A 575930-nucleotide genomic window follows, 5' to 3' on the forward strand; every position below is an offset into this window, starting at 1 on the left:
AATACAGCCCGGAGGCTCCTGCTCTCCAGGTTCACCCACAGAAGCAGAAAGAGGGGGGAGGGGGCCGCAAATGTGCCTTTCTCTTCACCACAGGCAAGTGATGAGATGTTTAGAACTGGGTCACCTGGCTTATCTTCTGCCCTCACTGAGATTAATTCACAAACGTCACATTCAGAAGGCAGGCCAGATGCCATTTCAGTGCCTCTTTGGATCATTTTGCTTTTTCCTACAGGGCCCACCCAGCAGCCGGGACCCTCACAGTCACTCTTCTGAATTATAAATAAGTCACAGCTCATCACACCACCTGCCCTTTCTCCCCGAATTCGGAGCAGGGGTGCGCATGCCACGGCACAGGATCCCTGTCTGACCCGCCTGCTCCTAGGAGCTCTCTCGAGGTTTCCACAAGCCCCTAATCTTCTGTCCCTCGCCCCAGGATCTCTTAAACAAATGTTATATAATCAATTATTTCATTGGCCTATTTAATTGATTTATATGCACTTTTAAAAGCTTTACACTGCACAGGGAAACACATCTATCATAATCCTTGATTGAACTGGAAAAAGGAGAAGGGAGAGAGGGAATTAAAACTTATTGAGCGCTTATTATGTGCCAGGTAATACACAAGCTACTTTGCATACATTACTGAGTTTAATCCTCACCACTGCCTTGTGAAGTGAGTATTTTTTTTTCCCTACTCAGTAGATGAGGAGACTCAGACCTGCAGAGGTGAAAGGACCTGCCCATAGTTACAGAGCATCAGCTGGAATAAGCAGATTCAACTGCAGTTCTGAGTCCAAGCCAATATCTACTTCAGGATTTAAATATCAAATGTTTCTGTAAAAAGTTATGAATAAGAAATTTCACCCATTATCGTAGCATTGTTTCATTGAGGAAATAAGATCCAGTTGGCATTGCTTCCCTGAACCACATCTTTTACTACAACTGAAGGTGCCCAAGTGCACCATTTCATACCAGTGCCGGGAGGGGAGGTAGGAGGAAGGGACGGCTGAGGGGTAAGGTAGGGTGTTTACAAAGCCTGAGGACTTTCTCTCTAAACATTAACACATTATAGGAAAGTCTTCAACAATTTCTATTCAGTGCCATTGTGAAAGGGTAGAGAACCCCAAGAAGAGTTTATAGACAGTAAGTCACTGTGTGTAGGCACAGGGGAACAGCAAAGAACCAGCCGCTCACGGTCCCTCAGAGCCCGTATTCTAGAAGCTAAAGTGGTGCTCAAAACCTGAAACAGCCAGTTAGGCACTGCCCTGAGCTGGCGGAACAGACACAAGTGCTGGTGTCTGGGCAGGGTCCAGGGGAAGGGACAGCCAACCTGAAGCCTGAGTGATAAGAGGAGAAGCCCTTTACCTTCCTTTCATGAAACAGGTGAGCACCGTCAGTCCAATCATGTGGAGCCCCAAGACCAAAGTAAGGCTTGGTCTATTAGTCTGGGTTCTCCAGAGAAGCAGGACCAATAGGATGAGATGATACATAGACAGACAGACAGATAGACAGACAGGTAGGATATATAGAGACAGGGGTTAAAAGGAATTATAAGGAATTGCTTAGTGACATTATAGAGGCTGACAAGGCCCAAGAACCACAAATTTACAAGCTAGAGATCCAGGGGAAAGCCACAGTAAAGTTCCATTTCAAGTTCAAAGGCCCAAGAAGCAGAAGAGCCAATAGTGTAAATTCCAGTCTGAGTCTGAGCCAAAGGCAAGAGAAGGCCAATGTCCCAATTCAAAGGCAGTCAGGAAGAGAAGCATTCCTTCTTATTCACAGGGGGGTCAGCCTTTTTGTTCTATTCAGACCTTCAACTGATTGGATGAGGCCCACTCACATCAGGGAGGGCAATCTGCTTTACTCAGTCTATCAGCTCAAATGTTAATCTCATCCAAAACCCCTTCACATACCCAGAACACATCCAGAATATGGTCTGACTGAATATTTATGCACCCCATGGTCCATCAGGTTGACACATAAAATTAAACACCTGGGAACGTATTTACCCCTTTACTAAGTAGAATCAAACTGCTGAGTTTTTTGACTTCTACATCTATTTTGTAGTTTTTCTGTCTCTTATTACCAGACTGTCACTGCTGATACCCACTGCCCCGGCCCATAGAAGGACCTCTCCTGACTTCTAATTCACTCTGGGTTTGAAAACAAGAGTGCTGCTCTAGCTGGAATTTAAGAACTTGAATGAATACACAGACTTGGAGGTAAAATGCTTGAGACATAGAGCAAATATTTTGTGACATCTCTTTTATCTTCTCGAAGGGAACTTTTTTCACGTCTATTCTGATTCTTAAAGCTGTGATATAGATAAGGCAAGTTACCAGATAATATGAAGACTTTCTGTATGAGGATTGAAATAATAATAGAGGGCAAGTCATAGATAGCAATGTTTTGACAACATCAGGGGGCAATTTGGTATTCAGGAATCACAAAACGCAACAAATGTGAAAACAGGCAGCTAAACAGAACTGATCCTCCCAGCTTTTTTTGGTCTCTTTAAATTATCCTGGGAAGAATAATTTCTTCCAAAGCCAACAGAATGAATCTTCACTGTGACTTCTCAGGCAATAAGCTAGTCAGGTCCTAACCAAAGAGTTTCTGGAGACAATGGGTTTTTACTCTTTAAAATAATCAGAATATTCAGTACTTAACACAAACACAAGAAGTAGCAACCATTCAGCTTGGCACCATTTTATCAAGTGTGAGTGTCAAATTTTTTATAGCTTCAAATTAACAACAAGGAGCTGTAATTTTTGTGTTTGTTTGTTTAAAAGACCAGCGGAGATTTTTCTTTTTGCTTGTTTAAGCTTCATTTAATTCAAGCTCCAATCTGCCCCTCTTTGATTGCATTTCCAAATCCTAAATAAAAGTGATAACTCTTTCTGCCAATTGTAACAAACTGCTGGTGCCAGTTATTGCTTTTTGAAAAAAAAAAGGGAAAAGCAAAAAAAAGAAAAAAATCTCTTGATACTTAGCTGACAGCTATATCCAAAAGGGGGGAGAAAACCCTGGCCTTTCAAAGCCACCCGATATATTTGTAACAACCTCTTTACTGAGTTCATGTATCTTCTTTATTGTTCTTCATAAACAGGCTATTGGATCTCTCTAGCTTGCAATGTGAAAAATGAAAGAATTTCCTCCCATCCATGCCTCTCTCATCTCATAATTGTTTTGTTCTGAGAGGTAGGGGAGACCCGTATAAATGTCTCTGCTATTTTATTTGTCCTCTCCAAGCCCATTCATGCTTTTCTCCAGGGCTTTTGACTCCTGCTCTGTTTCTGCCTGAACCTCTATCTGCTTACTGTTCTCCGCATCAAACCCCACTAAAGTGTTTGAGATTTCATTTCAGAGGGTGATGTAAGAGAGATAAGAGTCAAAGGCATTTGAAAAGCCACTTTCCAGCGTGTCTGTGCTGGGTAGGTTGGAGGGGGAGGCACAGCTCACCTGACATCACAGAGAACATCCTGGCTCAGGTCTGCAGCATCCACTTCTCGTCTCTGTTCTTTCCGGAGGGCCCTGCGGCTGTGCCTTCTGCTCCTGTTGCTGCGGCTTCAGAGGCTTCTCCATCTCTCTGAGCTCCAGCCTCATCGCCGTCCCCGTGAAACTGAGGTCCGCCCACGACAAGAACAGCCCTTGTCAGGAACAAGCAGGTCTGAGAGCCTGTGGAGTGGCTTGTTGGGGAAAAGGCAAAATTTTTCAATGTGGTACATTGTCCTATAAATGTAGCAGATGCCCACTCCAGGAAGAGGTCCTGGAAAGGAGTCTGGAGTGGGTGGAAGCTGTTCACTAAACTTTGATTCTTCAATGATAGGCATCAGAGTCAGCATCTCAGACTTGAGTACTGGAGTAGGTCTATGTAAAGGAGAAAAAAAAAAAAAAAAAAACTATGAATACTCATTAGTCAGGCTTGGCTGTGATACCACTGTGTAACAAATAGTCCCCAAATCTCAGTGGCTTACAACAGACATTTCTTTCTGTTCACTCTTGGGTCCATAGGTTAGCTAGACTCGACTGGGCTTGGATTAGGTCTGCTCCATGTATGTCTCCATCATGGAACTGTGAAGTACACAGGTTATATGGATCTCATGGTGCAGGCAGAAGCAGCAGAGGGCAAACCCAAACATTCAAGCTTGGGCACACCCCCACTTCTGTACACTGGTTACATGGCTGCGCTGGAAGTGAGTGAGGCAAATATACAAATATACACCATCCTAAGGAGGAAGAGAAAGGGATACTGAGTGATGATTTGTTCAACAACAATCCTCTCAACACAAATACACACACATACACACAGGGTCAGAGAGAACTTCTTTCCAGGGAGGCAATAAATCCTGCAAAACAGAAGTTGCTTGCTCTTCCTACCTACCCCTGGCTATTAGGAGCAGCTCAACAAAGATATTTTCGGATGTGGGACTGAAAGTAACTTTAAATGCCACTTAGTCCTACATCTTCACCAAGGGAAGTTTTTAGTAACAGCTCCCATGATGGGAGGCCACATCCTTAAAAGAAACCCATTCCAAGCACACAAAATGAGCCTTCCACAGTATGGCAATGCCTCAGATGTTAGTGGCCAGCTCTTAGGGTATCACCTAAGCCTTTCCTTTTCCGAGTGAAAAGCCCTGGGTGTCTTTCCCTCAAAGCCCATGGTTTGGAGTCAGTCTCCTCTAGGCACGTGCTCTTTGTTAATGCACTTCTTATACTGGGAACCCAGCCCAAAACTCCAGAACCACAACATTTGTGTTAGCAGAGTGGGGTGATCCTTTTTCCCTTCCCAGAGAGGGACCACTCAGGTTGAGCTTAAAATCATCTCAAGTCAAGACACTCTTACAAATGTTGCTAAACCACTCATTGGTCAACTACGTATGGAGTGCTCATGACACAGGCTGCATTCTGCAAGGTGCTGGGGACAGAGTGGTCAACAAAGTTGACATACATGGTCCTGGCTCTCATGGAGGCTATTTGGACAGACAGAGAAGAAATAAGTAAAGAGACAAAAAAAATAGAAAATGGAATAGACAGTGGGAAGAAGGAAGAGGGAAAGCTGTGTGAGATAGAATGGCAGGGGAAGGCCCCTCCAAAAAGCGGAATCCTGAAGCCCGGGAAGAGGGTCAACAGGAAGAGGGCAAAAAGGACCCCCAAAAGCTGCCTGGGCAGGAGGCAGCCCTTGGGGATGAAGGATGGAGATGTGAAGGCAGCTGAAGCCAGGCTATGTGGCAGGGCCTGGTGAACAGGGGAGAGGCACACAGAACAGGCAGAGGGTCAGCAGGTCTGTTTGGCCGTGAAGGCAGCAGAGTTAATTCTGAGAGACTGATGCTTGAAGCAGCAAAGGGCATGATGTGACACGGATCTTGAACGAGGTCCCTGGCATTCCGAGTGTGTGCATCTGAGTGTGTATATCTGTGCATGTGGATCCGTGCAGTCCTTGGAGGAAAGGAGGCCCAGCTGGAGAGCTTGATGCCGTCCCAACGGAGTTTCTCTTTGTAAATACGTGTCCCATGATCCAGCCTATTGGCCAATAGCCAGCTTTTTCTCTCAGCTCCGTGCCTCCAACATGGGTCAGGCCAGGAGGAAATGTGACTCAGGTGAGCAGCAGAGACCCTCAGGCACATCACCTGAGACAGAAAAGTACAAAACTCTGACAGAAGAACTTTAAAGCAGAACCTTCAGCAGCCATGATTTTCAGGAACAAATGGTTCGCTTCTTCCTAAACAGCCAGCCCAATGTCGAGGAACAAATCCTGGGTGATGAGCAACAGGAGTACAAACCACACCCTCAGGAAACAGAAATGCAAAGCACTTTCCTAACCAGATGAGCTGGAGGCCACCTGCAGTTACCAGACACCCCTGAAGTCTTGTCCAACAGGGAGGTGGAGGGCTCTGTGCTGTGTTTTTACCAGACCTGCCAGTGTGTGCATGTGACCCCCGCTTGGTGGGCTGGTGCTCTGCCCGCTGGGGTAGCCCTGCTTCCACCTTCTCCACCAGCCAACACCATGGGCCACCGCACAGGTCTGGACCACGGGGACAGGATGGGAGGAGACCAGAGGACCAGTGAGGAAGTAGGGGGCCCTTTGAGCAGAGCCCAGGGTGCAAGGACACTTGAGAATCTGACCCATGGGGATAAAGGAGTCGCTGTCAGCACAGATGAGACAGGCAGAGGAAGTGCTATGGACAATCAGAGGCTGAAAGTTACAAGGGACCCTCCTGAGCCCACATGCAGGAGGGTTCTTATATACACAGGAGATACCTGCTGATCTGCTAGGAGCCCAGGAAGACCTGGCAAGGCTCACCTGACCAAAAAAAATATAGACAGATAGATAGATATAGGTATAGATATCAATAGACATATATATACAGATAGATAGAGATACTGATACAGGTGCATTTTCCCCAGCAAGCACCTATTTTTTCAGTGAGTGACCTTTCCCAAGGAGAAAGGTACTCTGGAAAAGTGGGTAATGACTGAGACCCACACCTGGGGGTGGGCACAGCTTTTGTGGAGAACCGAGGTTAAGTTCAGTTCAGTTAAGTCACTCAGTCGTGTCTGACTCTTTGCAACCCCATGGACTACAGCACACCAGGCTTCCCTGGTCCATCACTAACTCCCAGAGCTTGCTCAAACTCATGTCCATCGAAGCGGTGATGCCATCCAACCATCTCATCCTCTGTATCCCCTTCTCCTGCCTTCAGTCTTTCCCAGCATCAGTGTCTTTTTCCAATGAGTCAGTTCTTTGCATCAAGTGGCCAAAGTATTGGAGTTTCAGCTTCAGCATCAGTCCTTCCAATGAATATCCAGGGTTGATTTCCATTAGGATGGATTGGTTTGACCTCCCTGCAGTCCAAGGGACTCTCAAGAGTCTTCTCCAGCATCACAGAGGTAAAGAGAGGACCAAAGGATGCTCTGTCTTATCCGTGGCTTTTCTCTGCCTCCTCCCCCACCCAGCCTCAGGAAGATTCTGCTTTCATCCTATCATGTCCTTCTTCCTTACTTCAGCCTCCTGATCTTGCCTGAGTAATACAAAGACTTCAAGGGTCAAACCCAAGTGATCAAGAAGGAGGTATTTCAAACTTCTTATCCTCATTACACTTTTCAAAGAGAAAACAGGTTTTAAATCAATATGTATGGTACAATCCTATCTTTAAAAATATATTATTTATTACTAAAATGGGCAGAGCATTTCTATGTGCTTATATAGAGAGGGGGAGAAAAGTCTGATAGAAAACAGAGGATTTTTAGGGCAGTGAAACTCTGTATGGCACTTGAGAGTGGGCGTGTGTCATTACATTGATGTTTAGTCACTAAGTCACACTGATGCTTTGTGACCCCATGGACTGTAGCCTGCCAGGCTCCTCTGTCCATGGGATTTCCCAGGCAAGAATACTAGAGTGTCTCCTTCTCCAGAGGATCTTCCCCACCCCGGGATTGAACCCGAGTCTCCTGCACGGCAGGTGGATTCTTTATCACTGAGTCACCAGGAAAGCCCTGCATGTTATTATGCATGTTTCCAAATCCATAGAGTGTACACCAGAAGTGAACCCTAATGTAAACCGTGGGCTTTGAGTGATAATGATGCATCAGTATAGGTTCATCAACAGTAACACCTGTCCCCTCGGGGAGGCTGATCATGGGGGAGGCTGTGCATGCGGGGGCGGGGGGGGCACGGAATATGTGGAAGCTCTCCATACCTTCCTCTCCATTTAAGAGTAAACCGAATCACATTAGTTTTTTTCTTTAAAAATAAAATCTTTTATATAGAATCTAGAAAAATGTTACTGATGGACCTATTTGCAGGGCAGGAATAGAGAATGGAAATGTGGACTTGGGGGATAGGGAGAGGAGAGTAGGATGAATGGAGAGAATAGCATTGGTATACAGACACTACCATGTATAGCTAGTGGGGAGATGCTGTATAGTTCAGGGAGCCCAGCTCAGAGCTCTGTGATGACCTAGATGGGTGGGATGGGCGGGGGGGGGGGGGGCGGCCAGAGGCACACTCACGAGGAAGGGGATGTGTGTGTGTGTGTGTGTGTGAAAGTTGCTCAGTCATATCTGACTCTTTGTGACCCCATGGACTATACAATCCATGGAATTATCTAGGCCAGAATACTGGAGTGGGTAGCTGTTCCCTTCTCCAGGGGATCTTCCCAACCCAGGGATTGAACCCAGGTCTCCCACATTACAGGCAGACTCTTTACCAGCTGAGCCACTAGGGAAGCCCCGGATATATGTATACATATAGCTGATTCACTTTGCTGTACAACAGAAACTAACACGACACTGTAAAGCAATTATACGCCAATAAAAAAATAAACATTACCTTTTGTATTTAATATATATATATAAGTTTAGCAGATATTTATCAGACAGATCAGTCTTCTGAGTTCATTCACTCCCTTGGATATTTACAGGGACCTCCTATGAGAGGTACATTACCAAAATTGAGCATTAGAATTTAATTAATTTAATATAAGTGATTTTCTTTCTTCATTCTCCCTTTTTTGCTTGTCTCCATTTTCTCATTTTTGAAGTCAACATGTAGTGATAATGAAAGTGAAAGTGTTAGTCACTCCGTCGTGTCCGACTCTTTGCGACCCCATGGACTGTAGCCCGCCAGGCTCCTCTGTCCATGGGATTCTCCAGGCAAGAATACTGGAGTGGGTTGCCATTTCCTCCTCCAGGGGATCTTCCCAACCCAGGGATCGAACCCGGGTCTCCTAGCATTGCAGGCAGAGTCTTTACCATCTGAGCCACCAGGGAAGCCCCATAGTGATAATGAACCAAAGTAAAAGAGCTTCAGAGCGGTTCTCCTCCACCCTCTGTTCCTGCTTCCTTCTCTAGTTCTCATAGCCCAGGCTAGGCACCTGGTGGAGAGGCCTCAGACTTCTGCTATAGTGTTTGGACGGGAATTCCCTGCTCCGCTCTTGGTCCTAGAATCCCCTTGGAGCTCAGAGGAAGCCCCACTCAGCCTCCCCAGCCCCCTCCAGGGACACCGAGGGCTAGGATTTGGGTGGCTGTGAAGAGCCCTGTCATCTCACCACAGTAATATGGTTCTCAGTTCATGCAGCACTGGAGAGGCAACAAAGGAGATAAATGGAATTTCTGCTCAGTGAGTTGATGATAATAATAAATAAGGCCTTTTCTCCAAAGGCTTGAAATCTGTTGGCTCATTTCAATGCACAAAATTATTCATTTAAAAAATCCTCCCCACAGACTTGAAGTAGGTGGGGGATTAGTAATCATTAACCCCATTTTGCAGATGGAGAAATCAGGACCCAGCAGGAGCCGGAGCTCATAACCACTGGCAGAGCAGGCGTCCTGCCTCCCTGGCCAGCACCCTATGTGGAGAGGGGGCGATCGCAGCCTCGATCTGGCACTGGAACCCAGGCCCAGAAAGTGATCCTTGTATCCCCAAGATTCCAGGCTGCATTCTCCACCTTGTCCTCTAAAGGCACCCCTCCTCGGACCCAGAGCTCCCAGAGGACCCAAAAACCATCTCTTCCTATCTCTCTGTCCTCCCAAGACTGAACAGATGGAGGGCAGAGTCAACACATCCCTTCTGCTGCCCTGACGCTGACTGTGCTCAGGACCGGGCCCCCAAAGGCTTCGGATGCTTGGTGATGGATGCTGCACGGGTCGGCTGAACCGTGGCAGAATATCTTCTCTGGTCCCGGCTCTTACATTTGACAGAACACCGCCCAGGGAGGCCGAGGCCGTCATGTGGCTCCGAGCCGGGAGAGGACATCCTTCTCCAGCTCTGCCTTTGCCTGTCAAAGCTTCCAGCCTCAGGTAACCATGGTAATCACCAGTACTAACCACGGCAGAGACAGGAGCCTCAGCAGGCCGGCTCTGACCTGCTCCCACAGCAGACGGCGCGCCAGCTTCCGGCAGCACGTCGGGTCCCCGACTGCCCCTCTGCTGCTGGTGTCCAGGGACTGCGAAGGATGGTCTGTCTACTAAACCCAGGAGTCAGTGCTGGAGGGAGAGAATAGGCCCTAAACCTCTCCCACCGCCAGCAGAGCCTGAGTCAGCCAAAGGTCGAGGATGTGGCCCAAGGATGAAGCCATGATGGTGGTGGCCAAGGACCAGGGCTTTGTGCCCTGCACTTCCTGTCCTGTCCCAGCCCTGCCTCCAGAGATGGCAGCCACCAGCCGTCACCACGGGAGGCCAGTCTGACTTGAACCCGTGGGAGAGTTTCCTGGCTGGAAATTAGGGGCATGCACAAGTAATCTTTTGCTGCCCTTGACCTGAGGGCCAAGCCAAAATGGCAACGGTGGAGTCATTCTTGTGAAACGTGGGTGCTGCCCCTCTGACCCACCCCCACAGCGCTCATCAGCTCCAGGGGTGCCACGTTTGTGACAACGGGAGACCCTGTCCCCAGGTCTCTGACACTAGCTACTACTCATCCTACCAGCCCGGCCTCAGTTTTTTCCTAAACCTGCTCCTCATCCCTCCCTCCTATGAAGCACTAAACTATTTTTTCCCCCAAGGTGGCAGAGAGTTAAGAATCTGTCCAGAACACGGGGCGTATCCCTTGCAGCTCCAAGGGCCAGAGTAAGCTCCCCGCGGGGGACACAGGAGGCCTTTGCCAGGTCTCGGACACGGGGAGCAAAGGACAGCTGCTGGGAGCCGCCAGAATCCCCACTGCAGCCCCCGATCCCCACCCCACCCCGCCACCACCACCAGGGTTTGCAAAAGGCCTGAGGCCGCATCCTGGACTCAAGGGCTCTGCAAATTCGCGACAAACAACACTGAGGATGCTTGAGTCCAGCTGCTTCTGAGAAATCGTTACATGGGAAAGGTCCAAAGAGCTCGTTTCCCAAGAAACCCCAAGCCCCGGCGGCCGCCAGGTCCAGCTGCCGCTGGGAGCCCAGCCCGGTGGCAGAGAACGACGCGGCGCTCCCTCTAGCGGCGAGCATCCCGCACTGCGCCCGGGGCTCGCCAGCGAGCCTTCCCTCTGGCAGATGCTCCTGCCTGGACCGCGCGCCTTGCCCGAGGGGGAAGTGGTGACCTGCTCACTTCTGGGGAGCAGGGCCACCGCACCCGGGCGAGGGAAAAACCCGTGCCTCAGCGGAAGAGCCCCTCCGGCCTCAAGCCGTTCCCAGCCTTAAGTTCACAGCAGATCCCCTGCCCCAGGACGGGGGGGGGGGGCGGGGGGGGGGGGGGGGGGGGACGCCTCCAAGCTGCCTTGGGGGGTGCCAGGAAGGCTGTGTGGTCCGCCCCAAACTGAGCCCTCTGCAAGGTCTCTGGGCAACTCTGCCAAGTCGAGCTGTCTCATCTTTCCCGCACTGACTGCGTAGGCAGCCACTCAGGACCGCCACCACACAACCCTGCCCCTGTCCGCAGCAGCCCACTCCCAGCCCCTACCACAGTTGGGTCACATGTCCCACCCACCCCTTGGGCGCACACTCTCTTGTTCGCCTCTGTTTCCTGAGTACCACGCACAGTGACTGTTGAATTGGCATACCAATGAAGACCAGCGTTTGCTCTGCCCAAAGGCGCTCCTCCTCACAGAGAGGATCTCTCTTGCCAGAATCCCCAGGACACTCTATCGGTACCCGGGAAGTTGGGTTCAGTCTTGACTGCACTCACCATTTCCATATCTTCTTTCCACCCTGCTCTGCCCCCAAACAAAGCTCTTTAAGGATGAAGGGTCTGCCTACCTTATCTCTGGGTTGGGGGTCTCTAGAAGAATGCTGAGAAGAGTTAAGTGAAGAAGGGAAGGAGGAAGGGATGAAGAGAGAAGGAGAGAGAGATGGAGGACTTTTCATTCACGTCCAGCCAAAGCTAGCCTTTTATTCACACCCACTCTGAATGGCCTGTTCAGTCATGCCACCATCAGAGAGCCAGGGGTACTCTTACACTCGTTTAAATCAATGTTAATAGCTTTATTGAAATGTAATTCACATTACATACAATTCACCCATTTAAAGTGCAATTCAGTGATTTTTTTTTTCCTATATTCAAAGACTTGTACATCCATCACCACCACCGTTTTCCTGACCCCACGTAGAAACTCTACTGCCATTCACAGTCACTCATTCCCTCCTAATCCCCCAGCCCTCAGCAACAATCAAGTTACTCTTTTCGTCTCCATGGATTTGCCCATGCTGGACATTTCATGTAAAAGCAGTCATACAATCTGTGGTCTTTAGTGAGGGCTTCTTTCCCTTGGCATCGTGCTCTCAAGGTTCACTGATGTTGCAGCATGTGTCAGTACTTAATTTCTTTTTATAATAATATTCCATGGTATGGATATATACATTTTATCTATTTATCAGTTGATGGACATTTGGGCTCTTTCCACTTTGGGCTGTGATGAATAATTTTATTTTTATAGTGAAAAAAAAAACAGAACAAAACTGCTTGATGTTTTCCCTGCCTCCAAAGAAGACAGGAAGTAGTTTATTCTGAAAAATGGCAAAGATACAATCAAATCCAAGATGATTCACATATGACTGTTTAATTTTGAGCTTCTTCCATGTTTCAGGCAGGGTGCTAGGTACTTTCACAAAACATTATCTGTTTTTAACAGAACATTTTGAGCTAATTTTTGCATGACAATAGTCCCAATTTAGCCGTAAGGTTCTTCACAGCCAAGGCAAAGAGGAATATACATTATATTGCTGTCCTACTGGCATCACTGTTGGGTTGGAACCGGCTCTCAGATTCACTCTTCTCCTAGAATTAGAAGAGCAAAGCAGCTCTTTGGTTTTCCATCAAGCATAGAGACTTATTCCTACACCTCATGCTTGTTATCCACGTGCTCAGTTAACCATTGATATCACCCATGCCACTATTCAGTTTGCCCAGATCACTTTCATACCCATGATCTCTTTCAACCCAACGGGGCAGTGCCTGAGCAGTGTTACTACTAGCCCTGTTCTGCATGTCTTCAATGTTTCTTCAGCAAATGTTTGTTTTAAGTTGAGTACTATGGGTCCAGGTGAACAAGATAGGTACAGCATTGCTACCCAGAACTCGGCCCAGAGAGGAAACCAGACACTAAACAAGCAGACAACTAAGTAATCCCCGAAGTGAAAGTGCTGGGAATAAAACCAATAGGAGGCAGTGATGGAGAACATCCAAGTGGGCAAAGAATAAACTCACCTGAATAATCAGGAGCATCCTCCCTAAGATGGGGTTTTCAGCTGCAATTCTAAGAAGGAGACAAGCCATGTGGTCAGAGGGAGTCTGTTCCCTACAGAGAGAATGGCCTGAGCAAGAACTTTAGGGAGGAAGAGCCTGGTATGGTCCAGGAAGGGGTGGTGGAGGGGGAAGAGGAGCCACTGTGGCTAGAAGCAGAGATGGGGAAGGGGTACCAGACAGGACTGCAGAGGTGCCCAGGGGCAGATCAGGAAGGGCCTAACCAACCAAGAAGAGGAGTTTGGGTTTTATTTTCAGTGCAATTAAATTCAGTGAAAAGTTTTAGAAAGGAGAGTGGTGGGATCCAATTTAAGTTTTAAAAAGACTGCTGTGTGGAGGATGAACTGCAGAGCAAGAGAAGAGGCAGGAAACTCTACTGGGAGGTTCTCAGGGGGTCTGGGAGGAGATGCCCATCATGGACAAGGTGAAGAGAGTCACTTTGCAGAGAAGGCATGAGGAAGAGGGCTACATCACAGGTGGCTCCTGATTTGGATTTGTGTAACTAGGGAAAGGACAGTGCCATCTACTGAGGTGGAAGGGTGGAGAAGAAATGGGTTAGGAGAAATGTCAAAAGCTCTGTTAGAGACACAGTTGGTTTAAGATGCTTGTGTAACCCCTACCTGGAAAGGTCAAACCAGCAACTGGATAGGAGCCTGGAGCTCTGAGAAGAGGCCTTCCTAAGATGCAAATTAGAGACTGTCAGCATGGAGGTGGCATTTAAAGGCATGGGTATGGATGAGATCACCTGGGGAGATCTCTGAAGCTTTTGAAGCTTTTCTCTATATCTGTGCCTCCCAAGTGTCAAAACAAGTCAATTCTGTCAGTTTAAAGAGGGAAAAAAACTCACAGATGATACTAGCCATTTGGTCCCATGTAAATAAAACTTTGATTAAGCAACTTTTCTTATAGTCAACCACAGGTTTGATTCTATGTGTGCGGACACACAAACCTGAGTGTATCCCACTGATCAGGTGAGAGCAAAGGAAACTGAGGCAGCAGGCGAGACTCAGGACAGCAAGTGGGCTCACCCCTAAAACAGGGAAACATCCTCCTATCAGGCAGTCAGACTTCACATCGCTAGGTCACAGCTGCAGCAGAAATGTTGTTACAATACAGCCATCACTGACCGGCAACAAGACTGGGATGATGCTCTCAGGGCTAAAAACAAGAAACAGAAGCTCCATGTGTCCAAACTCAGGTACAAAGGGGAAGGAACATGTCCAGCCAGTTTTGACCATCCATATACACCCCCATCACCATCTTCACTATCATCACTCTGCTGATAGAAGAGACATCTTTTGTCCAGGATATGTCTGCAGGAAAAAAAAATCCCCAAGTCTTATTTTTCTGCAAAACAATAATCCCTTACTAAAAATATTTGCTCTGGGCCCATTAAGAAAAGATGGTATATTTCTGTAATTCTGAGAAACAATCACATTGTTTTCATGCTTTTTCAGGAAAAGCTGGGTGAAAACAAAAGGCTTCTCAAGAATCCCTTCCCAGAAGCCAAGGCAACTCTAACTTGCACTGTTTATGAATGAGGTGACTCAGTCTCTTCCGTCCACTACAGGCGCCATGGCAGCTGTGGGTGGCTGACAGTCTAAGTTAGGAAGGCAAGAATTAGCAATGGGTTTGTTCATTTTGTTCACTTTGTTCAGAAGCAGCTTTGTCCTGTCATTCCTGAATGATAAGGGTGATTCAGATATAAATGAACTAGTGTCGGGAGGAAAAGAAAAATGTCACCAATCAGGTGGTCATCAGTTCTTGATCGTGATAAGGAGCCGAGACCCAAGGTGGATGATGTCAGAGAAAGGAAAATCCAGCCCCAAGCCACCTGATGCAAAGAGCCAGAGAAAGGAAAATCCAGCCCCAGGCCACCCAATGCAAAGAGCCAACTTGTTGGAAAAGACCCTGATGCTGGGAAAGACTGAAGGCAGGAGGAGAAGAGGATGACAGAGGACAAGATGGTTGGACGGCATCACTGACTCAATGGACATGAGTTTGAGCAAACTCTGGGAGATAGTGGAGGACAGGACGCCTGGCGTGCTGCAGTCCCTGGGGTCGCAAAGAGTCGGACACGACTGAACAAAGTCTCAGAAAACCAAAGACAGGGGGATAGGCAAAGTTTACAGGAAAGCCAGTATGCATGCATCAAAGGCCAGATAACTCAGAACTCAACCTTGCAGGAGCTCGTGGGGATTCAGCACTGTGGAGAGGCGGTGGGGACAAGCACAGACAGGAGGAGACCTTGAGCTGGGAGGGTCCCAGAGGATTCAGAGAGGACAGAGAGTACAGCTTAGAATGGGCACGAGCGCAGCTCCAAGGCTGGCAGGGAGGATGTGTTTGGCACTGGGGAGACCAGTGTAGATAAGATGCAGAGACAAAGAGTGAGGACCCAGGAGGCAGAGCGATGGGTGAGCACTGGAAGGGGCCAGCAGGAGCAGAGGCTCTGTGTTCAGGCAGAATCTCACCTGACCTGAGTCACGTGTGGACATCTGTCCACCCCATGATTCCACCTGAAACCCTGAACAAGATCCACTGCACTCTGTCCTGACTCCACGTTCATTGCAAACACGTGGACCAATCAGCTTAAAATCATAACACCATTTATCAGAACGCATGCCTTGCCCTCCTATGCCAAGCTTCGAACCATATAGATATTTGGGGACTATTGAGAGAGCAGCTTTACAAATCGTCCAAAATAAAGCATAAGCCCCCCTTCTCCCCATGCCAGTTCCCCAGGCTAGCTGATTTTCATAAAGCCATGGCATTTACTGCCCACTCCTCATCTTTATTTTAAAAGATCATAAGGGGCGCAAAAATTGCAGGGTACAGACTGCCTCTGGCTCTATCTGTTTAGTGAAAGGTTAGTCCCTGAATTAACAAAAATGTGTTATTTTATTTAAGAGCCTATCTGAAGGGTGAACTTTTCCTGGTTTGAGAACATACAAAGAGAGACACAGAAATCAAGATGGTAAACCTTATCCGCTTGCTGAAATTTGATTCAGAGTACTTGCCAGCCCAATTTTTGGCAAATCAGTCTGTTTTAAGTAGGCTGGGATGGAAAGTGCCTGTGGATCAGTCATGCTGAGGCCTTGTGAAGAGAGGACAGGGCCTGGCCGGGTAGGGCTGGGCTGTAGGAACCTGACTCAAAGAATTACAGTGTCCAGAGGGCTCGGCAATCCATGGCGACATTGGTATTATGAAGCACCGAATTTTTGAAGTGACTCCCAGTGTAATTTCATGGATCTGATTATTTTCTTTTCCAGGCTAGACAATCAAGTTTGTTGTCCAGTGAAGAAGGAAGAAGGCTTCAAAGAAAGTCACAGAACAAAGAGGCAGGGTGTGACGTAAAGATGTCCCCAACTACCTGAAAACTCAAGTATTTAGAACGCCCTTCACAGCTGATGCAGAAACCCATACAAAGAGGACAAGTACAGAGATGAGGTCACTGGCTCCCTCTAGTGGTTGAAATCTCTGGGGGCAGAAGAAAAATTAGTAGGGTCTCCAGACAGGACTAAAGAGCCTCTTGATGAAAGTGAAAGAGGAGAGTGAAAAAAATTGGCTTAAAACTCAACATTCAGAAAACTAAGATCATGGCATCCGGTCCCACCACTTCATGGCAAATAGGTGGGGAAACAACAGAAACAGTGACAGACTTTTCTTTTCTTGGGCTCCAAAAGGACTGTAGCCATGAAATTAAAAGACGCTTGCTCCTTGGAAGAAAAGCTATGACCAACCTAGACAGCATATTAGAAAGCAGAGACATTACTTGGCTGACAAAGGTCCATCTAGTCAAAGCTATGGTTTTTCCAGTAGTCATGTACAGGTATGAGAGTTGGACCATAAAGAAAGCTGAGCACCAAAGAATTGATGCTTTTGAACTGTGGTGTTGGAGAAGACTCTTTAGAGTCCCTTGGACTGCAAGGAGATCCAACCAGTCCATCCTAAAAGAAATCAGTCCTGAATATTCATTGGAAGGACTGATGCTGAAGCTGAAATTCCAATACTTTGGCCACCTGATGCAAAGAACCAACTCATTGGAAAAGACCCTGATGCTGGGAAAGATTGAAGGTGGGAGAAGGTGACAACAGAGGATGATATGGTTGGATGGCATCACTGACGCAATGGACATGAGTTTGAGTAAGCTCCGGGAGTTGGTAATGGACAGGGAAGCCTGGCGTGCTACAGCCTATGGGGTTACAAAGAGTCGGACATGACTGAGCAATTAAAGTGAACTGAACCAGACAGGAGTGCAGGGGAACCCTAGCATGCCATAGCTTACTCCTGACTTCCCAAGCAGGTATCTCAGGAAATCAGAGTGTCTGAAGAAAAAAAAACCATCTCTTAGGCAAGTGGTGCACCACAGTACAGGGTGGGAAGTTAGAAGTGAGGAGTGAGGAATGGTCTAGCGGCCCAAGATGGCCCTCACTTCGCATCTCCTGCTATCCCAGGAATGTTGCATCAGGACCCGAGAGGCTCCCCCAGCCAAGCCCCAGGACCCACCATCACACACTGCCTGTGCCCAGAACACAGACCATGAGCCCCTGCCCCCAGCAGCAGAGGTTTCATTGGTGAGGCCAGAGGCTGCCCCAGGACAAGCGGGCAAGTGGGTCAGCCAGATGACCATGTGTGGACCAGGCCAGCCCATCAAAGCGGGAGACATGAGATGTCCTAAACCCAGGCATCCTCCCAGGAAAGTGAGCAGAAGGAAAGGGGGAAAAAGCCTTCTTTAAGGAAGTCATAGACCTGAAGAAGAATGTGATTTTAATTGATTTATTTACTGAGGTGGAGAGGCACTTTTTCAACCAGAAAAAAAATAACGCTACCTTCTTTGTCAAGGTTAAAGATGGTTTCTGGTGGTGTTGGTGTTGGTGGTAGGGGAGCTTTCTCAATGGACCAGTGGTAAAGAATCCACCTGCCAACGCAGGAGACATGGGTTCAATCCTTGGGTTGGGAAGATCCCCTGGAGGAGGAACTGGTAACCCACTCGAGTATTCTTGCCTGGGAAATTCCATGGACAGAGGAGCCTGGTGGGCTACAGTCCATAGGGTTGCAAAGAGTTGGACGTGACTGGGCAACTGAGCATACAGCATGGTGGTAGTGGTGATATTTGTATTTTTGTGACTGCTGTCTTCCCCGCCATCATGAAGAAAGCAAGATGACACTAGTTCTGAAAACATCTTTAAAGCTACATTTTCCTGCACATACTACCACTTGCCAGTTACATTTCAGCCCCTCCACAGGTCACAGGAGGCATTAGGAATCTGGGGACTGTGGTGCTTGACAAAGTCCCCATGGGGGTCCAGCTTTGTTGAAGGAGGAATCTACCCACAGCTACCGGCACAAGGTCAGAGCCCAGACCCCCGTGGAGTGGGCAGCAGGGGCCAGAAAGTGTGCCCAGCATACCAGTCAAGCATTCAACTCAAGGACAAATGAAGCCCCAGGGAGGACAACTTGAACAGACTCCAGTTTATGGTCTGGAGAGAAACAGCTGTTTCCTTGGGGAAACAGCAACTCAGAGGGGGTCACCCTAGACTGGACGTTCAGAGCAAGAATAACTTCAGCACCCACCCACCCACTGCGGTAGCACCCGCCCACCTGCCAGGCTGGACTCCGAGGGAAACAAAGGCTGCTAGTTCCCCAAGGATGCCAGCTCTCCTGCTCCCACTCCCCAGTCTCCCACAGACACACCGAGATGAGATAATGGATTCAAAAGCACGTCGTCAACTGCAAAGTGCTGTACAAAAGCTGGCATAATTATTAATATTAGCGGTGGGATTTTTTTTCTTTTCGAGAGAGATGCCAGAATCTGTGCATTCATAAATCATAAAACACTTCCTGCCTGAGCCTTCTTCCAACTTCTCTCTCTTTGCCTTGTCAAACTTCCCACTCCTACCAAATGAGTCCTTAGGATGGAGAGATCATTCGTGATAGTGGACCAGCAGTTCACAGCTGTCTCAGCACCGGGGCCCCGGGAAGGCTTTGTCAACCCACCTGCCTGTACTGAATGGAACTGGAAGAGAAGCCAACCATGGGCCAATGTGGAAAAGATGGATGAGCAGCATGACCATGGCAAGCACTGAAGGAGACTGCATCTCATCATTTACGTGAAAACCTCATCCCTGGAGGCTTCAGGGCCCCTTTCTTTCTACATCTCTCAAACCTGCCAGTGTCCATCCTGAGGCCACAGAGTTGCTGAGTGAAGGAGCGCTCGGCCGAAGAGCTAGTGATCACTCAACTGATGACACACTCGTCAAAATTCATAAATCAATGCCTGAAACCCAAAGCCCAGATCTTGCAGGGGAGATGCCTGACTAAGGGGCAGAGGGCCTGAGTTCTGGTTCTCAGCAGCCTCACGTCTCATGCGCAGCTCTGAAAAAGCCCCTTCCCATCTTCGGACTTAATTGTCTTCATCTGTTAAACTTAGGAACGTGGGTGAAAAATTTTTGGAGTGTGTAAACCCACATTCTATGACTCCATCTATGCCTCTGCTCTCCTGGGTAGCACAAACTAAACAAAACCAGACAAAATAATCATCAACAATTTAGCGAAAAGAGCAGCCCTATCCTTAATGAGATCCCAATGAGGTTAAGACTGGTTTTTATTAGATTCTGCAATTATTTAATGCTATTAGGATGTTGTTTGGAGAATGCTTAAAAATTGCGAGTAAAATGTAAGTAAGTGATTCATTTAAATCTGAATCTAAAGAGATGACTGAGCCACAAGAAGGACTGAGAGCGGGTCAAGCAGGGGAGCCAGGAGAGAAGCAGGAAAAATGGATCCAGAGCTGCAAGTGGAGACTTGCCACATGCAGCCTCAAGGATGAGAACAAAGTAACAGAGCCAGGCCCTTTGAACTCTGACTGCAGCCAACACCTGTGTGCCTCTAACTGGCATGGCATCTAAATTTTTAAAAACTCACAATACAGTTACTTCTGGAACCATATTCAGCCTAGCTTAACTGTGAATCTTTGACGATTTGATGTCCTCAAATTTAAATTATTGTGGCAGATGCAGGTTTTCATACACACATACATAGTCAAAGCTATGGTTTTTCCAGTAGTCATGTACAGGTATGAGAGTTGGACCATAAAGAAAGCTGAGCACCAAAGAATTGATGCTTTCAAATTGTGGTGTTGGAGAAGACTCTTGAGAGTCCCTTGGACTGCAAGGAGATCAAACCATTCCATCCTAAAGGAAATCAGTCCTGAATATTCATTGGAAGGACTGATGCTAAAGCTGAAGCTCCAATACTTTGGCCACCTGATGTGAAGAGCTGACTCATGGAAAAGACCCTGATGCTGGGAAAGACTGAGGGCAGGAGGAGAAGGGGGGCAACAGAGGATGAGATGGTTGGATGGCGTCATCGACTCAACAGACATGAGTTTTAGCAAACTCCAAGAGATAGTGAAGGACAGGGAAGTCTGGCGTCCGGCAGCCCATGGGGTCACAAAGGGTTGGACACGACTGAGCAACTGAACAACAACGCATACCTTTCTTCCCCTCTGGAAACCACTGGGGGTTTCAGCCTTAATGATGAGGAGAAATGACAAAAACACTGGAATTGACCCAGACTCTGCCATGAGAAGCCATAGCATAACATCTGGAACACAGCGGGTGCTCCATTCAACAAACCTTAGTGGTGGTGCAACGATGGTGATAAAGACAATGAGGATGGCCATGATCACAACAATGACGGGAAAAGCACCAAGAGACCCAGCCCAGACTAGAAGTCAGCGAGCCCTTCTCAGAGGTAGAGACATCTCGGTCAAGCAGAGAGGAAGAAAGGAACTCACTTTCAGGTGCATGCAGACCACTGCAGCTCCGGCTTGGCTGCCAGCAGAAATCGCCAAGGATGGAATTCCAACCTTATGACTCGGTGTCCCTCCCAGCAATTGTCTTTATCCAAGCTTTGGATTTTATGCCTCCTTGTCACATTTCTAGCCTTACCTCACCTTTCTGACCTGACTCTCTGCAGTGCTGAATGTATGCTCCATGGAAGCTGCTTTTAAAAATAAACCTTGATATGAGTTTGCTTGCTGGGCCTCTATCTCTTTCTCTAATACCAACCCATTTCATCACAAACAATCCTGTGAAATTAGCAGCATCAGTGTCCTCACTGAACACATCAAGTGATTGTGAACTGAATAACTGAGTGCTCTTTTAAAGAGGAAACTGGGAGGTAAGGAGTTCCTTGCCTGCATCATAGAGCCTAGAGTTGAGGTCTGAGCCCAATTCTATTTGTCTCCTAAGTCTGCACGTTACAACAGGGTCTCATTCTCAACACACTCTGTACTAAGGATTCGAGACTGTCTTGCCCACAAAGTTGTGAGTGCTTCAAGGCCAGAGACATTGTCTGCTTTGTTCACAGCTGTGTCCCTGAGCAGAATCCTTGGCTAGGTATTGAGGAGTAAATATTTATCGAAGGAATGAATAAATGAATTCTGTCTGCCTTAGGAGGTGATCAAGGAAATGAAGGTGAATGTGTTTCAGTGGTGCTTAAATCAGATACATAGGCAAGAAAAAGATGCTTGAGGACAGCTTTAGCAACTCAGTTGGTAGTGGTAGTCTAGTTGCTAAGTCATGTGAGACTCTTGTGACCCCATGGAGTACAGCACACCAGGCTCCTCTGTCAATGGGATTTCCTAGGGAAGAATACTGGAGTGGGTTGCCATTTCCTTTTCCAGGGGACCTTCCTGGCCCAGGGATCAAACCTGGGTCTCCTGCATTGCAGGCGGATTCTTTACCAGCTGAGCCACCAGGGCTTCCCTTAAAAACTCAATTAGTTGGGATCTAAACAGGAAAGCCGCAGGTCCTCCTAGTATTCACACACTGGAGATTTGATGACACATATTAGTAGTCCACATGAGAAAAGAGAACAGGAAGACAACAGGGGGTGGTAAGGGACCCTAGAGATGAATGCAGTGGAAACTACGGCCACTTTTCAGCTGGAGGGATAAAGAAAAACCACAGAGCTACTGAGCCGGGAGCTGGGGGTCCCCCAGTAGATGCTGAAGCCTATGCATGAAGAACTGGGGCTATGGAACTTGCAGCTTTCACCAAGGACATAATCAATCCAAGGCAGAGAGAAAAGGAGAGAAATATGCCTGCTTCTCCCTTCTTCTTGCCCTCAGTTTCCCTCCAGGGCTTCTCATTGACCAGAACTAGCCAGGAGCCTGCCGACAGGGGAGCCTGGAAGAGCAGCCATCATCACTATCCTGTGCACTGAACAGAAGGGAGGAAACAGGCTCAGGTGCAGCCCAGGGACCGATTCTAAAGTGAAGATTCTTAAACTACTATTAGGCAGTGGAGAGGTCAGTCTTTTTCAGACACTTCTTACAAAACAGCGTATTCAGAAGGATCGGGGTGAGGAACTTTATGAGCAAGTTTGAGAAGCGATCACCTACAGATTTGAGATTCCTGGCTGAGATGGTTGAATGATGCAGGGCTGGGGGAGGGGGGCGGGGTGCCGCCTGAGATGCTGTCTCTCATCCTGTCATTTACATAGGGGTGCCTCTCCCGGGGAGGCCCACTGCCCAGGGCACCTGTTTCTCCAGGAATCCAGCCCCAGCCCAGTCCACTCAGCCCCCATGTCCCAGAGGGGACTGGCCCCACAGTCACGAGACTGGCTGACTTGGGGAGTGAGTTCTTTGGTCCAAGTGAGGATCCATATCACTCAGAGCAGTCTAAGTGTCTGATTGTTCCACCAAGGAGTCCTCAAAACAAGGCAGAAAAGACAGATTGACCATCGGAGCCAGAAGGACCCTGTGACCTTGCCTGGTCCCACCCCATTCCCCATCCTGACCTCATATTCCAAATGAAGAAGCTGAGGACCAGAGGTTGAAAGAGGCCTGGCCATAGGCACGTGACACCATAACAACAGGCTCAGAATATCAGCTCAGGTTAAGGTTTCCAGAGGGAAGAGAAATGGTGTGTGTGTGTGTGTGTGGTTATAAACTGAAAGATGGGAAACTTTATTTCGTAGAGAATCAGCATTATGGTAAACTGAGTGATCTGGTTGAGAAAGACGATGCTTGGCATATTAATCTCAACTTCAAAATACAAAATAGTTAATAATTATAACATGCATTAAATAGAACTCAATAATTTATTATCAATGGTGTTGCAGATGCCAAAAGACCTTGCCAGTCCTCAGCTGGGGATGCTTCAAAGTAAGGCAGGAGACAGAGTTAAATGTGCAGTGGCCTCAGGACATGTCCTGGAAACCACTTTTAAAAATAAATACCTGGAGATGTTGGCTTCTGTCTTTGACAGAGTAGCTTGTATCAGGTTAACCATCCTGCTGAGAGCAACTATAAAAGCTAAATATATTGCAGAAAACAGCTGTTTGGAGTCATAGGAGAGTAACGAAAGCAGCCAGGACTTTAGGGGCCAAGATTCTGGAGAAAAGGGAAACGCAGTGAGTAAACCCTAAATGTCTCCCATGTTTTCCCTTCAGGGCATTTGCCAGTTCTCAAGGGGCATCGCTGAGACAGAGAAGAAATAGAAGTCTAGAACCACAGCAGCCTTGCTGGTCTGAGAAGACAAAAATTGGAATTCAATGCTACCTAGGAAGCCAGAACATAAAGCACTCTTTTCCTGGAGAGAGGGCCCATATAGAAATAAGTCAGGCATTCCGTATTTGAATTCCCCTCAAGGAATTTTCTCATTCTTAAGCTTTCCTTGAGATAGGCAAGAGGCCAAGAAACTAAGGAGTAAACAGCTTCTAAAAGGCTGGGAAACCCGTCAGAGTTTGAGCAATCGCAAACTGTTAAAAAGAAAAAATATTGACATTCAGGGCCTACCAAGGAGGAAAGGTTTTGGTAAATAACCTAGATTTTCATTGAGACAGCTCAAGGATTAAACACTAAGGGAAAAGACAAAGCAGAGAGGGACTAGCCCTCACAAAACCCAAAATCCAGCCTCAGTTTCTGACAGGATCAAGGTGAATTTCCCACTCTTTAACTACCTGCTACGGAAAAAAGAAAAATCCTCTCTAAAGGAAAGTAACATCATTCAGACCCTCAACATTTTTTCATTCACAATATCCAGTATTTAATCAAAAATTATCCAGCATTCCAGGACATAGAAAATAAACCCAACATTTAAAACAAGACAAAGACTTTAGAAAGATACATATAAGTGACCAAGATACTATAATTACCTAAGATTTTATCAAACTAGGATTAATATGTTCAAACAAATACATGAAAAGATAGAAAACTACAATCTATTTCAAAAGAAACAAATGAAATTCTAGAACTGAAAGATATAGTAACAAAAATTAAATATTCAATAAATAGATTATTAGTTAGTTAGTTCAGTAGCACAGTCATGTCCTTGAGTCTGTGACTCTTTGTGACCCCACGGACCATAGCACACCAGGCTTCCCTGTCCATCACCAACTGCCGAAGCTTGCTCAAACTCATGTCCATTAAGTCAGTGATGCAATCCAACCATCTCATCCTCTGTCATCCCCTTCACCTCCTGCCTTCAATCTTCCCAGCATCAGGGTCCCTTCCAGTGAGTCAGTTCTTCGCATCAGGTGGCCAAAGTATTGGAGCTTCAGCTTTAGCATCAGTCCTTCCAATGAATATTCAGGACTGATTTCCTTTAGGATTGACTCGTTTGATCTCCTTGCAGTCCAAGAGACTCTCAAGAGTCTTCTCCAACATCACAGTTCAAAAGCATCAATTTTCAGTGCTTAGCTTTCTTAATGGTCCAATTCTCACATCCACACTTGACTACTGGAAAAATCATAGCTCTAAATAGGTTCAATAGTGGGACCTCCCTGATGGCTCAGATGGTAAAGAATCTGCCTGTGATGTGGAAGAACCAGGTTCAATCCCTGGGTTGGGAAGATCCCTTGGAGAAGGGAATGGTTTCCCACTCCAGTATTCCTGCCTGGAGAATTTTGTGGACAGAGAAGCAGATTAGACACAGCAGAAAAGAGAATTAGTATATTAGGAAACAACCAAATTGGTGCAGGAAAGAAAAGATTACACACACACATAGATATACATGCTTACACAAAGAGAGATAGAGAAAGAGAGAAAAGAACATAAGAGAGACAGTGAAAATAACCACTGTGAAATCTGAATCCCACAGACAGGAAAGAGAAGTGGGGAAAACTGCATATTTGAAGAAATAAAGACCAAGAATGACATCAGTATACAGACTCAAGGAACTCTAACAAAATCTAACACATAAAAACAAAGAAAACTACACAAAAACACATCATAGTAAAGCTTCAAAAAGCAAAAGACAAAAAGCAAAATCCTAAAATAGCCAGAAGAGGAAAAGGCATACATTAGAACCAACAATAAGACCCACTCAACACAAACAATAGAAGCCAGAAAACTAGAATGACAAAGCTAAAATGCTGAGAGAAGTTGAGGGTGGGGGAAAATGTTAGTCTAGAATTGTTAGTCTATCCAGTAGAAATATCCTTTAAATTTAAGACAAACATGTTAAGCAAATAAAAATTTTTTAAATGGATCATCAACAGATACATACTCTAAAAGAAATAGTAAAGGAAGTTATTCAGACAAAATAATCCAAGTTGGAAGAACAGTAATGCAAAATGCAATAAAAAGCAGCAGAAATGGTAAGTTTAAAAGTAAATCAAAATGAATTATTGGCTATTTAGAACAGTAAAAATAACAGTGTCTTGTGGGATTTTAAAGACATAGAGAAGTAAAATATATGCTCAAAATAGTATAAAAGGAAAAAGAAAAGTGGGTAAATGGAATTAAAGTGTTGGAAAGTCCATTTATTGTCCAGGAATTTGTAAAATTATTAATTGAAGAGTAGATTGTGTTGAAGGCCTGGTCTAAATCTCAAGAAGAGTTTGGTAAACTATCCACTCATGTCCAAATCTGTTCCACAACCTATTTTGTTCAGCTGAGGAGCTAAGAATGGTTTTGCATTTTTAAAGAATAGTTGAGGAGAAGGAAAAGTAGGAAGAGGAGGAAAAGGGGGAGGACAAGGGGGAGGGGGAATAGGTTGGGGAGAGGAGGGGAGTCAGAGACTTGTACATGGCCCTCAACACCTAAAATATTTAGTATCTGTCCTTTTACAGAAAAAGTATGCCAGCTCCTACCCTAGGCTAACACTAAAGAAACAATAAAAGAATTTAAAACTAAAATACAATAAAGGGAGTAAACAGAGTAACAAAAAAATTTATTTAAATAAAGAAGAGAACAAAAATCAGGTAGACCTAATATAAAACAAATAACAAGATGACAGAATTAACACCAAAAAATCAGGAATTTGGTAAATGTAAGCAGATTCCATAATCCAATCCAAATTAAAAAGCCATCAGCCCAGAAAAACAATACAAAACAAGACCTAACTCTGCGTTCCTTATAACAGATAGACACAAAAAGGGTATAAAACATCAGTTCAGTAGTTCAGTTCAGTTGTTCAGTCGTGTCCAACTCTTTGCAACCTCATGGACTGCAGCACGCCAGGCCTCCCTGTCCATCACCAGCTCCCAGAGTTCACTCAAACTCATGTCCATTGAGTCGGTGATGCCATCCGACCAGCTCATCCTCTGTCAGCCCCTTCTCCTCCTGCCTTCAATCCTTCCCAGCATCAAGGTCTTTTAAAATGAGTCAGTTCTTCTCCTCAGGTGGCCAAAGTATTGAAAGTATAAAACATAAGAGTATAAAACAATATGCCCTGAAGACACCAACCAAAAAAATATTGGCTTAGCCATATTGATATCAAGCAATGCAAGACTTAAGGCAAGAAGTATTCATAGAGATAAAGTGAAACATTTCACAATGGCAAAAATTCAATTCACAACGGCAAAAATTCAATTCAGCAGGAATATCTAATAATCAGAAACCTGTATGCACCTAAAACCAAAACCTGAAACATGCAGAGAAAAAAACACAGAACTATAAGGAAAAACAAATCCAGTACAATAGTTGAAGATTTCAAATACATCTTTCAGCAACTGATAGAGCAATCAGACAATAAATCAGTTAAGATAAAGAAGCTTTGAATAACATGACAAACTTGACCTTGTCAGCATATACAGAACACTGAACCCAACAACAGTAGGATTACATTATTTTCAACTATGCATGGGACATTAAATAAAATGAACCATATTCTGAAACACACAGTAGATTTTAACAAATTGCAAAGGGTTGAAATTAAACAGATACTTCCTCTTACTAGAGTGGGAAAAGCCTGGAAATCAATAGGAAATACTTCTAAAATACTCAAATGTCTGGAAATTACTAAGTATCATTTCTAAGTAACCTGTGATTAGAAACACAATTCAGAACTTAGAAATCTGCGTGGGAATTAGAAAAGACTCTCAACCGAAGAATAATAAAAAACCAACATGTCAAAAACTTGTAGCACAGAGCTTAAACTAGGCTTAAGAGGAAAATGCATAGCCTTAAATGTATATTTCAGAAAAAAAGAATAACAGAAAATCAGTGATCCAAAGACTATCTCAAGGAATTGGTAAAGAACATCAAATTTAAGGCAAAGGAAGAAATAATAAAAATACAAGAAAAAATAGAAGAACTATAGAATAGAAAAATATCCATTAAGACAAACATTGGTTCTTTGAAAAGACTAATAAAATTTACAGATCCCTATGAAGATTGCTCAAGAAAAAAAAAAAAAAAGAAGGAACTACTAATATTAGTGATTAAAAAAAAAAGGTGCAATCATAGAATTCACACAAACATCAAAGGGGCAATGAGAAGATGTTATGACAATAAATTTGACAATTTAGATGAAATAGACAAATCCTTTTATTTAAAAAAATCACAATCTGAAAATATTGACACAAGAAGAATTAGAAAAGTTTTAATTATTTTATCTACTAAAGCTGAACACTGCATTCCCATGAACCAGCAATTCTACTCTAATAGAAGTGCCTATCTGGGTGCACGGAAAGATAAGGAATGTTCATAAAGATAGTATCTCTAACAGGTAAACACTAGAAGCTACCAAATGTCCATCAATAGTAGGAAAGCTGATCATGTCATTGCACAGTCATGCAATAGAATATTATATCAGTTCAGTCACTCAGTCACGTCCGACTCTTTTCGACCCCATGGACTACAGCACGCCAAGCTTCCCTGTCCACCGCCAACTCCTGAAGCTTGCTCAAACTCATGTCCATCAAGTTGATGATGCCATCTAACCATCTCATCCTCTCCTCCTGCCTTCAATCTTTCCCAGTATCAGGATCTTTTTCCAATGAGTCAGTTCTTCGCACCAGGTGGCCAAAGTACTGGAGTTTCTGCTTCAGCATCAGTCCTTCCAATGAATATTCAGGACTGATTTCCTTTAGAATGGACTGGTTGGATCTCCTTGCAGCCCAAGGGACTCTCAAGAGTCTTCTCCAATACCACAACTCAAAAGCATCAATTCTTCAGCACTCAGCTTTCTTTTAGTCCAACTCTCACATCCATACACGACTACTGGAAAAACCATAGCTTTGACTAGACAGACCTTTGTCAGCAAAGCAATGTCTCTGCTTTTTAATATGCTGTCTAGATTGGTCATAGCTTTTCTTCCAAGGAGCAAGTGTCTTTTAATTTTACGGATGCAGTCACCATCGGCAGTGATTTTGGAGTCCAAGAAAATAAGGTCTGTCACTATTTCCATTGTTTACCCATCTATGTGCATGAAGTGATGGGACCAGAAAAGCTGACCATGTTGTGGTACAGCCATGCAATAGAATATTATACACAACAATGTAAAAGCTGAACTCCTGCCATAGGCAACAACATGGATGAATTTCATAGACACTAATGTTGAGTGAAAAATTCAGATACAAAAAATATATATACTATGTTTTCCGATTCATACGGCATCAAAGACAGATGTTGATTACTTTGGAGGTAAGGACTGGGAGGTTGTACAGGAGACCCTGGGGTTGTGGGCAGTTCTCTATCCTCGTTAGAGTATGCTTGCTATGTAAAATTTATCAGAATTCTTGAGATCATGCACTTCACTTAATGTAAGATGACTTAATTTTTCCAACTTAAAAATAAATACTAAATAAATTTCTGATACAAGTTTGTTCCCAGGCACCTGTCTCTTTCTCAGAAATAGCAGATACCAACACAATCAGCTCAGTTGAGTTGCTCAGTTGTGTATGACTCTTTGCAGACACTTACAAGGGCTTCCCCAGGTGGCACTAGTGGTAGAGAACCTGCCTGACAATGCAGGAGACATAGGAGATGTGGGTTCAATCCCTGAGTAAAGAACCCGCCTGCCACTGCAGGAGACATAAGAGATGCAGATTCAATCCCTGGGCAGGGAAGATCCCCTGGAGGAAGGCATGGCAAAATCCACTACAGAATTCTGGAATTCTAGAGAATTCCACAGACAAAGAAGCCTGGCGGGCGACAGTGCATAGGTTCACAAAGAGTCAGACACGACTGAAGAGACTTAGCATGCATGCGTGCCTACTCCTACAAACAGAACTCGAGGGTATTTTAAGGGCTTTCAACCTAGGATCAAGCTTTTCTTATACCTTTTTTTTTTTTTTAATTTTTGTGGGCTTAATTTTTGGACATGCCATGCAGCATGAGGGATCTTTTGTCCCTAACCAGGGGTCAAACCCATGGTCTCAACACTGGACCACCAGGGATATCTTTTTTTTTTTCTTTGGAAGAATGATTCCCCTTCTGCTTGGGAATAAACCATTCTCTGTATTTGATGGATCTACAGCATAAGGAGGATGGAATGCGAGATGAGAAGGAATGGGCACTGACCCCACCGATGAGCCCTATCAGAGGGACCAGCCCACATAAGCAATGGCGTAACTAACAGAGGAGCCAGCAACAGCCTCTGAACGCTCCATCAGCTATTCTCCAGTGGGTATTTACGACAGAAATCATTTGCGCATCCGTTATTCAGTGCACTCCACCCTGGATGGGTTACTGAATGGTACCTTTCTTGCCAGAGAGTGGCCACTTTTGCAAAAGGATGGGATTCCCTAGACAAGCCCTTCCACCAATCAGGAAGTTCTGGAGAAGAAAGAAAACCTGACTGGAAACGAATTAGAAAGGTAAAAAGGTAAATCTGTTTTTGCCATGGTAACTAAGGTTTGCCCATACCTAGATTTATTTCGTTGACTGAAGTGGTTTTGTGGGTGTAAGTGATTTTTGAAGAGCAAATTAAAAAGACTTTTTATAAGTCCCAGTAGACAACATGTAGTATTAGCTAATGGCAGTTGCCATCTCTAAAATAATTACTTTTATAATAATCTGTTTATTAATGAAGTGATCTGCAAAATGGATAATGGTTTCTTAAGATTTAAAGCACAGGGGTTCTTTCTTCCACTTCATTTTGCTTTTATTTTTTTGCAAAAGTATACTATGAAGTGACTCAAAATTTGCTGACAGATTTTACATACAATAATTTCAGAAATGCATGTTCAAGTGGGTTGAATAAACCCATATTTCTTATATTGTGCCCTTAAATTATTCCCTCTGGTAAGAAAAATGTTCCAAGATTGATTGTGGTGAGGCTTGCACCTCTCTGTAAATTTACTAAAATCGCACACTTAACATGAGTAAATGTTTTGGTCTGTAAATTATAACTCAATAAAATTGTTTTGGAAAAAAGACAAAAAATAAAATTAATTGAACATTTAAAAAATTACTCTGTTTCCCCGATCTTGTCACAGAAATGCTGAGTGTTGAAAAGGGAAATGGTGATAACTACGCAAAAGCAAGATGCTAGCATGGGGAAACGACGATCCAAGAGTCCTAGTGGACCACAGACTGAGCGAAGAACACAAGTTAGCAACGCAATGTTCTTTTAAGGAATCAAGACCCTACTGAGAAACGTTCTAGAAGCAGCACCTCTCTTGCCTTAACACCAGAGTTCTGGCAGGAGAACAGACCCTGGGGACTCCCCACCCCAGCACCTTCTAACTTACCACCCCTGCTACTTCCTCTTATATTCATTAATTACCACTTTGTTCAGTCCTTGTGTTGACTAGTAAAGGTTAGCAGCCACAGACCTGTGGACTCTGACCTCCCCAAGGGCAGGACTTGTGTTGCATTCTCCTTGTACCCAGAATCAGTGAAAACCCCTGTAACTCGCAGAAAATAAGTGCATAGTGAGGGCAGTTACTGCCTTTAGCTGAGTACCTGGCATAGACAAGGTGTCTAAATGATAGCTTCCTTCCTTTCTAGACTCTCAGGTGCTCAGTCAATTCTGACCTTACAACATAGGCTTGGTGAAGGCTGCCATGGCACTGCTGTATGAAGCATCTAGAAACCACCTGCCAGGAGGGTGAACCAGGCCCTAGCAATTGAACAGGCACCGAACCCAACAGACCCAAGGCCCTTCCCCTCCGCTCCTACCACCCAGCCACCGCTCAGCATCACAGTCAGATCATAGCCTCCACTCCCAGGCAAGCCCCTCCTCTGCCCTGTGGCCTCTGCTGCTGGCCGCTACATCCTGGTGTCACCAGTGATCACCGCCCCCCTGCTGCAGCCCGCCAACAGGTGCTCCAGACTTCTCTCCAGCCAGGCTGTGCTCAACCCACATCCAGCTCTGCTCTGACCCAGAGCCCAGCCCGGCACAGCTAAGCATGATGAGAGCTGGGCTGCAGGAGCCGGACAATTCTGACATGCTGTGGTTCCAAATGGTCAAGGTAGAACACACTGGAAGGATGGCCAGAGAAAAGACATAACGTGTTCATTGTCATGCTCATGGCCCCAAGGCAGCGGTGAGTGGCAGAGCAAAGACTGAAACCCAGGGCCCTCGACTTTGGGCCTGGTCTACGCCGTGAGTTGGTCATGTGACCTTGAGCACAGCTCCGAGCCTCAGTGTTGCCATCTGTAAAATGGGGCACTGGCTTGTCTGTCGTTCAGCTTTACAGATGCTGGAAGCAATGTTCCAGCACAGAGCATCTGGGCAGGGGACTCCCCCACTGCCCACCTCATCAGGGCCTGAAGTCCAGTCTCTGGGGATGTGGGCGTCAACGGGATGCTGCCACTTTTATATCTGCCCTGGGACCCAAATGCCCCTGTCACCATGGTGCTCCTGTTGCCTCACTGAACTGCTAGGCTTTTAGCCTGCATTTCTGGGATCTTTTTATACACTCTGCCTGACGACTCTGTTACTTTGGGTTAAAAACAAACTTATACGGCTGTGTAACCTTTGGTCTACAAAGATTGTCAGATCTGAATTCAGAAAATAACACTGTTCCAGACTCCTGTTGCTGAGAAGGTGCAAGGTGACAAAATCCAGGAGGGGCAAAAGCTGTGAGCTGAGGATGCTAAGGATGATCGCAGGGGGAGGCCACTTAAATTTCATGGGTACCCAGAAATGTCTGACTTGTATGACATTTTAGAAAAAAACAAGCTGCAATAATGTCACCACTAAATTAACACCATTAAAGAAAAACGATTATTAGTGCTTAGAATCATGGGCTCTAAGAATAATAATAATAAACATGCGCAGTACAGCATCAGAGTGGTGAGAGTCTCAGTTCTTAGAGTCAGAGTCTAGTTTGATTCCAGCCTCACCATTTTTCCTGGTGGTTTACTGTGTTTTGTAATTGTTCCACGGCTCCAACTCTCCATTTGTTGAGTGGAAATAATGCCCAACTCTTCAAGACAGTGAGTGATCAAATTAAATGAGGCAATATATAAAGGGCTTGTAGTAGACAGAACAACAACCCTCCCAAAGATGTCATCATCTTAGTCCTCAAAGCCTGTGAATATGATACCTTACATGACAAAAGGAACTCTGCAGGTGTGATAAAACTAAGGACCCTGCGACGGGGACATGAATCTAGATGGTCAAACCCAGTGTAATCACAAGAGTCCTTCTGAGAGGGAAGTCATGGGATCAGGGGCGGAGGAGATGTGATAACAGAAGCAGAGAGAAAGAGAAGACAGACTTAAGATGTTACATCGCTAACCTGGAATGACAGAGGTAGGGACCAAAAGCCAAGGAATGCAGGCAGCCTCTTGAAACTGGAAAAGGATATTCTGCTAGAGCTTCCAGAAGGAATATAGGCCTACAGACCCCTTGATTTTACATTTCTGGGCCCCAGAACAGTAAGAAAATAACTTTGTATTGAGTTATGTCACTAATTTTATAGTAATTTCTGTTGTTGTTTAGTCATGAAGTCATGTACGACTCTTTGTGACCCCATGAACTGTAGCATTCCAGGCTTCCCTGCCCTTCATTATCTCTTGGAGTTTGTTCAAACTCATGTCCATTGAGTCAGTGATAACATCCAACCATCTCATCCTCTGTTGCCCCCTTCTCCTCTTGCCCTCAATCTTTCCCAGCATCAGGGTCTTTTCCAGTGAGTCAGTTCTTCATATCAGGTGGCCAAAGTACTGGAGCTTCAGCAACAGTCTTTCCAATGAATACGCAGGGTTGATTTCCTTTAGGATTGCCTGGTTTGATCTCCTTGCTGCCCAAGGGACTCTCAGGAATCTTCTCCAACACCACAGTTCAAAACCATCAATCCTTCGGTGCTCAGCCTTCTTTATGGTCCAACTCTCACATCAGTACATGACTACTGGAAAAACCATAGCTTTGATTATTGGACCTTTGTCAGCAAAGTGATGTCTCTGCTTTTTAATATGCTGTCTAGGTTTTCCATAGCTTTTCTTCTAAGTAATTGGTGACAACAGCCAAAACGCTAATATAGGACTTTGGAGCCCACTTTAACACTATGCCTGGCACCTGTTAAGTTATCACTAAATGGTGCCCAGTCATATAGCTACTGATACTTGTAGGGGCTGTCGTGTTTTCTTTGTGGCCAAATACCCATTCAGATGTCTTCACCTTTTACTTGAAGTCCCAATGAGGGATCTTCTCTCTCCACTTGGTCATGTCAATTAACAGGTGCTCTGATCTGTAAGAAGCCTATCGACTTGGGAAGCTCTGAAATGGCTGAAGAAAGTTCATTCTTATGTAAACCTGAAATCTTCCCATCTGGCCCTTTGAAATCTGCCTGGGTCCCTCTGCTCCTGAGATGCCTTCAGACAACTGCATACAGGTCTCAGCTAACCCCAAGGCTTCATAGCCAACCTCAGAGTTCATACAGGGCTTTGGGCAACTGAACAACATCTTTGATGTCCTGTTCCTGCATTTTTCTCTCAGAGCATAGCTACTGCCTCTTAGCCCTGGATTTGCATGGGGATGGGCGGGGTGGGGGGCACTGTTTGAACCCACCTGCTCAATCCTATTGTTTGTCTGTTTCATTTCACATCATTACATTTAGATTAATATTTGAGCCTTTTCTTTGGGCCTTGTTATGCCAATCAATGTACTCTCTACACATCATCTCAAGATTTCAGGATTAACGAAGTCATTTATGTCTGCCTTACTAATAAAAATATCAGATGGAACTATGACTGTGGCCTTTCACTAGAAATGTACTTTCATGCTGACAGTGATTAGCATCTTTGGGTATGTATTACCCAAATACTAGTCTGCAGTTGAAATTACTTTATCTTGCACATAAATTTGTCATGAGATTCCTTGACAAATACCCACCTGAGGTATGCTTTGCTTCTACACAGCTAACACAATTCCCTGACATAATAATCTAGCAAGCCTATCACAAAACTGGGACTACAGTTTCCTTGTTGTGGCTTGCTCTTAAAAGAAGCCACACAGGCTTCTAGAGAATTCTCCAGTTTTCATATACTCACAAATCAGCCTTCAATAATCAACTTCATGAGGGTGAATAGGATATCCCCATTTTTGTAGCCTGCAGAATCTTTTCCACTCTTTAATAACAAAAACCATATTTTCCCATCTCTCGTGTTCCATTTTCTTTCCCACTCTCTATGCTCCTTAAAGATTATCAGCAGAGACTCTACAGCTCCGGTGGTAAGTTCTCTCTACTCCCTGGGGTGTAATTTGTCCTGGCCAACAGACTTGAGCTCATTTACAGCAGGTTGGTGCTTGTTATAATCTCTTTATTCATCTTGAACTTCAATTTTCTCTTACCACAGTTTTCCTTTTCTTTTTAGTCAGTAGATTGTTCTCTGTGGCAGAGAAAAAGGAGGTAAAATCTGCTTTCTTGCTGTCATTCTAAAATGCAACAGCATCACATTACTTGGTCTACTCTAAACCCATGAGTGACTGGTTCCCCTTCGACTCCAGCAGTGATTCTCAAACTCTTCTAAGGTGCTTGTTAAAAATGCAGATTCTCCAGAGAATTCACCTCGCAGAGGCTCAGTTGATTGCGACATTAGTTAGGATAACACTAATCGCAAAAACAAACAAACCAAAAATAATAAAATGGTTCAAATATAATAGAATTTTATTTCCTGTTTCTTGAAGTCCCAAAATGGGTGTTCCAGATCAGTGAGTGGCCCTCTCCAAACAGTAAGTTAGAGACCCAGAGATTCCTGGGTTTTGTTTCACTGCCATCTTTAATTTGCAGCTTCCAAGAGCTCCGTGTTTGCCTGTATCAACACGGAGAGAGGGAAAAGAGCACAGAAAGTGCAAGGGCAGATTTTAATGGCTCAGGTCTGGAAATGGCATGTATTACTTCCATGCATATTTCATTAACACGAGTGCATCTAACTAAAAAGGAAACTAGGCAATATAGCCTAACTGCAAAGGAGGCTGGGAGATACAGTCCAACTGCAGGGGTGCTGGGAGATGTAGTCTAGCCCAGGAAAAAGATGAAAAGGTTATGGCGAAGAATCTGCTGATGTGGATGCTGTTATTATTATTGTCTATAAGTCATGTCTGATTCTTTCTACCCCATGAACAGCAGTATGCCAGGCTTCCCTGTCCTTCAGTATCTCTGGGAGTTTGCTCAAACTGGCATCCATTGAGTCCCCTGAGTCCATGGTGATCCATCCAACTATCTTATGCTCTGTCGTCCCGTTCACCTACATTTAAATTTCCCAGCATGGAGGTCTTTTCCAATGAGTCAGTTCTTCACATCAGGTGGCCAAAGTATAAGAGCTTCAGCTTCAGCATCAGTCTTTCCAATGAATATTCAGGGTTGATTTCCTTAAGGATTGGCTGGTTTGATCTCCTTGCAGTCCAAGGGACTCTCAAGAGTCTTCTCCAACACCACAATTTGAAGGCATCAATTCTTCGGCACACTCAACCTTCTTTTTGGTCCAGCTCTCACATCCATACATGACTACTTGAAAAACCACAGCTTTGACTATATAGACCTTTGTTAGCAAAGTGATGTCTCTCCTCTTTGAGACACTATCTAGATGTGTCATACCTTTTCTTCCAAGGAGCAGGCATCTTTTAATTTCATGGCCATAGTCACTCTTGACAGTGATTTTAGAGCCCAAGAAAATAAAACCTGCCGCTGCTTTTACTTTTTCCCCATCTATTTGCCATGAAGTGATGGGACCAGATGCCATGATCTTAGTGTTTTGAATGATGAGTTTTAAGCCAGCTTTTTCACTCTCCTCTTTCACCTTCATCAAGATGCTCTTTAGTTCCTCTTCAACTTCTACCATTAAGGTGGTATCATCTGCATATCTGAGGCTGTTGATATTTCTCCCAGCAATCTTGATTCCAGCTGGTGTTTCATCCAGCCCAGCATTTCGCGTGATGTACTCTGCATATAAATTAAATAAGAAAGGTGATAGTATACAGCCTTGTCATACTCTTTTCCCAATTTTGAACCAGTCCATTGTTCCATGTCCTGTTCTAACTGTTGCTTCTTGACCTGCATACAGGTTTCCCAGGAGACAGGTAAGGTGGTCGGGTATTCCCATCCCTGTAAGAATTTTCCAGTTTGTTGTGATCCACAGAGTCAAAGGCTTTAGCATAGTCAATGAAGCAAAAGTAGATGTTTTCCTGGAATTCGTTTGTTTTTTCTATGATCCAACAAAAAAGTTGGCAATTTGATCTCTGGTTTCTCTGCCTTTTCTACACCCACCTTGTACATCTGAAAGTTCTCAGTTCACATACTGCTGAAGCCTAGCTTGAAAGATTTTGAGCATAACCTTGCTGCTGCTGCTGCTACGTTGCTTCAGTCGTGTCCAACTCTGTGCGACCCCAGAGACGGCAGCCCACCAGGCTCCCCCATCCCTGGCAAGAATACTGGAGTGGGTTGCCATTTCCTTACTAGCATACAAAATCAGCACAACTGTATGGTAGTCTGAATATTTTTTGGTGTTTCCTTTCTTTGGGACTGGAATGAAAACTGACCTTTTCCAGTCATGAGGCCACTGCTGAGTTTTCCAAATTTGCTGGTGTATTGAGTGCAGCACTTTGACAGCATCATCTTTTAGTATTTGAAATAGCTCAGCTAGAATTTCATCACCTCCACTAGCTTTGTTCATAGTAACACTTCCTAAGGCCCACTTGACTTCACACTCCAGGATGTCTGCCTCTAAGTGAGTGACCACACCATCGTGGTTATCCAAGTCACTAAGACCTTTTTTGTGCATTTCTTCTGTGTATTCTTGCCACCTCTTCTTAATCTCCTCTGCTTGTTAAGTCCTCACCATTTCTGTCCTTTATCAGGTCTATCTTTGCATGAAGTGTTCCATGTAAATCCATGGCTGATTCATGTCAATGTATGGAAAAAACCACTACAATATTGTAAACTAATTAGCCTCCAACTAATAAAAAGAAATGAAAAAAAAAAAAAGAAATGTTCCCTTAATAGCTCTAATTTTCCTGAACAGATCTCTAGTCTAGCATTCTAATGCTAAGTTCTGGTTATTTCTAATAAAATTTTACATTAGCCAAAACTCTGGCTAATTTTGAAATTGACCTGAAACTACACTAAAATTATCAAGAGTTTAGAATTAAGATAGAAGATACCCACCTGTTGCTTTCTAGGAAAATTCACAGCAACCTAAATGAAATGTGACCAATTTGCAACCCTTTTCCTGAATTGGCAATAAGTAAACCTATAAAGAACTGAAAATTTTTAAAGAAATCATCTGGTAAATATTTTTCAAAGGTTTAGACGCAGTGAAAAATGTTAACATAAAAACCTGCAGTGTTACACTTGTCGAGGATTAGCATTTGTCTGCAAAGTCTAAAGGAGAAATCTTTTATCTCAATAATACTACATTCTTCCATTTGTAATAGCCTCTCATTTTTTAAACAGCTTCTATTCGAAACATCTTTAATGACCTGATACAAATGCGCCTTTCTTTATACAATCAGGTAACCTGGCACATTTGCCCTGCTTTCCCTTAGAGATCTTATCTGTAGAACCCATTCATCTTGTGTGCTTAATACCTCTAACCCAGCTCCTCCCTTTGGGTTCTGTCTGTTTTATTTCATTCCTAAATGTCTCCTCTTGCCCCATGTTTTAACCTGTAAATTGCTCGAGACATCTTGAAAGCAGGCAGGTCACAAGCCTTAAATAAATAAAAATAAATTAATGTGTTTCTGCCCAGTTGTATATGAACGGAATGTCTAATAAATCAGCCACAGATTAAATATCAAAGGGGAAAGCTTCACTTATGGGCAGTTCATGCATTCTTTTGTAATGTAAACTAGCAAATCCTTCTGTTTTATGATTTTGAATTTTCATATATCATATTTTCTTATATTAAGAGATGGACCAGATGGTGACTTTTATCACAGACTCAGGCAATTATTAAGACCCTTAGTAAATATCTAGTAAGTACTCTGAGTTCAGGCCCTACTGCTTTCTCTTCCTTGTCGCCTCTGACTCCGTGGGGACAGGGCCTCTGGGGCCAGTGTGTTGACAGTCGTGTTTCCCCGGAGCATGACCTCACAACTTCTTCCTCCCAGACCCACTGCACAGAAAGTGCATGCAGTTGCACAAATTCAAGTAGGGATAAGCATTGAAGATGAAATACAGGGATACATATTCCAAAGGACCCAAAATAGCTGAAATAACTAGAAACTTCACCTGCAAACTGAGATTTATCTCAGAATCTGAGAGTGCCTGAAGCTTGATTCCCAACACCTCTGTGTTTGGGGAGAATAGTGAACTTGTTTCCTTGGAGGAGGAGCTGCCTTTTGCTTGTGAACATGACAGGTAGCCTCAATTTGGGGACTTGAAATAAATGGGCTTCCCTGGTTGCTCAGATAGTAAGGAATCTGCCTGCAATGCAGGAGACCCAGGTTGGATCCCTGAGTCAGAATGATCCCCTGGAGAACAAAACGGCAACCCACTCCAGTGTTCTTGCCTAGAAAATCCCATGGACAGAAGAGTCTGGTGGGCTACAGTCCATGGGGTCGCAGAAAGTTGGACATGACTCAGCAACTAACACACACATGGAAATAAATCATAACTCCTGAGACAGAGCCCTGGACCTGGCCGTCGTCATGAAATAGCAGATGAAAAGGAGATTTGTGGCCAACGGCTCTGCATGGTGGCCCCTCTGCCTCCCACTGTGTTCCCCTCCACTGCCCACGTGGACTGCCACACTCTCGGGCAGCCTGAGTCCAGGCAAAAGGCAGAGAGCACAAGGTCCTCTGTTGGAGAGACAGGCCAGGCAGTCACCTGCCCTGGATGGTCTTGTTCCACTTCCGGTCCAATAAAGGGCTCTGAAATGACCACACTCATGAAATGGTTTTGGCCCCAAGTCCTACTGAAATCTCAGAAGGAGACGAAAGACACTGGCACCAGTGGATTCTGGAGTCAAACAGGGGACTGGCAGGACCGTAACCTCTTTATTCTTAAAAACAGCTTAAAAAATATGTACGCAAAGAAGTACGAGGATTCAATCTTCTCTCAAAAGTCTCTTGAATTTTCCCTTTCGTGAAATCCTGCTTCCGTGATCGAAAGACTACTCTAACACTCCAATAAAATGTTCCTTACAACTATCCTCCCAATCATTTGGGTCTTCTTTTTACACTGTCTCATAGAAAAGCATCAGGCCCTTCTTAAACACCAAAGAAGTAAAATGAAATTTTGGTCACTGTGAACAATTCAACGGCCAATAAATATGTATTGAGCAACTAGGAAACCCACTCCTTTGACCACTGTGTTTGAAGAATCGTTTTATCAGAGCAGGGAAAGAAGAATCTGCTCTCTTAAAATGCCCAAGCAGTGTTTCCTGTCGGTTTGGGAGTCAGAACCATCCAGGAAAATTGCTAGTGGCTCTGTCTAATTAGCACTCCTGCCACCTGCAAACAACTGGTACTAAAAAAAGGTGCTGAATTCCTGCCATTGAAAATGCCAAAAAAGATACCACCACTTTCACTCTGAATCTTAGAATCTAATAGTTCACTGATTTGGGCAAAGAAAGAAAATACATTTTCATTTTCATCCAAAGGAAATGACTGCTAACAACAAGCCGTGTCCCAGAAACTAGCACACCTGGATGAGTTCCCCAATCCAAGGACCTAGCATCCTCTGTCCTCCTGGCCCAAGGCTCCTCTGCTTCCCATGGAAACCTCCTCCCTCCTCAGGTCCAGCTTGAGACCTGTCTCCTCCAGGAAGCCCTCCTGACCAGCCCAGCTCTTACAGATCGTCCCCGAGACCCCACAACACTTGGAGTCTTTTCCCCACATCTGAGCACTAAGTTATGTTTCTTGATAACAACTGTTTTTACCTTAGCCTCTGTCAAGAACAAGAACCAAGTACAGTAGTCCCACCTTATCTGCAGGGAATACCTCCCAAGGTCTCCAGTGGATGCATGAAGCTGTGGATAGTACCAGACCCTACAGGCATTGTGTTTTTTCCTGTACTAACAGGCAGGTGGTGGATATGCTAGACAAAGAGCTGATTCACATCATGGGCTTCTCTGATAGCTCAGACGGTAGAGAATCTGCCTGCAATGCAAGAGACCTGGGTTTAATCCTTGGGTCAGAAAGATCCCCTGGAGAAGGGACTGGCTACCCACTCCAGTATTCTTGCCAAGAGAATTCCATGGACAGGAAGGATATAGTCTTCCTATAGTCTTCCTTTGGAGTTGCAAAGAGTTGGACATGACTGAACAATTAACACCTTCACTTTCAAAGGGCAGGTGGTGGATACACGGGACAAAGAGGTGATTTACATCCTGGGCAGGATAGCATGAGATTTCATCACACTACTCAGAATGGCACGCAATTGAAAACCATGAATTGTTTTATTTCTGGAATTTCCCATTTAATATTTTCAGACAGAGGTTGACCACAAGTAACTGAAACTGCAGATAAGGGTGGGGTGTGAGGGGGAAATTCTATATTACATTTGGATGCCTCCACCACTTTTCAGAAACAGGGTGAAGCTGAGCAAAGTGTGAGGCACCTTGCACCTTCCAAGCACTCCTGAGAGCACCCACCAAAAGGCTGGGCAGGAGGCCCTCCGCAGACTGCTGATTGCGGGACTAGGATGTGTCTTCACCACAGAGCAGGGTGGCCACAGCGAAAATACAGCAGCTGTGACTTCTTACTTCCTGCTCTAATCAACACCATGGGGCTGAAATGCAGGACACACAGTAGGTGCTAAATAGATTTTTATGGATTGATTAACCACTGGAGGGACAGTGACTTATGTAGGATTTATTCGTGCTTTTGATGCCAAATGAGGGTGATTTTAGCGGAACAGAATGTTAGAAAAACAAAACAACAAACACAAAACCCGCCCAGCAGCGAGGCTGGCTTCTGCTCTATTTATACCCACTGAGCTCCTGGAAACAGATGTCCTCTCAGACCTGAGGGTTTCTGATGAGGGGTCCACTCTTCCTAGTGACCTGTGCATTCAGTAATCAGAGACAAGACTTTCCTCTTCCACACCAGCCCTCTGTGAGGCCAAATCAGCCTCCACTGTGTCTTCTCCAAGGGAAAAGACCTGGGTTAATGACAAAGGAAACTACATTTGTGTGCTGAGTATGATGAAAAGGACAAAGGGTTTGGAAACAACCAAGCAGTCTCTGTTTCCAGCTCTTCCACTCACTGGCTGTGTGATTTCAGATCACCTACCCTCTCTGGGCTTCCCTGATAGCTCAGTTGATAAAAAAAAATCTGCCTTTAATGCAGGAGACCCCAGTTGATTCCTGGGTTGGGAAGATCTGCTGGAGAAGGGATAGGCTACCCTCTCCAGTATTCTTCAGCTTCCCTTGTGGCTCAGCTGGTAAAGAATGTGCCTGCAATGCGGGAGATCTGGGTTTGATCCCTGAGTTGGGAAAATCCCCTGAAGAAGAGAAAGGTTACCCACTCCAGTATTCGGCCTGGAGAATTCCATGGACTATATAGTCCATGGGGTGGCAAGGAGTTGGACACGACTGAGTGACTTTCACTTTCACTTTCACTCACCCTCTCTGGGACTCAGTGCTTGGGGCCAAGAACACTAACTCCACAGTTTGCTATAATCGGTGACCAGGTATTGTGGGTAGAATACGTGGTACTGTGCTTGGCATAGTGCAACCACCGAGCAAATGAACGCTTTCTTGTGGTTACGATTATAAACACAAACAAGGAGAGAAGTCCATCTCAGCCACAGTGGGCACTCCCAGACAGTCCTGCTGTGGCTTCTTCGGGTGATGGCAGTAGCTTTTCCAGCACAAAGTCCTCATCTGACAGACTGCACAAAGGATGGTCTATGCTCTGAGCCGGGCATGCATGTTCTGGTTTATTCCAGTCTACCTCTCTGGGGACCACAAGTCCACTCCTTCACAATCCAGCCACTTGGAGCATAGTCCTGACCTCAGAGCTCAGCTTGGGGCATGTCTGTCAGGACAGGCAGGGCTGGCTTTTGAAGCTCACTCCACAGAGCTCGATCGTGTGTTTCATGGAGAAATCTTTAACCAGAGCTGAAGAAGCTCTCGTGTCTAACACCCAACAAATCCCATTTACCACGAAGAGAGATCCATGCTAACCATGGAGCTTATCCCAAAACCCACAGAGTAGGGCCCTGAATAACCCAGAACAGATCCCAGCTGCCGGCAAGGTCCACGCAGAAAGACAGATCTCTTACACAACACAAACCAGATCCAGTCACCGAGACCCTGGGGAAACAGGGACAGATGACACGAACTGAAGTGGGAGTTCATGTCTAGACCAGACGGGCCCCTTCCTGAATGCACACCAAACAGTCCCTAGCTGGATGGAGCTCCACTGCAGGGGAAGATCTGGGCTTCAGACTCTGGAAATTCTTATTTGCATGCAGGCTCTGGGGATGAGAGAAGGGTGGGGTGAGGACAGGGGAGATGAGCCCACTGTGATTCTAATTCACACAGCTTTCCTCATTCTCCTGATAAGCTGGCACCCCTGGTGAGCTGTTATCAAGATCCAACCCTGAAGGCTTTAAAACACTCCAGCATGGGCACCCTGGGCATCACCTGGGTGGATGCAGATTCAGCAGAGCCTCTCTTCTCTGATAACGCCCTTGGGGAAACTGGGAGAATCCTTACACCTTCACCCAGAGATGTAGCTGAAGGATTCTTAGAGTGCTTATTTCCTGCTTTCATTTGAGAATCACTGAAAATGATTTGTCAGACGTTATGACTGCCTCAAATGGCCAGATCTTAACCTATCCTTTAGCCTGCAAACCTCAGCCACATTTCTATAATGTCTACACCTGTCCTGTGTAGCCTGGTGGATCCCACAGCTCACAGCGGGTGAACCCACATAGATCATTTCAGAGGACTGCTTCCTACCACATGAATGAACACTGACTCACCTGTGCCTTCCTTCTCCTCTTCCCTCTCAGTGCTTGAGGTGTTAATTAAGTCCTCCTTAAAAATCCCAAGTAATCCTTTCTCCTTTCTCCACTCTACATTACCCTTCAATCACTTTGCATGTACCATGTTAAGAACTTAGCATTCAGACCACACCTCGCATTCCCCTTCAGGTTGTTGGAGGAGCTTTCTTGCACCGGCTCCCACCTGCTCCCCTTCCAAGGCACCCCCCTGTCGCCCTCTCTTCAAAACATCCCCCTTTCCCTAGCTGATCCCCACCATCAAGGGTGGACTCCTTTACCTGTGTCCTCTCCCCTCCCCTAGGCTTCACACACCAAAACTTCATCCGATTTATTTTCTTCTTCTTTTCAGGAAACGCAGTTACTCCATTCAGGGAACACCAATGGGGCCATTTCCCCAGTGTTCTCACTCCCTCTCACTGACAGTCCTCCAGCTACCCTCAGTAGATTATTATTATTTATTATTTATCAGCCGCCACACTGTACTCTGCTTCCCACAAGATATTAAAGAAGACACAATCCCTGAACTGAGTTCACAGCCGAAGAGAGCAGAGGCCTGGATTCAGACATCACAGGAGTGAGCAGAGCGAGAGAGATTTACCAGTCACCCCTCCCCCGGCCCCGGCAGCGGGGGGGCGGGACCTGCAGAGCCCGCCCGGGGCTGGCTCCTCCTAGTTTCAGCCAAAGAACAAGTAGGCCCCCTACCTTCCACAACGCCCCCCCCCTCCCCAATTTCCACCCAGGCCTCAGGCCTCAGCGGCTTTGCCCTGGGGAGTTCGGGGCAGAGGCTGTAGCCCAACAAGACGTTACATTCAGGCTGGAGATGGGGGATGGTGGGGGGTGGGGGTGGGGGGAGATACATTTCCTCTGAAATCAAAACCAAATGAAGGGGTAAGGTAGGGGAGGGAAAGAGGTCAGGGAATAAAAACCAGATCTAGATCTACCAAGAAAGGGGAGACTGGTGCTGAAATTAAATGCTCTGACACAGTGGATAAGCCCGCAAAGGGGCTGCCACGGGCCTCTAGCCAAACCTCTCCTATGAAGGTGGAAGTTAGGGTCCGTGGAGACCGCACGTGGAGACAGAGAAGTGATGGGACTAAGAAAGTCGGTGTAGACAGAACAGGAGTCAGTGAAGACATGGAAGGCTGGGGTGGCCAGGGCAGGGGCTGTCAACAGAGAGGGGTCCTGGGGACTCAAGAGGGTCGGTGTAGACAGGAAAGTCCGTGGACACCGAGGGGAGTCGAGTCTGCACGGGCTAGAGAGGGTCGGTGGTCAGGATTTACGGGGCCGGCCGAGGTTCTTCAGGGACCTGGACAATTCCTGCTCCTTACCGTGGCTGGAGTGTCATAGGGAGGGCGGAAGCTGAAAGACGATTGGACTTTTCGTTCTCAAACTTTTCCGCCAGTTTCCTCAGGTGTTGAGCGCGGCCGGGGAGCTCGCCTCGGTCCCGTCCGCCAAGCCCCGGCCGGCGGGGCCGGGAGGCCCAGGGCGCAGGAGGCCGGGACCAAGCGCCGCGCATCTGCCGGGCGCGGCCGCCGAGCTGGGCAAGCCGGGAGCCACCGCAGGGGGCGGGCGGGGGCGGCGGACGGACGGATGGACACACCCGCGAGCACTCCGCCCCGGGCCCCGGCGCGCCGCTGCCCGGGATCCCTCGGGCCCGCGGAGCAGCGCCGGGTGCCCGGTCGGGGGCGCCCCGCCTCCCCCACCCTCCGCCCCCGCCCACTCCGGCGCCCGTGATTGGCTCCGCCCGCCCCTGGCTGCGCGCCGAAGCCCGCCTCCCTCGCAGCTAAAGCAGACGGTACCCGGAGCGGAGCGAGCCAGAAGGGAGCATGGTCCCCGCGCCGCGGCCGCGTCAGCCCCCGCCGCCGCCGCTGCCGCCGCCGCGGATCTAGCTGCAGCCCCGGCCCCGGCTCCGCAGGGCCCGCCCGCAGTCCCCGCGGCCGCCGTGCCTGAGCGCAGCCCCCGCCCGGAGCCCGAGCCCGGAGCCCGGAGCCAACCCCAGCCCCGCGGCCGCCGCGGCTGCGGGGAGAGCCGGGGGGGTGGGGGGGAGCGATGCTGCCGGAGCCGCCGCCGCCGCCTCGGTGAGAGCCGCGCCGCGCCGCGCGTAGCCGCACAGGCTGACAGGCAGAAGGACTGACTTCCCTCTCCCGGGCATCCTCCCTGGGCTGCCGGGAGGCGGCGGCGGAGGAGGAGGAGAAGGAAAAGGGGGGAGAAAGCGGAGAGCAGGAACGCGAGGAGGAGGTGGACCTGGATCCGTTTCTCCCGGCCAGGACCCGAGCGGCCCCAGCCACCGCTGCCCGCCGGCGCCGTCCCCTATCCATCAGCCCTTCTGCGCCCACTTGCGACCCCAGACTCTCTGCGCGTCGGGCCGGGGCCAAAGCCGCGCGGCCGGAGGTAAGATGCGGGCTAGGGCGCCAAGGATGCGGCGCCGGGGACCCAGGGTGCTGGAGGCTGCGTGGGGCCGGGCCGGGCTTGGGAGCAGGGCCGGAGAACCCGGAACGCTGGGCTCGGCTCCCGCGGCGGCGGCGGCGGCGGCTGGAGCCTCCCGCGTCTGGACTCGCAAGGCTGCAGGAGCCCTTGCGCCTGCGCTGCTCCAGGGGGAAAAAAAGGGGGGAAAAAAAACTTCCTGCCCCCGGGTGTGTATGCCCCCGGTCTGCCCGGGGCCAATGTTGCGGTGATAGTGGGTGCTGGAAGCGAGTGTGACCACCCCCCCACCCCACCCCCGCCGAAGCAGCCCCTCAGCTGGGCCCGGGAGCTTGCGTCCCTCTCCAAGCCACCTCCCTGGAGCGGCCCAGGGCCCGGGCCGGGCTGGGGGCCAGGAGGAGGCACCGGAGGGCAGGACTCTGGGGGCGGCCACGCGCCCGACCCTTTGGGGAGGTGCGCGCCTCTGTGCGGCGGGAAGCCAGGTTGGGGTTTCTGCCCCCTCCCGTCCTCAGACCCCGCATTTGGGGACCGGGTCTCTTCACTCAATCCCAAGTAACTTTCGAGGCAGAGGAACGTGAAAACCACGGGGAGGAAACCCGCACAGACCTTCTGTGACCCCCTCCGCTTCCCCTAGCACCTTGTGGGTGCCAACGTGTTTGGGGGGCGCGGAAACGAGAGCGTACCGGAATGGTGGGGCGGCGAGGATGTAGGGTTGGATGGGGAGGGGTTGTTTATGTGCGGGATAGTGTGGACGGGGAGATGTGTGGTGTGGGAGTGTGGGCTTGCGCCCTGACTGCCGCGGGAGGTGCCGGCTGGCAGAGGGCTCACGTCCGGGTCTCTGTGGCCTGGAGCGGGCCGAGAGCGCGAGGGTCATCTGAGATCGCGGCGCGGGTGCGGGCTCTAGGCAGTGCGGGCCCCGGGCCCCCAGGGAGGGGAGCTCTCGCCCGGGGTCGAGAGAGCAGAGTCGAGATCCCGGATAGGTCCGAGGCAGCTCCCAGGTCCGAGGCAGCTCCCGGGCAGGTCAGGTCTGCGTCGGCCGGGGAAGGCGGGGACGCGCCGCCTTGCCTGCTTGCCTGCCTGCAGCCAACGGTGATGGGGCCAAAGCGCGAGTCTCGGGTGCCTGGGTCCGCCAGGGGAGAAGCCAGTTGTGGTTCCTGGGCTCTGAAACGCAATGGCAGACACGGGTCAGTTGGCGGGTCCTGCCGCGGGTCCCTAGGGATGCTGATGGGTGAGGAACCGCCGCCTTTGCCATCCCTGCAGCTCTGCAAAAGCTCTCCTGGCTCCCTACGGTGCTTGCGCCGCGTCTAGCCCGGGGCGAATCGTGGACGCAGGTATTTATGTAGCATTAGGGGAGACCTCAGCGCTGGAGGGACCGGACCGTTGAGGACGCCCAGCTGCAGCTGCCCGCGAAACTTCCACTTCTTCGGCTCAGGGACAGTTAGGCTCCACTATTGCAGGCGCCAGCCTCTCACCAGCCGAGCTTCGCTGGGATTCGGACTCCTCTTGCGGTGATAAATCTGTCCTGGTTACAGCTGTATTTACCCTAATTTCAGTCGCTTTAAAGTCATCTGTCTAGTCACTACAGAGTTCCTTTTCTTGTTGTGTGGTCTTATCTCCAACTCAACCCTGGGAGGGCAGATTTAAGGAATTATTTCGGTTTAGGATGAATGACAGCAGATTTAATTAGCCCACCTCATTCCTGATGTTTTTTAAAAATTACAATGGAAAGTGCAAAGCTACTTTTCTGGAGTGGGCATGATGAACAACTTTATCGATTGTTCCTCCCGACTCTAGGCCAAAACATTGTTGGATAATTCACAGGTGAATACTTTAAAGGCTGGTTGGCATGCCTGTGTTTGAGTAGTCACATATTTCAGGCATTTATACAAGTATGAAGCTGTGTGCCACTGATGAATATAGTCTCCGTCCTGTACACTCTTCTGAGTGCACTTGATTTATCATCCTGCTATAAATCAGAGAATTACTAGCATATGTGCCCTTAAACTCTATATAAATTTAATGGCATTTAAATTGGTTTATGGGCTGATGCATTTAACCAATTTTAATAACTTTTCTGCACAAGCATCTTATAAACCATATTCATCCATGATTAAGAAAAACATTTTCTTCTGTTCAGTCTCTCCATTTGTAGCACAGTTAACGAAAATTTATAGGTCTCCAACTTTCATTTGCAAGCAACAATCCCAACGAAATACCTAGAGTTGTACTGAAATAAAATACCCTATGGTAGCCATGGTAACAAATAGATTAAGGGTTATTGGTTTTCATCTGTATGTGATGGGAGGGAGGAATCTAGGTTGTGTCTTTTTAATTATACTTCTAATGAGTGGTGGTCATACTTCAAGTATTCAGTGCAGGAGGTAAGCCAAACTGAGAATTCAGTTCTGTGAGAGGTTTATTGGAACAAAGACTAGTAGAGCCCTGGAGAATGACTTCTGCTAACTGCAGCTTCTCATATCCAGGAAGCAAGTAGGTAAAATCTTTTTTATTTTTCAAGTAGATAGATGAGAATTGAGTTAGTCACTTTAAGATGAGAAAATTTATTTTCCTTATGAGCTCTTACCAAAGGAACCTTTCAATCTGGCCCATGTTTTCTAGGAATAAACATGTTAGAAGTGTGGATGTTGGTGTGGATTGGGTGTCACAGTTGTTATCAACACCTGTCAGTCTAAGTGAGGCATATCATTAGTCTATTCAGATCTTGCTTATTTCAATATTCATGCATTTCCATGGTGATCCATTCCATTTTTGTTTACTTAGTCAACCTTATAAATCTTTGGCATCAATTTCAGTTGTACCATCTTTTTTTCTTTCATTTATCAATTGATTTGGCTGCAAATCATTCCCATTTTAAAATGTTTCTTTTTTTCCCCCCTTCTGCTAGTTCCCAAAAGTTTACACTATTGCTGATTGCATACAGATAAAATAACACCACTGATGCTAATGTATTTTTTTGCATCTTATTTGATATGTGTGTATGCATGGGTTTTTTCTTTTTTTCTTCTTTTTTCTTCCAGCAGGCTTACCTTAAAGCTTTCTCACATTATGGCCTGGAGATGTCAACCCAACCCAGCAGAATTGACTAAAGGTTTCCTTCCCTTCTTTCCTTCCCTCCTTCCTTCTTTCCTTTCTACCTTTCTTCCCCTCCTATCCTATCATGGTTCAGGGATTCTTTATGTCTTCAGTTATATCTGGCTCAAACAGACTTTTGGACTTTGTATATTAGAATAAGCCTGTCGTCCTAGGATCTTGTCTCATTCAGTAGTAGCCAAAGACAGAAGGTTCTTGAGCGTCAGATTATTTTTCCAAATACAGTATATGTTTACTCACAGCGTTGGGTATCTCTGGGATCACGTAACATTGTAAGTTCACTGCACAGGCAGCTTTGCTTAAATGCAAGTGATGATTTTGCTCACCCGCTTTCAACTTTGCTTTCTAAAGATGCAGTCCCAAGCTAATCACACCCTGTATATTTCAGAAATATCAAGGCAAGCATTAGCACGCCACTGGCTTATTAGGATCAGGAGAAATAATTGGAGCACTTAAGTTCAAAGTCAGATGGAGAAACGGAATTATAACCAATCTTGTGATTCTATAATCGGTCAACTAAGTGCTTACTTGGGGGTAGGGGCAGGAATAAACACCATGAATAAGAAATCCAGCCTTTGGTTGCAGTGGGAGAGGCTAAACCAAGGCAGAAACCATGTAGGTTTACTAGAGAATAAGAGATCTGTTTGCGGGGAATTCCCTGGTAATCCAATGGTTAGAACTTGGTGCTCTGACTGCCAAGGGCCCAGGGTTTGATCCTGGTCGGGGAATTATAATCCCACCAGCAGCGCAGCAAAAAAAAAAAAAGGGGGGGGGGGCGGGAAGAAGTCTCTTTGGGGACAGAAAAATCACATATAGAGCCAAATGTTTAGAAACTGGGAGAATGTAGTTTGTGCAGATGGTCTTTTGTTATTACTTAGGAAAGCAGGATTTATCTCCTAATATGCTAAAAAAAAAAAAAAAATAGCCTTAACAATTTGGTTAAGAAGAAAAAGTGTGTCAGAATTCTTTACCTGCCTTCTGAGATCAGGATCACTCTGAAAGCAAACTGATTCTTCCTACAATAGCTACCAGCTTACTTTCCTGAAGTCCTAGGTCAGAAAGGAAATCACTTGAAAATAGGGAAATTGAAACTGCAGAAAAAGATGAGGTATGTTGATCATTGGAAGGAGCAATACAATTAATTATTTGTGAAATGAACTTTACAGCTTGGGGCATCTCCACCTTTAGGGAGGGAAAGGGAAGATTTCTCTTTTCCCACCAGAGAGGATATTTGCATGAAATTCACATGGTTCAAACTCTGGACTCTGTAGCAGTTGATGATGATTCAGAAGCTAGAACAGGAATGGCAGAGCGTTGTATACAGGATCAGGTTTGGGCCAAGAGGTCAGCTCCCCAAACATTTAAAGGCTGCCATTGGCCCCACTGGCATCAATTTTTATAATTCTTCTCTAGAGTTTTGACATTAAAATCACTGACTCTTTTAACAATATATTAATATATGTGTGTGTATAGGCCTTCCTGGTAGCTCAGCAGTAAAGAACCTGCCTGCAGTGCAAGAGATGTAGGTTCAATCTGGGTCCCGAAGATCCCCTGGAGACAGGAATGGTAACATACTCCAGTATTCTTGCCTGGGAAATTCCATGGACAGAGGAGCCTGGTGGGCTATGGCTGCAGAAGTCAAACAGGACTTAGCAACTAAACAACAACAACAACAATGTTTGTGTGTATATATATAAATATATACACATACATATATACAAATATATACTGTATAAAATGTGTATATATACACACATATACAAATAAATATTCTACTACTTTACTTTTTAAAATAGTGATAAAAGGAAACACATAACATAAACTGTATCATCTTTACCATTTTTAAGTGTACAGTTCAGTAGTGTTAATATTAATATTGTTGTGCAATGGATATCCAGAACTTTTTCATCATGCAAAACTGACACTCTGTACCCATGAAGCGTCACCTGCCCACTCTCCCTCCCCTACTTTCTGTTCCTATACATTTGACTACTTGGATGGCTCATATAAGGAGAAGTCCTACAGCGCATGTCTGTGAACATGGGTGGGCACGCGTCTCTTCACGATCCAGCTTTCAATCCTTTGGCATACATACCCAGACAAGGGAGTGGTGGATTCTTCTACTTTTTCACAGATGTGTTACATTGATCCTCTGTTGAAGAGAAATGGTGAAAGTGTAGTCCACAGAAGACAGTCAGAGGAAGAATGCAGTAGATTTGTTCTTCCCTTTCTGTGTGTACATTTCCCCACAAGTCTCCGCAATCTCTTTTCTGTTTTGCTTTTAGGGCTTGTGTGAGTTGCAGCAATATGGCATAGTGGCTAAATGATTGAACTTAGTGTCAGAGTTGAAATCTAGTGCCTGGTGCCTACTAGCTGTGTGACCTTGGAAAGATCCTTAATCTCAGTAAACCTCCATTTTCTTTTATGAAACTGGAGGGAATCGTCGTGGCCGAGATAACTGCTAAAACCTGCCTCACAGTGTCAAACCTCAACAAGTACTCTAGAAAGGAGAGCTTCGGTGACAGAGGCAGTCATGATAGAGAAGGCAGCAGCAACCCCTGGAGCTCTCAGAAACCATAGACAGCTCTCCTGTTAAATTTGATCATAAACATTTTCATAATATGCCACAGTATATATATATTGTATTCTGTGAGTCTCACTACCAGAACTTATTCTGAAAAGAGATTTGCATCACAATCATTAAAAATATCCTTGAGTGGATTTGATATGTGAACTTTTAATTCCATTTTTAGTATCATAATTTTAGAGTTGATGTGGATTTTAGAGGTCAACTAATTTGCCTATTATTCAATCATCAAACCTGTATCAAGCCCCAATAATATAATAATAACAGCTTCCAGTTACAGCTGCCCACTGTATTTTAGTACTTTACATACATTACCTCTAATCCTCATATCAATGCTGCAAGATAGGGATTATCCACATTTTTACAAGTGAAGATGAGGCTCAGAAAGGTAATCAACTGGCCCAAGGCCATGAATCTAGCCACACTGTACATCCAGGTTTGAGCCTAGATCTATCAACTACCAATCGGTCTTGTCTTGTCTTTTCAAGATGTGTGTGTATATGTGTGTGTGTGTGTTTGAGACTCCAGACTGTGTCTCGATGCATTCGCACCACTGTGTGCATGCTAAGCTGCTTCTGTCATGTCCAGCTCTTTGTGACCCTATAGACTCTAGCCTGCCAGACTCCTCTGTCCATGGGATTCTCCAGGCAAGAATACTGCAGTGGATTGCCATTTTTTCTTCCAGGAGATCTTCCCTATCCAGGGATCAAACTCATATCTCTTATGTCTCTTGCATTGGCTGGTGAGTCCTTTATCATTAGCACCACCTGGGAAGCTCATTTGCACCACAGTACACTGCCTATTATGTACCAGGTACCACGTTGTCTGTGCCAATTAGCATTTTAAATGAAATAATTCTACTGGAGGGATTGTAGAATAAGAATATTGACCAGGTCCAACATTCACAGTACTTGGGGATTTGCCTACCTGCTTTCATTTACTCTTACTTCTGGAACACTGAGAAAAACTTTCAGATGCTTTTGAATGGCATCTGTTTCCAGGCTGATCCAGTGTAATAAAGAGCAAATTGAAGAGCAGAAACAATGTAGAAAGGACTAAGGAGACATTTAGGACCACCAAAGATTGATCTGGGCATGTTTGTTTTGAGCCCCAGTACCGAATACAGTGCCTGGCACAAAACTTGATAGAAAAACTATTTGCCTGGATCAGTTTATGCCCAGAGAAGGTGTCAGGTAATAGACATCAAAGGCTGCTTTTTGGATTACCTTTCACTCAGTCGCTGTGTAGCTGTATCTCCACAGTTTTACATTGTGTGGAATTTTAGATGCTATATTTGGGCATCTATCTATTAAATATGTTTGTTGATGAATTATAACTAATCTAAATGGAATCTTTAAGGATTTATGACTTGAGACTTTGAAGACTAATATTCTTGGCGCTTCTTCTTTCCAGTGCTAACTTGAATTTATTTGGCACTTGTGAGAATCAATGCAGAGTCCATCCTAGTCCGTCCTTCATGATACACTTACTTGTGAGGTGTTGTCCCCACTGAGATTTTTAATTTGTGGCATTTCATAAAAGTGTTTTTTTAAGGAAAAACAAAATGCCACACAATCATAGAGACCACTGTAAAAGGGCAATAACACTGTATTTTCCAATTTTTTCTGTCCTATTTTAATCCTTTATTTTAGTGGGGGCGGGGGTGAAGGGTTTTTCTTTGTTTGTTTGTTTTGGAGATGGCTAAGAGGATATGACTACAACCTGGGGCATACACCACAAAAATGTATTTTCTCCCTGTTTGAACTCTTCTAACCCTCACCCAGGCAAGGAATGACTTCTCCAGTTTGAGATTCACTGTTAGAAGGCTTAGCTACCATGCCTCTGATCAAACCTGTAAGGGATCAGGCAGGAAATGATGCTGGATGAGGAAGAGGCAGGAGGGGCTCTGGGGTGGCTGGGTACCAGCCTGGCCAGCTCCACCACCTCCCCCTGCCTCACTCCTGGGCTTGTTTCTACCCTCAAGGAAAAATCAGGCAGGAGGCTTTCTTTTTCTTCAGGCATCCCTGCAAAGCTCTTCGAAGCAGGGTCAGAAATGGGGACCATAAGGCAAGAGCAAATAGAAGGGCTCTCTTTTGTCTTGCGAAAAGCAAAAGCTAGTCGAAGGCTTAGACCAAACAGTTGCCAGATCATCCGTGTTTTCCTTTTGGATATTTATAAACATTTTGAGAAGTGGTGGGGAAAGGTGAAATGTGAATTTTAAAACAAAACAAAAACTTACCTTTCTCTTTTATCTCCTCTTTTCATATTTCCAGCTTTAAGCATATGCTTTTGGATCAAAACTGCAGTTGAACTTAGCTTCCTAAGGAATTTTAATGATACATTCATTTTTCTGGAGCTTCTAAATGAGCATAGACTCGGTCTATTTACTGAGCGGGTATGATGGAGAGGACCATGCCTTTCACACGGCATCTCATTTGTTGCTCACCTTGTGATATCGGTAGCATTATTCCCATTCTGCAGATTAGTTCTGGAGAGACAAAGCATTTGCCTAATGGGTGCAAACATGGGTGGCTGGATGGGTTATAGCGATGCACAAGCCTAGCCTCCAGGTGACTGCCAACCTCTGAAGAGGGGAGAGAGCCTGTGTTCCCTTTCATACAGAATATAAACTGATTATTAAAATAACAGAATATACACACACTTAGCCATATTACTCGTATTATTATACCACAGTTGATGTAATAAGGTGAGGTCCAGCTAATTTTATTTTAAGGCTTGAAATAAGCTTGGAAGTGAGACCCATTAGTATGATTTCAGATTCCTTCACACTTAACCTCACTGCCATCATCATTTGTAAAACTCAACAAGTGTTTGATTCTGAGTTTACCTTGAAGGCTTAGGTCTAACTGACTTCTTTTCTATGTGATCAAAGGCTTCTTAGGGTGCCCCTGACTTACATGAATAGGAGTCAATTATTTGAGGATTCAGTGGCTTGCTGTTTACAGTGCTCAGAACAATATCAAGCATATCATAACTGTAGTCCGTGTGAACATGTGGGTTGGTTTCTGCTCCAGATCATGTGAACAAGTGGCTCTTTCTGGATTCACTTGGGAATCATGACCTCCTTATGGCTTTGGACTTGGCACATGTTGGGTTCTCACTGTTTGGACGCCCTGAGACATGGCCCCGACCATGAGTTCCCAGTCTAACTCAGAAGCCTGTGGCATGTGGAGAACAGGTGGAGAAAGACCAATGAGGGGACAGTCCAACATTCCTTTCAGAACAGAGAAACTCTGAAAGACCACAGGGGAAGAACCTGATCATGAATGCTGCCGCAGGCGTTCACAACACAATTCCATGCAGCCACTTAGATTGGTTGCCTCTGCCACTGTCCAAGCTGTCCAATCCAGTAGAAAATGATGCTCCAGGCCTGGTCCTCTGATCGGTGCCAGGTCACAGATTGGTTACCAGTCTGAGACAAGATAAAATGGGAAGAAGCCTTTAGAAACTTCGGTCGCACTTGGTACTCCATTGACAGCGTAGCATTCTGCTTCTCTCCCTGAAGGTGTGGACCAGTCTGGGGCCACATCAGATTCCCTCATGTGTTGCCAAGAGAGCAGCGTGTGGTGAGAGCTGTGGGTAACCATTGCATGCTAAGACTGCCTTCCAGTTCTTAACAGATTGGCAATACAAATAAAACCCGAAAATCTGGGGTCTTTCACCGCAGATAGGGGTAGAGGGCTACATAAGAGCCTAGATGCAGTTGTCCTGCCAACCCGCAGGCAGTGATTTTTTTTCTAAAGCTCCCATCTAGAATCCCTCATCAGTGAGGCCAGCCTTGCCTCCTTTGGGACAACAGGCAGACTGGATTGCGGCCAGTGTGGCCATGCTCACCGTAGCAGGGACAGCTGCCTGGTCTGTTCCGTACTATCCAGGAAATGATTGCCATGTCAGAGGGGTGCTGTGACGAGGGGCTCCTCCTCTGTGTCTATGTGCGTCAGCTCCCTGATGCTGAGTGAGAGCTTGAAGGTCTTAACACAAGAACCTCATCCACACATTCATATGAGGCCCTTTTGTTGCAGTTCTGTACTATTCTGAGTTCTTGAGCCGTGCGTAGGTGATTTTGCCATTGAACTCACTTGTTTGGTTGATCTGAAGACGTATAAGATGACCATGCTCTGATTCTGGCTCTCCAAACCAAAAGGTCAGGGCCACAGCATCTGGGGAGTGTAAGTGATGCATTTTGGAAGCCGTGTTAGTGAGACCCGGAGGCTGCGTGCAGCCTGTGTGTCTGGCTGATCTTGCTAGCGAAGAGCCTGCTGTACGCAGAGTACTGTAATCTATTCGGTTCATGCTGCTCCAGCCAGCTTTAATCTTCAAAACTTGAATAATATTCAAACTGTGAAAGGAACTTTTTTCTTGCTGAAACCTGGGTGTGCCAAGTAGAAGCTCCGAAGCTTCTCAACTTACCGATCTATGGCAACACATTGCAGGAAAAGAAAAAAAAAAAAAAAGGGCACCGGGGTGGCTTCATGCACTGTGGGAAAAAATGCCTTTCTCCACAATTAAATGGTACTAGGATCTAAAATTTTCTCCTTTACCCCCCCAAGGAGAAAAAAATGATTTTTATGGAAACCGTGGTTCATGGAAGTCCCTTTTTCCCTCTCCACAAAGTCACCACCTCTCTTTTTCACCGGCCCCAGGTCTCTATGAGGGTCTGCTCTGGGACACCTGCAGTAGAAGTCAGGCCGGCAGAAGCCCACGGGGTTTTCAGGAAGGAAGGGACGTGGGTGGTGTGACATGCTGAAGACACCAGTGGCTGGGACGTGAGGGAAGGTCACCGGCAGCAGTGGAGAGACTAATAAGAAAGCAGCTGGCGCTACTGCCTTGCTGAGATAAAGCCACACGAACCGTCCTCTGGTGGCAAGAGTTTCAGCCCTGGGTTTGCAGGTGGGCTGTGGTGATAGCCCTGGCCTCTCCCCTGCTCTCTCCCTCACATCCCCAAGCAGAAAGGGCATTCCAGAGCCACCGCCCAGCTCAGGCTCCTACCTCAGAATTTAAAACTTCTCTCCCAGATTCTGCAGAAACCACAAAAAGCCCTCTTTGTTGGGGAAGGCTCCTGGGGAGGCTGCGGGGGAGGGGTGGGCACTCACTGGACTGTGAAATCGCAATTGGAGAGCTGTAGCTGTCAGCTCTTTTTATTCTAGGTGAGCCTCCCTGGACGTCTGATCTTCAGAAGCATTTTTTGATATCTGGAAGAGACACCTAGGCCAGGTATGGTCTCCTTGGTCCTAGGAAAAGGGTCCTGTGCTGTGCTACCTAGGGGCCACTGGGGACAAGGACAGGGGCGTGAGACTGACTTCTAGGGACTGAGCATGTGACGGTGGGGAGTTCTGCGTGTGTGCGTGTGTGTGTGTGCTAAGTCACTTCAGTCGTGTCCGAAGCTTTGAGACCCCATGGACTGTAGCCCACCAGGCTCCTCTGTCCATGGGATTCTCCAGGCAAGAATATTGGAGTGAGTTGCCATGCCCACCTCACTCAGTCCTGCACATAGTTACAAATAAAACTTATTTACTTTCAACTCAACAACACGTGAACAGCTTGATTTTTAAAATGGGCAAAGGACTTGAACAGATATTTCTCCGAAGAAGATATACCAATAGCCAACCAGCCCATGAAAAGATGCTTGATATCACTACTCATTAGGAAAATGCTAATCAAAATCATGATGCGATACCATCTCACACCCATTAAGATAACTATAATTCTTTAAAAAATAGAAAATAAAAATTATTGGTGAGGATGTGGAGAAATCAAAACCCTTATGCTTTCCTTGTATAATGATGTGACCACCAAGGAAAGCAGAATAGAGATTCCTCAAAAAATTAAACATACAGTTATCATACAATTCTGTAATTCTGCTTCTCGGTAAATACCCAAAAGAAGTGAAAGCAAGAACTCAGACATTTGTACACCCACACTCATAGCAGCATTATTCATAGTGGCCAAAAGGCAGAAGCAACCCGAGTATTCATCAGTGGATGAATGGATAAATAAAACGTGTTATACAACAGAGTATTAATCAGCCTTAAAAAGGAAGAAAAGTCTGACACTTGCTATGACATGGTTGAACCTTGAAGGCATTATGCCAAGTGAAATAAACCAGTCATAAAAATATAAATATTGTTTGAGGATGAGATGGTTAAATAGCATCACTGACTCAATGGACATAAACTTGAGCAAACTCCAAGTGACAGTGGAGGATGGGGAAAACCTGGTGTGCTACAGTCCATGGGGTCTCAAAGAGTTGGACACAGCTTACTGACTTAACAGCAAATTTATGATTCTACATATATGAGGCACTTAGTAGTCAGATTTATAAAAACAGGACAGAGAATGGTGGTTGCCAGAGGCTGGAGGAGAGGGGAATGAGGAGCTGTTGTTTGGTGGGCACAGTTTTAGTTTGGGAAGATGACAAAGCTCTGGAAATGGGTGGTGATAATATTTGGACAACAGTGTGACTGTATTTAATGCTGTCAAACTGTCCACCTTACTGGTTAAAATGGTAAATTTTATGTTATATGTTTTTACCACAATAAAAAGAAGACATTCTAAACTGGCTCGCCTAATAAATTCTTTAAGTCATTTGCTTAGAGGCAAAAAGTCACTCACTTTAACAGTTCAACAATTCAAGTACTTGCTGTATACCTTAGCCTTTGCTGGGCATTGTATATATTATTATATATGTATGTGTTTTATTTCAGGTGTAATAGTTGAGGCAGTACAATAAAATCCACAGACCCCACGTGTTCAGTTCACTGAGTTTTGATAACTGTATAAACCTCTGGAGCCACCATCCAAAGGAAAATATAAAAAATTTTCATCACCCCAGAAAGTTCCCATGTGCCTCTTCTAAGCAAACCCCCTTCTTTTCCTGACCATTTTCTGATGTCAGTCACCAGAGATGAGTTCCGACTGCTATGTGACTCCGTGTGAATGGAAGCATGTAGTGTATACCCTGGTACCCACTGGTTTCACTCAACCCACCCCGGGCACCATTTATCCATGTTGACCTGCACCCCAGTAGTTCTTTCTTTATTGCTCAATAGGGTTCCATGGTGCGTACCAGAGTTGGTGTGTCCACTCTCCTGTGGATGGACATTGAGTGTTGTAGTATCTGCGGACAGCTGGCGGCGAGTGAGGATGTTAGCTGGCCAACTGGGAGTATCCCCATGGTTGGGGTTGTCACACAAGCTCTCCATGCAGGGGGTTTTCTGCAGGACTGGCAGCTTCCCCAGAGTTGAACCATCTCCAGGTCGTGGCGTTTGGGTGATTTACACTGAAAGCGTGGCACAGATGCTCCTGTGGCTACTGGACACATTTCTCCCTTAAAGGCACATCATGTAGGAAGTTGAGTTTCAGAAGACTGTGTGGTGACTCTGCTGTGAAGACAGGAGGTTGGTGGATGGCCTTAAAAGTCAATGTCTTTGAGCCATGATTGTACCTTCCCAGTCCAAGCAGCCACCTGTAGAATTGACCAGATGCCAGGGGATAGGGCTGGGCTGATCGGTCCCCAGCTCGGCCCCTTCCTTTCTGGTTTGCATCCTCAGGGCTGGTTGACATGTTCTTTCTGCCACCGTGTGAAGGCCTTTAGTCTGAGAATTCTGTCCTTAGGGTGACCTTGCCCTCTCTGCTGTGACCCATTCTCAAGTGAGTGTGCAGTCTGACTCTGAGATCAGTGTCGTCCTCCACGTCCACATTTCTGAGCAGCATCTCGGCTCCTGAAGTAGTAGTGAGACCTTGTGCTCAAGAGCTGTGGCCTTCACTTCCATGTGGGTCTGAGCTCAGCGTCTTAGCAGGGCCACCTAGGAATGATGAAATCTTAGGCAGGTTACTTCATCTCTTGGAACAGAGCCACCTCATATAATAACACTAATAATAGCTTTGCTGCTCTACCTACCGCCTCTAACAGGCCTGTAAGTGGGGGGCGGGGTCATTCCTGCAAGGCAGGAATTCACACAAAGTTCATCTGTGTGAAAGCTGAGTTCATTTGTCTCCCCTACGTCCACATTCCTGGGCAGTGCCTCATTGCATGATGTAGATGAGGCAAGGATGGTGTGTAGGTGGCATCCGGGGCTGTTGCCTCCAGGAAAGAACTGTGGGGACACAGGGCTGATAAGGGTGAGCGTGGTCACTGGGAAGCACCACCCCACTCCCCCACTCCTCCACCCCCAAGCAGGCAGCTGGAGGACCTCCCAGGGCAGGTGTGCTGATGATAGTCACCCTCCCTCTGTTCAAGTTCCTCCCTCTGAACACCCAGGACCCCCATCCCCAATCTACCAGCTTACAAGCCCAACACAGCAAATGAATCCACTCTCCTCTGTGAGGAGTAAGCCTGGATGGCCAGCCTAGGTCTGCACTGTGATTTCTAAAGGATGCATTGCTCTGAATTCACCTCTAAGAGATGTTGCTGGCACGGCTGTGGGGTGCTTGGGCCCTGTGACGGTGTGGTCCGCTCCCTGGCCAGAACCCACAGGGCTCATGCTCCCAGGACAAGGGAATGGGGCCTGGAGCCTATTTCAGCAAGTCAAGGCCTGATGAGTCGTGCCCGCCTACCTGGGGACAGAGGGACTGTCACCTGGCTCCAAGGAGCCGCTCTGCCAGACTGAGGCTGCCCTTGGCTCCCTACTCCCCTCTTTCATCTCTGGAAGGTTTGCCCATCTCTGCCCAGTTCAGATCCTGCCCGTCCTTCACGGCTTCCTCTAGGAGGAGCCTGTGACCCAGGTTCTCCATGTAACCCCGTCTTAAGGGTCTCCAGCTGACTGTGTGCTCCTGGGGGATTGAGCACTTCCCCTTTTGTCTATATCCCTCTGTTGATTTTCCTCCAAGAGTGTAGGGCAGTGCTGGATACACGTCACAGTTTGATCGAGTGAGGCCCGGAGAAGAGGAGTGCCACCTAAGACGTGCCAGTGAGAGGCAGAGCTGGGACTGGAACCCCAAATCCTAGAGCATGGAAACAGCATCACGAGTGTGGGAGCGGGGTGAGAGCCTCAGGTCTGGGCGGGGATCCCCTCCTGCGAATCCCGTGCTGCTTCAAGCCATGCTGGGTGAGAGAGTGCAAACCCTGGGGAATTTTCTGTCTTGGTTTTTGTCGCAAGCAAGCAGAAATGACTTCCTAAAACGTGTGACTAGATAAGGGGTCCCTTCTCTGGATGTGAAATGACTGTGCATTCAAATCTGAGCCACAAAAGATGATCTTCGCTCCCGTTTTTCTGCATACCACCCACAGACCTTCCCGGGATGCTAATTCACGTGCTTATCCTGAGGCCTCAGGCCTTGGGGTCGCTGGTGAAAGCCAGTGTTTGTTTCCTGGTTGTTGCCAGGCACCCCCACCCCACCCTCTTTCTTCTCCCCCAATCTGGGTTTGTGTCTCCCCTCTGCCCAACGATGAACCCAGACAGCCTGGTTTGTCTCAGGGAATATCTGTCTTCACAGTACGTGTTTGAGTGCTGGGGTGGGGTTGGCAAAGAGATGGCGTGAAAAACATTCCTTGTGTTCAGATCAGGAGACAAGGGAAAATACAGAACACTTCTTTGGGCATTGAGAACAAAATTCTTTAAGCGACTTATTGTGAGTTTGTTTAGCGTGAAAATCCTTTTTTAAAAGGAAACTTTGTTAATGAAAAGAAACCAAGGACATATTATGTATATATATACTATGATGTCAAGTATGTTAAAAAAAAAAAAGAACATAGAACAAATGACTGAAAATGTGCCATAATGTTAACAGTAGTCATCTTTCTACTTTTAAAATTCTACTTAAAAATTTTCCCATTTAAAAATAGATTTTTTAAAAATCTGTCAGCATATTTATCATAAAATAAAAGCTTATTTAACAGGGGAAAGAAACTTAACTATACAAATAAGGTTAATTTTTGCCACCTGCCACTGTGAGCAATGTGTTTGTGTACATGCCCACACAAATACTGATGAAAACAGGAAAAGGACAGGCCGCAATGTGGAAGAGATTTTTAAACAACCGGTTTTTTTAAAGGGAGGAAGGACCAAAATAATTTCATATAATTCCACATGTAATAATCTTCACAGTGAATCTCAGACTCATCTTAAATGAACAATTCTCTCAAGGTTCTATTCCATTTTGGGGCTCCGGCAGGACCCAGGATTGGGGGGGGTCTCTCTTCCCAGAGATAGCCAAGCTAAAGCAGATGCTAAACCCAAAAAGCCTGTCTTGTTGCCTGCAAGCTGAGTGCCAGCCTTCTCAAATAACTGTGCCCCCAAGTGGTCACTTGTACCTGTAAATTACATCCAGCAAAAGGGTTGCAATTAACCAGATCCTGGACCACAGGGTTTATAATTTAATAACAGTGATGATGTCAGTAACACGGGGCAAAAAGGAGTGAAAAGAAAAGAAGAATCCCAGGAAGAGAGAGAGAGAGAGTGTGTGTGTGCGTGTAGAGTAAAAGACAGGGAGTGATTTTCTGAATGTTTACCTACCCCACATCCTTCCAGAAGGAGGTGTGGGGGAGAGTGAGTGTGTGTGTGAGCACATGTGTGTGTCCACTAGCAGGAGCCTGCCCAGAGGGGTGAGGGCGGCTGTGGGTGGAACCCTCCAACAATTCGGGAGACTGCTGGTTTCTCAGGATGCTCCTCTAGGCCTTTGACGGCCTGCTTCTTTGCAGCAGTGGTTCCCTGATCGTCTCCTTGGCAGTCTGCCAGAGGCTCTAAGTGTACTGAGAATTGTGTTTTAATAGAAGGCTTTACCTCTGATACAGATTTAAAATGAGGAAGAAACTTTCTGTTCCTCAGCCAGAGCGAAATGCATTTTGCTGCTTGTGAAATGCTGGTGATTACAAGCTCATCTTACATAATTTTATTATTTTCAATTGCTGCCTGTCAATCTCAGGTGATGGTTTCCTGGGAGCAGAAAGGAGGCAGATTCTGGGCGATGATAAAAAAAAAAAAAAAAAAAAGCCACCCCGTCATTAGCAGATCGTACAGAAGTTTAGAAAGGAAAATAATTATCTTTGTGATGATGCTGTTCAAGATAATCAGAACCTGCATTGCCAAGTTAGACATGCAGAAGTGAGTCGAGTACTGTTTAATGGCCTTTTAGAAAATGCATTTTCACTTTACCAAAGGGTTGATATTTGGAATTTTTTTAAAAAAATCTTTAAGTCTAATGAAGGAGTTCTCTTCAACAGTCACATTTTCAGAGACTATCGAGGTGGTCCACTGTCACGCCCACAAGAGGGCATTTTCTCATCAACTACAGTAAAAAAATGATTTGTTTTTGAAGAGAAGCTGCGAGGCCTTGGGGAAGGCGAGTGTTAATCAGAAACGGGATGGAGAGCTGCTTGCAATTGAGTTGTATGTATGTTTCCACTAAACACGTCCTGCCAGTGCTACCGGCCAGGAATCCTGCTCAGTGCATTTACTCTGATTTTAATGTCTTACTCCCAGAATGACTGGGTACCAGAGGAAACCTTTATAAGAGGTTTCTCCGGATACAAGATAACCACATGCTAGTATATAGCTAGTATGTAGCTAGAACTAATTCCAGAACTGGTATTTTACCCATCAATAACTCTAATACTAAATTTGATTTTCTAATATTTTAAAACTCTGACCAAAGTCCTCCTCCACCCTTTCCTGCTCCAAGGTCTTCCTTTATTTAACAAATAATTATTGAGCGCCTACTACGTGCATCAACAATGAACCAGGCTAAGATCTTGTCTTCATGAGACATACATTCTCCATAGTGGGACAGCATTAAAAAAAAAAGCAAATGAATACTGGAATATAATCTAGATAATTATAAATGACATGAGGGAAAATAATTGGGAATAGGAAAGCTATGTGAGATTGGGTAGTTAGGAATCCTTCTCTAAAGGGCAACAAATAATATTCTAGTTCTGCTCAATGGATGCCAGCACTGTTTAGATTACAAATGTAATAAAAATAAACTCCCTTCTTCAAAAAAGTTAGCTGCAATGTGTAGTATCTTATGGACCGTGAAATGTGATGAAAATAGGGGAAGTAACATGAAGTTGCCAGTTATGAGATTGTTAAACAAGGTTTTACAATTACCATCTATTCTTCACCCCATCTTTTCAAAAAATGGTGAATGTTTTACCACTGAAGAGTAGGAAGGATATAATCCCAGAAGATGGGAGAGTTGAATAAACTTAGTGTTTTAGAAAATTCACTCTTGAGTTTTCTCATTTTCCATGGACTGTGATGACTTCATCATAGACTAGTACTGCTCATGGTAATTGTCTACCCTGTCCCAGACTGGCCCAGGCTACAGAAGGTACAGTAATGGCAGCTATGTTGGCACTAGTGAACACGCGTAAGACTCAGGAATAGAAGATAGTGATGTGCTTCCCACCCAGGGATTCTAGAATACTTGATAGGGAATTCAGCTCAAGACCTATGATGTCCCAAGAGACCCATGTGATAATTTCTAAAGCCAGGAGTCAAAGATCTACTTTGAAGACATGTTTTAAAAGGTCAGAGCAGAATGGACTGGGTAAATCAAGGAGGGCTTCATGGGGGAGGTGAGCCTTCAACTTGGCCTTAGTGGGTAAATCGGTATGAGGAAGGGTGGCATGTTCTTTTGTTGTTGTTGTTCAGTTAATATGGAACATTTTTGGTAATAAAAGCAACACCCATTATGTAATATTTTCAGGTAAGATGAAGTAGGTTGTTGTGCAATGGCTGAGTCATGTACAACTTTTTGTGACCCCATGGACTACAGCACACCAGGCTTCACTGTCCTTCACTGTCTCCTGGAGTTTGCTCAAACTCATGTCCATTGGATGAAGTAGGTAATAATCTCTAAAACCCTATTGTCTAGAGATAGCTATTGTTAATATTTTATCATATTTTCTTTGAGTCTTCCTTTTGTTTTGAATTTTTACCATAGCTGGGGCCAAGTTGCCAATGAACTTTGCATCTTGCATTTTTAACTTTATAGAGCATCTTTCCATGTCATGAAGAGTGATTCCCTAACATCAGAATACCCTATGTGGTATTCTGTCATGTCTGCAAACTGGTTTACACAGCCATTCCACCCAGCAGGTGTACTTTTTTCCTATTATAGCCCTCTGTGTATCATCTTGGTTCATAGTTTTGGTGTCAGATAGATCTGACAAAGCCCGGAGTAACATTAGGCTCATTACGTTATTCCCCCCAGCCTCTGTCTCTCACTTGTCACATGGAGATAATAGTATCAACCTCATGGCGTGGTTGTGAGAGTTACATGAGAGAATGTTTTGGGTATAATTCTAGAAATAGAATTACCGAGGCTTACTCTTTTAAAATTATATAACGTTCTAATTAAAAGAATAATGTTCTTTATGGAAAATTTTAGCTCAAAGAAAAGCCATGCCTAATCTCATCACTAAAAGATAAAAACAATTAACATTTTAGAATCCATTATTTATCACTTTGAGTAGAATTGGGATTGTACTATATATATATATATATATATATATATATATATAAAACTTTCTAATTAATACACACACACACACATGCATGCTAAGTCACTTCAGTTGTGTCCAACTCTTTGTGACCCCACAGACTGTAGCCTACCAGGCTCCTCTGTCCATGGGATTTTCCAAGCAAGAATACTGGAGTGGGTTGCCATGCCCTCCTCCAGAGAATCTGGACCCAGAGATCGAACCCTCATCATTTATGTCTCCTGCACAGACAAGTGGGTTCTTTACCACTAGCGCCACCTGGGAAGCCTATATTTATATATACATTTATATTTATATTTATTTATTTCCTGCTTTTTCCCATCTTAACCTTGTATTGATTTTCCATCATCATTACATATTCAGAAACATCTTAAAAGGCCACATTTCATTATGTTCCATTATATTAATGTGCCATATTTTATTTAACTAACTTCCAATCGTTGGATATTTAGATAATGATTTACTATTATAAATAACATAAAAATCAGCTGTTGTTAAACATAAATATCTGCAGACATTTTGAATTATTTCCTTAAGATTACTTCCTAGAACAGGTCAGATCAGAGGTAGGAACATACAGAAGACATTGATCTGCAGGGCCACATGGCCCCTACAAAGCCTGTGCTATTTACTCTCCCATAAATAGCATGTGAACACCTATTTTACTCCACACTTACCTATTACAATTTTTAAAACTACCTCAGTCTCTTGGAGCTGTGAGTGATGGTATCTCGTGGTCTCAATTTGCACTCCCTTGATTACCCGTGGGCTGGAGCATTTGTTTCTGTGTTTATTGACATTCCTGTCCTTTGCCTGTTCTTCTATTTATATTCATCTTTTTCTTATTGATTTGTAAGAGCTCTTTATGCATAAGAGGATATTAACCTTTTGGTGTCATGTTAGAAATATTTTTCCCAGTTCGTCATTTGTCTTTTAAATTCATTTATGGTTTCTTGATTGTATAGAAGCCTTTAATGTGTTTGTTGTCCTATTTGTCAGCCTTTTTCACTTTGATGTTTCCTCTCATTTTTTAAGCTTGAAAAATCCTTTCCTCTCCCAGCTTTAGATATCTATCCATTCACATTTTTTTCTACCTGTGTCATTATTTTGTTTTATAGATTCAAATTTTATCCGGTTCTAAGTTATCTGCTTTTGTTGTAAGATATAAGGTAGGAATTTAACTTTTTTCTTAATAGTTATGTAATCCTTTCAGTTCTGTTTATTGAATGAGCTTTCTTTTCTCCCAGTTTGAAATGCTGTTTCTCATAAAGACTAAATTCTTATATTAGTGAGGACATGTTTCCAGGCTGTTTATTCTGTTCCATTCTCTCTCTGACCTACAACTATACCATGTTGTTATAATTACATCTGCTTTTGTATTATGTTTTAAAATCTGGTATACAGATCAACTACGTTATTATTATTTTCCAAAATAGTTTTAGCTACTATCTCCAACACATTTACTAGCCCAGGTAAACTTTAAGAATCATTTTTAACAGGCTAAAAAATCTCCTGTTGACTCTTTTTACATGATACCATATGAATTAGATGTTGTCTATAAGTTGATTTATAAAGAATTGACATCCTGACTGCAATATTGAGTCTGCTCATTCAAGAATGTGCTATTCCATTTACTTTCTCTCTTTCTGTTTATTTAAGTTTACTTTCATATCTCTCTGTAAACATTTGTGGTTTTCTTCATATGAGCTCTGCCCTGTTCTTTAAAACTTCATTTTTAGAGGCTACATACAGAGTGAGATCTTTCAATATTTTTCTAATGAGTTATTTATTGCTGAGAAAGCTGTTAATTTTTATGTATTTATTTTGTATCATGCCAGGTTATTGAACTTTTTTTGAGGCTTTCCAAACATGCTTATCATTTTACCAAAAGATTGTATCTACCACCAATAGTGTCTGGCAGAACTTATCATATTTCGGAATCTGTATTAATTTGGAGGAAAATGGCATCTCATTGTGTCCTATCTACCATTTCAGTGAAATTTCTTTCTGATGCTTAGTCCACAACAGAATTTGTTTGGGGTGTACCTTCTTGGCATGCAATGCTTGTAGGCCCCTCCTGAAGGATGGACAGCTTTAGTGACTCGGATGTGCTGAAGAGCTCAATGTTCAGCTGGGAGTTTTGGGTTCACAGCCCTGCCTTGTGGGGAGGGTGGGAGGGACTTGCCATAAAGAACAATGTAGGAGCCAGCCATGGACATATGTCTCAGACCAATTGGGTAGAGTCTGCTGTTATTGATGTTAGGTTTAATTTCACCCTGGTGTACGCTCACAGCCAGACAAACTGGAGTGAAAGAAACAATCAGACACTACTTGCCCCATTGTTGAGCCCTGAAGGACACTCAAGATCTCCATTCACAGCACACAGACAGCCCCTCCAAGTGAGCAAAAACAGAATAAGGCCAACCGGAAATATAACCATCACATCCAGGCACTTGGTTCTCAGCAGCCCTACTGAACTTAACATTGTCATCTTCTCCAAATTAAGGCATTCTGTCAGCTATGGGCAAGGAAAGGGTTTCTCCTCCCTGGCTTCTCCCGAGCATATGGCCGGGGGTGGGGGCGGAATCTCCCCACATCCCCACACAGACGGCTTGTGAATGTTCCGATGGTGTGCGTTTCCTCCGTTGGACAACTCTTCTTTTACTCTTTGATTTCTATGCCAGTTCCACAAGGTTGTTTTTCTCCCGCTTGAAAATCTCCCTCCGAAGGAATATGTTGCCATGAACAAGTCCTATATGTTGTAACTGTCTCCTGTGAAGCCAGACTGTAAAGCTTCCACAATAAACCCAGACCCATTGTTTGTGCTGCAGCGAATATCCAAGTGCTTTCTGCGTGCCGGGCATTGTACTTGGTGTTGGAACTCAACGGGGAGCAAAAACAGGCCTGAATCTTCCCCTCAAAGAGCTTCCAGTCCAGTGGGGGAGCCCAACATTCACCGGTAGTTCAGACAGAAGGCACACTGGGCTGTAACAGCAAGCAATTTGGGTTCAGGGAGCCAGTGATGACTGAGCTGAGATTTACAGGGATGGTTGACCTCAGGATTTAAAGGGCAGCTGAGCTAGGGGATGAGGGAAGAGGCATTGCAGGCAGAGGAGACAGATAGAATATAGCCAGAAGAGGTGAAAGTATGACACTTTCCAGGAAAAATAGGAAAGTCAGAGAGGCTGGAGCTGAGAAAGCAAGAGGAAGTATGGTCCAGGAGGAGCCCAAAGAATTAGTCAAGGAGAGAGCAGACTGGGTCTTGCTGGCCATATATGCAATGTCGGTCTTTATTGCAAGAGCGCTGCCTGTCTTTGGTGGTTCTTAAGCAAGAGAATGGCATTTTCTAAACAGTGGCCCTGCTGCCATGCAGGAACCTGCTGAAGAGCGCAGAGGAAGAATATGGGGTTCAGGTCCAGGATGGTTGCCAGAGTCCAAGTGAGAACTGACGGTGCAGGTGGACAGAAGTGAATGAGTCCGAGACACTTAGAAGGTGGAGGTGGGTGACCTCGGTGGTAAGTGGGGTATGGGAAAATAAAGGAAAGGGATGTCTTAAGGGTGACACCGAAATTTCTATTCCTCAGGTTGTATTGATGGCATTTGGAATACTGGGAAAGGGCAGGTGTACTGGAGAAGATTGAGGGGTTTTTTTTTTGGTTTTTCTTGTTTGTTTGTTTTTTGAAGTGTGAGGGCTGCTGAGACATGGCAATGGTGGCAGGTAGGCAGTTAAACATGTGGGTCTGGCTTTTGCTCAGAGGAGAGATCAGGTTCAGAGATGTCTGTTTGGAGGGATGATGCGAATTGGATTCAGGAAGAAAAATCTTAGACCTAAGGGACAAGCTTGTGGTCAGACCCAGTCCTCTTGGGCCCTCCTGCCACTCCCATGCTCTGGCTTTCAGAGATGGTGCTTTCCCGGGTATGGAGGAGATTTCCTGTGTATCCTCCACCATGTGTTGGCTGAGTCAACACTGGAGATAATAAAAGGAGATAAATACAGAGAATCCACACCTCTCCACAGTCTGTGAACTTCCTTGCCTTCCAGGCTGATCGCTCCCACCTTGCAGGGTGAGTCTCTGAGTAACAAGATGGAACCAGGGTCTCTCCCACCCCCTCCCTTTTTTGTCCTGAGCCTTCCTTTCCTCCCTGAAGTCCCTCCTGTCTGAATGATGAGCCTTAAAATACCTTGCCCGATCATGTTGTTGCATGAGCCAAGAAGAACATTAAGTTTGCTTCAATTTAAGATCACTTATGTAATCATACGTTCAATAAATATTTATGAAACACCTACTACTGGCATCCTCAGAGATACAGCGGGTTCAATTCCAGACCATCACAATAAAGAGAAATTGTAATAGAGTGAATCACACGAATTCTTTGGTTTTTCCAGCACAAATAAAAGTTTTATGCTACACTTTACTGTAGTCTATTAAGTGTACAATAGCATTTTGTCTAAAAAGGCAATGCACATACCTTCATGACAAAATACTTGATTGTTAAAAGACATCAAAACAATTTTAATAGTCACATCAAAAATCACTGATCACAGGTCACCAAAACAAATATAATAATAAGGCAAAAATGTTGAGATATTGCAAGAATTACCGAAACATGACACAGGGACTGAAAGTAAGCAAATAATGTTGAAGAAATGATTCTGAGAGACTTGGCTTGGCTCAGGGTTGCCACACAAACCTTCAATTTCTGAAACATAAAATAAGAAAAGCAAAACACAACAAAACCCCCAGCATCTGTGAAGCACAATAAAGAAAAGTACAGTAAACGAGGCATGCCTGTGTGTGCCAAGTGCTGCAACATAAATACAATGGTGAATAAAGCAGTCATACCCCTCCAAAGGAACTTTTAGGCTTGGGGAGGAGAGAAAGACAGAAGAGATGGGATTATCAAGTTGATGTAACAAATGCTCAAATAGAAGGATGTCTCACCTCTCATATGAGGCCAGGAGAGGGAGGAGTCTATTCCATGGAGCCAGAAAAGGACTGGGGTGAGTGTGACAGGTAGCCAAGGGCAGGAGCCGGGCAGTATTTGGGGCCAGAGGAGGTATTTGGGGAATATGAAATGGTTTACTCGATTCGAACATGCCATATATGTGTTAGGGGTGTGTGTGTGATTGGGGTCTTTGGGCCCAGGGAGTGGGCGTAGGTCCCGGGAGATGTAGTTTGATGACTAAACTGTCCAGGTAAGCAGCACCCAGGTAACAGAGACCCCGGGGAAGAAAGTGGCGGGGTCGGCTGGATTTCCTTTTGTTGTGTGTGGCAGAAGAGTTTTCTCAGCTTCATCCGTTCTTGCTGTCAGGAGATGAGATGAGACAAAAATATCCTTATTCTGCTCGCATTGGGAAATGAAAGCCTGCACTGGAATCTTAACAGGTACTGCTGGTTCTGCCTCCACTACTTCCCGGATGTGAAAATGGCAGCTCCCAGCATCCCCAGCATTGAGTGGTTTAAACGTTCTCAGGGTCTACTTGGGCTTTTTATTTTTTTTTTTGGCAGATTTGAGAAAGTGAAGTTCCTGTCTGAGTCACTTAGGCCCTGCATACAGGCCCAATCTAATAACAAATAATCTTCCAGAGGCACCAAAATTTAAGTCATGAATGTTTTCTGACTCACGTTTTCTCATTGGAATGACCTTTAGTTCCCTTTGGGCGTGTCTCACTTCCAGGCTCCTTAGGAAATGTCAGAGGGCCCTGACCTAAGGCAGCTTGGGCTGGACTTCCTCCAGCACCTCTGAACAGATCCCAGGGATCAGGATGTCGCAGGGTCACGGAGCAGGCCGGCTCACACACGGATCCGCTCAGAGCTTGTCAATAGCCGAGGAATTTCAGAGAAGGGATAGAAACAAATCCCTGCCATTGCTCTGACTTCAGGTCCCAAGCAGTATTTATGATTCCCGGACCAGGCTCTCATCTGCTGTTTATTGAGCACCCAGCCCAGCTGGTCGTGGACACCAGGGGGCAGAGGAAGGTGAGGACAGGAGTCAAGAGGCTTGCTGGAGATAAGGCAGATGGGGTCAGCATCACCGGCCCGTGGACTGCAGAGCCCAAAGCTTGACCAGCATATATAAATGTGGCTGTGTGGACTGGCTGCGTGGACTGAATCTGAATTGCCCTCCAAGGCTGGACAGAGGCTGTAGGACAGGAAGATCATTGTCTTGAGGGAAAGAGGGCCTGCAACCCCTATAGCTGGGGACAGCCCTGTGAGAGTCAGAAGGGGTGGAGATTATGGTGGAATAGAAGTTTATCAGAAGCTCTTTTGAGCATCTGGGATGGAAAGAAAGGATTTCACAGCATCCTGCATTTGGTAGAGAGAGAAGGGGGTGGGTAAACAGCCCTGGGCCACTGCATAAGCACTTGCCCAGGTGTCTTCTGCTCAGAGGTCACAGGCAGTGCTGCAGAAGTCTTCTCCCAGGTCTGACGGGTCCAAGCGGGTGCATGTATTGCTCCGAGGATTACTGATCGCCCCCTCAAGAAGCTCGAGGCTTCATCGCCCTCTCACAAATGGGAAAATGGGCAGGTGTTGGGCCTGTCGAGGGAGATGGCTGGTTCGGACTGGCCCAGGCATATTTCTCCCTCCACTTCTGACTGTATGACTGTTTCTGAGTCACCTTTAATGCTGTAAACCACTGCTTGTCACCTTGCCAAATTCCTGTGCTCGCTCTTAAACGTGATTCATGCACTGGATGTTTTTGACATTTGAAGATTACTTGGTTCTTTGGGCAATTTTCTTGTTTGCCTTCAAGAAAATGCCTGCAGGTCTCTATTTCATTTGGGGAAAGGTGAGACCCAGGATGCATGTAATGAAGTGTCTGAACTGCCAGGAGTCAGGCCTGGTGAACTTGCTCTAAGGCTTTCGTTCCTAAACAGATGAAGGCAACTCCTCAGTCCTGGGTGAAGGACCATTTGTGAGTAAAAATTATTCATCTGCAGAATCACTTTCACCCTGAGTTGGCCATAGAGGCCATCTCCGTGCAGAAGCCAACCATGGGACCAGCCTGTGGGTGGGGGAGGCACTTGGGTGGCACTCAGCCTACTGCTTCTCTCGTAACAGTGCCCTCATGCCGTGTGGTCTTTTCCTCGGTGGCCAGGACCAGTCACTCCAGACTCATGGACATGGTGGTTGCAATATTGTCTTTCCACTTCACTGAGCTAGAACTGCCATTACTGGGGAGAGGTTGCTAATCTGATTTCATGTAATTATCCACTTCCTTATTAAGATCCACCTTCCTCCCCAACAAAAGATACCACTCTCTTTCCAGTGCCAAAACTGAGTTTATACCACTGAGGGAGACAGAGTTAAGAACAGCCTGGTCCCCACCTTGAAAGAAACCATTGGCCTACCAGGGGAAAGCACAGGTTCATGGTCGTGTACTACTGCTTGTCCCTAGATGCTTGCTCATTTCCCCATAGTTCCTCATTTAAATTACCCATTGTCCTCCACCAAAAACCCTTGCTCTGAACCTGGCATCAAGGCCCTCAGTTTGTCCTAGTGAGCCTCCCACCCTTTATGTGGCTTCCCACTTTCCCACCCTTCCTCGTGGCTGCCAGGTAAGGACTGGATGCTCTGCTGTGGGGTAGGATGGCATCGGCCAAAGAGATAAGGAATGGGGACTGTAAATGGCCAGATGAGTTCACTTTGCAAGTGATCTGAGAAGAGGCTGCTGCTCTCATAGATGCCTGCAAACCCCACATCTGAGCCCCGCAGCCCTCCCAGCTGTGGTGTTCTTCAGATGGACTCCACTCCATTAAAGCACCGGAAAACAGGGCTCTTGAAAATGGGGTAAAGGATTAGGGATAATTTCACTTCAGAAGAAAGAGGCTGAGGAGGGACTTAATTGTCTTTGAAGGATGCTGCTGAGGAGCACGGAGATGAGTTTATTCTCCATCTTGCCAAGAGAGAGAAGACAAAGTGGGTCTCAAAGGAACGAGCAGAGTTGCCAGATAGCCCCCCAGCCTGGAGGATGCAGGGAGACACTGCGCTGGAGGGTGGGCAGCTCTGGAGGGGATGCTGTGGGAGAAGGCAATGTCCCAGCCCTCTCTTTGAAAGAAAATCTTAAAAAGCAAGAAATTAACAGAGAGTGAAACTGTAAGACCGTGGGAGGAGGAAAGATCTCCAAGGGCCGGGAAGCCTGGCTGCAGGAGGGCTGGAAAGATGAGGAGAACTTTTAAAAGCAGAAAACAAAGGGTGGGGAGCAGACTGCAGTATGAGTAGAGTGGAGAAGTGGGGATATGCTGACTGTCTCCTACGGGCTGCGTGGAAACCATCTCAGCATCTCTGGGGGAGCATCCCCTCTCAGTAGGAGAGGGGGAGATGGGGCTGGAGAGGTCAGTTGTGACCTTTGCCTGTGGGCAGTGGGGACACACTGGTGATGCCGCAACCACAGAGTGACCATTATAGGGCTCCTGGTCCTCATGTATGACCGCTTGAGGAAGGGTGGGCACGCAGAATAGTGCAGTCCAAAACGCCAGTCTAGAGGTCCCTCTTGCCTATCACAGACAGGTCTGCAGCAGAACGAGAACACAGACACTGTGGAGTGAGCCTTTCGTGGAGCTAAATGCACTCCATTTAAAATGTTGTCCTTTGTTCTAAGATTGTGTTCTCTTAATCAAGAGTCCAAGTAGAGGGATAAATTAGAAGTTTGGGATTGGCTTCCCTGGTGGCTCAGGCAGTAACTGGGCTTCCCTTGTGGCTCAGCTGGTAAAGAATCCACCTGCAATGCAGAAGACCTGGGCTTGATCCCTGGGTTGGGAAGATCCCCTGGAGAAGGGAAAGGCTACCCACTCCTGTATTCTGGCCTGGAGAATTCCATGGACTGTATAGTCTGTGGGGTCACAAATGTTCAGACATGACTGAGTGACTTTCACTCTCACTTTTCACTTTCCCTGGTGGTTCAGACAGTAAAGAGTCTGCCTGCAATGTAGGAGATCTGGGTTGAATCCCTGGGTTGGGAAGATCCCCTGGGGAAGGACATGGCAACCCAGTATTCCTACCTGGAGAATTCCATGGACAGAGGAGCCTGGTGGGCTACAGTCCATGAGGTGGCCAAGAGTTGGACATGACATAATGGCTAACACTTTCACTTTTCACTTTCTTGGGATTACATATACACATTCCTATGTATAAAACGGGGCTTTCCTGGTGACTCAGCAGTAAAGAATCTGCCTGCAATTCAGGAGACTCCAGTTTGATCCCTGGGTCAGGAAGATCCCTTGGAGGAAGAAACGGCAACACACTCAATATTTTTGCCTGAAAAATTCTGTGGACAGAGAAGCCTGGTGGGCTACAGTCTATGGGGTCACAAAGTGTTGTACTTTGAAGCAACTGGGCACACATGCATAGATAAAATAGATAACCAACAAGGACCTACTATATAGCACCCGGAATTACACTCAATATTTTGTAGTAAACTATAAGGGAAGAGAATATGAAAAAGAATATATATGTGTGTGTGTATTCCCTGGTGGCTCAGATGATAAAGAATCTGCCTGCAATGCAGGAGACCCAGGTTCGATCCCTGGTCGGAAGGATCCCCTGGAGAAGCAAATGACAACCTACTCCAGTATTCCTGCCTGGAGAATCCCATAAACAGAGGAGTCTCGTGGGCTACAGTCCATGGGGTCACAAAGAGCAGGACAGGACTGAGCGATTTTCACTTTCATATATTTATATATGTACGTATAATTGAATCACTTTGCTGTATACCTCAAACTAACACAACATTGTAAATCAGCTATTCATCAGTTAAAAAAAATAACTTTTAAATGGATTAAAGACTTAAATGTAAGACGCAAAACCATGAAACTGCTAACAGAAAACAAAGGCAGTGTGCTCTTTGACATCTTGCTTTGTGACTAGTTATTTGTGTGATCTTTTTATGAAAATTTTGAAAACAATATTTCAGAAGTGTCAGGAGTAACATCCTTAATTTCAAAAAAGTCCAAGCAGCAACAGATACCAATTCTGGCTAATTGAAGCAGAAAAGGAATTTATTAAAAGGATATGAGGCAGCTGAGTCTCCAGGAGGGTGGAGAACCCGGTTCAGAGGCCACATGACCAGGAATGACAACCACCCATGCCCAGGTCTGACCCAGCAAGGATCCCGGCTTCGGATCAGACCTCTAGTTGATGCCCCCGGTACTGCCAGCTCCGAATGATGAGCGTGGCTACTGCCCTAATTCTGCACCATCCCCACTTCTTTGCCTCACTGGCTTCTGGTTAAAAGTGGATGTTTTTAAGAGTCTGATTGGCAGACAAAGAGAGGTCAGTGTGCTCACCATTTTCAGCTTCGTTAGTAGGAGGTGAGTTTTGTCTCTTTAGGAAGGGGTTCAAGTAGAGCACCAGACAGAATGACGGGAGTGTCTTCTGTGTCTCTTCCCTCCTTGAGTGTGTGTACCTGTCTGCTCATGCATACGTTTGGTAAAACTGGTCTTTCTTTTGTGAGGTGAAGGTGATTCGTTTGTTTGCTATTTAAAGTACTGTTAATTGGCTTGATATGAAGTTGGCAACCTATTATTTGTCCCCAAATGTTTTGGAAGCTCAGTAGCCCATGAAACCCGAAAGACTGGGAACTACAGGTTTAGATGAAGCACTTGGGCGCCAGACAGCCTGGGTCCAAATCCCAGGGCTCATGTGAGTGGCATCAGATTTCTCAGGCCCCACTTTTTATATGTACAATAAAAGATCATAATCCTCACTTCGAAGGATTGTGGTGAGCAGCGAATAAGAAAACATGGATAGAGTGCATAGCTGGCCGCCAACATGGAATTGGTAAATACTATTGGGTTGAAAGTGACCACAACAGCTTTCTAGAGAAAGATCCAAAGTAACCCAGGACCCCTGAGAATCTGTGTACCCATTGGAGGTTCACCGTCACAATAACAGGTGCCTGGGGACATCCTTAACCCTCGTTTCTTTCTTCTCTGCTAACACCCGTAGGCTGGAAGGAAGCTGTTGTGTTCCAAACACAGAAGGAGCCCAGGTTCAGAAGCCCTAACCCCACAGAGTCCCACCACTGGCAACACAGCGAGAGCAACCCAAACACCCCCTGATTCGGGGATTTGGTGTTTGGGGACTGTGAGCATCCTCTCCCTTTGTCTCCTTCTCTCTCCTTCTCTAGCCCTTGCCAGGATGATGGACAGGACAGGTTGTGTTGTCCTCTTCAGGTACATGCCTCCATTTCCTCGTTTGGCAGAAAGGCAAAGGGCCAGCCAAGGTCACCTGGCCAGTGAGTTGGAGGCAGAGCCCAGAAGGAAGTCCAGGCTCTATTCCTGCAAATAAAAGGGATGCTGCATAGAGTTATAGTTCTGGGTTGGAGGGACTACAGTCCTCTGCTGCCTGTGAGGTTCATGGCCCAGTGTCCTTTGGGGTGTCCTAATCTCTCCATCAGTAATGCTGCAGAGAGCCATCCATTTACTGGAACTCTTCCTGAGAGGCTGCTGTTTCATCCACTGTGGCCTCTTAGGAGTCGCGAGTGACAGTCCATGGCCAGCCGTGCACACAGTGACCCTCCCTGCCAGGTTCACTCCCCCAGCCCTTCAAGGGCTCTATCTTTGTTCTTTTCCTCACACTGTATGGTCTCCTTGAGTCATATTCTAAACTGCCAAACACAATGTTTCCCAAATCCACATCTTCAGTACAGACCCCACAGCTGACCATAAGGTCTGTAAAATCATCTCACTGGGAATCGTCTGCCCTGGACCTCTCACACTGCCACCTTCTGAAACGGACCCCAGCCTCTCTCCCCAACTCCACTCTGAAATCTCTTCCCTCTGGATCTCCGTGGCCATCCACCCTATATGGGATGGAATGGACACGGGCTCCTGGGAGGACATGTCCCAAGGCTGGTGCTCCCCCATCATGTCCGGGGGCACATCCTGTCTCCCTCCTGTCCCTTCCAGCCAACTTGTGGCCTGCAGGGGGACAGTGCAGGAAGCAGATGGAATGCCATGGTTTGGAAATGTTAGCCTTCAGCATGATTTAGTGCCCTGGCATTTCTGAGCTAGTTTACAGTAATCAGGCATTTGTTAATGTTCACTTTCTCCTCCACAGACTGTTGCTGACACAGGAACTTTCTTTGTTGACTAGATTTCAGCCTGTGCTAAACAGTAACCAGTGTGGGGTGGCGGGTGAAGCTGGCCTCCAGCAGCTGCGGTCCCATCACGGACACCTTCACTGTTGTTCATTTACTTTGTTAGCAGCTTCACCCTCCGCGTCTCTGCGGTTTCAGCTGTGAGGCGGGATAACCGTACCTTCCCCTTAGGGATTATTGTGAGGATTCAAAGAGAAAGAATGTAATACACTGTGCTTGACTCATGATGTGAGTTTAATAAATATTTATCCCCTTTGGATTGTCCTTGGTACCGTGTGACGTCTGACTCGTTGTAACATTGGCTCCCAAAGGTGCCTGATGATACTTTTCAGTGTAAAGGAGTAGTTGTGTCATGAATAGGCTTTCTTCTCTCCTGCTAAGGTGTTTCCGTCTTTGCCTCCTGCTTTGTCATATTCCCCAGCAATATTTCTTAGAGTCTAAAGCTGTAGTCATACTAGTTCTACTGGGCTTCCCCAACAGCTCAAGTGGTAAAGAGAAGATACCACTACAATGCAGATGATGCAGGAGATGTGGGTTCAATCCCTAATTCAGGAAGATCTCCTGGAGGAGGAAGTGGCAACCCACTCCAGTATTCTGGCCTGGAAAACCCCATGGACAGAGGAGCCTGGTGGGCTACAGTCCATGGGGTCACAAAGAGTCAGACACCACTGAGCACATAGGCATCAGCACCAGCAGTTCTACTAGTGGTTAACTGTCCCACTGACTAAGTTAAAATGCATCGCGCCAGAAGAAACCAGGCTTCTAGATTCCCAGGCCAGTATTGTTCACCCCCCAAAGAAGAGAAGAAGTTGAATTTGTGACTTGAAGTTTTGAACCCTGCTGATACTGGCTGGACCTTCCAGCCAGCTCAGAACCATCTCACTCTTTTTCTTCTCCATTTCTCTCCCATTACTTTTTGCCACATCTAGGGTCAGTGAATGTAGAGGCCGGGTGAAGAAGCCCCATCCTCCTAGGTGCTCCCGTGGCCTGGTGGGACCTGGTTGGGGTGGGAACCGCCACAGCATGAACTGTAGGGTGGTCTGTTCACGCACACTTTCTGGGGGAACCTGGCTGGATCTTTGCCACCAGTGTGACCACGTGACCTTGTGGTAGTAGGCCCCCCTCCCCGACCCTCGCTCACTGTGCCAGCTCTGGGCATGAGTGTGAGGGGGCTGGCAGTGTCCCCGGGGGACCCCAGGGCCATCCTTCCTGCACACCCAGGGAATGGCCGACTAGAAGGACTACTCAGAGCAGGGCAGCTGATTTATCGCCTTTTAATCACTGGATTCGGACGGTTTATGTTATTTTCAGGGCATCTTCTCAATTTCATTCTAAAAATATGTCTTCCTTCTGTTCAGAATAGATTTTTAATTGCCCTTTCCCTTGAAAACGATGAGCAGAATTAGTCTTTGGGACACCCAGGGCTTTAATGAGGAGTCCGGTTTTCATTTGGCACCCGAGGCTGCACCTTCGGGCAGGGTCAAGGCAGCTCCCAGGAAGGACATAGGGCCGGTCTGTCATCCCAGGACTGGGCTCCCGTCCCGGCGGCTCTGGACCGGCTGGGTGACGGCATGACTGCCTTCTCCTCTCTCAGCCTCAGGGGCCTCCCCCTTAACACATCACAGAGGCGAGGTCAGCACTCCCCCGTGTGTTCACCCATGGAACACGGACGTAACAAGAAGTTCAGGCCACCGGTGGTGACCCACCAGGGATGAGGGCCTGTCTGGAAGCACGTGGTAGCCGTCGCCTCCATGGGGCCGTTCTCCCTGGTCCGCCACCAGGACAAGCTGGGCCCGTCACCTCGAGGAGGCCGCCAGCTCTGATCAGCTCTCCCCCTACCATCCACCCTGCCTGTTGACCCTCGTGGACTGCCCTCATCTGTCAAACAACCACTCCCTCCTCAGCTGTCAAGGCTGTCCCCAACATTTTGCTCTCCTCTCCATCCCCATTCTCCCTGCCTTCTTTGCTGCCCTGAAACTGACTGCATTGTCATTGCCTCTCACCCTTCGGGCTACAAGGGTCGGAGGCTCCCTGCAGGGTGGCAGAACCCCACGGGAACTGAGGGCCGCTGGCTCCAAGGACCAGGTGGCCCGGCTATGTGCTCCCCACCGGCGAGGGTGTCCACACATCTTCATCCCATCTCTGCCCCCAGTAACGGCTGCCCGCCCAGGCCCGGGCTTTTCCCTCCTGTCTTTCTTCTTTTCCTCCCTGCAATCAGGTGGTGCATCGTGCTGGCTTTCTGGTGAGAATTCCAAAGGAATGACATTCCAGGGGGCTTAGCTAATTGGCATTGCCCCCATTGGGCTGTCTCACAAAGCACCTGCTGGACTGAGTGTGGACTGCCTTTGGGCAAGGGCCCACCTCTAGTCCCAACTATGTCACCATCCTGCCAGGAATGGCCCTGCTGGGGTCACATCCCTCAGAGGAGCTCTGGGCAGGACAGCATTGTAACAGAGCACCCTGGGGCCCTGAGGGCATGTATACACCCATTTGTGGCTGTTGTTTAGTCACTGAGTCATGTCTGACTCTTTGCGACTCCTCGGGCTGTAGCCCGCCGGGCTCCACTGTCCGTGGGATTTCCCAGGCTTGAATACTGGAGTGTGTTGCCAGTCCTGCTGAAGCCCTCCCTACCCAAACTTCACATCCCAGCACAGACCCCAGGCCCTGCAGAGGCCCCTCTGGGTCCCTCCTTCTCTTCTCCAGTTGACAGAGACTCTGCAGAGGCAGGGCCAATCCTGATGCTTTTAGCGACACTCCCTCCCTTAGCTCACTGCTCACCACAGCCTTCTGGGAGCTGCCTTCCCTTTTACAGACAGAAACTGAGGCTCCGAAAGCTGCGGTGATGCAGCCCAGGTTCAATTCCACCCCGTGGCCCCCGTCCCACATTCTTCCCATCCTGAGCCCTCGGCTCTGAGGGCCGATGGTTGGAGCCCGCCTTGTGGCATCTCTGGGTGCCCATGTTGTGGTGATCTCTGCTTAGCCCACTGCCCACGGTGTGTCTGCGCCTCCCCGGGTTAAATGGTCGGGTCAGCACTGAGGAGGCAGGGCGCCGGCCAGGCTCACGTGGGGGATGTGCTGAACAGAGGTTGGGTTCCTGGCGGTCTCGGCCTCTCCTTGTCCCTGGCCTGATGTCTTCTCGCTGAGGGAGGAAGCTCAGGGTTTCCAGTGCAAAATCTCTTCTGCTTGTCCTAACGTCAGGAAGAGAGTTATACCTGAGTGTGTGTGTGTGTCTGTACATCTGTGTGTGAGTGTCTCTGTGAGTGTGTCTGTGTGTATGTCTCTGTGAGTGTGTCTCTGTGTTTCTCTGTATGAGTGTGCGTGTCTCTGTGTGTCTGAGTGCAGGAGTGTATATCTCTGTGTATGAGCGTGTGTGTCTGTGTTTGGCGTGCCAGTGTGTGTCTCTCTGTGTGTGAGTGTGTCTGTGTGTGTCTGTGTGTGTTGGTGTTTCTGTGAATGTGTCTGTGTGTGTTGGTGTTTCTGTGAGCGTGTCTGTGTTTCTCTGTATGAGAGTGTGTCTCTGTGTGTCTGAGTGCATGAGTGTATATCTCTGTGTATGAGCATGTGTGTCTGTGTGTATGTGTTTGGTGTATGAGCGTGTATCGCTCTGTATGAGTGTGTGTGTGTGTGTCTCTTTCTCTGTGTTGTTGTCTCTATGACTGCATGTCTCTGTGAGTGTGTCTCTGTGTGAGTGTGTCTCTGTGTTTCTGTAGGTTTCTCTGCATGACTGTGTGTATCTCTGTGACTGTCTCTGTGTGTCTGAGTGCAGGAGTGTATACCTGCACTGGGAGCTGTGTTTGAGCATGTGTGTCTGTGTGTCTGTGTGTCTCTGTGAGTGTGTCTGTGTGTTTCTCTGTATGAGCATATGTCTCTGTGCATGTGTGTCTCTGTGAGTGTGTCTCTGTGTTTCTGTGTGTTTCTCTGTATGAGTGTGTGTGTCTCTGTGACTGTCTCTGTGTATCTGAGTGCAGAAGTATATATCTGCACTGGGAGCTGTGTTTGAGCATGTATGTCTGTGTGTCTGTGTTTGGTGTGGGAGTGTGTATGTCTGTGTGTTTCTGTGTCCATCTGTGTATCTGGATGTGAGAGTGTGTGTGCACACACAAAGGCAGATGACGCTGCACTCCCTCTCAGAGCCTCCGATTTCCCGTTCAGCACCAAGTCTGAGGGATCCAGTCACTCGCCCACACCTCTATCGGTAAAATGCCAACAAGCCATTTATGTCCCTGTTTCTTAGAAAATGAAAAACTCGAGTCATTCAAGTGAAGCAGCCTATGAATGGGCCTGGCAGGGTCACCTCTTGGGACCCAGGGGCTGGCCTCTGACACCCAGAGGCTGTGCCAGAGCCCTGGCTGGTGCCCAGCGAGGCCACAGGAGCCCGGTGGTCCTGCAGGCTCACCTGGGAGTGAGTGTGAACCTTTGATGAGCATCACCCTTCCCAGTGCCTGGCTGGTGGTGCCGGTGCTAAAGACCGGGCAGGGACCTGGAGAGGACTCAAGAAGGCACCACCCTGAGCTGGAATAGTTCTGCCGATGGAAAGATGTGCGGGAAACCGGTGAGAACGTCCTTTGGAGGTGTGTTTGGGAGTCATGAGTGGCCTTTCTTGGGGTGTTACTGACACGTTGTTCTGGCATCATCCAGGGCAGGGGGTTTCAGGGTGTGTGCAGAGGGCTGGACTCCATCACCCCTCAGCCCAGGCCGCTGGCCCTGGCTAAGCTACTGGTCTGACTGGGGTCCTCAGGTGGTCCCCAGAGAAGCTGCTGACATCCTGGAAAGTGGTTTTTGCCCACCTGCTTCTTGTTTCTCTTCTCTCTAGGGGTGTAAAAACCTGTGAGTCTCCTAAAATGCCATTCGGGCTGGGGTGGGCGGGCCTCTTCCCAGGCCTGCTGCCCAGGTGGTGTTTGTCCGTGTGGTCACCTCACCGATGGGCTCCCCTGGCTACAGCTCCCCAAGCCTGGAGTCACTTCCCTTCACAGAAGGGGCTCCTTCTGCCCTCCTGGAGGCCCTCCAGGGGTCTGCTGGCCCTTGCATACAAACCCTCCTTGAGAATTTCTCAAGCAACTGCAGACTCAATGCTTTTGCCTCTCAAATTTCCCGACCACCTGAAGAACTCTGGACTCACATTTCCCTTGTAGGGAAATGGCCTCCAAGACTTCTGGAGTGTCTGATTCCCTCGTGGCCTGGTGGGTCTGTCAGAGTCTCTTATCCCCCTGGGCCATGGCTTGTGCTCAGGGCCACCATCTGAGCTCTTGTTCCAATCCGGACTTTCCCAGGCAGGTAGACCAAGCATAGCTCTGCCCACCCCTGCCCGTGGCCCAGGCTCCAGGGGGGATGTGTGTGTGTGTGTGTGTGTGTGAAACCATAGCAGTGTCCTTCTTCCTGGAGAATAATGCCGAGGTTTGTTACAGGTTTCCTCGAAAGCTCTACATGGCATCCCGTGTTCACACCCCCAAGGTACATTCTCCAGATCCTGTTTGGAGCCTCTAACCTCCTGGAAGTTTCCCAACCAGACCACTGCTCAGACTCTCCCCTCCCCACCACTGCACCTCACGTCTTTACTGACAGGCCCTTTCTCCTCACTCACCTGCCTCTCAGCCATCCACCTTCACCCCAAGGGCCTGACTTGCTGTCCCCTTCACACACAGCTCCCCACAGGACAGTTGTTGTCACTCTGGCTACTTTTTTTTTTTTAATTGGGGTATAATTGCTTTACAATGTTGTGTTAGTTTCTCCTATACAACAAAGTGAATCAGCTATCAGTATGCATATATCCCCTCTCTATTGAACCTCCCTCCCACCCCCATCCCATCCCTCTAGGTCATCACAGAGCCCCAGGCTGGGCTCCCTGTGTTATATAGCAGCTTACCACTAGCTAGCTATTTTATACATGCGTGCATGTGTGTTAAGTTGCTTCAGTCATGTTTGACTCTTTGTGACCCCACGGACTGTAGCCCACCAGGCTCCTCTCTGACCATAGGATTCTCCAGGCAAGAATACTGGAGTAGGTTGCCATGCCCTCCTCAGGGGGTCTTCCCAGCCCAGGGATTGAACCTGCATCTCTTATGTCTCTTTCATTGGCAGGCGGGTTCTTTAACCACTAGTGCCACCTGGGAAGCCCATTTTACACAAAGTAGTGCATAAAGTAGTGTACCCTCCCAATTCATCCCACCCTCTCCATCCCCCTCTGCGTCCACATGTCTGTTCCCTACATCTGCAATCTCTATTCCTGCCCTGCAGATAGGTTCCTCTGTACCATTTTTCTATATTCCACATATATGCGTTAATATACGATGATTTTCCTTGTGATAAAGCACCACCCCTACTCCTCCAACTAAGGATGGATAGAGCCAATACTCCTAGAGCAAGTGCTAGAACAGGGGTCTGCTGTCACTGCAGTGGCAAATGCATCTGTTTCAAATCATATGTATATGTTTTTACTCTGTAAATGACTACTTAGATAATTTTCCCTGAAATGGACCTCTGGGGACCTCTGAATGTGTGTGCCTGTGTGTACATGCATGCGTGCCTATGTGTGTATCATGTGAGAATGCATGGCTAGCAAAGATCGGGCGATCATGCTCATTTCTCATTCACCAAATGGCTTATCACTTGGATCAATTTGACTGCTGTATGCTTTTTATTAATTTTTTTTGACACCGAAAGCATTTTGTGTTGGGGTATAGCCGATTGACAATGTTGTGGTAGTTTCAGGCGAACAGCAAAGAGACTCAGCCATACATATACATGTAACCATTCTTCCCTAAATCTCCCTGAGTTGTTTTTTTATTTGTCATATATGATTTCATTTATAACCAAAGCGTGGCTATAAAAAGTGGCAAAGACAGAAAACATAAAGAATATTTATATTAAACCACCCCCAAGCTGATGAGAAGCCTAAGAATGATAGTTCTGCAAATTTGCCTCAGTCATTTTTTCCAGTTTCACAAGCTGTGATCATCTGATCCAAGTCCTTAAATTAGGTCTTCTGAATGTCTTTAGTATGTCAAATGAAGGGACAGAAAAGGATGGGGGTCCTTAGAATATACAGAGAAAATTTCACTAGCTTGTCTTGTTATTGACTGGAAAAAATATTACCGGCAATGTGTTATTTTGAAGAACTTACAAATCTCTCTCTGAATCCTGCTTTATCTTGTCATTTAGATAACATGTGAACATTGTAAAAATAATGCAGTTGATTTTTCTTAAGCTCAAAAGGCAAGAATTCTAAAGATCAGGTCACAAAACATGGTTTTTTATCTATTTTTGAAGCTAGTGCATATAATTAAGTTTCAATTATGTTTCAAATATGTGTTGGTCTCAGAACCAAAATGTTGTGTTTTATTTGTCAACAAATCAGTCTCTCCTTGCACAACTAATTTCAAATAACTGAAATGTTGGGTATAACTTGTTAAATGGGAAAACGTTAAAATGTGTCCTTAGATATAATGAACACTATTAAAAATTGTCATTTAATGCTCATTTAATATAATATTTGAATAATATACCATATAAAATATTTAACCAAAATTTTTTTTACCGTAAGCCATGCAAAAATGATAAAATGATTTTTTTTTATTGTAGAGGGCTTGTGAAATTATAGATTACCATGAATGGAGTTCATTAGTCAAAAATGGGATTACAAATGTCAATCTAAAGACACAAAACCCAGGAACTCACAGTAGCGAGCTGGTAGGAAGGAAGCAAGGCGAGCTGCGGTGCTGAAGATAAGGAGGGGCCAGCCTCGCCCGGAGCAGCCAGCCTGCAGCTTCAGCTTGGGCACTGGCAAAGACCCCTGTCACCCCCCCACCCGCCAGTGACCATGCCCACTGCAAATTCCAAAGCCTAGTCAGAGGTGAGGACACTTATCAATGTTACCTTGACCTCTTGTTTCCTGAAACTAAGTCGCAATGAAAAGTACATCCTTCAAAGATCGAAACCCCAGGAGGCAGTGGGACCCAACCCTGTTCCCACAGCCACCGAGGAAGTGCATATCTCCCCAAACAGCAGCCCCGGGAGGTGTACCCCGAGGCTAATCCCCAGCTAAGCTGCTTTGCCGGCCTGCTGTAGATTAGACTGGGTGGACAGGGTGCAGGTGACATCATTTCCAAGAACCGGCTGTCAGGTGACTTGGCAGGAGGATAGCAGGGAGGCAGGATTCCGTGCCCTGCACCATTTGTGAGAGCTGGAAGGACCACAGGACGCTGGCCCTGCAGACCAGTTCTCTTTCTGTAGAGGGGCCACATCGAGCTCCAGAGATGGGAGGAGGCTGACACACAGCTTCCTGGTGGCCCAGGAGGGTCTCGTGAGTGTATTTTTCCAGGGAATCTTCAAGAGTGATCTAGTTCAAGAGGATGTGCCATTTCAAAGATGCTGATCACAGGAGGACCGCACCGTCTCTGCGCCCTGGGAGATGGCCTCAGGGTCATGGGGAAAGGCTCTTGTGCAGGAGGACATCAGGGTTTCGGGAGGCGGCAACCACTGGGAAAAACGCAAAGTTTTGGGACAGATGATTACCTCAAGCAACGAAGAAACCATCTACTGTGGTCGGGGCTCCGTAGGTATTTTGTGACCCATCCTGCGGGAACATTTATTTGTATCTATTCCAGTTGGTTGACCTGCCACAGCCCATCTTCAAACGTATCAATCCCAGGTACTGTTATTTATAGAATCATTGACTCAAGAGCTCCCCGAGGGCTGCCCTGCCGAGTGACTTTCCAGTCGCTACTGGTGTCCTCCCAGGGGCAGGAGTGCTGTGATCCCTCTGGGCACAGCCTGGTGCCCTCAAGCTCTTTCCTTCCACTTCCAGTTCTTTCTGCCCCTTGGGATCACCCAGAGGGCACCTGGCTCACCGGCCACAGGACAGGCGCAGATGGTGACCACATCCTCCCCATGGCTGCAGATAAACACCAAGGCAGCAATAATGTCTCCATCTCTTGCTCTTCACGGGGACGTTTCACACCCTCTTAGCATCGTGCTCACGCATCTCTAAATGGGCTGCGGTTTGTCCACATCCATGAAAAGCACAGCCCGAGAACCAAATGCAGCGCTTGGAGCAATGACCAGGCAGCAAAGGGCAGGGCTGCCAGCTCTTTGTGCCAAGATCTCATTGAGCAGCTGGGCCCAGTTACAGCTGACAGCTCTTCTGGAAGCTTCTGTGTTCTAGTAGGGGCCATGCAGTTTGGGACAGGGGTGAGGCAAGCAGGAGGGGCAGTGGAATTTCACCTCTATCTATAAGGACCACATGTGTCATTCAAAAAGCACATCTCTTTCCAAGCTCTTTTTCTGTTCTACAGAAAAGTACTGTCACTCTTTTACAGAGTGATACAGACTTGAGATGTTCAGCAATTCACTTAATGATGCCCAGGCCTCTTGACCTCGCTTTTCACGAGCCAGATGACCACCAGAGGCACCTCCAAATGTCTCTACTCTCTTTCCTGAGGACCTCATTGGAGCTCAAGATCCCCCAAAACTTCCCAAGAAATGTGTGTGCTAAGTCACGTCAGTCATGTCTGACTCTTTGCGACCCTATGGACTGTAGCCTGCCAGACTCTTCTGTTCATGGAATTCTTCAGGCAAGAATACTGGAGTGGGTTGCCATGTCCTCCTCCTGACCCAGGGATTGAACCCACATCTTTTATGTCTCCTGCATTGGCAGACAGGTTCTTTACCACTTGCACCAGAAATTTCCCAAGAAAGCCCCAGCTAATTACACAACAGGATAATCATGCAAGAGCCTCTTCTAAGAAGAATGGTACATCCAGTTGATTCTAGGCTGAGTATTTTTACAGCGTTCTGTGTTTACATGAAAATGGAGATGCACTTCACAATGTGGCCATGATCACAGGAAATGAATGAATGTGTCAGAAATCACTCTTTACAGAATGACTTCTTTAACCTGAGTTGCCAGCCAAGTCTATTGCAGTGGGAAGTCATGCTCTGAATGAAGTGTCCTGAAGAAAAATTGACATTGGTGGAAATAACATTTTTAAACATTCTAGGTATTAACAGTAACTTTGGGTTCTGCGTTAGGCGCAGAGGGCGGCGGTTTCTGCATGTCCGCACACATGTTTGTGAGTTTGTAACCTTCAGCTGCAGCGTTCCACCATCACAGCAAAATTGCGACCCTTCAGTGCCTACAGGCTGTCACGTTACAATGTCTTTGAAGAGAGATGGCTCATGTGGTCACGCATTTTGGTGTCACACTCAATTGGCTAAACATAGTCATTTGGGGTTCTATTATTGACTAATTTAGGTAATTCACCTACTGGGAAGTATTTAAAGATAAAAATGTAAAATCCTGTTGGTTCATGAGCGAGGTCCTTGATGTCAGTTCTGTGACATATTTTTAAACACAGAAAGCTGTTCAGAAGGAATATTCTGGCATGTTGTAGTTAGGTAAAGCGGTGTTGGGAGCCCATCAGCTGACTGTCTGCCCATCTTCCTGGGCTCATGGAGGTTCCTACCTGGGCAGCTATTTTATACCTGGGCAGCTCTAGTTTAATAGAGAATGCCATTAACAAGCGTGCCAGACTGTATCCCCGTCTGGAGCTTTGATGAGCCATCAGCATGCTTGCAAGTTCGTCTCATGATTGGTGTTGAAATATGTCACACCATGATGGAGCATTGCAGGCTGTTGCTGCTAATGGATTAATGACGGAACACCTGCCTCACCCACCACGAGCCATGTAGAGGGAACAGGGCTTGGGGCTTTGGCTACAAGAGGCGATGCCTCCCTGGGCCACCTGTAGAACCCTGCATGGGCACAAGTGGAGGGGAGCAGTGACTCCTGGACAGGTCACTGTGTCTGTCCCCTGCATGTGAGGTTTGGGAGTCTGAGGCCCACGCTCCCCTAGAAATGTTTCTGAGATGCTTACGGTCTGATATGGGCTTAGGGTTTTACTAGTTTTAGCCGACTTGCATTCCTCATTCTCTGTAATCACTTTAACCTGTCTGACTTTATGAGGGTGTCTGTGTCTCGTCTCTTACCTGCCCATGCCAACAGTGAGCACACATCCGCTGTGTGCAGCCACAGTGGCCAGGGTGCATCTGGGTTATATTATCTTTGGGTCAAGAAGGGGAACCCATTCTGCCCCCAGGCCTCTCACGTGTATCATGTTGTGTCACCTGGGCTGACTTGGGGTTGATCCTCGGTGTAAGCGACTGAAACGTGTCAAACAGGAACGCGGGGCTGAGTTGTAAAGAAGGGCCTTTCTCTCGTGTCTAAATCCCAGGGGCGTAATCGTGGCTCAGCACACCTTGAGATTTCACAAGATGGAAGGAGGGATCTGACGACTTTAGCTCCCCCAATAGAACCATCTGGGCCTCCAAATACTTCTCTGATATGATATTCGCTGTCCAAATGCCATAGTCTTTCTCTTTAAGGCACCTTCCTAGACAACCCCTGGAAAGTTCTGGGCTTCCTATCTCAGCCCAGGCTAAAGTGAAGCTGGGCTCTGGGCTCCCTTCCTGACTCCTACTAACTCAGGGTTTAACCTCAGCTGAGCAAGTGCCTTCTCTCTGGGCCTCAGCTTCCCCACATGCCCAAGGCGGGGGCTTGGAATGAATGACCAGCTCTGAGTTCTGGTTATAAACATTTGCTTCTCACCAACATAAGCCTGTATTTGGACATGTGCACACATGAACACATGTGTGCATATGTGTTCACCTGGGTCCTGATCCCTCACCAATGAGCTCAAGGTCTGTCCTCTTCATGTGAGTCCCTTCTGTGAAGCAGTGGTTGCTGGTGGGCGTAAGGGCAGGGGGCTGGGCAGCCATGTGTCCAGGGAGGGGCTGCAGAATGCAGCTGCCCCGTGCTCTTTGCCATGTCAACCATGTCAACCACCGTTCAACCCCGAAAGATAAAGTGGGTTCTCACTGTGCCATATAAATATTTCTCTTTGGCTTTATAACTCACATAACTGCCCTACCAAAACTTTAGAGACTGGAGATGAGGGGAAGGGAAGTCACCTACATACCACTTCCCCAACAGCCACCACTATCATTTTGTAAATTTCCTTCTTAATTTTTCAGATGTGTATATTTTTTCATGCATGACACTGAACTGGGACTTTACATATATCAATGAGTTGAATCTTCGCAGCACTTCTGCTGGTTAGGGGTTAATGGACCCCACTTTATGGCAGAGAAAGTGACTGGAGCTTGAATGGGTTGCTGAAAGTATTTAGCTGCTGGGCTGGGATTTGAACCCCTCCCTGTGTGTGACCCCAGAACCTCCCCTCCTTCCCCAAGCACAATGGTCCTCATATGTCACCTGCATGAAAAGCACCAGCTTGCTGGGCCCAGCTCCAGAGTTCCTGATTCGGTAGGTCTGGACCTCAGAGTCTGCATTCGTGATAAACCCCCAGGTGATGCTGATGCTGCTGGCCTGGGAACCACACTTTGAGAACCACCCTGCTGGTCTATACTGCCTCCCTGTGCAGACCTGTTTCTGTGTCCCGATTGCCCTCCTCATTCTGAGAGCATTCCCCTATGTTGCCATTCGGCTTCACAAACATCACTTTCAGCTGCTACATGGTATAGTGCATGTTCTTTAAAAGAAATCTACAGATTATTTGGTGCTTTGGAATTCACAGACTATGTCTTCAGATGAGAGCCCAGGAAAACCACCCACAGTTACATCCCTTCCTGAGAAGGATTCTGTGGGCCCTCCAGCTGGTCCAGAAGTGACAGTACCTTGGATCATTGCGTCAGTCCTAATACTGTTTCCAGGAGTTACTTAAGTCTATTCCATTCTTTAAGGTACGATTCAGCTTTCACCTCCACCAGGAAGCCCACCCAGCCTGCACCAGCCCTTTGGTATCTCTTCTGTGCTGAGCACAGTAACATGGGTGTTACTGTGGTTGATTGTCTCATTTAGAACTGGGAATATATTTCGTCTCTTCTAGAAAGTGATCCTCAGAGCACAGACTGTCAGCCCTGCAAGGCCCAAGAACACTTGGGCCAGCCCCTTTGGTGTATAAATGATGAAACTAAGGCCAGAGATGAAGAGACGTGTCCCAAGCCACACAGAGCACTGTCCCTATAAACCCCATTTTGAATTAATTCATGACAACTATAGATTTATTTTTGACCTTCTAGCTGATTTACATTTACTGTTTAAAATGACTTCCCAGTTATCCCTACACTGACAGCATACAGACTTGAGACAGATGGGGTACAGCGGCTGGCCCCACCTCACCCCCACCCCACACTGCCCCCTGCATGCAGCCTGGGGACTGCCTCTGGGACCATTGCCTCCATCTCACCCAAGGGCCCTCTAGCACCTGTGTGGGTAGCCTCTGGAGAAAGTGCCGGATCCTGGATCCTGTTCCAGAATTTTTACAAGGGGTCCACTGGAGCCCAGGCACCCTCAGCTCCTCTGAGGGACTCGGGCTGAGTTTACAGGAGCCCAGCATTTGCAGCTGGGCCCTTCATCTGAAAGTATAACCTGTGTGCCGAGCTCAGGATGGAGTGAATAATGTGGAAGGGAGCCACAGCTGCTCTTTCTCTGTGGGAAGGAAATGTGCCTGGAGGCTTATGTTTTTATTATCTAACAAGTGTATTTTCTCTGAAGCAGGCTCAAAATGGGTCAAGAATAATTATTCCCTGCAGTCCCACCTCCACCTTCTCCTCTCGGGGGACTGTGTGACAGGTCCTTGGCTGGCTCTGCTCCCCTGGTCCCTCCACCTGGATGGCAGAAGGCTATTCTTCATTTCAAATTCGCTGTTATATTTTTCTTGTTACAGAAGCAATATGTATGCTCATTATTTAAAAATCAGAAAATATGAGCCAAAAAAGAAATGAATGGAAATACCTCATAATACCAGCCACCCCAAGATAAACACAGTATAAAACTGTGGGTATCAATTCCAGATCATCCTTCCTTTCTTCATTCTTTCATGTAAGATTTTTATGTACCTATAAACATGCTATTTGGGCTTCCCAGGGGGCTCAGTGGTAAAGAATCCACTTGCCAGTGCAGGAGACACAAGAGACATGGACTCAATCCCTGGGTCGGGAAGATCCCCTGGAGGAGGAAATGGCAACACAGTCCAGTATTCTTACCTGGACAATTCCTTGGACAGAGAAGTCCAACAGGCTACAGTTCATGGGGCTGCAAAGAGTTGGACATGACCGAGTGACAAAGCAAGCAAGAAAACATGCTATTTGGTGTTATAGAGCTTTTTTTTTTCACCATAAATAAAATCATGATTACATATACTGTAACATGCTTTCTTCACTTAGAGCATCTTGGACACCTTTGCATGTCAGTGCTTACAGATCCAATTCACCCTGGTTAAATGGGTGCTAGTCACTCAGTCGTGTCCGACTCTTTGCAACCCCATGGACTGTAGCCTGCCAGGCTCCTTTGTCCGTGGAATTCTCCAGGCAAGAATACTAGAGTGGGTTAGTATTCAATAATTAATAATGCTGAAGCACTGATTTACTCCGTCCTCTTTTGCTGGCTATTTAAATTATTTTCAAACTTTACCCTATGACCATATCTTTGTGTACTGCCCAGTTACTGCCAGTTAATTCACTAGGCATTTTAAAATTTTTTTTTCCATTGGGCATTTTTTAATGGTGAAGCTTATTTATTCATTCATTCCAACAGGTATTTACCATGTTCCTGCTGTGTGCCAGCATTGTGTCACAGGCAAGGGCTGAGATAGCACCCAAGATCCCTATCCTAGAACTTCTAGAAAGGGGACATGGTTCATAAAGAAAAAGTAAATTTACAAAGTCATTGCAGACTGGGAGACGGACTCTGAAATCAATATATGATTTGAGGGAGAGATAGAAGGAGAAGGTGGGTACGTGGGAGGTCACAGGAGACCTCGCTGATCAGGTGTGTTTGAGTTGAGACCTGCAAGGGAAGAAACCAGGCTGAGCAAGATGAATGGGGGTTGAGGCAGGAGGGGCTGCAGTGGCTGAGGAAGGGAAAGGAGGCTGGGCAGAGGAAGCAGAGGACCGCTGATCCAAGAAGAGACTGGAGCTGTTGGCGTGGTCAGAGTGCTTGGGAGCCAAAGTCTGCAGACACTATGTAGATTTCCTTCTGGGGCCAATGTGACAGGGCAGTGGCAGGGGGATGGAGAGGAAGGGAAGAAATTGAGATTTATTTTGGAGTTGGAACCTACAGGATATGCTGATGCATCCTGGAAGGAGGATCAGGGAGAGAAATCAAAGGAAACTTCCAGTCCATAGAGTTGCAAAGAGCTGGGCACAACTGAGCACACACACACAAGCTTCATCCACGAGGCGCCTGATGCCGCCTCCTCTCTGATTTCCAGGGTCAGTGCTCTAGGTTGTCTAGACGAAGCCAAGGGAAGATCTCCTGAACTGGCCAGCTCCCTTGCTGGGGTTTCAGAGGACCCTCTAGTCCACCAGGCTTTGCCCTCCTGTTGGTCTCTCTAGCCCCTCGCAGGAAGGATGTCAGTGCCAGGCCTGAGTCTCCACCAGCAGATGAGTTAGGAAACCTATGAAGCGCATACTGAAATCTCTTTACAGAGTTACCAGGGCACCTGAATTATGGAGGCAAGAGACCTATTAGGATGTTTCCCAGACCCTGTTTTTCTTGGACTATGTGAGGGCTGTCCCCAGGAGGGAGTGTGGGGTCAGCTTAGGGTGGGGGTGGCCACTGGCTCACACATTGCTATGCAGTGCTGTTCAGGTGTCCTGGCACCTGTGGGAGGTAGGACCAGGAAGAAATGCCACCCACTGCCTCCCTGGGAAGATGCTGGTAGGAGGCCCATCACGTCGGTGAACAGATTCCCAGCGAGACTTCACAGAGCAGTAACAATATCTTTCTAAAAGATGAAAAATGCAGTCTTTAAAGGGCAGTAAGTGTTCTCCCTCTTTGAGGGTGTGTTGTGTAGTGAGGTGTGTGAGTGTGTGGTCTTTTTAAAAAGCCAGGCCCGTGGGGCATGGTCCAAAGCCAGGAACTCTACGCTTTGACAAAGAGCAGAACCATGCTTTTCTTTTCTCTGTGGGAGAGAAAGGCCTTGCCCAAACTCCCCATTGGGTGAAGGCACCAGTCAAGAATGCAATCCTAATTAAAACTTAAGCCAGTCAATAAATTACCCTTGCAGAGTAGACTGACGTTCTCCTGATTTCATGCCTGGGCCTTTGAGAAGGGAAGGAAGAAAGAAAGAAACAGAAGAGATTAAGATTCCTTCCCCCAGGCTATTTCTGGTGAACCAGTTCCTGGGGTTTTATATACATTTTCAACAAAAGGACAGATATGTGGGACAGATGAAGTGGCTTTGCAGGGGTGCTGGGTCTGACATGCTGGAAGTGGTTGTCCTTAATGGGGTGAGACTGGCTGCACTGAGCCATTACAAGGATGGAATCCTCCTCTTCCTCCCGGCCGGTCAGCTGTGGGTCCAGCTGTGAGCAGGACAGAAGCATTCCGTCGCTGTGGTTTGGGCAGCCTGTGCTGGTCATGGAAGGACTGGGAATGGGGCGGGGGTGGGAGGGGGGAGATTGAGTGACCCATGAATTGGGCTGTCTTCCCACCCTCCTGAGGGTAGATCTGGGAAATGGGGAGAAGGGAGGGGCTGGAGCTGGCTGAGGTGTTGCCGTAAAGAAGACTTCACAGAGCTGATGGAAACATCATTCCATACTGCAATGCAGCCCAGTAAGGGGCTGGTATGAGGCACAGACTTGGCGTGATGGTGGGGTGAGGGGATTAATTCACTGGGGTACCCACTCTAATGGGGGCAGCCTTCAAATATGGATTGAGGTGTCTCAGCAGCTTTGGCAGAATGGTGAGATGCATCCCGGGGTGTGGAAACCACATGACCAAAGGCATAGACATGAAAATGCATGGTGCATGTCAGAGGCACAAGGAGGGGCGTTGGGATATGACACTGGGGAGGCAGACTGGGTTGGCTTCTGCGTGTTCCTGCAGGCTCTCCTGAGATCTGTCTTCTTCTATGCTGTGAGTGATGACATCATCAGAAAGATGGGTCAGTTGGGGAGGTCAAAGCCAGGCTGGACGGAAAAGAAGCTCCAGGCCACTGGGAGCCATACTGCCCCGGTGGACATGTCAGGATCACAGGACGATCCTGGTAGCCTTGGCACAGAATCAGCAGGCCCTGGGAATCAGTTTGGGTGACAAGGTCAAGGAGACGTCAAGCTCAATTCCCAAGTTTGGAAAATGAGCTGCTGCCGCACTTAAAACAATTTTCTACTCCACTAAGTTTCTTCATTTAAGCACCCAAACTTACATTAAGTCTTCTTGAAAGAAGACTTTCTAAACAGTGACCACTGAACACCACCCTCTGCCTTTTTCAGCAAAGAAGTAGAACTCCCCAAAGAGGGGACTGTTTCTATGAGTAGTTGTAACTGACCTCATTGTCACAGGCCCTCCATGCCTGTTGAGGTATTTGGGACCCTTTGCCCCAGCACCCAATGGCCCCAGGCTAGTGTCCTTAGCTAGTTCTGGTTCTTACCGGCAAAAGGGTGGGGGGAAATCCATTGTTTCCTCCCCATTTTTTCTTTCTGTCTTTGCTCCCAGATGTCATTTCTCAGTTGTAGAGCTTTTAAGACTCTCAGGCTCCTACTTCTAACCTGCCCCCAGCTTTTCAAGTCTACAGATCTTCGTGCAATAAAGTATATGGCCACTGTGGTGGCTGTTTCCCTTGTTCACTGGCTGGTTCCCTCCAGTTTCTTCCACCTCCATAGCTTGACTGGGGATGATGAGCCGAGTACATGGGGATGGTTTTGTAATCCTTTGATGTGACCTGCTGTGCCTGGCACTGTGCTGAACACATTGTCCATGCTCACTAAACACCGATGGATTTACAAGAGATAGGTAGGCTTCTATTTTTCCATCATCATCAGAGTTTACCTTTTGGTGTCTGTTAGGCCGGTGTTCGAAAGCCACACTGCAGAGCCAGTTTCTCCTCCCTTCCATGTCATGTTACTTGTGTGGCAATTGCCCACAGCCCTGTGGATGCCTGTGCTTCTGGAAGAGAATCACCCTGCGTTCTACATTCCCTCATTGTCTGTGAATCTCGGCACCCAGTGCCACCCAGAGAAAAGCAGATGAGTCACATGTGTGGATCTGCTGGGCCGCTCCAGTCGTTAGCGAGACAAAGCCACAGGTGTGCCCTCAGTGCTGGGAAGCAGGAACAGGAGTCTTGATGATTTTCCGGGTCTCAGGTCAAGTTAGTTATGTGCAGACTTGAAAATGTTTTGGAGATGTAGCCAGGCTTCTGCAGCCATGGAGCAAATGAGAATGATTTCTGCTATTTGCTGTGCAGGGGGCTGGGGGGTGGGCACCATTTAAGCCCATGCCTTGCTAGGTCAACGTTTTCATGCCCAGAGCTATAAATTAAAAACATACCTTAGACTTGAGTACCATCTCTCTGATGAAGAGCTGGGTCTGTTTATTCTCTTGTGGTTGCTAGGAGCGTTACAGACTAGAAGGAAGGGGTTGGAGGATGAATGATTTTTAAGCATATTTTCCAAGAGGAATAAAACTGCAAACACAAATTCCCACAATCCGGACAGTAACTGGTTTCCACCCAGTGTAGCAAAAGCTCATCGCAAGATCAAGACTCTGAAAAATCAATCCCCCGCGCTATGGTTTAGCTGGGTCACTGGCTTGATTGAAAGCCCTAGTTCAGGGGAATGTGAGGGCAAGGTGTAGTAAATAGGCCAAGTCTATGCGAACCAGCCTCTGAATCGGTTACTTGAAACAACAGACTTGAGTGGCATCAACAATCATCCTAATCTAGTTCAACCGGGAGCAGCAGTTTATCTCCGAATCTCATTTAATGCCACAAGATGAAGGTTGTTTTCTTGATACATCATGTTGCAATTGCAAAAATCCTGTTGCATTCTGGTATTCTTGCCCTCTTTCATTTCGACGTGGTCCTTAATGACTTAATCCCACTTCCGGATGGTGTGCAGGCTTTACTTCTACTAGAGAAAACTAGGATGAAAGGCCTGATGATTTACGTGGATGACAAGGCTTTGCTTTCACAGATCCAGAAAGGACCTGATAGAGGACAGGCTTTGCTAATTATTATCTTAAAGACAGCTGCTGAATAATTATTCTAAACCCAAAGTCAACACTTTTGGTATATGTTCTTCAGTGTTTCACTGGCTTAGAGCAAACATCCTGTCTCAGTTTATATACACTGCTGAGCAAAAATCTGCCCCAAAACTTAGCTTAAAAGATCAACGGTCATTAATTTGTCCAGGATACTGCAGTTCAGTAAGGCTCAGTTCATCTCTGCCTTTCGTGATGGCAGGTAGGACCAAGGCTGGAAGATGTGTTTCCAAGATGGTGCATGGAACTGGCTGCTGGATGGGAGCTCAACTGGGCTATTGACGAGAGCCTCAGTTGTGGTCTCCCCAGGTGGCTAGGGTGGGTTTTTCACAGCATGGCGGTTGGGTTCTGAGAGGAAGTATCTTAAAAGTAAAAGTGGCCAGAGGACAAGCCCCACAGTGCAAGTACCTCTCAAGCTTCTGCTTGTATCATGCTTGCTTGTACCTCATAGGCTAAAACCAGTCACATGGTATGGTAGGCAATATAATGACCATCCCTTCCCAAGATGTTCACATCCTAATCCCTAAAAATTGTGAATGTTATCTTGTATATGGCAACAGGGTTTTGTAGATGTGATTAAGGATCTTGAGATGGAGAGGCTGTTGTTCAGTTGCTAAGTCATGTCTGACTCTTTGCGACCCCATGGACTGCAGAACGCCAGGCTTCCCTGCCCTTCACTGTCTTCCAGAGTTTGCTCAACTCCATGTCCATTGAGTTGGTGATGCCATCCAACCATCTCATCTTCTGTTGCCCTCTTCTCCTCCTGCCTTCAATCTTTCCCAGCATCAGGGTCTTTTCCAATGGAGCTTCAGCATCAGTCCTACCAATGAATATTCAGGGTTGATTTCCTTTAGGATTGACTCGTTTGATCTTGCAGTCCAAGGGACTCTCAGTCTTCTCCAGCACCATAATTCAAAAGCATCAGTTCTTTGGCACTCAGCCTTTTTTCTTTCTTCTTTCTGGAGAGATTATCCTGGATTATATGGACATCCCAATCTAACCACAAGGGTCCTTTCAAGTGAAAGAGGGAGGCAGGAGAGTCAGCATCAGAAAAGAAGATATGAGGAAAGAAGCAGAATCTGAAGTAATGTAGAGGTCAGCTTTGAAGATAGAGGAAGTGGCCACAGGCAAAGGCTTGCAGGCAGCCTCTCAAAGCTGAAAAGGCAAGGAAATGGTTTCTTACCTAGACCCTCCAGAAGCCCTTGCTGAAACCGTCATTTTAGCCCAGTGAGATTCATATCAGACTTCTGACTTCCAGAACCATAAGATAATAAATTTGTGTGGCTTAAAATTTTTTAAGCCACTGAGTTTGTGGTAATTTGTCACAACAACAATAGGAAACTACTGCCAAGCCCAGAATCAGTGTGGGAGGGATGTACAAAGAGCGCATATGGGAGCCTTGGTTCACTGAGGGTTCAGCAAGGGAGCAGTCTACCCTTAAATCAAGATACATTTTACAAACCAGAATATCCTTGGGTTTGCATCATGTAGTTATCTTGCTCAAAGTTAAATATTTTTGTGGATGTGTATATGCTCAGTTGCTAAGTCATATCTGATTCTTTGCAACTGTGGCTTCTCTGTCCATGGGATTTTCCAGGCAAGAATACTGGAGTGGGTTACCATTTCCTTCTCCAGGGGATCTTCCCGACCCAGGAATCAAACCTGCGTCTCCTGCATTGACAGGTGGATTCTTTACCACTGTGGGTGCCTTATCAATTTTCCTGGTCAAGATGCACAGTCCATTATCCTCTATGTTCTATAGTTGTTTCAAGCTAAAATTGTTATTGCCATGCTAAATGGTACAGCATTTTTAGACCTTAACTTATTTTGGAATTAATGTAATATTCCTTTTCCTTTCCCTAATTTTTATTGTGAAAATTTTAAGCATAGAGAAAAGTTAAAAAAAAAAAAACCTAATACAACGAATTTCTGGATACCTACCACCTAGATTCAATCATTGTTAATATTCTGCGATATTTGCTTGATTTATATGTGTGTGCATATTTATCTATCTGTAGATATATTGAGATAGATAGATAGACAGATAATAGATAGGGAGAGAGGTGTGGGTTTTTTATGTGGAAGTTTCAAACATCCCAACCCTTCATTCCTAAATACTTTAGCATATGTGTCCTAACTGTAAGGACATTCTCTGATATTACCACATTGCTATTATCACAGATAAGAAAATTATTAATTCCCCACTATCATCTAATATTTGGTATACATTCAAATTTCCCCAGTGGCTAAAGCATATGTTTTTTTAATAGCTTTTTAAGAATCCATTCATACAGATCATTTACTTAATGTCTCTGTAGTCCCTTACTCTAAAACAACCGTACACCTTTTTTCTCTTTTCAGAACACTGACTTTTTTAAGAGACCAAGCTACTCAGGTTGGGAACATCCCACATCCAAGTTTTGCCCAGTTATTTCTTCCTGATGTTGTCTGACTTGTCTTCAATCCACTGTATTTCCTGTAAATTGGAAGTTGGGTTTCAAGGTTTGATTGGCTTTGTTGACACTTCTGTCAAGAAAACTTCATAGATGACGCTGTGTCCTTCACGTATCCTCGTACCCAGAGGTACATAATGTCAGGCATCCCCTATTGGTGAAGTTATGTTTAATTACTGGGTTAGAAGTGATGACCCTCAGGTCACATCATTGCTGAAGTAAGTTTTTCCTCTGTGCGTGCATGCATACTCAGTCTTGTCCAATTCTTTGTGACCCCATGGACTGTAGCCCACTACTCCTCTATCTATGGAGTAGCCAATCCATTTTCCAGGCAAGAATACTGGAGTGGGTTACCATTTCCTCCTCCAGGAGATCTTCCAGACCTCAGGATCGAATCCACATCTTCTGTGTTTCCTACATTGGCAGGTGGATTCTTTACCACTGAGCCCCCTGGGAAGCCTTTTTCTTCTGTAATTGCAAATAATCTTTGGGGTGATATTTTGGCACTGGGCAAATATGCTGTTTCCAATAACTTTTCACCTAGTGGCTTTTGCATACCTCGAGAACCCTTACCCAAGCCAATTATTTCAGGTATAGAATAGTGATTTTTCGAATTCTATCATTCTTTCTATGTTTATTAGCTGAAATCGACCCCTTCCCAGTTTTAGGCACAATATGTCCCAGACAGATCTCATATTTTCCTTGTTCCAGACCTAGAATCAGCCATTTTCCTGAGGCACCCTGGTTCTTTTTAGTGTGAAATTTAAAACTAACGTCTAGGCCCTAGGGATGCTCATTCTAAGGCCCTTTAGTGGATAGAGCCAGGAAATTTATTTATTTAACAAGTTAAGTGTTCACATTTGTATTTCCAATTCAAATACCGAAGTCTTTTTCTTCTTAGTTTTATTTGTTTGTATCTCCTCAAATGGAAATTTTCAATCCATTTTCAAAACATCAACATATTTACTTTTTTGTACTAACACATGTGTGAAATAGTTTTCAACTTACAAGACCCATATTGTTACTAACAATGAAACTGCTGAGTGAAGTTTCTCTTTACACTTCTTTTGACTTTAGAATATTCCCTATTATGAAAGCACAGAGTACTGTGTTCAAAAGTCATTCTTTGTATAATTGTATTATCAATTTGATAACCAGCTTCATTCATTGACATTCGTCTTCGATTATAGGGTTTAAATTAAATTGTTGTTGTTTAGTTGCTTAGTCGTATCTGACTCTTTTGCGACCCCATGGACTGTAGCCCACCAGGCTCCTCTGTCCATGGAATTTTCCAGGCAAGAATACTGGAGTGGGTTGCCATTTCTTTCTCCAGAGGATCTTCCCAACTCAGGGATCAAATTCATGTCTCCCACATTGGCAGGTGGATTCTTTACCATTGAGTCACCAGGGAAGTCCATAAGTTAAATTAATCCTTCTTTTAAATTAATTTTTGGGGAAATGCAAAGCATTTACATGGTTTAAAAGTCAAAGTGCGTGCTGCAGTCCATGGGGTCGCAAAGAGTCGGACATGACTGAGCAACTGAACTGGAACTGGACTTAATAATAAGGTTGTTGTTTAGTCACTAAGCTGTGTCCAACTCTTTTGCAACCCCATGGACTGTAACCCACTAGGCTGCTCTGTCCATGAGATTTCCCCGGCAAGAATACCGGAGTGGGCAGCCATTTCCTTCTCCAAGAGATCTTTCCAACCCAGGAATCAAACTTGCATCTCCTGCATTGGAAGGTGGATTCTTAACCACTGAACCACCAGGGAAGCCCATTTAGTAAGGTGACCTCAGAGAAAGCATGATTCCATATCTGTCTTCTCCATCACATCCCTCAACATAGGAAACCCTTTTGTTAGCTTTTGGTTTCTCTTTTTTGTATTCGCTCTCATTTCCCCATCTTTCTTAGACCGCAGTAACACAGTGTCTGTGTTCTTCCTCCTTGCTTTGTCCACTTTTCAGTACAGCCTGGAAGTCCCTCCACATCAGCCCATCCTCCTTCTCCCTGGGTGTGCTGCTCCTCCTCGTCTCAGTGGATTCTGCCAGTTTCTATCCATGGGTTGTTTCTGAGCTTTTCTTTTACCAGCAATGCCATAATCAGTCATCTCTGGCATATGCTTTCTCACACATGAGAAGTTATATACCTTCAAGTGGGATTAATGGGTCAAAAGATAAAAACATACGTAATTTTGCCAGGTATCTCTGAATTCTCGTCTTTGGCAGTTGTACCATTCTGTATTCTCCCAGTGATATATGAGAAGGCCTGGGTCTCCACAGCCTTAACCACAAAATGCTTGCCACACTTTTGGATATTTGCCAATATGAGTAAGAGATGGAATTCCAGTTTAGTTTTCATTTATATTTATCTTATTAGTGGGCTGCCATCTATGGGGTCACACAGAGTCGGACATGAGCAGCAGCATTATGAGTAAGGTTGAACATTTTTTCAGGTCTAAAGGCCAATTCCCTTTCTCTCTCTCTGAACTGTGTACACATTTTGTTTTTCTGTCAGGCATTTGGCCTTTTTCTTATCAATTTTAACAGCTTTTCCTAATATTATCAGAGATTAAGGTATCTCTGATAAGAGTTGCAGATATCTTCCTTTCTGAGTTTTATCATGTCTTTTGGCTCCACTTGTACTTTTGCCATCCGTCTGTCTTATTTTTATGTAGATAAATTTATTAATCTTATATTGCCTCTGGATTTTGAGTCATAAATTAGAAAGGTTTCTCCTCTACCAGGTTATCAAGGAATTCATCCATGTCGTCTTCTAGTTCTAGTGTAATTCCATTGTTTGTTTAGATCATTCAATCCATTTAGAGTTTATTCCAGTGAATGGTATGTGATAATGGATTCAAATTTAGGTTTTTCCAAAAGCCCATGCATCTTTCCTCCACAGGTTTGAGATGCTACCTTTATCACATACCAAATTTCCACATGTATTTGGGTCTACTTGCCTGTTTTCTGTTCTGTTCATGGATCTATCAGACCTGAGATTCATGTAGATCATCTTGACCCACCTTTGGGAGGAAAAACCATGTGTCTCTGCCATGTCCTTCCATTGTCCAGGGTCAGCCCAACCCCAGAGGATGAAAGCTCATGATTGATCACTAAACCTCAGCATGGAGTAGCTGTGGTCCATAAAATCAGACAGACTGTGATGGACATCACAGCAGATTCTCAGCAACCCAAATTGTACCAACAGCTTTGCTAAGGGCAACAGTACTTAGAGAGAGGGTCTAGGGAATGGTCAGTGCATCTCATCCTCAGGAGTCCTCTAAGAGCTCTTCCTGGGTCATGCTGGACACTTAGGTAATGTGTTCTAGTCTATATTGGGCTTCCCAGGTGACACAGTGGTAAAGAATCTGCCTGCCAATACAGGAGATGCAGGAGACATGGATTTGATCCCTGGGTTGGGAAGATCCCCTGGAGTAGGAAATGGCAACTCACTCCAGTATTCTTGCCTGGAAAATTCCATGCACAGAGGAGCCTGATGGGCTACAGCCCGTGGAATTGCAGAGTCAGACATGACTGAGCACGCATACATACACACACACCAGTCTATACTATGTTGGCTCCCTGGGGAACTGCTTTTGGTAAACAACCCTCTGTTGACTCATATGGTCCTGTATTGAGAGCTGTGTTAAGGAAAAAAACTGTGTGAAACTCAAGGGTATTGTTGAGCATTTACTATATCATTCTCTCCCTCTGGTTTTATCTTTTTTTTTTTTTTTGGTATTTATCCTGATTTCTTGACTTTTTTTTAATTTTACTTGTATATTTTTTCAATGCATTTTTGCAGGCTGTTTTGAAGTAGAGGGATATATTTTCAAAGGAGAAGGGAAGGAAGGAAACTGCAAGAAGGATGGTTTGGCTCTGCTAAAATATGTAAACAATGTACCGTCCTTGATTTCAGACTAGATTTACTGCGCTTTTCAAAGGAACTTCTCCTTGACAGGTTTACCTAATGCAGAAAAACACCTTTGCTTCCAGGTCAAGCAGCTTTCATCCTTTAAATCTTACCATTTTAGAACAGAGAGGAAAAAATGCAGACGGATTTTAAAGGCTGATACAGGTTCAGACAAGTGTTTTAGTGACTAAAGTCAGCTTGAGGCATTTGTGTTTGACTTGATTGAACACGCCTGCACCCTGACTCACCTTTGCCATCGGTGGCCTACCCCGGGGTAAAAGCTGCATTGCCAGGTGGACCAAACGCAGACCTTTCTGTTGGCCTTCATCACCATGCGGTCACAGTCTCCCTCACTTCCTGGTCCTCCTCATTTGGTCCAGCAGCCCTTTGAACCACAGCTAGGAAGTCTTGGCTGCCTCATTCCCTTTAAATTCCTTTACTCCAGTCTCCCCAGCTCTGGGCTCAGCTTGCACCTTACGTGACAAAATTGACCTTTCCAGCTTCATAAATTCATTCACCTTTCTCGCAAGTGTGCCCAGAATCCCAGCACTAGGACAGCCCTCGCTGAGTAGCCTGTAATTCAGCGCTGTGGGGAGGAGGCCAGGTGGGTAGGACATGTCCCTGCCCTTCAGGGTGCTGAGAGAGATGGCCTGGGCACCAGCACGCAGTTGCAGGCTCTGCAGGAGGCACAGTGAGGGGAGCCGTGTCTTGAGACGGTTCCGTGGGGAGGCCCAGGGCCATAGGTAAAATAAACCTCAGAGAAAAACGTGGTCCGAAAGGATCCATGCACCCCAATGTTCATTGCAGCACTGTTTACAATAGCCAAGACATGGAAGCAACTTAAGTGTCCATCGACAGAGGAATAAATAAAGAAGATGTGGTACATATATGCAGTGGAATATTACTCAGCCATATAAAAGAACAAAACAATGTCATTTGCAGCAACATGGATAGACCTAGATAGTGTCATACTGAGTGAAATAAGTCAGGCCAAGAAAGTCAAATGTTGTATGTATAGCTAATATGCAAAATCTAAAAAAATTATCCAAATGAAGTTATTTACAAAACAGACTCACAGACTTAGAGAACAAACTCATGGTTACCAGAAGGGAATGGGGAGGGATAGTTAGGGTGTTTGAGATTGACATGTACACAATACTATATTTAGAGTGGATAACCAACAAGGATTGACTGTATAGCACAGGGAACTCTGCTCAACATTACAAGCAACCTAAATGGGGAAAGAATTTGAAAAAGAATAGATACATGTGTATGGATAGCTGAATCACTTTGCTGTGCATCTGAAACTAACACAACATTGTTAATCAACTACCAGTTCAGTTCAGTTCAGTTCAGTCACTCAGTCGTGTCCGACTCTTTGCGACCTCATGAATCGCAACACACCAGGCTTCCCTCTCCATCACCAACTACCGGAGTTTACTCAAACTCATGTCCATTGAGTCGGTGATGCCATCCAGCCATCTCATCCTCTGTCATCCCCTTCTCCTCCTGCCCCCAGTCCTTCCCAGCATCAGGGTCTTTTCCAATGAGTCAACTCTTCGCATGAGGTGGCCAAAGTATTGGAGTTTCAGCTTCAGCATGAGTCCTTCCAATGAACACCCAGGACTGATCTCCTTTAGGATGGAGTGGTTGGATCTCCTTGCAGTCCAAGGGATTCTCAAGAGTCTTCTCCAACACCACAATTCAAAAGTCAACTATACTCCAATATAAAATAAGCAGTTAAAAAATAAATAAACCTCAGAATGAAATTCCTGCCACCTAATTGGTTTCTGAACACTGGGGACTGCTAGTTCAAAGCATGTGACTTCCTCCAGTATTCTGCTACACTCTTCATCTTTTTCCCAAAGTGATGACACTGCCCTCTGCTCCCCCAGATGTGTCTTCCTTTGGTGTCTTGTCTTCCTGTTCTTTTAAATGTTTGAAAAGAGAAAATAGCTTTTCTGGAATCATTACTTGGGAGGTGCCTGCATTTGTTGCATTCAGTCAAACATCCTTGCAAATATTTAAAAAATCGCACATCAGCCTGCCATGTCTTCTGAATGCTAACAGCTGCCTTGGCTCAGACCCCACTGACCCTTTGTGGCTGGCCATGCACCCCTCAGTCTCAGCACTTAGACCATTGTCATGTCATTATTCCTTATGCAAAAGTCCATCTTTCTTATCTGAAAATCTGAAATAGGAAAAGCTCTGGAGACAAGAAATCACTTGACAGCAAGTTCAGTTCAGTTTAGTCCCTCAGTCGTGTCCGACTCTTTGCCACCCCATAGACTGCAGAACGCCAGGCCTCCCTGTCCATCACCAACTCCCAGAGCTTACTCAAACTCCTGTTCATTGAGTCAGTGATGTCATCCAACCATCTCATCCTCTGTTGTCCCCTTCTCCTCCTGCCTTCAATCTTTCCCAGCATCAGGGTCTTTTCCAATGATTCAGTTCTTCACATCAGGTGGCCAAAGTATTGCAGTTTCAGCTTCAGCATCAGTCCTTCTAGTGAATATTCAGGACTGATTTCCTTTAGGATTTGACAGCAAAACCTGACCTAAACTGACATGAGGCCACTTGGAGTCCTTATTTATCACAGTAAATGTAAATAGCCCTACATTTTACTATAGAAATGCTAATATACCTGATTCTGGGGTACTGTTTCAGAACCTCCCGGAAGTATCATGAGGTATGACATTTATATTCTGAATTCCAAAGCAGATCTGGTCGCAGGGACTTGGGATAAGGGACTGTGACCTGCATAAAACCAGAGACTTGAAATGCCTGTAATTTTACTCCACGTGACTGACAAAGTAATTCATGGAGACAAGTGACCCACACCAGGAAGAGTAAAAGTATATGATATTCAAGACTTTGAAAAGATCCAAGTGCAATCAGTATACTAAGAGCTTCTTCATCCCTGGAATGTCCACAAGACATGCATAAGGTTTAGAAAAGTGTCCCCAAATCAGATGTAACTAGAAGTCACACAGTCCCCATAATTTGTCAATGCTGGTTCCCTGACACCAGTAAGTTTCTAGAAATCTAATGGTAATAAGATTTTAGATGCTTTCCATATGCCAGCACTGTTCTAATTGCCTGATATGGATTAGCTACTCAAATTCTTTTGACAACCCTTCAAAGCATAAACTCTCTCTCTCTCCCTTTACAGATGAGGAAACTGAGATCCAGAGAGATGAAATGTATCCACTGCAGTTCAGAAACCAGAAAACAGAAACTCTCTGGCTATTTAAGCGAAGGTTCCCAGAGGGGATTAGGAGTTTCCAGGATCATTAGAAGGCAGGATCTAGGCTCAGTCTCCAGGAATACTCACACTATAGACTGGACCACCAGGCCTGCTACTTCCACAGGTGGGAAGGTTGGAAATCAGGACCCCATTATGAGAACTGGCGACCTCGGAAACACCCACCTTCACTGCCACCCGGGGACCAGGAGGGGTCACTGAGGCTGTTGCTTCAGTGTTTTCTCTGCTCCGAGGGTAGTCTGCTTGCCAACACACCCACAAAGCCAGTGACTGGTCTCCTCACCCCTACCTGGCAGGAGAACAGCAGAATCTATGACCATATGGCCCCACCTCATTTCCTTGCCCTCTCAGATCATATTCAAGCACATCTGCTTGGTAGAACCGAAAACACATCTCAATCCCTGGAGGTGCAAGGGAGTAGGCCATTTTAGCATTCTTGCCTTTGAAATACAGGAGGAAGCTTGAATGGATGTCAGCTGAGCCCATCTATGGTTTCATGCATTAACTAACTTCTCAAAGATGACACAGGAGTGGTGTCACCAGGATTTGAAGCCAGACTGGTTCCAGAGTTTGTAAATTCTACCACCTCTCCATGAGCTCATACCTGGCTTGACTGGCCCCCCCATGACATGTCTTCTCCATGCTCTCTTCCTTCGGCAGGTCTACAACTTATCCAAGTGTCTATATGGTTCACATGGGGGCCTCCAGCCCTAGACTCTGAATTTGGGGGTGCTGAGATTGATGATCTCCATCTACCCTAGATTATCCCCATCTGTCCTATATTGGCTGGCTGAATCAGTTCCCTAGTGACCCAACAGTACCATGCAACAAACCACCCCAAACCTCAGTGACTGAAGACAATAAATACCTAGTGTTGCTCATCTAGTTTGTAGAATAACATTCCTCTGCTTTTAGCTGGGTTCATTCATGCCTCTGTGGTCAGCTGCAGGTCACTTAGGTAGCTCTGTTATCTTGGCTGTCCTCTCTCAGACTTAGGTTGGGCTGACCTATCTCTGGCTGGGTAGGCTGATCTCTCATCCTCCAGCGTGATCTTATAGTGGCTCTTGAGAAGTGAGAAAGGAAGTGGGAAAGCACATGTACTTTTCCAAACCAAACCCCATGGCCATGTTCAGGATCATGGCGGAAAGGGTACCATGAATACAAGATTCCAGGGCAAAGGGTGTGCATACAGGGAGGCCATTATGTCAACCTTAGACACAACATAACCTCTCAGATGAGCCCATTCACCTCGTGCCATATAAAACACTGTTTAGAGGCTTTCTAGGGGAGGGAGAGAGGGCAAAGGCTTCTGGAATCCCACAGCATCCAATCCAGTGCAGAGCTCAGCCCCTAGGGTCTATCTGGCAAGGTCCTGCATAAACTGAATCACCGGTTCTTTTGGCTGGTTCCGTTCTGTGCTCAGGCCAGACTGGCAGCTGACTCAGAGAGACAGCCCCTCGACTCAGGGCTTCCGCTTAACAGAGCCGCTGCTCAACAAAGACAGTCTCTTGACATCTCAAGCGGCGTGTCTGCTCGCTCGCCAATTAAAAGGCTCATGTCCTCAATGTGACAAATGCCAGGGAAAACAATTCTGCAATTCAGAACACAAGTGGGGAGAACACGAGAGAGGTGATCATGAACCAAGCGCCAGCCTTGTCCTCGGCATTCATCAGGCTTCTCAGTGAGACAGCACGATTCTCCCACGATTTCCTGGGTCACGCCAGCCCCTGTGCCCACACTGCAGGATCATGTGAAGGGTCAGAGTTGTTTTTCCATAGCTTAGATTTCGGCAGGCAGATCTTAAGTTTTCTTAATCCATATTTAATAGCCTGACAGTGCTGCCGGGTGGCTGAGCTGTGAGGATGAAGTGGAGATGAGGTCCCTGTGCAGCTAAGCCCTTCTCTGCCTATCAGGACAGGCTGCCCCAGGACCGGGTCTGAGGGTCAGAGAGCAGCTCTGATATCGGAAGACCGTAAGGAAAGCAGGTATTCCTCCCAGTTTTTCCTCTGGATCAGTTGTCACCCCAGTGAAAGCAGAATTGTATATTCCTTGGTTTGTATCCAGGTTCCTCAGTCCATGGGATTCTCCAGGCACCAATACTGAAGTGGGTTGCCATTCCCTTCTCTAGGGGATCTTCCCAACCCAGGGATTGAACCCAGGTCTCCTGCATTACAGGCAGATTCTTTACCATCTGAGCCACAAGGGAAGATTTAAGTTAAAAAAAAAATAAAGTAACAGCTTTATCAAGATATAATTCACCTCCCATGCAATTCACCCATTTAAGGTGTACAATTCAATGTTTTTTAAATATATTCACAGATACATGCATCCATGTATTTACCATGGTCAATATGTTCATCACCTCGAAAAGAAACCTATACACATTAGCAGTCACTCCTCATTCACCTCTCCCTCCAGCCCCCTGGGAACCATGAATCTACTTTCTGTCTCTATAGGTTTCCTTATTCCGGACATATCAAATGAATGGCATCATATAATATGTGGTCTTTTGTTACTGGATTCTTTCACCTAGCTTTAACCAAGTACATTTTTTCAAGTTTCACACAGTTGGCTGTGTGGGATTAGGCAAATGGCTTGACCTTTCTGAGCTTCAGTTTCTTCATCTTAATATGGGGAACATTCCAGTATTAACACACACAAAAGGCTTTGAGCTGTGCTTGAGATACAGGCTTTGGTCAATGGGAGTTTTTAACCATCTTTCTCATCCTGGCTGTCCCTAAACTCTGTCTGGGGGCGCCGCACCTCTCTGTTTTCTGCTGTCTGCACCACTCTCCCCACAGGGGCTGCGCCTGAGCCCCAAGGACTGGGTCACCCTGCGTATGCCTTTTAAGTCCTCACAAATGTGCAGAGCCTCCTGCACACCACCCCTCTTCCCAAGGCAGTCTGAAGGCCCCTCTTTGGGCTCCGATGTTCACAATAGCTCAGGGGACATCACCTGGAGGGCCTCCGCTTTGTATCCTCAATGTTTCTACTCTGCAACTGGGAGCGGGTGTCATCACAGCCCGGGTGGAAAGGAACCTCCCTCCCTTTGCTCCTACTTGTCGATGTGCCATGATACCTTAATGCTAATATTATAAACCATAAAGTGACACGGACACCTTTAGAAAGGTCACAGGGTAAAAGAAAAGGAAATCTATCCCTCCAGCCTGAACATGTACTGACTTCCTTGTGGAGTCTTTCCATCTGCAGGTGGGTAGAATTTTATGAGACCAGTGAACTCCACTGGAGGGACTCTGAGAAGACAGAGTTCCCACACCCCAAGGGATTCCCTGGCCATCCAGTGGTTAGGACTCTGTGCTTTCACTGCTGAGCATGTGGGTTCAAACCCTGGTTGGGGAACTAAGGTCCCACAGGCTGCATGGCCCCCCAAAAATTTCTTTTAAAGATTTCTCCACCTCAGAGCACTAGAGCAGCATTTCTGTGTCATCACCCCATTTATATTGGGACTGTGGTTTCTTTGTGTGTTTTTATATCTTTTCCATGTCTGGGTTTGTCTCCCCTGAGAGCCTGTAAACTTGTAAAGAACAAGAACTGTGTGGTCTCCCTTTATAGGAGTCTGTGTTTCATAAAAAAAAATAAGTAAAAGAAAAAAAATTTAAGGTTTCTTATCTATGCACACAACCTTCTCTTATTGACATAAGGATCCAGTGTCTCTAGAAATTGTCTTGTAAACACTTCCCCCCACCCCATGGCTTATCCTCATGTCCACCTAGCGGTATCTTCTGCCCCAGAACTGTCTGTGCTGTATAAGACGACAGGAAAATTCAGCCAGGGCCAGCGCAGGGTCAAGAGGTAGGATATCTCTGAAGCTTTAGGATTTTGTTTGCTTATACTGCATATCCGATACTGAGACTTTTCAGAAATACTATTGAAAATAAAAGTTTCCTTCCTGCCATGTGGGAACTCTGGGAAAGAACCTACCCTCTATTCTGGGCCTTTGCTTTATTTCAGACACTCGGAGGATGAAGAAGGAAGCTTCTGGTATAACCAAGGCATCGTCATGGCCTGAGACAAGGCTGTAATAAATATTATAATCAAGTTTCTCGCTTTTACTGCGTGCTTACTGAGTGCCAGGCCCTTTTCTAAATATCATGTTCTCTCCTCCCACCTTTACAAAACTCTGTAAAGAAGAGTTGCTCATTTACTAGGGAAACTGGGGCATCGACAAAAAACAGCCTCAAAGCCCCACACTAGTCACCATGGAACCAGGATTCCTACCGTAACAGCCACACCTGAAAACACAGAATAACGACCTCAAAGTTTAGTCCTTCTGGTTTCAGCCATCCTCCATGATGGGCAAAGCATGTGGCCCCATTTTCCCACCAGAGACTCATAAACATCCTTGTGAGGTCAGGGGCAGGGTGGGCTCGTGTGTGAGTGCGCCACCCCATGGACTATAGCCCACCAGGCTCCTCTGTCCATGGGATTTCCCACGCAATACTGGAGTTGGTTGCCATTTCCTTCTCCAGGGGATCTTCCCAACCCAAGGATGGAACCGTTGCTTTGGCAGACAGATTCTTTACCCTTGAGCCACCAGGGAAGCCCCAGGAGCAGGTCACAGGGCCCAGATCTCCAGGGGGTATAGGTCCAGGCCTTGGGTGCACCCACTCCTAATCTCGCGCATCAATTGCTTCTTTCTTAACAGACAAAAATAAAGGGAAGGAACCTATTAAATCTGCACAACACTCCCATGGAGTTCAAGTGTTAACGTCCCCAGAAAGGTTAAGAGATGCTCCAGATTAAATCAAGCTCGGAAGTAGTGTCCCTACCTCAGAGCATTGCAGGGCACATTTGTTGTTTTTCATACTTGGTCTAGCACAGGACATCTGTGGTGTGAATAGGGGAATATGTGGCTTTATTTTCCCAGTGAAAGCTGGCGCTCCCTTCAATTCATGAACGTAGGCGACAAACCACAGTAGTATGTGGCTCTGTCATCCGTAGGAATCATAGATATTTTCCTCCTTGTTGCACATGTCTCGAAGTATCATTTATATTCACCACTACTTGGAAGTTACAGTATTTTAAACACGACTCTTAAGACTTCCCTGGCGGTCTAGTGGTTAAGATGCCACGCTTTGCAGCGGTGGCGGGTGGTGTGTGTCCATCCCTGGTTCGGGAACTGAGATCCTACGTACTGTGCAGCACAGTCAAAAAAATCCAATTAAAAAAAAAATGACTCTAGACTTTATTATTTAATGCATTGATAGAGAAGGATATTTACTACATTAACATTTTGTTTTTAACATTTGATAACTATGTTTAAATGTAACACGTTTCTTGAATCATCCTATGCAATTTATTTTATGTATTTAAAAGCATTATTCTGAAAAGGTGTCTACAGGCTTTTCACCAGGCTTCCAGAAGTGTCCATGGCACCTGGCTACCCTCTACTCACAGTACCCAGAAAAGCATTTTGGAAGGATTGAAGATGGGAAATTCAGGGGGGGTGCCTTACACACACACACACACACACACACACACACACACACTATCCTTGATCCTCACTGACATAGGGGGGTTTTGCCCTGGAACCAGAGCCCCTGCCAGCTCCTGGCAGCCCGGTTCTCTGAGCATCTCCAGGAATGGAAACCACTCATGACTCGCAGCAAAACACCGCTTCGTTTAAGCCAGAGAAACACAATTTATTACCAGCATGTTTTCAGTTCCAAGCGATGCCTTGAAAAGGTCAGCTTATATGAATATTTAGAAAAAGCAGATCAAAAAATAAGAGAGACTTGGTATTTGGGTTTTTTTCTTCCTTTGATGAAGAAAATTCAGGCTTGCTCTTATCCTGGGCAATCTACTGTACTTGTTACTCTACCTGCATTTACTCTTTAAGGAGGAAGATGTCCTCGGACGGCATTTGGGGAAAAGATGTATGTCGTGGGAATTGTACAGCGTTTGAAACTGGGGCAGCAAGCCCTGAACATGGGACCTACTTGTTATTTACTGTCCGTGAAGACAGCAAATGAGGAGAACATGTCTGCTTTGAGGGGCCTGTTCAGTACCTAATTGTTTTGTATTTATTTCAGCTGATGGCCACTCTTTTCATTAGGGGCTTTTAACCGGTGAGTCATCTTTTGCAAATACAAATTTGATGGGGCCAGTTCTTTTAAAATCTCTTGGCTCCCCTTTGCCAGAGGAGAAAGTACAAAATCCTTAACCTCGCGGCCAGGCCTTTCATGCTCTGACTGCAGCTTTCTTGTTAACCTCATGCATGACTCTCCTCTCCCTTCCTCCCATCCCTTCCCCTCCCATCCTTTCCCATTTACACAGTGGCGATTTACTGGATTATATTGTACAGTGAGCTTTGTAAAAGAGTAAGCTAGTATTTGTATTCTTTATTTCATGTCGTAACTTTTAAAAATAACTTTATTTTTATGCTTAGTAGGATGGATTTTCTTTAAACCCTCAGGCTTTCAATCGGCCTCTAAAATGTAGTCTTGATGTTTTGTATAACCTTGATAAACATTCTTTACAAAATTCTGGGTTTATTTTTGAAAACATGCAGACTATACATTTTAAAGCAGTTATTTGTTCGGCTTTTTCTGCTCCCTTTTCTAATTGTATCAGACAACTGAATAATGATTTACTTAATTCATTTGCACAATCTCTGATGATGGTTAGGAGGCTCAGCTCCTAGTGTCCTTGATTTTTGCTGTCCCTTGATTCTTGCTTTTTTCTAGTCTTCCCTCTTTCCCAGATCTCATCCACAGTGATTATGCTCTTCAGATTCCATACGAGCACTATTTCTTGGTTCCCTACTGCCCACCAGACTCTACGCTGAGTGCCAAGTGGAGACTGTGGAAAAAACAGCCAGGCTGCCTCCCCCTTGACTTCTCATTCCATAGACTCTGACACTTAAAAAGAATGAAGGCTTTTATGCAGAGTGTGACAACTTGTAGAAACAGAAGGTGGGGGCACGTTTATTTATTTTCTCATGTCCATCCCCCCACGTACAATCAGTTTGTAGTCTCTGGAGAAAACTCCCTGTGAATTTAATAAGACCTCCCTTCGATGCCTCCAAAATAGACACGTCTCAGGTCTGGCTCCTTTTGGTAGTGTTTGCCTTTAGCCTCTTAAATAATCAGTAATAGCATTTTGTTTCACCTCTAAAATTAGACCACTTCTACAAAGTTTGGCCTTTTATGACTGATTTACAGCACTCTGTAAAAGGGTTAGCTAAATATATATTTTATAAATGTCATGTAATTCAGAGTTACAGTGCAGGTCTAAAACAAAGCTTATCAACTTAACCTGTTTTAACTTTAAAGTGTATGTAGCTTGGCTTGGTTTGGTTGATTGTGTGCTGATCTACTATTATTCTCATCATTGTCATCATCACCAGTTTAATTCATCTGTTTTCAGTGAAGGCTTTTGTTAAAGTCAAATAAATAAGTAGAAATCCAGTGAATGTAAGGTGTTTTTGGGTATGAATTGTATTCATCTTTCTGCTCAAGAACTTCCTGGGAGGGCAGATAAGTTTGCCATTGTGTGAAGCATCCAGGGAGGAATGGTATTCCATTTTCCTTAATTCTATCATGACATAGTCAAGCATGTTCTTTAGCTCATTATTAGCCACTGTCATATACTGAACTGTGTCTCCCCAAAATTGATATGTCAAAGCCCTAACCCCAAGACCTCTGAATGTGTCTGTATTTGAAGACAGAGCTTTTAAAGATGCCATTAAAATTAAGTGAGGTCATATGGGTGGACCCTAATCCAATCTGACCGGTGTCCTTAGAAAAAGTGGAACTTTAGACTCACAAAGACACACCAGGGATGTGTGTGCACACAGAGGAAAGACTGAGTTCACAGCTAGAAGGCTGCCATCTGCAAGCGAGGACGAGCAGCCTCAGGAGAAACCCAAGCTGCTGCACCTTGACCTTGGACTTCCAGCCTCCAGAACAGTGAGAAAACGAATTTCTCCTGTTTGAGCCTCCCTATCTGCGGTATTTTATCTTGGCGACCCCAGCTGACTGAGACAGCCACCAAGCCTCCCTCAAAGGATCCCACTTCAGAGCAGAGTCCGGCGAGATGACACAAGCCGGCATCCTCTCTGTCTTTGTCAGTGGGGAAGTCGAGGCAGAGGAGACTCCAGGCTCTTGATGCAGTGGGGCAGCGGCAGGGCTGAGGGGAGCCACCTCTGCTGGACCCCCAGCAGGGTCCTCACCCGGGGCCCAGTGCACCTAGAGCTGTGCCAGGGACCTGGGAGGATTCAGGGAGGAGGGCCTTCCAGAATCCTCAGAGCAGTGATCTGGGCTTCGCCCAGGAGTGTTCCTTCCCTTTCCGCTGGATCTTAACAAAACATCTGAGCACTAAATCTGAAACTCTTTCTCTAGTAGAGCCACGTGGTGCCTGCGTCTAGCACCCACGAGTGAGGAGCCGGAAACATTCTCCCACGCCAGCTCTGCGGGTTGCTGGCTACTTGTGCTTGGGTGTAAATGCTCACATTGTGTCTTCTGTTCCTGCCACATTTAACGCTTCAGCCTGGATGCAGCTTTATCTCTGCTTTGGGAATTTTCTACATCTTATTTATGAGTATTAAAATTCTGGAGTCTTCCCCCACTGGGAGGGCAGCACCAGAAGAAGCCTGCATGGAGTCCAGCAACCTCCAAGCTGGCCACTGGAGGCACCTCAGCTGGTCTGAAATGTGCTGACAGGGCCCAGCTGAGCCAGCGTTGGATGGAGGGAGGTGGGAGGCAGGAGGCACGGTCACTCTGGGTCATACAAGACACAGAAGAAGCAGGCCTGGGCGGGAGGGAGCTGGGTGGTGGCCATCAGCATCTCAGGTGTCGCGGGTGGTGCATCTGGGATCCAGGGTGTTCTGAGGCCCTTCCGCCTTTCCTAGGTGTCTGCAAGACCCTCCTGTGTGCTTCATGCTGCGCGTTCCTGACCCAGGGGTTGGAGCTGGGAGGGGTGGTGACAGAGATGGGAGAGAGTAAAGCAGCCCTGCTCTGTGATGGTGCAGGGTAGAGAGGAAGGAAGGGCCCTCGTGCAAATACAGTGAGCAGTATAGGATGATGTTGGAGGAAAGGCTGAACTCAAAGTGAGCTCTGAACGAGAAATGGCCAGGTCTCTGGGGGCTGGAGTAGGGAAGGTAACCTTTTATTCTGGACAGAGGCTGCAGTCTCCTGGAGGCCTTGGCAACGAGGCAAGAGGAACAACCAGGGCTGACCAGGTCTGTCCTTGGGTCTGTCATGTTAGGGGTTTTGGGCTTCTGGGTTCCTTCCCCACCTAAGGCCCCACTGTGTATTTGAGACTTCTCATGGAGTCTCCAAGGTGTCCCTAAAGTTGCAGGGTGGGCCAGGGAGGCACTCTGAAATTCCTTCTTCCTTCTTTAGGGCTGTCACAGGCTTGTGACAGGGTCAGGCAGATATGGGATGGCCAGGGAGAGTTCCCCTGGCTCAGAAGCAGCCAGGAGCAGGGGGCCCCACCAAACATCCGATCAAATACCCCTTCCTTACCTGTGGTGACCTGTTGGCTGGGAACCCAAAGAAAACTCAAGGATCCCCACTCCTGGGCAGAAGAGTAGGGGTCAGCACATCAATAACAGCCCCCAGTATTCTCATGCAGGCCTGCAGCGGCCAGGGCTGTCCTAGAGAGGGCTCATTTGAGCCACTCAGCAGACAGCAAGGCATCTATTAGAAACTCATTTATTCCTTGCCTATTTATGCTTCACTTAGCGAATTTGTTTGGAATGTCTGCTTTCTGTTAGACACTAGTGCTCCAGCCTAGAGCAGGGGATGGCAGCCTTTTTCTTTTTCTTTTAAAGTATGGAACACTTCACGTATTTGTATGTCATCCTTGTGCAGGGGCCATGCTAATCCACTCTGTATTGTTCCAGCTTTAGTATATGTGCTGCCAAAGTGAGCACAGGCTTTTTCTATAGATTAAATATTTGGGGGATTCCCAGGTGCCTCAGTGGTAAAGAATCCACCTGCCAATTAAGAAAACTCAGGAGATGTGGGTTTGATCCCTGGGTTAGGAAGATCCTCTGGAGAAGGAAATAGCAACCCACTCCAGTACTCTTGCCTGGGAAATCCCAGGGACAGAGAAGCCTGGCTGGCTACAGTCCATGGAGTTGCAAAGAGTCAGACACAACTTAGCAACTAAACAATAACAGCAAAAATGCTTTAGCTTTGAGGGCCATGTTGTCTCTGTTGTTGTACTTACCTCTTATGCAGCAGAAGCAACCACAGACAATACACAAGTGCATGGGTGTAGCTTTGTTCCAGTAAAACTTGATGGACAGGCACCAGCCTGGATTTGGCCCAGAGACCGCAGTTAGCTGCCCATCCTAGACTGGAAACACAGAGGTAAACAAAAGTAGATATGGGCTCTGTCTGTATGGAGCTTACACTCTAGGCAAGGAAGACAGGAGTTAATCCTATAATTACAAGCATAAATTATAATTATGAACCCAGGCACTTGAAAGGAGAGAGACCCTCTCTATAAATAGGAGTGTGATACAGCCTCAGGTCAAGGCAGGCTTCCCTCGGGAGTTGATACTTGACTTGGGCTCTGAATCAGCATTAACAGGGGACGAGAGAGGAAACAGTGCACAGAATGGCCCTGTGGCAGGAGTACGGAATATTCTGGAAACTGAAACATGGCCAGTGTGCAGGAGCATACAAGAGGACCAGGAGCAGGGGGATAAGGCAGGATGGAAAGTGGTCACCAGTCCAGGCACAGCCTGGAGCGGGGAGGCTTAAAGCAGGGGAGGAAGAGGATCAGATGTGCATTTTGAGAAAAGTCTCTCTGGCTGCATCGGAGAAAAGCAAGTGAGGACTGTTGCACGGGAGGGAGGCGGCTATGGAGGTAAAGAGAAGTGGATGGAGATAAAGACTTCAGAAGCAGTGTTGATGGGGTGGCGATGGAGGGAGAGGCTCCTAGGTGTCAGGTTTGTACAGTCGATGGTTAGGGCTGCTCTCTGTCTACCAGAGCCCTTGGGAAGTCCCTGATGGTTTGCCTTGTTTGGGTCAGAGGAAGAGGTGTGGCACTTTGAGTTGTCTTTGAGACATCAGATTAGAGGCGGTGGATAAGCAGTGAGATGGACAGATCTGGATTGTAGAGGAAAGTAGGGGCTGAGATCATGTGTTTTCAGGAGCCATCAGCAAATGGAAGGTAAGAAATGCCCTGAGCATGAATCATGTGGGGAAAGGAGTAGAGTTAAAAAAAAAAAAAAGGAAGAGAGCCTAGAGAAAACACTTAAGGGACTCTGATATTTAATAGCCAGAGAGAGAGAGAAGTGTTCCTGCAAAACAGAATGAAACAGCAACCAAGGGAATGGGGGGGAATGTATGAGATCGGTAAGGAAGTGTTTAAGCAAGGTTTGTGTTCAGCTTGTACACACAGACTGACCACTGATGCCCAGAGACTATTCTGACTGGTCAGTGCATCCACATGGCCAGTGCCCGTGCCATCCCAGTAGTTTATATCATGATTGTCATCCCTACTTTTAAGGAATGATAATCAGTATGGAAATCTTCTGGGATGGCAAACAGGATGAAAAGTAGAAACCTTCCATTGCATTCAACACAAGTAGTTTATATAGATGGAGGCTTCCCTGGTGGCTCTGGAAAAGAACCCGCCTGCCAGTGCAGGAGACAGAAGAGACACAGGTTCCATCCCTGGGTCACGGAAGATCCTCTGCAGGAGGGTATGGCAACCCACTCCGGTATTCTTGCCGGAGAAGCCCATGGACAGAGGAGCCTGGCAGGCCGTGACCCACAGGTTTGCAAAAAGTCAGACACAATTGAAGTGACTCAGCACGCAAGTACATATCGTTGGTGACCTTAACAGGAGAACTTGAGAGGCAGTGATGGGCTGAGGAGTGAGCTGAAAGAAGGAATGGGCGGTGAGTTACTAGACAGGAGACCCAGGAAACCCCTGAAGAATTTTCGCTGGGATGCAGAGAAGCTGAGCAGGACAGGTAGAGGAGAATCCAGAAGGGGATGGAGGTGGGAAGCTGAATTATTTTTTATAAGATGTTAAATGATGAGACGGACTTATTGGTTCAACACACCTTCTGTGTACTTAGTCACTAACCAAACTTGTATCTATCTTATTTGTTGATTCATTGTTTGATCCAACATTCTCATCTCATCCTTGGAGATATTTACTATGTCACAAGCACCAAATTCATTTTATTTCCTTCTTTGCTTTTCCACAGGCATTTGTTGAGCACTTACTATCTGTCAAGTACGGGACAAGGTCTACTGATAGAGAGATGAATAAGTTAGAGTCTGTTGTTCAAGGGACTTATAGTTTTGTGCAGCCTCTAAAGGGTTTTCAATGAAAGGAAACCAGATTTGGGTCTCAGGAAGATAATTTGGGGGACAGACAAGAGCAAGCAATAAGCGCTAACATTTATTAAGAACCTACTGTGTGTCAGTAGGCTTCTGAGTACTTTCTTGAATACTTTGTTTAATCTCCCAGCAGGCCTATGGGTAGGTGCTTGTGTTCCCATGATACAGCTGAGCAGACTGAGGCAGGTCAAAACGCTGATGAATGGGGAGGCAGCCCTTGACTGAGACTGAGCTTGTGCACAAGCCTGAGACAGCCTGTGGTTTTTCCCACCTCCCACTTTGGGTCTGGGCTCTCGGACCAGATTGGAGCGTCCAAAGGGTCTCAGTTCAAAATTCGTATGTTCCAGCTCTCCCTGCAGCTGCTCTCAAAGTTCCACGCCTGAAGCTTTGAGGAGTGTGGAATCGAAGTAGCCAGTTTAATTCTTCCTAAATAGGAGTTCTCATGGAGCTGTTAATTTTTTAGCGACTTTGTGGCTGAAATGCCCCCATGGAAAGAGAAACACTTGTTTCTGGGAAATCATATTCACTCTTTGCTGCCTGAGACCTCTAAATGGACCCCAGTGACCTCATGTAGCTTCCCTATTAGGACACCCCGCCTCACTAGCAAATGCACCTTTTCTCCTCTATTTTTGCTGGAGGTAAGGACGGGGAAAGTGGATTTGCATGACTTATAAAATTTAAAGTACGCCTCAGGACCCAAAGCCACATCATTAGCCAGCACAGATCTTGCTTTCCTAGGTTTTAATTACAGTGACTCCTCATCCCATTATCTGGGCTTCCCTGGTGGCTCAGACTGTAAAGCGTCTGCCTGCAATGCGGGAGACCCGGGTTCGATCGCTGGGTCAGAAAGATCCCCTGGAGAAGGAAATGGCAACCCACTCCGGTCCTCTTGCCTGGAAAATGCCATGGACGGAGAAGCCTGGTAGGCTACCATCCATGGGGTCACAAAGAGTCGGTCACGACTGAGCGACTTCACTTTCCTTTCCTTTTCCTCCTCCCATTAGGAGGGATGATGTAATGTAACAGCCCCTGGCCCAGGACTGACAGAGAGAAAGAGCTGGAGGCTGGGTTTGCCAGCCAGTGGGGAGGGAGTGCTCCCCAGACAGAGGTGGGACCAGAGCACTCCCACCTGGCACTTTTCAGCAGGGCTTTTCCCATCTGGAAAGAAGACTGGAGATGGATTTTCATGTCTACATACACTTTTCAATAAAAAATGTCTTCATTTTTTTAAAGCAATGACAGTGTTCTGGCAGGGCTGAAGAAAAGCAAACTAGTCTGGGATCCAGAAGGAATACCCGCCAGAAGAGTAGGCAGGGGTCAGTGTGGAGAAATAACCTGCTACCATGGGATTCTTGAGGTTGGCTCTGACCAGTGAGTTCACAGCCCCAAATTATCCCCAGCTGACAGATGCAAAGCCTAGGCCATCAGCTGCCACATGGCGTGTTCATGCAAGAAGCCATGTTCTCCTCCTGCACTGTTGGTGGGAATGTTAAGCTGGCTCAACCACTATGGAAAACAGTATGGAGGTTCCTTAAAAAGCTAAAAATAGAGCCACATATGATCCAACAATCCTACTCCTGGGCATGTATCTGGAAAAATCAAAAACTCTAATTCAAAAAGCTGCATGTACCCCAATGTTCAAAGCAGCGTTATTTACAACAGCCAAGACTTGGAAGCAACCTAAGTATCCATCAACAGATGAATGGATAAAGAAGATGTGGTGTGTGTGTGTATATATATATGTGTGTGTGTGTGTGTGAGTGTGGATCTATATGTATATATGTGTGTGTAGACATGTATATTCCATTACACACAATGGAATACTATACAGCCATAAAAAAGAATGAAATTTTGCCATTTGCAGCAACATGGATAGACCTAGAGATTTCATACTGAGTAAAGTAAGTCAGACAGAGAAAGGCAAATGTTTATTGTATCACTTATATGTGGAATCTGAAAAATACTGTTATTTACAAAACAGAAACATATTCATAGACATAGAAAACAAACTTATGATTACCAAAGGAGAGGAAGAAGAGGGATAAATTAAGAGCATAGGATGAACAGATATACACTTTTACATATCAAATAGACAAGAAACAAAGATTTAGTGTATAGCACAGGGAACTGTATTCAGCATCTTATAAAAACCTATAATGAAAAATCTGAAAATATATATATATTACTGAATCATTTTATTATACACCTGATACTAACACAATATTATAAATCAACTAACTTCAGTTTTTAAAAAGCCATATTCTCATTTTCAGGCTTCCTTCTACATGTCACTTCTTCCTTTAAGGATTCTGTGGTAGGACAGAAAATTCTCTAGGCTTCAGATTTCCCACCCAATGAAAGCGTTGTTGCAGTAAAGACCTGCTCATGTCTCTAAGTGGGTTTGGGTTGTAGAGTAAACCAAGGCTTTGCCAGTAGGACAACTGTACACATATGGTGCTCAGGAAACTAACTTTGCACCCAAATGTAACACAGTTCCCCACATTCCCAAATAAAAGGGCTCCAAAAAAAATTTTAGTCGACCCGAATACATGGATATTTTTGGAATACAGTATAAATGAAACAACAAACTGTTTACTTATAATATGTAATTAATTACTTTAGTTACACATCTTTAAAATCACAAAATAAGTAAACTGTTAATTTTTAAATACTACTTTCTCCCACTTTTATTAGATGAGTCATTCTCCAAACCTGTCAGGTGCAGTTTCCACTGCAAAGTGTCTTTTGTTCCCAGTGTATTTTTTTTATCCCTAGCCTAGAGCAGCTTTTCAAGTTCTCTGACAGTTTTCCAGAGCTCATGAGCCTCACTTCCGTCTACATATTCAGACAGCACTTTTAGAATCAATGGATCATGCCTTCCTTCAAAATTTTATCCAAGTTCCCATATCCCATATCCCAGTTCCCATAAGTTGAGGCAGTTTGCTTTTTCCTTTTTCATTTGCCTTATAGGTGACTATTCATGATCTCTTACAGCAATTAACCATTGTTGGGTTTCTGTTTAAAGTGACTTTTAAAAGTCTTGTTTACAACAACATCCAAACACTAAAATTATGAAGTCATAATCCCAAGAATAATTACCACATCTGTGTTAACTAAATCAGGTGGGAGAGTACATCTGAGAGATTTTTACTGATACAGAATCCATCAAACTGTATATTGGATATATTGAATTTAGAATATTTAATAATTTAATATATAATACCCTTTTATTTAAGTACAGTTGATTTACAATGTTGTGTTAATTTCTGCTGTACAACAACATGACTGTACATATATGCATATTATTTTTATACTCTTTTCCATTATGACTTACCCTTTTTTCTGAGGGATAATGGGAGATTCAAGGGAAAGACGATCATATATTTGGGTGTAAGCAAAAAGTTTTAACTTCTAAATTCTCCTCTAACATCCATCAGCTTATTATATTGCACACAAGAGTGTTTCTTTACTGGCTGTTCAGTAGTTAATGTCTGTCCATACAGGTGGACACGTGCAATGAATCCAGAGCACAGAAAGTGGTGCTGAGTTCACTGGGCCCTGCCAAGAACGCTGGCCACCATCTTTCCCCACTTCCTAGACACCGGTAACTGCAAGCCCCTTCTGACCACCTTTCTGCCGACCTGCCGCTGGGCTTTTGTGTGGTTTAATGAACATAGAGTCATTTGGAAATATGCACTGTGTTCCACAAAAGGAAACAGTAATATAATCAGAAATCATTATATTCCAGCACTTCAGCACTATTGCTACTATTAATGTCCATTATCAGTATATTACCTGAAATGTGTTTAACAGTCACAGGCACTAATCAAGTTGCCTGTCCTAGAGAATGTATATTCTCTCTGTCTGGATCACACTATGTATTGTGCTGTGACTGTTTTAAACTTTTTTTTTTTTTTTCACATAATTGGAACCTGCTACTTCATATTCTGAAAAGTAATGTAGTGGGTGAAACCCTGAGAGGTTCAAAGCCTAGGCTTCCATCAGGGAAATAATACAATTTCCATGCAGAATGATTATAATATTATTCAGTGATTACATGAAAGTGGGGGGGTCTGTTTTTGTTAGACTTTTGAAAGTGGCAAATTGAATTCCATCCAAGTAATCAGAGGTTATGAGTTTCCAGCACAGTATGTTTGCACATGTTGGAGGCTTATTTTCCCGGAGTCCTCCCTAGCCTGCTGCCCTCTGAGCCTTTGCTGGCCTCGAAGGACAGACCTGAAGTGCCTGGGAGTGAATTCGCTGACGAGAGCTCTCAGCCGATGAGAACTGGGAGTTGGCAGCAGAAGCTCCAGCTTCCTCATACTGCAGGTGGGGTAACTCTGAGACGTGTCCTTCTCCTTCCTCCCAGAGGTCCCTGCGGACACTGGCCCAGGTGCCCCCAGTGGCATGGTGCTTATCTCGGGCAACTTTTGTTGGCTTCCTTCACTTACCTGTTTCAGTTCCCCACTCACCGGCCTGAGCTTTCTGGCCTCACTCTCCAAGTAAACCACTTGCCTCAAAGCCTTGTCTGGGTTCTACTTCCCAAGAGAAGTACACCTAGGCCCCCTAACCCTCCCCCTTCCCATTTGGAGAGCACCCTCTCAATCTTCCCCGGCGACTCAGCAGTAAAGAATCTGCCTGCCAAAGCAGGAGACACAGGTTCGATCCCTGGGTTGGGAAGATCCCCTGGAGAAGGAAACGGCAACCCACTCCAGTATTCTTGCCTGAAAAATGCAACGGACAGAGGAGCCTGGCAGACTGCAGTCGACGGGGGTCACACCGAGTCAGACACGACTGTGTGACTGAGCACACAGATGCCTCGCTGGATCCCTCTGTCCTTTAAGATGGCAGCACCCAGACGTCTTCATGTTTCAAAGCATCATCCTCCTGAAAAATGAAAATTCTGAACTTTTTTTCTTTTAATCAGGAAAGTGATGGATATAATTTATTTCTCCTTCTTCTCTTAATTATTATTACCCCATTCAAGTGAGACAAGATGATTTCATCCAGGTTGTATTTTAAATGCCCATAATCGATGCCCTCATTCTGAGCATGAATCTATGTGCACTTAGATAATTTATGTATAATTTTAATAGATTTGTCAACGGCAGCCCTTCCTCGTCTAAACAGGCTGCTTGCAGACAGATCACTTAATTTGCTCCTCGATGCTATTTTTCATACATGGTTGCTGCGCAGCCGACAGATAGCAGATGATCCCATTACAAACACATTTGACAGGGCATGGGCTGTGGGGATGAGCAAACTCAAGGTCTCCTATGGTGGCGAGCAATGTGTGTCTCCCTCTCACTAGGAAGGGGAAGTCCCAGGGCCCAAGGCAAGGTGCTGGGGCTGCGGTCAGCCGCAGCCCTCAGGAGCTGACGAGCACTCCCGCTTACTTGCCCTAAGAGAGCTTGTTGGTGCCCAGCACATTCCCTACCCTGGGGATCACCTGTTGACAGTTCTTGCTTCCTGCCTCTCTATTTGTGGGGGTGCCCAGCCCATTCATGGGGCAGGCTAGAAGTCTTCAGGGATTGATGTCTCAAAAGCACTTGTCAATATTACTCAGCTATTAAAAAGAATGCATTTGAATCAGTTCTAATGAGGCAGATGAAACTGGAGCCTATTATACAGGGTGAAGTAAGTCAGAAAGAAAAACACCAATACAGTATATTAATGCATATATATGGAATTTAGAAATATGGTAGCAGTGACCCTATATATGAAAGAACAAAAGAGACACAGATATAAAGAACAGACTTTTGGACTCTGTGGGAGATGGTGAGGGTGGGATGATTTGAGAGAATAGCATTGAAATATGTCTGTTACCATATGTGGAATAAATCACCAGTCCAGGTTTGATGCATGAAACAGGGCACTCAAAGCCAGGGCACTGGGACAGCTCTGAGGGATGGGATGCGGAGGGAGGTGGGAGGAGGGTTCAGGATGGGGGACGCATGTGCACCTGTGGCTGATTCATGTTGGTGTATGGCAAAAACTACCGCAATATTGTAAAGTAACTAGCCTCCAATTAAAATTAATTAATTAATTTTTTTTTTAAAAAGCACTTGTCAGCCAATGAGAGGTGGGAGATGATGAATAAACACCACAGCTTCCTCCTTTGTCTCTTGGGAGGACAACTTTAAGATGGGTTCTCCCCAGCCTCTTGGAGCATCCCCAGCAGGAATGAGCCCCAACTGCCCAGCAGAACCCACTGGTTGATGCTTCCTCAACTGACTTTTCCCCATCTCCTACCTCACATCCCTACTTCCTCGTGGTGATTCCTTGGATCAACTCAAAAAAAAACCTACTTGCATCCAAATTGCTGTTTCAAGGGCCTCTTTGGCGGGGAACTCAAACTAAGATGCTTGTCCTTCTGATGTCTTCAGGTTGATCTTTTAGGTGTGCTTATCCTCCAGGACCTAGATTAGGGCTTGGCAGGGAGCTTCCTGTACCCCAGGAATTCTCCCTCCTCTGACCACCTTCAGCCCCACCAGCAGAGTTAACTTAGCCCTCACCGTCTGCAGCCCCGGGAACTCCCCTGTTTCTGCCCGTGGGTGAGTGATGGAGTAGACACCGAGTCTGCCAGCTCCTTGCTGACCTGAGCGTCTGTCTGAGAGGTGATGGTGCTCCAACCACACCCTCAGTCAGGAGTGAAGACCAGAGATGCCCAGTAGGGCAAAAGATGGGGTAGCCAGACAATGCTGAGAGTGTACCTTTTAGGGGAAAAAAAAGTACAGAAACCCTTCCTTCCAAAGACTGATGTGAGCCCTGATGGATTATTTGCACCATTTCTGTCTGCTGGGGTAATTGCAAAGGCGAGTGCATTGTGTTCCAAGGGAAAAGTGTTCCCTAGACGCGGTAATCCTTGCCATGCCAGCTTGTGACAGAGAGAACCACATCAATTTCTAAATTTTCTCAATGGAGTGAGATGTGTGTAATGTGGAATAAAATATAAACAAGTTTTAAGAAGCATCTATGTGTTTCTTTTTATCAACCTTTAGACGCGTTAAAGCCAACCACAATTTCCTATGAATTCTAGATAATATGTAGTATTTTTATTTGCTACTTCATTGCTAAATGTTTCATATAAAACTGAAGGGGGAAAAAAAAAAAATACACAGTCCCACATATAAAAGAAGCAGCAGATGGCTAAATGTGACCGTGGGAGAAAAGCAGTGAATGGAGTGGGTTCGGAACAGAGGCTCCCCTGTTGGGTACAGGCCGGAGATGGGGTGGAGGGAAACTCAGGTATGAGGTTACCTGTGCTCATTAGCCATTTGCTTCCACTGTGTTTTAAGTAGCCCATTAGTATTCAGAAGAATCTACAGGTATCTTTGTTACGTTTGTTTTTTTTAATCTTTTAAATGTACATATAAATGAATATGTATTATTTATAGATGTCTTTGGATTTAGAAACATCAAGCTTGAAAAATAATGCAGCAGGGACTGTTTGATTTACTGCTCGCTGGAAAGCGAGGACAGGGGCGGGGGAACTTTCTGCAGGAAGGAAGACTGGGTTGGGATAAGTTGTTTAACCATTCTAGGGGACTTTCCTGGCAGCTTCAGTTACAGTTAAACTGTGGAGAGATGACTGGGTGGGGAAAAAAGAGCAGCGGCCAGGGAGTTTACAAGCCAACATTGTTGTCCCAGCTCTCCTGCTAATCAGCTGTGTAACCTTTAGCCTGTCACACACCAGCTCTTACCTTTGGTTTCCTGCCCGTATCTGGACATCAAGCCATGCCAGGCTGTGGCCCAGTGATTTGGTGCGTTTGTAGCGATGGCTGTGGGCTCTGGCCGGACTCATCGATTGCTGGGTTCATTTGCACAAGTGCCATGAGTTTGGTAAGCTGTGGTTCCTTGTTTTTTCAGATGGAACATGAAGCTCTGGTGCGATCAAGCCTCTTGCCTGCACACTTTGGTAGAGACCAGGAAAACAGAATTAGCTTCTAATTCTATTTTCAGTTCCTAGGCTGTTTCTATATTGGCCAAGAAAAGCAGAGAACTTACAGAAATTCCTGATAATGACTGCTTTCTGCCTGGGTATGGAGAAACTTGCCTGTCTGTGGTTTATTTTTAAATGGATAACTCATCATATCTGGATAAAAAGTACTGTAATCTCTGAAGACTTTTCTTTCACATTTTTTTTTTTTCCCTCTCTGAGAATAGAGAAACAAGGCTCAGGTCTACTCAAAATCATTTTCTGCTGGGTGAGGAAGTGACGCCTCTCAGATCCACTTGGAGCTGGGAAGGGGTTTTCAGCCGCTGGCCCTATGACTTAGGATTCAGAGAAGAGGTGGAACAAGCAGCTGTTGAAGTCATGAAGGCATCTGTCCTCAGGCCTGGCGTCTAGTAGTTGCTGGGGAGGAGGATGAGGGGCTGGTAAGGGCTGAAAGTGTCCTCCTGGAAGAAATTCAGGGAGATGCAGTGAAGGAAGCGGGAAGTGGTAGCTGACCAGCTTTAGATACACCCAGGAAAACTACATACGTGGTCAGCCCATTGATCCTCTAGCTCCCGAGGAAGATCCCTCCCCACCCATTTGTCCTCTGTGTGCTCCCCTCCATGGAGAGGTGTTGGAGAAAAATGCACCACCTCCCCATGGGTGAGGTAGGGATTCCAGCAATACCTATTCTGTACTTCAGTTGGCAGGCATGGTAATAGCAATGTTAGAGCCACCTGTTAATCTGTGCCATGGGCTATGCCAAGTGCCTTTCTTACACCCAAATATTTAACTCTCAGAACAACCAAGGATGTTCAATAATGTCATCTCTTTTGGACAGGGAGGAGATTGGGTCAGAGGGTGGGAGTGGGGTGGAGAGTCTGCCATTTAGACCCAGGTCTCTCAGACTATAAATATCCCATGCTCTCGACCACCCCGCAGGCTGAGCCAACCCTGAACCAGGAGTGTCAGGGTCTAAGATGAAAATCCAAGGTGAGGCTCGGGTTGTGCTGTGTAGACCATGAGCGAGGCTGCGGGGTTTGGTCTCGGGAGAAGGGGCTTCAGAACCTCTCTGCAACTCCACCAGGAAACCAAAACCCACCGAACCTGAAAGCTCACCTTGTCTTACTCTGTGAAGCTGCTTTTCCCCATCCCTTCTCTCTAAGGCTGTCAGGAGGCCAAGACCCAAAGGGTCAGCAGATGCTGAGTGACCGTGACCCTGGCAGCCGTGTTGTTGGCCAGGACAGGCTCAGTCCAGACCCTGGCAATGAGCAGACACTGGACCCGAGAACTTCCTTGGTAGTTGTGTCTCCTATCCTCGTGGCTGTCTCCACCCAGCGACGTATACAGCTGTGGGCCTGATAGTGGGCTGATGTGGTGGCTACCTTGAACACAGGCAAAGGCTCCCTTGAAGCATTGAAGCAGACAGCCCCAGAGTCTGCCACCGTAAAAGGGACAAGCCTCAGAGATGAAACTGGAACAGAGAAGGTGGGAAGGAAGGGGGAAATCCCAGTCTCTCTGGGCTCTCCTGTGGGTCCAGACTTGAGGTGGGCTCTTGCTTGGGTGTGAATTCCTGTGTGGTCGATGCTAAGATGGGGGTCGCCCCACATAGCCAGGATGGACCTTCCTGGAGAACAGCTAGGGGGGACCAGCTTATCAGGTCGAATTCAACTTCCTCTTTCCCCTGCTCTCAACCCACTCCTGGCCTATGATTCTGTTTTACTCCCCAAGACTCAAGATAAATCTTATTCAAATGTTACAGCCTGGCCCCAGAGTGCAAGGGGAACCAAGGGAAAAGCCTTCTTCACATTTGAGTCAGAGTTCTCAGATGGGCAGCGTGGTCATGCAGGTGGAGCCTCCACAGATGACCCACCCACCTGGCTACCTGGACAGCGCTGGAGAGGAGAGGACCCCATCTCTCAGCTCCAGGAAGGAGGGGAGCACCCATTCGCACCGCGATCCAGCTCGGCAACACCAGCAGCTGGCCTTCCTGTCTCTGAATCAGGATGCCAGCCCCTGCCCTGCCTCCCGTGGGGTCTGCGTGGCCGTCTAATGAGGGAGAGAAGATGCGGAAAACACTCCACTGAGCCCATGGCACCAGGCAAATGTGAAGCGTCATCATGAAAAGCTTCAATTTATGGGTCTGAAGGAGAAACAACATCTGGGAAGGAATTATTGCAATTTAAAGGAAGGATGAAGGCCTGGTTTATAAGAGCGAAATCTGGAAGCCACGTCTGATTTTTTTTCTCAGACTGGTTTGTATTCCAATCATGAAGCTGTGGTGTGAACGTCCAGATGTTCGAAGTGAAATTGTAGAAAATGAGTCGAGTCTTGGAGGCGTTCTCCCTCCTTCAGCAGAGCCTTACTGAGCATCTACTACGTGCCAGGTGCCACACGTTCTGGCCGCAGCTTCCCGCCGCTGCGGGTGAGTCAGTGGAACAGGTTTGCTGGCGCCTCTGCCCTTGTCTCCAGCTTGCAGCCCTCCGGAAATGCACGGTCATCCTGGTCCTGGATCCAGGGACAGGAAAACCTCTATTAACTTGTGGGGGGCTCTGAGTGGTAGGGCTGACTTAGGGAGTCCTAGTTAATTGAAGCGGGTCGGCCATGCAAGGAGAAAGTAGTTTGTGTGGGAGCAGTTGATTTGCAACTTTCTTTTACTGAAATGCTACAGTCTGGGTTTCTGGCAGAGCCCTGTTGTGGCAAGACTTCGGACCCAGTCAGTGCCTGGGCACCCCGTTGTCCCCATCTCCCCGTCCTCCTTGCCCAAACCAGCCAAGCAGGACAGAAGAGGGGCTGTTGAGAAGCCTCCATTGGTGACACCGAGTTCTTATCTAACATTCCCAGTAATTCATCCCAGGAGGGTCTGTTCTCCAGAGGGTGCAGAAGACCTACTGGAGAGTTTTCAGGAGAAGGGGTGACTGAAGGCAGGCGGAGGAGGGCCAGGAAGGAGGAGCAGGTGTGGGTCTGGTCACAGTGGCGGAGGAGAGCTGATGCTGTCGAGGACAGGAGGCTGGACACGGCAGGACACTGGGGAGAGCCCAGACTGGCCTGGGTTCTCCAGGGCCCCTGCCATGGAGGGCCGCTGGCGGGGAGGAGTGTGACCTGTTCAGGGTTGAGCACAGTCCCTCTGGCAACAACGGAGCGTATCGCAGGGGGTTTGGTGCGGGGCGGGGGTTGCTGTTGCTATGATCCAGGTGTGAGAAGGGGAGGCCTCACCCCAGGGAGCCGTGATGGAGCCTGGAGAGAACTGTTCTGAGCAGTGACGGGGCACGTGGCGGTGCTGGGCCCTGAGATGAGGGTCTGGCAGTAGCAGGTATGGGGGACGGTGCAGTATCAGGTGGGCTGGTTGGGGGGCGGGATTGATTGCTGGAGTAGAAGCTGCCAAGAAAACCTCAGTGCAGTGGTTGTGAGCCAGCAAACTCCACCCTGCCCAACAGCATCCGCCTCCTTAGAATGGAATTTCTCTCAGAGGAAAGAATTTAAATTTCCTCTTTGGGATGGGGGAGGGTGACAATGAAAAAGGTTAATAGTAACAAGAATCCAGGTGAGCTACCTTCCCACTGACTGGGGTTGGGGGCAGGGGGACGCATCTGTGACCACTCTGCTCTGTGCAGGGTGAGGGGGGTCACTTGGGAACCTGAGCACCTCGGAGCATCTGGGGTTGGCCCACAAGCTGGCAATGCGGGTCGGGGGAGAGGTCAGTCCAGTCGTGGGGTTGGTTTGGGCTCACCAGGACCTGATTGGAATGTGACGTCCATGACACCTGTGCTTTTATTCAGCCCAGGGTGGTGACTTCAGAGAAAACACAAAACAACTCTAGGCTCCTCATTGATTGGGGTCCCAGGAACAAGTGAGCTGAAATTCAAAACAAAGATGTGGGTTGGGAGGACAAACCTAGAGCTCCAATTCTAGCTCCCTTCCACTTGCTACGTGACTTTGGAGGATTCTTATTTTCCATGAGCCTCAGTTTCCTCATCTATAAAATGGGACTACTAATAGTAACGTGTTCATAAGCTTGTTAAAATGTATACGATAAACTGTGAACAGCTAGACATTGAAACATCAAATGTTATGAAAATATTGTTATTATCCTCCAGTGAGGAGTCATGGCCTCTGAAGATCCTGTCTTTCTTTGAAGAACACGTGCCCACAGAATAACTCACCAGGCAATGCATCCCCGTCTTGGAGAATACGTAATGGGTCTCATCAGTGGCCAATTCTGGCTCCTTAATGGAAACAAAAAGCCTCCACATTGTGCTGCATCTTTGCATCTTAATTCTCTCCTTGAAAAAGCAGTGCCTTCCAGACCCCTCAGTCCATGAACTGTCGAGAACCTGATAGATAAACACTCAAAGAGTGTTTATTTGGGGATTGGCAACACGCCTGCAAGCTTTGGTGAACCATGGTTGATATTATTAATGGATGGCCTGTTTTTCTCTCTTCTCAAATGAAGGAGAATGTGAATGAGTGTTTCCCTTGCAGGATACATTCAGAGCAGCCATCCAAGCCTGTGCCGGGGTGCCCGAGGGTCCTTCTCCAGGACTGAGGGGAAGGTGGGTGTGGGAGCTGGTTTTCTTGCTCTGGTTTACAGCCTCCAGTTACTTTGCTCTTTTCCTTCCAAGGAAGAATCCTCGTTTCCCAGTTGGCTGAGGGGTGGTGAGCTGCCCAGTTGCTGGAGTCGTAATTGGGTAGCGTGGTCAAGACCCAGGCAGAGCTGCTCTCTGATCCTGCATCAGATGGGAGCCTCCCTAATTGGTTTCTCCTCTCTTAAGGCAGCTTCTCTCCAAAAAAAATTGGTATCTTTTATAGGGAAGTAAAAATGAAATCCTGGGGCCTTTGTTTATTATTCTCTTGGCTATCAATTTGGTTCATGTCAGGAACCATCTTTATTTATAGACTTAGAGTTAGAATGGGTCTCAAAAATATCTCTGAGTTTAATTTTGAGGATCTCCCAGCGTTTAGACAGTTATGTAACCCAAAGAGCCCATCCATGGGTCTTGGTTTTATATTGGCCTTTATGCTCTGTCAAACTCAATTAGCATCTCGTAAGAGCCTTGAGAAGGTAAAGGACTTAAGACCACTTTCACAGACATTGACTTATTACTTATTTTTTAAAACTTAAGTTTAAAAAAGTCCCTCATCCTTTGACTTTTTAAATTTTCTTTTCCATAGGCCTGGAAGCTGTTCTTTGAGGATGAGGTTAGTGAGAGAGAAAAGGTTGGTTTGACCAGAGAGGTCAGAAGTCAAGTCCAGAGGTTGAACCTTCATCTCCCTTGGGGATGAAAATTCATACCTACTTCCCTGGAATTCCTGGTTTCTTTCCTGAGATTCATTTTCCCAGGCCATGATCTTTGGAAACTGAAGATTTTGCAGTGTTATCTTGGGAATTAAATTATTACTAGAAATCAGTTTCTAGTCATTTATTTTAAAATCATTTTAAGTACCATGCATCTCATTACAGTAGAATATGTTTAGGTAGATGAATAGAACTTACAGGCTTTCTAAGAAGAAAACATAGTGAATAATGAAGGGTCTATACATATCCCCATGTGATGGGTGCTGTGGGCCAGAGATTCAGACATTAAGATAATGTTTGTGCTCAGGATGCAAGGATTAGTGGTTGGGTGGGAGAAAGAAGGGTAAGAAGAGGAAAGAGATGAAATTACTGAGACATCAACTAATGCTAAATATGAGCTGAGAACAGCTAGAAAACCCTCAAGGGAGGCGCCTCTGGTTGGGGTGGGCAGAGATGTCATGATGGAGGTGTGACTTGCCCCGGGATTGTGAGCAGGTGATGGCAATAGCAAGATGCTGATGCTTTTGCTGTGGATGATAATTATGTACCAGTTTCTCTAATGCATTAATAAAGAGAAACGAGAGTTCATAGAAATTAAATAATTTATCCAGTGTCACAAAACTAAGGGCCACGTTAGAATTCTAATTCAGATGTCTGATTTCCACAGTCCTGCTTCTAACCATCTCTGAGAATGTATTCATTAGAGTCTTGACAGGAAACAGACACATCCAAATGTGTAATCTGAAGAGAGTTCAATGAAAGGGCTATTCACAAAGGTGTAGACACAGTAGGAAGAGAGCATACAAAAGGACAATACCCCAGGGCTCATAATCAGGGCAAGGGGAGGGAGCTGTTACTGGAAGGCAGAGAGAGAGCTGTGTCCTCCTCAACACCAGCCACCAGCCATGACGTTCAGCAGAAGGTCATCTCATGAAGACTCTGCAGGAAGAAGGAGAGAGGGGAAATAAACACCCAGCCCCACCCCAATCCTGGGTCTCCTGCTGGTGTCTGCATTGGCTGAACATAACTGGAAGTCCCAGGGTCTCAGAGCTGGAGTGATGCTCTCCATGCTGACTGGGTGAGCCTCCCAGGACACAGAAATGGATGGAGAGCTGACCTGGAGGAGCGAACAGAAGATCCCCAGCACAGCCTGTGATGTCTCACCCGTCAGCTCGCATTAGGGTCTTTTCATAAGCACATTAGGGAACAGTCCCAGAGAACTCTGCTTTGCATGTGGTTTTTTTTTTTGTTGTTCAGAACTTTGTTTCAGTTATCTCCTCTAGAAGTTGACCTCCAGGGACCACAAAGGAGGAAAGATGAGGCCATTGTCATCAGATCAGTGTAGACAGCCCTGCCGGCTTGCCCCCTGAGCTGCCCCACTGGGCTCCTGTCTCGGCTGCCGTAGCGGTCTGGCACAGCCCAGAGAGTCGAACCATCTGAGATGGAGAGAAGGGAAGCCACTTAACCTGACATTGGCAACCAAGAGTTTGTCTCGAGAGTGAGAGCTCTTCCTAAAACCTGGTGGCCAGGGTCTTGGGCTCTCGGTGAATAGGCTTTACAGTGGCTCAGTGGTAAAGAACCCACCTGCCAATGCAGGAGGTGTGAGTTTGATCCCTGGGTGGGGAAGATCCTCTGGAGAAGAAAATGGCAACCCATTGCGGTATTCTTGCCTAGGAAATCCTGTGGACAGAGGATCCTGGCAGGTTACAGTCCATGGGGTCACGAGAGTCAGACACAACTTGGCAACTAAACCGCCCCCCCCGCCTTCCAATGGCCTGCAAGGCCCCACACAAACTGAATTCTCACCTCTCCAGCTTAATGTCCTATGTGGCTATCCCATGTCCAGCCACAACGGAGGGTCCTTGCGGATCCAGGAATACGAGTCACTGACTCTTCCTCTGCTCTGAATGCTTCCCCCTCCCCGGACACCTGCACGGCCCATACCTGCATCACTTACCAGCATGCTCAAATGTCATATTCTCACGGAGCCTATGACCCCAACCACCCTCTCTAAGCTGTACCACACCCCCACACTCATCTTCTGCCCCACTTCTCCTCTAACAAATAGTCCTGACTGCCTTCTAATCTACTGTACAATTTGTACTTATTTCTTAAGTTTATTGTTTATTCTGTGTTTCTATCCACTAGAAGAGGAGTTCCAGGAGGGCAGGATTTTTTTCTTGTTTTGTTTCCTCGTATTCCCAGTGCCTAGACACTGCCTGACACATAACAAGGACTCCATTAACATGTGCTGAATGAATGAATGGGTAAATAAATGAATGAGATCCTCAAGGATCTTAAAATGGACTGACCGCTGTCCTCTAGTCCTCTCTATTCCCCAGCACACATCTGCCAATGATCTTTCCCAGAAATACATCGATCGTTTGTTGTCACCAGTACTGTCGATACTTTGTGGCCAAAGAGTTCGATTTAACCGTGTGCTTCACGGAAGCTTGGTAGAGGAAATGTGCTCACGGCTTTGGCTCCATGTCAGAGTTAAATGGTGACCTTGGCTTTCTTTGCTTCCCTACAGAAGTTATTTCTTAATCGTAAAGGGAACACACTATCCTTAGAAAAAACACTATTTTTGCCACTTTCAGCTTTAAAATGGCTATTTGATATGGCCCATGTGTCTGTCCACAACAGCTGAAAAAGCTTGAGGTGAGAGGCTCAGAGAAAGACCCATTGTGTCATCGGAGCGAAGCGCATAGTAAGATGGAATTAGTTTACAATAACTTATTTACCTGTCCACATCCTTCATATCACATTAAAGCTTTCCCCAGCTAGCTGGGACTCTGGAGTGCTAAGAGGAAAAGGGAAAATCAATTGATAATGATATATTCAATTTAGAAAAATATATTGATCCCCAGGTAATGACAGTCGTGCATTTATTGCAGTGGAGGGTGACGTTGCCTGTCATGAAGATAGTATTCACATATATTATATTTGAAAGAGGAAACTAGGAATAACCCTGCCTTCCCTTAATAGATAGTCTCTTTCTATGAGGTATTAATCTATATATTTCATAAAAAAAACCTTCTCTCCAGGGGACCCATCGTTTGCCTCCTCAAGGTCTTCTGGTCCATTGTCTAAAAGTAATGATTTGTTTTGGTGGTTCTCAAGTTTGTGTCCTGTTCTCTTTTCAGCATTAGATTAAAGATGTTCATTTTTTATTTTTTCCTGTCTCTGGAATTTCTTGGTTTGGATTAGATGGAAAGGAATGCCATGATTCTCATTCTTACTGAGTGATTATGGCTTTGCTATGGGGATTTGAGCTTTGTGCATTGGGGAGTGGGGAATTAAGATCTCATATCTGCCCCTTGGGGTTCTCTGCTACCCATTCAGACCCCCTTATCTTGGTGGCCAGGGCCAGTTTGGGCATGGCCTGTGCATGGTCATCACACCAGGAAATCCAAGGTAGGGACAAGCTTCCTTTTAGGGTGGGGACCACCTAAGATGCTGGAATTCCAAAAAGAGCTTTTCGAAAAAGATGATATCTTTTCCCCACCCCACCCTCACTCTTCTCTTGTCTCTTTTTAGACGGCCTGGCCTCCTGGTGATGCTCACGTCGTGCTAAGAGTTGGTGGCTATCGAGGATTTTGCATCCTGGGGACGAATCCTGAGCTTGCCAGAGACGGACGGTGCAAGGTAGGTCAGCTCACCTGGAAGTCAGGCATTTTCTCTGACATTGATTACCTCGGGGAACTGAGGTATAATAGATGTAGCTGGTCCTCTCACCATATTGTTCGTGAGATTTTTACCATAGACCTGAGATTCACTGGTACCCAGAGCCAAGCTTAGCCCCCTGGGCCCCCACCCTTCTGGAATCAATGCACAAGCATGACTGGCACTCTTGATCACTCACTTGGGGCTCTGGCCCCATAGGAATTTGGGTCTGGGGGCAGCCAGCAGCTACATGACTCTTAAGCTCCTCAAAAATTGTAATTCTTCCTAATTTAACTTTCTCTTGTTATTAAAATAGTATTGTTTAAATGTCATTAAAATATTATTGATATTGTTAATATTAAAATAAATATTATAGTATTTGTTCATTGTAAAACTATTATAAAAAATAGCACCTAAAATTATATAAATTATTTGTTAATATAGTCCTGAGAAATAACCACTTCAGTGCCCCTTTCCTGGCTGTTTTCCTTTAGATAGAGGGTACACGCACACATGTATTCACACAGATGAGGTCACACGGTGTGTACTACTTGGTAACTCGTTATGTCGACTTCACAGGCTGTCCCAGGGACCTTTTCAAGCCACTGAATACAATTATATACCATCTTCTTTTTTTGGGCCACACCCCGATGCATGTGGGATTCTAGTTCCCTGACCAGGGATCAAACCTGCACCCCCTGCATTGGAAGCATGGAGTTCCAACCACTGGACCACCAGGGAAGTCCCTCTATAGCATTTTTAAAGGCTTCATATCATATGGCTACAATAAGCTATAAAGTTTACTTGTATGTGTGTTAATTTCTCAGTCGTGTCCAACTCCTTGTGACCCCATGGATTGTAGTCTGCCAGGCTTCTCTGTCCATAGGATTCTCCAGGCAAGAAAACTGGAGTGAGTAGCCATTCCCTTCTCCAGCGCAAATTTCCAACCAAAGGATCAAACCGGGGTCTCCCACATTACAGGCAGATTCCTCACCGTCTGAGCTACCAGGGGAAGCCCCACAGTTTACTTAACCAGAGACTTAATAATGGAAATTTACTGCATTTTTGATCCATCACTCTTACCAATAATACTACAACAAACATTTTTGCATATGTCTCTTTACATAGTCAATTGATTATTTTCTTGGATTAAATTTATAGAGCTCAGGCTTAAAGTTTTGATTCAGGAGCCTCCAACATAGATTGTGAAGACCAGGCAGTCAGGGGAGTTGTGGGTGGGGCAGGGGGTGCCCAGAATAATGAAGGTGGGAGTTGGGGACTCGGGCAGTGGGCTTCAGGCCGGTTGAGGCTGAGTGGCCTAGGCTAGCACGTCTCGATGACACTTGAACCTTTAGAGGTCCAGGGGCCAGTGCCACCCTGCATCACTCCTGGGGCCTGGTGCTGTGTGAGCTCAAGTGTGTGCTTTCCGCAGGACCACGCCCTGGTGCCCGCTGACCAAGAGCCTCAGGGCCTCTGCCTGGGGCCAGCCTGGAGCCTGAACCCCAGCTTCCTTCCATATCAGGGGCCTTGGCAGCAGACCAGCCAGGTTCCTCTGTGTCCCCATTGTCCACTGGTCAGCAAGCTTTCTCTCTGGAATCAGAGGCAGTGGAGTTGGGGTGCCCTCCACTCCCAGGGCCTTCCCACAAACAGAAGGGATCCCAAGGTGCAGACACCGTGACAGTCAGCAGGAAGCTGGAGGGGGTTCCAGGCCAGGCCTGAATCAGCTGCTGAAACAGAAGAAACACCCATGTGCATCCAGCCTGCTGCCACCTAGCACCCCAGTAGCGGTGGCCAGCAGGGGCTGATGGGCTCCTGACCTTGAGAGTTGTTCTTAGAGCACCACTGGCTGGCTGGACAGTTATCCGGCTACTCATCCTGGACACTAGGGAATGCTTTGCTTCTGAGGCTGCCGAGCCAGAGAGGAAAGTTGGAAAACTAGCTTCAGTCGGAAAACTGAGCCTGTTGGAGAAGTGATAAAGGATCCACCTGCCAATGCAGGAGACGCAGTTTCGATCCCTGGGTCGGGAAGATCCCCTGGAGAAGGAAATGGCAACCCAGTCCAGTAATCTTGCCTGGAAAATCTCATGGACAGAGGAGCCTGGTAGGCTCCAGTCCATGGGGTCACAAGGAATCAATGCAACTTAAGGACCAAACAACAAGAACAACAAGCTTGGATTTGGTGACCATGGCATTCAGTGTTTGAGAAAAGAGTCAGAAGATGCTCTTCACTGAAGTCAGCCTTCTAAGAATATGTCTTCAAGTTCTAGTGTGAGTGTGGATGGCACAGAGGCGACAGAGAGACCTAGACAATGGTTCTGATAGCCCTTATTTGGGAGTCTTCTATTCCCTGCCTCTGTTTCAGCTGACACACGGCTCTTATTTATCCCATTCTTGGAGAAGCCTGTATTTTAAGATTGGGAGGGCACTGAAGGTGACCTTACCAGGCATATCTGATAGGACACACCCCTTGTGGGCCTCACATCTCTGTGCCCACTGTGAATGCCTGGCGATCTTCCCCACCACCTGGCCAGCCCTGGAGGATGGGAATCACACTGATTCTCTCTGTGTTCCCTTCCCCCATCCCACCCAGTGCCTGCTGGGCTTTCAATAAATATCCACCGTACACTCAGTCATAACCATTCCCCAGAGCACCACCACAGCACATAGTCCAGTGCTGGGCTGTCCATTTCCTTCATGTGCAGGACTTCCACTCATTCCCAAGAAGACAAGAAGTTTCCACGACCCACTTCGGCCCCTTGGTGACCAGTGGTAGAACTATCACCTTCCTGTGGAAACTGGGTCAGATTGCTTTGCTCAGTGTTTCCTGCTACAAAGCAGGGTCTGCTCAGATAAAGAGCCTGGAGGGCTGCTCTCCACTTGGCAGTGGTTTGATGAGAATCCTCTGTGTAACCGAGAGGATGGTACCAGAACCAGCCAGCGGGAGGGAAATCTGAGGCTAGCACTGCAGTGTATGATCCTGGCTGCGGCAAGGCTGAGCAGTTGGGGGTCAAGATAAGGACCCGGTTTGTGTAAGACTGAGGGTTGAGCCAAGAATGGCATTAATAGACACCTAGGCTCAGAGCTGTGAAGGGCCAATGCCAATTGCCATCAGTGGGTAGGAACGCCCCTGAGTAGCATCCCCGGGCCCCATCCTGGGACTCTCAGTGCTGCCCACCCAGGCCCCGAGTCCCTCTGTGAGCCCAGAATCCTGGGAGGACATTGCAAATGTCCCCGGATCTAATGAGACCTGGAGTTGTTCCATAGAGGACACTAGGTGCTGTGCCCTGGACTTTTGCACTCACAGCAGCGTCACCCTGCAAAGCCAACTCAAAGGTGCCTTTGCTGACCACATGCATCCTCTCCTTCCTTCACTCCCTCACTCTGCACAGCCGCTCTTCTGTGGATCCCCAGTCCCTTCTCCCTCCTTCCCTTACTCAGCCATCCCCTTTCGGCTTCCACCCTAAACCAACAGGCTGGGGCACAAATCCTTCAGTGGAGCCTTAGCCAAACCCTCAGCCCTGGCCGGGCATCCTTCTTGCATCACTGGCCCATTCCTGGCCCAGTCCCTGCAGCTGATCCCTTCCTTCCCTGTTGTCCTCAAGACCTCCCACCAACCCTGGACTCCTCGGTCAGGGTCCTTTTCGTTTCATGGAGAAATGAAGCCTCCCACCTTCAGCTTTGGGCGGGCTGTATCTCCCTGTCTTTCTGGCCACTCCAGACCATCTTTCCTCCTTCTGCCTGTAAACGAGCTTGTTTGTGCTGCTGCGTTTTCCTCAGCTTGCCTGTCTCTCAGCAGCCCCTCTACTCCCTCTGCTTCAGCTGCCCCGGGACTTGATTCTTGGGCAACATCTCTGTCCCAAGGTCCTGACCCCTTCTCTGTAGTTCTGAGAACTGCATCGCAGACTCAAGAGAAGCCACTTCATGGCTATGAAGCATCGCCTCTCCCTCAGCTATCTGTGAATCTCTGTCTCCTTTGCCTTGAGCCTCTCATCCTCCTTTCTGGACCATGAGCTTCTGGAGGATAGATCATTTTCTTATCTCCCTGTTATGACATCAGATAATGTTATTCAGCTCAGAGATCACAGGACTGCAGGACAGAGTGACCTCACAGACAGTGTGATGGATGGGACCCTGGAAGGAGAGACCACTGGGCTCTCATCCCAAACCCACCACTAGCTCCAGACAAGCCCCATGCAACTTTCTGAGCCTCCATCTCCTCTGCTTTAACCCCCCGCCTTCCTAACTCCCAAGAGAAAATGGACAGGCTCAGAGGTAAAATGATGCTACCTGGACCAGCAGTGCTCAGCCCTCAGTGAACACTGCAGTCACCTGGAGAGTTTAAAAAACAAGATGCATGGGTCCTTCCCCCAGACCTTCCAACTTCATCATTCTCATGAGCATGGGCATCTGTGTATCTTAAATCTTTAACCAACAGTCTCATCTCAAAGGTGTTGCCGAATTCCTGGATTCTAAGCCCTGAGGAATTGGGGTGGAAGCTATGGAGATTTGTTGTTGTTTTTCTTCAATAGCTAAATCATGTCCAACTCTTTGTGACCCCATAGATTGGTGCCCACAGACTTCACTATCCTTTACTGTCTCCTGGAGTTTGCTCAAACTTATGTCCATTGAGTTAGTGATACCATCCAACCATCTCATCCTATGTTGTCCCCTTCTCCTAGATTTGGCGAAACAAAATTCCTGTATGATGTTGTATAATTTATCTGCATTTTTAGCCACTCTAAAATCTACCCCCTGGATCCAGGCTTCTGAAAGCTGGGTACCTTGGCTATGACATATCAGCCCTATTCATCTTGCCCCACCCCAAAATGCTTTTAATGAACCCTACAGGCAGACTTTCCTGGTGGTTCAGATGGTAAAGAATTTGCCTGTGATGCAGGAGACCCACATTCAATCCCTGGGTTGGGAAGATACCCTGGAGGAGGGCATGGCTTCCCACTCCAGTATTCTTGTCTGGAGAATTCCATGGACAGAGGAGCCTGGTGGGCTGCAGTCCATAGAGTCCTAAAGAGTTGGACACGACTAAGTGACCAATACACACAGGCTGTCGCAAGATCTTTTTTCCTATGGAGTATATGGATATGCCCACATTTAGGATTTTATGGCAGTCAATGTCCATCCTGTCACTGTGACCCCTTGGCTGGGTCCCTTGGGAGAAGTTCCTGTGATTCCAGCGCAGACATATTCTAAGGAGCCTTCATCATAGTATCTCATACTGGATCATGTCATAACAGATCAGCTCCTTGTTTGCCTTTTTCAAGTCTAAACAGTGGCTCAACCTAGTTGCATATTAAAATCATCTAGGGAGATTTTTACAGGTCTGATATCCAGGCAACACAACAGGTCAATTAGACCAAAATTTCTCAGGCTGAGACCCAGGCATTTTGTGACACACCCCAGGCCATTCCAGTGGGAGGCCAAGGTCAGAGGCACCACCAAGCATGGAGGCAAATCTGTGACCCATTTGTAGCAAATGAATGGGACTTCCTACGTGTGGTTTCATGGAGACAGCATGCCTTGCACCATTGCCTGCCCCTACACTTGTTTGTCTTACAGTATCATTGTAAGTCACCTTCAATCCTTTCTGAACTCAGTTAGGTGAAAACAAACAGAATAGAAAGCGTCCTGCTTTTCCCTGGCTGGGCCCTGGGCACAGCTCCTGCCTCATTGGACCTCCCAGGAGAGAGTGTTGCAGACTCCCTCCCCTACCCACAAGTGCCAGGCTAGAACATTTGGTGCTGGTGATCCCACAGTGGGGAATTGCAGCCAGTCTTCCTAGAGCTCTCCAGGGACTGACAGGGTCATCCACCAGAGCAGCACTGTGCTCAGGATGGTGGCTGCACCCTCCTTGTCTGCCCTCCTTGGCCTGTGAGACTCTACCCCATACTGAACCATCGACTATCATCAGCCAAAGGCAGGCGATGCCCCAGGGGTGGAACCCCTGCTTCTGGAGCTGAGTTGTACAGTTCCCCTTAGCTAATTGGGATGGGGAGGGGCGCACACGCCAGTTTTCACTCCAGCTGCAAAACCTCGTTTGGCACCTGGGCCAGAAATAGCTTATCTGTAAACCTCAGAGTTTATTTTTGTGGCCAAGTTTGATTTTCCAGGCGACCTGTCTCCTTCCTTACATTGCACCTGCCCCAGAGACCAGGGCTGTTGACTCACAGTTGTGAGTCTGTGCCCTATGGGAGGGCACCTGGCCCAGGGGCGCGGAAGTTGACACCCAGCCTGCACTCTGCCAACTTCGTTGTGTACTGTGAGGGCTCAGAGGGAGGGCACCTCTTACTGATTTGCAGGAAAATGCCAAATAGACTGGTAGTAGGCCCTGCCAGAGTCCTGCTATAGGAGAGAACCATGCACATGTTTGTCCAGTAACCATGGAAGGATGCTCCTGAATTTGTGGCTTCTGTCTCTTATTGATTGTCTCATATATTCACAGGTCACTCAGAACTTTTTAGCTTTTATCTTCTAATCATAGATTCTGTGTGTCTGTGTGAGTGTATCTTGCAACATGACAGACAGAACCAGAAGCATTGAGGCTGTAGGAGGAATACCCAGCCCATGGCAAAACAAATGGTTATTCCAACATTCATTCATTCATTCACTTAAGCACTCACTGGCAACCACACTGTATATTGTTCTAGGTACAGGGTCCAGTGAGGTCAAAACCTCACTGGTCAAAAACCTGTCCTCAAGGAGCTGGCAGTCCAGTGGGGAGATCAGCATGTAAATACCTTCATATAATAAGATGTGATAAATACAACAATAGGAATATAGACAGGAACTTTCACAATGTGCTATGGAAGAACTCATTCAGTCAACAAATATTTCTTGAGAGTCCCTGCTCTATGCCAGGTATTATTGCAGCATGGGGGATATAGCAGTAACCGTATGAGACCAAGTCCATGACCCAGAGCTCACGTTTGAGGCCATGAGAGTACTCAGCCGCTAACTTAGTTTGGTCAAACCACAGGCTTCCAAGAAGAGGAAGTTTCAAGCTGGAAGTGTGTGTGTGTGTGTGTGTGTGTGTGTGTGTGTGTGTGTGTGTGTAAGTGCGTGCAGGCAGCATTTCAGGCAGTAGGAACATCTTGTGCAAAGGCTGGAAGGTATAAAAGGACAGGAGAGCCCAGAGCATAAGTGCTAACGGTGACCTAAGAGGTGGGAGATGTGGCTGGAAAGGTAATTGGATCTCTGCCCTGATGGGCCGTGAGTGCCATGCTAAGACCCCAGAAGCCACCCTCTGAGATAATGGAAGCACAGCTGGAGGCTCACAGAGCACTGGTTAGAGTCCACTGTCACAGCCCAGCCCTGCGCCCTCCCTGACCCCAAGACTCTTTAGCAGGCCTGTGCCCTGGGCAGCCGCTACCCAGCCTCCCTTCATTAGAACATCCAAGGCTAAGGTCACATGACTTACTCTATTCTTCCCACGACCCCATGCCTTCAGTTTGCAGGCTGTTTTCACATAATTTCATCTACTTGGTCATAAGGGAGACCCTAGAGGCAGACAGAGAGTGATGATTGTTGCCATTGTTTATGCCGAGCAGCAAGCTGAGGCTCAGAGAGGGTCGGTGTCTTGCCCGAGGTCACACAGCCAATCAAAGCAGACTAGGAACTGGAGTCCTTGTCTCTTGATTCCTAATCCAGAGCTCTTCTTGTCTCCACGTGAACTGCTACTCCATAGATTGAAACCTAAGAGCGCTGCTGCTGCTGCTGCTAAGTCGCTTCAGTCATGTCCGACTCTGTGCAACCCCATAGACGGCAGCCCACCAGGCTCCCCCATCCCTGGGATCCTCCAGGCAAGAATACTGGAGTGGGTTGCCATTTCCTCCTCCAATGCATGAAAGTGAAAAGTGAAAGTGAAGTCGCTCAGTCATGTCTGATTCATAGCGACCCCATGGACTGCAGCCCACCAGGCTCCTCCGTCCATGGGATTTTCCAGGCAAGAGTACTGGAGTGGGGTGCCATTGTCTTCTCCGAAGAGCACTGAGCGAGTGTCAATCTGCACCTGCCTATCTTCCACAAACATTACTTGACCACCTACTGTGTGTCAAGCCCAGCATCAAATAACCATCCTCTGGGCCTCGATGTAGTTCCATCCATGGTGACCCAAGAGGCCTGAAGACTACCGTCCGAGGCCCAGGCGTCACCCACCTTCATCAAGTTGAACAGCGAATGGAATTACCCCCGCAGGCTGGGACCACTCTGCTCACTCACCACGTCCTCTCATTTGGGCCACTCGGAGGCGCGTTTGTTACAGCCGCTGATGCGTGTTTTTGCCCTTCCTTGTAAGGGAGCTGGATGCTAAAAGAATAGGGGAGACTTAAGCCTCATTTACAGAAGGCAATGGCACCCACTCCAGTACTCTTGCCTGGAAAATCCCATGGACGGAGGAGCCTGGTAGGCTGCAGTCCATGGGGTCGCTAAGAGTCGGACACGACTGAGCGACTTCACTTTCATTTTTCACTTTCATGCATTGGAGAAGGAAATGGCAACCCACTCCAGTATTCTTGCCTGGAGAATCCCAGGGATGGGGGAGCCTGGCGCGCTGCCATCTATGGGGTTGCACAGAGTCGGACACAACTGAAGTGACTTAGCAGCAGCAAGCCTCATTCACAGAGCAGGAGCTTCCCTGTGTAAGACAGACGCAGCCTAGCAACCCTTACGGGCCATCTTTTGATTTGTAGCAACTCATTTAGATAAAAGCATCTGGTCTGTGAGGTAGCAACAACAACGAAAAATCATTAAAAGCATATTTCTGCTTTTACAAAGTAACCTAGTAACAGCGCAGGAGGTGACAGTTAACCCGGCCCCCTCCTCCAGGTACACAGACAGGTGCAGAAAATGGGAAATAAAAATCAGGACAGGGAGAGGGTGTATCCAGGATCCCTTCTCAGATCAATGCCCACGCTCATGGGTGTGACCGAGGCAGCCCCCACCAGCCCGCCAGAGAGCCTCGTCCTCCCATTAGCACATACAGGAGCTATCCTGCTTCTCCAACCCAGAATAAACGGTGTGATTATTTATTTAGCACCAGTTCGGGGTTTTCTAAAATGCATTCAAAGTGCTCTGCACCTTGCACAGGTGAGCACAGAACTGCACTATTGGCTTTGGGAATAGGATAAAGGAAGTCTGACCCTGTACCAGATAGCCAAGCTCGCCTCCCATGACATCCACCCCAGAACCCATGTACACATGCACACGCAACCTCTGCTCCCATCCAGACAGATCTTGTGCTCCTAACTGACCCTGCTTCTGTGCACTGCATCTCTAGGCACTTGTCCTGCTAAGCCTGCATCTCCCAGCAGAGCCTCTCCCATCCTTACCTATCTCCCAGCAAAGTGCTCCCAGGCCACCCACTCCTGGTGAAAATTTTCTCTTCTCCTCTGATGCTGCTGTCTCCCCAGCACCCATCTGGTTCTTCAGGGATCAAGGGCAGTCCTTTCGCTGTCCAGTGTGCCCAAGGCTCATCCCCAGACTGTGAGCTCAGAGCCGATCACATGGTAACACTGTAAAAGGACTGATCACAAGAGGTCCACTCACACGGCCTCTGGGGTCCCTCAGCCCCTCTGTCTCTCTTCCATCACAGAACCCTCTCACCTGGCACCTGACTGTTTTCTTGTCTGCTCTGGGAGACAGCTGGGAGTCCCCTGGGGCCAGGGGAGGGTCTCAGTCCCTGGGTCCCTCCTCAAAGCCTGACCCAAAGAAGGCTCTGGAACATTTATAGGATAAGTGAGTGGCATGTGTGCCTCACTCAGAAGCATCTTTTACCCTGCTCACCTGCTCAGGATCCTGCCATGCCCATCAGAGCAGCTCCCATCACCCACCTCAGAGCAGCGAAGGCCTTGCACTGACCAGCCCTTCCAAGGCCACTGTCCCTGGGGACACCAGGCACCCCGCCCCCCAGGCCAGAGCTCATCTTTCTGCTGTTTCAAGCACTGTCCGCAGTCCAAGAGAAAGACAGGTTCCCCAGACCCTGCTGAAACACAGGGTCTCAGTATTCTCAATTTAACATTTAAAACAATTTTGGAAAAGTGTGTCCCATATTCAAAACGACCTCACAGCATTCATTGGTTCATTCATTCATTGGGGGATAGCTCAGTTGGTGAAGAATCCACCCGAAATGCAGGAGACCCCAGTTCAATTCCTGGGTTGGGAAGATTCACTGGAGAAGTGATAGGCTACCCTCTCCTGTATTCTTGGACTTCCCTCGTGACTCAGCTGGTAAAGAATCCACCTGCAATGGGGAAGACCTAGGTTTGATCCCTGGGTTGGGAAAATACCCTGGAGAAGGGAAAGGCTTCCCATCCCAGTATTCTGGCCTGAGGAATTCCATGGACTGTATAGTCCATGGGGTCACGAAGAGTCGGACACAACTGAGCGACTTTCACTTTCACAATAGTAAGCAGTGTAGTATAGCAGTCAAGGGCACAGACAGTGGAAGCAGACTGCCTGGATCCTAATCCCGGCCCCGCCCTCACCAACTGTGTGACTTCGGCACATTATTGAACCTCCTCATGCCTGTTTCTTTACCTGAGGATTATAATCCCTATTATGAATACACATATCTGATTTGTTTTTGTTGTTGTTTAGTCCTAAGTCATGTCTGACTCTTTGCCACCCCATGGACTGCAGCCCACCAAGCTCCTCTGTCCATGGGATGACCCAGGCAAGTGAGTTGCCATTTCCTTCTCCAGCAGATCTTCCCAAAGCAGGGATCAAACCTGGATCTCTGCATTGGCAGGTAGATTCTTTACCCCCGAGCCATCAGGAAAATCACCTACCTCACAGGGTTCATTTAATAGTTAATAGCTGATTAAACAGTTAATACAACACCTAGACTAACACATGAAACATAATTTAATGCAAGGACTTGTTATTAGTTAGCCTAAGAGCCAGGACCCCGGCCCAGTCACGGACTTAATTCATACTCTCTTCAGGACCAAGTGCACCTTCAGGGGAGGTGTTGGTATGTCCACCCCTGCTCCCACCCCCATGCTGGCCACCCCATGGCCTTTGCTTGCTGAATACACCCAGTCAGCATGGGACCTCTGCTCCCAGGGAGGTGGCCCTCCTTAGCCCACAGGGATCCCAGTCAGCCCCAAGGGCTATAAATAGATGCTTCATGGCAATAGCAGAAGTCCTGGGGTCCCTCCTCCCCACTGCTGGTGGGGGATCCCCCAGCCCCCATCACAGAAGACTTGAACTCCTGCTCAGCCCACAGCTGCCCCAGTGGCCCAAACCTGGACAGTGGATGCCTAACCATCAGGCGCTGGGGCCTGCCCCACCCAGGGCTGCACTGGCAGGCTTTGGAACCAGGAAGCATGTCCCTGCCCCTCTGTGAATCTCTCTTTATCTGTGTCACGAGGGGGGTGGATTCAAAATTGATCCCTAAGGGCTAATCAGGCAACATCCCTAGGAGTGACGCTCTGGATGCGGCCACACGGGGGCTTCAGGGACTCCACAATTAGCACTTGTGTCAGCTTGTCCTTGGGGCATCTGTCATTAACAATTATGAAGTCATTATCTGGTAGATAATTCATAACCCGAGAGATGGGATAAGCCGCCAATAAACAATAATCCATTTAGAACCAAGCTTGGCAGGGGCACGTGCGGGCGTGGAGACACAGCTCCCTCTCACCGCCCATGTCCTGCTGAGGAGCCCTCCCCCTCATCCCCTCCCCTGGCTCATCAGGGTTTAGTCTCTGGAATAACAAGGACGAGTATCAAGTGTTGACCAAAAGCCAAGGGCTATTTCTCCTCAAATCCTCCCAACAGCCCCGTGGACAGATGTGGGTACCGTTATTGTCCCCCTTTCCAGAGAGGTAAACTGAGTCTCAAAGGCCAAAGTGGCCAAATGGGGTGGTACAGCTGCCATCCTGGGCATAGTGATGCTCTGGTGGACCTCCTCGTCGGTCCCTGCAGGCCTCAGAGAACTCTTGGCAGAACTGGCTGCAACTCCCCACTGTGGTGTCATCAGAACCGAGGGTGCTGGCCTGGCTTCTGTGGAGGGGGAGGGGAGCCTGCAACTCTGTCTCCTGGGAGGTCCAGAGGGGCAGGAGCTGTGCCCAGGGCCCAGCCAGAGAAAAGCAGGAAGCTTTCCATTCTGTTTGTTTTCACCTCACTGAGTTCAGAAAGGATTGACGGTGATTTACCAGGATACTGTAAGACAAACAAGTGTGGGGGCAGGAAATGGTTCAGGGCACGCTGCCTCCATGAAACCACACCTAGGAAGTCTCATGGGTTTGCTACAAGTGGGTCGCAGATTTGCCTTCATGCTTGGCGGAGCCTCTGACCTTGGCCTCCTATTGGAATCACCAGGGGATCCTGGTGACTGATGTTAAGACATCTCCCTTTTGCTCATCCCCAAAACAGGAGTGCTTCCCTTGCGTTCAGGCCCTTGTTCTGTGTGGCTGGTACTTCCTCTCCCTCTGGCAGCTCCAACTTGAGACCGGCTGTGCCAGGGAGGCCCCAGAAGCCCCCTCTTCTGGGCTGGCTCCCCCACCCCATCGGGACGAGACTTTCCGTGCAGGTTGTGGGCCGAGTGACAGAAAACAGATCGCTTAGGAAGGGGGAGGGGGAGTTCTCAGCCCGGAGCCGTCAAAGGAGTGAGAGAACTCGGCTTTTGTCACGAGGCAGAAAGCGTGGCATTTCCGTGGGCTCTGACAGATAGCCAGGGACAACCTCCGACAGTTCTCAAGAAATGATGCTCTGTTAGGTGTGTGCTCACATGTAATTGGTCCTCTTGTTCTCGGCGAGCGGGTGCTTCGGGGCTGCTAAGAGATGCGCACAAAGGAGGAAGAGCCGGGGGACCTGCCAGGCGTGCCCGGGTCCTCCTGCCCGTCCTCCAGTGAGCCCTGGGGATGGCTCAGCCCCCACACGAAAGCCTGCCCCCAGGTCTCCAGGGCAGGAAATTCCATCAGCTCCCAGAGTCCCTGCTCTGCTGGCTCCTACAGGCCTTTTTTTTTAATTATTATCTGACCTAAATCTCCCTTGCTGCACCTGAAGCCCATTTTCCTTTGTTTGGTTTTGAGTGGAAATGGAGAACAGCTAGAACCCAGATGCCTCCTCAGCTGGATAAATCAGAAGTCCTTCAAACCTCCTGTCACAAGGAAGCATTCTCAGAACCCTGCCCTGTTGAATCCCCCCGCTAAGTCTTGAGAGAACTGCTTGCACAGTGATGCACGAGACGAGGCTCCATCCCCGGGGGCTGGGGGCTTGGTGGTGGCAGAGCCCCCCTCCTTCAGCACAATCGAGGAGGCCCCTGAGGCTGCTGAGTGAACTGAATGAACAGGGGTGGGGGAGAGCAACAGAGGGGAGATGGGTGAGCATGCAAATGGATCAGCCCCACACAGTGAAAATTGCAAGGATGGAATCTGGTCAGGGAACTGGGGAAGCTTCCAGAAGGAGGTGATACCCACCCACATTAGATGCTGAAGGAGGGAGGGAGTCCGCTGGGAAGGAAGGGACTGGCTCTCAGGCGAGTTCTCCTGCCCTCCAGGTCCCTGGTTGGGGGTTGAAAGCATAGTTCCCTTAGTTACGTTCCTCTTTACATTGGTCACACAAAACTTCCCTGGTGGCTCAGATGGTAAAGCGTCTGCCTGCAAGGCAGGAGACCCAGGTTCGACCCCTGGGTTGGGAAGATCCCCTGGCGAAGGAAATGACAACCCACTCCAGTATCTTTGCCTGGAAAATCCCATGGACAGAGGAACCTGGTAGGCTGCAGTCCATGAGGTTGCAAGAGTTGGACACGACTGAGCAACTTCACTTTCTTTCTCACTCCAGAACTTAAGCCGACTTTCTCCAGCCTGCCTCAGCTGGTGGGGAGTCCAGATCCTCACACAGTCCTTCACTTTTCAGTGAGCTTGCAGGTTGGGAATCGGGGTAGGCCCCCTGAACACGGGCATCCATGCAAACACACACGTTCTGGAGTGGTTCTGTTGGCCTTGGCATCTCCTAGGCCTCTAGATTTCTGTCTCATTTTTGTGCCTTTTTACCTCTGGGAACAAGCCACCCCTACTTGTTCAGCTATTTTTCAGGCCATTGAAACCAGTTCCTGGAAGAGTTGGGTTCATGATTAAAAAAAAAAAAAAATCAAATTTGATTGGAAAGCAGTGGATCGCAGCTCAGTTCTGAGTTTAAAAAAGTGATGCTGAGTGTCCCTGACAGCACTCGGGCAGGGTGCGGCGAATGCAAGAGAAGAATTTTTATTTTTCCTAGGCCAGTGGAATTAAAACCTTCCTACTCTGTCAGATGAATGGAGAGAAACTGAATCCCTTAGTTATCTAACTGTGATCCTGAGATGTGAGCCAGGTCATTTGACCTTTTTTTCCCCTAAAAGCCACCTAGAAACTATTCCCCCTCAATACAAAGAGACCAAAAAATAAAAAATAAAAAATGCATTGATTGGATTTAAATAATGGAATTGCCATTAATATCTTCCATAAAAAATGATTGATTCTGACTTGGATTTACGGGAAGTTAGGGCTTGTAAAAGTAAACAGAGTGGTAGTCATTCAATATTAATGTACCACCATCCCGCCTCCGTGTTGGTTAAGTGGATGGGCTCCTGGCCAAACCACTCCCATGCCAGCGGCTGGGTCATGGGGCCCTCTGGAGGGTGGGGAAGGTTGCCTGGGCCCAGTCCAGTTCCCAACTGAGCCCCCTAGGAAGCCAGGCTGCACCCTTCCTGCCTTCCTTCACATTAGATTCTAAGGAGATGATCTCTGCCTTTTTCGTCAAGAAGTTGTGGGTGAGGCCAGCCACTCTCTGCATTGCTCTGCAAAACCCACTGCTCCTAATAGAACTGAGGACCCCCTGATGGCCCAGAAAGTCCTTCCCTCCCTATCCCTGAACTCCCACTCTTCTGCAGACACACTACCAGCCCCTTGCAGGTTGTGGCGGGGGTAGGGGGGGGTTGGTTTATGAGCCACTGCAGCCTCCAGCTCTGCCATTCTCGAGCCCAGAGCTCAAGACCTTTAAGCGCAGGGACATGCGGGCTGGGGGTGTCAGAAGGAGTTGCTCCAGTGATTCTTTGCTCCTGCTCAGGAGAAGGTGGTGGGGAGGCCCAGGTCCTCCAGGAAAGTGGTGGCAGGGTCCCATGGAGCCTTGTTTGGAAGGACAGGTGATCGAAGGTGCTGGGGTGTCAGCTGCATCATGATGCTGATGGCTCCCACTCGTGCTGGCGTCCCACCTAGCCAGGCCATCAGAGCCCTTCTAATCCTCTCACTCTGCCTCTTTCATCCCCATCCATGCAGTTTGAAACCGTTATCACTGTCCTCCAGCCCTCAAGGTGCTATTGATCTCCTGTCCCTTGGCTATAAACTAGCATCTCCCAGACACGTCCCCAGAGTCTGTATCCCATGTCCCCCTGCCTTCCCCAGAATGACTTCAGGTGCCACAAGACCTCACAGCACTCATCTTTCCTCCAGCCCACTCCCTTTCCCATGTTCCCTACCTCTGGGAATGGCCACACTATCTACCTGGTCCCCAAGTCAGAAGTATGGGTGTACCCTCTCTCCATCACTCCCCACCCCCATGCCCAGGTGCTCAGCTCTGTCTCCTAACCCCTCCCCACCCATTCTTCCCTCCATCCCCGCTGCTTTTGACTTAGTTCAGAAGGTCCTCACCACTTCCAACCTGCAGGACCCCATGATTTCCTGCCTCATTCTTGCCCCTCCCTCCCTCTTTGCCCACTTCCGGTTCCTGAACGCTGGCCTCCAGCATGATCCTCCAGGGTGTAAACCGCACCACCAGTCTCCCCAGTCCGTGTAGGATGAGACCCAGACATCTGCCTTTGGAGCCCCCGCCCCGCTAACACTACAACCATGATCACACCCTGGACTTTACACCACAGTGCCTTTTCCATGCCATTCCTTCCACCGGGAACACTGTTCCCACTGCCCTGCCTGGACTTGCCCACCTAGACCTCCTCCCAAGGCAAAATCAGCCGCTCTCTCCCTATGCTCACGTGACATGCTGTTTGTGCCTTAAGTGCAGGAAAGGAAATGAACGTTTAAGGGCCTTTTGTATCATACATGTTAGGGGCTGCCTGCGTTGCCCATCCCACCTTCTGGAAACATCTGTACCCACCCACAATCCCTCCTGCTGATAGCAGGTCATGCAACCCCAACCCTCCAGCCTCAGTTTACTGGGCAAGGGGCAGAGTTCTGAGTTCAAGGGTATCCTTCCATCAGCTGGCCAGGACTGTTCCTGACTTTTAAAAATTCACTAGACTAATAGGATCTCTCTCCAAAGAACCAGAGAGAGTTCCATTTGAGGCTGGGCACTTCAGCCAAAAGATAATTTCAATGCAACACAAGAGCAATTCTTCCGGAACTCTGTGCATGACTTGGTTCAGTCTCAAAGGCAGTGGTCGGAGGGTGGGAGGCAGGCAAAAGGAGATGATGGCTCAGGAGAAGTGGAACCTTGAGCAAGAGACAGAGCTCACTGTGGCTGGCCTCTGAAGCTCTTCCTGTTTTTGCCCACCTGTTGGCTCCTACAAAACCTCACATAATCTCACAAGAGTCCTGCCTTTCACATGAGCTGGTGTGGGTGGCTTCTCTTTGGTCCCAGAATGTCTACTTTGGAGGGCCTTGTCATAATCCTGCCAAGTAGATATTATTATGATTGTCGTTTCTGCAGATGAGTGCATGGAGGCTCAAACATTTTAGGTAATGTACTCAGTCAAGGTCAGGGTGAGGAAGTGAGAGAACTGAGATGAGGACCAGTCTTTCTCACATATGGTAGCACCCCTTCCTCAGCACTGGCCACCCCCTTGTCTCCCAATCAAGGCTGTCTCTCAGCTCATGGAAGTTAGGGGCTGGATCTCATTCGCCAGGGTGCCCTCATACCCACCATGGTCTCCAGCACCATGCAGGCATCAAGGGTCTGGTGGGTATAATTTAATATCTGTACTGCCCAGGAGAAAAGCACAGGCCTCTGAGCCCAAAAGCCAGAATTCAGGTCTTGCTTCCCTCCGTGATGATTGTGTGATCTTGGGCAGATCACTTTCCTCCCTCCAGTGCCTGCAACAGTGAAAACAGTCTAAGGTGAACAGACAGACCTCATGTTGTTGTGCTCTGCTTCATTGAGCTTTCCAGACACTGCATTTTCAACAAATTGAAGGTTTGTGGCAACCTCGTGTCGAGCAAGGCGATAGCAGCACCGTTTGTTCAAACGGCATTTGCTCACTTCGTGTCTCTGTGTAATGTTTTGGTCATTATCTCAATGTTTCACAGTTTATCATATTTATTATATTGGCGATCTGTCACCCCTGATCTTTGACATGACTGTTGCAAAAAGATTATGACTCGCTCAATGTTCAGATGATGATTAGCATTTTTTAGCAATAAAGCATTTTTTAAACAATTTTATTGGAGTATAGCTGCTTTACAACATAGTGCTAGTTTTTGCTATACGGCACAGTGAATCAACTTTTTTTTTGTAATTAAGGTATGCGCCTTGTTGTTTTTTTTTTTTTTTTTTGATGTATGGCTATTGTACACTTAATAGACTACAATGTAATTCGAACATAATTTCTATATTCGCTGGGAAACCAAAGAATCTGTGTGCCTCTCTGTATTGAGATATTCACATTATTGTAGTGGTCTGGAACCAAACCTGAAATAACTCCAAGGTATTCCTATAATGGGACAGTTGGATGATTCTGGACGATTTCTTTTTAAAAAATTTATTTTGGGCTGTGTCCAGCTGTGGTCCTCTGGATCTTCTGTTCCAGCATATGGACTTCCCTCTAGTTGCGGGGCACAGGCTCAGTTCCTCCTTGGCAAGTGGGATCTTCCCAGACCAGGGATCGAACCTGAGTCCCCTGCATTGGCAGGCGGATACTGAACCAGTGGACCACCAGGGAAGTCCCTCTGGATGATTTCTGAGGGCCTTTCCTGCTCTGAAATCCCATGGCTGTGTCATCTCTGCCCCGCCTACCTCACAGGAATGACGTAAAGTAGAACACTCCACACACCTGGCCAGCTGGCTGTTTGCCCCAACCTGTTCTTGCAAATAGCACTGCCCTTTTCCACTCCATCCCCTGGAGGCCCCTCGCCATTTCTTTCATTGCTTGCTGTTTGCAAGGGATTTGTGCCGTGGCCACGTGGACCACAATTTTCATGAACCCCTGATAGCAGCTTTATCTAATGAGGATGAGATGCTTACACATATTTTCATTCTTTAAAAAAAAATCGACTATTAATTTGTCAGAATTATTCATATTTTACTGATGATATTTTCCATGTATCTAATCAGGGAGCTCATGAATAGAAATGAAACTATTTAAATACAGGGATGGTGTACATTGTAAGAGCTTGTTTTCTCAAGCTGTTTCATAATGCAGTGAATACATTTATTTCTTCTAAAAACAGATTTTGCAGCCATCAAAAAAAAGTTTTTTTAATCTTTTATGAAATATGACTCTGTTCATATTTATATGAAAAAATATGCTCAGTTGCTGTGAGTGGCGTATGTATGAGTGTGTTTGCACACACATGTGTGTCTGAGATGTGTGCTCATTAAAAGTGTGTTTCCTGGTTTTCACCATGGGGATGGAAGACAGTTTGCAGTGAGAAAAATGGAAAAACACATTTGGGTCAAATCTTTAGGATGGATGGATGATGGTGAAAGTGCAAATTGAAACGGGGCTGAATAATATTTGAGATAATTATTTGTACCATGTAGACTTTTAAACTGCTCAAAATTCCAGGAGCACTTACCTACATTGAAAGAGGCTTAGAATCATTAAACAAAGCCAGATATTAAATATACTACTGCTATCTCTTGAAACATTAGCAAGTAATGTAAAACACATGGCATCTACTCAATGGAAAATCTGAGAATACAAATTATAATAGTTGTCTTATAAGACCTCTGGGAAACTTGAACTAAATTGCTTAATTCCATTAATAACAAACTATTACTCTAGCTATTAAAGTAACATAAGGTAATAGAGATCATGTCAGGAGATTGCACTGAGGTTCTTTCTTCACCTAGCACAAATTTATTCAGGGGCATTGATAGATTTTAATTGACTATGGCAACTGAATAGCAACAAAGGAAATTGAATGTCTTTTGAAAAGCTCCACATTTTGTAGAAGCAAATAGCAACACCAAAGTGAGGATTTGGGGTTGCTGGGAGAGGCGAGAAGGACATCAGGGAACATCTGTACCAGAAATACTTGCCTGTGATCGCCAGAAGTTTCTCAGGAACAGGCATGTCACCAGCCCGAGCATCTTTTCAGCTCCTGCAGTCCAAATTGAAACAAAACCAATCCACACTGCTGTAATCCACATGCTCTGTCATGGGGCACTCCTCTAAGATATAAGACTGGAGGGGCTGAAGGCTGCTGAGTCTTCTCTGGAGAGTTCTGAGCACAGAGTTAGTTTCAGCCTAGGGTACTGGCAATGATGTGAGTGACCCCTGATCCTGGGCCAGCAATGTGTGACTGACCTGTCGCCATGATCCTGAATGTGAGGACCACGAAAAACTCTCTCAGTTCCCATCAGGGCCAGGATGGATTCTGGTGATCTGTCACCCACTTTTCTCTTCCACTTTTTACTTCTCATTGCCATTAGGATGTCACTCTGGCATCTCATACAGGCCTTGCTTTGCATCAAGTTATTTTCTGTTCTGAGTCAGCTCTGACTGCCATAATGGAATACCAAAGGCAGCGTACAACAGAAACTTTGTTTCTCATAGTTCTGGAGGCTGGAAGTCCAAAATCAGAGTATGAGCATAGTCAAGATCTGGTGAGGGCTCTCTTCCTGGCTTGCAGAAGGCCACCTTCTTGCCATTACTTTATATGGCAGAGAGAGGGAGGGAGAAGACTCAGGCTTTCGCTAGTGTCTCTTCTTGTAAGGACGCTAATCCTAAGGGATCAGGGCCCCGCCCTTATGACTTCATTTAACCTTAATTCCATAAAACCTCTATTTCCAAATACAGTCACATTAGGGGGTAGGACTTTAACATATGGATTTGGGAGGGACACAATTCAGTCCATAGCATCTTGTTTCCTCATTTCATCTTGTCGGGCTAACCCCTTCTTCTCCACTCACCCCCAGCCCCAAGTAATGTTTTAGTGCTGCCTCAGTTCTCTGTTTGAAGGAAAACACATTTTTAAAGGAAACTGTAAAACGATGTGAGGGGCTACTGGAAGCATCCTTGTGGTGGCATTCTAGGAGGTGGTAGAGAGGCCTGAGAGCAGTAGAGGACTTGTCAGCAAGGTCACAGAGTGCCCCCTCAGTCACCCCCTCACATGGTTTTTTTAAACTGAAGTATAATTGATGTTCTAAGATCGTGGCATCCAGTCCCATCACTTCATGGCAAATAGATGGGGAAACAATGGAAACAGTGACAGACTTTATTTTGGGGGGCTCCAAAATCACTGCAGATGGTGACTGCAGCCATGAAATTAAAAGACACTTGCTCCTTGGAAGAAAAGTTATGACCAACCTAGACAGCATATTAAAAAGCAGAGACATTACTTTACCAACAAAGGTCAATCTAGTCAAAGCTATGTTTTTTCTAGGAGTTATGTATGGATGTGAGAGTTGGACTATAAAGAAAACTGAGCATCAAAGAATTGATTCTTTTGAACTGTGGTGTTGGAGAAGACTCTTGAGAGTCCCTTGGACAGCAAGGAGATCCAACCAGTCCATCCTAATGGAAATCAGTCAAGAATACTCATTGGAAGAACCGATGTTGAAGCTGAAATGCCATTACTTTGGCCACCTGATGAGGAGAACCAACTCATTGGAAAAGACCCTGATGCTGGGAAAGATTGAAGGTGGGAGGAGAAGGGGATGACAGAGGAGATGGTTGGATGGCATCACCAACGCGATGGACAAGAGTTTGAGTAAACTTCAGTGATGGACAGGGAAGTCTGGCATGCTGCAGTCCATGGAGTTGCAAAGAGTAGGACGTGACTAAGCGACTGAACTGAACTGATAATTGATGTACACTCATATTAAAGTTACAGGTGTACAATATAGTGATTCATGATTTTAAAAAGTTATTCTCCATTTATGTGAAATGAAAGTCGCTCAATTGTGTCTGACTCTTTGTGACCCCAATGGACTATAGAGTCCATGGAATTCTCTAGACAAGAATACTGGAGTGGGTAGCCTTTCCCCTCTCCAGGGGATCTTCCCCACCCAGGGATCAAACCCAGGTCTCCCGTGTTGCAGGTGGCTTCTTTACAAGCTGAGCCACAAAGGATGCCCAAGAATACTGGAATGGGTAGCATATCCATTCTCCAGCAGATCTTCCTGACCCAGGAATCGAACTAGGGTCTCCTGCATTGCAGGCAGATTCTTTACCACCTGAGCTATCAGGGAAGCCCATTCCCCATTTACAGTTATTATAAAATGTTGGCCACATTCCCCATGTTGTACAATACATCTTTGTTATTTATTGTACACCTAATAGTTTGTAGCTCTTAACCCGCTATGCCCAAGTAGCCCCTCCCCTCCACCCCCTCCCCATGTTTTTGCTGAATTGTGTCCAGATCACTGCACCACCTGGCCTGGGGCACATGATAATATCAATCCACAGGTGTTTGAAGCTGTGCCTTTTGATGTCTGGGCTTTTATGTATGTCCGGAACCTCATCCCACTTCAGCCTGTAGGATGTTCATAATACTCTTAGTGGCAGCAAGTGTAATGGTCAGCCCCGCTGCATCCACTTGAATCAGGGACATTCTCTCTCCCACTACCCATTGGTCCCAGCTTCTCTCCAGGGCATCACAGAGGAGCACTGGGGACTGACATGCTCCGCAGTATTCACTCTGTGCCCACAGCGCCAGTGAGGGGACTGGCCCTTCACGGGTCCTGTCAGAGCCAGGCTCTGGGTCTGGTGCCCGGGAACGGGCACCGGTCCCGGCTGCGGGCGCCTGGCTCTCTGGCACGGGGAGAATCTAATCCCACCACAACTGCAGCACATGCTTCTGTTTGAAAACCTCCTTGGCAGGCAGGACCTCCTAATTTTTTCCACTTCTTGTGATTAGCGTTGCAGACTAATCCTAGCACCAGACTCAACACCAGCTGTTCTTCCCCCACTGCTTGTTTTCACTTATAAACCAAATCCTGGAGCCGCTGTCACATCGGCTGGCCCTGCTCCTCCTTCAGTCCGAGCTGCAGCCGGTCACCTGCGGCATGACCTCAGGTGCTTTACCTTTCTACCTGGCCGCCTGGGTCCTGCCCACAGCCTGGGCAGCACTGCCAGGTCTCAGAGGGCCAGCGAGGGCCACGCTCAGTCCCAGAGAGGCCTTTGCTCACCTGCCAAGATGGTTTGATAGCAGCAGCTCCCAGAGTCAGGCTCATCTTAGAGATTTCATTTGGTATCCAGAGACATTAGACATCCCTGGGTACCATATACAATGTTTGATGCAATCAGAGAGATTCAAAATAGTGCTTGCAACATTTAGATAAGTTTTATGACTTGACAATAAAATGAACATACGTGATCCCACCTCTGAATGTAAGAACTAAGATAGCGCCAGACTATTGAGATGACCTGTTTCCTTGTACAGTTCTCTCTGCTACTGCTGCTGCTAAGTCGCATCAGTTGTATCCGACTCTGTGCGACCCCATAGACGGCAGCCCACCAGGCTCCGCTGTCCCTGGGATTCTCCAGGCAAGAACACTGGAGTGGGTTGCCATTCTCTCTAGCACCCCTTAAATTTGGAAAAGTATCTTCAGGGAGAGCAACTCTCTCCTCCCCACCACCACCTTGTCACCATCCAGAGGACAGGGACTTCCCCCCAGGGAACGCTCAGTCTGTGGCAGTAGATTTTCATCCTTCAGCAGGGACCTGGGCAGGAAGCAAGGACTCAGTGACTTCCAGGCCAGCAGCAGTGACCAGAGCTGTCCTGTAGAGTCCAGGGAGGGTGGCGAGGCAGGATCTTACTCAGCTTTGCAGATCTCTCTGGCAACTCCCCTACTTCTGATGACTTCCATGGCCATGTCGGGGGAAGGTTATTTACAGCAGGCAGACACAGGAGCTCAGACTTGTGCCTCCGTAGATGCCATCAATTTGCATTTCTATGAGAGTTTCTCATGTACCTAGAAGGCCCTAAAGACAAATCAGAGAGTGTGGTGTATGGGACATTTGCCCTCAAAACACTCTAGCGTCAAAAAGAATTGTGATTGTCAGAAATATCATATTCCTGTCGAAAGCCCATGAAATCAGCTCTGTAAATTGGGAAACATAAGTCACGGTTCTATTTGTTCTGCTGCCGTATAAGAATCACGAGTTTCTCCTAGGGTAGGAAACAAAACAAAACAAAACCATGAGCCCTTTTAGAATGACTTAATGTCCAATCATAGCCACCTCTACCCGGCCAGGTTGTTTCTCTTGGTATGAAATTTCTGACTCCCTTCAATCCTCACATATTTGGGGCAGGTTGGCTTTTTTTTCTTGGCAATTGAAATTTGCTTGAAAACAAGATTAAAGTAAATCACTCATTTTTCCTCCCTGGCAATCTCTCCATGGTTTTCCCTCTCGAGTGGCTGCTGTCCATTCACATCTCTCTCCTTCCTCTTTTCTCTCCATTTCTCCTTCTGATGATTTCCTGGGATAGAGCCATGCTCAGCACCTCAGGCAGTACACATGTACACATGCTCCCCCTAGTCTAGCTCCCCAAACATTTTAGTTACACAGACCTGTTGGGGGGAGTACAATGCAGCAATAGCTTAGCGAGGATGAGCGGAGGTGGCAGAAACAGACCAAAACTCACTTGTGCCGGGAGAGATAGGGCCAGGCAGAAAGGTACCATAGGGATCTCAGAGCAGGGAAGCAGACAGCTGGAAGAGTCAGGGGAGGTTTGTTAGCCCCGAGCATCTTCCACTGTTTCCTAAAACAATAGAGTCTTGAGGTCAATGGAGAAGAGCAGAAATGCCAGCTGGGTAGACAGAGAAGGCTGAGCCAAGCTTGGTGCGTGTGTGCAACTGACCTGAGCCTGACTGTGGTCAGGAGTGCGGGCCAGGGGCTGTTTTCCTCAGCACTGTGGAAAACCAGCCATGTGGATGCCATTTGGAAAAAGAAGTCTGTGTTATATGAGCACTGAGCAGAGAATGTCCAGGGGAACAAAGATGGTCTGGGGCAGGGCTCTCCAACCTCTGGGATCTAATGCCTGATGATCTGAGGTGGAGCTGATGTAATAATAAGAGGAATAAAGTGCACAGTCAGTGTAATGTGCTTGAATCATCCTGAAACCACCCCCCCGCCACCCCAACCCGGTCTTTGGAAAAATCATCTTCCATGAAACCCGTTCCTGGTGCCAAAAAAGGTTGGGGACCACTTGACTGGGGGAAGAGTTAACTCCAGATTTCAGGCCAGAATCCTAGGATTTTATACACTGGCAGTGAAAATAAGATCCTATGAGCGCTCAAACTCAAATGCTGGGCATGAGAGTGTCTTGTTGCCGTGGTTGTTTCTTTGAACGGAAAGTCATCATCTGGAGCGCGGGCAAGGATTCCCCTGACAATCTGGAAGCCTAAGGGTTTGCGCAGCAGTAAATCTCCTTATTCTGAGATTCCCCCCAGCCCCCATAGACTCCATTCTTCCACCTCAAGCTTGGCCTCAATGCCAGATGGGCTGGGGGCTGGAGTGCCAGTGAGGTGTCCTGACATCCAGGTGGATGTGGCAAATCAGAGCAGATGCTCAGCCAGGCAGGAGGGCTACTCCCTGGGGCCTCAGCGTACTCTGCAGAGCAGGGAGCGCCAGGCTTCTGGGTGGGAGAAGCCCCTCTGGGCAGGGTCAGGAAGGGCTGGGGGTGGGAGCTGGGGAGAGGAGAACAAGCAGACTAACAGGAGAACTTGATCCTGCCATCACCCAGCCACAGCACTGCCCTCTTGCTTGTTGCCTCCACCAGGAAATAGAGCAAGGTCAGGGCAGCGACTCCCTAGAACAGTACTGCCCACTGCCCAGAACTTTCTACAGCCGAAGAGATAGTCTATACTCTGCTATCTCGTGCTTTTGAGCACTGAGAATGTGGTTCATATGACTGAATTTTTTAATCTATTCAAGTAAAATATTTTAACTGAAACAACTGAGTTAACTAGTAGCCACAGAATTAGCAACACGACCCTAGAAGACCCAAGGCAGAGCCCAGGTGAGGTTGCCCCACACCTCCTAAGAGTCCAGAAGATCTTTGATATTTTTAAAAAATTTTTTTAATTTATGTATTTCTTAATTGAAGAATAATTGCTTTACAGAATTGTCTTGGTTTCTGCCAAACATCAACATGAATCAACCATAGGTATACACATGTCCCCTCCCTCTTGAACCTCCCTCCTGAATCTCCCTCCTATCTCCCCTGGCCATCCCACCCCTCTAGTTTATTACACAGTAGAAGATCTTTGATTTTGTCCCTTTCTATTCCCCAAAGTGGCAGAGCAAACAGAGCTCTCAGAGAGAAATCACCCTGAAAATCTGAACGGGCAGAACGCTTACAGAGGCCCCTATGACTAAGGTTTCCTTTCGTGGTTAAAATTGTATTAGGCGCAGGAGAAGATCCTATGGGTTTCCCAAAGACATGTCTTTCTTGCTGCATGAACTTTTCTCTGTCAAAGGAGATAGTTTTGCAAGGCTTCATTATTTTTGGATTTGGGGAATATTCACTGAAGTCAAACCCAGGTTCCCACTTACCACTGGATTTTTAGCTGCTGGGTATTCTCTCCTACCCAGGGTGGGGGGACCAGTTAAAGTTGCCCCCACCCCTCGCTTCTTTGCGGGGTGATTAGAGATGGAGTCGAAGGGCTGGCTGCCACCACTTACAGAAAATGGGCAGATGGGATCAATTTGATAAACATTCCACTGGAAATGCCTGCCTTCTTTGGGTGTAAGTTAGGAATGCCTAGACAGATATTTATTTTCTTGCTCTAAAACTGTCAGGCCCAAGTAGTGGCTAGATTTTCGGTGATTTGGTGAAGTGCCCTGGCTCTGGGGTAACTGATAGAGTTGTCATAATCCCTGCCAGATTTCAGCAATCTTACTTCCCAGAGTTGGGGCTTACCTTATAGCTCAGTCGTTAAAAAATCTGCCTGCAATGCAGGAGACTGGGGTTCGATCCCCGGGTCAGAAAGATCCCCTGGAGAAGGAAATGGCAACCCACTCCAGTATTCTTGCCTGGAGAATTCCTGGCAGGCTACAGTCCATGGAGTCGCAAGAGTTGGACATGACTTAGTCACTAAACCACCACCAGCACTTCCCAGAGCTGGGCGAGGATGCTAAGGATAAAAGGCATAGCTGGAGCAGGTCAGAGACGATACGTGGATGCAGTCCCTGGTCTGTGCCAACCTCTTTCCCAGAAGAAGTAAATCTTGGGGGAGGAGTGGGTTGAGTGGAACAGGACTTGAAGATCCAGAATTTCTGGATCTATGGTGTGGTCTCAGGAAATAATGGAAGGGTGAGGGAAATAGCTCAGCAACCTTGTGTTTATGTCTTGTCTTTTCTTCCTGGACTGTTTAGGAGTCTAAAACTTACTCTGTGAGGCTCATCTGCTAGAAATAGAGGCTTGTCCACTGGCTGAGTGGCTCAACTGGTAAAGAATCCGCCTGCAATGTGGGAGACCTGGGTTCGATCCCTGCATTGGGAAGATCCCCTGGAGAAGGGAAAGACTACCCACTCCAGTATTCTGACCTGGAGAATTCCATGAACTGTATAGCCCATGGGGTCACAAAGAATTAGATGACTGATGAACTTTTACTTTCACCACTGGCTGAGAAGGATGGAAACAGATGGTTGCTCTTCCTAGGGTGGTAAGCTTGGTGGTTTAAGGGCACTTGCTTTGGGTTTAATACTGTAAAAGTATTTAATTTACACAGGACTCTCCTTTTACCCACAAATATGTATTGATGCCAACTGTACGGCAGGATCTGTGCTGTCCCTCAGCAAGGGAATACTGAATGAGATCATTTCTGCCCTAAAGCAGAGGTTCCTTCCAACATGGTCTAGGGGAGGAGGAGCAGGATATTCAGATAGTGTTAGGAAAGACTCAGGGTGATGTGATCATGCCAGACACTGGTATGCAGAAAACAGCAAGTCCAGAAGGACTGCCTGGCAAGGGGAGAAACTTGAGCTGAGCCTTGAAATGAATAGCAGACTTCAAATGTCTGGAAAGAGTGCAGGGGGTTCTTCAGTATTTGGAACAAAGATGTGATGGTGGGAAGAAAAAAAAAAAAAAAAACAGGTAAGTGATGGGAAGCCACAGAAAAAAATGTATTATAATTATTTGCAATTATTTGGGTATATAGTAACACTTGCTCTGTTTAAATTTTGAATTTACAAATCACCTGGTATTTTTTTACTAGATCCTGATTTGTGATTCTAGCTGTTTGGACCAATGTTAGGGGAAAACTCTGCCCTTACTGCCTAGAAATGCCCCCTGGCCATCACATGCCTCCTCCCAGGCCAGAAAGGTGTGGAAACAGACAGGAGTCTGATTGCAGTGACATGATGCAATCACGTCACTGTGATGTCAATGTGACAATGTTTTATGTGATGGTCAATCAACTGTGACTCTGAAGCCACTTTGAACACATTTTCTCTGATTTAAAAACCTGTTTGGAGCTTTGGAAGTTGATCTCTAGGTTTGTAAAATAACTAATCTACTTCGAGTTTAGAAACATAACTATTTCCTAGAAAAGAGTTTTAAAATCTGATTACTTTCCCCATCTCCACACCTCCTTGAGGCTATTAAAAAAAAAAAAATCAGATTTCAAATCATGCGCCTGGAATGAGTCGCTTTTTCGAGTTCAGTTGACGAGGCTGCACTTTGACATGCTTTTCAAGATTTGAATATTTTTATAAATCATGATTATGCTACTGTTTAATGAGAACAAAAGTAGAAAGAGCATCTGCTTGTCTGCAGCAGAGCGCCTCCCGGCCTGTGCTGTCTGGAAAAGTGGAGACCCAGTCTAGAGAGCTGATGAGCGCCTTGATTAGCTGAAATTGCTTCCTGCGATAGCTTGGGGGTGTCAGTGTTGTGATGAACTGGGTCATTTCAGGGATTTGGAATGTAGCGCTGCTCTGAGACTCAGAGTGGCTGGCGGACCAGAGACAAGTCCAAAATCCCCAACTCTTCCCAGCATGGATGCGTAGCCAGCTTCCCTTCCGATGCAGATTGGGACCTTGGGGTCCATCCTTTGCGAGATCGTGAACTTCTCCAGGGCATGACTAGGGGCTGACTTGTAGTTGAACTGAACTAACTGAGAGGCATGGTGGTGACTGCTGGCGGTGGGGAGGGAGGTTACAGGCACGGAAGGCTGACGTGAAGACACAGTGGCCACAGCACTGTATGTGGACAGGAGGGTAGCTGCAGGGCCAAACACTGAGCTCCATTTTCATTCAGCCCCATCATTGGTGTTCAGGTTGAAGAACCCATGTCAACAGGATTTTAAATAATTTGGTGTCCTTTGTTTTCTAAGTTTCAGAACTTTGCAGCATGCTCGTTTTCTTTCCAAATTGAGACACTAAAAATATTTTTTATTTTTAAATTGTGACCATTTTTACCTGGAAAAGTCATTGATCTGGAGTTCCTTACCACTACCACCCCCTACGTTCCTCTCTAAATAATGGTTTCATGTAACTCTATGCAAGGAAATGCCTAGATCTTGGGTGTACAACCCAATGGGTTATGCACTGACCAACAAATGCAGACGTCCAGGTAACCCACGTCTCTGTCAACAAAAGGAACATTTCCACCAGAAAGTTCTTTGTATCCCTTCCCAGTCAAGCTCCTTACTCCAGGAGCAGCCTCTGAATGGCTTGTTTCTAACGTGTATTCTCATTTGATGTTTTAATTTAAAACATTACTTGCATCTGGAAACTGGAAAGGGCTCTTTCTCTGGAGGAAGGTGGGTTGCTGGCTCCTGGGCACACGGTGTATGTACCGGAAGGTAGCCAGGCCAGGGGGACACATTCTTCAGAGATCACAGTGCCCCAGGCTCAGAGGGTGTCTGCAGTCTCTTCTCAACCCCACACCTGGAATCTCAGACATTCTCAATACCTGGAGAACAATGGATGGCAAGCGTATTCATTCTGTGCTTTTTCCAGGATTGCTTGCATGCAATTGTGCCTGCTGAGCAGGAAGACTCCAGATTAGAGGGAGAGAGAGAGAGAGGCCTACTCATCGGCTGCATAATCAGCAGCGAACAGATTTCTGCCCCAACAAAGAGAACAGTGTGTTCCTGAGACGTTGCTGTGAGGCTCCTCGGCTCACTGGTGGGCGGCTCTCCTGGAAAGGAGTCGGGTATTTCAACAGCTCCCCCCACGCCCACCACCTCTCCCATTTTTGGCCCCAGACTCTCTGGCTCCTGAGCAGGGGGTGACTCCCATGGGACCTGGCAGAGGCTAGAGGTGGCTCTGGCTTCTGTTCCTCTTCCTCCCTCTCACCCTCAGGAACTAGGACTCCTGCAAACTCACCTGTCTGCCAGGTGGGTTCCCAGTCTGTGTTCAGCCTTCTCAGCTCTGGTCACTAGTGTCCATTCTGGCCACATTGGTGCCTCTTTAGATGCAGTACATGTCTCATTCCCGTGATGCTGATATGGCCACTCCACATTCTTAGGGGGGCTGTGCTGGGCTCCCCAATCACTCCCCCTACTGTGTCACTCTTTCGTGAGTTCTCATCGGGCTCTTCAAGGCACAGTGGACACTTCTAGATAGAAGCAATCAGGCTGCTGGCTTGCAAGACACCAGTGAACAAATAGCCGGGCTGCGATGTTCAGGTCAAGCCCTTCAAGGTCAGGATTCTCCCCTACTCTCCTCTGTGGTGGAACCCACTGGTTCATTAAAACCCCATTAGGATTCAGGTCTTTCTGCAGTGACCAAGCCTGGACAAATTCTTCCTTGCCTTCTTCCTTTTTTTTTTTTTTTTTTTGTTTTGTTCTCTTACCTATAATTGTATTTTCCTCTTTAATCATGAGGATTCAAATCAGGAGACCTAACCTGAGAATGGATGTGGTTTGTTTGAATGTCGCAGTCATGCCCTTTGTGAAATGACCCCCAGGCCTAAGAATTAAAGATGTGAATAATTAAGGTGCGTGGGACTGCAGCTGGTGAAGGCACAGCGTAACTGGAGGTGCTCCCCTGAGGGGGACCGCAGGGCACAGCCCTGGACTGGGGTGCAGATGCTCTGGCCTGGTCCTCACTCCACTTCTGTTGTCACTCTGACCTTGACCAATCATTTCCTGGCCCAGGGATCAGAGGCCCCACTTGAATGAGGGTTGGATTAAAAGGTCACTTCCAACACGACCCCCTGAGGCTCTGTAATTTCTTTGATATCAGTGGTCACTTACATGTTTGCCGTGATCACTGCCAATTAGACACGTGAATGTTTAGCCGGTTCTAGAGACTCAGACCAGAAAATACAGAGGAGGTTATAGAAGGTAGCACTATCCTATTGATGGCCATGTTTCATGCAAACTCTTCCTACATAACCGCCACCACGCAGCAGCCCCCACCAGCTACGCTCAGACAGTGCGGCCTTGGAAAGCCCATGCCCCCCAATGGAAGGCCCATGGCCACAAGGCCCCTTCACTTTGTTTTGTAGGAGCTGACTCCAATCACACAAGGATATGGGTGAGAAATGAGGGCCCCAACCCCATGAAGCAGCCCCTGCCAATGAACGAGGAAGAATAAGCAGACAGGAGATCTTAGAGCATCACAATCTTCAGTTCAGTCGTTCATTCATGTCTGACCCTTTTCGACCCCATGGACTGCAGCACCCCAGGCTTCCCTGTCCATCACCAACTCCTAGAGCTTGCTCAGACTCATGTCCATCGAGTCAGTGATGCCATCCAGCCATCTCATCCTCTGTCGTCCCCTTCTCTTCCTGCCTTCAATCTTTCCCAGCATCAGGGTCTTTTCTAATGAGTCAGTTCTTCCCATCAGGTGGCCAAAGTATTGGAGCTTCAGCTTCAGCATCAGTCCTTCCAATGAATATTTAGGACTGATTTCCTTTAGGATCAGAAATTAGGATTAGTTCTAATTTCCAACTGGAAATTAGGATTAGCCCTGCATATGTTGCTTTCTTTGTTTAAAAAACTAAGGAGCCAGCCTTTGAGGCCATGTGAATTATAAACATTTCTGTGTGCCCAAATCCTTCCCCCTCCTCCCCTGGGAGCCTCCGGTTCCAGCCCAAAGGAGTCCACCGATCTGGGAGCATCTCAGAACAGCACCCTCTGAACCAACCAGACAGGTTCCCGAGAGCAAGACTAAGCTATACTCCTGTGGACTATCCCTTATCTTATGGCCAGAGGTGGTATGGAGAGACCCAGGGAGCTTCATCCAGTGACAGCTCAGGCCAGCAATGTGTCTTCCAGACAACAATTCCAGGTCATGGAGGGAAAAGCATATCATATTCCACGTAGTCTGTGCAGGGTCAGACAAGTTTATAATACATGTCACAAGTGGGTTTTATTTTTCAATCTTTTTAAAATTAATATTTGGTGCTTAAAGGGACAAATGTCATTTCTCTGTAAAATTCACTCAATTGGAAAAAGTTTAGACAGAGTGATGCTTTGACAGCCCACCAGCCTGAACTTCCAGAGCAGGGCCCTCTGAGGGGAACTGCAGGTGAGGGAGGCAGCCGGCGTGGGGCATCCACATGGGTGCTTCCTTGTTGGCTGGGGGCAGAGGCTGCTCCTCCAGTCCTCCGCCAGCCCCAGGGGTAAAAGGCCTGTGGCTGTAGGCAAGGACTCAAAGGCAAATTTGGCTAGCTGTGGCTTTGGGAGCCCGAGGGGCAATTCCTAGGATTTCCCTCTGGGGGCCACCAGGTCAAGAAGACCAGAGGCAGAGGCCCAGCTTTCCCAGAACCAGGCTCAGGGACCTCCCTGAAAGGGGCACAATTAGGCAGGCCCTATTTGGGTCGCAACAAGGGACCGGGCTCTGGATTTCTTCTATTTCTAGTGCAGGCTGGGCTCGGATTCAGCCTGTAGTTCTGTGCTCCCTGAGCGAAGACTGCCCTTGGGTCAGCATGTGCCCTTGGGCCAGCAGGCAGCTGTGTTCCTGAGAGTCCTGGCCTGTGGCCTAAAGCTCTGGCCTGGGGGTGAGCCCCCAGCCCTCCCCCCAAGCCCCCCAGCATCCCCTGATGGTCTTGGTGACCTCATCTCCACCCAGGCAGCTAACTCAGACTTCCAGGGGCACAGGGTGGCTTTGATCTACTGACCTATCCCTAAAAGAGGGTCATTTTCAGAAGGCCCTTTTGCCTTTAATCTTCCCACAGGGAACAAACACCCTGCAACCCAAAATAGGCTCTCAAAACCCCAGCTTGGATTTCCCTGGTGGTCCTGTGGTTAAGAATCCACCAGCCAAGGCAGGGGACACGGGTTCAATCCCTGTTCCAGGAAGATCCCACATGCTGAGGAGTCACTGAGCCCGTGGGCCACAGCTACTGAAGCCCGCACGTTCCACAACTAGAGAGTAGCCCCCGCTCATTGCAACTAGAGAAAGCCTACGCACAGCAATGAAGACCCAGCATAGCCAAAAATAAATACATTTTTTTGAAAAAAGAAAAAAACCCAGCTTGGGTCTGTTAATAGGGCTCCGTCATCCACAAAGCAATTTCCCCCAAACAGCACTCTCCCGACCCCAACCTACCAGAGAGATCTCTCCTACAGACAGACCCAGAGAACATGCAGCCTGGTTGATGAGAAGGAGACTTTTCCAGGGTGGTACACGTGCCCATCTAGAAATCTGCAGGTTTGCGAGTGCACACACCATTTGTGGCTAAGACAAAAGGGAGGCCAGGTGCTGGGGCTGGCTATGAGCACCTCTTCAGCCTTTCCCTGGAGGCTGGGCATCCAAGCACTCCTGACCCAGTTTGAGAACAGCCTCTCAGCCCTGGGGTCTCTGAAGAGGACATTCCGTCTGTCACTGCCAAGGCCAGGCAGCTCCCGGCCAAGCTAATTAGGTCGCCTCCCCCTCCCCACGCAGCCCAGCGAGGCGGCGACCACGGGTCCAGCTCAGGGATGAAACAGCTTCATTACTCAGCCTTGCCCAGCCCTCGAAAGCCACGGGAGTGCTCAGCATCCTTTCATCTCCTCTTTCGAGAAAATGATGAGAAAACAGGCAGGTTTCCCTGGGAGCGGTGGGCATTGTCCAGACGTATTCCAGATGGGCGTGATTCAGAGTCTTTTCCCGCCTCTGGTGATTCGTTTTCCAACAGGCTGGGCAGCTGGCCTTGTTAACAGGTCGTTTGTTAGAAGACAGAGCTGCTCGTGCACTTGAAGGACTGGGGAGGTGCCCGTCCTGACCTTCCAGCCACATGTTCAAGGTAGACCTATCATCCCGGGTGCCTTTGTCATGAGATTTCACCTCCCTTAGTAAAATAAGCCACACACTGTCCAACTGGAGGCTAGAGAGAGTCCCTGCAGGGAGGTACGGTAGCACCCCACAGCCCCACCCACATCCCTGAGTCATCTGGCCCAGAAGCATCTCTATCAGTGTTTATTGTTCCACCCCCTTATCAGGAAAGGACCCCAGGTACTTAACATCCTTTGTGCCGCTCTGACCTGAGTGTGGGTGTTCAGGGCCATTCTCTTCTTCTCTGTGGCCCCTGCAATTGTCCTAGAACCAGGGCCCTCACCCGGAGCCATGGAGAGCAACCAGGGAGCAAGACAAAGAGTATCACCTCACTGGACCATCTGGCCCCCCTTCAGCATCTGGCGCTCCTCCAAGAACCACCAGCAGCTCCTTTCCTGGGTCCAGCTAAATAGCAGATACCATCATCTCACAAGAGGTCAAACCGGAGCAGTCCTCCTCAAAGGACCCCCAGGAGTAGGCGAGACGGAGGCAAAGCTCCCTGGAGGCCCACCCTCTGCATCTACACACACCCCCCAGCCCCTGCAGGAAGGGTGCTGAAGGATCTTCAAGAACTACACAGGAGCTCTGGAGTGGGATTCAGGGAAGGGAGGCTTCTGAGTTCATGTCAGAGAAGTTCCACACTCATGTCTTCTAGGTTCTTTGTATACAGTGCAGAAAAGTTGTGACCAGAGCCAGAATGGACCGACCCTGGGGTTCCAAGCCAAGCAGTGAAAATGCCCTTTCTGGGTGGGTCTGCACAGGTAGGCCAGCTGTCGGCACGCACAAGCGCTCTTGCACACAGTGTCCCAGGCTTCTTGGTTCAGGATCCAGACCCGTGAGCACTGTGACTGTCAGGATCCTATGACATAGGGGCGGCGAGAAGAAATAACCCTAGAGGGAAAAGTGCATCTCTCAGAGGCCTGATTGCATGCTCTGACCTGCCGGATAACAGGATTGCACATCCCTTATCTCCGCTGTGACTGACTCAGGGCCAGCCCAGGTCCAGAGCAGTAAGACGGCGGAACTCACAGCCTTCTTTTCCTGCTCCCCACCCTTAACAGTAGCAATAGGAACAAATAGGATCCATTTTGGGGATCTGATGTCACCAGGGACTCAGCTTTCTGACTTGGTAGAGCCCCTGGGAAGAGTTTACATTTTTAAGCCTAAGATTTTAGCATTTGCTCTGCGTGTGAATTCACTCACCTATTTTTTTATGGGTATATTATTTTATTAACATTTAAACTTCACTAGGAGTTCAATTCTATACTAGCCTTATGTTCAGATTGTTGAAGTGAAGATTAAAGATGGACAAAGCTTTAAGAGTGCAATGTGTTGAACACTGCACAATATATTAACTAGACAACCAGGGGATGGTGTAACCATGTATTTAGGAGCACAAGTATAGGGACAAGTTCTGGAATTGGATGAAAAACCTACCATTCAGGACTGAACAGAGGTCCTTTGTTGCTGACAGACTCTCGCCTTGACTTCAGACTTGAAACAAACCAAGGGAGTCTGTCAGTGGACACAAACCATTGAATTCAGGACCAACAGCAATAGGAAAGGCCAGATCCAATTCTGATTGTGGGGCCAGCTTGAAGCAACCAGAGGTGGCTGGAGGCTGGAAATGCTGCAACTGAAGTCCAGGATCCATAGCCGTGAGCAGCTGTCTTCTAAAAATCGTTGATTTCAACCCTAATCTGGTTTTCCCAAACAGGGTCACCCATCCACCAATTCGAGAAACCCAGACTGAGGACCCAGGCTGAACAACATCTCTGTGGGCAGTTCAGAGAAGCCACCCCACTCAGGCCTGGCCTTTGGAAATTCACTCAGAGTAGCGTGTTTGCTCCTGTGGTGCTGTCTGTCCGTCTGTCTACCAGTCAGTCCATCTGGCCCTTACCCTCAGCTCCCCAGCAAGGCTCTGGACCACTCCCGTGTGGCCTGATGCTGAGCACAGGAGGGAGCAGGGAATGGCAAGGACCAGGGAGACTGGGTGACCTGGTACCTGTTCTGGCCACTGTTGACAGGCAACCGCTCCCAGACCTCAAGGTGTAAACAGGAGTCTTGTCATGTTCACAGAGTCTGTGGGTCAGGGCTTCAGACAGGGCATGGCAGGGAGAAAGTGTCTCTGCAATGCCTAGGACCTTGGGTGGGAACACTCAAGCTGGGCGATTCTACTGCGGGCCCTGGAATCAGCCAGGGACATCTCTCTGGTGGCTGGCGTGGAGGCTGGCTGCCCATAAACTCTGCTGGGCAACCTGCTGCAGCCTTTGTGTGTGATCTCTCCTCTCATGGTGTGGTGGCCCAGGAGGGTGCCTTTCTTACATGGAAGGTCAGGGCTGGGGAAAAGGGGTTAATCCCTTTAATGACTTAGCCTCAGAAGGCACACCTTGTCAATTCTGCTCCATTCTGCCGGTTACCAGGGAATTACAAAGTCGGTCTGGATTCCAGAGGAGGAAACGGGGGGGGGGGGGGGGGGGGGGGGCTTTTAATGGGGGAGGCTCCAGGTTCTAGAAAGGCTTGAGATTACAATCTGCCACAGCCTCTCTGCTGCAGGTCCCTCCACGTGGCAGATGGAAACCCACAGTCTTGACAAGGTTCTCATGCATCTGTTCTGAGCAGATTCCTTGAGCCTGACCACATATGGGATTTCCACCCTGGGCTCCCCATGGCCTGTGGTTTAATACAAGCAACTCTGCAAGCCAGTTCCCAGTGACAATGGCTTTTTTTCTGGGGCCATTTAACATAAATCACAGCCTAGCACAGTAAAAGGCAGCTTCCGTGTGGTGGTAAAAGCAGAGATTCAAACTAGACTGCTGGTTCCAGGACTGGCTCTGTCACTTACTGTGTGACCTTGGGTAAATTACTTAAGCTCTCTGAGCCTTTGTTCCTTTATCTATGAAATAGGGACAATAAAAAGCAGTACTTTCTGTGTTAGCTGAGGCTGCCATAACAAAATACTATAGACTGAGCAGTTAAACAAGAGAAATTTATTTTCTCACAGTTCCAGAGGCTGGAAGTCCAAAATTGCAGTGTCCCCTGGTCAGTTTCTGGTGAGACTCTCTTCTAGGCTTAAAGATGGCAGCTTTTCCCTTTGTCCTCGCATGGTAGCCTCATGTGGCTGTCTGGTATCTCTTCTTACATGGACACTAATCCCATCAACTCACTCTGAATCTTCCCAACCCAGGGATCGAACCCAGGTCTCCCGCATTGCAGGCGGATTCTTTACCAGCTGAGCCACAAGGGAAGCCCAAGAATACTGGAGTGGGTAGCCTATCCCTTCTTCAGCAGATCTTCCTGACCCAGGAATTGAACCGGGGTCTCCTGCATTGCAGGTGGATTCTTTACCAACTGAGCTATCAGGGAAGAAGCCTCACCTCACTCCAGGAGGCTGTAATCTCATGACCTTATCTAAACCTAACCACCTTCCAAAGGCCTCACCTCTGAACATATCATCTTGGGAGTTAGGGCTTCAGCTCATGAATTTGAGGGTACACTGTAAGCACCTCCTTGTAGGGCTGCCATGAGAATTAAAGGAGCCACTGTGATGTGTCTAGAATGGTCTTTGACCTGTGGTGGTGGTTGTTCAGTTGCTAAGTCATGTCACACTCTTTGACCACAGGGACTGCAGCACGCCAGACTTCCCTGTCCTTCACCATCTCCCTGAGTTTGCTCGGATTCATGTCCATTGAGTCGGTGATGCCATCCAACCGTCTCATCCTCTGTCATCCCCTTCTCCTCCTGCCTTCAGTCTTTCCCAGCATCGGGGTCTTTCCCAGTGAGTCAGTTCTTCACATCAGGTGGCCAAAGTATTGGAGTTTCAGCTTCAGCATCAGTCCTTCCAGTGAATATTCAGGATTGATTTCCTTTAGGATTGAATGGTTTGATCTCCTTACAGTCCAAGGGACCCTCAAGAGTCTTCTCCAACACCACAATTCGAAAGCATCAATTCTTTGGCCTGTGGTAGCCGCTACAAAATACAATGAAAATGATCAGGAGAGGAGCCCAGGGCAGGAAGCCGCTGCTCTGAGTGGCTGGAAGGACTGTGGCTTGTGGAGTCTTAGGGACACAGGGCAGTTTCTGTCTCTGCATTGCAAGGACTCACATCTTTGTGAGAAAGCTGAATCATACCCACGTGGGCTGCGGAGTGCAGTGTGGGGTGATGGGCCAGCCGCCAAGCCCAAGGTCTTGCATTGAACTTCAGTGTGGAGATTTCACCTTTCTTCATCTTTGCGTGCATGTGGCTTTCTTTCTTTTTTTTTTTTTTTCCCAAATTCATAACTTATTCTCGTCCATGGTTTTGGGAGAGAGTGGGGGAGAGGAACCAAAGATGTCTTTAATTAAATATCACCACTCCCTCCTCCTTAAGGTCATTCACAGTCAATAAGGGGGAGGAGAAATATCTTTTCAGAAGGCCTTGCAAGTGAAAAATAAAAATGAATGAATGCAAAAATATTCCTATCTAGCCCACATCCTTCCTTGGGTTGTGATTTAGAATGTGCAGAGGGATGTATAGAAATACAAAGCAGCTTGGGAAAGAGTCTCAGCCCTGAGAATCTTATAGTATTAAAAGTCAAGTAATCCGCACGAGAGAAAAATATAGCAAAGCCTGCTCGTGGCCCCTGCCAACCGGTGGTCTCCACCCTCTGTGACCCGGGGGGTTGTGGGAGGTCCCCGGAGAGCCTAGCGCAGGCTGCTTTTGACAGCTGAATTTTATTAACTGTTTTTTCATTACTCCTGATGGGCCTGGCAATGAACTCTTATCAGTGTATTGTGGCGAGTACAAGTCAATTAATTTCTTTTAAATAACTTCAACTGAAATCCTATTTGATTTATATTCCGAAAATGATTTCCATTCCATTCCTTCCTGAGATTATCGTCCGGCTGAGTTAATCACACTGGCTGCACAGTCACCCATACCCCAGGGAGAAAACAGGATCAGGGAGGGAAGGAAATGAGAAGAGGGTGGATCTGAGAGCATTCTAAAGACCCTTTATTCAGTGTGAGGCCATGTGCTCCGTGACAGGAGAGCTCGTTTAAATCTTGCCTGCAGAAAGGCTTATTTCTAGTCGTCGTGGCAAGGCATGAGCTGAGAAGCACGCGAGATGTCCTAAAGGGGGAGGAGTTTTAACCAAGTTTGGCCCACTATGGCTGCCAAGGTTTGGGGGTGTACCACATCCCCCCAGCACGCAGAGCCGGTGTCCCAGGACCCCACCCCTGTTGTGAGCATCCAAGCTCTATGTGGGCTGCTCTGTGGGACCACCCCAGACATGGTGTGGGTGACAGTGAGCAGAGCTTCCACAGGCCTTGCTGTCTCCCAGACAGAGGCTGCCACGAGCTGACGTACCAGCTTCCTGAGGGTCTGCCCACATGCCCCGGTCTGTCACCAGCCAGTGTCCCCAGGTGACAACTCCAGGCTTTTCTGGGTGGCGGGGAGGGACAGTCACACCCTCTCAGAAGAAGTGGTATTGAGCTAGGTGGCATCTGGCCCCAGAGAGCAGAGCTTAGTGAGCATCTGTTGTGTCAGTGACAAGAGGAGCTCCGCAGGAGGGTAACTCCCGTGTTCTGGGAGAGGTGCTATGGCTCAGTCCCAAGGCCAGGCGGGTGTGGGGTGGGTGAGAGATGCCTTCTCAAGCCGTGTCCTGCCCCGATGCCAGGATGCTGAGTCGGGCCTGGCGGATGGTCAGGCAACAGCAGGTCACTGCCCTGGGGTAGGAATGGCTGGTGAAGAACTCAGGGCAGTTCAAAAGTTTGACAGGGATGAGTTTGGGGCCCCCCAAAAATGGATCTGCAAAACATGTGCTATGAAAGTGAAAGTCAGTTGCTCAGTCATGTTCGACTCTTGGCCACCCCACGGACTGCAGCCCGCCAGGCTCCTCTGTCCCACGGAGTTTCCCAGGCAAGAATACTGGAGTGGGTTTCCTCCTCCTGGATCCTCTATTACTAGTGCTGGGCTGCCCTAACAAAGTACCACAGACTGGGCAGCTTACAGAACAGAACTTTATTTTCTCATAGTTCTGGAGGCCGGAAGTCCAAGATCAGGATGCCTGAAGGCTTGGTTCCCACTGAGGACTTTGAGCGAAGGCTCTGTTCCAGCCCTCCCTCCTCGGCTTGTAGACAGCCACGTTTACACACCCGCGCGTCTTCACACCCTCTTCCTTCCATGTCTGTCTGTGTCCAGATTCCCTCTTCCGATAAGAACACCCATCTGTTAGATTAGAGCCCACCCTAATGGCCTCATTTTAATTGAATTACGTTTGTATAATCCCTGTCTCTAAATAGGGTCCCCTTCTGAGTCACTGAGGGGCTAGAACCTCACCATGTTCTTTTGGGGAGGATACAGTTCAGCCCGTACAGGTGCTGTCCTGGGGTAGCAAGATAGCTACATTCCCCAAACCGTGAACCTGCCGGCCAACTTCACAAGCATCTAGGGCAGTGGCTTAAAATGTGAGTTACAGGCCAGAGTCACTGAATCAAAGCCTCAAGAGGTGTGTCTTGGGATTCAACATTAAAATAGGCTCAGTTAGCTCTCCAGTTAATTCTGGTTCCCTCTGAAGTTGGTGTGTGCGTGCGTGTGTGTGTGTGTAAGCAGGAAGGAGAGAGTGGCCATGAGGATGACACAGCTCAGCCTTCAAGGAGCTCCCTGGTCAAAGAAACAAGCCCTATATGAAATAATCAGAGAAAATAGGATGCAATATGCTTAAATCAGTGACCAATAGAACAGCACAAAGTGCCCTGGTGATGAGAAGGAAGGCAGTTCCCTGAAGCGGGGCGTGTCAGGGAAGGAGTCGCAGAGGTGGTGTTTGTCATGTTTGCTGCACACAGAAGCAATTCAAGGCCAAGGACTAGAAATATGAAAGGACAAGGATACTGAAAGATGTGAGGATATATAGAAAGACTCGTCTCTCTGTTAAGCATACGCTTGAGCTGTATCGCTTTTGTCTTTATCAAAAAGCAAATTTGGGTTTTTCTCTGGAATTCCTGTTCGCTGTCTTGGATTGTGATTGTCCGTGTCTGACACATGGACACTCAGCAGAGGGCTGCCGACTTCAAGGTTCAGGGCATTCTGTGTGGTCTGTGACCTGATAGCTTCATCTCTGGAGGGAAATGCATGGCTGGTGGGGTGACTCAGCTGGTGAACAAGATGGTTTGGTGTTTCTGACTCCAGCAGGTGGGTGTGGATGTTGTTGCTCTAAGTGCCATTCATCCCACCTGTCTTCCTGTTTGTGTACTGTTCCTGGTCCACGAACTCATGACAGGAAACTACATGGAAAGAACTAAGTCAGGCCTGGAAAAGACAGGAAGCACAGAGAGTCCTGCAGACTTTGGGCTGTGTTCTCGCTTCCTGGCTGGGTCACCCTGCAAGTCACCCTCCTCCCTGGGTCTAGGGTCCCTCATCTGTACCACAGGGAGAATAATAATACCTCTGGCATAGTTCTGTGGTGAGCATTAAGTAGGTTAATTATGAAAGGACTTTCAAATAGTGCCTGGAATATAAGGATGCAATAAATGGTAGCAATCAATATATATTTTTTCCACCTGGGTGAGTGATGTTCTAAGATTTACTTCAAACAAGATATCAGGGTTGTTCTCTGGGGACTGGCTAGTCACTAACAAATCCATTTCCTTATCATGATCTATATAGCTCAGTGATTTTTCTGCTCTCTGCTCCAAGCTGAGGGAAGAGAACTTCGCCCCCCGGACTGAAGTGAAGCATCAGCCATCCGTGCAGGTCTCAGCCTTCCTGCAAGAGGCTAGCCATGGACTGTGTGCATGCATGTGTATATGTGCACATGTATATATGTGTGCACGTGTGTGTGCGTGAGCATGTGTGTATGTGTGCATGTGTGTGTGCACATGAGTGCACATCTTCAATCCCAAGGTCACTGTGTGTTGGTTAATCTGCCAGTTTCTGGAGATTCTGGGAACGAATAGCCTGCTCAAATGACTTATCTGTTCCTGCAGTAGGAGCTCTGCTTCCTGTGAGGCAATGGCCCTGATACCCACTACTGGCTCTGCCTCAACTACCTTTAGAACCAAGCCCCAGTGCGTGGGCTGTGGGCACAGCCCAGGCGGCTCACTGCAGACCACTGCCACTCACCCTTGGCAGGCTCCATGTGTGATGGACCCTGCTGCTCCTCCCGGGAGCCCAGTACTTCTCAAGCATCTCCCTGTGACACTAGAGCAAGTTCTTCCCTGTGCCTGCACTTTAAACTCATGATGAAATGTTGAATTTGAGGGGGGCGGGGTAGGTCCAAGTGTCAGAACTCCTTGACTCTTATTTGTGGATTAATTTTCACTTGCTCAGTTGTGTTTGACTCTTTGTGATCCCATGGACTATAGTCCACTAGGCTCCTCTGTCCATGGGATTTTTCAGACAGGAATACTGGAGTGGGTTGCCATTTCCTCCTCCAGGGGATCTTCCCAACCCAAGGATCAGACCTGTATCTCTTGCGTCTCCTCCATTAGCAGGTGGATTTTTTACCATCCAGCCAGTTGGGAAGTCCATTGTAGATTAATTCTCTAAATCCGATTTTTTTGTGTGCAAACAATCTTAGGGAAATCCTCTAGAGAAGACTAATAAAAGCAGAGCTCCCTGGTAAGTGGGGCTGCCCTCCTTCCAGATCCTCTGAAATTCCCACTCAGAATCCTAGGATGTCTCCTAACCTCCTGATCCTGCTCTGATCTGGGCATCCTCCTTGCCTTCTGTACTGGTCCCTTGCCACTGGTCCCCCGACAGCATCCTCAGCCCCTTCCCTGCAGAGTGGACAGGACAGGGTCCAGATGAGAAGGGACCACTCCCGCCAGAACAGGGCCAGTGTCCTTTTGGATAATCCTTAGAGACTTCTCCACTCAAATGCGCTGTTTGAACCTGACTTTTCTGCACTCTCCCAGTATCAGACTACCAGCGCTAACTGGAGGCCTTGAGCTGGGAAATTGAACATGTGTTTATCCAGACTGTTCCTTGCCCCACTCTGGTTACTAGTCTCCTCCTCCCTCCCACGTCACTCGGGGACAGGAGGACAGCAGGAGGAATCGGAAGTGCTGGGCATCTGGAAGTGAGAAGGCAGGGCCCATGGAGAATGCATGGGCTGTGGCGGGGGAGCCTGCGAAGCCCAAATAGCCCTGCCTTCAGACTTTCACATCAGCCTACAGCCACCCTGATTTTTCTATTATTATTATTTGAACACCGCCTTGGCCCTATTTTTAAAATCCGCTGCGCTTGAGCAATTTTTTCTGACGTCAGCTGGCTGCCGGCAGCTCTGCTTGAAAACAAGAATAACCAAATCTTCTAAGGAGTAATGCTGAACCTGCTTCAAACGCAATAAATCACAAAAACCATTGTTTACGATAAGTGGTATCTGATTGCTGTTAGAACCTGTGTTTATTGCTTTTGTGCATTATGGTCTCTTGTAATTTGGACAGCCAGAAATTGTATTCCTTTATGCAGCACGTAGGCAGGGTTTGTAAGGAGGGAGGCATCTGTAATTATGCTGCCAGGGAGTGGGTTTGGGGAGCCTTGGAGGAGTGTGAAATGCAATCACCTGTTTTTCATCTGAGGACCAGTGGGTGCACCAGGCTTCCCACTTTCCCTGGCCTTGGAACCTTCCAGGCTCCTTCAGAGACCAAAGCGGAAGGCAACGAGCAGCAGGGGCCTTGGCGCCACGGTGCCCCGGACCAGAGAGCCCGAAAGTGGCCTCCGGGAGCCGAGCAAGGGGTGGGCAGGCGGCCGCAGCCCCACAGGAAGCTGGGCAGATGGTTTTCCCTGGAAATTGCCTCAGACGCCCCGGCAGTTTTCTGCCCTCAGTCTCGCCCATCCTGACAAGTGCCCACTCGGCGTCATCAATGAGGCCTGACAGCGGGGGTCCAGGGACAGACGCCGGCAGAATTCTTGGCGCCTCTGTCTGCAAAATTGAAATAAGAAGCTACTTGGCCACGAAGCCTGGATCTCGACACGCAAGACACACAGCGAATCAGTCAATCAGTGGATCACTGATGTGTCTTGATTTCTTTAAGACCCTGATGGGGAGAGAGGCCTTGTCTGGGGCATGGTGGGTGGTCTCTCGTCCTCATGACTCCAACATCTGGACTCCAGGAAGAGGGTCAAGTTTCTCCTTAGCTGGAATGGACCACACTCCATCTGTCCACACTGTGTTCAATCTGTTGGCTTCCCCATCTGGAAGGCTCCATCCTGCTCACCTCACCTGGGTACAACCCGCCCAGCCTTGACATGCCTCAGCTTGCATCAAAGTCATCCTCGAACTGGTTCCTCCTCCCATGTTCTCAATCTCAGTAGAATTTCACCACCATCCCCCAGTCTTTCCAACCTAAAAACTTGGATTCATCCCAGACACCACGCTGCCTTCACCCCAGCAGTAGCTCAGCACACAGAGCCCTCTCGTGAATGAATTCAACAGCCAGTCAATTGCCAAGTCTTACCAAAACCTCACTCTATTTCTCCACTTTCTCCCTCTTCCCCAGCTCAACCGTCATTGCCCTTAGCTCTTCTCAGCAGGAGCCTCTGCCAGTCGCCTGGTCCTCTACGACCCAGTTGGTGTTTGGGGGCCATGTCTAGGTTTCTGTCTCCCGCCTCACTTCCTCCCTCCCCCTTGTCTGCTTTGCACCATTTACCCCAAGCCCATCTCCATTCTCAACACGCTAAGCAGCTCCTTGCCTCTGTTTTCATAACTAAGTTGGTTTTCTCTGCCTAAAACGTCCAGCTTCCCTGATTTGGAAATAGTTCAGACACCATCTCCCCTGGAAGACTTTCTCCAGTTGTGCCCTTGGGCCTTGGGGTTCCCCAAGGCTCCCCGTGTTTTCTCCTGAAATAACTCTATCACAGTTACAATAAACTATGATTGTCCCCACTTAAAGGGAGAAACACTGAGTTGTCTAACATCTCTGGCACAATGTCTGGCCCATGGCAAGGGTGGTTCTACATCGAACTTGCACTAAAGCTCAAAGAGCATGTGAAGGGCAGACAGCTCAAGTTAAGCCCTGATTGTACACGACTGCAGTAAGAGCGAGTTCATAGATGGCTCCTCAGTGAAGCTGCACCCCTGCACAGTTCCTTGCACAGCCCAGGCATCAGGTGTCCGTCCAGCCTATTCCCCCAGGACCTGAGCACTCGCATGGGACAAGGACTCCAGCCCCAGCGGGATCTGAACACAGAGCAGGTGTTCTCATGGAGGCTCCAAGTGAGCCAGCTCAGAAGAGGCCTGGCCTCATGTTAAGGACTGATATTTATCCCCCACAAGCATGCTTTCTTGACAAGGTAAATGATCAGTTGCAAGCCTCAAACTATAAGCTCTGGTCTGACTGCCCAAGCCCTGGCCTTAACAGACACAGAGCTGAACAACACGGAGCTGGTCCCCCATTACCTTTAGTGTTTTTATTCTTAAAATTATTACTGAAGTATAGTTGTTGTACAGTATTATATATTACAGGTGTACAATATAGTGATTCACAATATTTAAAGGTATACTCCATTTATGGCTATGAAATATTGGCTATATCCTCCATGCTATACAATATATTCTTACAGCTCATTTATACCTAATAGTTTGTGTCTCTTAATCCCTTACCCCTCTTTTGCCCCGCTACCTCATCTCTTCTCACTGGTAACCACTGGTTTGTTCTCTATATCTGTGAGTCTGCTTCTTTTCTGTTATATTCCATAGTTTGCATTGTTTTAGATTCCACGTGTGAGTGATATCATACAGTATTTGTCTTTCTCTGACTTATTTCCTTTATTATGGGTGTGGTTTTGTTGAGCACCATCTATGAACTTGCTCTAACATGCAGTCATGTCAATCAGGGCTTAAATGAGCTCTCTGCCCTCCACGTGCTCTTTGTTTTTGCATAGTTTTATTTCTTTGTTTATTTTTGACTGGGCTGGGTCTTCACTGCTGGGCAGGCTTTTTTCTAGTTGCAGCAAATAGGAGCTAAGCTCTAGTTGTGGTGTGCAGGCTTCTCATTGAGGTGGCTTCTCCTGTTGAGGAGAAGGGCCTCTAGAGCACACACTCAATAGTTGTGCACACGGGCTTAGTTGCTCTGTGGCCTGTGGGATCTTCCCGGATCAGGGGAAGAAGCTGCATCTCCTTCATTGGCAGGCGGATTCTTTACCACTGAGCCATCAGGGAAGCCCCCAAGTGCTCTTTAGATCCATGTTTATTTCACTTAGCATAACTCCAAGGCTCCTGGACCTGGGATTCAAGGTAACATATGGATCCCTCCTGTCTTGTCCAGCCTGGCCAGCAGAGCAGTAGAGGAAGTGGGCAGAGAAGCCAAGACAGGGTCTCCCTTCTGGGAGACCCTTGCTTCTAGGGCCATGGGCAGCTACTGTCTGACCGGGAGCATCTGGTCACACAGCACCCCCTGCATGCAGCCTGGCAATTGCACTTATCAAGGTCAAGTGTCACTGTTTTCAGATTTGTTGATTTCAACAAGTCTACCTTTAGACTTACACACTTACACACACGCACACATATGAATGCAAAATTGGCCAAACTCATCACCAGCACCAAGAAACAAGGGGGACCTCTTCCCTCTCTTCGTCCTCCCATCCAGCCTGCCCACCCCCTCCCTCGGGACAGACCTGGGCTTTGATTCCCTCAGCGAGCTAGATTATGATCTCAGCCTCCATGGTGGAGCCAGACAGGCCCATGACTACGGACAGCTTTGACTCTGCAAGCAAGTACAATGTGAGTTACCAGCCACAGATCCCCAGTGGACTTTTTAGGACTCAAGCTTTTTACAAGCTGGGGCCTGGGAAGTGGGTAGACCTTGGGCCAGTTGGCCAATCAGCAAATCCACCAGGACCCTGGTCAAGGCCTGGCTTGGGCCCTGGGGAAGCTGGGGAGGAATTAGTCATAGAACCCCCGCTTTCCAGGCCTTCACAGTCTGGTCTCAGGTGAGTCAGCAGGGCCTGGTCTCCTGACCTATGAGCATCCACATTTATGGCTCTGAGTGTAGTGGATGGTAGGGCTTTAGGGAGCAAGAGGCAGAGTGGGCCGGGGGTCTGGGGACTGCCATGCCTCTGTCTATTCCAGTTCAGCTGCTTCGTGGATCTGAGGCCACAAGGCCACAGGGAGGAGGCATGCAGAGTGTGCTGGGCATGTCTCCTGTGCTCTGGTGTCCAAGGGCCAGGGCAAGTAGCACTCTTTCTTAGCTTCTCTCTTCTGGTCCAGGGGCCTGCCATTTGCAGACTTCTTTTTTCTTTAAACTTAGCAAGATGAGCAGATTGACAGAAATTTTTAAAAAGAACTCAATATATAGAAAATTTGAAATTATCAGCCTTTCCAAGTTCTTCTCGCATCTCTTCCACATGCAGACAGAGTGGATACCAGACTCGTGGTTTCCATTTTCCTCCTAAGGGGACTCCACTGACTCTCTGCATCTCCTCCATCCTTGGGTGGGCTCCCCCCAGACCCAGCCCCCAGTTCAGCCACCCTGGAGTGCCATGCCCTGCACCTTGGCACCCTCTGGGCCTGCACCAGTGGCTGGAAAACCTCTTAGCCTCCACCAGTCACTGTCTGTGCCCTGCTCTCATGCCCAGCCAGAGCTGCCCACCCAACCCGTGGCTGTGGTCCTGGGCCCTGGCAACAGACCACCCTCCGCAGTCACTCCCAGCTCAGTCCCACCCCACCCACAGCTGTTCCCCTCCCCTCTCCTGCCCCCAGATCCTGGAGCCAGTGACTGTGCCCCAAGAGAGTGACTCCTGGGTAGTTTGTGGAGCTGAGATGCTAAGAGCAAGTCAGGAATCAAAGTGTCCCATCCCCTTCAGCTCCTAGAGCCACGTTTTCTTTGATTAGTGGCTCTTGGGTGCAGGGAGAGGCCTGGCCTGTGAGCCCAGTGAGGGCCAGAGCCAGCAGGCAGCAAGTGAACTGGGAGCTCATCTCAGGGGTCCTGTGCACAGTGCCCTGAGATGGGCTTTCAGGGCCCAGGGCTGTTTAGAGGCTCTAAGCATCCTGTGCGCAGAGGCTCTGGGGGGAGCTGCAGTTGCCCAGGGGGACGCATGGACCCCCGCCCTGGGCCAGCCGACCTCACGCTCTGCTCCTGTACTGCCGTCAGACCTCTTCCATCCATCCCCAAAGCCCCATCCAAGACCCTGTTTGCAGCAAGCTCCTGCTCAAACCTCCTCAATCTTTGAGATCCTCAGGGCCCCTGTCCCCTGACCTCTCCCCAAACCTCCCCCTCCCCCTACTCCCAGCCTAGGGCATTCCCACTTGCTAGCTAAGCCCCAGAAAATGCCCTCTGTTAACTCCCTGATGACCAGTGGGCCACGGCCTCTGGACAGCTGCTCAGCACTCAGCCAGCCCAAGCCAGCCCCATGACAGGACCAGGGTGTCACCCTGCCTGAGGGTTATCAGCAGAGGGGTTTGTCAGCATTACATCACCTTTCAAGGGACTTCCCTACTGGTCCAGTGGTTAAGACTCTGAGCTTCCAGTGCAAGATGGACAGATTCGGTCCCTGGTCGGGGAAATAAGATCCCACATGCCACAGCCAAGAAGGAAAAATTAATAAATAAATTTTTAAAATCACCTCTCAATATTGCCCACCTGGGAGAAAAACCAGGTAAGGGAGTTGCAGGATGGAACTGAAGGTCTCTACGTCTCATTAAAGGAGATCAGCGGCCACTCCAGGGGAGGGCGAAGCTCTCCATCAACACACTTCAGCCCAGGGAGGGCCAGATGCCCCCCTGGGAATTGGGTACTGGGTGAGGGTGTGCGTTGTGGTAATTTTCCCAAGCTTGGCCTCTGCAGTTCATGACATCTAGGCCAAGTGCCTGTGTCTCCCAGGACCTCAGAGTCCTAATCTGTGAAATGGAAGGGCTGGAGGGAGAGAAGCCCACAGGGGCCTTTCAGTCTGCCCTTCTCTGATTCAATGACCACATAAAGCCAATTAAAGCCTTGGATGTGGGTGATGGGGAGAGCACAGAGCATGCCTGTCTGCATGTGCTAGAATCCAAAGAGTGCGCTCTCTAGCACACCCCCCACCCCTTGCTGGTGGTCAAGGCCAGGTCACTGCCCTGACTTCTGCTCCCTGGATCCTGAGGAGACCGTGAGACCATCACGAGTGCACTGGGAAGCATAGACGCTGGTGATTAATTACACATCTTTTCTTTCAGTGAGCTATTTACATACCTCCACTCTTAAGGGGAAACAAACTTCTGTATTACAGCATATAAAAGTTTTCCCATGCTAGTAAGGTCAATTTTTCACACATTTTTTTTCCTTAGGACAACACAAATCCTCATTATAGAGATTTCCGTATTTTAGCAAAAGGAACGGGACTGATAGAAATGAGATCCCCGAATAAAGTTCAGTTCATTTTCATCTCTCTTTCCTCCCCGAATATTATTGCTGGAAATGTTACATTATCATAAACTAGAGTTCAGGTTGTATATAGGTTTTCACAATTGTCATTTTTCTCTGGATACAAATTCTGATCACTGCCAGCATTTTACAAAGGTTCCTCTCCCTCATGCCAGCATTTTCTTTGTAGGTATGTTTCTCTGCTGGGTACACAATCCAGGTGATGAGAATTAGAAGAGTTTATGATGGAGGATTCCGTCTGTCCTCTTCCCTGTCAGCCATCTGGGTCAAGGATCCTGGGGCTGGGGTGTGTAGTGGAGGAGGGGGTTAATGCAGGGGGCTCCCCCAGAGGACCCTCCTTTCTGCAACCCAGAAGGACCCCTGGAGAAGGCTGTGGGCCCAAGACCTCCTGTCTGGCCCTACCTGCAGGAGGAAGAGAAAGGACTTTTATAGAGCAGCCTTGGAGCAAAGAGGTTCATGTGTTGGAAGTTTCCATGTGGACTTGCTTTCCCGTCAAACATATCACAGGACTTCCCTGGTGATCCAGTGGTTAAGAATCCACCTGACAATGCAGGGGATACCAGTTCGATCCCTGCTCCAAGATTCCACATGCCACTGGGTAACTATTAGAGAAGCCACTGCAACGAACAGCCTGCTCACCAGAACTAAAGAAAGAGAAAGCCATCGTGCAGCAACAAAGACCCAGTGCAACCAAAAATAATTAATTAATTAATTTTACAAAAAGGTCACAAACCTCAGGCAGGACTGACACTCAGACTTCACAGGAGTTTGGGGATCAGGCCTTCTCCCTGGTACACTGCAACTGTCCATGCCGCCCGCCTTGTTGCCTGTTTGCTAGCCTCAGGCCCAGCAGCTGCTCCTCTCTGCCTCTACCTCCTCCCAGGTGTCTGCAAATGCCTCCCCCAGCCCCCCATGGGCTTTCTGTGAAGCTCAGCACCCACCCACCCCACTTCCTCCCTGTGCCTGGTAGGGGTTGAGAAACTGGCTTTGCACTCAGATAAATCTGTATTTGGATCCCACTGACCCAGCTTCCTAAGTTAGGAAAGTGTCTTCACTCCTGTATGAGCTCCTTCATCTGTAAAGTGGTGTTTTGTAAGAGGTACAGCCCGGGTGGGAGGATGGGATCCGGTCACACATCAAGCACCTTATGTAGGGCCTGGCACCCATCGGTGATGGCACGCGGGTGCCTGTCTTCATGCCCGCCCATGCTTCCCCTTGCTCTCCTCTGGGGCTTCTCTCTGCCACTTTCACTCGCAGTGAAACCCTAACTTTCTTCTTATCTTAACCACATTGGGTAAATCCTTCTGAAGGGCAGGCTCACACACTCCCCTCTTCCCAGGCCTGTTGGACTTCAGCGCACATTCTCTGCATGGCCCACGCAGGGTCCTCAAAGCATCTGACAGCAGTCACCTCCCCACAGCTGAGAGTGGGTGCTCCCACTGCTTAGGAGGAGACAGAAGCTCCAAGAGCTCAAGCCAACTGCTCAAGGACACACAGATGATAAATATCAGAGTCAGGACACAGGCTCTGTTGAATTCCAAACTCTGTGGCTTTAAGAATATCATTTAGTCTGCAGTGATGCCATGATGCTCTGGGGTCCAGCCCATGGAAGCAGTTAGGAGAGTTGCCCCTGATCTGAAGGCCCCAAGGCTGCTGTGCTTGCCTGGGTTGTGCCCCTGTTCTCCATGTTTCTGCCTCTCTTCTCATTCTGGCCCATTAAACTTGCTCTGATCCCTGTCTTACCTGAGGCAGCAGCACCCCCTCTCCTGCTGAGGATCTGCTTGTTCGAACTGTGTGCAGAGGAAGCATTCAGAGGCTACAAATAAGGATGCTGGGACTGTCCTGTGACCAGGGAACTTCTGCACTACAAAGCCATCCACTTTACTTGTTCTAAGGTTCTTGACTTGTGACTATGTTGAAGATAAAGGAAGGATGGCTCTTCCTCATCTCTGGGTGGACTGGAATTTTCACTGTTTTGAAATCTGATTTAAAAAATGTTTTTTTGCAAAAAAAAATATGCTTTTTTGCAGGCTTGGATAGTCAGCCAAGTGGGTGGTATGTGAAGGTGAGGCAAGCCTTTCAGGTCCCCCTGCAGAGTGGGCTGGCTACTTCCAGGGGCTCCAAGGATCTGGAGTGCAAGAGGAGGAACCTGAAGCCCAGACCTGGGAAGGGGTCTAGTCTCCTCCAACCCCAGCCTAAAGTCCTGACCCCCAGCTTCTATTTCTGACTATAGTGTCAGCTTTCTCTAGGTAGTACAAGCTCCCATCTCTAAGCACCAGGATGCACACCCGTTAAAGGGGTGTGTGGCTCTGTCCCCACAACCGCCCAGAGGCAGCAAGTGCCACGTAGATGTGGGGACCTGTGGTATGGCCTTGACTTTGTCACTGTCTCGATTGCAGTCCTTAAAGAGCTGACCCCATGGCAGGCATTAGAGCTGTCTCTGAGAGCCTAGCATTAGAACCCGTGTACCTGCCCCTCAGGGGTGGTTATGGACACTTGGTGGGAAAGGAGGATGGTTTCCTGAGCCTAGGGCAGGAGAGAGAGGGCAGAGGCACTTCGAACTGCCTGGCATTCTAACTTCCACTGGTTCCCTCCCCAGCCCCAACGTGCACTTCATTCCACAAACTCCAAACTGGGAAAGCTTGTCGCCTGGATCCAGAGCTCAGTGCATCTGGAGAGGACCAGGGGCGGAGGACCCGCATTCTGCTGGGAGAGCAAAAAGGGTGCATAGAGTTATTCTCTGAAGCAAGTTTTCAAATCCCTCCCGTGATCCTCCTTCCATTCTAAAGCAGAGAACAGAAATGCTAAACTATGGTTCTTGCCAGTGCTGATAAGGAAAACCAGTGAATGCAGGAGTCTCATTAAGAAAATCCTAAATTTTAGTCTTATCACTGCTGCAACATAATACAGTAAGTATGTTAATTCCACCCTCCCCCTGCTCCCCCACCCCCCAAAATCCCTTTCAGCCATAAGGCTGCAGAATGAACAGCCCCACCCACTACAGCCTCAAGTCCTGTCTGATTTTGGATTTTCTCCTTGCCTCATGTTACTGAGTCTCCAATTTGAATGGACAGGGCTTCGCCCTCTCACACTTCCAGCTGCCTCTGCAGTAATCAGCTTGACCAGTGTTGTCTGAAGCCCTACTGTGTGCAGGGTCCGTAGTGGGAACTGTGAAACGTCAGAGTCTAGCTTAGTCCATCTCCCTGTGAGAGCCAATGAGCTGAGCAGGGGTGCTGATTTTTCAGGCCAAACTGCCAGCCGAACCTTGTGCCCAGCAAAGACGCATTTCAACAGGCTTCTCTCATCCAAGTGATTATTTGCTCTTTGTACTGCTTAGACTTGGCAAGGATCCTGCGATTCCTACTAGCAAAGAGGGAGCAGAAACCTTGAAGTAAGTACTCATCTCATAAAGAAAGGATTCGCTGCCCCGTGGGGGAGCTGGCCTGGACACCTTCAGCCCTGCTCTGTAACGATAATGAACTTTTTGACTAGCACTCTTCCAAATTTCTTCCCCAGCTGGCATTTCTTTGGCTCCCAGCAACACCTCCGTGAGGTAGGTAGAGTGGCTCCAATTCTTCCCATTTTGCAGAGAAGGAAGCGATGCAAGAGTTGGGGAGGTGACTTGTGACCTGCTCCCCATCTCATGTGTTTGCCAGGGAGTGGCAGCCCCCGCCCAAACCCAGTGTCTGGCTCCTCAGTGCCCGGGTCCTCATCTACATCTCTTTCCACTCTGCCGAGCCCCAAGTTGGCCAGAAGGGCAGATGACACCACGGTGGCATGGGTGCTAGCCGGGTCTGCCTGGGCTCCATCCAGAAATGGGTGCTCAGAGGGGCTGAGGAAGAGGAGACGCTGCACCGCCCGGGACGCGTAAGAGGTGCCAAGGGGCACGGCGGGGCCGCAGCTACCGAGCCACGGTGATAGATGTTCATGGCTCGTGCGTGGGGACTCGCGGGGCCCTGGTGCGAGGGTAGCTGCGCGGCTGGCAGGTCAGTGGGCCAAGCATCACATTTCAGCAATATGATCTCGGTACGGAGAGTGAGGGGAAGCATGCTTGTGGTCTTCAGCCAGGAGAGGGAGGGGTTAGGGTCAAAAGGGACTGGGGGCTGAGAGGGGCTGGGGGCCATCAGGAGGACAGGCAGTGTTGGGAATCCCTCTCATTCTATCTGCGCCATTCCTTTGCTGGCCTTGCAATATCTTCAGAATAAGCAATGCTCTGTGTCCCTCCCAAGACCTGGTAAGAAAGTCGTGCTTAAAAGAGTCTCCAAAGAACTTCACAGGGAGAGGAGCACCTTGGTATGAAAATGTTCCAGGAAACCACAGGCCTCCCAGTTTCCTTGCCTCTCACTGAAAGGATTAGAAAGGTGGTATTCCAACCGTGTGGGGTCGGTGAGGGGGACAGTTTATATTCACCAAGGATCTACCTTGGAAGTAATTTTAGTCCCTATAATGTTTCACGTTAACCTTCTCAGACTGGTTCTCAGCTGGGTGACTTAGTGATTGCCAAAATGTGCTGGCATTCTGGCCTCTGAGAATCCACACTGTGCCTTTTAATGAGTGGGATTTTTTTAAATTAATTTTTATTGCAATATAGTTGATTTACCACATTGTGTTAGTTTCTGCTGTACAGAAAAGTGAACCAGTTATCCATATACATCTACTCACTCTTTTTTAGATTCTCTGGTGGGATTTGTTTTTAAGAGATTTCCCTGAGCCAGTGGAGCACCCAGGTGTGGCCACAGTGCAGGCCTTGGGGACCAGAGGCCAAATGCACGACTTAAGGCTGCCAGGAATATTCCGTCTAGACACGGAGGAGGGAGGAAGGACCAGAGGAGACAGGGCTGGGGAACTGCAGAAGGCGCAGCCTGCCCCCGAAAGGAAAGAGTGCTCCCTTTGTTCTGCTACCCACCCCTTGCCCCTCTGCCTGGCCCCACAGAGGAGACCTCTGGGGCTCAGCCTGGAGAATTCCTCTCTTCTTTTCTTGCTTCCTCCTACGCCACGTGGCTTCAGACCGTGACATTTCTGTTCGATGCTGTCAGCGCCTTGGTTTGAGGAGAATGTCTCTGTGCCCGGGTCGCTTGGCCAAGAAGAAATGGTGCCCGGAGCCCGCTGGCATCTGCCCTGGCCGGTCTGCCTTCGTCCTTCCCCGGGAGGTGGGGCAGGGCTGTGTAGGAGGTGATGGGCAGGCCCAGGACCCCAGGGCCGAGCTTGCTTCAGCCTGGTGGGGAGGGCAAGGTATAGAACCAGCTGAAACTTGCCTCGCTCCTCTGAAGTTTAGTGATCAAATAGCCACCAGCCCCGGCCCCTACCCAGAGGCGAGCCTGCGGAGCCAAGGCCCACCGCCTATTTTTAGAAAGCTATCAGGTATGCAGGACACCCAGTTGCTTTTTTCCACCTGTTTGGGGTCATTATAGGGATCCAGTGTCTCTGCCACAAGGCCCTGCCTGTCCTGCCACGACAGTCTCACTGCGGCCGGGGCAGCCACTAAGCTCCCTCCCTGTGGAAACCAGCCATCTCTCCAGCCCTGCCCGGCTGTGGCAAGTGAGTCTTTGGGCCCGTGGTCATTTTGTCGTTGGAAGCACAGACCTTGGACACTAAGGCTTGGCCTCCTCTGCTTCCTTGAGAGGGAGTTTTCAAAGGTCAGAGACTAAAGTCAGGGCAGGAAGAACCTTGAATCGGGAGCCCACCATGAAGAGTGCGGATCCGTTGAGCAGCAGCAAGCCCAAAGTCCTTGCTCCACCAGGAAGGTGCACAGTGAGTGCCATCAGGCAGGGGGGGCTGGGGGCACTCGGGGATCACTGCCAACAGGTGCAGGGAGCTGGGGGCGATCAGAGGAAGAGTTCAGGCAGAGTTTGATCAGGGAGTGCAGCGGGGTCGGGGGGTGGTGCCAGGCAGAGGGAACCTTGTGAGCAGGAGCATCCCAGGTGTGACTGGGAACCATGAGGAGACAGCGAGGCTGGCTCAGGGGGCTTTGTGGGGACAGAGGGACAAGAGTCTGGTGTGCACGCTGAGGTGGTGCCTGGTGCAAAAAGACTTGGATGCCAGGTGAGGTGCTTGGATGTGATCTGATGGATCAAAGCCACTGGGGATCAGAGTAGGGAGAGATGGGGAGCAGCGGTGTGCTGGCCAGCTCTGCCCCCTGCTGCGTGATGGCGTGGGGTCTTCCTGGTCACAGAGCAGCAGCAGCAGCCTTGGAGCAGTATCTCTGTGGCCCTACCCTCCATATACCCCATCCAGTCTGGTGGGTGTGATGAGCTCCAGCAGGCTTGGTGACTCCCAAGAGCCCAGCTCTCCATTCTGTGACATCCTGTTGGTAGCTTGAAATTGAAGTGGGGATGTTTATACAACAGAGACTCACAGACGCTAGGAACCAGGGTATAGCTGGTTCTGTTGTTTTGTCCTCCACTTCTGCCAGAGCTGGCAGTTAAACCTCGACCAGCACAGCCCTGAGTAATGGCAAGACCCTGAAGGGGTTTATGCCGAGGAATGAGTGTGGGGTCAGCAGTCACTGCACTGAACTGGGAGAGCGCGTTGGTGGATGTGAGTTGTGCCCCCTTCTTTACTGAGGAGGCTGGAGGGTGGGCTTGGGGACAGCCCTGTGCCAGGAGAGTTGAGCTGTCTTCACCCTCCGTTGGCCGATTCTGAAACCAAACTGCTTAACGTGGACTAGGGAGTATTTGACTCTCCTCACCCAGAGGAAGCCGCTTCCTCACCGGAATAGGCTCTGTACCGGCCGCAGTGAACTGCTCTTCAGCATCTCAAAGGCAGACTGTTTCTCCCCCATCCAAACCTGGCACTGAGGGGGCACTCAGTAAATGCCGGCCTGTTCATCGATCTCCTGCTGCACGCTGGCCGAGCGTGCGGGCTGGGATGTGGTGGGGACCCGGGAAAAGCCACCTGGTTTTTCTAAGTAGACAGAGGAGCTCGCTGGCAGAGGAAGCTTTCTCTCTTAACGGTGGGTCTGACTAGTCTCAGCTACATGGTGAAAGCAGCAGGATTTGTTCAATGCTTCAGGGTCACAAAGCACTTTGCCCAGAGGATCCTCCTAATAAGTCTGTAAGATGTAAATAGAAAATGTAAAATCCCATTTCAGAGATGAGGAAACTGAGGGCCAACTGGTCAACCCCAGGCCTTGCCCCTGACTCCTGAGACCCTCAGTCCTGAGTTGGCTCTCTGATCTGGGGGCTTTGAATGATTCATCCCAAGTGATCTCCAGTGTTAGCAGCAGCCCAGCCTCCTTCAAGAGATCAAGTCCAAGGACTGACCCCAGAGACAGGTCTGCAGACTCCGTCACTACTACCCCTCAAGGACCTGCCTCTTAAAAACGGGCATTAGTACTGGCAGTGAATGCACTGTTGCTTTTGTTGCTCTTTTGGGAAAAAAGAAAAACCTGGCTTCTTAGAGCTGTTGTATTTTATTTTTCTGTAAAGAGGAAATTAATTTTAGTCTTTCTTTTTGGTTTAAAATGTTGTTCTTTGCTTTTTCCGCCCTACAATTTAAAAGGAAACATTTGTCTGTTGAGAAAAGAAATGATAATTATAGACTAAAAATTGTTTCTATTCTGATTTGAAAAAGTGACAAAAAAAAAAAATTCCATCGCACAGATGGGGCCCTGCTGACGGGGGGTGTTTAACAATGAAGCCCCAGGCCGGCTGGGGGCTCAGAATGGCATTCAAGGTGGATTTGGGCTCCAGTGTTGCCTGGGAGAGGGGCTTTCTCCGAGGCTGGTCTCCACTTCTGATGGTGGGTTGTAGTCTCTGTGGGGTTTGGAAACGCCGATCCTCCGAGTGGTCCAGCAGTGGAGAGCAGTTTACCTGTGGATGGCGTGGCCTCTGTCAGGTCAGCTGTGTGCTGAGGCCAGGCACGCCTTTGTGTGACCCGGGAGCTTGAGAGCCTCCTAGCATTATTCCCTCAGCCGAGAGTTTTACAAAATTGCAATTGCTCCAAGTCCTCCGATCAATAATGCAGGAAACTGATTAGACTGTGAAATTAAACTAATAATGTCATGCTATTAACCCTCGATCAATGAGGAAAGAGCTCAGAGTGAAGGCTATTTCCTCAACCCATATTGCAAATAGCCATACATGTATTTACTTTTCGGAAGAACTCCTAGGTGCACGTGGATTCCCAGGACCCCTCTCTTTCCCACAGACCCAGCATGATCCCCCATGCAGTGTCCCATTTAAGGGAAGAACAAACTGAGACTGAGTGATTAATGCTGCGTGGTTTCGCAGCTAAAGAACAGATGAGCATGGCTCTGGAGCCCTGGTCCAGAGCCCTCTGGTGTCTTGAGTCCTCTCCCCGGGGCTACTCTGGAATTAGTGATAGTCTTTGTCCTCCCGTGGCCTTGCCACCGAAAGGAGGAGCTCACACACCCTTCCCGTTGTGCCTCCCACGGCTGGTCCTCCGCCGGGACCTGTCAGTTCCATCACGGTGGAACGTTGCCAGGGATCAGACCCTCTCTCTAAAAGTGGTGATGGTATTTAATAACTAATTACTCTAATGATCCTACAGAAATTCTGGAGACCTGTTTTAGGAGAGATGTCAATTAGAGCCATCTGCACGGTGAATAAAGGAACCCTACCCCAGCTGTACTGTTGAAACATGTTAGCGTGTTCCTACCAGCGGCCATATGGTACTTAACGAAAGTGAATTGTTCACACTGCACAACCCGCGCCTCCTGATGAATACCAGCATTTTGTTTTGGAAAATAGTTCCTCAATCGTGTGGAATATTTGTCAATGCAATAAGTAGCAAGTTGGAAGCCGGCAAGCCCTTGAATGCAAAAAGACTTGCCTCACCTCAAGATGTTCTTCCTCCATCCTGGCCCATCCCCTGCCCCTGCCGACAGCCAAGCCCCGCTCCACCCCGGTCTCACATCCCACCTGGGCCCAGTCCTCAGCATCTGCTTCCAAATCTGCTCGGGAGAGCCGAGGACACGCAGGGTGCTGGCCCCACCCCTTCTTGGCCTCTCTTTTTGTGTGAAAAACAGCAGCATGATGTCTGAAGCTATGCAGACTGGGAGCATGGGGCCTCCAGCTGGAAAGGCACAGAGCATGGGGCAGAAGTCCCCCAGGAGTTGAGGAATGGGTACAAGACATTTAACTGGGTGCATAGCTTCAGGGAAGGGTTAGCTCTATATTTGCAGTCTGTTTCCTTCAAGAAGTACAAAGCTCAGGTTGGTACCTGGATGCTCAGAGAGGTGGCGGAGGATGGTTTCTAGGGCTCTGCAGAAGCCTGCCTGAAGCGCCTTCCTTGTCACCAGCACGTCAGGGCCTGTAATCAGTAGTGACCTCAAGTTATTGCCACCTGGTGGCCACTCCTGACCTGCGCCCAGATAGCTGGGTCTGGGGTGCAGCCTCCCTGTGAGTTCTGTTACCCACAGGCAGGTTTCCAAAGAAGACCAGGGCCAGGACCAGACTGGTGAGGTGTTCTGAGAGTGCCACCCCCACAACCCCGCCGCTGCCATGTGCTAGGCAAGGGGACCACCCCACACACACTGGCTTTGTGCCCCCAATGAGCTGAAGGTCCTGCTGCCAGCGCCATAGGAGGAAGTTGTTTTATTGCAGCTGCCTCTGAGACCAACAAGATTTCACTTGCCAGCAACGTCTATCTCAGAATTTTCCCTAGAACCAAAGTCACTTATTAACACTTAATAAAAGACAAAATTGGCTGCAGTTCATGATACAGAAGATCTGCTGCAAATCCTGAAATCCGAGATGTTCTTTACAAAACCGTGGTCCCTTCAGTCTCATTTATTTCCAGCTCAGCAGCAACAGATTCCCTAGCTACAACAGTGATCCAAAGTCCAGCCGAACACATCCTTGAAGGAAACCCTTCTGGGTGAAAAATAGCAGAAATAAGCTCCCATCTGTCCTGTCCAGCAGACTTCACCATTTGCTTTCCACATCTGTGCCCTACATGTGGCCCCGTTCTCCTGACACCTGCTCCATCACAGACGTGGGTCTGAAAGAACCACGTCACAGTGACACCCAGGTAGCCACCTCAGCCCAGTGACTAAGGCCTAGGGCAGCCTCGATCATGCTTGACCATGAAAGGTGCCCAGAGCATCTGATAAGTCACTAGCCTTTCCATGGGCTAATTCCAGAATGACCCTGGCAGACCAGAACCCACCCTGCTGCCTTTCTACCCACCCCATCTGGGGACAGTGCCTGGCAGTTACCCTAAAGAGTTAACCTTTCCTCATTTGGGGGTGGGGGCCGTGGGTGGTGGAAAGGGTAGAGGAGAGCTCGGGCCAGTTTGACATATGTTGCCTGGTCTGAACATGGATGCTGTGCTCAGATGCTGAATTTGATGAATTGCGTTATAAAATTTAAAAACAAATTTAAAACTCTATTAACTCCCTGTAATGGCCTCCTCCTGGAATACACAGACAGCAACGGCTCACTGACAAGGAGAAAAAATACTCTCGTTTGCAATGTGCTTCGCTTGCAGCAGAATGGAGGCGGGTGGGGGGCGGAGGCCACACACCCTCTGCACCCTGCCGGCTTCCTGCTCCTGGGTCAAGAGCGAGGCCCCGGTGAGCAGGCCATCAGGGGATCCACACAGCCAAAGCTAGACTTCGTCTGGCTCCTGTGTCAAAAGCCACATTGTGCTTGCTTTCGAGGTTAAATCATTTCTTTTAAGACTGAACCATGACAGTGATGAGCTTCCAATATGTGGGGCAGCCTGGCGGGGGGGAGCCTGTGGTTTGGGGGTCAGAATGTGATGTGGGGCTGAAGGAGGTTTGTCCCCAGGGTCACCCACCCCACCATCTGCCCCAGGAGAAGGGGCAAGGCAGGGAGGTTGTTCGTTGGTCGCTGCAGGCCTCTGCAAATCCAGGAGCATTTGGAGCAAAGGGCCTGGCTCCAGACTCCCAACTGGAGAGAGATGGACTTTTGTCAAGAAAGGAAGTAGCCGTGTGTGCACGTGGGCCAAGGGAGGAGCGTAGCTGGCAGGGAGGAGTCCCAAGTCCCAGGGGAGAGCTCCCTCAATGTCTCTGCAACTCAGAGACCCCAAACTCAGAGAGGAGGGTGAAGGGCAGTACCGCCTGGTCTTTGAGGAACTCAAGAGGCTTTCTGCCAACCGGGGGCTTCTCCACGTGATGGCAGCTCTGCCCCTCAGTGCACTTCAAGGGGTTTGGAGATGTTCGGGGAGAATGAAGCATGATGTGCTCATATGCCAGCCCTGGGTGTCCAGAGGCAGAGAAGAAACTGTGTGTACATGTGTGTAGGTTGAGGGTGTGTGTGCACACACATACAGATCTGTATGTGTGCAAGAAGGCTGTGCCTTGTGGCATGGCTGCCCTGGGGCTGTGAAATGTGCATCAGGGACCGTGCATTTCTAGAAGCATCCTTCAAGGCAGTAGGGAAATGAGACTCACTTAAGAAGCCTGAGCCTCCCGAGCCCTCCAAGACTGCTGTTCCACCCACTTTGGAGCTGGACTGGGGCACTGAGAGGGCTCGGCCGGACTCTGGACCCAGAGCCTCTCCCGGGAGCTCAGCATCAGATGCAATGCAAAGATCTCTAGGTTGCGGCTGCAGCTTCTGTGTGGCCTCTCGGGAAGTCTTGACAAGGATAAAAGCCAGGTAGACCCAGGAGTTCCTGGAAACCTGCCCCCATGGCAGCTCCAGGTGGGGTGGGGCATTTAGGGTAAAGAAAAGGGAGATGACGTTTGTAATACTTTGAGAACCCCCCTCTCTCTATGGACTAACAGTATAAGCAAGAATGGAGGCTTCACCATAATGAAGAGGGCAGAAATTCCTCCTGCCAGCATACTCTCTAGAAGGCCTGCTCCTGGACAGTCATGTTAATTACAGGCCAACTGTGCCTGCAACCTTTGTGGGCCTGCTTTGGGCCATTTTGTATAAAGAAGACTGTTTATAGGGAAAAAATTATATTGCTAATTAGCCTCCATTGTTTTAAGTAAATGAGATTTTCCTACAGCATTAAAAGAAAACAGAGATGTGTGGGGACAGAGTTTACAGAGCTCTTTCTGTGACTGTAATATTGCTCCTGCCATCTCAGTTCAAATCTGAACCAAAGGAGGAACCACCCAAGTTCCCAGTCTTTGGAACACCATTCAAAGAAACACTGGTTCCTTTCTTGTTTCCCCTCTGTGCATGCGGCAGCCTGTGCTTCCGTTTTCATATGTTTCTTCCCGCAGTACAGTAAACAGCAGAACAACATGGCTTCAGAAACATCCAGACTTGGGTTGAGTCCAGATGCAATGCTTTGTGAACATGGGCAATCACTCGGCCATCCTGCACCTGATAGACCTTTGCTCATTAGGTACTCCTCATCATTATTCTTTTATTTTTGTTAAAATCCTGAATGTGAAACACCAAGTCCAGTTGTTTGTACATAATAATAAATTACATCACGCATGCGTGCATGCTAAGTCACTTGAGTCGTGTCCAACTCTGTGCAACCCATGGACTGTAGCCCACCAGGTTCCTCTGTCCATGGGTTTCTCCAGGCAAGAATACTGGAGTGGATTGCCATGCCCTCCTGCAGGGTATCTTCCCGACCCAGGGGTCAAACCCGTGTCTCTTCCATCTCCTGGCATTGGCAAGCAGGTTCTTTACCACTAGCACCACCTGAGAAGCCCAAATTACATCAGAAATTATAGTTTTTATGTCTCAGTGCCCTTATTAACACATGATGTCCTCCCAGCCTGGAATTTTCTTCCCTTTTGTGCCTTCTATTGAAAAGCTATGCATCCTTGAAAAGGCTGGCCTGAATGCCCCTACTTCTAAGAAGCCTTCCTGGTGGTCCCCCACCAGAATGACATGTCTCTGTGAAATCCCAAGACACAAACCTTGTATTTCCACCCAGACGTCTTTCTTTCCATCCTGTTCAGTGTCTCGGCATCTGCCTGTCTGCCCATTCCTACACCCCTGACCTGCCACGGACACACCCAGCCCCAGGCCTGGCCAAAAGAGTGTGCTCAGGACACACTTGTAGAATGAATGGAGTTTGAATTGTTGAGTGAACCCAAAGAAATAGTGTGCTTTGGGCTCCTGTGGTTCAGAATTTCCCTTGCCAGACTACTGGGGAGTCTTTAGGCTACAAAATTAGGAAGGAAAATAAGTGTCTTTTGTAGTGACTCAGAGCCAAGGACATCTAGGGTTTCACAGCCTAGAACCCCCAACACCAACCCCTCCCCCAGGGCTTTTTCTAAGTCCCCTAACCCTGTTGATGCTGCAGCAATTTGGCTCTGAAAGAAGCTGCTAACTTGCAGTTTGGCATGAAGGAACTTTCTGGGCTGATGGAAACAGTCTGTATCTTGATTGGGGTGGTGGTTATGTGGATGCATACGTTTGTCAGAACTTATCAAACTGCACATTTAACATCGGAGCAGTTGCTTTATGGAAATTATACCTCCATCGAATTAATTTTTTTAAAAATGCAACCCAACCAGACAGGCCAGGTGGAAAGTCCTATTCTTTGTGCCTTCCCCTCCCACGGTGGGTGAGGAGGCTTTGAGATTTGTGGCTAAATAGCTAGGATGTCCTAGGATTGCTCTGAGAGGAAAGGAACAGGACAGCCTCTGCCTCAGTGAGACTGTCATCCTTTCAGTCCAGAGCTCAGCCTCTGTGCATGGGTACCTCCCCACCCTCTCCCCTGGACCTCACCCCAGTCTGCCTGCCACCAAAGAACTGCCAAGCACTAGCTCTCAGCTTTGCAGCCTCACTCAACCCCAAGCTGGAGTCTCCCACCTCCCATCAGAGGAAGAAGAGTTAACATTATTGTGAATCCAAAGGCACCTCCAATGGATTCTCCCACACCCATGTTTGTAGCTGCATTGTTCATAATAGCCAAAAAGTGGAAGCAACCCAAGTGTCCATGGATAGATGAATGGATACACAAAATGTGGTATGTACATACAGAGGAATAGTATTCAACCTTTCATGAGAAGGAATTACTATATTCATGGATCTATGCTATAACATAGGCTTCCCAGATAGCTCAGTGGTAAAGAATCTGCCTGCCAATGCTGGAGACGAGGGTTCTATCCCTGGGTCGACAAGATCCCCTGGAGGAGGAAATGGCCACCCACTCCAACATTCTTACCTGGAAAATCCTGTGGACAGAGGAGCCTGGCAGGCTACGGTCTATGGTATCGCAAAAGAGTTGTACACAACCCAGCGACTTAACAACAATACTACAACAAAGGCGAACCTTGAAGGCATGATCCTAAATGAAATAAACCAGACCTCAAAGGACAAATATTAAAGGATTTCACTTATAGGAAGGACCTAGAGTAGCTAAATTCATAGAGACAGAAAATAGGAAGGGTGATTACAAGAGGTTGGAGAGGGGGAAACAGGGAGTTAGAGTTTAACTGGTGCAGAGTTCTGGTTGGAGTAGATGAAAACGTTCTGGAGATGGATGGTGGTGATTACACAACAGCATGAAAGTACATAATACCATTGAGTTACACACTTAGAATGGTCAATTTTATCCTGTATATTCTACCATGATAAAGAAAATCTTTTAAGAACAACAACAATCCAAGGCCTACACCTGCCTTCTGAACCCCACAAATTTCGATATCTGAGATTTCAGAGGGAATGCTTGGCTGATGATTGGGTTTCTGATCCTGAAGATGAAGCAGCAGGAAACAGGCCATCTGACGCCTATCCCTTTCTTAAAACCCAGGCGCACACCCTCCCAGAGGGACAAGCCAGGGTGCCTTTGTCGAGACGACACGCTCACACCACTGGGTTAACTTGATTTCCTCTTGTTGACTGTCTCAGGCCACACCTGGCCCCAGCCTGACAGCTGAGGGGTGAATTTTCCTTTATCACTCCAGAAACCCCCAGCTCCGTAATTGAGGTGACCCAGTCCTCGAAACCCAGAGGGCCCCCAGCTGCAGAAATTAGAACACACTCCATGAAAGGAGCCTGGCTGTCAGGGCGGTTGGGTCCTGGCCTGTAATGTGGAGTGACACTCAGCACTTGTCACAGCAGGGAGCCGGGCCGCAGACCGCCACCGGCTGAGGACTTCAGGAGGCCGGCTTCCCGCCTCTGCCTGGGGGGCCAGATTGGAGCTGTCCCATGAATGTCATAACCCTGCAGCCGTCACCACCTCAAACTCAGTCAGAGCTCACACTTTGCAGGCTTCCCAGAGAGACCGTCTCCTCACAGCGGCATCCTGCACGGGCTGCTGACCTCTTTGTTTGCAAAACTCACCGGAATGTGGAGCCCTGATCCCTCTCTCAGGCCTTTAGGGGAACAAAGGGAGAATTTGTCCAAAATGCCCTAGCCCCCTGAGTGGAAAGAAGCCTTATGCTATTTACTCCGGATCGATATAAATAAATACCCACTACACGTGGTAAACAAGGATGGCGACACTGAGACAATACTTCGAGTCTCTCCTCCTGCCTGATGATTTAGCGGAAACTAAAACACTCCACACACAGACACACATGCACACACTGACACACACACTCTCTCACATACACACACACAAACTCACGGACACACACATACACATACACACTGACACACACTCTCTCACATATGCACAGACACACACACTCACATACACACAGACACACATACACTCTCTCACATACACACACAGACACATACACTCACATGCACACAGACACACCCACACACACACCCTTCTCCAAGGACAGTGGAAGGACTGTCTAGACCTGCCTGGCCTCCCCCTTTGTCTATTAGGCTCCTGTTGGCTGCAAAGCCTGGAGGAGTATGTGTCACTCCCCGACCCGCACCAGCCTCACCCTGTGATCACTTTTCTGCAATCTGCTTCTGCATTGGTTCTGAGGGCCCAGTGGGTGCCGTCCATGGGCACCTGGACCTGTAGGCAGCCTACAGCCTCAGAGAACACTCAGTGGACTCGAGGAGAGGGTGGGGTGGTCTCCTTTCCCTCCATCATGCCTCTGAGAAGGGAAGGGCATTTAAAGTCCTTTAGGAAGGAAGAGTCACTTCTCAGTTGGCTTTGAGCTTTAGATTCCTACTGTGGGCAGAAACATGGATTCCATGATACTTTATGTGGAGCACAAACACACACACACACTCACCTATAGCAGATAAAGAGGAAATATCCTGTTAAACCACTCGTAACCAGTATTATGTCAGCTGCATTAGCGCTTGGAATGCAGAGTTGTTTTAACTATAAAACATACCAGGATTCATTTATTGGCAGAGTTCAGAGCACAGAACTACAGGGACTGAAGGAAGCAGAATACCCCATCTGGGTATTTAGGAAGGGACGATCCATGGCCTCTTTTTTGGGATTCTGGGCATTTGGGGATTGGCCACCTCCAGGAGACTGCACATTGAGGGGGCGCTGGAGTGGAAGGTGTCAAGCCAGCCCAGCCCCTACATACACCCCTGATCAGGTAGAAGGGCTGAACTCTAATGATGCTGGCTCAGTTCGGTATTCAGGGACTGATGGAAGCTTTGGGATGTGTCAGGAGGATGTCAGGATTTACGCCATAGCCTTTGTGACAGTAAGAAATGCTTCCCAAACCCCATGATGACATATCCATGAGGCAGAGGGAGGCCCTGGTCTGTAAATCAAAGTGCCTCTGTTGACACAAAGGGTACCTACAGATCTCGCTTTGATGTTAGAACACAAGTGTGATGCTGAGCCCATTGGGCTGGACCCCAAATAGCATTTGGGAAAACAGAGTCCAGAAAGGAGAAAGGACTTGTGCAAATTTACACCGCCCATAAGCAGCAGAACTAGGGCTGGGACCCAGGTTTCTCCTGACTCCATGTTTAGTTCTTTGACCACCTACATGGATTCTGGGCTGGATAAGACAGCACTCTTAGGATGCAGTCAGTACTCCTGAGGACTTTTTAAAAGGCAGATTCTGATTCAGCAGGCTGCAGTCCTCACTGCATTCTGCATTACTAACAAGTGATGCTGGTGTGTTGGTCCTAGGACTACACTTGGGGAGATAAAGATGCTTGAGGTCAGCTCACCTGGCAAGGAGGCTAGTGGTTGGGTGTGCCAAGCTGGAGTTCCTAATTCTGCATCCTATCTGCTTGGCTCCATTCTTATTCCATGTTATCTTTTTTTTTTTTTACCAAGAGCTCTAAAACCTTTTGGCTAAGACCCCCAACAAGTAGGTTATGCATCACCCTTGGTCAGCTCCTTGCTACCCAGATCCCTGGTGCTCTCTGGCCCACAGGAAGCTGGAGTCACACCTGAAAGGTACATCTCAACACTAGGAAGAGAATGCCCATGGCTCTATGGGACTGAGGTGAGAAATGATCTCCGGTTTGTGGTGGGGGGGACACTTTGTGAGATACATCACTTTGTGAGCTGCCTAGGCTGCAGCTTGACTAGCTACCGTGCAGTGTCTGTCCTCCACATTTGTGGCGATGCGACAGTGTGCACCACTGTTCTCTATCAGAATAAGAGGTCCTCGGTGGCAAGATTGTCAGGGCCTCGGCTTTTTCCACCAATTCTCTCTTATCAGAAAGCAGCTCTGAAGGGTTGACAAAGCACGTAGGGATTAACAAATGTGTGCACCCAAATCTTTTCCTTTTGTTCTTCATCCATCCCTAGGGGTTTAATTCAAATTGTTCTTTAAAAAAAAAATAAACTGATTGTAAGATTGATTATTTGGATTCAAATTTCAAAGCAAATGTTGTAAATTCCCAATCTGGCAAGAATAAGGAAAAGGGGTTGGAAAGATAACAGAAGCAAAAATGTTTGCTAGAAGCTAATTAGAGATGCATGCTCAATCATTTCCGACTCTTTGCAATGCCATGGACTGTATAGCCTGCCAGGCTTCTCTGTCTGTGGGGTTTTCCAGGCAAGAATCCTGGAGTGGGTTGCCATTTCCTTCTCCAGGGGATCTTCCCAACCCAGGGATTGAACCGAGGTCTCCTATGTCTCCTGCACTGGCAGGCAGATTCTTTATCACTGAGCCATCAGGGAAGCCTAATCATAGATGAAGCAACTGGAAAACTCTGGAATTCCATGTGCACAGTTGGGGAAATCCTGCAGTTTGGACCCATCAGTCTGAGGGCCCTGGGTGCCATGGCTGTCTTTTAGTCCTAAGCATGATGCTGTTGAATGGTCCAGTGTCTCTGTTATGTCCAATTCTATTCAGCTTATTGGGAAGTATGCAGTGTATTTCAGAATACTGTCTCCTTACAATGGCTGAAATATTTTATTCTTGTTCAAGATTGAAAGGACTCAATTTCAGTTATCTCAAAATGTGTCTGGACATCAGAAAAGCAAGACTTTCACCAGTAATCCCAGTGAGTGTGGATGATGCTATACTACCCTTATTCTACCTTCTGCTGGTTATTTCCTAAATCTCTTCCTTTTTCTCTCTTTCTTCTGACCTCTTAATGAGCATATTTTCCTAGTTCTAACCGTCTACATTTTTAATCTTTCTGCAATTTAACCAGTTACTCCCTAAACCATAATGACTCCAAAAACATGTCTCCAACCTCCAACTTCCTATTAAACGACCCTCAGCCTGATGTCCTCCCACCTGAGAGTCCATAGATCCCAAGCCCAAATCCTCACTTCCCTGAAAAACCTCCATCCTCTTCTTCATGCCTCACTTCAGTGAAGGTTCTCACCATCCCCCAGTCCTGGACACCGGCTCTGGTATCTTCCCCTCTTTGTAACTTCTCGCTTCTGGCACCTCCCTGACTCCTCTGCCAAAGCTTAGCCCCTCGTTATCTCATGGGTCCTACCCTGGGTTGTTTGCATGCCTGTTTCTAGTTTTCCACCTCCAATCTCTCCGCCTCATATCTACCTCCAGTCCCTCAGAACTACTTCCTATTCCTCATACTTCCTCCCCAGAGACCACAGCTGTGCTGTCCCGTACAGTAGCCACTAGCAATACACTCTTTACATTAAAGTTGGTTAAGAATTCACCTTGCAATTGTAGGGCATGTGGGTTTGATCCCTGATCAGTTCAGTTCAGTTTAGTCGCTCAGTCATGTCCAACTCTTTGCAAACCCATGGACTGCAGCACGCCAGACCTCCCTATCCATCAGCAACTCCTGCAACTTACTCAAACTCATGTCCATCGAGTCAGTGATGCCATCCAACCATCTCATCCTCTGTCACCCCCTTCACCTCCTGCCTTCAATCTTTCCCAGCACCAGGGTCTTTTCTAGTGAGTCAGTTCTTCGCATCAGGTGGCCAAAGTATTGGAGTTTCAGCTTCAGCATCAGTACTTCCAATGAATACTCAGGATTGATTTCCTTTAGGATAGACTAGTTGGATCTTCTTGCAGTTCAAGGGACTCTCAAGAGTCTTCTCCAACACCACAGTTTAAAAGCATCAATTCTTTGGCACTCAGCTTTCTTTATGGTCCAAATCTCACATCCATACATGACTACTGGAAAAACCATAGCTTTGACTAGATGGAACTTTGTTGGCAAAGTAATGTCTCTGCTTTTTAATATGTTGTCTGGGTTGGTCATAGCTTTTCTTCCAAGGAGCAAGTGTCTTGATTTCATGGCTGCAGTCACCATCTGCAGTGATTTTGGAGCCCAAAAAAGAAATAAAGTCTCTCACTGTTTCCATTGTTTCCCCATCTATTTGCCATGAAGTGATGGGACCAGATGCCATAATCTTAGTTTTCTGAATGTTGAGTTTTAAGCCAACTTTTTCACTCTCCTCTTTCACTTTCATCAAGAGACTCTTTAGTCCTTCTTCACTTTCTGCCATAAGGGTGGTGTCATCTGCATATCTGAGGTTATTGATCCCTGATGGAGGAACTAAGATCTCACAGGCTGTGGAGCATCTAAGCCCATGAGCCACAACCAGAGAGCCCACATGCCACAACTACTGAGGCCTCAGCTACTGAGCCCTGGTGCCACAACTAGAGAATCCATGTGCCACAATAAAAGACCCACATGACAGCGAAGATACAGAGTGCCACAACTAAGACCTGATGCAGCCAAATGAATTTTTTTTTTAATTTTCAAATCAGATCCTCAGTCACAGTAGCCAGTGTTCAAGTGCTCAGTAGCTACACTCGGCTAGTGGTTGCCATATTGGATAACACAGATTATAGAACATTTCCATCATTGCAGAAAATTCTGTTGGACAGTGCTGGTCTACACAATTCTTTCATCTTGAGCATCTTTATTTCCCTCTCCTTCCCTCTGAATCCCCCCAAAGATCCTCACAAAGAAGTTTCCTTACACCCCAAACCTCATCTGGAACAGCCCAGAGCTTAGTTCTACTGAGAACGTATAAGGACACTTTAGAACCCCTTTGACTGCAGCAGACAGGCACCCGACTCAAACTAATCTAAGCAAAAATGGGAATGTGTCAGCTCTTGTAACTGAAAGTTTCAGCACCAGGTCCCATCACAGAGAGACCCAGGAGTTCACATAATGTCAGAACTCTCATCAGGCTCTCACCTCTGCTTCTCTCTGTGGCTGGCTTCATTCTCTGCTGTGCACACTGCTTCCTCCCTGTGACGGGGAGAGGTGGCCAGGAGCTGTCCCGGCTCACAACCACCGTACTCTTCAGGATTCCGAGGAAAGAGAGGCCCCAGGTTTCTGAGTTCACACAGCAGATCTGGGTCTGTTTCGGCAGATGGACCCTGAGTCAGCAATCATGGCCGAGAGGATAGAATGCACTGGCCTGGTCATGTGCTCACCCCAGTGGTGGGTCAGAACACCCAAACCATATCTAATGGGCTCCACGTGGGAAATCTATTATCACTTGAAGGTGGGAAATGGATATCAGACAACAACAGAATTCACTACTGACCTCTACTCAGAACCTATCTCCCCTTCTCCACTTGTCATCTTTCCGATGCCTGGCAAACATCTATAGAGACACTCGACGAAGAGTTGATGTGTTAATGGATGGATAAAGAATTGAAGGATGGAGGGGTAGATGAGTGAAGGGATGGATGGATGGATACATACATGATTAGCTAACACTGTGTGAAAGGCCAGGGGAGAGCACCAGGTCCTAGAACTCAACGGGTTTCACACTCATGCCCAGCAGAAGCAGCACTCTCCATCTGCTGGTCTAAGATCCCCTTGAGAACTGGTCCAGCCCCTCTAGATGGGGGCTTCTTGAGAGCATCTCTATACCCCTCACAGCCCCTGGCAGAGTGCTGAGTGCTGGCCAGGGCTGGCTGAGGGGCTGTAAGTCTGACAGCCATCTGCACATCTTCTGTTTTATAGGGAGACTAAGACAGGAACTGGCCAGTCATGCAGGGTTATTCCAGCATCTGACGGCAACTCTCCCCAGAATCCTGGTCTCAGACGCTGTGCGTTCACCTTTCTTACACAAGAAGGTGTGTGTGTTCGTCTCTGCCCCCAGTTCCTGGCACAGAGCTCCTGACACCCTTGGAATTTCCTAAGAGATAAGAACACTAGGAGCATCTCTTGTTCTAATACAGGTCATTGACCTCTGTTCCCAACACAGGGCTCCTGAAACCCTTGTAATTTCCTGGGTGATAGCAGTATCTTTTGTTCTAGAGGGCAACTCTGGGTGGGCTCCTGGATGAAGACTGATCAGTGGAAAGATCGAGCCATATGAATAGAAGCTTGGAATTTTCAGCCCTACCCCTCATTCCCTTGAGAAGGAGGAGGAGATAATAATTGATCATGCTTATATCATGAAGCCTCCACAAAACCCCAATAATACAGGATTTGGGGAGGTTTCAGGAGGGTAAACACATCCCCACCTGAAAGGGACTACACCCCAGCTCCATGGGGAGCCTCCCAGACCTCCCCCTGTGTATCTCTTCATGTGGCTATTCATCTATAGCCTTTATTGTGTCCTTGAGTAAACTGGGGGGTGGAAGTTAGTGTTTCCCTAAGTTCAGTGGGCTGCTCTAGAAAATTAATCAAGCCTGAGGAGAAGGTCATGGGGAAACTCCATCCATCGCTGGTCAGTCAGAAGCACGGGTGATGACCTGTACTTGCAGCTGGTGTCTGAACTGGGGATGGGATGTCAGTCTTATATGACCAAACTCTTAACCTATGAGACTTAAGTCTATCTCAAGGTAGACAGTGTCAGAATTGAGTTGAACAATAAGACGCATGGCTGCATTGGAGACTTGTTGTGGAGGGAAAAACCCACACATTTGGTGACCAGCAGTGTCCGAAGTAAGTACTCTATGTACAAGTACAGGAGACCCACAGGATAAAGACCCACAGTAGGGAAGAACTGGGTTTACCTCTACCTGGAAAAAAAAAAATCAGAGTTTTTCCTATATAATGTATTTTTCTAAGAAAGTCCAAACCAAAAAAAAATTCACATAATTGGTGCTCCCAGCAGATAGCAGCAGAGCTGGTGGGTTTTTTTTTTTCCTTGTGCAAAAGGAGGTGTGGGTTTTGGCCCAAAGTCCAGCTCCTGGGAAACAGTAGGTGTACCTTCCATCCAGAGCTCTTGTTTCTGGCACGGCTGCAGGAACTGTCTAGTAAACTGAAGAATTAATCCTGGCAAGTAATTAGCACCCCTGGGAGTGGTTGGGGTGTGGGCCGTGTGTTGTCAATAATGTCGCCATGCTGGTGGCCTTGGGCAGCAGCACTAAGGAGCCTGAGAAGCTCAACCAGGGCCAGGCGGTGTTCTGCTTTGCTCTGTTTTAATTTCCATCCCTTTAATCTGGTTTAAAATAGCCTCTCTGAATTCAGATCATGCTTCTTCCCTAGTCAGTTAGTCCTTTTTCCATCCTTCAGTCGCATCTTTTTCTATGCACATGTTTGGCAACCCCCTCCAGTATTCTTACCTGGAGAATCCCATGAACAGAGGAGATTGGCAGTCTACAGTCCATAGTGTCACAAAAAGTCAGAGACGACTGAAACAACTTAGCATACACCACATTCATTAAGGAACAAAAATTTGATGGGCATCTAGGGGACATATTTCAGCCTCAGTAGAGCGATTTCTCTGGAGGCATGCACACCCAGGCGTGTTCCTGCAGATGGTAGGGCCCGTCGGCTATAACCAGCTCTGCAGGGGAGACACCCCGACTCTGCTGACGTGATCTCCTTCTGTTTCCATGAGGCACCTGTGCTCTGATGGGGAGGCCTACTCAGGGTTTGGTTATTTGGAGATTTGCCAAGTCTTGCTTGCTGGAGCTGACCTCTCCTACAAATCACGTGCAGTGCACAGGACTTGCTGGCATTTGGAAGAAAATGGTCCTGGGGAAGCCAGGAAGCCTGTTCCCTTCCTGCTTTCCCTCCCCAGCATGGAGGCAGGGTAAAGACCATCTCCTAGGGACAGTCTCCTGCCAGGATCCTCAGGATTCCGCCTCAGAATTGGGAGTTGAACCTGGAAGGTGGGCTCAGAGAAGCTGCCTAGGCCTCTCACCAGGGATACCTGGGGGAGGAACCAGGTCGAGTTAGTGTTACCTAGACTAGTTAATGGGCTTCCCCAGTAGCTCAGAGGTAGAGAATCCACCTGCAATGCAGGAGCCACAAGAGACACAGGTTTGATCCCTAGGTCAGGAAGATCCCCTGGAGAAGGGCATGGCGACCCCCTCCAGTATTCTTGTCTGGAGACTCCCATGGACAAAGGAACCTGATGGGCTACAGTCCATGGGGTCACAAAGAGTTGGACACAACTGAAGCCACTTAGTTCGCATGTACCAAACTGATTAACAGCTTCTGCTTGGCTGGATCCAGGCTCTTGGGAACCTGGGGCAAGTCTCTTTCAAATCTCTGAGCCTTTGTTTCCTCACCAGTAAAGTTAAGATTGCATTAGGGCAGGCTGATGACTGACACAGCCCCCAAATCATAGTGGCTTAATCCCATAGAAGCTTCTTTCTCTCTTGGTCACAGTTGGATTGGGTCTCCAGGAAGAAGCTCTGCTTGGTGACCCTGACAGGAACCCAGGCTCCTTCCATGGTGCGTCTCTGACGCTGGGTCCTTATCCTGCCCTGACAAGGACGGGGACAAGGGGAGAAGAAGGCAGTCCAGCTCATAACCACGTAGTTCGGGGCGGGGGGGCGGCAAATCACTCTGAAGCCGCAAGTAGAATCATGCAGGAACAGGGGGTATTGTCCCACTGTGAACCCCAAGAAAGAGGGGGTCACAGACATGGGGTGCACCAGTGGCCTCTGCCAGAAAGGCAACACTAAAGTGTTTCTCCCGGGGTTGCCCGTGAGGGTTAAATGTGAGAAGTCACGGCTCTCCAAACACAGGGCCAGGCCCAGGAGACACAGAGATCTTGTTATTTTCCTTCTCTTTCCTCTACAGGTTACTCCCTTGAGGCTTATGCAAATAGCAGACCCAGGCAAGAAATTAAGTGTGTGTCCCTCACCTCTGCAGCTGCTTATTTCCTTGTTTCCTTGCGGTGTAACATTTCATTAGACCTTCCAGATGGGGAAAGAGCAGGCAGATTAAAAGTCAGATAGTGCCTAGAAGCCTGCTTCCTTGGTTTCAGGGACGGCTGGTGCTTCAAAGCTATTTGGTATTTCCACGGCCGAAAGGCCTCCTCGGGAGCAGTTGTGTTTTAATAAATGGCTGCCTGAGTAATTTTCCTCGAAGGAATTGCTTCTTGGATGTGCCTGCCCCCGGGGAGCTCTAGCTGTTCCTGACCAGTGCTCCTAGAGCTGGTGCCTTATGACGGGGTGCTGGTGGGTTGGGAGCCCCTCCAGTAGACCCCCCCCACTGTCAAGATGGGACCCCCTCCCCCAGACCTCACCAGTAAGCTCTCCAGGGACCTGTGGAGGGCCCCGGACAGGGGAGAGGCATGGGACCTGGGCTGTGACACGTGCGGATCTTGACCACAGATCTGAGGAAGAGGGTTTGTCCAACCAGCCTGACTTGTTCCTTCCTGGAAGCCAGGGGCAGAAGGGCACACCTTTAAGATCAGGGCAGATTTGTTCCCTTCACTGACCTTGACCACCATAGCCCCCATCAGGGGTGGGAACCAGGTGGGTGGGGCAGCATAGGAGGGGACAACAGGGGTCCGCCAAGTGGGATCTCTTTGCCCATGGGAGCCACTCCTTCAAGGAACTGCAGTGTTCGTTCATTCATGGACTCATTCTTTACAAAGCACCTACGAAGAGGCTAGGGCAACATCTGAGCCAAGACCCAGCAGTGAATAGACTTGGTTAGAGGGGCTTGGTGGCTGAGAGTCGCACTGCCTGGGTTTGAATCCTGTCTCTGCAACTTCCCAGCTGGGTGACTGGGCACATTGCTTGTCCTGTCTGTGTCTCTGCTTCCTCACCTGGAAAAGGGTGATGGCCATCGTTATAACTGATTGTTCTGTGGATTAAATGAATCGACGTGTGTCAGTTCTAGTGAGGTGAATGAATGAACCTAGAGCCTGTTATACAGAGTGAATTCAGTCAGAAAGAGAAAAACAAATATCGTACACGTGTATATGGAATCTAGAGAAATGGTACTAATGAACCTATTCACAAGGCAGGAATAGAGACACAGACACAGAGAACAGACTTGTGGACGCAGAGGGAAAAAGAGAGGGTGGGACCAATCAAGAGTGTAGCATTGAAACATATATGCTGCCATAGGTAAAATAAATAGCTAGTGGGAAATTGCTATATAACACAGGGAGCTCAACCAGTGTTCTGTGACAACCTTGAGGGGTGGGATGGGGTGGGAGGTGGGAGGGAGGGGACTTAGGTGTACTTATGGCTGATTCACATTGGTGTGTAGCAGAAACTGACGCATTGTAAAGCAATTATCCTCCAATTAAAAATAAATTTTTAAAAAAATGAATCAACATGTGTAAGGCACTGCCTTTATAGAACTTATATTCCAACGTGGAGGAGACAGAGAAATCTAAGTAAATTATGTAGTCTAAAAGAAATCAATAAGAGCTATTGAAAAATAAAACAGGGAAAGAGCTTGGTGAATTAAAACAAGATGGTTAGAGAAAGTTTCACAGAGAAGGTAATATTTAAGAAGAGACTGGAAGGGAAGCAGAACCCCAACAATGGGGCTAGTGGGCAAGAGGCAGCAAGTGCAAAGATCCTGGGGCAGGAGGGGGCTAAGGTGCTGGAAGAGCAGAAAGGAGGCCAGGGCCCTGGAGCAGAGCCATCAGGGGTACGGTGGGGAGGAAGATAAAGTAAAAGAAGGAAGTAGACCCCAGGCTTCACAGACCTTATAAAGGTCTGACTTTTTCTCAGGGTAAGATGCAGGCCATTGCAAGAACTTGAGCAGAAGAGAAAGATGGTCTGACTTGGATTTCATCAAGATCACTCCAGCTGCTGTGTGGAGTATACGCCGAATGAGGCAAGAGGCAAAGGAGGCAGTTGAGCTAGGAGGGTCAAACAGAAACCCAGGTGAAAGACGATGGTGGCTCAGCCCAGGGCAGCCAGGGTGGAGATGGGAAGAAGTGGGTGGAGTCAGGGGTGGCCCTTGGCTGTCAATCAAGGGAGCTGGACATAGAAGAAGCATTGTGAGTTTGAGGCAGAGGATCTGCAGGGCCAGGCTGGCAGGGAAAGTGAGTCCAGAAGTGAGGAGATGTGGAGAGAGCACCAGCCTCAAAGCCAAATACAAGAACCTTTATCTTGACATCACTTCCTCCCTATGTGGCCCTGAGCAAACCACCTAATATTGGAGTCTGTTTCTGCCTCCACAAAACAAAGGCAGTGCTAGGACTCGGCTAAAGTGGCTTGCAGAGTGACAGGCATGCTGCAGGAGCTCAATCAATGCTCCTTGTCGCTCCACTCTGCTGTCTCCTTGCAGCTGGGTGAGGAAGGCTCGGCAGCAGAGAGGGGTCCCCAGGTTAAGAGGTCCCCAACAGAGGCTCAGAGGTGTAGAGAGTGATCCCCAGGAAAGAACCAGTGGTGTTGCCATCTGTCTCTGCATCACGGTGTGAGTTACCAGGCACTTCCAGTGGGTGGCAACCTCAGGTGAACACACTTCTGGGCGTAGGTCATTTTCTGGACAGCCAAGGAGTGGGTGCCAGGTCAGTCCTTTTCTCTGGCATGAGCAATATTGAGCTGCTTTTATTCTAGCCCCAGAAGTCCATTCTGATGGTGCCAGGCTGATATCTGACACCAGAGTTCCCCCAAGCTCAAGCAAAAAAATCTCCCCGCTCCCGCCCCTTCCCCATCCAAGCCCAGACCTCTGCAGCATCCTTTGTTGAACTCCAGACAGTGGAGTATCCACCCCACCCTGGGTGCCACTGCAGCCAGCCCTCTGTAAATAGACTGCTTGTGCCTGTAGACTGGGCTGGGCAGAGCCAGAGCCAGATGGTCATCTCACTCCCCCTCCTGGGGCCGCTGCAGCTGAGATCTGGCCCACAGACAGCTCCATTTAGTGGCCCTGACCCTGTCATCCCCAAATGTCCTCAGGATGCCCACTCTTTTGCCCTCAGTAAACCCTGGGACTGAGCCCCATGCAGCTGGGGTCTGTGCGGATGTGACTGGCGGCTAAGGATGTGACTGATGGGTTTAAGTAGGGCTTCCACGCAGGCTGCTGATGGGATGTGGCCGATAACTAAGTTTCCAGAGCTCAATATGTTGACCAGGCACAGGGGATCTTGCAGAACGAGGGTTGGAAGGAAGCAAGGCCAAAGGGTGAGCCCTCAGAGAAACCTGGCATCATGAGGAAGGCTTCCTTTTGGAGACAAGAACTGAGCTGGAGAAGAACTGAATCAGTTATTGTAGGATGTTCGATTTGACGATTCCTGTTGTCTTGGAGTCTCAGATGAGGCACAAAGCTGAGCATGAAAGATACTCAGGACCACACATTGAAAGAGGAGTTGGGTAGCCCCAGGATCACCTCCACCTCTCCCAGCCCAGAAGTTAGAAAACACTTGTGATGACTTTTCTCAGGAAGGAAACATCTTTCCCGAGAAGAGCGTTATCCAAGGGAGGAGTGATGAAGATGTTCCTCCACTCCTGGGGAGTCATCCCCACCAGCCATCAGCCCAAGCCTTTCCTTCATGTCACCTGGCACCGCCCTGAGCCTGGGGTGTTTGGGAGAAAGTGACCAGGCACCAGCACCGTGCCTGACTCTGCAAGACCAGAGGTGGCCGGTCAAGGTAGTCTCATGATCATGCTCTCCAGGTGGACACTGCATGAGGGAGTCAGGCTTGAGCCGTCCTGGGAGAGCCCACCCACGAGGACAGCCCAGCAGAGGGGGAGCCAGCAGAGCTCTTCAGGGAGCATGCTGAGTACAGTCAGACCATCCAGTCTACTCCAGCCAAAGAATGCACAACAGTGCCCACTGGGTCTCTGCCCCGCCAAGAAGCCGCCTCCGCAGGCTTGCCATGCTCTATCCACACCATGCCTTTGTCTCAGCCTTTGTCCTGGGCACTCTGGGGAAGCCAGGAGCAGCAGTGAGTGAGTGACAAAGAGGCAATACCTGGAGAGTGTCACATGCTCCCCCCCCCCCCCCATTACTGAATCCTGAGACTCTGTGAGTGGGGACTGGGCCCAGGGGAGAAACTTGCAACTGGGTATGAGACCAAAGTTCCAATAAGAGATCAAACTTGGCAAAGGAGAAGCTTCTGTTGTTGTTGTTCAGCCACTAAATCATCTCCAACTCTTTGTGACCCCATGGACTACAGCACGCCAGGCTTCCCTGTCCTTCACCATCTCTTGGAGTTTGCTCTAGCTCATGTCCATTGAGTTGGTGATGCCATCCTACCATCTCATCCTCTGTGGTCCCCTTTCTCCTCCAGCCTTCAACCATTCCCAGCATCAGGGTCTTTTCCAATGAGTTGACTTTTTGCATTAGGTGGCCAAGAAGAAGATAAGGATAAGATTATTTTTAGAGCTGACCTTGCCAATGACTAGGTCTGTGACCACACACACTACTTGAACCTCTTCATGCTTCAGTTTAGTAAATGTACCCTCCTCAGAGGTTTAAGAGAGCTGATGCATGCAGCCCTGATGCTCAGTAAGCAACAGCTCTCAGTAGTAGAAGTATCTGCAGCAATAGTAATAATAATAGAAGTAGCTCCCAAAGTGATCAAAAAAGAAAAAAAAGCTGTTTGGGTTCAACAGGGTAGATTTGAAGGGAAGTAGTGGGAGAAAAAAAAAATCTGTTTGCTGCTGATATCCCACTGAGTTCAGCCTGTTTATTCAGCCTTTTACACAACGATCATTTCGCAAAATCTATAATAAGAGCAGTGCTGAGTGTAGGGGGAATCCCAGTGCACTATCCATGCCACCTGAATGACCCAGGAAGTCTTATGGGAAGAGGTGGCACAGAGTAAGGCCACATGCCATGCAGTGGGGATACACCGTCGGAAGAAGAAAGTGGTCTCAGGACCCTTGTCAATGTCATGTCCTCTTTGCTCAGAACACAGCCCTTGAGACAGTTCAGCCCAGTAAACATCAGTGAGTCCTTCTGTTGCACCCAGCCCATGGGGAGGGTGCCTGGGTCAGTGAGATGAGGAGGAGGCAGGCTTTGCACTCAGGGAGCTGCCAGTCTCCTGGAATGGGAAGACAAAAATCATAGCGTGTGAAGCAAATGTGGCTGCTGGTAAGATGGAGGGATTCAGGGATGCTGCAGGGTTCAGAGGAGGAAAACTTAGCTTAGCCCGGGCACTCCATAAGCACACGCACACACACACACACACACACACACACACACACCTCCTTGACTGTCTCTCCCTCAAAACCAGTTCTTCTACTAGACACATAATAGATTGCACTCCTCTACCTGCTTAAAGTTAGACATGGCCATGTGGCTTGCTTTGGCCAATAACATGAGAGCAAGAAGGACACGTGTCCCTTCTGAGGGACAGTTTCAAGAACCAGTGTGTGTGATTTTCCAAACCCTCTTTTGCTTTGCAACCACAGCCAGCAGCGCTCAGGAGAGGGGCAGCACTCCACCTGTGTCTTAAAGAATAAAGACATGGAGCAAGGTCCCCAAGGGACCAGTGGTGATCAGGTAGTATGAATGAAAAGCACGTAATTGTAGTTAAACCACTGAGACAGGCTGTTAAGTACATTCAAATCGTGTCCGACTCTTTGTGACCTCATGGATGATAGCCCACCAGGCTCTTCTGTCCAAGGAATTCTCCAGGCAAGAATAGTGGAGTGAGTTACCATTTCCTTCTCCAGGGGATCTTCCTGACCCAGGGATTGAACCTGGGTCTCCCGCACTGCAGGCAAACTCTTTACCAACTGAGCCACCATGGAAGACCACAAACCACTGAGACTGGGGGCTATTTATCATCATAGCCTAACTCACCTAGCCAGGTGGATGCAAGCATCACTTTTTTAAGTAGCCCAAATAGAAAACTAAACCCTGAGAGACTCTTCAGAAACTCCTCTCTGAGTCTTGTAACCCTTCCCTTGTTGGAGCCACCTTGCCCAGGGAATGGCAGGACTGGATTCCAGCTCCATCTCTGCCCTGACACTCTCCTCAGGTAACACCATTGTCCAAGGGGGTGGCTGACTCAGAGTGACTGTGAGAGTCCAACATTGTAGGGATACACTCTTCAGGGACCTGGGGGTTTAGGAACGGCCAACAGACAGGCCGCATCCATCAGCTTCTCAGCCTGGTGCCCTGAGGGTCACTGTGAAGGTCAAACCCAGAGTTAGATACAGGACAAACCCAAGGGAAAGGGAGGGAACATGGTGGTCTTTGCTGCTGAGGGGCATGGGGACAAGGGTCCCAGGCTGCCCGACGGGGTGGAAGTGACAGCCTAGAAACCAACTGTCCCTGCTTGGTTAATCTAAAAATAAACAGAAAGGCAACAAAAAAATCCATGTTTCAATTACTGCACACAAGCTGTTCAAACAGCCAGCTCTGCACTGGAGATGTGAACTTGTCAACAGAGCCTGCCTCGTTTGCATGCTCGGGTGGTGATAAAACACACAACCTCGCAACAGGCTGCCCTCTGGTCTGGGTAGGTTTTTTCCTTTTTAATTAAATTAAATTAAAAATACAGACATAGAATAAAGAGTGAAAATCTGAAGCAGGTGCATCAAGATAGATGTGCTCAGTCATGTCTGACTCTGCAGCCCCATGGACTGTAGCCTACCAGGCTCCTCTCTCCATGGGATTCTCTAGGCAAGAAGACTGGAGTGGGTTGCCATGCCCTCCTCCAGGGGATCTTCCCGACCTAGGGATCGAACGCCTGTGTCTTATGTCTCCTGCACTGGCAGGCGGGTTCTTTATCACTAGGGCCACCTGGGAAAACCACGTGTAGGACAGCAGCTCCCAAAACAGAGACAGAGGAGGCTCTGAGGGCTAAGGTAAGCCACACCCTTGGGAGAGAGGTGAGCAGGAGAGTGGCCAATACAAAGGGTCAGTGGCAGGACCAGAGGACAGAAGTCTCTTCCGAGTGACCCAAAACACTTCTCCCCTCCCCAACGCTGATCATGGAGAAAACCCCAGTGAGCAGTGTGGGCCCTCAGCTCCCAAAGCCAAGGCGAAGACTGTTTAGGGACCTCTCTCCATGAGGGAGAGGTTGTTACAGCCCCCCTCTGGGGTGTGCTTAGCAGGCTGGATGCATGGTGGACAGAGCTGCGTCTCCATCCTTGGCATTTCTCTCCTCTCTCACACACCCTTCCTCACTGTCCTTGTTCAAACACAGTCTGTCCTCTGAAATGAATGAAGCCCCAGGAAGCTGGGCTCCCCTGGGCTCCAGCGCCACTCTGACCCACCCTGCCATCTCCAGCCCAGACCAGCCACTGCCTCCCCTGAGCCTAGGGGTGCTTGTGTCTCTCTATTGGGTTAGCCATAAAGTTTGTTCAATTCAGTTCAGTTCAGTTGCTCAGTCGTGTCCGATTACTTGCTACCCCATGGACTGCAGCATGCCAGGCTTCCCTGTCCCTCAACAACTCCCAGAGTTTACTCTAACTCATGTCCATTGAGTTGGTGATGCCATCCAACCATCTCATCCTCTGTCGTCCCTTCTCCTCCGCCTTCAATCTTTCCCAGCATCAGGGTCTTTTCAAATGAGTCAGCTTTTCACATCAGGTGGCCAAAGTATTGGAGTTTCAGCTTCAACATCAGTCCTTCCAATGAATATTCAGGACTGATTTCCTTTAGGATGGACTAGTTGGATCTCCTTGCAGTCCAAGGGACTCTCAAGAGTTCGTTCAGGGGCTCCGTAAGATCTTACGAGAAGCCCAAACAAACATTTGGGCCATAGTAATATATCCTTACTGTGTGCTTTCCTCTTGCCAGCACTACTTTCCCCAAAAGCCAGAACCTTGCCCCATCCTCACCTGGTTTCAGTATCTTGCACCAAGTCATGCATTATGATGCAAGAGGCAGTTAGTACTTTTGATATGACATGACAAAAAAAGGGCAGGACATGTGTTCACCCAGGGCATGCCCAGGGGCAGAGCCCTGACCCGTGATGGTGGAGCCCCAGAAGGGGAAGCCGGCTGCCTCTTAATTTCCCAGGGAGGGGTTCTGGATAAAGAAGAGCCTTCCCCCGGAGATGGAGACAAGAGAGCAGCGGGCTCATGCCAACGCCGGTGAAGGCGCCACAAATCCTGCCGCTGAAGTGGCTGTTGGTTGTGTATTCACTCTGGACAGGGATTTTAATGTCCGCAGCCCTCGGAGCAATTCTGCAACCATCAGCCCAGACACTACTTACTCACTGAAATAAAAAAGCAGTCGAGTCTCTCCCAAGGAAGATAATATCCTGTCACAGGCAGTATGATCTGTCGGCCATGTGACGGCCGTTCCCTAATGTTTCCAAATAGACTTTTGAATAGACTCTTGTCTAGAAGAAAGCAAATTGCAAGAGCATTTTTGGCAGCCAAATAGAGAGTGCGTATTCGTCTTTCTTCTGTGCAACTCTAGCTGCTGGTCTGGCTCCAGGCACCGAGGAGGATTCATCCATCAACTTGGGTCACTGATGAACACCATTTGCTGTGAAGAGAGATCTCGTCGAATTAGTCAGTTCTGCAAGATTCGGAATAATGAGGCGTGCCAGAGGCAGTCTGCGAGAGAGCAGGAGGCCCGCTTGGAGAAGGGAGGTAACTGTGAAGTCTAGCTCCCAAGTCTGCGAGCGTGTGTCTGCAGGACGGTGGGAAAGCAGGCTCCAGACTGTAGTGTTGCCATTCTTGGTGGAGCCACCCAGCACAGGGAGTCAGAAGGAACCAAAGACGGTTGCTTGTCCCAATTACTCTGGGTAATGGTCTTCCATGACATCAAACCATACCTGCTGCCACAGCTGCCTCGTCAATCCTGATGTTTACGAGCCCCTAACTTATACATTCCTCCCTTCTTCCCTCCGTTTATGCTGATATTATGCTGCCAACTGTCATTTCCAATATCTTTTTTATTTTTCATTATCACCATTATAATGATTTACACCAAGAGCAATAGCACAAATGCCTAGTCAATTAGTCCCATGAGAAAAGTCTCTGAATCATGTGAGCCTTTTCAGAAAAAAAAAAAATACTACATCAAAACAGCCAGAATGTCTCAAAGCAAAGGTGCACATGAGCAGGGACAGAAACAGGAGCCTTGTTCTTTTAATATCATTTATCGTTCCTCTAACGCATATGCTAGATACCACCTTTCCGGGGAAAGGAGATTGCTTTTTGCACCAGAAATTGTGCCCAGAAAAGGAATCAGTGGCATTTTTCTGGAAACCTATCATCAGAAAAGCATTTTGAGACATTTGTCTTTTTAGGTCGTGTATTAAGCTTCCCAGGTGGCACTCGCGGTAAATAATCTGCCTGCCAATGCAGGCAACTAAGAGACATGAGTTCGATTCCTGGGTCCAGAAGATCCCCTGGAGGAGGAAATGGCTATCCACTCCAGTATTCTTGCCTGGAGAATCCCAGGGACAGAGGAGCCTGGCAGGCTACCGTCATGGGGTCGCAAAGAGTTGGACACAACTGAAGCAGCTTAGTATGCAGGAAGCCCTGTAATTATGGGATATGGATTTTCTCCAAACACCTTTGCCGCCCCTCCCCAGCGCCATCCAGGGCGATGACATTTCACTGGCAAGCACTGTAGGAGCATCAGAATGCCGGGGTCCTCAGGCCGACTCTGATCTTGCTAACAGCCCATCTTAGGCAACATGTCTCAAGCTCTACCTGTGTTCAAGTCCTCCTGAGGGATCTTGTGAAAACAGTAGATTCTGACTCAGTGGTGCTGGGGTGGGGCCTGGGATTCTGCAATCTACAAGCCCCAAGGTGGTCCCAACACCACAGACATATAAGCTGCCCTTGGGTAGGGGTTGCTTAGGCCACCACCCAAGCCCTCATCTCCATCCTCTCCTTTTCATTTTCCCCACTTATAAAAGCCAATGTCAACACATCCGCAGTAAGCACTGCAGTCCTAGAAAGCCATGTGTTGTTGCTGTGACCACCACTGGACCTTTAATGCAGGGGCTCCCTCCCTGCCCTGCTCTGAGCCAGTCCACCCACTTGTCTGGAATCTGCCAGTTTGCGTCTCCCTCAAAGTTTTTGGATGAGCTAAGACCTAGGAAAAGCAGGCAGGTTTAACTGGCGGTGGAAAAAAGTCCCTGTCTTCCTTTAGAGATAAAGATGACACCCTCAAGCCTTCTGTTACAGAGATTGATGCCCCCTAGGGTCAGATGGCACTGCCCTGGTTTCTAATTTGAGCTGTCGCATCCCTGACGCCCCTCTCCCCCGCAGCCCCAAGGGTCTGGTAGAGGCTGCTCAGTTGGGTCCAGACCCTGGAGCTGCCAGCAGCTAAGCAGCAGGGCTGGGACAAGCCACCCCGAGCCTGGCACGGGGGCTGGGCAGTCATCACACTTGCCCTGCTGAGTGACCAGTGATGGCTTGGGGTAGGGGGTATAAATAGGAGGGCGCTGATCCCTCCTGGCTGGACAAGGCAGGTGGAAGGAAAATTCCCTTTCAGAGCAGGGGTGAAATGTGACAGCAATGTCTGTGCTCTGTTCTCTGGGGCCTTGGTGTTTGAAAGGAAAGGACCTAATCATAAAACCATACCCAGGTCAGTCCTGTGGCTGAGAACACGGAGAGGCTGGCATTAGCCTGGGGATATTCCAGAAGTTGCTTGGCTTTTGAGCCGGTCAGAGGATTTGAAACAGGGCCCTGGATCCGGTCTGGCCCCACAACCGGCACATCTTACGTCCACTTGAAGTGCTAAACACCTGCCCCTGCTGAGGAATACCACATCCCGAGGAGCAGGGCGTGGGCTGGAAAAGACATGAGGAGGCCATGCTTTCAAGACCAGACCTGAGATGGTGGCCTCCTCACATTTTTCACCCTGGGCACCTGTCTGGCCTCAGAGTGTGTTCCGAGGAAACACACTTGGAAAGGTGGAAAGGGCTTGCTGCCTTGATCTGGGAGTGTTTCCTGTGTTCTGTCTCTGGGTGACCAGCCTGCAGAGGGGGGTGGCCAGGATTCAAACGCAAACCTCTTGACTCCCCACCGGGGATGAGTCCTGGAGCAATCACCAGAAGCTGAGCTGGCAGAGCAGAGGAGGGCCAGGCCCAGCACTCAGACCCAGGCAGCTGTGCCCAGTCAGCTCCATGGAGGAAACAGAGGGGGCCCTGTCTTTAGGGAGTGCACCCTCATAGGAGAGGCATTCACGGGGGAGTGGAACGTGCCAGCCCATTCCTGGGTCGTCAGCCAGCCTCTGTGAGCTCGGAGAAGGCAGGGCTGGTTGGAGGAGGCCTCCTGCAGGAGAGCTGGAGTGGGCCCAGCCCCCTAGGCTCAGCCAGAACCAAGTCATCTGAGTCAGTGGTGTCTTGGTGGAGATGGGGGTCCTGGGAGCCGAGGAAACCCCAGGGAGGCGTTTCCCAGCGGCATCCCCAGCTCCTGCTGACATCGGTGCCAAGTCACAGGACCAGGCCGGTTTCCCCAGAAGCAGCCAGAGAATTCCTTTGTGCTGCATTTGCCAAGATGGTGTTCCGGCTGCCGTTTATTATTTTGCTCCAGAAGAAACGTTAAAGATGCAGAGAGCGAAACGAAAATAAGAAAGATGGGCAGGGACTGTTCCAACCGACTTGGCAGCACGTCTCCCCCAAACGAGGCAATCATACATTTTCCGATCGGGCTGGACGGGCCGCGGCTCATTCCTCAGCCCCCTGTCTGGAGGCAGTGCGGGCTCCCCACCGTCCTGTGGATTAATCGTGCCTTCGGGCCCTCACAGCCGGCGCCCACGCCTCCGCGTGCCTTAATGATAGGAAGGAGGGAAGGGTCATTAGTCACCTGTGATCTTGGGGCCAGCGTGCACACGGGGCGTGTCAACAGTTGGGGACACAGAGCACATCCCAGGACATGGGGCGCCACTGTCCTGCAGTGAGTTTGGGGTGCATAGAGCGGAGGTCGGCAAGCACAGGAGTCTCAGGGGCCAGTGCCGTGGGCTCCTCGACAGCGGCCCCTGGGCCCCAGTCCCGCATGGACAACACAAAGCAAAGAACTGTGATATTCACAATGAATGATTATTTATTCATGAATTATTCATGTTGAGGCAAGTCTGTGGGACAAGACGCTGCTCTGGTATCCAGCAAGCAGACATGACACCAAATTATAGAGACACGGCCCGGCCAGCAGGGCTGAACCTGGTATCCGCTGGTCCCCTCCTCCAGGCCACCCTTGGGCCCTGGACCTGGGTCTGCCAGGGCGCCCCTGAGCTGCAGCAGAAGCCCTCCATCAGGGCAGGCTCTGAGGTTTGTGACAGGAGATCCCCTTGGGCACAGACATTCTGCTGAAAATGACCTTCCTTCTGCGACGGTGTGCTGTCCCCAGTGGCCCTGAGGGACAGAGCACCCCGCAAGGTCCCAGCCACCCAGTACAGGGGGTCTCAGGGAGTCCGAGAGACACAGACCCACACAACTTCCTGGTTCACAGCCGCCTCCTTCGTCATCATCCCGGAAATCTGCCTGCTTCCTGTTGACTTCGGAGGCCTATCCTTGTCCCCCCTGTTACTCAGATCTGGTCATTACCCAGGGATGGGGCTCTTTCTCACTCACAGAGGACTCACGAGGTTTGCAGTTTGGTCCTCACAGTGGCCCTGGGGGCAGGCAGAGCTGTCCATTGCTGCTTTCCAGATGAACAACCCACAGCATCCCCGAGTTCCCGGGGCTCATGAGGGGTGGTGAAGTGAAAGTGAAAGTTGCTCAGTCATGTTTGACTCTTTGCGACCCCACGGACTATACACTCCATGGAATTCTCCAGGCCAAGATGCTGGTGTCGGTAGCCTTTCCCTTCTCCATGGGATCTTCCCAACCCTAGGATCAAACCCAGGTCTCCCACATTGCAGGCAGATTCTTTACCAGCTGAGCCACAAGGGAAGCCCAAGAACATTGGAGTGGGTAGGCTATCCCTTCTCCAGTGGATCTTCCTGACTCAAGAATCAAATCAGGGTCTCCTGCATTGCAGGTGGATTCTTAACCAACTGATCTATCAGGGAAGCCCAAGAAGCAGTGCTGGGGTTCAAACTCAACCCTCTTGACACCTCACCCGGTTCTCTTTCCATTGTCCAGGGGCCCCAGGATGAGTCCTTGAGTGATCACTGGGGGCTGAGCTAGCAGAGCACAGGGGGGCCAGGGCCAGCGTTCAAACTCAGGCAGCTAGTGGGGTGTGGCTTCTCCAAACAGAACAAGGAGTGTGGACCCTTTGCAGAGAGACCCGGGAACCCAGCAGCTCAATGGCAAGTTGGCGAGGCAGGATCTGAGAGGTGCCGAACACCTGGGGCTGGCCCAGCTCTGGTCTGACTGGAGCATTGAGCATGAAATGGTCCAGCTCTGTGCATGTTTTCCAGAGTCTGAATCAGACCTTAAACCAGGCACTGACTGGGATGGAGCCCCTTCCCAGTGGGGAAGGATGGGTAGGCTCCGTAGTGCCAGACTGGTTCTTATATAACTCTGAAGTAAAGACATTCCTGTGTCTATAATTATAAAGGTAATCTAACCACAACAGGGGCTTCCCAGGTGGCACTAGTGGCAAAGAACCCTTCTGCCAATGCAGAAGACATAAGAGATGCGGGTTCAATCCCTGGGTTGGGAAGATCCCCTGGTGGAGGGCAGCAGTTTGATCCTCCAACCCATTCCAGTATTCTTGTCTGGAGAATCCCATGGACCGAGGAGACTTGGTGGGCTACAGTCCAAAGAGTCGGACATGACTGTAGGGACTTAACATGCATGCACGCAACCACGGCATAGAAAATGTAAAGATGAAATAAACAACACCTAAAACTTAGGGTCAGATTCCAGACAGGCAGAATCACTTCTTTCAGTGGCTGCAGCAAAACTAAGACAAGAGAGGCTTGGAAGAGTGAAGGCCCAAGGTACACTTTCCACTTGGGCATCAGGAGCGCAGAGAAGGAGAGAGGCTGGGAGATGAGGGTTCTAGGGACAGTCAAGGGGCAGAGGTTTGGGGCAGGAGCTGGAAGTCAGGGGCTGGGGCAGTTGCATCATTTTGTTTTCATCCCAATTAGCAACCTGCATCCCAGCACACCCAGTGCTCAGTGGCGATGACCAGAATGAGGACTTGGCCCCAGTGCCCAGTAGGCAGGGAAGCCAACTTCTGACTTCCATTCACTCCAGGTGAAGGGGAGCCCAAGGGTGGAGCTCATGTGTGGAGGTCCCTGGCCCCAGGCCCCTCCTGGGGGAGCCACACCCTTTCTGGTGAGCAAGTGAGTCATCATAGGAGCTGGCACCTCATCCCTCAGGAGCTGGGGGGCAGCAGAAAACAGACTCTCTCAAGGAGGAGCCCTGGACGAGGAAGAAGGTACTCCTCACAGAGGGGCTTGGATGCTACGGGCACACCGGGGTGGCCTCTGTAATACTTCAGAAGGATCATCTCAGCCCTGAGTTAGCTGGGCTGGAGGGTCATCATTCTCCCTGGAGCCGGTCAGTGTGGGCCTCGTCCCCCTCTAGGGTGCTGGGGGACTCTGTCCTTAGGCTTGGCGTCTACCTGGGTGTACTGAGCTCCAGTCTGTGCGGCTCTGAACGGGGAGGTAGGGGCAGGGCACTGGGGAGGGGTGGTGCAGGGCCAATGGTTGTGCATCCACAGCAGCAATTGGGCCCTTCAGGAGTGCCCCAGGGTGACCTGCTCACCCCATTCTTCCCCTCCGCTGCAATTCTGTGAGCAGGGCCTCCCCTCCTCTCACTCTCCCCGGGGGAGGAGAGGCGTGTGCAGAGAGAAGGGACTGGGGACCAGGGTCGGGGACCAGCTCTCCCAGTGGTGTGCCGGGCCCAGGCTCTCTGAATCTAGGTCTGGTTCTGGAAGAGTGGAAACCCAGTGTCTGCACGTGGGGCTGCCGTGCAAGCTGGTGGTGGTGCATGCCTTTAGGGAACTGGGAGGTATGAGGCCTCAGGCAAGCAAACATGGGCTTCCACCCACCCCAGGTGGGGAGCCCCGTCCCCCTCCCGTCGTCTCTGCCAGCCCAGCATCCCTGAGATGGTGCAGAGGTCAGTGCTCCTGGTGGAGGAGTGGGTCCCCTCCCAGCACCCCAGCAGCCAGAGCCAAGACTCCCACGTAAAACCACCACCTCTGGGAGGCCCTTCAGATTGAACCTGGGGCCTGCCCTTTAAGATCCCCTGGAAGAGGGTATGGCAACGCACTCCAATATTCTTGCCTGGAGAATCCCATAGACAGAGGAGCCTGGTGGGCTACAGCCATGGGATTGCAAAGAGTCGGACACGATTGAGTGATTAACACTCCTGGGAGACTCTTCAGATTGAATCGACCTTCCCCTAAACGTCTCTACCCTGGACTTTGGGCTAACCTGTCCCCACCCACAAGATGAAGACTTTTTAGATCCTAGAGCTCTTTCTTCACACTTGCGTGTAATTTTAAAGGCTCTGGCCACATAATCACCCCACCCAGGGGCGAGCCTGCTCCCTGATTAAGAACCCCAGACCTGGGAATAATTGTGGCCAGACTCCCCCCTCTCTCCGTGCCCAGGCCTCGAGCCAGGCTCTGCCCATTCACAGGCCGCCTGCTAGGTGTGCACCTTGACAAGGAGGCATTTCTGCATGTTTTGCCTGTAATTGCTTCACCAGGTTCATCTGAGATGCCTCATGCGCCTGGGGCCTCCTCCCGCCCTGGTGAGTGCTTCCTCCAGCTCCAGATGCATGTGGGGGCACATGGGCCACAGCCCAACAGGAAATACCGACGCGGCCACCTCTGGCGCTGGCCCTCTGCCGTCTCGCCTGGGTACACCGGGCAGCATGTGACTTTCATTCCATTTTGAAAGGGGAAATTAAACTGAGGGATGTAGTTGAACCCAAACCTGCCATGCAAATAGCTGACCTTTGTTTTGAATACACTTAACAAGGCTGAGATCAGACTGGGTGGCCTCCAGCTGTCTGAGTGTCTGTTTCCTCTCTGGTGTTTTCAGGAGACTCATAGGGATGTGCAGCAGGGCAGGGATGGGTGAAGGCACAGCTGCTGGGCTGGCTTTTCTGTCACGCACCAAGGCTGTGAGGAGGAGAGAGCCATGGTGTGTTCCAGTGGGCCCCTCTCCTCCAAGGTAGCAAGCTGAGAAGTGTGGTTGGCATCAGAGGTGTTGTTTGGGCCCAGGAGGCCCCTGTGACTGGATCCCAAACATGCTGTGCCAGCTCTGAGCTTGTCTCAGGGGTGCAGGCCACCTGAATGCCAGCCCTCCTGATCTCCATCCTCAGCACCTGTAAGGAGATGGTTCCTTGACAATATGGGAGGTTGTGTTGTTCTGTAGGAATGTAGGGGCTGATTTAGCACCAATCAGGCCAGGTTAGACTTAGGTAACAAATAAACTGCCAATCTCAGGGCCTTAAAGATAAAGATTTATATACCAGTTGTGCCGAGTCTGGCACTGGGGTTGAGATGGGGTGCAGCCCTCTTCCATCAGATAATGGCACTGGCTGGGAGATGTGACCTCTGAGGTCACCAGGGCAAGCAGAGCGTCACACTAGATGTTTTTAAAGAGAGAGTTCTGGAAATGGCCTTCATCCCTTCCCTACTCATTCTGTCTGCGTGAGTTCAGATGCATCATCCCAAGTTAACTACAAGGGAGGATGCAGGGGTCTTTCTGGATGGGAAGAAAGAAGACGCTGTGTTTTAAACTTGGAGCATCATGTCTGCCCCACTTAGGATCCAGCCTAGGGAGGCAGTCACCCCAGGGGCACTGGTAATTAGAAAGAGCCCTGCCCTGACAGGTGGACCTCAGGAGACCAGAGTCTAGGTCCTGGGTTTCAGCTGCCCCTGGACATGTAGATCCTCCTTTCAGAGCTGTCCTCAGAGACTCCAGGTCTAATTTCCTAGAAAGGACAGTTCCTAACTCCCTAAAGGACAGTGTCTTCAGGGAATTTCCAGCTGGAAGACTCAAGGTTTTATGTCTAAGTTTCTCTTTTTGCACAAATGTGTTTGTCCCTTCCTTAAACATTAAGCAATTAAGAAGAAATAAACAAGTGTTTATTTATCCAGCAAATATCTCCTGAACACTCTCCTAAGCCAGGCATTGCTAGGGGCTGGGATTATAGAAACAATAAAGCCTGGAGTTTACTCTCAAGGGTAGCAAATGTACAACAGCCATCCACAGATGCGGGAATGATGGTGGGTGCAGATGTTCAGGGGGACAGAGGAGCCCTCTCACCTGATCTTGGGAAAAGAGTGGTTAATACAACCTCTGAGAAGAGTCAATGGCTGAGTTGGATCATAACAGACACACAGGAGTTAGCCAGATTCAGGGGAAGCCGGTTCTGGCAGAGGAACAGGGTGGGCTTGTCCACAGGCAGAGAGAGGGTGAGATACCTTCAGAAACTGTAATGTGTTTGGAATGACAGCACCTCATCTCCGGGATGGGAAGAATGAGAAGTGAAAATGAAAGTCACTCAGTCTTTGCGACCACTATACAGTCCATGGAATTCTCCAGGCCAGAATACTTGAGTGTATATAGGCTATCCCTTCTCCAGTGGATCTTCCCTACCCAGGAATCGAACTTGGGTCTCCTGCATTGCAGGTGGATTCTTTACCAACTGAGCTATCAGGGAAGTCCATTAATGAATGAATGATGATGAATGATGATGCCAAAAAAGAGAGCCAGCCCAGATGCTCGAGTCCCCTGGCCACCCCAAGGAGTCTGGATCGTTATCAAAAGGATAGTATTTAAAGCAGGAGAGGAAAGGATGGTGACCAGACCTGTGCTTTAAAAAACCATAAGGGAGGGACTTCTCTGGTGGTCCAACGGTTGAGACCGCACACCGCCAATGCAGGGGGCTTGGTTTCAATCCCTGGCTGGGGAATTAAGATCCCACATGCTACAAGGCACAGCCAAAAGATTCAAAAGGCAGTAATAATAAAATAAACAAAGCTTTTTAAAAAGCCACAAGGACTGTTGGTGGAGGATGGACAAGAAGGATGAAGCTGGGGGCAGAGGACCGGTTGAGATAATGTATGTGGGAGGCATGATTTGGGGTGGATGTGCAGATGGAAGGAGGCAGATTTTGAGAAACAACTAGAGCAACAGACGCAAAGCCCTGCTGTGAAGTACGGGGACGGACATGGGGACAGGCAGATGGCTTTCTCTGAGAGGGAATTCCTGAGAATGCACGTCTGGGCAAAAGAACAATGAGTTGATTTAAGGATGTACCATGTTTAGGCACCTTCAGGCAGCAGGATGGTGGGCGTGGTGCTGGGCGAGGAAGGCAGCAGGAAACATGGCTGAATGAGGTCATCCAGGGACAGCGTGGAGGGTGGGAAAAGAAGAGGAAATAGGGGCCCTTGACAATGAGCCAAGAAAGAGGAGCCTGCCGTGCAGACAGGAGGAGGGGTGGCAGAGGAAGGAGGAAAAGTGAGAGAACGTAATGTCACCAAGACTGCACAGAGGAGCTTTCCAGAAGGTCGGCTGTCAGGGGTTAAGGAAGACATGGGCATAAACTTCCCACGGGATGAAACAAATAGGTCCTTCTTGACCTCAGTGAGAATGACCCCAGAGGAGTGACCAGAGCCACACGGGAGCAGATGACAGAGCAAGAGCGGGGACTGTGACCAGAACCAACTGATGTTCACATCAGTTGGAAAAGTTTGTGAGAATAATCAAAGGGAGGTTCATTTTTATTTTGATGATGTTACTATTGAATAGATGAAACAACAATTTTTGTTACTATTGAATACAATTTTTGTGGCATGGTGTAAGCTATGAAGCATAGCGATGAAATTAACAGTGAACTCACCATCCAACTTAAGTGGGACAGTCAGCTCTGCTTCAGGTGGACCTGGAGCTTAGCCCAGGCTGTGGGGGGTCAAGTGTCCAGCAGAGGGGACAGTGCCAAGGTAGGGGGCAGTTGTTGCCAGGGCCCTGTCCGTCACAACCTAGATGGGGTTGGCCCAGGCTCTGGCTCTGTGGCACTAGAAGTTGGCACCTAGGTCTGGATGTGCAAGGACCAGAGTGGAATCAGGCTTAATATAAGTTTGTAAAATAAAGTGGTCTGTTTACTAGCCAGCAATGCCAGAGCCCCCAGCCTGAGCTGAGCTGGACTGGCAGGTTAGAAAAGTGAGCCAGGAGCTATCCTTGACCTCCAGGAGCTCACACCCTAGACAGAAAGTGTGTGGAGAAAGGAAAAGAATCAAAGAGAACCACATGGTGCCTGAGCCAGGGGCAGAGCTGGGAATGTGATGTGCAGGGAGACAACACCTCAATCTGCCCCTGGCACCCTAGCACTAACTTCTCCTGTCTGCCTGTGCCTCACTGAGGCCTCTGTCACTGGGACAGCCTTTCCTGTATCTTTACACCCTTCCTGACTGAGGGTAGCTGGTGCGGAGCCAAGCAAGTCATGGTCGTGCTGAGCAAAATTCGATCCCTGATGATACAGGAGGCCCTCAGGGTATCTGGTGTGTCTCGGTCTCCATGACAACACGGAGGGCCTTCTGTTCGGATATTCGGGAAAGCTGCATGGAGTCGGTCTGGTTCACAGAGGCTGGGGAGACCAGGGGACTGTGGTGCCAGCAACTGAGTTGCAGATTATAAAAAAGAACTCTCAACTCCCTAAGGCTTAACACCTGGGACTTCAGTCCTACACTGAGTCACGGTCTGGAGGCCGGAGATCCTGGCCACATTCTCACCTTCTAGTTTTTGGACCTTGAGGGAATCACTTATTCCTAATGAGTTCCCTCGCCCATAAAGTGAGGATGACCTTGCCAACTCACAGGCCACTCTAAGGATCAAATGAGATCTGTTGTCAAGGTCCTCATTCACCGCAAAGTGAGTCTCCCGACGTGGCTGTTTCACCCTACCATAGGGTTGATGATAATGGGGCCTGAGGGGTCCACAGGATCTTGTTTTCACAGCAGAGATTGGGGGACAAAGTCCCAGTCGTAATTAGCAGGCACATGTCTGCATTGTCCAGGGCAATGTGATGCTACCTAACAGAAAGCATCGCTTTAAACCATGACTGGGTTCAAATCTCATTGACTACACTTCTGCCATGTGATCCTGGACAAATCGTTTATTCCTCATCTGTGATGGGGCTAATGATCCATGCTTTGTGGGCTTGCTGTGAATATGAAATGAGCTAGCGGTTTTGCGCCCAGAGAAGACGTTTAATGGGTGCTGATGGCCGTGGTTGTCCTCGCATCCCGGCGGGGCTGCCCTTTGTTTAAACTGTCCTCCTCTCCACTCTGTGCCAGCAGGTCCGGCCTCTGTTTCCCCGTGAGGAGCAGCCACGGCCCAGCGAGATGTCCCGGCACCACAGCCGCTTCGAAAGAGATTACCGGGTGGGCTGGGACCGCCGCGAGTGGAGTGCCAACGGGACCCATGGGACCACCAGCATCTGCAGCGCCACCGCTGGGGCAGGGGGCAGCTCCGCCAGCAGCCTCAGCGCCCGGCCCGGCCTCCTGCCGCTGCCCGTGGGGCCCTCCCGACTGCCCACGCCTGCCACGGCCCCCACGCCCTGCACCACCGGCAGTGGCGAGGCCATCACCAGCCTCGTGGCCAGCTCCACCCCTGCCACCACCACCAAGGTAAGACTCCTCTGGTGTCCGCTGTGAGCAGGAGCCAGGCAGGGGGACCCTGCTCCCCCACAGCCCCCAGCCGGACGCTTCCTCCTCCAGAGTACGGTTGCCCCTGGGGCTGCGCCGGGCCACTGTTAAAGTTCACATGGTTTTAGTTTCCATAAAGCCTCTCTCTCGCGACTAACTTGTGGGAAGACAAGCAGGTGCTGAGGCCACGTGTTAAATGTCCACGCATTTAACCAGCGAAAGGGCTGTGAAACTCTGAGGTGGTGATACAGGGTCTCTAAATAGGTGACTGTAGATGGGTAAGCCCCCAGGAGCTCTGGTGACAAGTTTGCAAGAAGATTCTGCCCAGCAGTTGGTCCTAAATGGTCATAAAACTGCTGGGTATCAACCAGCATTAGTATCAAGTGTGTGCACATCCAGGGTCCCCTCCAAGCCCCAGACAACCCCGTGACATCTTTTGTCCAGTTGAGGACACGGAGGAACCGAGTCTATGGGAGAGGTCCAAGGGGGGACCTTCCTGGAGGAGCCCAGGCCTCAGGGGTGTCCGTTCCATGTGATTTTCCCTCTTCCAGAAGTGGCTCCAGCCCCCAAAAACAACAGCAGAAAACAGTCTGGGTTACCATCCACGACCATGGAAGCGAAAATGTCGCCAAGGCTCCTGCCTGGCTTCCAGCCGAGCTGGTGCCCCTCAGGCTGCTCAGACGCCCTGGAGGGACGGGACCCACGCTGGTGGCAGGAAGCCCCTTTGCGGCCATCCTGTGTCCTGGGCGAGCAGGCGCCCTGCAGGTCCCTTCACCTCTGCCAGGCATTCAGCGCTGCCTCTTAGGAGCCGTCTCAGGGCCAGCATTTGTGTATGGGTGTGTGTGTGTGTATAGTCTTTTGTGCTTTCATAAAAGTTGCGGGAGAAGTTAAAGGCAGGGGAGCCCCAGCCCCAGCCATTGTGAGGTGGCGGTGATGTTGGGAAGTGGCGCGCCAGGTGTGCTGAGCCTTTGTCTCGGCGATTTTCAAAGCTCCCTTTCAGCCTCGCTTCCCATTAATAACTGTGAGTGCTGCCGGCGCAGTGCCCGGCAGAGACCCGAGACAATGGAACCATTGGAGGCCAGCTTGGAGCGCACTGACATCTTCGGCAGTGCCTTATTGATTTTATTTTCCTGTTATGAAAACACCACCCCACGGAGGTGGAAAGGGAAGGAATGTTGGACAGGGGAGAGGAGACGGAGGCTAAGTGTGGGCACAATGCCCCCAGACCAGCCAAACACATTCCTCTCCAGGCTCCTGCCCCCAAGACGGCTCCGGGAGCAGTGACCTCGGCCCAGGGGACCCAGCCGGCCGCCCCGCCGACTGCATCTGGCAGCCACTCAGCAAGGGCAGCTGTTGGCCATGTGGAGGATGGCAGCATCTGGAGCTTATGGCCGGGGTTCCAGGTGGGGAGGGAGGAGCTGGGCCCGGTGAGCCCTCTTGATGGTTTCCACCCTCTCAGGGATGGAGGCCTTTTTGGGGACAGTGTCAGGTTGGGCCTCAGGCCGGGGTCTGGGCTCTGCCAAGCCAGGGAAGTGGAGAGGAAACTCAGGGAGGGCCTGCCCTACCCACACGGCTCCTGCTTTGCTCTCAAGCAGCTTGATATTCATCATCTCTAACTGGCTGGGCCCCAAACCACAGCATACAGAGGAAAGGAACCCAGCCTCAGACAGAAAACAACAGCTGGGCAAGAAAAAGCTGGGCGGCTGGGAGGGGAGAGGGGCCAAAAGTTCATGCCTGTGTGGACAGCCAGCTCCTTGGCACACCTTCCCCCGTAACCATCTCCAGCCCAGTTTCACACCTGCAGAGGCTTGTCCAGTCAAGCAAAGTTGCCTGATTGCACCCTGGATTCCTGGGGTGCCCAGAACAATGGGGCAAGGGGAGTGGGGGCGGGCAGGGAGGACAAAATATAGCAGTGGCTTCCGTCCGGGGCCTTGGGGCTGAACTTAGGCTATGGTTCTGTTCTGCCCTTCTGGCCTAACTGCCGACCCCCCAGAATCCTGTCCCCAGCCTATTTGTCTAACCCAAGATGGGACCACATCAAGTGACAGACAAGCCTGTAGGAGGTATCTGTGGTTTCCCTGGTCGACCAATTGTGTCTTCACTGAGCAGCCAAGGTTTGGCTCTTGGCCTCAGGGAACTCATGGGCCAGGATATAACAAATCTGCGGCCTGGATGGTGCAACCGAGTGACCCGAGGATGCCTCTCCCGTTGAGGCTGTTGGCAGAGGCTGCTTTGTGGAGTGGAGGAAGACAGACTCTGGAGCCAGACTGCCTGGATTTGAATTCCATTCTATCTCGTGCTGACTGAGTGACCCTGGACCAGTTGCATAACCTCTCTGGGCCTCACTTCTGTAACAAGAGAATAAGTGGTCGTACCTGCCTGTCAAAGTTGTGAGGATCGTGTGGGTTAAAACTCATGTAAAGAGTTCAGAATCACGTCAAGCCGGCACACAGGACATGTCTTACAGAGCACTATGGGGGAAATCATCGCCATTGGCCCTGTCTCCCAGGGGAGGCCTACAGGACAAGGCCACGCCCCTGTAAGGAAAGGTGATCGTTTTCTGGCCTCACCAAGAGGAAAAGGTAAGGCTTCAGATAAGAAAACAAGAGCTAGGCCCCAAGCAAGCAGGGAAAGGAACTGAGTTTGTGAGTGGTTAAGCCTCAAGCTGGGGCTCCCCAGCTGGCAGTAAAGAACCTACCTGTCAATGCAGGAGACATAGGAGATGCAGGTTCGATCCCTAGGTCAGGAAGAGCCCCTGGAGGAGGGCATGGCAACCCACTCCAGTGCTCTTGCCTGGAGAATCCCATGGATAGGGAGACTGGCGGGCTACAGTTCATAGGGTGGCAAAGAGTCGGGCACAACTGAAGCGACTTAGCATGCACGCAGGCCTTAAGCTGACCTTGTGACCTGACTGTGGTGACATGTCAGCAAGACGGGCTGGAGGGAAGGGGGCATCCAACGGGCTTCAAACAGAGACTGAGTTAGCACCACCTAGTAATGGGTGATGGCGGTGAGCAGCTTAAAGCTTTTGTCAGCCATGGGCCCTTTCCTCCAAGACAGCCCAGCGACTTTTTTTTTAATTGATTTGGCTGCATCCGGTCTTCACTGTGTCATGAGGGATCTCTCATTGTGATGCGTGGACTCTCTCTAGATGTGGTGCGCAGGCTCAGCAGGTGTGGCACACCCATGTAGTCGCTCCGTGCTATGGGGGAAATCTTACTTCTTAGGGATTGAACTTAGGGATTGAACCCAAGTGCCCTGAATTGGAAGGTGGATTCTTAACCACGGGACCACCAGGGAGGTCCTGAAAACCCAGTGTCTACACAGGGCAGAGGCCCCCTCTGGTGGACGACGTGGGGAGGCAGGTAGCTGCATGGAAGCTGTGGGTCTCACTTCCTTTTGTGTATTCCTACCGCCCCGCCCCGCGTGTGGCTCAGGCAGTACAGAACCGGCTTGCAGTGCGGGAGACCTTGGTTCCATCCCCGGGTCAGGCAGAGCCCCTGGAGAAGGAAATGGCAACCCACTCCCGTATTCTTGCCTGGGAAATTCCGTGGACAGAGGAGCCTGGTGGGCTAGAGTCCAAGGGGTTGCGAAGAGTCAGACACGACTGAGCAACTAACACTTTTCACCACTCCACTTTCACTTTCACCACCCCATATTGGTAAATGCCGCTTGAATGTCCTGGCCTGGCTTCCTCGGTAGAGGGTCTAGTGCTGCGTGAGCCAGAACCACCCCTGAGATGACAAATGTCGGCACCGTCAGGCCTTAGCCTCCGCAGTGGGCTGGACGTGGAGCAGGGTGAGCGCCACACGGTCTGTGGGCTGCAGGCACCCCCATATCCCAGGCCTTCACCACCCGTGTAGAGACGGCAGCCCCTTCATCTGCCCTGCCCAGCGTGGGGCTGCTTCTGCCCAGCGTTAGGGGCAGTCCTGGTTCTCCAGGGCGAGGAAGGCTGGCTTTGCTCCCAGTGGCTGCTCAGGGAAATGATGGCAATTTTTCTGTCACTGCTGCCTCCAGGCCTGAGTTGATCTTTTGGTTTCTTTCTTTTTCCAGGGCCTGAAGATTTCTTGCATGTTTTAGATGCAAGGCCGAAAGGCCAGTTGGACAAACACAACTCCTGGGTGACTGAAGCATGGGTAGGGCCTAGCCAGATACACACCACACACACACACACACACACACACTCACACACACACTCACACACACACACACTGACATATACACTCACACACACACATACACTAACACACACACGCACACACATACATACACACCACACACACACACTCTCACACACTCACACACATACACTCACACCACACACACACACACTCACACACACTCACACACACATACACACACACACTCACACATACACACACCACACACACACTCACACCACACACACTCACACACACACACTCACACACACTCACACACACATACACACACACACTCACACATACACACACCACACACACACTCACACCACACACACTCACACACACACACTCACACACACTCACACACACATACACACACACACTCACACATACACACACCACACACACACTCACACATACACACTCACACCACACACACACTCACTCACACACACAGTCCAACACACACACAGTCCAACACACACACACACACACACTTCTGGCTCAGACCAATAAACTGCTTCCCTGGGGCATAGTGTCAGCTCTTAATCCTCTAGGACACAAGTTCCCAGGCCAAGAGAAGTAAGCATGCAACCCTACCCCTGTATTTTGTAGGACAGAAGAGTGAGACTTTGAGAAAAAAAGACTTGCAGAGGTCACCTAGGGAGTGAGAAACAGAACCAGCCTGGGCTGGCTCCTTCCCCAGCCCAGGCTGCCTGGCACAATGTGTTCACCATGGTAACCAACATTGCAGCATTGTTATGATAACTTTTCCCATCCCCTCATCCACCTAGCTGACAGCAGACACTGAATTTTGGCAAGAAAATGGGTATATTTACCTCTTGTGTTATAGGTGGAAAAATCTAGGCTGAAAATTGTGTCAACTCAACATTACACTGCTGGTGAGAACTTCAAGCCCTTGAGTCAAACAGAAATGGGTTTGAATCCTGTGTCTACCTCATAGGAGCCAAGGACCTCTCCAAGCTTCAGTTTCTTTGTCTGTAAAATGGGAATGATAATGATATGTTTCTCATGGAAGTGTTGTGAGAATTGGTTAAACTACTATGTGCAGAAAAGCATAGACTAGTACCTGCCACTTGTTAAACACTCAATAAAAGTTCATTTTGAAAAGGTAAATGAGAAACTGAGTCTGACAAAGTATTCATATATTTGGGGGAGACCAATCCCCCTGTTGTTTGGAGCCAGTACTCTGGCTCTAGGCTCCAGGCAGTCAAGGGCCCAGAGGGAGAGTGCCACTGAGAAGCAGAAAGGCTCCCAGGCCTGTTTATGGGATAGAAAGGAAGCTCCACGGCCCTGCAGTTGCTGCTGCATGAAATTTAAATTATTCTCAGCAAACCTGCTTGACAGATGAAACAGAAGAGGGACGGCTTCATAAAATGCAATTTTGTTCTTGAAAGAATGGACTTTGCAGGATCCTCGCTGATGTCTGTGAAATGTATCGGGGGCTTTTTCTCCACGTGGTCAGGAGCACTCATGCTGAAACATTCCCATCGTTCCTCAGAGCTAAACACTCAAAAATAAATCTAGGCCGGGAAGAGAGAGACTTCTCCTGTGTCCCAGGCCTAGGGAAAACCAAAAGGGGCCATGGAATCTGCAGGCTCTGTCCTCAGATTTTTTTGACATTTATGGGCATTTGAGGCTTTCAGGGGGGACCGAATGACCCTAGAGACAATGGCTTCCTCACATGACCTAAATTCTTTGGAGAAATGTTCCTCTTGGCAGGGGGGCGGGGAGGGGGAGGATCTGGGGTTTCTATGGGAAATCATGGGAATGACCACAAGACCACCAGCAGAGGGGGCCCCCTCTCCTATGGTTCTGGGGGTACAAGAATGGATAGAAAGGCAGCTTTTGCACAGTTACAGAATGAGAAGTAGTCGTCTCTTTCCTCCTATTTCCATGTTGAAAACCAAGGGCTATGGAGTGGGCTCAGTAAGTTGGGAGAATCACTCAAGCCCCTTTTGTGGCACATTTCCAGACTGTGTGTGCTTCTCCAGAAGGCTGTTTCTTGCCCCATGAACAAGGATTTGTGATCTCCCTTGTGATGCATTACCAGGCACTGATAATGCATCGTGAGATGACTTGTGCCTGTTCGCGCCCAGCTAATGGGTTTCGCCTACACTTTAAGTGGCAGCCACAGTTCGGGTTGTATCCTCATTGACTTAAAATCCATCCGTCAGTCACAAAGTGTGTGCAAAATTGAAAAATGTCATGATTGCCCAAGCACCCATTCCAAAGCCTATAGTTCGGGCAGGGTAGATTTGAGTGGCTTAATTTCTTAGACTTTTGATGAAAGGGGCAAAGAGAAGGGAGAAGGTTATATGTGTTACCATATTTGTAAGGGATGAACCATATCTATATAGAAGGCAGCTGTGGATTCTGAAGGAAGGTTGTGAGATGGGTTTGACTGGAGCCAGTTGTGTATAGAAGTTAGCTTTTGCTTCGTAACAACCATCCCAATATTTAGTGGCATAAAGCCATCCCAGTTCTGTGGGTTTGTTGTCAGTTCTGGACTGGTTTCTCTCATTTGCCTGTGGTCAGCTGCATGGTGGCTACTTGCTGGTGGCTCATTCTAGGATGGCCTCACTCACACGTCTGTGCTTAGCGGACTGTCGGCCGAGACATCTCAGTTCTTCGTGTGGCCTGTTATCCTCTGTACAGCTATTGCAGGCTTGCACACTGGAAGGTTTCAGACTTCCAGGAGCAGTAAGAAGCCAAGGCTCAGGGCACAAGTGCCTCTGCTTGAGGAACTTTTGCTAAAATCCTGTTGGTCAAGGCAGTCACAAGGCCAAGTCAAATTCAAGTGGAAAAAAGGTCCTGCCTCTGGTTAGAAAGTGCTTCACCACATTGCAAAGGGGCAGACACAAAAGGACAGGAAGTCCTTGTGTTAATTTTTGCAATATGCAACCCCCGCCCCCGTGCTGCCAGCACACTTGCTTAAACACAGTTATTCACTCTCTAGCTTCTGGCCAAGGCTTGCATTCCCAAAACAGAAAGAACGGAACCAATCCAATAAACCAATCTATATGGCCTGGTGGACAAAATCAACAGGGGACCAGTGTGACTTATACATACCCGAGTGACACCCAAGCCATCCACACCAAGAGCTGCCCTAGGGAGATCTGAAAGGAGACACCTGGTGAGGATGGTGTTGTCATGGAGAAGGGAGGGCAGCTGGCCCCCAGGGAACCTTGCCCGAAGCAGTTACCTTGAGAATGCACCACTGGCAGGTCTTGGACCTCAGTCCTCCAGGCTCCAATGCTTAATCCCATCACTGCCTCAGAGCTGGTGGAACTGAGACACTGCTCTTCCCAGGATATTCTCAAAGACAGATGCTAAACTACTGATTCAGAATAAAAAATTCACCCCCAAGGAGACCACCTTCGTGGGCTTTTCCCAGTGAGAATCCACATAAGAAAACAAATTTAGACCAGAAGACTTTCTGAGGAGCCTAAAATCAGGGAAGGGAGCCAGTTACATGATGTAAATATACAATAACTGCAGATCGGACAGAGTCCAGGCTCTTTCTCCCTAATAGGATAAATCCCGCGCCATTCCCAAAAAAGCCCTTGGAAAGACCTCTTCTTAAATTAAATTAGGTTTTCTGCAAACAGCATCATTCAAGATGAACATAAATCTACTTCTTATTCAGTTTTAATGGTTTTCCCTGTTCCATTTAATTACTCATGTTGCAATTAAACAATTTTTTTTCCTTGTAGAAGGACAGTATTTTAGCTACATTATGGGTTAAATAGGCTTTGGAAAACTAGCCTGGGAATCTCATCACCATTTATAACCTTGTATTTTTATAGGGAAAGTATGTTCCAAAATCTAAACAGCCAAATTACAAATGAACTTTCAGAACCCAGCCCATTTGTTAACTGGAAACTGTAATGCTAAAAATAACTCAGGAGAGCATAAAAAGGAGAGCTGAATGCCCTTTGGTCTCATTTGTTCACCATCAGCATCTATGGATTCAGTTTTGTTTCAGCGAGAAGAATTTCCTCCAAACTCAGATAGACCCTACCCCTGCTTTACTCACAGTTGTGACACAGGTGGCCACATCAGCTTGAGTCCTTCCAGAGCTTCATGCCATCGTGAAGGGTCATTGTGGAGTCCCTGCAGAGTGACGCTGATGTAATATAGCAGATTATCCTTTCAACACCGTATTTGCTGCCTTAAAATGAAGGCTTAGGAGAACTCTGTGTGGCTCTGCTGCCATGCCCAGTGGTCCAGGCACATTCCCTTGCACTGGGAATCTGTACCTCTAGAACTCATAGGCAGGAAAACCTCGTTTTCCTCTGGCAAATAAAGAGCCATGACTGGGACTTCCCTGGTGGTCCAGTGATTGACTATGCTTCCACTGCAGGGGGCACAAGTTTGATGCCTGGTTGGGGAACTAAGATCCCAGCATGTCTTGCAGTGCAGCCATAAATAAATAAATATAAAAAAATAAAGAACCATGAGAACCCAGAAGAGCATCAGTCTACATTCAGAGAAGCCTGCCACACAACTTTCTGGATGATCAGGGTAGGGGTCCTGCCTTCCCAGCCTCCCCTCTCCTGATGTTTCATGAGATGATGGATAGGTGTTTTGCACTCCCCAGCACCATAACAGGAGTCCTGGGAGCCAGGAAGGAAGCAAGATGCCCACTCCAATCACAGAAGGCCGGTCATCAGCACCTCTCTCCCTTAAACTGCTAGCTGATGACTACTACAGTCCCTTAAGGATAGCACTTTCTGTCACCACATGACCCCTTCCTTGCCAGACCTGCTCTGAGGCCCAAGCAGCTTGGTTAAGCTTACTGTCCTCTTTTGTTTCTAGTAGGCCACAGGGGTTTCCCCATGCCCCCCACCCTGTGGGGCTGCCAGCAAGCAGAGCGCTCCATGCCCTGCCCAACTCAGCACCAGACTAGCATCGAATAAGAACCAGATTCTTGACCTGCTCCTTAAAGATCTCCTTCACCAGGTGAGAAGTGACCCTAAAGCCAGCAGGCAAGGGGATAGGAGGTAGAAATGGGGAAGTAGAATGGCCAAGCCTGTGAGTGAGTCGGGTGGCCCTTGCTGTGAAGGTGCAGATGGTGGAGAACCACACCAGACTTGACAAAGTGACCTTTGAGGTCTGTGGTGGGGGTTGCTGGCTGTTTACCCAGCTTCAGTTCTGTTCAGGCAGCCACCACTTCCCACACTTTGGGAAAACAAACCCTGGTCCCCGCTGGGATTACGGTGGTTCAACACCAGGCGTGGCAATCCCATTTCCCTTCCCCGTCATTGGTTCAGGAAGGGTCATGGACCCAGTGCTGGCCAGCGGAACACGAGGGTAATCCTATCTGGGGGCTTTGGAAAAGGTTTTCTTGCCTCTAAGGAAGAGTCACAGAAAAAAAGAAATCCTTCTTCCTCTGGACATGGTCGTGTCTGGACATGATGCCTTGAACTGCTATAATCATCGTGCTACAAGCCTGAGGGTGAAGCCAACACACAAGGAAGAGAAAAACAAGAGAATTCCAGAAATCTGGCACCAGAGCCCGAATGCTGCAGCCCTGCTTGCCTCTGGGCTTTTGTTACCTGAACTAATACCTATGCTGGTTGTATTTTAAAAATAAATTATTTTTAAAACTGTCTCCACAGCACAGACAGTTCCCAAGCAACAGTATAGATGTCTTCTTCCACCTCCCAGACCTCACCTGACACATTGGCTGCTAAAAATGGCTGCAGTGGCCTTTGTGATGCTCTCTGCCTATTACTCATTGATTTCAGCTCTCTGCTACGTACAGGGCTTCTGCGGTCTGTTGCTTCCCTGAATGCCAACATCAGGGCACAGCTTGCAGCCCCTATACTTCATGGGGCCATGTTGGATTCTGAGTGGAATCCAACACCTTGGGTGCCTGAGCCATGGGGTCATTTGAGAGCATCACTCCTTCCACCCACTTCAGCCACATGAGAGAAGCTCTCAGGCTCCAGGGCCTCTGCAACTTGCTACTTCCTCTTACCAGAATTTTCATTCCCTCTCTTGCCTGCCCAGAAACACTCTTGTTCATCCTGCAACTGACACCCTAAATGTTAACACCTCTATGGTGAAAAAAAATGCTGATTTCTTTTTTCCTATGACACTTTTGTTTATGTCCCTATAAATACCTATAATATATGGTACCTATCCATTTATTAATTCATCTCCTTACTAGGCAGTGAACTCCATAGGAGTAAGGTTCACATGATACCCAAAAAGGTCCTCAATAAATGTTTGAGGACAGAATGAATTTAGGCATATGAATATTTATTCTTTTTGTTGTTCAGCTGCTAAGTCATGTCTGATTCTTTGCAACCCCATGGACTGCAGCACACCAGGCTTCCCTGTCCTTCATTATCTCTCGGAGTTTGCTCAAACTCATGTCCACTGAGTCAGTGATGCCATCCAACCATCTCATCCTTTGTCACCCCCTTCTCTTCCTGCCCTCAATCTTTCCCAGGAACAGGGTCTTTTCCAATGAGCAGACTTTTCACATCAGGTGGCCAAAGTATTGGAGCTGCAGCTGCAGCTTCAGCTTCCAATGAATATTCAGGGTTGATTTCCTTTAGGATTGACTTTGCTGCCCAAGGAACTCTCTAGAGTTTTCTCCAGCACCACAGTTAGAAGGCATCAATTCTTTGGCTGTCACCCATTTTTATCCAACTCTCACATCCATACATGACTACTGGAAAAACCAGAGCTTTGACTATTCTTACCTTTGTCGGCAAAGTGATGTCTCTGCTTTTTAATATGCTCTCTAGGTTTTTCATATCTTTTCTTCCAAGGAACAAGCATCTTTTAATTTCATGGCTGCAGTCACCATCCACAGTGATTTTTGGAGTGATTTATTCTTTTATTTAGTGCCTATTGTGGGGTTAGGTAGGAATACATGCCTTTGACCTCATCTTCACCCACATCTATCTACATGGTGGATGAGTCTTCAAAGAGGAGTAATTTCAGTGTCTGCCTGTGATGAGGATGAAGATGAGACCTGCATGTGAGCCAGACTGAGAGCTCTGTGGGCTCACTGTCGGTGTTGGGACTAACAAAGCCATGCTGGCCGTATGGATTCTACGCATCAAGGTCTTCACCCTGGGTTCCACACCTCTTCCCCTCTCTCCCAAATCATTTGGAGTCCTGGGATTGCAACCTCTTCTCTCAAGTATTCATACCTCTTTGAGATTTTTCTCCCATTTACCTCTAATTCCCTGCAGTTTGTGTTTGTTTCATTTAAAGAATTTGTGCAGTCATTATTTTGTTCCAGGCACTGCTTAACATTAACTTTTAATTTATTTACTTATTTGTTTATTCGGCTGAGTCGGGCCTTACTTGCGGCATGCAGGATCATCACTGCATCATGCAGAATCTTTCGTTGCAGCACACGCACTCTCTAGTTGTGGCTCAAGGGCTCCAGAGAGGGCGATCTCAGTAGCTTCAGCACACAAGCTTAGTTACCCCAGGGTGCATGGGATCTTAATTCTCTGGCCAGGGATCAAATTCATGTCCCCTGAATTGCAAGTCAGATTCTTAACCCCTGGACCACCAGGGAAGTTCCCAACAGGAATTTTTAAAATCCTCATCACAGGCCTCTGAGGTCATTATGATGACCATCACTTAGAATGAGAAAGACCAGGGGATTTGTCCAAGATCAGTAGGGCTAGGCCTCAGCCCTGGGCAGTCTGGCTCCAGAGTCCAGGCATCTAGCTCTATATGGGCCCCCTTCGCACAGTCTTCAGTGAAATCTGTGAGTAACTGGCTGAACGTCTTTCCATGAACATCTCCCTCAGAGTCAGTGGCATCTCCTAAAGAGATAGCACGGGCTCCCCACTGAAGCAGGTAAGCTCATCAACAGCTTGAAACAACCACAGATGTCAGGATTGAAGCACGTGTAGGACTGCATAGTCCAGCCCCACACCTCCCAGGGTGATGAGCCAAGCTGAACCAAGCTGTGTGGGAGGTGTAGACACAGCTTAGATGCAGGGTCCTGGGGAACACTGAGCCTCGAGGCCACATCTTCTCTTTCTCAGGGTTTCTGTGATGGTCCATGACATTGTGCACAGCTGGTGTCCACACTCGTGGCTGTGTTCAGACTGCACTGACCTGTTCTGTCCCAGAAGGCTAGTCTGGATCATCAAAACTACCCACAGGTTTTGCCAGGTAAGCTTGGAGCAATACCAGCAATACCCAAGCTCAAGGGGGCGCTCTCTCTTGGTGCCTCGGCCGTTCCCATGGATTTAAACATGGGCTGGGCCCTGGAGATGCCACGGAATCCTGGTGCTTCACTTCAGATGGGATTGAAGAGCCATGACTTATGACTGCCTTCCCTATAGGGTCAGCACTGCTTTGGGGGAACAGAAAAAAAGAGCAGGAAAAGGTAACTGTTACCATCTCCCTTCTGGGAGGCATTCTTCCCAGGAATGGGGGAAGACCCCAGGTCAAGGGGAGGAGATTGGGTTCAAGGCCCAAGTCCATGTTTCACTGGATGAGTGACCTCGAGGCAGGACACTTAAGCTCTCCAAGACTCAGTTTACTTATCTATAAGGTGGACACAACAGTGCCCACTTCACTGGACTGTGGTGAGGTCCACAAGAAAGGGCAAAGCAAAAATACTTTATAAAAAGAAATACCCTCATTCACAGAGACAGAAAGGGGCTCAGTGGAGGATGGGGAATTACTATTTAATGGGTACACTTTCAGATTAGGGTCGTGTAAAAGGATTAGAATAGTGGCAACGGTTGCATGGCATTGTGAATGTAACGACTGCCACTAATCATGTACTTTGAAAACGGTAAAAATGGCCAATTCTGTGTCATACATATGTGACCACAGCGAAAAAAACTAGAAATAAATAAGTGCCCGGCCATCAAAAGAGAGAGGAAATACCTGTGTAAATCCAGGCAGAGCTGACTCATCATGGAATTTCCTTCATGCAGGGAAATGAGAGCGCCAGTCACAGGGTCTAGAATGGCGGACACAGACCGACGCAGGCTTGATCCACACGCGGGGAAGAGCCCCTGAGGAGCGGGCGGGAGGGCGGCCGGGCCTCCAGGAGGGTGGCCTGGGCGACGGCAGGGCCGGTGTCACGGAGGAGTCCTGTGCTGACTCACGAGGTGGCCTCGCGGCCTCGGGAGGATGCTCAGCCTTCCCACTCTCAGCAGGTGACTGCCAAGGACGGCGGGGAGCCACACCCGGAGGAAGGAGGGTCCTGGGGGATGATAGAGCCATTGGAAGGTGTATTTGTGATCGTTTTCTCCAGTACCTCAAGACCTGGGGGCTGTAGGTGAAGCCTCAACTGTGTCGCTTTCAACAGCAATTACAAATCTCGCCAGCTGTGTGTTCCGGACATGACACATGACCCCCCTGGCACAAGCATGCACTTTCCTCGTGAACTCAGAAGCCATCCTAGGATGCAATTCAGGACTGCTAGCCAGCCAGGGCCCCAAACATGTCCTTGAGGTCGCTAATGTTTGTTGAGTGCTCCCTATTAAGGCCAGCCAGGGTTCTAAGTGCATTCATCCACTGCCTCCGACAATGACTGCACAAGGAGGGTGCCGTGCTCACCCTCACCATATAACCCAGCCGGGTTGTGCGGTACCCAGGCTCACATTGTGAGCACCCTTCCAGCCAGCTTCCTGCCTCCTCGTGTTGCTGCCATGAGGTGGAGACACGGGCCTGCCGTGGGGCGGGAACAACCTGGATCTGATGGTGCCTGGGATCCCGAGAAGAGAGCAGAGTTGGGGAAGCCTCAAGCCCCGCAGCTTACTCACCTCAACTGAGCTCGGGGGCCGGGGGACGCCCCCCCCAGCTCTGGCACCTCCACCCCAGCAGGAGCAGACAGAGTCTGCACTGCCATCGCCTCATGCGTCAAGAATATGCTGAACGTATGATTTTTTATTCGCCCACAATATTAGGCTGAGGAGAGGATATTGGGCAAAATATATTGTACCCATAATTCATATTAATGGGAATTCAACAGTGGCAACTTGTCACGTGCTGAGATGAGAAGGGAATATTGTGAATACTGTGTTACAAAGGCATTAAAGAGGCATTATGAATTAGATTCCATTCCACCACATCGTGTTCCTTGTAAATAATTGAGGAAGACACTGGTGCTTGGAATTTGGGTGCATCCATTTCTGAGATCCCGGCGGTTCCCTCCCCAGGCTGACGGGGCCCCTTGATCTGACAGCTCACACGACCGTGGGGAAAGCCTGTGCACGGCCGGTCCAAAGGTTCCATAAAATTAGCGTCAGGCTTCCAAGAAAACCCTCCCTCCCAGCAGAAATCAGGAACTGCCGCATCCAACACCAGATGCTGGGTTTTTTTAGCAAACTCCCCCAGAGTCTGGATATTCTATGTTGCTTTCCTCCAGTCCGTGGAACCCTGGCTTCACAGCTAGGACCAGGTGGGCTCTGCTTGGCATCAGGGGGTCTGCAGCACCTTTCCCACTACTTCTCACACCCACCTCTGCCTGTCTTAGGGGCAGAGATTCAAACACCCATACATCCATGGTCCGGGAGCTGGTCATGCATCAGCTGCTTTGGCCCTGGTGAAGCAAGCCCTGGCCGGTGACACCCATCTCCAGTGGGTCTCTTGGTCCTGATCTGCGGTCCTAGAAGATCCATTACCTGCCGGCTGTGCCACCCCCCGGTGTCTCCACATGGCCCTGGCTAATGCTGGGTTCCATCTTTTGTCTTTGAAGTCAAGAAATTGGCTTGGAGCAGTGACCTGGCTGCCCCCAAGAAAACTCTGAAAGGAGAGTATGAGAGGGAGCCCCGAGCCTTTTTTGCCCCAGAGCAGGACAAAGCAGGTGGACACTTAGCCCACGCCTCTGGCCTTGTTCAGAAGCCCCTCCGTCTAGGGATTCCAGGGGCTGAAAAAATTTTCCTGTGACCACTGCTAAATTTGTGGGGAGTTCTGAAGCAGCTGGTCACTATAAGTTAGCGATTCCCCTTTATCATTAGAGACGTTGTTCCCAGATTGCAACTTTGACATCTACTTGGTAGAACTCCCAGGGTGACTAGAGAGAGGAGGCGGATAGGCAGTGTAAAAGGCGGTCAGGGTCAGAAGGCTTTTCACGTGGACTGTGGGACAATCAGTAGGTTAGCCGACCACATTCATTCACCCTAGTGGGGATACCCGATGTGTAAACACACCAGCTATGAAGTACCAACACACCTCCACCCCAGCACAGTGATGGGACGAGGAGCCCTGACTTCAGTGTTTTTAAACCTGATGCTTTTAAACCCTCACTGCTTTTAAACCCTGATGCTTCAACTCTCTACATGTATGCATGCTAAGTCGCTTCAGTCGTGTCCGACACTTTGCAACCCCATGGACTGTAGACTGCCAGGCTCCTCTGTTCATGAGGTTCTCCAGGCAAGAATACTGGAGTGGGTTGCCATTCCCTCCTCCAGTTCAGCTTTCTAGCTGTGTGATTTTTAGCAAGTTGCTTAGCCTCTCAGAGCCTGGTTTCCTCTTCTATTAAAGGGTATAATAATATAATCTACTCTATTGGGTTGTGAGGGCAATTAAATGAATTAGTAATGAGACTGTCTGGTATCTAGTACACAGTCCGTAGGTGTGATCTGTTATGATGGCCACAGCCTTCAAAGTGTGGCCTCCCTTCTGTTCCTCTCTCCCTCTAGAATGTGGATCCTTGAGACAAAAGATTCTGTCTTCTTAGGTTTTGCATTGCTAGCATCTCACACTGGCCTGCTATGTGCTCAGTAAGTATGTGTTGAATTATTAAACTGAAGTGTTAGAAGAAGGTAGAAATTCACTCACTTTACAATAAAAAAATAGTTGTACACTTTTGAAAATCATATTCCACCTTTCCGTGGTCATATATTCTCATTTCAGAGAAGTGCTATGACTGCCTCTAGTTCTTCGTGTGCATCTCCGTGATTGTAGTCAATAGCTACAAATAAATTCAATACGTTTTGAAATACACTAGTTCCTCACTGATTCAAGGAGTCCCAAAGTAGGGCATTTTGCAAAGCAATTACTGTGCTTCCATGAAATGAAAAATCATCTCCTGCATTCGATGATCTCAAATCTAGGACTTGTGCCCTGAACAGTCAGTCCTGGGCTCCAACCCACCTTCTGCTTGTGAGTGGTTGTGATGATAGTTGTGTTTTTGCTGTTGTTTTGCTTTTTAAACCATTTATGGAGACCCAGGCACCATGCCAAGAGTTTGCCATGTTCTGTTTCAGTTCTTACAACAACCTCATGTGAGCCCACAATTAACCCCATTTCATACACGAGAAGACAGAGTTTCAGAGCCTGGACAACGTGTTCATAAGTGCTAGCAATGGGACTTGAACTCAGACCTTTCTTACTCCAAAGCCCATGCCTCTGACTCCCAATTCTTTTGCTTGGATGTCTCCCCTTAGATATCTGCCAGGATCCTCAAATAGAAAATGCCCAGAATTAAACCCTGCCGCCTCAGCCTCAAACTGCTTCCTCCTTCTGGAACTCCTGGCTCAGGGCCAGGTCCACCACCCACACAGCTGTGTAAGGGACTGGGACTCTCCTTCTCCATCTTCATCCCATCGCCTCTCCTCATTACCCCCATCACTGCCCATCAGGTCCACCTTCAGATGTTTCTCAAGTCCACTCATTTCCCTTAGTTTCTACTTCACTACAGTGGTCCAGACCACATCACCTGGGTAACAGAGGAAGCCTCCCTGCCTGTCTCCCTGCCTCCAGTCTGCCCACTCCATCTCATCCATTCTCCCCATCACTGCAAAACTGATCTTGCCACACCTGCTTTTAAAAGTGCAATTACTCCAAACTGGCCCTGAGCATAAAGCTGCTTAGGGCCCTCGGCAATCCCATCTCCACTCACCTCGTGTCCCACACTTCAGCCCCTTTCAGCTCCAAGCCCCAACTCTGACACAGGTGAGCTCGGCCAGGGCGTGTGTGTGAGCCTGTGGTACCACACGAGGCAGAACAAGAACTGGGAAGGACACAGGTCTTAAAGACAGATAGCCTTGGGCTCATATCATTGGTAAGTTGCCTAACCATTCCATAGCCTCATTTTCCTCATCTGTAAAATGGGGGCAACAACAATACTACCTAACTGGGACTGTGTATGAATTTTGGAAATTCTGGGTAAAAAATTCTTGCCCATCCGTGGGCAAACAGGAAGTGCTCAGTAATGCTGGAGGTGGTAGTGTCAATGTGTAAAATATGGGCTTAGTTGTTTTTTAATTTAATCTTTTTACTAAAGTATGGTTGATTTACAGTGTTGTGTCCATCTCTGCTGTATAGCAAATTGACTCAGCTATACACATAGAGACATTATTTTTTTGTATTCTCTTCCATGATAGTTTATCACAGGATGTTGAATGTACTTCCCTGTGCTCTATTGTTTATCCATTCTATATATAATAGTCTGCATCTACTGATCCCAAACTCCCAGTCCTTCTTTCCCCCACCCCCTGCCCCTTGGCAAGCACAAATCTGTTCTCCATGTCTGTGAGTCTGATAATATGGATTTAGTTTTATAGAGAAACTCCCTGGGGGTAATTTTTTTTTCAGATAAATGGACTCTCATCAGAGAAAACACAAAGTGTGAGCATTTAAACACTGACGTCTTGCTGGTTTCTCCCGTGTTCTTCAGATACCTCTTGCCTTGTGGGATAGCTCAAGTGAAACTCTGGTCTTTTAGAGTATGTGCTTGGTCTTCTCCTGGCACCCACCATCCCGCCTGCCTGCCCTTCCAGCATGGGGCACATTGCTGGAATTCTCTGTTGTTTAGTCATTCTGCAAATGTACTCACTTTGTTTACTGAGAAGGTTCTCTGGCCCATCCGTTTGGTGTGGAATTTTTCTTTTTTTCGATTTTTGGCTATGCTGGGTCTTTGCTGCATGCAGGCTTTCTCTAATTGCAATGAGTGGGAGCTACTCTCTAGTTTTGGTGTCTGGGCTTCTCATTGCAGTGGCTTCTCTTGTTGCAGAGCACAGGCTCTCGAGCATGGCTCACAGGTTTACTTGCTCCAAGGCATGTGGGATCCTCCCAGACCAGGGATTGAACCCGTGTCCCCAACATCGGCAGGCGGATCCTTAACCACTGGACCATCAGGGAAGTCCCAGTATGGACTTTTGTGAAGGCAGTGTCCCTCCCCATGGTAGGCATCTCATTTGTGGTGAAGGACAAGCCAGTCACAGGCAGTGACCACACATCAACCTCACTCTACAGCCACACCCCGCCTAGCTCAGCGCTGCGGAGCCAATAGCATCGCTGTGTTTAAGCACTGGGGTTCACCTTTGGAAAACCCTCCCAAGACACAAGCACTCATTAAGTGGGTTGCGTTCTGATGACCTGAAAGGTAGCTTGTCCTGAAGCCTCCCCGATCCAAGGCCAGCCCTCTGGCTGCTGCACTAGCCTCACTTCCCTCAGACGCCCAGTCAGAGTCAAGGAACCGGAGGTCCCACTCAGAGGTTAACACCGCTGCCCCGGGTTCCCACCTCCCATAGTCTGCTCACCAGGGTGGGCCACAAAACAAAGAAGAAAAATCTTTTGTGACTGGAAAAATAGGGCTGCTGCTGTTTTATGGTGGTGTGGTTTGTGGTTTTCAAACATTTTAATTAGTTTCATTTTTTAATATAAATGCACCCTGATGTTTTGTGCAGGAAGGGCACAGTTCTTAAAATCTCAGGAATAAAGTAGGAAAATGACAGATTGGCTATTAAAGCGTCACACTCAGACGTGTTATTATTATTATTGTTATTTAACATTTCTAAGCACCAGCCCAGAGCTGAGAATGGTGGTGGAGCGTGGAGGGCGAGAAGGCCTGGTGATGTCTCAGGACCGTGACTTGGGGGGGCGTCCCGGGAATGGCAGCAGCTTTCACAGCTGCCTGAATGGCCCAGACCCACAAGGGACTTCTTGGGGTGCCAGGCAGCCATCTGCTTTGTGGTCTGAGAACACAGCTGGGGGATCTGGGCTTCGTGCCTCAAACCTGTCCTCTGCTTACTTGAGACCTTGCCAAAATTTCCCAACCCCACCAGCCACACCAGCCTCACCAGCCCCACCAGGTAGGAATCTGATCTGTATTTTAGAGGCACAAGAATGAGGGGATGGACATTTATATGCATATAGCTGATTCACTTTGTTATAGAGCAGAAACTAACACAACATTGCAAAGCAATCATACTCAAAAAAAAAAAAAAAAAAAAGGACTTCCCTGGGGGCACAGTGGATAAGAATCCGCCTGCCAGTACAGGGGACATGAGTTTGATCCCTGGTCTGGGAAGATTCCACATGCCGAGGAGCGAATAAGCCCATGGGCCACAACTATTGAACTCACACTGTCGGGCCCACCAACCACAACTAATAAGCCTGTGAGCTGCAACTACTGAAGCCTGTGTGCCTGGAACCTGTGCTCCGCAACAAGAGAAGCCACTGCAGTGAGAAACCTGTGCTCCCCGACTAGAGAGTAACCCCCGCTCTCTGAAACTAGAGGAAGCCTGCTTACACAGCAACAAAAACCCAGACCCAGCACACAGCCAAATAAATAAATTTTTAAAAGACAAAGTGATCGAACATTAAAAAAGAAAAAAGGAAAGAACGGGCCTCCTCCGAAAATGCCCATCTCATCTTTAAAACATATCAATTAATGAGAAAGCAGAGTTAGGGTTTAATGTCAGGGCCGTGTCCATGAAGTGGGTTGAACAGTGATCCTCCAAACAGAGTGTCCACCCAGAAATTCTGAATGTGACCTTACTTGGAAATAGGGTCTTTGCAGATGTAGTTAAAGTGAGGCTCTCAAAGTAAGATCATCCTGGATCGGAATGAGCCCTAAAACTAATGGTGAGAATCATTTTGAGAGAACGGAAAGGGAGATTTGACACACAGAGAGGACGGCCGCAAGAAGACTGGAGACTGGAGTGATGCTGTCACAACCCAAGGAATGCCTGGGGCCAACAGAAGCTGGCAGAGATGACACAGCATTCTCCCTAGGGCCTTCAGAGAGCTCGTGGCCAGCTGACCCCTTGACTTTGGACTTTGGGCCTCCAAAACTGAGGAAGAATACATTTCTATCACATAAGCCCCTTAGCTTGTGGCAATTTGCCAAGGCCACCCTAGGAAACTACTACACTGCAGGCAAATCCCTCTTCCCTGGATCTCCTTAAAGAAGGCCCACTCAAGCAGGAGCCGGGTGTTTGGGCCCTTGATGCTAGAAGTTTAACCCCAGGGCCTGCTGACCTCCTCTCAACCAAGGTGAGATGAAACACCATCACACCTTTTTCCTCCATGTCAAAAAATGTTTCCAAAAGCTTTCTACTGACCACCTGCCTGCTTCCTGTAACACATGTGCTCCAATTTAGAAAACTTTCAAAGTACAGTTAAGCGTTTCTCCAGCCCTCCTACACCCTTCTCACAACCTATGGCAGTAGGCACAGAGGTTCATGGACACGTGTTGTTGTCTGAAAAGAGAAGTATGGATTTATGAGCGCCCGGCAAGCTTCACATTGTGTTGTTGTTAAGTCAGTCAGTTGTGGCCGACTCTTTGCAAACCCACCAGGTTCCTCTGTCCATGGAATTTTCCAGGCAAGAATACTGGAGAGGGTTGCCATTCCCTTCTCCAGGGGATCTTCCCAACCCAGAGATTGAACTTGGATCACCTGCATTGCAGGCAGATTCTTTAGCAGCTGAGCCACCACTGTGGCCTCCATGTAAAGTGAGCCTGTGTCGGATCTCTTGTTTAGCTGGAGTAAGAAAATGGGAACAGACAGGTCCTATTGGTTATTCCTCTGCAGAAGCCTCTTGATCAAACTCAGAGAGCCATCAAGTAAATTCTTTAAATCAGAAAACCACACAAGTCAAATAAAAGCTCCAAGGACCAACCACTTCCCTCTTCTCAGCAACTTTCACTCAGAAGAAAATTCTCTTTGCAGCCTCCTCTGCCCCTATTTATCTCATTGTAATTGAAAGGAGAAGAATTTGCCAGTCATGGCTCAGCCACTCCTCATCTTCAAAGGTGGCACTTGGACCATGTTATTGCTAGCAGATTGGTTTACAAAACCACAGGAATGTGCTGGCCCCAGGGATCCGAGGTTGGACCTCCTTGGGCAGAAGGCCTCTCCAAACCCACATACCTGCCTAGACCCAAATGTGAGCTGGGGTTTATGGGCCCATCTCAGAAGGCGAAAGATCCCCAGGTCAGCTCCATCAGCCCGTTCAGTGTTTGTTCCCAGCTGTTCCCGTGAGTCTGGGAGTGAAATTAGTTTGCAGCCCAGTTGTTTACCCAGCTGTTGCTGGCAGCCCAAAGACCGTAGTGGGGCAGGCATCAGTACTGCTTCAAGAATATTTATTCTTCAGTCCCTCCGGGGTTGGAGCAGAGCACTGCATGGTGATCCTGGACAAAGGCCACCTCCTCCTGGATTCGCCCCCTGGGGATTGGGACAGTGAGAACTCTGGGAGTAGAGAATTGAGGTTTGGGGAGCATTGGCTCTGCCCAGTGGCGTACGCGCTGGTTACTTATGTCTGGGAAGTGATTTCACAGCATCGGGTTTAATTTGTCTGGAGGAACATCTGCGTCGTTTGGGCTAATCATGTCCCTCCAAGCCTTTGGCAGTTGAAGCAGTTTCAGTCTGGCAGTGCTGGAGGCACAGACACTGGGGGATGACCGTGGGGGACAGAGTAAGTCAGGGGCAATACCACTTGGAATGGAAAATTATGTACACGCATACCTGATCCATTGCCTCAGTCAAGTCTGACTCTTCTTGACCCATTGGACTGTAGCCCAGCAGGCTCCTCTGTCCATGGGATTCTCCAGGCAAGAATACTGGAGTGGGTTCCTGTGCCCTCCTCCAGGGGATCTTCCTGACCCAGGGATCGAACCCGTATCTCCTGCATGGCAGGTGGATTCTTTATTATACTTGGCATCGAACAAAGAGATTAAGTGGAAGATGCAGACCCCAGACCCCACCAGAGGAAATGGCCATCAGTGAGCACAGACGAGCAAGGGGACCTCGGGGGTCCTCGGGAAGGCCAAATAAATGAATAGATGGGCCCTGTTGGCCTTGTCTGCCAGAGACTGTTGTGAAAAACAGGGCTGTTAAAGGTCAGGGTGTTTCTCCCAAGCCCTCAGCAACATGGCAGCTGAAATCCGTATAAGAAAGGAGATAGGAGGTGGAATCCGTTACTGAAAGATTCTTGGAGTCTGGTGGTGGCTGCAGCTCACTGCTAACCGAGAGATTTATGTGACAAGATTATCAATGGTATTAAGCACATTTAGAAGAGAGGATTATACCTACTTCTAGGTCAGTTCCGTGTCACCAGGCCCCGATCTGGCCAGCATATTAACAGATGGACTGCCGGCTGCACGAAGGTGAAGTAAATATTTGCACAGTCATGGGAGGAGGGGAGTCTCAGATGACGAGTTCAATGCTGGGAGGTTAGTTCAAATCCAAGAGAAGCATGTGCATGGGGGGTCTCTGTCAAACTTGAGGAAGCTCCATTTCCACCTTCTCCCATTTCTCCCCTCACCCCTGGTGGTCTCCCCAGATCTGTGCCTCAGCAAACTCCCTCACCAAGAGGAAAGGACCACTTGTAACTGGAAACAGGAGGCTGGAGTCGGGAGGCATCTCAGGGTAACAGGAAGGAGGCTATACCCAGCCCACCATACACGTTCCAAGAAGCGAACTGGTACGCACTGGCCAACTCCTCTTGAAGGAGGAAGACCACTTTACTGGCTGTGCCGCAGGAGAGATTACAGTTAGACCAGGTGAAGCTCCGGGGAAGATGCTGCCGGGAGCAGCTTCTCAATGGCCTTTCAGAGGGAGGCTGTGATGTGGTATGACAGGTTCTTCCCGTCTCAGATGCCAGGAGCCAAGATTGTGCCGCATGCTGGTGGGAGTCAAGCCTCTGGGACAGCATCACTGTCTAGGGGTTGCCCCCACTTCTTTCAGGATATCCCTCCATGCCCCACCTCATAGATTGTTCAGTAACGCTTGAAGTTGTAAAGAGAGCTTAAATTGAATTTGACCTCAGAAAGCATTACTGTTTAAAAATTGTGCTAAAATATCCATAGGCATAAAATTCATCATTTTCAGGTGTGCACAATTCAGCAGCATTCAGAGCAGTCACGAGGCTTTGCGACCCGTCACCTCTTCCAGATCCAGAACATACTCATCACCCAGAAGGAAATCCAGGCCCAGTGGGTGGGCACTCCCATCCCCCACTCGCTGAATCTGTTAACTTTTTTAAAGTTAGGGTAGTAGGATGGCCTCTCGGAAGGTCAATGTGGTAGGTAGAAAAAAGGCCTCATACTTGAGTGACCCTCTCCTCCCAGGAGGCCACATGCTGCAGTGCCTTGCCCACACCGTATTTCAGTGGTCGACACTCTCTCCTGCCCACTCCGACTCTGCTAGCATCTCTTTTCTCTCTGTGACCCCAGTGCCTGGCATAGCAGCTGGCACATAGCAAGGCTCGGCAACATTTGTTGGACAGAAGGATATAAAAACCAGTCATTCAGTAGCCAATATGCTGCTTTTTACTGTTTGGGGACATAACTCTTTGTCCTCGAGTTGTCAGACTTTTGAACCCTGCACAGAAAGAAGCGACACCCAGAGTAGGAAGAAAAGGCCCTCCGTGTTGCTCCTTTTAATTAGACGCCCTGTTAAATTGCAGCAATTTTACACTGTGGTTCCTGCTCAGCGTGTCTGAAGACGCCCTTAACCAAGGAAGCCAGGAGTTCATTTTGTTCTTTTCTCTCGTTAGTTTCTTTCGAAGGCCAATTACTTTTTTTAGATATCTTGCCTTTTGCCTATGCCATGCGTTGAGATCTGTGTCTTTAACAATGCTCCTATCACAAAGGAGGTTAGTGTGGTATAGTGAAACCCCCAGGGTCCCCCACTAATCACTTTTGATGGAGTAAGACCTGGAGAATCAATTATTTTGCCTCATCGTCTAAAGAAATGCACTGTTCTCTCACCCTCTTACAAGGAAATACAAGCTACCAGGAGAGAGCTCGGCTCCGGCCCCCTCCCCCACGGCCTCCCTGGGCCACCCGGTCCCCCCCTCTGCTCTCTGGCGGGACCTGGAAAGATCAAAGGGACAGATGACAGTGCTTGGCGCCCATTTGTCACTCCATTGGAGGGAACCAGTTGCAGTGTTAACAGTCAGCCCTGGTCCCATGTTTCATGAATATTTTAGACTGTTTGCTGGCAGAATTCTAACTGTGCCGTGTCCTCCTCCATGTACGTGTCACCCATATTCCAGCCTTTAATCGGAGCTTAGGGGAAGGAAGCACCACTTCCCCATCCGTCGCCCTTATTATCCTAAAACTCACTGGCTAAGCCGTTCCGTGTCCAGGGTCTAAAGTCCACATGGTCTCTGGCGCCAGGCTGAATCCAGACATGAGGGCAGGGCAAGTGGTTTCGTTTTTCTGGGCCGAGAATTTAGGGGCTAGAGAAGGAACAGGCGGTGCGCTGGCCATGTTGGCATCCTTCTCAGGCGTCTTCCTGCCAGTCTTTCTGTGGTGGTTGTTTCTGAAACGCCCTCTCCCCCCAACCCCACCCATCCTCTGACCCCACCTGCTGCCCACCCCTCCAGTCAAGCTGCCCAAAGATTTCAGACGATTTTAGTCCCCTCTGTGGGGACCCAGTGGCCGGGCACGCTCCTCCTTCAGGCAGATGCAGTCATCACAGAGCCAATTTTTAGGAGCAACGGAGCCGTGGACTCTCTCTCCTCTGCTGGCGGTCATGCAGGCTCCTGCTTGCAAACAAAATGATACCATGAGTATCTCCACGACCCTGAAATGGAGAAACACTCTGAATCTCAAATTCCTGATTGGCCTCCATGAAAGAGGCTCCCCCTGGCACCCCTCTGCCTCATGCCAGGCACACTGCTTGTGAGACCAGTCACCACGCACAGGGTGGGGTGTGGGCAGCCTGGGACCCAGTCCTTAGTGGGACTCTGTGCTGGGCACCTCGGAGGTGCATCCAACATGGACCCTGCCCATTGCTGTTGCTATTCAGTCTCTAAAAGTCATGTCTGACTCTTTGCAACCCCATGGACTGCATCATGCCAGGGTTCCCTGTCTTTCGCAACCTCCCAGAGTTTGCTCAAACTCATGTCCATTGAGCCGACGATTGCTATTAGCGGAGCCCAGATAGGGTCAGCACAGAACAGTCGGCCAGCAGGTTTAACAACATACAGAAGTGAGAGAGCAAGTGGGAGAGGAGGGTTGGGTTGTATTCCTATCTTTGGGACATGTGGAATTTGAATGCTTCTTGGACCCAGGATCTTGAAAAACACATACACACAACCCACAACCATACACACTTTCCCGCACTCAGGCTCCATTGACGTTGAGGTCTGTTAAGTGCAGAGCTGGGAAAGATCCCCCAGGAGGAGCATCAGAGACATTTCCTGGGAGCCATGGCTGGACATGCAGATTTGTGGTGGAGAGATGAGCCCTGGAGGCCAGGCAGCCTGGGGTCAGCTGGGCGCCCCTTGTCGCCCTAAGCAACTCTTTCTGCAACACCTCATTGCTCACGTGCTGGCTGACCCCAGGCCGTGTGTGTGTTGGGGTTTGCGGGGAGTGACAGGAGCTAAGAGGGAGATGAACACCCCTGGCCCCTGCCCACGGAGCTCACGGCCAGTCCCCAAGGTGCCTGTCTACTGGGCAGATTCCCAGACACCATCCCGCCCTCAACCAAAGGTTATCAGCACTGTGTCTCTGTGACTGCAGCCTCCATTTGAATTTTTAACAAGCTCTCCGTGGACTTTTTACGCACGGAGGGTGGAGGCCGAGGTTATTCCTGGCTGTCCTGGCAGGTGCATGGGAGGATACGGAGAGGGGGCAGAGAGAAATTGAGCTCCTCCACCCCCAGGGAGGGGCTGCCTCACCCCAATCTCTCCCGTCAGGCCTGGTGAGGACTGGGGGGGCTGCCTCCACAAGGACCCCAGAGTCAGTCTCTCCATGCTCAGCTTGTACACCCTGAGGGGCCCACCCAATCCAGTTCACCTCGTGGCTGACACCAACTGTGCCCCAAGAGGGTTGGGTTCAGACACTGGTTCTCTCTGGCCTACTTACACATCCACCATAACTCTCCATACAGGGGTCTTTCGCCTTCAATACGCTCACTCCTCCCAGCCCCGGGCCCTCTCATTCTTCCTTCTCGCCCTTCTTTACCCAGCAGGGTTTGACATGTTGAAGGTGCTCCATAAATGTCTGTTAATTGAATGTAATCAAATCGCTGAATTGAGGCAGACAGGGGCCTGGCAGCCTGTGTGCCCCTTTCCTTGGACCCAGCAGTGGAAACGGAGAGAGGCCCTGACCTGCCATCGAAGACCCTCCACCTCCCCCAGTGAAGGAAGTATTGATTCTGCTGTTTGTTTTGCAAGAAAGCTGTCCCCACTGGGACAGCCAATCCAGTGCCAGCGAGAGATGGAAACTCGAAAGGAGCAGAGCGCTAGCAGCTGGGCTATTAATAGGGCGGCCCGGGCATGTCCAGGCTTAGGAGAGGCCCCGTGCCTGTCGGGGGGCATGGTCCTGGAGCTGCGGGGCCTTGGGGGTTACTCTGGAATCCTGCCCACCCACCTCCCTCTGATCTGCACTGCTGAGTCAACCCAGGCCGCTTGAAGCGGGAGCCCAGTTCTGAGCAGCCCTGGAGCAGGACTCCATTGAAGAACTTCTAAAACCCCACCTGGATGCAGCTCAAGGGTCAGCAGACAGAAGGCATATTTGAGAGGGAAACAAGCTTTTCCTTTTTCCTTCAGAGGAAAATTTGACTTAAGGAAAGCAGGGCCAGCCATCTGGATGCTACACAGCTCAGAAGCTAAATCCAGTACTCCCGTTTCCCAGAGCAGTTCTCAGAGGAGCCTTCCCAAACGTTGGGCCTTGATGGACTTCAAAAAGGGTGCTCGTGTCCGCAGTTCAGGACAGATGAACCTGCCATGTACAGCTGCACAGGCTATGCAATGAACAACCGTGGACTTCCATTCTGGGTCTTGCCATATTGTGATAACTTGCAAGGGAACACAGCTGGCATTCCGGGATGGCCCAGCTGGCTGTTTTAAAGGAGGCTGCTAGAACACCAAGAAATGGAACAGCCAGCAGAGCCAGAAGGCCCACTGTTCAAACCTCTCACTTTATACACAGAAACAGAGGCCCAGGGAGGGAAGGGACTTGACCAAGATAGCACAGCATCTACAGAAGAGGTAACGGTATGGCTGGGCCTCCTGGCCCCCAGGCCCCTCCTGCCTCTTGTCACCTTTTCTGTTTGATTCCTCTTAAAATTCACCTTCCTTAGTACCAGTGAGGGATGCAACCTTGAAGAGAAAAGGTCACATTCTAGAGTTTTCTCCCTTCCCAAGCAGCATTCTAAACTGTGATTTTTCTCGAAGGCCTAGGCTGGGCTGGCTCTTCTGTCTGCTCTGTTTATTCAGGTTTTTTGGCCCATATGTTTTGTCCATTTCATGCTCCCCCTCCTGCTTTCCCCAGATTGTTTCCTGTAGGTTTGGGGTTTTATTTTTTGCATCTGCCCCCGCCAAAGTATGTGTGTTGATGTGCAAGATCTGAAAACTCTGGGAGCCTTTGGAGCAATAAATTCCATCCAACTCCAGGCGCCCTGCCCAGGCTCTGCATTCTTCTCCAGACCGACGTGAGGCCCAAGGGTGGCCAAGCGCGCACTAAGATCACCACCCACAGGCGGCCACTTTCCTTCCAACTCTGCAGAGCAACATCTGAAGTCCAGGAGGGTCCTGAGTAGCCCTTCTAGACCCTGAGCCTTCAATTCCCAGTCCTGGAGCGAGGCCAGGAAGGGCACAGCCCTGAGTTAACAGCAAATCAAGGTGCCCTGGATTCAGGGAGTAAGGCCAACCAGAGGAGACTAATTTATTCATCCATTCATAAATATTTATTTAGCACCTACTGTGTGCCTAACCAAAGCAAACATCCCTACCTTTATGGAGCTTATACGCTAGTGGATGGATGGAGATCAACAAATGAATAAGTAACTGTCTGAAGGTGAAAGTGCTCCTGAGAAATAAAGCAGAGAAGGAAGTCTGAGAGTGCCTGGTGGAGAGGAAGGTTTGCTGCCGTTTTAAAAGACTATTTAGGTGAGCTTTGAGCAAAGACCTGAAGAAGGTGGGCAGGGAGCCAGGGAGGGGGCAGGGGTGTGGGGGAGGGGTCAAGAATGTTCCAGGCATCGGGATGAAAACTAGGAGGTGCCCCGGGTCTGTGCAGGGAACCCATGAGAAGCCCCAAATCGTGGGGCATTTGGACTAGACCCCTCTGGTCACCTCGTGAGGGAAGAGACCGAAAGGACCAGGGCAGAGCCAGGACCCAGCTCTAAGGCTCCGTGTGTCCTCCTGTCTCCAGGCCAGCCCTCTCTCTGGATTCCCAGTCCACACAGCCAGTTAATTTCTGGACCAAGCCTTGGGTGCCGTGGGCATCTCAGCGTCACTTCATGCAGCCTTTCGGCCTTCAGGCCCCTCAGCTGGGCTTCGGGACTCAGACCCCCGCATCTAGCCAGGGTCATCCCTGACTCTCCCCTCACCCTTTCCCCCACAGCCCATGGCTAATCACCTCCTTGTTAGGTTATCCCCATCATCCATCCCCAAGCCCACGGTGTCAATCTAGGCCCTCACCCAGACTCCCCTGATCACAGGCCTCTAAATGGTCTCGCAGCATCGCACCCTGCCCTCCAGCCTTCCCCTGGCCCTCACCCAGGGTAGAACTGCCTCCCTGGGGCTCCAGCCAGGTCTGCTGAGTCTCACCTTCCACCCCACCTGCTGGGCAGCTGCCCTGGAGGGAAACAGCGGGCTCCCAGTGCAGGTTCATCCCACTCTTTGCCTCCATGGCTTCTTCTTCCTGCAGGGCCCCTGTCATCCCTCCCACCCAGGGAGCATCGATCATCTCCCAAAACCCAACCCTGTCGTTCCTCCCTGAAGTCTTTCTGGCCAACCTCTCCCACCCCTGAAAGAGGACTGACTTTCCCCTCCTCTCTCTGTCTTGAGTCTGACGCACCGAGGTCCTCAATAAGGGTCGAATGGAGAAATGAGGACCCTTGACTGCCCCCCCAACTTTCTCCTTCAGCACCTGGCCACATGAGCCTCAGAGCTGTCCTGAGCCCACAGGACTGGGTGCATGGCAGGTTTGCAGAAACCGTGGGGTGGGTGAGGGGGCATCTCGTGAGCACCTTGCTCACTGCTGTAGAAGGAGAGGGGTTTGAGTAGCCTCTAGGGACTGGGTCCCTTCCTCAATGGGGACAGTGATGCCAGTTGGTCGGTAGCAGCCATGGCTTCACAAAAGGGAGATGGCCAGGAGGTCAGGAGGGTGTTAGAAGCCCATAGACTGCATGACGGCAGCTATGGGGACAGAAGGGGGCAAGAATGGAGGGGAGGTGATCCCCACGTTGAATCCCATGCTGCCCACCCAAAGACCCAGGAGTCCTGGAAGCTGAGCTCAATCATCTCTGAAAGCGCACGGGAGTTATCGTGGGCATCGCAGGGCAGCTGCCCTGGGGGAGTAGGGCAGAGGCTGGTAGGTGAGCCCCCGAGGAGAGGCTCAGGTTCCACATAGCGACAGGTCCAAGGCCTCGTAAGAAGCTCACAGCCCTCCAGGCCAGCTGCAGCCCGGCGCACCCCAAGGTCAGCCTGTGCTTTGGGGTCACGTGGACATTTTAGCAGGAATAATCCATCCCCTGTCCAGAATGAACACTCCAAGGATGTAGCTTATCTGCCCAGAAAACAGGGGACAGAGAGCTCGAGGTGACCTCGCTGTGTCAAGGTGCTGTGACACCTCTTTACTGTCAGGGACAGCCAAGAACAGATGATTCTTCACAAATCTGTTGGGAGAAGGGGATTGTCTTCTGGCCCCCAAAGAGTTTTGTGTGGGAGCCTCCCTGACCCCTGCAGGTAAGCCCTCAGCCCCACCCACCTGGGACGCTGGTCCAGGACTTTATACCTGACCTGGAAGCCGTTTTAAGGAAATATTTACCATTTGATTTTCTAAGTTTTTTTTTTTTTAACTGTTTTTTCCCCACTATCCCACTGGTCACCTCAGGGTCCTCAGCTCGAGTGCTATGCTTTCTTTGTCTTTTTGTCCATCATGGAGTCAGATAGGCATTAGCAGGCAGGATCAGGAGGGGATCTTGAAAGCCCTGGTTGAGCTGGGCCACATGTGTGGCCCACTGGACATGGTGGGCCACCCCTGTCCAGTGGGTGGGAGGGCCTCCCCAAGCCCCACGTGGTAAACCTCTCGGTTATCGGGGTACCTAATCTGGTGGCTTGTTGACAGTTTAGTGATTTCTAATGAGATTCAAAAATGGGGGGAAATCTGTCCTTATGCCAGTGCTTTGATTACAAAGCCTGGATGGTTTGGAGGCATTCAGACACTGAAGGGCTTGGGTTGGACTCTTCCCTCCTTTTCTACCAGGAAGAGTGTGTCGTATCAGAAGAGTGAACAGTGGTTGGTCTGCATTGAATAGCTCCACAGAGCTTTCACTCTCCCCCAGGCCCCATCTTCTCAGGATGCTGATGATTCTGGGTTCCTCTTTCCCATGGGACAGCCCCTCCACCACTCTTTTGGGACAGCGGTGATCCCTCAGGGGACATGGAGTCAGAACCAGGGTCCTGCTGACAGGGCAGGTGCAGAGAGCCTTCCTTTCCATCTCCTCCCTCCCCCAGGGAGGCCCCCCAGCTGCACAGGAGCACCAACCTAGAGCAGGATTCTGCCCCTTGCCCCATCGCCACTTCTTCTGAGCTCTGGTGCCTCACTTTCCCTGCCTGCCCTGATGCAAAGAGCTGACACCCTGGAAAAGTCCCTGATGGTGGGAAACACTGATGGCAAAAGGATAAAGGGGCAGCAGAGGATGAGCTGGTGAGATAGCATCACTGACTCAACGGACGTGAGTTTGAGCAAACTCCAAGGGATCGTGAAGGAAGGGAAGCCTGGCATCTGCAGTCCATGGGGTCACAAAGAGTCGGACACAACTTAGCAGTTGAACCACAACAACTCTGAATAACCATCGCTGCCCCGCCCACCTCACTAGGTAGTTAGGAGCCTGAAATGACAGGCTGCATGTGGCAGGTCTTAGACATACAATAAAATGGAAAGGGTGTTTCTACATTTCTTACACAGCAGTGGTTGGAAGTTTCTGCCTGGCATGTTGCCCTGCAGCTTCCTGGGCTGGCTGTATTTGGAGAGCCCGAGTAGCCACAGGCTTCATGGACCGAGCAGCAATTTCACGGTAAAGTCAGGCGCTGGGCTGTTGGGGGGCGGGGGGTGCACCATCTTGGAACTGATCGGTGTTTTCCTGAAGTCAGAGGCCATCCACACACTTCCTGCCCAGCTTCTCCAGGCCCTGGAATGGTTCCCACCTGGACTCAGGAGCAGGGTCGTTTTATTCACCCTAGAAGACGTGTGCCCCCAAACCCTTGGGCACGCAGCACTCCCAGGCAGCCCCGGCACTGCTCTATGCCAACCCCTTTTCATCGTCTTTCTGTAAACACGTTAAAAATTGCCTTTCTGAAATTCTGTTTTCCACCCCTTCTGCAATTTTCTGGCCTCTCCTGATTTCAGCCTCCAGGATTGAAATTCTTTCTCCCGGTCTCCACGAGGAATTGGTGAAACAGAAAAAGCAGGAAATTAATGTCCCAGCCTCAAGGCTCCACACAGCATTAGATGGAATTAAAGGAGAATAATGAGTCGATACACACACAACTCTGTTGTTCTTTGATTTTCCTTTCAAAATTCATGTAGTGAACGCTTCCTCCATCCCACACCGTCTTAGGCTGGGAGACTCGCTAGCGTCCTGAATGAATTTACATACCAAATGGGTTTTAATTTTATATTTTCGCTTAAGGTCAGGACATTTATTTATTATCATTATTTATTACTGAAGCACGAGTGGTTTTAATTATTTTAGTGTTCCTCCTACAAAGCCGGATCGCTGCTAGCTACAGAACATTTTCCGTTTCCGCTCACATAAATAATATAGTTTTTAATTTCATGAAGATTTAGTATTCGTCTGCTTTGTAAATTAAAGTCATCGTTTACCACAACAGAGACGGAGTGTTTGGAACATCCTGATGGACTTTCTTGGCGGTGTCTCCTTCGGCGATTGCTTTACCCAGTTTTGGTCATCTGGGGCAGGTGCCCAGAAAGGGGGACCTGCCACCGGGCCAGGAGGAAAGAAGGCAGTGAAGCATGGAGGGAGAAGAATGAGAGGAAAGGGAAATGAAACCCCCTCTCTCACGCGGCATCACTTGCGTTTACATGGATCGCCCCATTTGGGCCCCCCTAAACACTTCCCAAGCCCATGTATGTGTCTACTACACCAGTCAGGAAACTGAGGCTCCTGCACGTTAGCTAACTTACCTGACACCACTCAAATCCACGCCACAGGTTCAGATCCACACGTGTCTGACTCCGAGGCCGAGCCCCTCTCCCTCCCTCCTATGAGGACATGCATCAGGACGCTGGCCCGGGCAGAGGCTGGTGAAGGCTGTGGCCAGCATAGGTGGGAGCAGAAGCACAGAGAAGGAAGAAGCAGGCAGGACAGGTAGAGGACAGCAGCCACCAGCCAGGCCGTGGGTGTGAATGTGTGTATCCTTGTGGAGCAGAAGCATCCTATCTGGGGGGAGGGACAGAGGCCCCTCATCTTGTGTAGAGGCAGTGTCCCCAACACACAGCCAGGATAATCCCTCTGGATACCCCAGAACCGCTGAATCTTGTGGGATCCCCTCCTCAGAGTCTCTTCCATGCCCACCACCTTTTCTTTCCACCTGGATCCTCTTCCTTTCAAGGATGCTATGTGTCAGTAAATTATGGGTTCCCCAGTGCAGGGAGCATCCCGCATTCATAATCCGTGATGCCTTGTCTGTAAATCACTCTCCCTAGCCTCTCTGAGGCCATCTCTGGCCGTCCCTGGGCTGGCTTCATTCCTGGAAGCCTTCCCAGAAGGCAGCCAATGGTCAATCAGGAACCATTTTCACATTGCCTGTCACGAGGACACCATTCCATGGCACCAGGTCCACTTTTGCTGCCAGCATAGCCTCTGGAATGAATAGGTTGTTTGGGGTTGCCATGGAGAAGCTGGGCCCTTTGGTGGTTTGAGCTGTGCTACATGTTAACAGGAGGCCCTCACCCAACAGCAGGGGCCAGGCAGGTCAGCAGCCTCACACCCTGGTGCCCTCCCCAGGCAGTCAATGCCCCCCACTCGGACCCAGCCAGCCAGCTGCATCCCCATCCCTTAGGGCTATTAGCAGGTTAAAAACATATTAAATTTAAATGGCAACAGCTTCATTCTATATGAGATTTCTTGAGTTCTCATCCAGGCTCCAGCTACAAATCAGCCCCTTCGAGACTCGGTCTCCAGGCAGAGGTCTTCGTGTCCTGGTGGCTGTGTCCCCGGGGAGAGCAAGGAGCCCATTTAGTAACCGCACTCATGTCGGCCCAGAACAGACAGAGTCGCTCGGATGCGCCATGATTAATCAGGGGCCGTGCCACACTGTCCTTGCGAACAACGTGGCTTAGATCTGAGCAGAAAATAGAGCTCACACTGAGTCATCCTTCTCCATAACAGAAGATGAAATTGCGTTAGCTACTTAGCTAGCGGGGATGCGGTGCGTTAGGGAAAGTCCCCTGCCAGAACTGGAATATCCCTCTTTAGCACATCTTTAATCCCTCCCCTGTGAGCATCTCCCTCTAAATGGGTGAAATAGGAAGACTTCGATCCCGGGACGAAGCCATCTCCTACCTAGAATGGTGAAATGCTTTCCTCCGTTTCAAACACAGGAGGACATAAATAAACAAGAGATGCCGGGTGCATATGTCACCCATTTTTCAGATTTTCTTCCCTCTTACTCATGGCACTAACATAAGTGGTACTTCTGGATTGGTACCAGCCAGATAGGTGCCTGGGGACTCAGGAAGTCTCGGGGCCGTGTTTAGACTCACACAGAGCTAATGGCCAAGCCTCTCCACACTGAAAAGGAAAATAAAATAGCTTTCAGAGCTGGATTGCTCACTGCTGTATACTGGGTCGAGGGACAGGAGTTCTGTTTTCGTTAGATGCGCTTCCCCTGAAATACAGGCCCTCACATGAAAAAGACATTGGAGGGGAGGCTTTCTTTTAAAAATGTGCAATTAGATATTTGTTTAGCGTTTCCTCAGTTTTATAGAGGAGGAGATGGAAGCTTGGAGACTGGGGAGCCTGCCTGAGATCACACAGCCTCTGAGGGAGGTATTATTAGTCCTCTCAGCTCAGCACTTGGCCTCAGGAACCCTCGTTCTGCCTGCACAGGCAGAATGAGGCAAAGAGGAGGTCAGAAAACAAGATAAGGGCTGTTTGTAATTATGGCGGCCATCCTGTAGGAGGTGGGGCATGATGGGTTTGGGTGGCAGAGACCTGGAAGGACCGGATGAGGGTCAGCAGGAAGGCTCAGAAGAAACCATCCTGGCAGGAGCAGACAGGACCCAGCAGAGGATAGGGAAAATGAGTCTGCATAAGGGGAAGGAGGAAGGAACTGGGACTCAGATGCCCAGATGAGAGTTGGGCTTGATCTGAGGGATGGAAGCAGTCCTGAAAATAAGGTTCAAAGCCCTGCACCTCGTCCAGGCTGTGCTGCAAGCCTGCTGTGTGCCCCTCCGTGCGTGCATGCTAAGTCACTCCAGTCGTGTCCAACTCTTTGTGATCCCATGGACTGTAGCCCTCCAGGCTCCTCTGTCCATGGGATGCTCCAGGCAAGAATACTGGAGTGGGTTGCCACGCCCTCCTCCAGGGGATCCTCCCAACCCAGGGATCGAACACGCGTCTCTTAAATCTCCTCTATTGACAGATGGGTTCTTTACCACTAGCGCCACCTGGGATCCTCCAGGCTGTGCTGCAAACCTGCTGTGTGCCCCTCCACCCGTCTCTAAAACGAGCATCTGAAAGTGTCTTCTCTGGCCCTGATGTGCTGCCAGTCCAGAGCAGGACATGGGGAGCCGGTGGGGTTCTTCTAAAGAGAAGATTCAGGGGCTTCCATGGAGGTGGGTCCCCTGGGTCCTTTCCCACCCTGCCCTGGAGTCCTGGGCCTTAGAGCTGAGAGAACAGCTCCTTCCCTGGGTGCTGGGGACGGGCCCTGGGCTCCTTTCCAATCTGGGGATTACTTGGTTCTGCAGGACTTAAGAGGCATCAGAAAGGCATCTGGGCAGCTCCACAGGGCGTGGGGGACATGGCGTGACATGGCATCACTTCGAGAGGACAATAATCACCAGACTGAGAGCATGCGAGGTTGGTGATGAAAACAATGGTGAGGGTGGTTGGCATGTATTGAATCTTTACTGCCTGCCAGGTCTAAGTGCCTTGCACACATTTTGCATCACACCCTGTAGGGCATCATCCCCACTTAACAATAATTAAAAACTGGGATGCAGGGAATTTCATTTGCCAAGGTTATTTGCAAAGTAAATAACCTTCCAAGATTCTGACCTCAGGATCATCTGACTCCAGGACAGTGTGTAAGAGTTTACCTTCCCAGTGTTTGCCTCAAGCGAAAAATCAGAATTCTGGCGGCATTCGTTGTACTGCTTGCAGACACACGTGCACACTCTCATGTGGGTTGTGCACGGGCACACCCAGCCCAGTCCTGGTTGCACCCAGGATCCCTGATGCCAGCTCCCCCTGCAGCCACGGATGGCTGCATGAGAGCCATCACTATCCAGTCACAGGAAGAAATGATCGCCCCTCTCCAAGGACAGATCACTAACTCACAAGCACAGCAGGGTCTGCAACAGAGAAAACTCCCAGCGTGCTGGCCTATGACTGTGGAGGCCCCAAGAAGGGGAGGCTCCAGCAGAGGCAGGAGCTACAGTGTGCTTTGCCTGTGGTGGGGAGTCTTTGCTATGCTAGGTTCCTGGGCTGTCCTCCTGGGGAGCCTGGCAGCTCCAAAGGGCCATGTTGAAGTGAGGCTTGAGAATACAGAACTGCAGGCCCTCTGCCTGCTGGATCCCAGGTGACCGTCCTCAGACCTAGAAGGCCGAGGGAGAGGGATGGGCCAGGGAAAGCCAGGCCTGGTGTGGAGCCTTGTAGGAGCTGCCCACACGCTGGCCAGCTGGCCTGGAGAAAGGTCACAGGAAACCCCCGTATTCCTCTCCCAGCATTCTTTCCTATTTAAGGGGCATTTATGACGTAAGCAGCTACACTGAGGCAGGCAGGGGCAAGAGAAGTAGAGAATGTTTCTGTTTCTCAAGGTCAGACAACAGGGAGGAGAAAAGTGCCTCGTGCAGAATCGTCCAAGGCTGGTGGTAAGGACTCTGGCTGAGCTTCAAGCTCTCGGTTCAAGACCCAGGTGCGCCCCTGGCCTTGCCTAAGTCTCTTAGCTTGTCTTGGTGTTGTTCACTTACCTGTTAAGGGGGCAGAATACAACACGCCTGAATCCCTCCTAGGCAGCTGTAGAGGAAGTCAGGGCTTTCCCCATCAGTAATAAGAAGACATTGAAGGTAATGCTGGTTTCTTTAGTTACCTTTTCAATTATCATCAACTCCTACAGTAGTGAAATACCTTTAAATATTTGAATATATATTGATATCACACAACATCTTATATACACTTAATATAGAAAATATTTTTTATATTTACATGTAGAAATATTTATATTCTCACACGTGTATACATGTAAATATACACATATGTATTTTGGAAAAGTGGGCTTCCACAGCAGCTCAGCAGTAAAGAATCAGCCTGCAACGCAGAAGACGTGGGTTCTATCCCTGGGTTGGGAAGAGCCCCTGGAGAAGAAAATGGCAACCCGTCCCAGTATTCTTGCCTGGGAAAACCCATGGACAGAGGAGCCTGAGGGGCTATGGTCCATGGGGTCACAAAAGAGTCAGATATGACTTAGCGACTAAACAAACAACATCGTGGAAAAGTAAGAGTGTAAAGCATTCTAAATGAGGAAACTGGTACTCACCCTTAATAGTATCCATGATATTTTTTCCTCTAGCATTTTCTGTTGTGTAGACAGAGAATGTGTGTATTACTGTTGCCAATTTTAAAACAAAGGGGAGGGACTTCCCTGGCAGTCCAGTGGTCAAGATTTTACCTTTCAATATGGGAGGTGCATCTTCGACCCTTGGTTGGGGAGTTAAGATTTCACATGTTTCATGGCCAAAAAAACAAAATATAAAGCAGAAGCAATATTGTAACAAATTCAATAAAGACTTTAAAAATGGTCTCCATCAAAAAAAATTCAAATTAAAAAAAATGGGTGGCAGAGGCAGGGAATAAGCCCAGCCTCTTTGCAAGGTGCTGCAAGGTGCCAGGTCCCTCCTCTGTGCTTCCTTCCGTGTACTGGTTACATAGCGATACCCTGGGTTCAGCCACAGCCTTCTACTGCCTTCCTCAGGGTGTCCCCCCGAGGTCCCAGCCCTCCCTCACATTCTGCAGGGAGTGGATATGTATATATATACCTCCACTTGAGAGGATCTGCCACTTTATCCACAAGGTTTCAAGTGTGGGGCCGGGGTAAGAGCAAAGAGGAAATTCGTTCCCACACATTAGCTGGAACACAGCCCAAGCTGGAGGTTGGTGACGCCAAAATAATTGGAGGTAAGAGCTGTGAGGCCATTAAGATAAATTTTTGACATAAAAATGTAGGCTGGTTCATAAAAGGTTGCAGTGACAATAGGTTATAGTGACAGCTTTTCAACAACTGTATAAGTCTCCGGATGGAAAGGGATTCAACATTAACGAATTATGGGCAGTCTGGACAACACAGCAGCCTTCTATAGGTATAGATCTGAAGGAAGAATAAAGTTATTCAGACGGGCCCATATTAAATAGCATTATTGTTAAAACATGGAGCAGAGAAAGAGTGAAAGCGTTAGAGGCTTAAAGACTCAGCTACCGAGGCGGCAAGTCCTTGGTCTTCCAGCCTGGGCCCTGGGTGTGTGTGGTCCAGTCTCTTGTCTAGTGAGAATCTGTGTCCCAGGATCCGAGCTGACATCCACACTTACCTGGCAGGGCTCCCAGGACTTCCTCTGTAGGGAGCCTTGTCCCTCCACTGGCTCTGCTTTTCCAGTTTGCCCTTTTGATTACATTGCCTCCACCGACTCCTGGATGAGACCTTCTTAAATGGAATGTTCTCTGGAAGGGGGAGTCCTAGAGACTTACACAGTTGTTGAAAAGCTGTCACTATAACCTACTGTCACTGCAACCTTTTATGAGCTCAGGAAAGCGTGGGATCCATCATGCTGGGAGATGGGGAAAGACCTGGCTCACACAGCACCCTCCCTGCCAGAGTCTGCTCAGGGCCACTGATCAAGTTCTTGTCCCTGAGTCAGAGAGCAGAAGAGGCCATCCTTGACCCTGCCCACCTGTATTTAGCTAAAAATAACAACAGCCACAATGATAAACACCATCACTGCATGCTTGCTGTGTGTCTGATGCTGCACCGAGCACACTGCATCGTCTTATTTAAGGCTCAAACAACCCTATGACGTAAGTACATTATTCCCATTTTACAGATAATAAAACAAAGTCCTAGGGATGTTCATCTGAGGCTAGCTAATGTTCAAACTGTTGGGATTAAATCTGTTCTGTCTGACCCCCAAGGCTGGACCCCTGACCACTCAACGATACTGTTGTTGCTGTTAGTCTCGGAGTTGTGTCCAGCTCTTTTGTAGCCCTCCAGGCTTCTCTGTCCATGGGATTTCCCAGGCAAGAGTACTGAGGTTGGGTTGCCATTTCCTTCTCCAGGAGATCTTCCCAACCCTGGGATCGAACCCTAGTCTCCTGCATTACAGGCAGATTCTTTACTGCTGAGCCACCAGGGAAGCCCCCCACTGTACTATACCAATCCATGAATATTCATGTGCTCAAAAACTAGACAAAAAGCGTCATTAAAAAGGGAAAAGGGCTTGTAAATGCCTGCAAGAGCCATTGAGAGGCTCAGCAAGCAGGGATGCAAGATTTGCTGGGCTGCTGAAATTCACACAACTTTAAATGGGCTTTGGTTGGAAGGAAAGCATCCTTGACAGTAAAATGTCTGAGTTCAGTGATTTCACTCTGGGTGTGTGAATTTAGATTAATAATTTGCTAATGGCAGTTAAATGAGATGAAGTAATTTATGTGGCTGTAAGGGAGCAAAACTCCACACTGGAACAAGCATCTATTTTCAAGTCTCCGCTCTGGGTGGTTTGCCACAGGAAAGCACTGGCAGGTCTGTGTCTTATTAAACCATGCTGTGCTTATAAATGATGCCCTCAGATAAGGACAAACCCTTTAAGGACTACCTCGGTCCCCAGAGAGGGAATGTAGGACCAAACGAGGCTCTATGAGAGCTAAGCTGTGTTCTCCATCTCATTGTGACTTCCTTCCAGCTTCCACAGTTCTGGAAAAAGAACAGATTCCTTCAGGCAAAAGCACTGGAGTTGGGGGGAGAGGGATGCTCTTAGCTCCAAGATGCCCAGGTGGCTTATAAACAAGAGAAGTTTATTTCCCATAGTTCTGGGAACTGAAAGTCCGAGGTCAGGGTGCCAGCTTGATCAGGTTCTGACAAGGTCTGTCTTCCAGCTTATAGCCTGCCCACTTCTTATTGTATCTTCACACGGCAGGGAGAGGGCTAGAGAACTCTCTAGGGTCTCTTTTATGAGGGCACAAATCCCATTTGTAAGGGTCCCACCCTCATGATCTAATTACCTCCCAAATACACTACCTTCTAATACCATCACATTGGGGGGTAGGACTTCAACATATGAATTTTGGGGGGACACAAACATTCAGTCCATAGCAACCTCCCCACTAAATAGAGCATCTTTGGTCTTTAGACTCTCAGGCTAGCCCACAACACTGCCCAGATAGGTCTTGCCTGATGACTTTTTATGATGTCAGGGATTTCTACCCATAATCCTAGCAGGTCATTTGTTTGCGGCCCAGCCTCTCATGGGACACACCAGATACTTACCTGAGCCTCTCCAGTATCAGGCACATGTGGGGCTCAGTTAACAGCTGCTGCTTCAAGGTCACCCAGAGAGGGAAGCCCTTGGGGCTCTGGGTCCAGAGAAGGGTGAATGGCCAGGCTGAGGCAGGGGCAATGAGCAGAGTCCCAGTGGCCATGGCAGTCACAGCCCTGGAGACATCTGCTCACCCAGGGGTGGGGGACATCTGTAAGGGAGCCCGAGAGTGTCCCTGGTCCTCAACACCTTTGACAAGCACAGGATAGCCCCTCTGGGGGGCCCCTCTGACCATTCCTAGTTTCTGCAGGATTTGGAGACAAGCAGAGCACAGGGCTTCTTCCCCCAACCAACAAGGGGGATGGCGTGCAGAACAGTTAGACGTGACACTGACCCTAAGCCCCCTGGAGCAGCCCCTGAGTCATCTGCCCCTCCTCCCACCCCAGGCCTGTGCCAGGCAGGCGTGTTGGGTTACCCTTTCTCCTTGGGCTTTTCTTAGTAACAGTGCTGGCTGAAGCGGCTATACAGAACACTCCTGGAGACATTCTGTCCTGGTCAGCCCCCAGGCTGACCCTGAGTCAGCGCATCCACCCCACCCAGGAAGCCTCCTTCCCATCTGCTCCGGGTCCTGGGTGAGGTCAGTGGAGCACTTTGAGAGCCACCAGGGGGTTCAGGAAAGCTGCGATCATGGCATACAAGTAAGTGACTGTCCATCCCAGCCAAGGAACAACTCTAGGCAGCTGTTCTAACAGAAAATGCTTGTTTAAACTCGGGTCCTGTCTTCAGAGAGTCTGATTCCTGGCGATGTGTAAGGCTGGATCGCAGGTGCTAATTCAGCCTGGGCCCAGGGGACTGCACCCTGCTGGCTCAGAGAGGTCAGAGCACAGAAGGGTCTGCCATCCCAGGCCAGCTTGGATTGGCCAGCGATTCTGTGGCCTGTTGACCCCTGATTTCTCGGGAAATGACATCACGACTCTCTTCCATCAGCAGGTGAGATCCCGGATATGGAGTGAGTGGCCCTCTGGGTCCTACCTGGTGGTGAGCAATCTGGAGTGAGGTCATAGGTCAGGACAGTACCTCACCTCAGTGTAGGCCAGCTTCAGGGCAGTTCATTCACTGGCTTTCCTTGACCCTAGCACCAGAGGGAGGACATCCCTCCCTGGCTGCGCCTCACCCAGCATCCTCTTTCAGAAAACCAACCACGGGTTACTCTTCTTCCATGTACCCCAGGGCCTTTGAAAGGGCCTGGGCTTCCAAGCCCACCTGTAAAGTGAGTGGCTGGGTGGGAGGCTCCCTGAACTCTGCAATCCCAGATTTTCGATCTGAGACAACCAGATTTTGGGGCCAGCCAGAGATCAACCCTGGGGAGCAACCGCCTGATTGTAGAGCCCCCAGTGGAATCATTACCAGAGGCCCTGATGCAGCTGCAATCAGGAGCCAGAGGGAAGAGGAGTCTGCACTCAGTTCACCATGGAGCTCAGGGCAGGAAAGTGTCATGGGGAGCAGGGGAGGTGATCATTCAGCCCTATACCCACGTCCTCCAAAGAGGCTCTGCCCAGAGGAGGGGCCTAGAATTGCCGTGAGGAGGCCACAGCACCAAGCAGTCACTTATGCAGACTCAGGTTTCTGGGCCTGGCGGACAGACAGACAGACCTATTTTGCTCCTGGTCCTCAGTGCCCGGGGCTGGGGCAGGCCCGGTGGGGCCCTGTTGCTATCCAACATGAGGCTTCTGGACCCAGGACTGTTGGATGGCTGGAAGAGCAATCCCCCTCCATAACTGAGGAGGCTGCTGCTGGCTACACGGCCTGCTGATAAGTGGTCCCACTGGGACGTGGGTGTCACCAGAGGAAAGGATTGACAGTGATAAAAGTGGCAGATTTCCTGGGAGACAGCGTCCCTTCCAGGCAGCAGCAGGAGCCCTGGAGGTGGACACTGAGAACTTTTCCTTCTGGTTCTGACACTGAACGTGCCCTGAGGACTCAGGCCTCTGGAGCACTGAGTGCTCCTCTGAGAAATGGAAAGACCATGTCACTTTGGGTCATTTGAGTTCATCAGAGAGAGAGAGAGGAATGAGAGCAGCTATGAGAACAGAATTCTAAAATATTCATGGAGGGACATCCTTGGTGGTCAATTGGCTAAGACCCTGTGCTCCCAATGCAGGGGGCCTGGGGCTCGATCCCTGATCAGGGAACTAGATCATGCATGCTGCAACAAGAGATTCCACATGCCACAGTGAAGATCAAAGATCCCATGTGCCACAACTAAGAGCCAGCACAGTCAAATAAATAAAAGCAAATTTAAAACATAATAAAATAAGCATGGGTTCCACGACACCCTCTGAAATGGGAGAGAATCCCATCCTTGAGGCTGCCTCCCTCCACTCCTCTCCCACACCTCTTCTTCTGTGGCCCTTGGCTTGCTGGGGACAAAGGTCCCATCCTGACTCAGTTCTCTGCCCTTATCCAGGGCTGCATCTAAGGCTCAGAGGCAACTAGATGTCTTCTTAACCTTTTTCAGAACCCAGGGACAGGCCCCTCTGATGGTGAAGCAGGAAGGTCCTTACGGAGGGTCAATCAAGAGCTATGCCCTGCCTGCTGGAGTCAGGTCTGAGCCAGCCTGACCTGACCTCCTTACTCTGTAAGACCCCGCATCAGTCCTCAACCCCCTAGAGGACAATATGGCCCTGTTTCTCACTGGTGACTGTGATGCTGCCCTGTGTCCCCAGGGAGGAGGCCCCCCAGATCCATCAGGCCCTCCACGGAACATGGTCCCTGGCTTCAAAGGAACCACAGCCTGTGAGGGACGTGGAGGAAGCCCTCACCCCCATCTTCCCTTCACTTTGTTGAGACATAAGGCAAATTCTGATCCTATTTCCAGAACATGTAAATCCTTGCTGATGTAAGTGTCCATGCAAACTGATGCAAATCGTAGCCTCTGGGTCTGAAAGACAGAGGGATTCTAATGAAAGCAAGAAAGTTATCCAGAACCCTCCTTTTTCTTCATCTACCAGATCTTCAGCAACTTCAGGGAAAACTCCTTGAAGAACAACTTAGAGTATATAGAGGTAAGGGTGTGGGTCAACTTTTGAGTGTAGGTGTGAGTGTGTGGGGGGAGGGGTGGAGGGAGGAGAGAATTCTAGAACATCCTTTAGGTATTCAAGGAGGTGGTGTAAGCAGAAGCTGTATAGTCAGCTGCAAACCTGGGGCCTGTGCTCAGTGGGTACTCAGAAAGGTGAAGCAGCCTGTTCCCCTGGCAAGCTCTGCTGTGAGGTGTGGGGGTCTCCATGAACTCATTGGTTCAGGATCCCCTTGTGGGGCTGCCTTTCCCGTGACTTCCACTCTCATTAGCAGATTTTCGATTCTATCCAGCTGCAAGATCTAAATGCACCACGTTAGGCACTGCCTGACAGATTCTTAAGGGATCTGCCCAAAATTCTGTGTTCAGCCTGACCAATTTAACAATGAAAGGTTCACTTTATGAAATTCCTCTTCTTATGAAATGCAATTAGCAGTTTTAACCTCTTGAGGGAACAAATCATTCACTGCTTGGAGTGAGTAGGTTTTATCAGACTTTTTTCCTCCCAAAGCTAAACGGAAGTAAGAGGGGAGGGGAAGAGAAGAGTCTCTCCCCAGGGGTTTGAGCACCCAGAGGGTGGGCGCTATGGGCCTGTCAGGGAAGGCAGGAGGCAGCCGGAGACTTGCTGAGCCTCCACTAAATGGCAGACAGTCTCCTGGGACACATACCCTCAAAAGTTGACCCAGTGGTCTCCTGGTAGCTCAGATGGTAAAGAGTTTGCCTGGAGTGCAGGACACCCGAGTTCGATCCCTGGGTCAAGTAGATCCCCTGGAGAATGAAAGAGCAACCCACTCCAGTATTCTTATCTGCAAAATCCCATGGACAGAGGAGCCTGGTGGGCTACAGTCCATGGAGTCACAAAGAGTTGGACACAACTGAACAACTTGAACATCTTGGGACTTTTGCCACTCAAGGAGTAGTTAGGGTGCTGCCACCGGTGTCCTGCAGGCAGGAGATGTGACCCAGAGTGGACCAGCCAGTGGCTCAGAAGACACAGGGAACAGAGATCGGTGGGGGGCTTGGAAGGGGGTCTACTGACCCCAGACAAGAATCTTTTCCCCCTGCTCTGTGCTAGACATCCCTAGAAGGATGAAAGGGGATGGGGAAATGATTGCAAAACACCAGGGGATGGAGAAAAGGAGGTGGGAGACCACCAGTGAGGCACTTTAGTTTTTTTCATCTTAAACCAAATGGGTTTTTAATATTCATTTACTTATTCTTGGCTGTTCTGGGTCTTCATTGCTGCACATGGGCTTTCTCTAGTTTCAGAGAGCAGGGATGACTCTCTAGTTGCAGTGTGCAGGCTTCTCATTGCAGTGTCTTCTCTTGTTGTGAAGCACGGGCTCTAGGGCACGTAGGCTTCAGTAGTTGCAGAGCATGGGCTCGCAAGTTCCAGAGCACAGGCTGAGTAGCTGTGGCACACGGACTTAGCTGCTCCAAGGCACGTGGGATCTTCCCTGACCAGGGATCAAACCAGTGCCCCTTGCATTGCAAGGTGGAGTCTTGACCACTGGACCACCTGGAAAGCCCAGGAAAGTTGTTTTTAACTGAATATCTGAAATTGAATTATATCTGATTATAAACAGACTTCATACCTCATTCTTTGTTTCTTTGATGAACAAGCCTCTGTCACAATATGAACTGCCATTCCCCCAATTTATAATTTAGTCAATTTAAATTCTCACACACCCCTCTTTCTCAGGGCCCTTGAATTGACCCAGAGGGGCTGAAAGGCTCCATCTTGGAGGTTATCAGTAATTGACCCAAAATGGCACCTTTTGGTGTCCACACAAGAATAGTGATATCCAGCTCTGTTCCTGATTTGATGAAAGAGAAAAAGGCAATGCCCAGAAATAATTTGAAAGATGCTACCACATACAGAAGGGAGTAAAACGGTCTGTAAACATGAAAATGGCAGTATCTACTTAGTGAAATTTTAGTCTTTACTTTGTTTTCTCTTGAACATATCTCTAGCTTATCTTCTGTACCAGGAACTCTCAAATGCTGTATGATGATCACTCACCTATTGCCCCAGATCTCATTGAATGTTTTGGTTCTGTCTGCATCCTTCTCCCCAGCAAGTCTGCAGTCTCCTTGGAGGTAGAGCCCAACCTTTTTCCTCTTTGTATTATCTTCAATGCCTGGGATATCGTAGGAGCTCAGAAAATGTTTGTTGCTTTGTGTTTATTCAAAGTTAGAGCTATAATTCACAAAATACACACCTCACATGTACTCTGGTAAATTCTTCCTTTAATTGAAATGCATTCATTTGAGAAAGCGATGCTGATAGGAAGCAGATAACTGGAGAACTGATGGTTTTCTAAGTGCCATGGGCCCCTCAGGATGTAAATTACAATATGGAGCATTTAGATACCAAACCTGTTGGGGGGAGGTACTGAGGATTATCCATTCTCACGCAGAACATTCAATACAAACCCCAACACAAACCTCATATTAATTAAAAATTCTAAATCACACAATTGTTTTTTTCTGGAAATACTTTTATGCTCTGTTTTATTTGTCACTGTTAATAATAACAATAATGATAACAATAATAATAACAATAAAACTACTATGTGATTAAGGTGCAGATAAGCAATTAGGAAGAAAAATATTTACGGGTTTTTAGCAAGCCTTTCACTATGAACAGGAAGAGAATAATTACAAGGAGGTTTGTATGAGAGCTGGTTTCAGAAGATTCTTCAACTGGGACTTGAGATAGGTCACAGGACTCTATTTTGCCTGTGATTCTGTTAACCTGTTCCTCTGATCAGCTAATCACTCATTCATTTGACAAAATTTTATTAAGTATATGCCAGGCAGGGTGCTAGCTGCTGGGGATGCAATGCTAACTAGAAGAGATTGGACTCTCGAAGCCTGGGGTTAGCTACAGACAACTGTAGCTATTACAACAATAGACACAACTGTACTGTGTCTATTACATTTAAGTGTGGTATGGCCTCCCGAGGTGGCGCTAGTGGTAAAGAACCCATCTGCCAGTGGAGACGTAAGAGATGTGGGTTCAGTCCCTGGGTTGGGAAGATCCCTGGAGAAGGGCATGGCAACCCACTCCAGTATTCTTTCCTGGAGATTCCCATGGACAGAGGAGCCTGGCAGGCTATAGTCCATGGGGTTGACTGAAGCAACTTAGCACACAGCATGTGGCATGGCAATGGTGATGGTAGGTGCTGCAGGCTCTGGGGGAGCCTGCCTGTGGGTGTTTTGTCTAAGCTGAAACCTACGAAATGAGTTGGAGATATCCAGGGGAAAGTTGGCCAATGGGGAAGAGAGAGCGCCCTGGAGAGTCCCAGTGACCAAAGTCAGCTTGGTAATTCAGAGGACTGAATGTGGTTCAATGGACAGAAGTAGCAGTCAGACCTGAGTGGCAGAGGTCCATTTGGACCATATCCTGAAGGCAGTGGGGAGCCACTGAAGGGTTTATCAGAACAGTGATAAGGTGTGCACTTCAGAAAGTTCACACTGGCTGCACTGTGGGGTGATAAGACAGGAAGCAGGACCACCGAGGTGGAGTCAGATGCAGAAATTCATGATGACAGTGGCCCAGATATGGGTAATAACAGTGGGGACAAGAGAAAAGGGTGGGTTTGAGAAATTCAGAACAGGTAATAAAAATAACAATGATGAGTATTCAATTAGCTCTTATTCTACTCTTACTTTACTTTTCCCCAGACCCTATAGTAAATGCTTTACATGTTGATTTGATATAAGGTTTAAACAAAACCTATGAGGTAGTGTTTATTATCTCCATTTTATAGGTGAGGAAGCTGAAACACAAAGAAGTTAAATAAGTGTCATTGGTGAACCAGACTCCTGTTTGGACTTGAACCCAGACCCCTATTGAATTTTTGAGCCCGTGGTTCCAACTACTAGTTGCATAGCAATGGGCGGTCCATCACTCAGGTAGGAAGGAGGGACTGAGCAGATGAGTGGTAGTGTGACAAAGACATCAGACCATCCCTTGGGACTAACTTGATGCCAGAAGCAGTGAAGAACCCTCGGTGGCTGGACAAAGAGATACACAAAGACAATATGAACAAAAATCAGTAGAAACAACAAAAACTAAACTGAGACTCATAAGGGCTCCAGATATATTAGAGTTAACAGACACAGACACAAACTTTAAAATAACTATACCTTATCATGATCAAGGTGTCAACAGGCAAAATTGGAGTTTTCAGAAGAGAATGAGGGGGGAAAAATACATATATATTTTTTTAAAGAAACAAATGTGAATAAATGCATAATACCCAAAATTAAGAACTCAATAATGAATTTAACAGATACAACCAAAAGGAGGAATATGAACTAAAATATTGGTTAGAAAAGATATCCAGCTCTAAGTACAGAGAGACAGAGGAAAAAAATACCCCAAGAAAGTAAAAAGGTGAGAGACACTGAAGTTCCAGTGAAAAAGTCTAACACATGGGTACTTGAAATTCCAAAGAAAGTTCAGAGGAAATGAGCCAGAGGCAGTATTTCAAGAGATAAGGGCAGAGAACATTCCTAAACTTTCAAAAGACATCAAGTCACAGATTCAAGAAACATTACAAATTCCAAGCAGAATAAACAAAAAGTTTGCACTGAGGCATTCATAGTAAAACTAATGACAGAGACAAATCCAAAAAGCAGGGGAAGAAAGGATTACTTCCAAAGGTATAATAATTAAACACAAAATTTTGGAAGTCAGAAGACAATGGGAATATCTATAAAGTGCTGAAATAAACTGTCAGCTTAGAATTTTATACCCAGTGACAATACCCTTCAAGAACAAAAATGAGTTTTTTTAATGTGCAGACAAACCAAAGCTGAGATAATTTATCACCAGAAAATGCACACTAAAGGAAATACCAAAGTATATTCCTCAGGCAGAAGGAAATTAATTCAAGATGAAAGGTTGGAGTTTCGGGAAGGAATGTAAGCAGTAAAAAACTGTAAAAATGTATGTCTAAGTGGATATTAACTTATAAAACAATAAAAATACTTGTATATGGAGCTTAACACAGACAGAAAAAAAAAAATAGATGCCAAAATGGCATAGGGAGGAGAGGGGGGATGGTAAATGGGGTTTAATTATTTTAAGGCCCTTGAATTTACAAGGAAGAGAGGATAAATATCAATAAATTTTAGACATCAATAAGTCAAGGATATAGGTAGTAATGTCTAAGGATATTACAATGAAATAATGCAAAATATTTAATCTGAAAGAAAGAAAAGGAAAAAAGAAAGAGGAATCTAGAACACCTGAGACCAATAGAAAGCATTTCATAAAGTGATAAGTTTATACCTAAGTACATTAGTAAGCTCATCAAATGGATGTGTTCTGACTAAAAGAGAAAGTTTTTCAAACTGAATTTAAAATTTCTGGCTCTATGCTGTCTATAAAAACACATTCAAGGATAAAATAGAAAGATTAAAAGTAAAAAGATGGGGAAAAAAGAGTCCATGTGAAAATCAAGTGTAGCTACATCAATATCAAACTAAGTAGACTTTAAGACAAAAAGCAGTATTTTTTGAGTTAAAAACAGAGTTAAAGGACATCTACTAATTATTAAAAAACAAATCTTCATTTCACCAGGAAGATACAATAATTGCATACACAAAAGAATATAGCTCCAAAATGTATGAAGCAAAAATTGGTAGAATTACAAGGAAAAAAGTAGAAAAATCCACAATCACGGTGGGAGACTTTTATCACATCCTCTAAACAACCAATAGAAACAAAAGTGAGAGTATAGAAAATCTGAGAATGTAATTAGCGTTCGTAATGGGCAAGTATAGAATACTATGCACAAAAACTGGGGAATATAAATTCTTTTGAATCAGACAATATTTTATAAGCACCATGGAGAAAAATAAGTACGGAGTGTTGGGTGTGTTATTTTAAATAATGGGTTCAGGAAAGACCTCAGTGAAGTGGCATTTCAACAGAGACCTAAAGGACTTATGAGCATAAGTGACTCAGACACCCAAGGGAAGGACAGGCTTGGGGTGAGGATGCACATGATATCAGGTCAGGAAGCAGCCAGGCCCCCACCGCTGGAGCAGAGGGAGCCAGGAGTGGGGAGAAGATAGTGCCCAGCCAGATGCGGCTGCCAGGAGTCAGGGGCTGCTTCTCCTTACAGAGCAAGACCATCTCTGCCTCCATCAACACAAGGTTCCCCCAGAATTCTATTCTAGACATCAAGTCCTTTCTTCCTGTCCATGTCTGCTTAACCCTCCAGCCTCCCATCATCTCTGGATCTTGACCCCCTTTCACAGCTCAGCCTTCCTCTGTGTCTTGTCAGCCATCTTTCAGGGGACGACATTCACCCCGGTGTTGATGGAAAACACACTGCAGACCTGGGCAATTTTTCTGAGGAACCTCCATACTGTTCTCCACCATGGCTGCACCAGTTTATTGATACATTCCCACCAACAGTGTAGGAGGGTTCAGGGAGATTCTTTTAAAACATACATCTGATTTCATCATTACCCTGCTCAAAAGCTTCCAATGGTTCCCTATGTCACTCAGGAAAAAAAAAAAAAATAAGTTGCCATATGATCCTGCAATCCAATTCTTGGGCATATATCTGGACAAAACTATACTGCAAAACGGTACATGCACCCCTGTGTTCATTGCAGCCCTGTCTTAGCTATTGCAAATAGTGCTGCAATGAACAAGAGGTGAATGTTGGTGGCACAGTGGTAAAGAACCGCCTGCCAGTGCAGGAGATGCAAGAGACCTGGGTTCAGTCCCTGGGTCAGGAAGATCCCCTGGAGGTGGAAATGGCAACCCACTCCAGTATTTTTGACTGGAGAATTCTGTGGACAGAGGAGCCTGGCAGGCTATAGTCCAAGGGGTCACAAAGAGTCCAGCACGACTGAGCGACTGAGCACACAAAATACAGGGAAACAACATCAGCGCCGGCTCTCCCCACAGCCCTGAGCTTTGCACAAAAGTAGAGCATGGTTTGAAATCCTGTTATGCTTAATAAAATTAGCAGAATAGCCCAAGTATTTTTCTTGATCCTTTGTACCTGTAGTTGGTATGTTTTCAGCACCCTGATGGTCCATGATTGGAGATGACACCGACCTCTTACCCTGACCCTTCCTTTGATTTCAGAGCCACTGGGACCTTGCAAAGAGGTCCTTGCATGCTTGCTTGTGGCTCGAGGCCTGGAGCCCATGTGCCCAGAGGCCTCTCTCTACTGTGTTCCATGCTGAGAGCTACCTTGCTGAAAGGGGCGTCATTCCAGGGAGGAGGTCCTGGACTCTGTGGAACCAGGCTTCATCCCAGGGCAGGAAGGTGTGGGCTGAGCACTTCCGCACAACTGCAGAGGGCGTGGCAGGAAGGAATAGTGCTAACACACCATGTTGCGTGACCCTCACCTGGGAGAAAATGCATAATTCCAGTCTAGGTGGCTTCACACCACCGGCTTCACACTGGCATGCTCACTTTTGCAGCCGGATGATTACATGCTCTGGGGGTCACCGCATAGACGTGGCTGGCACTGGGGTTATGTTTTTAAATGAACTGGCCGAGTCAGTCGGGTTGGACTTCCCTGGCCTTCAGCAGAATGATAGCACCATCGTGCTTGTTCAGCACAAGCTCATTTCTGTCCCCGTCAGCAAATATTACCACCCCATGCCTGTTCCCGGGCTCACAGGACCCGCTTCTGCTTCTCTTTTTGGGAACTGGTTCACTGTGGCCTCTGGTCTGCTGGGCCTGGTGGCCTTGCTTCTTCCTCATGAGGGATTCCAGAGTCCATCCCCTTGGGACTCATGAGAATGACCTCTCTAGGGCCTGTGGGTCCCAGCAGGGAGTGTGGCCCTCTGTGCGCCTGTCCGTGTCTCCCCACGTGGCAGCATGTCCAGGGGTTACACCTCTCTCCCTGCCGTCCCCCAGGCTCTCCCACTGACACTCCGCCCCAGGCAGCCCCGCAGAGCCTTTCTTTTCTGACCCGGCTTCTCTCTTTCTACTGAGCCCTGCAGAGAGCTCACACTCAGCTTTCATCAGATTCCTTAATTCTGTGACAGGAAGGCTACGGAAGTGGAGCCTCATGACCCTCATTTTACCTAAACTAACCTTTCTTAAATTGGGGGAAAGAGGGAACGATGAAAGGAGGAGAAACAAGACATGGCAATGAATGCCAGAGTGAGAGATTTGCCAAGTATCGCAATATCGTCCTCACCGCACTCCCTGTTCCGCTAAATAAAGAAACTAGAGGTGCCTTCAGGCCTTTTTTAAATCAAGATTTTATTAAAAAGAGACGTAGTTTCAATCACCAAGCAAACAATTCACAGAGACATTTTCTAGAATAATGAGAATAATAAAAGCTCTCATTTTGGAAGAGCTGAATCCATGCCAGGCCCTGGGCTGTGGGTTTGCCATCCATCATTCCCGCCCACCCCATAAACTGTAAGATTGATACCATCCCCTTTTTACAGATCAGGAAACAGGCTTGGAGGAGCCTGGGGAACCGTCCAGAACATAGAGCACGTGAGAGGTGGTTCTGGGGTTCATACCCAGTCTGACGACTCTGGCACTGTCCCCATTGTCGGTCACGACGGAGCCCCACTCAGACGGGGGCAGATGGCCAGAGGTCACGACGGAGATCCTGTGGCCAAAGGACCCCCAGAGCTGACTCCCAAAGCTGAGGGAGCACCACGGGGGATGGAGAATACCTCTGTTTGGTTTCTGTTTCCCATTTCAGAGCTTTCTCTCCCGGCTAGGGCTGTGCCCATGTCACAGTATGTTTGCCCGGCCCAGTTTGAACTGTAAGCTGGTGAAACAGAAATATCCTTGGGAAAACAGGAACACGCTTTTATTTACCAAAGGTAAACGAAACCTTTCACTGGTCTGAAGGGTTTCCATGTTTCTGCCTTCCGTCTCCCCCTCGCAGTTCGCTTTGATTGCCCATAACATTAACCTTCAGGAAAAAAAAAAAAAAAAAAACGAAAGTAAACAAGATGGCAAATCCACGTATCTGATTTTTCGGCTGCATCTTCCGCGGACAGGGCGGCGGGACCTGTCGAGGACCCCTACAGGAGTTAGCAGGCAGGAAGGCCTCCCTGGGGCTCACGTCCACCCCACACCTGCCCCTCATGCTCTCCAGGGAAGGGAGTTCCTTGCTGGCTTAGTCCTTGTGAAGCTCGCATACATAACAATCCATTTAGCTCTCCCTCCTTCCAGCTGGTCTTGACAAGGCTCAGCCGCAGTTCCGTGATCATGCCTCTGTGCCGCTGGGCTGTGCTTAGTCGGACTCCGTAACGCAGGCGGGGAAAAAGGGAAGGAAAATGCGTTCCACGCAGGACTTGTTTTTGCTGTAGAAACGGTCAGTCTTTTACTTTCAGGCATGTTGTGTTAATAGGGGAAGGTTTTTTCTTGGAAAATATCACCTTCAAATACTGTGAGTCTTTTTCAGGTTATATAAAAGGGCATTAGGCAGACACGGAAATTCAGCATTTTCCTTTCTCGGGAGCACAAACGGTAGGTGGGTGGGTGGACGGCTACAATGCACCTCTAGCAGCAGCCACAGCGGCATAAGAATAGGCAGCAGTTACCTTCCTGATCAGCCTTCAGTCTGGATAGTATCAGCAATACTAAAGGTTACCGCTTTTTCTGTGATATATTACTTCTTCAGAGAGTATTAAAGATGTTTTGAATCTATTTTTTAGGAATCTTGAAACCACCAGTGGAACATTTTTGATGCTGTGGGTAATGCATTAAGCAGCAGCTTGGGAAAGCTGGGCGGGAAAGGTACCCAAGGGTGTTGGAAGCACAAAAGACATTGCCCGTTAGGGTTTCAGCAGTTCAGAAGCAAGCAAGGTGGGGCTGAGATGCGGGAGCAGAGGGCTGGGAAGTGGCGTTATTTCCTTTATTTGCAGGGAGACAGGGAAGAGGCAGACTGACCCTGCCTCTCCTGGGAGTGGGCAGTAGTTATTGGGAAGGAAGAGCCGGAGGGAAAATTCCATAATTATGGAAGGAATTCTCGAGCCCTGCTTCACATTCTTATTGTTTTGGCTTTTTTTTTTTTTTTTTTTTGCTGCCTGGACTCTCCCTACCCAGAGGACAGATTTGTATAAAAATTGCAACAAGAAGTGACATCATTGTGGAAGTTGTAGTAGACGGTAAATTTTATGTGTCAACTTGACTTGGCCAAGGCAGAGCTGGCGAGATATTTAGCCAAATGTTATTCTGGGTGTGTCTGTGAGAGTGTTTCTGGATGAAATTAACATTTGCTTTTTGTTGTTGTTGTTGTTTTTCCTAGTGCTGGTCACACTTTTCTTGTTTTTATTTTGCCAATATTAAAAATGGTGTTTATACATGTACTATACATATTTTATATATATACTTTACATATATATTTTATGGGCATTGTTTGACTTCTACAAATGTTTCTTTTTTTTTTCATTTATTTTTATTAGTTGGAGGCTAATCACTTTACAATATTGTAGTGGTTTTTGCCATACATTGACATGAATCAGCCATGGATCCACACATGTTCCCCATCCCGATCCCCCCCCCCCGCCCCCCTCCCTACAAATGTTTCTTGATTTTTTTACATGTCTTTTGCAGAATGTATACTTGTATGTCTTTAAAAAAAAAACACTTTAAACTTTTTATTTTGTATTGGGGTATATTCGATTAACAATGTTGTGGTAGTTTCAGGTGAACAACAAAGGGGCTAAACCATACATATACTTGAGTCCATCCTCCCCCAGACCCCCTTGCCATCCAGGCTGGCACATAACATTGAGGAGAGTTCCATGTGCTATGCAATAGGTCCTTGTTGGTTATCCATTCTGAATATAGCAGCGTGTATATCTCCTTCCCAAACTCCTTAACTATCCCGTCCCCCTGGCAACCATAGGTTTTCCAAGCCTGTGAGTCTCTTTCTGTTTTGTTAGTTCATTTGTATCATTTATTTTTAGATTCCACATATAAAGGATGTCATACAATATGAAATCAACATTTGAATCAGTGGAGTGAGTAAAGCAGATGACCCTCCCTAAGGCCTCATCTAGTAGTTAAGTATCTGGACAGAAAGTCTGACTCTCCCACAAATAAGCAGAAACTGTTTCTGCCTGACCACTTGAGCTGCGACACAGGTTTTTTCCCTACCTCCGGACTCAAACTGAACCATCTGCTCTTCTTAGACCTTGAGCCTGCCAGCTTTTGGACCAGAACTTACAGCTTTGGTTCTCCTGGGTCTCTAGCTTGCCAACTGCAGGTCTTGGGGCTTCTAGCCCCCCCTAATCATATAAGCCATTTCCCTGTAGTTAATTAATTAGTTAAATAATCTCCTATTGGCTCTGGTTTTCTGGAGAACACTGATTGACTGATACACATGGCATTAATAAAGCAGAGACTGAAATATTATAATCTTTCCTAAATCCATAACCTGACCAGATCAGCTATGTCCTCCATGAGAGGAAAGGGTCAATGAATCCCCAAAGTATGTGGCCAGTGGCTTCAGAAAGCTGTCGGGCTACACCACCCTGCTGAGAAAATCAGAAGCCATGAATGAAAATGAGGAGAAGGTGACATGAGGGAGAGTGAAGCAGGCATAGCCCCATCCTCACCTGTCTGTCTCACCTAACATCTCCTGGCTCCTCCTAGAGCTCCTGCTCCTCCTAAGGGGCTTCCACCTAGAATGCCCCTTAAAAAGCAAAGGACTCATGCCAAGTTGACCTCATACCCAAGCCCAGTTCTGTGTTCCCCACTCCCAGCCTGCCTGGCCTCCTAGGGTTAGGTATGGTCTTGCTGAGCTCCGGAAGGGGACACTGTGTCAAGGGACTGGCTCTGGGACCGAGCACACAGCCAAGAAAGCAGGTCTGGGCTGGAGAAAAAGACACTGGAAATCCAACACTGAGTTGGAGGTGCAGGTGGACCATCAAAGTGGAGGTGTGCAGGAGACATTTGAATATGTGGGGTCTTGGATTTAAAGGTGGCAAAGTTGGCAACCAGGTGAAAATGAGAAGGATATTCTAGAAAGCTGAGAAACACCAGCAGTTAAGAGAGAAGGCCAAGTCCACAAAGATGGACGTAGAGGCCAATGTACGCCATGCATAAAGAGAACTACCCTGGGGGTGAGCCTAGTCCTGACCATGGGACCAGCATTCAGGGAGCTACCGCAACACTCTTAATGGTGCTCAGCCTGGCAGCCCAAGGAACCCACAACCACCGCAGGGACAGCCTTGGAGGAGGGACCAGAGTGCTCCAAGCCCCAGTCCCCAGGATTTGCCTGCAAAGGAGGCTGGCCCTGCAAAGCGTCCAGTGCAGGGATCTCAGGCCTCCCCGAGCAGCAGCAGCTGAGGCACTGGCTCAGCAACCCAGAGCCCCAGCCTCCCTGCTCAGCCACCAGAGTGAGGGAGACCAGGGGAGAGAATGGAAAAGGCCTCCAGGCTAAGACGTACTGCTATTTTCCAACTGCCCATTTTCAAATGAGACCTAGAGGGAAGAACGGTCTTGTCCAGGTTGCCTAGACCCCAGCCCCCCACCCCACTACCCCAGGCTGCTGCCTTCCTGGGCCCGGGTCTGGAGCATCTAGGAGGAGAGAAGTGTGTCAGGGCCTGATACAGATGGGAGAGACTCCTCCAGGAGGAGAAATGGGCAGCCTGGAAAAAATGTGAGAATCTTGAGCCCCCAAGAGAACAAGGGGAGCATGGATATATTGATATATATTTTAAATGAGAAGGAGCCGCCACCAAAATGTGCAGCAGGAAGTTGCCCCCTGCATTTGGGGAGTGCTCACCCAATACGCTGGCTGACCCACGTCTATGAGGAACAGGCCCTGGAGGGGGAGAGGTGGGGGTAAGTCTACTCTCCTCCCCTTCATCCTGAAGCTTCCGCCACCTCCCACCTGATGCTCAGAAGGAGCCCAGAGTGATGTCAAGTGAGGGGGTTAAATGCAGCTTTGGCATCCAGGGCCCTGGTGCAGGGGCGGCCAGCGTACATCCCCAGAGACAAGGGCTCAGCGAGTCTGGAGGTATGCTGCTGGGGGAGGTGGGAACACGTGTGGGGCATCAGTGCGCGCCAGCTGCTGTCTCTTTGTACCCTGGAGTGTGAACCGTGGGAGGCGCGTGTGTGTGTCTTAGCTCAGATGGCCCTAATGAAAGACCGTAACCTGGGCAGCTTATAAACAACAAGTATTTATTGCTCGCGGTTCTGCAGGCTGGAAGGCTGAGATCAGGAGGCCAGCACAATCAGGATCTGGTGAGGACCTTCCTCAGGGTTGCCATCCGCTGATTCCCCCGTGGGTCCTCTCGGCGGAGAGCAGAGAGAGGAGACGAGGTCTTTCACCTTCTAAGGGCACCCGGGCCTCTCAGGAGGGCTCCACCTTCAGGACCTAACCCCCTCCCAAACGCCCACCTCGTAACACCATCACCTGGGTGTTAGGGTCTGAACTCTGGGGGGATGCACACATTCAGTCCCAGCCACATGTGGGGAGCATGCTTACTGCTGTGCCAGGGGGTGCTCATGCCACTCATGTGACCTGTGTGCACAAATGAGGCCAAAGCAGCAGCCCCCTGCAGTCAGGAGGCTGCATAGGAGCCTGCCGTATAGGAGCCCCCGGTCACTTTTCATACATGTCCTGATACAGATCTCTCCTCAGGCCTGGGAAGGTGGGGACTGTCATTCTCCTTGCAGGTGGAGAAACTGAGACTCGGATCCACTCCATCCTTGCTGGCAGGACTTCAGCAATGAAAGAACAGGAACCCAAACCCTCACTCGGCATGCCCTCATGTGATGACCCCAAGGGCATCATGTTCCCTGTGCCCAGAATGGCACATCACCCCCTGCTTTCACCCCCACCATACCCCTCTCCCGAGGCTCAGGACTCAGCCCCCTCCTCCAGGCAGCTTTCCTGGATCCACACAGCTGGGGCAGATGCTGCCTGCCCCCCTCACGATCACAGCATGTGATCTCTCCAGGTTGCACCTTTTTCCTTGCCTGTCTCTCCACCCACCTGATCGACTGGAGGGTAGCATCCTTGTCGTACTCGAACCATGAAGGATGGACAAACAGTGGTCCCAGGGGATGGAGGATGGTGGATTCCAGCTCAGGACTGTGGACCTGGCCATCTGCCCCCAGACCCTCGGGCACCGAACTCCAACACAGGCTTATCCTCTCATCCCTAACCACAGTGCGTGGCTTGCCCTGCCTGGGGTGTGCCCCACCTTTCAGGACCCAGCTTTTGGCCCACCTCCTCATCCCTCCCTTGGCAGCCCCTTCCCAGGCTATCTGGGTGCCAGACAATAAGCCGGCTGTCTGCACGAGTGATGACAACAAGACAGCATCTACACACAGCACTCCTGTGTGCTGAGCAGGCTTCTAAGTCTTTTGCACTTATTAATTCATAGTCCCATGGTGAAGGTCTACACTTATCCCTATTTGAGGGGTGAGGAAAGGAGGCCAGGGCACAGAGAGGTCCATTAACTTGCCCCCATCTCACCCCACGTGGAAGTGGCAGGACTTGCATTTGAACCCAGACACCCAGCTCTAACTACCACCCACCAGGAGGAGCTCCATCCTGCCCCCAAGGAGCTCACAGACTGGTAGTAGAGACAGTGCCCACTGTACAAGGGAGGGAGCCACCCCACACAGACCTCAGGCCTCAGACAGGGCATCAGAGGTAATGAGGTAGCCTGGAATGTGCTGGAATGGCTAGCCCTTCTTCGCTGGAGAACTGGTGGCCAGGTTACAATGAGCCTACAGTGTGGGGCCCAGAGGCCTTCGTGCCCCTCGCCCCATCCCCAGTGCTGGCCTGTGCCCTGCAGTGGCAACGGGCCCTGGAGTTCTGTGTCCAGGTCTCCCCAGCAGTGGCCTGGGGACGATGCACTGTCTGGGACCAGTCTGTTCGACTGCCCCTTATAGAGGGAACGGGCTGTTTTCTCCCTCCTGTAATTGTTACCATCTGTTTCCCTTCATGGTGTTTGTTGATGTTTTCTTGTTTTAAAACTGAAATGAGTCAGATTGGAAACTGATTTAGGAAAAAGTGTCTGGGAGGGAAGCTCAAAGTGGCCATGGGGGACTCTGTGCTTCAAAGCCATCAGAGAGAAAAGATTCCATGGGGCAGGCAAGGGGTGTCTGCCAGCATCACCTGCCCTGTGGGGGCTGGAGTCCCCTGGCTGCCTGAGCAGGCTGGGGATGTGGGGGTCTCTGCAGGTGTGTGGAAGGCGTGGGGGGGGGGGGTGGTGCAGACTTGGTGTGTAGATAGGCAAGTGCATGTGTGTGCACACTTGTGCACCCACGTGAGCATCCAGCTGCCATTCCATCCAGGATTTTAAGTCAGTGTCTGTGCCTCTCCCTTCCTGTTCTCACACCAGTCACCCTAGGCTCTTGGCTCCTCACTGCTGTTACATAAGCCAAAGAAAGGCGCCCAGGGACTCTGCCCTTGGCTCCCTGGGCAAGCCCAGCACAGCTCTGAGACCTTAACCTGCAATCCAGACCAGTTGCCACCAGAGCTTGGAATACTGTGGCTTTGGTTTTATGGCCAAATAGCTAGACTTTGGTAGACATGGCGTATGAATCACAATCCAGCCGGCTTTGCTTCTTTCTGTCCTTTCTTGATAATCCATAGCTTGTAGAGGATTCTCTAGCTCCAGCAACCCAGGGGGAAATGGACGTAAAAGAAAGATTGCCTTGAGCATCCTTCTTGCAGGCTTGGGTTCCCGAAATAGTAATAGTAGCTGCCCTTGCTGCAGCCTGCTTTGCCCCAGCTTCTGTGATAAGCCCTGAAAATGGGGAATTTCTACTCCTCACTGATATCAGCCTTTGGAAGAATCTTTTTAATTTATTTATTTACTTTATTTTTGGCTCCACTGGCTCTTTGTTGCTGCACCCAGGCTTTCTCTAATTGCAGGGAGCAGGGGCTACTCTCTAGTTGCGATGCACAGGCTTCTCATTGCGGCGGCCTCTCTTGTGGCAGAGCATGGACTCTAGGGTACGCAGGCTTCAGTAGTTGTGGCACATGGGCTCTAAAGCTCAGGCTCAATAGTTGGGGACCCACAGGCTTAGTTGCTCCGCAGCATGTCGGATCTTCCTGGACCAGTGATTGAACCCATATCCCCTGCATTGGCAGGCAGATTCTTAACCACTGAACCACCAAGAAAGTCCTGGGAGGATCATCAGGGATGTTTTCTACATGAAAAAGCAGGGGCTCTGAGAGGTGAGTTGACTTGTGCAAGGGCACAAGGTCAGCTAGAGGTGGTACCAGCCTGGAGCCCAGACCTCCCACTTGCAGGGCCAGAGCTCTGGGCATTATGGAGATGGCAGGCACTTCAGGAGACCCTGTGCTATGAGCTGGACGATGCCACAGGGAGCCACCCCGGCTGGCCGGGTTTCCACCAGAAATTCCCAGATCCTGCTTCCATCCTTGTACCTCTGATTCCAAGCTCCTCCTTCCTGGGAAGCCACCTGGCGTGAGCACAGCCTCACTGCACAAGGCGGGGCATGCATCTCACTCCACTTACTCTGATGTTTAGGAGCAAGCATAGGAAACTTCTCGTGTCTGCATATTTAAGCGCTTTTATTAAGTGGAACAAGCTATTTCTGAACACGAGAGTGGCCAACAGCCTTAGAGGAAATTAAAATGAACCATGACAATGGAAAATTGCACAGGGGCATGGCAGATTCTCCGGAGATAAATACAACAAGGCTTTCAACAGCATTCGGGAAAGACTAGAGATCATGGAGATTATGTTGTGAGAGAAAAAAGCAAACCACCGGAAAATTAGAGCTCAGGCTGGTGGGAGGACCAAGCGAACGCTGGTCAGGCCTGTGGGTGGCTGGCCCTCCATTCAACATCCCGGGGGTCTGGTGGACAAAGTGAGGCAGAGAAACAACAGGCAGACAGAGCTCAACTCAGGACGGCAAGCCCTTTCTCAGTACCCACGGTGTGCATGCTATGTGGGCATAAGGGCCTGAATTGTGTTCCCCCCACATTCCTAGAGTTGAATTCCTAGCCCCCACTGAGGTGGTATTTAATGATGGAGTTTGGAGGGACTTCTCTTGTGGACCAGTTATGAAGACTCTGTGCTTCCACTGTAGGAGGCGAAAGTTCAATCTCTGGTCTGGAAACTAAGATCTCACATGCTGTGTGGTATGGCGAAAAACAAAGCAAAAAAAGACCAAAAATAAGGAAATAAATAAAGATGGGGACTTTGGGAGATGATTTGGTTTAGAAGGAATCATGACGATGGAGGCCCCCACGATGAGATTAATGTTCTTATGAGAATAGGAAGAGACTAGAACTTTCTGACGCAGCTAGAAGGTGGCCATCTGAAAGCCAGGAACAGAGTCTTCAGCAGGACCCTGCCACGCTGGTCCCCAGACCTGTGAGGATTCCTGTTGTTTTGTCACCCAATCTATGTATTTCATTATGGTGACCCAAGCTGACTCATACAGTGAAGAACGGAAGTGGACACACTGAGCTTGACCTCAAAGAACTCCCGGGCCGTGAGGGTTGTAAACGGGCATATCCAAGGGTTTGACAGATTTTAGTTGTTGTAATTGTGATGTCTCCTGTAGCTCCCTAAGCCAGAGACTATTTATCATGGTCTCGAGCACACGATGGCTTCTCAGTAAATGTGGGGTGAATGAATGAGTGAGTAAATGATGCACCTGAGTCCACGGGCCCCAGCACAGAACCGATGGAGCTGTGGTGTCCAGGCAGCTGCAAAGAGAGAAAGGAGGCGAGTGAGGGCCCAGGCAGTCTGCTAAGGAGGGAGTATCAGTGGAGGGGCTTTGTCTGGGACCCTCTCCTCACCCAGGACCCACTGAATCAGCCATAGGCAGAAAGCTCTCAGGCCGTCTCCAGGGTGGGTCAGGCCCAGGGGCTCAGGGGTTGGGACAGTGCCTGCCCCATCTTCTTGCAGGGCAGGACCAGGCCCTTTCTCTGCGCTGGTCACCAGCACCCCACTCCTCCTCCCATGTCAGCCCGCTGGAGAAGTCCATCTGTCTATCTACCCCAAGAGGACCTCCTTCCCTGTCTCTCCCACCCCACCACTTCTAAAGGATTTTTACCACTTTCCCTTTCGCACCTGGACCTCCAGTGAATTTAAATAGAATCTGTCTGTCCCAGCAAGTTTTCTGAAGCCTGAAAAGACGGGCTAGAGCTGAATGATGCCATTTCCTTTAAAAAAAAAAAAAAAGAAGAAGAAGAAGAAGAAGGAAGGAAAGGAAAGAAAAAAGTCACTCGAACGCCTCAATTCTGAACGAACGTAGCAGAGCTGGGCTGCCACAAGAGGGCGCACCGCACCCCACCCCACTCCACCCCACCCCCAGGACCCTGCCTGGACGCACACTGCTCTGTCAAAGAGAGCCCAGGCAGGAGACAGCAAAGAGAACTGAGTCCTGTGCCATGCATTCCGGAAGATTCCACCGCAGACCTGGTCGACCCACCGGTCTCCCAATCCCACACTGTGTCAGAACCCAGGCTCCGGTCCCAAGACACACACACTCAGGCCCTGCGTTGCTTCAGCGAGTCCGGAAGTCCCGGCACTGAAATGACTTGAGCTCCCTCAGCTGCGCCGCCCCCGTCTGAGGAGTCGCCTCTGTTTGTGCGACGTTGTTTGTTTCTTTGTCCTGCCTGGCCTCGGGGAGACCCTACCACAATCCCCTCTCTTGTGAGGCTTCTAATGAGGTCGCTGAAGATGTCTGTGTCAGACCCGTCTTATCAGGCGTGAGAGTCGAGTTCTCAGTCGACTTCCGCCGGGAGGGTCAGGTCAGGCAGGCGGCGGAGGGCTCAGAACTGTTCCCTCTCCTGGGCGAGCCTTTGTCTGTGACAACAAACAAGGAACGCTCCCTCCAGGCCCACAACTCAGAAGGTGGACGGTGGGTTTGAATAGGAATGTCAGGTGTTCACTGAAGAAAGGACCCCAGAGCAGCCGCAGACAGCCGGCCAGTGAGTGTTCTTGGGGTTCTTTCTGGCTCCAGTGGGTCCCCCATACAAGGAAACCACAGTTGGTCCTAGAGTCCTGTCTGCAGAGAGGCTGGGAGGGTCTTGTGGGTCCAAGGGGCCCGGCCAGCCCCTGGCCAAGCTGTTCTTGAGAGCAACTCTGGGAAGGCCTGGTTCCAAATTAATATTGGGCGCTCAGAGTGCAGGGGTGTGAGGGTCAGGCCCGGTCAGCCAGAGACCCCAGGCATGTCCCTGCTGCACCCACCCTCAGCTCAGCCGCCCCCGCGCAGAGGACTTTTCTTCACCAGATTCGCTGAGGATTTCCAATCTGAAGAGAACAAAAGGCTCCCGGCCACTGGCCGTCCTGTGATGTGCATCTGTGAATCCGGAGCCGACCAGAGGAGGGCGGGCAGGTCACAGGCTCTGAGGCTGGGAGGTCGAGGGGTGGTCCCCAAGTCACCACCTGCAGGGCCGGCCGTTTGGGAACCGTCTGTAAAGATCAGAGCGGGGCTGCCCCGGCCTCGCCTACCTTCCCGCCCACTCTGGGGACAAGAATGAAGATGGGTCGCCGCGCTCCGGAGGGAGCTACGCTGTCACCAGTGCGGAGATGAGTGGGAGCAGGCAGGGCCGCCGAGCCTCTGAGCAGGCAGGGCCGGTTCCAAGGAACGCGGCTGTCGGGGGGAACCTCGAGGGCCGATGAAAGGCCCGGCCCAGCGCTGCGAGCAGGTGCCCCTCACGCTCCTCCTTGTCCCCCGTCCATCGTCGTGGGTCTGGGCCACTGGCTCGCTTCACATCACAGGCGTCTGCTGAGGGCCAGGTTGCCCTGCACCTTTCAGCAGAATGAAAGGGAACTGATATCAGAGGGGTGCTGAAGCTCAGGAAAGGCCTCTTTCTTTTCAAAGACTTTCGTTTGTGATGGGCTTTCTTTTTTTTTTTTTCCAGGTGATCTTATTTCAAAGCCCCTTTGAAAATTTTGTGGGTTTTTGTAATGGATGAAAAGTTACTTGGAAATGGGACTAAGAAGTTTCCTGTTGAAAGTTGTTAGAGGAAAGTTGAAAGCTTTGAGTTGTAATGTTCCGCCAGATTTATCCTTTCTTTTGTCCACAAGGCCCATCCGTTGGGAGGGGGTCTGGGGGACGGGGCCGGGGGGGCCTGGACAGGGCACCCGAGAGAGAGCAGGATGCAAAAACCAGCCCCTGCCGCCACTACTGTACGTGTGCAAGGGAGGCCATCTGAGCCGAGCCTTCAGCAAAAGTGTTTCCACAGTATAGACTTTGATGTTGGAAAAGGGGGAAGCAAATATACTTCTACAATACTAGAGGAGGCTGGATTCTACCAGAGACAATGGCTATGGCACAGACGTTTCACATCAGAAAAAACAAAACAAAACTATGAAAGAGGATAGCACCCAAAAGGACCTGAGAGAAGGAAGGGGCCAGAACAACACCAAGTGTGAGCTCTCAAGTGCATCCTCCATGGAGAACTGGCAAGAGAAGGGGTCAGTGAGCAATAAGACAACCAGGAAAAGCACCGCTACAGGAAACCCAAGGGAAGTGGTTCCAGAAGGAAGGAGGAGGAAGCTGGTGTTAGGGATCAGAGAGAGAACACGAGGAGATGCCACTGGGCTTGGCATCAGGAGGTGACTGTCCATTGAAAGGGGATGGTTTTGGGACCTCCCTGGTGGTCTAGTCATTAAGAATCCACCTTCCAGTGCAGGGGACATGGGTTCAATCCCTGGTTGGGGACCTAAGATCCCACATGCTGTGGGGCAACGAAGCCTGTGTGCTGCAACTACTCAGCCTTCTGGCTGCAACTAGAGAGAAGTCTGTGATCCCACAGGCTGAAACTAAGACCCAATGCAGCCAAATAAATAAATATATTTTAAAAGGGGAGGAAGTTATTTTACTGAAGTGTAGGGCTGGGAAGAGGTAAGGGAGTGAAAACTGAGGGATGACTGGAATGAGTACCAGGTGTCCTGAATCCCAAGGAGGGGATAACCACAAAAGGGGATGGGGAAGGCAGATGGATGCTAAAATGGCAGGTGAAGTGGTAAATAAGGATCTTTTAGTGCTTGTGATGGAAAGCCAAGGGGAAGGGGCTGATGGAAAGGGAGGGAGAGGCGGTGTAGATGCTGAAGCAAGAGGAGATGTGAAGGGAGGCCATGTACTGACAGCTTTGGAGAAGGGTGGAGGTGTCAGTTTGTGCTGCCCTGGTCTGAGATGGAAAAACTGGCCTCATTGGAGGGGCCAGGACCTCACTGGCAGGGGTTGGCAGAACACATTGGTGGGCCAGAGTCTAGGGGGTCTGACTGAGTGGGAGAGGTGATAGAAGGCTAGCTTCTGATTCAGAAGGGCTAGGGCAGGGGACCCCAAAATGTGGCTCTTTAACAAGTCTACCAGCTGAAGCAGTCCATGGACTTCACTTCGGGAGGGCAAGGACAGTCCTGATGTTCAAGTTCACTGGCTTCCTGGCCCCAGGGTGTTGTCAGAGCAGGAGGCCCACTCGGGCTGGACACAGTGGGGGAAGGAGAAGCCATGGCTGGCATACCTGCGGACACCAGAGGAAGGATTCTAAGGGCAACCCCCACAGGGTGGTGTGGACACGGCCTTGATATGACTAAACCCATTTATGGAGCTGTCAACCACAGCAGCAGCGGTCTGGAGAGAGGTACCGAGGAGCACTCTGACCATCACACAGTACTGCTGAGGGACTTAGGACAGAACAGACCTGGGTTTGCGCCCAAGCTGGGCAGGCTCTGCTGTCCCTGGAGTTCTCTGGCCCTTCTTACTCTCATCTGTAAAATGAACGTGAGAACACAGATTTCCTCAGGAAGAACTCACATCATGTCCATGCCTGGCGTGTAGGGTATGTGTTAGTGTTAGTTGCTCAGTGGTGTTCGACTGTTTGCAATTCCATGGACTGTAGCCCATCAGGCTCCTCTGTCCAGGAGATTCTCCAGGCAGGAATACTGGAGTGGGTTCCTATTTCATACTGCAGGAGATCTTCCTGACCCCAGGGATTGAACCCAGGTCTCCTGCATTGCAGATTCCTTACCCTCTGAGCCACCAGGAGGCACTCAATAAATGTGATCCAAGCCATTATGGTTGATTGGATCCTCAGGGTGGTCCAGCAAGAGACAGAGGGCACAGGAAGCAGTTGATGGTTTCAACGTAAAGTATTTTCCTGTGATCACAAGGCCAGGTTACAGTCTGACCACTGGCCTCTGCAGTTCTGTCTCCACCCCAGCACAAGGATGCCCTCACCCCAGTGCCCCCAGGGTGGCAACCTCCTTTCTCAGCTCCCTTCCCCCTTCCCCCATGACGTCCTCTGCCCCCACCCAGCTCCTGGCAGCAACGCTTGCCCTCCAGAGACATCATCATATTCAGTAATATGATTGGAATCTGAATATATATTTAAAATGACAAGTTTGAAATTAAAATTTAAATAAAGAATTACTTTTCTGTAAGTTGCTCCGAAAGCAGTAATTTAGCAGCAAATTGATAGAGAAAGGTAAGCACTGGTCCTTTAAACCATCGTGCAGTTTCCGGCATGCGAGCCAGAAGTGTCTCAATTTAACACATCATTGGTTAGTATTATTAGAAATTTCATCGGGCCCCAGAGCGCATTATGGCGCTGCTCTGAGGGGGGTGCCAAGGGCACAGCCTGGGTTCAGGGGGCCAGAGAGGGCAATCTGGTTAATGAGGGCAGGAGGGGTTCAGGAGAGCCTCCTCTGGCCCCAAAAGGGAATTTAACTGCGATTATTTTCTTGTTTGTAGTGTGGTAGCAATCTCGAAATGAGAACTGAGAGACTCATAAGTGTCATTTGCTCTTCCCAGAGGTCACCAACTTATAGCATTGGTATCTGTCAATGTGTTTTTCTGACCTCTTGAAACCTAGGCTGTGAACAGCAATCCATGAAAACAGTGTCACCTGTCTGGCTCCCATGAGCCGCATAAGCAAACCTATCCCAGTTGTGACCTGCCCAGAGGCACCAGCCCTTAAGTTACCCACACTGGGGCATAGGGGTCTGGGAACTTGAACATTAAGACTGCTGTTGCCTCCACCAGAGTAAGGTTAACAGACCACATCACCTGGAAGGCTTTAGGGGGCCACATTTGAGGGTCCTTCAGCCCAGACCTACGGAATCAGAAGCTCTGAAGGTGGGATCCAGAGGCCCGCATTCTCAACCCCACCACAAGCAGGATCTTCCTACACCTACTCGTATAAGTCAGAGGGCCCCTGCCATCAAGGTGGTCGATGCTCTACCTGTCTGATCTTAGGAGCGGTGCTCTCATAAATAATCTGCAAGTCCTAGAAAGCCAGCCATCTAGGTCTAAACCCCTGAACTGTAATCTAAAAAATTCAGACACTAAATTCTCCCTCCCCTACCCCCAGCCTGAATTTCTACCATTAAGTAAGGATTGTCTTCCTGAGCACCTTTATAGTTCGAGGGCCCCTGGGAAGTTCCCAACACCCCAGTCTGAATAAGTTTACCAAAAACCAGTCTCCATCAGTCCCCACCGGTGGACCTGGGCACCATGAAGGCCCTAAATGCCTTGCAGGGGGAGGGATGCTGAAAAGGAGGTAAAATGTCCACTCTTTGCCGGGAGCAGGCTGCCCAGCCATGCTGGGTCCTGGAGCTGGTTGTCAGTGGGAGGTGATTCCCAGGACAACCTGGGCTTGGTGCTCAGGGATGCCTGAGTGTTCACATCTGCTAGCAGCCTGTGGGAACCCACAAGAGGAGCCGGAGGACCCTCCAGAGGGAGAAGGAGAAGGAAATGAGAGCATTCGTCACTGCTGCTGGGCCCAGGACACCAGACTCGTGTGTGCTTCCAGACCCATGTGCCTCTGCCACCACCACTGCAGAGCGTGAACTCAGAGCTGGGCTGGCTTCCTCATACCGCCCAGCACCCCCAGACCGAAATCACACCCCAGGGTGTCTGAGCAGCCAGGCACAAGCCTATGCTCCAGCCCCAAGGGAAGCTGGCAGAGCATGTGTTCTGGCTTCCACCTCAAGATGGGGGCATGATGGGGGTGTTCAAAAGGCAGGGAAAAAAAAGAAAGAGTCAAAGGCCCATTGCAGGGCTCAGGCCATATCAGCAGTCTCTTGTCAGAAGGGGCCCTAGAGTTCAGAACCAGGGGTTGTATGGGTGTCTCACCAAAGACTCTCTTTCCCAAATTAGGTGAGAATTATGGGGAGCCATAATTCTCCAGTCATAATTCTGCCTGGAGAATCCCAGGGACGGCGGAACCTGGTGGGCTGCCGTCTGTGGGGTCGCACAGAGTCGGACATGACTGAAGCGACTTAGCAGCAGAAGCAGCAGCAGCATGAGATAAAAGGGCTTCCCAGGTGGCACTAGAGGTAAAGAACCCGCCTGCCAAGGCAGGAGACATAAGAGAGGCAGGTTGGATCCCTGAACAAACCTGGAAGATCAGGAAGATCCAGGAAGATCCTGACTCTAGAAGAAGGTCAGGAAGATCCCTTGGAGCTAGAAATGGCAACCCACTCCAGTATTCGTGCCTGGAGAATCCCATGGACAGAGGAGCCTGGTGGGTTACAGTCCATGGGGTCACAAAGAGTCCGACATGACTGAAGCGACTTAGCACGTGAGGTTAAAAGCGCGGCTGTGGGTGAAGCCCGGAGCGTGGCCAGCTGCGGGCTTCCCACGACTATCCGCCCTGCCGCTCCTGTTTTCACTAAGGCCATTTCCACCCCCAGTCCCCGCCCGGCTGGGGTGCACCTTGGCATCCAGTGGTGCTTCAGGCCAAGAGGGATTAAACACTGGAGTGTTGTCTGAGGGATAAAAGCGAGGTGAGGGCTGGGGGACGCTGGGCTCCCCTGGGGGAACAGTCTCACTGCTGTGAAGATGGGGCGGCTGTTCTCAGGGACGCTCAGCAGATGGCAGTCCCTGCCCGCGCTGTCAGAACACGCAAGCGACAGGAGCGTCGAGACTCACAGGTTCCCGTCTGTGGAGGCAGGTTCGTGGGCAGGAGCAGGACTTGGACACTGGTAGTGTCATTCCTCCGGGAGGAAGCCCTCATGAGCCCCCAGAAGTGGCCCCTGGAGCTCTATCCACTGTACCCAGACTGCAAACGCACCTGCAGCTCTGGGCTCCTTTGGTGGCAAAGTTAGCCAAAATCGTCGGCCTTGTTGAATCCCTCCTAGTTTTCGTGGTCCAACATCAGCTCTCCCTAACTTCTGGGCTTCACTGGTTCACCCCCTCCTGATGTCCTTGGGTGAACAGTGGGAAAAGCTGAGTTTCAGCTTCTCCCCCAGCCCCACGGGGGCAGAAGTCAACCTCAGCCCCCACATCTCCTATCATACTCAGGCATTGGGCCACGAGGTCAGCAGATTGGGGCATTAGACCTTCCAAGCAGCAGCCAGGGCAAGTGTTGGGGTCATAGCACACGAGGCCCCCACAGTCTGGAAACATCTCCCCAGTGAAATGTCCCAGGGTCTCCCGCTCTAAGCCATTTCACGTCTCTTTTCTGTTACTCCCGTTATTCCCTCTCCCAAAGTGTAGGCCAGGCCATACCTACATGCACTTGTGAATCAACAGTGATGAACACTCCTACTGTTGGCCAGCACTGAAGCTCAGAGACCCTGCCTTCCCTGGGCACCTACACCAGGCCAGCAGGAGCTGGGCCGGGCACCATGCGGATCCCTGCCACTCTGGAGCCCACCTGCCAGTGCAGATCAGTACAGGCCCTGAAGGGCAGCATTTGGAGGCTGTGACCATCAAGTGCACGGGGCAAGGGGTGGGAACAAGTGAGGCGAGGCAAGGCCCCAGGGAGTCCCATTCCGTCATCTTTCAAGCTTCCTTGACCACCTGGGATGCTGCTGGCCTCTATGGCACCTTTGGGCAACGCAGAAAAAAGGGTCCCCTTTGGATGGACAGATCAGCAGAGGCAGCCTGTTGAGGCTGTTGCATGTTCACGAGTGTGCAGCCTGGTGAGCAAATGATGTTCCTGGAAGGAAAGGCATAGCTGCCCCTCCAGCAGGTCAGCCCCTTGCCCACCCCCGCTGCCAGGCATCTTCACCACCTGCAGCCTTAAGTGGAGCAAGGGCCCCAGGGCAGCTCTGTAGGCAATGTGTAACTGGTTCTCCCCAAGCTAGAAGAGCACAACCCAGGGACCTGGGGGAGGGGAGGGGGGCTTGTCGCAGGTGGAGGTTCCCAGCTCCCTGACCAACGGGCGCCTCAGCCCTCAACGCCCCTCACAGAGGGCTGCATCCTTAAAGGATGGGGGTCCTCAGTGTTCTTCAGCCACTGAAAGAAGCAGGATGCTGTCAGCCACTGTAAAAATGTGACCTTTGAAAATTTACAAGAGCTCAGGGTTTAAAAGCTGCTGCGTTAATGATGCATCCTATTAGCATCTCATTAAAGAGAAGCAGAAAGAAGCCTGCTTGGCCAATGATGGGCAGAGAGGGCCACGTGGAGGCGCCAGGCAGGAGGAGGGCTCTCCTCGCCTGCCTCTGTGCCGAGGGCCATCATGTCACGGGAGCAAGGCCAGGAACACTGGGGAAAGGTCGGCGATGTCCTCGGTTATGGCAGTGGGAGGGGGAGAGGGGAGGCTTCCTCACCCTGCCTTCCTCTCCCCCCACCCTCACCCAGGCTGTTCTCCTGGCACTGTCTGTGCCTTCTTGGGGTGGAGCCCCCTGGCGACGAGAAGTGAAACTCAAGGAGGCCTGGCCTTTGGAGTTCAGAGCTGGAGGTGCAGACCCATACATGGTCCCCCAGAAACCTCTAGAGCCTGGGGACCTCGAGTCTACCTTGGGCCTGGAGCCCCCCTGCAGGAGGACGGGGCTCCAGTCAGCCAAGCTGACTCACATCACCAGCTGCCACATTCTTCATCACCTGGGCGTCCAGCCGCCTCCGCAAAGAGCACCACCCGTGTGTATTTTTCTGGAGGGAGTGAAGGAGGGAATGTTCATTTATTCAATAAAATAAATAAAAAGTCCTGAACTGCACATTGCTCATAGCTTCAGAAGTTGCTACTGCCAAGCAGAATGAGTGTCCTTATTTATCTTTCCTAAAGAAAAGAAAAAAAAAAATAGGCTGTTTTCCTTCTCCAGCACAACCTCTTTCTTGTAGGTTGAACTCGCTTGTGAGAGTCGTGAAAGACACAGGCAGACAGCAGGCCTGTTGTAGCCACAGCTCAATTGTGCCAGTGCCCTGGGCCCGCCCCTGCACCCCCAGCTTCCTTCGGGAGTGCGTCTTGGGTCACAGATTGTGTAGCGGGGAGCAGACCCCCAAGGGCACGGCTGAGTCTCAGACACTGCGTGTCCCCGGTGCCTTGGGCAGGGCCGACCACAGAGCAGGGGCCCAGTTAACTGAAGAGCAAACCAAACTGCCAGCAAAGGCACAAGCGACCAGCAGGAACTCCTGAAGATTCACAGTCTGGTTGCCCACTCCCTGGTGGCTCAGATGGTAAAGAATCTGCCTGCAATGCAGGAGAACCAGGTTTGATCACTGGCTCGGGAAGATCCATTGGAGAAAGGAATAGCAACCCATTGCAGTATTCTTGCCTGGAGAATTCCAAGGACAGAGGACCCAGGAGGGTTATAGTCCATGGGGTCGCAAAGACCTGACTGAGTGACTTTCACTTTTTCACTTACCCACTCTCAAGGAGGAGACCCCAACCACCCTTCCTGGCAGCAGTGGCAGCCTCTAAGGACCAGGCCCAGGGCTCCAGGTCCACAAAGCCCTTCCCCATCCCGTCGAGTTAACCAGGCTGGGGCCATGGATACTGATTCATTAGAGGACAAAGGGCGGCTGCAGGAGGACCTGGAAAACCAAACCTGCCTCTAGCCTGGGTGGCCTCCAAGAATTCCAGGCCGCATGGAGGGGCTGTGGCGCCCCCTACTGGCAGAAAGAGTTGTTGTATTGCCAGTGAAGGAGGGGACTGGTGAGAGGGCCTGGGGACTCCACATTCAAACTTCAACCCAAAAACAGGGCCCCAAACAGGACACCACACTGGCTTCTCCCCCCCACCCCCCGCCCTGGTCCAGATGCCTCTTATTATGAGGGGAGCAACCTCTGCACCTCTGAGCCCACGGCACCCCCAGAGCCTGGAAACAGACGGGGTGCTGCAGACAGGACACGCGGGAAAGCCCTCTATATAAAGACGCTGCAGATGCCAAGCTATTGTTTCCTAAATTCCCTGACTATTGGTGAGGGCGGCTAAATCCCCAAGCCCCTCGCCTATCCTAAGCTCCCATCTGTCCCGCAGACAGAAATGGGGCAGAGGCCTTCCTCTGATAAGGAAGCTTGTCCGCAGAATTGTTCCTCCCTCGGGAGATTCACTCTTTTCCTTTGTTTCCTGCGCTGTTCACAGAAGCGAAGCATCTGAAATGCAGCCCAGAGATAAAGTGCTGCCTAATGCAATTAGCTCAGCGCAGCCTACGGTCCTAATAGGATGCGCTCCGCTCCTCCCAGCAGGCCCTGATGCAGGCGCTGTTTGTCATCTGCATTAGGCATCAGAGCCCGGCTAAGTCCGTCCACCCTCCCACCTGCCAGGACTCATCCCGGCTTCCTGGCGAGGAGAGTCCCGCTGCTCAGAGATGCCCAGAAGGGGGCGCTGCCTCCCTCCACCCCGCCAGCTGGGTCACTGAGTCAGCTTCCAGCAGGAGTCCAGAGCGCTGTGGCCTCACTGAGAGAGGCCTGCAGGTGCACCTGGAGGCCCCTTTGGCTTTCTGTGACTGTCCCCAGTGGGTGACTGTCTGCCCACACCCCACCTCACACTTTACCCCCAACCTGGCTGGGCTCTGGCTACCCTCAAACAAGCTCTGGTCAGTCCTCCTGGAACTATCTTGTTGAGACTCACCCCTCACGTCCCAGTACGGGACTCTCCAACGTGTCTTTTGGATTTTTTTTTTCTTATTATAAATATTATAATATTATAAATACTGGGAATGGCCATAGTAGAAAATTTGGCAAATACAGAGATGTAGACCTGAAAAATTGATGCTTTTGAACTGTGTTGTTGAAGAAGACTCTTGAGAGTCCCTTGGACTGCAAGGAGATCCAATCAGTCCATCCTAAAGGAGATCAGTCCTGAGTGTTCATTGGAAGGACTGATGCTGAAGCTGAAACTCCAGTACTTTGGCCACCTCATGCGAAGAGTTGACTCATTGGAAAAGACCCTGATGCTGAGAGGGATTGAGGGCAGGAGGAGAAGGGGACGACAGAGGATGAGATGGCTGGATGGCATCAACAATTCGATAGACATGAGTTTGAGTGGACTCTGGGAGTTGGTGATGGACAGGGAGGCCTGGCGTGCTGCGATTCATGGGGTCGCAAAGAGTCGGACACGACTGAGCGACTGAACTGAACTGAGGTGTAGACAAAAGAATAAAAGTGTCCTTGAATCCCTTCACCCAAGAATGACATTCCTGAGACTTTTTTTCCATATTAATCCATTCCTGGATTTTTCCCTCCTACACATATTATTTTACCCAGTGAGGTTATACGTGTGTCATTTATGTCCTACTTTTCTCATTCAGCATTATACTGTAAACATTTTGCCATCTCCTTAGGGAGTAAGCATGATTTTTATTGACTATATAATATTCCATGGTAAAGTGATAGCTCAGGGAGACCAATGCTGTCTTAGTGTTTGTTTCTGCCTTGAGGTTGGTTTTCTCATTAAATACATGAATTAGTAAATGAGATCCTGGGGCAGAGAGCCTACCTGCTTTCTGTAGGGAGGAGCTGAGGGTCCCAGAGAAGATGCTCCCTGCCTTCTGGCCTGGTGTCAGGACCTGTGCTGTCCTCCCGGGGCCCCAGTCTCCACCTTTCCACACCTCCTCTGTGGAGTGGGATGCTGGGGGCCTTGGAGGCTGGCATGGAGGCAGGATGGGGCCTGGCGATAATGCATCAGAGAGTTGTCCTCTCACAAGTCAGAGGCTGAGCACATGGTGTTCCTGGGCCTGGACTGAGTATACAGTTGGTGCTCAATACCTGCCCATCCGTGGTTGATGCGGTTTATTAATGACCCAAGGACTGAGGGAACTTTACTTCTCACAGTACAAAGCTCTCGTTCCTTTCTGATAGCTCAGGTGATGGGGGAGGCACCAGGTTAGGTTGGGTGTTCCTGGAGGCCAGGAACTTAGCTGAGGCCACAGCTGCTGCTACTGAATAAAGACACCCTGTGCTTCTCTTGAGGGACTGGATGCAGGGCCAGGTCTCTGCCTCTGGAGGACTGCTTGGGGTTTGGGCACCAGGGCAGGACTCTTGCCAGGCGGTGGGTATTCACCCCCCTGCTCTGCTTCTTTCCAGGCCCCCGGCATCTCCAAAGCAGACAATCAGTCCCAGGGACTCACGACCAGCATCCGATGGGGGCAGACACCCATCAATCAGTCCACGCCTTGGGACACTGATGAGCCACCCTCCAAACAGATGAGGGAGAGCGACAATCCAGGTGTGTACTTCAGGGTGGACGGAGACACCTACCCTCCGGCTGGGGCAGGCGGAGGTGTCTGAGACCTTCTGGGTGGCCGAGCTCCTCAGCAGGTCCTGACCAATGGCCTGCAGCGGCCCGGACCTCAGGCTGCATCCAGGACAGGGAGGAGGGGCAGAGGGTGTGTGACTGTGTGTAATTCCCTGGGCTGTGTCTCTATCCCTTTCTCTGTTGCTCAAGAAAATACTGGAAGAATAAGGGAGAGAGAATGACATAGGAGTGACTCTGAATCTGCTTTGAGTTATTTTGGTTAGTCATTCCCAAATCTCACTACTCTGATTCATAAAATTTCCTAAGTCATCCATCCAGTGAGGTCTTGCTTTGCAAACAGTTACATGAGAACTGAGAGGTTCCACTCACTGGGAACTGGGGGTTTACCACCTCCTATAGCATCTCAGGCCTTCTTTGGACAGCTCCAACCATAACAAAAACCTTCCCTGTTATCTCCCATTGATCCCAGGCCTCCCCTTGGGATACACAAAACATATGAGCTTGGCCATTCACACCACAGCCGTACAGATATCTAAAGACCCCCATTCATCCCCCTCCAAGTCTTCTGCAGGAGGAACATGCCCTCAAGCCTAGTCCCTTCACCTTCCTGGGCATTATTCCTCTCTTTGCATCCCTCAGAACCAACACACAGAACACAAGAATGGTCTGCAGTACCTTCTTCACTCAACCCCTCTACCTCGATGATTGCAGCCTTACCTCACTTCTGCTCTGCTGGTAACCACATCACATGCTCTCTCAACAGTAAGACCCCAAAGCTGTCCAGGGGGCTACTCTGTCCATTTCCTCACAGTCTGGCTTAAGCAGCTGGGTGTGGGGGACTCAAGAGCAAGACCATGTCCATATCTTCCTGTATGACTCTTAGCATCTTTTCCTGCTTATATTGCTGACCTGTGCCTAACCCTCCCAACATGATGTCACCTGCAGACTTGGTCATATGTCTTCCATTCCATCATCCAAATAACTGATAGAAAAGGTGAGCACATCACTAGAGACCTCCCTTGATGTCTCCAGCATCCTCTGGGCCATTCACTGGCTCATGAGTCAATCACTTCTGAGGCTCTACCTCTCTATATGTTCACCATGGAGTTATCCAAGGTTTCACCAGCTGTGCTCTGAAGTTCTGATGTGGTTTTCCAGGCTCCCTACCAGTCCTGCAGAGGACTGAGTGTCAGATGGCCCGCCTTATCCTAAAGACATCATATTTGCTCACAGCGACACCACTTCCTATTCTACAGGCTTGGAAACAAGCCCCCTTAGCGGCCCGTTCTAGAATTTTGCTGGCACTGCTTCACGGACACTTGTCAGCTTCTAGTTTTCTCCATCCTCTCTCATTATCAAAATTGGGTGCCTCGTTCTGGGTGTCATCTCATTGCTCACAGCAACTCGGTGAAGTTGGCAGATGAGGAATCTACTCATGGAAGGCTTTGCCTAAGATCACTCAACTAGTGAGGGCCAACCCAGTGGGGCTTCATCTAATCACGGATTCCTAGTCTGTGAGCTCCAAGGACACAGGCTCCTCGTCCACCTCTCTGACCCCAGCACTCGGCCCAGGGCTGGAGGCAGTCGGTCGGTGTCTGCTGAGTGAATTGTGTAACCGGCAGATGACATCTGTTCCATTTCCCTTGCAGGCACAGGGCCGTGGGTGACCACAGTGGCCGCCGGGAGCCAGCCTGCCCTGATTGCACACTCCTATGGAGTGGCCCAGCCTCCCACCTTCAGCCCGGCGGTGAACGTCCAGGCCCCGGTCATCGGGGTGACCCCCTCACTGCCTCCCCACGTGGGGCCCCAGCTCCCGCTGATGCCAGGCCACTACTCACTCCCACAGCCGCCCTCCCAGCCGCTGAGCAGCGTGGTGGTCAACATGCCTGCCCAGGCCCTGTACGCCAGCCCACAGCCCCTGGCTGTCTCCACACTGCCCGGCATCGGGCAGGTGGCCCGCCCGGGACCCACCGCCGTGGGCAACGGCCATATGGCAGGGCCCCTGCTGCCTCCACTGCCGCCGGCCCAGCCGTCTGCCACTCTCCCCAGCGGTGCCCCGGCCACCAATGGGCCCCCCACGTCAGACTCGGCCCACGGGCTGCAGATGCTGCGGACCATTGGCGTGGGAAAGTATGAGTTCACGGACCCCGGGCACCCCAAAGGTAAGTCCTGCTGCCCACACGCTCCCATGTGCCCGCACCTGTGCCCCCGTCTGTGGTCACCACCACAGCACGCACAGGAGCCTGGTTCCTGGTGCCCAGCTCCCCAGCAGTCCTTCACTGCTTCCATCCAGGCTTCAGTGGGGCCTCCCTGCCCGGGACAGCTGGGTCTTAGACTGGGGAGGCAGAGGGGAAGGTGGAGGGCAGGACAAGGAAGGCAGGAAAACGTGGGTGGGCAAGCAGAGGAGGGAGGGGAGAGCCTGCCAAGTCCAGGGCCTTCCGCCTTCAGCCCGACCCTGGCCCATTCTCCCATCTGACCCAAGGCCAGGCCACAGGCAGCATGAGCAGAAATCCTCCTCTTAGGGCCCCCTAGAACAGTCCCTTCGGGGGCCTTCTCCATTTTCCACTCATAAAAACAGTCAGAACATGAATTGGCTGTGTGCCCATTCACCCCCCCCCCCAGAAAAGCACCCACTGCTGTGCGTTGGATGAGAGCAGCTCAGGGGTGTGAAATGAGACCCAGAAGACCCCCCCGGACACCTCCCCGGCCCATCCTGAGGCAGCTGAATGTTTGGTTTCGAGAACCCATGGGGGGTTCTGTGAGACCCCAAGAAAGAGCACCTCCAGCCTTCATTTAACCCCCTTCCCCAGGACCCGTTTTCATTCCAGATCCTTGAGAACAGAGCCGGGGGAGGGAAGACACCAGGATATGGTTCTAGGCTGGGCCCTGGCCCGAGGCTTAGAGCAGAGGGTGTCAGCAAACCAGCCTCACTCTTGACCAGACTTAGGGGTCTGGCAGCCAGCCGGGATGCAGAGCAGCTGGGAGGACCTGGGGCTGCAGCTGAGTCTGGGGTGTCGGAGGAGGGGAGCTTACATACCCCTAGATTCACCCATCCCCTCAAGGTCCACTCAGCTGGGCCTCTGCTACTGCTGAGTGGGAAGGCAGGGCAGCCAGGCCTGGACCCAGGCATGGACAAGAGGATGCATAGTGGGTGGTCTGCTCTGCTGGGCTTCTAGGCTACCTCTGAAAGAGGAGTAGATGGTCTAGGAAGTGTGAACCTCGGGCAAGACGCCTCAGCCTCCCTACTTACGAACTCTGAGATGTGGAGTGGGGCTGCAGACCAGAGTCTTAGCAGAGTAAGGGCTCCAACCAGCCATTCTCTTCCAGCCTGCTCTCCTGAATCTCTATCTTTATCCCTGCGAGCAATTTCCAGACCTTGTCAAGCGTCCCAACAACAAAGCCGTGTCTAGATCTCTGTCGGGTTTAATTCCCAGTCTGATTGAGCCCTGACTGCCCTTGTTTTGGAAATCAGCACTAGTTTTAAATGAGAAAATTACATCTAAATTTTGGTAAACTCTTGCTTTGTTTAAGATCTTTTTTAAAAAATTGACTACATTGTTTTTTGGGTTTTTTTTTTTTTTTATTTGAATTGTTTTGGTTAAGCTCCCTCTCCCTTTGAAAAAAAAAAAAAAAAACTTACCCACAGTTTATATGCCACCAACTGTGACACACGGGGTACTGGGTGTCCGGCTACGCCCAAGGCTGTGCCAAGGCCTGAAACACCACCAGAGTTTCCCTCTTCTCACCGTCAGGTGGGGGGAGGAGTGTGTGTCCACCCCACCCTCACTCCATCCCAGGGAAACTCCTAGGACCGATGAAGTTCTTGCTGCCTTGCCAATTTCAAGCATCCCCCCAGCAAAAGGTGTTGGTTCTGTTCAAAAAGGTAACTGGCCCAGACAGGACCGGTTCCTGGTTTAGGGTTTAACATACCCTGCCCCCTGAAGCTGCCAGGCGTAGGCACATCTGATCACCATTAGGCATCTGAGTTCATAAGATCATGAAGATGTAGGTGGTCAAGGCAGGTCCCTGCTGAGCTCCTGTTCACGCTGGGCCTGCAGGCCCTGCAGAGCCACGCCTATAACAGCATGTGGGGTCAGACAGTGTGAACCATCCTCTATCATGGGCCTGAGCCCATAGACAGGAAGGAGCAAAGAGGGGCCCCTGGTGGGGTTTACTCTTCCTGCCACTATGGTGTGAATTCCATGCCAGGCCTGGGAATGCTGTGGGCCTAGAAAGTGTTCACAGCCCCGCCTTCTGGGGAGCCAACTAGATTCCCCAGCTGGTGACCTGGTGACCTGTCCATCACACCAACTTCCATAGTTCTCCAGTGAACTGGCTGTTTCCCCAGAAATTACATTGAATTCTCTTCTCTATTTACGGCCCTCGTCAGCTGATTTCTCCCCCCGGTATTTGTGGTGAAGAAAGACAATGAAGCCTGCATGCACAAATGCCTCCCAACTCAAGCCTGAGTGGGTTTTTTCTTTCTTTCTTTTTTTTTTAAGGTAATTTCTCCTTTCATTTCTAATCTTAAAAGCCTTTATTGCTAAAGCTATAATTTATCTGTCAGATCTAATGTCAAACAACTGCATATTTTTTAAAATAAGAAACCCGAATTTTGAAACCAAATCTTCGAAACTTGCTACGTGAGAATCATCTTCCTGACAAGCCCACGTGGGTTTGGATTTGGGTCACTTTTAATTTTGCCCCTAGGGATTTTACATCTCCGAAGTCCAATTGATTTCACACTCCTAAATGACAGGCAGCTGGCTCTGAGCAGGAACCAAGAGGCCCCACATGAGAGCATCAACACTAGTCAGAACTCTACTTTAAAAAAAAAGAACTTTCCTTTTCTCCTGTTCTCTGTCTGAAAGCTTGCCGGGCATTATAATAAGATCCACCATAGAACTCCTTGAGATCTAGCTCATTAAAGTCCCGCGATTTTTCCTACTATTGTTTGACATGACAACCTGGTCTCTCACGGAGCCGAGTAATTACGAAAAGATCCCCTCCATGAAGAACAGGTCTTGCCAGCCAAAAGGATGGGCCACTGGTATTTTTAGACTTCATTAGTGCCCTGATTTTAAATTTCACATTTTGTTTCTTGTAATTATCTTCCCATCGACTGAGTTGAAATTTCAGTTGGGGCTCTGTTAGTGTGCCTTCCCAGAAAGGGCGTTGGGGCTTTCATTTAAAACTTAACCAGTTGAAAAATACAGGTGATGGGGAAATGTTTTTTGATTTGCAATAGGTCAAGCGATTGTCCCTCATCTCTGACTAGAGAAGCCGGTTTGCATGCAGCTCCCTGTAATGAATGTTATTTCAATGCATTGTGTGCCTATAGATTTTTTCTTAAGAAACTTGAGATAAACCTCCTTTCTTTCTCAAAGAACAATTTGGGGTGGGAGGAATCTGTAGAATTTCTTTTCTTTTTTTTCTAAGATTATATATTGAAAGCTAATTAAATTGTATGTGTGCAAAGTGATAAGGGGGGATGAAGATTTAGTTCTACTCAAATCCTTTTAGAAAATACCTGAGTCGTTTGTTGGTCTTGTTGCGTTGCACCCCTGGGCTGATCCATGGGCAGAGGTGGTGACCAGCAGCAGAACTTGTGAACCCGCAAAGTCCAGTGTCACATGAACCCAGCTATGTGTGTGTCACTGCAGAGCAGGCTACTGTTGTCATTCTTTCTAGCCCCTGCCTTCTTCCATGAAGGACTTTTGGTGGCCAGGAGGGTGACCAGAGACCCCCTGAAAGCCCCAGACACTGGACCTAGTGGTGAGCTGCAGAAAGGCTATTGTATTTTCATCTGCGTGTCCAGGGAGAGAAAAGCCAGGCTGCAACTATCCCCTCTGGCTTCTGGACCAAAAAGCAAAGTCCAAGTTGACCAGAAGTGAAGAAACTTATCTCTTTTGACTTTAGATTTCATAGGCCCTGGGTGAAGGGCCATGAGGGTTCTCAGGGCTGGGGAGACCTATAGTAGGTGTGTGGGCAGCCCCTCCCTATGGGTTTTGCATCTCCTCTGTTTCACCCTTGTCGCTGAACCTCCACGCCATGGAGCTCTGTCTATCCTCTGCCACCTTCTATTTGGACAGCAGTTGCCCCAGCCTCCCAAGGGGCAAAAACAGGATCCAGGAAAGGGACTTGGAGGCAGAGTGGACAGCTGTGTGACTGAAGCAAGACTTCTAACCTCCCTGAGCCTTGCTTGCCTCATCTTGAAAATGGGATGACAGTACCACAATCATCAGGCAGAGAGGAGAAGTGAATGAGACCACAGGCTTGACCGTACAGAGCACTGTGCCCACTTACCACCAACCCAGTTGCTCCTGCTGACACAGGCCCCAGGTTTGGGGATTTTAGCAGAGAGAGAAGCTGGCAAAGACACAGAAAGCAGGGCCCCCGCCCTAGTGCAGAGGAGATGGAAGAAGCCCAAGCTTGTTCACGGGGCTGCCAGCCCCTGGTCAAGCTGCTTAACAGGAATGCGGTGTCCCCATCCCTAAAAGGGAGTGGGATGAGTCATCTTCCTCACCCCCAGCCCTGGCATTCAGCATCAATCTCATCTCTCCCTGCTCCAGCCTCTGACACACCAGGGCAACCCACTCCCTTAATATAGATTCTAGAAGAAGCCAGGGATGCAGGATAAAGCTGTCTGCCCACACATGCTTAGCCCAGAGGCACAAATATCCCAACTGACATCACCTTGCCACAGACCTGCTCTTCCTATCTCTGTCTCAGAAATGATACCTTGAATCCATGCAGGAATTCAGAGTCCAAACCCATGGTCTTCCTTATGCCCTTAGGCACTGAGTTTGGAAACTCCTTTGATTCTGCCTCCTCTAAATTTGTCCTCTCCTCTCAGTCTCCACGCCCACCTTTCAGGCCAACATCACTCCAGGCCTGCATCAATGGCCTCAACAGTACAACCCCTCCGTCCAGGGTCCATGCTGCCGCCAGAGTGATCATTTCAAAGCACAGGTCTGGTTCTGTTACTCCCTGCCAAATGCCTCCAACGGCCCCACTGCTCTCAGGACAGAGCCCAACCCTTGACACGGTGCTCCAGCATCCAGCTCCTGCCTGCCTGCCTCCCAGCTTCATCTCTTACCATCTCTCATCACTCTGCTAGCAGGCTGCCCTGTAGCCATTCTGTGGTCTGGGTTCTCTCCTGTCCAGCTCTGCTCTGGGCCTTGGCTGAGCACTTATGATACAGTTTGCCTGTTCCTGGGTCATTCTCCCAACTAGACTGTGAGGTCCTGGGTTGGGGGCCGGCACAGACTCCAACCCATTCCACCCGTTTCCAAGCCAGTACCTGGCGCTAAACAATGAAGAGTTAGAGGAATGAAGGCATAGAGCCCTGGGGTGGGAATTATCCAGCGAGGTCCTGTGACTTCTCTGCCGCTGCCTCCTCCCTTTGTATGGTGAAAACAGGTTAGTACTTGAGGGTCATGGCATGTAGGGAAGTCTATGTTAGACTTCGTTCTGTAGCTTCCTGGTACCCCCCATACCTGCCCCATGCTTCTGAGAACAGAAGTCCATCTATTTCAAAGCTCCTCCTGTAGCCAAGCACCTCCACCAAAATATTAATCCTTACCCCAGAGCATATGGGAGCTGAAACTCTGCCTTGAAGATGAAGAAACTGTTCTTCATCTGTAAAAGGGGGATAAAAAATAGAATCTGCTTCTTATGATTGTGAGGAGTAAGCGATTTATTTTACATAAAGCCCTTAGGATAGTGCCCAGCCCTTCATAATTACATATAAAAGTCTTTGCTATGATTCTCTTTACTCCTGGTACAGGGCCATCCTTCAGTGTCCGTGGCCTTTTAGGAACCCAGGGGAATGTGAGAAAGTAAAGACCATTTTGCCTTCCAGAGTCTTAGGAGATTACATTAACATCATGATGTTTGAAGCACCTAGTTCCCAGAGGTCCACTTTGTACAAGAGAAAATTGCCTTCTCTCATTGCAACATTTTACAATCCCCTACCATCACCATAACAACCAGAAGGAACCAGCCCATTGCTGGAAACCTCCTCCTAATTCCAGGAGCTATTTGTCTTGGGAGGACTTCTCCTAATGACCCACAGGGGCTCTCAGCGTCCTTTGACCTTCAGCTTGATATTGGGGGTGCCCAAGGCACTGCAGGGGTCCTCCCCAATGGCCATATCAATAGATGGGACAAATAGAATTATGTCACTCCTGCAGACAAAACAACTAAGGCTGTAGGTGAAGGGGGGTGAGGAGCATGTGGCTGGCAGCGTGAAAGGTGGCCAGGAGCCCAGGTTCTGCACCAGACTGCTTGGGTGGAATTCAAATTCCACTACCCACTAACCCAATGAACTTGGCTAGAAACCTGGTATCTCTAAGCCTCTAAGTTATCTGTAACACAGATATAATAACAGTGCCATCTTCTTAGACCTGCTTTAAGGATTTAACAATGTATGTAGAGCCCAAACACGGTGCTTGGCACATAGTATGCTTACAATAATGTTAGCTGTTGTTATTACTGCCGCTACTATAAATTTAAAGAATGCTGGGCGGTGAGGCAGGGAATACTGTCTGAAGCACCTTTGGCTCAGGATCTCCATTATTTTTAAAGCAAGGTTGTCCAAAATAATCTCCCAGCTCTGACTGACACAACACTCAACACAGACCTGGAACCAAACCCACAGTCCTGCCATCATGACAACTTTCCCCTTTCCAGCTCCCACCCCAACACACACGCTCCCCCAGGAAATAAGTGTCTCAGAGCCTATGAAATCTGAAAGTCCATCTCATCTCCATGAGGCCTTTCTTCCTCTCCCAGCCTGCCACAGAAGGCCTTCCTGCCTTCACCGGGCTCTGTCCTCAAGGGGTTTGTGAATCATTAATTGGAGGATTGTCCAGGGCTTAACGGTTTTGTTAACAGATCATTTGACAATAAATGAACCAGGCAAGTGGAAAATGCAGCACAGCGGTCAGACCACCCAGCGACGGTGTCATGCTTGGAGCAGGCGGTGGGCCCTGAGCCCCGGTCTGTGTTTGTCCCTCTTGGGGCCCCACCGCTCAACAGGGCACAGGCAGAGCAATGTGCCCAGGGCCCCTTCTCAGTAAGCCCGGAGTGGGACATGGGCTTTCAGCCCCAAATCTCCACTGAGCATCTTCCAGTTCAGAAATCCCACTCTGGCCCTAACTGTCTGACAGGCAGGGCCAGAGGAGTCCAGACAGCGACTGGAATGGGGTGGTGGGGGAGGCTCTTCAAGTGGGATCGCAGGGAGGAAACATTTCCATTCCCGGGATTTCAGAAAATGACGGTGATCCACAGCAGGAAGCCAGCTGCCAGGGTCCCAAGCCCTGTCTTCTCTCAGAAGCTGTGACCCAAGCAGACACCAAGCAGGACTGACCACTAGGTTCTGCATCCCTGACACTCAGAAGCCACTGACAGGCTCAAGCCCTGTTACTTCCCTCCCTACTGCACCACGAGGTGTTTAATGAGCAAGTAGGGGGCTTCCCCAGTGGCTCGGTGGTAAAGACTCGGATTTGATCCCTGGGTCGCAAAGATCCCCTGGAGAAGGAAATGGCAACCCTCTCCAGCATTCTGGGGAATGCCATGTACAGAGAAGCCTGGCAGGCTACAGTCCATGGGGTCGCGAAAGAGTCAGACAGGACTTAGCGACTGAACAACAACAATGTGTGTGTAGTATTAGGCACCTACTGTGTGCAGAGTCCACACTTGGCTTCTCCCAGGCACAAGAGGCACACCCCGTGCAGGTCTCGGCTCCTGTGATCATGTCCACGAGGTTTCAAACACCATGTTGGGTGCTAGGAGGGATGGAGGTCTCCCTGGAAGACCCTGAATTCCACTTGCAGGGGGGCGGGGGGGTCAGTAATAAGAGCTAAGGGGCTGGAAAAGAGAGGTCAGTGTGGACTGAGCCTTTAAAGGCAGTTGAAATGATTCAGAGGAGGCAAGTGAAAGGCAGGTAGTTCCACAGACACCAGCTCTTAGGAAGAAGGCCTGAGATAAGCGCCAGGGACCCAGAATCATGACTTCAGTTCCACAGAGTTTTACACACACACACACACACACACACACACACACACACACACAAATGGTCCTCAACACCCATCCTGATCAAGGACAGGTTCAACTAGTGGTTTATGCTGATTTACACCCATGCAATTCATTCTCTGAACCCTTGACATATAAGGTCCAGAAAGCCTGGGCTTTGCTCGGGCTTCCCAGTAGTTCTCTTTACCTCTGCCCATCAGTGATGGCACAGTAAGAGTCCATGATGTTGGGCAAGTTCAATTCCTCAATCCCCGTGGCCGTTCTGGTCTTACAAGGTGAAGACCTCTTGGTCTTCAGGGGCTTTCCTCTGGGAAGGAAGCACTTCGGGGTCATTAGCTTCCAACTGGGAAATTGATGCACACTCGGGATCCAGGAAGTCTTGGTAAACATTTCTCTCTCCTATCGTAACATACGTTAACGGCAAGTTTCCTGTGGCCTGATCACTATTCAAACAACCAACATGTGCTATCTTGCCAGGAAAGGCATGTCCTGTCAGGCTGACCCTTAGGGCTTTTTAGTTCAGTTTTCAAGGTTAGAGATGAGTTTCAAGAAGGGGTGAGCTGGGCAGGTCTGGCATGCCTGCTGCCTCTTCCCCAGGGATGGGGAGGTAGCAGTACCCCAAGCTGTGAGACTGTGGCACAAACCTGGCTCAACAAAAAATGATTCAGTTACAACTACATTCCATTCAGGAGCATGCTTACTATTCTAGAAATTGAAAATGTGAAAATAATACAAGCATAGTAGGTTAGGAACACAAAACATCATGTCAATTGCTTGAAGAAAACAATGGCCAAAAGGTTGCCATCTATTGAAACTGTTGTCATTGCCTGTTTTCTTAGTGTAACTCTCTTTAAAAATATGTATCTTAGAGGGAAGCCCAAGCATTTTCAGTGCAGCACCAGAATGTTCTTCGCCTTGTAGCTCTCCCTGCAGGGGTTCGGATGACCAAGTACAGCACCGTTGACCGTCTTGTTTTGCCCACTGGCTTCTCACTGCCTTTTCCTCCCCTCTTCCCAGTGACCACTCAATGCTCTCATGGCTCCGTGTCTCAGACCCAGACCTAACACACATCCCAGGCAAACACCTATTAGTTTTTTACCACTTTCGGCAAGACCAATGTCATGGGCTATATGTTAGTCGGATCAGGCTGGCATTACAGAACACTACAGACTGACTCAACAGAAGTTAATTTTCCCACAGTTCTGAAGGTTGAAAATCCAAAATCAGGGTACCCACAGTTTTTCCAGTGAAGCCTCTCTCCTTGGCTTGCAGACAGCCATCCTCTCAGTGTCCACACGTGGCCTTTCCTCTGTGCATGGGCTCCTGGAACCCCTTCTTATAAAGTCATATTGGATTAGAGCCCTATCCTATGCTCTCACTTAACCTTAAATACCTCCTCAAAGGCCCTATCTCTAAATACAGTCACACTGAGGGTTAGGGTTTCAACATAACAATTTAGGGAAGAGGGGCCTTCCAAGGTGGCGTTAGTGGTAAAGAACCTGCCTGCCAATGCAGGAGACGTAAGAGACTCAGGTTAAATCCCTGAGTCAGGAAGATCCCCTGGAGGAGAACATGGCAACCCACTCCAGTATTCTTACCTGGAGAATCCCCATGGACAGAGGAGCCTGGCGGGCTACAGTCCATAGGGTTGCATGGAGCTGGATGTGACTGAAGCAACCTCGCAGCAGCAGGACATGATTCAGTCTATAACAGGCTACATATATCAGTCAAGCTGGCAAATGGGAAGGGTAGCCCCTCACCACAGCAAAGTTACTTACTTGACAGTTACAATGTAACTGCATGTATTTTCCATGCTTGATACTTATTTGAACTTTTTCATCGATTTACTATAATCATTTTTACCAGTTCAAGCCACTCACTCTATTCCTTATCAGCTGAGCACTGTCTGTATTTTCCACCGTTGGAATCATCCATATTTGGGGTTAATTTTTTATTTCCGTAGAACCTTCATGCTGGGAGGGATCTCAGAGCCATCCAGCAGAAGCAAGAATCTGCCCTCCCCCGCTGGGGACTAAGCCACAGCCACTCACAGCTCGATGGTTTATGATGTTAAATGGTCAAGAACTGTCTTCCTGTAACTTCCATGGTCTGCCCTCTGGGCCCATCAGAGCAAAGCTGGCTCCTGTTCTCCATGACAGCCCTTCAGATTTGTGATGGTGGCAGAATTTCCTTTTCTACAAATATCTCCAGTGACCTCAGCAATTCATCCTATGGGTCATTTGGTCCTTTACCATGCTGGGGTCCTCCCTAATCATGCTCCAGCTTGTCAAAGCACCTCTTAAAGGGATACCAGGCAACAGTCACCCCCTTGGTCCTGAGCATCACACTGCACATAGTCTAACTTTTCTATAAGAATCATGATTTATTTGTATAAAACACACTCATACACACCCAGGCACACACTTCAACTTCCAAGTTAAGAGAAAAGAAAAAACAACCTCACAAAAATCCTCCTGTCCACTCCACCAAATCTTTAGGGTCTCTTCCCTCCTCTTCCTCATCAAGGTTGGGGTTATAGATAATTCCTCTTTATAGAGCTCCCCTTTCCTATACCCTTTTGCCCCCAGTCTTGGCCGTAGCATCAAGCTGACCTTTCCACTGAGTTTTCAAAATTATTTCCCCTGAAGACTAGGGGTTAGATGTATCTCAGCCCAGCCTCTCCACACCCACCTCACAGCTATGCTCTCCCCCAAGCGCTCATTGCCTGCCCCTCTTTAGTGGGAATTTACTCCCAAGCAACACTCTATCCCCCTCCTTTCCACCCTCTGCCCCTCCCCCAGGATAGTGAACATCAGCGTAGGATATTATCTTAAAGGTCATTTAGAGTCCCGCCACCCCCTCAGTTACAGATGGGGAAACTGAGGTTCAGAGGTGTCACCAAGCTAGGACAAGGAGCCACCTCTAGCAAATTCCCTGTGACCACCCCCATCCACTAGGAACCTCTGCTGCTAGGCGTTTTCTCTAGAAGCTTCTCTCTCCCTGCAGACTGAACACCACTTACAGTCAGGCCCAGCGTCTGCCTGGATGCACTGGGCTTGAACACTGTGCCTCTCCAGGACCCACCCAGGGGGGTACACACTGCCTGGCACACACAGCCCACAGGAGTGCGGTGCTGGCTGGCAGCTCCACCAGGCCTGAATGAGAGGAAGCGGAGGGACAAGGTACCACATGCTTAAAGGGGGGAGGGGGGGCCAATCATGATGCCAGCATGGGGGCAAGGTCCGTGGTGGCCCTAGGAATGTGGACTGATGGGGAAGAAACAAGCAGAGGGGCAAATCCTGTAACGTGGGCTCCAGGGCCCTCATCCCATCACTCCCGTGGCTGGGGCTTGTCCTAGAAGTGCCTGCTTAATGTTTCCCTAGGCAGAGCCCCATCCTCCAGGTCTCTACAAACATTGGGTGGTTTGGGGCTTTGCTTTTAACTTGGGGTCTTTCAAAACTGCCGTTATATTGTGGTTATTTTAGTAAGAGCGAAGCTCTTATTTCATTTAAAGAGCGAAGCTCCCTCCAAGAAACATGAACACCTTTAGTGGCCAGCCATGTTGGTCCATTAGAGTCCAGAGAATCTCTAAGAGCCAAAATAGTGGCCCAGTTCACACACCCAGGATGTCTTCCTCTTGTTCAAACCCCAGGACCTTGTTGCCAAGGACCTCAAAGGCCCCTACATTTAGGAACCACCAAGTGGTGACTCTGAAGGCTCTCAGACCATCTGGCCATTTGAACAGACAGCTTTCAGAAATTCTGATTGATGCAAAAATGAATCCTGTCTTTTCAGTCTTTCTTCTATATGGAGATATTCTTTACCTTCCGAGACCCACCAACAGTTATTTACGAGGTGAGGTTCTTTTGGTGTGAGCAGGGACTCCAGGATTCCTAATTTAACGTCATTCATCCCAGAAGGCAGAGAAGTAGACATGTGGCCTCCCTCTGGGTGTTTGCAGTAATGACACCAACCCAGGCGGTAAGGCTGGACCTGCCAAGTGGTCTCAGGCTGTGTGTCAGGGACCACCATTCCCAGGGGCTGGTCCAGTGCTGATAGATGTACCCTTGTCTTCCGGAAGGGCACAGAGTAGGGAGCCAACATTTTACTATCTACTCACTCTGTGTTTATGTAATCCTTGCAGTGGGCCTGTGAGGTAGATCTTGGGTGGAAAATCAAAGTCTGGGTATATAATCAAGACCCAAGCATAAGTGGTAGAACAAGAAGGAAGTCAATCAAAACTACCTGCCTCTGACGCCCACCCCATTCCAACACACCACACCTTGAACCTGTATTGTCACTAGATATGTTTGGAGTAAGGATGGGCAAGTCCCACAGTGGCTGTCTTATGTCTCTAAGAGTCATGCGTCTGATATTTCTCAATATAGACTGATGATTCTTGGGTTCTTTCCTCATCTCCAAAAGTGTCATGTAATGGATGGGTGACTGTATGGGTGGACTTAATTCCCAAAGTTAATCCTTGCGACACAAGGGCATTTTAGGAAAGCCACAGACAGGGCATTCACTGACCACCACCAAAGCCACTGGAGCTTGGAAGTCAGGCAGACTTTCCTGTCGCTACATCTCCCACGCCTTATTCAAAGTATTGCCAGTGCAATAAAGTTAATGGAGCCCGTCATCCTATGAAAGAACCAATTCTGGCCAAAGATGATACATCTTTGAAGTTAACGAGGTCTATTAATTGAGCTTATGCCCTTTTAAATGAGCAAAATTTTTGAAATCTACTAAATAGCAGCACATCCATCTAGATGTAGTTACTGACACCTCATATCTCTGTCCCTGGTGGCTCAGATGGTAAAGAATCTACCTGCACTGCAGGAGACCTGGGTTCAATCCCCGGGTCTGGAAGATCCCCTGGAGAAGGGAATGGCAGCCCATTCTGGTATTCTTCCCTGGAGAATTCCATAGACAGAGGAGCATCATGGGCTGCAGCCTACGGGGTTGCAGAGTTGGACACGATTGAGCGGCTAACACTTTTCATATCTCTGTCACCGATGGACAAGGAGCACCAGGGTAGAGCTCTGGGAACTGGCTTTCAGCCAACATCTAGCACAGCCACCAGCTCCTTGGGAGTTCAACAGATATGTCTGACCAGCCATTCTGGCCTGAATCAGCCCAATACAGCCATGGAGACCAGACAACCATATGGTAAATCGCTCAAAGGAAAAAGCGATCAAACTGAAGCACGCTCTCTTGAAGAGCACCCACCCCAACCCACAGCCTCTGAACCCTTTAGTCCTGGCCTCAGGATTAGGTGGGAGAGCTGCACAGGGCACAGCTAGTCAGCCAGCCCTTCAAAAACAACCACCGCACAGGTGGATCTTGGGCTGGGTGGTCCTCGGGCTCAGGGAAGGGGAGCAGACACCGTTCCCAGGAAGTCGAGACCTGGAACTGGCCGAGCATAAGGACGAGGTCCAGACCGAAGAGGGCCCATCATGCCAGGGCCCCCAGGCCCCTGAACACATACCGACGCTCTATCCAATTTCAGTCTCCCCCCAGCCACCACCGCTAACAGTTGCTGAAGAGCACAAAGTGATACTTGTTGTGCCCACAGAACATCTGCTGAAGGCAAAACTTGTGTTTATAGTTCTTCACTTCAAAAGACTGGCCATGTTATAAAAAGAAAGGGACCATCTGTCCCACTTCTGGACCCCAGCGCCTCTTGGAAAAGATTCTTGTGCAAGAAGACAGTGAGAAGTCAACACTGACTTCAGAAAACTATTTTGAGGCCGGAAAAGAATGGTGCCTCCCCGTCGAGGGGAAATCGAGGCGACAGATGAAAACCGGCTTTGTGGAGGTCAGGAGATGGCAGGCACCGCGGAAGGAGGCGAGCAGTGGCCCCGCTGGCACTGCCCAGATGTGCTGGCTATGCCAAGGGCCAGCTGGGAGGACAGAGGGGTGTGAGGAGAGAGCCAGGGGCCCTGGGGCCCCAGGAGAAGGCAAGAAAAAGTCAGCACCAGTTGGCAGTTACACAAAATCTGAAATCGTCCATATGCATCTATTCACCCCGGCTTGTCCAGCCTTTCTTATCCAAAACGCCCTTTAGGACAGCATCCCTTACTGCATCTTGGGGACCACCTTAGGCTCAATGATTCCCTTCCAGAAGTTGGTAACTGAGGCATTCTTCCAGAGTGCACAAGGGTCCAATCTGCCTGTGAGGCCTGCTGGGCAATTGTCTGCCTTAAGTTCTTGGGCACCAATACGGAAAAGTCACAGAAGAGGCCAGGAAAGGCGGAGCAGGCACTGAGGTGAGCATGAGGTAGGACTTGAGACGAGAGGTCCCCAGCCTCCCAGTCACACTCTCCCAGGCTGGGGGCCCTCCAACCACAGCTCCCCAACAAGGCTCTTCCCTCCCTGTCTCATTGGCTCAAGTCTCAGCTCACTGGCTCTGAAACAGCTCCTTCTCCCTCCCTCCTCCCCACCCCAGGAAAAAGTTGGGTTTCTACAGATTCCAATCTGATTCCAGAAAACCTTGGTCTGTGTACCTCCAGTTTGAGGCTTCTTTTGTTTCAGATCAAAACCTGCTTTCCTTCTGAGGGTCTGTCCCTGGGGAGGACATGGGGAGAGAGGAGCTGGAGGTCAGAAGTGGGGTCCTCTGAGGACGCTCCTTGTTCTCTTCCTGCTTGTCTCTGATGGAGCATCCCCACTGGCTCATCAGGATAAATGAATTGAGAGCTTCGCCTCTGAACTGGAGAAGATTCACACGTTCTCATCCACGGTCTCAAACTTACTGAATTCCCCACCCACCCCACCGACCCCCGACTTGGGCACACACATTTAGATTCCAAGGATGAAGGCAGTTTCTGGAATAGCATATTCAAGGCTCCCAGAATCCTGAAAGGTCACCCTCCTTTTATTCTTGCCTCCTTTTACTTCTTTTCTGTTCTTATTGATTTCTTCGGGCACATAAGAAAACACAGTAGGCAGAGCCTGCTACTTCCATTGAAATAAAGTATTCTGCAGTCAGACCACACACCATAAAGAAATAATTGCAGTCTGTATATATTGCTAATGGACATCTCTCAGCAATTCTCTGTCTCATAAGCTTTAAACACAGACATTAGTATAAATATGCAGAAATCCCCACTCGGGCAAATTACTCTGCATTTCTGAATGGAGGGAAGATTAACCATGTGCTGAAATCTTTGAAGGAGCTCAGCACAGCCAGAAAAAATTCTCTGGCCCTCTCTTGGAGGGAGTTTGGAACTCTGTGAAGCCTCGAGGACAGAGCTGCAGGCCGGGCTGGCTTCTCCTTTCCCCGAGCCCCCCAGCCCCAAGCCTGGGGCTCCCCCGGAGCACTGAGGAGGGAGTGGGCCCCAGCCAGAGCAGCCTCTCCTGAGCTAGTTGGTCACCCTGCTTCTGGAGTGAGAGGCTGAAGATGCATTTTTCTCCCCTGGCCTCTCAGTTGCCTGACAGAAGCCCTCAGGGATCGTCAGGCCTCTGAGGTAAAAGGCCCGTGAGGAGCCCTGAGGAGGTTTATAGAAGCAGCATCAACCCTGGGACAGGGCCTACAGACCCCTTTCTCGGGCCCTTCACACGTGGCTCCTCCTATTCAGTTGACTCTCCCTGAGGGTCCCAACTGCCCCCACAAAGGCCAGCACAGGGGCGAGGGTCTCTGTCTTCCAGGGCTCCACAGCCTGTGCCACCAGAGCTGAACCCCAGCTCAGCCTCAAGGGTCTGTGAGGAAAGCCCGCTCATCTTTCAGAAATCACCCCTCACCCCTGCTCAGGAGGGTGGGGAAGATGCCGCCCCCACCGTCAGCACAACAAGATGCTATGTCTGGGGGTGAGGGGGTCAGCTGATGGCTGATTAGAGGAGGCAACAGAGGTCGGGGAGGGCCGCACCCCCACACACACACACACACCGTGTTCTCAGCACAGGCCATGGATCCTCTCTACAGACGGAGGCTAGGGGCTTGGTTTTCCCTGGGCTGGGAGCAGGGGAGGTGGGCCAGGCAGGAGGGCCACCTGGGGGACTGTGGGAGGTGAATTATGAGCAAGTCAGGAATCACTGCAAAGCCAGGGGAGCCTGGCGCGCAGAGGTCTTCTGGTTATTTATTTTGCGTTCGCCTGCCTTTGCCACAGCAGAACTGAATGCGGCAGGAGAGGCACTTTACGGTTCTGAGGCAGAGGAGAGGGAGTTGGGCCTCTCAGAGCTGGAGCTGCAGCCCCGCGTCCTCGCCTGTGGACAGGATGGTCGGTCAGAGGGCCTGGGAACAAGGCCGTCCGCAGCCCCAGGCCTCCCATGAAGCTGGGGTTCCTATAACACCGGGTCTTCGAGGCACCAGGGTCTGAGGCATCCGCCTCAGCGAGAAGCAGGGTAGCTCGGGACCAACAGATCCTCTCCTCAGCCGACCCCCACGCGTGGCATACTTCACTCACCCAGCTCACCAGCGAGCATCTTGATGGTCTATTTTCAAGTCTGTCTCCCCCACTCGACTGTGAATGACTTTAGAACACCCCCGCCAGCGGCCGATTTAGCAACTTAATGTGAAATTTTTAAAGATACCCTTTTCTCAAGACCCTTGCCTGCCACCTACCAGAAAACTGTCACAATAACTAAAAAAAAATCTATGATAATGCCAGATGCATGGCGCCCCCTGGAGGTGTGCCATGTGCATTTGTGAGAGGCCTGTTAGGAACTTGCAGAGGGTGTTACCTCCCCTCACCTTTAGAAGGCGCTCCTCTGAGCACATTACTCCTGTTGACACCTTTAATTCTCACAACAACCTATGATGTGGTTGCTGTTATGACCTCCATCTTACAGACAAGGAAACCCGGGTTCAGAAATATGAAGTAACTTCCTCGTGCTTACCCAACTGCTCAGGGACAGAGTTGGGATGAAAACCCAGACAGTCTGGCCCCAGAGCCTTGCCCTTCACCCCATGTGCACTGTTACATCCTTGGCACTGAATTCTGGGTCAGGCCACGAGGATGCCCAGCAAGTGTGTGTTTTCTGGAACAACACGGAAGGGGCCTGGCTTCCTGTCCAGTTCAGCCTCCCCACCTTCCCCACACACAACCCTGAATCTCTGCCTGACTGTAAAGTTTCAGAGGTTCTGGGACACTGAGTCCCTACAGAGGCTGAGACAGGTTGCCCTACAAAGGCTGAGGCAGCCAGACTGAAGGAGGTGTCCAGACATGAGCCCAAGCTCGGGAGGACTGGGGAGCCCCAAACCTCCAGGAAGACCTTGGGCCTGTGAGCTCCTCTTCACCAGGGCCTTTCAGCCTCAGCCCACCTGCCCCTCCACATCCCCTCCCTCATCCAGGCCCTCCTGCCCACCCAGTCAGCCTCCACGTGGTCTTTCTACTTTCCACCCTCTGCTCTGCCTTCCATCCCTCGGGGCTCCCTGGGTGGCCATGCAGCCTCCCCATCTCCTCCTGGCCCCTGGTCTGCCCCTTCTCTCCCACTCTCCAGTCCACACTTAGAGCATCTCTAAAGTGCTCGTCTGACCAGGTCCTGCCCTAGTCAGAATCCTTCAGTGGGCCTCATTTCTCACTAAGCACCCTCACCTGTCTCTGGAGGCTGCTGCCCCCTCCAGCCACCCTAGCTAGGTGTGACTCTGGTCAGTGCCAGCTCCTGCCGCCTCCTCCCTCAAATGATGCTGACCCCTGTCTCTTCTGATTCATGCAGGTGCCTCCACCTGAGTTGAGGCAACTGGTGCTCCTTGGGGAGAGTCAGGGCTGGCCTCATCAGGGTTTCCTAGCCACCATCTTCAGACACCCCCCCATACCCCACCCCATGGCTGCCAACCAGAAACCAGAGAGCCCTCCTGAGGAACTATAGAGAAGAGTGTGTCTATGCCTACCTAAGAGTTTCCAAAGGGTAGAGAATTCCAGGAAAGAGGAGCACCCACCCCAACAAGAGCTGGTTCTTGCAGCCAAAAATGGGGGAGAGGGACTGAGGTTACTGTCCCCCAGCCCCAACCCTTGATGTCCAGCCCCCTGGGAATCCAGATCCTTTCCTGCGGGGCAGGGACTATTAGGGCAGAATGAGAGCTGGGGTTTGATCAGGAACATTCAGCCAAGTTCTGCCCTGGTCAGTCAGTAGGAAGAAGAGAAGCCCAAGCTCTGAATGTTGTATACATCCAGAAGAAGGCCCCACCTGTCCAGACATACCTGCACATGTGTGCATGGCCTACACTGCATTCATCACAGGGCCAGTCCTCTGCCCTGCCAGGCTCTAGTTGGGACTAGGCTTAGAACCCACCTGGCACTGAAGAAGGGGGAAAGGAGAACATGGATGTATAATCCCCATTCCAGGACTAGGTGATTTATCTGGAAGGATATGGTCTTATCCACCTGGGAGTAGAGACTCCCCCTGCCCCCACAATATACACACTGATTTTTGTCCTGAAAAAGATCTCAAAAAAAAAAAAAAAAAAAAAAATGAACAACCTCCCCAGCTGACTAGGAATAAGGGCAGAGAGATGATGAGTCAGTGCAGCTTGAGGCTCTGAAAAGTCATTTGCTGGGAGCTCTGGGACCCAATGCAGCCAAACGCATGAGTGAGGATGTTTCTCTGCGTGACTGTGCTGCCCAGTCCTCATGAGCCCGCTGAACCACACCTGCCCTTGAGAAGAGGGGACAGAGAGGCCAGCAAACATCCTCCAGGATCTGTGTTCCACAGGGGCAGGGCTTTGGGTCTGTTTCATTCACTGCTGCACCCCAGTGCCTGGAACATTGTAGGTGCTCAGTAAATATTTGCTGAATGTGTGAGTGAGTAGAATAAGTGGATGAATGAATGAGCGTAGCTGAAAGTGATCAATTCTGCCCACTGTGCTGAAGCATAAACCTTACCCCAGTGCTGTGGACACAAAGTGAGAATCAAGTGGGGATGAGACTAGACACAGGGTAAGAATCCAGGGGGTGGGGACAGCTTGAGCAAGGGCTTGAGATGGCTCCAGAGTTAGCGCGTCTTTAAGGCATAAGTCGTTAGTTGTCCTCTTTCAGTCATCTTCTATTTTATATAACTTAATTCAAATATTCTGTCTTTTGTCACATTTTCTCTTGTCCAGACACTTTTGCAGGGTTTAACCTTATTATTTTATTGTTGCCCACTAATCATAGGTAACTCGCGTTCTGATGGATCCTTGCCGTGGGCAGGACCATGTCACACTCCTGGGCAATGAGCAGAGAGCCTGTTTCTCCTAAGGGGTAGTTGTGATCTTAGAGGCTTTGACCATATAAGTCCTTGGCCATTTGAGGCATTGGCCATTACTAGGGTCACCTGGGGGTAGTAAAACTTCTGGTCTATGGCCACTGAGTTCACCAGAACCACCTGCAGTCCCAGCCCCTCCCCCTGGGTCCAGTCTGCCTTTCTTCCCATCCTGAAAGCCTGAGGTCCCCTGACCACCTCAAGTCCAGAGTCCAGGCCCCCAGCTGACTCCAGATCCAAGGCTTGGGCTTAGCCTTGGCTTCTCTCATCCTGCCCCGGGGGACCCTTCCCAAGGACCTCACCCATCAGGCCCCACCACTCAGCCCTCCAGCTTGCCTCCCCAGACAGCCCTCCCCAGCCCCACGCCCACATCCTCCTTTCTCTGTCTACATTGTGACCGTTTATGGTGTTTCTTGGACCCTGAGCCTCAACAAATGACCCCTAAATCTCTCTAGGCCCCTGGGACAACACTGCCCTGCCCTGAAGAAGGTAATGAGGGCGGGTAGGAAGCAGCGAACTATAGCAACTGAAAATTATAAAAGCAAGGCTTTGAATTAAACAGCTCGATTCAAATCTTGCTCTGACACTCTGTGGCTAGGGATTGATTCTCTCTGAGCCTCATTTCCCTCATATGTGAAATGGGGACCTTAGATCATAAAGTTGGCAGGAGAATAAAAGAGAGGTAATGTAATCTGTGGATCTCAGCGGGACAGCAGAAAACACGCACCTTGGGGCCTTTTCAAAGTATGGCTGCATCCTCTTAACCTCCCAACCGGAAGGCACGGTTCAGGGTTGGCCATTGGGCATATATGACAAGGAGTCAGAAAGATGGAAATGGCAACCCACTCCAGTCCTCTTGCCTGGAAAATCCCATGGACGGAGAAGCCTGATAGGCTACAGTCCATGGGGTAGCAGAGGGACGGACACGACTGAAGTGACTAAGCAGCAGAAAGATGGCTGGGGCAGCGAATGTTAAGTGCCCCTGGCCCAGCACCCGACACCTGATAAACAACCCAGAAAGGCGCTAGTTTGTTCCGTACGTTGGGTTTTAGGGCCGGGTTCCGACTCCTCGCCGGCCTTAAAGCGCAACACAGCACCCAAACCTAGCAAGTCCCTTCGGCGCGGGGTTGGGTGCGCGGTCCCGGGAGACGGGAGGCCCCGCCCCCAGTGACGTATCGGGACCCGCCCCCCGCACGTGCCGGCGGGGAGGGAGGGACCGAGGGAGGGACCGAGGGAGGGACCGCGGGAGGTTCCCGGCGCGCCGGGCGGTGGCGCGTCTGCAAACGCTTATTTGCATATGCTCAGGCTGGATATTTATAACTTCTCTTCAGCCAGTTCCAAGTTATTGATGTCTTAAAGTGACTTTAATCTGAGCCTTCTTTTCCTCAAATGGGCTTTTGATTTCCGGAGTGATATTATACATGGCTGTAAGCTATTGACTGAGCGATCGCCGTTGTGTTCTCAATGTGCTGATGCTGAAAATCTGCGATATAAATAAACTTCCTCTGGTAGAATCATTATAAAGCACAAGCAGCAGAAATTTATGGAAAGAACAGATTAAATGCTTAGACTTAAATTCTTCAGTGTGCTGCTTGCCCTAAACTGCTGTGTCTGGAGTTTGGGCTGCTGATTCAGGTGGAAAAAATCAAACGGACACATCGCTTGTCGGTGCATTTTTACTATGATCTATTGTGTTGCCAAAAGAGAAAGCTCAAAAGCTGCCATTGATAATCCTGGTTAAAACTTGGAACATAAATTATTAAGACGTGTAGTTTCTTTTCGGAGTGGTTGGGGACTGGGGCGTGCAGCACTATAAAGAAATATAACATCAATATGTGCTTATGCATTGTAATGTGGGACATTTTTATGCCTATAATAAAACATTCTGCCTACAACTATGTTTATGAAAGCAACAGATAGGAAGATCCATAATGCCACTTAATAGAGTTAATCACCTCCCCTCTGAATGGTTTAAAAGGCTTTTTATTGCTCATTGAAAGGCTCTGACCATAATTAATACTCCACACACTGTCAGGTGCCAATCGGAGGGCTGGAGGCAGCGAAGGGAGCTTTCTAGCACTAGTTCTTTCTAGTGCTGGGCAGGTTCTCAGAACTGGGTCCAGTTGTCTGAACTTCAGGGGGTTTTGTGTTGTTGTTTTTTTTTTTTAAACATGGACTTAGTCACTATGTGGCATGTGGTATCTTCCTGGATCAGGGATTGAACCTGTGTCTCCTTCACTGGCAGGTGGATTCTTTACCACTGAGCCACCAGGCAAGTCCTAAACTTCCTAAATTTTTAAATCAGAAATCTAGCCTCTGTGTTAAACATTGGGCTCTGACTGGGGCTTGAGGTTCTAAATTTTAAGCTCTGGGCTCTACATGTGAATTCTAAGTTTGTTCTATATCCTGGGCTCTGGACTAGCTCTACCATCTCAACTATAAGTTCTGGGTGACCCACTCTGAGCCCCTGGGTGCTGAGTGAGATGATCCCACAGCACATATGTACCCAGAGCTGAGAGAAGGGAATGGATGCTTTCCAGCAGTCTTGGTTTAATTTGCTGTCAGCTTGGTGGATCAGGTTGAGCACAGAAATTTATGCTGTTTGCCCTCCCTTCACCTCTAACCAATGCAGCCAGTTTTCAAGAAAGAGGAGGGGAGCCATTGATGGCCTGCCCTAGGGTCAGCATGTGGGTGAAGACTGGCCCTTATAGACAACAGCCTGCCCTGGAACAGACCCAGACTCATCGACCAGGTCCATAGTCAACCAACCATGGAGGCTCCCAGGCTAATCTCTCCCCCCTTCCTCCAAAGGAGATGGCTTTATCTCCTTTGTCCCTTATCACACAGTCACTGAGGGACTGGAGCCACAGGGAATCTCGCTGAGGAGGTGAAGGGTTAGCCTGAAATAATTAAAGAATAGAATAGCCCTTTAGAAGCTCAGTTCAAGCCAGCAAGAGTGAGGCAGGCAGCAAGGAGATAGTGCTCTCAGGATGTGGGTGGGGAGTGGGGGTGGTTGGCTCTCTCAGTGCCCTGCAGCCGCTCTGGGGAGGCTGGTAGCTTAGCTGAGGTGAATACAGCTGGTGCTCTAGCCAAGATTTTCCTAGATGGAAGCTCTTTTTCCTCTTGGAGAGTTGGGCCAACTAGAACTAAGAGTGCCCCCCGAGGGCAGCAAATGGAGGGAAGACAGAGAGGAGGGCTGTGTGCTCTCTTCCAGCACCACGTGGCTGACTTCTCTTCACTGGACTGGACTCCTGGGGCATGTGAGGGCTTGGCTGGGTGGGTTGTCACCAAGGGCTCAGAGATTTTTGTACTTGCTGGGGAGGCTGTTCTAAGAGCTCTTTGTTAAGACAAAAATCACATCTGAATTGACTTCTGGCAGGGCTTCCCAGATGGCTTACTGGTAAAGAATCCACCTGCCAATGCTGGAGATGCAGGTTCAATCCCTGGGTTGGGAAGATGCCCCGGAAAAGGAAGTGGCAACCCACTCTGGCATTCTTGCCTGGGAAATCCCATGCACAGAAGAGCCTGGCAGGATCACAAAAGAGTCAGACATGACTTAGCAACTAGACAACAGCCCACCTGGGGCCCCAGTCCTCGAGTTTCCATCATGGCCTAAAAGAATTCATACCCCTCTGCTCCCTCCCCGCCACCAGCACCACCCAAAATGAGAGCCTTTCAACTCAGGAGAGTTTTCCTGACCTGATCCATACACCAGGTCCACAAGGGACAGTCTACAGCGGCCCTCCCAGAGGTGAGCACCCTCTGGGGGACAGGTCACAGCTGCCCCATCCCAGATAGTACACATGTCATAGGACAGCTGGGAAGGTCGTGTCATGCATGGCTGTTGTAGGGGAAAGGCTCATTTGTTCCCTCAGCCAACAAAAATGTAGTGAACACCTGCCATGAATAACCACAGAACTGTCTGCCCTCACAGAGCTCACATTCTGGCTCCCCAGAGCCTCCCACTCTCTAGATTCAACAGTGAGAGAAACATGATCTTTCCGGGGTTGTGACAGCAGGCTGAGCTGAGATGCCAAGGGCCCAGTTCTCAGATGGATCTTCAGGCTCACATCCCAGGCCCCCTGGAGAAACTCCCTGCACCCCAGGCAGCCACTGGGGAAGCGTGCCCAGCTAGGGGAGGGCACCCTGGTGAGTGCTGAGCTTGCAGGAAGGAAGCACTGAGGTTTCAGTCTCTCTCAGTCCTTCTCAGGGAACAGAGCCAGCAGCCAGTGGGCTGTAGAACCAGCTCACCCTTGAGGCAGCAGAGCAAGGAGACTGAAGTTACAGAGGCCATGACGATCTGACAAGTCCTGGGAGAAGGGGCTGCGAACCGGTGCTGGGGGCAGTTAGCATTCATTGAGGGGAGGTGAGTGGGGATGCCAGTCTCTCATCTTGACCCAGCAAGTTGTCTTCTGAAGTTCAGCGTCTCCCACTGGGCTTATGTGAATGAGCTGTGGGACCTAGTCTGGCAAACAGCACACACACAGGGCGGGGCTGAGTGCCCAGTCACAAGCCAGCCCTCCTAGGCTGGCACAGTCCCCCTAGACCGGCCAGGCCCTTGGCTGTTCTCCAGTCGCTCTTGGGCCCCCAGTCTCTCTGCCCACAGCCCTGGTGGCCTTGAAGTTCCTACCCACCAGCTGTTCCTGGTCCCTTCTGGTCTGTGGCCTTAAGGGAACCCTGAGGTCTGAGTAAGGAGGGGAGGGGGTTTTGGTGCATAGAGCTGGGCTCGGTGAGGGGTTCCTTGGGGGACTTCTGGGATGAGTTTGCTAATAGAGATATATCTTCTGGGAGGTCGTGATACCACCTGTTATTAACGAGAGCACCCTGCATGGGTTCTCACTTAGAAATCACAGGCAGCTGCTTGCAGGCGGGTGAGTGATTTGCAAGGACCACGAGAATATTTGCATAAACATATGTATGGAAGTGTGTGTTTATTTGCATTCATTTGCATAAATTGCTGGCTCTTAGAACTGTCGTTCCTTAATTATATATTTTTTTTTTCACTGAATTTCTTTGAGCTCTGAGCACAGATCTGGACATTTCAGGAATGAGAACAAAAAGCCAGAAACAACAACAGCACTGGGGCTGGAGACCACATGTTCTCAAACTTTGTTGCTCGTTACAATTTCCTGGGGAGCAGCTTAAAATCCTAGTGCCTAGATCACTACCCATCCCACCCCCATACTACTCAATAGAAACTCTGGGGTTGGGGCCCAGGGAATCAGTATTTTTTTTAAGCTTCTGGATGAGTTTGAGGCACAAAACGAGTTTGAGAACTGATGTCTTAGGCAGGGCAGCCCCAGGTCAGATCAAACCAGTCTCAGCCTCCAGTTGGAAACACTGGGCACTCACCTCGTGTAAGACATTCAAGACACTCAAGAGCAGTGAAGTGTGTGAAGAGCCATGTCAGCACACACGAGCTCCCAGTAAAAGGTCTCCATGGCCTTCATCACCATCTTGGTGCAATGTCATCACTGCAAAAGCAGACCATCTGGGGAGTGGGCTGCTCCTCCTGGCCCCGCCACCCAGGTCACCCTGGACTCCACCTGGGCCTCTGATCAGCCCCTAGGAGTAGCAAGTGCTCCAGGTGGGCGTGGGTCTCTTCTGGCTGAAGTCCTTTGTTCTTAGAGATGACTTCCAGCCTGGTGGTCCCATCACTGCCCAGACACCTAGGGACTGGGTGCTTGCAAGGGAGACAGTGTGTTCCCGAGCAAGCCCGTGCAGCCCAGCTGGCCTCCCTCTGTTCCTCTCTCCAGGCTGGGAGAGAGCCAAGTGCTGGGGATGGCAGGGTTTTTCTTTCCCTGGTGGGTGCTCCCTGGCGAAGGAGAATGCTGGCAATCTGGCAATGCCAACTATACTCGGGATGGCTGTTCCTGGGGTTCTGTAGCTTCTCATTCTCCTGTCCACCTGGCCCACTGCCTCCATAGAGTCTTTGCTCCCTCCACGTGATTTTCTGCCTTTGCTTGTGTCATGCACACACTCTGGGGGCAGGCCTTCCTCCACGGAAGGACTCTCAGGATTGGTTGGCTCAAATCCTATCCATTCAAGACCCACTCAGTGCCTCCTGTTCCATGACACCTTCTCCAATCCAGCAACCATTCATTCATTCCCGCCATCACTCATTCAAATGTTTATCTGAAACCTGCTCCAGGCCAGGAACTATGCCAGGTATGGGGGTACAGAGACAAGTCAGATCCAGGCTCTGCTTTTGAGAGCTCTTCTGAGCAGTGAGAGCTTTTCCAAGCAGTGATCAAAGACCATTGCATTCTCCTCCCCAGCACCTACCAGAGAGAGAGACAGAAGCTCCTGTCTCCTCCTGCTATGTAGACATTCCATGTTAGCAGGTGCTGCTCAGCGTGGACAACATAGATCTTGCTCACAGGGGACAGACATGGCCATACCTTGACCTGCAGAGGCTGAGGAAGGAGGAAAGGGTTGGTTTCAGAGCCTCCAGGAAGCAGGTGGGAGCTGAGAGAGAAGCTTCTGGTGGCAGCCAGCTCACTCCTCTCCTGGACACGTGAGGTCACTCCCGGGGCCTCAAGGAACTCTGTGCCTGGACTTGCAGACCTTCCCAAGTCCAGGTCAGCTGTGCTGGGGAAAGCCTTCCTCCCAGGCTGCCCCAGGAACCTGGATGCTTCCTCCTGGGATTGGAGCTGTAGCTACCCACCCAGACCTTCTTATTCCATGGAGTCCCTCTCACCCTCACCCACCCAAGGCAACACTCACCCCAAGAGGGAGCTGGCTCAGACCATCACAGGAGAGTCATAGAAGCTCCAGACCCACAGGTGGCTAAGGTGGCTCCCAGGGCAGGCCCAGCATCATCCCTGGGTCCAGACTGGAGACTGTGGCTGGAGCCAAGGAGGACTGTTCATCAGACTTGGTGTCACAGTTGGGGAGCCCTCCAGGTCAGGAACCCTCCACATGGCCAGGCTGCAGAGTCTCAACATCTTTGAATTCCAGAGGATTCTCCTTTCTTCCCTTCCACTTTTGGTCAAAGCCATTCACTCCATCAGCAAACACTCTCCCTGCCCCTCCTGACTCCCCACACCGGGGTCCTGTCTGTGGACACTCAGTCCAAGGGCCTAAGAGATGAGGAAATAACCTTGGCTCTGTGGTGAGCCTGGTGCGGTGGGATAGGAGGTGGAATTTGAACCTGGTCTCATGGGACAGGTAGATGAATCCTGCAGGATCAAGGGGAGGGCATCCCAGATGAAGGGAAGGGCGGGCCTGTGCAGAGAGGGCTGGGAGCTGCCCCTCCACATCCATACCATTCCCTTCATGTCCTGTCACAGCCTTCATCCCCCCCAGTGAGTGTACAGTGGCACCTCGTGGCAGGAAGGCTTGTGAGGGCAGAAAGTAGGATGGTGGGGTCCCCTTGGTCTCCTCCCCACCTGCACACAGTGACACTCCATTCCTGTAGGCTGACTTCTCCTGGACTTGGCCTCTAGGGGAGACTGGGCTGGGTCTGGGCTTCTCAACCTTTGAGCCATGCAGGGGGTGGAGCTGCCCCACGTGCCCACCCCTTGTCAGCCTCTGAGCACAGTGGCAGATGCCCAGCATGCCCAACCCTGGCATCCAGCCCACCCAGAGAAGGGGGACAGCAGAACCCAGGGCTGTAGTCCAGACACAGGCCCGGCCCCATCCAGAGCAGGACGGCTTCTCTTGGGCTATTGTTGTTTAGTCACTAAGTCACGTCCAACTCCTTTGCAACCCCATGGATTGTAGCCCACCAGACACCTCTGTCCATGGGATTTCCCTGGCAAGAATACTGGAGTGGGTTGCCACTTTCTTCTCCAGGGGATCTTTCCAACCCAGGGATCCAACCCACATCTCCTGCATTGGCAGGCGAATTCTTTACCACTGAGCCACCAGGGAAGCCCTCCTCTTGGGTAATTACTTGCAATAAAAGTTTATAAAAACAGTACTCTGAAAAAAAAAACAGTACTCTGGCTTTATTATACAGTCTAATAGGTTCCACTTCTCAAGAAAAATAGACCGTCAGGCTAAATACCTGTGGGGAAGTGACTGGACAGAGAAGGGTATCATTAAAGTCGGCAGCTCCCATATGACCCAGCAATCCCACTGCTGGGCATACACACCAAGGAAACCAGAATTGAAAGAGACACGTGAACCCCAATGTTCATCGCAGCACTGTTCATAATAGTCAGGAAATGGAAGCAACCTAGACGTCCATCGGCAGACGAATGGATAAGAAAGCTGTGGTACATACACACAATGGAATATTACTCAGCCATTAAAAAGAATACATTTGAATAATCAGTTCTAGTGAGGTGGATGAAACTAGAGCCTATTATACAGAGTGAAGTAAGTCAGAACGAAAAACACCAATACAGTATACTAACGCATATATATGGAATTTAGAAAGATGGTAACGATAACCCTATATGCAAGACAGAAAAAAGAGACACAGATATATAGAACAGACTTTTGGACTCTGTGGGAGAAGGTAAGGGTGGGATGATTTGAGAGAATAGCATTGAAACATGTATATTATCATATGTGAAACAGATTGCCAGTCCACGTTTGATGCATGAGACAGGGTGCTCAGGGCTGGTATACTGGGATGACCCTGAGGGATGGGATGGGGAGGGAGGTGGGAGGGAGGTTCAGGATAAGGAACACAAGTACACCCATTGCTGATTCATGTCAATGTATGGCAAAAAACCACTACAATATTATAAAGTAATTAGCCTCCAAGTAAATAAATTTTAAAAATAAATAAATAAAACACCTGACGAAAAAATAAAGTTGGCAGCTCCGCTGAGACAATGAGAACCGTGCAAAAGGTCCCGTGTCAGGGAAATCCACCCAGAAGGTCAAGGGGCATAGCCCACATGCGTGCCCAGACAGGCCTGTCTTTCCTGCAATAAGGTCTTGGCCATCAGGCCTGGAGCAGCCCCAGGAAGCGGTCCTGTGGGTTCCAGAGGCTACTCCAGGCCCTGGGAAGTCAGGGAATGAAAGGGGGCATCTCTACCCCACCAGAGCTCACAGTCTAACCAGAGACAAACTTCAGTGGGTGAAGATCAATACAGAAGAGGGAGGGACTGGCAGGGGAGAAGTTTGAGCTAGCAAGAGGGAAGTGGGGTCAAAGGCGGTGTCAGGAGGGCCCACCTGGAGACCCTTCTGGGGACCCTATGGGCTGGGGAGCACCCGGGACCCCGCCGGCCAGTGTGAGGGAAAGGTGTGCAGGACACATGGCTGGCAGACAGGGCGCCAAGAGTGGGCCCACCTGAGGCAGGACCGGGAGCTCTCTCCTCCCCAGTGGCCCTGGTGTCTCCCAGGTGTGACACCTGGGCTAGCTCGGGCACCCTGAGGCAGACCTGACCCTCTGGGTCTGCAGCTGGCACCTGCTCACCGGGGGGGCACTGTCCCACTTTCTTCTTTTAGGTTTATTTCCTAGCTTTCCTAGAATGACGGTGTCAATTAAAGACCATCTGCAATAGGAGAAACTGAACTATGGCTTTCCCCTCCCCTGAGATGACAGGGTTGAGGTGTTGAACCAGACCTGACCCTGGCCAGGCCCTCAGGACAGGTGAGCACAGATGGAGACCCAGGGGCAGATGGCCACAGAGGGACACCCCTGCAACAAAATTGTACAGGACACACTTGGGGCAGAGAGGGGTCCCCATCCTCCTACAACACACACACACACACACACACACACACACACACACGTGCGTGCGCACTTACTCCTCCCCTGCCTCCTCGCCCCAAGTCCTCCATGGCTGTGAATTCTCTTCTCCTGTGATGTGATTTACAGAGCTCTGAGCTGCCATTAGCCCCTGGCATCTGGGGTTTCCGTTTCATTTCCTTCTTTACCTGGGTAACTGAACTGATTGTGCTCCCAGCTCCGGTTCACTAATTCTCACAAATCCTTTTAAACTATTGATTTATTTGCTGGGACCGTGGCTCTCAGAATTCTTGAGAAATACTGGCCTTTGCTAAAGCATGTGAGGGAGGGCTATGCGTCCCTTTCTCCTGACTGGTGCCCCGTCCTCCCCAGTACCTCCTCCCACCACTTCTCTGTGCCATCCTGTCCCTTCCTCGGGCAGGTGGCTGACTATCCCAAAGCCCAAGCTGGCTGGACCTTCCTGAGGAATCGCCGCCAGGGAGCCTACAGCCGAGTGAGGTTCTCTGGGATGTCCCCACACATGATAATGTAGGCCTTGTGACTGTTGTCTGGTTGTTGGGCTCTACATTCCTTATTTGAGATCTCATTTCCTCCCTTGGGTCGACTCTTCTGTTTGTAAATCATGCCCTCCCCTGGGGTCTGCGGTGTTGGGCACAGAAGTTCTGGGGCCCCCTCACTTACCTCTCCCCCACCCAGCCCCTTTGCTCACCACACTAACAGCTCTCTCACCCAGGCTTCCCTAGAGCCTGGTGGAAGGCAGGTCAGTGGGGTCTCTGGATAAAAGAGGATGGTGGCCAGTCAAGGTGAAGAGGCGAGGCCCCGCTGAGAGTCCAGAGCAGTGAAGGAGGGAAGCAGGAATCCCTGTAGGCACTCCTGCCCTGGGCTGCTCATTGGCCAGGAATGGAGGGTCAGCGGCACTCCTCACTTTTGCCCCAGATGAGAAAATCTGGTGTGCGTGTATTTTTCAGACCCGGCACCTGGAGTCGCATCTTCTTTGCTGGAGGCTGGGCTGTGTTGGAGGGTGTGGTGGCCACTGCCATCATCTCCCCAGAGGGTGCCTTAGTTGAGCTCTAAGTTCATATCTATTCTGGGGGCATGCTCAGTATTGACATTTTTTTATTCAAATTCTCTGCCATGGCCCCGCTCTAGGTTCTCACGTGTATTCAGAAAGCTGACAGTTTGCCCCTAAAATAATGAATGGTAAATTAGAAAGCTGTAAAATGGTAACAGAGCCCAGAAGAGAACACAGGCTGGTGGCTCTTCATCAGAAGAGGGTCTCTGTCCTTGGAGCCCCAGAGGCAAGGCCATGGGACCACTGTTTGAGGGGTTGGTCGAACAATGCAGAAGGAACAGAAGCAGCAGCCAGCACCTGGTTTCTGAATGTCACATGTCCCAGGCCTTGCCCGGAGGTAGGGGACCCTAGAGCACCGAAGGCAGGGACTGTGCTCAGAAATCCTCTCCTGGGCCCCAGCCCTCCATGGACTCTCCAAGCCTTGTGATTCTGCTTCCCCTGCAGACCTCAGGGCCTCTCCATTGTCCTCCAGGCTCTAGGCCAGGCCTCACCCTCCACTCACCTGCCCACAGCAGCACGCCTCAGGGCAGGGTCTCCAGTCATTTGTCCCCTTCCGTCTCAACCCTCTGTGCCCCAGGTGACCGGGGTCACTTTTTGAAATTTCCCTCCCAGGCCCACAGTCTTCAGGTTCTAAGCACTGTTTATCAAGCCCATCATGGGAACTGCGGCTGCGCTCCAGCCTTCATCCTGCCTGTCCCCAACCCCCGCCCCAGCACTACTCGACTGCAAGCTGCCCCTACTGTGAGCTAATACAGGGCTCCGGGCCTCTGCACAGACAGACGCCCTCCCCCCTGGTACCCCATGCTCCCCACACACCCCGGGGAGCTCAACGGAAGGAGCATTCACCACACAGTGTAACACGGGTGGGTTCATGTCTGTCCCACCTGGGGTCCTGGGACTCCAGCCACAGACTGCAGCTCTGATGGAGTTCAGCAGAGCAGGGATTAAGTCGAGGCAGAGCAGTCGTCCCATCCCCCAAAGGCCACTCTGCTTGGAACTCTGCACTGGCGCCATCTCGCCTACCCCCGGTGCTCGAGTGCCACTGACTCACCAGCCCAGTCACCGACACGACTATAGTCATCGCTGGCTGGCTCTACACGCCTCGCTGGAACCGTCAAGTCCAGGGCACAAGCCTCAGGCCGGCTGAGCCCAGGATTCATAGAGACGTGCCGGCTGCCAGGGAGCCACCTCCACTCCACTCTGACGAGGACAAGGTCCAGTTCCCCACCCAGGGCGGGGCTCTCCCCAGTAGAAAGGAGGTTCCGATGCCAAGCAACCAAACTGATGTATGTCCACTGCAGCGTCTCCCTCCCCCATCAGACTGTGAGCTCCTTGGCAATGGAAACTGGTTTCATCTTCATAGTCCAGGGCCTGGAACATAGTAGATCCTCAGTAAATGTGTGTTAGACTGTGAGCTAGTAGGTTAAGAGTAATACCCCTCCTCGTGTGTCTTTGGTTCTCCACAATGACATAGCCGACCATCACCCAGCACCCCCTGCTCTGTCTGGTCATCCCCGGGCCACCCATCTCTCCGTCCTCAGTGAGCCTTCAGCATCACGGCTGAGTGTGTATGTAGCTCTTCTCCAGCTCCTCACGATGGGTGGCTTGTGTCCTCACTGAGCCGCACTCTCCCCCAAGACAGGGATAGTCTGGCTCAGCTTCTGCCTCTCCCACTCAGCTTCTGCAGCTCCCACCCCCGACCCTGGCTCTCAGGCTAGTGCCCTGCACCTTGAAGGTACCTGACAAATGTGCTTCGGCTGGTTGACTATGTGCCTGAGGAAATTCGGGGGAAGGGCATCAGAAAGTGTTGGAAGAGCAGAGTGGCTATCAGGAAGAAGGGAAAGGCTGCTGGTGGGCAAAAGGCCAGGAGTGACGGGGGAGGGCACAGTGTGAAGTAGGTGGGCCCAAAGGTGAGGGGCGAGACCCTTCATGGTTGATTCTGAGCAGCCTTTTTAAGTGTAGGAGACAAGACTGATTCTCTCATTCCCTCTCGTAAAACCCACCCATGGCATCCAGACTTCTCTGGGATAAAGACCTACGGAGGCTTTGTTTCTTTCACAGCCTGCTTCTCACACTGCATACTCAAACATACACATTCACACACACACATATGCTCATACACATACAGGCATGCTCATACACACATCATATGCTCACACACACCATACGTTCATGCCCACGTACTTAACACACTTAAACACACACATACATAGCCCTGTGGTTTATGCCTTGCCCCTGCAGCCCACCTGGTCAGCTCCCTCACCATCACCAGCCCCATGGAAGCCTCTCTGCTCTCCACGGAGCAGAGTCAGCCCCCTCCCATGTGCCCCCTGCCCAGTGCTTGCCCCTCTAAACCTTCTCACCCAGCATCACAGTTATTAGGTGTGTCCCCTGTTACAGTGAGCTCCCCAGATCTGCAAACATGTGCATTCACATGTGTCCTGAGGACCCCACCGAGTGACCAGCCACAGGAGACAAACGACGCCTGTTTAATGGATAATTAAGTGGGCCAAACAGACACAAGGTATCTGAAGTTCCAGAGTCTGCCTCCAAAAGGGACATCCGTGTCTCAGCCTCACTCAACTGTGGAACCAGTCTCCTGCTCCAGGGTGCCCCTAACTTAATCTAAAGCCCTGCCCATTATTGCCCTGACCCGGGGGGGCACTTGGAGCTCTCCAAGGTGCTGAACCCGGTTCTCTCACTTGGGCCCAACTGTCTGTCCTGGCCTCTTGACTCTAGTTTCTGTAGCTGAGAACCACCCCCACCTTCCAGGAATCTACTCTCTGATGGAAAAGAAGCCATCTCTAAATACACTATAGGCAGAACCCAGTTCACAGGGGCACAGAGCACCATGAGAGCACAGAGAGAGGAAAGTGCTCCCTCTCCCCAGTCCCAGACTGTTTCAACTGTGTCCCTGCTGCCAGACCCAGTCTTGTCCTCCCCTAGTCCTGAGGACCAAGGCTCCTCCCAATGCCCACCTCCTGAAGGGAATTCTAACCAAGTTTTAGCTCCTTGAGGGGGCCACCTTCCCTCCAAAACCCCTGTCCCCTGGCTGCTCCCAGATCATCTGCCTTGGGCTCCCACCAGGCCCTTGGGAACCCCACTTTCAGCATCCTGACTTGACTCACCTGGATCTTAATTCACTGCATATCGGCCCTCCCCACTCCAGCTCCTGGCCAAACTCTCTGCACTCTGCTCTTGACCTCGTTTCTCACCCAACTCTCCTAAGCCCTGGCCTCCATCCAAGATCTCTCTGACTCCTCCCTCCTCCCATGACCTTTTCATCCTCTCCTGCTCAGAGTATTCCCATCGCCCCCTTAGCTTCCTAGAAGCAGGGGAAGGAGCCAGGTGGAACCTTCTTTAGCAGGGCAGGAAGGACTAACAGGTGCCAGTGTCGACCTAACCAGGCACCTTCCTCCAACCTGCAGCCTCAGGGCTTGCCCAGTGACCTTCCCTGCTCAGCCAAATCTCTGCCCCCACTTCTGCAGCCTTCTAGCAAGGCTCCTCAAGCTGGTGCTGAGATTCTAACACTCTGCTCCCCATCCCACCCTCCTTCATGCCTCCCCAAACAAAATGCCATTCCCTTTGACTCTTACCCCCAGGTCATAGGCCAGAGCAGTTAGTGAAGTTATCGGCCCACGTGGGGGCAGATCTTTCCATCCAGGCAGCTGGGACCCTGGAATATTGAGAGGACCTCCTCTCTCTGGCCACTGTGTGTGAAACCCCCTGTTCTGAAGAGTTTCCTGAGGGTTCCAGGCTACACCTGTTCTCAACAGAGCTGGTGGGCTAGTCAGTCTTTCCCAGGAGGGCCTTTAAGGCTCTTCAGAGCCATAGGAGCTGACAGAAGAAATAAACCCTTCCCTGAGGAGGACCTAGTGAATGCAGTCATGTTTGAGCAGCCAGAGATGCCATACAAAGTGTGGGGTCATCACCATTATTATTAACCCTAGTGTCTCCTAAAGTTAGAAGGGGCTCAGTTTTCACATTCTTTCCCTTTGATTCCACAGAAGTGTGACATTTCAAATGGTTCTTTTGGATCATGTTTTGGGGAAGCTATTCTTGCCACCCAGAACGTGTCTGCATCTGGTCTGTAACACACCCTGAATTCCAATCAGAAAGGAATTTTTCATGCAAAACATGGTGTCAGGTGTTCAGGGGGTATCGGGGCTGCAGAGAAACAAGCCCTCTGGAAGATCATACCTTAGAAAGGAGACAGACAAGTAGACATTCCTCTGGAATTAGGCAGCCAGGAATCTCTACTGCAATTGAGTCACCAACAAAGTCTCATGGGACCACTGGAGAGGTCTGTGATCAGGGAACTGGGTTAGAATTCTTAAGGAGTGGAATTTAAGCTGAGGCTTAAGGGATGGATGAGACCTTGAGAAAACAAGTGTTGGGGGATACTTGACCGAAGGGGCAGAAAGAAACAACCAAAGTGAAGGAACAGGACATAGTGGGCGTGAACTCAGAGAGAGAGTTGAGGGATGTGGGGACATAAATAAAAGAGAGTGAAGCTATAAACAAAGACTAAGAACAGGTCCTAGAAGGCTCTGGGAGTCACTGGGAGGAGTTTAGCAATGAGGGATCAGGCATTCCTTGCCAAGGTGGGTCTCTAGATGAGGAAAGAGCCCTTCCTCAAGGTCACAGGGCAGTCGTGGTGATTCTGTGGCTTGACCTAAGTCTCCCAGTCATGCTTCCCCCACAGCCAGGCTGGCAGCTGCCTCTGGTCAGTCCTCGAATCTAAGAGACAGAAGAAGAGAAGGGGATGTCCCTGTCAGCTTTAGGAGGGCTTCCAGAAATTTTAAGGAGAAAAATTTTGATGACTTTTATATCTTCTTGGAGACCATGAGGATGTTCCAACTGGAAGGTTATCTTCATTCTGTCCAGCAAATGCTTAACCAACACCGATTGGTGCACAGCCCTGGGGCAGGGGCTCTAGGGACAGAAAGGACCTTGGGTGCCAGATGTCACTGCTTGAGAAATAGGTCTGTCACGCAGGGTTGGACAACTTGGAAAAGGCAGGCTGCTGAGAGGTGGTGACTGCTCTTAGGGCTTTTGTTCCCTTTCAGGCAAATGGCAGGAATTTCCATTAGGGCAACCAGACAACCTGACTAAGCCACTGAGTCAGGCAGGAAGCCTTCGCTAGAGAACCCCGTTTCCTGGGAGGGTTTGCCCTCGGGATGGTGGGGCTAAGGCGGTGTGACTTCCCAGGAGAAGGCCTATCCTTCCAACTCAGGCTGGGCGTGCAGCCCACAGGTTTTATTCCATCTTACCAGGAAGCTGGAGCCCAGCTGGCTCTCAAGACTGATTCTGAGCCCAGTTCTTCTTTGTAAAAGGAGAAGGCGGAGATGTGTATATGTGACGGTGGAGGAGGGAGGACGTGAAAGAGCAGTGTCCCGCTTGGCAGCCCAGCCACTCCCTGACTGCCTGTGAAAGGAGCAGCAGGAGGCTGTGTTTGTGTAAAGCCACCATTGGTCCCCACGGTGTCAACATTCCTCGGGCTCCTGCTCCCGAATAAATTATCCGCTGGGTGTATGTGACACAGCCTTTGCTGGGCTTTCTCAGTATATTTCACAACTGCTCTGAGTTTATAATTGTTTCAGATCCTTTATCAAATATGTGTCATAGAGACCAATGGAATCGGGTGCGTTTATCACCTAGCTGGGTTCTTACTTGAGCTCTGAAAAAAATTATTTGGTCGCACAATCTTTCTCGGGGCTCTGAGTTAATGGACTTCTCTGCTGCAAAGCCACTGAAATTCGTTGCCTTTTAATATTTGACATCTCTTCCTCTTTATTACCACCTCAGACAGCCCTTCCAGTCCAGCTGGAACGAGCCCATTAGTCTCTGACAAATAACTTGTGTCGTTTGGTAAAAAATATGCAGAAGTTTGGCTGCAACTCCATCTCCAGTCTTGGTTCTGCTTGTGGCTTCACTCTCCTCTAAGCAAAGCATCCAAGGAATTCCCTGGTGATCCAGTGGCTAGGACTCCAAGCTCTCACTGCGGAGGGCCTGAGTTCAATCCTTGGTCAAGGAGCTAAGATCCTACAAGTCATGCAGTGCGACAAATAAATAAAATAAATAAATAATAAAGCTCCCTCCATTAAAAACACACACACACACACAAACAAGCAAAGCCTCCAGCCCCAGGCAGACCTTTCCGAGGGTCTGCAGTCTCCTTTCTTTCTGATGCCACTGGCTGCTGGATTCATAAAGCTGGGTTACCCTAATCAAGTTAAATAAAGCTTGAGACAAGGAATTTAGAGATGTCTGTGACTAGGTACCTTAAATTAATTAATTTTTTTAAAGTTTAAAAATAAATAAATGCTTGGTTTACAAAAAAAAAAAAAAAAGAATTAGCCTCACAGCAGTACTTTTCACAGCAGTTCAAAGAAAGAAGCAACCCAGGTGTCCATTGACAGATGAATGGATAAGCAAAAGGTGGTCAGTACATACAATGATTCAATACCTGGTTGGGGAACTAAGATCCCACAAGCCAAGAGGCACAGTCAAAAAAAAAAAAAATTAAAAAGGAAGAAAAGAAGCCTATCTATTCTTCCCATAGAAAGGAAGGACATTTGCACACATGCCACAACATGGATGAGCCCTGAGGACACTGTGCTAAGTGAAATAAGTCAGTCACAAAGACAGATACTGCACGATTCCATTTATACAAGATACCTAGAATAGTCAAGTTTATAGAGACAGAAAGATGTGGAAAGAGGAGAACAGGAAGTTGTTGTTTAAGGGGTACAGAATTTCAGTTTAGCAAGATGAAGCTTGCACAGCAGTAAAATGTATAATATGTAACAGTTAAACGTATAGTGTAGAGTAATAAAATGTATTTAACACAGCTGAACTTAAAAATGGTCAGGATGGTAATTTTACAACAACGGTGGAAAGAATGAACTTCAAACTGAACCAGCAAAGGAGAAACAGACACAAAGGAAGTTCTCAGAGCATTTGAGTTCATCATCTATTCATGCCTTCGATATCAGTTAGGTGTTGCTGCATAACAAATAGTTCTAAGATTTAGTGGCTTAAAACAACAACCACTTCCCTGGTGGCTCAGCCAGTAAAGAATTCACCTGCAATGCGGGAGACCTGGGTTTGATCCCTGGGTTGGGAAGATCCCCTGGAGGAGGGCAGGGCAACCCACTCCGGTATTCTTGCCTGGAGAATCCCCATGGACAGAGGAGGCTGGCAGGCTGCAGTCCATGGAATCGTAAAGAGTCAGACAAGACTGAGCAACTAAGCGCAATAAGCACAGCACTGTCTGGGTTGGGCTCAGGTGTCCTGGGTCAGACTCAGCTGATCTTGGCGGGGGCTGGCTGGTCTAAATGGCTCATCTGCGAGGGCTCACCTCTGCTGCACGTGTTCTCTCATCCTCCAACAGAAGTAGCCCAGGAGTGATCGAATGGTGGTGGTGGTATGAATTCCCAAAAAAATAAGCAAAAGCAAGCAAGGCCCCTTGAAGCTGTGGCTCACCCTCACAGAGTGTCCTTTCAACCAAGTTTTCGGGTCTGAAACAAGTCACAAGTCCAGTCAAGATTCAAAGGGTGGGGCAAATAACTCTACCCTTTGATGGGAGGGGCTGCAAAGAATTTTTGCAATCTAGCACACTGGCTGTATACATATGTCAGGCGTGTGCTAAGGGTTGAAGACAAGATACAATCCTGTGCAGGAGACATCCATATAAATAAATAATTACAACACATAGTGTGCTATAAAGAAGTAAGCACAGGATGCCAAGGACAGTGGAGGGCCAAGAAATCTGGAGGGAATAGGGGAAAGAGGCAATGAGACCTGGAACAAAAATAATACCTTAACTGGTATTGCAAGATAAAATGATGATTAGCCCAAAGAAGCAGGGAGGAAGAAAGACCTGAGCAGAGAGGCAAAGAGAGGAATGAAGGATGGAGGGGGACCTGCCTGGGGGTGCGGTGAGGCTTTGGTGGGGAGTGAAGGGCTCACGGGGACGGGAGGAGCTGGATGTGGGGCAGGGAGACATCACAGAGGGTCTGGCTCCCACGGCTGAGCCATGAAAATTTTACTTAAGCAGAGGCTGATCATCAGGCTGCTGTGTGGAGGGAGCTTGGAGAGGGAACAGGTCAGAAAAGAGCAGACAGACTTGGAGGCTGTTGCAGGGACTCAGGTAAGAGAGGATGGCAGCTCCGATAGGGCGCTGATGTGAAAGGGACCGGAAGTGAATCAGTGCAGAGATTTCTAGGTGGTAAAAGAGGCAGGACTGGGTGGGAGGGGAAGGAAGGCGTCAGGGAGAAGCCTAGTGAATGGGTGGGCGGGTGGTCTGAGCTGAGGGAGTTTCCCAAGGAGGAGCAAGGTGGAGGGCACAGGGGAGCCACCTGGGTGGTCAAGGCAAGGGCGTAGGGTCCCCACTCAAAGTCAGGAAGACCAGGAAACAATTTCCCCCCAGCCTTGAACTTTGAGGTCAAGGCCTGTCCTCCTTCACAAGTCAAGGCCTATTCTGCTTGTGGTCAGAATCCAATTTGAAGATATACCCCCTGCCAGGCTCTGCCCTGAGGCCTGCAGACCACCCAAGCTGGGCACCGTGTGGCTGGTCTGAAGGCTTCCCCAGGAACTCACAGGGCCTCCAAGCCCCTCAGACCTGAAGGGGTTTCCTTTACCAAGACAGGGTAGGCAGGGGGGCAGCTTGTGCCCAGAGCCCATGCTGGCTTCCTCCCATGGATCCTCAGTCACCATGTCCCCAGATGCCTGCTCTCCAGCCGGGCACTCAGCCAGCAGCAGTAAGCACGTACCTACTGATCAATACTTCCAATGCACTCGGGGCCCTGCTGTGAGAAGGACTCCCCTGGTGAGCCCTTTCATAAATTGAAAATTTCTTCTGTAACTGAGTAATCTTGCCCAGCTATTAAAACCAGATTTCCGCAAAACAAGGGTAGGAAGCACCCACAGTTCCAAGGACCTGGCTCTCCAAGCACCTCCCAGATCCACCCTGGGGAGCAGGCATCACTGCTGGGGCCCAGGCTGCAGATGGAATAATCCCTGGGAACTTGGTTTGAAGGAAAATTTTCCAAAACAGTCAGAATGCTTTGGACCCAGAAGGCATGGCATTCTGTGTAGCTAGCCCTGCATTCTCCCTGTTGCCTGAGCACGGTTAACTTAGCAGGCGTCTGGGGCTGTATCCGTCTCTCAATGCAGTGACCACTGAGGCCACCAGAGCTCGTGCCCATGGTGCCTGGGGGAACTGAGTGCCAAAAGCTGGAGCAACTTGTCAAGGATTACCCAGCCAATTAGTGGCAAAGCTGGAACAAGAACCGGAAATTCCAGCCCAGAGCTCTTTCTTCCCCCACCCCACCCCCCATCTCCTCATGGGATTTCACTCCAAAAGGTGACATCATCCATCTGGCTCACAGTTTGGGAATGAATTCAGCTGGGGCTCCTTTGTGGAGCTGATGTGCCATGCGAACACAGCTGTTCAGCCTTAACCCAGCCCAACCCTGCAGGCTCTCCCTGAGTCGGGTCCACCCCAGGAGGCCGTGTGCTTCAGGTCCCCACTGCCAACTCTTCCCAGGGGTCCCACGGCCCCAACCTTAGCCCCACAGCTGAATCCACCACCCTCTCCCTTCCTGAGGTCCCCCCAGAAGCAGGAACCTGCCCTGCACCCTGCCTCTGCCAATACCGCTGGGATCCACCCTGGCCACCCCACTGCACAGAACCCCTGCTGACTTCCTTTTGCCCAGAGCATTAAGCTCACTCACAAGGTTTTGAGATCTAACCTCCTCCTGTCCTCCCATCACATCTCTGTCTCTCCCCCAGTCCTTGTGTCTGTCCCCTGTATCCACCCCATGGTGTCCTCCTTGCCCTCCACCTGGGGCTTTGCGCCCTGCTGGTCTCCCTTGCTCCAGGTTGGAGCACACCCATGGGAGCCGTTAGAGTCCCCAGCAAATGAACTCCCTCCCCCAACACACACACACTCCTGTAGGTGCCCTGCGGTGACCCCAGCTCAGCGTGATGTTGGTTTGGTGAGGGACACAGATTTGGCATTGCCCAAGCACCTCGGTACCCACCCCGTGAGATCCCAGTGTGTCCTCTTGAAGGGTCTGGCTGATCTCAAAGCCCACAAGCTCTTGCCCATCCCTGATTGTGAGCATCTGATCTTCACCAAGTTCTGGGAATAGAACAGAGGGAGCCTCCATCCCCATTTTACAGACACAGAAAGAGAGGCTCAGGAAGCACAGGGCCTCGGCCTCAGACATAAGTGTCAGAGGTGGAGCTGGGCTCGGCAGGTATCTTGGCAGGCAGTTGATGATGGCCCAGGAGGACAGAGATGAGTGGCCAGGCTGGAGCAGGGCCCACTGGAGAGTAATTCCAGAACACCACCCACGGTGCTGCAAAGACCCACCCAGGGGGCGCGAGGTTCCCGTGGGGGACTTAGAGCATGGGGCTCAGTCCTGCAGACCACCCTCTCCCATTCAGCTGCTGAATAGTCTAGGTCATTCTAGCCCGATAATCTGGACCTCTGATGTCCAGCTACCAGGAAAGCTAAAGGTAGGCTCTATCCAGGAGGAGGTCGGGTCGGGGGGCAGGCAGGCCGGGCAAGGCTGGTGGGAGTGTTGCTCCTCTGAAGGCTTTAACTTTGCAAGTGAGAGTGTTTATATAGACTAAGCAGGATAGTTGTCAGGCTCTCCTCCTTCCCTCCTCTGAGCCTTGAAGTGGGTCTGGGAGAAGCCTCTGACATGCCCACGTTCGGAGCCCAAGCACCCGGGGCACTCTCTGTGCCGGCCCCAGGTGGCCAAGACACCAGGCAAAGGTAGGTATGTGCAGGCTGGAAGGCCACTTCTTGGAACCGCCTGGGGCTGCAAGCCAGGCTCTCCTGTGCTGAAGACCCAGGTGAGGGGAGGGGGTCCTGAGAGGATGACTCAGGAAGTGGGAGGAGGTATAGACTATCCTTGCCCCTGGCTTGCTTCCCCACCCTCACCCCTGAACCCCCACATCAGTCCCGAAGTGTGAAAGGGAGGTGCTCATCAGGCCCCCACTCCACCCCTCCTTTCTTGGGGGCCCCTCCCCAAGAAGCTCGCACTATCCATGGCTTTGAGGATCTAATGTAAGGGATGCTGTTTTTGCAGGTTTTGTGGTTTTTATTCCTTTGAACCATATCCAGCCCATCTTACATCACAATGCCATGCTTTACTTGGTATCAGATACATCGGCACTCATTGGCATTTGGAGAACTTGTTCCGTAGTTAAATTCCAGTTTTTAGTTGTCTATGATGATGTATTCTCTGTGTTTCCAGTTGTCGGTATGGGAATCTTTTCTCCCAACCTTTCAATTCTGGGTTTGGTTTTTTTAGTTTTTGGGTTTTTTTGTTGTTGTTTTGTGTTTGATTTTTTTTTTTTTTTTTTTTGCTTTTGAAAGTCGTTATTCCTTTGGTTACGTAACCCCTCCCAGTTGCTGCTTGTTTACGCATTGTTTGTGACTTCTTTTGACTGTCAGTGTTTGAGCCAGTCTTGCCAAGAAACAGTATCAAGTATTTTCCTATTTCTCTACTTCTTGAAAAAAAAATTTAATTAAAAAAAAAAAAAACTCTTAATGGGAACCTGGCCCTGTCTGTCTTCTCTGTTCTGCAGAAATGTTGAAGGAATTGAACCAGCAGCGCAGAGCGAAAGCGTTTACAGACCTGAAAATTGTTGTTGAAGGCAGAGAGTTTGAAGTCCACCAAAATGTTCTAGCTTCCTGCAGCTTGTATTTCAAGGACCTGATTCAAAGGTTTGCCTTCCTTCCAGCTGTGGTCGGGTCTGTTCCTTTGTAGGACGCTTTTGTGTCGCTTTTCTCCTCCCCTCTCTTACAGGTTCCTGAAGCGTGACTCCCTGTCACAGAGCCAGTAGCCATCTCTCCTCCCCCTCCTCCTCCCAGTGCCCCCTCACACACAGCCTCAGAGCAGCCACTGTCCCCACCCCACCCCACACAGCTTTGCTGGTCCCTGGGGTGGGGGGCCTCTGCCAGCAGTAGGCGACATTCCACCCCACCCTTGAGGATCCTGCATTCTCAGTGGCTCACAAGCCCTCCCTGAGGTTAGGAGGACTGCAGACTCCACTCTAAGGGACCACTGCACACCGTCCCCCGGGGCCAGCACAGGTCCCCAGCACCGTCACCACTGCTGTGATAGCGAACTTAATGCCAGGACAGCACATCGACCAGACCGCCCCCCACCGAGGAGCACGGGGCACCCGCGGGGCCGCTTGTCCAACAGCCCAAGTCAGGGAGAACTGACTTGTAGCCAAAGCCTCATTCACACTGCATGTCTCGATACTGTACAATGAGCCTAAGCCAGCCCTTCTGAGCACAGACCAGGTGTGTCCTAAACACGGTCTCTCTCAGCCTTTGCTCCCCTCCCCTCCTACCCTCTGCCCCGGGCTATTTCTACCTGAATGAGTCTTAATGGTGCATGAGCATCTTTTTTTTTTTTTTTCCATTATGTTGATTTTTTTTTTTTTTTTTACTTTGTCTGCTTCATACCCTTGCAAAGAAGTCAGGGGCCACCTTCTAGCGCCTTAGTGAGGGAGAGCAGACGAGGGGGCCGGCCCAGGGTAACGCTCCTGTTTCTCTCACCCATCAGCAGATTAATGCCGCTGCTCATTTTGCCTTGCAGCCTCTCCGGGGCGGACGCTGAGCCGGGACTGTGCTCAGAGTGTGAGGACAGACCTCTGCTTGCTTCCCACTGCTGTGTTTGGACTTGCCAACTAACCCCAGAGTGACTGTGTTTTGTTCCAGGATGGCATACTGGCCGGCATCTCCTTTCCAATCTGTTGTGTCCTTTCACTTCGAGCTGAGCTGCCCGGCGTGCGAGCCCCGCGCAGCCGCGCTGGCCCCAGCCATGCAGGAACGGGCAGGCTCTTTGTGACTTCCAGTCCCATGGATAGCTCGGCTCTCCCGCCCCCAGTGCTTGGATTCTCTCTGATCGAGCACAGGGGTCGGGGCACGAGCTCTGGGGTGAAGGGGCACGGCCAGTGGCTTCTTCGGGCCAGAGGAGGTCTTTGTGCTGCCACCCTTGGCAAATTCTCAACTGACAGTGACCGGCACCTGGCCGTTGGATTGCAGAACCGGCATCCTCGGCCTTGGTCCCTGCTCCAGGTCGCTGGAGAGCACAGAGGGGGCAGGATACAGGGGCAGCTTGGTACTGAGCGATGGCCCAGCCCTGGTCTAGAAAGATGTGGGCAAGGGGAGCGCAGGAGCTCTTTGACTATTGTCAGAGACCATACATGTAAAGCCAGAAGCTCGCACACGACAGAGAAGAGACACAGCTAGGTGGGAATCCAAAGTAGTGAAGGCTTCTTGGGCAGACCAAAAAGGAGGAAGAACATTCCAGGCAAAGGACAGGTTGCTTGGAATGTTCTGGAATGCAAGGAATGTTCTACAATGTTTTAAAATGTTTCAGGCAAAGGATGGGTTGCCTGGAATAACAAGTTGAGGACAGAGAAAGTCATGAGCAGTGGGGATGAGGAGATGGCCCTCCCAAAGAGAAGTGTGAGCTAGGGTGGGACGGCATGGCAGGCCCTGACCTCTAGGCCAGGGCCCTGGGCTTGGTCTGAGGGTGTGGAGCCCGTCAGGGTGAGTGGAGCAGAGACGCCCACCCTCAGATGGGAGAACTGCAGGATAGGCCTCAGTGACCCTAACCAGAAAGCCTGGGTTCAGGGGCTGAGAGGAGCTGGGAGCCGAGAGACCTGGGTTCTACCCCTGACTCTGTCCTATGACCCCAGTCAGGTCACATCCTCTCCCTTGGGCCTCGGGATTTTCTCATCTGTAAAACAGGAGGTTGGTTCAAATAATGTTCAGGTTTCCTTCCTGCTCTCACAGGGTGACGGTGAGGAAATGGGAAGGGCTTCCCGAGTGCAAGCACAGACAGGCAGGTCCACAGACCAAGGTCAGGGGCGAGCTGGGGGAGGTGATGCATTGAATGTTTGGCCTGTTGAGTTTCAGCAGCCTGAAGATACCCAAGTAGAGATGACTGGTAGGCAGCCAGAGGTCTGAGGTCTGGGGAGACAGGGCTGGGTCTTTAGCATACACGAGGGTCGCTCACCAGGAGAGGAGGCCACAGCAGAGCCCAGAGATGCCCCTGCAGTTCAAAATCACAATGCCAGAAAATTCCAAGGTCATCTGGCTCAGGTGGTAAAGAATCTGCCTGTAAAGCGGGAGACCTGGGTTTTTCGATCCCTGGGTTGGGAAGATCCCCTGGAGAAAGGAATGGCAACCTACTCCAGTATTCTTGCCTGGAGAATTCCATGGGCAGAGGCTATAGTCCAAGGAGTCGCAGAGAGTCGAACACAACTAATCAAGTCAAACACGACTGAGCAACAAACACCTTCACTTTCTAGTGGTTAGGACTTGGCACTTTTACTGCGGGGACAAGCCCTGGTTGGAGAACTAAGATCCTGCAAGAGGCAAGATGCAGCCAAGAAAAAAAAAAAATTCACATTGTTAATTTGCAGGCATTTAAAATTTTACTTCTCTAGTCCTAACTATAGGCACATGTCACTATTTCTGCCCACAGAGGCCAGGAGACACCTCCATGGGGAGGAAAGCAGACTCAATAGGAAGATGATTTCCTTCCCAGCCATGTAAAATCCTCAAGTATTTCACGTTCTTAGTGGTCAGGGAGCATCTGCCATTGCCATGTCACATCTGTCTCCTCGAGTCTGTGACCCCGAGACTTAGTGTGCGGTAGACAGAATGACCCAACAGGAGAGCAGGGCCCTGCCTGCCAAACCCCACGCAGGGTCCTTCCTCTCAGGCAGCTGCACTAACACAGGCAGAGGCGTGGGGACCATCTGTGGGCCATGACACCCTGGCCCTGCCCTTCCCCAGGGCCTAGGTAAGCCCTGTCAGGGGCAGGCGCCCTCCTTCTGTTGTCTGGGACCCCCAGGCCTGGGGGCTCTGGCTGGCCTCCTTCTGGCCTTTAGCCTAGCGCAGGTGATGAGGTCCTCACTCTGGCCCCATGAGGACCCATCCCAGAATCAGCCCCAACCCCAGTACGACGCCCTCACCTGAAGCCACAGACCAGACATGGGGAGCCCAGTCATTCCCTACTCTTCACCCAGCAAGCAAGCAGGAGCCCCTCCTGGGTACAGGGAACCGCTAGATGAGATGGACGCTGGCCCTCGGGGAGCCCACGGTCTGGGAAGGAAGAAACTATAAAGTGTGACTGGGAGTGCAGGACGAAAACAGCAGGGGAGGCTTGGTGGCTCCCAGGCCAAGTGCCTGACTCTACAAGGGAGGGGAGTTTGGAGACGGCCCCTGGGATAAGGGTGGCATCTGGCCTGGGTTTTGAACCCAGAGAAGAATTGGCCAGGCAGACAAGCTTGGGGCCTCAGGACAGTAGAGGGTGATGGCAGCACAGGTGAGCGGGTATCCCCGCAACACCAAGTACAAGGTGAAGAAGGAGGGGACGAGGCGGTGCGGAAGGCAGGAGCCAGCTCCCAGGGCTTTGTTCTAAACCTGGGGGTGTCATATTCAGGCTTGCAGTTCATAAAGATGACAATCGGACCAGGAGTGGGAAAGCCAGGTATCAGAGTGTTCTCTGGACCAGCCTCTTCAGCTTAGAGGCCTGTCAGCAACCCCCTAGCAGCCCCCAGCCCAGAGCCCCATTCTCCAGCCTCCAGGCTGAATCCATCTGTTCCTCCTTCACCTGGGTTTATACCTTTGCTGAGGCTGCAGCAGCCTTTTGCTCTTCATCTTCCCCTATTTAGTTTCAAACTGTAGTCTTCTTCCTCTGATGAGGGCGAGACCCAGCCCACAGGGAGACCTGCTGAGATGTTTAATGTCACCCTGCAAACCCCGCCCCCACTGAACTGGCGAGCAGGTGCCCCCATTCTACAGATGAAGGGATTGAGGCAAGGGAATTCTAAGTCACCAGTAGATCTGGGATTCGAACTGAGGCCCTCATGCTCTTTCTATCACCCATTTGCTGACCCAGGGAAGAACAAAACTGTCCTTTCTACTCCTGCACAAAGTTTGTAAGGAAGGGGGAAGTAAAATCTCAGGGTTGACAGTGTAGAAGTATGCAAGAAAAGGAGACGCAGACCTTGTGTGTATGTGTGTGTGTGCATGTATATTATAAATGCTTGTAAACTGGCCACAGAATCCGCCCAAGAAATGATATAACCCCTGCCCCCACGAGACAAGCCCTCTCCCCCATACCCAGAAGGGGCTGTGTCCACTGGAGTGAGGGCTGGAGGACGCTCAGAGAGGCTGGGAGAAGAGCACACGAGGCCATGGGGAGTTTCAGCACAAAGCCCAGGATGAGATGGCAGGGCTGTCACATCATCCTTCTGTGCCCATTCTGAGTCCCCGCGACAATCAGGTGAAAGCCCAGCAGGGAAAGGAGCTGCAGCCCTGTCTTTGGACAACATGAAGCCTAGTGCTGCGTAACAACCAGGCCCCACCTGCACCCAGGCTGGAGGGCGAACACCAGCAGGACTGAGTGGAGAGGAGGACAGTGGGCTGAGCCCCAGGTGTCAGGAAGGAAGGAGGATGTTTTGAGCAGACTAGACCTAGACATAAGCTTGGTCAAACTCCGGGAGATGGTGAGGCACAGGGAAGCTTGGTATCCTGCAGTCCATGGGGTCGCAAAGAGTCGGACATGACTTGGTGACTGAACAAGACCTAGTGGGATCCTGGGGAGGCAGCCTTCTGAGTCGAGTCACTTCTCAACCCCACTGAGCAGGACTGAGGTCTGCCTTTCATGAAGAAGTCCCTTCACTTGTCCCCCAGGAGCCAAGGAGCTCTGGGGGACCATTGGTGCTAGTAGGGGCACTGGCTGCACTCACTGGACCGGTGGGCTGCAGGCCCCATCAGAGGGGACCGGTCTGTTCTTCTTTAGAGACAGCAGGGGCCCTGCCTCCCTGCCACAAGTGTGGGAGACAACACCCAGGCCTAAAGGAGCATTGCCCCCATGTCTCACCAAATGAGACAGAGACCTGGCATTCTACCTTCTCTCTCCTCTCACTAAGCCTGCTGGAGCCACCAGCACATTAGAACTCTATCCTCTTTTCATAGTAAATGAAAACAGATGGACAAATTTTGTGCAGGTTGATTTTCACAAGCCCCATGTGTAGCTGCTGGGCTTCTCACTCCAGCCCCCTCTCCAGCTAAAAGGATCTCTGCAATTGAGTGGCACAGACCTGGCATGTAGGAGAACCCAGCAGAGTTAACGCAATAGTCTAGCCATGTGCCTTTCCCCCTCCTTCCCTGAGAAGGTGGGCATTTGTGGGTGGCGGGCCCACCCTTTTCTGGGAGAACAGAACAGCGTGACTAGAAGAGCAGAGAGAGAGAGAATCACACATCCCGAGTCCTGGGTGGGGTCACCCTCCTGAGTGGAGCAGGGTGCCATCCACAGCCATCCCTGCTCCATGTTTACCCCCACTACCCGCTGCCCCAACAGTTCCAGATCCAGCTTGCAGAATGAATGCATCTGATCTCTGAGGTGTGTGGAGGTGGATGAGATTCTGTCCTGAATTCTGAAGAGGGTGGTTCTTATCCTGAACGAGTGAATTGCTAATGGTGGGGTCACAAAAATCCTAATATTTGGGGTAAGCCATTCCCAGCACATCTACCAAGATCTGCCAGATCTGCCAAGTAGAGCCTGTGTCCCATACCCTGGGGACATACCCCTGATTGGGAGAAGGTGACCCCAGGAAGTTTTAGTCTTCTGAGAGAACCCGTGGCCCCTCCGTGCCCTGGACAGCTCCAGCCTGCCCCTCACTCTCATGCTCCTGCCCCCAGTGTCAGGCCCACAGCCCCACCCTGCCAAGGCTGTCATTCCTGCCCTGCTGCCCCTCTCTCCAAGGTCATGTCATGACCCCAATTGTCCAGCAGCTCCCCAGATACTCTGTGGGGCTGAGGGGAATGGGATGCTCAGAGCCCACGAGACAGCTTAGGACAGGGACAGAATGGTCATCTAGGGAGACACAGCTCCCCACTGGTGATCAGGGCCACCCTTCAAGGGTAATGCCTCCCAGGGGGTCCTTGCTCAGAGGGAAGAGGCCAACGGAGCACAGAGGTCCTGTCCCAAGATAGTCTGATGGTCAGGGACGGAGGGTGACCGCTGGCCTCCCTCTGCCCCCACGGCTGCCTGGGCCACCCAGGAGCGCCGGTGTGGACTATGAACCTGCTGTGCAAGGGAGCTGCAGGAGGCCTCACTGACAGGGGCCTCGCCTCCTCCAGATCTTGAACTCCACCACCCGAAATAGTCTCCATGACATCCCCAAGTGCTCCTCTGTGGCCAGGGGGAATGGTTGTTCAGCTCACAGTGTCTGGCATCTGGCCCCGGGGACCTCCAGCCACTCCCCACAGATCCTTTGCTCAGTGGCTGACTCCCCTCCACAGGTGGCCCCCATGGCAGGGGAGTGCAGGATGTGGGGGAACAGAGCCCTAGCTGAGCATCACAGGAGCAGCAGTCCTTGGACAACACCTGCCATGGTCGACATCCCCCTGTGCCCCCCTGGGCAACCCTTGGCTCCTCGGCCATGAGGCAGCACCGTGTCCCCAGGACCCTTTCCTTGGCTCAGACTCTGGGCGAGACAAGCATCTCCCCACAAGTTTAACCACACAGGTCCCACCAGACCCATCACTTGGGGCTGTGGGCTCCACTGGCCTCCCATCTGCCCAAAACCCCTCCACACAGGGTGACTCCATGGTCCTCAGAGTCACGTGTCACATGCATTTCAGTGCATGTGTGTGCATGCGTGTGTGTGCATGTGTACATCCTAAAGTCCCACCTCAGCTCCTCTCTGATTTTGTGCTGAGAGTTTGCAGGCAGACAGGAGAGCTGGCCAGATAGGGGGAGGCAGCGGGGGCTGGGAGCCTCAGGAGAAGGGGAGTGGCCCTACTTTGGCCTCATGAGCCCTGCCCTGGCTGGGGCCCAGTGTGACTTCCCCAGAGCATGAAGGGCGGTGTTGGGGGTGGAGGGGGGCAGAGAGTGGAGGTAGGAATGAAAGCAGAGTAGAGTAAGAGTTTGACCAGTTGGCTCCTGAGGCCTGGGGTGTTCAGAATGTCTGTGGTTTCAAGTGATTCTATAATAAACCATTTTTATACTTAACAAAGTCACCCAAGCATGGAAATCCATCCTGACAGCTGAAGACTAGGTGTGTTAAGACACTTAAACACTCACACAAACTGTGTGTGTCTATGGGCTTGAGAAGGAGCTCTGCTCAGATGCTCTGTCTAGCCTACACCTTCCCACTCAGGTTTCTGGGCCTGCCCAGGACTTGTGGCAGAATAGATGCTTCAGGCCCTTGGTTGGATGAGCCATTTTGGAGGGGGACCAGCATGGTACCCTGGGAGGAGGGGCCTGGATACAGGCTCACAGCTTCACCTGTTCCCCCCTGGGTCATGTTTGTGTTGCAAAGGCCCTGCGAGGCCAGTGCCTAACCAGAGAGAATGTTGTGCTCATGGTGGCATTTCAGTTTCTGTCATGTAGAGCAGAGTCATCGGGAAGGCATCTTCCAGCCTCTGTCACAGAAATGCTCCACAGGACTCTAGACCTCATCCAGTCCAGTCTTCTTGTTTTGCAGAAGAGGAGCCTGAGGGCCAGAGAGACCAAGGCTGCCCAGCTGTGGGTGGCAGAGCTGGGGCACCCAGGTCCCCTTATGCCCAGCTCACACAGGAGTTGGCCTCTCTGGGCCAGCCTGCTTGCTTGCCTGACACCTCCACACCCCCAAGGCCAGCCACAGGGGCACCTAAGGGGCCAGTCACAAGAGTCTGGGCCCCTGGCCTCCTCAGGGTGGGGTGAGGGACAGGGAGAATGCAGCGGTCATTTCCCAGTCACGTGGCTGAACGCAGCCCCAGGCAGGACCAGGCTCAGTGTGGGAACCAGGACAGGTCAGAGCAGCCAAGACCGGGTGCCAAGCCGATCCACCTCTGATAACCCTGCCTCCTGACTCTTAACATTCTGGGTGTTTCTCCTCCTGGTCACTTCTCGATTGGTGTTATTTTTGCTTCATCTTATCTGTTTCCTTCCAGGTCCAGCTTTAGGGCGCGGCTGCCAAGCCTTAGGAGCCTTTGCAATGGTTTTGTATTTCTGTAGACACCAGATATAAACATATTTATATATTTGTGTCCCTCCCCCGCTCCCCCCAGTTCACAAGCCCGATGCACACTCTACACGCAGGCCACTCTGACCTCTGACCCCGTGTTCCATGTGGCAGGAGGGCCCCGCCCCGGGCCAGGTCCTAGGTCATGGCTGCTGGCTGTCTGTGGCGGAAGTCCTTGGTTGTTCCCTTCCCCTCCTCCCGGCTCTAACCATTCTGTCCGTCTATCTCGTCTCGTCCTCAGTTTCAAAGCAATGTCATGAAGGGCTTCCTTTCCATGCCTAAAAGGAAACAATATGCTTTTGGGGAAAGAGGAGGGGTTGGAGTCGGGGTTCCAGGGTGGCTTGGGGCCCTCAGTCTTTGGAGTGATCAAGGGGTCGGCTGTGATCACAGCCGGTCGGGAGCCTCAGTCACTCTGGAGACTCTCCCATTTGAGGCAGACCAGGCCCCTGGGGCCCCGGACCTGCTGGCCGTGATTGGCAGAGACGCCGGGGCCAGCAGCAGAGCCGAACCGTATTGTTTCCCTTTGAGGCCAGTCCTAGTCCTCGTCCCCATCCACAGCTCATGCTTTTTGATTTGCATCTTTTTTTTTGCATGGACATGCCGAGTAGTGATAAGCAGGGTTTTCTGTTCTTCTGGGCGTCTCTGGTCAGACTCTTCTCTTTCAGATCCCGTGTCAGGTCGCTAGGTTCAGGTGTGTCATTGGCCGTGTCCCTTGAGTCCTAAAATGAAGGGCTGTGAGCGAGGTGTGCAGGGAGACCCAGCCCTGTGAGGAGGCGGCGCCATGGCCGCGGGCCGGCAGGTAAGGACACCCTGGTCTCTGTGCCTAGGTCGGTGCAAGACGGCAGCCAATGCGGCCGGGAGAAGCTGGAACTGGTCCTGTCCAACCTGCAGGCCGACGTCCTGGAGCTGCTGCTGGAGTTTGTGTACACGGGCTCCCTGGTCATCGACTCAGCCAACGCCAAGACCCTGCTGGAGGCGGCCAGCAAGTTCCAGTTCCACACCTTCTGCAAAGTCTGCGTGTCCTTTCTTGGTGAGCCGCGGGGAGCAGCACCAATGAATAAAACATTCAAGGACTGAGTGGGGAGGGCCGTGCCAGGTCGTCTGGGGCTGCAGCTGGATTTCCCAGCAGATTTAAGATGATCATTCATATAACTGTGGGCAGAGGCCTTTGCTCACCGGTGGACAGAGGGGTTCTCTGCCTTGCTCCCCCGGGGGCCAGAGATGCCACACTGGGCCCACAGGCAGTCTTGTGAGAACAAATGGGCTAAGAGGCCTGTGTGAATGGTCTGTTCATGGGAGCCCCAGGCCCTGGCTTCACAGCCTTGTTGTCTAAACACTAAACCAAGTTGCTTCCATCAAGGGCTCAACCCAGAGAACGTGCTCACTTTACACTTTGGAGCTGCCCAGTTTGGGTGAGAGCAGGGAGCGAGAAGGGCAGAGATGGGAGTCTCCAGAAGCGGCCTGGGGGTGGAGTGAGAGAGATGGGGGTGGGGGCAGGTCAGGGGATGGCCAGGGGCCTAAGATGTGACTTTGGGGCAATGGACCATCTAGAAGAGTCAGGAACTATGACTCCAGAGTTAAGTCCACAAAGGTGAAGGGCCCCCTAGGACCCAGCCATGTCTAGATTAGAATCACCATTAGTTGGATCTCAGGAACCCTGGCCAGACTGACCCCAGGTCTGGAGGTCAGGTTGGGTGAGGCTGAGTCCCTATGGGAGATGGTGGGTGGGCTTATGAGGGGTGTTCCTGCTGTCATGACACTGAAGTAGAAGTCTGTGACCCCCAACTTGTCTGTCACAGTTACGGAAGACACCCTAAGCCTCAGTGTGATCCCTGCCCCCAGCCCAGGCCTCCTTTGTGCCCCGGCAGTGAGGAAGCTCTAAGCCTGCTGCTGACAACCCATACCTCAGTCTCAGTCCTTCTGCCGAGGGAGGCCTCAGGGAAGTCAGTTTGAGACGGGGCAGAGGAAAACCCAGAAAATGGGTGTGAAGTTCCAGGGACACAGGAAATGTGCTCATGGGGACTCTGGATGCTGAAGGCAGGTCACAAGGACATGGGCTCAGACAGGGGTCCAGAGAGACAGGCGACGAGAACGGGCAGGGACCCCTCCCCTGCAGTCAGCGGTGCTGTCCTGTGTTCTTGCCCCCAGAGAAGCAGCTGACAGCCAGCAACTGCCTGGGGGTGCTGGCCATGGCCGAGGCCATGCAGTGCAGTGAGCTCTACCACATGGCTAAGGCCTTCGCGCTGCAGATCTTCCCCGAGGTGGCGGCCCAGGAAGAGATCCTCAGCATCTCCAAGGATGACTTCATCGCCTACATCTCCAATGACAGCCTCAACACCAAGGCCGAGGAGCTAGTGTATGAGACCGTCATCAAGTGGATCAAGAAGGACCCTGTGTCCCGTGCGCAGGTAGGGCCCACCCCACCTGCCCCAGCTTGCGCCCCTCTCCCTCTTGGTGAGGGAGGGTATCTGGAGCAGGGAGTTGGGGCCGCCTATTCTAACCAGCAGTGGGAGCATGTGAGAGCCGGTGGGCTTGCAGAGGGAGGCCAGACCAGCTCACACGGTGCAGAGGGGTGAAGGGGGATGAGAGAAGAGAAATCAGGCACTAGAGGATTCTCGAGGGCTGGCATTGCACCTGCAGGAGACCCAAGCCAACCAAGAGTCTGCAGGGTCGAGCGGGCATCACCAGGGCCCTGCGGAGAGAAGGGTGTGCCTGAGTCAGGTGCCTTGGGCTCCCTCAAATGCAGCAGGAGGAGCCCCACCCCGGCTCTGGCAGTTGAGAGGGGAGGGAGCACCTGGACTGAATGGAAACCAGGCTGGAGACGGGAAACCACCGCTTGCCTGTCAGGAGGGAAGGCAAATCCCTTGGAAGGGACAGCTAGGGGAATGAGAGCCAGAGTCCAGAGCAGAGGGGTAGAGCAGGATCCCCAGGAGAGTCCCTTAGACACAGAAGGTCAAGCACAGCCCCGGGGATCTCCAGCTGACTAGGGAATTCCTTCATGGGGGTTTTAAACAGAGAAACCACAGGAACAAACATTCCTGGGAAGACCAGCAGGCTGCAGGGATGGGAATTAATTTGGGATCCCTGCTTTGAGTGGGACTGCCTGGGTTCTAAAGTGCTAGGAGCCCCCCCACAGTTAGTGCAGACACACAGGTGGCTCTTAGGAGAGCTCAGAGTCCACCCAGAAAGCACAGATGGGAAAATGGGGCAGGGAGACAGGAGCCCAGCAAGAGCTGAGGCAGCTGAGTGACAGATGACAGGGCCCACCTTGTTGCACATGGAGCAAGAAGAGGCACAAGGGAAGGAGGGTTGGGGCGGGAACTGGACCCACAGCATCAAGTGAACACAGGACGCAGAGATGGCTCTCCACGCCGGCCCCAGTCACTGGGCCAGGAGAAGGTGGTCCTCTGATCCACCAGGCGGAGATGGAGCAAGATTCATTTTCAGAGGAAGGAAGACAAGTTAGGCAACTGCAATAGTGACCACCACCATCTACCACATCCCCAGATCTGCCTCCAGCCCAGACCTCTGCCTTTGATTGTCTACAGGACCCCTTCAGCCAGTGTCTCCCAAGCCCCTCTCATTCACAAACCCCCCGACTTACCCATCTTCTTGGGTTCCTTATTACAGTTCTGCCCACTAACCACGGCAGAAACCGGGTCCTCCCACGCCTTCTCTTGTAGCACAGCTACACAGTGCTGCCATGGCTGCCTCCTCTTACAAGGGCCAAGTTCTCTCTCCTCATTCCAGGCCCTCTGATCTCATCAGGATGACCACAGTCATCTCCTGAGAGGGTTCCCTGCCTTCAGTCTCCTCCTTCCAAATCCATTCCCATCCCTGAAGCCTGCTGGTCTTCCTAGTAATTATGTTTGGTCCTGTGGTTTCTCTGTTTAAAACCCCCATGAGGGAATTCCCTAGTGATCCAGCGGTTGGGATTCCACGTTTCTACCGCAAGAGATGCAGGGCCATCCCTCGTCTGAGAACTAAGATCCCACATGCCAAGCTGCCAAGCAATGTGGCCCAAATAAAAATTTTTAATAAAATTTTTTAAAATTTAAAAAATTTAACTTCTCATGAGTGCCCTCATCTGCTCTGCAGGAAGCACTACACAGCCCTTAGCAAACCAAGCCTGAGGTCAGCAGAGGCCAGAACCCAGCTGACCTCTCCAGTCTCGTTTCTCCCTGTCTACTACTCAACCCCTCAATGGAAGCCTTCTGCATCCAACAAGAATAAACTCCATGTGTGTGCTGAGTCACTTCACTCGTGTCTGACTCTGCTAGACACAAATGGACTGTAGCCCGTCAGGCTCCTCTGCCCATGGGATTTTCTGGGCAAGAATACTAGAGTGGGTTGCCATGCCCGCCTCCAGGGGATCTTCCCAACCCAGGGATCGAACTCACATGTCGTGCATTGCAGGTAGATTCTTTACTGCTGAGGCACCAGGGGAGTCCCAATAAGCTCCATCAGTTCAGTTCAGTTCAGTCGCTCAGTCATGTCCGACTCTTTGCGACCCCATGAATCGCAGCATGCCAGGCCTCCCTGTCCATCACCAACTCCCAGTGTTTACCCAAACTCATGCCCATTGAGTTGGTGATGCCATCCAGCCATCTCATCCTCTGTCGTCCCTTTCTCCTCCTGCCCCCAATCCCTCCCAGCATCAGGGTCTTTTCCAATGAGTCAACTCTTCGCATGAGGTGGCCAAAGTATTGGAGTTTCAGCTTCAACATCAGTCCTTCCGGTGAACACCCAGGACTGATCTCCTTTAGGATGGACTGGTTGGATCTCCTTGCAGTCCAAGGGACTCTCAAGACTCTTCTCCAACACCATAGTTCAAAATCATCAATTTTTCGGCACTCAGTTTTCTTCAAAGTCCAACTCTCACATCCATACATGACCACTGGAAAAACCATAGCCTTGACTAGACAGACCTTTGTTGGCAAAGTAATGTCTCTGCTTTTTAATACGCTACCTATGTTGTTGGTCATAACTTTCCTTCCAAGAAGTAAGCATCTTTTAATTTCATGACTGCAATCACCATCAGCAGTGATTTTGGAACCCCCAAAAATAAAGTCTGACTCTGCTTCCACTGTTTCCCCATCTATTTCCCATGAAGTGATGGGACCAGATGCCATGATCTTGGTTTTCTGAATGTTGAGCTTTAAGCCAACTTTTTCACTCTCCTCTTTCACTTTCATCAAGAGGCTTTTTAGTTCCTCTTCACTTTCTGCCATAAGGGTGGTGTCATCTGCATATCTGAGGTTATTGATATTTCTCCCGGAAATCTTGATTCTAGCTTCTGCTTCTTCCAGCCCAGCGTTTCTCATGATGTACTCTGCATAGAAGTTAAATAAGCAAGGTGACAATATACAGCCTTGGCGTACTCCTTTTCCTATTTGGAACCAGTCTGTTGTTCCATGGCCAGTCCTAACTGTTGCTTCCTGACCTGCATATAGGTTTCTCAAGAGGCAGGTCAGGTGGTCTGGTATGCCCATCTCTTTCAGAATTTTCCAGGTTATTGTGATCCACACAGTCAAAGGCTTTGGCATAGTAAATAAAGCAGAAATAGATGTTTTTCTGGAACTCTCTTGCTTTTTCAATGATTCAGTGGATGTTGGCAATTTGATCTCTGGTTCCTCTGCCTTTTCTAAAACCAACTTGAACGTCTGGAAGTTCATGGTTCACGTATTGCTTAAGCCTGGCTTGGAGAATTTTGAGCATTACTTTACTAACGTAGGTCCTTACTGAGATAGGTCCCTCCAAATGCACCACCACGCTCTCTCAGACTCCAGTGCCTCTGTGTGTGCTTTGAATGGTCTCCTTTTCCTTCACCTTAGGCCTGGAGAAGTCAGCAATCCTCCCACAGCAGGCTCAGACATCATCCACTCTGGGGAGCCTCCTTTCCCACATCCCCACCACCCCTCACTAGACTCTTCTTTGGGAAGAGTCCTTTGATGTGGTCGATCCTCTCCCTGCCATGAAACTGTGTACATCTGGAGGCCAGAGACTGGGTCATACTTGGCCTTTGCACCTCCGAAAACAAACTCAGTGAATGGCATAGAGTCATCACCAGTACTTGTTTGTTGAAACTACAGTGATGAGCAAAGAGTTTGCCAGACAAGAGGGGGATTCAAATCAGTCATTGAAAAGTCTTCAGTTCAGGGGTGGTGTCCAGTGGGGTGCCACTCCAGGGGGTTGCTGGTGAGGGGGAGAGGCACAGGTTGGAATGGTCATGACTTGCAAGCTTAATGATCACCATCGGTTCTCCTGGGCCCTCCCACCCATTCCTGAGTTCCTGCCCCCATGCACACCTTTTTGAGGATCAGAATCCTCACTCAGTCCCCTGCAGCCTGGTATGAAACAGAGGCCCACGACCCAGGTGAAGGAGGAGGCAGGAAGGAGGTACTCAAGAGACCCCCAGGGTCAGCCCCAACACAGAGACCTCCCCCTGGGTTCCCTTCTCGCCTCCAGCTGCTGGGAGCTCCCACCATCTCTATCTCAGTATTGGCACTCCCAAGCCAAATGCAGATGAGAAGTATCCCTGCACTCAGCCCCACATCCCTCCTTTCTCCCTTCTCAATACGGCTCACGTGAGGTGGTGCGACCTTATGATCTAAGAAGATCCCGTGTCTCCTTGACCCCGCAGTATGCGGCGGAGCTGCTGGCGGTGGTCCGCCTCCCGTTCATCCACCCCAGCTACCTGCTCAACGTGGTGGACAATGAGGAGCTGATCAAGTCATCGGAAGCATGTCGGGACCTGGTCAACGAGGCCAAACGCTACCACATGCTGCCCCACGCCCGCCAGGAGATGCAGACGCCCCGAACGCGGCCCCGCCTCTCTGCAGGTATGGCAGGACCCGCCCCAACCCCCCCAAGGCAGGTGCCCTGTCGTCAGCCCGACTCTGGGTGGATCCCCCCAGGAGGAACAGACACAGACACTGACACCGCGTCAGGCTGTCCCAAGGGTGCCCCTCCGTGTCCCTGCAGGTGTGGCCGAGGTCATCGTTTTGGTGGGGGGCCGTCAGATGGTGGGGATGACCCAGCGCTCGCTGGTGGCTGTCACCTGCTGGAACCCACAGAACAACAAGTGGTACCCGCTGGCCTCACTGCCTTTCTATGACCGCGAGTTCTTCAGTGTAGTGAGTGCCGGGGACAACATCTACCTCTCAGGTGAGGCCCCCTCAGGGCTGGGCTGGGCACAGGGCACAGACTTCCCCTGGGTTCCTCTCCCCACATCATGGCTAAGGAAGACACAAGGCCCAGAAGTGTCTACTTTGCACGTGAAGCCTCCTCCCGCCCCCGGGGCTGGGCCTCCCAGCCGTGGGCCTTTCCTCACTCCCTGCCCACTCTCTGGACCTCCCTCCCGTACTGCCCACAGGTGGGATGGAATCAGGGGTGACGCTGGCCGATGTCTGGTGCTACATGTCCCTGCTCGATAACTGGAACCTCGTCTCCAGGATGACGGTCCCCCGCTGTCGGCACAACAGCCTTGTATACGACGGGAAGATTTACACCCTCGGGGGACTTGGTGTGGCAGGCAACGTGGACCACGTGGAGAGGTAATGAGGCCACGGTCATGACAGGGGCACCCTCTGATGTCCCCCAAGAGTTAGAAAGCACATCACTTCTACTCCTCAACCCCCACACAATTAAGACCCATTGGAAGCTGGACATTTAAAGGCCATAGTCCAGGCTCTTCCTGCCAGCAGAGGGAGAGGAATCAGGATGGTGGGGTGGAAGCAGGAAGAGTGATTAACTGCCCCGTCACTGAGACGGGACACTCTTGTCCCAATCAGGGGGTCAGACAAGCTGGAGGCATGAGATCCAGTGGTGAAAAAGCTCGGGGTGGGCCTGCTGCTGTCCTGACCAGGCAGTTAGGGATCTTACTAGGACTGGAAGCAGCAGCCCAAAGATATGCTGGGATGTCGGGCTAAGCAAGGGGCTTCCAAGGTGGCTCAGTGGGTAAAGAATCCGCCTGCAGTGCAGGAGACACAGGCAGATGCGAGTTCAGTCTCCAGATCAGGAAGATCCCCTGGAGGAGGGCATGGCAAGCCACTCCAGTGTTCTTGCCTGGAGAAGGCTATGGACAGAGGAGCCTGGTGGGCTACCGTCCATAGGATCACAAACAGTCAGACATGACTGAGCATGCATGCAGGACTAAGCTAGAACCATCATCCAAACGTGATTGCCATGTCCCTACCAAGTGGACGTGACACCCCAGGGACACTCCCTTCCTCCCTCCATCCCATACATCCTGGGAAATCTGCTTGTAGTAATAACACAGGAAAGGGTCATTGCACACAGGCCTGGCCAATTCTCTAGAACTCTCTGTGGAAGTCGTGTGTATAAAGCCTGCCCTCTGCTGGAAGTCCTGGGCTGGCTTCCTCATGACAGTTCTCAAATCTGGCCTCACTTAGAACAAAGATCTGGTACAGGCAGGAGGGCCAGTGGCTGGAGGGGGGCACTTTTCCGGGTAGAAACACTCTTTGCCTTTGAGCAACAGACACCTTGGAGAGAAGCTGCAGGAAGAGCTCCAACAGCTTTGTGAGTCAGCAGCAGTCAGAGGTACAGACCTGCTTTCCCAGGATCTAGTGACCCAGAGAGTGGCAAGTTAGCCTGAGCTGGCCTCCAGTTTCAACCCAGGGGGGGTCACAGCTAAGATTACTGGAGTCCTTTTCCCATGTTCTTCCCACACCCTAGGGGCTTCTAAAACGGCTCAGCAGGTAAAGGATCTGTCTGCAATGCAAGAGCCTCAGGAGACTTGGGTTTGATCCCTTAGTCAGGAAGATCCCCTGGAGGAGAACATGGCAACCCACTCCAATATTCTTGTTTGGAGAATCCCATGGACAGAGGAGCCTAAGGGCTACAGTCCAAAGGGTTGCAAAGAGCTGGACACGACTGAGCACACTCACAGGATCCCACAGCCTAGCCCACCATCCTGGCCTACAACATCGACTCCCACGGAAAGCACATCTTCCCCCCTGTGACAGCTTATTGTTTGTGGAGTCACACAAACCCCTCAATTTGTCTTTTTCCCTCGGTGGCTAATTGGACATTTGACAAATGTTACGGCAGAGACAGATTCAGAGTGACACAGGCTCTGGATGTTCACTGTGGGCTTTTAACTCCCCCAAGTGGAGCCCAGAGATGGCTCAGTAACATTTAATTGTCATATTGATTTGGAGATAATGGGGAATCCCTGTGTGATTATGAAGATATTAATACTGCTGTTGAACCTGGGTCAGCCCTGGTGCTGACAGCCTTCGGTGGGACCCACTGCACGCCCATCAAGCCCCAAGCTTTCTGAAAGCACCAGCTTCCAGTCATTTGTCATCCACTATAAACACATGAAAAGGAGACATTTTCTATGTAGGAGTAAACTGAGCTAGATCTGTCATCCTGTCTTGCTTTTGTCAGCTATTTTTAATCTCCTAAGATGCAGATTACTCATTTTGCAAACTTATACTTGTTGATAAATACGGGGATTTGTTCAAGGATCAAATGCACCAAGAGGGGGGACAGGCTCCACTCCCATTGGGCCCAGGAGCAGTGCTCTAATGCTCAGGAGCAGCCGATACCAGACTGCCTTGGTGGCTGGCTCAGCCTTTGTTCTTCTATGAAACATCAGCTGGGGCACAGAAGGAGCAAGACCCCCTGGGACTCCCGGAGATTGAGGAGCAGTCCAGGGCACGGTGCCCTGAGCCCTTCCCCAGCCCAGTGGTATCTGTCAACTGTCCTTGTAGGGACAGGAGGCAGACCTAAAGACCCCTGGGTGGAGGGTGCATGGAGGGATGCCCCTGGCTCCCCAGGGAACAGAGCTAGATCTCCTTTGGTCAATCTCTGTGCCACACAGCAGCGATGATGAAAACTTCTGGGTGACAGGAGGGTCAGGGGAATGGGGACAGACACGAGGACGCTTTGTTCCCCAGGAAGCACTAATGGTACAAATCACTCTTATATCGATAATGAATAAGATGTATGGCGCATGATAATTACATTACATTACAGCATTACAGGACTCGAGCAAGATTATATAATTATAGATTAAAACAACAGTGTCATAGACAAACCTGTATTATATCATTATATAAATAACCGGGTCTAATACTTTATGGCCGTATATTGTGGTAGCTGTGGTTACTGGATAAATGATAGCCGAGCGCCTCACTCTGTGGGGTCATTTGCATGTCATTAGCATATCCTTCCCAAGCAGGAAGCTGACAGATTGAGCTGATGGAGGGCTGGTGGCTTGGCAATCAGCCACTTGGAATAATGAGACCATTGCATTTGGCGGAAGGTGCCATCGTACCGAAAACCTGAAGACTAACAGCCACATCACTTTCCACTGTCTCCCAGCTCCTTGTGCAGGAGCCCTTTGGATCTCTGCCACATTGACTTAAAAAACAGATATCCAAACTTCTGACACTGTCCCAAAAGGCATATCTCCTATTTATTCCATCTCCTATTAGCCACATATCGTTTGTTTGGGGCCTCATTGAATCAGCTCTTGCTGCCCTTCAAGGTGCTGGAGCCTCTTCTCAAATCCCAAAGTCTGTGCCAGCTGGATGTCTCCACAGCCAGGGGCGCCTGCGAGGAAAGACCGTCTTACTGGGTCCCCAAGCTGTGACTGTGCGATGACTCATGCCCCCAGGAGGCTCACAAGGAAAAGTGTACCTCCCTGGAAAGGTGTGCCGGGGGAATCCCATGTGGTGGTGCAGCAAGCCCATGATGGAGGTCCCGCCTTGGGTCCAGAGCCCTCGAAAGCGCAGTGAACAGCATGGTGAGCTGTGAATGAAAGATCCAGAGAGAATGCTTGTGAGAGCAGCCCTCAGGGAACAACGGATAGACACAGCTGCCCCAGGAAGAAAGACCTCACCGATCCCAGTTCAGTGGCCAGTCTGCTCAACACCAAGTCTACTCTTGCCATAAGCTGCTACCTATTCTCATGATTTCCCCCGTCCTGCCTGGAACTCACATTGCATCACGTCTCCATCCTCTGAATTTGCCACTTTGTCCTGCACCAGACATCCTGCAGATGTGTTCAGTCCAACCCTTTACCATCTCCACACCTGCCCCCTAGAGCTGATTGCATGAGAAAATCCCATGATCTTGGAGTCTAGCTCCACTATGTATTGAAATCTTCCAATCTCTACTGGATCGTCACGGTACAGGGCATCTTTTCGAGTTTCCCTTGTCAACCACTTCTCCCACTCTCGAGAGTGTGTGTCTTCCACCTTCATTTCTCTCCTCAAGGCTCTGACCCTGCAGACTCCTTCAATACTTTACTCCTGCTTCACAGAGAAACTGGAGCCATCAATCAAGAACTCTATCCTCTTCCTGCCATCACTCTTGCACCTACCTTTACACTCATGCCATCCTTGCCTTCCTCTCTCATGCCTAAATGGCCACCACTTTCCTTTCCACTCTGGATCCAATCTGTATCCAGGTACCAGGAGCCCGTGATCATCAGCTCTCCCCTTTCTCTCATATATAAGTCATCTTTCATTATCCACTTGGCTCCTTATTATCATGTAAACACAATTAAACCTTCCCCTCCAAAAGTAAAACAAAACCCGTGCTGTGCTGGAGCTGGTTCATACTGGTTCATGGGAGCCCATGCTTAAATCTTCTGCATGTCAATATTATCTGCTACAAATATTATTAAAAATTAAGTCATATAGGGAATTCCCTGGTGGTTCAGTTGTTAGGACTCCATGCTTTCACTGCTGAGGGCATAGGTTCAATCCCTGGTCAGGGAACTAAGATCCTGCAAACCCACGAGTCATGTGGCAAATAAATAAAGTTTTAAAATAAAACTTGTCTTATAAACTTAGAATTAATTTAAAAACAAAGGCAATTCATACTCAAAACTCATCACTATCTAATTTTTTACTCCATTTTACCACTGCCTGCACTCTATGTGTCCACTGCATCTGAACATGAAGGAGATTCTGCATCCTGGGGTGCTACTGGGTCGCTCTTCCCAGCCTCACAGTCAGTGATGTCCTATTGGTAGCCTGAAATCAGTCATGAATTTACATCACAGAAATCAGCAAAGGCTACACACCAGGACTTTCTTCCCTGGAGAACTAGCTTTTTATAATTTATCAGCATATCATGGACAATACCTCTTAGCAGTCCCTTCTAAGTCCCACATTCTTGGCCCATCTTCCCAATGAAGTTTCACCCAAGAGATGTCTCCACCAGCCATTTCCACTGCTTGGCTTCCCGCTCCCTCCTCCACACACAAATAACCCTGCACTTCCTGTTTCACATAATGTGCCCTTGACACACCACCGGTGACCTGCTGGAGACTTCCTGATCTCCCATCACCTCCTCCATGCTGCAGCTTTGTCTCCTGTCACACCACCATTCCTCTCAGACCCCTCTCAGACCCCCTCTATAGGCCGGCATCTCCCCAGTGTCCTCAGCCCATCTTCACCCCATATTCCCTATGAACCTCCTTGCCTTCAGTTTCCATCTACATGCTGATGATCCCAAAGCTGAATATTTAATCAAGACCAAAATACCAATTGTCCCTACACATCCCCAAATTGTTACCCACAGATACTTTAAACTCCTCAGGAATAAAAGCCAAACTCATCCTCCTTCCCAAACTTTCCCAACTTTGGCTCCTTGTCCCATGAGTAGTAGGCATCCTAGGCAACTCCCCAAACTAAGACAGTGATTCATGCTGCACCGTCTCAGTTCTCCTCTCCTTCTGTTCCCACCTCCTTCTTTGGGCCAGGCCACTATTTCCCCAGTTTTCAGTCCATAGGTGGGTATATTTCAGTCTGTGGGAGATGCCCAGTGCAGGACTGGGGAAGAAAAGAGTGGGGCTGAGAGGGCCTGGAAGCTGGGGAGCCCAGTGTGAGTAAATGAAGGAAGACAAAAGTCTGCACAGAGGTTTTGACAGACAGACAAGAGCTCCCTGAGGTTTAGGAGGAAGGCAGAGAGGGCTGGGTTGGGCAAATTCCTGGGTGGTCTTGAGTGACTCATCCCAAGTGCCCCTAACTATGTGATCTCCAGTTACACCCAGGGCAGAAAGAAGGCGGTGGGGCTCCCCCATGTCTGCTGCCTTGGTTGGGGCCCCTGCCCTGCATGAGGCCCATCTCTGATTCTGGGCACCTATTCTCCTCTCTCAACAGGTACGACACCATCACCAACCAATGGGAGGCGGTAGCCCCTCTGCCCAAGGCAGTGCACTCAGCAGCAGCCACTGTGTGTGGTGGGAAGATCTATGTGTTTGGGGGCGTGAATGAGGCAGGCCGAGCTGCAGGCGTCCTCCAATCTTATGTCCCACAGACCAACACGTGGAGTTTCATCGAGTCCCCGATGATTGGTGAGACCCAGTTGTCTCCTCGGCCCAGGACCAGGACAGCAGCCCCACCCCGTTAATTTATTCAGTCGCAATATCCCAAGCCCAGATGGCCAGCTTAGCCCAAGGGTTCTGCAGACCCAAGTCTGGGCTGGGGAGCAAAAGGGGAATGTGGGGAGGTGAACCCCCAGCCTAGGTGCAGCTGCAGCTCCCACTACCCAAAGGGCCAGTTGGCCTGTGCCAGCTGCCTCCTGGCCCCAGCCCAGTCCTCAGGCTACCCAGCAATGCTGGAGGTCTCTGCAGGCCCAGCAGAGGACCCTGACCTGCCCCTTGCCCTGCTCTCCCGACAGACAACAAGTACGCTCCGGCCGTCACCCTCAACGGCTTCGTTTTCATCCTGGGTGGGGCTTATGCCAGAGCCACCACCATCTACGACCCAGACAAAGGGAACATCAAGGCCGGCCCCAACATGAATCACTCTCGCCAGTTCTGCAGGTGAGGGGACAGGAAGGAAGGAAGTCAGGGGGAGGGAACGCAGGAGGGGCTGGTGCAGATGATGGACCACCATCCTGTGACCCAGGCGGTGCCCAGGTCAGAGCAGCACCGCGGGTGTGGGTGTTCATGCAGAGCAGAGCGGGAAGCGCCCCAGGGAAGCCCCTGGCCCAGAAGCCCAACCTCCGGGCTCCTGCAGACCGCCCCTCCTCAAAGCTGAACAGGAAAGGCTTCCAACAGCCCTGGGTCCTTAAGGCCTCACCTTCTCTCAGCGAGAGGAGAGGGTGGTATTTTGAGGTTTGCCCTCCCCCAGGCCTGCCTGCTGGGTCACAGACGAGAGGTAGTGCCCAGCCCAAGCTATGGATACCCTACATGGGATGACGGCGGTTTATGCCCTGATGACGTGTATGATCCTGGTGGATCTTCGGAGCTGGACCCAGTGAGGCACAAGGCATGGCTTCTCCAGAGCCCCGAAGCTGCCTGGGCAGAAACACATCCAGACCAAACCACCCCGCAGGAAGAGAGAGGCAGAGGTCAGGGTGTGGCCTAGTTCCTCGGATGCTCTGGTCCCAAACTTAAGCATTCTGGGCAGTGAGGTACACACTGTACTCTTCCAGCCCCATCCTTTCCCAGACTAAGAGGAATAAGGAAACTAAAGGGGTCCCAGAGACTCCATTTGCAGCCTTTCCATACAAAGCCTTCCTGAAGACTCCTAGAGGTGACCCCTGGTCCTCAGTGGGGGAACAGCATTTCTGAGTGCCCGCTGTTTGTGTGGCATGGCCAGGAAAGTGACAATCCACCACTAACATGTTACGTGACCTCAGGGAAATAACGTCCTCTCTCTGGGGAAGTTCTAGCTATAAATGGGCCCTTGGACCAGATGAGTGCCAAGTTCCTGTTAGTATGACGATGTCACTGTTCTTGAGCCCTCTTTCACGTCCTACACGGTGGCCATGTCCATGGTAACTCTGACAATACTGTCCTGTGATCAAGACAACCAGGGTGTGGGCACCCCTTGTGGGTGAGGGGACTCCCATGCCTCACCTGAGAGTAAAAGTGGGCGTGGAGAGATGATGCCTAAGGAGGGATTTAAGCCGAGTCTTGCACTGGAAGCAAGGAATGGATATGCCACAGGGGGAGAAGCGTGAAGGGCCCAGACAGCACAGAGCTGTGAGAAGTCTGGGAGCTTCAGAATCTGGGAATAAATCTAGACACACAGGTTGTGTCAAGGCTCTCAGGCTTTCAGAAATGGGTGGTGACTTAGGAAGCGCATCTGCTCGATGTCAGGGGATGGCCAAGAGAAACAGCCATTAGCTGAGATGAGAGAACTTGGACTGGAAGCACAGGCGTAGCCATCTGTGCGAAGGGGTAGCTGAGATTCACAGTAAGGGAGTCAGTGCAGAAGAGCAGGGAGCCGCCCGAGAGAGCTGGACCCAGCCAGTGAGTGTGGCACAGGTAGGCACCCAGGCCGCCGTGGTGATGCCGGGAGCACACCGGGCCCCAGTGGCCACGTGCAGGCAGCAGCCCAAGGTCACACGTGGGAGGGAATCACAGCAGCAAGCTTTGACTCTGAGCCCCTCAGCCAGGGTGAAATTCCTGTTCGAGTAGCCCATACTCAGTTATGGTTTAGTTCCTTACACCCTGTCTGCTGCCATTCCGGTGAGTCGTGTTTCCAGCTGGATTTGAGTGGTAGGAAGGCTCTGTCCTGGCAACACCAACAAGATGCTGTGTAGAGACCCATGACCTGAGCCGAGCACATGTATTTAGAGTCTCCCAGCCAATCTGAGTCAGATGCACAGGCCCTGGGCCACCCAGTAGGCATCAGTGTCACCCACAGCCAGAGGGTAGTATAGCGTGGCATCCTGATTGGTCCTGGAGGAGAGGTGTTTTTCTTCCACCAGCTGAGGTCAGAGGGCAAAGAAGAGCAGCAAGATCCCATAGGACTTTTTCTTCTTAAAATTTATTTATTTTTACTTATTTACTTGGCTGCACCGGGTCTTACTTGCAACATGCAAGGATCTTCAATCTTCCTTGCGTCATGCAGGGTCTTCAGTTACAGTATATGGAATCTAGTTCCCTGGCCAGGGATTGAAACTGGGTCCCCCACATTTGGGAGCATGGAGCCTTAGCCACTGGACCACCAGGGAAGTCCCCAAGATCCCATAGGACTTTTGCAAAAGGGGAGAGGCAGCCAGCAACAGGACAGGGCTCTGTCTCCTGGTCCCAGGGGGGATCCCCAGTGGCTAAGTCTCTCCCCGCTTTCTCTGACAGCGCCGTGGTGCTCGACGGCAAGATTTATGCAACCGGAGGCATCGTTAGCAGTGAGGGGCCAGCCCTGGGCAACATGGAAGCCTATGAGCCTGCAACCAACACGTGGACCCTCCTCCCCCACATGCCTTGCCCCGTGTTCAGACACGGCTGTGTTGTGATAAAGAAATATATCCAAAGCGGCTGACATCAGCAGAAAGCCCACACCAAGACTGTGGACATGTCTGGTGAGGCAAATGCTACTCACAAAGATCGACTTTCAGCAACACCGATAAGAGGCCAACCAACCCAATCAAGGAACTCACTGCGCTCGACATTTTGAATACTCTCTACATTGAATGTAGGAAATCATCCTCGCCTTTGGGGGGACAAGAAGGAGTGGCCTCCAGGCAGCAGGAACCACAACCCTCCCAGCGAGCGAGCAGGGCCTCAGCACTCCCGCAGGGGCACTTGCTCTGAACGGAGGCGCTCGCTCGGCCCCGTGCAATGGAGTCTCACATAACTTTCCAGCTGGGAGAGAGCAGCTGTCTTTTCCTTCCTGCAGAGCAAGCTTGACCCCCAGCCAACCATAGATCAGTCATCCTCTGACAATATTAGACGTCAGGCTCTTTTGGAATAAGATCAAAGTGTCCTTACCACTTTGATTCCTACTTTTGTTTTTAACCAATCTACACTTTCAGTGGCCGAGGGAAAACAAGGGACATTACTATGTTACGGGGACACGAGGCCAAGGAGGCCACCGGTCCCCACTGGGTCGATAAGTCCAGCCACCACATGGAGCCCGATGTGACTGGGGCAGGGCTGCCGTGGGGAGAGCTGGGGACAGCCGTCTGTCCCTTCACAGGGTTTTCTACCGTGTTTTTGCTGGAGAAGGACAAGGTGATTGTGCTAGCTTTCTCTTATCCAGTATGAATTATTTAGATTTCCAAGGCATTTTCTTGATAAACAAAAAGGCTATTTTTAAGTACCAAGAGAAGGAGGCGGCCTCAAGAGGGATAATGTGGGAATTCCCAAAGCTCTTTGTAGGTAGTGCCAGAGTGGGGCATTTGCTCCAATTTTTCTATGTGCAGAATAGAGGATCTCTCCTGGGGGGCTGGGGTGGTGAAAGCCCCATTTTATTTTTAGAAAAAGTAACTCCCAGACAGCCCTGTAAAAGCCGTGCCTCATGGAGGCATTGTCAAGGAAAGACGACTGTTCCAGAAGGTAACCGGTTCTGGCTCTCAACACCAGGCCAGCTCCCTCCATGAGGTAAAGCTGAGGACCCGGGCCAGGCTGGAAGGGAAGGAGGGAGAATACATGTCTACAAAGCACAGGAGACTATTTTTGATATTTATAGCTATATATTAAGGCACCTGCCACAAAGAGCTCTCAGGATGGGGACAGCCTTCTCAGACGAGCCATGACAGGCAAAGCCTGACGGGTAAGAGCAGAACCACTCTTCTAGTAGCATCTTAACCCGAGCAAGGGGAGCCCTGAGGGGAGGCCACCCCGTGGCTCACAGAGAAAGGCCTTCCCGCTAGTCCTCAGACCCTCAAACCTCACACGGTGACCAGTTTCCATTCCAGGGCATGAAGGATGCGGCCGCCACTGCTGCGCTGTTGAGTCGAAGTTGGTACCAAATACACATTTACCATTTTTATATCTGGGAAGTCGACTTGCCGTCATCTCATCGTGAAAACCATTTCTAAGGGGAAAAGGACAGGACACGCGTTCCATCTTTCAGTATTTGATGACACAAGGTCCCAGTGTTGGGCATCAACTTCTCGCACTACAAGTGTGGCTCCCACTTGGACAAGATACCGAGCTTCGTTATGCAGTTTTTAATATTATTTATTCTTTTAAAAAAGTAATAAGCACAAAACTACATACGTTGTATGTCATTTAAAGTATTTATGTCAAACAGGGTGCAAGTGTGAACCCAAGGACTGGAGCACAAGTGTCTAACTGCCTGGGGCAGGGCGGATGTCAGCGTTGGTGTGCGTCTGCCTCCAAAGGAGGTGCTAGTGGTCAGCGAGACTCAACACAGATGACATTGAAATCCCGTTTCTCTCCTCATCTATCACACTGGAGCAAAACTGGCTATTTCTGTGAATGATATAAAACAGGGTTCTCTGTAATGGTATTGTACATAGTATATGTTTATTGTTAAGTTCTTGTTATATTATAATAAATATATTTATAGATCTAGACTTGGAAGCCAATGGAATGCCTCTGTGTGCCACCATCCTTGACCCCAAGATGAGTAACCCCATGCAGGCCTGCGTTGCCTCTCCTAACAGCTGTCTGGGCTCTGCCACAGACTCAAATGCAGATCTTGGTGATCAGAAAGGATAGGACTCCTTAGCGAGGGAATGTATAGAGCTGAAAGTCAAGAATCAAGGACAATTGAAGTCTAAGTTGAAAGGGACTTGCAAACACTCTAGCATTGACTCTCAGGATCTCCCTTCAGTTTAAATGCCTTTTTTTTTTTTTTTGGCTGTACTGCATGTGGGGTCCTTAATTTCCTGACCAGAGATTGAACCCACCGCCTCTGCACTGAGAGCAGGGTATCTTAACCTCCGGACCACCAGAGAAGTCCCCAGTTTAAGTGCTGTTATTACACCTGCGCAACTCAAAGCTTCAAGGTTAGCTTTCCCCTGGTCTGACTCCTGTGCCCAAGACCCTTTTGGAGGACTATGCCAAACCCACATGGCAACTCCACTTCATCAGCCTGAGATACGTCACACCTCCTCCAGGAAGAATAAGCTGTGCCTTCTATCCTAAAATCCAGTCAGGGTGGCGTCCCTGCCTTCTTCAGTCCTATCATAGGCTGTTCTCTAACCTGTTGAATAGACTGACTTTGCTCGACTAAGGACACCCACACAAAGCCCAGGGTGAAAGTGTAGAGCACCAGACAGGATTGCTCCCTCTCTTACAGGGAAAACGTCTAGACTTAATGGATTAGTAGGAGAAGGCAGATTTACCAGCATTTCACCCACATGAAGAACCCCACACCCTTAATCCCCAAAGCTCACCAAGACCTAGTGTCTCCTTGCAAGAAAAAAAAAATTTGGAAGAAGGTGAGCTGGGATAGGTGATCTGGGAGTCCTCAGAGAACTCAACTGACAGCTTATGATGAGTGGACCATACACTTGCCAAAAATACCTGCCCTGGTCCATCAGCAACATCAGTCCTAGAGGAAAGGATGGAGAATATCTGGCAGATTCCAATTATGAAGAGCTGAAATGATAAACCATTATCAAAACCAAGCAATAGTTTGTTACCTCTTTCCTTCTCTACTTTATTTGCCTAAATCAAGGGAAATATTTTCTTTGGGTCTATGAAGAGTCTGTGTACTTACCATGAAAGACATGTGTATCTGCTCTATCAGGCGTCCATGTAACCATGGGGAGAGTCTCTTACCATCAGACCTGGCATGGATGGTGAGGAAATTTATTGTGACAGCCACAGACAGGAAATGGATCACAGTGTGTGTGTGTGTGTGTGTGTGTGTGTGTGTGTGTGTGTGTGAATTTTAAAAATTCAAAGCTGAAATGAGAAGAAAACAGGAAAAATATTTGCAGTCCATTTAACAAAGGATTAATATCTTTATTAAAAAACTCGTGTGATTCAATTAGAAACTGTTGAGTGATTCCAACTGTTAAATAGGTCATGAATAGACCTTGCAAAGAGGAAACATATAATAAAAAAGTTCAACATTGATAATTATTAAGTAATGAAACTTAAATAATGAGGTCACATCTTTACTTACTAAATTAGCTTCCCAAACCTTAAAAAAATGGCAGGGGTGAGGGGGGCGGGTGAAGAGCAGTGAAACTCCTGGGTAGCACCAAGGGCTTCGTAAACTAAAATGGCTCTTAGAAAGTAGCACGGCTGATGACATGTATCAAGAGCCTAAAGAGTACCTGACCTGTAAACCCATTTCTGGGCATCCATCAGGAAATAATGTGAACCATGGAAAAGGTCATGTAACAACTAGCTCTCATTTATTGATGCTAACTATATGCCAGACACCATACTGAGCACTTAAAGCACTGAATCCTCATAATTCTACTAGACATATGTCTAGTAGACATAATTCTACTAGATATATGTCTAGTAGACATAATTCTACTAGACATAGAAAACATTAGACGGGGGATGGGGGGGAGTGAAAGTGAAAGTTGCTCAGTCATGTCCAACTCTTTGTGACTCCATGGACTTTACAATCTATGGTATCCTCCAGGTCAGAATACTGGAGTGGGTAGCCTTTCCCTTCTCCAAGAGTCTTCCCAACCCAGGGATCGAACCCAGGTCTCCCTCATTGCAGGCAGATTCTTTACCAGCTGAGCCACAAGGGAAGCCCGAGAATACTGGAGTGGTAGCCTATCCCTTCTCCAGCAGATCTTCCCAACCCAGGAATAGAACCGGGGTCTCCTGCATTGCAGGCAGATTCTTTACCAACTGAGCTATGAGGGAAGCCCTATAGAAGGGGGGGGAGCAAGATTCATATTTGCATATGACTATCATTACATAAGATATGTATATAATAATATATAAGCTATATACATATACACAAAAATATGTAAAATATGTATATTAAAATGACCAGATGTATAGTCATAAAACTACTATTCATTGAGCTGATGGAATTGTGGACAATTTTCTTTCTCTTTTCCAAAATGTATATAAAGTGATGACCTTATTTTTATAATAAAGATATAGATATACATGTATATTTTTAATGAGAAATGAAGGACAGAAAATAATCTTTCCCCTATATTTAGCCTGAGAAATTCTCAAAGATCATTCCTATCTTGGACACCAAAAACAATGGATAATTTAGAAAGGGTTCAGAACAATGTAACAAAGAATTATAAATAAGAAAATAGATTTCCAGTAATAATCAAGACTGTTTTGTTTTTTTAAACCTAAAGGCTAGAGGTGAATGGATTGTATCTTTCAGTACATGAAAATTTTCATAAAACTAATGAACACCAACACTTCTCTGTGTTCTTGGAAAGTCAAGGAAGATGAAAAAGACAATAATAAGAAAAAATTCTAGTTCAACAAAAGAAAACATCTATTTGTGCAAAACTCTGGAATAGGTTACCAAGGTCCTTGTGAAGATCTTCTCTAATTATATATTTTATAACATAATTGCATCCATTATCTCATGTTATCCTCTCAATTACCCAAAAAGGCATAGGGCTTCATCTTCTTTCCTTAAGAGGAAACAATCTCAAAAAAGTTGAGTGACTTGTGCATTAACAGTCAGGCCCCAGGTATTGTCCATACACTATTATATTTGACACTCATCACAGTCCTACAGAGGATGGTTATCCCTGCTGACAGTGAGACCACAGGTTCCAGACATGATGTAGAGTCAGTCTAAGGCACGTCAGTATTCAAACCCTGCTCAGAAGGCCTCCAGAGAGGTTGTGCTACATCACACTGCCTCCTCAAGTCTGTCTGGAACAGTGTGGCTATTATGGCTCCAAGACTAAGGCTCCTTCCTCCTTCCCACGCTACCTCAGAAACCTGTGTTAAGAAAACAGAATTCTGTGAATATGATGGACATTTAGCTCTGTGCTGGATCCAGTCTTCTTTAGAAGCAATTTTTTTCTTTTTTTAATGGCTGGAAAGATTCTAGTAACACACCGGCTTCCTCCACAGAAGACTATGGTTTCACACAGGAAACTTGAGTTTAGGGGAAGAAAAAAAGTCACTGACTAAGATACTATTGCTGCTCATTTGAAACTCCTCCTGTGAGCCTTCACTCTGTGTGAACTCTTAAGGAGTTCCAACCCCAATCAGGGAGAGTAAAGCAAAGTGGAGAACAGTGCTAGCACTGGCTGCACCATCCTCCACCCCAGAGGGCACACCATGACCTTGTCACCCAAGGAGTAGAAGGTCAAACTGCTAAATGAGGACCTGAGGACCTAAAATGAGGACCAAGAAGTCGCCTTTTCCATATGATAGCAAAAATTAGACAACCCAAAAATCTACTGTCATCTTCTCAAATTTACAATCCACGTGCTCGCTGACCTCTAGGTAACACTTGGCAAGTCTCTTGGGCATCTTTCCTCATTAAAGGTGAGCACAGCCCTTGAGTGGATCACACCAGGTCAATAACATTATGTTCTCTACAGGCAGGGACCATGTCCTCCTATTTCTCCCACAGGGCACATAACCTTGATGAGTAGGGGCAGCAGATTCTATTGGCAGCATGAAAAATGTTTTGAGTTATGAAAAGTATAAAGGCAAGGCCACAATTTTATGCTCTGCTTTATCCATCCCTGTTTACAGGTGACTAAATAAGCAATAGTTTTGTTAAAAGGTTTTTACTTACTATGTATATGGAATTCCATCACTCTTGGAGAAGCTAGACACTGCTAGTGCAAACCTAGACACCACAGAATCCATCAGCCCTGTCCCCTTAGGGTTTAAGCCCTGGGGACTTGGCACTCCTGGCAGTAAAAATCAGTCTTTCAAGCCCTTCATTTCAACTCCTACATTCCCTGGTGAAAGTGTTAGTCGCTCAGTTGTGTCTGACTATTTGCAACCCCATGGATTGCAGCTCGCCAGGCCCCTCTGTCCATGGAATTCTCCAGGCAAGAATACTGGAGTGGGTTGCCATTCCTTTCTTCAGGGGATCTTCCCAACCCAGGGATCCAACTCTGGTCTCCCAGAGTTGGCAGATTCTTTACCATCTGAGCCACCAGGGAAGCCCTACCTATTACTACTACTGCCCTATTTTAAGCCTTTACTTCTTAGTTATTGCTATTATAGCCTCTTTTATGGTTACTTTTTAAAGTAACAGCTTTATTGACATGTAATTCAAATGTGAAAAAAATTCACCCTTTTAAAGTATATAATTCAGTGGTTTTTGGAATATTCACAGCAACCATCACCAGTATCTATTTGCAGAACATTTTCATCATCTCAAAAATAAGCCTGGGAGTTTTGGGTTTGGGAGCATAAGCCACCTGTCTCCTTGCATGGTCCTGCAATAAATCTTTCTCTGTTCCCCCTGCCAAAAAAACTGTATCCATTAGCAATCACTCTCTGTTACCCCCACCCCCAGAACATGGCAACTATAAACATACCTTCTGTTTCTATGGATTTGCCTATTATGGACATTTCATATAAATCAAATCATACAATATACGGTCTTTTATTTCTGGCTTCTTTCACTTACCATTGAGTTCTCAAGATTCACCCATGTTGTAGTAGGTACTAGTACTTCATTCCTTTTTATGGCCAAATAATATTCCAAATAATGAATATAAAAATGGGTATATTTTATTTAACCATTTATCAATTGATGGGCATTTGGTTTCCTTCTTCATTTTAACCATTAACAATGCAGCTATAAACAAACATATGCAAGGTTCTGAGATTAAATAAATTTGGAAAATGCTGGGTTTAACAAAGTTAAACAGGTTTTTTTATGACAGAACTTCTGTGTCAAGAACACAGGGACAGTCATTATAATTTTATTGAGGTGGATACATGAAGTAGTGGTTTTCAAGCTTACTTGGCCACAGATTGCCCCCTACCACACAAATCTGGAAAACTTTTTCTCTACTAAACTATGGCAAAAGCTCAAATAGTTACATGGGATGTTGAGGTCAATACATTCTGCCTCTCCTCTTTGAGAGAAGCACATCAGAAAGCAAAGGAATTATTATGAAAAATTCTAAAGCAAATTCTAGTTTAGAACTCTCAAAATATTTAAGAAAAATTGATATACCTTTACATGGTAGTAGAAGGAGTGAGATCAGTATTCTTTGAAATCAACAAAATCCTTTTTCTGAATACAGCAAAATGTTTTACTGCAATTTTCTAAGTTCCAAAAAGACTTTTGCATCTCTTACACTGCACTGTAAAAACACTGAAAAAATGAAAATAATTTCACAATAATCATTCTACACAACTAAAATACCCAACCCTCATATTCAGTGACAGTTGTAAAAATGTGATCTGACAATTTCCGGGAATTACTCTTGGGCATTTTGTGCTTTATTAATCTTGAACAGTTTGACAATCTTCTCAACGAATAAGCTACATAAGAGAATAAAGATATCCATTATTTGTCCCATCAACATTTAAAATTCAAAACTTTCACCTTAATTCTAGTATTCTCATTAGATTATATTAAAACATAAAAATATTCTATTTAATATCTGTTTAGATTAATATTTGTGTTAATGGTGAGACAAGTTTCATCCAATTCTAGTTATAAAATCTGGAACATATCTTGGAGAAAAAAAGAGCTTTTTGAAGATCTTTTGCTTTTTTGTTTCTGTGGATATATATTTAAGTTCAAATAATGTGGAAATTATTTGTAAAGAAACATTCCAAAGATGTGAAACTGATTTTTTACAGTGTGATAGGCAATTATTTCTTTCTTTGCTACAAACTCCATTTAAAACAAGCTTATTAAGGAAACGTCTTTATTAAACCATGGTAAACTACAGAACTGACAGCTTACTGATGTTTCCTCTAAATATATGAAGTGATTTGAGACTTCCCACCACAAATAACCTTTATTTCATAATATTTTAAGTATAACATTACTTGTGGATTGTCACATCTCCTTTTAAAAGAACATTCTGTTTGCAAAGTCTTGTTAAAATACTTAGCACTTATTAAAATGCTAAAATAGAAATTTATAACTATTTCCAATACTTTCCTAAGGAAATTTAAGCTATAAACAAAGTAACTATACAGAATGTTTAGAAATAATGCTATTTCATATCAAGATTAATTTTGCTTTGCTGCCATAATGAAAACATTAGAAAATTCTACATAGATAGCCACAGACATATGATTCAGGCTATTCATGTATTGTTTTGTTTTGTTTTGTTTTTATTAACAGTTCCAGAGTCTCTTAAGCCTGTGGTTTTACTGGTGGCTCATAAGCTACTATGACAACATACGATTTTGAAGTAATGTTACTGATTTGCCATTGTTTAAGAAGTTGGAAATTCAAGAGCATAGCCTGTCAGGCTCCTCTGTCCATGGGATTCTCCAGGCAGGAATACTGGAGTGGGTTGCCATTTCCTCCTCCAGGGGAATCTTCCTGACCCAGGAATCGAACCCGCGTCTCTTCTGTCTCCTGCACTGGTAGGAGGGTTCTTCACCACTAGGGCCACCTGGGAAGCCAAGAGCTTATTAAGGATCAAATATATTAAACCACACCTGACATTAGACCTTTTTTAAAACACCTATTCTACCTAACAAATCTTAAACCCTGTGCTCTGACAAAAGTCTCCCTTCAGTACATTCACATGGTTCCTCCCACTGTATTTCTCTTTAGATTCATTACAGACATTAAGTCCCTAGATCCTTTCCACTGTCTCCCAATTTAGTAACCTCTCTTTGGTTTCATTTGCATTCATACCCAGGAATGGAATTCCTCTCCCCAAACTTATCTCAGCCCCCTAATATTCTGGTCCTTCAGTTGGACAAACAAACCTAATTACAGTCTTCATCCAACTATCAGCGTCCTCTGAGGCTTCATCTGGGGGTGACACCTGCAAAGCTGGGGAAAACCCACATTCACATAGGCTGGCGCCACTGCTAATACACGGCCCCTACCCTCAACTGTGCCCTCACTTTATTCTCACCGGCTCCTGAAGAGCTCCCTTTCCTCTTTTCATCAGCGACTTCTAAACCTTCACTTCTTTCCCTCAAATTTCTTATTTAGAACTCCTCATTCTTATCAGAAAAGTATAATGAGATGGATTGAACTGGAGCCCATTATACAGAGTGAAGTAAGCCAGAAAGATAAAGACCAATACAGTATACTAATGCATATATATGGAATTTTAAAAGATGGTAACAATAACCCTATATGCAAAACAGAAAAAGAGACACAGATGTACAGAACAGACTTTTGGACTCTGTGGGAGAAGGCGAGGGCAGGATGTTCTGAGAGAATAGCATTGAAACAAGTATACTATCAAGGGTGAAACAGATCACCAGCCCAGGCTGGATGCATGAGACAAGTGCTCAGGGCTGGTGCACTGGGAAGACCCAGAGGGATGGGATGGGGAGGGAGGCGGGAGGGGGGATCGGGATGGGGAACACAAGTAAATCCATGCTTGATTCATGTCAATGTATGGCAAAAACCACTACAATATTGTAAAGTAATTAACCTCCAACTAATAAAAATAAATGAAAAAAAAAAAAAAGAAGAGTATAACTTTACATCTCAGTAACTAACACAGAGGATAGCGGCAAGTGACAGCACAGGTTTTTAATTCTTCCTGAATTGAACATTAAAAACAGAGCAGCCAGGGTGAAACATTCAAAGACTCGGTGGATAATATCTAAAACAAAACTAAGTAAAAAAGAATCTCCAGAATTCCAAATCCCATGTGAGTAGGATCAAACCACTAACAGCTATGAGACTGTGGTGCATGCGTGGGACGAAAGGAGAGGACAGTCACTGGCATCTAATGAAAGTAAAAATCCCCACGAGTGCTTACTAAAAGCAAAGCTCGGTGGTGGTGTGGGACTGGGAGGGGGCGCGGGCACTGAGAGGACCCGACCCTGAGAGGAGTCTTGCACCCTGTAATTCTCACGTGACTGCAAGGGTTCTGAGCCTCGTGAAAATTCTCAAAGTGAAGCAGCCAACGCCCCATTTCAGAACCAAGCCCCAGACTAAGACAAAACTACTAGGGATAGAATCTAAACTGAACAGCATAGGGACAAAACAGAAATCCAGATACAAGTAGGAGAGAGGAACAAAGTAAGGGGAATTTACAAAGGAACCAGTCATATACTTAAACACTTAACAAAAATAATAGAAGAGAGAGCTCTAGAACTGTAAAGTTCAGGCTTCCCTGTAAAAATTCAAGAAAAGTAACTTTATATATATATATATTAAAAAAAAAAAAAGAACAAAAGGATTGAGGAAAAATCTCACATAAATACATTCCAAGAAAAAAAGAAAAAAACCCTTTAAAACAAGAAAGCTACCCCTACAGGCAACACAAGCCCTCCACCAAAACATGCCTACAAATTAGATGAAAACTCTAACTTACTATTTCAAAACAAGCCAGAGGACAAAAACAATAATAGAAGAATGAAAGAACAATATAGACCAAAATCAGAAAAACTCACAAAGGATGTGAAATAACTCAGAAAGAGGGGGGATATCATGTTAGAAATGTACACTAAAGCAGAAAGAACATAAGAGTTAATCAAAAAAACAAAAGATAATACCTTAAGATAAACAGAAGGGGAAAGGGGCAGGGAGTTTTTAAGGTAAAAAAGAAATGAAGAAACTCCTGGTTCTGGTTAAGACTGAGTAAGTATACTCCACTCTATCTCTCCCACTGATCACAACTAAAAGTCCTGAACAACAAATATAAAAAAGAATAGAACAATATAATTAATCGCTACAGGTTCTGAAAAAAACAAATAAAGCATGTGAACTCAGTAGGAAATTCAAACCTCAAACACTGACCCACATAGTGGTGAGTGCCCTGGTTTGCCTTTTATCACCTACATTCCCCAGCCTATACTCTAGGGCAGTCAGAATCTGAGAAGAAAAATGCACTCTGTACACCCTCCAGACCCAAATCCAGATGAGCCTCAGTAATGAATCAGCCTCCTCATGGGAGCGGTAGCAGTGAAAAGAGGTGTAACCCCAAATATTTTTTCTCTTTCTAGCCAGACAACCAGAAGAGGAGGCTAGATCACAAAGAGTAGGGAGTAGAGAAGGAAGCCCTTTAAATTACTGTATGAAATCCAGGGCTGCACGTGCAAAGAGCCGACCAGGATCAGCTGAGCAAAGACTGTACAACTATGGTGAAGAACACTCCAAGGTCCTGCTAGACTGGCCTCTGGGTGGTACACATAGCTTAGTTCAGTTGCTCAGTCATGTCCGACTCTTTGCAGCCCCATGGACTATGGCACGCCAGGCCTCCCTGTCCATCACTAACTCGTGAAGCTTGCTCAAACTCATGTCCATAGAGTCGGTGATACCATCCAAGCATTCATCCTCTGTCGCCCCCTTCTCCTCCTGCTTTTAATCTTTCCCAGCATCAGGGTCTTTTCAAATGAGTCAGTTCTTTGTATCAGGTGGCCAAAGTATTGGAGCTTCCGCATCAGTCCTTTCAATGAATATTCAGGACTGATTTCTTTTAGGATGGACTGGTTGGATCTCCTTGCAGTCCAAGGGATTCTTAAGAGTCTTCTCCAACACCACAGTTTAAAAGCATCAGTTCTCTGGTGTTCAGCTTTCTTTATGGTCCAACTCTCACATCCATACATGACTACTGAAAAAATCATAGCTTTGACTAGATGGACCTTTGTTGCAAAGTAATATTTCTGTTTGTTAATATGCTGTCTAGGTTGGTCATAACTTTTCTTCCAAGGAACAAGTGTCTTTTAATTTCATGGCAGCAGTCACCATCTGCAGTGATTTTGGAACCCTAAAAAATAGTCTCATTGTTTCCATTGTTTCCCCATCTATTTGCCATGGTACACACAGGGAGCTGCATCAGTTTCCCATTGCTGCTATGAAAAATTACTACAGGTTAAGTGGTTTAGGACAATGCAAATCTGTTATTTTTCAGTTCTGGAGATCAGACGTCTAAATGGATCTTATAAGCCAAAACTGAGGTGTGAATAGATCTATGTTCATTCCTGGAGCTCTGTAAAAAAGTCTGTTTTCCCTGTCTTTTCCAGCTTCTAGAAACTGCCTGCATTCCTTGGCTCAGGGCCCCTTCCTCCATTTTCAAAGCTATCACTTCAAATATCAGCAGTTGCCAGGGCAAAGAGCAAGGAATGAACACATAGAGCACAAGAGACTTTTAGGGCAGTGAAGTTAGTCTTAATGATTTTGCAATGATGGATACATGTCATTATATACTTCTCAAAACTCATAGAAAGTGCAATGCAAAGAGTGAGCCCTAATGTAAACTATGAGCTTTAGCTAATAATAATATATCAATATTTGCCCATAAATTGTAACAAAAGTACCACACTAATGTAAAATGTTAATAATGGGAAAATGGTGAAGTGGTGGGGAGGTAAGGGGGTGTAAGGGAACTCTGTACTACACACTAAATTTTTCTATAAACCTAAAATGCACAAAAGAGTCCAAAATGCAGTACTTGGATGCAATCTCAAAAATGACAGAATGATCTCTGTTCGTTTCCAAGGCAAACCATTCAATATCACAGTAATTGAAGTCTACGCCCCCAACCAGTAATGCTAAAGAAGCTGAAGTTGAACAGTTCTTTGAAGACCTACAGGACCTTTTAGAACTAACACCCAAAAAAAGATGCCCTTTTCATTATAGGGGACTGGAATGCAAAGTAGGAAGTCAAGAAACACCTGGAGTAACAGGCAAATGTGGTCTTGGAATACAGAATGAAGCAGGGCAAAGGCTAATAGAGTTTTGCCAAGACAACACACTGGTCATAGCAAACACCCTCTTCCAACAACACAAGAGAAGACTCTACATATGGACATCACCAGATGGCCAACACCGAAATCAGATTGATTGTATTCTTTGCAGCCAAAGATGGAGAAGCTCTATACAGTCAGCAAAAACAAGACCGGGAGCTGACTGACTATGGCTCAGATCATGAACTCCTTATTGCCAAATTCAGACTTAAATAGAAGAAAGTGGGGAAAACCACTAGACCATTCAGGTATGACCTAAATCAAATCCCTTACAATTATACAATGGAAGTGAGAAATAGATTTAAGGGACTATATCTGATAGACAGAGTGCCTGATGAATTATGGACAGAGGTTCATGACATTGTACAGGAGACAGGGATCAAGACTACGCCCAATAAAAAGAAATGTAAAAAAGCAAAATGGCTGTCTGAGGAGGCCTTACAAATAGCTGTGAAAAGAATAGAAGCGAAAAGCAAAAGAGAAAAGGAAAGATATACCCATTTGAATGCAGAGTTCCAAAGAACAGCAAGGAGAGATAAGAAAGCCTTCCTCAGCAATCAGTGCAAAGAAATAGAGGAAAACAATAGAATGGGAAAAGACTAGAGATCTCTTCAAGAAAATTAGAGATACCAGGGAACATTTCATGCAAAGATGGGCTCAATAAAGGACTGAAATGGTTTGGACCTAACAGAAACAGAAGATATTAGGAAGAGCTGGCAAGAATACACAGAAGAACTATACAAAAAAAGATCTTCATGAACCAGATAATCACGATGGTGTGATCACTCAACTCAGACTCAGATATCCTGGAATGTGAAGTCAAGTGGGCCTTAGGAAGCATCACTACAAACAAGCTAGTGGAGGTGATGGAATTCCAGTTGACCTATTTCAAATCCTAAAAGATGATGCTGTGAAAGTGCTGCATTCAATACACTAGCAAATTTGGAAAATTCAGCAGTGGCCACAGGACTGGAAAAGGTCAGTTTTCATTCCAGTTCCAAAAGGCAATGCCAAAGAATGCTCAAACTACCACACAATTGCACTCATCTCACACGCTAGTAAAGTAATGCTCAAAATTCTCCAAGCCAGGTTTAAACAATACATGAACCATGAACTTCCAGATGTTCAAGTTGGTTTTAGAAAAGGCAGAGGAACCAGAGATCAAATTGCCAACATCCACTGAATCATTGAAAAAGCAAGAGAGTTCCAAAAAAACATCTATTTCTGCTTTATTGACTGTGCCAAAGCCTTTGACTGTGTGGATCACAACAAACTGTGGAAAATCCTGAAAGAGATGGGAATACCAGACCACCTGACCTGCCTCTTGAGAAACCTATATGCAGGTCAGGAAGCAACAGTTAGAACTGGACATGGAACAACAGATTGGTTCCAAATAGGAAAAGGAGTATGTCAAGGCTGTATATTGTCACCCTGCTTATTTAACTTATATGCAGGGTACATCATGAGAAACGCTGGGCTGGGAGAAGCACAGGCTAGAATCAAAATTGCTGGGAGAAATATCAATAACCTCAGATATGCAGATGACACCACCCTTACGGCAGAAAGTGAAGAGGAACTAAAAAGCCTCTTGATGAAAGTGAAAGAGGAGAGTGAAAAAGTTGGCTTAAAGCTCAACATTCAGAAAACTAAGATCATGGCATCTGGTCCCATCACTTCACGGCAAATAGACGGGGAAACAGTGGAAACAGTGGCAGACTTTATTTTGGGGAGGCTCCAAAATCACTGCAAATGGTGATTGCAGCATGAAATTAAAAGACGCTTACTCCCTGGGAGGAAAGTTATGACCAATCTAGAGAGCATATTAAAAAGCAGAGACATTACTTTGCCAACAAAGTTCCATCTAGTCAAGGCTATGGTTTTTCCAGTAGTCATGTATGGATGTGAGAGTTGGACTACAAAGAAAGCTCAGCACCAAAGAATTGATGCTTTTGAACTGTGGTGTTGGAGAAGACTCTTTAGAGTCCCTTGGACTGCAAGGAGATCCAACCAGTCCATCCTAAAGGAGATCAGTCCTGAGCGTTCATTGGAAGGACTGATGTTGAAGCTGAAACTCCAATACTTTGGCCACATGATATGAAGAACTGACTCATTTGAAAAGACCCTGATGCTGGGAAAGATTGAGGGCAGGAGGAGAAGGGGATGACAGAGGATGAGATGGTTGGATGGCATCACTGACTCAATGGACATGAGTTTGGGTAAACTTGGGGAGTTGGTGATGGACAGGGAGGCCAGGAATGCTGCGGTCCATGGGGTTGCAAAGAGTCAGACACAACTGAGCAACTGAACTGAACTGAACTGAAAATGCACACACACAAAGCTCTATTCACTTTTTTAAAGCAATGTGCTGAAGAATATCTATAATAACTCCTTTCTGTGTAAGAATAAAGGGAGAAAAATAATAAAATATACATGCAACTGTTTATGTTAGCAAAAGAAACACCAGGCAGATAATGACAAACTAAGGAGATTCTTACCTTCCGCAGTTTAAGGGATGGGAGCAGTAACACTTCTCTGGGGCTAAATATTTTGCACAGTCATGACTCTTGCAAATATGTTTTACATACTAAAACCCACACACAACAAGAATGAGAGGGGTCTTAAAACTGACTGAACTCATGTCTCTTGCTTGGCAGGTCGACTCTACCACTGCACCATCTGGAAGCCCATGTGGGCATAGAGGGGAAGATTAACCCAAGTAACTTTTGAACACAGTATTTAGACGATACAACCTCAGACTAAAGATAAAAAGCACTAAAAATAGAATTTGAACTCCATCTAGTACATTTGGAGTTTTTTGGTAGTATGGGCTATCTTATCTAACTTCTTTATGCAATTAAAAATTTAGAAAATACATACATATATTCAGGATGAAGGAAGTTATCTTTCTAATTGAAGAACAAAGTTACATATATGGAAAGATGAAAGGCTAGGGCAAAAGAATGTTAAATGATGGGAAAAGATGTGCCATGCAAACACTAATTTTAGAAAACTAAGTAGCCATAACAGACAAAGAAGACTCTGAACAAAGATAATTACAGGGGATGAAGAGGAGCATTACCTTATGGTAAGTGGTCCAATTCACCAAGAAGATGTAACTTTAAATGTGTATACAACTAGCAACAAAGGTCCAAGCACGATAAGCAAAAACTAACAGAACTAAAAGGAGAAATAGACAAGTCCATAATTATGGTTGGAGAGTTTCAACACTCCTCTCTTAGTAATTAATACAAGTAGACAGAAAATCATCAAGAATACAGCATATCTAAAAAACATAAGCAACCAATACTATCTAACTGTGATTTATAGAATCCTCCATCCAATGACAACAGAATACACTTTTTCCCTCCTGGTTGACAAAAAACACTAACCAAGGCAGATCACATGCTAGGTAACAAAACAAACCAGAGTAAATTTAAAAGAATTAAAATCATGCTATGCTGACTGTACCAGAACTAAATGCAAATTCAATAACACACAATCTGAGAAATTCCAAATATTTGAAAACTATATAACACATATTTCAGTAATCCAGGAGTCAAGAGGAAATTTCAAGGTAAAGTAGAAAATATTTTTAAATAAATGAAAAGGAAAATACAACATTTCAAAAATGCATGGGATATAGCTAAAGAAATGCTTATAAATTTTTAACACTAAATGATTATAGTAGAAAAGGAAGTCTCAAATCAATAATCTAAAGTTTCAGTTTAAGAAACTAAACACAAAACAAGAAGGAAGGAAATAAACTTAAGAGCAGAAATCAGAAAAATGAAAGAAAAAATAGGAAAAAGACAAGAACCCTAAAACTAGTTTTTTTGTTTTTTGTTTTTTTTAAGATGCATAAAAACAGGCTGACTGAGCAAGGAAAAAAGAGAGAGAGAAAAGACGTGAATTGCCAGTATCAGGAACAAAAGAGGAGAGAGCACTACAGACACAACAGAGGTTAAAAGCTAACAAAGACTGTAATAGGATTGTGTTGAAAGGGCTTAGGAACCAACTTGAGAAGGTTCCCACAGGCCAGAGACTGGACCATTTTGGCATCAATAAACATAGCTACGGCAGGGCATTGAAATATACTAAATATGCTTAAATCTATGAATTCATAATGACATCAAGAAAACAAATTCATCACCTGAGGATAAGGACATCATTCATTTTTAAAACTTGTTAATAATGGTAAAGAATCAAACAGTAATCCTACCTTTCCTATAATGACTTGCATTACTGAATAACCAGATAATAGACAAGGCAAATAAAGGAGTAAGGAGTAAGTAAGTAAGGAGTGATTTCATTAGAATGCAATCATTTGCAAATTCTTAATGAATTAAGGTATCTAGGCACTGAGTATCAGTTACTACAACATCACAGAAAGAACGATAGCCAGATACCATGTGCTTTCTGGCAGAACACACTCATTATCACTTATAAAGTGTACCTGCGTGTGCTCAGTTGCTCAGTAGTCTTGTACAAAATAATTAAAACAAGAATCTGACTAGGCTCTAGATTAGTGTTATCCAATAGAAACATAATGCAAGCCACATGTGTTTTCTTTTTTTCTTTCCCTTGGGGGCGGGGGTGGGGTGTGGGGTGGAGGATGGGAAGCACTGCACAGAATGAGGAATCCTAGTTCCCCAGTTAGGGAATCAAACCCATGCCTCTTGCGGTAGAACCAGATTTGCCACTCTCTCCTGTTCATTCTCAGTTAATGGCATTACTAATCTATCTGGTTACCCAGGCAGAAACCTAAGAGCAATTTCAGGATTCTCCTTATCCTGAGTCCCAAAATACAATCACTAAGTCCTAATGCTCTTACCTCTACATTTTCGAGAAACTGTCCCTTTCTCACCATCACTACTACAACTTCCCTAGTTCAGGCATGTGCATCTCTTACCTGGATATAAGAAAAGCATGTAAAGTCCTTGCTAACCTCTAATACCATTTTTCTCTTTAGAATACAGCAAATCAGAAATGCCCATAGTTGCCTGATTAACATGTTTGCCTCTGTTTCTATACCTCTGTTATACTGTTTACTCTTCCTATAATGTTCGCCCCCCAGCTTTTTACTATATAGATTCCTTCACTTTTTGAGATGCTGTTAAGATATCATATCCACCTGAAAAACCTTTTTAGGAATTCCTTGGCGAGCAGTTCCCTTCCTCTCTGTTTCAACAGCACCTCAGCTAAACCATTATCATCGCACTTACCTAATTTAAAACACTTTTCTTTTACTATGTCATCTTCTACTGAATATTTATTTCTAAGGACAGAGACTGTTTCACCTAGCTTTTTAACTCCCATGCCTAGTATGTACTTGGCATATGACAAGTAGTCAATATACCTTGAGGAAAAAATTTTCAATTTTGTATATATCTGTCAAATTAATATTTCTGAAGTTTCATTTTCAACATGCCATGACTCTGTTCAAAAAGATTCAAGGACTGTCACATGATAAACTACAACTATCTTAAGCCTAATCCTCTATAACAAGACCCAAAACTACATACACAGCTTTATCTTCCACTGTCCTTCCTCATACACCTATCTTTAATTTTAAACAAGTCTACTCACAGTCTTTCAAACCGAGTGACATTTACCTCTCAAAATCATTACAACCCATACAAATATTGGCCTATTAAATTACTTAGCAACTCACCAGCAATTAAACTGTAACACTGCATGATATTAAAAAGCACCGTTGTAGTGATACCTGGATGGGTGGCTATATCCACACTTCATTATCTCCAGCAAATGACTAGTAGGCAAAGGCCAAGATAACTTTTTAACTTGTAAAAGACATCACATACATGAGAAAAACATTAAACTTTTTTTCTGCTTTACTCACCTTTTTTCCCCCCAGTCCAGGCTTCTTTCATCTTTCTTGGCTTGAAGCTCATCAGAGATGAGGAGGAGAGGATTAGCTAGTATGGGACTTCTTTCCCTGAAGCTATGCTTCTTCTGTTAATCAAAATACTGACTCGAAAAAGTTCTAGATAGCAAGAATTTCAGAAAGAAATAACAATTTCAGTGAGAAAATCAGGATGTCTTATGACCTTTAGTGCATGGCCATTTAGGCCTGCCACATTAGCCACTAACAGTGGACTATTAGCCCAAAAGGCCCTACATAGACCAATCGTTTCTGATTCTGGAACAAGAGGTACTGTCAGGAACACAGTGGCATTAATGGAAGTCAAAAAAAAAAAAAACAGGAGAAAGCCTGATCCCATCATTTCTAAGCACTCACTCTGAAGATAAACTCTTGCTCCTGAAGCAGGGAAATTCCAGTGCAAAATCTTTCAATGAACACTTTAACTCTGTCTGAGTTTTGTGTCTAATACACTGACCTAACAAAAGGTAAATGAGGTTAGGAGGGAAAAGGTGAAAGCAAACCAATGGAGCATATGAGACTATTCAAAAACCTCAAAATCATTGGTACAGATAATCCAAAAATGAAGGCATTCATTCTAAGAGACTTCTGTTGAGATAACCAACCAAACCACAACTTTTCAAGGTCAATTCTTGAAAGAATAGAGAGGGACTTCCCTGATGGTCCAGTGGTTAAGAATCCACTGTGTATCCTATAAACCTAAAAGCATACTTCCCTTTGAGTATAATGATTTAAGAATTCACTGATGATAAAGGGCTTACTGTGGGAAACATTAATTTCACTTCTACTAGGAAAGCTTTCTCAGGAAAATACTGTTTGAAGAGAAGAAGGTAGTACCAAACAAAAGTTTTAAAAGGTACTTTAAAGTTGCACTGAGATGAACATCTCGTTGTTTCATGAGGGCACTTCATTGGATAGAGTATGATAGTGTACCAGATAGCATTCATAGTGCTGTGAGGGGTCAGCCAGCACGCTGCTGGTTCATCCTTTAGTTTGTATGATTTGTACAATTGGGGTGAATTCTCATCCTTCATCATTCAAAGCAGCCCAATCCACTTTGGAATCCCACTGAAATAAAAATAGTTACATAAAATTTAAAAAAAAAAAAAAGAAGAATCCACTGTGTAATGCAGCCCCTCTTCTGGGAACAAAGATTCCACATGCCACAGGCCAACTAAGCCTGTCCACCCCAACTACTGAGTCCATGCACCACAACTAGAGAATCTGTGAGTGGAAACAAAAGACCATGCAAGGTGCAAAGAAGATCCCACCTGCCTCAACTAACCCAATGAGACCAAATAAATAAATATTTTAAAAAAGGAAGAAGAGAGAATATTAAGGTAGGCTCAGTACAATTCAGTTCAGAAACTCAGTTGTGTCCGACTTTTTGTGACCCCATGGACTGCAGCACGCCAGGCCTCCCTGTCCATCACCAACTCCCCGAGTTTACCCACTCATGTCCATTGAGTCAGTGATGCCATCCAACCATCTCATCCTCTGTCATCCCCTTCTCCCACCTTCAATCTTTCCCAGCATCAGGGTCTTTTCAAATGGGTCAGTTCTTCGCATCAGGTGGCCAAAGTAGTGGAACTTCAGCTTCAACATCAGTCCTTCCAACGAACACTCAGGACTGATCTCCTTTAGGATGGACTGGTTGGATCTCCTTGCTGTCCAAGGGGACTCTAAAGAGTCTTCTCCAACACCACAGTTCAAAAGCATCAATTCTTTGGTGCTGAGCTTTCTTTATAGTCCAACTCTCACATCCATACATGACTACTGGAAAAACCATAGCCATGACTAGACAGGCCTTTGTTGGCAAAGTAATGTCTCTGCTTTTTAATATGCTCTCTAGGTTGGTCATAACTTTCCTCCCAAGGAGTAAGCGTCTTTTAATTTCATGCTGCAATCACCATCTGCAGTGTCTACCACTGTTTCCCCATCTATTTGCCATGAAATGATGGGACCAGATGCCATGATCTTAGTTTTCTGAATGCTGAGCGTTAAGCCAACTTTTTCACTCTCCTCTTTCCCTTTCATCAAGAGGCTTTTTAGTTCCTCTTCACTTTCTGCCATAAGGGTGGTATCATCTGCATATCTGAGGTTATTGATATTTCTCCTGGCAATCTTGATTCCAGCTTGTGCTTCTTCCAGCCCAGTGTTTCTCATGATGTACTCTGCATATAAGTTAAATAAGCCGGGTGACAATATACAGCCTTGACGTACTCCTTTTCCTATTTGGAACCAATCTGTTGTTCCATGTCCAGTTCTAACTGTTGCTTCCTGACCTGCATATAGGTTTCTCAAGAGGCAGGTCAGGTGGTCTGGTATGCCCATCTCTTTCAGGATTTTCCACAGTTTGTTGTGATCCACACAGTCAAAGGCTTTGGCATAGTCAATAAAGCAGAAATAGATGTTTTTCTGGAACTCTCTTGCTTTTTCGATGATCCAGCAGATGTTGGCAATTTGATCTCTGGTTCCTCTGCCTTTTCTAAAACCAACCTGAACATCTGGAAGTTCACGGTTCATGTGTTGTTTAAGCCTGGCTTGGAGAATTTTGAGCATTACTTTACTAGCGTGTGAGATGAGTGCAATTGTGCGGTAGTTTGAGCATTCTTTGGCATTGCCTTTCTTTGGAATTGGAATGAAAACTGACCTTTTCCAGTCCTGCAGCCACTGCTGAGTTTTCCAAATTTGCTGGCATACTGAGTGCAGCACTTTGATAACATTCTGTTTTAGGATTTGAAATAGTTCGACTGGAATTCCATCACCTCCACTAGCTTGTTTGTAGTGATGCTTCCTAAGGCCCACTTGACTTCACATTCCAGGATATCTGAGTCTGAGTTGAGTGATCACACCATCGTGATTATCTGGTTCATGAAGATCTTTTTTGTACAATTCTTCTGTGTATTCTAGCCAGCTCTTCCTAATATCTTCTGTTTCTGTTAGGTCCATATCATTTCAGTCCTTTATTGAGCCCAACTTTGCATGTAATGTTCCCTTGGTATCTCTAACTTTCTTGAAGAGATCTCTAGTCTTTTCCCATTCTATTGTTTTCCTCTATTTCTTTGCACTGATCACTGAGGAAGGCTTTCTTATTTCTCCTTGCTATTCTTCGGAACTCTGCATTCAAATAGTAGCCTACATTTACCCAACACTGTATTTACTGTTGCTAATGTATACAACTCTATTGGGAGCACTGGCTGAGTGGTTTCATAAGGGAACCCCAAATGTTATTATCTTTAGCTTTTTCCTGCAGGGCTGATGGTATTTCCCAGAGAAGGCTCTGTTATACTCCTATCTGGAGAGACTTCCCCAATGTTTCAAAAGCAGCTTTTTTAGTCTCCCACTCTTAAATATGAGCAGATAGAGAATTACCAACCATTTGAAAAAAGGCTATTAAAGAGGAGCTAAAATAAAGAAGAAAAGCAACTTGGAGGAAAGAGTCTGCTCAGGTAGAAGAAAAAGTAATTATTAATCTCCACAGAGAGATGAGCTGATATTTCATCCATGAAACAAGAACAAAGTAATACTTTTGAAAAATCATGGGAACCAAAATAGTTTTTAAAAATTAAATATAGAAATAAAATTTGAAAGAAAAAATACAGAAAATTTAAAGAAATTTTAGAAATTACAGAAATTTAAAGAAATTGCAGAAATTTAAAGAAAATTAAAGAGCAGTCTAGGCAGGCCAATATCTGGGTAACCGTATTTCTAGAAATGGAAAACAATGAAAACAAAGGTGAGCAAAAAGAAATAACTCAGGAAAAGTTCTCAGAAGGATGAGTTTCCAGAGTAAAGAGGCTCACAGACACCCAGCTGGACATGTCTGTGAAATTCCAGAACATTAGGGAAAGATGACTCTAAAAGCTTTGGGAAAGGAAAACAGTATCAGGAAAACGGGTCAAGGATCAGAATAGCACTGTACTTCTCAACAGCAACACAGCTTATAAATGATAAGATGAGAAAAGGCAAGGATGGTTGTAAAGGAGGTCCCAAGAAAATAGCTATTCAAGACCTTGGTAGACGCCAATGCAAAATTGGAAAAGGAGATGAAGTTCTCAAGAAGATGAAATGCTAGCATACCTTCTATGTTTGAAGATACTAAGAAGAGAGTTGATCTGCTGGTGATGAATTTAGGGACCAGTAGCGTTTAATACATAGAAAACTAGGCAAATTAACAACAAAGACTTATTAATCAAAAAATGTACATGAAAGAAAAATAATATAGTACAGCTGTCAATAGCTTTTACATACTCTCAATAAGGCAAATACTGAATAATGATGTAATTAGAATTATAACCAACTAGGAGGATAAGAAAATAAGAAGCATAGGTTTGTGTTGGAGACAGCTGTGACTATACTCTTCCACGGTGGGAAATCAAAAGATAATGGTAAAAAAAAAAAAAAAGATAATGGTAAGAACTGGAAATTAAAACAGCAGCCATGGAAGAATATTACTTAGAAATACAGAGATGCATACCAAAACAGTTTCAGGTGTTGAAAGCAACTGGCTCTAGGGAAACTATTTCTTTTTATGGGGAAATCAGGGGATTGCTGGTTTGTATAATAAGCCTTTTAGAACCTAAATACTTTATTCTTTAAACCACCTACTTGCATTTAAGTTTAAAAACTAATTTTAAAGATATAAAATAATTTCATTTATATACATTAAAAAATTCAAATAATTTTTATGGATACATAAAAATATACTACTTGTATAATTAGACTGGTAATGATTAAAAATTATTGAACACTTCCTATGTGCCTGGTACTGTCCCAAGTGCTTCACATTGGCTGACTCAAATACATAATCCTCACAGTAACCATCATGGGCTTAGCATTACCATTATCCCCCATCTAAAACATAGACTGATGGGCAGACAGGTGAAATAACTTGCAGAATGTTGCATAGCCAAGAAGGGATTTAACTAGGATTCAAACTCAGTCAGTCTGGCTTCAGCACCCCACACTATTACCTTCTCAAATAACCAAGTTAAAACACAGAGAAGAAAGATGTTCACTGAAGGCATCAGGGTATCTCCCTCTGCTGAATAAAGAAAAAGAATGGGACTGGCGAAGGAAGAGAAAGGGACCTTCATCCTTATCTAGAATTAAAAAACAAAATCAATTGTGACTAACTGTTAGCATTTAATTCTGGATGGTGGGAATATGCACATTATATCATTCTCCATAGTATTCTATAGTTTCATAAATGTTTATTACCAGGGGAGAAAAACTTACATAAAATGAATTTCTCTTCCACCTTAATGATAGATCAGTAAGAATCCAAGCTCTGAAGTCACTGAAGGCAGAAACCCCAGCTAACACTCATTAACCATGTAACCTTGAGCAAGTTGCTCAACCAACTCCTTATTTCAGTTTCCCCTTAAGTGACTGTTCTTGCCTCATATAGTGCTGTAGTAATTAAATGGTTAATTCTTAAAATGGGGCCTAACACGCAGATGTCTGCTATTACTACTACTACCCTCCTTACTGTCACCCAGACATCCGCCACTACTAGATGACGTCTTGTTCGCTCCTTGCCCACTGAACTGTAAGCTCCAAGAGAAGCAGGGAAGAAGAGACTGTCCTGTCCTCAGCTGCAACTCTAATGCCAAGAACTGGGCTTGGCAAGTGGCAGTCACTCAAATAAATCTGTTAAATAAATTTTGACCTGCGGTGACACAGAACTGCTTGCACTATCCCCTGCAGCTGTCATGCTGTTTCACTTCTCCATCTGTGCTTCTGTTGCTCCTTCTGCCTGGAAGGCCTTTCCTAGCCTGATGCCTCAGCTCAGGCATGGGGTTTCTCAGGAAGGCTTCTCTGAGGTTGGCTACATGCTCCTCCTCTGTACACCTATAGTGCCTTTTGCAGAACTCATTTGTAACACATGACTTATAATACTGAAATGATGTATGTGTGTGTCTGTCTACTCACATAAGAAGTCAAGCATAGCTATTAAAAGTATCCACTCGAGTCAGACTGCCTGTATTTGAATCCTGGCTATGTGACCTTGGGCAAATTACTTTATGTCTCAGTTTCCTAGCCTGTAAAATTAGGATAATAATAACACTTATCTCATAAGGCTCTCATAGGATTAAAATGGTTTCTATTTGTATTTATAAAGCATTTACAACAGTCCCCGGCACCTGGTAAACACTATATAAGTAAGCTGTAACAATCTCCTTGAACATGGATACAAGTTCTTGCCCATGTTTACATTCCCTCAAAGTGATGACTTTTACACTGGTCCAAACAAAAGGATTAGTGCCCAAACTAAGTCAGCTGCAATAAAGTTGGAGAAGGGGTGATGGAGAAGGGGTGATGGATATGAGACAAGTTTAGAATGAGAAAAAAAAAAAATCAACAGAACACTCCACATGACTATAATGAAATTCATCATAAGGAAGAGAAAATTTAGGATGACAGGATTTGGATTCTTGATGGACCAGGTTTTATTCACAAGATGAAAAATATAAGAAAAAGAAAAAGGAGAGTTCTTGGCAAATTTTTAACAACAAAATGCTTCATTCAATGCTTAAACAAAGAAGAACACTTAAAAAGAACACTTCAAACTAATTAACAATGCCAGAAATCTGGTACATTATATCTACAAGAACTTAAGCTCCATGAGGACAGGGACTTTTTCTGTTTTGTTGGCTGCTTTATTTCTAGCTCCTGCAACATACAGTAGGCACTTATTATATATTTGTTGAATCTGTGAAAGGATGATTTAGGTAAGTTTCAGCTTTCTATGTCAATTAAACCAAAAAGTAAGTTAAAGATGAACTAAAAAGCCTCTTGATGAAAGTGAAAAAGTTGGCTTAAAGCTCAACATTCAGAAAACCAAGATCATGGCATCTGGCCCCATCACTTCATGGGAAATAAATGGGGAGACAGTGGAAACAGTGTCAGACTTTATTTTTGGGGGCTCCAAAATCACTGCAGATGGTGATTGCAGCCATGAAATTAAAAGATGCTTCCTCTTTGGAAAGAAAGTTATGACCAACCTAGATAGCATATTAAAAAGCAGAGACATTACTTTGCCAACAAAGGTCTATCTAGTCAAGGCTATGGTTTTTCCAGTGGTCATGGATGTGAGAGTTGGACTGTGAGGAAAGCTGAGTGCCGAAAATTCCAGTGATATGGATGTGAGAGTTGGACTGTGAGGAAAGCTGAGTGCCGAAAATTTGATGCTTTTGAACTGTGGTGTGGAGAAGACTCTTGAGAGTCCCTTGGACTGCAAGGAGATCCAACCAGTCCATCCTAAAGGAGATCAGTCCTGAGTGTTCATTGGAAGGACTGAGGCTGAAGCTGAAACTCCAATACTTTGGCCACCTCATGCGAAGAGATGACTCATTGGAAAAGACCCTGATGCTGGGAGGGATTGGAGGCAGGAGAAGGGGACGCCAGAGGATGAGATGGCTGGATGGCATCACCGACTCGATGGGCATGAGCTTGAGTAAACTCCGGGAGTTGATGATGGGCAGGGAGGCCTGGCGTGCTGCCATTCATGGTGTCACAAAGAGTCGGACATGACTGAGAGACTGAACTGAACTGACTGAAGATTTACGATATGTCCAGCATTGTTTTAAATTCCTACAGGGAATATAAATTATGATACTTTTGTATCCCCTTTCCCACATGAATAAATTACTAAGTTTTACATAACATTAGTAATTTACTATGCTACACAATACAAAATACAGCTAAATTCTGAGGAGGAACAATACCATAACGGGTATCTATTGGTATAGAGTGGGCATGAATAAAGTGATGCAATATTAATATGAAGGGTCACAAAAAACTAAGAAAAAGTTTTGGTAAAGTGAGGTTAGACTCTAGAAAAGTCAAAGAGAGGCAAAGGGCAAATATTAATAAATATTTTTATTATTTATATTTGCCAATGTTTATATTGGCAATTATTAATACATATTTATATTATTTATATTTGCCAATATTTATATTGGCAAATATTAATAAAATGCCAACTCTCTCTGAAGACCTTCCTCATTGTCCAATTCCTAAACAGAATTGATTCCCTTCTTAGAACTATGAACAGCACTGTGATCCTCTGTTACAGTCCTTAACCCACTCAGTCATTTCTCCTAGTATTTGTAATGACTTCCCCCAGCAGACTATAAGCTCCTGAAGGGCAGAGAATGTCACCTATATCATACGTCACATATTTCTGACCCAGTGCCTAGCACTAACAGACATGATTGTGTGGGAAAGAGAGAGAATTTGTATTCTAAAATATAGCCAAGAGACAACTTTTCAGGTGTTTGGGCATGAGGACTAAATGAAGCAGATACTTAAAGATTAGTCTCTCACTTTACTGTAGTTTTGAGTTCAATGGAAAACTAAAACTGGATATATAAACCCAACTTCATCCCTGGGGCCCTCAAAACTTGATTGAGACTCAAATTCAATTATAAACTCCTTATCTAAACATTCAGATAAAACTTTCAAAAGTCTGTTTCCCAGATTTATCAATATCAGTCTTCTGATACATACAACAACCAAAAGTAAAAATTAAACAATCTGCAAAACCAAGAAAAACAAATTCAAACAGTTCCTTTTTATGATCTTTAAAAATGGCAGGGGGGAGGAATTAAAGATTTATGTAGAGGAAGATAAGTATACTAACCTTGGGAGATATACCAGACAACAGAAATACAGGCAATATAAAGCCAAGTACATTCTATTCGCTTAAAGCAATAAACCCCATAAATTCTGGTGTGAAATCTCTTTCCACATTTAAATTCTATCTATTATTCAAAATACACCGATAACTACTTGATCAGAGAGAAGAGCACTATAAAATAAGTGAACCATACTACCTGATCATCTATTGTAGCACAGTCTTCCAATGAGAAAAACAAATCGCAGAAGTAATCCATTTGATTCTAAACAACTTTTAGACAATCTTCAAGTGAAGTTAAAACTACACTTGTTCAACAGAAAAACTTTAAACTGAAAAACACCTAGGGTGACTAAATCTAAAAGAATCATAGAACAAGATTTTGGTGGTGCTTAATAAACATCAACATGCCCTAGCTGCAAAATAGATGAGTTTAGCTAGAAACAAAGCATTGCGTTTGCAGCCAATAGTAATGATGATTAAGCTGAAGAAAGACATGTTTTTCTTGTCATCTTTATTCAAGTATTTCACAGCAGTTATATTACAAATTACAGTAAATGTTCAAAATTCCAGAATTCAAAAATTAAATAATTTACTTCAAACTAATGTAAAATGAAGTCAAATGTAAAACATCAACTTAACACAATTCTAAATTAAACTACAAACCCAAAATAGACCATAGTTGAGGAGGTCTACTTACTCTACAAAGTAGACATACATGAATGAAACCAAAGAGGACTCCCAAAGTCTAAATAACCAAATGTACAAAATACAAAAGATGTTGGTACAAGTCCAAATTCAAGCTTACAATGTGATTACAAATAATAATTATAATAACAATGGCATTCAGCTACGGGACCTGACACTGAAGATACCTACTGAATAGCACCATAGCTGAACCAACTTAATCAAAAAATGGGAAGATATTACCACCCCACTCCCTAAAAAATAAAATCCAGTAAACCTACAAATACATTGGCATATGAGAAAAATCAAGTCATGAAAGGATGTACTGAAAGGACAACAAAACAAACAAACAAAAAAATTAATCACAGGTGAGATTCAAGCTCAAAAACACAATTAACTCCACAGCCATCAGTTTCAACCCTAGTGCGGTTCCATTGTCTTCAAAAGCTCCTATGGTCCCCACAGCTGAGCATTAACTATTGTTGGGCTGGGCTGTGATACACATTTTAGTGATCTGGGAGCAAGGTTTTACACAGGAGCTAACGTATAATGCTCACAATAGGAAATAAGAACAGAGGTCAATTTGTACATATTTTTGCCAATGCTATACAGCAAAAATTAAGAACTTACAGAAAGGTAAACAAAATTAAGTGTGCTTGGATAATTTCACAAGCTGCTTTAAATTATAGAACCACCAGATATCTGTAAAATAAGCAAAACTGGTATAGCATGTTTCTTTTGCAGGGGGAAAGGGGCCAGAGGAGTTGGTTCAATTTCAGCTCATTTTTCTCCCCTTGGCATTAGATTGGCTTTCTCTTTAAGACCTAAACTGTTCAGAGTGGCAGATCCTATCATACTGAGGTTGCCTCCTATTTCTCTTATCTCTATCAAGGTTAAAATTAAAAAACTTGATCTTTTGGAAGCATTTTAATGCTGAACATAAATAAATTTCCCTTGTCAAACTCACTGATGGCTAAAACCTTAACTTGTACAAATTTAGTAACTTACTAAGAACATGTGCATTTTTTTTTCCATTCACAAGTGCTGCTGTTACTTGAACAGAATGCTTCTGAATTAGAGTAACTGGAATAAATATTTAAAGAAAAATAGTGCAGCAAGAACCTGAGACTTGCAAAAAACCCTTTTACCAGAAACTTGCTACAAAAAATCTGCTACATCTTATTTCATCAAATCTTTAAATTCTGTAACAATTTCCATCAAAATACAAAATGCTAATGTATTAGACAGTAAAATAGCTTGAACTGGTATGATGGTAATAAATACTAAAGAAAGCATGAAAATCCTCCCAATAATCAAATTAGAGGTTTCAAATGACCTCCCCTTTAAAATTGGTTCATCGTTAATCGCACTTGCCCACCTTAAAAATACAGTGTGTCTACACGGGTAGCATCTTGAATTATATGACTAACTGAATATCATGAAAAGTTCATAGGTATAAAGAAAACAAGTGGCATTATTTTAAAATTAAACTAGAGTTAGAAAGCGTAAAATGTTCATGTAAATGCAAAGAAGCACTTAAGATTACTGCAGTAGCCTTGGCCAAAGCGTGCTTTCTGCACTGGCATCCAGCACCCTACAAAGCCAGAGACAAGAAGACAAGTACCTTAGCTTCAGCATGTAAACGGTGGCGAAGTGAATACAGAACTCTGTAGACACCGTTGGTAACTAAAATACAAAAAGCTGAGGTAGCTCAGTATCTCTGCAGTAGTCCAAGACCATTTGCTCTAATTAAAACCCAAACTACATGTGTTGCATATATTGGAAAGACACACCTGTGCAGCTAACGGCTATAATGAATGAAGGTATCAAGCCAACTTGTCAAAATTTTCTACTTTTTTGTTTAAAAATCATCTGATAAAAAAAGTCACTGCACTCCTTTTGCCTCTTTGCAACTGCCTAGACTGTGTCTCTGAATTTGTAGAAAGTTTTTGTAAAACTAGTAATCCATAATTAATTTTAGATAAGTACAAGTCACAGAAATCACTCAACAAGATCCAAAATGGGTTCCGATCAAAATGAATAGTTAGTTGTGAAGGTAAGCTTATGATGAGGGATTTAAATATTAATACTGTTATTCAAGGACCATACCAGAGCTCACTTGCAACTATGCATATTGAAAAAGAATTTTATGGAGCTCCTAGATAAAAATTCCTCTTTTCTTTCCATTTGGCAAGTCCTGGCTTTAAACCAAAACAGTAATAATTTGCTATACATGAAAATCATTCTTCTCTGGGAACTCAAACATAAATATCCATTAAATTACCACTGACAGAAGAAAATAGAAGGCAGTTCTATTTTCTGACCATCATTGTCATCAATACCAAAAAGAGTGTGTTTTTTATTTTTGGATGGATTGTGTATTATTTTTTGTTGTTGCTTCATCACATGTTTCTTAAACAGAAACGAACCATACAGGAAAACTTACCATTTTTAGTATATTTTGTAGCTTAACAACTTTCTTGATTGAGTTTTAAAAGCAAGATAGGCATTTTATACCAAATCACTGGCTGCCTCTTAATGATACAGAGTATCAAAACTTATTTTCAGGGTTGTGACCAAAGAAAACATTCTAATTCATTTGCTACAAACAAGCCCAACCTTGTGTTTAGCCTTATCCTTTCTCAAATGAATAAAAAGGCACATTAAAGGCAGTTCTAAAGAGCCTAATCTAATTTCATCCAGTTTTTTCAGTTTCCCACCAGAATATACCAATTTCAAAACAGGCTTTAGTCCATTACCCAGAGAAAAAAATAAAACAAATATGATAAAAGGGGTAGAAAGGAGAGGGAAAGGAACAGGTTGCCCATTTTTTAAACAATTCAACACAGTAAGAACTGCCCCATCCAGTTTCCTCAAATTTGCTGGTCTGCTCCCTAAGAGAGAAGTCTCCAAAAAAGAGTGCACAAAAAGAGGAGCAGAAGTGAGAGCAGTTTCTGTAGCACCAAAATCTCCAATCTGTGGGGTTGTATTTTTTATTTGTGGAAAATACAACATGTTTCTGAAGTTCTGTTTGGTTCTTGTAGGCTGGTTGGTTTCAGGTACCTGAGACAATAGCACCAAATTCAACAGAGAGAGAATGAGTGAGAGAGCACTTTACGCCAAGGCTCTGCACGTTAATTGGTGCAATTTGAAATTGAATGGCTCAGAAGACTGCTCTGTCAGGAGCAGATTGGAGGGGATAAACCACTCTTCTTGAAAGGTTCATAGGAATGTCTCAAACATATGAACTGTTCTTTCCATCTCCTATAAGGGGGAGGAAAAAAGTACAAGTTACCTATTAAAGGAAATACAAAAGCATTATGGAAAAATTCACTTCAAACCAACTTTCCCAAGAAAGAAATCTAGATACAAAGTTAAGCTTTACATATATTCCTGATTATAATACTATAGTTACTGTGTAAGACTATCTACTCTAGACATTTCCAAATGCCTCCTATTTTACGTTTAGGCCAATGAGGATGACACTAGCAACAATGAGTTCTTATTATACCAGATATTTTATTAAGAAATTTGCATATATAAATAATTTGCTAGGTAGTAAATAGCAGAGTCAAGATTTGGATACAGAGTCAGGATTTGAATACAGGTAGCCTCACTCCAGAGCCTACATCCTTCACTACTCATTATGGAGTAGGTTGCCATTTCCTTCTCCAGGGGTCCTTTTCCACCCAAGAATTGAACCTGGGTCTCCAGCATTCCAGGCAGATTCTTTACCATCTGAGCCACCAGGGAAGTCCTCATTATATTCAACTCCCAAAGCAAAATGAATGTATTCCATATAGTAAAACTTGTACCCAAAGTAGAATGCACCTTGTTCCCAATGCTGTTCACTTCAATTAGAGTTGAAATTTAGAAGGAAAAAAAAAAAAGCCAGGAAGAGTCAATGCCACCACCACCAGGAATGCCACTCACTGGTGATTCTGCTATAGATTTCCTTCCCTCCTAAATGAGGCCCCAAGATTATACGGTTCCAAGACCCAGACTGAAAAATGTTTCACTGCTGAAGAGTATTCAGTCCATTCATGATAATCAAATATCATCGTGTGAACAAAGAAGCTCTAGAATTTTTAAAAAGTAAGGAACTCTACCCCACACATTACATTCAGATAGGCAAATGCCAAATACATCTAAGACATCTGGTTTTCTTTTCCCTCTTTATGAAAAATAAATGTGTGTGTGCTCAGTCATGTCTGACTCTTTGCAACCCCATGGACTATAGCCCATCAGGCTCCTCTGTCCATGGGATTTCCCAGCCAAGAATACTGGAGTGGGTTGCCACTTCCTACTCCAGGGACCTTCCCGACCCAGGGATCAAACCCCCATCTCTTGTGTCTCTGCACTGGCAGGTGGATTCTTTACCACTGCGCCACCCAAAACACCTCCAAAGAAATTATATCCTACATCTCTACAGAACTAATAAGGTATACTAACAGATTACCATCTAATGAAAAGGTTATATAAATGATCAATCAAAATTACTCCTGCTAAATGTTTCATCATATGTTACTGAGTAGGAGGAAAGTCCAGTTATGAAACAGAATATATAATACTATCCCAACTTTTAAATATACATTCATACTTATATACATGTTATGTACATCTAGACATTTTTAAAGGATGGAAGATATTCTAAGAGATTAACAATGATTAGTTTCCTCCACATGGTGGTATGTGGGTGATATTTTTATTTTTTCATTTTTGCTTTCCTATTACTTCTACATTATTATATAAGGTTGGTACAGATTCATAAAATTGTGACAGAAAAATATGATTACAAAATAAGTTTTAAGTGCACTCTTGCTTTGATTCAAGTATAATACAGGCATTGTTGTTGTTGTTTAGTTGCTGAGTCGTATCTGACTCGTTTTTGACCCCATGGATTGTGTAGCCTGGTGGTAGGCTACACAATCCATGGGATTTTCCAGACAAGAATACTGGAGTGGGTTGCCATTTCCTTCTCCAAGGGATCTTCCTGACCCAGGGATTGAACCTGCATCTCCTGCACCGCAGGCAGATTCTTTACCACTGAGCCACGTGGGAAGCCCAACACAGGCATACCCTGGAGACACTGCCTTCCAGACAAAAACAAAGGCAGTCATATAAATTTTTTAGTTTCCCAGTGCAAATAAAATTTGTGTTTACACTACACTGTGTAATGGCATTATATCTAAAACACAATGTACACACCTTAATTTTTTTTAATATTTTAAAATTTGCGGGGGAAAACAATGCTAACCACCGTCTGAGCCTTCAGAAAGTCATCATCTTTTTGCAATAACATCAAAGATCACTAATCACAGATCACCATAATAATGAAAATGTTTGAAATACTACAATTATCAAAATGTAACACAGAAACACAAGTGAGCAAATGCTGTTGGAAAATGGAAGTGATGCCACAAATCTTCAACTTGCAAAAACTACAGTATGTGCACAGCAAGATATGCCTGTATTCCTTATTACACATGCAAAATAGGCACATCCTCTACACATAAATCTTTAACATACTAAAAATGTTCCTTGAGAACAGAGACTTCTGTTTTATTCATTTTTTGCATTTACATTTGCTCAGATGACCTCAAAAAGCAGAAGAGTGACTTAATGATGTAAATTATTTGAAAAAAGATATAAGCTCATATTTATAAGAAATTTTCTTATGGGCCAGAGTTGTCTAGAAAGGGAATGGCTCACTTCTATGGTATCCAAGCATAAGGACAACCACTCATGTGGCTGTTTCACAGGACTAGATCTGATTAAATGAGATGACTTTTAAGTTCTCGTCCAATCATTACTAGGTGGCCAATAGGTCTCATGGCCCATACCAACTCCTTTTAACCAGTAGTGGCTGCCTAGAGAGTAGTGGTAGCATGGACTGTGAGGCCATGCTCACATTCAACAGGCCCAAGTGATATGCATAATCCATGAAGTCGCTGAGAAGCAAGAAAGGGGAGAACTGCAACATACTATCCTATGTATCTGCCAACCATGAATTTCTGTGCTTTGATAAACAAAGAATCCCAGATTACTTCTGTTCTGAGACAAAAGGGTACAGAGAGGTTATTTTTATAACTCGTAATGATTCTTCTTAATCTTAAATCTTCAAATCACTCTTCAGTTACTTGGTGAAAAATTTAAAATAAAATAACTTTGTTTTCTCTTTATTTTGTGCCAAGTAAAAACACATATTTATTTATTCTCCAGATGAACTAAAAACTTACCTCTATAAGTTGTGATTTGTCATAATCTTTACGGTGACGGTAGATGCACTGACTAAGAAGAGAATATAATCTCTCAAGTTGATCAACTGCCAGATTGTTGCTTTTATCTACCAACAAATCAAGCAATTTCTAAGAAAAATTAAAAGAATAAAATGAAGTTTGATTTCATTGTTCAGACTGAAACAGTACTACTCAAATGCAAGGCAACAGATACCACATGCTATGGTGTAAACCTGACACCTTAGTTTAGAAGATTCCAGGGCTTAGTTTATCACCAACAACATTCTCATATTTCTAAACCTCTCAAAACACAAACAACTCGTTTTCATTAGAAGCCCTAGAGTACTCATATTCCAAGGTTCAAGGAAAAAATTACTAAAACTTGCTTTATTTCCATTCATTTAAAATTTCCCGGAAAGAGCTAAGCTTACCTTCAATCTCTCATGATCAACTATAAGAGGCGGCACAGGCTCAGATGGCTCTTCTGGAACCAGTTCCAGGCTTGTTGTTTTTGCCTGTTCTAAAATTAACTTACGATATTTCTTTACTTTAGAAGCACCTACAATTGAAAAAAAAAATGCACTGCAGCAAATAAAAGTTAATAAAAATCAGGCTTAAACTATTATAAATTCCTTTACCCACCGCAAATCCTTTTTGGAATAAAGATATTATTCTTCAAGTAATAAATGATTTTTTGAGGTAAGACTAAGAAACCCAAGTTAAAGAGGACTAAACCACAACCATGAAAGCCAAGTCATACCAGAATATCATCTAACAAATGTATCCACTGAAAGGAAGATAAAAGCAATCTTCAGCTCTAAGCAGTAACTTATAAACTATCTTCACTCTCTGTATGATAATCATTTTAAAATGTGGAGCTTTCAGAACTAGAAGAAAAGGAAGCAACATAGAAAAGCAGATGCTAACACAAAGTAAGGCCAACCTGCTTCATATCTGCCTCCCAAAGCAAAACATTTTCCTCAACATTGCCTGAAATTTCTTATTTTTCTCAGTTATACTGCCTGTGTTACACAATATTTTCTCTTAAAAATATAAGCCCATTAAAAATGCAAAAGGTCTAGTGTCTTTTCCTACTGCCTTAGAGTAAATTAATATAATTTAATTACTTTCCTCCCAACATTCTCCTGAGACCAACCACACTGAAAAAAATAGAAATTTGGAGCAGCTAAGAGGATGAGATGGCTGGATGGCATCACCAACTCGATGGACATGGGTTTGAGTAAACTCTGGGAGTTGGTGATGGACAGGGAGGCCTGGCGTGCTGCAACTCATGGGGTCACAAAGAGTCGGACACAACTGAGCGACTGAACTGAAGTGAAGTCTTATCTGACAGCACCAGGCACTCTGAGGAGTAGAAAGGGTAGGCAGATCATCAAGCCCTATGCACTCTGAGTAGGAGTGCTCTTAAGAAGAGACGGGCAGGGGTAGGGGGCCACAAGGACAAACTTGGACCATTTCAGAGCTTTTTACAGGACCTGGCCCATGTTCTGGGAAACTAAGGAGAATCTTTCTCTTCCCTCCTGCATTAGTCCTCTTATTCCCAAGTCTTTAAACAATTCTTTCTCATCAATGCCTGCTATATGAATAATAAAAGAACCAAGATGTTGCCTTCAAAAACATATACCCTGATGTATCACAGAAATTTTATATTAAAGACAGCCTTTAGACTGAAAACCTATATTTACAGTTTAATTAACATATGCTAGAAGTTTTGTTAAGACCATACGAATCCTCATTATTACACCCATGGACGTCTAGGGGGGTCCAAGAACCTGAGTTAGGAACCACTGCGCTAGGTTACATTGCCCTGGACAGTTACAAATGAAAACTTCAGGTGAAACTTTTATACAGCAAATACTTTTAAAGCTGTTAGCTGAACATAATATTCATTTAAACCTTTTCTGTAAGCTTACTAAAATCTAATAGTGAAGTAGCATCGCAAAGACTCACCCACCCACCCACCTATTCTGCCTCATAACAGGAGTCTCTCCCTTTTCCCCACACTGTCCCATTCATTACTTAATTCTAGCTTCAACACACTTTTTAAGTTCTGTCTATATGATAGCCCAGATAAATACTGCTTCTAAAACTGCTTTCTACTATTACATATTAAAAATTTTCAAGAGGCAGCATTTAAATCTGTACCTTTCTCTTTATCTGTTAAAAGAATTCTAAGACTGTGAACAATACCATCCTACTCTAATTCTTCCGGATGCTCAAACAAACTGGCATTAAAAAACTTTTCTCACAGAGCCCAAATTCCAGGCTAACACCATACATTCCACACAATTTAGAGAGCACAATACAATTTCAAGATAAATGAGTGCAAGACTAGTTACCTGTTTAGGAAGGAAATGCACACTGTCTCTTAATACAGCCCACCCCACCATGGGCTAAAGAATCATGATAAATAGCAAAGCAGGGCCAGAAACCCTCAACTCGCCCCATATCCACTGCTTCTTCAGGAATCCCATATTCAAAGGAACTCAGGAGTGGACAGAGAGTTCTGACTCGGCAACACATGTAAATCCATGGCTGATTCATATCAATGTATGGCAAAAACCACTACAATATTGTAAAGTAATTAGCCCCCAACTAATATAAATAAATGAAAAAAAAAAAAGAATCAAGTCACTTTGACAGTGAGGATTCTGCTGCTTTCTTCCACCACTGGTTTATAAAGCAAGAGTGTCTCTAGATTAACACCCCTCAGATGGAAAGACGCAGGGCCAGAGAATACAAGCAACTAGCTCAGAGTCACATGATTATAATAAACAGTGGAAATATAATGTGGGTTTATATGACTCTGATACACCATACTGCCATAGCATCCAAGTCTTCTCACCTACCTCTCACCCCATCCCAATAATCCTTCTGTCAGAAATCTCGTCCTCTTAACAACTGTGGATTTACTCAACTTTTAGTCATAAATCCATTAGGAAAGGGATGATAATCAGACAGGAGCACAAAGAGGAAGAAGCCAGGAAAGCAATGCCTTCTGGACGATAAACCCTCTAAAACATACACCAAAATTTATTATGTGTATGTACACTTTTCTAGGAAAAGGGGTGAAAACTGCAAGAGATTTTGCAGTTTTCTCAAAGGGGTATAATTATTCATCAACTATTGCTACTGGGGACCAGATAAAATATGCATGTAATTAACTTTGCAGTTTAAAACCTCAGGAAAAATTTTAAAACATTAGCTCTACCTTCTTTATCCAGTTCTGCATCTTTAACCTCCACATCAGGGCCAGGCTCTAACTTCTCATTAGTGCTACATTCCAGTGCCTCTAGTTTCTCAGGATCATCTCCATGATTTTCATTTGAAGTTTCTGGTTTTTCTTTTGACTGGTCCTCCAGGAGAGTCTTTTGTTCAGAACTACATTTATATCCACTGCCACAGCAAGAAACTACTTCAGCTTTGCCATTCTGACACTCCAGAACTGGTATTCCTTCAAAACTGTCTGTGGAGGCCTCACCATTTAGACAGCCTCCTTTAAGGAAAGGCTCTTTCCGAGACGTCTGTTCTGGATTTAGAGAACTGCTGCTGTTGATGAGTAGAGACTCATTTGAACTTTCCTCTTCGGTAGATGCAAAGTTCTCTTTTGTGCTTGCTCCATTGTTAAGCCTCTGCCCCTGGTCCATGTCCATGATGTCACAGGATGATTCATCATTGGTCATAGATAAGTCTCCAGTCTCTTCTCCATTTTCTTCATGGCAGTCAGTGCTTACCTCAAACTCTCCATTTTCTAGTAATTTCCTGTCCTCCATATGATTCTCATAGTCAGTAAATTTGGTGTCCTCTTCATCTTTTTTTAAATTATTGACTTTCCTTTTCTTAATAATTCCTTTACCCCACTGTGATCGCCGCCGTGATTTTCTCCGAACTCGAACTATTTTACAAAGAAGGGGAAAAGATATGTAGAACTTGGAGGTTCAATGCTTGTTTCACAAATGTTTATTAAATAAAATCCAAAAGAAAGTAAACCCACACTACCATAACACAGAGACAAAAACTACTTAGCTCTTGGCACCCATGCTGACTAATCTTCACACCTACGAAATGGATATGATGTCAGGGATGAGCTCTGACAAATGAAAACATTTTTAATTTATTTCCTGTATGAGTTGACTAAGCACTCACTCTTTACAACTGCCCTAGATCCTACTTTATTGCTTTTCCTAATTCCTGAAACCCGAGGGCCAAGCGCACCACACATTTAGGGAGTGGTCACATTACCAGGCTGCCTGGAAGGTTTGGGGCTACAGCCCTGGATTTCCACCAGGAAAATGAATGCTTTGCCAGCAAGATCCCCCCAAAGCTCTTAAACCATAAAAGAAATTAAGATATGATCGAATATGTGAAGAGACAAAAGTTACAGGTATCTCTACTGCCTCTCCTTTCATAAGAAATAGAAGCCCTATGAAGTTTATACAGACCATGTGGTTAGCCACCTGTTAGCCTTCTATCACAAATGTTTCTCCTAGCAGGATCAATTTCTTGCAAAGTTGTTATTGGAAAATACGCAGAAAACAAGTCCTCTGCTATCAAGGCAACAATAGCAACATTAACAAACAATGAAAATAAATATTTGGTCAGTTATATAAAGTGAGAGACCTACAAAAGTTGCAGGGACTATACTCTTCGGTGTGAGAAACTATCAAGAGTTTTATCAGTAGATAGCTGGTACTTCCAGGTCATGATGGACACAGGAATATTTATTTCCCATATTATGTATCAAAGGTAGCTGGTTGTGCAAGTCGATCTCATTGTCCCTAAAATGAAAAGTTAACTTTTATTTTGCAATGTGGGACACTTGCACGAAGAAATTTAAATATAAAAGTTATTAAAGCAAACTAGTTAAGCTAGAGACCTATTACTTCTGATGTCTACCACTGGATTCTGAATATTAGTTGAAAGCCATCAGAGTAAAAGTAATTCATTTTTTCCAAGGCTATAAAAGTAATGTCAAATCTGGCTTAGTTTAAAAATAGATAATATATATTTTTAATATGTCAATGTTGAAAGCTTTCTGGGCAAAGACATTTTAAAAAGAAAATGCAAATATGGGCCACTAAGTGGAGAATGTTTAATCCACAGTTTAAAATTGCTGTTGAAAGACAAACAGAAGGGAATATGGTCTTAAAACAACCCTCATTTCTTTAAGTCAGCACTTAATATGAACTTGTGATCTTTATCCATTAAAAGAATTCTAAAACATTATCATGTATGTGTACACTTTTCTAGGAAAAAAATGGATACAGATCTTTTTTTTAATAAAGATCTTTTAATGGATAAAGATCATAATGTATCAACAGCACACAGTGTGTTTGCATACTATTTTCACCCTTTCATCTTTAATCCTTACTAACTCTCTATAAAGACACCAAGGTAAGATATATGACAAATTGTCATAAATGTTACTCTTCTTTCTGATCTAAGAATAAATCTACCAAAGGTTTCTAAAATCATTTCCAAAATTCAACTTATTTAGTAACTTGGCTCAAAATTTATTTTGCCCTGAAAACTGTACTATCATTATAATCATCTCTCCATTCCTTTTCCCCCCATTTCTATTTTTATAATTTACAGTTACAGGGTAATTGGAGATGAAATTTCTATATTAGTCTACTTTTAAAAGCACAAGCTAAAGTGATGAGCATTCATAAGCATTTCATTACTTACATGAAAGATTAATCCAGTCCATATTAAAAGTGAAAGAAAAGTATTCAGCTTGCTCTTTCTTTAAAATGTAGAACTGTTAGGTTTTTCTACCTGACCAGTCACTCCTGACATTGTGTCCTTGCTTATTCTCCAACAACCAAAGTGACAAGAGGTTCCCTTTTCCTTTCCTCACTAAGTCATGTAGCACTAAAGCCAAGAGGCTTGTCCCTGCTCAATCGAGAGCCAGCTCAATTATTTGATATGTACTCGTACCCTAAGCAAAAGCTAGGAAGCTTTCTGAAGCAAGGTTACTTCTAATGCTTTCACCCCAGATAAGAAAGAGAAAATGTTCTTATTTGCGGGGAGGTCAAACTGGAGATATTTTCCCCGTCTTTTTATAATCACTTCTAATGCTTAGTGAGATTTTGGTCAAATAAGAGAAATTGGTTATATATGTGCCACAAGAATCAAGACTTTTGTTTCAGTCACTGCTCTATCACCTTTTTCGGGGGTACTTTGTGTGAAAAGCCCATTTAGAGGCACAGTCTTTAAAATCAAGTTTTACAGCATCTCTGAGCTTGTTCCCAAAACCTTAGGTTCTTAGGAAAGCAACTCTCCCACAGGGAGATTTAGACATACTGATTTAAGTAACTTCATGTAAAATAGTCAAATGGTGAGTCACATATGCCATCTACTGGTCAGAAAAAACAAAACCCACATTTGTAGATTAAAAAACATTTTAACACGTACAGAAAATTAAAACTGCTGAAGCAATATTCAATATATTTTAGTGGGTAAATATTTTTATCAGTTGCAGAGAATGTAAGTATTTCAACATTTAAATTAGAGTCTTATGTTAGATAATCCAGGTCACGATTCAAGGTACAACCAGGACAAATAGCTTAATCAGCTTCCTGGGATGAAATGCACCATTAACTCCTTGAAATTTTCTCACACATGAATGCCATTTATCACAAAGAGGACAAGATAAAAAAAAAAAAAAAACCTGAGTCTGGTTCATTCATTCAACTTCAATGCCACTGGTGGAAGAACTTATTATGGCCATCTTTACTGATGGCTGGAGCAGAATTACCACCTTTATATCAGAAGAACAGCATACACAACCCAAAGATGGCCATCTTTAGTGAAACATAAAGATTACATTAGGAAGATTCTGTGTTTATTAACATTTGTCTTTTAGAAATTTTTACAGATCACCATGAATAAGGAGAACTGAGGAAAATATAGAACACTGAATTTTCCCCTTCTAAATACACCTCACTTACAAAACAAACAAAAGAAAACAAATAAAAAGAACAAAACAAACAAAAGAAAAATAAATAAATACATCTCACTTAAACAAAACCAGAAAAAGAAGGCTGAATAGATTTTTCTCAGAAAAATCAACTTCCTGCTGTCAATTCAAGCACTCTCTTAAGCCAGAGTTTCCATTTCCCACCATAATGAGAGCACCCTGCATAATATACAGCAAGGGGTTGAAGGTGGGTGGATAAAAATCTATTGGCTCCATATCTCTTTCTAAAACCCAAAGTTTAAAGCTGAAAATATTTAAATCTAGTTCAACTACAACAGCAAGCACTGAGCAGAGATAGAAAAAAAGCAAATAAGGTTAAAGAAATATACTGATTCAGCATCTTACCCCACAAGCTCCTGGAAGCCCTTTGGTGTGTGTGCCCAATTCCTAACACTTCTGCCTCATTCACAGTTGTTCCCACTGCTGGATAACAAGATCTCAAATACTCACATGCACATTTATTTGCAGAACTGTGCCAGACATCCATTGGATTTCTTTGTTTGTGCCGAAATGCCTCTTCAACTCTAGTTTCTGTCTTTCGAGCTCCAGTACCATGAGGATTTATTTGTTCTACTGTTACCGATAAGCCTGCAAGCAGAAGATAAGCGATACCTATTTAAATATTCCCAGCTACATAAACCAACAAGGTTAAAAAAAAAGTCTGAAATACTGAGTTTTAAAGTCATTAATTATACTTGGACAGTTTGTAATTTGGATGAAAATAGTACCTTTTGTTTTAAGATCGGAAAGAAACTAGATATCATATCATAAAAATAAAATGGTAGGCCATGCTTATTTATACTTAATCTCCAAAGGGCCCCATGTTAACTCACTTTATTTTGCAAAGGGATACATTTCACATTTTTATGACTGTAAGACAGTAAGATTATATATTGCCAAAAAGTCATGATTTCTGCCATCTTAGAAAGTATAAGCATATACCGGGCTACTAAACCCCATTCATATAAACCATTTCCATCTGATATAAGCTGGCTGTTACACCACACTGTGTAAGTTTGGTTTTCCTGCATTGATCTTCATAAAAATAACTGTTCCATCTCATTCTATGCTGTCTTTAGTGTTGCCATCCAAGTTTCTAAGGACTATCTCTGGAATCCCTTTCCTTCTCACTTTAATCTACATCTTCCACCACAAGTATCATTCATGCCTTCAGCTTCTACTGGCATTATATAATTATTCCCAAATCACATTTTAATCCAAAAGTCTCTCGAGCTCCTGATTTATATTAGCTGCCTACTTGATATCACCTACTGCATATCCTAAAGATAGATCAAATTAAAAATAACTGGTTTCTCTTTTTCCCGCAAAAAGACCTGTCCTTATATATTCCCTCTCTATACTGGTAGTATTTGCATCTCTTTAAATCATTAAATCAGTAATGTGGCAGCTAATCTTGCCTCTTTCTTTCCTTCCCAATACCTTCCACCCCTGCAGCCACAACTCTTTCATGTTAATCCTACCTTCATTCCCACTTCACTAATTAAAACTCTGGACTACTCCAACAGCCCACACCCTCCAACAGTACAATTAACACAACATAAAAATCACTCATTTCAAGTGTACAATTGAGTGATTTTTAGTGGATTTACAGAGCTGTGCAATCACACAGCAATCCAATTTAAGTAACGGTTCCAGGCAATCACTAATCCACTTTTTGTCTATAATAGACTGGCTTTTGTGAGCATTTCATATGAATGGAATCATACAATACGTGGTCTTTGGTGACTGTTTTCTCTCACTTAGCGTAACATTTCTAAAGTTCATCCATGTTGCACCTTGTTCTTTTTTATAGTTGAGCAGTATGTTGTTGTACAATACATCCTGTTTTGCTTACCCATTCATCAGTTGACAGACATTTGGGTTGCTTCTAGTTTTTAGTTGCTGTGAATAATACTGCTATGAACATTCATGTACAAGTCTGTATATGGACATATGTTTTCATTTCTCTTGGGAAGATCCCTAGGAGTAGAATCGCTGGGTCATATGGTAAACATGATGCTTAACTTTTTTAGAAACGGCCAAAGTGTTTGCAAAACTGGCTCCGACAGCTTTTTAACTAGGCTCTCATCCTCCCACCCTGCCACAGTGAGACCTTGCTATTTCCTGCTGCCAAAACAATTTACCAATCCATTCCACTGCTTCAGATACTTCAATGACTCCTACTGCCTACAACAATTGTTCTCAAACTTCAGTATACATAAAAACCACTGTTAAAGCATAGATTTATCAGCCTTACTGCTCTGAGAACCTAGTTTCCCAGTTCTAAGCTGATGTGGATAATTAACATACATTTTAAAAAACACAGACCTACAGAATAAAGTCCAAGTCCATGACATTGATTCACTCAATTACTTGCACTTATATTCTAAATAAGGAGGAGAGAGACAACGACAACAATAACAAAATGACAAAAGCTATGGTGACCAGAGTCATATCAGATTAAGTGGCCAGGGAAGGCCTCTCTAATGCAGTAGAAGAAAAGCATATTCACAAGTTCAATGTCCTCAACCCAGCTCACCTTCTGAGCTCTATTTCTCACTCTTCTGTACATCTTTAGCAATGCCAGTTTGCAGTTCTTCAGATATGCCACGTTATTTCATGTCTGCGCGATTTTATGCACTGTGCATTCTGCTTACAATACTTCCTCCTCTGTCACTGCCTCCTCCTTCCCTCTACGTCACTACAGACAACACTCGTACATTCATTCCCCAAACTCTGATCAAAATGCCAGGTTTCCTACCAGGAGGTCTATCCTCTGTGATGAATATGCTTCAGTTAGTGCATATGCCACACTGCACTTGATTTGTTTTACACTTACTCTCTCCTACTAAAGTATGAGTTCCCCAAGGACAGGATTATATACTGAACAAACAAAACACATGTGCTATGTGTTTATATTAACAAAATTGCACATAAAACTCCAATAGGTTAAAAAAAAAGTATTCCTAAATTTTTAAGAATTAGTATTAGATATTACCTGTTGAAAATAAAACTCTTCAAATATGAAAATCTATCTAAATCCTTTAAGAACAGAAATCCATAATTAACAAAGATGTGTTCCTACAAAAGAAATTTCACTAAGTACTGCTTTATTTCTATAATTGGCACTAAAATTGCCACAGAAAGTAAATTTTTAAAACATCTTTGAGAATTTACATGACACACATTCGTATCAGAAATTAAGTAAAGGTTGGGCCTCAAGATACACTTTCATTATACCAGCAACTATACATAAACACCATCCAGTGACACTCAGTGACCTCTTAGTCTTCAATAGCATGTTCACTTCTATAACTTACCTCTTTTTATTCTTGCTTCCTTAATTTCTTCACAGAGTTTATTAAATTCTGGATCCAACTCAGCTGCAATGATGGCATGTGCAGTATCCTTCAGAGTACAAGCCCTGTGCCTAATTATTTTGTCTGTTAAAAAGTTGGTATACATTAATTATACACACAAATGAAATAACATGAAAAAAGGGCATCTTAAGAAGAAAAGTAAAAGAACACTAACATTTAAATAAAACTGTGAAAAGCATTTCTAGATAAGAAACAAATTCACTTTAAGTGATGAGTGAAAAATAAATATGGGCTTCCCTGGTAGCTCAGTGGTAAAGAATTCACCTGCCAATGCAGGAGAGATGGGTTTGATCCCAGGGCCGGGAAGATCCCGGGCAGAAGGAAATGACAACCCACTCTAGTATTCTTGCCTGGGGAGTCCTGTGGACAGAGGAGCCTGGAGGGCTATAGTCCACAGGGTCACAAAAGAGTCAGACATGACTTAGGGACTAAACAACAACAACAAAAAATATAATAAACTACTCAATTAAGTTGACAATCCTGAGAACTATACTTTTAGAACTTCAAAGTACTAAGCCTACTTAACAAGTACCTCAAAGATATGGCTTTATTTGATAATTTTGAAAAGTGTATTACTTTAAATAAAAATTCTTTAAAGATATAAAGAATATTCATCATACATCCAGCACCAGAGTTGCCATGCATAGACACTGAGGTTTCAGAAAACTATACGTTATTTTCTCCATAAGAGAAAACTGGTCAAAATTATGTTAAAGAATATAATATATGCTAAAGCAAGGGTGACCTATTAAAAAATTGTGACAGAAACAAATATGATAAGGCACTCTAAGAATGTAAGATGATATAAACTGTAGGTAGTTCTAGGAGAAAAGTGCATACTCTGTTCTAGGTACACTACACCTAAAACTGGTAATAAAAGAAGAGTCTCTCTGCTTTACACTAACAGAGAAGTCCTCATTCATTAACAAGATGACATAACTGTGCTCCCTAGAGCTGGCAACTCCAAGATGTTACAAGTGACATAAATGCATTAACGTCACTTAATTTGTAACAGTATTTAGAACTAGAATCCAAGTCACAAAATAATATCTGCTTTTTCATCTCTAAGCAAAGACAAAAGGTATAAAAATGCATTTTACATATAACTTTTCTTATTAGAATATCTAATAGTTCATTATGAAAAATCTTACAAAGACAAACATGCAGCACTCAAAAAGGCAGCCCACTAGTGTATTTCCTTCAATATATTTTCTCTAAACTGTCACTCAATAAATATTGATTGTCAACTGTACCAGGAACTGAGTCAGGTGATGGCTACACAGTAGTAAACAAAACAGGTCTCCACTTTCAAGGAGCTTTTCAGATTAGTATAGCAAAGAGGTATTTAACCAAATAAGCTCATATGCACATAGAAACACCTCCACCCACCCTTCCCTCACCCTTCAAAAAACCTGTAACAGCTATGATCAAAATCTCCAGAATACTGAATGGGCAAGTCAGGAGAGAATTCTCTACATTAGGGGCACTTAAGGTGAGACTCAAAGCATGCATTAGGATAGCCACTGATGAAGGGAAAAACCAGTACAGGTTCAGAAAATACCATGTGAAAAAGTTCTGAAGTAAAAAGATCTTGGAGGTTTCTAGAAACTGAAAGGTAGCCTATGTGATTAGCACACAAAAAGCAAGTGGCAAACAGGAATCTGACCATACTGAAAGGATTTTAGATCTTATCCTAAGAGCAAAGAAAAGACCCACGCAGGGAAACAGCATGATTCAATTCTCTAGATGATAAGGGACCACTGGGTGGTTTTCAGACAGAAAGTGATTTGATTTGTATTTAAGAGTATAGTAATACAGGCAGTACCAGAGGTCAAGGGAATGATAAGATGGAGATTGGAAGATCAATTAAGACTCGCAGGGAATTCTCTGGCAGTCCAGTAGTTAGGACTTGGTGCTTTTCACTGCTAGGATCCAGGACCTAAGCTTAATCCCTGGCTGGGGAACTAAGATCCCACAAGCTGCATGGCATGACCAAAAAACATTTTTTTTTTTTTAGGCTAAGAAAAGTAGTCTACAAAGGTATAGAAAAAGAGGATATGGCTGAAAAAATAGAGTGTGGGGGAATGGTGGGAAATTCATTCACTTGTCTACTCACTGAATCTCCATTTATTGAGCATCCATTTATGAAACATTTTCTATATGTAAACTGTGTCAGTGCTGGAGATATGCAGCCCTGGCCTGACAGATGCCTAAAATGAATGCCCCTTTAAATGCTGTTCATCTCCAGGTAATGTCTTCTCTGTGCCCTGCTCACACTGTACATGTACCGAATACACACCTGATGAAACTGCATTATCATCAGCTGCTGCTGCCACAAGACAAAATTCAAAACTGCCACCTCTGTGCTACCCCTATACCTTAACCATCTAGTATAATCACCAATAATCAGGTATTTGTTATTCTTATAAAACAGTGAGTTTCTAGATAAGAGAGACTGTGGTGTATTTATAAATTGTTATGGGTTAAACTGTGTTCCTCCCCAAAATTTACATGTTGATACTGTACTCCCCAATATACCAGAGTGTGACTATATTTGGAGTAGAGCCTTTAAAGAAGTAATCAAAGTAAAAGGTCCTATGAGTAGGCCCTACTCTAATCAGACTTGTGTCCTTAGGAGGAGAGGAAATTTGGAGACACACAAGAAATACCAGGGGTGCATAGACACAGAGAAAAGATGACCATGTGAGGACACAGCAAGAAGGTTGCCATCTGAAGGCAAAGGAAAGAGGCTTCAGAAGAAACCAAATCTGCCGACACCTTGATTTTGGACTTTTAGCCCCCAAAACTATGAGAAAATCAATTTCTGCTGTTTAAGTCATGCAGTCTGTGGTATTGTGTTAAGGAAGTGCTAACAAATTAATATCATAAGATATAGCATAATGTCTGTCACACAGTAATTATTCAATATATATTACTCCATCTTAAGAGGCAAAGACTATCACAGTATTCTAAACACTCAGCTCAGTAACAGCACATGGTACTTACAAATAATAACAGAAAATGTGAATGAGTTTAACTGAAGTATAACCCATAGAGGGCTCCAAACACCGGAGTGAATCAGTGAGCTTTATCCCTAAGCATCTAGTACAAAACAGAAGATTTGGAGAATACTACAAGACTGAGGTTGAAATTTCAGCAAAATCTGCTAAATGATGGTATGTATGTGAATACACTTAAGTGCTAGAGGAGGCATTAAGTACAGAACAAACAGTGAGGAATAGCTAAACATAAAACAAATCACGTATTTATGAGATAATAATTCGGGTCAAATATCTGACCTGGTCACATTTAGAACCTACAAGTTAAAACTCTTCTAGTTAACATATTTAATTTTTGCCCACATTATCCTCAAGGGAGAATCCGGGTAAACACTTAGGCAATACGTATAGCTTCCAAAATGTTGGCTTTTGTCTTCTATGTATATGCTAGCTTTTCCCCAAAACGGCCAAGTGTACTGTAAAACAGAGCACTGTAAGCTTTCAAATACTCATGGGAGCTTGTAAAAGTAATACAAAATTCATGTAATTTCCACTTGCTACACAGTAGACCCTGAGGTGGTTTTTCTAATACATAACAAGTTGTTCTGTTGCTAAGAAAGAAAACAGGGCTCTTGACTAAAGATATGAAAAAATCAGAACAGAGCTGAAATCATGCTTTTGAATTATATACTTTTTGCATCTAAAACAGTAAAGGAATAAAGTTACAAGTGTACCATGTCAACTCTGTGAGACAGAGCCATATCCTTTGATTATACAACTATATGCTATAATAAAAGGTTATTATGCACCAGAAATCAATGCTTCTTTCATGAAAGTAATATTATTTTGATGTGATTATAATTAAGTTACACAGAAGAGGGGGAAAGGATCTGGACTGATCCTTTCTACTGGCTTTTTCTAACCATTCAAATTCATTTATCACTAGCAGTCCTTAGAGTTGTCCCAAAATAGAATTCAATTTTAAACGTGGTCCAGGGAATACAGTAAAGGGTCATTCTAAAGTAAATGTATAGGTATACACAAAGGAAACAATTATGAAAATTAAGGCACAATTTAAATAATAATGATAATAAGAACAAATATATGAACTACTAAACTTTATGGAACACTTATCACATCCCAGGCACTATGCTAAGGACTAACATATTCAAGTTGAACCATATGAAAATGAAAATTTCATAAGGTAGGGCCTAATATATTTTCTCATCTAATCCTTACAACTACCCCAAGAGAAGAGTAATTATCCCTATTTGCAGATAAGGAAACTAAAATTTAGAGGAGTTAACTTTATTTCCTAAAGAACTAGGAAATAAAATGGGGACTGAGGCCTAGGTGCACATCCAAAGCCCAGGGTCTCATTACCTACTGCACAATGTCAGTAACCTCTGTGTCTTGAAAACCTAACAGGATGAGAGTGTAGGTGCTCAAGTACTCTCACACACTGCTTAAGGCCGCTATATAGACACTTATGCAGTTGTACCTTCACCCAGAACCCGGCAAGGGAATCAAAGGAAACTGACATGCAGCCCATTCTTCACTAGCCAAACTGTGGCCCTGTTACAGATGCCATCTACACTGCAAAGGAGATTCTCTCAGTGCCACAAAACTGCTATATTGGTTAACAAGTGCCCCTGATGCTGCTAGAAGATGATTTTTTAAATTGTGAGAAAGTTTTAACATAGATTTAAAGCCTTAAAAGAGATTATACACTCTGATACAGAAGTTTCACCTTAAGGAATTTATCTTAAGGAAATAATGAAGGACATACGCAAAATTTATCCTATATTCATCAATGTTACAATAGAGAAAAAAGCTAAAAACTCTAACATGCCCAACAATAGTGTATTAGCTATAATACATTCATATGATAAAAATTACATGGTAGAAATACATTAACTCAAACTTTTCACAAAATATTACATGAATCAAAATTTACAAAAGTTATATTTTCATTTTAATAAAAATATTATGCATGTATGCATTTCATATATAGTATTTGTGCATATGTGTGTGAGAGAGAGAAAAGGAGGGAGGCAGGGGGAGAAAGAGAAAGAACAAATACTAGGTAACATGATTATAGGTTACTTTTTATTCATTTTTATCCTCATAAACTTTATCCTCATAAATATTTATCCTCATAAATGATATATAATAAAAAGTCAAAATAAAACCTAAGCAAACAACAAAAACTACAAGAGATAAATGTCCTAAAACAAAGCTTAAAAACTATTAAAAGTAGTAAAAGATACCAAAAGCAGCTATATAAAATTTTATTCTGCCACTTAACTTAGAACTAAAATATGTGATTTACTGTGGTCTAATTTAGACAAGAAATAATCAATTTGTGTAGAAATGAGAAATCCAGGTCATTCTAACAAGTGAACTAAGAACCACTGCCCATAAATATAGACATAAAGTAGAAACTATACTCTAAATATCTTTAGATAACTGAAAGTTTAAATGAATTTTTTAAAATAAAAAGCATCTTACTTTTATATCACCTGTTGAAGAAACAGAATTCTTAACAGAGTGAGAAAAAGAATGACCCCTGCCAGATGGGAACTGGTCTTGGTGTACTCACATTAAACATAAACAACTTTACTGAATACCACTCTGTGACCATGATGGATCAAGACAAAAACAAGACCACTTCATAATCAGATCTGAACACGGACAAAAATATGAACACTGCCTTACAGAAATAACCAAATATAATCCTATCCTGTGTGAGATGAATGCTGCTTCTTTACCAATCACAACTTTAGTCTGGTTCCAATCTTCTTACTTTCCAGGTTCTTAAGATACCTAGTCCCCAAATTACTCCCACTTCCTGAAAGCATCTATTCCACTGCGAAGCTCTACTTCCTTAAATTTTCCTCAAACTCACTGAACACAAGCTCAAATCCTGTATGATTCCCCATGATGTACATTCTCCTTTATTACAATGTATCAATAAATTCAACTTGTTTAACTACAGATTATTCCTGGAGGTCTCCCCTGGAAGGCATTAACAGAACTGAGACTACAGATTTGAGTACAGGGTGGGATTAGGAGTAAAATAATAAATTATATTAGGTTGGCCAAAAAGTTCATTTAGGTTTTCCATAAGATGTTACGAAAACATTCATAAGATGTTTATTTACATATGTAAACATATGTACAGTCTATAGAACAGATAATGTCCATCTACCCAAAGGGGTCTTTTGATAAGTAAACTTAACTATATGAAGTTTCCAGAAATCCGAAATGCCCAGTGTTTATCTGCACTGATAATGGTGACTAAACAAATCAATCTTAAATTCTCAATTATTCAGTTTTCCATCTTACCTGAAAAAAATTAGAATCTAAGTATAAAAAGTGAAAAGCAACTCAAGAAACTAAATCTTGAACATAATAATGAAATCCTTGAATTTAAGTATACCATCTAATAATTTAATAAATGAATTAGCAAATATAAACTATCATATACAGGGTGGATAAAAAATAAGGTCCTACTGTACAACATAGGGAACTATACTCAATATCCTGTGGTAAACCATAATGAAAAATGATATGAAGAAGAATATATGCATATACAACTGAGTCATTTTGCTGTACAACAGAAATTAAACACAACACTGTAAATCAACTATACTTTGATAAAAATTATTTTAAAGAATAATAAAATCCTCTAATTTAAATATATTTTTTAGTAATTTAACAAATGAATTTAATAATTAAATTTAATATTTAAGCATATACTTAGTTCTTCAACAAGAAATTTCTAATATGTCATTAAGACCAACTTTTCTATCTGAAATATGGGAAGGTTTTATTTATATTTTAAACTATCTTCTCTTTGATCACCAAAGTCATCCTTGCCCAGTGCATTCTTACCTCCTGGATCCTTATCTGGGTTGTACTCCAAAGCATTGCTACAGATGAGGTCAATATCTTTTAGGAAATCCTTAGCAGTCAGGTAATTATGCTTATCAATTTTAGTTATTACTGTTGATAAGTCCATTGGTTCCTTGATTACTTCAAGATAATCTGAAACCTGAAACAAACATGGTATTTTAATGAAAATTACTTCTGATATTTCATATAATCTACTCATAAAAACACAAAACAAAAATCAAAGTTATTTTAAAACTAAATCTAGATATCTAGGAAATAATTACACATAAGGATAAAATTATAGAGCAATTTATGCCACTAAAGATACTATGTCATACTTTCCATGAAAAGCTTCAGTTTCAAGTCATATTTAATGAACTCTGAAGAGTTTCTCATCTCGAAATATGAAACCAACTGTGTCAGCTTTTTTTAAAATCCTTTGGATATACCTGAGAAGAAAATGTATGGGTAAAAGTACCCAATAAGCATCAATAAATGTTACCTAAGCAAAAAAATTTTAAAGGCAAATAAAAAGAAACAGATTTTTTTTTCATATTATTAGAGAAGTTCTTGGGTAGATCTCTTTAAAATCTTTAAACAAAAACATTTTTTCTTTTTCAGTTTTCCAAGGTGAATCATTTCATGGAAAGAGTTTTCTACTCCTTTGGAGTCATTACAAACATTTTGAGTCAATTATATAACAAAAGTAGGTATTGCTTCCATGACTAACAGAAGATTTGCTGGCCTTGTCCCTAAGTATAAGCAAATTTACAAGCAAAAACTAAATTTTGCTCTGTGTGATTTTTCTGGGAGATAACCCAAAATAGAGATATTAGTCATGACTGTCCACTAAATTTTATGTTTTATATCACTTGACCAATTAAACAGCTCTTCCACCTATATATCTACAGGCATACCTTGTTTCATTGCACTTCCTTTTATTGCGCTTTGCAGATACTCCATTTTTTTAAAACTGAAGGTTTGTGGCAACCCTGCATTGTCAGATGATGGTTAGCATTTTTTAGCAATGAAGCATTTTTTTTGAAGCACTTTTTAATTAAGGTATGTGCATTGATTTTTTTTTTTTTTTTTTTTGGTAGACATAAAGCCATTACTAGGGCTTCCCTGATAGCTCAGTTGATAAAGAATCCGCCTGCAAGACAAGAGACCCTGGTTCGATTCCTGGGTCGGATAGGCTGGAGAAGGGATAGGCTGGAGAAGAGACAGGCTGCCCACTCCAGTATTCTGGGGCTTCCCTTGTGGCTTAGCTGGTAAAGAATCTGCCTGCAATGTGGGAGACCTGGGTTGGATCCCTGGGTTGGGAAGATGCCCTAGAGAAGGGAAAGGCTACCCACTCCAGTATTCTGGCCTGGAGAATTCCATGGAACCACAAAGAGTCGGGCACAACTGAGCAACTTCACTTCAAGATCCCCTGGAGAAGGGAAAGGGTACCCACTCTAGCATTCTGGCCTGGAGAATTCCATGGAATCGCCAAGAGTCAGACACGACTGAGTGACTTTCACGTCACTTCACTTCAATGCCATTACATAGTGTAAACACAACTTTTATATATGCTGGGAAACCAAAGGATTCATATAACTTCACTTTATTGCAATATGCACTTTACTGCCATGGTCTAGAATTGAACCTACAACATCTCCCAGGTGTGTGTGCCTGGTCTGTCTTCCCCAACGCAAATCTCAAATCAAGTAATTAATTCTGACATAAACACAGTCTTAGAAATGTTTAATCAGTCCAGGACCGAATTCTGGGAATATGCTAATTTCTGCTCTATGAAATTAAAGGCTAGTTTTCTTCACTGTAGATAGCACAGATGCCTTTTAAATTTGCATATATAATATGTATTTCCATGTATAAATACACCTATATGCCTATAGAATAACATAAGCATATATATATACATATTACTTATGTTTTTAAAATTTTAGGTAGGTATGTGTGCATGTTTTAATTTATTTTTCATACTCTAGGAGCTAAAAAGCCAGCTAGTCTCCTTACAGGGGAGTAGTGGAGCTTTACCCAATAAGCAATAGTTCAGAAGGTATTAGCTGGATTCTTGGCTCTGACACTTGATATATATTGTGTACATGTGGAAAACATTTTATAAACCTTTGCACTATAAAAATTTATATTACTAAAGACCATAACATTTCAGCACCTATGTTTAACTTTAAATTCACTGCTTATTTTCTAAACATTTTTTTCTCTGCAATTTGCTTTGGAATTCAATGTTTTTAGACATTTCAAATTCATATAAGCTTTTATGTTTTAGGTTATCTAAATGTTATTATTTTAGTTTCCCCTCTCTATCCTTCGCAGAGACTCCTATGTTTTCAGCCTTAAAAGCAAACAAAGAAGTAAGGAAACTGAGGAGGAAAAAAGAGGAAAAACAGAAAACGTAACTCTAAAATGAAAGTTTTAACTGACTAACATTTTCTATCCCCTTCTACTACCTTAACACCATTTATATAACTTTTATTCTATGACAAATGGCATCTGAAATCTGACAATCTGGTCTGGTTGGACAGAAAATGTTTTCCTGGGCAAAGACCAAGCTGGTTCATTCTCAGCCTGGGAGACTGATTTGGGGGCAAGTCTTTACCAATTAAGTGTCAGCGTTCCCAAAACCAATTTGAAATAAACATTTTTAACAACCTTTAAAGGTGGCTTATAGTTTTAAGATTTTCTGAAAATACCATGAGATTAAAATATATGTTTCACAAATATAGAATTGTATGTATTAATTGTAAAAGCAAATAGGCAAGCCTTGTCATTCCAGCAGAAAAAGATGGAAGATAGCTGTGATATAAAGAACATGGGCTTCAAATTTTAAGAAACATTTTTCTTGGTATGTCACTTAACAATGAGCCTCAGTTTCTTCAACTGCAAACATAATAATGACCTCTGTGGTGGTGCTAAAAGGATCAAATAGCAAAAACTATATGTTGTAGATAAATATGCAAATAAAATTATACAGTCCCCTTATTCCCAAAAGGGAGATGTGGGAGAATAGATATATTCAGGCTTTCCAAGAGGAAAAAATATAACACTAGCTCCCAGGCATAGAAGAGGTAATGGTTCCAAAGGAATCTGCTCAGATCCAAGAGTACAGATTTCACAACAAGGACACAACATTAAACTCTGAACCACTTCATAATTCAAATTTAAAAAAAGAATAAAAAATTAAAAACAAAAACACCAAAGTTGTTCAAACATGGAGTCTGAACTATAAGAAGAAGGCTAGTAAAGATTGCATCGTGTTCATCCACACACTACATTATCCCAGGATAAAACAAAATAAAACAAAATGTATTCTACAGTATTATAGTAGATTCCAAATGGAAAATTTCTTTTCTCATCATCACAGACCATGCTCCCACAAGGACACAAAACAATACACATAGAAAGTGAGAAATTTTCCACTGGGAGCAGAGAAATTTCTTAGAGAGAAAAATAATAGGCTGTGGTTAACTTCATATAGCATCTTAGTCAGAGGCATTTCCCAAATAATTAAAGACAAATTTCAGGTTTCTTAGCTACCTCTTTCAGTAAGATATACACACAATTTGGGAAACTGGTATTAACTGATTAATACCAATATTTTTTTGAAAAGCAGGGTTTATCCTGGAATAAAAATAGTCTAGTATGGACAATTCACTAAAGTAACTTTTAATCCTCTTCTTAAATTGAAGAATAAGAGATCTCAAAGATCAGTACTATTTAAGAGGACATATACAAACTGCCACTAATTTCACCCAAAGTCACCAGATGTTTGCTGATGACACTGGTAGTTATCACATGGATTAAAATTTTACAGGCTAGGGGTAATATTCATCCATGCCTTTGCTTTTTTTCCTTCCAAAAAAAGATGTCAATATTTTTTTCTTTTAGCCAGTTCAACTTCATTGTTTGCACACTACTGAAACAAGACCTCTTCAATATCCACCGGTTTGCTGAAGATGTTAAAGCGTTTATCTGTCGCCAGCCTCTTGGTTACATCCCTGAGAAATAATCGCAACTCTCTTAAAGTATTTTCCTCTTGGTCCTCCATCCGAATTTTCTCTGATTCTGATAACTGACGAGGTGGAGAAGGTAATGCAAGTGGAAGTACCTCCATTGCACAAAGACCTAAAGAAAGTAGAAGAAAATGTTAGGATTCCAACATGGCAGGTCCATGACCTACCTCAATTATTTTTCTGGCACTCCCTTGAAATGTTCTTTTTTTTTTTTTTTTTTTTAAGAAGAGAATTCCAAACATACGTGAACCATGCAAGTCCAGCAGGTAAAGATTTAAATGGGAACAAAAGTACATAAGGGAATTATTTGTAAAATAACTTACAACAGGACTTCTTGAAAGGGCACAGGATATAATTTTGAATAATTTGATCTTGAGATATTATTTACATACAACTTTAAGAGAAATATTTCAAATCAACATAAATATCTTCAGGTGAAGTACTTGTATATGGTTTGCTGAAGTCAACTTTAATAAAGATTGTTTCTCAAAACAAGGTTGCTTTATGTGCATGAAAGTAAACAGGCAAGTAATAATCCTTTGATCCCTCCCATTCCCAAACACTTCTGATTTTACACAAGTCTCCTACTCTCATATTCTTAATACAACACAGTCAGGATAGTAAATGGCACTTGCAGGGCATGGGGGGCAAAGCAGTAACTAAAAAAAAATCCCAAAGACATAGAGAAGATGGAAAACCCAGTCTTAAGTTTTATATATAAAATCTATGGTGTTCACTATATACTGTAAAACAAACAAAACATCTTCTTAGAAGGTAAAGTATTAACTTGCCTAATCATAATGCTCTCTAATTCCTTAAAAGATTTTGCTGGTATCACACTGAAGCTCAGGATTAAAATTCTAAGTATTCTTGCTGATTTCTAAATAGCCCCTAAGATGAAAAATGAAAGTCAACAGGAGGAGCAACTCAAAAAAAAATAATAATAATGTTAATCCTTAACATAGAAAATTCAGATCTACAGGACTTTAATATATCTAGGAACATGCAAGATACTTTATTAAAATGAATCACTTTAATAATAAAATATTTTAAATGCTGTTATTTAGATTAGCAGAAGGCAACAACCAATAAACAGAAGGTATAACTTCCATGTTGAATTTCCCAAGGTTTCTGGGGGGAAAACCCCACAGCTATATTAATTTGATAGATATCCATCTTATAAACACTGAGAAAAATGTGAAAAGGAGCCACTAAAGGGCCATAGATTTATTAAAGTATTGGATAATATAACCACTGAAAAACAAAGAAGTATTTAATAACATAACCAACGAAAAACAAAGAAGTATGAAACAGTAAGGAGTTGGCAGAAATGGGAAATGTATTTAAATATCCCTTAAGAACAGCCACGAGAAACACAAAAAAATAGAACAAAAGATAAGAGACTTAAATTTCTTCTAATAAACAGTACTACTATTTTTTCAAAGACACTGAAAGACAGATTAATCAAGAGGATCTTATCTTTTACCACCTTTAAGATTAGGAAAAGAAACTACTGAAGAACTTAGAATGTAGCCCTTTCTTAAGTCAGAGGACTGAATAATTTTGAGGCCCCTCTTAAGGCCAAGAAAACTCTAATGCTTAAAGAGAGCCATGATAGACTTCCAAGTGCCTAGCATAATATATTTAACAAAATAGGTGCTCAATCAATATTTTAAAAATCAATTAATAAATAAAATAAACCAGAAAAGGCAGTTGTTCTAATCAGGCCCAACGAAACAACCCTGACCCAGAAAGCAATCAACACAACACCTGTTGTTCACAACCTGCTAGTTCAAGCCCTTAGTACTAAAAATGACTAAAACAGAGCAGAACTAAAGACTTTTTCTATGACTTTTTGAGTCTGATAAATCTACTAGAGCATCTGGATTGAAGTGATAAGGAGACTACTTCATTAACAGTCATCCATTAGAAAAGCTTTAAGGATGAGGCTGTACTTCCCAATCTCAAGTCAGTTAAACACAATGGCCACTTCCATGTGTCCATCTAAAGTTAAACAAAACCTGAAAAACTGTCTTCCACAAAAAACTGTTTTGTTTTAATGACTCCAAGAAAGGATATTTCTTAACTCCAACTCCCCCCCGCCCCGCATTTTCCTAAAGGCTTTAGGAACTTTACCAGTGTGTTTCCTTCGTGGTGGAGCCATTGAGGCCTGATTGAGAATCAGTTCTTGGAAAAATTTTCTTCTGTCCTCTTCAATAGGCCTTTGAATATACAAGACCTCTTCGTACTGTATTCTAAAGATACATTTAACCTACACACATACACACACACACACAAAGACATTAAATATTAAGAGAATTAAAAGCTTATATATTATACCAAATTATAATTTCTTCAACTCCGGTACCATTTTCAATGTTCACTGAATATTCATGCAGGATTAAAGTAGTCTCAGGCTATGCTGTTGAGAGGTTCAACCTCATGGAATAAACAAGAATGAAATAATGATCCAGTTCAATTCATTAATAAATTATGATATAAAAAAGGATAGTTGATTACAATAGTCAGATGGGGACAATCTCAAAAAGCTGTTACATGAGCTGAAAAGTAATTATCGACAACCTGTCAACACAATAGAGAGCGAAGAGGATATGAACAGCATGGCCTTCTCTTGAGATGTTTTTGTGTGCTTCCTATCCACTGACTTCCTCTCCTGAGTCTATCCCACTGGATCCTCTGGAATCCTGGTTTCACAGCAGATAAACTATACCTTCAATCTCATCAAAGGATGCTCCACAGTGACATCACCTTCCATGCAAAACTCCCAAGCAAAATTAAGCCTGCCATACTCATATCCCAATTCCTTCCAGTTAGTGACTGCCATCTCTCCTTTGTTCACCTACTCTATAAAGACTTTGACCCCAGATGTCCCCCTTCTAAAACATGCTGTTTAAATCCTCTTTACATCATTCACATTTGTCTATACACTTTATCTGATTTTTTTAAGAAGGTCTATTTTCTACTTCTAGACACCAAACTTCCTAAGAACAGAATTCATCTATTTTCCTATACCTACCACTATACCTGGTACCTAGCAATGCTTAATAAGCATGTACTGAATGAGTAAAGCTTGTGGTTTTGTTTCCCAGCCCGCATCAAATTGGAAACTGCAAATAAAACAAGGAAAAAGATCACTAATACAGAAAGAAGTCCCAAACATGACAGTACGGAAATACTGGATTAAAATTTAAGACATCAGATTCTAGCCCAAATTCAGGCATATATTTCTTATAAACTTTGGATAGTCCATTCAGTTTGTCACTACGAATTGTAGAAATTCTTAAAAATTATTTTAACCTATCTTTGTAACAAGGAGGTACATGGAAGTCCCTCATTTTACAGATGAAAAAACTTAGGCTTGGAAAGGTTTATGTGACTGGCCTGAGGTCATAACATGAATAAATAGAGAAGACTAGATTATATAAGCTGTAAAGGCCATTTCTAACTCTAAAATTCTAAGACAGAGAAGAGATAATTAATGAAAAACAGCCATCAGAATTCAGCATTTGGATGGGAAATTACCTCAACTCGAAGCCAAATCCTTTAAGAATTAATATAAAATTTTACCTTGTGCCCATCCAATATTTTCTTTGAAGACTACCTTCATGTAAAAATCCTTTAAACCCTTCAATCTATGCTATGCAAGACTTTTCTTGAAAGTTCTGGCAAACACATCCATTATGTGCCAAATATCATGCCAGACACTGTAGTTACAAACCTGAAGAAAAGAGGCTTACTTCTTGCTGTCAAGTCTCAAGTCTCACAAGAAAGTACTATGATACCATGCCAGAAGTGTTATAACAGAGCTAGTGAAACAGAGGAGACCCTACAAGGGGCAAAGGTGAACATATAGCAAATATACAGAGAAGACATAGCAGAAAATGCTAATGTTAACTGGTTCCTTAAAAATAAACAGAACTCAATACCCTGGAAGTAACAAGATTTTGTTCAAGTGTTTTGTTCAAAGCAAAACATTTAATTTCAGTTTTAAATACTCTTCCTTCTGATCATTTTTCAACATTGTGTTGAACTTTGTGAATATAAAAGCAAACCAAAAGCAAGTCTACAATAATCCCCCTGATTTGCCTGTCTGATTACTATCAACAGCCTGTTTTTCTTTAAATTCACTCCTAACTCAGACTCAGATGAGAACTCAGATCAGAACTCAGATGTTCCCAGACTCAAACTTCATGCTGCAACAAGACGAAACTCATATTAACTTCCTGAAAGAATCATGTTCTCTTTCACACTGGTTCACAATGGTTTTTATATATGCTATTTACTCTTTCCTAAACTTTTTTTTAACTCTCCACTCAAGCCAATGATTTTTGGGTGAAGCTTTCTCTGACTTTCCCAGATAAACTTAGACATACCTTCTACTTTCCCTCTGAAACTTTAAGTTCCATAATTGTTAGTAAATTAATTCAGCTGTGCAACCATCCCAGTCAGTTTTACTAAAAAAATATTTCTATTACCTCTAAAAAGTTCCCATGTACCCATCTAAAGTCTATCCTTACTTCACTCCAAGCTGACAACCACTGGTTTGGTTTCTGCATCTAGAGATTTCATTTCTTCTGGAAATCGCCTATCATAGAACTGGTAGTCTTCTGTGCCTAGCTTCTCTCACTTTTAGAATAATGTATTGAGGTTCACTCATGCTGGACAATGTATCAGCAGTTTACTATACTTACTGCTGAATAATATTTCACTCTGTATATATGACATTTTGCTTCACTAATCACCAATTAGTGAATACTTGGGTTATTTCCACTATGAAGAATAATTCTAGTAGGAACACTGGTGTACAAGTCTCTGGGTGAATGTATGTTTATATTTCTCTGGAGTAGTTACCTAGGAGTGAAAATGCTGAGTCATATCATAACATTTTAAGAACTGCCAGCTACTTCTATCTGCTTCCTTGTTTAAAAATCTCTTTTCTTTTCTTTGTTCAACCTTGGACTCTTTTTTCCTAATTCTCCTAAATAGAAATAATTTGTAATTCTCATATATCTCAACTGAAATTCTCCAGCTGTTCTCAGAAAAAATCTTCAAGGTCCACAGAAGTATATTACTTACACTAGAATTTTGCAAAAAAAAAAAAAAAAAGGAATGAGGTTAGGCAGGACTTATATAAAGCCCTTGTGGTAATTTAGTGGTCAAATTCTTTTTCCATGTAACAAACATTTACTAAGCAATTCCAGTGTATCAGGAAGTGAAGGACTGTAAGACAGTCCCCTCCTCCCAAAGAGCTTGTGGTAGCGGTTAGAGACTCAAATGTTTTGGTCTCCACACTTCATTAAACTCTTAAAAATTACTCCAGAACCCAAAAGAGCTTTTGTTTATCTGGGTTATATTGGCCAATATCTATGTACTAAAAATTAAAACTAAGAACCCTCCAAATAATATATTCATTTAAAACCTAATACATGTCAACACTAAAATATATTCTGCTGATGAACTTATTTATGAAACAGAAACAGAATCCCAGACCTAGAGAACAGACTTGTGGTTGCCAAGGGGGAGGGTTATATTGGGAGTTTAGGACTAACAGATACAAACTATTACATATAAAATGAATAATAGAAGAGAATATGAATGTATGTAAAACTGAATCACTTTGCTACACAGTAGAAATTAACACTAAATCAACGATACTTCAATAAGATAAACTTAAAAACACATATTCTGTTGAATATCATTATTGACTCAATGGACGTGAACTTTAGCAAACTCCAGGATATAGTGGAGGACAGGGAAGCCTGATGTGCTGTGGTCCATAGGTTTGCAAAGTCGGACATGATTTAGTGACTGAACAACAAAACACTCTTTTGAAAGACATATTTTTTCAAAATATAAAATATTATATATGTAAAATAAAATTGAGAAGAGTGACACTATTTTACTTTTCTTCAAATCTCTTTAATGTGTGGCTTAATGAAAGACAACTGGATTCTCATTTTCTGCTTCTGCATTCAATCTGCTACAATAATGTTGTTGCGATTGGTATACATTAAGAAAACCCATATTCAAGAAGATACAGGGCTTCCCAGGTGGCTCAGTCATAGAGAATCCACCTGCCAATTCAGGAGACATGGGTTCCACCCCTGGTTTGGGAAGATCTCACATGATGCGAAGCAACTAAGCCCGCACACCATAACCACTGCGACTGTGCTTCGGAGCCCAGGAACCACAACCACTGACGCATGTGCCACAGCGACCGAAGTCCATCGTGCTGAGAGCCCATGCTTCCCATCAAGAGTACCCTCACTCCCTGCAACTAGGAAAAACCCAGCGCAGCAACAAAGGCTTAGCACAGCCAAAATAAACAAAATAATATAAGATACACAGCTTGGGGAAAAAAAAGAGGAATGTGACAAATCTCTGAAAGTCTTATGGGGCTCACAGGGGTCCATGGATCACAATTTGATAACAGTCCATCTAGAACAATTATTTCCAATTTTGGGGGGTAATGAAATGCCTCATCAGTAAAAAAATTTTGAAAATATTCCCTCCGGTACATGCATATTTACTTAAACATATTATTCTACTAATATTACTATTTCTACTATGAAACACATTCACATACAATATTTAAGATAGAATGAAAAATAAAGTCCGTCTAGTCAAGGCTATGGTTTTTCCAGTAGTCATGTATGGATGTGAGAGTTGGACTACAAAGAAAGTTGAGCACAGAAGAATTGATCCTTTTGAACTGTGGTGTTGGAGAAGACCCTTCAGAGTCCCTTGGACTGCAAGGAGATCCAACCAGTCCACCCTAAAGGAGATAAGTCCTGGGTGTTCATTGGAAGGACTGATGTTGAAGCTGAAACTCCAATACTTTGGCCACCTGATGCGAAGAGTTGATTCATTTGAAAAGACCCTGATGCTGGGAAAGATTGAGCACAGGAGGAGAAGGGCACAACAGAGGATGAGACGGTTGGATGGCACCACCGATTCAATGGACATGAGTCTGGGTAAACTCAGGGAGTTGGTGATGGACAGGGAGGCCTGGTGTGCTGCGGTTCATGGGGTCACAAAGAGTCGGACACGACTGAGCGACTGAACTGAACTCTGGACTCAGAAAAGAGCGAAAGATACAAAGACACATTTACAAGAGAATTTTAAAAGGGCTCTAAAGGATGAAATTGTCACTTTGTCCCACAGAAAGAAAACATTTTTGTATCCCTATTAGTCCCATGATGACTAATTCTTTTTTGTTTTGCTTTGTTTTTAAAAATTGAGTAGAGAACCTTTTCTTTTCATCTCTGAATGAGTTTATTTCCTGATGAGAACAATAAGTAGCATTTATTACAGAAGATTTAGAAAACATAACAAAAACAACTAAAATCTGAAGACCCAGTGATAATTACTATTATTAATAGCTACATAGTTTTATTTATACATATGACTATATAATACATAATTATTTCTATATAAACCCAGATAATGCCATACATACTGATACAATGCCTATCATTTTTAGCAATATAGTCAAGCATCTTTCCATGACATTAAATGCTTTCTACATCAATATTTTTAATGGTCTCACTGTATTTCATGGAAGGAATCTACTATGACCTAACCAATCCCCTACTATAGAATATTTAGTTTCCAATCTATGAAGAAAAGCTATGATAAATACTCTTGTATCTTTTGTGTTGTCTGTGCTGTATCTTTGTGTTTGTTCCTAAATCCTCTGTCCATGAAGAAAGGTTATGATACTTTTTGTGTTGTTTGTGTTCTTTTTTGTTTATCTATGAAAAACTACTTATCTATAAATGGCATTGCTGAACTTAAATGAATGTTTTTTATTTAAATCTATTACTATGAACTGTCCTAAAGAGAGTTTATGAAACCCTTCTTTTTTAATCTGTATCTTACTGTTATTTTAATTTACCACTGAATTTTCTTAAATAAACGATAGTAACTGGCCATTTCTTTCTTTTAGAATCACTTAGTTTTTTGCTACCCACCATGTACTTCAATTCTTCTTCCATCAATCTGGCACCTTGCTCACATAGTCACTCAGTTGGCAACTCTCTATGCTTTTTATTTATTAACCAAATATTTATCAATACGCACTAAGTATTATTCACTACTATCTTTGTGACCAAAACAGAACAATATACTAATGCAAAGCTGAAATTAAAATGAAAGGCTTGGGGCAGAGGAGGCTTTTCTAATATAAATTAATATAAAATATATATTTTAACCAGTAATCTAACAAAATCTCCATAATCTTCACCCCACTAATAAGTGTGTCACTCTGTCCCACAGTGACTATCCTTGATACCTTTAGTAACTATTTGGTATAATAAGGGTGAAGAATACAGAAGATGGGAGGGTGGGTGCTGAAATTTTAGGATTCAATGCTAGTAAATTTCTAGTATTTTAGCTATTAATCAAGGATATTGGAATTCACAAAAAAAATATAACAATATAGCAACACTGAAAATGTATATGATGCAATGTTAGCTTTTATAAAACTAAACTAACAATAAAATCACATATGCAAATAAACAAGAATATGCAAAATTAAAACTGCTGTATCACAAAGATAGGTTTAGTAATACTTTTATTTACAAATTTTTTAACAATATAGGGTCACTTCTGCCTAGAATGCTTAATTATTCTAATTTTTTTTAATTTTTATAAAATTATAATAATAAAACTAGTTGAGAGGATCAAATTTTAAGATGCAGCTCCTACGTTCAGTTATGTCCAGGTTCAGTCCATTCTCCTAAATCATTTCAAAAGCATTCCTACTTTATAATACTAATATAATACCAAACATTTTGGAGCTCTGTAGTTTCCAAAATAAATTCACATATATTATGTCACACCAACAAGTGTATTTTTCTGACTATTACTGCACACATCTTTCCACTAAACTTTACCACTCCCTGTGATTAAAGAAAAAAAAATTCTGATTAATGGTCTCAATAATATCAGACTCTGAATAAAAAAAAGAGAAATATTCTACATTTAATATACTTTTCTTACAAGAGCAGTAAGTTGTACAAATTCACTTTAGCAAGATATATAAAAAGAGCTGAAACAGAACAAAAGAACTTGGTAAAAAAATCTGAATCATAAAATTTTATATAATCAAGATTCAGACTATAAAATTTGAAACATATAAAGCTTTTATAAGAACTGTGTTGCTTGGGCAAAATATTTCTAAGCACTTCTAAAAGAGATTATCTCAAAACCTGGTATGCTCAGAATGTTAAAATAACTTCTTAAAAAGCAATTTCATTCACAAGTTGATCTCATTTTTTCCTGAAACAACTGTGATTTTTACCTTATTCTTTACTATTGAGTTGGATTTGAATTCAAATGCAAAATATCAGGTTTTAAAAATATGCACAACATGATGCTACCAATGAAAGAGAGGAAAGGTCAAATCCCACCAAATAATCTAACAGACGGTAAGAAGGAGAAGGATCATTATAATGGCACTGATGACGATACAGCTAAGGTGTTCTTAGTGGTTACTATATACATCATAGTCCAGTCTAAGCATGAATTATCTCATAATTCATAACAACACTGAGGAATATATCAAAATATATATCAAAAATAACAAACCGAAACTTAAAAAGTTAATTAACAAGTCACATGGCTAATATTTGGTACAACCAAGGCACGAACCTTGACAGTATTGATTTTATGGTAACTAAAATATGTCAAATTACAAGGAAAACTATTTTAAAACCACAAGAAAACATAAATATTTAGTCAGTTCTTACCTCTTCAGGCAGTTCACTGTACATGGTTTCAGAGGTAGACAACAGAAATATGGGTGAAAATGACGGTATATCTTGTAGCAGAGTCAGAAAAGTTGCTCTCACAGTTTCACTGACAGCTTCCCACCAATCACCAATGTGAGGCATGTAAACAATACTAGGTACTGTTCTTCGAGCTTCACGAAAAATCTAATTAAGGAAAGAACTGGCATTAAAAATTCAAATAGAAATTATTCTAAAGTCTACACAGTAACTTCCCAATACATTAAATGTGTCAGGCCTGTTACTATCACTGTCAGCCTCAATATTTAAGTTGTTCAAGACATAATGCACAAACCATACATTTAACTTCTATCTACCCTTATCCCACCTAAGAAAAGGAGAATTTTTTGTTACTCTTCCTACTCAGTATGTATTAGTAGTGTAAAGGTATCATATTGCTCCATCTCTCTATCACATAAAGTAAAACACCACTATAATGCTGCAAATAAAGAGATAAGCATGCAACCTATATGTCACCTACGTAAGAGTGATTATCAGGAAGCACAAAGAAGAAAAAGAAGACATAGTTTACATGTTCGTGCACACTGCCTAAAATCACTCAACATATGGATTAAATACTTTAACCAAGATATGCCACCCTAAAGCTTAAAATTAATGAACTATTCAGCTGAACCACTTGTTTACCTCCCATTACCTTAATTCAATCTTCTATAAAATAGTCACAAAACACCTTTAATCTCTAAAAAGCAATAAATAAATTAGCGAAAAACTATGAGACACTCCCACTTCAGAAAGTAGAAAATAAAGTTTCCCCAGGTGTTAAAAAGAGTCTTAACCATAGCTTCAGTCACAGTCTGTCAACACATGCAAATAAAGACCAGGCTGGCAATTAATAAGTTGCCAGACAGAACTACTGCTGTTTTCCATAAAAGTCAACAACAACTCAATAGTCCATCAATAAATTCTTACAGGTTAATATGACATCTCTTCAGTACCTTTAACAAGTGTAAGAGTAAGTTAAAAATCTGACTATCAGGGACTTCCCTGGCTGTCCAGTGGTTAAGATTTCATGCTTCAAATTCAGGGCACAGGTTTGATCCCTGGTTGGGGACTAAGATCCACATGCCATGAGGTGCAGCCAGAAAAAAATAAACCTGTCTCTCTCTCTTCAATATAAGAATTCTACTTCTAAAATTCTCTATTTGCTCTTAAACACATTTCAATCAGCCTATGTAATGTGCAAGATACAGAAATGAGAATCAAATAGTTTAAATGATTATCAAAACATTTCTAAGATTCAAAAGGATTATTTTTCTTTAATGAGTAAGCCTACCACTTGCATGAATTTTTCAAATATTATATTTTATATAGTTTTAAATCTCCTGTGTAAAATAAAATGTACTGCCAATTTAATAATAAGCCAGATGAAAGATGCTAAAATAAAAAATTCCCCCTAATTGGAAATGTAGATGTTATGATCACTCACATCAAAAGTAATATTTGTTCCTTCCCTTCTTTTAACATTTGCATATCCACCAATCCAGAACTGTTGTACAGTACAACTCCTTCAGGACCTTCAAATTTTGATCTTTTCTGCAAACACACACCCTCTTATCCTGGATCTTGAAATCCAAGGATTATTATTTTCCAAAGTTCATGTAGAAGATTCACAAGAGAAAAACAAGCATAAATGTTGGCAAAAGGAAGGAACCACACAGGAGCACAAAGGCAAGAGAGGTATTTGATTCCAAAAAAATGTTTTTAATTTTACTACATGCCACCCAAATCAGGCATGGTATGTAGAAGACAGTGACCAATGGCTGTTGCTGATAAAACAAGGGAAAGCCAGCAGGAAGAAAAAGGTGATTATATGAAAAAGACTAACAAACTCTACAGCTTACTAAGAAACCTCACAAAACTACCTACCTAATTTAGCCGTGCAGGTTACCACATGCCCAGGGAAAGATGAGAAAACATGCCTTTTTTAAAATATGAAATTTGCCTTGCTAATTCTAGTATTTGTAGGTTAGATTTTTTATTAATATATGGACTGAGAACATCTACCTGCTAGCAAAGACCCGAGAGTATGGGCAAAGCAACAGTTTAAATGATAATAAACAATTTTCCAGAACCATAAGTTAAACACTGCAGTAATGTAGGAGTTTCAAACATATCTGCAAGGTTGAACTACATATATAAGTATCACCAACTGTAAAAGAGTTGAGGGATATTTCTATTTCTTTCCTTTTCTCATCCAAACCTCTCAAAATTAATAAGATAATGATACTTCATTACCCTTTTTATTTCCAAAGACTTTAGGAAAGCATCTTTATTAGAACTTTTTGAAATTATATTTGAAAACCTAGAGGGGGAAAATAATCAGGAAAAAAGTCTAAGATAAATATAAAAAAATAAAAAGGCTCAGACTTTCTTGTCCATGAATATATAATTACATGAATCAAGAATTAATCTAATTACATGCAAACTTTTAAAGGAAAAACATCCTTAATTTCCAGAAAAATTTTAAAATGCTAATAAAACAAATTTCCTTAACTCCTTATTCCATTTTAACTCTGAATGTTAAAATAAACTTTTGTATTTTCTTTAAATAGTCAACCTATCCTAATTCTCCTGTTTTTGAAATGAAATTTCAAAAAGAATAGACTCTGAGGATAGTATTTAAAAACTGATTAAAAAGTTTAATCATATTGTGTGTGTGTGTGTTTAAACGTAAAGTCAGCTCTTCAGCAGTTTGCAGGTAATTTTAGAAGCTGTAGAATAAGATAGTTGTGGTGGTTGTTTAGTCACTAAGCCATGTCTGACTCTTTTGTGACCCTGTGGACTGAAGCCCTCCAGGCTCCTTTGTCCATGGGATTTCCCAGGCAACAATACTGGAGTAGGTTGCCATTTCCTTCTCCAGGGGATCTTCCCGACCCAGGGATCAAAACCAGGTGTCCTGCATTGGCAGGCGGATTCTTTACCACTGAGTCACAAGGGAAGCCCCGTGGAATAAGATACACTCTGTGAAATCAATTAATTAAATATTTCATAGAGAAAAATAAAGCCTAGTTTTAGTGAAGCGGCAACTGTCTTGGGAACAAGTGATGCCATTTGATAACTAGAAAAATACTCACCTACAGGGTGTCTTGGATTGGTGGATGTGCAAGGTGTAGTAGAAAACAGAAAAACTGTTATAGAGAAAAAAAGACAGTAGGCCAAATTACTGAACCAACCGTTTCAAAATACCTCTGACATGACCAGCACTCTTGCACAAATAAATGAACGAACACCAGTGTATGTGAATGTTCATTTTGATTCTTTAAACAATAAACTTCTGGCCTCTTCCTCTCCCAGACATCATAGTCCTGTATATAACTTTTTTTTTAATTTCTTTATTTGAATAAAAACACAAACTGTTTTCTCCGAGTATTGATGATATGAAAGGCAAAAATTGGGCCATTGAGATTAGAAGTACCTATGAAGGAAGCACTAACAATATAAACTGCACTTGTATTTGAGTACTTAGTTCAAAAACTAAATTTCAAATCAGTACACCAGATACCAAATTAAAATATTCAGTGCATGAAAATTAACTGTATCTTTAAAAAATTAAGAATATACAGCCTATAACAAGCCACTTTAAAACCTGAGAACTAGACTAATTATAAATGCAAAGGTGCATGAAGCAGAAAGCTCCAAGCCAGTACAGTTTTCACTTTCCTAAAAGGGGCTACATGAGAAAAACAACTTTGTGTCATCAATAAATTTCCAGAATTTGTCTTGGTCACTTTACAATATTATGAATGTACTAAAATTATAAGACATAAGTAAAAGAAAAATCTTGGGGGCTAATTTATTCTCAATTTTTATAAAAATTAAAAAGTACTATTTAAATAAGTTTAATTCCTTAAACCATGATATCAAAAAAAAAGTTCAAATAATACTATGTCTCCATTATCGATAACTTTATTCCATATGTGTCACTTATTACATTTTGAGCATCTCTGTTAAAATAAGGCACTGCCTGAGGTTTGAAGATTTAGGATTCAAGAAATAAAAAGCCCAAATTCTTTACAAGCATATAAAATCAGCCTGTTAAGAAACACAGCTATACTAGAGTTTCTGAACAATGAGTTTAATACAAATCAACATTTCTTGAAAATTAAAACACCCAAGTTCCTTTTCTGATATTTTCATTGCTAAAAACTTCAATAATTTCAGTAAATGTGACACAATTTGGGCCAGGATAATTCAATTTGTTTACAACTCCAAGAAAAAAAAAAGTGCTATAGCAAAACACAGATGTGTAGCCATGTACACAAACACAAGGGTATCCCCAGCATACACAGAGTGTTATGGAGAAACCCAGAAATCCTCTTTCACAAACACAACAACATCCAAAGTATACACATAGGTAAGTATATTAATTCCCTAATGCCACGTAACCAAAATGGATTTTCCCTGAGAATTTCCAGATATAATTTCTTTCTGGGGAAAAATAAATACTAAAATTTTTACCCTCCAAAAAACCTTACTGACCATGTGAAATTACTCATAACAATATACCCAAACTCCAAAGCTTTTGACAGGTTATATGTAAATTTATCGATTCAATTATACCTCGATAGTAATGAAAACAATTAACACAATCATCGATCACTTTTTTCCTAAATCAGCAATGGAAATAATACAAGAGGGGAAAAACAAAACATCTGAAAATGTCAGTAAAAGGGACTCACAGTTGTTGCTATTTTTAAAACATTTTATTTTTAATTGGAGGATAATTACTTTACTATACTGTGATGGTTTCTGCCATACATCAACAACATGAATCAGCCATAGGTACATATGTTTCCTTCCTCTTAAACCTCCCTCCCACCTCCCTCCCCATTCCACCGCGTAGGTTGTCACAGAGCACCAGCTTTGAGTTCCCTGTGTCATACACAAATTCCCACTGGCTATCTATTTTACATATGGTAATCTCTCTGTTTCAATGCTACTCTCTCAAATCATCCCACCTTCTCCCCCAGCTTCCAAAAGTCTGTTGTCTATGTCTATATCTCCACTGCTTCCCTGTAGATAGATTCATCAGTACCATCATTCTATATTTCATATGTATACATTAATATGCAATATTTGTCTTTCTCTTCCTGATTTACTTCACTCTGTAGCGCTAGGTTTGTCCACCTCATTAGAGCTGCTATTTTTATTTTTTAGAGAGTGCTAACACAGTAAATCTTTTACTGCAGATACTAACATCTCCGGCCTCGTTGTAGGGGCTCAATAATTACTTGTGAACTGACTGGGACAACCACAAATCTTCCAGGCTACATCAGTTTCCATTCTCCTTAGAGTCTTTGGAAGACTATGAAATGTTCAGTAAAATACATACAGACATGCTCACACACAGAGCTACTTTATGAACTCTGGTAATTGTTTCAGTTATAAATGTCAAACTACTGTCCAGTCAGCAGCAAAAACAGCAGTCCCCAACTCTTTTTCAAACTTTCTTTTGGCACCAGGGAATTTTTTGGCACAATTTTTCCATGGGGGGCGGGTGGTGGGCACAGATATTGAGATGATTCAAGTGCATTACATTTACTATGCAGCTGCTGATCTGACAAGAGGCTTAGCTTAGGCAGTAATGCCAGCAATAGGGAGCAACTGTAAACACAGATCAAATTTCACTCACCTCCTGCTGTGTAGCCCAGTTCCAAACAGGCCACAGACTGGTACCAGTCAGCTATGGCCCTGGGGTTGGGAACCCCTGAGCTAAAACTATATTTCTAAGTGTTTATTTACTGAAGACTTAAAATAGTAACAACTGGGATGCACATTTAAAGTGTAGGTTTCTGGGCTCATCTCAAATTTCATGAATCAGAATCTCTGGGTGTGGAGCCAGAGAATCAGAAATTTTAATAAGCACCTCCAGGAAATTCTCATTCTCATTGAACTTTAAGAAACAATGAGAAATCCCTACAGCAGAAACTAACTCCTCTACCACTTTTCATGCAACCGATAAAATTAATCAATAGCCAAGGCATTAAAAAAAAAAAAAGTTTTGCCATATGTCGGCTTGTGTGTGGATGTTTTAAAGAAAAAGCCTAAAACTAAACATGATCCCCATGGCATAAAGAAATATGAAGTAGGGCTCTTCCGCCCCTTCCATCTTAACACACATAAATACAAACCTTTAAAGGTGATTTAAGACTTCTTTCCTTTAAAACTACCTGTCACATTCATGTTGCACTATTAAACAACCCAATTTAATTTGCATTACCCATCTCAGAGGCAGAGGTAAAGAAAATCACAGAATAACTTGCCGCAGATCAAACCCTTTATATTCCACATCTATTTAGAGATAATCTTGTTTACAGAAGGACCAGCTACCAAGAGAAGCAAACCAAAAGGGAAGAAAAGAAAGTGAATATAGGTAAGAGAAGGATAGAGAAAGGGTTTTTTTTCTGTTTCTCTTTCCTCAGTATTTTGTCATTCAGACACTCTTTCTCCATAAGGCTTTTTTACCTACTTAAACGCAGGCTTGCCAATCTCTTCATATCTCAAATTAAGAAAAAAATTCCTCAGTTTCATTATATAATAGTCTATTTTTGAAGAGCTTTCTGGAAAAGACAGTAGTATATTTTATTATCATAAATAAAATATGCACTTAAAATTCAAAGTCAGGGATTAACTGGGACAGTTTATGTGGTCTCTGGTCGGTATTCAGAGAAAGTCTGAGCTTCAGCTACCAGGACTATAAAATTGAACCAGTGTCTGGGCAGATTAGACATCCATGTGTTGGTCACTCAAGAAGAGGCTGTACTTCCAACCCAAAAGCTCATAGGTGAAAGCAGAGAAGATGAGTTGTCTTGACCCACTAGATGCAATGGAACACAACCCAAATAGTAGACAGTGGGTTTTGTTGTTTTCCACTACTGAGTGACACTTCTCTCCACCCTCCTCACCAACATGAAAAAAAAAAAAGTATCAAAAGCCAAGATATGTGAAAGAGACCAAAGAACATGCAGTTAGAATTCAAATTTAGCCCGATGATGCCAAGCAGGATTCAGAAAAGAAAAAGAAACCCCGAGGATCCCGTAAGATCAACATACAGTTTACTATGATTCCTAAGTATTTCCTTACCTAACATGAAGCCAGTATTATGACTGTGAATATACACACACATTAGCCATAAGGAACAACTAACTAGACAGAGAATACCCTCTTCACTTAGAAAATGTTCTATCTTCAAAGTGATTTTTACCTTTCAGTTTGCCTGAAACTTTCAAATACACATGTAAAAAGAAAAAAAAAAATTCTAAACCATATAGCAGAGTGTAAACCAAAATGACAAAGTTTACTCATTCCCCTAATCCTCCAAATTCCTTCCCCTAAACCAAAACAACAATTATTTAACAGGTTTTTTTTTGGGGGGTAGGGTAATTCTTGGATGAAATTTCTACTTATATATAAACATGGACATATATTTTTAAAGTTTTTTTAAACACAAAGAAGATCATACTTAGATTGACTTATAATATCTAACAATAAGGAGACCACTAATATCTCCATCTTTCCACATCAGCCTATGTAAATCTTTTACCTCACTCTTGTTAAAGACTTCTTAGTATTCCTGTTACTATACTTTAGCCAGTCCACCATAAAAAGGACATTTAGTTTGCTTCTTTTTGTCTTATTATTTGCTAATTCTACACAATGCTTTGATTAATATCCCTGTACATTCAAGAGTGAATACTTACAGCTAATGTATCTTTAGGAAATGTTTCTTAATGTCAATTTCTTGGGTCAAATAATAAATTTACATTTCCACTCACCAAGTATGAGTGCTTACATATCCAATATTAGGTTTATCAAGCTTTTCATTTTCACAAGTATGATAGTTGTTTAAAATAGCATCTTTCTGCTTTAATGTGCTTTTTTTCCACTTATAGGTAAGGCAAAGAATCTTTTCAAAATTTTATTGGTTGCATTTGCCACTTTTTTCTCCCTATACATGGTTTGCTCCTATTTTCCCAATTCTTATTAGGTTGTTATCCTTTCTTCTTCCTGATTTTAATATATTTTTGTATAGCTAGGAAACTTGTCCTTGACAGGTGTTGCAAATACAAATCTTTACCAGGTTATATCTATTAATTTTATTTAAAGAAAAGTTTTTTGTCATGAGTAATTTTAAAACTTTACAAAGTCAATTTTGTTATTTTTCTTGGCTTTGAAATTACTTTCCCATATCCAAGATAATATAGTGACCTTGTGAATTATTCTAACACTTTAATAGTTCCACTAACAATCTAGAATTTACTGGGCCTAAATTTTGGGCAGAAAATCCAGTTTTTCTTTTTCCTTCATAGAGCCAGCCAGTTTTCTAAAACTATTAAATAATCCATCTATTCTAAGATACAGAGCTTCCCTTGTAACTCAGTCAGTAGAGTCTGCCTGCAATGCAAGAGACCTGGGTTTGATTCCTGTCTGGGGAAGATACCCTGGAGAAGGAAATGGCAACCCACTCCAGTGTTCTTGCCCGGACAATCTCACGGACAGAGGAGCCTGGCAGGTTATAAGTCTATGGGGTCGCAAGAGTCAGACATGACTGAGAGACTAAGTCCACACATATTCTAAGAAATCAAATGTCATCATCATCATATACTTAACATCATCAGACACTAAACTCTGTTTCTACACAGGCCTAAGCATGATTGCTCACTGTTGTTCTATTGTTTGTCAGTCTGCTCCTGCATAGGTACAAGTACTTTATTACCACAGTTGTACTACATCTGTAAACATCTGGTAGGGATATCTCATTACACTTTCTCCTTTAGAATTCTTCTTGCTATGCTCATATTTATTTTCTAGAGAAAAAAAAAAGCCTTTTTTTTTAATGTCACCTCTTAAATTGGGGGGGGGGGATTATTATTGAGATTGAACTTAATTTATACATTAATTTAGAAAAGAACTCATGGTTCTCCAACATTGAGTATTACCAGTCATTAGCTGTATGTAGCAGTAGAGATAAACATGATGATACCTGTCATTGTTGGGTACTGTATGCCAAGACTAATGGATGAGCTTGTTTCAATAATCAAAATAACCTTATGTGGTACCATTATCTTTGTTTCATAGATGAGAAAATTGAGGCTCACAAGTTAAGCAACTTGTCTAAGGCCACAAAAATACAAATATGCTGAGATTTTAATCTGTGCAATATGATTTGAGTCTACACTTTGAATTACAGTAAATAAAAACGAGGTATGCCTTTTCACTTATACAGCTGTCCTCAAGTGACTTTTTAGCTTTCTTCTTTTAGGCCATACAAATTAATTGTTAACTCCTAGGTAAAATTAGTTGCTATTAATATTTTAAATAATATTTTATTATGCAGTTGGACAGGGGTTAATCTGTGTATAATTTACAGTCAGGCCCTCTGGATTTGCAGTTTCTCCACATCCACAGATTCAACCAACCACAGACCTTGTCGTTTTGTAGTTACTGTTGAAGAATATCTGTCTATAAGTGAACCCATGCAGTTCAACATTAACTTTGAAATTATCCACCTTACAGAATTCTCTTATTGGCCCTAATAGTTTTTTAGTTAATACTACAATCATATCATTGGCAATGTTTTTTTTTTGTCCACACAGAGCCATGTAGCTCTATCTTTATTTTAATATCATACTTACTTCCCAGAGGGCTTCCCTAATAGCTCAGTTGGTAAAGAATCCACCTGCAACACAGGAGATCCCAGTTTGATTCCTGGGTCTGGAAGATCCACTGGAGAAGGGATAGGCTACCCACTCTAGTATTCTTGGGCTTCCCTTGTGGCTCAGCTGGTAAAGAATCTGCCTGCAATGCAGGAGACCTGGGTTGGGAAGATTCCCTGGAAGGGAAAGGCTACCCACTCCAGTATTCTGGCCTGGAGAATGCCATGGACTGTATAGTCTATGGGATCACAAAGAGTCAGACACAACTGAGTGACTTTCACTTTCACTTTACTTCCCAGAAGTATTTTGAGAGGAAATTGGTGATTCATTTAGGTTTTGACATTTTTTGGTTCTGGAGTTTGTTTTTTTCCACCTTTTGTGTCCATACTCTCTCTTTATTCTTTATCTTTGTTCATAGCACTGTGTAATTTTATTGGCAAATATTTTTAACTTCAATATGTTCATTCCAATATTTATATTTCTCCACATCTAACGGAATCAATTTTGCATGCCTTAGTAATAGTACATTACTCTTTCAATGTGCTACTAGATAAATTTGGAATATTTACTTTATGACCACTGTCTAAGTGAGATTAGTCTACAATTTTCTTTGTATTTCTTTCAAAGGTTTAGCACCATTCTTTTTTATGATTTCACATCTTCTTTTTCTATGCTTTGGAACAGTTTAACCAGCATCAAAATAATCTTAACCTTTAAGATTAAAAGAATTCACCTATGAAATTGTTTGGATTTAGTGCTTTTTGACACTCAATTTCTTCTTCCACAGCTATTGTCTATTTAGATTCTCTCTCCTCTGAAGTCACTTTGTTAATTTATATTTTCCTAGTACAATACTTGGATTTATTTTAAATGGTACTGAGTTATTCTCCTACTTGCATAAAAATACAATAATTTTGTCTCACTAAAAAAGAAAAACATGAGCAAACATATAAATCAACCTTATTGGAGAACACTCACAGCCAGGATAAATTAAATGTATAAAACTTGGAGAAAATCACCGGTATACAGTTTTTTAGGCAGGCCATGGGTTTTGGAAAAAACACCTTTAATTAGGTCTTTATAAGTAGTGAAGTACTGCTAGCATGTTCATACCTAAAGAACTGTTAAGTAAAAGAGAAATAAATCTGACACTATTGACCACCTGATGCGAAGAGCTGACTCATTTGAAAAGACCCTGATGCTGGGAAAAATTGAAGGTGGGAGGAGAAGGGGACGACAGAGGATTAGATGGTTGGATGGCACCACTGACTCAATGGACATGAGTTTGGGTAAGCTCCGGGAGTTGGTGATGGACAGGGAGGCCTGGTGTGCTGCAGTCCATGGAGTTGCAAAGAATCGGACACGACTGAGTGACTGAACTGAACTATGAACTATTTTAAAAACTCCATCTTGCTACAAGATGCAGAATGGTTGTCAGTTAGATAGTATATGCATTAAATATATATGAACTATAATTGGGGGAAAAAAAAAAACTGTGCAACGCTCTTAAGTGTTACTACTCCAGTAGTCTAATCTCTAAAAATAGGCTAAACGTCAAAGTAGAAGATGACACTCAAATATTTAATGAGTACTTACTATGAGGTGGGCACTGTGTCAGAGACACAGAAATGGTGAAGACATGGTCCCTTGGTTCAAAAAACTTATTCCCTTAGCCCCTAGTTCCAACATGACACACTTGTAATAAATTCACAGTTATTATATTAAAACATCAAATTGCTTCATAAGCTAGCAAAGATAAAGTATTGGAAAATTAAATATCAAACACACTTGATTATTAAAACAAATATATATAATTTTAAAATTGCTATCAGTTTTCTAAACTAATTTTAAATCTTGGCTTTCTCAAACTTGATATTATCTCCCTTACTGTGATAAGGCTCTTAAGTACAGACAGAAGTTTAAAGAGTCCCTGTAAAAAGGGTCAAAAAAAGGCAAAAAGAAGTTCCCTTTCTATACTGTTTAATAGAGCTTTAATACAAGAAATAGGATTATTAAAATTTCAGAAAAAAATGAAGTATCATGGGAAAAACTGATCTCATTTTAAAAAACCAAAAGGATCCTCTGCCTTAACATTATAATGCTAGTAACCAACAAAAAGTTAATATTTATATTACTGTTCTTTGAGAAAAATTTATCTATCAAACACTATTGTGATATAAAAAATAAGAAAGCTGGAAATACTCTGACACAGTGCAAACCTACCTGTGCACATGACTCTTCAGGTGTTTTGGCACTAACTGAATAAAGTGCTGGGAGATCTAGTCTATGCACAGAGAACTTTTCTAGAGTGTGCAAAAGTGCTGGAGCAAGGTGAGAAGTTTGACCTGAGCCTCGTTCTCCAGACAGCAATAATCTTGGCCTGTAAGAGGTTGGCTGATGATATGGTGACCTGCAATACATATAAGATATAATCATTATTTCAAAACCATACACTCTGAAGATCAAGATGAAATATTAGGAAAATAATTACATAAAAGAATGTAACACCAAATTAATAGAGCTTTTCTTCTCTCACTTTTTAAGTATAGTGAATCATTTTTTCATTAATTACAGTTTTAAAATATTGCTCTCTCTAACCGTATTAACAACAAAGACATAAAAGTATAAAAGTCCATTCTGAAAGAAAGTCAGACTACCTGGGTATTCATCTTTTCATACCACATATATTAACTTGGAAAATGCTTCAGATACTAAGTGTGATCTAGTTATTAATTATCCAAGGTCAAATGTTAAGAATTCCACTTCTCCAATAAAGATATACATCTAAAGATTATTCCAAATGTAGGGTTTTCTTTATTAATGGTTAAAATGGTAGACTTCATACATATTTTACAATTTTTAAAATAGAAAAAAAAAAGTAGGACTTCTTTAGTGGCAGCAATTTTGTTTCTAGGCCAATAAAAACTAACTGTTCTTAACCTAGTAGATAACATCTAAAGCCCTACACCGGAGAAGGCCAGTTTAGGATAACATATTAAACCAAAATCAACTTGTATTTTCAAGATTCTACAGCACCACTAAAAAGATAAATGAAACAAGTTTATCTAATATCACTGCACATAATGCAGGAAATTCTAAGCAATGCAATAATAATAAAGCAAATTTTAAAATGGAACTAATGGAAAGAAACAGGACAAACACTGTTACTTGTAAAGAACATGATTGTACACTAGAAAATCCAAGAGGATCAACTAATCACTGCCATAGCCTACCAACAAAATAACAAGACTGAAGATGGAAATAGAAAAACTGAAAGATTTTCCTAAACACCACCAATAACCAATACAAAGAAGGAAAGAAGATTCTATTCACAACTGTAAAAATACAAATGATAAACAATACTAAATATACAAATCATAAATAATAATAAAAAACCTTAACAAGAGAGATGAAGAACTATTTGGAATACACCATGGGCCTGAATACAGACATCAAATCTTTCTACGCATTTATACCTAGCTATTGTTAACTATAAGGCAAAGGCTACCCACTCCAGTATTCTGGCCTGGAGGATTCCATGGACTGTAAAGAATACAGTGAACTGTATAGAATACCATACAGTGACTGTAGAGTCCATGGGGTCACAAAGAGTCAGACAGGACTGAGCGACTTTCACTTTCACTATTGTTAACCATGGTTAGTTTATGGTGTTTTATTTTATAGATTTTTAAAAATGCAAATCAAAAAATCCCAAAATAAAATTTGATGCAGGAGGGAGATTTAAAACTTCCTTGCAACATTATCTGAAAAAATAATCAAGTAAAAATATCAAGTGGAAAAGTGTGCGAGCTTCAATTTCAGAACATTTAAACCTATTTTAGTAACTAGCACTTCATACAGATTTCTTGTTTAATTTTCTTAACAATTCTATGAAATACATAAGTCTCCTCTTACTAAATAGTAACGAACCCAAGGCCCAGAGAAGTTCACTATAAGATTACACAACTTGGTGTCCATACAACTGCAAAGCCCAGGTTCTAAAACAGTACATTAAGATGTGCCTTACTTTATACTGACACATATTACGGAACAGAATAACAGAATGTAGAATACACCAGAGAAAAGAAACCCTGATTAGTGGAACTTAATAGCAGCCCAGAAAACAAATCACAGTTAACTGAAAGAATTTTATATAAGATAGTAAGTATAAAGATAAATGGAATGAAGATGAACTATAACACAAATATTGTTTTTAAATAGGAAGGATACAGATCCTCATTTCACAGAACAAAATGAATGCTAACATAGAAACAAAAACACAAAAGATTCATGTATTTTTAATTCTTAAAAATCTAAAAACATTTGTTATTCAAAAATTATAATCTGAACTACAGTCAGATATCACCTCACACCGGTCAGAATGGCCATCATCAAAAAGTCTACAAACAATAAATGCTGGGGAGGGTGTGGAGAAAAGGGAACGCTCTTGCACTGTTGGTGGGAATGTAAATTGATACAGCCACTATGGAAAACAGTATGGAGATTCCTTTAAAAACTAGGAATAAAACCACCATATGACCCAGCAATCCCACTCCTAGGCATATACCCTGAGGAAACCAAAATTGAAAAAGACACATGTATCCCATTGTTCATTGCAGCACTGTTTACAATAGCTAGAACACAGAAGCAACCTAGATGTCCATCGACAGATGAATGGATAAAGAAGTTGTGGTACATATGCACAATGTGGTATATATGCACTCAGTCATAAAAAGGAATGCATTTGAGTCAGTTCTGATGAAGTGAATGAACTTAGAATCTATTATACAGAGTGAAGTGAGTCAGAAAGAGAAAGATAAATATTGTATTCTAACGCATATATATGGAATCTAGAAAAATGGTACTGAAGAATTTCTGTACAGGGCAGCAATGGAGAAACAGACATAGAGATAGACTTAGGGACTTCAGGAGAGGGGAGGAGAGGGTGAGATATATGGAAAGAGTAACATGGAAACTTACATTACCATATGTAAAATAGCCAACAGGAATTTGTCGTATAGATCAGGAAACTCAAACAAAGGCTCTGTTATCAATCTAGAGGGCTGGGACGGGGTGGGAGATGGGAGATTGATTCAAAAGTGAGGGGATATATGTGTGCCTATGGCTGACTGATGTTGAGGTTTGACAGAAAACAATAAAATTCTGTAAAGCAATTATCCTTCAATAAAAAAATAAATTAAAAAAAATTACAATCTGAACCAAACAGCAAACAATCAAATGAGATAATTAAATTTGCCATTAACAGGACTGATTTTAATGCATAAGAGCTTATATGCACAGTATTTTAACCAAAAATACCTTCTTATACAAAGGATGTAGACAACTCAAAAAGAAAATAGAAAGAAGTAACTTTTAAAAAACGATCCTTCATTTAACAATTTTTGACTGCTTCCTATGTTGAATGCTTTGGCCCAAAGTATCCACCAATACACTGTTACTACAGAGTTCATGACACAGTGTATTTATTGGAAAAAGGAAATAAATTAATAAGAAACAACCTTTGAGTACATGGTGCTATTAGAGACTCACAGATAGCTTTCCTGAAAAAGCATTATGAAAGCACACAAACCCAACAGGTCAAAGGCAGAAAGCATGAATCTCAAGAAATAGAAACAGGATGTACAAAGGACCAGAGGCCAAAAAAACCTCTTGGCCCTTTGGGGTAGTGGATATAGTTCATTACAGCCAGCTTCTTTCAAGGTTTTGGGACAATGTAGGAGTAAAGATATTGGGGTAAGGGAGGGGAATTGGGAAAGAGAATCAGACTGCAAAGGGCTATGATGGGTTCTCTAAACCATGTTAAAAGCCATGTCCTCCCTGAAGACAATGAGGAAACATTAAGAAGCTTAAGTAGGGCTTTCCTGGTGGGTCAATAGTAAAGAATCTGCCTGCCAATGCAGGAGACACGTGTTCGATCTCTGATCCTGGGAGATCCCACATGCCATGGAGCAACTAAGCCCCTGGGCCACAACTGTTGAGCCTGTGCTCTAGAGCCCAGGAGCTGCAGCTGCTAAGCCCATGTGCTGCAACTACTGAAGCCTGTGCGCCAAGAGCCCATGCTCTGCAACAAGAAGTCTGCGCACTGCAACTAGAGAATAGCCCCCACGCAGTGCAACAGAGAAAAAGCCTGCACAGCAATGAAGACCTAACACAGCCAAAAATAAATAAATACATAAAATTATTTTTTTTAAAAAAAAAGATGCTCAAGCAGGGGAAGTGATGTAAGCATACACATGTTTTTGGATAGTAACTCTAAGTCAGCATATCAGTACAGGAGAGAGTTTTTGAAAGAAGGTAAACCGTAGGAAAGATGACCAGTTAGAGGTATGCTATATAATAACTCAAGCATGAGATGTTAATAACAGTGTAGACAAGGATAGTAGCAGAGGAGGTAGAAGGAAGAGCTTGAGATTAGACTTATTTAGTAAGAAAAATCTATAGGATTGGGTCATTTACTGGATATAGAAGGGAAGAAAGAGAAAGAGTTGAGAATGGTGTCCAATTTCAGTCAGGACAACTGAATGGATAGTAGCTCAGAGGACTGATGGGAAGAGAAGGAGAGACAAAGCAAGCACACACTGAAAGATCTGTGACACAGCGTAGGGTGACAGGCAGCTGGACAAAGCTTAAAGCTCAAGAGTGATGGAGGCTTGAGAAAGATTTGGCAGTTATTATCAAAGGTGAAAAATAATGAAAATATTCAGAAACATCATTTATCTATTAGATTGGTAAACTGAAGATTATAATACTCTTACTAGTAAGTAGATGGTGGGAAAATTGGTATTCTCATGAATAGTGAGAATGGAAAAAAGCACAACTTTCTGAAATTAAATACGGCAAATATATGCCAAAATGTAATATAGCCAAGGATATTCTATAATGCATCCTACTCTCAAAGATTCCCTTATCTCTGAGTGCTCTCTACATTTTTTCCCACAGTAGTTATCTTCTAACATTTTGTCTAGCACACTGACTGTTTTACTGTCTGTCTCCATCTAAAATGCAAGCTGAATAAGGGCAGGCATCTTAACATGGATCCAATTACTAGAGCAACATCTGGCACACAATAAGCACTTTGACAAAAGATCTGCATGAGTGAAAGACTATATGAAAGAATGAATGATTCATATAAATAAAAAGGTATTATTTTCATCTATCTAGTTGGTAAAGATTTTAAAAGACAAACAGCACTCAGAAATGAAAAGGGAATAGAAATATAACCCTTTCATACATCAGTGCTGAAATATAAATTGGTACAACCTTTCTGGAAGACAATTTAACAACTTCTATCAGGTTTTTAAACGTATACACACTTTGGCCACAGCATCAGTTTTTAAAATCTTCCCTAAGGTCTGCATCAGAAAATGGTATAAAGATATATACTTAGAAAGATGTCTATCATAAATAAACACTGTTTATAAAATAGGAAAAGTGGAAACTTCCATTTCTATCAATAAGGTTATTATAAACTGTGAAACATTTAAAAAATACCATGCAGTTACTATTTTAAAATAATGACATTAGACATATATTGACATGAAATAAAATTCCTAACATAATAAGGGGGGAAAGGCAAGTTACATTAACAGCCTTATGAAGACTATAAATTATATAAAATAATATATGGGCCTGTCTATATGGATAGCAAGAATACCAAGTGTGGTCACCAAAATGTTAACAAATATTACCTTCAGGTGCTTGGGCTTTAATTTTACTTTCTTCTTTAAGCTCTTCTTTTTTACTTGAATTCTCTACAGAGTATATCATCTTTCTAATCAGAAAAAACAAAGCTATTTTCATTTGGAAAACCTCAGAAAGTTCTGTTTCTAATCCCTTTATGGTAATATACAGTAAGAAAGAAAACTTATTTTCCATCATAAGGGTTCTTTATCAGATTGACAGACCTTAAATACTTTGACTTCTATTTCTTCGTAAATCTAAAGAAAAGATTTCAACAGTTTTAGGAAACTATTCCAGAAACAGAAACGCACCATCAATGCCTGAGCTAGTGTTACTGACACTAGCATTCAAGTCATGCTTTCTACTTGTCCAGCATCTTTTCTGTATTAATCTGACATGCTAACACATGTTGCTCAAACAAAAAAGCCAAACCAAACCAAATCAACAAAAACAAAATATGTGTGCAACCCTTATTAAAGGCTTATATTCTAAGGTAAATACTTCTTGGAAAGTGAAAAATCATATCGTCCAACCTACCCATAAAAACCTATTAAGCTTAGAAATCAATTTGGAAACCACACAGTACAACAGAAGGAATATGGTCCCAGGAAACAAATAGTACCAAGTATGCCCCCTGCTAGCAGCATGATCATGGGCAATTTACTTAACTTCTTTGTACTTCAGTTTCCTCATCTATAAAATGATGATACCACAAATGCTAAATGACTGTTGAAAGGCCTATATGTATTACCATATATGAAGCCCCAGCTTTATACACCTACCACATGTCTAGTTTGTAATAAGCAACAAATGCTAACTCCTATACTCAAAAGGACAGCAACTGTCACCATTTTTTCTGTAAAGCATTTCTGGACTTCCCTGTGCAAGCCTGTTAGTTCTGTTTTCAAAACACCAGCCATATCCTAATGCTTGTCAATCGCAAGAACAAGAACTTTTCCAGAATAAGAACTATATCTTATTCATGTTTCCAGCATCTAGTACAGTGCCTGGCACAGGGTTTAAAAAAAAAAAAATGGCAGAATGAGTAAATTAACAAACTAATTTTATCAAAACATCTCTTTAAAAAGTTCATCCTAGGATACAGCTGTCTCACTATTAAACCAAAGTCAAATCAATGAATTAGAAAAGCTTATGCAAAAGAGCAATTTCTTCAGAAAGGCTAAGTCAAACAAAATAAACCATGGCACTGATATACATTAAGTCAGTGACAGAATGTTCTTAATATAAAATTGAAAAACTTGTCTTTTGACAGTTTCTTGGCTTCTACTATGTATTTCAAATTCAAACAACTAAAACTGTTAAAACAAATAGCACACACACAGCTAACCAGGTGAAAGTCAGAAAAAAATGATCATTTTGTTTTCCCTTAATAAACAGATTTGTAAAATTACTAAAATACTGTAAGAAAACTTTCCGGAAGGCATAAAAGAAAGGCTCTGCCAGTAGAAGACAAAAGTTACTAACAGGATAGTTTACTGTTAAAGAGTAAATTAAAGTGATTTAGTCTCATTTTAAAAACTGAAAAACAAGGAAGAGTTATCAATGCAAATAATCAAATTAACATTTCACCAAAATCTATGAGAGAAACTTCATTAATGTTGCAGACTTAAATTCATTCAAAATCTCTCTAAAGAAACATTACTTTAAAAAAATACACACAATGTCTTCTAATAAAAGTCCTATTAAAAAAAATCCTATTAGACCTACCTGACTGGAGCATTATGGTTCTTCAACTATCCTGATAATTATGTAAATACAAGTTGATGATGCTGTTACTATTTGAAAACTATTTAATGTCTTACTTTAAAATTACATTAGCACTAAAACTGTTTACCTATTGAAGTGTATAGCAAAAGCTGCTTTACTATAAATAAAGGTAAATAGAAAAAACATAAAATCTAAATTAGAAAGTGTAAACTAATGAGGTTGTGGACAATCAGAAAGTTATTGATTTAATTACTAAGCAATTTCTAACTCAAAATCTCTTAGTACCCTTAGAGTCCTAAATTATCATGTGAAACTTATTACAATCAAAATACTCTAGATCACAGTAAATATTTCATTTCTGTTCAGTTGAAATAAAAAGCAAGAATACTGGGGACATGGATTGACTTTCTAAAGGTAACCCTGCCTTCTATCCTACTTAAAAAAAAAAAGAATCCCACAATCGGTTCAAGGAAAAATATCTTTAGTTGACCAATAAGCCAAATTATTACCACACAAAAACAAAAGCACAATATAAATTTTCCAGAACTATGTCCAAACAACAGGGAAAAAAAGTCCTCAAGGTTATAACCGTAAGTAAAAATATACTGCAATTCTAACCATAAAGTAGTAAAAATCACTCTAAGTTGAAAGAAATTTGATATAAATTGCTTACATTGTAAAATGAAGGTAAGGTTTATGTACAGCAGCAGCTGACGACTGTTTCTTTGGTGATCCTGAGTGACAACTTGTCTCGAAAATTGATAAAGCATTCTCATCTTCACTGTCATCTAAAATCAAAGTTTCTATATCTGTTTTAAAAAGAACACAAAGGTTATGAGGCTTAAGAAGTCATTTAATACTACTGACCTACCAAAGCTAAGGAAAACTGATTAAAAAATCAAGTGGCAGTAACAAGTTATCTATCAAATAACACAAATTGACCAGGCAAATGACAAACTACAGTATTTTGAGTAAGTTATAAATGGAACCAATGTAATTCTTTCACCTGTACAGACTACTGAAGTATTATGAGATACATTTTTGGAGAATAACTACAAGAAGTCTGGAAAAGAAATGGCACTCTCATAAAGTTCTCACCTACTTACTAAGAATCACTAAGCTAATTTTTACCAAAACCAGTGCATTTAATACAAAATGGTTTAATTAATAGAGTAATTGAAGTATGGCCCAGTTCTTACAAAAGCAACAAGGAATAAATTGACCTTTATTTTTTTCACATGGCATACACACACACATTTCAAGGAAAATCTAGTCTAGTTAAGAAGGGACTCAGGAATTTAGTGGAAAAAAAGCCAATCTTAGAAAACACACTCATTCAAGTAACATTAGTCTCTTTATGGGTCTTAAGTTACTGCTCAATGAACAACTGGAACTAAAATTCCTATTGAGAGTGCCATACTTAAAAATTTACCTAGACTTCAACCTAAAGTATTATAGCTATAATTCACACATACTTAACAAAAGTGTCAATTCGTTCAATAAAAAGCAATGCTACATGTATAGGAGAAATGTGAGGAAATTTAAATTGACAGAAATCATACCCTTCCCCAAAGAAAACAAGGAAAAAAAGAGATATGCTTTCTAAAATGAGGTCTTGAATTGTGCTGGCAGATAGAGCACAATTCAGTGGCTTTTAAAAGTCAAATATTGGCTAATTCAAGTCAATGTATGACAAAAACCACTACAATATTGTAAAGTAATTAGCCTCCAGCTAATAAAAATAAAGGAAAAAAAAAAGTCAAATATTTAACATGACTAATATTATAAAAATTAATCAAATAATTAAGTACCATTTGATTGATAATTCATATACAAGGACACTTGCTAAGAAAAATATTAAAGACCAAAATAATCCAGAATAATATATCTAAATAACTAAAAAAAATTATTAATAATCAAAGTGATTTCTTCCTTCCACTGGCATATAAAGAAAAAAATGGATCTAAAGCATACTTAATACTTATGGGGAAAAAAGTGGTAAGAAAACATAGCTAATAATGTCATAAAAAATTCTCAAATGGAAATAAAGAAGTTATAATCTCTCAGAAGAGAAGGTAGATTTTTATGATTTTCTAAAGGTAACATAGTTTTTTTTAATTTAAAAAAATTAGGGAAAATATACAGATTCTCGGTTATGAAAATCAGAGACAAGAAATGCACAGTTCATGGCAGAGTAGCTGGCTCATATATAATATCTATTCTCATTTGACAAATTTAAGAAATCAAGTAATCAATGTGATATTTCATGAGAATCTACTTTAAAAAGTTTCTGAAAAATATATTTATAACAGCAAAATTCACTGACTACTGATGATTTTTTTCTCTATATAACAGTTATAACGTTAACATAATTCACTAACAATTTTCTATACAGTGAAAACTACATGCTAAACAAAGAAAATTAAGACAATTTTTAAAAATTACTGTCTCTTCAAAGTTCATGGGCTTTACTTTGATTAGCATACAAACCTAAAGTTTTCCTATAAATAAGTAACATTTTTTAAAGTAGCTTTCTATTTTTTTCTCAAATTCAAACTACAATCATGAGGCCAGAATTCAAGACCATCTATAATCAGGTTCTAGTTTACTCCCTTACTAATAAACTACACTCCATTAGCACAGCACACTATGGAGTGCTATGCCAATAATAGCAATATGATGAGCTGAATCCAGAGGGACATTATAACAACATGGTTAACAGCACTGCCTTTGGAGTTGGGCTCCCTGGGTTTGAGCAAGACCTAGAACTTACTGAGTGACCTTATATAAATGAATATCTTCATTTTTGATAGAGTAAGAGTACCTACCCCACAGGATTGTTATGAGGATTAATAAATGACAATTTATGTAAACACTTTATAATAAGAAGAGAAATGTAAATCAATACTATTACAGTCAACTTTCCTAAAGATGGTAACACTCCTATATTAAGATAGTCAGATAGTCCCAAGAGTAAACAAACAGAACAAATATTCAGAACAAATTCATTATTCTTATAGACACTGAATAAGCAACTACTGTATGCCAGGCATATGCTAGGTCTAGAATACAGTGGCAAATGAAATAGATACATCTCCTATATTCATGGCAAATATAAAAGAGTAACACACAAATACTTTTATAAGGATATTCAATTTATTTACTTATGCCCATACTTATTTCATTTAAACAGTATGAAAAGAGAATTTATACTACCTTCTTTCTTGTCACTCTGGCTAATCTCAGCATGAGGAAACACTTTTTGCAGGACAGCTAGGATGTTGTTGAAGCTTCTTTCCAGCAGTGGTTTTATGATGGGAGACAGTGCATGTCCCGAAGACATGACAGCACGCTGGGAAGCAGGCACAATATTCTGCATTGCATGGTAAAAATCTTGGGCATTGAGCACGATTGAGGAAACATCTAGCTGCAGTTTATGACTGCTAGCATAGATCTGGGGATAACGCCTCCGCAGGGCAATCAGGGCAGCTTCAGTGCACAGGGCCTTAATATCAGCTCCGCAATAGCCTAATGCACAAAAGGAAAAGGATAACAAAGGTAAGTCCATTTTTCCAAGTACCAACTATATTTTGCAAATATGTACATCTTTATCCAAAAAACTAATATTAAATCAATTATTATGGGCAATTTTACTAGCAAAATGAAAAATGACCCTTGAAAAACATCTAATAAAACCATTTATCCATTAACTAAAAATGCTTTGAATATGTTAACAAATACATAAACTAATGATATTAAAAGTCATATATTTTTGTGCCAAGACCACTGATTATAATGTACATCTTTCTTCAAGAAAGGTTTAAGAAAAATAACGTCATATCAATCCTTCATCAATATTCCTAATCATCAGTTTAGTCCTTAAGGCATCAGTTTTCCATAAATTTTTCTAATATTACTAATTTCAAACACCTATAATGAAGCGGTACAAAGTAGTATACATAAGCAGAAACTTCAAAATCAGAGCTATTCTACTACCAACTCTGAGTGCAAGGTAGAAGCAGGTTAATATCTAAGTATCCCCAAAACTATAAAGTTGTAAGCATCTCTGATAATTCCAAAGGTACTAAAAGGAATGAGAATTCTTCCATTTTTCACATTAATTTCCTTTTTATATATACTTTTAGCTTAAAGTGATTCATAATCTAGTTCAAAGGGCTATAGAGACATGAAGCATCATCCATTACCCATATTTAAGTGATCATCAAGTTAAATAACTGATCGAGCTGCCAGTGAAGTCAGTCATTTCATTCATTTGAGCAACAAATACATAAAAAAATATAGGAACTGTTAGGTCTTTAACACAAAACAAAGAAGAAAACTCAAACTAGTCGTGGTTGGTTTTTTACATTACTGATTAAACCTACATTTGGCCACCTTTGTCAGTTAAGCCAGCAGGGGGAACCACTCAAACTAGTTACAGAACATTAGTCCCTAAGCTCTTCCAGGGGTGTTATTATATTTATTTCATTTTATATCTTACAATGACCTTGTAGAACACTTAAGTACTGAAATTAAAATGGTGATTAGACAGGAAAAATATAAGCAGAGAAGAAATAGTCCCAGATTAACTGGCAGAAAAAGAACATTAACGAACAAAACCATATAAATCAAACTGACTCACACTTCTATAATAAACTATATCCCTATTATCAGTAAAGATCACCTTAACCAAGTCCTACATGCAACATAAAACTCCTTACCCTGCTCTCCTTTTTCCACAGCACTTATCACCTTATCATTTACCTAGTATTTTTATTATCTGCCTTCCCCAACTAGAAAATGACCCTCTAGGATTATTTGTCTTGTTCACTAAGTGTTTATCTATCTCAAATACCAAGAACAATGTCTGGCCTGGCTTTCAATAGATATCCAATAATTTCCTGAGTGAAAGAATGAATGAAAAGAGAAAAAAGTTAACAGCAAGGTTATAGTCTGGAAACATAAAACTGTTAAGTTACCATGTATAACAGGAAAGGGGGAACAATGAATCCTACCTACTAGGCTTTTTTTTTTATTCCCAAGAAATTTAAGCTCTTTTATTATTAAACCAACTTACTGGGACTAAAAATTTCAACTAAAATTATTAAGAATTGTATTCTTAAAAGGAACATTTATTAAGAGGTAGGGGAAAACTTACTATGTCCTATGAGAATTTAATTCAGAAAAGGATAAGCAGATGAAGCTTGAACACTGTCCCATGCCAGCAATCAATTTCCCAAAAATTTATCAGAAAAAAACAAGTTTACCATTCAGTTCAGTTCAGTTCAGTTCAGTCACTCATTAGTGTCGTTGCAGCCCCATGGACTGCAGCACACCAGGCTTCCCTGTCCTTCACCAACTCCTGGAGCTTGCTCAAACTCATATCCATCGAGTCGGTGATGCCTTCCAACCATCTCATCCCCTATCGTCCCCTTCTCCTCCTGACTTCAATCTTTCCCAGCATCACGGTCTTTTCCAGTGAGGCAGTTCTTCACATCAGGTGGCCAAAGTATTGGAGTTTCAGCTTCAGCATCAGTCCTTCCAATGAATATTCAATTCCTTTAGGATTGATTGGTTTGATCTCCTAGCAGTCCAAGGGACTCTCAAGAGTCTTCTCCAGCATCCCAGTTCAAAAGCATCAATTCTTTGGCACTCAGCTTTCTTTATGGTCCAACTCTCAATCCATACATGATTACTGGATAAACCATAGCTTTGACTATATGAACCTTTGTAAGCAAAGTAATATCTCTGCTTTTTAACTGCTGTCTAGGTTGGTCATAGCTCTTCTTTCAAGGAGCAAGCGTCTTTTAATTTAATGGCTGCAGTCACCATCTGCAGTGATTTTGGAGCCCAAGAAAATAAAGTCTGTCACGGTTTCCATTGTTCCCCCATCTATTTGCCATGAAGTGACAGAACCAGAAGCCATGATCTTTGTTTTCTGAATGTTGAGCTTTAAGCCAGTTTTTTTCACTCTCCTCTTTCACTTTCACCAAGAGGCTCTTTAGTTCCTCTTCACTTTCTGCCATAAGGGTGGTGTCATCTGTATATCTGAGATTATTGATATTTCTCCCAGCAATCTTGATTCCAGCTTGTGCTTCACAAAGCCTGGCATTTCACATGATGTACCCTGCATAGAAGTTAAATAAGCAGGGTGACAATATATTAGCCTTGACGTACTCCTTTCCCAATTTGGAACTAGTCCGTTGTTCCATGTCCAGTTCTAACTGCTGCCTCTTGATCTGCATACAGGTTTCTCAGGAGGCAGGTAAGGTGGTCTATTCCCATCTCTTTTAGAATTTTCCACAGTTTGTTGTGATCCAAACAGTCAAAGACTTTAGTGTAGTCAATGAAACAGAAATGGATGTTTTTCTGGAATTCTCTTGCTTTTTCTATGATCCAACGGATATTGGCAATTTGATCTCTGGTTCCTCTGCCTTTTCTAAATCCAGCCTGAACATCTGGAAGTTCTCAGTTCACAAACTGTTGAAGCCTCACTTGGAGAATTTTGAGCATTACTTTACTAGCCTGTGAGATGAGTGCAATTGTGCAGGAGCTTGAGCATTCTTTGGCGTTGCCTTTCTTTGGGATTAAAATGAAAACTGACCTTTTTGGGTCCTGTGGCCACTGCTGAGTTTTCCAAATTTGCTGGCATATTGAGTGCAGCACTTTGACAACATCATCTTTTAGGATTTGAAATAGCTCAGCTGGAATTCCATAACCTCCACTAGCTTTGTTCATAGTGATGCTTCCTAAGGCCCACTTGACTTCACACTCCAGGATGTCTGGCTGTAGGTGAGTGATCACACCATCACTCTCCATTTTATTTTCTACTTCTTAAGGAATGAATCCCCCCCCCAAAAAAAACCTATCTTTTCCTATTCCATACATATCTGTAACATTAGTTCAACAAAATAACTGTAGAACACTAGCTCAGACATAAAGTTAATCAAACAATCCATTTCAGAGGAAGTAAAGAATAAACTACCACCTTCAAAAAATATAAACCACACTCCTTTTACTTCTTTAAAAGTATATACAGTTACTGAACATCCTATATGACCCAATTTTAAGTGCAAAAAGTCTAAGTTAAAAAGGACAAAAAAAAATGCTCAACAACAATGCAGAACAGAAAAAAGTCACTAAAAGTTACTTTATACAGTAAATGTTGCCCATAACATTTGTGTTTGACATAATATGTTAATAATATAATTAGCAATCTACTGTTCATTTTTTCTTAACTTATTAAAGATAACTTTAGAGTTTATCAACTGTAATAGATTCCATTTAAAGTAAATTTCCTTCCCTAAATTATATGGATGTTTCTATATTGACACATTTTATTAACAATACCAAAAATCACATTTGTTAATATTACCACAGTCTCATCACTACAGTCTTTTAAGTGTTAGCAAGCTGTCAGCTCACAGTGACAAATATAAGTCATACAGCACCCTTTGAGAACTGCCGTGTAGTTTACAATCCATTTTGTTAAAAAAAACAATTCTAATTTTTTCCTTGAAAGTTTGAATTTCATCATTAGTAATAAAGTTTTACTTGAAAAAAATAAATTTTCATATGGATTATCGTAACCAACAGACTATAAATTACAGGATTTATCTTCGTTACATTTGTTCATGAATGAGAATTACTAGTTTATATCTGTGGTTGTCAACCTTGACTAGTCTGAATAAACAAAGAAAATGAATCAAAAATAGGTTACCAATAAAGTTAGTGAATCAGAATCACTAAGTGGTGGTTTAATATCATAAATATGTATTTTGAGAAAACTACCAGTCATTCTGATAAACAAAAAAATTGAGAACTACTGAGTTAATAATGTACTTTCCTTTTGTTTAGTCACTGAGTCATGTCTGACTCTTTTGCGACCACACTGGGACCCCATGCGACCCCAATACTTTATACACTTTCCTTACTAGACTCTAAAACAGGATTAAAGGTATATCATAACTAGGCTAAATAGGTTATATTAAGTGTGATCACATGTCCCGGTTTAGGTCGCTTGCCTAAACAGCATATTTTTTCACTCTCAAAGGGTCCTGGTTTAGAAAATAGATGATATGACTATTCTAGAAATACTGAAATATAGCCTCTTTTGAGAGTTAAAAGTTGATATTAGAGAAAATATCAAAATCCCTTCCATAAGAATTCCATAACTATACTAGTTCTACCACTACAATTCTAATAGTCTGATAAATACACATATCTAGACACCAAAAAAAAAGGCATTTTGAGTACTGTTAAGATGGAGATTTGTCTGAAAGACTGAAAGTATAAACTATTCAAAGAGGATATAAACTAGGAAAGGCAATAAAATTTTATGAAGCTACTTTTTAAGTAAAATACCAAACAGTGAAGGTCCACAAGCTAAGATGCCTCATTGACAGAGACCCTTTCATTGCTTAAACCTTAGTGAAAATGAATAGACAAATATGATTAGATAGAAGATCTTCATTAACTTTAAGCTCCTACTATTTATGCACATGTTCTGGATACCGAAATTACTTGAAGACTACTAAAAATCACACCTATGAAGCATGCAAACCTCCAAGTACTTGGGAATTCATTTCAAGATAAAAGTTACCAAATCCATAACCTCTAACAAAAGGTCAACCATGTTTTCAGTTTTTCATCAACAACCTGCTTACTCTTTTGTCAGGCATAAATTTCACTCTACTGAACCCATACATGTTAAAACATCTTTGGGATACATAAGTGGTAACTTCATAATGAATTTAAAGTGTATTGCTATTTCATTCCTGTTTGAAGACTTGCATTTGATTTTTTTTTAATGTGAATTGGTTTCTTAAATGAAATAAATGTCACAAACAAAATCAGAAGTCAGTTAATTATAATTAAATTAATTATAATTTTTATGTCACTCTCCAGGAAGAAAATAGTATATATATACAAGCAGATTCTAAACCAGCAATGCCACCCCCAAAAAAGGCAAGAGAAATTTTTCAGTCCTATAACAAAGTATGTCTTAAAATTTTTTTAACTTAAGAAACTGACTAAAAGCTAAAATAAATAACTTGGTAAAATGAGAAGTAGTAGCCTTTGGAAATGAAAAAGAAAACTGAGACTCTAATATTTAGGATGACAAATTAGAGTATATAATATTTCAGATGGTAGATAGGGTAATAAAAAGTAATTTTTAGATTACTCAGGGAATTTCCAAGATTATCTGAAGACTTCTGCTTATTTCAGTTAAGGATCATTCTGTGACAAATTCACAGACCAATCAACAAAGACTTTCCATTCTGATCTGTACTCTAACACAATATCATAAAAGTAGCAGGAAATAAAAGGGGTCAAATTTTCAAAAAGGGCAAAGACTGGGTTTTGTACCAAATACCACCCTCTCCCATAAAGCAGCACAAGGCTTTGCAAAGGTCAAGCCAAATTTACATGAAATGGGTTTGGCGCATGCTCTCTTATACCAGGCAAAGCTTAAACTGTAGTAGTGCTGGAGAGATTTACGTTTTCTCCTCACCAGAAGATGTCGAGGTCTTTGTGGTTCAAAAGTTGAGGTATGCTGCTTCGGAGATGGAGGTCCCTGTGGATGAAGAGGATAATTCGGATGTAGCTAACTGAATGGACTAATGTTCTATTTAAGTTTTAATTATTTGATGGTGGACCACAATGATTTTTTAACTAAGTTGTTCTTTTTGGTTTTGGTAACTTTAAACTTTTCCCAAGTAGACTGCTGATTGTTAGTGGACTTATTAGGGGAACTTCTTCATAATGCTTAAAAAGTTCATGGAGAGATTTTTTAATCTATATTTTTGGGAGAATGAGAGAAAAATAGACAAAAGACAGAAAAAGAATGAAAGGAAAATACCTGCGTGTATATTCAGCTGCTTAATACCATATTCATTTTTATTTCAGACCTAATTAGTGCCAAACTCCTGAATTCTAAAACCTCTGAATTCCATCTCCTATGTATGCACATAAAATACTCTCACCATATCCTTTTAGGGCAATAGTGTTCATTCACTCTGTTGGAGATCTTCTACTCTGTGAATAATTTAACATTAACTTGGAGAGTTTAACATTTAGGGAAATATAGCAGATGTCACTAAGTGTTTTCTTTGAAGACTCCTCTCACTCAACTTCTTTCTACACCACCAGAATGAAGATGAGTCCATCATGTAATCTGCGAAGTAAAAGACTATAGTCCTGCCCTATACATGGATCTTTACCTCTTGTTTAAGCTTATTTTTCTTAGTAAAATTTCTGAAAGGGAACAGTTCCTAAAAGGAGACACTGTAATAAGATTGGAAATCCAGCACTCAATGAAAGGCATTATTACTACGGAGTTTTGTTAATCGAAACACCTAATGGCAGCTAAAATTTTAATTTAGAAGTGTTCAAACTTCAAGTGAAATGTTTAAAAAAATTTTTTACATTTGAAGGCAAAGCCATCTATTGCACAAAAGTATAATTATACTCATTCACATTCCAAATATAAGGGGAAAAGGAGGCTGAGCAGAACAAACAATAACAGTCAAAAATTCAAATAGTAGCACTCACCAACACATTTTTCGGCCAATTCACCTAAAAAAGCATCCGACAATTTTGGATTCCAGTCCCTGGTATGGATCTGTAAAATGTGTTTTCTTGCCTAAGAAGAAAAGCACAGATAAATAAAATCTTGCCTAAGGAAAAAAATACAAATAAAATATCATCAACCCCAAAATGTATCAGATGGAACAAATTCATCAACTAACCATATCCCAGAAAAGCAATTGTTTATTTTAAAAGAAGCATAAACAGCTTGGCAGCCATGTTAACTCTGATTCCCATAATAACCCTGTGAGCTATGTAGTAGAGATCCTTGTTTCACAAACTAGGACATGTAATAGTCTGAGAGGTACAGGAACTTGATCTAGGACTAGAACTCAAAACTAAATTACACTTTCCTCCACATCATTTTTACCATCTGAAAATGTTTCAGCAAAAAACTTCAATGCATTATAATAACCATAACTTCTAACAAACTGTATATTTAGATTTTTCAGGTCCTTTTAGTTCTAATATGCATAAAGTGTCATTACAGTTTGAAGTTGAAGTTTTTGATTAAGTAAAGAAATATAATACACACTGTCATATAAGTTCATGAATGCTTTCACACTTAATACATAACAAGGTAATCTCCATGAATAGTAATTGAATTCACTGAAAAAAACAAAGGTTTAAACAATTTTACCTTGATTTTTTTCTTTCAAAATAGCATTCTCTACCTTAAATCTAACTGGATAACACAATCAAAATTTTAACATCTTGGTTCCAAATTAAATTTCTTTTTCTCTCACAGGAAAAAAAGAAACACTGAAGTATAAAAATCCATAATCAGCTTAAAAGTCACATCAGAATGTTTTTTCACATTTGCCTTCTTTCAGGGGAAAAACAACGCTTTCTAAAATTTAATGTCCTTATTGCCTCAACACTGCTACTTGAGTTTCTTAAGACTATGAAAAAGCAAATTATAACCAAGATAAAATTATTATTGGCTTGGTGAGGAATCTGGGATCTAGCTCCAAGACAAAAAGAACTTGGAAGTTATCGGATAAATTTTGCTCAAAAGTTGACAAAATCTGGAATCAGTAGCTATTGCTTCAATTCCAAGGTCTAAGCTGGGCATTCAACTACCAAAAATAAACCAATGATATAACAAATATTTTCTTTCATATATATATATATGACTTGACGTATGTAAGTTTGAGCAGGCTCCAGGAAATGGTGAAGAACAGGGAAGCCTGGTGTGTATACACACACACACACACTTCATAATCAAATGAGAAATAAATCTTAGTATATTGAAAACAGACTGTTACCTTTTGATCCGGAAGGTTGAAAAGAAATTCTCTGTCAAAACGACCAGGTCTCCTAAGAGCAGGATCTATAGAATCAAGTCTATTTGTAGCACCAATAACAACAATTTCACCCCTATTGTCTAATCCATCCATAAGAGCAAGGAGGGTTGACACTATAGAGCTGTAAGAAAATTTTAAAGAGGAAAGAAAGAAAAAGTTGCAAAAACTGTTGCTTATACTAACTTTTATCAGTCTTAAAGATTTTTATATCCATGTTCAAAAGTGAAATTAAGTTCCAATTAACTTTCTCATATTGTTCTAAACGGGTTGACACTATAGAGCTGTAAGAAAATTTTAAAGAGGAAAGAAAGAAAAAGTTGCAAAAACTGTTGCTTATACTAACTTTTATCAGTCTTAAAGATTTTTATATCCATGTTCAAAAGTGAAATTAAGTTCCAATTAACTTTCACATATTGTTCTAAACAGGTTTAAGTCTTCTGAAGATATGACTGACATATAATACATTGGATATGTTTAAAGAACACAAATTGCTGAATTTTGAAGTATGTGAAACTATCACCATTAAGGAAAAAAGTAATATTGATCATGCTCTTCTTTGCACCCTTCGCAATCCATCCCCACTGCTCCTCCTTGACCTCTACCCAATCCCTTGGAAACTACTGATCCAAGTTCTGTCACTATACATTAGCTTGCATTACCTAAAATTTTATATAGACGGAATCACATGGTAAATACTATTTTTCTACTGGATTCTTTCCCTCAGCATGATTATTTGAAATTTATCACACTGTTGGTGTATTTTTGTTGTTGTTCAGTCACTCAATCTTGTCTGACTTTTTGCGACCCCATGGACTGCAGCACACCAGGCTTCCCTGTTCTTCACCATCTCCCGGAGCTTGCTCAAACTCACATACATCAAGTCAGTGGTGTCATCCAACCATCTCATTCTCTGTTGTCCCCTTCTCCTCCTGCCTTCAATCTTTCCCAGCATCAGGGTCTTTTCTAATGAGTCAGCTCTTCGCATCAGGTGGCCAAAGTATTGGAGTTTCAGCTTCAGACATCAGTCCTTCCAATGAATGAATATTCAGGATTGATTTCCTTTAGGATTGACTGGTTTGATCTCCTTGCAGTCCAAAGGACTCTCAAGAGTCTTCTTCAACACCACAGCCCAAAGGCATCAATTCTTCAGCAGTCAGCCTTTTTTATTGTCCAGATCTCACATCCACACATGACTACTGGAAAAACCATAGCTTTGACTATACAGACCTTTGTAGGCAAAGTACTGACTCTGCTTTTTAATATGCCGTCTAGGTTGGTCATAGCTTTTCTTCCAAGGAGCAAGCATTTTTTAATTTCATTGCTGCAGTCACCATCTGCAGTGATTTTGGAGCCCAAGAAAATAAAATCTGTCACTGTTTCCATTGTTTCCCCATCTATTTGCCATGAAGTGATTGGACCAGATGCCATGATCTTTGTTTTCTGAATGTTGAGTTTTAAGTCAATTTTTTCACTCTCCTCTTTCACCTTCATCAAGAAGCTGTTTAATTTCTCTTCACTTTCTGCCATAAGGTTTCTGTCCTCTGCATATCTGAGGTTATTGATATTTGTCCCAGCAATCTTTACTCCACTTTCTGCTTCATCCAGCTTGGCATTTCACATGATGTACTCTGCATAGAAGTTAAATTAGCAGGGTGACAATATACAGCCTTGATGTACTCCTTTCCCAATTTAGAACCAGTCCATTGTTCCATATCCAGTTCTAATTGTTGCTTCTTGACCTGCATACAGGTTTCTCAGGAGGCAGGTAAGGTGGTCTGGTATTCCCATCTCTTGAAGAATTTTTCACAGTTTGTTGTGACCTATACAGTCAAAGGCTTTGGCATAGTCAATAAAGCAGAAAAAAAAAAAAAAAAGAGAGAGAGAGAAAAAAATAAAGCAGAAGTAGATGCTTTTCTGGAATGTCTTGCTTTTTCCATGATACAGTAGATGCTGGCAATTTGATCTCTGGTTCCTCTGCCTTTTCTAAATCCAGCTTGAACATCTGGAAGTTCTTGGTTCACATACTATTGACCCTTAGGTTCAAGGATTTTGAGCATTACTTTGCTAACATGTGAGGCATTTTAACAAGAGTTTATTCCTTTTCATTGCTAAAACAATATTCCATTTTATGATATATCCCAAATTGTTGATATACATGTTGATGGACATTTAGACTGTTTCCAATTTTTGGCTATTACCCAAAAATATTATGAACATTCACATACAGGTTATGAAAATTTTCCCACAGGTTTTTTGCTAAAAGTTTTATACTTAAACCTCTTGAGTTTAAGCCTTAATCCTCTTCTTAATCTTTAATGTTTACAAAATCTAAAACAACGTATTTTCTTTTCCTAAATACTGCTTTATCAATGTCTTTTTTATCATGGCCAACTGAGCCAGAGGTTGGTTTCAATTTTATTTTTTTCAAAGAAGCAACTTTTTAATTTCTTGATTTCTGTATATCTTTGTTTGCAGTTCATATACTGTTATAATTATTTCACTAGTACCATAGATTATTTAGAATTAGAGCAATAACTGCTGATAACAGACATAAAATTTTCTGCTTGTCTGTTTGTTATCTCTTACACATAGTATATTATTAAACTTTGGAAATTAGTTGTGATTTAAGGCATAATATATGATAAGTTTTTATAAATGATGTTTAAAACTAGTGTTCATTCTATATTGCCTTAGATAAGTATGCACACAAGATCAGATTCATAGAACACAGTTGCTCAAATAATCTACAGAGAATTTATTTTATGCTCCTTTGTTCTATTAATTACCAAGAGGTACATGATCTCTTTCACAGTGATGATCAGTTTGACTCTCACTTTGCAGTTCTGTCAATTTTTGTTTTATATAGTTTGAAATATAGTAATTAGGGAATTACAGATTTTAAACCATTACACCTTTTAATAAGTTGAAGCTTTTATCATTATAAGGGGATCGTCTTTATATTTATAATAATGCTTTCTGTCTTACACACAATTTTGTCTAATACAGCAATAGTAGCTTTCTGTTAGCATTTACCTGATAAATTTTGTACCATTTATGAATTGACTATTTCAGACATTTTATATAAACGAAGGTTCCAAATGGTGGGGAAAAGGCAAACAAAAGCTTAGTCACAAATATTCACAGGGACAAGAGAAACAAAAAAATATTTTAAGAAATAAAATATTATAAAAACATTACAGCTAGGATGAAAATTAGAAGCTCACAAATTTAAGCAGCTCAATTCAAAATAGGAAAATTCTACCTACAAACATCTGAAGACAGAGGAGCCTGGCGGGTGAATAGACCATAGAGTCACAAAGAGTCGGACACAACAGAGTGACTGAGCACATACATGCGCGCGCACGCACACACACACACTCATGCACACACATGCTATAAGAAAGAAGTCTTCCTCAAGGAAACAACAGCTTGCACCTTACAAGCCTCACAGCACTAATTCAAGGGTTAAGTCTTAGTAATATGTCAACATATGAACTCAACATAATCAGATTAGGAAATATTACCTGTGGATCTGATCTTGCCTGCTAGAGCGAACTGGAGCTAATCCATCTATTTCATCAAAAAATATTATAGAAGGTCTCATCAAATATGCCTAGTATAAAAAGAAAACAAGTATTAGTTTTCATTTTTAATTTAATTACTATGTTTTTTTAATAAGTAACAGAAGTAAATAGGTAATATAAGCAAATGGTACTTATACAAGGTATACATGCAGCAGGTAAGAAAGATTATAGAGGAAAAAGAAAAGCTCCTATCTCCTCAGTCTCCAATCACAAGGTAATGATTGGAGTTACCTACCCAGTAACTAACTACTGTTTTCAATTTGTTTATTCTGCCATATGTGTCATTTACACACATACACATACATGTATTTTTAAACATACTATTTTATTAAACACATTTAAACACACTACTCATATTGCTTTTATCATATAACAGACTATTTTATGTTAATGACATATTTTAATTAGCTTCCATGTAAGGATATAAGAAAAGCATTCCTACAAACTCTAATATAATTTAAGAAAAAGCAAGGTCATTCTATGAAAACTTAAAGCAAAAGGAAGGTGAAGAATCTAAACCTGCAGAAATTAATACCAACAGAGTATGACAATAATTTTAAAGACAGGCTTGGCTTAAAATGTCAAGGTGGACTGGAGAGGGCTCACTGGACCCCAATCCTTGAAGCTAGATCACTGGATTCAAATCATATGTGGACAGGATAGGGAGGGTGAATTACAAGGATTCATGGAATGGCATCAAATGACCAAGAACACAGGAGTGGATTCCTGCCCCAACCCACTGGCATTCATGTGGATTTTTTTAATTCAACTTGATTGGCTATTCCAAAGATTTTTTTCCCCTGTTTTTGGTGATTGGAGCCCTAAAGGTGCACAATGGAATTGTGTTTTGCATTTTTTTGGTAAAAGGAACAAAGCAAGGACCTGGAAATACACACTGGAGCAATCTCCTGGGAAGGATTCAGCATGAGTAGATTTAAAGGTGAAAGTGGGAGTTTGTTTAAAACAATAAATCACTAAATCATTTCTAGGGCTTCCCTGGTGGTTCAGAGGTAAAGAATCTGCCTGCAACTCAAGAGATATGTTCGATCCCTGAATCAGGAACATCTCCTGGAGAGAAATGGCAACCCACTCCAGTATTCTTGCCTGGGAAATCCCATGGACAGAGAAGTCTAGCAGGTTATAGTCAGGGGTCACAAAGAGTCAGATATGACTTAGCAACTAAACAACAACAAAAGTCACTTCTAAATTTAAAGAAAACAAAATTGCGATTGAAGATTAAGTAGTTTTCCAATTGGCTATGCCATTTTCCTTTGAAAAAACTATATTTTAAAAACTAAAAAACATACTCAAGGTAATAGAAGAAGTACCTTCTTCTGACCAAGAGGTAGCAGACAAGTTTCCAGACACCATTAAGAAAACCACTGATGAGAAAGAGTGTCTGAACAGGTTTTTAATACAGACAACAGTGCCCCATTCTCATTTATTAGTAAAGAAGAGAAATGAGCACCAGGATTTAAGGCTGTTTCTTTGTTATCAACGCATGAATCGTGATACCTAATAAATATGAATTTTTTTCATTTTATTTGTTCATTTTTGATGTATAGTATAATATATATAACATCTACAGTGTTTTGCATTATATAAGACAACATTGACATAGATTGAGAGAGAATTCAACTTATATTCAGGCAACGTAAAACTTTGGTTTTGGTAAATATAGTATAGTATTGCAAATCTCATGATTTTTTTTTAACATTTTCTTCTCTCTAACTTACTTTACTGTAAGAATACAGAATATAATACCTAATACAAAATATTCATGCTAACTGTTTATATTATTGGTAAGGCTTCCTATCAACAGTAGGCAGGTAGTAGTTAAGTTTGGGGGGAGTCAAAAATTATATACCAATTTTCAACTGTATGGAAGTTGGTGCCCCTAACCCCTGTATGGTTCAAGAGTCAACTATATACACTTCCTTTTAGGAAAAATTCATATTAGTCCAATGAGATAGGCATTATTTGCTCCATTTTATAGAAGAGGCAAATAAAGATCAGATGCTTTCAGTTACTTAAAGTTACATACTTAATAGGGCTTTTCTGGGGCTCAAACGGTAAAGAATCTGCCTGCAATGCAGGAGACCCATGTTCAATCCCTGGGTCAGGAAGATCCCCTGGAAAAGGGAATGGCTACCCACTCCAGTATTCCTGCCTGGAGAATTCTATGGACAGAGGAGCCTGGTGGGCTATAGCCCATGGAGTCGCAAAGAATCAGACAAGACTGAGAGACTAACACTTTCACTTTCATATATACTTAATAGTAAAGTCAGATATGAACTAACATTTTTCTGACACCAAAGGCCAAACTCTTAGCCAATACATTGTATGGTCAACCCTCAGTATCTGTGGGGCAGGGCACTGGTTCCAAGGCTCCCCAGAGATACCAAAATACGAGGATGCTCAAGTTCCTCACGTAAAATAGCATAGTACTGTCAGCCCTATATATCCATGGATTCCACATCTGTGAACTCAACCAATATGAGTTGAAATTGTTGCCTGAATCTGTGGATGCAGAACCGGCAGATATGGAAGGCCAACTGCACCTCCTTCATCTCATTTAGAGAACAGATTATATCCTTAATTTAGGAATGTAGATTCTTGTCATTTAAAAAGACATATAATGACTACAAGCAGTTTTTTTAAAAAAAAAGAAAGAAAACATTTCAAATCTATTGCCCACAAAGAAAGAGAAACGAAACACAAATAAAGTAAATATAGATTTAAAAAGCAACATGGAGACTCCCTGGTAGTTCAGTGGTTAACACTTCACTTTCCAATGAAGGGGGTGCAGGTTTGATCCCTGGTAAGGGAGTTAAAGATCCCACATACCTCACGGCCAAAATAACCAAAACATGAAACAAAAGAAATACTATAAAAAGCAGCATGATTTATGCTACGGTTTTTGATAAAACCAAGAAACATTCCTACACCCAGTATCAAGTTGCAAAAAGTATAACACTGTCAAAAATTTAAAAATAAGTCATTGGACAATTTGCCAGTATCCCCAACCTGATTCTCCCCAAATCCACCAATGTTATTTTACATTATTTTCCAATTATTATGAAATCCTCTTGAAACATGAAGACTGCATATGTTTGACTTCTCAATAGACATCGAACACCTTGACGTTAACAATTTTACTTTATCCCTCTTTCTAGACCCATTATCTGCAACACAGCAGTCTTTAACATGGATACTGATAATAACTAAAAATAACATTTGAAATGCTTTACCAATTAGGTAGAACTTTGATACACATCAACTCAGTAATGGGTATTCAACAAATGCTTGCTCTAAGTATTTTTAAAGTGTCATGTGAATCTCCTTAGGCATAACAAGATATAAATTGCATTACCATGTATGAATGACCCCCTTCAGTACCCTAAATAATTTAAAAGTGAATTTATATCAGGACTAATTTATATAAGTATTAGGAAATGGTATTTTTAAGTAGTAAAGATAGCCCAAATAATATTCACTTACCTTACTCAGCCTTTTAAAAGCATTCATTTAATACTGAATTCTTCTAGTATATTTGTAACTCATGAAAATAAATAATATACTGCTTTGTGATATTTCTTGCACAGATATTTAACTTTTTATGTTTGTTCTAGTCCCTCAATTAGATCATAATCTATATGTGGTATCTAGGGATCTCAAAAGCACTTAACATGGTATTTATTATATGCCAAGTTGCCACCTCAATAAATATTGTGTAAATCATCTTAAATTAGTACTAGTGAAACTGCTACTAAATACCTCTAAGACATACAAATTCCAATTACTGATCCTAAATTTAACACACTGATTGGTAAATATGACTTGTTATGAACAGTTTGTGTAATATTTATAGACCAAGTATATTAAGTATTCTTAAGAAGATATTCTCACATTAGCTGACTTCACTTACCTGATCAAAAAGAAGCCTAAGCTGCCGCTCAGATTCGCCAACCCACTTACTCAGACAATCCGCTCCTTTTCGCATAAAAAAAGCCACCTTTTTGTCTCCCTGACTGCACTCGTTAGCTAATGCTCTGGCGACCAAGGTTTTACCTGTGCCAGGAGGACCATAAAACAAACAGCCTCTAGAGGAATAGAGAGTCAATAAAAGTAAATTAGTGTTACCATTAGCACTAATTATCAATTTAAAAGTATGCACCTCCCATATAATTTTGAATTAATGTGTATTTATTATTATTAGACACCGACAAAGCTTTTTGTAGTATACAGGCAAAAGTTTCACTTCGCTGAGAGTCCTCAAGGATATTCTCAAACAATCAAGCTTTGGTATACAAGAAATAGTTCAATCAGGGTAGACAGTAGTTTGGCAAAACATAAAAGGCATTAGCCCTGTGACCCAGAAATTTCACATTTTTTACAAAATCATGTAGAAATACTCAAAAGAATGTTATAGACTTTCTTAAAAAATCTAAATGCTATCTATTAATAAGGGACAAATACACCACTACATCTATAAATTAAACACTAGTAAGATGTCAAAAAGAATAATACACACAATATTTATTAATATGAAGTATCTATATTATAGAGTGAAAAATAAAGTTATATAAGGGCATTATTGAGTAATCTCATTTTATTAAATGTTTAAATGCACACTATACAGGCAAAATCATAAACTTAATATATGCATATATGTATAAAGGAAAGTTGTAAAGAATATAAAAACTGTTCATCTCTAAAGAGGAAGATTACTTTTAGCTTATAACACATTTTGTTTATAACTCCATTTTTTAAAGTTCCTCGTTAATGAGTTTTTTTTAATTTACTATTTTTTAACAGTAACTGAATCTAATGAATATGATCAGTATTGATCACATTCATTGGATCATATCATATAAAAAGTAAATAAATTGCTATTATGATTCGTAAGAGCCACTGTAGAATTACAGGCCAATATTTAACTCACTCAAATAGAAGATGACTCTTTAAAAGATTTTCTAAATCCTTAAAAGGATGAATAACAAATTAGAACCAAATCTCTTAAATAAAAAGAGATATTTAGCAGTTTAAATCTATGTGTACATCTTCAGAATATTTTATTCTGCCCAATTTCCTCTCACATGATTTCTCAGCCTTTTCTAATAGTTAACTAGCTAACCACCTCATGATCAGACACAATTAATCTGATCATAAACTATCAAGTTTACCATTTCAAAATTACCACATCATTGAGTCAAAGAAACACTTCACTGAAATTGTGCTTTCAAAGACTAAACAACATATAGTGTCAAACTCAATCCTATTAGGAGACCAAATTAAGGAAAATCTAGCTGAGCAATCCACTTGTATATTCAAGGCCTGCATAAAGAATCTCATCCTACGTCTGAGTCCAAAATGCTGAAATATAAACTTCAAGTGCCACAGCTTTTGAGGTCCAAATAAAAAACTTTCATTCTTAATTCTCATTGTTACTGCTACTGCTACTGCTAAGTCACTTCAGTCGTGTCCGACCCTGTGTGACCCCATAGACGACAGCCCACTACATATCAAATAAATATACATGAAATATTTATAAATAATATTTAGATTTATAATTACTTACTAATTGAAATTTGATAAATTAACAGTAACAATAATAAACATCTAGCATTACTAACCTTGGAGGCTGAATTTTAAATTTTTCAAAAATTTCTGGATATAAAAGTGGGAATACTACCATTTCCTTTAGTGCATGAATATGATGACTCAATCCACCTATGCTATCAAACCGCACCTTGAAAAGAAGGGGAAAAGTTTAGTACAAAATAATTTTAATTGTATATAGGTTTCTTTTTAACTTATAACAATTGCAAAATATATGTCTTCAGCAGGAATTGAAGTTTAAACATAAAGTTCATATATAAACAGAGTTCAAAAAATTATACTTTAGGGAATCCCCTGGCAGTATGGCGGTTAGGACTCCACGCTTCCACTGCAGGGAGCACGGATTCAATCCATGATGGGGGAACTAAGATCCCACAAGCTGTGTGACAAAAAAAAAAAAAGAGGTATTTCTAGAAAACCATTTACAAAACTTACTGACTTATCAATATTCATTGGATCAACATCAGCCAAGCTTGCACCCACTTTAACACGTTCTCGGAGAATACCACTAGCCAAATCTTCTGCTCTTAAGTTCATAGGCAAACACCTGAAATTCATAAAAATTTAAGTATACAGCATTAAAAAGTTACACGTTCTTAATATCATAAACAAGTTTTAAAGCTTTGACATATTTTTCTAATTTATTTTTTTATTGAAGGATAATTGCTTTACAGAATTTTGTTGTTTTCTGTCAAACCTCAACATCAGTCAGCCATAGGCATACATATATCCCCTCCCTTTTGAACCTCCCTCCCATCTCCCTCCCCATCCCAACACTCTAGGTTGCTACAGAGCCACTGTTTGAGTTCCCTGAGCCATACAGCAAATTCCCATTGGCTATCTATTTTACATATGGTAATATAAGTTTCCATGTTACTCTTTCCATACCTCTCACCCTCTCCTCCTCTCTCCCCATGTCCATAAATCTATTCTCTATGTCTGTTTCTCCACTGCTGCCCTGTAAATAAGTTCTTCAGTACCATTCTTCTAGATTTCATATATATGTGTTAGAATATGATATTTATCTTTCTCTTTCTGACTCACTTCACTCTGTATAATAGGTTCTAGGTTAAAAAAAAAATTAGGTTATAGGTTCATCCAACTCATCAGAACTGACTCAAATGTGTTTCTTTTTATGGTTGAGTAATATTCTACTGTGTATATGCACCACAACTTCTTTATCCATTCATCTGTCAATGGACACCTAGGTTGCTTCCATGTTCTAGCTATTGTAAATAGTGCTGCAATGAACAATGGAATACACATGTCTTTTTCAATTTTGGTTTCCTCAGGGTATATGCCTAGGAGTGGGATTGCTGGGTCATATGGTGGTTTTATTCCTAGTTTTTTAAGGAATCTCCATACCATCTTCCATAGTGGCTGTATCAATTTACATTCCCACCAACAGTGCAAGAGCATTCCCTTTTCTTCACGCTCCCTCCAGCATTTATTGTTTGTAGAATTTTTGATGATAGCTACTCCGACTGGTGTGAGGTGATATCTCATTGTACTTTTGATTTGCTTTCTCTCATAATGAGCAATGTTGAGCATCTTTTCATATGTTTGTTAGCCACCTGTATGTCTTCTTTGGAGAAATATCTGTTCAGGTCTTTTTCCCACTTTTTGATAAGGTTGTTTGTTTTTCTGGCATTGAGTTGTATGAGCTGCTTGTATATTTTGGAAATTAATCCTTTGTCAGTTGTTTCACTTGCTATTATTTTCTCCCATTCTGAGGGTTGTCTTTTCACCTTGCTTATAGTTTCCTTTGATGTGCAAAAGCTTTTAAGTTTAATCAGGTCCCACTTGTTAACTTTTGTTTTTATTTCCATTACTCTAGGAGGTGGGTCATAGAGGATCTTGCTTTGATATATGTCATCAAGTGTTCTGCCTATGTTTTCCTCTAAGAGTTTTATAGTTTCTGGTCTTATATTTAGGTCTTTAATCCATTTTGAGTTTATCTTTGTGTATGTTATTAGGAAGCGTTCTCATTTCATTCTTTTACATGTAGCTGTCCAGTTTTCCCAGCACCATTTATTGAAGAGGCTGTCTTTGCCCCATTATATATTCTTGCATTCTTTGTCAAAAATAAGGTACCCACAGGTGCATGGGTTTATTTCTGGGCTTTCTATCTCGTTCCATCGGTCTACATTTCTGTTTTTGTGGCAGTACCATACTGGCTTGATGACTGTAGCTTTGTAGTATAATCTGAAGTCAGGAAGGTTGATTCCTCCAGCTCCATTCTTCTTTCTCAGACTGCTTTGGCTATTTGGGGTCTTTTGCATTTCCATATGAATTGTAAAATTTTTTGCTCTAGTTCTGTGAAAGATGCTATTGGTAATATGATAGGGATCATATTGAATCTGTAGACTGCATTTGGTAGTATAGCCATTTTCACAATATTGATTCTTCCTACCCAGGAACATGGAATATCTCTCCATCTGTTTATGCCGTCTGCTTTGACACATTTTTATCTTTCTCCCTTTTCTCATAGCCCAGAAAATGACAAGAGATTTCTTTTTTTTTTTTTTCTTTTTATTAGTTGGAGGCTAACTACTTTACAATATTGTAGTGGTTTTTGTCATACATGAATTAGCCATGGATTTACATATATTCCCCATCCCTCTCCCCCCTCCCACCTCCCTCTCCACCCAATCCCTCTGGGTCTTCCCAGTGCACCAGGCCCGAGCACTTGTCTCATGCAACCAACCTGGGCTGGTGATCTGTTTCACCCTAGATAATATACATGTTTCGATGCTGTTCTCTTGAAACATCCCACCCTCACCTTCTCCCACAGAGTTCAAAAGTCTGTTCTGTACTTCTGTGTCTCTTTTTCTGTTTTGCATATAGGGTTATCATTAGCATCTTTCTAAATTCCATATATATGTGTTAGTATACTGTAATGGTCTCTATCTTTCTGGCTTACTTCACTCTGTATAATGGGCTCCAGCTTCATCCATCTCATTAGAACTGATTCAAATGAATTCTTTTTAATGGCAGAGTAGTATTCCATGGTGTATATGTACCACAGCTTCCTTATCCATTCGTCTGCTGATGGGCATCTAGGTTGCTTCCATGTCCTGGCTATTATAAACAGTGCTGCGATGAACATTGGGGTGCACGTGTCTCTTTTAGATCTGGTTTCCTTGTGTGTGCCCAGGAGTGGGATTGCTGGGTCATATGGCAGTTCTATTTCCAGTTTTTTAAGAAAAGAGATTTCATATTTTTAACCTACTTTTCCTAAATTCTTTTCAATAGATCAGAAATAAATTTATTCATAAGACAAAGCAATTAAGGTCATGAATCTATTTGTCCAAAGAGTCCAACCTAGTCTAAATAAGAAAACTTAACAAACCTGATATTCTATAAGTATAAAATAAAAATAGACTGTATATACACTATTAATATTATATATGACATTAAATGAACTCAAGCTTTATTACAATATTTAAATTTATCCTTAGTTATTATGTATGTCAACTCAAAATACATGATTGAAGAAGTAAGTTTCCTTCCTTTTAATTCAAGAGAAACCAATTTTAGATCCTGTTTTGAAAATTAAGCCTTACTTTTTGTGTAGCTACCTTAAAATACTTTAGCTACTTAAAATCCTATACAATATTAATTTAATTATCCCTAAGAAAATACAATCTACTGCCTCTTATAATATTGCATAAACACCAAAAGATGACATAAATAGCCTCAAAAAAGTATAGGTTCTATAATGAATGTAACTTCACTGATATTTCCTAATCTGAATTTACTTTAAAAACTTCCAAAGCAGGTATCACAATAGTTCAGATTAAAGAGGCATTACACTCTTTTATTTAAACTTAGATTTTCCTTACATTTTCCTTCTGTCATCCACACAAGGAACCCTTTCTAGCATACAATCTACACCAATCCAAACTTGTTTCCAAGACCAGCTAACTGAAAACTTGATATTTCTACAGTAAATATATAATGCTAATGTATAGAAATGCTTTGCTAAATATAAAATTTCTAAATATAATTTATCTTAAGTATTATACATATAAGCTAGAAAATTAACTTAAATTTTAAAGGATAAATTATAACTGGATACTCTACTAGGCAAAATATTGATTTTCTCCCCCACTGAAAACTCTCAAGATTTTAGTAAGCTATGTAATAATGAATCACTCTAGTTAAGCAAAGATCACCAGAGGCATTCACTAAACCAAAACTATACCAAGGTTTCCAACAAAACCCAAGGACTCCTGAAATAATTCTATTTAAAATCAAGTCTTACTCTAGAGTGCTATCATCATTTTAAGCATCTAAAATCAGCCTCATTAAATGGATTTGGATTAGAGGAGAGGTACTGAAGAAGAGACGGTCATAGAGGTTGGACTCTTCCCCTGGTTCTATCTTTATCTTTCCACACTGTTTTATTGAGTACTAACACAGTAAGTAATTTATGGGAAGTTTCCCATAGTTAAGATTTCTACTCTAAAAATTACTATGTAAAAACCAAGTTAGTGTATTACTCTAATGTGTTGAGTACCACTGTGAGCAAACTACTGGTACAGGTGAGAGTCACAAAGCCTAACTGCTAGTCCTTTTTCCCAGCGTGGGAGGAACAACTAGAAATTTACTGACCGATTTCTGGCTCTTGCCATGCTCTTTGATTTTCTTCTTTCAAATCGTTCTTCATCAGAAGAAGTTGTGTCACTACTGTGAATAGCATGCTTCTTTCTCCTATTTAAACAGAGTAAAATCCTTAAAATCATTACAGCAGCAAAGGACTTTTAAAAAGCACCATTCTGAGCACCATATCTACTGTTAGCTCAGTATAAAGTACATACATTCACTCGTTCATTTGGCAAATATTTATTAAGATCCTTATACTCATGCAATTTACAACAGAAGGAAATTTAAAAAAACAGGAGGAGAAGGAGGCTATAATTTTTAAATAGGGTAGTTTAGAAAGACATCAAGCAACAAATTTAATTTGCATCCAAATTTAGGGAATGTCTATCACTGATTGATAAATAACATCAAAATCTTAGAAAAGAAAGCTTATCCTTTTCTCTTATTTTCCCATTTCCCAAACAATCATAAACAGTACAGACGCTAAAGAAAATAATACATTGGTTTATGGGGAGACAAGAGTTTCCACTTTTGACTTAAGATACTTATATCCTGTCCGAATTTCTTATAAAACATACTTTTCAAGAAAAGTTTACAATCATAACTACTATGGCATGAAAGTATCAAATTGAAATCCTTAAGGAAAAACAATATCCAATAAATCTAATTATTAAAATAACTGATGACATCTCTAAGATACCTAGAAAATATGGTAGCATACAAAATGGAATCATTGTAAATTTACTTGAAACTCAGAATGGCCTTCAAGAATGGTGTACATCCTGTGCATCTCTATTCAACTCCAACTCCCTCAATAGCAAACCCAGATTTTCCCCAGCTCATTAAGACTTTTAACCTGTCTAATATTCCTTCTCTTAATTAATAGGAGTCCTTTCATTTAATCCTGTATCATATTTTAATGTTTCCCAAGACCTTAAGAAGACTGTTGCAATAGTTAACTACTCAGTCTTTGCAATTTTGACTTTACTTTCTCTCTGACTTCTTTCTCTCCTTAAGAACAAAATGCCTGTTTCCAAGTTTATTTACTCTACGTGTGTGTGTTGTGAGCCTAATATATAAAAATATAATACATCGGCTCTAATGAGGTGATCAGAAGCAACAGTGTACATACTGGGCTAAGGAAATGACTCCAGATCATAACTTGAATTCACAAGAACAAACGAAGAGACCCAGAATAATAAAATAAAAGTTACTATCCAAAAGCTATAAACATACTTGATTACCTTTCTTCTCTCACCTTTTTAAATAAAACAGAATTATAAAAGTAATTCTAATAACATATTACTAAGTTTATAAAATGTATCACAATACCACAAAAAGCAGAATGGACCATAAAGGGAAGGGGCCACATCATACACAAAAGAAAGTCAAAATGGATCAAAGACCTAAATATAGAGCTAAATCTATAAAACTCTTAGAAGAAAACACAGGAATAAATCTTCATGATCACAGATTTGACAATGGATTTTTAGATATGACATCAAAAACATGAACAATAACAACAAAGATAAATTAGACCATCAAAATTAAAGTTCTTTTTGCCTCAAAGAACATCATCAAGAAAGTAAGACAACCCACAAAATAGGATAAAATATTTACAAATCAAATAGCTGATAAGGAATTTGAATCTAGAATATATAAAGAGCCCTTATAAGTCAATAAGAAAAAGACAACAATTTTTAAATAGGCACAGGACACAAAGACAGTTCTCAAAGGAAAGTTTTAAAATGGTCAATAAGCACTTGAAAAGATGTCTCATATCATCAAAAATTATAGTGAGATACATTTTATACTCATTAGGATGACCAGAATCAAAAAGTCAGACAGTATTAAGCTTTGAAGAGAATATGAAAAACTGGATACCCTATACAATGATGGAGAGAATGTAAAATGGTATAGTCACTTTGGAAAACATTCAAGCAGCTCTTAAATGATAAAGCATAAAGTTATCACATGGCCCAGTAATTCTACTCCAAGGGATATACTCAAGAGAAATAAAAACATATGCCCAGGAATTCCTGGCACGCCAGTGGTTAGGACTCTGAGATTTCACTGCCAAGGATGCAGGCTTAATCCCTGGTCAGGGAACTAAGATCCTACAGGCCATACGGCATAGTCAAAAACAACCACCAAAAAAACAAAACAAAACAAAAATCCGCTAAGCCTCAATGACAAGATTATTAACAACCACGAACTCTCTAAGATATAAAATATATCTTTCTTAAGCATCAATCTTACAGAGGACATGCTAGAGGCATTCCCAATAAAGAGTGAAAGTGAAGTCGCTCAGTCGTGTCCAACTCTTTGAGACCCCATGGACTAATGTAACCCACCAGGCTCCTCCGTCCATGGGATTCCCCAGGCAAGAATACTGGAGCTGGTTGCCATTTCCTTCCCCAGGGGATCTTCCCAACCCAGGGATCGAACCTAGGTCTCCCACACTGCAGGCAGACGCTTTAACCTCTGAGCCACCAGGGAAGCCCTCCCAATAAAGAAGTGGGGTACAATTAATATACAGAAATTAACTGTTTGCATATATACAAACAGCCATCTGAGAAAAAATATAAGAATAAAAAAAAAAGGACATCTTTTATGTAATATAATATTTATACATTATACATAATTTGATAATAAATGTGGCAACTGTAATCAATGGAGAAAACACAGACTCACTCAATAAATGAGGTTGGAAAACTCATTTTCCACCTGGGATAAAAGCTGGATCCATACTACAAATCTCACACAAGAATAAAATTCAGATGGATCAAAATTAGAGCAAAATATGAAACATTAAAAATAAATAAATGTGCTATATGCATAACTGATTCACTCTGCTATACACCTGAAACTAACACAACATTGTAATCAACTATACTCCAATAAAAAGTTTAAAAAAGAAAACCATCAGTATTCTAAATTAAATAAAAATAAACAAAGGTGAACTTCCTTATCACTTTGGAATTTGGAAGGCTTTTCTAACTATGATTCAAAATCTAAAAATATTGTAACTGTTGTTGTTCAGTCCCTCAGTCATGTCCAATTCTTTGCAACCCTGTGGACTGTAGCACACCAGGCTCCTCTAAACAGGGGCCCACTGGGTTCCTCTGTCCATGGGATTTCCCAGGCAGGAATATTGGGGTGGGTTGCCATTTCCTTCTCCAGGGCATCTTCCTGATCCAGAAATTGAACCTGCATCTTCTGCTTGGCAAGCAGATTGTTTACCACTGAGTCAACTGGGAAGCCCCTCTAAAAAATCATAGTAGGCTGATAAATTTGACTACATAAAAATAAAAACTTTCTGGTAAAGACAAACAAAAGCAAAGTTAAAACACAAACTAAGAACTGAGAAAAAAGACTGACAATTTGTGACAAAGGACTACTATACTACATAAAGAAAGAACTACTTGTTGTTGAGTCACTCAGTTGTGTCTGGTTTTTTGTGACCCCATGGACGCAGCACACCAGGATTCCCTGTCCTTCACCAACTCCTGGAGCTTGCTCAAACTCATGTCCATTGAGTCAGTGATGCCATCCATCTATTTCATCCTCTGTCATCCCCTTATCCTCCTGCCTTCAATCTTTCCCAGCATCAGGGTCTTTTCTAATGAGTCTGCTCTTCACATCAGGTGGCCAAAGTATTGGAGCTTCAGCTTTAGCATCAGTCCTTCCAATGAATATTCAGGGTTGATCTCCTTTAGGATTGACTGGTTTGATCTCCTTGCAGTCCAAGGGACTCTCAAGAGTCTTCTCCAGCACCACAGTTCAAAAGCATCAATTCTTAGGCATTCAGCCTTCTTCATGTCAGACCCATACATGACTACTGGATAAACCATAGCTTTGACTATAGGGACCTTTGTAGGCAAAGAAATGTCTCTGCTTTTTAATACGCTGTCTAGGTTTGCCATAGCTTTTCTTCCAAGGAGCAAGGGCCTTGATTTCATGGCTGCAGTCACCATCTGTAGTGATTTTGGAGCCCAAGAAAACAAAGTCTGTCATGGTTTCCATTGTTTCCCCATCTATTTGCCATGAAGCGATGGGACCAGGTGCCATGATCATTGTTTTTTGGATGTTTAGTCTTAAGCCAGCTTTTTCCCTCTCCTCTCACCTTCATCAAGAAGCTCTTTAGTTCCTCTTCACTTTCTACCATAAGAGTATTGTCATCTGCATATCTGAGGTTACTGAAAGTGACTCCACCTTGCTTCATCCAGCTCGGCATTTCACGTGATATATTCTGCATATAAGTCAAATTAGCAGGGTGACAATATACAGCCTTGATGTACTCCTTTCCCAATTTAGAACAAGTCCATTGTTCCATGTCCAGTTCTAACTATTGCTTCTTGACCTGCATACAGGTTTCTCAGGAGGCAGGTAAGGTGATCTGGTATTCCCATCTCTTGAAAAATTTTCCACACTTTGTTGTGATCCACACAAAGGCTTTAGGGTAGTCAATGAAGCAGAAGTAGATGTTTTTATGGAATTCTCTTGCTTTTTCCATGATCCAATGGATGCTGGCAATTTGATCTCTGGTTCCTCTGCCTTTTCTAAATTCAGCTTGAACATCTGGAAATTCTCAGTTCACGTACTGCTAAAGCCTCACTTGGAGAATTTTGAGCATTACTTTGCTAGTGTGTGAGATGAGTGCAATTGTGTGGTAGTTTGAACATTCTTTGGCATTGCCTTTCTTTAGGACTGGAATGAAAACTGACCTTTTCCAGTCCTGTGGCCACTGTTGAGTCTTCTAAATTTGCTGGTGTATCAAGTGCAGCACTTTAACAGCATCATCTTTTAGGATTTGAAGCAGCTCAGCTTGAATTCCACAACCTCCACTAGCTTTGTTCGTAATGATGCTTCCTAAGACCCACTTGACTTCACACTCCAGGATATCACACTATCGTGGTTATCTGGGTCATTAAGGTCTTTTTTGTATAGTTCTGTGTATTCTTGCCACCTCTTCTTAATATCTTCTGTTTCTGTTAGGTCCGTAATGTTTCTGCCCTTTATTGTGTCCATCTTTGCATGAAATACTCCCTTGGTATCTCTAATTTTCTTGAAGAGACCCTTTAGTCTTTCTATTGTTTTACTCTATTTCTTTGCATTGTTCACTTAGGAAGGCTTTCTCATGTCTCCTTGCTATTCTTTGGAACTCTGCATTCAAATGGATATATCTTTCCTTTTCTCCTTTGCCTTTCACTTCTCTTCTTTTCTCAGCTATTTCTAAGATCTCCTCAGATAGCCATTTTGCCTTTTTGCATTTCTTTTTCTTGGGGATGGTTGTGATCACTGCCTCCTGTACAATGTCACAAACCTTTGTCCATAGTTCCTCAGGCACTCTGTCCATCAGATCTAATCCCTTGAATCTATTTGTCACTTCCACTGTATAATCATAAGGGATCTGATTTAGGTCATACCTACTAAAAGAAGATTAAAAGCAAGCAGCTTCACATGGTCATATAATTTTATAAATTAGAAATAGTTTAAAAAAAAAGCAAGAATCTATTACAAAATAGACAAACTTTACAGACATTTCAGAAAAAAAAGTAAACATCTTTTTAAAATACAGGAAAAAATACTCTTGTAAGCGATTCAAAAATAAACCAACATTTCCTTTTCAATTCTCAGACTGGCAAAAATCCAAAAGTTTGAGAATGCATTTTGCTGGCAGAAATACAGAGAAGTAGGGACTTTCATACATTGCAGGGTGGACTGCAAGCTGATTCAACAGCATTGAAGGTCATCAAATTACAATTTCACATTCTCTTTAACTCAGAGATTCCACTTCTATAAGTACACATGCAAAAGATGATTATGCAAGGGTATGCATTATAAACCATAGAATGTAATAGCAAAACCATGAAAACAACCTGACTCTCAATAAAGAAATAATTTTAAAATTACAGTATAACTATATTAAATACAGTAATGTTATGGAACTATAAATGTGAGATTTTGCTATACTTAAATGAAAAGACAGTGAAAATAAATCCAGTGAAAAAACAAAGTGTAGAACAATGTGCATAGTGTATTTTGGGTAAAAAGAAAGGATAACAATCAATATATGTATTGGTACATATATATTTATATACACACACACACACACACACATATATGTATGAACATATTCTCTAAGGACATACAATCTAATAAAAATGTTTCTATGGGATTCTGAGAGGCTACTGAGACTAGAAAACAGCTTTTAATGTTTATTTATTTCATTTTTGAGCCATGGGGAATATATTACCTTTTCAGAAAACAAAGTAGAGAAGATAGTCTTTCAAAATCAAAATGCCTCTTTGTATCTAATTGAAAGGGCAAAAGGAAACTAAAAGTAGCAAAGACTAACTGAATCAATTCTTCCAATGAAAGTAATGTGAGTCTCTAGACTCAACTTACTAAGAGACCAGAAAGCTGTATAGCTTTAGGGAACATAATTGTTAAAACAATAATCATTTCTGGCAAACTGAATCAGAAAGATAACAGTCACACTTAGGGTAAAAACTATTAGTGACTAATTAAAGAAGATGCTATTTAGTTTTCACTGGCATTATCATTAATGACATTAAAACCTATATCCTCAATGTAATGCATTATACTATGTAGTACTTAAGGAGATATCTAAATGATAGATGGAAATATTTCCTCCTTTAAAAACTAACAAAACATACCTGATATGACTTCTTCTTGCTGGAGATCTGTGAATATCAAAAAGGGTATTTTCCCTCTTTTTTTGATGAGCTGGTACTTAAAAAAAAAAAAAAGAAAACACAGAAATAACTAATAATAAATTGATAAACTGATATATTAAAGACGCAGAAATTACTTCTATTAATTTTCTGAATAGAAACTGTCTTCAAGTTCTAAATGCTGTCTAGAGGAAGCACAACAAAAATAAATACTTTGTGGTAAACACTATAAGCTGCAAATAAACATTCTAAAAAAAAAATGTTAAACTAAATCTTTGTGACTTTAGGTTAACCAAAGATTTATCTGACATATCACCAAAAGCCTAATCCATTAAAATGTTTTGATAAACTGAAATTCATCAAAATTACAAATTCTGCTCTTTGAAAGATAGTATTAAGAGAATTTTTTTCAAGAAGCTACCAACTGAGAAAATATTTGTAAATCACAATGACTGATATCCAGAGTACATAAGGAACTCTCAAAATTTCAATAATAAAAAGCCAAACAACTGAATTGAAAAAATGGGCAAAAGATTTGACTACTTCGCCAGAGATAATCTTGGCAAATCAGCAGGTAAAAATATGCTAAACATCACTAGTCATTAGAGAAATGTAAACTAAAACTACAATAAATATGTATTAAAATTAATTTTTAAAAATGACCATACCAAATGTTGACAAGAATATGAAGCAACTGAAACTCATATACTCTTTAGTGTTAATTGCTCAGTCGTGCCCGTCTCTTTGCGACCCCATGGACTGTAGCCCACCAGGCTCCTCTGTCCATGGGATTCTCCAGCCAAGAATACTGGAGTGGGCTGCCATGCCCTCCTCCAAAAGATATTCACAACCCAGGGATTGAATCTAGATCTCTCACATTGCAGGCAGATTCTTTACCATATGAACTACCGCCAAGGGATTCCATACACTGTTAGTGAGAATGTAAACGGTAAAATTACTTTGGAACAGTTTGGTAATTCTTAGTAAGTTAAACAGACACCTAATTATAAAACCCCTTCTATTTCTAGGTATTTATAAGAAAAATGAAAACATAAGTTCAAACAAAGACTTGCAAACATATGTTCATAACAACTTATGTATTTATAATACCCAAACACAAGAAATACCAACAATCCAAATGTTATCAACAAATGAATGGGTAAACAAATTGTAATATACCCATACAATGGAATGCTACTCAGCAATAAAAAGAAAAATACTACTGTCATAGTCAACAACATGGATGAGTCTCACCATTATCATGCCGAGTGAAATAAGTCAGACAAAAAAGAGTATATGCTATACATAAAATTTGAGAAAATGTAAATTTATCCATGGTGACAGAAAGCAGGTAAGATAAGTCACTGCCTGAGGGTTGGGAGAGGGAGGCAAAAGAAGGCTGAAATGAAATGAAAGTCACTCAGTTGTATCCGACTCCACGGACTATACAGTTCATGGAATTCTCCAGGCCAGAATACTGGAGTGGGTAGCTGTTCTCTTCTCCAGGGCATCTTCCCAACCCAGGGACGGAACCCAGGTCTCCCACATTGCAGGCAGATTCTTTGCCAGCTGAGCCACAAGGGTTAGGAGCAGATTATAAACAGGCAGAATGAAATTTGAGGATGGAAAGGTTGATGAAAAATGCTTATTATCTTGACTGTGGTGACAGTTTCATAAGTAAATCCCTAAGGTATTTCCAACTTGCCAAATTGTACACATGAAGCATATGCAATGGCAATGGATTACATATCTCAATAAAGCTTAAAAAAAAAATGCTAGAAAAATGGCTCACAATCTTTTCTCTGTCCTAACATACCTATCCTATTATTATTAGGGGTACCTGTGACAGTGAGTCCTAACTGGAGTAGAGAAATGTCTACATACTTCAGCAAGCTTCTAGTGAGGTAACTTTAATATTTCCAGAGAATCAATCACTGCTTTAGAACATGAGAGTCTGAATAAAATGATCCATTATGCTAAATGAAAGTAGCAAAACACAAAAGGTCACATATAGGCAAATCAATGGAGATAGAAAGTGCATTAGTGATTGCCAAGAGCTGGGGGCAGGGAAGTATAGATGTAATAAAATATTCCAGAATTAAACAATGGTGATGACTGCACACCCTTGTGAATATACTAAAAACTCATAAATTGTACAGATAAAAAATAAGCAAAACCTGGAAAAAATGGCAAATTTCATGATATGTGAACTAAATTTCAATATTCTAAAAACTGGAGGAAATCAATCATGATGGAATTTCCCAAGAGCTGGGGAAATAGTCAATAAAATAGAACCTATGCAACTGATTACTTGTCATCAGATTTAAAAGTGTTAGGATAAATTGTTTCCTTCTCAAGACTAAAACAAAACAAACCTAGCTTACTGGCCAAGCTGCCCTTTTGTGACTTTAGCTTAAATTACTTAACCACTTGGAACACAGAGAGGCTTGCCCTAAAGAACTGTTACAAATGAAAGTACTCAATAAACAACAAAGTAATACAGAAGTATGAGCAGTATTTATTATTAAATTTAGGATTATTTAAATAAAATGTGCATGCACTATGAAATTCTATATTGCAGTTGTATCCTCCAACATTCAGTCATGTGTGTGACTAGAAGCATACATAAGAAAAGATATACGGAATCTGTAAGAGATTGCATTCTTTTAAATTCAACAACACTAATTTTTTTTTAAGGAACAGAGCAGAATAAGCTACTCTACCACAAAAAGGAAAGAAGTTACTTAGAGTCTCTTACCTATTGGAGGTGCTTGGTATCGATCCACTGTTTTTCTTTGTCTCAGATTATATGGCCTATCATTTTCTTCTCCTTCTGCCTCTTCAGCCTCTATATCTCCATCTTCCTCTTGAGATTCTAGTTTCCCACACACAAAAGAAAAAAAAACTGCTTTAATCCACAAGGATTGGTCTACTCTAAAACTGAATATTTATATCTTATCTTTTACTCTTTCTACACAGGTGACATTTAAAAGTGTCAACACTGTATGATACAGCATAAATCAATGCAATTAAAAATGAAACTAGACAGATGTAAAAGAAAATGCCTTTCCTACAAATATTATAGTTCTCTACTAAATATATCAATATGATCACAATTGAGCTCTTGATTCACCTATGACTTTTCAATCTTTTGTATTATCTTTTTGAACATACAAAGCAATAATAGAATATGATTCAAAACTTTATTACAGCAAACTTCATTCAATGCCCAATTAACCATTGAATACAGTTAGCATTCACATACTACTTGATAGTTCAAAAAAAATATGCTTAAAAGATAATTACTAATGTTACACAAGAACAATTTTTGTTGGCAGTGTAGTGGTTTATTAAGCCCACTAATAACAGGTAAACACAGATTAGTTACATTTTTGGTAGAAAAATTTAGGCAGAGATTGGGAGAGAGTATGAAAGCAGATTTCTAGGGTATTGGTAATAGTTTATTTCTTGATATGAGTGATCAGTTTATAATTTACCTGGCTATACATTTAAAAAAAAATTACAATGTACATAAATCCTTTATTTTTAAAAAGTGGTTTTGCTATAGCTATGATGTGACATCTATTTACAGTTTAAAAGTCTGGTGAAACACTACTATATTTAAAATGGACAACCAAAAAGGACTTATTGTACGGCACATGGAACTCTGCTCAACATTATGTGGCAGCCTGGACGGAAGGGGAGTTTGGAGGAGAATGGATACATGTATATGTATGGCTGAGTTCCTTTGCTGTCCACATAAAACTATCACAACATTGTTAAATGGCTATACCTCAATATAAAATTAAAAGTTAAAAAGAAAAGAGAGTCTGGTGAAAATGTGTAAGCTTAGGGTCCTCAAATGCAATGTATGTTATGATTAACTTTTTAACCACAGGAATTATCAATATAACACAATCATGTTAAAGCACTGGAAAAAATAAATAAATAAAGCACTAGAAAAAATTTTAAACTGTCAGTGATGCTCAGTGAAACAGGAAACTAAAAATTCAAAGGACTTTACATTTTACTCATGAGAAAATTAGCAAATGCAGTATTACTTAACTAAATAACATTTTAAATTACTTGTGCCCAAATAAGTTTCCTTAAAACTTCAAAAAATTACCTTTTGGAAAAAAAAAAACTGCATTGTTTATTATGAGAAAAAATTCTAAACATGGCAAGTCCTCAGGGAAATCTACAAAGGTGTTCAGTTAATAATAAGGCAAAAATCACATTATAAATCTGTCTCACCTATACTGATTTTCTCCAAAGGAAGCAATATAGAGGTTCTAGCTGTAACAACAACAATATTTGCTCAATAAAATACCTTCATTAAAAATATCAACTCTTCAAAACTTACTAATATATTAATTACAGAATTTGAGAAATAAACCCATTCTTATCCAACTATGTTACACAAATAGTAGGAACTAATAAGATTTCCCAGTGAAAAACAAGTACATAGCATTTTAAATACACCAAATCTTCTAAAAATCCATTTTAACAAAGAAAGTTAACATCTACAGAATTAAACCCTATAAGTGTAAATCCTATAGATTGTACCAGTCATCAATTTATAATCCTCAATGTGCTTTCATCTACTCCCAAATCCAGCCTGACAAATTCTGTCAGGATTCTTCAAATCAGAACTTAGATAGGCCTCAGAAAAAAGCAGTACCACTCCCTCCAGTAGTATTAGCAATCTTTGTTTAACTTCACCATCCTCTATCCATAACTAAATTTGAGATCCAAATAATCATAGATTTAGGTGGCTATGGACAGAGATTTCCAGTTAAAAAGTACCTAAATACAAAAGAGGTCTTGCCGACTAACAAGCAAATCAACCCATGGCAAATGCTACATCAGATTAGGTCATTTAAGAACTACCAACAGCTTACTAATAAGATATATCAATATTACACAACAATGCATCAGTTCAGTTCAGTCACTCAGTCGTGTCCGACTCTTTGTGACCCTATGAATCACAGCACGCCAGGCTTCCCTGTCCATCACCAACTCCCGGGGTTTACTCAAACTCATGCCCATCGAGTTGGTGATGCCATCTAGCCATCTCATCCTCTGTCTCCCTCTTCTCCTCCTGCCCCCAATCCCTCCCAGCATCAGGGTCTTTTCCAATGAGTCAACTCTTCGCATGAGGTGGCCAAAGTACTGGAGTTTCAGCTTCAGCATCATGCATAGCATACAGCAAAGGTATTTTTCCAAGTGAAGGAATTAAATACTCAGAAATGCCAATGGAACAAAAATTATTTTGAATTATGTAATATAGACCTCTAAAGTCAAAAATCACTCGTTCAACAATATATTACACACACACGCACACACACACACACACATATATATAGTTTGTATGTTTCTCTTTCCTCCCACCTGAACGTTGTAGCATTTATTTCATAAAGGTGCTTTACAAACCTTCTTCTTCACCCTCAGTAGAGACTTCATGATGATTTTGTATCCCGTAACTATTTCTTCTCAGTGACTTTCTTCGCCTTTTCACTCTTGAATACATATCCATGTTTTCCTTTTAAAGAAAGAAATCAGTCAAATATTAACATGAAATTTATTCCCAGCCATCAATATCACTAGCCCAATGGGACATGCCCACTTGATAAAATTTATTGAGGATCTATTTGCAAGGCACAGATCAACAAAAATGAACCTTACTGAATTCAATAAATGTATGAAACAAGAAGAAAAATAAAACTTATAAGATACTTGAAAACTGGGCAGGGAGAGGGGAAATGTGCCTAGGGGAGTGGGGGAGGAAGCATTTGAAATGAGCCTTGAAACAAAGATATAACTGTATTAAGTCCTCAACCAGAAGTATTAACAGGAGTAAAAGATAGGAAAGGAAGGATGATGTGTTTGTATTTGGACAATGGTGTGTGAGAAGATAAAGTCTGAAACCATATTATGCCAGTCAAGGTGTTTTGGGGTTTTTTTAATTTATTTATTTTTAATCTGGAGAATAATTGCTTTACAATGTTGTATTGGTTTCTGACATACATCAACATGAATCAGCCATAGGTATACATATGTCCCCTTCCTCCCGAGCCTTCCTCCTACTCCATTCCCCTCCTCTAGGTCATCACAGAGCACTGGGTTTGAGCTCCCTGTGTCATAAAGCAAATTCCCACTGGCTATCTGAGGTGATTTTAATTAATTCAGCACACATTAAAAAACCATTAAAGGGACTTCCCTGGTGGTTCAGCAGTTAAGACTCCATACTCCTAATGCAGGGGATATAGATTCGATCCCTGGTTGGGGAACTAAGATTTCACATGCCTCATAGTGCAGCCAAAAAAAAAAAAACCTTAATAGTTGACAGAATCAGAGTTGTACTTTAAGATGTTGTTGTTGAGTCACTAAGCTGCATCCAACTCTTTAGCCACCCCATGGACTGTAGCCCACCAGGCTCCTCTGTCCTTGGGATTTCTCAGGCAAGAATCTGGAGTGGGTTGCCATTTCCTTCTCCAGGAGATCTCTCTGGCAAAAGGGTAGAGGGTCTTTTGAGGAAGCTTGTGGCAAACAAGGTATGGATAAAAGAAAAAAGAAAACAATAAAATCTCAGATTAAATTGGAAACGAAAAAGAAACAATTCTGTTAATTCAAGAAAATCCAAATGCTGCTCTCTCTCTCTGAATTCCTCAATCAAAATAAAAACTACTTGCAATGGCTGTTGTTGTTGTTGTTGTGTTAGTCGCCCAGTCGTGTCCGACTCTTTGCAACCCCGTGAATTGTAGCCCGCCAGGCTCCTCTGTCCATGGGATTCCCAGACAAGAATACTGGAGTGGGTTACTATTTCCTCCTCCAGGAGATCTTCCTGACCCAGATATCAAACATGGGTCTCCCGTATTGCAGGCAGATTCTTTACCCTTTGAGGCACCAGGGACAGTTGTTAAGGTTAACATACTCACAAATTCTGTATCTGTCCACATTCGAAGCCGTTCTACTTCTCCTGATCGACGATTCCGTCTAATGTTTATGTTGTCCATTTCCTGTAGTACAGCTTCAGCAGTACTACAATTACATAATAAAACTAGGGTTTAGACAATTGCAGGATCAAACTCTGTATCATTCAGGTAAAAGAGCTCACCATCAAAGCATAATTAAGCCATCTAATTTCTAACTGTACCTAATATCCCAATTAATATCTTCTTCTGAACTAGCATCCATTAGAAGATAATGCCTCAAAAACAGATGGAAACAGGGAATGCCCTGCCAGTCCAGTGGTTAGGACTCAGGGATTTCACTGCTGGGGCCTGGGTTCAAACCCTTCTCAGGGAACTAAGATCCCACAAGCCATGCAGCATGGCCAAAAAAGAAAAGAAAGACAGAAACAGAACATCTTCTGTCATGATATATTAACATAAAACTTACAAATAGAAGACCTTTGTTTACAAGTTCAAATATTTAAACTCATAATACTATTACAAATAACTGACTATCAAAAAAAAAAAAAAACTGACTATCAGATCCATGGTACCAAAAAAAATAAATAAATAATAATTCAAATCTTTTTATTTGAGGATGGTGTTAAAAATTGTATAGAATAAAATAAAATAAAAATAAATTTAAAAAATTAAAAAAAATTTTTAAATTGTATAGAATAAAGAATTTGTAAAAAGTTTAAAGGCAGCATAAGGTTAGCTGAACTGACATATTTTTTCTTTTCTTAAAAATCTACTTATTTGTAATTGAAGGATAATTGCTTTACAGTATTGTGCTGGTTTCTGCCATACATCAACATAAATCAGCCATAGGTATACATATGTCCCCTTCCTCTTAAACCTCTCTCCCGCCTCCCACTACAAGGACAGATATACTTAGAAATTAGAGGACACTGACATCCACAAAATATATATTGACATTGACATTTTAAACACACATGGCACTTACTATGTGTTCAGATACTGATCTAGGTACTTAACAAAAAATAACTAATACTCAAGTTTCACACTACCACAATAAAACATAATTTCCTCTCCTTTCAAATAGGAATTACACTCATCTCCCTTCTCCAAGCTATTACAAGGATTAAATAGGATGATTTATTATTTGAGAAGAATACAGTGTCATTGCACATAGATGCTGAGGAGTCAGCTAGGCTATATCCAACATGTGTAGTCTGAAAAGACTTTCAGAATCTTGACTAAGTAAAACCATACCTATTATATATCAGTAATGGAACTTAATGTTTCTTGAAAACTGTCAAAACACAAATGTTAAATGAGCAAATATTAAAGGACTATAGTAGTGAAGTTAAAATAAAATTACTTTTTATATTATCTAACTATGCACAAGAGCTTAAAACATATGAGAAAAAAATATGCTATCACATAAATTGCATTAAATCTAGTAAAGTGACTAGAAATTAACAATTATTGCTAACCATGGTTAATTCAGATTAAGTTTTTAAATAATTGTACTGATTGCTAAGTCAGTGTCTAAGTTACTTTTTAAAATATAACTGGCTTAAAAAAAAAAATTACATGAAACTGCTTACTGCAAAAACATTCATACCTATTTACCAGTTGATCAAATAACAAACTCTGGTTCACACTTTCAAATCTGTTTTTCCTGGAACGACAGCTTTTTCTGACTTCCATGTCACCATTTATACAAGAAAGGTCCCCATCTCCTTTCTTTTCCCCTCGATGGGGATGGCTTCGAAGGGCTACAAGAAGAGAGAAATTTCCATTTCAAAGTACAGAGTATAAAAAGAAAGAAAAAAATCAAAAATTACTTTAAAAAGACTATAAGGAGCTTACTATAACCTCTTAAATGGCTTTAATATCCAATAATGTTAAATTTCTAAAACTGTTTACAATCTGCCATGATAACTTAAATTATTTCAATTGTACTAATTTCTCAATGTTTAACAATTATATACATATTTACCATGACTGTAATCCAGTCACTTCCAACAGTATGCTGAGCATACTAGTAAATTACTCTATTTTACCCCACTTTAGAACTCTAATAACATTATAAGCATTTCAATACTAACCAGTTTCATAACAGAATACTCACATAAGCTACTATGTCCGTTTGGTAATGTAGCACCAGGCTGAGAAGTTAACCTAGAACACAATTATATTTAATATGCAAACACATCAACATTCATTTAAAGAAACAAAAATGCAATGCTGGTGGAATCACTTTAATCTTTAAAATGTCACTAATGCAATATTAACTTTTTTAAAAGGAAAGACAACAATTTTTTACCTTAAGATTGACAATATACAAATTAATAAAATACACTAGTGAAAAGTCATTTCATTACTTCAAGAAAAACTTTAATAACAAGTTATAAACTGAACTCACTCTGTCTTCAACTCTATAAATTAAAATCCAATGAAAAGGCTTAAGCTTTGTATGTATCATAAAGTTAACTAATGCCATAAACAGCAATGGTTATAGACCTTTACTACTTGTTTCCATTGACAACCTAAGATTCAAACAAAGTTATTCAAACAATAAATTGTAAGAAGAAAAAAGTACTTGAACACCAACAATGTTTAATAATTTCTTCAAAGTATTATATTACACATTCTAAACTAATACATGAAAACTTAGTTAATCTCTCAAAAGTCATTGTACCACTCTCCCTTTTGGTGGAGGGACAGAAATGTTAAGTCACTAGAAAGATACTTAAAGTGTCATCAAAATAGGAAAACTTATGGAAGAAATTTGCAGTATACCTTACTACAATTAAAATTCAAAAACAAAAACTAAAAATTGTTACATAATAAAAGAGCTGTCAACGTAAACTTATTTTTTTAAATACCCAACAATTATTATTTCCAAATATTAAAAAGGAGAGAGAGAACATTCAAAAAATAGTGTATATGACTTTCTTCTGCTTATCTATGTGGCTTGCACAACAATTTTTTAACTAAAATATTCTAACATTTTTGGTTACTCCAGCATGCTTTATGTTAATTATAAATATTAAATGTTATAAATATTAATTATAAATGTCCCTGTCTAGTAAAAGTCACAGACAGGATGACTATATGATATAAACAAAAACTATTACATACCTTCCGACTATCAAGAACACAAAAACAAAAAACTCCATCCCTCCTTTCCCCAGGAAAACAACACAACCATCTTGTTCTAAAATACTACTTCTTGGAAAGTATTTCATTTTTAGCATCTTTATTACACAGTTCTCCTGGTATATGAGCTTGACTATAAGTAATAAAATTGATGTGTTCTTAGGTTATTCCTTAGAACATTATACATGTGGAATTTCCTAGAATCACTCTTAAAATCCACTTAAAACCACATAGAAAAAGCATAAATACACTTTGGCTTTGGACCCAACATAACATTAACTCAGTTTAATCAGTTAATTCACAACTCTTGGCTTCAAATGAATTTTAGCCGTATGTAAGACCAAATGGTTGGAATTTCACATAAATTATTCAAAAGAAAAGATGCTAACCCTAAAATCATTCTACAAAAGAAATCTAAAACTCTGTTGAAAAAATAACATCACTAGGATGAAAGCACAGTAACAATTTTTGTTCCTCTAAAGAAGACAGTGCTTACTTGCTTTTATTTCATTGCTAATGAAAGATCCGATTTAAGGTGGGAGAAAAAAGAAAACTTCTTCAATCAATCCCATTATCTTACAATCATGGCTTATTGTCATCATTGTACCATTATTATTTCTCTTTATAAAAAGGAGAAAGAAAAAAAGGAGATAGAATATGAAATACTTGGGTATAAAAAGATAATATTGGTATTTCAAGGCTTGGTCTGCCTATACAATTATACAGGTGCTTTAAAAGTCTCTTGAATCAATGTTCCCAAAAATTAATCACTTAAAGTGTAACCATGCAGGTTCACTAATTAAAGGAATCCTCTAATAAATCCTTTATGATTATGAAGTCCCCTTTGTTTATTTTTAAAATGAGGAGTAAGTGGGGGATATTTCCCTTTATCTCTGTACCCTAAATTTTTTAAATGGAGACACTATCCCTGCATTCAGTAATTATTACATTAAAAGTTTCTACACCTTTAATTACACGGGACACACTACCAAGTTCAATACCAGACTCAAAAATCATTACTTATTCACCCACATAAACCCAAGGCATTCAATGATTTATGAGGATTTTAAAGCTCAATTCAGCAAAAGCATTCATTTGGAAAAACTTTAACCACTAGCAGCCTTCAATTCTAATGAGCCTCAGCAGTGGTGATTACACTTCTGCCTAACCTCACTACTCCCTAATCATCTGACCACAAACAAAATTTTCACACATATTACACTTTAGTGCACAGTTAGGCTTATCAAAGATTTAATTTCGTGTGTTTCTCAGAGTATGTCTCTCTATTATTCTACAGTCATCAAATGCATGCCATGTTCTCCACGTTGACTCTCCCAATCACCTACTCCCCAACACACAGCCTCCAAATTAGATAAATATCTAGTGGCTAAATAAATGTCACCTGACAAAAGTCAATGAAATGGGATTCTGAACTCAAAATATTTGTAAGCTGCAACAGCTATCTAGGTTAGCAAGTATATTTATGAATTTCTACATATAAGCCAAAGAAGAAAAGATGTAGTAATACAGTAAAGATTTTTACCAAGAAAATCCTCATTTTACAAAAATATTATCAATCACTGTAACTATATTAATAAACGTGGGACTTTAAATATATAAACCCAGATTCCTCCCCCAAAGAAAACTTATAATCTATCTCAAATCATTTATGAAGACTTCAAAGTTCCAGTTCCATTTTAATCTCTATCTTCATCCAATCTCTAAAAGTTATTCCTAAATGTTATTTTACAAATCAACAGTAGTTTCTTTAAAGAATTTAATGGTTGTTAAAGTCCTTTAAGATTCACCATTTTTCATAGCTAATACTAATTTTTATCTTTATTCAATTTTCCTCCAAATGAACTGTATTTTAAAAAGTCATTTTTGTCAAAGAACTTCAGTCATTTTACCTTAGATGCTCTTAGGACTTTAGATTACCAAAATAAAGGAATTAGGATTCTCAGGTTCATGACATAAAAACTAATATAAGCACTCATATAAATCCTGGTTTTTGTATTTATATTATCTCAAAATCTAAAATATTTTTAAACTACAAGTTTCCCAAAAATTCAATTCTGTTGAATCTGACAGATCAAATGGCATTTTCTTTTCAGGTCATCTGAATCTAAAGACTCTAGCAGTGTAGCACTTAATCACATTCCTCAATGAAAGTTTAACCCAAAAACATTTAAAATTGTGTGAACTGCCAAACATTATTCTCCTGCCAAAACAGAAGCAGTAAATTCTATTAGTATTCATTATTTCTTAAGTTTCTTATTCAAAATGTATTTAAAGTTTTTTTAAAGGAATATCAAACTCTTAAGGTATCTAAATGGAAGCAAAACTCTCTGTTCTTTTTACATGAAAGACATGATCAAGATTAATTTATACAGATCTCTGAGTGGATAAGATGTGAGAAATCTACTATACTAAAGAGACTCATACTTGAGTTACACTGTTAAAATTATCTTACAATTAAAGGCCAAACTTTTAACAGTAAAAGAATACTTTTTAGAAACATTTGTTAGAAAAATAAGCCTGATTCACTCATCTAATAAACACAGGATACAGATTACAACCCATAAATCAAGTGGAGAAGTATAATTAAAGGGAAGTACTTATTTTAAGTGACATCATTATAGTGATCTGGATCTGTTTCATCTCACAGATGAATGAGTATGGGAAAGCTGGGAAAGTTAAAAAAAAAAAATCAATAGACTGATTCACATAATTTTCAACTTAGCTCTCAGACAATGTAAAAATTAAAAATTTTAAATAAAGTGGTACATATTAAATTAGGCATAGACTCTTTAGAGACTAGTAAATGTATAACGCCTATCAAAATCTATATAACTCCAAAGATTATTTTCATTAAAGACTAATAAAAATGTCCAGAATTTACCTACAGACATAAAAATACTGTCAAAAAGGAATTCCCTTTCACTTTTGTTTGCATTTGGCACATCATCAGCACTTTTACATCAAAGACTTTGGATAAAAGAGAAGCTAATGATTCTAAGCTGAAAATTTAAATCTTTTCTGCGTGTGTGTACAGCTATCCTATCCACATTAAATTAGTACCACTTACTTTGGTGAGTAAAATTATGTTCATAATACATATCAAAACAGACACAAAGAAAATTTAAGTTGAAAACAGATACATGAAAAGATTTCTTAAAAATTAATTGAGATTTTATTACATTTTAGCATACCAATTCAAGTGGAATATTTAATAATTTTAGGAAGAAGAGATTTTTTTTTTCTAATAAAAAATATACTTCTAACCATTGTTTTTATTTAAATTTTCAGGAGTATAAACATGTATGCACATTCAAGACCTATCAAAATTCTTAACATTTTAAGTAATAATAGTTTCTATTACATACTAAATGTATTTTTGGTATAGAGAAAATAAAATTACACACAAAAATTATAAGCTTAACACAATTTATAAGTATTCCCAGACAGGTGGTTTTACAATTTAAGAAAATTAGCATTAATATCACCCCTGAATCCCATCAAAAAAATTATGAAAAAACAATGGGTGAGTTCTCCCTTCTCACCTGGCCTGTCCACTTGATATGTTCCATTCTTCTCGCTGACCAGTAGTTCGTGATTTTGATTTGTCTTTGCAAACAGAGTCAGGTTGTTTCAAAGTGCGTTTGGCTGGAGGAGACACGTGGCTATCACTTAAACTACCATCAGCTTCAGCTTTCTGAAAGAAAAAGTTTAAAATGTACTTACTATTCATGACCTACAGAAAAGATGTGTAGATATATGTTTTTATGACATGATTCATCATTCCTCTCCTAAATAGTCCAGTGTGTAACTTACAAAGCAAGAAAATTCTGCTACATTAGTATCATTCAATCCTCCCAATTAGGAAATATCATTGATATAACACAGAGCTAATTTGCAGATACATTCAAATGTTATCAAATGTCCCAACATGGTCTCTCTTTCCTATCTGATTCAAAATATATCCAGGAGGTATGTAGTTATCATACCTCCTCTGTCTCCTATCTGGAACAGTCCCCTCAGTTCCTCATGCCCTCAGTTAAGAATATAGGTTTTTTAATTCTCTGGAATGACCATCAGTCTGGGCCTACCAGATGTTCCTCGTAACCCAATTCAGGCCATAACATTCATGGAAGAATATACAGACATGATACTATGCATATTGTACCTACCCATCATTAAGAATAATCTTGATCACCTAGTCAAGTTGGTGTCTGCCAGGTTTTCCCACTATAAAGTCACTATTTTTCCCTTTGTATTTGATTAGTTTATGTGAAATCATTCTTAAAATTAACCAATACTCTGTTCTTCATCAAACTCACTAGCCACAACATTCACTACTACTTGCCTTTATCCAATACCATTATGGTGGTAATTATCTAATCCAATCACTCCTATATAGTTTAGTTGGCATCCTACTAAGAATTTTCCCTCCCCAATCCTCCTTATTCAATTCATTCACTCATTTCCTAACTGGGGGGGAAGAAAAAGACAAGATTTCCTCAAGTTTGTTCAGTAAATTAATAGAAATTGCTAGGAGAAACAAAGGAAAGCTCATAGTCAAATAAATTTCAGAAAACAATGAGGTCCAAGGTTTTTTGCTTCAGGACTTGTAAGAGTCTTTAGCATGTTAATATGCAGGGACTTCCCTGGCAGTCCAATGGTTAAGACTCTCTACTTTCAATGCAAGAGGCCCAAGTTCTATCCCTGGTAGAGGAACTCAGATCCCACAGGCCACATGGTGATACAGAAAATAAGTTAACGTGCAATATAAATCTCCAAGTATGGATGACAGTATATAACAATTCACAAACTTATTTAATCAAGCTCTTTTTTCATGGAGCATCTGTCAGTTCAGTTGCTCAGTCATGTTCGACTCTGTGGGACCCCACGGACTGCAGCACACCAGGCTTCCCTGTCCATCACCAACTGGAGCTATCTGTAGGTACTGAAGTTTCTCAAACACACTCTGGGAATAAGTACTACGTATTTATTGAATTAAAGGAAAAACAGTAAAAGTATTTGAAGTCAAGCCATTTTTTAAATATGTGAGTTATTATATAACTCTGTTAATATAATATAACTAATGACTTTGAACATCATAAGTCATATGAGTTTGTATGTTTATTTACTAGTCATTCCCTCATATTCTACAGGCTTTTTACAGCTTCATTCAGGAGTATCTCTCAGTGTTGTCCACATACTAACTGATCAGAAAGCACCTGATTTGTCATTAAGAAACATAACCCAAGAAACAAAAGACCTATACATAGAAAACTATAAAACACTGATGAAAGAAATCAAAGAGGACACAAACAGATGGAGAAACATACCATGCTCATGGATTGGAAGAATCAATATTGTCAAAATGGCTATTCTACCCAAAGCAATCTATAGATTCAGTGCAATCCCTATCAAGCTACCAACGGTATTTTTCACAGAACTAGAACAAATAATTTCACGATTTGTATGGAAATACAAAAAACCTTGAACAGCCAAAGTAATCTTGAGAAAGAAGAATGGAACGGGAGGAATCAACCTGCCTGACTTCAGACTCTACTACAAAGCCACAGTCATCAAGACAGTATGGTACTGGCACAAAGACAGAAATATAGATCAATGGAACAGAATAGAAAGCCCAGAGATAAATCCACGAACTTATGGACACCTTATCTTTGACAAAGGAGGCAAGGATATACAATGGAAAAAAGACAACCTCTTTAACAAGTGGTGCTGGGAAAACTGGTCAACCACTTGTAAAAGAATGAAACTAGAACACTTTCTAACACCATACACAAAAATAAACTCAAAATGGATTAAAGATCTAAATGTAAGACCAGAAACTATAAAACTCCTAGAGGAGAACATAGGCAAAACACTCTCCGACATTAACCACAACAAGATCCTCTATGACCCACCTCCCAGAATATTGGAAATAAAAGCAAAACTAAACAAATGGGACCTAATGAAACTTAAAAGCTTTTGCACAACAAAGGAAACTATAAGTAAGGTGAAAAGACAGCCCTCAAATTGGGAGAAAATAATAGCAAATGAAGAAACAGACAAAGGATTAACCTCAAAAATATACAAGCAACTCTTGAAGCTCAATTCCAGAAAAATAAATGACCCAATCAAAAAATGGGCCAAAGAACTAAACAGACATTTCTCCAAAGAAGACAGACAGATGGCTAACAAACACATGAAAAGATGCTCAACATCACTCATTATCAGAGAAATGCAAATCAAAACCACAATGAGGTACCATTACACCCCAGTCAGATGGCTGCTATCCAAAAGTCTACAAGCAATAAATGCTGGAGAGGGTGTGGAGAAAAGGGAACCCTCTTACACTGTTGGTGGGAATGCAAACTAGTACAGCCGCTATGGAGAACAGTGTGGAGATTTCTTAAAAAACTGGAAATAGAACTGCCATGTGACCCAGCAATCCCACTTCTGGGCATACACACTGAGGAAACCAGATCTGAAAGAGACACGTGCACCCCAATGTTCATCGCAGCACTGTTTATAATAGCCAGGACATGGAAGCAACCTAGATGCCCATCAGCAGATGAATGGATAAGGAAGCTGTGGTACATATACACCATGGAATATTACTCAGCCATTAAAAAGAATTCATTTGAATCAGTCCTAATGAGATGGATGAAACTGGAGCCCATTATACAGAGTGAAGTAAGCCTGAAAGATAAAGACCATTACAGCATACTACCACATATATATGGAATTTAGAAAGATGCTAATGATAACCCTATATGCAAAACAGAAAAAGAGACACAGAAGTACAGAACAGACTTTTGAACTCTGTGGGAGAAGGTGAGGGTGGGATGTTGCGAAAGAACAGCATGTATATTATCTATGGTGAAACAGGTCACCAGCCCAGGTGGGATGCATGAGACAAGTGCTCGGGCCTGGTGCACTGGGAAGACCCAGAGGAATCGGGTGGAGAGGGAGGTGGGAGGGGGGATCGGGATGGGGAATACGTGTAAATCTATTGCTGATTCATGTCAATGTATGACAAAACCCACTGAAAAAATAAAAAAAAAAAAAAAAAGAAACATAACCTGCTAAACTAGAACCTTGGGTGGAGGTGGGATATTTTCAGTGAGGGCCTCCAAATGATTCTTAGCACACAGAAGTCTGAGGACCTCTGGCATATAAAAGATGTAAGTATAGCGTGATACACATCATCTTAAATGCTGCACTGTACTACTCTACAGTGAAAACACTTCAATCGTGACTCGGCGTATAAACAGCATTACAAAGGCTTCCTTCCCTCCAAAGAACTCTAGGGATTTAAGTAAAGCAAAACAACCAAGATGCAAATACTACAAAATAATTACTTCAACACCATCTAATTAACTTCAAGCTTTGGGAAAGCTTTACCTACAAACCTGATACCAACAGTTCACCTTTAATAGGATGATCATAATGCTTAACTTTAACTTCTTCAAAGCATTTTACTAGTTAATTATAACCTAACCCTTTGAGGGAAGGCGTTGCTAGTTTCAGGATAAAAATATTTAGGAGAGATTATGCAATCTACCCACAGTCATTTAGCAATATGTGTCAGAGTGATTACAATCCATGAGCAGGAAAGGCATTTCAAACAAAGGGAATAATTTCATTTAGCAAACATTTGTTGGGGACCTACTGTGCACATAAGACATGGGGGGAGGACTAGGTAATGGTTTAAAAAAGAGACTAAAGCCTTCTTAAACCTTATACACAATCTATTGAACTGACAGCTACAGTAATGATATATTGCAAATTATAGTAAGTACTGTAATAGGAATGGGATTCCTTGGTGGCTCAGACGGTAAAGAATCTAGAAATACACAGTTCTCTGAAAGCAAAATATGGTAACTGCTAGCTAAGATGAAGGAAGACATCATAAATCATGTGGATTTTATTTTATAACAATAATGGAACACCTAGAATTGACAGAGGAACATGATTCAATGATGTGATATATTCCGAGAGGTATAATAGTAATAATGTCAAATCGTACAAAAGATAAAAGTACAATAAAAAGTTGTCCTTCCCACCTAAGTGACTTTTTGACTAAATTCTAACCTTCTAAAATAGGTAGAAAAGTTTTCCAATTTGTAAAAGTTAATCCCCTGAGTTTCTTGAACCATACTCATCAGCTACCACAAATATTAAACACTATTCTACCATAAATCTCCTAAAATTAGGTAAAAGAACTTGAGAATAATGAAACAGAGAAGAATTTTATGCTGCCCCGGTTTTCAGGAAAGACTTCCTGCCCAGATTAGAATTCGTTCAGAAATCTAGAAACTGGACTTAAAAGACAAAAAGAATGTACCCAAGCACAGCATTAAAAAATGAAAAATTCAAGGCAGTAAGTGAATTAGTAAACCAAGAGATTGATTCAAGTCCTGATAATGGATTCATACAGCATTATAGATATAGAAAATAAGAAATTGATTCCAGAAAATGGAATGACTAAGAGATTCAGTTCAGTTCAGTTGCTCAGTCTTGTCCGACTCTTTGTGACCCCATGAATCGCAGCACGCCAGGCCTCCCTGTCCATCACCAACTCCCAAAGTTCACCCAACCCATGTTCATCGAGTCAGTGATGCCATCCAGCCATCTCATCCTCTGTCGTCCCCTTCTCCTCCTGCCCCCAATCATTCCCAGCATTAGGGTCTTTTCCAGTGAGTCAACTCTTTGCATGAGGTGGCCAAAGTATTGGAGTTTCAGCTTCAGCATCAGTCCTTCCAATGAACACCCAGGACTGATCTCCTTCAGGATGGACTGGTTGGATCTCCTTGTAGTCCAAGGGACTCTCAAGAGTCTTCTCCAACACCATAGTTCAAAAGCATCAATTCTTCAGCACTCAGTTTTCCTTATAGTCCAACTCTCACATCCATACATGACTACTGGAACAACCATAGCCATGACTAGACAGACCTTTGTTGGCAAAGTAATGTCTCTGCTTTTTAATATGCTGTCTAGGTTGGTCATAACTTTCCTTCCAAGGAGCAAGCATCTTTTAATTTCATGGCTGCAATCACCATCTGCAGTGATTTTAGAGCCCAAAAAAATAAAGTCTGACACTGTTTCCACTGTCTCCCCATCTATTTCCCATGAAGTGATGGGACCAGATGCCATGATCTTAGTTTTCTGAATGTTGAGCTTCAAGACACCTTTTTCACTCTCCTTCTTCACTTTCATCAAGTGGCTTTTTAGTTCCTCTTCACTTTCTGCCATAAGGGTGGTGTCATCTGCATATCTGAGATTATTGATATTTCTCCCGGCAATCTTGATTTCAGCTTGTGCTTCTTCCAGCCCAGCATTTCTCATGATGTACTCTGCATATAAGTTAAATAAGCAGGGTGACAATATACAGCCTTGATGTACTCCTTTTCCTATTTGGAACCAGTCAATTGTTCCATGTCCAGTTCTAACTGTTGCTTCCTGTCCTGCATACAGGTGGAACACCAGTATCAAATGTAAAGACAAGGTGGGCATAAAAAGTGGTTGCTGTGTTTTAGGAGCTATGGAGGAAGGTAGAGGGATGTGGGGGGAGGGAGGTAGTCTGCAGCTGCTGATGGGAGAAATGTAACAGTGAATTATGATTTTGAAAGTTAGGTTTAGAATTCTAGCCAGAAATCTAGGGAAATGTCTATCAGATTGTGGGAAACGCAGTTCTGAGACAGAGTGATGTGAGGACTAGAGATAGAAATGAAATTGTACTAAAGGGGTCATAGGTAACATACAGAGTGAAAAAACAAGAGAACAAAAGTAAAAAACCTTTAAAAAATGTCTATATTACAGAAATGAGCTGAAAGGATCTCACATAAACCAGAGAAAAACACAGTGTCTCACTCAAACAAGGGGACTGGAAGTTGGTCATAAAAAGATCAGATGGGATAAAAGCTGGTAAATGTGTGGATTGGTAATTAGGAGGCCACTGTAACTTCTGATAGGGCAATTTCTGCAAAATGCTGAGGTGGAAATCACTAAGTGAAGAATTGAGTGAGTGGTGAGAATGTACAGGTGATAAACCACAACGCTACTCTTGAAAGTGTCAGAATTAAGAAAAACAAGACGATAGTCTTAAAGAGGTTACAAAGTCAAAGAAGTCAGTGAAGAATTTTTTTTTTTTTTTAAGAGACCTGGATTCTTGTAAATAGAAGAAAAGGGACCACAGAAAAGAATAAGCTATAATAAAAATTTAAAGAGGGGAATTCCGTGGTGGTCCAGTGGTTAAGACTTGGTGCTCTCACTGCTGGGTTTCATCCCTGATTAGGGAACTCTGTTCAGTTCAGTCACTCAGTCGTGTCCGACTCTTTGCGACCCCATGGACTGCAGCACGCCAGGCCTCTGTCCCTCGCCAACTCCCAGAGTTTACTCAAACTCATGTCCATTGAGTCAGTGATGCCATCCAACCATCTCATCCTCTGTTGTCCCCTTCTCCTGCCTTCAATCTTTCCCAGCATCAGGGTCTTTTCAACTAAGTCAGTTCATCTCATGAGGTGGCCAATGTATTGGAGTTTCAGCTTCAGCACCAGTCCTTCCAATGAATATTCAGGACTGATTTCCTTTAGGATGGACTGGCTGGATCTCCTTGCAGTCCAAGGGACTTTCAAGAGCCTTATCCAACACCACAGTTCAAAAGCAAAAATTAAGATCCCACAAACCATACAGCAAGCCCCTTCCCCCAAAAAAGAGCAAGATAACTGATGAGGAAAAGAGCCTCAAAGAGAAAAGAAAAAACAGAATAGGAACAGCCCCTGTTAGAAAGTATATTGGTGCCATCAATCTGTTCCAGTTCCCTTTATAAGACAGCTTTTTCTTCCACCTTTTGAAAAACTGGGTACTCCTGTGTTCATGAGAGAGCTTAAAAGTGCAGTCAATTTCTTTTTCTTTCATTTGTAAAAAGAATTCACAGAGGCAGCAGTTACCATGACTTCAGAAAACAAAACTCACACTGCTATTTATTTTCTTAGAGCCAATACTATTCTACAAAGTCCTAAAACTTCAGACACACAAAATATCCTAAAATTTCCTCAAATATCCCAAGAGCAACAGCTTACTAGCTTAATATTTCTAAATAATCATCATGAAAGACTATAGAAAGGGGAAAAAATATAGAAGTGAGCTGAGGAGTTATAAAAAGATAAAAATAGTTTATATCTCTTACAGTTTAAACTGCAATTTTCTTCCTGGAAGATAATATCTTTTTATCTGAAAATATTACATGACTTAAAATGACAAAGAGACAATGGGCAGCCTAAAACATGCCACAGACTTAAACGAGAGAACAGTCTCCTATTGCAGCACTACCACTGTAACTCAAAAACTACCATTTACTTCATGTGCTGTGCTTAGTCACTCAGTCTGACTCTGTGCGAACCCATGGACTGTAGCTCGCCAGGCTCCTCTGTCCATGGAATTCTCCAGGCAAGAATGCTGGAGTGGGTTGCCATTTCCTTCTCCAGGGACTCTTCCCAACCCAAGGAACGAACCCAGGTCTCCCACACTGCAGACGGACTCTTTACCATCTGAGCCACCAGGGCATAAGATTCTTAAAACCAGGTTGAGGAAGTATTCGGTTGGCCAAAAAGTTTCTTCGGTTTTTAAGTGACAGACACATTTTTTACTTTCACCAAGAACTTTATTGAACAATGTATTCACCATTTTGTTCCATTACCTGGTGGCTCAGACGGTCAAGCGTCTGCTATGATGTGGGAGGCCCGGGTTCAATCCCTGGGTCGCGAAGATCTCCTGGAGAAGGAAATGGCAACCCACTCCAGTATTCTTGCCTGGAAAATCCCATGGACGGAGGAACCTGGTAGGCTACAGTCCATGGGGTCACAAAGAGTCGGACATGACTGAGCAACTTCACTTTCACTTCACTTTTCAGGCAACTTCATAATTCCACCTTCCCAAAACTTTTTATCTTACTGAGCAAAGAACTATTCTAGGTGCCTTTTACAGTCTTTCGAAATTTTTTCATGAAGAGAATTTTTGTAAAGACTGAAATAAATGAAAATCTGAAGGTGCAATCTCTGGTGAATACAGTGGATAAACCAGAACTTTCCAAGCAAGCTCTAACAGTTTTTGCCTGGTCATCAGAGAAATATGCAGTCTCGCTAAATGTCTTCATGATCAAAGAATATCCATTTTCTGTTGACTAATTCCAGACAATTTTCATCGAGCACTGCTTTTAGTTGCTCTAACTAGGAGCGGTACTGTTGGAATTAATTGTTTGGAATCTGCTCCTGCTCATAATAGAGGACTCCCTTCCAATCCCACCATATATACACCACCTTCTTGGGATGAAGATTGGCCTTTGGTGTGGTAGGTGGTGGTTCATTTCACTTGCCCTACAATCTCTTCCATTCCACATTATTGTACAGTATCCACTTTTCATCACCCATCACATTTTTAAAATGGAACATTTTCATTACATTTAAGTAGAGAATTACATGCAGAAATGCAGTCAAGGTTTTTCCTGACTAACTTATGTGGAACCCAATCACCACAGCGATGAACATAACCAAGCTGGTGCAAATGATTTTCAGCACTTGATTTGGGTATTTTGAGTATGTAGGCTATCTTCCACATAGTGTAACATAAATTGTTCTCAGTTAATATTTCACTTTGATTGGCATCAACTTCAACTGGTCTACCCCACCATGAAGCATCATCCAGTGAGAAATCTCTAGCATGCCAACTTCCCAAACCACTTTTGACACATTCCATCAGTCAAAGCACTGACTCCATGTGTTATACAAATGTTTTTGTGCATTTCAGTGCATTTTTACCTTTCTTGAAACAATAAAGCATAATTTGGTGAAAATGTTGCTTTTTTCTTTCATCTTCAATATTATAATGGCTACACAAAAATTCAACAATTTTGTAAGTTTGTTTGTTTTTTAATACATGCTGATGTGACAGCTGTCACAATACAATCTAACAGAAATGTTTCAAATGGGGTTAAAGACAGCTAAGTGCTACCAGGAAAAAAACAAACTATTTGACCAAGCACTAAAAGTAACAAATGTCTACAACTACAGCCTGACAATGGATAGTCTCAAGTAAGGATACTTCCTTGACTTTGTAGTAGTAAGATAACTTCATAAGCGTATTATCTTCAGTGATCCATTCCTTCCACAAACAAAATTTACTAACACCTATTACTGTGTTATCTTGTTCCCAGGTGGTGCAAGTGGTAAAGAATCCACCTATCAATGCAGCAGACACAAGAGACACAGGTTTGATTCCTGGGTCAGGAAGATTCCCTGGAGAAGGAAATGGCCACCAACTCCAGTATTTCTTCGCTAGAAAATTCCACAGACAGAAGAGCCTGGCAGGTACAGTTCACGGGGTCGGAAAGAGCTGGATATGACTGAGCTCACATGTACATATATTACTTTCAGTTCAGTTCAGTCACTCAGTTGTGTCTGACTCTTTGCGACCCCATGAATTGCAGCACGCCAGGTCTCCCTGTCCATCACAAACCCCCAGAGTCTACTCAAACTCATGCCCATCGAGTCGGTGATGCCATCCAGCCATCTCATCCTCTGTCGTCCCCTTCTCCTCTTGCCCCCAATCCTTCCCAGCATTAGGGTCTTTTCCAATGAGTCAACTCTTCGCATGAGGTGGCCAAAGTATTGGAGTTTCAGCTTCAGCATCAGTCCTTCCAATGAACACCCAGGACTTATCTCCCTCAGGATGGACTGGTTGAATCTCCTTGCAGTCCAAGGGACTCTCAAGAGTCTTCTCCAACACCATAGTTCAAAAGCATCAATTTTTCGGCGCTCAGCTTTCTTCACAGTCCAACTCTCACATCCATACATGACCACTGGAAAAACCATAGCCTTGACCAGACGGACCTTTGTTGGCAAAGTAATGTCTCTGCTTTTTAATATGCTATCTAGGTTAGTCATAACTTTCCTTCCAAGGAGTAAGTGTCTTTTAATTTCATGGCTGCAATCACCATCTGCAGTGATTTTGGAGCCCAAAAAAATGAAGTCTGACACTGTTTCCACTGTCTCCCCATCTATTTCCCATGAGGCGATGGGACCAGATGCCATGATCTTAGTTCTCTGAATGTTAAGCTTTAAGCCAACTTTTTCACTCTCCTCTTTCACTTTCATCAAGAGGCTTTTTAGTTCCTCTTCACTTTCTGCCATAAGGGTGGTGTCATCTGCATATCTGTAGATACTAAATATACTTGACAATTAAACAGTCTGTCCTTAAAGAAACTTAATTCCTAACTCCTTAAATTGGCCAGTAAAAGTATATAAGATGATTGCTCCTTGGAAAAAAAAGCTATGACAAACCTAGACAGTGTATTAAAAAGCAGAAACATCACTTTGCTGACTAAGGTCCATATAGTCAAAGCTATGGTTTTTCCAGTAGTCATGTACAGATGTGAGAGTTAGACCATCAGGAAGGCTGAGCATGGAAGAATTGATGCTCTCAAACTGCGGTGCCAGGGAACACTCTTGAGAGTCCCTTGGACTGCAAGGAGATCAAACCAGTCAATCTTAAAGGAAATCAACCCTGAATAAATTCATCGAAAGGACTGACACTGAAGCTGAAGCTCCAATACTTTAGCCACCTGATGCAAAGAGCCAACTCACTGGAAAACACCCTAATGCTAGAAAAGACTGAGGGCAAGAGCAGAAGAGGGCAACAGAGGATGAGACGGTTAGATGGCATCACTGACTCAAAGGACATGACTCTGAGCAAACTCCAGGAAATAGTGAAGGGGACAGGGAAGCCTGGTGTGTTGCAGTCCATGGGATTGCAAAGGGTCGGACTTGACTTAGCAACTAAACCACAGCAACAATTGCCGAAAATGCCGCTTTTTTCCTTTCAACTTCAATATTAAAATAGCTACACAAAAATTCACCAATTTAGTAAGCTTTTTCTTTAAGGTACAGCTGATGTGACACTTGTCACACTACAATCTAACAAAATTGTTTCAAATGGAGTTAAAGATAACTAAGTGTTACTAAGAAAAAAACAATTTGGCCAACCACTAAAAGTAACATATGTGTACAATTACAGCCTAACAGTGGATACAGTCTCAAGTAAGGATATTTGCTTGGCTTTGTAGTATTAACATAACTTCCTAAGTTTATTATCTTCAGTGACCCATTCCTTCCACAAACAAAATTTACTAACATCTATTACTGTGTTAGATACTAAATATACTTGATGATTAAACAGTCTACCCTTTAAGAAACTTAACCCCTAACTCCTTTCATCAGCCAGTATAAGGTACAAAAACAAGTGCGGAGGACTTTTGGGGAGTAGGGTGCAAATTTATTTAGCCTATTTATAGAACAATTTGGAAAAAACTATAAAAGTTTAAAGTATAATATACCTCTGACTCAATATTTCCACTTTGCCTAAAATTATGTGACATTATTTATAATATTAAAAACATGGAGAAAACCTAACTGTGTATCAACAGGGAAAAATTAAAGAAGTGAGGTGTAAAGATACAACAAAATGTTAGAAAGCTAGCAAGAAGGACAGATATGAAAGAATGTACATGATACATAGTTAAAGAGAAAAAATAATTATAAGCAGTATATAAGGTATGATTCCATTTCTGCTAAAAGTTTACACATACAGGGAATTCCCTGTTGATCCAGTGGTTAGAACTCCATGCTTTCACTGCAGGGGACAAAGGGTTCAATCCCTGGGTCAGGAAACTAAGGTCCCACAAGTCATGTGGCACAGTCAAATAGATACAGACAGAGATAGAGATAGATATATAGATACAGATATATAAATATATACACAAACATATAAATAACTCATACTTACATGTGCAATGGTCTGGAAAGATATATACCAGCTTTAACAGTGGTTATTCCTGGGAAGAATGAACTAGAGGAATCATGGGAGTGGGGAAAGTCCTTTAATTTTTTTCTGCACATTTCCATATTATTTGAAATACTGATTTCATGACTTGAAATAAATATTTTGTCTAAGAGCTGAGGTAGAGAGTTTTGTGTGCTCCTTTACCTTCAGTGTCTGGCACATCAAGTCACTCAATAGATACTAAAAATTAAAGAAAGAAACTTCCGTTTCCAGTTGAACTGTTGCTTTTAAAATCATATGGCCTTAGGCAACTATCATTTCTCAATTCTCCCATCTAATAAACTTGGAGACTTAATTAGAAGAGTAAAAACTAAAACATGAAAATTAAGTTACATTTTTTAATTCATTTAAAATACTTCCAAAATTTTCATACAGAAACTACCCTGCACCAGTTTCTCTTATGTTTGTACACATCTCTCAAAGAAGTTTCCCCTGTTTCTATATACATATTTTAAATTATTACAATGTGACACTGATTAAGAAGGTACAGTGTGCTGGGGCTTGACTTTATTTTTTAAAATTGGATTCCCTTAATTTGCACAATCAAGTATACAACTGCAACACCCACCCTAAATGTGAGCAGTGAAGTATACTTTAGATAAAGGATGTTAGTAAGCTATAAGGGAAATTAACTTTCATCAAGCAACTTCAAGGTGCCTGACAAGTGAGCCACTTAACAGAGATACCAAAATGCTCAACAAAGGTCTGCAACAAGAAGCACCGAGTCTTATTTACTCAAATTGTTGTTGTTCAGTTGCCAAGCTGTGTCTGACTCTTTGCGACACCATGGACTATGGCATGCCAGGCTTCCCTGTCCTTCACTATCTCCTAGACAGTGAACTCATGTCCATTGAGTCGGAGATGCCATCTAACCGTCTCATCTTCTGTCGCCCCCTTCTCCTGCCTTCAATCTTTCCCAGCATCACCGTCTTTTCCAGGGAGTCAGCTCTTCACATTAGGTGCCCAAAGTATTGGAGCTTCAGCATCAGACTTTCCAATGAATATTCAGGGTTGATTTCCTTTAGGATTGATTGGTTTGATCTCCTTGCAGTCCTAGGGACTCTCAAGAGTCTTCTCCAGCACTACAGTTCAATTGGACTAGCCTGGTGGCTCAGACGGTAAAGTGTCTACAATGTGTGAGACCCAGGTTCAATCCCTCAGTTGGGAAGATCTCCTGGAGAAGGAAATGGCAACCCACTCCAGTATTCTTGCCTGGGATATCCCTTGGACAGAGGAACCTGGTGGGTTACAGTCCATGGGGTCACAAAGAGTCAGACATGGCTGAGCGACTTCACTTTCACAGTTCAAAAGCATCAATTCTTTGGCACTCAGCCTTCTTTATGGTACAACTTTCACATATCACAAGTCCCCAGACTTACTCTTTTTATAGGGATTTTTTTCCCAAACCATCTTTAGAATAGTAGGAAACAAAAATATTGCCAAAATATTATCTTCACATTATATGCCTGCTCCTCTCCCTACACACACCCCCTGAAAATCAGGCAGCAAGCAATTACTGAAAAAAATCACTGTCTTGTATTTCATCTCCCCATAGGCTACTGTTCATTCTTCTAATCTCAATACTAAACACTACTACTCCAGATAGTCTAGTAAAAATCTGCCTATATACAGTATTTTCTGACTGTACAATGGCAGCCTTCTTCACTTTTTCAGATATTTGTGAAAACTGAATGAACAGCATCAAACAGTAGTGATAAATACAGATGAGACAGTAAGAAACAGACATGTAAAAGACAACTAGACTTAAATATTACCCTACTACTAATGCCTATTTGGCTTTCTACAGGCCACTTAACCTCATCAGCAATTCAATTTCCTCAGCTGTAAAATAAGTATACCATCACCTGCCTCATGGGGTTATTGCAGGGGTTGAATAAGACAGCATTCAACACCTGGTATGAGATGCTAAGTAAACCTTAGTTTACTCCTCTCCTTCTTATTAGAATACCCCCAAATGGGCCAAATTGTTGGGCAAATTGCAACATGTAGATACAGCAAAACTGAAGACCATCAAAATGAAAATAATTTCAAATGAAGCTACTTTCCATTCATTCTTTCAAAAACTCTTTACTGGCAGTCCAGGAGTTAGGACTTAGTGCTTTCATTGCAGTGACCCAGGTTCAATCCCTGGTCAGGAAACTGAGATCCTGCAACCTAAGTGGTGGAGAGGGGCGAAGAGGAGACTATTGAGCACTACATCTGGAAGGCACTGTTGCAGGCACTCAGGATATAGGTGTGAACAGCACAATCTCTATCCTCAAAGAACATCAAAGAGTTCCACTCAAAACATTCAGTGAGTAAAGGATTAGAACTCTTAGCATGCTGAGAATCCATGTCATCTGGCCCCTACCTTGAATTGATTTATTCTGTTAACAATTTCTCATGTATCTTCCACATGCATACTTAGAGCCATGAAGGCAGGGACTGTGTTTTATTTACCCTCTATTCTCAGAGTTCAATCCTCACAATTTTCACCCACTAGATTGGTTACTTATTATGTTATTCATTCACTCATTTAACAAGTATTTATTAAGCATCTTCTATATGTCAGATGACATACTAGGCCCTGGGAATACAGCAGTTGTGAGGAAAGTGAAATATAGTGCCTGGTCCCAGGGAGTTTATAGACTACTCTAAGAGAAGAGTCTAGGAAACAAAGACTTTAACCAAAGGTGTATATTCTACCTACAGATTAAACAACCTAAAAATGAAAATTTTAAAAATCTTTTAAAAAAAAATCTCATGCCAAAATACTTACAGCTCAAAAGCATCTGAAGTTTAGAATCTTACAGCATATACTCAAAGTATCTATAAGCTAAAACAAGTCACAACCTATTAATTTTAACATAGCTTTTCTATTGTTTGACATAAGCCACATACAACACTTGCCTCTCTAAAAATTGTCTAATGCGTACTTAAATAAAGTTAGCACATTTTACATACAGTTTTCCCCCTACCTTTGTACTTCCATAGAACTTTTTACCGAAAATTCTGTATGTTTTTTACTCAATGACTCATTTTTCACAGAATTCTCCCCCAGAGCAGACACATAACAGAAACATAAAACATTCCTAGTACAAGATCAAAAACCCAAATATCAAGAAACCACTCAGGAGCATACACAAATGAAACCTCATTATGTGTCCAAAAATAAAAGGCCAAATACATAACTCAAAATAATGCGGCACTTTCCTAATGTGGAACCTTAAAGAGACAGGATCACTCCCCATTCAGGTGCAGACACTGGTTGGGCTCCTTACTTCTTATAACAAATGTTAATCCTACCACCTGTCCCACTGAGCTTTCAGAGGTTACAGATTTACCCATAATCAGTATTTAGAAGACATGCAATCAAGGATGTATCCAAGGATGGTTAAAAAGATTATCTGCCAAGGAAAATGACTTGAAGAACTAGTATGCATTCACTTCTACAAGTGTAAATTTCATCCATGACCTAAAAAACTGCAAGTCTATATATCTGGACTACAGAAATGGCCAACAAATGAATCTTTTTTAAGTTTCATTTTCAGTTCAATCCTGGATATAAGCCTATGAACTTTATAGCTGCTTTTAGTTCAAAACTGTGACAGGGGAAATTGTTTTACAACATTACACAATGCCACCTATATGGTGCTCCATATGAATTTGACATAAGGAAAAATTTGCTCTACTCTGAGGAACTTGTATATTTCTCTACTTACCTGAGAGTTATATATATGGTTATATTTCCCTCTCAGACTTCTTTTCCAGGTTTAACCCTCAACTTCCACCATGCAGCTTCTATTACACTTGCAAATAAATGAATGTTGGAAAAGAAAAAGTACAGAATGATGAAAGAGCCTATTAAAGAAGGCCTGAGAGGTTTTTTCCTAAAAAAATAAAAATCAAGCAGATTTACCTATAGTTACTCAAGATATGTATTTTGATTCTCTCAACTAAGATTCAAAAAGCACAAAAAGCTAATGACAAGCCAAAAGTATCGACAAACAGGCCTAAAAGAGATTTAAAAAACAAAGGAGTTGAAATATTTTTTAAAAACTGCTTTCCAACTCTGACTACAGCATGAGTTTGCTGCAAGTGACCCTTAGTAAATAAGTGCTAATTAACTGACCTCAAAGAGGTCAAGTTTTACACATGCTAAACAAAGCCAAGTATACAGGAGAAATTATTACACAAGAAACTGCAGAGTACAAGTCAACTTGACATTAAAATAGTGTAGGCACAAAAAAATTATTCCAATAACCTACAGTATGTATCATCTTTATTTCACCACCCTACACACACTTGGGGAAAAGGCAAAGCTATGACAGCTCATGGTCCTAAGGCTTTTTAGAGCAAATAAAATGTCTCTAGACACAGTGGATCAAATAGTCTAAAATGAGAGAGAACAGATGGGGTGGGGGCAGAGGTGAAATCAGCATCACCTGTAAAGTGAAGAACATCACACAAAAATAGAAAAGGGGGAATCACTTCATTTCATATCAAGAGGAATACATCTCTTACTACAAAAATGTCTCCTAAAGCAACAGCACAAGCAACCCCACTTTCCACCAAATAAGTCTTTATAGATATTACCAAATATCTAAGACACACAGACATAGAGGGTGCCTTTTAAGTACACCAGAAAGGGTGAGTCAGGAATGCTAAATTCTTGCAACAGAAAAAAACTTGAAAGGAAGAGCTTACCAAACTCAAATCAACCCATTTCAGAAAAATACAGCAAAGAAATATACTGCATGCTTCATAAATATACAGTCTATAAACTTAAATTTAGAATTATAATTTACCCTCTTCTAAAGGACCAATCACAATACAGGATTAGTAAATATCCTAAATTTCCCAGCGAAAGCAATTAGATCATTCCATCATCTACTCGGATCAGAATACAAATCTTCTTAAAGCAGAAAAAAAAATATTTCATAGTAAATATTCATTGGCCTGTTGTTCATGGTCTTTTTAAGCCATTTTGAAAGGATCTTTGAAACAGTTTCATTAGTATCTCTCTGGAAAGAGCTCTAACATCTTTCATTCTTCTAGCAACTTAAAAGCTACCACATGTTCATTTCCACGTTAGATTATTGATTCCTTGCCTTTTAACATCTCCATAACAGCTGCTTGACAAATTACCTCACCTCATTCCTCAGGGGGGTAAGGACAGCATAATATCCATGAATTCAAAAATGGAACCACAAAATGATCAGTGACAGATGAGCTAATTGCTTCAGATTGAGACACTGCTCTAGTAGACAAGGCATTCATAGCATGATACAATTAAATGCTTACACTCTAAATATTTTATTTGTACTTAAGGGTACAGGGAAAACCTATCTTCCTTTTATTTTAAAATAGATGTTAGCTTCAGAAAGTCAGTAAGCTTTTATGTGTTTGGAATAATTTCGACAGAAAGTAGAGTTTTCAGAATAATTATTCTGAATAGTATGCACAACTTTCAGACTTAACTTTCTTATTTCAACCTAAGAGAGCTGTAAGACCCAAAATAGTCTACTGATAGGGCAATTTTAAAAATATTTCCCAGATTTTTAGCAAAGCAAAGGCCAAACATATTTTCAAAGATACAACACATTTCAGAAAAGTAAAGTAAAATGTGTCTATTGTATTTGCCTTAGTTCATTCTGATTAGTGTCAGAACTGTATGAGATACAGAGAAAAAGCATACAGAAACATAATCTTATAAACCCTGATAGAAAATGTTGCTTTCCTCCCCTAAGAATAACAAAATGGTGTGGATTTAAAGGAGTTATTTTAAATGAACAATGTCCAGTCAAATTGCTCTTAGAAAATTAGCCTCTCTCTAGACAGAAGCAACACACTCTTTTCTAAATTCATAACAAATCTCATAACACAACCTTATCGATTCCTTTAAAGTGATAAAACATATGTGCTAGCTTAGAGCTTCACCTTGTAATAAATTTCGGTATCTACCACTTTAAAAAAAAAAAAAAAAACTAAATCATCACCGGTGTTCTTCAAATGTCACTTTCGCAGTAATGGGACAACGGCGGTGTTAACTCACCTTTTATAAACTATTCGTATTACCCAGACGGAGACATCCAAGAAACGAAACAATTTGGAGATGATAGTGCCTACTACTAGTAATATTCGACATGTTTCTTTAGACGTGCCCCTTTTGCGACCTTAAGGCTCTACTAGAAAACTCTACCGAGTCCCTTCCAGAACCCTGGTTAGCGGGCTGGCTGATTCCAGACATCACGTTTGATCGCTCCTGCCTGGAGAGGCGATAGTGTTGATTTTGTTTTTAAAGTTGCTGTCAGAGCAGCTACAAACTTTTTTCAGCATCCCTGCCTGGCTGCCAACTGGAGCTCTCCGCTCACTTCCTCACCAACTTGAACCACCCCCAAACAGTTTGAGAGTAAGCTGGAGTTAGACACCGGCAGGAGCTGACACACTTCACAAGAAGGGTTTGACACCGCAGAAAACTTTCACTTCTCCTCTCCAGCCCTTCCAAACGGGGACTCTGGCCCCTCGCTCGTGCTCCCCTAGAATTCCTCTCTCAGGCCGGACAAGGACACAGAAAGCAGGCTGTTCTGATGTCCCCGAAAAGACAAACACCACCCCCACCCCCCCGCAATAACCCTCACCCTGGACTCAAGTCCCGTTCTTCACACAAAAGAGCGCGGCCAGCAGAGCTGTCGCGGCCCTACCTAGCCGGCTGCCACCCTCCACCGCACCCGCAGACCAGGTCTCCAGCCGCCCGAGCGGTCCCCACCGGAGGCTTCCTGCCCCGACCCGGCCAGACAAAGCCCCGGCGGCCGGGCCAACCTGCCAGCCTCCGGACTCGGGCCGCCGCGCTCTTACCCGGGCCTCATCCAGAGCGACGCCGGCGCCGCCGCTTCCCCCGGCCTTGGCGGCGGGGCAGCTGGCAGCACGGGTCTTGGAGGAGCGGGTCCGAGAGGAGATGAAATGGCTGCTGCCTCCGGTCGCCCCGGGCTCTACTCCGGCCCCAGGCCCAGGCCCAGGCCCAGGCGACTTAGATCCGAGAAGGCGCAGAGAGCTCTTCCGGGTGTTCACCATGGTCCAGCCAGGAGGACGGGGTCCACGCCGCGCCCGCGGAGCCCGCCGCGCCGGGGAGACCCAAGGAAGGCCGGCCCGCTGGCCGGGCAGTCAGGGCCAGTGGAGCCGGGCCGGGAAAGACAAGCCGAACCAGACTCAGAGGAGCGCAGACGAAGACAGGCGAGAGCAGGGCAGAGGAAGAGAAGTCGGCGTGCGAAGACAGGTAGCGGGAGACGGGAGCGATGCTCCGGGCCGACGGCTCAGACTCTCTGCCGGCTTCGCCCTCCTCAGCGGGAGCCGAGCGGAGCCGCCATTTCTGCCCCTTTCTCTCCCGTTCTCGCTCTCGAGCTCCGTGCGTCAGGGCTCCAGCGCCGCAGGGCCGACGAGACCGCTTCCGGCCTGGCCGCTGCGGGGCGCTGCAAGGCCGGCCAGCCCTTCTCTTGCCGGCTTTTCCCTCCTCTTCCCCCGCCCCTCCAGTAGGCCCCTCCCAGCGGCGCGCTGTCAGCGCTCGGCTGCCACGGAAGGGACGCTCTGGGCTGTTAGCTCTATGATTTCCAGGTCTGGCCGGCCGCCGAGGAAGTGAGGATGAGAAAAACCAGAATATGCTCGGAACGAGTTAGCGCGCTGGAGTCGGTCGTGGAACCTTCATACCCGGCCAGGCCTGGCTACCCCAGCATGCCCATCATCACCCCCAGGTGCCCTGAATGGAGCCAGAAAGGACTGGCAAAGGCCGAGGATAGAGGGGGACCGGTGAAGACGAGGGCGTGGTGACCTGAGTGGGAATCCCAGGGACCCCAAGGCAAGACATTGAACTTGAGTCGTACTTTTCAGGACTACAAAAATGTGAATGATAATTGTGATAAAAACAGATCTGTGTCGTATCTGGCACATGGTTAAGCTTAAGAAAGAACTAACGCTAGAATCCTGCGTCTTTAAACAAAGCAAGGCACTGTCGTTTTCTGTAACGTTAGCCAGACCTAAGGCGGAGTCCACGAAGAATGAATTCTTCTAAGAGCTTCCACTGTTTTCTGCCCGGGCAAGAATTAAAAATACAAAAAGCTGAACACAAAGATACAAAATGTGCCATTTAACTTTCACAGAAAAAGATTAAGGGACACAACATGAAAAGCTATTCTGTAAATAAGAATTATATTCATTTCCAAAAATTGCCTCACCTATAAAAATTGAAGACTCGAGAAGAGTCTTGTAAAAATCAACAAGCTGCAACAAAATTAGAGAATTCCAGCCATCCAAGCTACTAATTGTTCAACAAAACTGTATAATGCATTGGGGATGGAAATGGTTTTTCTGTTGGAGAAGCAGTACAGATTCCAGGAAAGCAGACAAGTCCCTCTTACACTAATTTGCATACCACACCCTCCCCAGAACACTTCACCCACTATTTAAAACCCGCTTCTTGGGTATGGAGACCTCATAATACAAGATTTCAGTTTTCCTGGGTCAACTAGCTATAAGATCATTGAACAAAATAAACAGTTTCATTTCCTCCAGAAAGAATCTGGCTTTATTATTCAAAGTATCCTGAAAAGGTGTATGGTATGCAAATTAGCAGGCAAAGGACTTGCTTCTGTATTTGTGTAGTCCTAAACTGAGAAAGTCAGATTGTTATTTGAGTTACCACAACCTAGATCAAACCAGTCAATCCTAAAGGAAATCAACCCTGAATATTCATTGGAAAGACTGGTGCTGAAGCTGAAGCTCCAATACTCTGGCCACCTGATGTGAAGAGTCGACTCATTGGAAAAGACCCAGATGCTGGGAAAGACTGAGGGCAGGAGGAAAGGGAGCAACAGAGGATGAGATGGTTGGATGGGATAACTAATACAATGGACATGAGTTAGAAGAAATGCTGGAAGTTAGTGAAGGACAAGGAAGACTGGGGAGCTGCAGTCCATGGGGTCACAGAGTCAGACACAGCTTAGCTAGAGAACATCAAAAAAAATGCTAACAATGTTGCCTTTTTCCTTCCATCTTCAATATTGGCTACACAAAAATTACCAATTTTGTAAGTTTGTTTTTTTAATACATGCTATTGTGACAGCTGTCATGATACAATCTAACAAAATTGTTTCAAATGAAGTTAAAGCAACTAAGTGCTACTAGGAAGAAAAAAAAAACTACTTGTTTTTTGCTAGAAGTAACAAATGTGTACAGCTACAGCCTACCAGTGGATACAGTCTCAAGTGAGGACACTTGCCTAGCTTTGTAACAGTAACATAACTTCATAAGCTTATTAACTATCTTCAGTGACCCATTCCTTTCACAAACAAAATTTACTAACACCTATTAATGTGTTGGGTTTCTCTTGTGCCTCAGCTGGTAAAGAATCTGCCTGCAATAAGGGAGACCTGTGTTTGATCCCTGGGTTGGGAAGATCCCCTGGAGAAGGGGAAGGCTACCCACTCCAGTATTCTGGCCTGGAGAATTTCATGGACTGTATAGTCCATGGGGTCACAAAGTCAGACACGACTGAGTGACTTTCACTTTCACTTTCATTACTATGTTAAATACTAAATATATTTGACCATTAAACAGTCCTTCCTTCAAGAAACTTAATGCTTAACTCCTTAAATCAGACAGTAAAAGGCATATAAAGACACTCATTGGAAGAAAAGCTATGACAAACTTAAACAGCATATTAAAAAGCAGAGACGTCACTTTGCCAACAAAGGTCCATATAGTCAAAGCTATGGTTTTTCCAGTAGTTCTGTAAAACAGTACCTTTACTGGGCTTCCCAGGTGGTGCTAGTGGTAAAGAACCTGCCTGCCAATGCAGGAGACATAAGAGACATGGATTCAATCTCTGGGTCAGGAAGATCCCCTGGAGGAAGGCATGGCAATCCACTCCCGTATTCTTTCCTGGAGAATCCCACGGACAGAGGAGCCTGGTAAGCTACAGCCCATAGGGTCACACAGAGTCAGACACAACTGAAGCGACTTAGCACATACCATTTACTGTTTATTCGAACCCTAACTGGTGTCAGATACTCTGTCAGACCCGGAAACATGGAGGGTTGTTTGTTGTTGTTGTTGTTGTTGTTTTTATTAACAATATAGTTCTGGCCCTCAAAGAACTCACAGACAAGAAGGGAACAGAGACAGGCAAGGAACCAGTAAGCTGCTGAACAATGTGATTAGAAATAATAAGGCAGAAACCTCTAATTCAAGCAGAGTTTAGAGAAAGCTGACAAGTGATGACTTCTGAGATGCATCCTGAACCCAAAATGAAGAAAGAAAAAATGGACCCCAAAAAATGAAAGTTTGAAGAAGATATGAAAGAGTTGCTTGTTTTACACAATATAGAGAAAATAACTGAAAAATCAAGTAAAATCATTTTTTAAGCCTTACTTTAAACTATATGAGCTGGCAAGATGCTAAAGAATACTCAGACCAAAAACTAAGTCACAAGAGGAACCCAGACAAGCAAACAAAGCTGTAAAGACAGCTTTCACTTTCAGTACATTTGCTCAACTCCAGTGAACTTGATCTATTTTTCTCTGCCTACGGAAGATAGAAGAGACAGAAGACAAAGTCCAGAACCTGCTTAAGTTACAGAATCTAATGGACCTTGCAAAATCCTGGTACAAAAAGGATATATCTGAGAAGGGTGAATTAGAAATAAACCAACCAGAACTTCCCTGGTGGTCTAGTGATTAAGAATCCAACTTCCAGAGCAGGGGACACAGGTTTGATCCCTACTTAGGGAAATAAGATCCCACATGCTGAGTGGCAACTAAGCCCTGGGTCTCAAGTACTGAGCCCAAGCACTCTGTAGTCCTCACAATAAAACTAGAGAAGTCCATACCACAATGAAGCTCCAGCATAGTGAAAAAAGAAAAAGAGAAAAGAAATCAACCAGCCTTCCTATCACTATTCTCCAGGAAGCTGCAAGAACTGTCTTGCCCAAGACCTACACTAAGAATGAGAGGGGGAAAAAACATATCCCTTAAGAATTCAAAACAACAAACCAGTCCTCAGATTTATAGCCTAAAGTTACCAAATCTGATAGTATGAAACCTCAGGTTAAATCAAAAGATTCTAAGCACAAAGCAAGGGTTAAATGTAAATTATCTCCAAAAGAATGCACCTTCAACAGGATATGCAAATATATATAGTCTCATGAACATGACTCAGTAAAAAAATAAAAGTCATCAAAAACAGCCAACACATACACACACACACACACAAAAGCCCAGACAGCATTAAAGAATAAGACCCACAATTTTATATTGATTAGAAATATATAACATGGACTTCATCAAATATAAGATTTTCACTCAGTGAATGGCCTGGTAAAGATTATGAAAAGCAAACAACGGACTGGAAAAAAAAATGTTTACAAATCACATATCTCACAAAGGACTCATCTAAAATATAAAAAGAACTCTCAAAATTCAACATTAAAAAAGCAAACAATCCAATTAGAAAATGAGGAAGAGATCAGAAGAGCTATTTCACTTAAGAGGATATATAGATGGAAAATAATATAGAAAGATTTCAATATCACTAACCAGTAGTGACATGCATATTGAGACTATGATGAGTTATTATTACATACCTATTAAAAAACTGAAATAAAAATTAGGGTTTTTTTTTTTTTTAATTTACCAATGCTGGTGAAGAGGCAAAGAAACTGGATCATTCAATCATTGCTGGTGAGAATGCAAATAGTACAGCAAATCCAAATCTGAAAAAGTTTGCCTGTTTCTTAAAAATCTAAATACAAACTTACAATATAGACCAGCAATTGCAACCCTGCATATTTATTCCAAAGAAATAAAGAGTTACATCTACATAAAAATCTGTAGACCATAGTTCATGGCAACTTTATTTGTAATAGCCAAAACAAACAAACAAAAAGTTGCTCATAGGTCAATGGTTAAACAAACGTTAGTACATCCAAAACACAATACTACTCAACAATAAAAAGGAATTAACTAGTGATATATACAAAAGCTTACAAATCTCAAATGCATTAAACTTAAACAGAAGGAAGGAAATAATATACATATGACAGCATAAAACAACATAATAGAAAACATAACAGAGAAATTAAAAATCAAAAGTTGATTCCTGGGAATTCTCTGGTGATCTAGTGGTTAGAATTCAGCACTTTTACTGAGAAAGCTAGGGTTCAATCCCTGGTCAGGGAACAGAGACACAAGCCACACATCACACCCAATATAAGATTTTAAAAGTTGCTTCCTGTAAAAAGGAAAAAGGACAGAGAGAGAGAGAGAGAAAGGAAAGATAATCCACTAGCCAGACCAATCAAGGGGAACAAAGGAGAGAAGACGCAAATTTCAAATTTCAGGAAGGAAGTATTATAAATATCACTCAAAATTTTAGACTTCAAGTCAGCAAACATTTTTCTGGTTATAAATGGCCAGTTTGTAAATATCTCAGGCTTCACACATGGTCTATGTCACAGATTCTTTGTTTAGATTTGGTTTTTGGTTTGTTTATTAACAATCCTTTAACAATGTAAAAACCATTCTTAGTTCACAAATGTACATGAATAGGTCACAAACTAGATTTGGTCCACAGGTTACTAATTGCCAACCTTTACTATAAATATTAAAGGGACAATTAATAAATAAGAAACAACTTAACTTTGTGCCAATAAGTTCCAAAACATAGGTAGGCAAATTGCTTAAAATAAAGCTAATTACTAAAACTCATGCATGAAGAAACAGATAACCTGAATACCCCTATCATTAATTAAAGAAATGAAATATGTAATAAAATACTATCCCACAAATATTACACCAGTCCCAGATGACTTCAGTGGTAAATTCTATTAACATCCAATATGTAAGGAAAAACAATGCCATCCCAGGTCAGGGAACTAAGATCTCACAAGCCATGTGGTACACTCAGAATGTAAAAAAAGGAAAGAAATTTAAACTGACTCAAGAAAAAATAGAAAATCTATAACAGAACTGTATTAAGAGACTGAATCAATAATCAAAACCTCCCAACAAAGAAAAACCCAGAACCAGATGACTTTACCAGTTCTATCAAACATGCCTACCAAACATGTAAAGGTGAACTAACACCCATCCTTCTCAAAATACTGAAAATAGAAGAGGACCCACTTTCTAACACAGTCTATGAGACCAGCATTACCTTGATACCAAAGTTAGATAAAGATATCACAATGAAGGAACTGCAGGGCAATATCCCTTATGAACGTAGGTGCAAAAGTCCTCAACAAAATACTAGCAAGTCAAATCCAGCAGAATATTAAAAGAACTCTACACCAGGACCTTGGTATCATGGTCGGATGGTATCTTTGATGGACATGAATTTAAGCAGGATCCAGCAGTTGGTGATGGACAGGGAAGCCTGGCGTGCTGCAGTCCATGGGGTCACAAAAAGTCAGACATGACTGAGTGACTGAACTAAACTGAACTGAATGCCATGACCAAGTGTGATTTATCCCAAGTCCATTTAATGGGGAAAAGGACAGTTTCCAATGAGTGGTGCTTGGAAGACTGTATATTCACACACAAAAGAGTGAGGTTGGACCCGTATCTTACATCACATACGAAGACTATTTCAAAATGGATTAAACACCTAATGTAAGAGCAAAACCTATAGAATGCTTAGGAAAAAACATAGAGGAAAATCTTCATGACATTTGATTTGTCAATAGTTTCTGTCAAAAGCATAAGAAAAAAAAGAAAAAATAGATAAATTGAACTCATCAAAATTAAAAACTTATGTACCAAATTTCACTTATGTATCAAGAGTGAAAAGACAACCCACAGAATAGGAGAAATGTTTATAAATCACATATCTGATAAGGCATTAAATTCTAGAATACATAAAAAGCCCCTACAACTTGACAATAAAAAATAACCCTACTTATAACTGGGCAGGGATTCCTTGGTGGTCCAGGGCTTAAGAATCCACCTGCTAATGCAGGGGACATGGGTTCCATGCCTGTTCCTGGAAGATTCTGATACCTGCTACAACATGATGAACTTTTAAAACACTATACTAAGTGAAAGGATAAATATTATATGATCCCATCTATAAGAGATAACTAAAATACGGCAACTTCACAGAGACAGAAAATAGAGATTATCAGAGTCTGGAGGAGTTGAGAGTGGATTGAGGTGTTATTGTGTAAATGGGTACAGAGTTTCTGTTTGGGTGAAGAAAAAGTTTTAGAAGTGGATATAAGTTACAAAAGTGGATACAATCTAGTTACACAAGATTGTGAAAGTAATTAATGCTACTTAAAAATGGTAAAAACAACAAGACAAACATAAAAATCTTGTGGTATTGGGAGTATTGTTCTATTGTTACAACACCAACAAACAGATCAGCAGAACAGAATACAGATCAAGAATACAGGGCCCAGAAATAGCTCTTAGTGTTGATGGGAATTTGGTATATAAGATAGCATTAGAAATTTATAAGGAAAAAAGGGACTATTTGATAGACGGTCTTGGGACCATGGGCTTTATCTGTTAGATGTTACACCAGATAAGTATATGTAAATCTAAGTCCAAGATGTCAACTTGCTCTTTAATAAGCAAGATGGAAGGGCATTAAAATAGATTATTTACTGCATATAGTTAAGCAGATTAAACTATTGGGTTAACTACAGATGTACTAGTACCACCTTCCCTGGGGCCCAACTAAAAGATTAATAGGAAACCAATAAACAGATTTTCACTGAAAAAAAAAATGTAATACACCAAATTAATAGAATGAATTTGGACCATAAAGAAGGTTAAGTACTAAAGAATTGATGCTTTTGAAATGTGGTGCTGGAGAGGACTCTTGAGAGTCTTGGACAGCAAGGAAATCAAACCAGTCAGTTTTAAAGGAAATCAGCCCTAACTATTCATAGGAAGGACTGATACTGAAGCTGAAGCTCCAATACTTTGGCCACACCTGATGTGAAGAGCCGACGTACTGGAAAAGACCTTGAAGCTGGGAAAAATTGAGGGCGTGAGGAGAAGAGAGCTAAAGAGGATGATATGGTTGGATGGCATCACTGATATTATGAGTTTGAGCAAATTCCAGGACATAGTGAAGGACAGAGAAGCCGGGTCACAAAGAGTTGGACATGACTTAGCAACTGAACAATAACAACAACAACAGAATGAAGGGGAAAAAACACACTTTTCTGACACAGAAAAGCACTTGACAAAATGCAATAACCGTTTGGGCTTCCCTGGTGGCTCTGTTGGTAAAGAACCTGCCTGCAATGCAGAAGACCCAGGTTCAATCCCTGGGTCAGGAAGATCCCCTGGAGAAGGGCATGGCAACCCACTCCAGTATTCTGGCCTGGAGAATTCCTTGGACAGAGGAGCCTAGCAGGCTACAGTCTATGGGGTTGCAAAAAGTCAGACAGGGCTGGGACTAAGCACATGCTTTACTCATCTCTTGGGAAAGTCCCAAGCATACCTTTCAAATCTTTTAATCAGATAACACCTTGCCTAACTTGTTGGTTCTTTCCATAGATCAAAGAAGCCAAAATGAAGAACAAGTAATTAACAGATGGCCAGATCTCTTCCCTCCCTTCCCCTGAAAGAATCTCCCAAATTGTACAACCAAACCCTGTGAACAAGATAACACCTATAGGAAAATCACAACAAGTCAACAGGCCTGCAGGCCGTTGAGATGGCAACAACTCTGACTCTTAGTCTTAATAATAATTAATTGAGATTACTGCCCTCCTTCCCTTTAAAAGTTCTATGACTAAGCAGACTCTTCAGAGGTGGTTTTGGGGGGACGTTGAATCCACTGTCACTTCAGATTGCTGGCATTCTGATGAAAGGCACTTTTCCTTTACTACCAACATTTGTGACTATGTAACTGATTTTGTAAGTAGTGAGCAGTGGGATCCCCAATGGATAATAGTACTGGCATAAGGATAAATATATAGATAAATGGAACAAAAAAATTTGGGGGGCAGTCACATTGTGTGCCATGTGGAACTTCCCTGATAAGGGGGATCAGGGATCAAACCTGTGCCCCCTGCAGTGGAAGCACAATCTTAACCACTGAACCACCAGGAAAGTCCTAAATGGACCAGAATTTTGAGTCCAGAAATAAACCAACACATCTAGGGTCAGTTGATTTTTGACCAGGGAAGAGTTCTGTCATTATCAAATGGTACTGGGACCAAAAAGAAGAAGAAGGAAAAGAAGAGGCCTCACATAAAGGCCATCCATAGAAAAGTCTCTTTGCCCTAAGGAATCAAAGTAACTCCTTACTGGTGGCTTCAACAGACAAGATCCCTGGAGAACAGGTTTGAAAGCTGAACTAACCACAGGATCCCAGAATTGCTCACCTGAAGAAGACTCACAGGTGCCTCTACTTGCGTGGGGATGGCAGGGATCTGCAGATGAAGCCCATTATCAACTTGAATCCCAACACTAAAAACTGTCAAGTAAAAACAAACAGGCAAACAGAGATTATATTTGAAAGGATTATTCCAACAGGGATGAGGGTGGGATGGGGTGGGTAGGGTGGGGGGAGACTATAGAAATAAAGCCAGAAGATAAATACAAAGGGAAGAATACTCAATTGTCCAAAAACAAAAAAAGTCCTGGATTTAGATAGAGACTTTATTGGAAAGGGTTATTCCAAGAAGAGGAAAAGAAACTACCGCAAATGGGGTGTGGTAGCTGAGGCGACAACCATCACTATCAGGAAATGCTATGCCCACTCACGGGCACAGAGGCCTGCAACTACCTCCAGGGTTAGACAGAAAAGGGCCCTTCTTTTACAGGGAGGAGAACAAAGACTACACAGAACTGGGCATAGGGCCAGAGGGATGGATGGGTGGAGGTGGAAGTTGATCACTCAGCAGAACAGGGTGGTTTATGTGAAGGTCAGCCTACTTTTCAGAGTGATGGTGAAGGGGGGATTGTAGGCTGGATCAGGCTGAGAGTGGGTCCAAGTTTTAGGAGCCTGGAAGAAGGAGAGAAGCTTAAGTTTGGTCAAAACAAGGTAGCTGGTATTTTGTCCAGATTGTCAGCGGGCACAATCAATAAAGATAATCAATCAAGAGGCAAAGAGAAAGGGAATTTGGAGGGTCTATGTCTGACCTTGTCATGGGTAAACAAGGGGACATCTGTGAGTCTGAATAAACCGCGTGCTGTCAGCCCTTCCAGGGACACGGAAGGGTCGCGGGGTGGTGGAGGGGGGGGAGGTGGAAGGGGCGGGAGGATGTTGTCAACCGTCGCTTTCCGGAATCTCGGGGCTCAGGTAAAGTTCAACACGGTCAGAATGCAGGGAAATCTCTCCACAGATTCAATCAGAGGCTGACGACGTACACAGGTAAGTTGGTGCTGAGTTCTGAGGTGAGCCCACACCTAGCTCCCCGCGTTTTCCGCGCCGAGTGAAGACATAAGGAGCAGCAGCGTCCGCGGGAGGAAGGAGGCGGCCGCCATCGGCGCGGGCCACTGGGCTAGCCGAAGCGGCCACCGCCGCCAGCCCCGCCCCCAAGCGCGCGCTCCGGTCTGCGCAGAGCCAGCCTAGGCGCGCACTCGGCGCCGAGAGGCGGTGACCGAAGGAGGCGCGCGCGGTTCCAGCGTCCCGGCCGCCGAGCTCGATTGGGCCTGGGGGCGGCGGTGCCCCTCGTCTGAGGGGCTCCAGCCCGGCGGCGGCGGCGCCCGCGGCCCCTGAGCGGATTGAGACCGAGGCCGCGAGGCGACGGCGCGGCGCGGCCCCCTCCAGCGGCCGCGCCCGGAGGTGAGTTTCCCGGGGCCGCGCCGCACTCGGCTGGGTGAGGGGCCGGGCTGGCCGCCGGGCGGGGCCCGGTGGATGGGTTGGATGGCTCTGGCGGAGCCGCGTCGTCCCGTCTTTGTCTCGGTGTCGGAGCTCCGGTCCGCGACCCCGAAAGGGCGCAGTGGGGCGGCGGGCAGGGCGGACTCGGGGCCCGCGCAGGTGAGGCGCGGCTCCAGGGCCGCCGACTCCGGGCACGCGCCCCGGTGGTTTTCTTGCTCTGCCGGCGCTCGGAAACTTCGAGTTCTCTGTTCTCAAAATGCAGACGCGCAGCGCAGAAATACGGAGCATCTCTGTGTGGGGTGGAGCTTTCTTAGGTAACTTCATTAGTTGGCTCTTGAAACTCACTTTTATTTTGTAGGCTTTTCCTACTTAATTTCTTATTTTCCTCTGTGTCCATTTTTATTTGCAGTTTGTTGCTTGTTAGCAATAACGAACGTTAGTGTGGCTTCCAGCGTTGGTTTCTTCGTACTCAATTTGAGATCATTGAAAATAAAGATAGGAAACTGGCAGCCTCTACTAATGTGGGATTGTAAAATAGGACCGATTGTATAAGCGACGTGAAAATCAAGCTTCCTTATTTCATAGTCGTGGCTCAGGTGTGTTTTGGGACTGTTTATAAGGTAAAGTCAGAGACAGACACTGGTGGAATAAAAAAAAAATGAGTTAAGAATTGTGTGCAGGATGGAGGGAGTGATTTAAGCACACAACGAAAGTGACGCAAGGCAGAAACTACTACGTATTGAGCACTGACTTTTAGCCCTGCGTGTCGTAAATACTTTACACGAAGGCTTTAATTACTGAATATTTAGTGCTAATTACTAAATTTATCATTCAAATGTTTTTAGTATCTATTGTGTGCTGAGTGCTGACGCTATGACAGTGACCATTATAGGTTTGTGCACTGTCATTGGAGGAAACGAATAATCACACAAGTAAATGCCTATCTACCTAACTGTTGTTTTTCCGTCGCTAAGTCATATCCGACTCTGCGACCCAATGGACTGCAGCAAGCCAGGCTCCTCCGTCCTCTGCTTGTCTCCCAGAGTGTGCTCAAACTCATGTCCTTGGTTAGATGACTAACCATCTCATCCTCTACCTAGAAAGAAGTTGAAAAGAAGGAATGTAAGGTGTTGTGTGGGCATATAACCGGGGACTGAAGAAATCAGTTCAGATTTTCCTAGGAATAGGTCATCTTTGAGCTCAGTTATTATGGATAAGTAGGAAATTAGGTGGTGACTCCCAGTACTGGAGCTCTTCGGAGCCCCCCTCCCACCCCCGCCCCCAGAAAGGATACAAAAACGTTTTCAAAAGGAAGGAAGAAAGATCCAGGCAAAGGAAATCAATTCCACAAAGACGAGAATGTTTGGGGAACTGAAGATCAGAACAGGTGAACTGAGGGTGAGGTTAGTTCCGGTCAGAAAAATGATGTGGTGCCTTTTAAACAATATTAAGGTTTGGGGACCAGTTTTTCTTTTCTTTTTTTAAAAACTTTTATACTGAAACTTTCAAACTACTCAAATATAGTGAGAGAACATTGCAGTTAACTCCTTGTCATGTTACCCAAGGTATTTGGATCTTATTTGAAGAGTAGTGGGAGGTCTTGATGGGTTATAATCAGGAAAGTCTCATAATCAAATTTGTATCTTAATCAAAAAGGTCACCCTGACAAAAGACAAAACAACAAAAAAGAGAATTCCCTGGCAGCCCAGTGGTTAGGACTCCATACTTTGACTGCCGAGGGCCTGGTTTGATGCTGGTCTGGGAACTAAGATCCCATAAGTTGCGCGTCATTAAAAAAAAGAAATGTCACCTTGACTCCTGTGTAGAAACTGAACTGGATGGGAACAAGAATGGATGTGGGGAAACCACCTAGAGAGGATGGTACTAGGGTTGTGGTTGTGAAGGTAGGGCAAATTCAAAGAGTACATAATTGATCTTTCCTTGTGTTAGTAATTCTATATTCATGCCTTTTGGAGGAATCATGGAAGGTTTTCTAAAGGAGATTGTATTTGAGATGGGTTTTGCAAGGTAAATAACAGTATGGAGCCCATTCTGGAATGAAAATGTCTTGGTGTCCAAAGGGTAGCTAATTCAGGGACCTGGAGGGGTTTTTTTGCAGAAGTTTCACCTTTCTCCTAGGATTTTCTCATTGAAATTACTTTTGTCACTATCGTTGTGATCCTTGTGAGCATATAACTCCCTCCTTAACAATTTTTTCTATTAATAGAAGATAGCAAAAATGTATGTTCTTCATTACTGGGATTACAGCTAAGCTAAGCTAAAACTTTCCAAAATTTTTCATTTTTTGTTATGCACATAATAGTTAATAAACTAGAATTCACAAAATATACAAATAATTGTCTTTTTAGTATTTGAATCTGATGTTGCCATAGTTTGCTCTTGGCGGCCTAATCCTATTCTATAGAAGATGTAACTGAAAGGTGATCCATTGGTTTCTTTTCCCTTGTGCTGAATGACTTTATCCTTAAAGGAGAAACTAGTTTCTTCATAGCATGCCTAGTGGTACAATATCTTGATTCAAACCCATAATCTTAAAAAAAAAAAAAAAAATAGCCTGTAGTATGTTTTTAAAATAAGTAAAATTTGTAATATGCATATTTTTCTTTTCAAATTCTAGTGTATACATTAAAAGATGACCTTTCTTGGTAGTCTAAATTTATTTTGACTGGATTTTCCTTTTAGTGGATACATTCCAGATAGCTCAGTTTCCTCTGGCTCCTGGCTGATTTTATTACTACAGTTGTTGGGAGTGAGTGGGATAATATTTGAGAAGGTGTTTAGTAAACTGTGACATACAATACAAATATAAGATGATAGTGGTACTAATTAGAAGTAAGCTGAAGCAGAATGAAGGAACTTGTGTTCATCTGTCCATTCTGATGCCCTGCTTCATACTGGTAACTTCGATATTTGTCAGATGGCTTTTTTATTTTCTACATACAGTATGTACATGACTTAGGTTCTTTCATGTTACATGACTGATGATTGTAGATGCTCAACCAATGGATATAAAATTTTTACATGGTTCATTTCCATGTTACTAATTTATGGTAGAAATACCTAAAATGATAGTAAGTTTATGTCCATTATAGAATGAGTTGTTTTTTTTTTTTTTCAAAACCATTTATTTATTTGGCTGCATTGGGTCTTCATTGCAATATGTGGGATCTTCACTGTGGCACAGGGGCTTAGTTGCCCCACAGCATGTGGGATCTTAGTTCCCTAACTAGGGATCAAACCCATGTCCCTTGTATTGGAAGGTGGATTCTTAACCAGTGGATCACCAGGAAAGTTCCTAGAATGAGTTTTTACTTTATAATTCTGTGCTGTGTTTGCAATTAGTAATTCAGTATATTTTTTTCCTTGTTAGTCTGTAAACTTCCTATTAATGGATACTGAGTTTGTCCTTCTACCATTAGTTCTAAACTAGTACCTTGCACACAGCAGTGGGAGGTTCAGTAAATATACAAATGTTTTTTAAAGTTACATTAGTGAAATGAAAAGTGAAATTTCATAGCCATGTTGAAATTAAAACTTTGAGACTAAGTCTGAAGGTGTTTCTTACTATAAGTCCTTGTAACAGAGGCTATGATTGGGGACTGGGAAAAGAGAAAGGAGCATAACATTACTGTAGTCTCGATATTTCTTTTGTTCTGTGAACAACCTTCTTAGGAGGATAATTATCTCCAAGTTACAAGTTAGGCAACTGGTACTTAGAGAAGTTGAACAACTCTTAAGCTCAAAAATGATGTAGCCAGTATTCCAGCACAGGATAGTTTGAATGCAAGGTCTGTTCTTCATTCTCTTTTGTTCTCATGGAACAAGTGAAAACAATTTATCAATAGCTTAAACTATGAAATGATAAAACATTAATAATTTGCTAGAGAATAATAACTTATTAATGGGAAACATAGTGAGATGCTTTAAGGATGGCTTCTCCTTGCTCTGCACTTGGCTAAGCACCTTGGAGGGCTTCCCTGGTAGAGCAGCTGGTAAAGAAAGTGAAAGTGAAAGTTGCTCAGTGGTGTCTGACTCTTTGCAACCCCATGGACCACATAGTCCATGGAATTCTTCAGGCCAAAACACTGGAATGGGTAGCCTTTCCCTTCTCCAGCAGATCTTCCCAACCCACGGATCAAACCCAGGTCTCCTGCATTGCAGGTGGATTCTTTACCAGCTGAACCACAAGGGAAGCCCAAGAATACTGGAGTGAGTAGCCTATCTCTTCTCCAGTGGATCTTCCCAACCCAGGAATCAAACCAGGGTCTCCTGCATTGCAGGCGGATTCAGCTGCATTGCAGCTGGCAAAGAAGCTGACTGCTTTATATCAGGATCTCTCAATGTTAGCACTTGACATTTTGGGCAATACTTTCTTGTGGGGACTGTCTTATGCACTGTAGGATTTTCAGCAGCATCCCTGACCTCCTCTACTAGATGTCAGGAGCACTCTTCATCCCAGTTGTTTTGACAACCCAGAAATACCTCCAGCCATTGCCAGATGTCTTCTTAGTGGCACAGTTGCCTCCTGGTTGAGACTCACTGCTTTATCTTTATACCATAGTTTCATAAAAACAATACTAATATATAAATGTTTTCTCTTTGAATGCAACTAATTTTTTAAAAAGTGAATACTGGGTTTTATGGGCTCTGTGGCTCAGTGGTGAAGAATCCACCTGCAATGCAGGAGATGTGGAGACACGACTTAGCAACTGAACAACAACAAATATTCCTTTGTGTGTATATACTATGTGTTGTTCAGACATTTATCTGTTGGTGGACATCTGGGTTGCTTCCATCTCCTGCCTTTTGTGAATAATGCCTCAGCCACCAAGTTCTTTTCTACAGCCACTGCGCCATTTTACATTTCCACCAGCAGGGTTCCAGGGCTCTAATCTCTCCACATCCCTGTCAATGCTTCCTATTTTTGTTTTATTAAATAATAACTATTCTAATATGTATAAAGTGGTATCTGATTATAACTAGTGATGTTGAGCATCTTTTTCATGTGCTTATTGGCTGTTCATCTATCTTTTAGAGAAATGTCTGTTCAGATCCTTTGCCCAGTTTTGAATTGGTTTGTTTTCCCTGCTGTTTTTAAGTTGTATTTTTCTATCATTCACTTGATAGCTGCAAACCTTTGACTGCTTTCTAGAGTTCTGACTAAGTTGTTTCTAACAGTTTCTGCTTATCTTTCAGTGTTTCTGTGGAGATAGGAGCTTGCAACTGCCTGTTCCCTCGTTTTGCTGACATCAGCCTTGAGTTCATTTTGGGGGTGGGGAGGGTGGTTTACTGGAGTATAATTATTTACAATGTTGTGTTACTGATAGTTTCTGCTGTGCAGCATAGTAAGTCAGTTATATGTAATGCTTCTTTAGAGTCTGTTCCCATATAGGTCATTGCAGTGTTGAATGGAGTTCCATGTGCTATTCAGTAGGTTCTTATTGGTTACCTGTATTATATGTAGTAGCTTATATATGTCAGCCAAGTTCAATTTTTAAATTTTAAATCTTGGATATATCTAGAATTTATTTTTGTGATGGTGACTCCATATGATTGTTGAGTTTATTTAAAAGTCCCATCTTTTCCTGATTTTTTTTTCTTTTAGATCTGTAATAATAGTATGGATTCCTCATGGGTTTTTGTTTTATTCAATGAGTATAATCCATTAGTATCATCATTTACTTTGATGTTCCATTTCCCAGATTTGTCCAGTGGGAGCCTCTTCATGTAGTTTCAGTGTCCTTTTATGTCTTCTTCATTCACTGAGCACCGTCTTACATTCTGGAGCAGTATGTTTCAGGTTTATTTGTTCTTTCTCTGCCTGTGTAATCAACACTTTCTCTAAGGAGCCAAGATTCCCTCTTTTAGGAAAATTGTATTTAGAAACCACGGTGTGAGTTTTTTGGTATACTTATCTAGTGTAACCTTGCTTCCAGGACTTCTCAGAGGGCAGATGGCTTGGATTGTTTTAAACATTGACTTGTTTGATTATTTTTAAAATCAATTTGTTGTTTTTTAAAATTTTTTTATTATTTATTTGACTGTACTGAGTCTTAGTTGCAGCATGCAGGTTCTTTAGTTGCAGCATACAGGATCCTTAGCTGCAGTATGTCAACTCTTAGTTGTAGCATGCAGAATCTAATTCCTTAACCAGGGTCAAACCTGGGCCCCCTGCACTGGGAGCGTGGAGTCAGCCACTGGACCACTGGAACGCCCATGATTTCTTTGCTTATTTCTTACATTATTTTTGTTGTAAAGGCAAGAATATTGCAGAAAGTTTGGAAAAGAAAGAAAATAATCCACAATTTTTTTTAATCCACAATTTTATTACTTGCCAATGATTACTATTTTCATTCTTGTTTCTCTCCATTTTTTCATATTCAGTTTTTCCTGAAATTTTTATTTCTTATATTTTTCACTTATATGGTATCTTTTCTTCATAATTATTTTTGAGGGATACATAATATCCCATCAGGGCTTCCTGGTAGCTCAGCTGATAAAGAATCCTCCTGAAATGCAGGAGACCCCGGTTTGATTCCTGGGTCAGGAAGCTCCCCTGGAGAAGGGATAGGCTACCCACTCCAGTATTCTTGGACTTCCCTGGTGGCTCAGACAGTAAAGAATTCACCTGCAATGCGGGAGACCTGGGTTTAATCCCTGGGTTGGGAAGATCCCCTGGAGAAGGACATGGCAACCCACTCGGGTATTCTTGTCTGGAGAATCCCATGGTCAGAGGAGCCTGGTGGGCTACAGTCCACAGGGTCGCAAAGAGTCAGACATGACTGAGTGACTGAGCACAGTACAGTATCCCATCAAGCAGCCGTATCATGACCACTTACTGTATTTTCAATTTTTCCTGATGAAAAACAGCTGTGATAGACATATTTTATGTATATAGCTTACATTGTTGGTCTTTTAAGTTTCCAGAAATCTGGAAGATCAGGGTCAAAAGATATAACATGGTCAGTTTGCTTTCTCCTGAAATTGTGAGAATGAGTTTATATTGATTTAATATTTTGTTACTATTGGAAGTTGAATGAAATGTTTACATTCACTTTTGTTTGTTATTAAATCAAAGGGTACATTATTTTTCATCATAATATTTACAAAAATCTTTCTTTTATCAGAAGATTATCCAAATCCTGAATTTATTTTTACTATTGCTTTACTCTAGGTGACAGTGACAGCTTTGAGTCTGGTCATTTGTTCTTAACATCTCTTTAGTGCTATTTTAGGACTGTATAATAGCTTAAAGAATATTAATACATATGGGGGAAATGAATTTATTTAAAATACTGTATTAAAAACTTTAGCTTTTCCTTTTACAGTAAAACAAAAGAGAATGAAAGAAGTAGATAATCTTGAAAGTATAAAGGAAGAATGGTAAGTTGATTAATGCATTTTCTTTGTACTATCTTTATTTTTATCACAGTTTACTGATTTAGTATATTTTCATTATGATTATTTGTTAATTATGAGTAATGTATTTTAAAGTTGGTGTTTTTTGCTGTACTCATATTAAATGGATTTTTAGTGAAGTTTCTAAATATTTTTGTGATTAGTTTTTTGAAAAGTGTTAAATTTCTTTCTGCTCACGTATTATTTCTGTTATATAACTGAGAAATTAAAGTAACTGTTCGCTTTGTTAGCCCCTTGTGTTATACTGTCTTGGAGTCATAGTGGAAATATAATGACTTTGGAGTCAAATAAACCTAAGTTTGAATCTCATCTCTGTCTTGTACTACTTCTCTGGCCTTTGAGCAACTTCGATTCTTTGAGCTTCAGTGTCTCCTCTAAAAAGGGAGGGGGCATACATAGATATCTGAAAAGTTTTTGTGAGAATTAGCCAATTCAAAACACTGAGTCTAGTATTAACACGTAGCAGGCACCCAATAAATTGTAGATGTGAAGTTTGTGGTTCTTATAGCATTCTTTATTCTCCCTTATCTGAGATGAAATATTTATTTTTGTATTATGTTATTTTTGTCTTAAATACTCAAAGATGTAAGCACCTTTCATTCATAGTCCATTTAAAAAGACAAAAAAGTGTTTATATTAACAGATGTTTTGTGAACACTTTCTATACCAAATATTGTTATTTTTCACTGGAAGATTTATTATTTCATGTAAATATCTGATACTAACTACAATTGTGAGGTGGTGTCAGGAGCCTCTCAGACCGCCTCCATATGTGATGATTGCTTAAAGGAGTCACAGGATTCAGCATACAGTCATACTAATGACTAAGATTTTGCAAAGAAAGGACACTTTCCATGGGGTGATGTCCAGGGGAAACCAGACATAAGCTCCAAGAGTCCTCACCCACTGGATCCAGCAGGACACACGCTTCATTCCTCCAGTAATAAGTTATGACAGCACATATGAGATGTCTTCTAGGAAAGTTTATTGGAAATGAGCCTAGGGTTTATAGTGGGGGCACATATTAAAATTCCAAACTCTCATGAGGAACATAAACGGGACTTTCAAAGACTAGCAAAAACATCAGGCCTGCTCTGTTAACCCTTTTGTCACAGAAATAAGTTGAATGACTTAATTTTAAAAATTAACTTAGGACCTCTTCCAACAGCTTTATGGAGACATTATTTACATACCATAATACTTTAAATTCATCCATTTAAAGTATACAATTCAGTGGTTTTTAGTACATTCGTGGGGTTGTTAAACCAGTCAGTTTTATAACATTTCTATCACCCCAAAGAGAACCCCATACCTATTAGCAATCATGCCCCATTCTCCTATGCCCTACCCCTGACAACCACTAATATGCTCTCTGAATCTATGGATTTGCTTATTCTGAGCATTTCATATATCTGGAATCAGAGAATGTGTGGTCTTTTGTGACTAACTTTCATTTAGCATAATGTTTTCAAGCTTTATAATGTAGCTTGTATCAGTACTTTAAATTTTAGTTCAGTTCAGTTGCTCAGTCGTGTCCAACTCTTTGCAACCCCATAGACTGCAGCAAGCCAGGCCTCCCTGTCTATCACCAACTCCCAGAGCTTGCTCAAACTCATGTCCATTGAGTCAGTGATGACATAAACTTTAAATAATTAGTGAGATGTCTATACAAAAAGCTATATATTAAGTTTTTGTACTTTTTGTTACTAGAGAAATCCCTAAGACTCCATGACTCTTTACTTAGCCAATACAGCTTTGATAATCTAGTTTCAGAGTTAGAAAAAAGGGTATTGATATTTGCATCATAAATGGATAATGACAAGTGAGGGAAAGGATGATAGAGTAGAAAACAAAGATGAAATAAAGTTGTCTGTATATATTTTATTTTTAACTAGAGTTTACATTTGGGTCTATTCTTTGTTTTATACAGTTCTGTGGAATTTGACAAATGGTGCTAATGTGTGTAATGTTGCATTTTTAATCCCACATACCAGTAGTTAATTGTTGGTATACAGGAAAGCACTGACTTTTGTATATTAAACTTGTGTCCTGCAACTTTGCTACAACTGCTTATTGTTCCAAGATTTTTTGTTGTTGTTGATTCTTTTGGATTTTCTGTATAAATCCTTTCTGTGTAAGTCTTGTTATCTGCGAACAATTTTGCTTCCTTTCTGATCTGTGTGTGTTTTTTTGTTTCCTTTCTTTGTCTTACTGGTTTAGCTAGGGTTTCCAACTTGACATTAAAGAGGAGTGGTGAAAAGGGGCATCCTTGTTTTGGTCCTGCTCTTAGGAGAAAAGCATCTTGTTTCTTATCACAAAGTATGACATTAGGTTGAGAGAGTTCCTCTGTATTCCTAATTTGCTGAGTTTTTAATCATAAATAGGTGTTAGATATTTTCAGATGCCTTTTCTACATCTGTTGATATGATCATATGAATTTTCTTTCATGTGTCAATGTGGTGGGTTACATTAATTGATTTTCTAATGTTGAAACAGTCTTACATACCTGGAATAAATCCTACTTGGTTGTGGTGTACAATTTTACATATTATTGGATTCAAAATGCTAGTATTTTATTGAGGATTTTGCATTTATACATATGAGAGTTTTTCCTGTAGTTTTCCTTTCTTGAAATGTCCTTACCTGGTCCTAGTATTTAGGTAATGCTGTCCTCATAGAATGAGTTAGAAGTATTCCCTTCTGCCTTTATTTTCTGTGAGAGATTGTAGAGAACTGGTACTAGCTCTTCTTCAAGTGTTTGATGGAGCTCAACACTGAAGTCCTCCGTGCCCTGTGCTTTCTGTTTCGGAAGATTATCAATTACTGATATTTTTTTTCTTTTTGCCACACTGAAATTCCCTGATTCAATTTCTTTAATACCTTTAAGCCTACTCATATTCTCTATTTTTCCTCATGTGAGTTTTGGTAGATTGTGCTTTTCAAGGAATTGATCCATTTGCTCTAATTTAATCTAATTTGTGGGTGTGCATCTCCAACACATTGTACTCTGAACCTCTTAAAAGCCTAGATTAGGGAATTCCACGGCGTTGCAGTGGTTAGGAGACTCTGCTCTCAGTGCCAAAGGCCCAGGTTCAGTCTGAATTCAGTTTCAGATCTGTGAACTAAGATCCTATAAGCCATGTGTTGTGGCCAAAAAAAGAGAAAACACACACACACACACACACAACAATAAAAAAGCCTAGACTATTTCTTACTCATCTGTGTGTCTTGCCCACCCAGCATAGTAGGTAGTCAATAAATGTTTGGATGACTAGGGTTAAATGACGTAAAACTTCAGCTACACTGGAAGCTCAGCTTTATTTGCTTTGTACTTAGTAATTAACTATACACTGCTTTCTGAACAGAAGAAGCAAATACCAAAAAGCATAAAGTGGTTGTAAAGATATTATTGTCTAATATTTGAGAGCTTACTGTGTGCCAACATGTGTACTAGTATGCACAGTACTATATACCAGGTATAAATAAGCCTCTAAGTGTATCACATTTAATCTTGACAACAACCCTGTTAGATAGGTAGTGGTACTAAGTCATCATATAGATTGTCTTAAGAGTATTTATAAAGAGAATTACCTAGAAGAGTAAAAAGAATATATCTAAATTAAAACATTGCCCTTAAGAGACAGTCTAGCACAGTGATTAAGAGTAGGGACATTAGAGGCCTGAGTTCAGTTTCCAGCTTTGCCTCTCAATAGCTTTGTGATTGTGGGCAAATTGCTTAAGCTTTTTCTGTGTCTATTAAGTGAAGATAAATCAATATGTGCCTTTTAGGTCAACATGAAGATTGAATGAGATAACATGTGTAAAGTACTTAGAATAGTTCCTATCATTTATTAATAAATGCTTAATAAATATTAGCTATTAACAGAAGCTTTATAATGCATCTTGGCTAAGAGCGTAGACTTGGAAGATAGATTACTTGGAAGATAGATTAACAGGGTTCGAATTCTGTTTCTGCCACTTACTGGCTGTAATGTAACATGTAACTTAATCTCTTAACATGTTAACCTCTTCATGACTCATTTCCTTGTCTGTAAAATGCAGATAAGAGTAGCTGCCTTGTAGATCCTGCACGGTGTAAGAGCTGTAAAAGTGTTATTATTTATGAAACCTGAGAAGTTATATCTCAGTACATTTATGAATTTTCTATGTGCTTTAGAAGTTTTTGTCTAACAAAATCTTAGGTGATATTTCTTATATGACAAAATATAGACACAAATGCATACACAGACGAATGGTAGATGGGGTGGGCAAAAAGAATGGAGGAAGGTGGTCAAAAGGTACAAACTTCCAGTTATAAAATATTAATAAGTCATGGGATGTCATGTGCATTATGGCAACTGTAGTTAATAATAATGTATTGCATATTTACTAAGAGTAAATCTTAAAAGTTATCATCACAAGGAAAAAAATTCTGTTGCTGTGCATAGTGATGGATGTTAACTATGAATTAAGACTTACTGTGATGATCATTCTGCAGAATATACAAACATTGAATCATTATGCTATATTTCTGAATCTAAAATAATGTTATATGACAGTTATATCTCAATTTACAAAGAAAGAAAAAACCCAGTAGAGTATTAAACCACTACAAATGAAAGTCTTGAGTGGGAAATTTTATTCTGAAGTGCACAAAGGGGCAAAGCTATGATTATGACTGTTCTTCACACAGTATCACCTTTAGTTTCAAGAGTGCTCTCTGTTACCAAAAAGTACACAGTGACCCCTTTTAAAGCCATTTTGAGACCTTTACAAAGAACATATTTTTTTCACTCTGGACCAGTGGTTTTCCACATGGCAAGGTTTACCCATCCCACCCCTAGAGGTCACCTGGCATTATCTGAAGGTGTTTTTTATTATAAAACTGGAATGTAGGGGGATGTCCATGCTACTTCTTGCAGACGCTACTGAACCTCCTACAATGTACGGGCCAGCCAGCTCAACAAAGAATTATCTCTCCCCAAGTGTCAATGGACTGAAGTTGAAAAAGCTCTACTCTGGACCAAAAGGGTTAATGCCTTCTTCCCATGGGCACATATCTACTATCTTAATTTAAAGTAGGATCTCGACTGCAGACATGGAGGTAGCTTCTCAGTGCTAGATCCCTTAACTAGAGCAATTTATGTAAACTTTTAAAGAATTAGTGGTCCGTAATGCTTCTTTTTCTTTTTGTGTCTGTTTGTGTGTAGGGTTTGTGAAACAGGATCTGACCACCAACCTCTTAGTGATAGTCAACAAACAAATTGTGAATATTTTGTTGACAGCCTTTTTGAGGAAGCTCAGAAGGTTGGTGCCAAATGTTTGTCTCCCACTGAACAAAAGAAACAGGTCAGTGTCCATAAATCTTTTCTCTCCTGATGTTTCTCAAAATACGGACCTTTAGAGGTCAAAACTGTTTTCGTACTAAGATACTATTTACTTTTTTCACTGTATTGAGTTTGCACTGATATTGCAAAAGCAATGGTCAACACAACTGGATCCTCAGGAGGAACTGAGGCAGTGGCACCACACAGCACCACACCGTACAGTAATTACTATACTCTTTTCTTTGCACTTGAAGGGAGTGAAAAGTGAAAAGAAAGTGAAGTCACTCAATCGTGTCCGACTCTTTGTGACCCCGTGGACTGTAGCCTACAAGGCTCCTCTGACCATGGGATTCTCCAGGCAAGAATACTGGAGTGGGTTGCCATTTCCTTCACCGGGGGATCTTCCCGACCCAGGGATTGAACCCAGGTCTCCCGCAGATGCTTTAACCTCTGAGCCACCAGGGAAGCCCCTACTCTTTTCTCTGCACTTGAAGGGAGTGAAAAACACTGGTTTCAATTAAGAATGTCCTTGATAGAGCAGTGAAACTTATAGATTCCATTAAATCCCAACACTTCAATACCTATCTTACTAACATCTGTATAATAAAATATGAAGTATATACATAAAATGAGGCTTCCCTGGTGGCTCAGATGGGAAAAAATCTGCCTGCAGTGCAAGAGACCCAGGTTCATTCCCTGGCTTCTCATTGCAGTGGCTTCTCTTGTTGCAAAGCACTGGCTCTAGGGCGTGCAGGCTTCAGTAGTTGAGGCTCCCCAGTTCTAGAGCACAGGCTCAGTAGTTGTGGTGCACAGCCTCAGTTGTTCCACAGCATGTGGGATCTTCCCGAATCAGGGATCCAATCCATCTCTCTTGCATTGGCAGTCAGATTCTTTATCACTGAGCCACCCAGGAAGTCCAAACTGATCGAACACTTTTGAAGGAATAGCTATTAATTACTCTTAGTTGTTTTTCCCCCATTTTTATTTTTAATGTTCAAAGTCTAATGTTCAAATCATTTCAGATTTCTCTAACTGTTGAGAAGTCTGTTCTGGCCAGACAGCATTAGTGTCCTCTGAGACAGAGCACAGGACATTCTTCCAAATGAGTTCTCCTAAAGAAAATGATTAATGACTTACTTTAAAATATTATTCATTATGAACTATATTATACATGCACATTATAATTTTTGGTATTTTATATTTGAAACTAGCTCTTAAGAATGGTATATTTAAAAATTTGTAACTGTGTAATGGATGTTAACTATATTCATTCTGTAATCATTTTGCGACACATACATACATCAAATCATTATGTTGTACTTGTAAGACTAATACAATGTTATATGTCAATTATATCTCAATTTTAAAGAAAAGATTGATACATAAAATATACACTGATAGAAGAAATTTTCAAAGGACTTTTAATCTACTAGTACATTTTATTGATTAACATTATACATTTTGTTTCTTACTGCTTTGCAGGTAGATATAAGTATAAAATTATGGAAAAATGGATTCACTGTCAATGATGATTTCAGAAGTTATTCTGATGGTGCAAGTCAACAGTTTCTGAACTCCATCAAAAAAGGGTAAGCAATCTTTGTTGGCAGAAGGATATTTTAGATATGTTTCATTTGGAAGATTCCTTTTTAATGTTGTTCACACATCCTTACACATTCAAAAATACTTTTTTAAATTCAGACTTTTCATAAGATGGGTTTTCTTAAGAGAACCACAGCTGTAATCTTGAAGGGTCAGGAATGTGAATTCTGATCAACCAAAATCTGACATAAATTATTTCACTTTGCCAAGTGTTACTTAATACCACATCACATCCTACTTGTTATTTAATAATTATGTTTAAAGATCTTTTTTTTTTAAGATCTTTCTAGTTGTTAAATTATGATTTCCATTGCCCTGTAGTGTTTTATATTACATATTTATAAAAACTTGAAAATCACCCATAATTTTATTACCCAGAAGTATTACTGCTATTAACATTTCTGTTGAATTTCATTTTGGCACTTTCTGTCCACAGATTTATACGTAATTGTGCATATATTTTAAAAAGTATTTTTACTTTATCTTGAAATACTTGAATATATCTGTATATTATTTTGTTACAATGATGACCCATAATTTATATATATACACCTAGTTGTTGGTGATTTGATCATTTCTTAAGTCTCCCACTATAAAAAATATGTGACTATCCTTGTGTTTAGATTTTTTAAAAAAATAACAGCTTTATTTTTTAATAACAGCTTTATTAAGATATAATTAGCCTACCATAAAATTTACCCCTTTAAAGTATACAATTCATAATTTTTTAGTGTATTCACAGAGTTATGCAACCATCAGCACTGCTAATTCCAAAGTATTTCCTTTTTCATCACCCTAAAAAGAAACCCTATGCTGGTAATCACTCTCCACTCTTCCTTTCCCCCTCCTCACAACCCTACACAACCACAGTCTACTTTCTACTTCTATGGATTTGTCTATTTTGGACATTCCATATATATGGAATCATTTTTGTGTTTGACTTCTTTAACTCAACATAGTATTTTCAAATTTCATTCATGTAGCTTTTAACAGTTCTTCATTCCTTTTTATTGCCAAATAGTGTTGCATTGTATGGATATGCTACATTTAGTTTATTCATTTATCAGTGGATAGACATTTGGGTCATTTCCACATCTTGCTTATTAGAAATAATACTGCTCTGAATATTTGTGTACAAGTTTTCATGTGAACATATGTTTTCAATCCTCTCAGGTCTAGGAGTGGAATTGTTATCTGTTTATGAAGAACTGCCACACTGTGTTCCAAAGTGATTGTACCATTTTATATTCCCACCAACAGTGTATCAAAGTTCCAGTTTTTCCATATACTTGCCAGTGCTTGTTAGTTCCAGTTTTCCATATCCTTGCCAACACTGATTTTTTAAATTATAACTATCCTAGAAGGCAATGGCAACCCACTCCAGTACTCTTGCCTGGAAAATCCCAGGAGGAGCCTGTAGGCTGCAGTCCATGGGATCGCGAAGAGTTGGACACAACTGAGTGACTTCACTTTCACTTTTCACTTTCATGCATTGGAGAAGGAAATGGCAACCCACTCCAGTGTTCTTGCCTGGAGAATCCCAGGGATGGGGGAGCCTGGTGGGCTACCGTCTATGGGGTCGCACAGAGTCAGACGGAAGCGACTTAGCAGCAGCAGCAGTCATTAAGAAGTAGTGTCTTGTTGTGGTTTTCATTTGCATTTCCCTAGTGACCAGTCATGTTGAGCATCTTTTCATGTACTTGTAGGCCACATGAATATCTTCTTTGAAGAAATATCTATTCAGATCCTTTGTTGATGTTTTCTTCCCTTGCCACCTGAGCTCTTAGCAGTGAAAGTGCAGAGCCTTAACCACTGGATCACCAAGGAATTCCCCATTGCCTACTTTTAAAAATTAGGTTATTTACCTTGCTGTTGATCTGTAAGAGTTTGTGATATATTTTTGAGGCTATTTTCTCCCATTCTTTTGTGGTGTTGTTTCATTTTTTTGATGGTACTCTGAAGCACAAAAGTTTTTAATCTGAAGAGTCTGATTTGATTTTTTTTCTTTTGTCACTTTTGTCTCTAGTGTCATAGCTAAGAAAATATCACTTATGTTAGGGCATTGAAGATTTTACTCCTATGTTTCAAAGTTTGACTAGTATCTCAATTACTGTTTCATGATAAATTTATAAATTAATGTGTAAAAGGCATGAACATTCTTTCAGCTACTGATGCTCATATTCATGCTTCTGCTTTATTAAAAAGATACACAAAATTAAATTCTGTCCCATAGCACTGTCCTTAACATATGATTTTATGTGTGACATCAGTTTAATGGTGCAAAGCACTTATTTTGGTCAGTTTTTATTTGAGAAGGGTTCATAATATTCCATATGTAACCAATTTTCAATATATAATACACATATATAGGTCTGTATATATGTATATGTACAATGTATATACAGATTATAAATTATTTTATATTCTATAATTAATTTTGAACCTTTTTCAAACTTATACAAAAGTCACAAGTGAAGTACTAAGAACTTTTCTAAAAGCATTTGAGAGTGAGTTGCCAAAGTAATGCTTCTTCGTCCAGAATAGTTTGTATTTTTTATTAAAAAAAAAGGAACTGTATTTTCCTATGTAACCACAATACAACCATCTAATGATGTATGATTATCATTTAATCCTCAAAACATTTTCAATAGTCACTATTTATCTTAATACTATCCTTTTGAAAGAAAGAGAAATATATTTTCCTATGTAACCACAATACAGCCATCTATTGATGTATGATTATCATTTAATTGTCAGACATTTTCAAGAGTCTCTATTTATCTTAATACTATCCTTTATTGCAAAAGCATCCAATTCAGAATTACTTATTGCTTTTAAATGTCATGTCTCTTTCAGTTCTTCAAGAGGGAACAATTCCTGAGTTTTTGTCTTTTTTTAATGACCTTGACACTTGAAGATTATGGGCCCAAATTCTATAGAATGTCTCTCAATTTATATTTGTCTCATTTTTAATTCATGATAGCCACCTTTCCAGGTGGCTTGGTGGTAAAGAATCCACCTGCCAATGCAAGTGACACAGTTTTGATCCCTGGGTGGGGAAGATCCCCTGGAGAAGGAAACGGCAACCCACTCCAGTATTCTTGCCTGAAAAATCCCATGGACAGAGGAGCCTGGTGGGCTATAGTCCATGGGGTGGCAAAGAGTCAGACATGACTTAGCAACTAAATAACAACAATCCTTGATAAGACTAAAGTACACTTTATTGGTAGGAATATCACAAAAGTAATGCTATCCTAACTTCAGTGGTAATTTGTTCTTTGCTTTTTTTTAAATAGTTTTTTGTTTTTCTTTAGGTTTTTTTCATTTTATCTGATTTTTAAACTATATATAAATGGAATGTGTTTAATTTTTGTGTCTACTCAGTTTATTTCTTTGGGATATTCATCCATGTTGTTGCATATAACTATAGTTGGCATGAATCCCAGAAGCAATATAAGAAAGATAAATTTGATTATGTAAAATCAGTTGCCAAACTGGGAATACTTGGTGCACTTATATCCTGTAAATGGAATATATACACATTTCTTACAAATCAGTTAGACAAAGATGAAAAGAGTATTTTATATGTTTGTACTTGATCTACTTTAAAACAGAATAGCAGTGTGCAAAATACAGAATAGTGTGTATAGAATGATACTATCTTGGGAAAAATTACAAATCTGTGGTATTTTACTGTATATAGAGAAAAAATTTAGACTCACCCCAGTTTTTTATCAAGAAAGGAATAAGGACAGTCACTTTGGCAGGAGGGGACTGTCACTTTTAAGTCAATTTGTATTTATATTTTTAGTCTTGCTTTTCTGGAACAAGCATGTAGCTATATTTTCATTTTAAAAAATGAAATAAAATCTTGATTTTTCTTGCACATTATCAGTCCTATTTAGATACCTGTAAAAGTGACCAGATTGTTTAATTTTAGCAGTATATAGTCATAAAATGTTTCATGACTTCAGTGTTACTCTGGACAAACTGAATAGCTCAAGCTGTTCATGAATTTGTAGTTTTAAAAATTATTCTACCGTAAAAAGGAACTCATTTGAATCAGTCCTAATGAGGTGAATGAACCTTAGAACCTATTATACAGAGTAAGTTAGAAAGAGAAAGATAAATATCATATTCTAATGCATATATACAGAATCTAAAAAAATAGTACTGAAGAATTTATTTACAAGGCAGCAGTGGAGAAACACATAGAAAATAGACTTATGGACATGAGGAGAGGGGAGAGAGGGTTAGATGTATGGAAAGAGTAACATGGAAACTTACATTACCGTATGTAAAATAGAGAGCCAACAGGATTTGCTGTATGACTCAGGAAACTCAAACAAGGTTTCTGTATCAACTTAGAGGGTTGGGATGGGGAGGAAGATGGGAGGGAGGTTCAAAAGGGAGGGGACGTATGGATACATATGGCTGATTCATTTTGAGGTTTGACAGAAAACAACAAAATTCTATAAAGCAATTATCCTTCAATAAAAAGTTAATTTTAAAAAATTATTATATATTCTTGGCTTTGATATTCATATTATCTCATTGTATTATTTTTAACTATATTATTCTAACTAGATGTAGTTTTTATTATAAAGAATATTATATGCCTCTTATTTGTATATTTTTTAATTCTTTTTGCATGTAGCATATGTTTTTCAGAGGAACAAAAGGGATATTAATAGCTTCTTAGCTTCCTTTCTTTACTTTCCAAGGGAATTACCTTTAGAATTACAGAGAGTTTTTGATAAAGAGGAGGTGGATGTTAAAGTTGAAGATAAGAAAAATGAAGTATGTATGTCAACAAAGCCTGTGTTCCAGCCCTTCTCAGGACAAGGTCACAGACTGGGAAGGTGAGTAGGCTCATGATCTGTGCTTTTCATAAGCAGAGACTTGACTAATATTCAGCTTTTAATTATTTTACTATGTAGACCACATATATAGAATTTATCATTCTCCTACTGAAAATGAGATTTTTTTTCATGTTAACTTTTATGAGAACTTCTAAATCATATTCACCTTAGTGTAAATTAACACAAGCTGGCACTGCACTTAAAAATCATGAAGGCTTTTTTTGGTTTTATCAGATCAAAAGGGCCTGGTTTAATAAGGACATTGGACAAAATTGTGTGGGTAAATCATTTTTTCTCCCTTGCACCCACCACTTGAGCTTTGCCATTAATGTCACAGGGTACATAGGCTAGCTTTGGGAGATAGGATTCTGTAACCAGTGCCTTCAACATTGCATTCTCCAATCAGTATCTGAATTTTGAAGTAATACAAGTGAAATAATGCCTGATAAAGCTAGTATCAGAGCCTTTAATTATTTTCAGACTTTGCAGTCTTCATCTTATCTAGTTATGCCTGTGACAGAATGTGCAAAGACATTAAATATAGGATTGCTTCTTATTTTTATGAATTCTTATATATGAATTACCAAGATTTGTAAGGTATATACATGCATATTCATCCACAAGTATAAAAATATTCAAGTGTGACTTTCAGAGTGATGAAGAAATACTTTATTTCCTTTATAACCCAAGGACTATTCTCTACAGAGAACTTACTTCTAGAAATTTTAACCTGGGATGTAGGTAAAGTCCATGGATCTGTCAGCACTATAAAATTGTTCTGGAAGGCATTATTCAAATACATATGTACTTAAATAGTATTCAAGTATACTTATGTAACACTCTACAGTCTTACATATTACTTGGATATGCATAATTTCATTAAATTCCTATAATCATCATCTATGATAGATACAACTTATACTAATATATTTATGTGTTAGTGGGGGAACAGCTGTGACTGGCTAAAATCTTCCAAAGATCTATACTTCCTGTAAAGGTTTTAGAGTAATTGTTTAATGATAAAGTTCTGCTTACTGAAAAACACCCATCTGACTTGTTGTCTGGATTTTCCTAGTGCTACACCAAAAATTGTTTCTAAAGCAAAGAATATTGAAGTTGAGAATAAAAATAAGTTGTCTACTGTCCCACTAAACAATCTGGAACCCATCACTAATATACAGATCTGGTTAGCCAATGGGAAAAGGATTGTCCAGAAATTTAACATTTCTCATAGGTGAGTCTTCTATTTCATTATTTGTCTGATTTTCCCCCCTAAGTTTTAATAATATTTCTTCTTTTCAAGTCAGTCAATAGTTATTTTGAAGAACTAACCAAGGATCTTAATAAATAGTTCTCTAAACATAATGTATCATGACAATGGAAATTCTTGGATGTTAATGAAATTTTTTTTTTTTACTTATTTCATTAGTTTTCTGGCTTAACTAGATATATAATTTTAAAAGAATTATTTTCAAATACAAAAAGAATTATTTTCAATTTTTTGTAGTTTTTAAGTAGACCTTTTAGCATTATGTGTGTATTTTCCTGTTAATCGTATAAAAAGAATGTAAATACAGGAAAGTCCTGAAAGAAACTGAAATCAATTTAAATTTCATCACTTAGAGATAATCACTGTTACTACTTTGATAAATTTTTCTAGTCATTCATCTCTTCTTAATTTTTTTCATTTTATTTAAAGTAGGAACATATTCTATATAGGTTTTCTTCTTTAAAAGCATTTAAAATTTGGGAAGGGGATATTATACATGTAAAATATTCTATACATATGTGCTTGGTTAAAATATTAATAGTAAAATAACTTATATACTACCTAGCTCAAAACATATGCCAATATATCTTATTTGCCTTTCCATGATCATATCTGTTTCCTTTTGTGCAAGAGAGAAGTCTGTTGTAAATCTGTGTTAATCATTTTTGATGAGCTGTATATGTCCTCTCCTTCTTTAAGTATACACACATATATATATGTGTATAACTGAGCTGCCTTTAAGATTGCAGTGATTATATTACATTATAGTGTTCATGATACTAACTGAAAATATATCTGCACCAGGTTAAGTGTTTTCTTAACTAGATTTGAAGTACATCTTATCCTAGTATGCAAGAGATAAAACCCATGTCTATATAGGGTTACTGATTGGACCATTTCTGATCCATTCAGAGCTAGTTATGTTGATTTTTCTGTTATAGAAATTTTTAGGTGTATGCAAAAGCAAAGAAAAGATATAATGATCCATCACTAAGTTCCCACTAAATTATGTTTAAGAAAATCCCAGACTTCACATAGTTTGTTACCTTAAATTAGCTAATTCAGGTTTTCATAAAATTACATTGATAGTTTGTGCTATTTTACAGGATAAGCCACATCAAAGACTTCATCGAAAAATACCAGGGATCTCAGAGGAGTCCTCCCTTTTCCCTGGCAACTGCTCTTCCTTTCCTCAAATTGCTAGATGAAACACTCACACTGGAAGAAGCTGATTTACAGAATGCTGTAATCATTCAGAGACTCAAAAAAACCGCTGAACCTTTTAAAGAACTTTCATAGCATTGATTTTTGATACACTAAATGGAAAGTTTCCCCAAAAATGATGGTCATAAGTGGACATGCAAATCAAAACAAGGGAAAGTCAGATTTGCTGGGTTTTGCACTGTTTAATTCCCTGCTGATGAGATTTTAAAATAAGTACAAGTTAGGAAAGTACACTATTACTGGAAACTATATTCAGTGAACTCTTTCCAGAAGGCTACTCAGAAAGAAAAATATACTTATTTTCAAATACCATTTATTCAACATAAGATATATTCAATAACTATAGCATCTAAAATCTTAATATGCTATAAAGTAGGAAATATGTGCATAGCATCTTTCATTCAAATATCATTCCCAAACAGCAATGATGTGTTTAAATATTAACTGTCTCAGATTTTTTAAATGGCAATACATTAAAAAATTGTACATGGCAGGTTAAAAGCATCAATGTAATTTTCTTATATGTGAGATACAATCATAAGGCTGAAAGGGTCTGCTTTTACCACAGCTTTACGTAAACCTCAGAAGTGTTCCCAATTTGCATACTCCAACAGTCAAATATTAACAATATCTGGAATGTACTTTCATTTAAGAATAAAATTGTGTAGCTTAGTATAATGTCAGTATCAATGTGCCGACTCATATTTCAACATTTTCAAAATATGTAGATTTAAGAGTTCTTTTTTCTCTAAGAACCTGTTTATTCCCTACTTTGTTTTCTTTCAAAAACTAGGGGTTTGTTTTTAGCTGACATTTGTAGTGAGCCGTTTGACACCACTCACATAGAATCTAATGCTGGTGTTGTCACATTACTAATTAACATTTTTAAAATGCGTCATGTGAAGTGTGGTTTTCTATTTCATACATCAGTTGGCCTGTTTACGTATTAAAGGATTGTTTATTACGTTCAGATGTCCCTATGGAAAACCTGCTTCACATCTTAGATTTTTAACTAAAACTGGTTTGACTTCAGTATTTCACTGTCAGATTAAATCCTCTTGCCTGAAAATAAGGAGCTTTTTGCAGATGATCTGTTGAATCATATTTAAAGTGAAATATACATTGAGTGTGCCAAGGAATGAAGCAACCATGCATATCAGCAGTAATGTTCATAGGGTACTGGATGCCTGATGGAAAGAGCAGTTCTCAAACTTTTTGGTCTCAAGACCTTTTGTTTATGTGGGTTGCACATATTAATGTTATATTTAAAATAAAAGGTTATAAAATATTTATTCACTAAAAACATGTGTTAACGTAAAGAACATTTTCATGAAAAATGTCAATTTTCCAAAATGTCAAAAGACGGAGTGGGAAACGTGGCATTGTATTTTATTTTCTGCAGACATCTTTACTGTCTGATTTAAAGAAGACAGATGGGATTTCATTTGCTTCCACATTCAGTCTGTTGCGATATCACACATCATGTCCCCTCTAGGAAATGCTCCTGTACACTCATGAAAAAGTGAAAAAAAAACAAGAATAACATCATAATATAATTATGAAATTAGTTTTGACCTTGCAGACCCCTTGAAAGAACTAATCTTGTAACGCAGTGATTTGCAGTGATCTTCAAGCCTTAATGCATAAGGATCACCTGGAAAGCTTTTCAGAATGCCTATTACCTGCCACCTACCACACGCACATTTTAACAGTTCATTGTATTTGGGATGGGTCCCAGATCTCCACATTTTTAATCTCCAGTAATTCTTAGGTATGTAGTAGGAGAACCTGTCTTCAGGAAATCCTGCACTAAGCTTCCACCCTAGGAAAGTAAAACCTGCATGCTTCACCATGGCAGTGTAAGACTCGACTGAAATGGGGCTGTTAGACCTTTAAGTTTTATCCTAGTCCCCCACAGTTTGTTCTTAAACTGTCCTTCCCTCCCCCCACCCCTTAATGCTGAACTGATCATGAGATAAACTTGTGCTTTATCTTTTATAAGTACAGCTGAGACAAGGCTGCAGTATTTAAGTGAGGTTTTTATTAAAGGCTCAGGGATAACAAAAGGGAAATAGACACATAACTAGATGACCTGGTTTATAAGATATATCTTCTGTTTGAAATCCATTTTGAGAATGCTTGCTTTTCTAGCTCTCAGCTTTCCACATGGTAGAGTTCTGTCGTTTTATCAGGGAGAGGGGGAGAACAAAGGAGAGCCTTTTCCTTTCGTCATTCACCCTCAGAAATAAACAGACACAAAACAGAAAATATTTATTGTCGGTAAAGTTTACGGCCATGATAGAGCCCTCTTGCTAGTGAAACAAAAACAATGGCATTCTTAAAAAAGTGAGGGGATGCTAAGATCATACATAAGATGATTGTTGATATATTTTCAAGAATCTGTAAGAAAATGTTTCATATAGGCCTATCATGAAGCATTTTATAATTTTCCTTTGCATAAATATGTCAATTTGTGATTCTCCACATATTTATATGAAGGGGCTTCTTGTTGGAAATATTGTTCTCATGTGTATAGAAAAGCCTCCCTTGTGGGTTTTCCAGTTTGCCATAATTATTATCCAGAAGACATATTGGAAGTTTTCTTGGGTGTACATGTAGAGTACACCACAGTGAGAAGTTCTTTAGAGAAAGACCTGTCATCAGCAATAACCCTCATTTTTGTAACTGTGAAAACTTTAATACGGGTGATATTCTCAAAGGTTTTCTAAGGTGAGAACCACCTCATAAAGCTTTTTATGTGAAAGTTTAAAATTCTAAAGTTGTTAATTAAATGTCTAATATAGTCCAAACATGTTGAGTTTAGAAAACAAACTGAATTTTGCAAAGGAAGGCAAACTTGAAAATAAGCCAAAAAAAAGTCAGCCTCTTCGGTGTGGAATACAATCTGACCTAAGTAGTTGTTTGAAAACTGGCCTCAATCAGTTTAAAAGCATTGTTAGGCCTATTATATAGAAGTACATATTGAATTTTACAAATTTTAATTTATTGGTTACATTACTATGCATTATCCAGGTTATAAAGGTGGTCTTATTTATTTTATATACTTCTGTCATTTAGAGTAGTTTTCATTTTACTTGTGTTGAAATTATGCATGCATCTATTTCAGTGCCTTAAAATATTTTGAAAGCAATCTTGATAATGGTTAAAGAACTGTTGTCTTAAAGATGAAACACTGTTCATTAAAAGGATCTGTGAAATAATTTATATTTGTTTGTTATAAATTAGTTACATATAGATGCATTTGTCATTTTTATTTGCAAAGACATTCAGTTTGAGAATCAACAAACATTTATTAGGTGCTTTCTATTTGCCAGGTACTTTAACCAATGTTACTTTCATTTAATACTCAGAAGTGTTAAAATGTGATATTTTTAAACTCAGTGGTTGTGTTTATTTCTTTCACCACCCTTTGTGTCCTTAGTTGAACTACTTCAATGTAGTTGAAGACTCCTTAGTATGATTTACTCCTTTGTTCTTTCTCAGTAGAAGCCTTTTAAACATTGCTCATCACACTGAATCTTCTAATAGAAGTGGCTTATTCAGTAGACTAATATTTCACTCTTTGTCATTTGATTTAAATGTATGTTTTCTACATAGATAATTCATATCCATTGGAGAAAATTATACAGTTATGCTGAAATGATCTTTAGCTCACCTATTATTCCACCATTCAGAGATAAGCACTAATAACATTTTGGTGTGCATCTTTACAGATATTTTTAAGTGTACGAGTATTCAGTTTTGTTTTAAAAAACAAACTTCTTGGAGTAGGAAATGGCAACCACTCCAGTATTCTTGCTTGGTGAATTCCATGGACTGAAGATCCTCGTGGGCTACAGTCCATGGGGTCGCAAAGAGTTGGAGACGACTGAGTGAATAAACCTTTGAAATAAGCAAAAACAAACAAGCAAACTTCTTGGTTATTGTAGGCCTGTTTTATTTATGGAACTCTATTGGTCCTTAAAAATTCTATTAGGACTATACTGTCACTTTAAGTAGAATAGTAATGGGGGAAATGCCTTTTAGTTACATTTCTGTGCAAAAAAGGGAAGGAGGGTTTTGGGGTTATTTTGGTTCCCCCCACCCACTTCCTTTCAAAATTAAACTTGTGGTAGTATATGCAACAAAGTATTGTGAGTGAAGTGTTTCCAAACCTCCTAAAACTGCATATATAGTGTGTTCAAATTAAATTATTCAAAGAAACTTCAACTTGACTTTGTTTAACTGTCTCCACCCTCAGTTCTTGGCAACAAATCTACGGTTCTTCCTGTAGATTTACCTCTATGTACATTTCATGTAAGTGGAGTCATACAATATTGCTGTCCTTTGTGACCAGCTTTTTTTCCACAACATAAAATTTCAAGGTTCATCCATGTCCTTTTTATTGCTGAATAAAGTTGTATGAATATTCCTAACATCCTAAATATTCACCCATTAGTTGATGGACATTTGGGTTGTTTGCACTTTTTAGCTATTATAAATTCTTTAGTTCTCAAGGGCTTCCCTTGTGGCTTAGCTGGTAAAGAATTCACCTGCAACGTGGGAGACCTGTGTTTGATCCCTGGGTGGGGAAGACCCCTGGAGAAGGGAAAGGCTACCCACTCCAGTATTCTGGCCTGGAGAATCCCTTGGACAGAGGAGCCTGGCAGGCTACAGTCCATGGAGTCCCAAAGAGTCAGACAGGACTGACTTTCACTTCATTTCTCTTCACTTAAGTGTTCAAGTTATTGTGTGATCATGTTTTCATTCCTCTTACATCTTTAGAAGTGGAATGGCTGGATCATATAATTTCATACCTAACTTTTGAAGAACTGCCAGACTTTTCCAAAGCACCTGCACAGTTTACACACCCACTAGTAATGTATGATTTCCCACATCCTTCCCAATCCCTGTTATTGTCTTTGAAATTACAGCTTTCTAACAGAGTGGTTTCTTGCAGCTTTGTTTCCCTAATGACATGAATGTCTTTTCATGTGCTTATTGCCCATTTATAGACTTGGAGAAATATCTATTCAAATCCTTCACCCAGTTTTTAACTGTACTATCGCTCTACTGTTTAAGGAGTTCTTTATATATTCCAATACAATGATTTGCAAACATTCCTCCCATTCTGTGGGTTGTCTTTTCACTGGTTGCTTGGCTTGCAACACAGAAGTTTTTCATTTAGCTGTAGCCCATCTTAGGCTTGTGGTGTCCTAAGAAATACTTGTCTAAGCCAAAACCGAAGAGTTTTATAGTCTCAGCCTCTATAGGTCTGTGGTGGGTTTTCAGTTAATCTTTGTATGTGTTGTAAGCCCTTCCCTTTTAAGTACCTGTCTGGGAAATTTGCATACACAAGTTTTTTATTCTCTGGCTAGAACTTAGTTACCTGGTTGTACCAGTCATCTCTAAGAGATTGGAGAATGTTTATTTCGGGCATCCGATAGCAATTTTTTTTAGGCTGCATGTAAGCCTACTCAGCCTTAACAGTCTGAGCAATTCTGTTGCTTCTTGTTTCTAAGAACTTGGCCGATTTTAACAAGGATTTAGCAGGAGGGTTTAGTGAGAACCGCTGCTGACTCTCACTCCCTCGGAGACCGATCCCAAGGAAAATGGCCCCGAGTCACTTGCCAGCCTTTCCCCGCAGCACATGTGGGCTCTGGCGTTTTTCCCTTCGGGTAATCCACCCCGCGGCACTTCGCGCCTTCTAGTTTTCCCGCGCGCAGCCCCCCGCCCGGGCCGCGTCGGCCGGCCCGCCCCTCCGCGCCGCGCCCGCTCGGCCGGGGAGCCGCCCTCCCCGCGGGCCCGGGCAGGCGATAACACCCCGGGCCTTGGTGCGCTGGCGGCAGTGCGCGATGGCCGTGTACCGCGAGGCGATCCCGGGCCCGTCTCTGGAGACGCCGTCGCCCTCGCCGGAAGCACACACCTCAGCTCAGGGTTCGGTGAGCGGACAGCGAGGGGCGCGCGGGGAGCGGGCGCTGGGCTTCGGCGCGGGGCCGGGCCGGGGGCTCCGGGGGCCGACCCCCCACCCCCATCCCGGGGCATCTGGGCGCAGCCGGCCGGCCGCAGCCCCGCACGGCCCCGCCCGAGCCTCCAGGTTGTTCAATTGCCCCGGCTGGGGTTTGACAGTTGACTGCGGCGAGGCTGGGGGTATTCTGGAGCCCCAAAGAGATGGGAAACTGAGTCCTAGACAAGCGCAGAAGGCCGCTGATTCCTTGAACTAGTCAGTCAGGGCCAGTCTAAGGCTCTTGTCCACCACACGCCAGGTCTTCCCGAAGTCTCTGGAACCCCGGGCAGGTAGAACTTCTAATTGGGCCCGCCTTCCCCGGTCTCCAGGCAGGTGCTATGGGTTTGGCCGCCCCCTCAAACCTGGCTCCCTCCAGGCACCAGACTCTCCTAGCGGACACCGCACCCGGAGCCCTTCCTGGTAACCAGGCTCCGAAGTGAGGGTGGAGGGCAGGTGGGAATCCAGGGGCCGCCTCAGGCCCTCTGCCTCCCCTCTCCCCCGCCCCCTGGATAGGGCCGGGCACGTGTCATTCAGGGCGGCTGTGTCGGAGAGGAGTTAGGACTTCTGAGCTCGCTGCTGGATGCGGAATCCACTGCCCCTCTGTGCTGCGCCTTCATTCTGTCCCTGGCTTGGCTTCACCGCCTCGGTTCCCTATGCTGACTCCGCGCTTCCCCTCCGAGCCCCTCTGAGCAAAAGGTAGTGGGCTCCAAGACAGACAGGAAGATCAAGAGGCCCTCCGGGGACTCTCATTTCCCAGGGAACTTTATCAAGTTCTATAAAAACTCAGGATGACATGAATTGTTAGGGAGGAAACACTGGCCATGAAACGCTAGCATTTAATTCTCGTAGCAACTCTCAGAGGTGTTATTACCCCCATTGTACACAGGATGAAGCTTAGCCACACTAAGTACCTTGTCCTGGGTTACACAGCTAGAAGTGGCAGATGGAGAATTTGCATTCAGATTTGTTAAGTTTGCCTAACTGAAACATGTACTCAGTTGACTGTGAAGGGCTTATGATTTGAGTAGGTAAAGCGGTATTCCTCGAGATTCCAAGACTGTATCATATACCTAGATTTTTTAAAATTTTCATGTGCCTACTATGTACCAGAACTTGATAGATACCTTTAGGAGGAAACCGGAATCCCTTTATGGAGGGTTTGGGGAGTGGAGAGGTGGGGGTGTCATGTTGGATTCTGCCTGGTGTTAAATTTTCTGGGAGTTGAAATATTGTTCACAAAAATGTCAGAAGAGACCACATCCTGCCTTGTGTGTGGGTAGGAAGAGTGCAGAGAATTTGATAAACCCTTATCTGGGAAGACCTTCCTTTCAAAAGAGTCCTTTTGGGGTGTCTGGCTAGATACCAAACTGGGTGAAACTACAGACCTCTCCACTCCCCCTCCCGTCCCCAGGTAAAAGATGAAAAAGAAAGATTCCCAGCATCTTTGGGAGAAATAGCACTTTACACAGAATCTTCATGTCATTTATTCTTTCAACAAATATATATTGAGCATCTACATGCCCAGCACTTTTCTAGGTACTGGGGACATGGTGGTAAATAAAAGTTATGTAGTTCATGCTTTCAAAGAGTGTATGTGCTGGTGGGGAGAGGCAGGAAATAAATACAAATATATCCCGTAGTGAGTACAATTGAGAGAAATTTGGGTGGTCAGGGAAGACCCCTCTAAAGAGATGACATTTTGGCTTCAGCCTGAATGGCAAGAAGTCAGCTCTTGCAAAGACCTGAAGGAAGAGCTGTCCAGACAGAAGGGACAGGAGGTGCAAAGGCCCTGAGGCAGTAACAGACAAGGTCATTTTGAGCAACAGGATGGAGGCTACCATGGTTAAGGAGAGCTATCTGAAGTAAGGCGGGAAAAGGAGTGGCAGCTGATTGAGTGGGCTCCTGTAGGCTATATGGGAAGGACTTGGAGTTTTATTCAAACTGTAATGGCAAGTTGTTGGGGGGTTTTAATCAGAGAAGAGACACAATCTGATTTATGTTATGAAAAGATCACTTTGACTGCTGGACAGAAAGTGGATAGTAGGGAATGGGAGTAGAAGTTGAGAAGACACTTAGACTCTCACTAATACATTAGACAGAGAAATTGGCAAGGAGGACTCAAGGATGACACCTAGGTTTGTGGCCTGAGCTGTTGAGTGAACATTGGGGCCATTTGATGCAATGAGGACAGTAGGGTTAGGAGATTAAAACAATGGGATGGAAATCAGGAGCTGTGTTTTGACCACACTAAGCTGGAATGCCTGTTTGGCAACCATGTGGGGCTGTGAGTAGACAGTCTAATTATGAGTCTGGAGTTCCCTGAATGCTTAGGGAGATATATAGATATAGATATAGATATATAACCCCAAATATATGTGTGTGGGTATACATGTAACCTTTATTTCATTTTTGCTCTGATGTTTGTTGTTTGCTGATTTCTGTGGTGTAAATACTCTCCCCGTGGCTGATTTCAGGCTGCCAGTGGTTCAACAACTGGCTTGCAAAAGTCCTGAACATTTAACAATCAGCTCCCAGAGCCATGGCCTCACTTGCTCATCAAAACATCTCTCGAAGTTGGCAGGAATATTCCAATTGACAGATGAGGCTTAGAGAGATAAAGTGATTTATTCAAAGGCATACACAGGAAGCTGGTGGCAAAGTTAGGGGCCTCCTGACCCCCCTAGTTCACTCTAGCTTGCTGACTAAGAAAACAGACTGAAGCAAAAAGCACTGGCGACGGGGGGAATATAAGGAAAAACTTCCCCCTGGAAATGCTTAGAAGTCACGGTTTAGGGTTTTTTGTTTTTTTTCTTTTCTTCTCCCTTTTTCTGTCTCATTTCTTTTCTATGTGTTTGTTGTTGACTGCACTGGGTCTTCATTGCTGTGCTCGGGCTTTCTCCGGTTGCATTGAGCGGGGGCTACTCTTTGTTGCTGTGCCTGGGCTTCTCACTGCGGTGGCTTCTCTTGTTGAAAAGCACAGGCTCTAGAGCGCAGGCTCAGTAGTTGTGGCTCACAGGCTTCATTGCCCTAAGGCAGGTGAAATCTTCCTCGACCAGGGATCAAACCCCTTTTCCCCTGCATTGGCAGGCGGATTCTCAATCACTGGACCACCAGAGAAGTCCTGTCTCACTTCTTTTAAGATAATTCGAGAGCAATTAGGACTGAGAGTTTGCTGGAACAGCCCTCAAGACAGGGCTGCAGGATACTTTTGAAAGTCAGGGGGTTGCAGGGAGTGGTTAGTACCTGTGGGGGCTGAGGTCCTGTGTCTCCCCCAGGACAGCGGAGCTGGTCACCTCTCATTCTATAGGAAGTTGTGCTATGGCATTGGAGGAGTTCCCAACCAGGTGGCCTCCAGCGCCATAGCCTTTTACCTGCAACTTTTCCTGCTCGATGTGGCACAGGTGAGTGTGGGCAGCAGCCTTGGGGCCCCCTACTCCCATGTCTGATGTCTGGTCCTTTCAACCTGCCTTTACTTCCACCGCCACGATCCTTGGTAAATGGCACTTCTGACCCAAGGCTGAGAAAAACCAAATGCTGTTGAGGGCAACCTCTTGAAAGATGTTTATTTGCAGGTTGTTTGTAGTAGAAGAATGGGAAACAACATGAATGCCCCCGAATATAGAGTAGTTCAATAGTAAGTTGGACTATGTCCACATAATGGAGTAGTGTGTAGTCACTCAAAAAAATGAGTTAGAGCTATACCAGTTGACTCCCAAGAATTTCCATGATGCACTGTCAAGTGAGGAAAATTAGTTTTAGAGAAGGGTATACATATAAAAAGATCCCATTTGAGCAAAACAAAAACATGCCCTATATATATGAGTGCATAGGTATAAGGAGATGGTTGAATAGCATCACTGACTCAATGGACATGAGTTTGAGCAAATTCGGGGAGATAGTGAAGGACGGGGAAGCCTGGCATGCTGCAGTCCATGGGGCCACAGAGTCAGACACCAGTTAGCAACTGTACAGCAACATGATTAAAGGATGAGCATGGAGAAAGTATATTCCAAGAGGACATTCATCCAGAAGTATGTTAATATTGACTATAGGAGGGACTGGTGGAGGATAGAGCATAAACAAAAACTTTTAGTAAAGTATCTACTATTTACTTATTTTCCATGATTTTTTAAATGACACCGATCTCCCATTTGTATAAAATTATAAATCACAAATGCACATAAGGAAAGAATGATCAAAATGCTCCTGGCAGTTGTCTCAGGATGGTGGAATTTCAGATGAGCTTTGCGTGATATTTTTCTGAACTATTTGAATGTGTGTATAATGAATGTTATCACTTTATGTAATCAGAAAAATCAATAAACCATTTTCACTGTAAAACACAAGCTCTGCCTCTGACTGTCAGCTTCAGTGCACCCTTCCCGCACTGAGCCACCTCAGGGGAGCGTCTCTCAAGTCTTCTCCTAAAGTGACTGGGTATAAATATAACAGGAATATGCTAGTGTGCACCGGCTCCCCCCTTCTTGTCCCCCCATCCCTTCTCCACTGGTGCACAGATGTCCTCAGAGCTGTCTGGATTCCTGTCCTGGGGGAGGGACTGAATAGACCTTTACAGTGTGGCCATGGCCCCAGCCAGTTTTCAGGAGAAAGGTCTTTCTCCTGATTGGTGGGCAGGTCCAGACACGCTCGCTGACTGTGCAGGAACTTGGCTGTCCCCTCCTCTATCCCTTTCAGATCCCTGCTGCCCAGGTGTCACTGGTCCTGTTTGGAGGGAAGGTGTCTGGGGCAGCTGCAGACCCTTTGGCTGGGTTTCTCATCAACAGAAGCAGGAGGACAGGGTCTGGAAGACTCATGCCCTGGTGAGCAGCCCCACGGTCCTTAGGGTCCTGGCATCCACCCCTGCTTGAGATCTCTGCATTTCTCACAGCTGCTTCTTAGTGGAAAATCCTATGGGTGGTTAGAGGTCAGGCCTGGACAGTGGTGACAGGAATGGAATGGGTCTGAGTGAGTCATGCAGGTGTTCAGGGACCTCTCCCTCACTGGGCGGCACAGAGCTGGACAAGAGCCGCAGGCTTGGCCCTGGGGGGCTCGGAGTGCGGCCAGGCGGGGCTGGATGGCTTGGAAGGTCTCACAGAGGAGATACGACTTTCCTGGATACGGGGAATGGCGCCACCGAACCCAGGTGACACCAATGGTAAAGAACTTACCTGCCAATGCAGGAGATGTAAGAGATAGGGGTCCGATCCCTGGGTTGGGCAGGGATCCCCTGGAGGAGGGCATGGAGACCCACTCTAGTGTTCTTGCCTGGAGAATCCCATGGACAGAGGAGCCTGGTGGGCTACAATCCATAGGGTGGCAAAGAGACAGACACAACTGAAGTGACTTAGCACACACCCATGCAGCCCCTAAGGGCCCCAGCCCCCACTCCCAAGGACCTTCTCATCCCCTCAGCCACCTCTCCCCCTCCATGGCTCCCACCCTGAGCCCCAGACCAGGACTCCTCCAGGGCCGAGGGCCAGGCGAGGTTGCTCCAGGCCCCTGGGGACCCCCGTCCTGGTGCTGCAGGGCGCCCCACCTGGCTGTGCTTCCGCAGGGTGCTGGGCTGCACACCCTTCATTGCCTTGGCCTACTTCTTCCTGTGGTTCTTGCCCCCCTTCTCCACCTTGCGCGGCCTCTGGTACACGACCCTCTACTGCCTGTTCCAAGCCCTGGCCACGGTAAGCAGGTGGGCCCCTTCCTGGGTCTGGACTCCTGGAATCCCATGCCGGCAGGAGGCCTTCCTGAAGTGTGTGTGTGTGTGTGTGTGTGTGTGCTGGGGGGTGCCCGCTGCCCACCTGCTCACCAGGTGGTGACTGGCTGTTAACTTTTCTTGTGGGCTCTAGGCCAGATGCCCCTTCTGCTCCTTAGGCCCTAACTCCAGGTCGAGGGGATCTATAGGGACCTGCCAGCCTGGCACAGGCCTGGCCTGGGGAAGCTGCTGACCTGGGTTGGCCACCTGGCAGTGGGCACCATCCTAAGCTCTGCTGGGTCCCACAGTTCTTCCAGGTGCCCTACACGGCGCTGACCATGCTGCTGACCCCAAACCCCAAGGAGCGGGACTCGGCCACTGCGTACCGTGAGTGCAGGTGGGCGTGCGGTCGGGTGGGAGGGGGTAGCTCTGGCCCAGCCCCATGAGCTCAGCCACCTTGTTGCGTGCTGTGCCCCAGGGATGACCTTGGAGATGGTGGGGACGCTGATGGGAGCCACCGTCCACGGACTCATCGTGTCTGGTGCACACGGGTCCCACAGGTGCAAGGAGGACATGCTTCCCGGGGAGGTGGCTGTCTCCCCCAACGCGGTGAGTGTCCAGGCTGCCTGGAGCCACTGGGCCCCCGCTTCCAGGTCACCTCTCTCTTCGAGGAACGTTTCTCCGCCAGGTCTCTTCATGGTTGTTTGGGGGCTCAGCTCTGCCCACTAGGCTCTTTCATTCCTTCCCGGCTCCTCGCACTGAGCCCATGTCCCCCATCCTTCCTGCTAAATCTGCTTCTCCTGCTGGGTGCCTTCTAAACGTGGAGTCAAACAACAGGCCAGCAGGTCATCTGGAGGGGAGGAGGTGGACCCCAGAGAAGAGACGGGGTAGGGAGGGGCCACCGGCAGGGTGAGGAGAGAGAGACAGCCAGAGGGTTTAGTGTCCTTGCAGAGCTCTGGGCAAAACCCATCCTATGAGCAGTGCCGCCCAGCCCTGAACAAGTGTCCCCCCAACCCCACCCACAGTGTGAAAGGAGAGGGGAAACCTGGGGGCGGTACCCCATCCTCTCCCCTCAAAGCCATTCCCTCTTCAGCAATTAGGAGATGTTCATCTATTTATCTGTCAAGTGCATCTTCTATTCCCCCTCTTCTCCTTAAGCAAATGACATCACTGACCTCCACCAAAATTTGAGAATTGATGTTATGAGAATAGTGCCAGCATCACGCACCCACAGTTCACTGCCTGTAAGAAAACATTACAATGAAGTCCTGTGAAAAAAAAAAAAAAAGAAGTCCTGTGTAGAGATCCCCAGGCCATCTGCAGCCCAGCTACAGAATGTGCCTCCGTACAGTGTGAAATGAAGCTGTAGGGCCCCAGAGAGAGCAGGGAGTCAATCTCCCCTTCCCATGGCCCACTGCCCCAGTCAAGGGATTGCCTGGATCTGAGTGGGTGAGAGACTATGCCCCGTTGCCCTCAAAGCCTATCATGGTGCTAAGAGCCCAGGATCAGAGGGGTTGTGGCCTACAGATTTATCCTCCCTGCGTCCAAGCCCAGGGCACCCCCCCAAAAAAAATGAGAGTCAAAGTTGCTCAGTCATGTCCAACTCTTTGCAACCCCATAGACTGTAGCCCACCAGGCTCCTCTGTCCATGGGATTCTCCGGGCAAGAATACTGGAGTGGATTGCCATTCTCTTCTCCAGGGGATCTTCCTGATGCAGGGCTCAAACTCAAGTCTCCTGCATTGTAGGCAGATTCTTTATTATCTGAGCCACCAGAGAAGCCTCTACAATGCCCCTCCCCAAAGCTTCTGGGTCACTATCTAGGTGAGGATAGTGGAACAGAGGTTAGAAGTGGAGAGCAGGGTTGAGGAGCTCCCCTTGGGTGGGAAAGCAGGAGGCCAGGTGGGGCATAGGATTGCAAGAAGTAGGGAGTAGGAAGCTGAGAACTTGTCCTCCCTCATGTCCTCATGGCTCACATGAGGTTGTGAGCCAAGGTGAGACGCGTCCAGGGGCCTCATGCTAATTCCAGCTCTGCTGTCCCATAGACTTCACTTACAAAACACAAATCCATAGATAAAACAGTCCTGAATTTCAAGAGATCAGAGCATTGACTCCCAAGTGCAGTACTTTCTGAATGTGGGACCCCTCACACTGGTGAAGCTCTGCGTCTCCCTCCTTCCTCCCCCACCAGAGGCAACCCCTATCCTGAACTGGGTGACTGTTACTCCCATGCAGGCTTTATATGTATTTTATCCCATATGTGTCTTTCTCTGAATGCTCAGTGGCACTGTTTCTGTTTTCGATATTTTCTGTGTCATCGTACATCACACTGTAACTGTCTGTTCATGGATCTGTCTCCCTCTCACCCCAAGCCCCTTACTGTGGATGCACAGGGTCATTTATTCATCACTGTAAACTCAGGGTCTAGCACATGGAAGTCAGAAGCAATGAATATTTGCTTAAAAAAAATGAGAGAGAGGGAGGGAGGGATTTGACTCATGGTTACATGAATGCCCACAGTAGGCACAGGGTCAGCGGAAGGACCATTCTGGTCCCTTAGATCTCCCCTTCCTGTGGGCTGAAGGAGAGGAAGAGCACCCAGGATCCTTGGACTTGGACTGAGGGTCCCTCTGCTCCCACTGGGAGGCACTCCTGCCAGGCCCCTGGGTATCCCCACCTCCATGGGTTGGAGACATCACCCCCACTGAAGTTCTGTCCTGTCCACAGACTCGTCTCTACTTCATTGCAGCCGCTGTGGTTGCTTTGACTTACCCAGTGTGCAGTACTTTGCTCTACCTGGGGGTGAAGGAGCAATCAGGTAGGTACAGGGCTGCAGACAGAGTGTGGAAGCAGAAGCTGGCCACTCCTCTGGGGCATGAGTTTTGGTTTTGAACTCTACCAATCCAAGATGTCCCTTTCCAATGTTACAGACCCCTCCACCCCAGCATCCGGCCAGGGCCTGGGCTTCCTGACTGGGCTGGGTCTCACGGTCCGGCATCGGCCCTATCTGAAGCTGGTCATCTCCTTCCTCTTCATCTCAGCAGCTGTTCAGGTATGTCTGGCCAGGCTGATCCCCACTGGCTGGGCTTTGGCCATACTGAGCTTGCATAGGTTCAGGTTAGACTCTCGTCTCCACCACACCACAGGGAAACCAGTGGCTGGATAGGGCTTGGCAAGGCTGATGCTGGGAGGAGAGAAACCTACCTAGATCTAGTGGGACTGGGGAGGGTCAGGCCCAGACACCAGGAAGTGTCTGGGGTGGTAAAGTCCATCCATCTCAGCTGTGCCAGGGGCAGACTAGGAGTGGTTTTTAAACCTGTATTGGGATAAGACTCCATTGTTGGGGAAGGGATTGCATGATGGTGGCAGAAACAAGAGCTTGGAGGCCCAAAGGGAAGGCCCGACTCGAGACCTCAGCCTTGCCCTTGATTTCCACATTTCTGCCGTTTCCTGTACACGCCTACTTCCTGTCAACTCCTCAGGTGGAGCAGAGCTACCTGGTCCTGTTCTGTACACACGCCTCCCAGCTTCAAGACCACGTCCAGGGCATGGTGCTGACCATCCTGGTGAGGGGACATGGGGTGGTGGAGGCGAGAGGCCTGAGTCAGGGCTGTGTGGTCCTTGATGTGACCTGTGTGATGGAGGTCTGGTGGTCAGTATTTTGGACTCTGCTTGGGCTTTTTGCTAAGATGCTTCAGTCGTGTCTGACTCTTTGCGACCCTGTGGACTATAGCCCACCAGGCTCCTCTGACCATGGGATTCTCCAGGCAAGAATACTGGAGTGGGTTGCCATTTCCTTCCCCAGGGGATCTTCCCAACCCAGGGATCAAGCCCACGTCTCTTGTGTCTCCTGCACTGGCAGGCAGGTTCTTTACCACTAGTGCCACCATTTCAGCAGAGGGTGGAATTGGGGTCAGGGTCATAAAGTTTGTAAAGTTCAGCCACTGGTTCCAACCAAGGACAAGGTCAACATCGGGTGTCCCACCTAAAAACTGAGCATTTGAGAATCTGGCAGAGGCCCCGGCAGGGCGTCCTGGGCTGTGACGATTCTGTCCGTTCACAGGTCTCGGCAGTGCTGAGCACCCCAATGTGGGAGTGGGTTCTGCAGCGATTTGGGAAGAGGATGTCAGCCCTCGGGATCTGTGTGAGTGAGGCAGGAAGCCAGGCCTGGGGTGGTGTTGAGGGGGAGGTGTATTCTTGCGTCCTGTGTGTCTAGCCCGGCGCCAGGCTCAGGGGGCATTAGTAAGGACTGGTGAGTGCATGAATCCGAGAGCACCTATGAGTGTGTGTGGGGCAGGGGTACAAGGGGAGGAGGCGCCAGAGTGTCTGTCTCCCTAGGCGATGGTGCCCTTTGCAATCCTGCTGGCTGCCGTGCCCATGGTGCCTGTGGCATATGTCGTGGCCTTTGTGTCTGGCCTGAGCATCGCTGTGTCCTTGCTGCTACCCTGGTAGGCTGGGTCAGGGGCACAAGGAGTAGGGGCCTCCCATCCTTCCCAGTGGGTATCCCCTCCTTCATCTCAACCTGCGGTCCCAGGCCCCTCCCCCTGGGGACAGGCTCTCCCCCTTTCAAGGGTAGAGGCTGTCAAAGTGTGTTGGGGAAAAAGTGAAAAGAAAGTGAAAATGTTAGTCACTCAATCGTGTCTGCCTCTTATGTGACCCCATGGACTGTAGCCCACCAGGCTCCTCTGGTCCTTGGGAATCTCCAGGCAAGAATACTGGAGTGGGTTGCCATGCCCCCATCCAGGGATCTTCCCAACCCAGGGATTGAACCCAGGTCTCCCGCATTGCAGATGGATTCTTTACCATCTGAGCCACCAGGGAAGCCCAAGAAAACTTGAGTGGGTAGCCTATCCCTTCTCCAGGGGATCTTCCCACCCAGGGATTAAACGCAGGTCTCCCACACTGCAGGCAGATTTTTTACTATCTGAGTCACCAGGGGAGTACAAGCACTTTTACTGCCTGACTCTCTTTGGACCGGTCCTGGTGCTGGGCAGTGGGGACCCAGGGGTGAATTTGACTCAGTCCTTGTCCCCAAAGAGCCCTCAGGCTGGCAGCTCCCAAGGAGATAAAAGACATAATTCTGCAGCCCCTGCCCCCAGGTCCATGCTTCCAGATGTGGTCGATGACTTCCAGCTGCAGCACCAGCATGGCCCAGGCCTGGAGACCATTTTCTACTCATCCTATGTCTTCTTCACCAAGCTTTCGGGAGCAGGCGCCCTGGGCATCTCCACTCTCAGCCTGGAGTGAGTCCCAGAGTCGGGCTGTCCCAGAGGCGCAGAAGACAAGTGGCGTGGGAAGCAAAGGGCAAAGTCCCCCACCTGAGCCAGCCAGGGGCCACCCATGGGTCTGGAGAGTGTGTGGGAACCCCCACCCCAGCTTTCTCTGTGCACATGACCGGAAGGGGTACAGATCTCAGCAGCTATACCCCTTCTGAAACCTCTACTCCCCGCATTCTCAGCTCTCTCTGAACTCCCCGGTCTGCCTGTTCCCTCACACTCACTCCCTCTCTAGTTAGACTGATTTGGCCAGAAAACAAATCCAAGTTTCAGGATAGGGTGGGGGTTGGGCACCTTGGACCCTTCCATCAGAAGGCTCTGAGCTGGAAGCTCAGGGTGGGGGCTTCTCCAGCTTCGCAGGGTACGAGTCAGGAGCCTGCAGGCAGTCGGAGCAGGTGGTGGTGACCCTCAAGGTCCTCATCGGTGCAGTGCCCACCAGCATGATCCTCATTGGTCTGTGCATCCTCATGGTCGGCCCCACTCCCAAGGTGCCAAGTCGGGCCAACTCCCGCTCCCTGGGGAGGTAGGCACCCGCGCTCACGGGTACACACCGCAGGGCACCTGGGGAGGCACGCAGATGTGCACAGTCCTCAGGTGGACCTGATGTTCCACAAGCATGGAGTCTTTTTTTTTTTAATTCGTTTATTTTTGGTTGCACTGGGTCTTCTCTGCCACATGGGCTTTTTCTAGTTGTGGTGAGCAGGGGCTGCTCTTTAGTTGAGGTGCTCGGGCTTCTCATTGTGATGGCTTCTCTTGCTGCAGAGCACGGGCTCTAGGGTGCGAGGGCTTCAGCAGTTGTGGCTCCCGGGATCTAGAGCCCAGGTTCATTAGCTGTGGTCCATGGGCTTAGTTGCTCTGTGGCAGATGGAATCTTCCCAGACCAGGGATCAAACCCATGTCCCCTGTATTGGTAGGCAGATTCTTATCCACTGTACCACTGGGAAAGTGCAGTCAGTCTGTCTTAATGGGCCCCAAACTGAATTCATCTTTGTTCTCCAATCTCGGCTCTTGCTGCACCACAGTGAACGGTACCACCTTCCACCCACCCTAGGGGTTGAAACCCCAGGGTCATCTTCCACTCCTCCCCACACCATCTGCCCTGAACCGCTCTCTCACCTCATTCTTCCCACTTGGAAGCACAGACCCCACTGCCCTGGGGCTGATCTGCTCACTGCCTGGCTTTCACAGTTGACTGTGGGGACCTTGACAGCTGAGGGGGCTGTTTTCTTCATTTCTCTGTCCCAGAAGCTCAGCCCAGAGCCAGAGTCCAAGCAGCCACTGCAGTGTCAACACTTCTGGTCCAGCAGACAGTCACAACCCGTGTCCACGTTTTTGCACATGCTCAAAAACTTACAAACAAGAGCCTGTGTACAGACAGAGGCCCACACAGGATAGGGCCAGAAAGTGGCTCCATCATGGATCCCTCAATGCTCAGTGGGGACAGCCTGGGACTCCAGCCCCTCATACTGAGATCATGTGCTGCTTTTGGGGAATGGCACGTGGGTGGGGCCTGGAGGAACAGGGCTGTAGCTTCGTTCTCAGGGTTGAGCAGGGGAAGAGCTGCTCAGGAGACAAGGAGCAGCCACTGACACTTCCCCGCCCCGCGCCCACCCTCATCCTCCTCTCGGAATTTTCTCTTCTCTTTCCTGCAGGAGGACCAGCTACACTCTGGCTTGAATTTGAGACCCTGTGAGCCGGCACGTCAGGAGCAGTGTCTTCTGGGCTCCAGGCCCCCTTTTTCAGCCCTTTGGCACCCCTGCCTCACCGTTTAAACACGACCTGTCTTTTCCCCAGGGATGTGGAGTCTTCAGTGACTCTCCTGAAGGGAGTGGCCTGGGCTCCACCTTTCATGCCTTACCTGTTGACCTCAGGACATCTCAGAAAGTCCTGTGCCACTGACTACCCAGCTCTGGGCAACCTGTGACCTGGAAAGCATTCCTGTAGCAACTATTCCTGGAAAAAGGAAGCCCTTGCCAGCCTGGTCTGCAGACTTCTGTGGGAGTACCAGGCCCACCAACCTGCTTGGATGGCAAAGCTACCTGACAAGACAGACACACAGAATTCTTGTTTCTCCTGATGGTCCAGTGATCATCTAATGGAGAGGCTGACAGACAGCATGTGAATGGGCAGAGTGGGGACAGATGGATATGCTGGGATAGCCAGGTGGAGGATACACAGATGCAGCCAGAGAGGCCAGCAGACCCCAGAGGGAGCGGATGGGGCCAGCAGTGGAGACAGGTTGAACAGGGCACGAGGTGTTTCTCAAGACCTTTCGTACAGCTAAGCTGATGACACTGTTTCTAGAAGTGGTCACAGACTGATACTGAGCCACCAAAGATCAATCATTTTTGTGAACAAAAGTTATTTCTGTGGGAATACTTTTCTGAAAGTTCATCTTATAAAATCACAGGAACCACTATTTTCTAGAGGCCACCATGTCTTTGAGGAAGAAAGATCCACTGAGGTTTATTTTTTCAGAAACAAATTAAAGGGTTTATCTTCTACTTGCTTGCTTGTGTGTGTGCTCGGTCGTGTCTGACTCTTTGCGACCCCACGGACTGCAGCATGCCAGGGTCCTCTGTCCATGGGATTTCCCAGGCAAGAACAGTGGAGTGGGTTGACATTTCCTACACCAGGGGATCTTCCCAACCCAGGGACTGAACCCAGACTTCTGCTGCATTGGCAGGCAGATTCTTTATTGCTGAGGCACCTGGGAAGCTCTGTTTGAGTATGTAAAATGTGACTCTGGCCAGCCTTCTCATCCCACCTCCTGGGAAGTCTGTCCCAAGGAGGGAAGGGGAGGGTGCCTGATGTCCCTGAAACTGGCCATGTCTCCTCAGCCATGTGTCCCAGAATATCCGCAGTTCCTCAGACCACAGGTTCCCTGTGGGAAGAGACAAGAAGTTGAGGCCAGCGGCCAGGGCAGTGGACCATGGTAGCTTGTGTGGGTTTGGGGCCTGGGGAGGAGCTGGGAAACCCATGGGGCCCTGATGCCCCAGCAAGTGTTCCTAGAGAGGCCTAGGTACCCACAGGGGGACCAGGAGGTGAGATCTGCCCCCCATATTCCTCCCCCGCCCCCAGTTCTACACTTCCCAAACCCACTGCCCAGGGCTAGGCCCCCTTCCACTTCCTCTTTAGCCCTCTGGCTGCCTCTTAAGTGTGAGGTGAGACTGAAGGTCTAAGACAGTCAGAGCTCAGACACACTCAGATAGTGCTCCTCAGAGCTTAAAGCATTTGGCTTCCTCTACAAATGCTGTCTTTTCATACTGTCCATGGGGTTCTCCCGGCAAGAATACTGGAGTGGAGTCCTTCACTGACTCAATGGAAGTGAATTTGAGCCAACGCCAGGAGACAGTGGAGGACAGAGGAGCCTGGCGTGCTACAGTCCATGGGGTTGCAGTCAGACGTGACTGAGCGACCGAACAACGACAAATGTGTAGCACAGGAAGGAACCTGACCTCAGAGAGAGTGCAGAGTGTGACCCGGTCTGTCTGATGCCTGAGCTTTCTGGCCCTGTAACACTGACAAGGGCATTTGATCCTTGAGGTCACAGGGCTCCAGAGAAAGAGCTGGGCTGTCTCTCTTCCTGATTCAGGAAGGGGCTGATAGGAAACTGTTCACCCCCTGCTCTGCACAGGCACATACAGCACACACATACATCACACATTGCACACTCACACACACCTGCAGAACAGGTTTTTGTCTGCTTGCTTTTCTTTTGGCTGCACTGTCTTTGTTGGGTTGGCAGGCGTAGTTACCCCTCGGCAACTAAGTTCTCAGTTGGGATCTTAGTTCTCTGACCACGGATCAAATGTGAGTACCCTGCATTGAAAGGTGGATTCTTTAACCACTGGGCCACCAAGAAAGTCCCCAGAACAGTTTCTTAACTCGACAATCACTGGCCTTGTGGAGACAGTACCAGGTACAAGGTAGTTTCTACCATGTTGTTATGCGGTGCTTTGGAAACCTGGGCAGTGCAGGTGGGTTCAGAAGCTTGTGCCACATTTGATTTTACCTCTATTTCCCGGGAGTGCGGTCTCCTAGGAAACCGAGTAGGAGAGCTGCACAGTATAAGAACGGCAGCAGCGGCCACCGCTGGGGGTCAAGTGTTGGATCTCGGAGATGGGAGGCGATCATGGGCTGACCAACGGGTAGAATTCCATTTCTTCTTCATGACAGCCCTATGAAGCAGGTATTATCTCATTTTCAGGTGAGAAAATAGACTAGTGAATTAAGCAACTAGCCTAAGAGCAGTTAGAAATGGAAGAAATGGTTTTGTACCCAGAATTGGAGGTCAAACGCCCACCTCAGTGTCCTCCAGGCAGTTAAAACGTCACACGTCCTTCTCCCCACACTGTTCTGCCTCCTGCATTTTAGGTAAATTTATGTCAGCATCTATCCAGTCACCAAAACCCCTAACTTGGTCTTTCCTTAGTCTCTTTTCTCTCCCATGTACTCCACCAACCCATTCCCCATATATACCAAGTATGTATTAAGTGAGGAAAAGTGTTGCAACGTGTGGGCTCTACCATTATCAAATGGCAGAAGTTGGGACTTCCTTGGTTGTCCAGTGGCTGGGAGTCTGCCTGCCAATGCAGGGACATGGGTTCGATCCCTGAGCCAGGAGGATCCCACATGCCCCGCGGCAATTAAGCCTGTGCCCTGCAACTACTGAGCCTGTGTGCCTAGAACTTCTGCCCCACAACAGGAGAAGCCACTGCAATTGAGAAGCTTTCACCCGAGAACTAGAGTAGCCCCCGCTCAGCACAAATAGAAAAACCCTGCACGTAGCAGTGAAGACCCAGTGCAACCAAAAATAAATAAATAAAAAGAGGGAAGTTCCTGGTGGTCCAGTGGTTAGGACTTGGTGCTTTCACTACAGTGGCCTGGGTTTAATCCCTGGTCTGGGAATTAAGATCCCCCAAGCCACATGGTGCAGCCAAAAACATAAAATATAGAAAAGAAGAAATGATAATTTATAACAATCAAGAGATGAGCACCTGGGGTGGAGCTACTTCTATGGAGAAGGATCCAGGAGGGGTGCATTGGGAGCTTGAAAGGTTCCTAGTAATGTTCTGGTTCTTAAATTAGGGATAGGTGGTTCACTTTATTATTATGCCTTCCTATACTTCACATCTATTGCACCTATTAACTAATACCATATAAAATTTTTTAAATTTGGGCACAAAGTGAGATTTGTAAGTAATGTTTCTATGTAAAATATTCTCAATATAACATTAAACAATAATTTATTTAGCTATTCTCTGTTTCCTTCTCTCCCCAAACCAACAAATACTGAATTATCTTTTATTTATTCCAATGATTATATACAGTAGAGACCAAGGAAATATGTTTCGTTTGAGAGCTGTCATGGGATCAGATTTGTTGGAAAGAAATAATTTATATCCTGGACTGTCCACCAGAACAAATACGAAGACAACACATGTAAAAA

The 575930-nt window shown here is 45.2% G+C and overlaps 4 protein-coding genes, 1 long non-coding RNA gene and 1 other non-coding gene across 20 annotated transcripts; 3 read left to right on the forward strand and 3 right to left on the reverse strand.

Moving 5' to 3' along the window:
• Positions 1-45862: 45862 nt before the first annotated feature.
• KLHL29 (kelch like family member 29) lies at positions 45863-372614 on the forward strand. Of its 6 annotated transcripts, none has more exons than XM_043917266.1 (14): positions 45863-46134; positions 135224-135331; positions 228466-228798; positions 302169-302310; positions 303990-304502; positions 345891-346029; positions 355178-355380; positions 356499-356758; positions 360994-361192; positions 361335-361517; positions 361726-361906; positions 367496-367689; positions 368016-368160; positions 370429-372614. In XM_043917266.1, exons 3-14 carry the CDS (start codon positions 228514-228516, stop codon positions 370610-370612), a joined length of 2628 nt encoding a protein of 875 aa, XP_043773201.1. In that variant the 5' UTR covers positions 45863-46134; positions 135224-135331; positions 228466-228513; the 3' UTR covers positions 370613-372614. The 6 variants fall into 6 exon arrangements, with proteins under 6 accessions (XP_043773201.1, XP_043773203.1, XP_043773198.1 ...); XM_043917268.1 differs by having other exon boundaries at positions 228469-228798; XM_043917263.1 differs by lacking the exons at positions 45863-46134; positions 135224-135331 and adding an exon at positions 189577-189770.
• On the reverse strand, positions 115911-116017 carry LOC122704110. The gene has a single exon (XR_006343740.1). It is a non-coding gene; the product is annotated as a U6 spliceosomal RNA (small nuclear RNA).
• Positions 372615-372736: 122 nt separating the features above from the next.
• Positions 372737-389772, reverse strand: LOC122703195. Its single transcript, XR_006343414.1, has 3 exons — positions 389696-389772; positions 378161-378301; positions 372737-373953 (listed from the first exon to the last, which is right to left on the reverse strand). It is a non-coding gene; the product is annotated as an uncharacterized LOC122703195 (long non-coding RNA).
• Positions 389773-398878: 9106 nt separating this feature from the next.
• On the reverse strand, positions 398879-531413 carry ATAD2B (ATPase family AAA domain containing 2B). Of its 5 annotated transcripts, XM_043917274.1 has the most exons (30): positions 531101-531413; positions 530341-530432; positions 501602-501753; positions 497008-497057; positions 496498-496651; positions 494892-494994; positions 493387-493495; positions 492208-492249; positions 490712-490828; positions 487936-488011; positions 481262-481360; positions 477080-477191; positions 476659-476774; positions 474951-475125; positions 470963-471051; positions 467400-467559; positions 466096-466186; positions 458758-459069; positions 456215-456350; positions 448336-448522; positions 436397-436582; positions 428760-428895; positions 426539-426735; positions 422587-422746; positions 415631-415753; positions 412761-412898; positions 408540-409223; positions 405739-405866; positions 405308-405436; positions 398879-402332 (listed from the first exon to the last, which is right to left on the reverse strand). In XM_043917274.1, exons 5-30 carry the CDS (start codon positions 496581-496583, stop codon positions 402291-402293), a joined length of 3933 nt encoding a protein of 1310 aa, XP_043773209.1. In that variant the 5' UTR covers positions 496584-496651; positions 497008-497057; positions 501602-501753; positions 530341-530432; positions 531101-531413; the 3' UTR covers positions 398879-402290. The 5 variants fall into 5 exon arrangements, with proteins under 5 accessions (XP_043773209.1, XP_043773206.1, XP_043773205.1 ...); XM_043917271.1 differs by lacking the exons at positions 530341-530432; positions 531101-531413 and adding an exon at positions 520809-521390 and having other exon boundaries at positions 426554-426735; XM_043917270.1 differs by lacking the exons at positions 530341-530432; positions 531101-531413 and adding an exon at positions 520809-521331.
• Positions 531414-531555: 142 nt separating this feature from the next.
• On the forward strand, positions 531556-556728 carry UBXN2A (UBX domain protein 2A). 2 transcript variants are annotated; one of them, XM_043917276.1, is made up of 7 exons: positions 531556-531746; positions 539132-539186; positions 544433-544571; positions 546032-546138; positions 550876-551013; positions 552089-552247; positions 553390-556728. In XM_043917276.1, exons 2-7 carry the CDS (start codon positions 539146-539148, stop codon positions 553580-553582), a joined length of 777 nt encoding a protein of 258 aa, XP_043773211.1. In that variant the 5' UTR covers positions 531556-531746; positions 539132-539145; the 3' UTR covers positions 553583-556728. The 2 variants fall into 2 exon arrangements, with proteins under 2 accessions (XP_043773211.1, XP_043773210.1); XM_043917275.1 differs by lacking the exon at positions 531556-531746 and adding an exon at positions 531845-532096.
• Positions 556729-558107: 1379 nt separating this feature from the next.
• Positions 558108-572294, forward strand: MFSD2B (major facilitator superfamily domain containing 2B). 5 transcript variants are annotated; one of them, XM_043917281.1, is made up of 14 exons: positions 559237-559449; positions 562790-562915; positions 564210-564334; positions 565069-565192; positions 565512-565590; positions 565682-565812; positions 567930-568020; positions 568133-568254; positions 568685-568768; positions 569266-569346; positions 569541-569650; positions 570302-570445; positions 570831-571001; positions 572131-572294. In XM_043917281.1, exons 1-14 carry the CDS (start codon positions 559363-559365, stop codon positions 572153-572155), a joined length of 1500 nt encoding a protein of 499 aa, XP_043773216.1. In that variant the 5' UTR covers positions 559237-559362; the 3' UTR covers positions 572156-572294. The 5 variants fall into 5 exon arrangements, 4 of the variants coding, with proteins under 4 accessions (XP_043773213.1, XP_043773214.1, XP_043773215.1 ...); XR_006343416.1 differs by lacking the exon at positions 562790-562915 and having other exon boundaries at positions 558108-559449; positions 570289-570445; positions 572131-572267; XM_043917278.1 differs by lacking the exons at positions 562790-562915; positions 567930-568020 and having other exon boundaries at positions 558108-559449.
• Positions 572295-575930: the final 3636 nt, after the last annotated feature.

This window comes from Cervus elaphus, chromosome 11 (genome assembly GCF_910594005.1).
Source record: "Cervus elaphus chromosome 11, mCerEla1.1, whole genome shotgun sequence".
Taxonomy (NCBI): domain Eukaryota; kingdom Metazoa; phylum Chordata; class Mammalia; order Artiodactyla; family Cervidae; genus Cervus; species Cervus elaphus.

Excerpts from the sequence above, each read along its gene's own strand:
- UBXN2A (XM_043917275.1), top strand. The coding sequence starts at position 532,039 with ATGCAGACGCGCAGCGCAGAAATACGGAGCATCTCTGTGTGGGGTGGA. Across the intron at positions 551,014-552,088 it reads CAAGGTCACAGACTGGGAAG|TGCTACACCAAAAATTGTTT; the intron begins GTGAGTAGGCTC and ends GGATTTTCCTAG. Across the intron at positions 552,248-553,389 it reads AAATTTAACATTTCTCATAG|GATAAGCCACATCAAAGACT; the intron begins GTGAGTCTTCTA and ends GCTATTTTACAG.
- ATAD2B (XM_043917270.1), bottom strand. The coding sequence starts at position 521,024 with ATGGTGAACACCCGGAAGAGCTCTCTGCGCCTTCTCGGATCTAAGTCG. Across the intron at positions 477,192-481,261 it reads ATGGCAAGAGCCAGAAATCG|GTGTTTGCCTATGAACTTAA; the intron begins GTCAGTAAATTT and ends TATGAATTTCAG. Across the intron at positions 428,896-436,396 it reads ACAGTGAACTGCCTGAAGAG|GTTAAATGTATCTTTAGAAT; the intron begins GTAAGAACTGAC and ends GTATGTGTGTAG.
- MFSD2B (XM_043917281.1), top strand. The coding sequence starts at position 559,363 with ATGGCCGTGTACCGCGAGGCGATCCCGGGCCCGTCTCTGGAGACGCCG. Across the intron at positions 565,591-565,681 it reads GGACTCGGCCACTGCGTACC|GGATGACCTTGGAGATGGTG; the intron begins GTGAGTGCAGGT and ends GCTGTGCCCCAG. Across the intron at positions 569,651-570,301 it reads GTGTCCTTGCTGCTACCCTG|GTCCATGCTTCCAGATGTGG; the intron begins GTAGGCTGGGTC and ends CCCTGCCCCCAG.
- KLHL29 (XM_043917263.1), top strand. The coding sequence starts at position 189,705 with ATGAAGAGTGCGGATCCGTTGAGCAGCAGCAAGCCCAAAGTCCTTGCT. Across the intron at positions 304,503-345,890 it reads GGACCCCGGGCACCCCAAAG|AAATGTTGAAGGAATTGAAC; the intron begins GTAAGTCCTGCT and ends TCTGTTCTGCAG. Across the intron at positions 367,690-368,015 it reads CATCGAGTCCCCGATGATTG|ACAACAAGTACGCTCCGGCC; the intron begins GTGAGACCCAGT and ends CTCTCCCGACAG.